Below are 576,716 nucleotides of genomic sequence, written 5' to 3'. Positions count from 1 at the left end.
AAGCAGATTAAAAAAAGAGAACACAACAGCATTTTTCTCTTGCACATTTGCATTCACAATAAAATGCATAAAAATAAGCCAGAACTGGGAAAAAGGGGAAGTGGCATTTTAAATACCACAAATGTTTGGGTTTTTTTAAAGAAAAGAGCCACAAGGTTTATTTTATTTAAAAGATTTTTCCCCCTGTGGTGGAAGCAAAAATAAGAAGATGGCCCAGTAATCTTTGGCCTGCCAAGTAGATTTTAGAAAACTAGATAATTTGTATTTAAACATCTCAAACCAAATCAGAAAGATAGCCAGGAGATATCACATGTGTCCTATTAGGACATTTCTTCCTTTAAGAAATATTTATTGAAAACTGAGTATGTACTAGGCACTATGCCCAGTGCTGAGAAGAATTCAAAGGTGCATAACATGGAGAGTTTCTGCTTATGATTAACTAAGAAATAGCCATAAACACAGGATTCTCAGACAGGGAGAGATCTGATCCGTTGATAATATTCACCAAGAAGGCTGAGTCTTAAGTTTCTTTGTGAAATTGAAGAGAATACAAGAGGCGTAGGGCGAAAACAAACAACTCTTGGTGATCAGTGTTGCTCAGCAAATTTAAATTCTCTTAATTACATTAAGATTCTAGGGAAATGAAGGGGGGAATAGAACAACTGTAATGGTATAATCAATAAAATATATTTTAAAAAATAAAATGAAGGAGAGAATTCTAGAAGCAGCAAGAGATAAGGGGACAGTCACCTACAAAGGAGTTCCTATCAGACTGTCAGCTGATTTCTCAAAAGAGACCTTACAGGCAAGAAGGGGCTGGAAAGAAGTATTCCAAGTCATGAAATCCAAAGACCTACATCCAAGATTGCTCTATCCAGCAAAGCTTTCATTTAGAATGGAAGGGCAGATAAAGTGCTTCTCAGATAAGATCAAGTAAAAGGAGTTCATCATCACCAAGCCCTTATTATATGAAATGTTAAAGGAACTTATCTAAGAAAAAGAAGATAAAAAATATGAACAGTGAAAGGACAGCAAACTCACAGCTACTAACAACCACACCTAAAACAAAAGCAAACTAAGCAGACAGCTAGATCAGCAGTGGAACCATAGAAATGGAGATCACATGGAGGGTTAGCAACAGGGGAGTGGGAGGAGGAGAAGGGGGGAGTAGATACAGAGAATAAGTAGCATAGACGGTAGGTAGAAAATAGATAGGGGGCAGGGCAAGAATAGTAGGGGAAATATAGACTCTAAAGAACTTGAGACACGTGGACATAAACTAAAGGGGGGGAATGGTAGGGGAGGGGGTGTGCAAGGTGGAGGAGAATGAAGGGGGGAATAGGACAACTGTAATGGCATAATCAATAAAATATATCTTTTTAAATAAATAAATAAATAAAATCTTAAGAAAAAAAGATTCTTGTTTCTAGTTCTTTAATCCTTTGATATACCTGGAGAGCATCTGTGTTGGCTTTTCCTTACCCCTGACTATATTCACTATTAGGAACTAATCAGTGTCCAGTAATCATTGCATACGGAAGGAACGACTGAAACGCCAAATCAGAAAAGGCTCCAGCCCACAGCCATGCAAGTCAGTGGCTTTCAGGTCTGTTGTGTGCAAGGGCACTTAGAAAAGGCAAGAGCCACTGGTGACTGGAAGTCCCTAGTACATCTGGACAAGTTCTGTGAGTTGGGACAACACAGCAAGTTAATTGAGTGATCTCTGGAGTGGTGAGGAACCATGATTCCCATGAATCATGAAACTTAATCTGTGGCCTCACATATGGTCTGTCCTGGACAATGTCCCAGTGCATGTGGGAAGAATGTGTATGTTGTTGTGCAAGAGTGTTCTATATGTTTGTCAGATTTACTTGCACTCTTGTGCTGTTTCAGTGCTAGATTTACTAATTTCTGTCTGGTTGTTCTATTCATTGTTTTGAGTTGGGTATTGAAGTCTCCAACTGTTCTGTTTATTCAGGTTTGTAAATTTTTGCTTCATGTATTTTGATGATCTGTTATTAGGTATATAAATGATTATAATTATCTCTTCTTGCTATATTGAAAGTTTTGTTATTATATAGTATCTTTCTTTGTTTCTTATAGCCCTTTTGATAAAGTGTATTTTTTTCTGATTAGTATACTCATTCCTATTCTCTTCTGTTACTATTTTCAGGGAATATCATGATCCATTCTTTAACTTTCAGTACATTGTGCCTTTGGATCTAAAGTGAGTTTCTTGTATACAATATATACTTGGATCATTTTTTTACCCATTCTGCCAATCTATGTCTTGTAATTGGTGAGTTGAGTTTATTTACATTTAAATTAATGACGGATAGGGAGGGACTTCTCTCACTTTGCTATTTGTTTTCTATGTGCCTTATAGCATTTTGCCCTTCATTTCTTGCATTACTCTCTTCTTGGTATTTTTTGTAGTGAAACATTTTAATACCCTTCTTATTTCTCATTTTGTGTGTTTTTAAACTATTTCTTTGTGGTTGCCGTGGAGACTGCATTTAACATCTTAAATTTATAACACTCTAATTTGAATTTATATAATTTCAACAACATAAAAGCTCTGCTCCTAAATAATTCTGTCCCCACCTCTTCCAGTGATTGATGTAAAAGAAAAAAAAAACCCTACATCGTTATGCATTGTGTTTCCAAAACCATAAGCTAAAAATTGTGGGTTTTTTAATGAATTAGTTTTTTAAATCATGTAGAAAACAAAATGTGGAGCTACTAACAAAAGTTGTAATAATTCTTGATTTTAGACTAATATTTTTAATGTATTAGTCTCTTAAATCATGTGGAAACCAGAAAGTAGAGTTACAAACCATTTTTACCATGTATTAGCTTTTATAATTGCCTATGTATATACCTTTACTGAGATCTTTATTTCTTCCTATGGCTTTGAATTATTATCCAGTGTCCTTTTACTTCAACTTACTGGAATGGCATTATTTACAGTGAAGTCTAATGCACTCTCTGGGAATATCTTAATTTGTCTCTCAGTTTTGAAAGACAGTTTAGCCAGACGTCGGGTTTTTGATGAACAGTTTTTCCCTTTTAGCAGTTTGAATATATCAGCCCAAAGAATCTTCTATCCACCAAAGATTCTGATGAGACATATGCTGATATTGTTGAGGAGCCTTTGTATGTGAGGAATTGCTTATCTCTTGATGCCTTTCAGATTCTCTTGGTCTTTTGACAGTTTGATTATAATGTGTCCAGGTATGGGTGCTTTGAGTTCTCTTTAGAATGAACTGAGATTCATGTCATTTATCAAACTTGGGAAGTTTTGGTCGTTATGTGTTCTGATAATCTGTTTCTTTCTCTCTCCTCTTGGAACTCCCACAGTATAAATGTCGATTCATTTGATGGTGTCCCACAAGTTTCTTAAGCTCTGTTCACTTTTTAAAATCTTTCTTCTTTCTGTTCCTCAGACTTCATAATTTTAATTGTCCTTTCTAAAGTTTACTGATTTTTTTCCGCCAAGATGGAGGCGTAGGTGGAAACACTGTGCCTTCTCCCACAACCAAGTTTGAATACAACTAAGGTTTGGAGAACAAAGACGCAGCCAAAGAACAGAAAATTGAACTACACGGGAAGTCCAACAACAACCAACCGTTCAACCTGACCAGTAAGAGGGGCGGAGCCAGCAGCGGAGCAGGGTTGGGCAGGAAAGATCCCCCGACCCCAGGAGCACAGGCATCCGGGGTAGCCTCGGGTGGACCCAGTGAAGGCTTGAGACAGTGGGAGGGAGAAGTGAGACAGACCACGCAGCCCCCAGCAATGAACCCAGCAGCGGCTGACCAGGGTCCCATGTTCACGAGCAATGGGATGAATCAAGAAGCCCATTCGTGCACAGAGGGACGAATCACATGGCCTGTGGTGGCAGCGGGAGGAAGCAAAGGGTGCCCACCATTGCTTTCCTTTGGCCCTGCCCCCACATACAGGGTCACAACCCAGTGACTGGGTTGCCCGGCCCTGGTGAACACCTAGGGCTCTGCTCCTCATACGTACCAGGCACGAACAGACCAAAATATGACTCAAGAAGACCTCAAAGCCCCAGAGCTGATAGCTCTAAGTGACCTGGAAATAGAGAACCTCTCAGATGCACAATTTAAGCCACTGGTAATCAGGATACTCACAGAACTGGTTGATTTTAGCCACAAATTAGAGGAACATTTGAAGGCTAAACCAATTGAAATGAAGGGAAATGCACAGGAAACCAATAGTGATGGAAAGGAAACAGGGACTCAAATCAAGGGGGTGGACTAGAAGGAAGAAAGAAATGCCCAAACAGGAAAAAGTGAAGTTACAAGAATTCAAAAAAATGAGGAGAGGATTAGGAACCTCCAGGACGTCTTTAAACGTTCCAACATCCAAATTATAGGGGTACCAGAAGGGGAAAAGAAACAGCCACGAGTGGAAAATTTATTTGAACAAATAATACAGGAGAACTTCCCCAGTCTGGCAAAGGAAATAGACTTCCAGGAAGTCCAGGAAGCTCAGAGAGTCCAAAAGAAGTTGGACCTAAGAAGGAACACACCAAGGCACATCATAATTACATTAGCCAAGATTAAAATGAAGGAGAGAATCCTAGAAGCAGCAAGAAATAAGGGGACAGTCACCTACAAAGGAGTTCCCATCAGACTGTCAGCTGATTTCTCAAAAGAGACCTTTCAGGCAAGAAGGGGCTGGAAAGAAGTATTCCAAGTCATGAAATCCAAAGACCTACATCCAAGACTGCTCTATCCAGCAAAGCTTTCATTTAGAATGGAAGGGCAGATAAAGTGCTTCTCAGATAAGATCAAATTCAAGGAGTTCCTCATCACGAAGCCCTTATTATATGAAATGTTAAAGGAACTTGTCTAAGAAAAAGAAGATAAAAAATATGAACAGTGAAAGGACAGCAAACTCACAGCTACTAACAACCACACCTAAAACAAAAGCAAACCAAAGGACAGCTAGATCAGGAGTGGAACCATAGAAATGAAGAACACACGGAGGGTTAGCAACAGGGGAGTGGGAGGAGGAGAAGGGGGGAGAAGGTACAGAGAATAAGTAGCATTAGATGGTAGGTAAAAAATAGATAGGGGACAGGGCAAGAATAGTAGGGGAAATATAGACTCTAAAGAACTTGAGACACGTGGACATAAACTAAAGGGGGGAAAGAGTGGAGGAGGGGTGTGCAGTGTGGAGGAGAATGAAGGGGGAAATAGAACAACTCTAATGGTATAATCAATAAAATATATTTAAAAAATTTTTAAAAAATAAACTTTACTGATTTTTCTGCCTGCTCAAATATACCTTTGTATCCCTGTAGTGAATTTTTTATTTCAGTTATTGTAGTGTTTAGCTCTAGAACTTCTTTTTTGGTTTCTTTTCAGGCTTTACATTCTTTATATATATCATTTTATCTATATATCATTTTATTGACTTTCTATAAACTACGTAGTATTTCTGTTTTTAGCTCTTTAAATCCTTTATGAATTGCTTCAGCTAGAGAGGGAGGAGCCTGGAATAGTGGGCTGGCGGTTCAAAATAGCTGCCTGCCTCTGCATCTGCACCTCGGTCCTCAGAAGCAGCCATCAGCAATTAAAACACGGATCTCCAATATTTGAATAACAGGAGCCTTATTACCTGCCCTGATTCTGGTAAGCTGTTCCTGGAGCACAAGCACAGCTGCCTGCTGTAGGGCTAAGGGAATAGGGATGGCTAGCCTTTTCTGAGCTGAGATCTGAAAGTGATGGAAATGAACTGCAATTTATGGTCCAAGTCTTCCCTTAGAAGTTGTGTTTAATACGCTCCAGAGTTCCCAAGTAGTTACATCAGGCAGATTCTGCCAGTACGATTGTCGTCCAACTGCGGACCCAGATTTTTTGTTGCTTTGTCATCCATCTTCCCAGAATCCTCCCCACTACTCTTTTTTTTTAAGGCTGGCTTAGCAAAATCTATTTAATTTCTTTATGTTCCAAGAATTTCATAATTAAAAATTAGTCCTATAGATTAGAAAACATTCACAAACACATTGTCATGCACAACATTATATGAACAAGAAGTTTCCCACCAGCATTATTTATAATAATGGCAGATTGGAAACAATCTAAAGAATCATCAATAAAGGAATGGTTAAATATATATGTTTTAAAGTAGTAATGTAATTATAATATGTAAGTATAATATTTATAATGTATTATATATTTATATAAGTACACACATAATGCAACATGATTATATGTTATAACTTTATAATGTATTAATTATATAGCATATACATTATATCTATTATATATAATGTACATATACTATAAAGATTGGGATATATAAAATGGACTGACTTAGAAAGTTTCCAAGTGCTACTGCTTGGTTACAAAAATTAAGCTGTAGAAAAATATATTTATTTTGATTCCATTTGTGAATGAGAAAACCATATATATGTAAAGGTAAAGAAATAGCTCTAAAAGGATAAACAATGTTTATAATAGTTATCTCTGGGATAGGCATGGGAATAGAGGGAGTGTCAAAAACATTTAAGTTTTTATTTCTTATACTTTTGTTTGAATTTTACTATTTTTTTAATAAAGGGCATGTATTTTTGTATTACATATGTATTTTTGTAAAGAATAAAGAAAACAAATCTCCATTAACATTTTTATATTTCTGCACGGTAGGCTTATTTAACAGAGATTTCTGGAAATGGAGGTTAAAGAATATTGAGTGGCAAAGAAGCCCCGGAACTTAGACCGTCAGCAGGGGTGTCCAGCCTGCAGCCCATAGGTTGCATGCATCCCAGGATGGCTATGAATGTGGCCCAACACAAAATCATAAATTTTCTTAAAACATTATGAGATTTTTTTGTGATTATGTCTCAGTGTACTTAACATGTGGTCCAAGACAACCCTTCTTCTTCCAGTGTGGCTCACAGATGCCAAAAGGTTGGACATCCCATCTAGAGGGATTTAAAGTTTTCTCTCCCTGGAGGTATTGGGTTAGCCAAAAAGTCTGTTTAGTTTTTTGCCATAAAGTAAAATATATTTTTCATTTTCACCAGTAACTTTATTGCTTTGGATATTTCGAGTATGTTGGCTACCTCCCGTATAGTATAACGTTGACTGTTCTCAGTTAATGTCTTGATTTGATCACTGTAAACTTCAGCTGGTTACCTGACCATGGAGTATTGTCCAGTGAGAAATCTCCAGCTTGAAACTTTGCAAATGACTCTTGACACGTTTAATCAATCACTCATAGCACCTTCTCCATATACTGCACAAATCTTTTTTAGCATTTCAGTTGCATTTTTACTTTTCTTGAAGAAAGCACAATCTAACTGAAAGCATTGTATATTTTCTTTCATCTTTAATGTTAAAATGGCCACATAAAAGTTCATCAGTTTTGGTAAGTTTTTTACATGCATGCTGATATGACAGCTGTCACAATACAATCTAACAAAATTGTTTCCAATGAAGTTCAAGACAACTAAGTGCTACTAGAGCCTTCAGAGAGAAAACAAACAAACAAACAAAATTTTTGGCCATCCCAGTATTTCAGGGAGATAGAAGGAAGCTAAACACCTTTCTCTCCTCTCCTGGACATCTGTTTATATTATAGAGCAAAGATCTCTCTCTCTGTCTCTCTGTGTGTCTGTGTGTCTGTGTGTCTGTCTCTCTGTCTGTCTCTGTGTCATTAGCTCCTGTATAATCTCCAAGGTTCAAAATTCCAGTGTTGCTCTTTGGTGGTGCAAACCGTGTGATACACAAAAATACATTCGGCCCTAAATGCATCACCCAGTGACAAATGGTGTCATGGGGAACCGATGCAAGATGCTCTGTGAATAAATAAAAGGTCTTTCCCATGATTCAGAGGTCTTCTGTTTCTGTATGTCTGTATAATTATGAGTGTTAACTGCTAGCTTTCAAGCAGGAAATTATTTTACACTCTTCACAGTTTTAGACTCAACACCAAGTAGTCAGGTAGGTTGAGTTGTTTGGAGCATTTTCCCACTCCACAAACTAGGGTTGGAGAGACTAAAGCTATACCTCATTTTATTGTTTCACTTTATTATGCTTCATAGACATTGTGTTCTTTGAAGTATTTTAAATTTTTCAATTACAATGATCATTCAGTATTATATTAGTTTCAGGTGTACAGCATAGTGGTTAGACATTATTTCACTTACAAAACGATCCCTCCCAATAAGTTTAGTTCCCCCTGATACCCTACATAGTTACCACATTATTATCGACTGACTATATTCCCTATGCTGTACTTTACATCCCCATAACTATTTTGTAACTGTTGATTTTGTAACTTCTTATCCCTTTACTTTTTTCCCTTAGCCCTCAACCCCCTACCCATGTGGCAACTATCAGTTCTCTCTATCTATGAATTCATTTCTGTTTTGTTTATTCATTTATTTTGTCTTTTAGATTCCACATACAAGTGACACTGTATGGTATTTGACTTTGGCTTATTTCCCTTAGCATAGCGTCCTCTAGGTTGATCTGTGTTGTCATAAATGGTAAGATTTCGTTACTTTTAATAGCCAGTTTATATATTTTCCATTGTATAAATGTACCACATCTTCTTTATTCAGTTGTTATCAATGGGCACTTAGACTGCTTCTGTATCTTGGCTATTGTAAATAACGCTGTAATGAACATAGGGATGACTATATCTTTTTAAATTAGTGTTTTGGGTTTCTCTGGATACATGCCCAGAAGTGGGAGTTTAATTTTTGAGGAACCTCCATACTTTTATCCAGAGTGGCTGCACTAATTTGAAATTTCACCAGCAGTACGCAAGGGCTCCCTTTTCTCCACATCCTCACCACCACTTCTTTGTTAATTTATTGATGACAGCCATTCTGACAGGTGTGAGGTGATACCTCACTGTGGTTTTAATTTGCATTTCTCTGACAATTAGTGATGTTGAGCATCTTTTCATATGTCTGTTGGACTCTGTATGTCCTCTTTGAAGAAATGTCTATTCAGATCCTCTGCCGATTTTTTAAGTGGATTGTTTGCTTTTTCCAGTTAAGTTGTATGAGCTCTTTATGTATTGTTCTTTATATATTTTGAGTATTAACCTTTTATCAGAAGTAGTAGATACTGTGTTTTTACCAACATTGAGGCAGGATGATGGTCAGCATTTCTTAGCAATAAAGGGTATTTTAATTAAGGGATGTAACTTTTTACACATAATGCTATTGCATACTTTATAGATCACAATATAATGTAAATATAATTTTTATATTCACTGGGAAGCTAAAAATTCACGTGACTCACTTCATTGTGATATTCACTATGTTGTGGTCATCTGCAACTGAACTCACACTGCCTTTGAAGTATGCCTGTGGAGTGTGGACTGTTCAGTGTGCTTCTCAGAGGCAGTCCTGGAATGAACAAGACCTGGACTGTGTGCTCTGATGAGGGGAGAAGGCGCTGCTATTACAGTAGGTGTCCAGGTGTTCCACATAAGGAGAGGAGGCCAGAGGCTGACATACAAGTGGATTCCATCTGGCCTTGCCCAAGGGGGTTAGTCTGACTTCTGTCTTCCACCATCGCAGCTTTCTCCAGGAGAAAGAAAAGTACTAAAATCGTTTTAGAAGGAATGTGCAGCTCTGAAGGTGGCTCGCATACTGAAGGGCTTACTGAGTCCTCTTCCAGGCCGTCTTCAGAACACGCCCAGGAGCACACTCCCAGCCCTCCCCTACATCCAGGAAGAAATCAGTATGCTTACATTCAGTTTCCTAGGATACTCATCTCACGAACCTGTATTTTTTGACAGTCTTTGTCTCCTACTGAGAATGCCCCTTGAAGATTATAATTCTGGAATATTGGGCAAGGAAAGGACTATAGAAAACACCTTCACTGTGGACGTGAAGCAATCGAATCTCTGAGGAGTTTGGAGTCTGCTGTTTCTGAAAACCATTTTTCTGTTGATGGACTCATTTCTAAAAAAATCCTCACCCCAGCCTATGTTTATTGATTTCAGAGAGAAAGAAATGGGGGGAGAGGGACACATTTATGTGAGAGAGAAATATTGATCAGTTGCCTCCCACACGTGCCCCACCCAGGGATTGAACCCACAACCTACGTATATGCCCTGACTGTGGATTGAACCTGCAGCCTTTTGGTGTATGGGATAATGTTACAACCAGCTGAGTCACCCAGCCAGGGCAACATTCTTGGTTCATTTCATTACTCATTATGTTGGGTTTCAAGGTATATCAGCTTTCTCCTGTCACATGGGTTTGGTTTGAATCATTTGGCATCTCTAAGTTTGCTTCTCTAATTACTTAAGATTTGGTCTAGGCTTATGATAGTGACTCTTATCCACAGGTTCTGGTTAATAACTACATTTCCTCCACTCATTTGTTTACTTGGGTATCGTATTCTATATCAGCACTGTCCAATAGAACATTTTGCAGTAATAGCCATGTTTCATAATTGGCACTGTCTAGTATTGTAGCCATTAGCTACATATAGCTGTTGAGCACTTGAAATGTAACTTGTGCAATGAAAGAACTTAAAACTTAATATTATTTAATTTTAACTAATTTAGCTATACGTGTGTAGTGGCTGCCATACCACACAGTTCTACAGTTACTAACATCCTTTCGTGCTTGGCCGTTTCTAGGACAACGAGTGGCAATTCAGAGATGATCTGTGTAAGAAAGCGATTTAGACAGCCTGCTATCATGACCTAAGCCCCCAAAGACCCTGTTATATTTGTCTTTTCTAAGACAGAAGTAACTTGGCAGCTTTACAGTGGGTTGTACTCAGATGAAACTGAGAATTTCTGGGCCATGAATAACAAGGGAAGACTAGATCAGCGATGTAACAGAATGATTTTGGGTGGCCTAGTTTTGCCTCATGAATATAAAAACAAGATAAAATGCACTGGAAATCAAGGTAATTGCTGAATGCAAAGCCAAATACAGAGAGTAGACAGAACATTGGGATGAATACTAAGCCTAATGTTTTATTAGCACTTTCTGTGCCCCAGGCATTGTACTAAGCTATGTGTGTATACACACTACTTCATTTAGTCTTTACAACAATCCCATTATATTCCCCTTTTCACAAATGAGGAATCAGAATGTCACAAGTTACTAAATGGGTCGTCCAAGACCACAGATCAGGTCTACCCTCATCCAAGGCCCCTGCATATGTTCCCTTTTATATTGGGAGGTGGGAGGTAGCAGGTGAAGAGCGTGATTCCAACTCTACCACCACCTTGTGTGATCTTGTACACATCATCTCACCTCTCTGGACTTTGGTTTCTCTATTGGTAAAATATAGAGGTTGGATTCAATGCTTTCTAAGTTCTCATTTAACTTTGACCTAATGTTCTGATAACTCAAATTACCCTAAATTTCCGTGCAGATTTCAACATATCAGATTTTATTGGAATAAAATGATGGGCTGCTTTTCTTCTGGTTTTTTTTTCCCTGCTCTCTGTTGTTCCCTGAACCACAAAAGGATTTGATTTGGATAGCAGTAACATTCCCAGACTTTCTCTGTGGGTCAAATGTTAAATAGCATAGTTTAACATTCTTCTAAAAACACTAAAGAGACATTTTCTTGTGAAACATATGAACGCACACTTGATCCTAGCGATACCTTGCCAATAACATAAAATACCGTAAGTTGCTCTCCTGGTGGGGAAGTTTACTACCCAGGAGAGCTTTCTGTGGAGACAGGGCGGTAGTCAGTCTATAGGAGGGTTTTGAAAAAGCATATTCAACAGCAAAATAAAAGTATGCTATTGGAAACGTTGGGAGGGGGAAGCATTTTAGTTTGCTAATATTAAGTAAAACACTGTGAAAATCAGCTTATCTGCTGAAGACTATGCGGAAGTAGTGCCTCTCTGTAGGGAGAGGGGAGGAGGCATAATATCAGAGGAGGAAAATGAAAGGAAAGTATATAGAAACTGACAAAGAAAATAGCAGATCCTTCATCATAAAAACCCACACACGCGTACATGCACCAATTATTATAAACAGTTATATAATATTCCATAATGTGCATATACAAATATTTAATTACTGATAGGCCTTCATTTTCTAAGATATTTTGTGTGTATAAAAAAAAAGGTGAGAAGAGTGGCTTTATGTGCACATCCAACGTGAAAACTCAAAGACTTGGACTGGTAGTGGACAGCAAGGTTAGGCGGGTCCAGAGACTCTACGGCCAGAACTGCCTTTTTAAAGACCGTTTATGTGATAGAAACTCCGAATAGTTTCTCATATCGTAAAGTCACAGGCTTAGACAGCTGAAAGGGGTTTAAAATAACTGAGTCCAGTCCCCTGATTTTTACCAAGGAGGAAATTGAGGCCCAGAGATGTTATCTTCCCCAAGGTCACATAACTAGTGAAGTGTCGCAGTCCTGATGAAAGTCTCCTTAATCTGGTATATCCTTCTTTGGAAGAAAGTAATAAAAGGATTATAAATCCTCCTGTTGTGAGGTACTGAAGTGTTTCCTCCTCTGAGTAGTTTTACCTGTATGCAGGTGGTTTTAAAAGTCCTACACAGCTTGGCCCCTGTTCTTGTCATATTCCAAAATACTTTCCATTTATTGTATACATAGAGGTAAGGTTTTTGCATTAATGCAACCATTCAGAGACTGTCACTGAGCTTTCTCTGTTGTCTGAAGAGGCATCGGAGTATAATGATTGCAAATCCATATTCCAATCGCTGCTCTCCCTCATTCTACTTGTATGACCTTGGGTGCGTTCATTGATTTCCCTAAGCTTCAGTTTCCCCATCTATAATGGGAGAAAATAAAATTCTGCCTTATATTGTTATTATGAGGATTAAATAGATAACACAGGTAACGTGACTGTCAAATAGCAAGTGGACTTCAGCCATTACTGTAATATGTCAGGCACTGTGCTAGGTCTGAAGACACACATATGGTTCTGATTCTTAAAGAGTTGATTATATATTTGCAGTTCTCTAAATTAAACCTCTCTTATCACTGGTTTGTGGCTTTCTACAAGATACTCCTTTTGTTTAATCCTCTCTTACCCATTCACTCTATATTACTTACCATCAAAGTGCTGTTGTCTTTTAAGACCCAAAGGGGATTTTGCTTCTTCCATGAAGTCTTCCCAGATTACCCCAGCTGGTAGTCACATCTCTTTACCTACATTCCCATAACCCTATAGCACATGGTTTTATAGCACTTTTTTTCCACCATCTTCCTTGTGTCAGACTTAATGATGTATATACCTTCTTTAATCTTTGTAGTCAGTACTCAAATGGCAATTGGTAAACTCAATTCTATCAACAATGTGGTCATGCATTATTATGTTGGTAATAATTATTTTAAAGATGTAAAAACTATGGTTCCAAAAGATGAATTCAGATACCTAACCCCTACCAGCTGATAACTAGTAAGACCAGGACTAAAACTAAGGTCTTCCAACAGCAACTTCAAAATGGACTCATCTCTTTACGTACCTCAACTTGGATAAGTCACCCACAAGTGAACAGGAAAAGCAATGCTGAAAGTGTGGTAGGGAAATACAGAGTACAACTTGATGTTACAAAAACACCCAATAAAATAAATATTTTTCTCTGTGTATTGACTGCTCACTCTGTGTGAGACATACAAGACGGTAGATTGATTTTGAGCTACTTAGCCAATGGCAAAATAGGGGGCATAATCTTGTCTCCTGAAGCTAACTAAGTCCAGATGTCTCAATATAACACACCTGTATGTTGGCAAGGATTTTTGCATAGAAAAGCAAATCAGTGATTTTATTGTGTGGCATTAACATCCTATAAATCAGTACTTTAGGCCTGAATAGTGTCTTTTCTTTCTTTTTTTTTTTAGAATTTTTATGAGTTTATTTTTTAAATTATATTTTATTGATTATGCTATTATAATCATCTCAATTTTTCTTTCTTTGCCCTCCTCCACCTAGCACCCCCTATCAGGCACACCCCACACCATCATTCATGTCCATGGGTCATGCATACAAGTTCTTTGGTTACTCCATTTCCTGTACTGTACTTTACACCCCATGGCTATTCTGTAACTACCAGTTTGTACTTCTTAATCTCCTCACCACTTCGCCCATTTGTCCACAACCCCTCCCATCTGGCAACCACCAAAACATTCTCCATATCCATGATTCTGTCTCTGTTCTTATTTTCTTAGTTTGTTTTTTAGATTCAATTATTGATAGACAATGTATTTTGGCAATTTTATTGTTCATAGTTTTGATTTTCTACTTTTTCTTAAATAAGTCCCTTTAGCATTTCATCCAATAATGGTTTGATGATGATGAATTCCTTTAGTTTTTTTCTTGTCTGGGAAGCTCTTTATCTGTCTTCCATTCTAAATGATAGCTTTGCTGGGTAGAGAAATCTTGGATGTAGGTCTCTGCTTTTCATGACTTTGAATATTTCTTGCCAGTCCCTTCTAGCCTTCAGAGTTTCTTTTGAGAAATCAGCTGACAGTCTTATGGAACTCCCCTGTAGGTAACTAACTGCCTTTCTTTTGCTGCATTTAAGATTCTCTCTTTATCAATGCAAATTAAAACCATGGTGAGATACCACTTCACACCAGTCAGAATTGCTATCATAAACAAATCAACAAATAAGTCCTGGTGAGGTTGTGGAGAAAAGAAAACTCTAGTGCACTGCTGGTGAGAATGCAGATTGGTGCAGCCACTGTGGAAAGCAGTACGGAGTTTCCTCAGAAAACTAAAAATGGAACTGCCTTTTGACATGGCAATTCCACTGCTGGGATTATACCCTAAGATTCCTGAAACACCAATTCAAAAGAACCTATGCACCTCAATGTTCATAGCAGCATAATTTATAGTAGCCAAGTGCTAGAAGCAACCTAAGTGCCCATTAGTAAATGAATGGATCAGGAAACTATGGTACATTTACACAATGGAATTCTATGCAGCAGAAAGAAAGAAGGGGCTCCTACCCTTTGAGACAGCATGGATGAGTCTGGAGAGCATTATGCTAAATGAAATAATTCAGGCAGTTAAAGATAAATACCATATGATCTCACCTGTAAGTGGAATCTAATCAACAAAACAAGGAAGCAAACTATAACCACAGACAGTGAGATAAAGAACAAACTGATAGTAACCAGAGGGGAGGTAGGAGGAGATAATTGAGGAGAAAGGAGGGAGGGTCATCAAGGAACATATATAAGGGACACATGGACAAAAAACCCAAAGTGCAGTAGGATTGAGGGTGAGAGGTGGGGGTGGCAGGGGTGGGGTGGAGTGGTGGGGGTGGAATGGAGACAACTGTACTTGAACAACAATAAAAAAATTCTCTAACTTTTGGCACTTTAATTATGGTGTGTCTTAGCACAGGCCTCTTTGCATTTATCTTGTTTGGGACCCTCTGTGCTTCCTGGAATTGTATGTCTATTTCCTTCACCAAATTAGGGAAATTTTCTTCCATTATTTTTTGAAATAGATTTCTAATTGCTTGTGTTTTCTCTTTTCCTTCTGGCACCCCTATGATGCAAATGTTGGACCTCTTGAAGTTCTCCCAGAGGTTTCTTACACTATCCTCATTTTTTAATTCTTTTTTTTCTTCTTGTTGTTCTAATTGGTTGTGTTTTTTTTTGTTTGTTTGTTTTTTGCTTCCTTACGTTCCAAATCACTGAATTGATTCTTGCCTTCATCTACTCTACTGTTGCCTCCCTGTAAATTGTTCTCTATTTCAATTAGTGTATCCTTCATTTCCGACTGGATCTTTTTTATGCTGCTGACGTCCTCCCTAAGTTCCTTGAGCATCCTTTATAACCAGTGTTTTGAACTCTGCATCTGATAGATTGCTTATATCTATTTGTTTAATTCTTTTTCTGGAGTTTTGATCTGTTTTCTCATTTGGGTCATGTTTCTTTGTCTCCTCATGTTGGCAGCCTCCCTGTGTTTGTTTCTATATATTAGGTAGAGTTGCTGTGACTCCCCGTCTTGAAGTGTGGCCTAATGTAGTAGGTGTCCTGTAGGGTCCAGTGGCACAGCCTCCCCTATCACCCAAGATGGGTACTCAAGGTGTGCTCTCCATGTGAGCTGAGTACATCCTCCTCTTGTAGTTGAGTCTTGATTCTTGGCATTTACTCAGGCCAGCCAGCTGCAAGAACTGGCTATGAGGACTGATCACCAACTTCCATCCTCTGAGAAGGATCAATTGTGCAAGGACAGGGTGGTGGTGCTCCAACATGGTCTATAGCTGTCCACTGCACAGGCTCCGGGATTTCCTAGGTGGTGCAGGTCAGGGTCAGCCCCCACCTGTGTTCTGCCTGGGGCCGCCCTGCATGAGCTATAAAGCAATCTGAGACAGCTGCTACTTGTGCTGGGCTTGGAGATTCCCAGGTGAAGCCAAGCTGTGAATCGAGGCTGCCTGCTGCTAGGAGTGCCAGGCCTGGGGAACATTTAGCAAGAGGTATGGGGTCTGGAGGCTTACCAAGGCCAGCTGTTGCTTTTTGATAGGATTTTAGGAAGTCGTGAAGCAGGAGTCAAGACCAGCCATTCATGTGGAAAAGCCACTGTTAACCTCTTGGGTGGATGGGTAAATTGGGTGGGACAGAGCCTCAGCGGATCTCCAGGGCAGAGGGCTGGGTTGATGGAGTCTCAGATATGGCACCTGCCTGCTGGCTCTGTGGCTCTGTGGGGGAAGGGTTTAGAAAAGAGACAATGACTTCTGCTAACCTTTCTATTAGGGAGAAAGCTGTCCCCCAGCTCTTACCTTGATGCCAGACACTTCAGTTCCTCCCTTTACGCTTCTGGTGCCTTTCAAGCTGGTTCCCCAATGCTGGAGCTCAGAAGGAGTGAGTCTGGGTAAGTCTGTGTGTCAGTTCTTTAAGGGGAACTGGTTGGGGCTCCAGAAGTTACTTCCACTGACTCGATCCCTGCTGGGTTTTACAGTCAGAACTTATGGGGACTTACCTTCCTGGCACTAGAACTCTGGGCTAGGGGGCCCTAATTTGGGGCTGGGACTCCTTGCTCCTGAGCTGCCAGCCTAGATCCTAGGCCAGCCTCGATTCACAGCTTGGCTTCACCTGGGAATCTCCAAGCCAAGCCCAAGTAGCAGCCATCCCAGACTGCTTTATAGCTCATGCAGGGCGCGCCTCCCAAATTTTTATCCACCACACCTGGATGTAGGACCAGCCTGTCCCACATCTCTGGCCCAAGTAACCAGTCTAATGCAGCAAACAGATACGGTTTCTTTAACTCTGTAGTTGTCAGACTTCGGCTGAACGCGACTTCTGATGATTTTGAGTGATGGTTGTTTTATATTATAGTTGTAATTTTGATGTGGCTGTGTGAGGAGGTGAGCCATGTTTACCTGTGCCACCATCTTGGGGCAAACCACAGTCATTTCTGTGTTATAATAGTTGATTTAACTTCAGGTTAAGTAGAATGTGGCTATGTTTTCAGTCCTCTCCTAATGATATGTTTATTGATTTTAGAGAGATAAGGAAAGAAAAGAGAAAGACAGAGAAATGTTGATGAGAAAAAGAAACATCAATTGGCTGCGTCCTGTATGCACACCAGCCAGGGAACGAACCTACAACCTAGTATGTGCCCTGATTGGGAATCGAACCCGCAACATTTTGGTACAGGGAACAATTCCCCAACCAGCTGAGCCACCTGACCAGGGCTAAAATATGGCTGTTTTTAAATTAAAAAAAAAACAACTAAATTGAAGTGTAAGTAACATAAATGTCAATTTTTTAAATCCTATTTGAAAACTTCTGTCTTTTGGGTGAGTTTAGACAATTCATATTTTCTGTGATTTTAAGTATATTTCACTACATATTGTTTTTCTTGATCAACCCTGCTACTGGTCATCAGTTTTACTAACCTTTTCAAGTAATAGATGTTGGTTATAACAAATTTGGTGAGAATCGGTGTCTTAAAACATGAGCCTTTCAATCTATGAACAGGGCACATCTCTTGATTTTATATGAATCTTTAATTTTCCTCAGCAATGTTTTGTTATTGTTATGTCTGGTATTTATTATTTTTGATGCTACTATAAAGGGTATTTTATCATTCATTTTCACATTGCTGCTAGGATATACAACCGATTTTTTTTTACATATTTATCTTATATGAGTTAACTTACCACTGTCAGCCTTGCTAAATTAACTCGTTGATTCAAACTGTAGATTTTGGGATTTTTAAAAGTACCAAGCCATATAACTTATGAATAAAAGCAGTTTTGCTTCTTCCTTTCCATCTGAAATACAGTAGCGACCAAAATAGTGAGAACAGGTGTTTTTATGTTGTTTCTCGCTTCAGAGGGAAATTTTCAGTGTCATAATATTGAGTGTGCTAGGGGTTTTGCAGATGGCCTTGATCAATGAAAGTTCATTTGTATTCCTAGTTTGCTGAGAGTTTCTAATACAACTATGTTGAGTTTTATCAAATGCTTTGCATCTATTGAGATAAACATGTTAACCCTATTTTGCTGTGCATAATGCAGTTTTTTTGGCCAAAATTTTCAGGAAAAATAAGGATGCACATTATGTGTGGCTATAATGATTACATACCATGGGGATAATAATCTCATGTATGATACACACAAAGCCATGGGTGATCATTATACACAGCATAATATGGTATTTTTCCCCTGCTTTATTCTGTCAATATGGTAGTTACAATGATTGACTTCTCAGAATCTTAAGTCAACCTTGGAATAAATCTTAAGCCAACCCCATTTGTGGGGGTTGTATTGTGTATTGTGCTGTGCTGTGTATTGTGTATTGTGCTGCTTATATATTGGCTGTTGATTGACAGCCTGCCAATCAAAAATCTGGGCTCTGAAATGCTGTGTGAGATTTGGTTCTACTCTGAAGAGATTTCAGACTAATTTTTTGAACCCCCTGCCCCATGTGGTTTCAAAATCTAGCACTTGTCTTGACTCTACCACACTGATGGAATTTTATCTCCTGTGTCCTTCAAGATGACAGAGATTTCACTCTGATTTTTAGAAGTTCCCAGGCCAGCTTGCTGGCCTCATTTGCTCTCCCAGAACTCAGCAGTTGTCCTGTGGAAAAAACTGGCCATGTGTTTCTACCCTCTCAAAAGTATAGTTTTAACTTTCAGAATTCAGGAAGGCTAGTTTCAGCCAAGGAGGCGAGTAAATGATGTGGGAAGGAATCATTGTCCATCAGACAATGCAAAGTTAGGAGCCTGAAATCTGTATCATTAAGCCAAAGCAAGAAGAGGAGGGACTGAAGGACTCCAGCCCCAGCACTAGATTAATTTCAATGCTATTCTATCTCCAGCACTTGGTCCTAATCATCTCCTCTTCAATACTCAATACCTGCATTCATGCCGGCTGGCCCCAGGGACGCAGAGCGGCCCATTGTCCCCACTGAAAGGAAATGAAAAATCGGCTGATGCTAAACAGGCCTCCTTTAGCAACTACAGCCACTAAGCACTGTATCCTGCAGTGTGATTAATGATTTTTCTTTCCCTTTCCCTTTAAGAGCTGTGTGTGTTAGAATGGAAGAGAGAAACCGAGTGGAGAAGGGAGATGAGGCAGAGACAGGGCAGGGATGCAGAAGTAAACAAGGAGGAACCCAGTGAGGGAAGGAGCAGGGAGAAAGTGATTTCTCAGTATGGAATAGAGAGTTAATCAGAACATATATTTTCTCTTCATGTAAAGGATTTTTTATGCTACATGATACTATATTATTTAGGATTATCTTAGTTAAATGATCCACTCTACTGGAAAGAATAAAGAGAAAGAAATATTAAAAGAGGCTTTGCGTCCCCCTATAGTATTTTTGCTTTGAAGTCATCTTTTCCTGACCTTAAAAAGAATGAGAGCTTCATTATCACTCTGTATAACTGCACATTAGTGATTGTAATGTAAGAATTTAAATACATGGGGGGACAAGGAATTGGGAGGAGTTGTATTTGGCACCTTGATATCCCTCTTTTCTCTTCCTGCTTCCCCCAGGTCTCCTATTTCTTATATAGATACCGGTATGGATTTATGTGTATATATAGTATGTATTATATATACATATACATACATGATGTGTACTTACATAAAGTACATATTATAAGTACATATGATTATGTGGTTAAGTAGTATATATATCAACATGTTCTTTATATATTAATATATAGCATGATATATGTTGTATATATACGATACATGAGATATCTCCTTATCTCTTTATATCATGAGGGATACGAGGTCACAACACCTATCACCTCATTTATTGACGTAGTCGATTTTCCAGGTCTGACCGACTAGGCCAGCGTCTGCTTTCTCCTTCACATTCCCAAATGTGTCACAGTGCTCTGCAACATGGAAAAAACTTCTGCCAAGGGCTTATAGGCTTATACATTATGAAGGTTGGTATATTGTCATCAACTTCAGGTTAAAGGTACAAATGCTATTTTCGTTCTTCATTTTTAGTGCCTACACTGGGCGTTTATGTACTGGATTCACAGTAGCTTCCCCTAAGCCCGTAGGTCTTCCATTAGTATGGACCCCATGTACTGGGATCTGAAGGCTATGCCGGAGATGACCCATGGAGAGCATTTTGCAGGGGACTTGACAGAAAGAAAGGGGGACGGTATTTAGGGGTATTGTGTGCAATTAAGGTTTGAAGCAGCCAGCAGCCAAGAATCAGACACTTGTGCACGTGAGAGAGCAAGCAAGTTTGCTTGGCTGAAACAGAAAGTAATTGTAGGTCAAAGATCAATCATAAATAAGAATAAGAATACTGAAGGATGTTAATGGACAGTCTGTTAAAAATTTAACTGATTGATTTTTAAAGAGAGAAAAGAAGGGAGGAAATGAGGCGAGGGGATGGAGAGAACTCAATTTGTTGTCCCACCTATTTATGTACTCACTGGGTGCTTCTTGTATGTGCCCTGACTGGAGATTGAACCTGCAACCTTGGTGTATCAGGGCGATGCTCTAATCAACTGAATTACCCAGTCAAGGCAATGGACAGTCTTAAAAGCCAGCATGAAGCATTCATATTCAATTTAAAAAAAGACAAAACCATGTAAATTTCTGACAGGCTATCAATAGATCAAAGATGAGATTCATGCTTACCAGTCCAGGCACTGGAGTGTAACTTGATCAAAATTCTTGAGAGGGAAGTTTTTTTAAAGGGCAGACAGAAAAGGCAGGCAGATTTGTAATATGCTAGGTGTTGTGTGATTAGAGAAGGTGCAGACTAGACTATGGAGTAGAAGGAGGTAGGAAAGGATGGCTCTGAAAGGTTGCTCAGATAAAGAAATAGGAGGGAAGGGTGGCAACACAAAAGGAAGTTTGCAGAAGGCAGAGGGCAGGAGGACAGATGAGAACAAGGAACAGCTCTCCCTTTACCTTACACTCACCTCGAAGCCTGTCACACTGTGGTCTGGACAATTGAGTCCACCTGAGAAGACTTAACCATGGGACACTCCTAGCCCATTTTGTTTTTCTGCATAAAATCCTCAGGGCCCCCTCACTGCCTAATGGGGCAAAGGCCCTGATCCTTAGAAGGGCCCTAAAAGGCTCTCTGTGATCTGGTCTCCATCTGCCTTTTAACCTACCTCTCTCCACTCCCTTCCTTAACACTTAATCCTCTAGCCAACACCAGATTGAAATAGTCCCTCCTTTCTCCCCTAGAGTAGTGCCACACCTTTCTCCCCTGACTAGCTCCTGACCATGCCTCACCACTACCAACACACTCTCTAACTCTCTAACTCTCTCTCTCTCTCTCTCTCTCTCACACACACACACACACACACACCATGCCCCAACTTGCCATGACACCCCCCCCCACACACACACAAAAAAGATAAGAAAAAGACATAATAGGACTGGACACACTAGTCATGGTAGTGCTGGAGGAAGTAACTTGTACCACTCTGTGTAGCGCACCCGGGGAGTTGGATGGGAGTAGCGTGCCACTGACAGGGGTGGAAAGTTGGGAAGCAATGAGGGTCCTGTCTAGGCTGGAGTACGAGTTTCTTTGCCACCTCTTTATAAATGCAGGTTTTATGACACAGGTGTAATAATTAATCCAAATGGCTAGCAGATGTGGTTATCCATCTTTGGGCATACTGGCCTCCGAACAGTCTCCCAATCAGCAAATTCTCAAGCAAGGCCAAAGAAAATTAAAGAAAATAAATTCTGTTGAGATATTTATGGAGGCCACCTGGATAGAAATTTGACAGCTAAGAACTTGCCTGGATGCCAGGCAACTAAGGAAAGGTCAAAGCCCCTGGAGCAATAGGGCTTGGGAGCCAGAGAACAGAAATGTAGGGGGAGAAGTGTTCAGTCACATTCCATCTCAAAAGATTAAATGGGGCTTTGCTTTTCAGAGAGAAACATTGCTAAATTCTCTCTGTACGCCCTGAAGAAAGCTGCCCTGTCCCTTGACAAGGATACCATCGTTTCCTCTAATTACACTTTTTACTCGGGCTGAATTAGCCCATCAGTGATGGCTTTGTTTACAAATCAGCCACCATGTCCTATTTCTTCTATCACTTCTTTGATTCATGCTATTAAATGATCACCTCCCAATAAAGACAGTTACTGACTAGTCTTCCTTTCTCCAGTCTCTTCCCAGCTCCTTCCATAGCAATCATTCTAAATTAAAACCGTGATTATATTGTTTACCTGTTTAAAAATTCCGTCACTTCCCCAGTTGCCCATTGAAAAAAACCTAAATGCCTTTGCCTGTTATTCAAACCTCTACAAGTTAAAATTAATTTGTCTTCCTGTTCTCATTGCATACTCCATGAACCCTCGGCTTCAGACAAACAAGTTAATCTCTATTCTTCAATATCTCCTACCTCTCTTTTGCTGCTTATACACCTCAGTTCCTCCTTTTTTTCTCTGCACCTGCTCACAACTATAATTTCATTTTTAAGGGCCCACTCATAGCCTCCTTACCTGTATTCTGTGTGCTAGGCACTACTGTAGGCTGTGAGAGTACAGGGATGAAAGGTTAGACGAGGTCATTGCTGTCATGGGTTCCATCCCAATGGGAGAAATAATAAAAATGATGTCAAAAAAAAGATAACAGATTGAATTATGATAACAATAAGAGCTGTGAGGAAAACAGGATGATGTGGTTTCCAGTTCCGGTGAAGATGGAATAAGCACATTCCATTCTGTATTTCCTACTTAATACAACTATAGCACCTAGACAAAATGTATGAAACCGGGCTCTGAAAAGGAAATGGAAGCAGCCATATTTGGAAAGAAGACCAGAATTCTAGGATTTCTGGCTCAAGAAGTAGGAAAAGGCAGTTAATACTCAGAGAGAAAAATGCAGAAATTCTCATCTCCTTTCCCCCATTTTCTCACTTTTCAATCCCTAAGCAATCCCATGGTAGCCGTGGCAGGTAGTAGGAACCCACAGGAGCCAGAATTCAGTGAGACACTCGGAATCTCCAGCCAGGGCACCAAAAGAGGAGCCACAAGGACAGGAAAGTTCCGAGGAGATTGCTCAGACAGAGTAAATCGTACAGCCATTCCATAAAGTTTTTATGAATTCCTAGGCTCACCTGTTAGACATGCCTGCATGGATCAGATCATGTTCAAATCTCCAACACTTTGAAAACTGAACTAACAGGCTGACCATACCTCAGGTACCAGATTGGCTGCTGTGTGGTGTACATAAAGAAGATCTTTGAATAAAATTCCAGTGACTTTGACAACTGAATTGACATTGGACCAGAAGTCAATAGAAGGTGGGTTGGAAATTGTGACCTAAAACTAACCAGATCAGCTACCTACAAAAGCAAAAATATCAACCTGCTTTATGGGATTTGGAAAAGACTCAATGTGTCATAACATAATACTCAAAATGTGTAGGATAAAATCCAAAACTACCCAACATCAAACCAGGAGCGTCTTAAACTACTTGATAAAAGACAGTATTTGCCAACACTTACATGACACAGATATTAGAATTATGTGACGAGGACTGTAGAACTGTTATTTTTTAAATGCTTCAGCAAGCAATTATGAACACTCTTGAAACATGCAATAATAGATAGTCACAGCAAAACACACAGAAGATATTTTTTAAAATGCTCTGAAAATTTTAGACAATAACCCAAATCATAAAAGCTCACCATGTAGGCTCAAAAACAGAATGGAAATGGCAGGGAAAATAGCCAGTGAACTTGAAGATCAGTAGAAATGATCCAATATGGAAAACAGAGAAAAAGGCCAAAAGAATCAATAAAACTTAAAGTACTCATGGGATGATTTAAAAAGTTGAATACTAGTTTCACTGGAGTCCATATGGAAAGAAAAAGGGTTTACAGCTGATAAAAATACTTGAAAACATAAAAGCCAAAAACATCTTCAATTTAATGACATACGTAAGTCGGCAGATTCAAGAAGTTCAGTGAACTCAAAGCAGAATAAACCTAAAGACATCTGTGCCCATATATTGGGTTGGCCAAAAAGTTCATTTGGTTTGTAAGACGGCTCTAGTAGCACTTAGTTGTCTTTAATTTCATTCAAAACAATTTTGTCAGATTGTACTGTGACAGCTGTCATATCAGGCTGCATTTTTTAAAAAAACATCAAAACTGGTGAATTCTTGTGTAGCCATTTTAATATTGAAGGTGGAGTAAAATAAGCAACATTTTTGGCATATTGTGCCTTATTAATTCAAGAAAGGTAAAAATGCAACCAAAATGCAAAAAAAAAAATTGTGCAGGATGTGGAGAATGTGCTGTGACTGATCCAACATCATAAGTGGTTTGAGAGGTTTTGTGCTGGAGATTCTCACTGGTGATGCTCTCCAGTCAGGTAGACCAGTTGAAGTTGACAGCGATCAATTGAGACATTACTTGAAAACAATTAACATTATACCATGTGGGAGATAGCTGACATACTCAGCATGTCCAAATCAATCAACTTATTGGTGAAAATGAAAATGCGTCTTTTATTTTATGGAAAAAAAATAAATGGACTTCTTGGCCAACCCAATATATCATAATCAAAACAGTGAAAACTGAACATAAATAAAAGTATTTGAAACTAGCCAAAGAAAAGCAGTGTGTTACCTACAGAACTACAGTGATTTGAATGATGGTGAGTTTCTCTGAAACCACCCTCACACACATAGCCTCCCCCATTGTCAACATCCCACCAGAGTGGCATCACTTTTGTTGCAGTTGGTGAATGTGCATTGACACATCATTATCACCCAAAGTCCCCACTTTACACTACGGTTCATTCTTGATGTTGTATTTCTATGATTGTGAATGATGACATCTATCAACAATTATAGCGTTGTATTGAGTTGTTTCACTGTCCTAAAAATCCTCAATGCTTCACCTATTCCCCGCCACCTTTCCTGCTCAGCTCTGGCATCTACTCATCCTTGTACTGCCACCATAGTTTTGCCTTTTCCTGAATGTCATAGAGTGAGAATTGTACAGTATGTAGCCTTTTCCCATTGGCTTCTTTCACTCAGCTGTATGCATTTAAGGTTCCTTCGTGTCTTTTCATGGCTAGATAGCTCATTTATTTTTTAGCTCTGAATAATATTCCATTATTTGGTTGAACCACTGATTATATATCCATTCACTTACTGCAAGACCTCTTCGTTGCTTCCAAGTTTTAGCAATTATGAATAAAGCTGCTAGTGTGTGAAGGGCATGTGTTTTTAACTCGTTTCTGTAAATACCAAGTAGCGTATTGCTGGATGGTATGGTAAGAGTATTTTTGGTTTGGAAAGGAATCACCAAACTACTTTCCAAAGTGGCCGTACCTTTCTGCATTCCCACCCACAGTGAGAGTTCCTGTTGCTCTGTATCCTCAACAGCATGTGGTGGTGTCAGCGTTCTGCGTTTGGGTCATTCAGGTCGATGTGTGGTGGTATTTTATTGTTGTTTTAATCTGCATTTCCCTGGTAACATATACTGTACCGAGTCTTTTCTTTTGCTTACTTTACATCTGTATGTCTTCCTTGGTAATGTGTCTGTTAAGGTCTGTGGCCCATTTTTTAACTGGGTTGTTTGTTTTTTTACTGTTTAGTCTTAAGAATTTACCGTGTATTTTGGACAGCAGTCCTTTATGAGATATATCTTTGCAAATGTTTCCTTCCAACTTGTGGCTTGTCTTAGCATTCTTTTGACAGTGTCTGTTGCAGAGCTGAAATTTTAATTATTCATGAAGTCCAGCTTATCAGTTATTTTTTTCATGGATAATATCTTTGATGTTTTATCTAAAAAGTTAATACCCACTCCAATGGCATCTAGATTTTTGCCTATGTTCTTGTCTAGGTGTTTTATGATTTTGCATTTTACATTTAAGCCCGTGCTCCATCTTGAGTTAGTTTTTATGAAGGATGTACGCTCTGCATCTGTATTCATTTTTCCTGCATATGGATCTTCCGTTGTTCCAGCAACACTTTGTTGAAGACTATATTTCTCCATTGTATTGCCTACACTATTTTGTCCAAGATAAATTGACTCTATTTATGGGGGTCTGTTTCTGGGCTTTTTATTCTATTCTGCTAATCTATTTGCCTATTCTTTCACCAATATCAAACTGTCTTAATTATTGTAGCTTTATAGTAAGTCTCAAAGTTTAATAGTATCAGTCCTTCAGCTATGTTCTTCTTCTATAATATCGTGTTGCCTGTTCTTTTGATTCTCCATGTAAACTTTAGAAACCATTTGTTTCTTTTAATGAAATTTATTGGGGTAATATTGATTAATAAAATCATATAGGTTTTAGGTGTACAATTTTATAATACATCATCTTTGTATTGCCTACCACTTCAATCCTCTGTCACCATATATTTGACCCTCCAAATCCTCTGTCACCATATATTTGACCCTCTTTACTCTCTCCCTCACCTCCCTTACCTCTCATAACCACCGTACATAACACACTTATCTGTGTCTGAGTTTTTGTTTGTTTTTCTTGTTTGCTCATTTGTTGATTTCAGTTTTATATCCCACATATGAGAGAAATCATGTGCTTCATGACTTGCTGATTTCTACAAAATGACTTGCTGGGATTTTGATTGGAATCGACTGAGTGTGTAGCAAAGCTGAGGAGAACTGACACTTTGACAACACTGAGCCTTCTATCCATGAACATGGAATATCTTTCCATTTACTTAGCTCTTTCATTTCTTAGTCAAAGTTTTGTAGTCTTCCTCAGGTAGATCTTACAGATATGCTATTGATCATACAAAACAGCAGGATAAAACCTGAAAATGTTTGCAAACATCTTGCAAGCACACAGCCAGTACATAACAAGCATTTTCCATTTTTCACTTCTGTAGACACTGCGCAATGCATGATGGCTAGGAGGAAATCGTGTGCTTATCGTCTTTGGACAAAGGAGCTGAAAGGAAATAGATTTAGCTGTGTTTCATTCTCAGATAAATAAAATAAATGTGGATTCAGCTACCTCCCATGTTCCGAATCCATATTCCATTGTCCTTTTCTAAGAGTTTAGGATCTAAAAATGCTACTTCTTCTCAATCCAATTAGGTCTTTGTCTGTTTACCTATACAAGGCTCAGTCCTGTGTTGAATAAACTAATATGCCCCACCAGGCTGAAAATGTCCAGTTCTGCTTAAGAATTTATTCTATAGAATATAAATGGTACAACTCCTTGGAAAAACCATGCTTGTCTAGTAGATAAGTCCTTGGCCTTCATGACTAAGAACAGATTTACTGTTTTACTTCTTTTTTCCTCCCTGTCCAATGTTCTTTTCTAGTAAAGAGAGCCCACTTCAGTATCTACCTAGTGGTTTGAGAAGTATAATTACCTTCGTATTTTGTGGGGGAAAAAAAAACTAGGAAACATAAAACGTTCCCTCTTCCTTCAAGTATCCATAAATAACCTAAAGACAATAAAATATCCTAAGAGAAAAGGGGGCAAGAGAGAGTGTGGACAAATAATTGTGCCTGCATTTGAATACAAAAGTAAACCGTGGGGTAACAGGGACACCCAGAGGAGTATTTCTGTGGGAATCTCCTCCGTTTACTCTTCCACTCCACACGCCACTAGTAGACAACTGCTCTGTACCACTGGTCTCCCTGTTAGGATAAGAGGGCTGATGCTACTCAATGAGTGAAGTGGGATTTTGAATTCTAGTGAAAATTATACAAAAAACTGCACTCGCATATCCATCTATGCATACAGATATACTGTCCACTGTATGTGGGGAAAATGAGAGAGACCCCCGTATTTTGGGCTCCCAAGCCTACTGGTAATACCTGGGTGACAGATAAAATCAGTAACTCAGAAACTCAGAGTTCAAAGGGGTCTTATGCGTACGGCTTTGTCCTCTTAGGAATGGAAAAACTGAAGTTGAGAATGGGAATTTGGTCAGGGACACACAGCCCATTAGTAGCAGACCCGTACAAGAAGCCAGGTTTCTTCATGTGTCGTCCATCAACCTTTTTCTGATGTACCTTAAAGGAGGCAGAGAAAATGATCTCCCTGCACAGAACTGTTTAGCTGTCTGAGCCTCGGATCAAACTTGAGTTGGTTTTCCTCTTCCTGCTCTCCATTTTGCTTAAAGACATAGGTGTTCTTTTTTCCCATTGGCTTTAGTTTTTAAAAAATGTCTTCACTTGGTATGTAAATTTCTAAGACTTGGCCTGGCCTGACTTCATGGATCACTGTGCCTCATCATATAACCCTACTCAGCAATCTCTATTCTCTGAAGCGTGTTTTCCTGTCAATTCCGGTGCAGACCACCTTTTCTCATTTTGTCTTGCCTCTGGGCTTCTGCTGTTATTTACCACTTAATTGTCTGGCTGTTTGTCTACTGCACAATGTGTCTAAGAACTCGACACTAATTGATAAGGGGAGTGCCCTGGTTCTATAGGTCTGGGGCTAGATTTTTGACTGGATGTTGACAAAATAAAATAGTCCACGCTCTCCTGAACATGCAGTCAGTGTGGGATTGGAAGGAGAATATGAGGGTACCTAGGAGAATAGGGAAGTCATCCGAAATTGCAGGGTCACTATCCACCAAGAACAGTGTAGCCTCACAGGCTTTGCAAACTCCAAGACACCTGCAAAGAAGTTCCCTAAATAGATTTGAAGAAAGAAGATAGGTAGGATAGTTACAGTGATGCTTAGAAATAAAAATAATAAACTGGCAAAGCAGCTGAATGACTAAAGTATTTATTGAAATTTGCCGTACAAATTACTTTGAATGACCATCCGAGTGGTACAAGATCGGAGTGGGCCCTACTACACCAATGAGCCACCTGCCAAGACCCCGCCCCATCCCTAGACCCTGCAACAATGGGCAGAGTGGTCACATGGCCCTATTATGTGGAATTAAGAAACCGAATGCATACAAAGGTGAAAAGAGAAAAATAATGAAGCAACCCGCAACACAATAGAGTAATAAAGGTTATGTGTGACTTTCAAATCCAAACATGATCAATTTTATTCCTAATACCTACTTAGAATTCACTAGACCAGTTCAAATGTCTGTTTACCATAATACAGTGCTTCACAGATTAAAAAGAGCTCTCGACTCACCCTCACTTGATTCTGATTTAACGTGTGCTTGTTTACCAACGTACTGACCGATTTCCATTACACACTGCATAGGCCAACCTGCTTTCATGACCATCCTCATTAAAATAAAACTTCACTCTGAACACCTACGAGAAAGAAAACCTCACTGGCAGAGTTCACTTCAAAGGGCAGCACAAAACCACTTAAGGAGAAAAAAGTTAATGCTGGTATGTTAAAATAATCAGCGAAATCGGGGTCATGCTGTTAGGGGGTGGGGGTAGGAGGAGCAGCACCACCTTGGAGAGTTCAAAGAGAAGGGACGTTATTAAAAAAAAAAAGATTAGCCGCGCTTTGGTTCTGCTCTTTCCCGCTGGGAGGGTGTCAGTTGACCTGCTGCTGCTCCTCGGCGCCCCCTCCGCACTCGGCCGACCCTCGCTCTACTTAACTTCCGCCTGGACATCCACTTGCAGCGGCTCCAAATTTTGTTAACATCCTCATTCATTATCATCTCTTTTCTCATTTATTCATGGTTATAAGTTTAACCGTAAGAGGATTCATTCACTGGCATTGTACTAGGGTTTCAAGAGGGAGCATAAAGCAACATGGGGAAATTTTATTAGCCCTCTACACTATAAACCTGATCTATTTTGTCTTATAAGTAATACTTCGATTAAGTGGATTTTTTACAGAAATAGAAAACCCTAAAATTTATATAAAACCATGAAACATATACTTTCCAATTGTCCTCTTGATTTCTGTCAAAATTTTAATGAAATTGCAGAAAACCAAACAAAATTGTTGATACACTGTCCACAAGTAAACTAGACACTGCTCATCTATCTGCATACTTGGCAGACAGTGCAAATGTAAATTTTCACAAATTCCATTTGGTCTACTTTTTCCTAAAGAAATAGAAAGCTCCTGTTAAATGTTTAGATACACATCGTACACAACAGTACTGAACAGGGATATGATTTGATGACTAGTGATACTGAGACTTCATGAAGACTGTTCTTGGTCACTTTGAAGTTTCTATCAGGTATGTGGAGACTCTGAATGAGCTTTTCAGCTCTACAGAAGGAGGGGATAGCTTCTTAGACGTGTGCCTTCAAGATGGCCGTCATCGTTGCCAGCCGTGGACAAGATGTTATTAGGTTGGCCTGCAGTAGTGAAATCATATTTGCAAATGCGGGATATTCTTATCTAATTTAGAAATATATTAAGGATGAGAATGAAGAAAAGAATTACCGTGAAACAGAAATTTACAAGCTGGTTTTTAAAATTGTTTGATGCTCTTTGGAAGAGGCCACAGGAGCCTAGAAAAAGATGAACTGACTGCACCTGAGTTGTTCGCTGTCACGTAGTTTGTGACAAAAGTCATACTGTTAGAAATAAAACTGCTTTAGAACTAAAAAAAGAAAAGTTATCCTAAAAGGACAACCAAGTTAAATAGAATTTTCTCAATTTCATTGTTAAAACTACAGCTTTTTAAAATTCAACTTCAATTTCATAGGTTCAAATAATTTTTATGTTTCTTGGTCATTTAAAAAAATTCTTCATAATAACACAAATGGGTACATATAGTACTAATTGTACTTTCCTAGAGGGAAATAGAAAATAAGGGTATTCACATTTAACATTTATATATATATATATATATATATATATATATATATATATATATATCATGTAACAATTTAAAGAGTTCACATTTCTTACCTCGTTCGATACAACAAACCTCAAAGCTGGAGATCAGTGCTTATTACACTCGTTCCTTAGAAGATACACTGCTACCAATCCTTTGATCCCCAGTCACAGTGTTCTGTTTATTATTGCAATTCCCTTCTCCTCAAACCCCTACAAAGACTTTTATATATTTGTTTCACACCACGAGTAAACTAAAAAAGAGAAACGATAGCTTCCTGTTAGGGTGGGATAGTTCAGACACTGGCATAGGAGTCCTTTTCCTAAACTGTTATTTTTGAAAAAATGTACTGGGGTGACACTGGTTAAAAAGATTATGTAGATTTTTAGTGCACACCTGGTCTTAGTTTGTCAGTCTAGAGCCAGGCCAGTGGCAGGGACACAAAGCAGCAATACAACTTAGTGTTTGCAAAATTCAGCAAAATTCAGACCAAGCAACTGGAAAGTTGTATTTTGCAGTTCTCAAACTCGAGTGAACATCTGGATGAATGCACAGTCATCTAGATGTATCCAGATGGCTAGACACTTTGTGATGTGGCTACCCAATATACAATTGATTGAATGCTTTGTAAACATCCAGATGGTTTAAATTTCAAAGGTAGTCTTTAAGTAATTATGGATGAGTTATCTCCTTCCTTTTTTCCACCTGTAATATTTATCACTCTCATAAATGCTTAAATATGATGAGGTCCATTAAGAACCTTCATAACCTTGAGAAATGAAAAGTATTAATTTCTAGCTGAATGTTCATAGGCCAAAATAATGTGTTACTCACCATCATGGGATGGGTTATAAACAACCCCAACATTCCATTTGTAATTAATTAACGCTGCCCATCCACCAGAACATGGGGGCCGATTTTGTTCTCCAAATTTCTTCTGTTTCAAGTAGCATCCGTTTTTTTGACTTGCAAATAATATCTTCTAGATGTTGGACCCTGTTTTCTGCCCTTCAGTATTACAAAAGCACATAGCAAAGAGGAGGAAATACCAACCAACAGATCAAGTCCAAATCATTCATTGGCCTTTGACTAATTCCTGCCCATTTTAGGAGAAAACTCAACTGTCAGCTTTTTAAAGTCCCTTTAGGGAGTTTCTTGGTCTCTGATATCAATTAATTAATCTATTTATGTTTTCACTGAGGATTGAATCCCACCGAATTAAAGATTATATGAGATGTAGTAAGTAGTCGGAAAGAAATAATATGATCATGCTTTGGAGTGTATACTCTTCTGTTCTCAGTTCCATATGTATGAGAGCTTTGAGAGACTGATACTCTAATGTGGATTTTATCCATGAAGCCACATAGCTCATATATGTTCAGTAACTTGCCAAAGAGATGGGTCTTTAACCCAGACCTGACCCCAGATCCAGTGGTATTTTTTAGTAGATTAGGTTTTCCAGGACTGTGCTCAGTGAAAACGCTGGGTTTTGAGATGTCGATTAGGTGTCTTCTTCTTCTTTCTTTTTATCTGCCCAAGTTTGCCTTCACTAAGGCCGTCTGTTTTATTCTGTTGTCCCAGCCACCCCCACCCCAGTGTTGGCTTCCATATCATACTTTATTTTTCTGAGATACTGACTTGCTCCTTTCCTGGCAGCTTGCTACTTAAAAGTGTAGTCAGAAAACCAACAGTATCAGTATCACCTGGAAGTTTGTTACAAAGGGAGAATCTAAGACCCCATCACGACTTAGTGAATGAATCAGAATATATACTTTCAGAAAGAATGCATAGGTAACTCTATTAACATGGAAGAGCGAGAAACCCTGTTCTGCCACAGGTCTCTATTAGCTCCTCCCTTGGCTCCTTAACAACTACATCCTCAAACAAATGACAAGATTAGTTGTGAGAGGCGGGTTGCATGCTGAAGAATGAATTATATCTAGATTATTAAACATGTATGTTCACACATGTACATATATAACCACAATTATTATGTCATTCCACTGCTACATGTCTATCTTAAATTTTCCAAATACACCCTCGCGGTCTATTCTTGCTTAGCCTGTCATCCTCATCTTCACCCACTTTCCTCCAAACCCCACTGGTAGTTGTGCTCTGGCCATACTGACCTACGGGAATTTACTAAACAGTCCATGTTGTTCATTCTGTCTCTGTCGGTACTTGGTCCATTCAGCCCTCCCTGCCTGGTGCAGCTTTCCCGTCCTCTTCACTTGGCCTGTGTCTCCTTGTCTTTTAGGTCCCCTCTTAGGTGGCAGTGTCTCTGGGGGTCATTTCCTGCCCCTTTAAGGATTAGTGTATGCCTTATACCTTCATTTATTTCCTCAGTAAATGCTGATGACAGAGACATCATCAAGTCCTTAAGGACTTGCAAGTCCTCTGTCAATGCTAAGTCCCAGCAACCCCCAGTGCAGCGCTTAACACCAAGTATTGCAGTTATTTGGGTTATCGCCTTCCTTGGTAAGAAATCCTTTGAAAACAGGAATTTCTTGATTCATCTAATAATAAGTATTTATTAGGTACCCCGACTATACATGTTGTAAACAGTGCCCTACACTGAGGATGTCCACACGAAGGTCGTTTGTTAAAGGTGTAGGGAAAGGATTTGGTTGACACCCTCAGTGTGGTCTCTCTGAGATGTTGCAGCCTTCATCCTGGTCTTTTGGGGGCAGACTCAATTCAAAAATGTCACTCCTATATTCTCCGAAGTTTACTAATTTTTAGTTTAAAAAATAGAGCCATCACCATCATCAAGCTCAGTATTCCCATTTAAGAAGCAAGCACAGAATTTGGGGGTGTGCCGTTACAGGGTCAGACACGACACCGTCCGCAGCAAAGGAAACCCGGCTCCCGGGCCAGACTGCAGTGGTGCAGATTCGGAAGCCCTTCATCCGGAAGCTTTCGTTCTTCAACTTGCTAAGACTCCATTTGCTCGCGTATAAGGTGAGAAGATCCTACCTAACTTACAGAGTGGTTAGGGAATCAAAGGAAAAATGTACATAGAGCACTTAATACAGGGACTGAAATAAATGCTCAGTAAACATTTGCTGCTGCTACTTGTGCATGGGATGGTCTTAAAGCAACACTGTACCACCATCGGGAAAAGGTATTGCTCCTGGTAGAGAACTAGGGCTTCCTTGCCATATGCTGGAGACAATCTCTTGCCTTCTTTCCTTCTCCGAGAAAGCAAAAGGAAGTGAAAGTCTTTCCTAATTATTGTCCACTCTGTTACCCAAAGACTACCCAGATCAGCCGAAACAAATTGACTACCCAGATCAGCCGAAACAAATTGACTACCCAGATCAGCCGAAACAAATTGAGGGCAGCCAACTACAAGGTTGTAAGCAAATTGCCATCATTACACAGACCATAGAAAATTGCAAAAAATTGTGAGAAAGTCCAGGCATAGCGGCATCTCATTCAGCACTTGAGTACTTGGCTTAGGACAATAACAGAAAAGTTCCCAAGGACAGCAGAGACCTTTTCCATTGTTCGACTCAGCATTTCACTGAGGACTTAATGACAGAAGGCATTTCAGTTGTAATTATTTTCCTCTGGGTCCCACCCGGGCCACCCTCCAGCCGCCTCTTGGCAGCCCTGCCCGAGCTCTGCAGAAGAGAAACGGCACAAAGCGCGGTGTCTGTGGCCAGACTGTCTCCAATTAGTCAGGATGAGAACAATGATTGGCTTTTCCTCTGGGCCAGCCTTGAAAAAAGTCCTGCATTGTTAGCTGGGATGGGGAAGGATTTTTTGCCGATGAGTCAAATGATTCCAACCAGGAATCTTCAGGGATTATATTCACTGCGATCCATTTCACCTGAGCAGTCAGAGCCCTAGAGACTCAGAAGAAGCGTGTGGCACCGTCCTAGGAGAGACGATGTGGCCGCTCAATGGCTGATTCTCAAAGCCTAGGTAGGGCGCGTCGACTTCGTTAGACGTAGGCCAGGTTCCCAGAGGCCAGCTCCCAGGCTAGGCCATGGGACAGCAGTGCCCAGGAATATGAAAGCTTAATAATAACCCTTCTTACTCCGGACTAATTTTGTCGTAGGTGATCTGCATACCAAAGATTCAGGGGCGGGGAAAAAAAGAGAGGAAACCTGCCCTGAATGGCCGCTGAGGCCAGGCCAGCGGGACCTGAATATCCAGCTCTTAAAGAAAAGTAGGCCAGGACGTTAACGATTGGTGCTTGCCGTTAGGACTGAGGAATAGTGACCTGATTAAAAGTCATATATCAGATTCACATTCTAGCTCCAATACTTACGGACTGGAAATGCCGCATTTTCTGACTCCTGTTCCTTTTAATATGTTTAAAAGAAAAGTAAGGTATTTTTGCATCATCTAGGCATGGTAAATAAGTGTAAACTGTAAAATTCTCAACAAATATTTGTTGTTGTAGTTAGTATACTGCCTCAGAAGTAAATGCATTTCACCATTGGATCCTAAAAATTTTAAGCGGTAAGCCGTAGAGACAGCTTTTGAATAGCAGTGATAGAGACTTTAGAGTCAGTGATCAGTAGACTGCAGAGCAAGTGAGGGACTCTCCAAGGTCTCCACATCTCAGGATGTAGATTAGGAGTATTTACTCACACATGTACATGTGTAGTTATGCATGTATGTGGATAGACATACATATACAGTGTGTGTGGCCAGTTCTCTGCATGTGGCATCAATACTTCAACGCCCAGCTCCTTCAGTGACCTCAGGTCACCCATTGTTTTCTCCTAAAGTCTTGAAACTTTGCTGAGCACAATCCAATAAAAGAATCCTGTGATAACTTCTCTGTTGTGTGAACTTATGTACTTACTAGGCAACTACTTCTGGAATGCCTGAAGCTGTGGAGAACCTTCTAAGCCAGCTCTGTACTTTTGTAAGTCCAGGGTTACTGGACCACCGCACTGTTGGGGGAAGAAACACCCCCATCCTTGGGCCTGACTCACCCCAGGATGCTGTTGGCTCCTGGGCAAGCGCTCCAGTGCCCAGCCCTAGGTGACCTAAGGTGACCCTAAGGTAACCTCCACTGAGTCACACCCCTTGTATACTGCCTTTTGGCTATAGCTTTTGTGAGAGCAGCAAATAAAAATGGAGATAAAATGGGGCAGAAAGGGAAATAAAGGAAAAAAACTGAGAAAGAGTCCCCGGGAAACTCTAGCCAAATATATTTAATAATTTTTACATCTGGTGGGGAAATAGCCAGGAAAGAACCCCTATGTAGGTGGTGGGTCTTGAGGGAATGTCAAGTTGATGAAGTCATCATTCACACATTCCAGCTTTGGCCCCCCCTCTTCCATTGCCCACTCGTACAAGCTGTTCCTTAGATCAGCAAAGGGTCTCCTCTCTTCAAATGTACCTTTAAATACCTAGATCCTCTGTAGCCCCCATGCCTCCGCCTTCAGGAGAGCGGAGGGCTTAAGTCAATAAGCCCTTCAGGGACACCACTACCAATAAGCAGAAAGTCAGAGGAAATGGACACTTAACCTCCACGGTACTCAGTGCACCGTCGCCCTCCCTCGTAGCCTAGAGGAGTCTCCCAAAGAGACGGGCTGGCTGAGTGCTTCCAAGCCTGAGCGCCGTTCCAGGCGCTGCTGGGCTGCTGGATGTTGCTGACAATTCCGTACGTGCACGCACTGAGGAAAGCGGCAGTGAAGAGACAGGTTCATCTTTATTAGTCGTGTGCCCCGAGGCAGCACGCTGTCATCTCCCCAGCCCAGTTTCTTGATCTATCAAGTGAAATGGATGGTGCTGACCCTCTTCCAACAGCACAGAGTTGCTGAGAAATCAGAGTCAAAATCCAGTGAGAAATGGCATCTGGCTACCAAATTGTAATGCATTCTCTCTCTCATTCGGACAAAGAATCTAAGAAGAGGGGACAAAATATGAGCTTAGTGACACTGAAAACTGAAGCTGACCATTAAGTATCTAGTTTCGCATCAGCTGCTGCTGGGCACTTGGAACAGCAACGTGGCCGGTTGCCTGGCTTTTGCTGCTGGCCCTCAGTCATGCATTCTCTGTGGAGAGTATGTGGGGCTTGTAAACAATTTAGTATGAAGTATATCATGCACACAAGAGGATATATAATGTATATGTAGGATTTAATAACAATAAGACAAACATCCGATAATAAACAGATTATCACCAGTGCCTACGACTTCCTGTGGGTCCCTTCCTGACTGTACTCCCTCCCCTTCTAAAATAATGCTGCATCTTCCCATTATCATTCCCTTGCTTTTCATACCATTGCCACCATGGTCTTGAATATTCATTGCTTAGCTTTGCCACTTTCTTAAACCCCATTTAATGGAATCATACTCAGTATTCTTCTGTTACTTGGGTTTACAAAAAAAACCCATTTTATCCTTACTTGAGAGCGGTTTTTTTTTTTTCATTGTGTTTAGAGAGACCCAGGGGCAGAGAGAGAGGGGGAAAGAAACACCGATTTGAGAGAGAAACATTGATTGGTTGCCCTCTCACACACACCCAGACCAGGAATTGAACCTCCCATCCAGGCATGTGCCCTGATCAGGACTCGAACCTGTGACTCTTTGGTTTGTGGGACAGTGCTCCAACCTGAGCCACACTGGCCAGGGCTGTTACTTGTTTTCTATTGTTCAGTGTTATATTCCTGAGATTCAGGAATCTCGAATAATTGATACAAATAATCCTTTAAACTTTATAGTTATATACTATTGCACTGTATGGGCAAACATGATTTATTATCTCTTTTCTTAATGGACATGTGAGTTGTTTCTAGTATTTTACTATGGTAAGCAATACATCTATGTATTGCTTGTGTGTGTTATCTGGTACACATTTCAAAGTTATTCAAGATATATAGGGTCCAGCACAAGTAACACCCCTTTTTTATTGCAAAATCTTTTATTACAAGATCCTAAGCAGGTAATTCTGTAGTATAACAATATCACACTCAAGCACACCATGTGACATTTTAGATGCAATGTTTAAATTAAAACTTTAAATTATTAGACCCATATTATTACCTTACCAACCCCACTCCCATAGGCCTTCCTTCTGCCGGACCCTGTGTAGTGCATACACACACACACACACACACACACACACACACACACACACACACATATATATATATATATATATATATATATATATATGTATATGTATATATATATATACACATCTCCAGGAATAGAACTGCTGGTCCTGGGATACACACGTATCTTCAGCCTTGTCAGATAATGTAAAAGTGTTACCCACAGAGTGATTATTCTAATTTACAATTTAGTCATAGTGCATGAATTCTTGTTGCTCCACATATACACCAGCAATGGGAATGGTCAGGTTTCACAGGTCTGGCCAGTCTGTTGGTTTCAGTTTTTATCTTTTGATTATTGCTGAGGTTGAATATATTCAGATTATTGGTCATCAATGTGTCTTTTATGAGTTATATGCTCATGTCTTTTGTCCAATTTTTATATTTGATTGTGTATTTTCTTGTTTTTAAGTTCTGAATGCTAATCCTTTTTTAGTTATGTGTTAGAAATATGTTCGTTAGGTCTGAGGTCTGTGGTTTTTCATTTAATCTATGACATTTTTCATGAAAACTAATGATTAATTTTAATGTAAAATTTACCATATTTTTCTTTATGGTTTGTGTATTTTGAGTTTTATATAATAAATCTATCCCTATCTTAAGGTCATTAAGAATTTCACTGCAGTGAATCTAAAAATTTTAAAGTTTTGTCTTCCAAATTTGTCCTAATAAATCTGGATGCTTTTTAAAAATTCTTTTATTGCAAAGTGTACTCATAAAGAAAAGTGCATAAAAATAAGCATACAGATTAATTACCACACAGTGATCATCTGTACGGTAACTACCACCCAGGTCAAGAAACAGCAGATGAGCTAGGCCTTCAGGGGGCCATACTCATGTCACCTCCCAACTGCTGTTTCCCATCTGTCTTGGCGACTGTAACTCCTATTTTGACTTCTAACCCAGTAGCTTGGTTTTGCCTGTTTTCAGAATTAAATAAATGGAATCAAAAGGTATGGAATCTTCTGCACTTGGCTTCTTTTATTCAATATTATGTTTTTGATATTTAGGTATGGTGTTGCATTTAACAGTAGTTTTTTTCACTTTCTTTTAAAAAAATTTTCTTTCAGCCACAACCTTAGCTATATCCTACCAATTTATCCTACCAAACCTTAGCTATATCCTACCTATGATATTTTTGATGCAGATTTTGGCTGGCAGGATCCATGTGTTGTGGTCGTTATGGACAAATATACACGGGCAATGAAAGCCCTGTGGAGAAAAAGATGGCATGGCTGCTCTCTGAGAGAGAGAGGGTGAGACAGCCCTGGCCCTGCCTGGACAGGCTTTTATTGCTTTTCTGGGTACATTACATGGAGGATGGTCCTCCTTTACGATGCACCGGTTCATTGCAGGTGATAACTTTTTACGGATAACAAAGGAAGATAGTTGCTAATTACTTCAAAGAGAAGAATGTTATGGATCAGGGGAAAAGTGGTTGAATTGGTTATACTCCATTCTTGGGAAGTTTAGCTCAGACTTTAGGAAGTTACAGTAAGCACTTCCTGCCTCAATCCAGGGTGAGGGAGTTTTAGCAAAAGCAAGTCTCATAGCAGTCTATGTACAATGCAGGCCTGATGCCCCACGGGAAAACCTCTCTGTGGGCGTGGTCCTGTGTGCCACTCACTCCCCATTGGTTTTCCACATGGAGGCTACATTTCCACACCACATGAAATGGCTCTTTATGTGTTTTTGATCTTGTTAAGGCATCAAGAAGTATCTTTAAAATTTTTAAATATGGAAATAAATAAAATTACACACTGTGAAATTTATAAAATAAATAATCAATAAATTAAAAATAAATAATAAAAGTACATTTAAAATTAAATTTTAAAAATATTTTAACATAAATAGATGAGCATTAACAGAAAAATCTGTTGTGTTTCTATCTGTACATTACCTATTAATATGAAATAAATTAAGAAAACAATTTTTTATGATAGCATGTAAAAGAATAAAATGCTTGGTAATAAACTTAATCCCAGAGATGAGAGACCTACACACTGAAAACTGCAAAACGTTGCTGAAAGAAACCTGTGAAAATACTGATAAGTAGAAAAACACCTGTGTTCATGAATTGGTAGACTTACTATTGTTAAAATATCAATATTACCAAAAACAGTGGACAGATTTAATGAAATTCGTATCAAAATGCCAGTTGCATCTTTTATAGAAGTAGAAAAATTATCCTGGAATTCACTTGGAATCTCAGGGTATGTACAGTAGCCAAAGGATCGTACAAGAGAACAAAGTTAGAAGTCTCATGCTTCTGATGTTAAAACTTATCACAAACGTACAAGAATCAAAACACTGACATAAAGACAGACATAAAGACAGAAGAAGTAGATTGGAGAACTCAGAAGTAAATCCTTGTGTATATGTTTAAATCGTGCTCAGCAAGGGTGCCAGGACCATTCACCAGGGAAAGGACAGTCCACTCAAGAAATGGTGTGGGTTATGTTGATTATATTCCAGTTAAGATCATATGGTATTTGTCCCTCACCGCCTGGCTTATTTCATTTAGCATAATGCTCATAATCAACAAAGAAAAAAGCAAACAAAATGTAACCAGAGTCATTGAAATTAAGAATAATCTAACAATAGCCAGAAGGGAGGGGGGAGGGAACAGTAGGGAGAAGGGTTTCCAGGAACTACTATAAAGGACACATGGACAAAACCAGGGGGGAGGGTGGAAGCAAGGGAGGGGGATGGGTTTGGAGGGGGTGTGGGAGGATTGGGGAGAAAATACAGACAACTGTAATTGAGCAACAATAACATAATTTAAATTTAAAATTTTACGAAATGGTGTTGGGAAAACTGGGTATCTACATGCAGAATTATGAAGTTAATTTTTATGTTACACCATATACAAAAATGGATCCAAGACTGTAGATGTTGGGAGACATAGGGTAAAAGCTGTATGACATTGCAGGTGTCAGTCACTTCCTGGGTATGATACCAAATGCAGAGATAATAAAATTAAAAATAGATAAATTAGGCTAAATCAAAATTAAAATTTTCTGTGCATCAAAGGACACAGTTAACTAGTGAAAAGCCAACCAAAGTCATAGCAGAAAGTATTTGTGTATGTATATATATATTCTAGAAGATATAAAAATTATAAGGAATTATAATTCAACAACCAAAAAACATAAAACTGAATTTTTAAAAAAATGGGCAAAGGACTTAAATAAACATTTCTTCAAAGAAGATACACAAATGGCCAAACCAGCACATGAAAAGATGCTCAGTATCATTAATTATTAAGGAAATGCAAATTAAAACCACAAGGAGATATTACCTCACACCCATTAGGATAGTTACAAACAAAGAAAGAGGAAAAGTATTGGGGAAGATATGGAGAAATTGGGACTCTTGTGCATTGTTGATAGAAGTGTAGGATGGGACAGTGTTATGGGAAATAATATGGCTGGTACTCGAAAAATTCAAAATAGAATTACCGTATGATCCAGAAATTTTACTTCCTAGTATATATTCAAAAGAATAGAAAGCTGGGTCCTGAAGAGAAGCTTTTACCCTTGTGATCTTAGCAGCCTTACACACAATAGCTGGAAGCAACCCCAGTGTCCCTGGGCAGAAGAATGGATAGGCCAAGCATGGTACATACGTACATACGTACAACGGAACGTAAGGAAGGAAGAAAATTCTGACACATGCTACAGCATGGGTGAACCTTGAGGAGATTGCACTAAGGGAAATAAGCCCGTCTCACAAAGACAGATACTGTGATTCCACTTACATGAAGTATCTAAAGTAGTCAAAGTCACAGAAATGGAAAGCAGTTGCTACAAGTTGGGGAAGGAAAATGGGTAGTCTTTTAAGGGGTACACAGTTTCAGTTTTGCATGATGAAAATTTTCGGAAGATTGTACAGTTCACAGTGTTAACAATGTCAATATAGTTAACACTACTGAACTCTATGCTTAAAATATTTACGATGGTAAATATTTAATGTATTTTACCACAATTAAAAAAAAAAACTAAAACTGTTCTTTACTAAAATTTTCATGACCATGGTTTAGCTAACAAAATGTACAGTGGCCCAAATGTATAAAAAAAGCAAACTGACATATATTTCCTCACCTGTAATATTGTCAAAAATGGTAGAAGCGCAACCACACACACATTCTGCGGCAGGGATCTGGGGAAACGGGCACAGCTATTCCTCCATTCCTCCAGCCATTCCTGTTAATTTTGAATGCTCCACGTTCTGTACTTGGCCCCTGATATAGTCAACTCACAAATATGCATTTATTTCAAGCACAAGTTAATAAAATTTGGAGTAATGAGTGTATTTTGTACACAGGTTCCTCGCAACCTGTATATATTGATGGTCCTGTATTTAAACTGTACATTAAGAACCATATGATTTCACTCATTTCTGGGATATAAAACTGAAAGCAACAAATGAACAAACAAGAACAAAACCCAAAAACTCATAAAAAATATTAAACAGTTGCTGGTTAAAACTCCACAGCGTTGTGGAGGAATGCCAGTTGGTATGGGTCTTCTGGGCAGGAGCTTAGAAATATATCCAACACATTTAGGCAGGTTTTTACCTTTTGACTCTGAGATCTCACCTCTAGAAATTTACCTCCATATACACAACTATGTGGGTGGGTGGGTCTCTCCCAGGTGTAAGATTTAAGATTCCTGGGCCTAATGTATCAACAATAGTTGTTTCAATTTGTTGCCATAATCTCTGCCCCCATTTCCACTGCTTTCAGTACTGTCTAGATGCGCTAGTCTCACTGGGCTCAAGTACTCGAATGGTGATTTGAAAAATCTAGTTTTACATATGTAAAATGACACCATTCAGCCTATTTAATTTACACTATTTGAGTTAATGCAAAGGATAAGCATTTTTTATATTTGTTGCTCATCTATGGAATTTTTTGGAAGTCTAAGAAAAGAGAGTCAAGAGAGAAAAGGGCATCAAATCGATCATACATGATTCTATTATCTGAACAGTCACTCTAGAACTACTGACTCCATTGTATCAATGGCAGTGGAAACAGGGCATTTGACACACGGAACTCATCCGTTTTTTTGACACTCCTCCTCTGTCAGCAATGTTCATCTCATGGCACACATAAACTAATGACTAAAATTCTGCGGCACACCAAAATACATATTTTTAACCACTTTCCATAAAAAAAGTATAATTTTGAGTCATTCACACTGGATGGCTATTGTGTTGGCTGTTGTCATTCTTTTTTTTACTTGACAACTGAAGGGAAAAGAGGTCACTGCCTCTGACTAAGTCAGATAGTCAGGTAGTACATGTTTTAAAAATTCTTGTAACATCCCATTTGAAAGTTGCTGCTCTATATGACAAAATTGTTTAAAGTAATAGTCATTAAATAAAATGAATAATAATGGTCAAAAAGCAAGATATTGTTCAGACATCTCACAGACCTTAGGATTTAATTTCTACCAGGTTTAAAGCCATTTATAAGGTTGGATATTCTTTTTACTCCTCTCCCAATATCCATAGTCTGCAGCTGAAACAAAATAATTATTTCAATTTGGAAAAACAGGCATGTTTTTTCAGTGTGTGGTAAGGATTTATCAAATCATGAAGTTGTCAAGTGTCGACTGCCTTCTTTGCTCTTTTCTCCTTTTCTTTGAACTGCAAAGACAGATCTGTATTTATCCTGAAAAGGTTCACTTCCTTTCTTAACCAGATTAACTCTTTTCATCTGGAAAGAGTATTGACCAAGCAGAAATATCAAAATAGATTAAAATATCATTCTTCTTCATCAAAGTGTCTCGTCTTCATCAAAGTCTTGGCTTTACTAGTGCCATTTTCTAATCTGTTTTTTAAAGGGTCTGCCAGTGTCGACACTTACTGACATATCCTTTCTCTTCCTCATTGTCAATGCTCATAGGAAGTGATTCATTTTTTATCTTTCATCCCTGTGTCATCTGAACCTTGTGTTGTTTGTAGTGCTCATGCTTTGGCTGTGCCAACTTGCACTGTTCACAGTTTTCATAAACTATTCAACGCTGAAGCCATTACGTATTTCAGAAATAGATCCAGGCATGGCTGCGGTTGCCTCTTGTGCTTTCTTAAAAATGTTCATTGTTGAGCTCCCCTGGGTTCTGACCATCTCATATGGGTGTGGGTTTTCACTCATATTTCTTCACACAGCTTAAAAAAATATTAAACAGTTGCTGGTTAAAACAATATACCAAGATACTGAAAGGCCTGCCGAGTTTCCATAGGACAAATGTACCGAATTTGGTAGCTTTTATATCAACTTGGCAGTTTGAGCTTCGATGCTTTTATTCAAATGTCATGTCAACTTTATGAATATCATAATCCGTAACTAAGAAGAGGATTTGTACACAAGCAAAATGCCTGCACAGTGCTCAGTTTTTTGTAAGGACCAAGTCGTAGCACTGGAGTAATGTTTTATTTTCTTGATTTGTTCTTTAGCTTAAAAACAAGTAATTTAAAAGAGTATGCATTTCAATTTTTAAAGTATTTAAAATCATCTGAAAATTTTACATGTGAACCAAAAGTTGTACTTTCCAAATAAAAATATACCTCACAGTTTTCAATTTGCTCCACTGTTTAAAGTTTGAACACAAATAATAGCTCCATGTAATCATACAGATGACAAAATTGAACTAAATTTCTGTTTATCTTTACAATTATAATACTATCAATGCTTATTTTAAATCTACAGGTTTTTTTAAAGAATATACCCATTTAAAAAAACATTTCATTTGTTTTTAGAGAGGGGGAAAGAAGGGAGCAAGAGAGAGAGAGAGAGAGAAACATCAATGTGTGGTTGCCACTTGAGCACCCCCTACTGGGGACCTGGCCTGCAACCCGGGCATGTGCCCTGACTGGGAATCAAACCAGTGACCCTTGAATTGTGGGCTGGTACTCAGTCCACTGAGCCACATAAGCCAGAGATCTACAGTTTTTAAAATATATATATTATTAAATTTATTGGAGTGATATTGGTTAATAAAATTATATAGGCTTCAGGTGTACAATTCTATGATGCATCATCTATATATTGCAGTACGGGGCCACCGTCCAAAGTCAAATCTTATTCCGTCACCATATATCTGACCCTCTTTACTCTTTACTGCCCTCCAATTTCTTCCCTCTGTTGTCTGTGTCTATGAGTTTTTGGGTTTTGTTCTTTGTTTGTTCACTTGTTGCTTTCAGTTTTATATCCCAGAAATGAGTGAAATCATATGGTTCTTAATATACAGTTTAAATACAGGACCATCAGTATATACAGGTTGCGAGGAACCTGTGTACAAAATACACTCATTACTCCAAATTTTATTAACTTGTGCTTGAAATAAATGCATATTTGTGAGTTGACTATATGAGGGGCCAAGTACAGAACGTGGAGTATTCAAAATTAACAATATTTATTGAAGGTTAACAAATACAATATTTATTTATAGAATATAATAGTTATTAAAGGTTAAGTTTAAAGTGTGCTAAGTTGAAGCTTAAGTATGTACTATTAAAAATCAACATTACCCATAGAAATTGTTTAAAACTTAGACAAACAAAAAATTTTGGGCAAAGAAGTGTTTTATCATTGATACAGTTTTTAAGTGAGGAAAGGCAGATGGACTTGAGTCCATTTTATTTTGTTTAGAAATTATCTTCAGAAAATATGTCCCCTTATTGACTGTGCCCAGAGTGTACTACTCCCAATGCCCTATCCTACTTAGGCTACTATTAATGAAATCTACTTTAATTATTTATTAAACTCATGTCTCTATTTCTTCAAATTTATTTTCTGATCTCTGTCTGCTCTCCACCCAGGATACCACATACCCACATGTTAGACTTCTTGGTATTATTCTTTCAGTTCCTGTGGCTCTGTGTCTTCATTCCCCATTCTCCCTGCAAAACTGTTTCTCTCTCTTCTTCAAATTGGATAATTTATCTTCGGGTTCACTGGCTCTTTCATCACCTCCATTCTGTTATTAAGGTCATTTCATAAAACTTTAAATTTGAAGTATGCATTTTTCGGTTCTGCTTGGTTCTTTTTTTGTTTCTCTGCTAAGAATTTGCTATCAATGTATTCATTATGGGAACATTTTTATTTACATTCTTACCATAGTTATAATAGTTGCTTTAAAATTCTTGTCTACTAATTCTGACATCTGGGATATCTCAGGGTTGATTTCCACTAATTGTTTTACTCCTTCAGAATTGGTCAGGTTTTTCTGTTTCTTTGCAGGTCAGCTAATTATGAGTTATGGGCATTGTGAGTAATAAGTTGTAGATACTCTAGATTATTTTATACTCCTCTGAAGAGTCCTGATTGTGTGCTTCCATGTGTTTTAGGAGGCTCTTCACTTAACTGGTCATATTCTGGGACGTTTGTCTCCCTATAGTGAGTGGCAGCTCAGATCACCTCAGTTTAGTTCTTTTTGCCTCTACTGGGCTACTTAGAGTCTGCCTTCAAATGCATAGTTCAGGAGGAATCAGCCAGAGAGTAATTGAGACCTTATCCACAGACTTAGGGATACTTTTTCAATTTCTTCTTTTTAGAACATCTCTCATCAGTTTCTAGTAACTATAATTGTTCCAAATTCTGCCTTGTTATTCAGCTCCATAAGACCCCAGATTTGAAATCAGAGTTTTGGCAGCCTGTCCTCATAAAAGCCACAGAAGTAGGAAACGCCCAGTCCCATCTCCTACTTCCAGGTGTCAGTTCTTCACCCATGTCTCCCTGGTTTGGGGCTATCTTCAGTTCTTTGAGATAAGTTTTTTTTAAATAGTTTTTTCTAGAGTTTACACTGGCTGTAGCTGGGAGGATTTTCGTTATAGCAGCTGCTTGACTGCCGGAACTGCTGTCTCTTTGAGCATCTCCATTTTCTCCTTCCCTTACTCCCTCGCCCCAACATTACTTTCCTTTTCTGCTCACCCGGTCCTAGCAAATGCTCTTGCCCAGTTCACATACTCGCTGGAGTCAGCTTCATTATTGGTAGTAGGGACTCAAGGCCTGTGTATTCATGTTCTAGAGCTGCAATAACAAAATGCCAAAGACCGGGTGGCTTAAGCAAAGCAATAGAAATTTGTTTTCTCACAGTTTTGATGGCTCTGAGTTCAAGAGCAAGGTGTTGGCAGGTATGGTTTCTTCTGAAGCCTTTCTCCTCTGCTTGCAGTTGGCCATCTCCCTGCTGGGCCCTCGCATGGCTTTTTCTCTGTGTAGACGCATCCCTGACGCATCTCTATGTGTCCTGCATCGCAGTCTCTTTTTTTCCCAAGTCCATTGGTCAGACTGGATTAGGACCTACCATATGGACCTCACTCTGAGTTGATTGCTTCTTTGAAGACCTTATACTCAGATACAGTTACAGTACATTCTGGGGTACTGGAGGTTAGGGCTTCGATACATGAATTGGAGGGGGACACAGTTCAGTTCCTAACACTTTGGCATCACTCCTTCCTAGTTTTTCTCTTTTCAAACAGTATTTTCGTAAGACTTTTACCCGTGTAGTGTTCATTTTACCTAGAAAAGCCTCATCCATGTTGCATGAGGATCTCCAAGTGAACCTTGGCATGTCTCCATCTTATCTTGGCCTACCTTTTCCTTTTTCCTTCCAAATCTGCTCCCATTAATACTGTCAGCCTTACTGAAGGTAAAGGCCCCAAACTAGGTATCCTCAATCTGAGGGGGCTGGCTCAAAACCTGGTTACTTTTGTGATGTTAGTTTAAACGCTGTTTGCAAATTATGAGCGAGAGACCATAAGGCATTAAGCAATGATACTGCAAAAATGCAACCAAGAGTTAAGAAGCCCTGTTGTGGTAGACAATGCAGGAAGTTGAGAACCCTTCTCTGTTCGATGAAGCTGGTGACAGTAATAAAGAGGAGGGAGAATGACTAGATAACATTTACCATGACTCCAATTTTTAAATGGTGAACACTCAGTGGTTCTCTGCTCGCTGCAAGATGCATTCTAAACTCCCTGAGCTCAGTATTAAAATCTTTCTGCAAATTAAATTCCATTTACTTTTCTTTTCTTAATGTTTACAATTACCCATACCCCACCAAGAAACTCCACTCAAACGAACCTCTCGGATTTACTCCTGCCTCTGTCCCTTGGCTCACGCTGTGTTTTCAGTCAATAGTCTTATCTCCCCACTGGCAGGAAACCCTCCTCCGGCCATCGCAGCTCAGAGGAAAATCCTGTGATCCATGCTGTGTCTCTGTCACTTGAGTCCCCAGGGAAATAAACCTCAGTTCCATCACTGACTGCCTCTGTGAACCTCAGGTCTTCATTTATTATAAAGAGATTATTCTCCCCATTATATAGCATTCCCTTGGGGATCTCAGACAGTACTTTTAAAATAAAATGGAGTAACGAATACTTAATAGAACTTACTTTGTGCTAAGCAGTGTTCTATACTCAGTAGGAAACCCAAGATTCAAACAGAGGAGTCTATAGAGCCTATGAACTCTCACAGCAACTGCACCGCTACTGAGCGAACAAATGGCACTCAGCTTGCCGTTTGCTATTACTTTTACTGTGCATAGCGTCTTAATTTCTTAGGAATTCATTTCTTACTTTACTGAAAAGATTTTTACCACTTCGAAAACAGAGACATTGTCTTGCATTCTTGTTCTCCTGCATTGTGTATATGTGCATAGGAGGCACTTAACTAATACTTGTTGAATTAGAAACGATTCAACCGTGTTGTAGAGAAACTTTCTACCTGATGTTAAAATCACAAAGCTTTACCTCTCACCCACAGCCTTCTTGGGAAAGACCATGGTATTCAGCAAGTACCTGCTTCTAGCTCAAACACTAATCCCCCGGGGAGATAGATCTTCCCTGTGGTTATTGTCTCTGTGCACTCCTAAAGATAACACCTTTAAGCACTATACCAGGTCTCACGTTCCTGGGAGCCTTTCCCATCAGGACCTGTGTTTGGTGGCTTCCTGTGGCTCCTGAGGAGAAGTCAGACCCCCACCCCTGGTCAGAGTAAGCAGAGATTCTGAGGGAAAATCCGGTTCTGATGCCACACAGATTCTAGATTCTGGGCTTGACTGAATGCATAAACTGCTAACCCACCAAGCAATAGGAGTAGCAAAAACTTGCTGCAAACAGACTATTGGGTTTTTGTTTTTTCACATTTTGTATTATTTAGGGCTGGCTGACTATGGTCTAATTGGGCTTCTGTGCAATTTTTAGCATTTTTAGTGACTTTGACATTGAAACTAGATACTCTGTTTCTTAAGAAGCAGTTTTCTGTACCGTATCATACATATCCCTGTCGTCTTTGCTGCTCACCAGAAAATTTCACAGTTCTGTAGGAGAGCCTATGTATCTCGTTCCCTAATGTCAGTTATTTGGGGACTTCTGGCTGTTACCTTTTGGGACCAAAGTGTGAATTCAGGGTCACAGGCCCAACCCTTTAAGTGGGGTGTTAGAGTGATGTCTCCAGGGATCCTGTTTCTCCTCTCACTCTGGGAATGGCATCAAGCCCCACAGTGACCTTCTCAAACTTCACTTTAAGAGCCAGACCGCTTTCCCCCACTGTGCCTTGCATGAGTGCATCGTATGTGTTCTTCCGAAGCTGTTGTGTATGATCAGGCAGCTCTCTGTGTTTTCACCATAACAATTATAACCATACATTTGTTACCTTTTGATTTTTTAATTTAAGTATCCATTTTATACAGGAAAATACACAGATCTGGAGTGTTTCAGGTACAAGAGAGTTTTTCCCTTTTTATATTCTTCTATGGAGGTATAGTGAACATAAAACGCAATTCAACAATTGAAAGTGCACGTTTCAGTGAGTTCTGACCAATGTGTGCAATCAGGTGACTGTCAGACAGTCACAGGGCATCTGCATTGCTGCAGAGCGCTGTGGTGCCCTTTCGCACTCAGCCCTCCCCTCCCCTCCCCGGCTCCCGGAAACCACCAATACGTTCTCCAACACTACCTTTTTGCCTTTTATAGAAATTGATAGAAGTGGAACCATATTTAGTCTTTTGACTCTGTCTTGTTAAATTTAGTATAATGATTTTGATATTCACCCACATTAATTTTGAATCAGTAGTTCATTCCTGGGTACTCTAGAGTCCATTCTCCACAGTATGTATACACAACTATTTGTTTATCCATGAACTAGGCAATAGATATTTGAGTTGTTTCAAATTTTTGACTGTTATGAAAAAGCTGCAATGACTACATAAGTGTAAGTCTTTGTGTTCACATATATTTGTATTCTTTGGGGTAAATACCTAAGACTAAGCCTGGTAGGTGAATGTTTAATCTTTTAAGAAATCACTGAATTCTTTGCCTGAGTGATCACACCTCCTGTAATCCCTCCCGCGACACGTGAGAGTTGAGTCTGCTCTACCACATCCTCACCAACATTTGGTGTTGCCTGTCTTGTTAACCTCAGCCATTATAGTAGGTCTGTCCTGTCTCAAATAGTAGTATTTCATTTTTTATAGCTGAGTAGTATTCCACTGAATATGTGTACTACAGCTTTTTTTATCCACTCATCTATTGATGGGCACTTGGCAATTGTAAATATCTCTATAGGCTAGTATTTCTTTATGTAAAACTAAAGCAGTAGATCAAAGTCAACCAGGAATTACCTATGATTTTGTTGAACTAGTTTTTTTTCCTGATGAATTGACCCTTTTACCATTATGAAACATTCCTTTTTATTTCTAGTAACACTGCTTGTTTTTATGTCTATTTTGCATGATCCTAATATAGCCAGGCCATATTTTTATGTGTATTATTGCATGATACACCTTCTATTGTATTAGTTCCAAGCACACAGGTTATGTTTCAAGTGTCTTTTTTTAAGGACATTTTTTCATTGCTTAGGGAGACAGAGAAATATCAATGGGAAAGAGGAATATCACTGGCTGCCCTCTCATATATGCCCCGGCCAAGGTTCTAACCGGCAAGCTGGGTGTATTCCGACTGGGAATCAAACTAGCAACACTTCAGTCCATGGATGACACTCCAACCCTCTGAGCCACACTGGCCGGGGAAACGTGTCTGCCTTCCAAACAAAATATACTCCTCCGTGTAGCAATGATCAATATGGTTGGCTTTGTTTGTCATATTGCTCTTTGTTTCCATTTGTGGCACTGATTGTTTGCTACGGTTCCTCTTCTTCCCTTTTCAAGCTCTTCTGTCTTTTTCCATGTTCTATGAATTTGGGTAGTTTTTTATATTTAGTATTTCCTCTGCTGGCTCTTTAACTGTACCTTTCTGTTTTATTTTTAAAAGTGACTTCTCTAGGGTATTTGAATCTATCATAATCTACTATGAATTATCACCATGTAAAATGTAAGACCCTTACGACAGTATTTTGTAATCATTCTGCTCCCATGATTACTGATTACTCTTTCTATTCTTAGTACACATTTTACTTCTAAGTGTATTATGAATTCCATAAAACTAGACAATGCTGTTTTTTTGGAAATTAGGACATGAAAAAATGTCTTTTACATTTGCCATACTTAGTACTCTGTGTATATCTGAGTTTTCATTTGGTTTCATTTTTTTCACCCTAAGGAATTCCTATAAATAACAGTAATAGTGCAGGACTCTTGAAAATGAAAACCCTCCACTTCATTTAACCAAAAATGTTTTTATTTTACCTTTATTTTGAGGAATTTTCACTGGAATTGAGATTCTGGGTTGACCCTTCTTTTTTTCCCAAACATTTTGAGGATCTCATTGCATCATCTTCCTGCTCCCATTATTTCTGACGAGAAGTTACTAGTACCTCTTACTGTTTTTCTGTCACATGTCTTTTTCTCTGGTTACTTTCAGGATCTTTATCATGGTTCAGCAATTTTATAATGTGCTTATATCTGTATGTCTGTTTATATTTCTTGGAGTCCATTGAGCTCATTGGGGCTATAAGTTTATATTTGTAACAAATTTGGAAAACATTTTACTGTTGCTTTTTAAAAATATTATTTTCCTGTGCCAAGCTCTCTCTCCTCTCCTTCTGGGTTCTCTTAATTACAGACATGTTAAACTGTTTCATTTTGCTCCACAAGTTACTAAAGGCTCTGTTCATTGTTCATTTTGTTGTCAGCCTTTTTAGTTCCTGTGGGCTTTGGTTTTCCTCATTTCCACTGCAGTGTCTTCAAATTCACTGATATTTTCTTCTGTAGTATCTAATCTGATAGTAAGCCCATTCAGTAAATGTTTTATTTCAGATATTGTTTTTCCAGTTCTAAAATTTCTATTTGCTTAATTTTTTGTTTCTCATTTCTCTATTGAGATTCTTCTAAACAAATAGGAAAAATCTATTTATGGTCTAGTGTTTCCTTTAAATCCATGAGCATATTTATAATAGGTCTTTAGTTTTTGTGTGTTAATTTCATCAATTATTTTTCTTATTCTTTTTCTTCTCAAGACTGCTAGTTTAAACTCTGTGAAAGTTCAAGAAATGGCTATATCAGATGGGGGAATCTATTTCCAGGACCGATGGACCAAATTCTATACCAAATTTTCTAGTGTATATGGCACTTCTTTTTCTTATTTTACTGAGAACAGGCGTAAAAGTTTAGATTATCACACAGGCTCTGATGCTGTCTCAGAAACATAAGCTTTTCTCTATGATTTTGAGCTATAGTAGCAACCATTTGTTACTACCCATCATTATACTTGACAAGAATAGATCTGCTCTTGTCAATACCTTAAAAATTAGATTGAAATCTTCCCAATGGCCTTGTAAGATGGGAATCATTATTCTTATTCTATAGAAAGTTCTCTGAGGCTCACAGAAATGCAAAACCAGGCCCGTCTATCTCTACATTTTATGCATTTGGTATTATATGCACAGCCTCTTGTCTCTAGACGGCTTGTCTATGAACATTCACTGAAGACCCACTGGAAAGTCTTGATACGATGCATGCTCAGTGCCTTTCATAAGCGTAGGTCTCCCTGGGTCAGATGTGTTGCCTTAGGTCTGCCGGACTTTTGCCAGGTATCTGATGTAACCCATTCTATTTTTATATAGGTTTATCTGAACCAATTTATGGTAATAATCTTTTCCCTCAATTCCCTTTTTGTTCAAAAGAGGGGCTTGAGTTACCAGATTTTCCATTTCTGCATGGCACTCTTAGCACTAGAAATAAGCATCCCAAAAGTTTCATACTTTTAGAAATAAACTTAGAGGTCAAGATACCACCTCCTTCCTGATTTGGGACAGTGAAAACTACCTAGGATGTTGTTCTCTGATGCCAACATCTCTTTGCACTCATTTCTCCATAGCCAAGCAGCCACATTAATTTAGGTCAGTTATCATACAGTCTTTCTTAACTGAAAAAAAAGTGAAGTTCCCTAACCCATGACATGTACATTTCCCTGGAAATACTTCTTCAGAAGAGGTTACTTCTTACACAAAGAGTTTCACAGGATTAGATTCTTGCTTTGTCTTGCACTATACATACATGTACCTGGTCCAGTCTGCTCAGAGGAAGCTCAAGTGTCAACCACTCAGACCCCCAACTTCCCCATAAGGGCTGCAGAAAGTTTACATTTCAAACCATGCTCTCCTTGGCTGTGATATCTTTTCCCCATGCTTGAGAGATTTTTAAGAAATCCTCACACACATAAAACAATTACTGTCTCCACCTCAGCAAGACCTGGAAGGTTTTAGGCCAGAGTCCATTCTGTTAGGTTAGAGTTTTCTTTGCAGTGAGGTTAGGCCATTAGGTATTCTAATGATGGTCCAACTTGTACATTCCCATTACAGATTAATTTGGCTGCCTTGCAACATCTGCGTTCTGCTGACTCCTATCTGTTCCCCAGGCTGCAGGGCCGAACTCATCCATCATCACAGACAGGCACTTGGAAGCCACCCCTGGCTTCTGCATATCAAAGAATGAGTCTACTCAGGCAAGGGACTCCTGGAGTGGCCTGTCCCAGGGGCTCGCTCTCCTCAGAAGCCCTTCCCAGGTCTCCCCATTCGCCTTTCGGGGCTGAATTTTGTGAAGGCGGCTCCACAGCTGAGTCCTTGAAAGCACAGCAAATGGGACACGCTGAAAGGTGGCATTACAGAGGCATTACAGCAGCCCGGAGTCCGGAGACACTTCTCCCAGAGCTGCCTACCCAAAATAGCAGTTGGTGAAATTTAACCTGAACGCTGTTGTCAAAAACAAGTGTATTTCAGTTAATGTTTGGAAGCCATCCCATCTGCGAGTGTGGGTTCACCCCAGGGCCCAGTGAAGGGTTTCAAGAGCCTGGCCCTCTCCTGGGCTTCTGCCCTTAAGCTCCCCTTGCTTGTTGACAGAGTGATGCACAGTGAGCAGGGAACTATTCCAAGTGGGCAGTTAAGAGAGTCTCCCACGGAGCCGAGAGAAATCCGCAGGCACTGGCAGTTGTCATACCACAGGCTGCTCACACTGGGCACCCTCACATACACTCACTGCATACACACGGGTGACTGCCCTTGGACCTTAAGGAGCCCAAATTTTCAGAGGCATAACCCTGACCTGTCATTAACTATGCATGTTACAGATAGGCCCCCTGCCACAGGTATAGGGAGCTGTGACATACATCCACACGTACATAGTGCAAGTGAAGAAATGCAATCACAGATGATACAGGCAGCTTGGAGAGGTAGGCAATTTCCTGATGACTGAGGTGGTCTAGCCTTGGTTGGTAGATCCTAGGATGAGGAAGTCATACAGAGGGTTCACCCATCAGGCACATCATTTAAAAAGACTGTCTTTGAGGACTCTTCCAACACTGAAACTCCATAGCGTATCAATTCTCCCATCCATATAAATCACTGTACACAGATGTACGCTTCCCGTGATCATGTACATCAAGCAGTTTACAAGTATATGCCCCATGTATGCGTAGGCTTGTGCTTCAATGAAGCAGGAAGTAAGCAAAGAAGCTCTTTATGCTCACTTCAGTAGTGGGACCTGTTTGCATACAGAGGTGTGCTCACAGAGAAAGCTATGCTTGCTAAAGAGCCTTAGGAGCCTTCCTATTGTAGTTCAAGTGATGCGATAATTCCTAAAACTGAAAATCAGAAGTTCATCTTGATGACCCTTTCCCTTCTTCACTTTGTTGAACTGAATAAATGAAGAAGGCCCCCTAAATAAAACGGTCCTTGGGAAAAAAATGAGAGAAAACTTAGATGAAGGCTGTGAATGAAGGTTGCCAAGGTTGGGAATCGAAGGCTGGGCTGTATTTCTGCAAAATTGCCGTGCATGTGAAAACACAGGAGGAAGAGGGGGAAGGGGTCAAGAGCAAGAAAGCTTCTCCTTATTACAACTGTCAGTAACACCGAGTAAAGGCTATTGAGTTGCCTCATGCACGAGAGCATGCAGGCCCTGCCCCAGGCCAGTCCTGGGTCCGCTTCTGCCAAGCACCAACTGACTTAACTCAGCCCACTCATTTTATGTGCTGCCTCTTCCTCACTTTCAGTGAAACTAGGGGCCTATGTGCCAGCATGGATCAGTGAGGGAGTGTTCACTTCTTTCCTGCATCAGATGGGGACGAAAGAGAGGGAAGTTATGGAGGAAGCGAGAAGCAAAGCAAATAGATAACTCTGTGGACAAAGTTGAAGTCTTTCTAATTGACCTAGTTAGGAGCACTAAAGAAGGCAACCAGAATGTCGCTTTTACCTCAGAGGACTTTTGGGGAAACTAAGGTAGAGTAAATGGGCAGACACCTTTGCAGATTGTGCTATGACCCCGAACCTGATTAGGAAGCAATGTCAACTGTCTCAGATTTTTGCTTATTCCCTACTGTGTAAGGTATGTATTGGGAAGGGGCTGAAGTGCAAATCAAACACGCTACTCTTACCTGGTAAGCTTGTTAGAAGCACATTTACCAGTTCTAAAACTCATGATTATATGAACTATTTTTAATGTTTATCATTTAACTGTTAAAGTGGCCTTTGAAGTCCTGGCTAATACACGAGGTCTGTCTGGAATAAGTCCAACCATTGTTAATATAACGAGAATGGTTTGTGTGACATTGATGTCACCTGGTAGCCAAGGAGAGTGGACTGGAATGTGCAAGCGTGAACAATGACGACTTCACTGTACTAGACAGTGGGGGCAGTAGATGCTGTTGAGTGAGCATGTGTACTGTGTGGCCCTGTCACATTCAAAATGACTGAATAAGTAGAGCAACGAATCTGCATTAAATTTTGCATCAAACTTAAATATTCCTCTGTGGAAACTATTCGGATGAGTCACAAGGCCACAGCTATGGGCAACAGGTGGTAGGCACCTTTGTCATGACAAGGTGCCTACTCATGCATCACGTCTCATGTAGTCTTCGGTGAAACATTAAATCACCCAGGTGACTCAGCTAAGATTTGGCACCCTGAAACTCCTGGCTTTCCCCATAACTAAAATTGCCTTTAAAAAGGAATTTTAGACTGTCAGTGAGATTCAGGAAAATATAACAGGGCAGCGTATGGCAATTGGGAGAACTGTGTGAGTTCCTAAGGTACTTACTTTGAAGGGGACTGAGGTGCACTGCCCTACGTACAATGTTTCTTGTATTTTGTATCTTCTTCAATGAATGTCTCTATTTTTCATAGTACATGTCTGGATATTCTTTGGACAGATCTCATACCAAATAAACTTAAATATGGCTGTAATGAGAAAACTGATACAAGAAATTTTATTTAAGAGTCTAGCGTTTACTAATTATTTCCTGTTCTGGCCAAATCTATACAATGAATCTGTCTGAATAACAAAACAGCTTCGTCCATTGTCCCCAGTTTCCTTAAACAATTACATCAGAGTGCATTTAATGATAAAAGTAATTAATATCAGTAGTAATATCTCCCATTTATTCTGCCAGGCACTTAAAGTTGCCAGACAATCCCACAAATTGTTATTACCCATTTTACAGAGAGGAAATACAGAGAAGTAAAGCCCCTTGAGCAGAGTCCCATAGTTAGTAAACTGGAGAGCCACACCCCCTTCTGTGTGACTCTCCTCACCCCCTACTAAAATTTCTTGAATAAAAATATAGTCTAAATAGGATTCGTGGACAAGCACCGTTGGGTAGAGATGGTGACTCAACACATGGTACAAGCTCTGACCTCATCACCCTTGGGTACGCAGTGGGGTTCCGAGGTGCACTGTGTTGGCTCAGCAGAAATGCTGTGGGCAAAGAGGTGGCAACACCGTGGCCACTGTGACCTTTTCCCAAACTCCAGCTCTGTGTGTGTGTTTGTAAAAATTGTCTAAGTTCCAAGAGTAGGGTGTTGTGGGCCCCTGATGATCTTGGTAGTCTCCACCAGTTCTCCTGAAACAGGAAAGACTGTAGGCCAGTCTACGGGGGGAGATAATACGGCCCATGGTGTTGCAGAAGCTCAGGATGGCATTTGTCATGCAGTGTGTCATTTGGGAAAGTTGATCCAAGTGCTTAGTTATCTAAGGCCTCGTTACCTAAAGTATGGTCTGTGGCCCAGCAGCCTCAGCTGCACTTGGGAACCCACTGGAGGTGCAGAATCTCAGGCCCCACCTCAAACTTACTGAATAAGAAACTGCAGTGTAACATGATCCTCAGTTTATTTACATGTGAGCTAAAATTTAAAAAGCATTACTCTAAGAGGCATGGAGAGTCTAAAATGCTGAATCCTGAACTAGACAGGTTACTTGGCAGGAAACTGCAGCTGCAATGGTTTTTATATTGAGTCAGGAACTGATAAAAGGGTAGAAGGTCATTTCTAGCAAATTGAGCCCCTGAAAAAGTCCTGATTCACATCTTGTAAGGATCAACACATTTTTAAATGCTTCAGTCACCAGAAGCTCTAAATTTGACAGCCTAGATATAGTTTCAAAATGATTTGTAGGGTATGCAGGGAAGGGCAGTAAGTCTTGCTTCATTGGTCTCATATCTGACTCTGAATTTCTGATGTTCTTGGGATTTACATTTTATTAGCATTGGGATAGTTAGAAATATAAAGGCTTTTGTGTGACTTTTTTTCCTCAAAGAAGAACAAATACAGAATTTAACTAGTACAAAGAATCCATGTTTTACATGTAAAGAGATATGATAACTTGAAAGCTACAAGGTCAACCTCAAGGGAATAAAAAGATAAATTCTTTTACAGAATCTACCTGTCTGTGAGCATAAATAGCTGTCAAAAACATGGAGACCCATCCAGCCACAGCACTAACCTAGGAATGCCCATTTGGGGGACCCCAGGTGAAGCAATGGGGGGGCATCAAACAGAAGTTCCTGTTCAGTCCTTCAGCAACAGCTCACCAACTACAAGAGATGGAGTCCCACAGATGGGTCTTCTGAGAAGAAAATGCAGAGGCCAATAAAAATCTTCACCATTTTAGAAAAGTGTAAAAAGATATGATGAGAAGGTAAGAGGCAGGGGAAAAGGGAGGGGGAAGGAGGGAAAGGAAAACAGTAATAAAGATGGGTGTGATTACTTTGGACTAGGTACTGTGATGGGCCCTTTAATACATATTATTTCCAAAAATTGCAGATGATAAAATTGAGGCCTAGAGTTCTAATTATTGTAACCTGCATTTACAAAGGCACCTAGATACAGTGTTTTCTAAATGTGTGCTGATTATAGAATCACAGAACCACGACGCTTTCACATTGAAGAGAACCTTAGACAGCAGAGCATTGAAATTCTGGGACTCATAGAATTTAAGTAACGGGTTCGTTTAAATGACTGGTTGTCAGGGACTTGTCCAAGAACACACAATAGGTAGGCAGCAGCGAGAAAGAGTTAGAGATGATTCTGAACATGTCACTGCACACGGGAGGAAGTTATTTTGCCAACACTGTAATTGTTGAGCATCATGGTCACCGCTCGCCTGGCCTGAGCCCGTTTGCTCAGTGGTTTGATAAACCAGATTCCACGTGACTGGAACCAACCTAGGATTGCAGGTGTCCAAAATGTACCCACTCCTAAAACTTGTCCAGAGAGCATTGGCTTACCCAAACTCAAATATGACTGCCTGTTTTTAGTAAAGAAGGCTTAAACTGCCTGTTAAAAATGCTCATTGAATTTCTTGGCCAAGATACAGCTTTTTAAAAAAAAAGACAGCCTATTTTGATGATATAAGTGTAATTGAATCAGAACCATATGGATTGCATTCCCCCTTTTAAAATACACATGAATTAGAAATTAAGTGTTCATTCTCCTCAGAGTAATTAATGACTCAATTGATTAAATATGATACTGGCCTTAATCACCCTGCTGAGCTCAACCGGCTCCGTTTTGCAGGAATCAAGACACTCACCGAATCCCAGGCTCAGACGGCTCACACACATTCCTGTTCGTGTCTTGGGTTAGCTTACTTTTGTTCCCCGCAATGAAGCCTACTCTCTGATAAGACGCGCAAGCAGCCTATTCACAATGCAGCACCTCTGCTCAAACACTTCTTCCTTGAGGAGGGCACAGACTCTTTCTGATCTGACTCCTGACTGGGGTGAGCTTCGGGGACAGAGGCAGAAGACAGGGCCCTGGCAAATTTCTGGGAGGTGGGCACACCCTGACTAAAGCACCTCTCCAGTTTTCATCGTTCTGAGGACTACGGTCCCTTGAAAGTATCCTTCTCTGCCCACATGGCTTAATGGGTTTCTCAGTCACCTCCCAGCCAGTCTAGCTCACAGTCTTCCCACTCGACTTCTTACCTCACATATCTCAGAGAAATGAAAAGGGCTGCGTCTCTTTCAGCGCCATGGTTTCGTGTTTGATCATTCCTTCTGATAAGGACATCCATATTTGCTGAGCTCCTACCTTGTTTGAGACTCCATACAAGGCATTTTACTCACAGCCATTCTTATAGGAAACATAGGTGTTACTAACCTCATTGAACAGATGAGGAAACTTAAGACTCGAGGAGGTGGGGTAACGTGTTTGAAGCCACGCACCTGAAAAGTGGCAGAGTTGGGTTCAGACCTAGTTCCAAATGACTCCAATGCCCGTGGCCTTTGCACCACACTGCCACCCCCTTATAGACGTTGGTATAGCCTCACGTCAGCCTCCTGTCCTAAATGGCCTCTGGCTCTAGCCTTCTTCTCGGAACCTGGTGATCTTTTAGAAGGATAAAGGTGAGCAAAGAGATGCGGTGGGGTCACTGCTGCGTGTGGAGGAAAACAGTCACTGGTTCTTATAGACCGCTCTACCCAGACCCCACCCACACCCCACCCACATCCCGCCCAAAGGATCAAGAAGCCGTGGAAAACCATCTTCTTTTGCCATATTCTCCAGCTGATACAATTTCTATCTATAGTTTATGATTTTGAGAGACAAATATTAAAGGTTATGCATGTATTATTGTATGGGCTTATATCTATTCCTTTTAAACAGTTGTTGATTTGTAAATCCTTATTGAGAGAATTACATGTTGACATTTAATGTAATAATAGAATCCTATATATGTTTATAGGCATGCTTTCAAAATTCACAATATCCCACGGATACATGTAACACACTGGTTCACTGCCTGCGTGCACATATACACATTACCCCATTGAACTACTTGCACACTGAAAAGCCACACATTTTTATACAGTTCACTCCCTCATAAACAAACACACCCACATAAACACATGGAAACAATATGCTAACACATACAAAGAAATTTGCACATGTATTCACAAATAAATCTGTGAAAAATTGGAAAATCACATGCTCACTTACACTTCCCACTACTCCTTCTCTCCTCCTCTCTCCTTCCTTTTCTCCCCGAACACACACACACACCCCTAAGCCTTTAGACAAATAGCTTTTTCACATTAAAATACTGAGCAGGAGAAACTCTTTTTATTTAAAATACGTTCTCCTATAGGCCCGAGGAACTTGAAGTCTCTTACAAGTCCACTCTCTGATCACTCAGAGTGCTGCTGGCTTTCATAAGGAAATGCTCTATTTAGTCTAACCCTAAAGAAATCCTTCCCAAACTCTCAAACCTGCTACCTGTTCTCTAACGTGATGTTTATCCAAGGGAAAATCCTGCCTTTTTTAAACTTTATTTTTATTGTTGACATTGCAGATGCCCCCCTCTCCGGCCCCTCCCGTGCCCACCTCTGCCCAGCCCCTTCCTACCCTTCCTTCCCTCTACTATTTCTCTTCTCCCTTCTCCTCCTTTTTAGTAGTGATTGTTCACCATCACGGAGAAGAGCATTCTGAGAGACAACTCTTAAATTCACTCAAAAAAACTTTATAAAGCACCCTCTAAACCTTGGTGAGAATAAGATACATGACTCTGAATAATAGATTCAAATTTCGGAGGAGAATGGGAGAAACAGAGCTAGATGCAGTAATTCATTATCATGTGAAGTTCATTTTAAGAGAGCTGTGGAGGGAAAAGGAACAGAGAAAAAGGAGAAGGTGCGAGCTACTACACCTGGGAAGAAGGAAGGTCTGCAAGAAGAGGTATCATCTGAACCGAGTCTTAGAAAACCAGCCCCTGTTACCCAGGGAATTAGACGTGCTTTCCAAGCAGAGGAAACAGCGTGGCACAGGCGCGGAGAAAGGAATGCAGACCACACCTGGGACGCAGGGCACAGTTTAGTGTGTGGGGAGTTGGGGTGAGGGTTGCAGAGGGCGTGGCAAGGGGTCCGCCTGGAATTGTAGGCAGAAGGAAATAGTGAAGGGGTTGGGACTTCTCAGTGTTGCATGCAGTGAGCACCAGTGTCGGGCCTTCTGCTGCATGGCCATCTGATCAGACTTTCGTTCCGGAAAGATAACTCTTCTTTCAGTGAAGAAGAGGGAGAGACCAAAGACAAAGAGACGAGTTAGAAGATTATTGTGAAGTGTCGGACAGTGGAGCAAAGATAGAGTGGCCACCATTAAGAGAAGGTATCAGGAGACTAGAGAGTGAGGCAGGCAACCCCATGGAACATAACAGGCTCTGTTATAGGTTACTTACAGGATAGGTTTGGAGTGGACGGTGATCCAGAACTCTGCGTAGCTACTCTCTGCTACCAGACAGTTGTTGCCTGTTTGATAGTATAGCTAAGGTACTGGTGGTTGACAAGACAAAGGGACAGAGAATGCAGTACAAGCCAGGAGCCACGTGTCCTGGGGGTCTCTTGTAGGATGACTGCTTAGAACTGACACCAACATCAATCAGTCTGATACTTATCTTGGGTGCCACGCCGTTCTGGCCATTACCAACAAGACACTTGATGGCTACATTATATAAGTTGAAAGAAGACAGATAATCATTAGCTTCAAGATGACCATGTGCAGGCTGAGAATAGTTAGGTGAGGCAGAGTTTACCTCATGAGAAACTTGAACATGAAGAAATCAGGGGTACAAACATAGAACCAGTCTTGTTCACATCAACACCTGTATGCCGTGGTACCAACATGTCCAAGTCAGACTCCAGGCTCCTCCAAACTCTTCCGTGCAGCCATCTCTCCTCCTTCCACCACACCTGTTCTATTCATTACCAGTCTTAATGAGTCCACTTCATAAATTCTCCTGAGATACGTCGCCTCTTTGACTTCCTAGAGTATTTCCACATCTCCCCCTCACACAACACACACACAATTTCAGGCTCATTTGGTCAGTTTTGTTCCATGCCTAAAATTACTCAGTTGTGGCCCCTGCCTTAAAGTCAAAACTCATCAATACAAAAACAAGACCCTGTCCACCTCTCTAAGCCCATTTCTAACTCCTCACGCCTCCAATTTGATCAATCGGGTGAAATCAGTGCTCTTCCCCACTAGTTTTACACCGTCTTCTGCTTCACGTTACACATACGGTTCCTTTGGCCCAGAATGGCATCCCTTCAGACTGTCTGGCAAACTCATCCTTCAAGACAGAACGTGCATCAGCACTTCAGGTTAGTTTGATTCAACAGGATGTTGGGGACCACCTAGTCTAACACTCTTTTTCTCTCCTCTCTCTCACTCTCCGCAGCCATAATGCCCTTAAAACTTATTCCTGAGATTCTCTGTGAGGAAAGGATAAAAGCAAAGCTGCTCTGGTGTATAGCAGCATCGAAACAAAATAGCTATGGCTTCCATGGAGTCCGGTTTTTAAAACCACTGTTCTCTTCCAACACACTTTCACATGAAAAGGGGCTCTTTGGCAGAGCCCCTTCTGGGGGTGGGGCTGGGACTGATGCCCATTGATGCTGGCTGCGACTGATGCTTCCTTGTCAGAACCGCAAAGACAACCCACCGCACCGCGACCTCCGGCTTTGCTCCGGTTTGGAACCCAGGATCTGGGATTGCTTATTTGGTTCGATTCCCTCTCCCACACCATTTTGTTCCTGGCTTGGTTTGTGTACACATCTGTTCTCCTTGCTAGATCACATCTGTATCATCTTATTCCAACTTATTGATTTAGATATTTCTCATGCGTGTTAATAAAAAATGCTAATGAATAGATTTCACAGAATCAACACAAGTTCACAGAAATTAAGCAATGTTCTCTATTGGTGAAATCCCAAGGCAAAAAACTCAGTTCCTGGCACAGATTGGATGTCTAATAAATACATGATATATGAATGCATGATTGGATTGAGTGAATGAATAAATAAACCTGGTTATAATGTATATGAATGTACCTTGTAAACCACAAACTACTTCACAAATACAAGTTTTTATACAGGTTTTATGGCTATTTTCTAGCTCTCCAATCTGCTGCATGCTTACTGAATTTTGGCGAATTCACACAGAGCCCAGGAGGAAATCTGTGGCATGTGCCCCCAGGGAAGCCATGAAGGCCAGCTCAGGGAGATAAAACTGAGGGGTGTCCAGAGCTCTGGGCCTGGAACAGAGAGCTCCCTGACTACCAACAGTCCAGTTCTCACCCTTGAGTTTCCAATCATCAGCAGTAAGCAAACATGAATGTTTTAAGCAGCTCATAAATCTTCCTGGAGCCTGGGCGCTGAATAAGTCCTAGCAAAGTGGTAATGGTGGAAACAGGATCTCTTCTCTGGAAGTCGTTCCTTTCAGTACTAGCTTTTGCCCCTGTTAGCTGCTAACACAAATACCTCAGCTGCCTCAGTGAGGCTCACATTCCAACAAAACGGGACAAATGCAGGGACAGAGACCAGAAAAGGCTGCCTGTCCTCCCTGAGTTTCCCAAATGGGGCCCCGCAGTGAGTGATGCCACCCCCTTCAGGAGTCTTCATGCTGGTGAGCTGTCCCTGAGGTCCGGCAACCCACAAGGACATGGCTTCCAGGCCGAAAGGTCAGACCCGAGTGATTCAGCTTCTGCTCAGTAATCCAGGATGAAAAAGCAGAAAACAAACCCGCAAACAAGGTTATAAAATTGACTGCAGAATCTAACTGAATTCACATTAAGTAGATTTCTTTTACTACAGTTTGACGGTGGTGGGGAGGGGCAATAAAATGTTGCTTGAAACATTTTCCTGGTTTGTGATCAGGAGGCCAGTGATTCTCAAAGTAGCGTGAGGCCAGGAGGTCACGCTCAAAGCACAGCTAGGCCCTCTCTGATTTTGTCACCTGCTTCACGGACCATCTCAGCTGCTCTCTGGGTGGTGTAATTTTAATAATTACCCATGGGTTGTCATTTTTTCTCTACATGACTGCCAGGATGGAAGGGGCTACAGCTTGTTATTCTTTATTGACTAAATTGATAGCCACTGATACATAATAAGCCTTGAATAAGGACTTTTCCCAGTACATTTTTGATGTTGATCTCATTGGTTTGTTTCACAAAGTTTATTACCCAGGGTTTTGACTTGGTACAGGTTTAAAGAAACTGTGCTTACTTTGCTTGGATGCAGGGGAATGGAAGCTGAGACACATTGGTAGGTATGATAGATTCAGTGCAGCACAACTTTCCATATTCAATGTTGAATTGGCCCAGCTTGAGGCAGATCCTTCCCCTGGGCCAGTCATCTGTGGCTAGGGGGTAGGGTCAGAGAATTATAAATACAGCCTGAGGGGTGTCGGGCACTTTTCAGGGAAGGATAGCAGAGCACTCTGTGACAACTCAGATAGTGTTAAATACAAATCCCAAATTTATATGTATACATGGGTGAGTCATACAACTTGACGCAGTTTGCTTAGCTGAGGTAGTGTGTGTGTGTGTGTGTGTGAGAGAGAGAGAGAGAGAGAGATACTATTTTTTAAATGCTTTACTAAATCTGCCAACAAAACCAATGTTTTTCTCCTCTTTGTTTCTGTATTATCTTGTAACCATTTTTAACATAACCATTAGCAAATTGTACTGCAAACCTCTATATACAGATTTCTCTCCTCCATTAGACTGTGATCTCAAGAATTAATACATCTGTGTCTTATTTTCTACACCTTGTTCCTAGCAGAGTGCCCTGGAGATAAAATAACAAGACAGGATCCCTTCCTCAAATTGCTTGTAATCTAGTGGGAAGGCCAAATTGGTTTAAAAAAAAATCTAAGGGAATTAAAATCGAGGGAAATACAATGGGATTTCAGAAAAGGAAAGTCAACTCAGACTTATTCCATCCAGGAAGGAGGAGGCCTTTAATGTGGGTTTGTATGGAAGGGTAGGATTTCAACAGACTTGGAGCCCTTTGAGTCTACACCAGGATCCATTTATTTTAGCCAAGGAAACACGCTCTCCCGAGGAGTGTCCTGGCCTGCTCTGAGGGCTCTTGTATTGAGGCAGTGTTACCAGTGGGAGAAACTGCCTGTTCATTAAGGGCGAATTAAACCCAACCACCTTTGCCTAAACCCCCTGTTGGGAATCACCTTTATTTGCCGTTGCCCATAAAGCGATCTTGTCAGGTTGTTTGGGCCTTTAACATGACTGATCTTTACAGTTGTGTTTTCAGACAGGAAATAGCCAGACCCCACCCTGAGCACTCTGTCTTTTTTAACAAAAAGCAAAATCCATCATCCCAACAATGAATCTCTTTTCTTGGTTTCAAGGAACTTTTAAAAATGGAAAATACATATAAGAAGCTCAAAAAACCCCAGTTACTTGCAAAAATCTGGCTTTACTGAAAATTAGTCATAAGGAAAACAGCCCTATTTAAACTTCGGTTCTAGAAATTAAGGAAAGCCCTGTATTTGTGGATAAGCAAAATTGGGGCTGTATCCTGGCCTATGAAACTGAATGTAATACTAGAAGCCAACAGGACTTTCATGCTTTAAAACGTGGACCTTCTGGATTGAGAAGGAACGAGTTTGGATAAGGCAGGGATCACTGCCCTTCTGTGAGGGAAACGAGACGGAAGCATGCTCATTAATGTGGCTGTGTCCACGGGAGCATTCTGGCTGGACATAGATTGGAAAGCAAGTCTACACATTCATGAGGAAATTGAGTTCTTGCAGGAATTGAGAAGTTAGCTGCAGTATAACTTTTCACTTACTTTTCTAGGAACTTTCTCAGGGTTTAAACAGATTATTTCTCCTTCTCCCATGCCCACTCTCAAGGGGATAAAGAAAACAGGAACTATCCAGGCTGCAAGAGAAATCTACAACCCTCCCACAGAGGCAACACAACGTTAGGAAAATTAAAACCTCATACTTTAAGAAACTGAGTAATGGCATCAGTATACAGATTATGATGCAAGTTTTGGGTGAAATTGGCCTTCAGAAATTGTTGAATCCAGTTTCCTACTTCCAAACAGACTTAATGGCCTAAGTACTCTGACTGTTTTATTAACACTGCCTTTGGGAAGAAGGACGTGAATTTTACTGTAATTCATTTTTTAAAAAGTAGATTTTCTATGCTACTATGAAAGCTTGCCCAGTATATCTTAGTTTTATTGGTTATTCAATTATATAATGTGATAAAAAGAGTGTTAAAATCAATGGAATATGAATATAAAGCTGTTTTTCTCTACAGGTTTATATTATATTGATTACTTTGCAAAGATTCAGTAAAGGTAAGTCGTAAAATATATGACTGGGCAAGAGAATGTGGAAGATGGAGGACATTGTTGTAAAAACGCAAAAAGGGGAAGGATTTACAGGAACTAGTATAAAGGACACATGGACAACAACTAAGGGGGTGGAAATGGGAGGGAGGTGGGGAGCACTGGGGGGGTGGGCTGGGATGGGAGTAAAAGACAGAAAACTGTACTATTTGAACAACAATTAAATTTAAAAAAATGAAAAAACACAAAAGATTCTGTACTCAGATTCCTTTAAAATGTCCTTAAATTCCCACCGCATTTCATAGCAACTATAAATGGAAATGAGAAATGCCACCCTTTGGTGACACAAACTGCATACTCAGAGATTCCTAAAGAAAATGCCTTGGCCCTGCATCAAAGATGGGCATATAAATACTCATTCACATGCTTTAAGTTATAATAAAATGCACAAAGTGCATATGTGTCATTTTTCTGATTTCTCCCTGATGCTTTTGACCAACAGATTAACTACTCGTTGGATAAAAAGGAGTTTTAGTGCAACTTTATCTAACACTTAATAAAGTTGGGGATGCTTCTCATCTATCACAGTGGTACAGACCAGACGTTAAAGTATTAGGGGAAAAAAAAAGGGTGATGGACCAAAAGGCCACTGAGAAGCAGTATTTATGCCTCAAGTTCACTATGATAATACAATCTCTTAGAACTTTTTCTGGAAAACACACACACATCCAACTAAATGGTTCTTGTAATACATGTGTTTTACCCTCTCTCAACTCTCTTCTATTTTAGATAAAGACGTCAGTGCCCTTACCACCATATGCCCTTCATTCCTCCATCTCGTCTCACTCCCCTTCATCTCCCACCTTCTGTCAGTATGCCTTTTCTTTCTGTTTTTTTTTAAATCCTTCACTCATTTCACCCAGCCCCCACCCCATAGGCCTTTTATTTCACATTTAAGAGTTATTAAAATCTGTACACTGATCTATAAACATGAAATATTTGGTGTTTTACCTATAAAGCAATTCTAGAAGTTGAAAACCAACAAGTACTGAGTATGTGTCTAATGCATCCTCTAAAGTGTTGGGTTCAAGGTAGCAAATAAAATCACAGAGTGCCCAGATAAATTTGAATTTCAGACAAACAGCAAATACTTTTTAGTATAAGGATGTTCTGTGTGATATTTGGGACATACTTATACTGAAAAATGATGGTTGTTTATATTAAATTCAAATTTAGGTGGATATCTTGCGTTTTATTTGGTAAATTGCCTACAGGTTATGTCCTGTGCAAGGGCTTTATTTTTCCATGGATCTAAAGCCATGATTCCTGGGCCTCTTCAAAGAGAATATTCCTGCATTCAAAGTTAAATAGTCTTTTCTCAAGCAGAATCGGTTATTTACATCCAAGCAGATTTCCTATCTAAAGTCAATCCAAATAAACAAAAGTTTTGTTCAGGACTCAGCATTATCATGTCCTAACTCTCTTCAGTCATTCTGAACTCATGTACTAGGTTTTATAATTCCTTCCCTTAAAAATGAAGAGATTAGAAACTTGTGTGCTTTTTCACACCAAAAAGTCTTTACCAAATACCTGTTAAAAGTGGTGCTTTACACACATTGTCTGTTTAATGGTAGCTTCTCTGCTTACACCCCTCCCCTGGCTTCCCATTGCACTTCACGTAGAGCACAATATCCATTAAATCGTCCACAAGGCAATGCATCCTTAGCCCCTTTCTCCTTTTTAGTCATACCTGGTGGCACTATTTTCCATTTTGTTCATGTTCTTCACACTGGTATTGTCGTTATTCTTGAAAACTCAGTGACCCCTCAGCACCATTGAAAACAGATTGTCGCCCTGACAGGTGTTCAGGTTGGGCACTATCTGCAGAGGGAGAGGTGACCAGTTCGATTCTGAGTCAGGGCACATGCCCGGGTTGTGGGTTTGGTCCAGCGGTGGGGGTGATGCTTCTCACCCTCTCTTTCTTCCTCCCTTCCTTTCTCTCTTAAAATAAATAAAATCTTAAAAAAAAGAACCAGATTGCCCCTTTGCCAAAAATATCACTCTACCCTATTGCTATTCTCCTGTTCATTATGCTAATTCCTGCTCATCCTTCATCTCTTAGCCCAAATGTAACTACCCCCAGAGATCCTTTTCACTTTAGGTGATGTGTCTTTATTGACTCACGTGGTTCGAGATCTCTGTCCTCCTCAGCAGACAAGCTGTAACCTTCGTGAAGCCAAGAACCATCTTTCTTTGATTCCCTGCCTTATGCACGCCTCTTAGCATGGCGTCTGCTATACAGTAAACAAATTTAAAAATATTATGTAAGTAGTTTTTAAATGAATGGATAGGTAGATGAATAAAGAATGGTTACAGGATAAGGGTAGTATTGTTTTCATCTTCATTTTACAAATTAGGAAAATTTAAGTTTTGAGAAACTAAATAACCTGTTTACTTAGCTCATGAGGGGAATCAGAATTGAAATTCCTATCTGTCCATTACTCTTTTTCCTATTGCTGCTGCTCTCTGAAGTCCCTTCATATATCAACAAGTCATGATTATGTAATCTATAATCTTCATAAGACTATATAGGTAGGAAAAATCATGATATTATTTGGTTTTCATAAAACCGTTTTTTCAGGCATTAAGCTATGTGTCTTGGAGGGATTGTGGAGTGGGAATGGCTTGTGGTCTGGTGAGGGGGAGGGGCAGACGGAGCCGCAGAGCCACCAGAGACAGCACCTGGAACAGAAGAGAGTTTTTTGCCCACACACTGAGTATCTGGCTTCCAGATGGGTCTTGGGCCCACATTTGTTTTTGTAATTTTTCCCCTCATCATCATCTCTTTATTTGCCACGCCCCGTTCTGAGGAATTTAAGGATGGGCTTTGTGCTCCATTTTCTCCTTCTTCAGCAGCCCCACCCTCTTTCTCTTCCACACACAGTGACCAGCAATGACAGACCTTTTCCGTGGTTAGAATGAAAGGGGGAAGCAAAATCAAGCTGATTCACTCAGCACCCTTCAACCTAGACACCTGGCTGTTTCTGCAGCTTTGGGGTGGTGTCTGATCTGTTTAGTTGGGACAACAGTAGCCCAGTTCATCTACTCAGACCAACTGGAAGCTCTGTGTTTTGGATTACTCTTTATATGTCAGGCGATGTACATTTTAAGGCCCTTTCCGGAGGATGTGATTCTGACCAGTTCTGTTATGATGGGCCCGCGGACTCCTGTCTTCCTGGCAAAAGCCACACTCTGACTCATGTTTCTGGATGTTTTGTGGTCTTCTGCTTGGGTTTTTCAATAATTAGCAAAATATTTCTATATCCTTTTTTAATAGACTCTTTTAGGGCAGTTTTAAATTCACAGCAATTTGAACAGGAGGTACAGAGATTTGCCATATACCTCTTCCCCCACTGATGCATAGCCTCCCCCGTTGTAAGCACTCCCCCAACCAGAGTGGTCCATTTGTCACCGTCAATGAACCTACACTGACTCATTGTTATCACCCACAGCCTATAATCCACATTAGGGTTCACTCAGTTGTGTATTCTGTAGGTTTTGATAAATGTGTAATAACAAATTAATTTTACTGCCCTAACAATCTTCTGTAATTTTCCTTTTCTTTTTTTTTAGATTTTTTTATTTATTCATTTTTAGAGAGAGGGAGAGAAATATCAATGTGTGGTTGCCTCTTGTGCATCCCCTGCTGGGAACTGGCCTGCAACTTAGGCGTGTGCCCTGACTGGGAATCAAACCACAGTTGTTTCGTTCGCAGGACCACACTCAATCCACTGAGCTACACCAGCCAGCACTTGTAATCTGCCTTTTCATCCCTCCCTCCTCAGTTTCTGTTTCCATAGGAAACCTTTGGACATTTTCAGAAAGTAGTAAGTGTATCATTCATTCACTAAGCTGAGGATGGTCTTGGAAAGGGTCTGTCTTATATTCTTCTTCAGACCACCTACTTGTCTAGATGAGGATAGTTCTATACATGGACCTAGGTATGGCGGTGAACACATTCCAGGCTCCATTCCCTCAACCCCGTGCTTTGAAGAGGACACCTGGCTCCATCTTCCCACATGATGTGGGGGGGGGGGGAGGGATGGATGACTCTGAAAAGGTCAAGGGAAGGTTAGAGCAGAGATGGAATGTGTCAAACCAATATCTAGTCTTTCTCTTCACCCTAATTGTTCAGGCTGAAAAGGCCAGAGCATAAATCGTGAGTAGAAGAATATGAAGCGCAAATTATTACTTTTAAGAGCCCTAACATAGTATTCTCTCTTGTCTGTACCACGAAAGTGGGCATATCCCTGAAAAGCATCGTTCCTTCAGCCAGGGCCCTGGAAAGAAGAGGAGGTAGAGCAGAGCCACAGTGACCTACAGGGGATGCAGTTTGAGTGATAAATAAATGCTTTCTATAAGTCAGTGTGATTTGGGGGGTGTTTGTCATCACACCAGAATTCAGTCTGTATTCCCTGGTCCAGCGTGTTTTGAAATAAAGAACTTGGTCTAAACTTAGGCGTGGTTATACTAGCCTCGAAGGGAACACACAGCACTCACAGACACTGAAGCCCCAGTTTTAAAAGATACTGAGAGTAGCCCAGCTCCTTGTCACATGAATGACAATATCTGTAGCATTTGAGAGTCCTTAAAAAGTTTCCCATTTTAGGACTGAATAGCACATGACTTGTATGATACCTAGATACACCACCATCTTTTGTGCCTATAAATGTCCTTCTCTCATGTGGTCCCAGTTGATTTGTTCAATCTAGGGTACCAGGGAGTATTCCTACCCTCTCAGCTCGTCAGGGTCTGGCAGCGAAGGGAGGGAGTCAAGGCATAAAGGACAGAAACTAGAAGGTGGGTACAGATACCATGGGGTTAGCCTGGGTTGGAATAAGTTACAAAGCTTTCCAGGAATGCTGTGCCTTATGGATAGAGAGTACTTAGAGAATCAGGGACTAGCCAGACTCCAAGTGGGATTTCACCAGGGACCAGAACATTGAAGGGTAGGACAGGAATAGCAAACAAGCAAACCAAATATGTTTCTGTTATGCTTCCATCACTGGCCTAAATCCAAGGGAGATTCAGTGAAATAGAAACACTATTCTGAAAACTGGAGGAGTTCACCATCCACTTAGGGAGATAAGTAAACCGAGCTGCTAGAAACATGCTATTTAAGTATGATACACGTACATAGAAATACTCACAAGACTACAGGATGACAACTTTTCACGAACTCAGTGCTCTGGATGACCGACACGGAGCATCATACCAAGAAAAAGAATGATACTCATTCACCAGAAACCATCCACATCATTCCTTCCAACTTTCTCCCAAGGCTAATCATTATCTTGACTCCTAATAGCATAGCTTAGTTTTGCCTGCTTATAAACTATAGTAAATAGAATCCGCAGTGTGTATTCTTTTGTGTTTGGTTTCTTGGTTCAATGTTGTGTTAGTAAGCATCATTTATATTGTCCAGTGTAGTGGTACAGTGTTCATTTTCATTGCTGGGTACTAACCCTATTGTGTAAAGATACTGCACTTATTATCCATCTACTGTTGATGAATATTTGAGTTATTTGGGGCCATTGCAAATAATATTTATGTGAAGCTATAGTACCTGTCTTTGGTTAACATGTATATGTATGTGTTTATATTGCATGAAGGCCTGTGGCGGGGGGGGGTGTTGGGTTGCAGGTGCCGGTAGTGGTTAGGTGGGGCCTCCTATGTTGAGAAGAACTGTATGGCCACATTTGAGTTTAGGGAAAATGGTAGGATGACTAATATTTTTATGGGCAAGGGAAAGAGATGACATGCATGTCAAGTATTTAGCATCCCTAGTACTAGGAAATAGTTGAGTCAGTTAATCGATTAGTGGTCTTAATGATAAAGTTAAGGAACAAGGGAGGGAGTGATACCGGATGTCTTGTGGTGAAAGCCAGCCCAAAATTAATAAAACAAAACCCTGATGAGGCAGGCAGATGCAGATTCTGTCATCCCCAATTCTCCCTTACTTCTTTTTTTTTTTCATGTAGTGCAGGTGAGCTATGTGGTTGTTGTGAGAGATTAAAGTGTAACCCATTTTTCTCCAAGTGACATTGGCATTTGTAACGTAAATATCAGTGAAGTGACAAATTAAAGAGGACAGTTGGGATCAAAACAACTTCTTGGTCTCATAGGAATTGGAATGGCCAGGTGCGAGTACATGTTTTAAAATAAAGAACACTAATATTAAAAGTAAAGAATAACACATAATATAAAAACAATAAAGAAAATCAATAGAACCAAAAGGTGGGTCTTTAAAATAGCAACAAAATTGACAAATTCTTAGGCTGGACTGACCAAGAAGGAAAAGAAACAAATAAATTACTTAAATTAGGAATGAAAGAAGGGAGCATTACTACCAACCTTATAAAAATAAAGAGGATTATAAGGATACACCATGAGTAAATGTATGACAACAAGTTAGATAACTTAGATGAAATTCTCAGAACACAAACTACCAAAACTAAATCAAGAAGAAATAGAAAATATGAACAGACCTATAAAAATTGTAGATATTTAATTAGTAATTTTAAAACCTCCCACTAAGAAAAGTCTAGGTGCATATTAACTTCACCGGTGAATTCTATCAAACATTTAAAGAAAAATTAATATAACTACTCAAACTCTTCAAAAAAATAAATGAAGAAGGAACACTTAGTAACCAATTTTATGAAGCTAGTATCACCCTGATACTAAAAACATGTAAAGATATCACAAGAAAATAAAACTATAGACAAATAACACTTATGAATATAGACTCAAATATCCCCAATAAGATATAACACACCAAATCCAGCATCATTCAGAAAGAACTCTACACTATGATTTATTCCAGGAATACCAAAATTAATGCATGAAATGCATCATATTAAATGGAAAAAATGAAAACCACACAGTCAACTCAGTAGCTACAGAAAAAGTACTTGACAGCCCTGGCTGGTGTAGCTCAGTGGATTGAACGCGGGCCTGCAAACCAGACGATCGCGGTTTGATTCCCAGTCAGGGCACATGCCTGGGTTGCAGGCCAGTTCCCAGCAGGGGACTCACAAGAGGCAACCATACACTGATATTTCTCTCCTTCTCTCCTTCCCTTCCCCTCTAAAGATAAATAAATAACAATCTTAAAAAAAGAAAAAGTACTTGACAAAGTCCAACACTTCAATTACAAAATCATGCAATGATGAAGTGAGGATAGAGAGGAACTTCCTCAGCACGAAGGGTGTCTATGAAAGACATAATTCAGCTCAGGAACAAGACAAAAAGTCGGTTCTCACCACATCTATGTAACATTGTACTTACTAGGTAGGGGTTCTAGTCAGGGTTATCAAGTAAGAAAAAGAAATGAAAAGAGTCAAATTAGGAAGGAGAGGAATTAAAATCTGTTTATAGGTGGTATCACATATGAAGAAACCCTAAGAAATTCACTAAAAGAATATTAGAACTAAAAAACATGTTCAGCAAGATACTAGATTATTATACAAAAATCAGTTATATTTCCATATAAAAGCAATGAAAAATTTAAAATGAAATTAAGAAAATGATTTCATTTATAATAACATCAAATGGGAAGAAAATACTTAGGAATTAATTTAAGAAAAAAGTTAAAAACTTGTCTTCTGAAAACTACAAAACATTGAAGAAAGTCTGAACAATCTAAATAAACTCAGGGACATCCTATGCATATGGATTGGAAAACATAACATTGAATAAATGATGGTATTCCTTAAATTGATCTTCAGATTCAGTGTGATAAGTCAAAATCTCAGCTTCCCTATTTGCACAAATTGGCAAGCTAATCCCGAAATTTTTATGGAAATTCAAGGAACCCAGAGTAACCAAAACAGAAAAGGAGAACAAAGTTCTCCAAAAGGAGGGCTCACACTTACTGATTTCAAAACTTGTGCACAGATGCAGGACCCAGAACAGTGTGATGGCGGCGGCCTAAGGATTGATACGTAGGTCAGTGGAACAGAACTGTGGGCACAGAAACAATGGTACCGGGACAGTCTGATGGGGAAAGCACTGTCTCTTCAGTAAGTGATGCTGGGACAACTAGAGTTCCACACAAGAGAATGAGAGTGGACCCTGCTTTGGTTTCATTGTCTTTCTCAGTTACAGTTGACGTTCAGTGTTATTTTATATTAGTTTCAGGTGTACAGCATTAGGGGTTAGACAATTATATAATTCACAAGAGTGATTGCCTGATAATTCAAGTGCCCACCTGGCACCATGCATAGTTGTAACAGTGTTATTGACTGTATTTTCTAGGCTGAACTTTATATTCTGGTGACTATTTTATTTCTGTCGATTTATACTTCTTAATCCCTTCTCCTTCTTCACTCATCCCCCCAACACTCCACTCCTCTGGCAACCATCAGTTTGATCTTTGCATCTGTTTCTGTTGTTTATTTTGTTCTTCAGATTCCACATGTAAGTGAAATCATATGGTATTTGTCTTTGACTGACTCCATTCACCACTATACCCTGTGGATGGACGCCTTCTTAACATAAACAAAAATTAACTCAAAATAGATTATAGGCATAAAAGAATTAAAATAATAGAACTCTTGAAGGAAAGCATAAGAATAAGTCTTTATGATCTTGAGTTGGGTCATAAATGATATTAAAAGCATAAGTAACAAAATAAAAATATTTAAAATTTTGTGCTGCAAATGATGACCTCAAGAAAGTAAAAAGACAGCTCAAAGGATGGAAGAATGTATTTGCTGTTTACATGTCTGACAAATAAATGACTGATACCCAGAACATGTAAAAAACTTATAATTCAATAATAAAAAGACAACTCAATTTAAATGGACAATGCATTTAAATAAGTATCTCTCCAAAAAAGACATGCAAATGGCCAATAAGCACTGGGGAAAAAAGCTTATTAGCCATTAAGGAAAGACAAATCAGAGGCGCAATGAGACCCCTATCAGGATGACTTTGATCCCAAAGACAGATAATAATAAGTGGTGACAAGGTGTGGAGAAATTTGAACCTTCACACACTAATGGTGGGAATGTCAAGCGAGAAAAGCAGTCCCTCGGAGTGACAAGCAGACTTACCACGTAATCCAGCACTTTGAGTCCCAACATAACTGTAAACGTATATTCACACAAAAACTTGAATGCTCACAGCAACAATATTTGCAACAGCCCCAAACTGGAAACCCCCCAAGTGCCCATCAATTGATGAATGGAGGAATAAGTGTAGTATATCCATATGATAAAATATTATTTGGCTGTAGAAAGGGAATGAAGTGTTGATGATGCTACCACATGGGTAAACACTGAAAATATCACATTAATTCGAAAGAAGCCTCTGGCAAAAGACCACATGGTCGAAGTTTTATGAAATGTGCAGAATATGCAAGTTGATTGGGACAGGAGATCAGGAGGTGACTCGGGCTGGGAACGGGGTTCAGGGGAATGGGGAGTGACTGAGAATGGCTCGAGGTTTCGTTTACAGTGAAGACAGCATTGTAAACTTAGATCATGGCCACGTTTGCACAACTCTCTGAATATACTGAGACAGTGACTGGTACACTTCATGTAGGTGAATTTTATGGTATGTGCATTATGTCAGTAATTTTGTTTTTAAAAAGCGAAGCCTACTTCTGATGACTGAAGAAGCTGTCTACGCAGAGGAGAAAAAAAGAGAAGTGCAATCACCTGTGAAGGTGGAAGCAAGAACGTTTTGTGTCAGAAACACTTGACCTGACTTCATAGGACCACCTGGTTCCCAACGGCCACTGTAGAAGTGGTGTCTTTGGTGAGGAGGGGCAAAAGACACACAACGAGGTGCATCATTTTTTTTGTTGAGTGCAAATCTAGTCTTTGCACTCAGCTCCAGAGTTTATGAAAATCTTAGAGCTAAAAGTTGGTTTTTTAAAAAAATAACTATTCATAAACAAGCAGTTTACAGCCCAGATCTGCCAAGGGTGCCTCTTCTCCAGATGGCAGGCAGCTGGCTGGGCTGGGTGGATTCTGCAGCCTTTAAAAAGGCCTTTTTCTGTGCCCTTCCCCCCCGACACAGCTTCCGGGAGCTGCCCGCTGCTCCTGGCCCCAGAGCCTGGTCTCCATTTAGGTCAGCTGGGCCCCAACCAGCTTCCCAGCTCAGATCTTCATTGGAGAGGGGAGCTGGGAAAACGTCTTTCTTGTGGGCCCATGTTTCCAGAAGATGCTACAGTTGAAGGCAGCCAGAGGAAAATAGCAATGTCTCCACACCTTCCTAACTAGAAGCCTCCCCCCACTCCAATCTCCTTGTTTCATTTCTTTTTCCCTTTACTCTTTCATATTTTGGCCTGAGATGCCTTGTTAATTTTTCAAGATTAACAGGCCATTTAGCACAAGAAGAGAGTGGCACAGGTCACAGATGAAGAAATTAATACCAAAACTTCGTAGTAACAAAAATCAAAGCTGTCTGTTTTATTGCTCAGAGTATCAGTGCAGGACAGGAGGAAATTGGTATCTCATTAAAAAATGAGAGAGTGAGGTGGAGAGGAAACTGAGAGCTCATTAAAAGTGGTGAAAAAGCCAGCTTAATTATGCTTTTCCATTTGCTAACAAGAGGGCATTTGTTATGAGTTCAGGACACTTTATCCCAAGCAAAACAAACAGAGTTAACAACATTATTTTTGTCTTTTTAGCCAGTAGTGGCTCTGGAGTCCTGTTTCAAAATAAAGGTTTCACCGCGGAATGTCAATTAGACCAGAGAATACTGGCAAAGGGTTGACTGCTTTCGCTTTCAAAAATTGATTTGAGAGCTGCTACCTAACCTTTCACCTTGCCCCCATGTAAGGGGGAAGGTGGGCAAGGGTTCCTTATTAGCGCAAGAACCTGTGTTTCTGGAGAGGCATATAAAGGCCATACTGACAGTCATTCAGTCAGAAACAGTGACTAAAAGTCTACTGCAGGCCCTGGCTGGGTGGCTGGGTTGGTTAGAGTGTCATCCTGGATTCACCAAAAGTTGAGGGTTCGATCCCCAGTCAGGGTACATACAAGAAGCAACCAACAAATGCAAAAATAAATGGAACAACAAATGGATGCATCACCCCCCCCCATATTTTTCTCTCTCTAAAGTCAATAAAAACAAAAACTTAAAAAATAAAAATCTACTATCTCTGTCAAATACCAGTTTTTTCTTCTGGAAAATGGAGATACTAATGATTTCCTTATTGTGGTGGTGATGAAATAAGATGTTACATTACTTTAACAATACTGGCCACCACTTACTGATGAACACTGTGACTCTAGTATATCATCTTACTTCATTTTCACAGTAACTATGTGTAGTGCTATAGTCTCCACTGTATGCGTGGAAATAAATTACAAAGATTATATAATTTCATACAAGGTCAATCAGTAAGTGAGAGAATAGGATTTGAATTCAAATCTGTTTTACAATTCCTCATGGAAAGCCATGAATAACTTATGGCCTCTTACTCCGAGGCCTACAGAGGCATAGAAACATACTCCAATAATGAAACACAGTATGATTAATGGCCAAAAGGATTTAATGTGCTAAGGGAATTTAAGGAAAAAAGAGATTACTTTTGGCTGGAGATTTATACCAAGAGGCAGTAGCATAACATCCAAGAATATATACAGAATACTTGGTTCAAATCCCAGATTTTTTCGTTTCTAACTTGTGTAACATTGGACATTTCTTTTTCCTCTCTAAGCTGACTTCATCTATATATAACATGAGAATTGAGATACTACCTCCCTTCTAGGTTTTCGTGAGGACTGGAAAAAATAATATCTATTAAACACTTATCTGTGCCTGGTGAATAGCTTTGTAAAAATCAGGGCGTATTTCATATAAGAGGTAGTAAATTAAGAGTTTGAAGGACATCAGTAGGGTTTCAATAGAGACATAAATTTGAAAGAATATCTGGATTATCTTCTATATTAAATATACTGCAATAAAATTGTTATTTTACCTATTGAATTTATTTTAAAATCTACTGGAAGCGTACCATTTTCTAAGTAAGTCAAGCCTAAGAACTGGTTTCAGGTATGAGTTGTATGAGACTAACCTTCCTGCCAATTACAATTATAAATTCTGCACCATATGTAAAAATCAACTATTATGAAGCATCGGAAGGTGATGAAAAGTAATAAAAAGCAGAAAGGGCTTTGATGTTTGGTAGAAGGGAACCACACAGGGTGAGATTCACATTCAGAAAGACTTCGACTGAGGTAGACCCAACTCTATGTGGTGTTAAGGGGAAAGCGCTGAGACAGAAGGCTTGGTCTCAGTGCCCTGAGAAGACAGAGAACAGAAGTTTAAAATATGAAGGGGCACAGGGGGAGGGCCCCCAAATCTGCAAATAAATTCTCATCGAGTCCTTGACTGACTGCTGAATTGTACACGCTCAGAGGAAGACCACAAAGGGAAAACACTAGCTGGAAGGCTGGCAGGCTGAGCAGAGATCTCAGTGTCTCTCCCCTGCAGGGGAGACAGGGTTTAGAGTTTGAGTCTAGCTAGAGCCACTGACTTTCCATCGACACCACAGAATGACTGCCCTTTAGAATAAACATTATGTCCCCTAAATAAAATAGGGACCCTAAGACTAGGGGGAAAATGCAAATAGACCTTTATAAACTCTAAAATAAAGTCACAAGAATAAAGACAATCCACCCATACTTTAACTGACTTCTGGAACAAAACACTTATTTTGGAAAAAGACCTGAATCCAGTCTGGACAATACACAATTACTAGTATTATAATCAAAATCATTGGACATGAAGAAATAGGAAGATTTTTTTAATAATCAATAGAAATATCTGGCAATAGAAAAAGACCCATAGGCAATTCAGATATTGGAGTCAACAGACAAGAATTTAAAATGTGGTAGACTTCCACTACTAGCCAAGAGAGAGCAAAATGTCTGGAATTACCCTCTCATTGTAAACATTGAGAAAACTTAGCAAAGTAGAGCAGATTGAGACTAGATTTTGGACAAGAAGACCGTGGTCACTGAGAAAAGAAAAAGGAGAGACCTATCTCACATGGGCTTTTTCCCTGAGTGTTATTTCTGGACCGCAAGATTAATAATTCTAGGACTTCCTCAGAGCTGCTAGTATTTTCTTTCTTTCCATGTTATTTTGTACTGGTTTCAAGTGTAAAGCTTAGTGGTTAAACAACCATATACTTTAACATATCATTCTCAGTATTTCCAGTGCCACAACTGGCATCATACATAGGTATAGCAATATTATTGACCATATTCCTGTGCTTTATTTACATCCTCGTGACTGTTTTGTGACTACCAATTTGTACTTCTTAATCCCTTTACCTCTTTGACCCAGTCCCCAAAACACCCTCCCCTCTGGCAACCGCCAGTTTGCTCTCTGTTTCTATGAGTCTCTTTTGATTTTATTTTGTTCTTTAGATTCCACATATAAGAGAAATTATACAGTATTTGTCTTTCTCTGACTGACTTATTTCACTGAGCATAATAAGGGCTGGTAATCATTTGAGTTCCCTCTAGCCACTGTGGAAAAATCTTATTGATTATATGGAGCATTCAATAGAAATTTCAGAATATTACCTAGAATAAAGACCACTCTAGACCTTCTGTAAAATATCATAAAATCAGACCTCGAAAGAAACAAATTAATTTCTTTTTATTGAGAATTCTGGCCAAAATGGAGGTGTAGGTAGAAACACTTCACTTCCTTGCACAACCAAAAGAAGGATAACAACCAATTTAAAGACAAAAAATAACCAGAACTGCCCCAAAATCAAACTGCATGGCACTCCGATAGCCTAGGAGTTAAAGAAGAAACATTTATCCAGACTGATAGGAAAGATGGAGAAGGGACCCAGGATGCCTGGCAAGGCGGTGGCTGGCAGTCCGGATGGTCCCATATTTGCATGTGGATAAACCGGTAGGAACAACTGGGGAGAAAGACAAACAGTGAAATCCAGGGTTCCAGCATGGGAAACTAAAGCCTCAAAGCCTCTGGCTACAAAAACCTGTGAGGGTTACAGCAGGAGGAGAAACTCCCAGTCTCACAGGAGAGTCTGTTGCAGAGGCCCACAGGGTCCTAGAATGTACACAAGCCCACCCATCTGGGAATCAGCCCCTGAAAGGGCACAATCCACTTGTGAGACGTGAGGGAAGTGATGGAAAGTGGGGCGAGAGCTGAGCAAGGGGCACTGTTCCCTCTCTGACCCCTCCTCTACCTGACAACACCATAATGCAGTGAGGTGGGTTGTCCTACCCTGGCAAATACCTAAGGCTCCCCCCTTTACAGTGTAACAGCTGTTCTGAGACAGAGAAATATGGCCCAAATGAAAGAACAGATCAAAACTCCATAAAAAAAGAACTAAGTGACAAGGAGATACCCAACCTATCAGATGCAGAGTTCAAAATACTGATAACCAGGATGCTCACAGAAATGATTGAGTTCAGTTGCAAAATGAAGGAAGAAGTGAAGTCTATGCAAAGTGAGATAAAGGAAAATATGCAGGGAACCAACAGTGAAGGGAAGGAAACCCAGAACTCAAATCGACGATTTGGAACAAAAGGAAGAAATAAACATACAACTGGAACAGATTGAAGAAACAAGAATTCAAAAAATTGAGGAACCTCTGGAACAGCTTTAAACATTCCAACATCCAAATCATAGGGGTGCCAGAAAAAGAAGAGGAAGAGCAAGAAATTGAAAACCTATTTGAACAAATAATGAAGGGAAACTTCCCCAATCTGGTGAAGGTACTAAACACGCAAGTCCAGGATACTCAGAGTCCCAAAGAAGGAACCCAAGGAGGAACAAGGAGGAACACACCAAGACACAAAATAATTAAATTACCCAACATTAAAATAAAGGGGAGAATCTTAAAAGCGGCAAGAGGAAAGGAGAGAGCTACCTACAAAGGAGTTTCTAGAAGACTATCAGCTGATTTCTTAAAAGAAACTTTACAGGCAAGAAGGGCCTGGAAAGAAGTATCCAACGTCATGAAAGGCAAGGACCTACATCCAAGATTACTCTATCCAGCAAAGCTATCATTTAGAATGGAAGGGCAGATAAAGTGCTTCTTAGATAAAGTAAAGTTAAAGGAGTTCATCATCACCATGCTCTTACTATATGAAATATTAAAGGGACTTATCTAAGAAAAGATCAAAAACTATGAACAATAAAATAACAACAAACTCACTTTCAACAGAACCTAAAAAGCAAACTCAAAAACTAAGCAACCAACTAGAACAGGAACAGAAATGGAGATCACATGGCGGGGGCGGTTACCAGTGGGGAGGAGAAGAATGGGAGGAAATGTACAGGGAATAAGAAGCATAAATTGGTAGGCACAATGGGGAAGTTAAGAACAGGAAATGGAGAAGACAAAGAACTTATATGTAGAACACATGGACATGAACTAAGGGAGGGATGCTGGAGGGTAAGGGGTACAGGGCAGAGGGTGATAAAAGGGAGGAAAAAATGGAACAGCTGTAATAACAATAAAATGTGCTTTTAAATTATATACATAAAAATTTCGTATCCATTTAATTCTGTATGTTTTTTTTAATTTATCAATTTTTAGGGAGAGAGAAGAGAGAGAGAGATCAATTTGTTGTTCTACTTACTTATGCATTCATTAGTTGGTTCTTGTATATGCACTGACCAGGATCAAAATCACAACCTTGGCATATCGGGATGAAGCTCTAACCATCTGAGATACCAAGCCAGGGCCATTTTTGCTGTATCTTTAATATGCCTTTAATATACCCCTTTTCATCTGAATATGGATATTTGTGTTTTCTCTCATTTTTCTTTATCAGTATCACCAGAGATTTGTATTGTGTTAATCTTTTTAAAGAATCAAATTAGCCCCTGGCTGGTGTGGCTCCGTAGGTTGAGCATTATCCTATGAACCAAGGGGTTGTGGATTCGATTCCTGGTCAGGGCACGTGCCTGGATTGCAGATTCAGTTCCAGTCGGATGCCTATGAGAAGCAACTGATCAGTGTTTCTCTCTCACATTGATGTTTCTCTCCCTCTCTCCTTCCCCTCCCCTCTCTCTGAAATCAATAAGCATGTGCTTGGGTAAGGATAAAAAAATAATGAAATTAGGTTTTATTTACTCTCTTTATAGTTTCTTTGCTTTCTGTTCCATTGATAATGAGTTCTTTATTAACTCTTCTATATTTGGTTTTATTCTTTCATTCCTACTTGACTTTTTAAGTTGTATGTTAGCATACTACTTTTCAGTATTTAAAAAAGTTATTTAATGTAAGCATTAACATTGAAGCTATACATTTTCTTATAAGTAGTTATTTAGCTATATTCCAAAATTTTTGATAGGTAGTATTTTGTCATTTTCCTTCAGTTCTACTTAGTTTCTAAGTTCTCTCATGATATCATTGCCAACTTACATGGTATTTAAAAGTGAGTTTTTAATGTTTTTTTTTCCTTTTGTCATTGATTTCTAAGTTACTTAAATGGTTGCTATAGCATAAAATCTGTGTTGCACTCCTTCTTAGAAATTATTGAGACTTGCCTATGGATTAGTATATAGTCAGTTTAAAAAAAAACATTTTATGTGTGCTTTAAAAAAAAACAGAAAATCTACTTAGATTTGTATAGAAAATCCAACAGTATTTAACTTGTTTAATCTAGGGTGGATGATTGGATAACAAGGTGAGGATCCATGGTTTTAAAACTGAACATTTTATTATAACTTTATAAAATTACAAAGTATTGAGTTTTAAATCATGTTTAAATGTTTTGGGGTTTCGCGTAACATTGGGTAATGTTACGTGAAACCAATAAATGTGATCTTTAGTCAGTGTGTCAGACAGGCAGAAAGGAGGTAAAGGGGCAGGCACTTGACCTTGAGATAGCACAATGAAAGAGCGGAAGCGGTGGCAAGGACAAAGGTGTGATGGACACTTGTGTGCAGCACTACCATGACATCTGACCTTCGTGCACAATTACAATGAGTACTTACCATTTCTTCTTAAAAGAACTTTCCTCAAGAGTCAGAAAAGCACTCCCTCCTCCTAGGCCCCCTGCCTTATCTTTCCTCTGGACTCCCTTCCTCTTGTGTCTAGAAGAATTTTCACTTAGCAACTAATGACTTTGTTCAATCCATCAACACTGGTCAGAATTATATCAGTCTTTTAGGCATTCAACAAAATTGGACCTGAATGAAAATAGCCTACAAAAAGAAAGTTACAATTTGAAGAGTGGAGGAGACAAAAGGGATGGAATGAAGGACAAAGCACAGGTTGAGGCTGACACATAGGAGAACTTTTGGAAGAAGGAACTTCAGGTCAGTTTCAGTTTATATTGTCACGGTATGGAAACGGAACTTTTTAACACCAAAGGAAATGTGACTCAGAGCTCGTTGTCAAAGAAGAAATTATTCTTATTCATTACACAGGGGTCGTATTCTTGGTTTTCTCACTTACTCTTTGCCCTCAGTTTATATTGAAAAGATTTTTTTCTGTGGGCCAAAGACTCATTTATACTAACTTATCATTTTTCTCTTTAGCATATTTTTACCAAAAATTAAATGACACCTCCAAAGATACAGAATTGAAACCTAAGAGTAGATAGAAGCCTCAGTGCTATATGGGGATAACTAGGGACCTTATATCACCATGGAATTAAGGGTTAGAAAAACAATATGTGACGTCCCTTCCATGTTGGCAAACTTGAGATTTCAGGAAGGTTGAGGAGAATGAGACATCAGCATTACCAAGCAGATTCCATTCAGTCTACATTGAGCTTTTCAAATAGCTACAGTACAGGGAGCCACACAGGATGTGTGTAAGGAGAACCTTGGTTTCCATTCCCATGGGGCTCCAAGTTCTCAGAGTCTAATTCGTCTTTGACTTTGACCACTATTTCTCATGGCTCTGCCATCCGACAGGACTGAACAGTGTTATGTGTTCATCTCTGCTCTTTGGACACTGAAGTGTCCACCTCATCATTGCCAACTTGACTGAAGGTGTTTTCTCCACTGCCTTCTGAATGCCAGTGTGCATTCTGTGCACGTGGTGGTGATCAAAAGACCCTTAGCTACCAATTTGTTGAGTTATATCTTGTCACCTAGCACACAATGGAACCTCAAGGGCATGAGAAACTGGGCTGCTAAACACTGGTGAATACCAGGAAAGGCACGTGGTGTGGGGTGCTAGAACCGAGAACAAGCACAGGAAGGTGCTGCAGGCCTGGGAGCAGGCAGCAGCTCACTCCGGGAGAGTGCTGGTCTTGGCAGAGGTTCAAGTTAGGTTTAGAACAACTAGGAAGGCGCACATTCCTGGCTTCTTAAAATTTACTTACAATTTGGTCAGTGGAAGGAACCTCAGAGACTTCTGTTTCAGTCCCGGTTTCCTCGCTTAGTGGGCTTGTGATGGTGAGCAAAGATTTCTGTGGAATTCTCCATTTCTGTGTCTCAAAACTGAGAGAATAAAATCAACCCAGCTTACCTCACAGGATTGTCTTAAGAGTTCACTAAGAGTATGTAAGTAAAGGGGCTTTAGAAACCAAGTGCAAGAGGACTTTGGAAACCATGTGCATTTCCTTACGTTTTTGGACAGTTTATTTGTGGTTGATTCCTCGGGCTTTGTTGCTTTTTAAAGAGGTATTGTTGATAGGGAAATGGTTCTATTGCTTGAGCATTATAGAGTAAGGAATAACTGAAGAAGAGTTGTGAGACTCAATAAAAAGATGTCACTAGAAAGTGAAGGAAAAGTGCTCAATACTAGTGTTGTTTTGAATTTACTGCGTTTTGGCCTAGAATACGATCCTTGGTTCATATTCCACTTTGTCTTCTTGCCTGTAATTACCTAGAACAGAGAGCTGAATTTATGAACCGTATTTGCAGATTTGTGTATTCCTACCTTTGGGCCATCAGTGTTAGCGGCATGCATTTTGAAGTTCTGTAGTTAGTTGTACATATATTTAGGTATATTATATATTTTTGATGAATTGACCCATTTATCATTATGAAATTTTCCTCTTTCTTTTGATAAGTATCCTCTGCCTGAAATCTACGTTGTCTTATATTACTATAGCCAGTTCAGCTTTCTGATGATTAGAATTTGCATTGTGTGTGAATTTATATTCCTTTTACTTTTAACCTACCTATGTCTTCTTATTTAAAGTGCAACTCTAATAAATAGCACAGAGGTGGGTCTTGCTCGTTTGTCCAGTCTAACAGTCTCTGCTGTCTTCTTGGAGTGTATAGTTCATGTACGAGTGTATAGTGTGTAGTGGTGTTGTTCGGCTTAGCTCTAGTTTACTGTAGTGTTTTCCTTGTCTTATCTCACCCCTTTTTTTCATTAACTGAGCATTTTATATTGTATGTTGGCTTTTTATTTATATCTCTCTTTATTTTTAAAAATTATTTTGTTCAATTACAGTTGTCTGTATTTTTTAATGTTTGAACTAAGATTTAACTTTATATAATAGCAATCTACTTTGAAGTAATGGTATATCATTTCATATATAATGTAAGAACCTATGATAATCTATACCTTGCTTCCTTTCCATCTTTGTACCATTACTGTTGTGCATTATACAGGATGGGGCAAAACTAGGCTTATAGTTGTGAGTATATGAAACAGTTTATTCTGTTTATTGCATATTATTTATTAATCATTGCATTGCATTATGTGAACAACTGTAAAGCTACTTTTGCTCTCTGTATATATGTATGTATTGTATATGTGTATATATGTAAATAAATGTGTGTGTGTATATTAAAGCCCTGGAGTTTATATTTTTCTCTAATTAGTCACTTACCTTTTAAAGCAGTCAGGAATGGGAAATATAAAGTTATTTTCGATTTACCTACATTTTTTTGCCATTCGGTAAATTATTATGTGGTGCATAGATTTGAGTTTCTATTTAATATCATTTGCTTCTCCCTAAATAAATTCCTGTAATATTTATTCTAGTGCAGGCCTGCTGGCCACAAATTCTCTTAGCATTTACTTCTGTATGTCTTTTTTCACCTGCATTTTTATTTATTTTTTTCCACTTGCATTTTGAAAGAATATTTTCACTAGATGTCGAATTCTGGGTTTTCAGCCACTTTAAAGATGTCTTCCTATTGCCTTTTGGCTTTCATTGTTTCTTTTAAGAATTTAGCAGCCATTCCTATTGTTCTTATCCTGTTTTTGAAATTTGCTTTTTTTTTCTATGATGGTCGGGGGACATGCTTGGAACATTTTTTCTGTTGGTCTAGGTGTGGTTTCCCTTGTATTTTTGTTCCTTGTGATTATTAGATTTCTTAGATTTGTGGGCTTACAGTTCTCACAATATCTAAAAAACATCCAGTTATTATTTACATACATATATATTTTTTCCCCAAAACTCTCCTCTCCTTCTCTTCTCATCAAAATGACAAATTTTCAGATGGAATAACTAAAAATCTTTTTTACTGATGGTAATAATGTAAATTGGTACAACCGTGTCCGGAAAACTGGTTTCAATTATCTGCTAATGCTGACATACACACCTAATTGCACAAAAATTACAGCCTGTCCATGTATACACCAGAAGACATGTGCAGGAATGTCAAATCCCAAATTCGGAAATAAATAAATACAGTACAATTAATTATTATATACTGTCATTACCATTACATCCAGCAATGAAAATAAACTACTATATGCCACAGCATAAACAAAAATGATGCTGAGCCAAAGAAACCAAAAAGAAAAGAATTCAAGCAGTGTGAATCATCTATGTATAGTATGAAGACAGACAGAACTAAGCTCCGGGGCTAGAAATTCGGATGGCAGTCACCCCTGGGGGAGGGGGAGAAGGAGAGAAAATGGGCAGAGAAGGAAGGCAAGAATACTGAGGAATTTCAGGGCTAGGCGTGAATGGGGCCCGTGAAACAGCCCCAATCGGTGAGCCAAAGCCAGCTGCTCTCAGGTATTAACACAACTTTGATCCACACTCACCGGAAGCTACTCTAGAGTCCCTAAGATACAACACACCACGGGAGAGCTGAGACGAGGATTTTACTCAAGACTATTGTTGGAGGTCTAGAATGCCCATTACTTTATGCCCCCAGGCACGAGAGCACTGGGAGTGTGTTCGCTTCGTGGAAGTCCTGTAAGCTGTTTCTGGATATTCCTGTGTGTTCTGCAGTACACTTTTGATATGCATGTCATAGAAAAATGAAAAGATTTAAAAAATTAAAATTAAGAAGCTAAACAAGGAATGATTGATTTCTGCTGCTCTTTGCTGATAATTCAGTATTGCTTTGGAAATAAAAATTATAAAAATCAAACCAGAGCATTAAATGATCATACTGCATAGTTTAGTTTTTTTCCCCTGTGTTTCTTCATTTCGCCTTTTTTTAATGATGTGGAAAGAAATTTAAAATATTTGGTTCATTTAGGCACCGAATTCTAGAGCGAGACGACAATAAAATTTGCTCCACTTTATACATCCTGTCATCTCTGAATGGGTTTCACCCATTTTCCGAGTCCAAGATGTTTTCTCTATTTTTTAACACAGATGCAAGTGGAATTTTTATTTATGCTGAAAAAAGATGCAGGCGGAAGCTCTTCCAATGGTGTGACGCACAGGCAGAACTGCTCTCCCCTCCTTTCTCCCCCGGCCCCACCTACCATGTGCTTTGGCAGGGCCAAGGGGAACGTGGTGCCAACTGTGGAGGGAGAATGTGAAGGAGATGGGGAAAAAAGAAGTTTTGTGTTTGGTAAATCAAACATATGGGTAATGGAGATCTTTGAGGGAGGGCAAACTCAGGAATGCTGTCTGCTTGGACGTGCAAACATCACTTAATGAATTCCCATATGGACACAAAACTGCTCTAAATCTGTGCTCAAAATTAATTTTTCCATATATTGAAACTATTTTATTCTGGGTGATATATGAATACTTTAGAGAAAGCTTAATACAGGAAGTGTCTACGTTAAAGAAAGTAATGGAAAGTAATGCAAAGGGGGCAAACTATTTGTTCAAGTAAGAGAATGAGAGTGAAAGGCTACTGCCTCTTACCTTCGAGCAGAGAAGAAACCCAGGAATAGAAGATGCTGACATTTTTTTCTCATGGGAGTTTCTCCCTGTTAGCTGAGAAAGAAGAAAATGGGCAGAGAAGGAAGGCAAGAATACTGAGGAATTTCAGGGCTAGGCGTGAATGGGGCCCGTGAAACAGCCCCAATCGGTGAGCCAAAGCCAGCTGCTCTCAGGTATTGAAACAACTTTGATCCACACTCACCAGAAGCTACTCTAGAGTCCCTAAGATACAACACACCACGGGAGAGCTGAGACGAGGATTTTACTCAAGCCTATTGTTGCAGGTCTAGAATGCCCATTACTTTATGCCCCCAGCTCCTAAAATCAATTGCTTATAAGTATAGAACATGCAAGAATCAAATTGTCAGCTATAAAAATGGAAGTCATTCCTAATAACTCCTACAGGACAAGATTCCCAGGCAACCCTAACTTGGAAAACAAAGGTGGGACCTGCTAATAGCTTCCTGCTGCTTCAGCTGGACCTTGAGACTTATGTTGGCAAGAACTAGGTCTGCAAGATGGACCTGAGTCAAATTCCCCAGGAAGATTATAGACCCACCTTTAAAAACCCAGTCACAAAATTCAGAATGTGAGAAATTGCTGCTGGACTCCAGGCAAATGCCCACTGGGCACTTCAGTGTGGTGGCAGGATGAAGGAGAGAGCCCCATGCCCTTCTCATCCATTGAGTTCTCTGGGAAGTAGGCATTGAGATGGGGTTAGGGGTAAAGGGGTACAGGGAAGTAAACGTTATGGAACAAAAAAGGAGGCTGGGTTGGTGAGGGCCTTCTCAAACCACAATGCACACCTCACAAAAGTCTGTACTGGACCAACAGGGAGATGTATAAGAAAGGTTGGCTGTTATACTACTTTGGGCAGAGGTGGCTAGGGCCTTGTACCACCTTGTTCAGTCATTGACGGGGTGCCAGCCCACAAATAGCATGTGCCAAGCTCAACACCGATGCAGATCCTAAAGAGCTTAAGAGCTGGAAGCTGTCAGTTTCCATACTCCTGGAAGTTGGTGGTGCTTTCTTCAAGGAAGATTGGAGCAGTTCACCTCTACATCTGCTACAGTCCTCACCCTGTGCAAATCTACTTCTCTGAACACATATGTGGAGCAGCAGCTTGTCCAGAGCTCTGGGGCAGGGGGCACTTAGAAGAGGGAGATCAGCAGAACAAACCAAAGCCCTCATTTGCTGCAGGTAATCTTAGGACCACAACCAATGCTCTATAATGTGGGGGATTCACGCCTATGGGCTAGGCATTGTGTACGCTCTATATGGTAATGTTTGTTGTACCAGCCAAACTCCCCAGAATAGATGTCTATTCCTGCTGGCTCTTTTAAGACAGAAGGGACCTGATTTTTCTTTGCTGAATTTGACTGTCTTAATCCTGAGCTGCTATTTGAAACTGTTACTTGGTTTTAAACTTTTCTTGAAGTGGCTGGTTGCTTTCTTCATAGAATAGTGGTATTCTGAGGTCTCAACATTGCTCTCTGTTGCTGACAAGGCAGAAATTTAGAGGCAGGTGTAACTCGGTTGGACTTCGCAAGTGGCTGTTCACACTGACTCATGCAGTGCCTTCATCTCTGCCACGGTGGCCGCTTTGTGTGCCTACCATGCCAGCCCCAGGGTGGCTGCTGACGAAGTCTGTCTGACATCAGCAGGCCAAATCAGTTCATCTCCTTTGCTGGTCAGAGCCTCTTCTAATGGCTGTTGACACAATACAGTGATCTTAACACTCAGGTCCACTTGCAGATGACCATTCATACTCATCAACCTCAAGCCTCCTTGTTTTGAGCCTTCTCTGGTCTTCTTTCTTTCAGGCCCCTGGGTAGCTGATCAGGCCGTGCCCCACTGCTGATTAGTCCATATAATTCTAACTCGGGGACACTTTTCCTTCCACCAAAGCAGATGACTGGCGCATCATTTAAGCTCAGTCTGTTGTTTTGTGTCCTTCACTGGTCCCTGAGGAGACAGTTGGTTGATCTTGTCTTGACCCAGGGCCTCTTAATGCTGGCATTTGCTGAGGTGCAGCTGGTTGAACATAACCTTTTTAGAGCGTGATGCTGGGCTCCACAGTTCCTACCACAGCCTTGAATAATGTCTCGTGTCACAGTCACCCCCTTACTCATTCTGCCCCCAGCCTCTTCTGATTTGGGGCCACCTCGAGAGGCCTAAGAATTGTGTCTGACTTCACTACACCATGCTTAATTGTGGAGGGCCCTTTAAGCTGTCCACTGGCCTACCCACCCGGACATCTTTCTCTCATATTTCTGAGCCACTCTCGGGGCACCACCCTTTTTCTCCGTATTATTATGCTAAGTACAGCTCTTTTCCACAGGGCTTACAAAATACTCTCTGTCAGTGCCCTGTGAAGTGCAGAACCGAGCCCTCCTCCTGCTGTAAACCTCTGAGATTTCCCCAAAATATATGTGGCTGTTTCCCTCCAATGTCTTCCTCAAGGTGCGGCTATGCAAGGAAGGATAAACAGATGAGAACTCCGACTCCTGCCTCTCCTTGTCTCTTCTCCAGCCAAGCACCATTGGCAAAAATGTCTCTTTCTCTGTATATTATTGATCATAATAATAGTCAGCATTCCAATCTCAAAGACTTATTTTTAACCTATACATGTAGCTTTGGGGATTAAGAACCTCTGTGTTCTCAAAGCCTGACTCTCGAGATTATCCACTCCCCGTGGACTAGACAAGAGCTGGCTTTGAGGTTGGGAGCAGAAGGACGAACTATTCTGTTTGCAACTCTGGTTTAATAATTTGCTGCTGGTGGAGAAAGGAATGAACCAACTGCAATAAAGTGGAAAAGATAAAAATCACAATAGTTGTGATATTGTGAGGTACAAGAAACATATAGTGGTCTTCCTCCACAGGACCTGGTTTATAGCTCCAAATGCCCTGGGAATTCCCTAAGTGTTGAGAGCGGTAGCAGTGTCTTCTGTTATGTCAGTGAACACATGGAAATTTGGGGAGCCTATAGAGAAGGGCATGAAAGCTCCAAACACTATCCCCATAAGTTGCCCTGTGCACCTCTTCCATCTGCTGTTGCTGAGTTGTGTTCACTTGCAGTAATCCAGTAATATGTTTCTCTGAGTTCTGTAAGCTGCTCTAGCACGTTAGTTGAACCCGAGGAGGAGGTCATGGGAACCTCTGATTCAAGCCAGTTGGTTAGAAGTACGAGTAACAACCTGGACTTGTGACTGCCGTCGGACATTGGGGCGGTGGGCAGCCTTATAGGAGTGAACTCTTAACCTGGGGAATTTGAAGCCGTCTCTGGGTAGGCAGTGTCTCAGTGGAGTTGAATCTTCTGACACCCTGCTGGTGTTTGAGAATGGCGGACTGGTGTGGGGGAAACCCCATAATCATGTTGGAAATTCAGGCTCAGACCATCAAAAGAATAGTATTTTATCTTCTACTTCGCCAGTCCTTTACAGTTTCCCTCTTCTGACGTACAGTAGCACCCCCACCCAAATCCCTGGGGAATATGTTCCAAAGCCCCAGTGGGTGACTGAAAGCATGGATTATATGGAGCCCTATATATGCTATGTTTTTCTAATATATAACTATCTATGATAAAGTTTATTTAAAAATTTTTTTTCTGGGTGATGAAAAACTGTCAGATGGATCCCTCGCTTTGCTTAATCCCTGGATCATTTGTACACCTGCTGCCTCTGCTGGTACTCGCCGCTGGGAGTCCTCTGCCCAAGAGGACTGCCAAGGTACATCTGTCACAGCATGGCCCATCCAAGCTCATTGCAGGTCCCTGTGCTAAAACATAACTACTAACATTGCCCATACGACTCCTGTTAAGCTAGAAAACATTTATGGAATCCGTTCCCAACATTTTATTATTTTAAAAAATTCCATTTGGATCTGTCAGTTGCCTTTTGTCCGCAGTTTGCCAGTGTCTGCTGAGAACCCATTTTTGCCATCTCAGTCTGGCTGCATTCTCTGGGACCAAGAGTGAGGATAAAGTGAGTGAGCCGAAGAAATTCAGCCCTGCCTTGCGTTTCCTGCTCCGACCTTACTTTTCGTTCTAGCACCTAGACTCCTGATTTGCTCTGAGACCCAACACCTGCCATGTGCCCCGATCCAGGGGCAGGTAGGTGAGCGCAGGAGTCACTTGTGGCTTTGCTGCTGTGTGTCTTTGGAGACGTTTGAGAGGCCCCTGTGTTCATTTTGTATTTTTACGGCGCTTTTACACCTGTTGTCTCACGCGACTCTCAGAATAGTCTTATTGAAATCAACCTATGTTATATTTAAAATTGATTTTTAATGGAACTGGGACTGGAACAAAGCTCTCATAACTCCAGTATCAGTGTTTTTTATTTTTAAGTGACATTTGTTTCCTCCCGTAACATAAACCTGTTCTGTAATCTCACTACCCCAATGACAACCATTGGTAATGTTTAGGAAGTTTTAATCTATGTATATAATTTTTTACATTATTGAGGCCATTCGATACATAAAACTAGGCAACCTGAAAGTTTACATTGAATGATTTGGAAGGTTTTCTTTTTTTTTTTTCTTTTCCTTTTTTTACATTGTCACATGTTGATTTTCATCCTCATGTTAAATTGATCTTAAGACTAAGCTATACATGTCGAATCACTTTAAAGCAAAAAGGGGGGTGGAGATGGGGGCAACAGAATCCCCCAGGTGTAATAGAGACAGTTCTGTATCTCTACCATGAACTATTAAGGAAGAATATTCCTGAGTCAGGTCCCTTGCACCAGGCTTTATACAGACCAGAGCAAAGTTTGTAAGTGGGCACATGGAAAATAAAATGCTACAGTGGGTACCTGGGACTCCTTGGATCAGGAACCGTGTTGTTTTGTTCTTGAACTAGGCTACATTCAAATCTCAGAGTAGTCAGTGCAGAGAAAGATCGGTAGCAGGACCCATATGGCTACTCTAGGGCAGTGTAAGATGTGGTACGTGAAGCAACTGCATAAAGCAGAGCATCCCCTGGGCAAGCTTGTCATAGAGGCAGCTGTGCCTGAGAACAGCAGCAACATTCTGTTTAATCATCCTCACCTATGTGCTGCGTGACCCTAAAAGTTAGGTGAGAAAAGCAGCCACCTTTGTGGTTTGATTGGAAGGGTCCTTGAACCTCCCACCACCCCAAGCCTAAAAGTCTCCAAATTCTTTGTCCCCAAATTCCCACTGTTGGTGATTCTTTTAAATTAAGGTATTAAAGACCTTTGCTTTAATGCAAATGTGTCTTTTGGGTAAACCATTACTCGCTTGGGGTTACCAGCTGGGATTAACGCCTGGTGCACAATGAAGACCTAGCTCAGTGTAGCAGGGCAGGTCTAAGGCTCTATGACCAGGACCTGGGCACCTAAACAAAGAAGGACGGCTGGTCGGGAACAGAGTGTGCACACTGCAGGGAGGCTCTGCTGGGAAGCCATGACCACACGAACTCACTGGGTCCCCAGAAGTGCTGGAAGAAGAGGGCAGGGACACTGAGAACAGCCTTCGCCACTGAGAATCTTGAGGAATAAAGATACAGTTCGCAGACCAGTGAAGAGGCAGGCCGTTTCGTGCTTAGAAAAGCTAAGTGACTGGCTGTGTATGCTCAGCCTCATAACAGTTCCATCTGTGGGTGAAACAGAAAGCTTTCCTTGGGAGTAGCAGTAAGGTTCAGCCATGGCCCCGGGCCCAGACCCCTGGGCAGAGGTCCTTCCTGTTGGGAGAGTCACATTCCCCTGTTATTTGTGACAGCCCCAGGACCCACAGGCTGCCTGCAATGTGCAGACTGCATAATTCCGCATGAACGTTGCCAACAATTTTTGGCCTCGGCTTTTTCACTGGTTTTCATTTAGCAACCATTTCAAATTTTTCCGGGACACTTCATGTTTTAATGAAGAAAAATTAAGTGACCCTTAGTCAACTTGGCAAAAGAGAGGGTGGGTGACAGTGGTCCAGAATAGGAATTAATAAGACCTACTATTACCATTAAAAACCCCAGGGCAGACATTGGCCGTTTATTCCCACGTAGTTGGAAAGAGAACGTTCTGTCCTTGGAGGTGACAGTCGTTCATACTCATCAAGTCACAAAGCTATGCAACCATTTGTGCATGTAGAAGCAAAGCTTCTGACGGTCCCAAAGGGAGCAGCATATCCATGGAGCAAAGTAAGGCCCCCAACTGGGGTTTAATCCCCACTCCTGTGCAACACAGCTTCCACCACAGGCTCTCAGGGGTGCATAAATATTGGGTGGAACCGGCCACATAATCAAGTACATGAATGAACTGTAAATTGATTCAACATACCCCACTACATTGTTGACCCAACCATGACCTTCTAACCACAGGTAGCACTACCCAAATCTCCTACCCATCATACTTCTAAGGGAAAATGTGTACCAGCCTTTTGGGAAATTAGCTTCCAATTCACATGTAGGGATTTATTCACCGTCCTAGAAGAAGATTCCACTAGACACCAGAATCTTCACAGGCTGTGACAGCATGGCTGTCCTATTCTTGTCATGGGCCTTCCATCCCAGGGCAGTGACCATCACAGGGTGCCCACAGGTCTGATCTTGCATGAGAAGAAAATATCCAGCAATCTTTCAGCTCTTGCCCCTCAAGACTTCAGTGAGGACATGTGACCCTGCCCTCTCCACTTGACTCATCAGGTGTGCAACAGATGTACAGTCCAGTCCCCACTAAAGTGAGAGTGTGGAGGCCACCACAAAGATTGGCTCACCTTTTGCTCCATTACGTGTATCTGCCAGAAATGGAGCTTTGGGCACTTGGCATAGTTTTGCTGTCTATGTTCAACCTCTTCATTCCCACCCAGATACTATGGTCCATTCACTTGGCAGTTTCACTTTAAAGAAAAACAAAGCAGAAGCTTGTAAGTTTCTTTTACAATTCTGTGTGTATAACCTAGTGTTCTCAACTGCTTTGCAAAAAATGTATGAAGTATTTTGATCACATGTGATAAAGCAAGTATTATTAAAGACTGTAAAGATATCAAACCCCACATGCTTAACAGAGAGGATTGCCTTGAACCAGATAGGAAGCATTAGAACACTATGTTAATAAATACTTGGTTAACATGACCTAGAAATAAGTTTGATGAATTAAAACTAAATTGAGGGTGGCATAGGTAAATGCGGTACTAATCTCCTCCCACAACCGCATCGAAATTAGAACTAAACTACAGAAAAGTACACCATTCAGAACTGCCTGAAATCTAGCTGAATGGAATTCCTATGACTAGGGAATTAAAGAAGATACCCACATTGAGACTGGGAGGAGGGGTGGAGACTCAGAACAGGCTGGCCCCTCACCCACATGTGGTGGATAAAAATTGGGAGGGATAAAACTCTGGAACAAGGGGTCCCAGCCCCACACTAGGCCCCCCAGCCCAGATTTCTGTGTCAGGAAGAGAAGTCCCCATAAGTTCTGACTACAGAAACCAGGGAGATTAAGGCTGAAGGAGATGGAGAGGTTCTGAAATCCCAGACAGTTCTTCTTAAAGGGCCTGTGCATAGATTAACTCTGGACTCATTCTCTCTGAGCTCCAGTGCTTGAAAGGTACCAGAGACATATGGTGGGTAAGTGAATTATCTGGGATCAGGGCAAAAGCTGGGAGGAGAGCTTCCTCCAAAACAGAAGGACAGGCAGAGGCCATTGTTCCTTTGGTGAGCCCTCCCCACCAGAGCCAGCAGGCAGCATCATATCTGAGACTCCAGCAGCTTGATTCGCACTGTTTGCCTTTGTACCACCCCGGTGATTCCCTGAAGCCCCACCCCACCAAACTCTCAGGCCCATACAAGCTGTTTCCAGGGGCTTTCCCATATTAATGGCCTGTGTTGGCTTATGCTCAGACTTCCTAAAATGTCTCAAACAAGCAGCAGCTGGCCTCAGTGTGTCCCATACCTCTTGATAAGTGGCCCCAGCCCTGGCACTAGCAGAGCTGGTTTGGGTTCAGAACTTGGCCTTGCCTGAGAGACTCCCAACCCAACACAAGTAGAAGCCATCTGCAGATCATTTTTTAGCTCATGCCACATGGGCCTGGGAAGAACACAGGTGGTACCTGACCTTGGCCTGCACCTGTCAGGAGGCCCTACAGCCAGCACACCCAGTAGACAGCTCCAGAGCACACTGAAGCACCATCATCCAACCACCTCCACAAGCAACACACACAAGGGGCAAACTTAAGTAAGTCCTGCTCTTTGAAGTGGGCCCCTGCCCAGCTGATCCTCCATGGTGGTCAGAGGTTGGTCAGAGGTTTGTCATGGCAGCCAGTCCTTGCAGCTAATTGGCCTGGGGCTAAATCTTTCCCATTGGTGTACTGAGAGCAATCAAAGCTCAACTACAAGAGGAGGGAGTACATAGCCCACACGGGGTGGGGGGGGGGTGCACCTCAGGGACCCAGCCTGGTTGATGGGGGAGGAGGCGATGCTACTAGACCATACATAGCATCTGCCACATTGCACCACTCCACCTGGGGGATGTAGCAGCTCTACCTGATGGATGGAAACAAGCACAGGGAGGATGCCAAAACGAGAAGACAAAGAAATATGCCCCAAGTGAAAGAACAAAACTCCAGAAAAAGAACTAGACAAAATGGAGGCAAGCAATCTCCTAGATGCAAACGTTGGTTATAAGGATGTGCAGTGAACTTAGTGAGAACCTAAGCAGCATTATGAAAGACCAACCAGAAATGAAGGATACACTAGTGGAAAAGAAGAATACTTTATAAGGAATCAACAGTGGAGTAGATGAAGTCTAGAATCAAATCAGTGGTTTGGACTGTAAAGAAGCAAAAAGCACCCAATCAGAACAGCAAAAAGAAAAAATAATTGTTAAAAAGGGGGATCGTATAAGGAGCCTCAGAGACAACTTTAAGCATACCAACATTTGCATCATCAGGTGCTGGAAGGAGAAGGGAGAGCAAGTCTAGGAAGTGCAGAGTCCTAAACAAGATGTACCCAAAGAAACCTACACCAGAACACAGCTAAAATGCCAAAGGCTAAAGACTAAGAGAAAAATCTTAAAAGCAGCAAAAATAAACAAATAAATAAAGCAGTTGGCTACCTACAAGGGAGAGCTCCCCTACTACTCAAAGCAGTGTAAAGCAAGGACCCATAACCAAGATTACTCTACCCAGCAATACTTTATTTGGAATTGAAGGACAGATAAAGAGCTCCCCAGACAAGAAAAAGTTAAAGGAATTTATCACCATCAAACCAGTATTATATGAAATATTAAAGGGTCTTTCTTAAGAAGGAGGGAAAGAAAAAGGATAAAAATATGAACAATAAATACATATCTATTCATAATAGAATCTAAAGAACAAAATAAACAAGCTGATCAAAAACAGACTCAGACACAAAGAGCATTTTGACAGCTGCCCAATGGGAGAGGGGTTTTGGGGGATGTGTGAAAACTGTGAAGAGATTGAGAAGTACAAGTTGATTGTTACAGAATAGTCTTAGGGATGTAGATCCCAACTTAGGGAATATTGTCAATGACATTCTAGGAACTATGCATGGTGCCAGGTGGGTGCAAGATTCATCGAGATGGTCACATAGTAAGTTACATAATGTTTGTTCACTGGGGTGTACACCTGAGACTAATGCAATAATGTGTGTCAACTGTAACTGAAAATTTTAAAAAATTATTTCAATAAACAAAAATAAAAAGTTGATCAAGGAGAGGAAACCTTCAAAACTTATTTCCTGGAGCATTTGAGATATTGCTACCTGGCCTATGTCCTCAGTTTGGCTCAAATAAACTCTTACCAAAAAATTTTTTTAACTAGCTTTAGTGTGTAAAAACCTATGCTACTGTGATAGCTATTGTCACAAACCAAATATTTGAGGTTCTCCCTTCAACTGTGGGGGTGACTTTGCCCACAAGTCCCCCCATCCACCACAGATGAAAGTAACACACCAAGACATGATTTGCTTGGGGAGGAGAGGCGGGCAATTTCTCAGAGGAAAAGGGCCAGGAGCCTCTTCCTCCAGGGGCTTTTATTGGATTGTAATACAGAGGAATACAGGCGGTAAGGATCAAACATTAGATAACATTTCAAAGAAACCTGAGGGCTTAGTCTGAGTCAGTGTCTGCCAGGAAAGGGGGTTGCAGAAACTTGGGGAGACTACTCATTTCCTGCTCAGACCCTTAACATATGAATGAAAGCACTCTTAGCAAAGCAGGTTTCACAAGACTTTCAGAAATTCTTTCTTATGCCTGATTACCCCGATCCTGCTCTAGCTGGGCAAGGAGTGGCAACCCTCCCCATCACAGGTTTTCAGGCTTAAGTGGATTAGAGCCAGGAAGTGCTTCTGCCAAAGGACATGGGAACTCAGGCTATGTCAGAATAGCGGGGGGGGGGGGGGGGGCGGGGGCCNGGGGGGGGGGGGGGGGCGCAGGGGTGAGGGTCCATCACTCCCTCTTTGTCGCAGCCCCCCGAGTCCTTCCATGAAGGCCTCCCAAGTGATCATGTCTGGCTTAGGTTGCCCCTCTCTCAGAGGAGTCTTACCCGTCATAGACTAACTGACCATGCTTTGGGGGCAGGGGAGGAAGCAGAGGCAGCGTTTGCTACCAGAGACAAGCTTTGTCTCCTCATGGCTCGCATTCTGGAGGTTGCTCACTCATCCTGAGTCATGGGAGGTGGTTACAACTCCTGAAACCAGGCAGAGTGGTTCCCAACATTCAAGCACACAGAAAATTTTGACAAGTAAGATTTGAGACTAATGTTACTTCTGGGGAGGATTTTAAAGAGCTGGGTGCGGTATGTCACCTCTGCCTTTCCCTTTCTCGTGGGTGAAAAGCAGTTCTCCAAGTAGAGGTTCCTCCGTCACTCTTGTCCTGCAGTGAGTGTGATGACAAGAGCACCAACCAACACATGATAGGTACATGTGAGAAAAAGAAATAAATATTTGTTGGTTTAGGTCATGGGGATTTTGAAGTTGTTACTACAGTGTCACCGGACTTGCCCTGACTGGCACAGCTACTTGAATTCTGTTTTGTAGGTGTGAGTGCAGAACAGAGAGGAGAAAGAGGCAGAGCGTCTGGGTTGGGTTTTTTGGGATGGTAAGACAGTGTACTTTCAATAAAGAACACGTGTTGGTCTGCCCACTCCCCCGTTGGCTTAGCAGTTAACTCAAAGAACCGTTCAAGCTAAGCTGGCTGTGACAACTGACGGAAGAGGAGGAGGGATTTCGCAGCATTCATTGTTGCCTGGTGGTGTTGTTATGGTCTGATGTTGCGTAGGTTTGGGGGGGGGGAGAGAAAGAAGGGACAACATGTGGGATTGTATTAAATGTTGGATCCCATTAAATATATTTTGTTATGAGAAAAGCACAATCGTCCATAGCACCAAAGATCCTTATTGAGCATTGTGTAAAAGACAATACTGTGGCAAATGGTTAATACTTATTTTAAAGGTTCATGTACCACCGAAGAGTGTTAAAGAAGAAAATGCAGTTAGTCAAAACCCACCATCCAGAGGTAACCCTGCTACCTGTCAGTGAACATCCTTCCACGCATCTCTCTATACGAGTATACAAACATGGGAAGATGTTTTACATGAATGGAAATGGGCTATTCAAGTCCCATCCATTTAATTGAATCTAATACGCACAGTTCTAGGAACTGAGAAGCAGGTAGAGCAACCCCTGTCTGTCCTGAAGCTCGTTGTTGAGGTGAAAATATGTATGTTCAACAAGAATTTTCAAGGGAAGTTAGTGTTGTAATGTGAAAAGTCCAGGGTGTTATGCATATTACAAAGATTTTACTTAACCTAAGGTATAAGGGATGATTTCCTGAGGAAGTGATTATGTTATAAAATTATTTTTATTTTACTCCACATGTCAAACTAACTGTACTTTATAATTTTCAGTGGTGGCATAATATTTTATTGAAAATTTATTTTATTGAAATTACATACATACATTCATAAATTATGAAATTATGTGTGTACTCCAATTTATTTGCAATTCCTTATTAGTGGACATTCAGTTGATATCCTTTTTTTAATTTTTTATATAGTGCTTGAATGGAAGTCCGTTTGTATCCATTTTTCCCTTATATTTCTTTGGGATAAAGAGAGAGAAATGAGAGCATTGGATTAGGACTCATACAGATTTTATCTTTATGCTATACATATGTACATATACACATTATATGTGTATTATACATTGCTAAATTATATATACACATACGTGCATATAAGTGTCTATACATGTAGACATCAAATATAGATATTGTTTTACTGCCTATAAAAATGTACCAATCTATATTCTTAATATTAATGCTTAGGAATGACAATTCCCCAACTTCTGGGAAACTGAAGGAATGTACTTCATGAAATCGTTTTGTAAAGTTTGCCAGCATTATAGGTAGGAAAATTTCATTTCGTTTGCATTTCCTTGGTCACCATGAGGCTCAATATTGGTTGTGTTGAACAGAATGGAGATAGCCTAATTAGACACACATAAGCCAGAGAGTGTCATGCAAACTTATGAAAATTCAGGGGGCTTTGGCATTAGTAAAGTGTGTAGGAGCACAACGTGTGAGGTATGCTGAGATATCTTCTTGCAGAAAAGGGCGGGTGTTGCATCTTAAACCCTCCATGACTAAGGAAGAGGCACAGGGTTTGGTAGTCCTCTTTCACATTGGAATGTAGGATACATCATACTTGGGAATAATGTCAACCCAGTGATTTTAACCAGTATGCGTGGCACATTGTGTGCTGCAAGAATGTTTAAAACATGCAGTTCCCGACTGCTTTTCCCTTGGACTGTCAAATGAAAAAATAAAAACAGCTAAGCAACAATAGCCATCCCATGTGAATGAATCAAAACTAGACCTATTTCTGTCAGATCGGTAAAAAATGTTTGTTGGTGTGCTGCAGAATTTTACTCATTACTTTATGTGTGCCAAGAGGTTAAAAAGGTTGAAAAATGTGGTTTTAACTCATTTATAAGATGACTCAGAAGGATTTTAGTTTTGCATATGGCCCAGAGTAAGAAAAGTCTCCGTGACGGGTCCTCTTGAAGCTTGGGCTGCGTGACCCAGCAGACAATCGTGCTAGAGGTATGTCAGGTAAAGGTTAGGGCACTGGATAAAGATGCTCTGTGCAGCCTCCAGCAATGCACCCTGGGAGCTCTTCAGGGCAGACTGCTGGAATTCTCAAATCATGCCTCTGCAACAGACATTGCCACTATTTGCTAAATAGCCATGGGCCTTAATAGAGTCTGAGAGCTTGAAAATGGGACAGCAGGTGACTATGTGACCAGGACTTTTTTGCCATTGCCTAGGTGTCTTCGGATCCTCCAAGTTAGTCAAGAGAGAGCATCAGCACTCCACTGTGCAATGGAATGGAAGCTCCAGCCACGGGCCCAAGAGGGCCGAGAAGGGGCACATAAATTGCACGAAAAAATGGTTCAACACTCCCAGGGGCCCCAGGACTCCTCTCCCGTGACTCTGGCCTCAGGGCAGTGGTGATGCAGATCTCTGCAACCAATACAAAAAGGAGGGAAAGTCTCAAGCTCACCGGTGAGTTGGTATAACAGTCAGAATGCCGTCACACTACAGCTGCCCTCGGCAGGGGTCTCAAAAGTGGTGGTGGAGGAAGACGGCCCTGCACACACAACCGCAGTGTCTATACTTGGTGGTTGAACTTGTGTGGAAGAAGGGGTGACCTGAGGTATAGCTTTCATGGACTCGGGAGCTGTGTGGCAAGGGGCATCCGTGGTTGGTCCAGAGTCTGAACGGAGCAAAATTTAAAAATAGGAGATCTGGAATTCTGGGGTAGAAGCATGTGCTTGGGTTTATGAGATTGGGCACCAGAAGCAATTCTAGGAAGCAATGTCTCCTAGGATGTGAAGCATAAGTCCTGAAGGTTTGGAGAGGAAGGGGGTTAAGGAGGGAATATTTTCTCTCAGCAGCCCCTCTCACCAGAGCTTTTGGCACTGGCTCAAATCTCCTGTTGCTCAGGACTGACTGATTCAGAAAGCATTCTCTCGGAGCCCTGCTGGAGGAAAAAAGAGCTTCAACCCACTTTTTCCCCAGTGCTGTTCTGCCCCCTTTTCCCAAGACTTCTGTCCCCAGGGCAGTCTCCCCAGGGATTTCTAAAAGTCTTAAGCTAGTTGCTAAAATGCATCTTCTTTGTGGTTTCTGTGATTTCTAGAGGGTTGATTTAGGGGCAAAAAACAGAGCCTTCTTTCAGCCCCCCATCTACCTGAATCACTGTCTTCAGCTTCCTCAGCAACGAGATTGGGGTTAAAGAAAGTGCATAGAAAAAAAGTTAGAGAAAAGAAAGAAAGCTGGGAGAGCTATGGGGAAAAGAAAAGGATGCTGAAGGAAGAGAGAGTGTACATATAGTTCCAGGAATTTCCATGTATTTGTGGTTCAAGTTCAAGTCATTGCCTGACTTCATTGGAACAAATTAGGTCCAGTTTCCCAAACCCAGTCTCCATGGCCATATGAATGACAAGTAATCGCCAGATCATTTCTTCCACAACCACTAGGGCATTAATCTTGAAATCCTAAGCGAGACCCAGAAATGTGTGAAATAATGGGGGAGGGGATGTCGTCTGCACGATTTCAAGGTCTGAGATTTCCCAGAAGGTACAGCATGTGCTCTTTCTAGTATTCCCATGACTTGTAGCTGACGCTTTCAGGTATTTTTTTTTTTTTTGATGAATAGAGCGCTGGCTGTTGTCATAAAATTAAATATTTTAACTATTTTGCTTTCCTCTTTATCCTTTCCTATAGGCAGCCTTGGGAGCTCACACCAGGCGAGTGTTTTGATTTCACTGTTAGTGTGTAGGATTTCATTGTTGTCATTACTGTGTTTATCACATTCCTCGGGTTTATGGAGCATTAGCATTCCACCCAAAAAATATAAATCCTGAAATGCAAGGTAAACCAGTGGGCTAGATATCCTAGAAGCCCCTCTGCCCACCCCAGCACACACGGGAGTCCTCGCCCATCTGGCCAGACCTAGCAGCTGAAAATCGCCCCTGGGGCTTCCCACTCCCGTCAATCACAGCATCCTGCTGCGAACACCATGCAGCCCTTCCTCTCACGTCGGCGCTCGGGCTGGCAGAACAAGTAACCACAGGGGCTCTGGTCCACACTTGCTAAGGCCCGTGACATTCCTGGAGATAGCGATGAATCAGTGCATGTCACCGCTACAGCGTCTCTGCTCTGCCCGGAGTCCTTCACCCCAGAGGGTCCCCAGATATTTTGCAAGCTGATACCTTGTCCAAGCTGTGCATAAGCCTCTCCCTTCACCCACCACGGGAACCCAGGCACAGCACCCTGGTGGTGGAATGCAGCAGCTGTTCCGCAGCCGCATCACAATCCCAGGGTCCTCCGTTTGGGCCAGGAAGCCAAGAGGAACACCATATCCGATTGAAAGGACAGGGGGGAGTTTCAGGAGGTAAAAATTCACTGAGCCAGAATTGGAAGCAGGCCAGGACACCTGGTTAACACCCTTCCTTTCTTTCCCCAGAAAGCAGGGGTCCTCTGACCACCAACAGCCTGCCTCTAAGCTCTATCCACTGGCCCCCAGACACCCAGCAGTGTCCTCCTAAGACTAATTCTAAACTCTGAATAGCATGAGGGAGTAACAGTAAAGATGATAAAAACGGAGGGCATATCACCCCACACCTGCCAAGCTTAGCTAATGTCGCCTTAGGAGGAATAGAAACAGTACTACGGTACCCAGAGAAAGTGTGGGAAATGGCCCGAGGGCCTAGTATTACTTCCTGCCTGGTATTAGAGGGAAACACACATCTAAGGAAGTACCCAGCGTCCGTGGTTGTAGTCTGAAAGGTTGTCACAGGGCCACCTTGTCAGTTTTGAAGACTCCACTTCAATGGGATGTTAAGTAGTAATTCACCAAACCAATGATTTTAGCCGAAAGTAATAAGGTAAGTCTTTATGGGCGATCTGTTTGAAGAAGTGTTTAACTAAACAACAATAAGAACATTGTTGCTGCTACTATCATAATACTAATAGTAATAGTAATAATACTAAGTGATATTCCTATTCGAAAAGTACTCCATGAAGCGGTTCACACACCTCTCTGAAATACCTCTCTGGAAACCTCCCTAAAATAAGTGCCCTCGGTCCCCACTTCACGTATGTGTAAACTGAGGAACCAAGAAATTAGGTCATTTGGCCAGGATGACACAGACAAGAAGTGGTGTCACCAGGAGCTGACCTCAAGCAGCCCAACCCCAACCACTCTGCATGATGTCACCCTGCCCTGCACTGTCCCCTCTGCAGCGCCCCATGTGAGTTTAAAAAGAGCTAGGTAGTATCACAGGGGTTAGACACTCATGGTCCCTGGGAGGTACCTTGTACAGAGTGCAGACATAAAGCCAGTTTTCCTTGGGAATGTGTAGGGCCACTTATTCCTTCCAGAAACCTGTACGGAACACCCCCAAAGTGCCTGGTGCTGTGCTAGAAAGAACGGTGCCCAGGACAGATACGGTTCTGGGTTTGCTGGCACTTGCAGTCCAGCAGACAGTCATACTGACCTCCGTGTCCTTCAGCAACGTTCTTCAAGGGTGCTTTTGAGGCAAACTTACCGTAATACCTAAAAAAGCCCCCTTTAGAGTGGAATTTTCAACTGTTTTGAATTGCCTACTCAGTTATTCCCTTGGGGACCGTGAATCACTTGCATCTCAATCAAAAAGTGTATATGTATACTTCAAAGAACATCTTTGAGGGAAATAAAAAGTAATCTATGAGAAAGTACTTTAGGGGCACGTCCTGGCTGGCATGGGCACAATGTATGTACAGGATACATCGCTGCTTGATGGCTTTGTAACCTCTTCCAAATGACACATGCCTTTTGTGATGGTTCATTTTATGTGTCAAATTTGGTACCCAGATATTTGCTCAAGCATTATTCTAGATGTCTGTGAAAGTATCTTCCAGATGAAATTAACGGTTAAATCAGCAGACTTTGAGTGGGGCAGATTACCCTCCATAACAGGAGAAGGCTTCATTCACTCCGTTTAAGATCTTCAGAGACCGAGACTGACCTCCCCCAAGGAAAAAGGAAGTTTGCCAGCAGGCTGCCTTTAGCCTGGAGCTCCAACGTCAGCTCTTGCCTGCGTCTCCAGCCTGCTGGCTTACCTTGTATAGCTTGGGCTTGCCAAGCCGTACAGGGGTGTGAGCCAAGTCCTTAAAATAAATCTCTGTTCCTCTCTTTCTCGATTTCTCTCTCTCTCCACACACACACACCGCGCGCACACACACAAGTGCACACCCTGCTGGTTCTGTTTCTATGGAGAAGTCCAACTAATACATCATGTAACACCCTCTAACCATGCACTCTTCCTCCTCTCTCTCCAAAACCCTTTGTGTGAGAATTTCAGGCAGCAGGGTGAGCTGACCAAGAATACATCCTCAATCAGGAGGCCTTACTGAGTGAACGAGTCTTAAAGGATTGAATTTGGGCCACCGCAGAATTTTGTAGGTCAGCCTTGAGGACTCTGAGATGAGGTGGAAGGCTGCAGGGAATGAGAGGAGCAACCCAGGGGCCTCTAGTTGAAGCAAGTCCTAGGAGGGTTAGGAATCTCACGTCCTGCCTCAGGGCTGCCCAAGTGTCAGAGGCCGGCCTGGGGCATGGGCCTGGTCTGGAGAGAGATCAGCTGGAAGCTTGGAATGGGGAGATGGGGCACGGGTGGGATGCCAGGCCCTGACACTGACTCTAAAGACACCCTGGGGTGAAGCACACTGAAGAAGTGTCAGGTCCAGGCCAAGGGCAGACTTTGTCAGCCAAACTGGGAAGGCGTTAGTCCCCGTGTGCATGAAAGCAAGACCTCTTTCTACTGGCACCTACGTCTCTTATTTCTATACAATGGTTTTCAAACTGGGTCACACCAGGGCTACCACACACCGGGCAGCAGCTGTGTGGGTAATGGACTTGAAGGGATTAAGGGTGAGAGTAAGAACATCGTTTAGGAGCTGCTACGACCAGTCAGGCAAGCAGGGATAGTGGCTTGGAATTGAGCTACAATGTTTGAGATGGGGAGGAGTGGATGGATTTGGGAACTATATGGAAGGTAAAGACTTGCTGGTGGGTTAGGAATGGAATGTGGGTGGAAAGGGGGAAGGAAGTGTGACTCCTGAGTTCAGGGCCTTAGTGGATAAATGATGCTCTTTACTGAGATGGGAGCACTGAGGAGGGACAAGTTCCTGGGGGAAACCATGAGTGCTATTTCGAACACGTCACTTTGAAATGCTTATTTGAAGTGAGAGTATCAAGCAGCACATTGTATTTGTCTGAGCTCAGGGAAGAGGTCAAAGCTGAAGGTAAGAAGTTAGAAATCCTTAGCTAACAGTTTTTACTCAACACCACAGATTGGAGATGATCATCTGTGGTTCTCAACACTAGCTGCACATTAAAAAAAATTCTCTGAAGAGGTTCAATGAACTATTGTTGCCCTGGGGCCCTCCCAGAGTCAAGAAGTTGGGATCTCTGAACTGAGGCACTGTATTGATTTTCGGTTTGTTTACGGTCTCCCCATGGTCCCAATGAGCAACCGGGGTTGAGAACCACCAAGAAAAAGAAGGCAATAGGTCCAAATATGTTTGGAGCCAGCAGGGGGGTGGGGGGCGGTGGAGACCTTATAAGAATAAGGGTTGAGATTCTTGAGGGGCAAAGTTAAAATTTTGTTTGGGATTATTCATAGACACTAACAAACGCAGAGAATATTTAAGAAATAAAATATTTTAGACTTTGGAAAGTGCCTTCTTCCCTGGTTACTCTGGGAACTCCTTTGCCTCCTTATCCTCTCATATGTTTCTCCCAAAGCTTTGCTCGCTGCCCTTTTTATTCCCACTCTGCAGACAATCCCTGGGGTGGGCATCCACACTCTTGCAAATATCCAAGGCCAACCAACTTTGAATCTCCAGGCCAGATCTTTCCCCCACCTGATCTCTGGAATCACACATCCAACTGCTACTAGACTTCTCTATCTGGATATTTTCCAGCGGTCAAAAACTGATCATAGCTTCTCCCAACAACGTGCCCTGCACCCTGCTGCCACCGCCCCCCATTTCCCTTCCTTGGCTGTGGCTCTGGCATCCAGGTTCCCACCCGAGACAAAGCTGTAGAGCTGTGGGAATCAATGCAGACCGCGTCCTCTCCTTCACCTGCATGACTGATCAGGCCAAAGTTACACGCATTTTCCTCTAAACTCTTTCTTTCCCTTTTGTTTTGTATCTCCTTTTAAATGTATTGTGAATTTGCATGATACTTTATAAGAAAAAAACACATTTATATTTGTTACCTTTTCTCTTGCGAAATGCTTTGAGAAACATTGAAATGTATATATATGACCATCAATTTCATTGATTAGAGTGGGCCCTTAGAATGTTGGTGATTGCCTGCCTTTTCCATTGTTTTCATAGGAAACTTCTCGTCTCTTTTCAGCCCTCTCTTTTCCACTTCAGCTTTAGCTCCCCAATATCTTTGTCTCTTTTCACCCTTGCTTCAGCCCTGCCCCATTCTGCTGCACCCTTGACGAGGCCACCAGAACACCTAAAGGAGGGAAGGGTCTGATGCCTCGATCAAAACCCTTCGGTCACACCTCAGGGCCTAGGAGGCCACATGAAAACTCCTGCACTTCGCATGGCCTCCCCCTCGGCTGCCGCCTTGTTCAGCCTGGTTTTTCATCTGCTCACTGCGTCGTCCAGACTCACGTTTTCAGCCTCGGACATAGTGAATCAGTTGTGCTGCTCCCGGTTGTCCTCTCCCTGTCAGTCTCGAAGGCTTAGCCTATGGCGGCCTCTGCCAGAACGGCTCCTGCTTTTCACAGCGAGCCAGGCTGTCTGGGTCTTCACAATCAGCCCCCCTGTGAAACCTGGACTCCCCCTGGGGCTGCCTCCTCCCAACTTGCTGTAATGTATTTTATGGATCTACATCAGAATTGCCCTTATGTTGTATATTATTTCAGTATCTATTCTTGTGCTCTTAAAGAGGGCCTCCGAGTTATGTATGCTTTAGACACCACAAAATATTTGCAGCCAAATCAGCTATCAGTGGCATCTTGTACATGTTAGACGCTTAGTACATATTTGTTGGGTATTACGTGAATTAATGAAATTATAACTGTTATTTTATTGGAAGAGAGAACTCAGTATGGACTAGTAAAAGCATGGAACTAGAGAAATATGAATTTGGGTTAAGGCTCTACCTGGCTGTGTGATGACTTGGAGAAGCTTGTTAGCTGTCGTTGTAACGTGAGGGTAACAATAAGCTTAACTCAGAGAAATAGTCTTAACATTCCGACTGACATACTTAGAAGATTCAGTAAATGTTAGAACTTATTTATATTGGAAAAGGACTAAACAAATAGCTAAATATTTTATACAGAATGTTTATATTTCTAAGATGGCTATTAACTATCATAATATAATATTTCTAATATCTAAAAATGACAATGGTTTTTTAAAATCTGTATGTACCTCATTAGAAAGCAGTCACCTAGTAGGACTGTGGCTCTCTCACAGTTAATCCTAATGGTAGCACTTTGCATACCATGCAAGCTTAATAAACACTACTGGCTGATGACTGCGATCAGCCTAGAGACTAATAAGAAACGATGGTAAAAAATCAACCCATACAGACTGATGGGTATCAGCCGCCTGCCCTCCATGTTTCAAATGGATCATTACATTTAATAACAGTTAGAATTTGTTCTGTCATCATTAACTGTGTCTGTTCAGTCTCTGCCGTAAGCACTACTTCAGTGAAATGCAAGTTCAAACGAATTATTCACCTGAACCTAGCAGCCTACACGGTCTAATGTGTAAGATGGACCATTTGCAACGCTGGGTTCCAGAGAAATCAGACTGTGTGGATGGCTGAGTCGAGCCCAGCTTCCAGCTGTCTCTGGTTATGGGTCATGTTGTGCTGACACCTAGGCCATCATGTCCTGTGTGTGTCCTGACCTTTTCGGCTTCTGAACCAGTCCTGTGTATGTGTGTGTGGCCAGCTCTGTCCCTTGTATTCTTGCTTTCGCCTTGTGGACACTGTCATTGCTATCACCAGCTTCTCTTGAAAGCTGCATCTTGAGGTATTGAGCTTTTTGTACCGTATCCCTCACTACACAATTTAGCCATTCTTTACCTGTGATAAAGTGATAAAGAAATTTATGTCCTTCCAGAAATAACTTCGGTCATGGCCAGTCTTCTGGGAAGAATCCAAGAAATTTCTCATTCATTCATTCATTCATTCATCCATCACACCAGAGATCAGAACATTCTTTTCTTGGAATTTACTTCATCTGTTATGATTTTCATGCATTCCCCATATAGCCAATAATTCATTCACAAGCATTTTCTACTGCCACCACATGTCAGGCACTGTGTAAGACTCTGAGTGTCCAAAAATTAATACCATCTCATTTATGCTCTGAGGAATGTTTCAGTTATTAAAGATATAGACATGTGTAAAAATAACTATACTGCAACTAGAAAACAAACAGCTGAGTGACTGGTGCTGATTATATCCTTCAAGGTTTATGTGAGGTAGGTGTGTCTTTGGAAAACTGAGATCACTCCTGCCGATATTCACTTTCGTTCTGCACATGGGATAGTCCCAGGCAGGACATGGGGGGAGAAAGAGGAAGCAGCCAGACCAGGCCTATTCCTAAAATCCCTACCCCACCAACCCTACTGTTCCCACTAAGACATGGCCCCACTTCCCAAACACTTTGCATGGCACACATCTCCTGAACTTAGAAGGTCTTGACTGCTGTTGCATTGGACATGCATCTGCCCTCTCTGCTGTCCCCGCTCCTCCTCACCTGCTCAAGCCGCTCTTGCAGTGTGTGTGAGACCATGCCTAAGGTGGAGTACTTGTCACACCACTTACAGACCTGTGGTCACGGGTCAGCAAAGGAGCAAGGTGGGAACCGCCCTGAGGCTTGGTCCCAAAGGTGGGATTTCTCCCTTCTGTACCTAAAACTTTCACACATTCACTTATTAAAAGGCGTGAGCAAGTTATCCTTTGTGAGTCAATCCAGTCGTAACTCACTTTCAAAGGCAATTCCAACAAACATTTCAAAGGCGTCAGGAGCCACGTATGTCTGCAGAGATGACCCATGACTTAAGATCAGTGAAAAGAGCACACAGAGCCACACCGCCAGCTTCGGGGCTGCATCCGGACTGGGCGCAGAAATGCTAACACAGAACTTTGAAACATCCTCCCTGTTCCTCGGGGGAAATGCCAGTTCCTCCTTAAAAGAAAAGTCAGCTGTCGAATGCCCTAGCAGCATGAACATTCTTACTTCAGACAACTCTGGCAAAATGATACATGCCAGAAAGGTGGAACTGATTTTAGACTACATTTACCATATCAAAGAAATTTTCTGCTCCTTGAAAAACACCGTACCAAAAATATTTGTGATTCATCAGCCAAGGGCTTAGGACACCCCAGTAGGTGGTGGTTGTGATTCTATGGCCAGGTGTGTCTCGAAAATTTATGAGTGAGAAAGACACTGGAAAAGATGCAAAAGAAAAAACTCCCATCGTAAATGATGGACACAAAGTAATTTTCACATTGAATCTCCATTGACCATGCGCGGACAGGCTGGCCAGGGCACCTGGTGAAATCGGTCAGCCCTGCAGCCAGCTGCGTGTCTGATGGAACAGAGAGGACACGGTTGCTCCCACAGCAGTTTTCACAGGACCCACTGGGGACCCTCACAGAACCGTTCAGTCCGGCAAATCCTAGTGCAGTGAACGCACCCGCTGTTGATAACGTATGTAGCACAGGCAGTGATCCGCGGGGGGCATGTGCAGAGAAGACAGAGGAGCACACAGACAGGAGAGCAGTTCTGTGCAGCAGGACAGGCGCTGGAGTAGAGCTGGGGAGCGATGACGCAGGAGCCCACGGGGACGGGGCAGGTGACACCAGAAGCCCACAGAAGAGCTTCAGAGGCAGTGTTCTCAGAAGAAAGATGCAAGTTTTTCAGGAAGATTAAGGAGCGCCAAAAGGTTTGGTGACCATTTCTAGTCGAACATGGCATAGAAGTAATGGCAGATAGAACAGGACAGGTTTTAGGGTTAGACCATAAGAAATAGCTTCTAATCAACCATTTCTGACCTACAAAAATTTCGATTCTGAGAAAGAACGATCTGGTAGGGCCATGCTATAGACATTAGACTATATCCTATGGGAAATGGGGAGCAAACCTGGTTGTTTTTTTAAGTCAGAAAAACACTGGTGGCATTGTTTCATAGTAAGATTGCTCTGGAGGAAATTCGGCGTGGGGGCTAGAGTGGGAAGAAGCTGGTACTGGGAAGGCCCATAATGAGGTAAGGACAGCCTGAGAAAGAGCAGGAAGGGGACAGAGAGCCAGTCAATGGGGCCCGAGGGACAGTCCCTTCCACTCCTCTGCTTTGTATGACAAGGAACTAACTCTGTCTTGGTCTCCGTTGCGGACTAGCTTCCATGCAGGTTGGGCCGAGCAGAGGCACTGGAGGAAGACTGGAGGATGAGAGGAGAGAGGAAGCCAGGGCTGTCCCATTGTCCTCCAGCCCTGGGGGTGACAGCGGCCTCCTACTTTTGTTACATGTCCCCGTTCTGCTTCTTAGCTCTTCCATTCCCTAGTTAGGCCCATTTCCTGAATCACATTCCCTCTGTTAGGTATACCTGAAGAGGTGTCTATTTTCCTGACCGGACCATAGGAGACTTGATACAAAAGAGAATGTTAATACCAAGGAGAGCGTCCAGGAATTAATGACCATGGGCACGGAGGTAAAGGAGAAGGTGGCAGTGAGCACAGCTCTGATTTTTGTAGTAGAGAGACTCAGTGTGAAAAACAGTGCTAGCAGATACTCACTGAGAGGTCGAATGTTCAGGGAACCATTCCAAGTGCTTCATGTATAGTAATTCATTTAGTCCTAACTCTGTGAGGTAGAAGCTTAGTGTTATACAATTTGTAGGTCATAAAAATACAAGGCCTAAAGACCTTAATTAATTTATTTATGACCTTGAATTAGTAAATGCCAGAGAGTATAGTGGTCAATGACCTCAAAAAGAAGGCGGCAATACAAGGGATCAGACAGTGCATTCCTATCTGAGCGCGTGGTGTGTGAAGTCCTTGATGAAGCTCTAAGTCTGGATTTTCTACGGTGATAACTGTAATCTGTTATTCGAGAGACAGATTCGGGTTGGAGGTGTGAGCCATTGTTGTATACCTAAGTATTGGAGCTATAGAATGTCAGGTAGGAAAAGACCCTCCCCCCCAAAAAAAGGCCTAAAACTTTAGCAGTGAATAGTGTGTAATTGAGGCAGAGGCTGTGGACAAGATGACCATCAGCAAGATGTTCCCCAAATCACCACACTGTGCTGCTCTGATATAATCCCTGAATTTCCCTGTTGTGTCACTGACTTCTCACCACGTAATAAATTACATTGGGAGTTTCTTGGCCACACTGACTTGTGTATATTTCTACCAGTCAATCAAACAACAAGTATTTACTAAGCTCTTGGTAAATGGCTAGCTATATATTACGTCCTGAAGGGGATTGAAGAGGAACCTGAGACACTATCTCTCTTCCCTGAAGAACTTCACACACGTGCATTTGTCAGATATTCCGGACCCCTCACCTGTGACTTCACTCAAAGTGCCACACACGGAGAGGCTCAGCCCATAGTCATAGGCTGAGTTTTAAATAACAAGGAGATAACGGAAATTCTTGCACACTTTTACAGACTCTCAATTTGACGACAATTTAGGGTATTTTAAAGATGTCTAAAACTTCTTATGTAGCTTTAAGAAACTGTTGCTAAAGGTTTTAAGTCATAAGATGAGGTCATTCGTTTAACATTGATAGAGCGTTCCCCACATGAAGACACTGGGGTAGATCCTAGAGATATAAAAAGGGGTAAAACTTAGTTCTGGCCTTATTGATGTCTCCTGAGAATGACACAGAATAAAAGCAATGTTTATAAAGCAATATATAAAGTGCTGCAATGGGCTGCTTACTAGCTGCTGTGGGAAGGAACCCCAGAAAGCCCCTCACTCAGCCTCAGAGGAGATAGCAGGACCTGCATGCAGGGGAAGGTGGAGCTGGAGTTAAGTGTTGGGAGACGAGTAAGAACTCACTGGAAAAGAGGGTAAGACACCAGAGAGAAGGAAACATGCTCATGGCATGAAGGTGTGAGAGCATGTAGGACGCCTAGGAGCTGTATGTAAGTCAGAGCAGCTAGAGAGAAAGGAGAGTGCAGGGTGTCGTATGTGGCAAGTCTGGAGAGCTATGGGGAGATTACAACTGAAGGTTCGAGTTAGACATGCGGAAAAGCTTTTCTGTCCCCACAGCAGAGAGATGAGCTGCTGAGGAATTTTAATTGGGGGAAATGAAATAATGATATCCGAATAAAATCATTGCAGTGGTATATGGAGAATGTATTTGCAGGAGGTTGTAAGAGGTAAGAGGAAGTGGATTGTGAGACAAGGCAGCACTTATGAGACAGTTGCAGAAATATAGGCAAGAAATTATGACTGTAATGTCCTCAGATCAGCCAAGAATCCCCTTCATGATGACCTTTGGTTTGGAGGTGTAAACAGGAGGAATTTATTGTCTCTATCTTTCTTTTTTTAATGATTATTATTTGATGTAGGTTATAACCCTTCCTGGAACAGTTCACTAAGACCCCCGGAAAGAGGCAGCTATTAAAATTAAGCTGAGTGAGATGGAAAGTGGGGCTGTAAAAACTCCACCGCAGCCACGTGGAAACAGAGAACGTTAGGTTTGTGAGTCCTGGCAGGCTTCATGGGAAGGAACCTGGTGCTTTCAGGGAAAGAAAAGGAACCCTGAGCTGCATTCTTTTTATTTGGAGTTTTCAATTTTAACCTTAAAATAAGAAGAATTAGGAGAGTATGAAATTAGCCTTTCCTAATTCTAGGAATAAGAACTTTAAAACTCCTTTGTAGTAAGTAAAGGCACTTTGTGGTAATGGAGTTGGGAAAAAAAATTTCAAAGCCAATACTGTTAAAGTATAATTTTTGACCAGGTAGAAGGATAACTCTCAGGCAAATATAAAATGAACATTTGTCAAAGATTTTATTTGGGTCATTAATTAATGAGGGAACCAGCAGGATCTAAAATTGGTCATAAGCTTATTTGAGAAGCTGAATGCATATAGGCAATTTAATAAAGTGATGAGTTATGCTTCTGATCCAAGCTGGTTGAGGAGTAAGTGGAAGCTACACTAACCTCCTCCTAGGACCAATCTGGAATTACAACTAAATTGTAGAGAAATACCCAGAATAACCAACTGAGCAAGCACTACCTGGAGAGAAGCCTTGTAACCATGGACAGACAGAGGAAACCACTTCACCACGAGACTGGTAGGGAGTGCGGATGAGGTAAGAGAGAGCTGGCTGTGCTCCCACGGATGGCAACTGAAGTTCCAGAGGGATATTTCAGCAGCCAGGGAGTTCTCCCTGAGAAATGTGGGGATCTAATCCCCAAGCTAGGCTCCCCAGCCCACAGCACCAGAGCTGGAAAGGAACCCAGATAACATCCAGCTGTGAAAGGCAGCACGGATTCTGTTGGTCAAGGGGAGATGGCTGGAGAGACAGAGGGCCCTTTGACATCTTAAAGGGCCCACACAAAAAATTTTATTTGTAGCCACTTACCCTGGACTCTGGCAGAGTGAGGACAGAGTGGACTAGTGACACCTGAGGAGAGCCTGGGGTTGGTGGCTCTGGGGAGAGAATGGAAGGAACAGTGGCCAGGATCCCCTGTGCTGAGTCATTCTCCATATGTAAGGAGCCATCTGTCTAAGGCAGACCACTCCCCTCCCAAATGGCATCAGTCTGAGGGAAGGTGACGGCCCCCACCTGCAAAATTACTCCACTGCCCTGTGATACTTAAGCCTGGCCCCTGATCACATCTTGATTAGATTAGCAGCTGATTAGTTTATCAGCTAAGGTGGAAAATGCATAGCAGCCAAATGGGAAGACAAAGAAACAGACCCCAAAGGAAAGAACAAGAGAATTCTCCAGAACTAGATGAAATGGAAGCAAGCAATACATCAGATACAGAGCTTGGAGTAATGATTATAAGGATACTCAACAGCATGCAACAAGAAAGAAATCATAGAAAAGGACCAGTCAGAAATAAAGAATGCAATATCTGAAATAAATAATACACTGGAAGTAATAAACAGTAGGTTAGATGAAGCAGAGGATTGAATCAGTGTTTGGGGAGACAAGGTAGAAAAATAACTCCCAGGTGGAGCAGCAAAAAAAGAATTTAAAAACATAAGATGAGTTTAAGAAACATTTTAGATACCATGAAGTATAGCAACATTCATATCATGGGGATATCAGAAGAAGAGGGTGAACAAGGGATCAAAAACCAAATTTAAGAAATAATGACAGAAAACTTCCTTAATCTGGTGAAGGAACAGCGTCAAATCCAGGAAGCTCAGAAAGTCCCAAATAAGTTGGACCCAAAGAGCCCTATACCAAGACACATCATAATCAAAATGACAAGACTTAAAGGCAAGGAAAGAATCCTAAAAGCCACAAAAGAAAAACAAGTAATAACCTACAAGAAGCACCAATTAGACTGGCATCTGATTACTCAACTGAAAGGGTATTTCAGGCCAGAAGGGTAGGGCATGAAATATTCAAGGTGATGGAAAGCAAAGACCTACAACCAAGGCTACTTTGCCCAGCAGAGCTATCATTTAACATGGAAGGAGAAATAAGGAGCTTCCCAGACAAGAAAAACCTTAAAGAGTTTGTTAATCCAAAACCAGTACTGCAACAAATGTTAAAGGGCTTGTTTTAAGAAGAAGAAGAAAAAAGAGAGAAAGAGAGGAAAAAAGCCCCAGAAGAAAACAGTCTAACAATAAATGGCACTACATGCATATCTATCAATAATCACCTTAAATGTAAATGGCTTAAACACTCTGACCAAAAGACATAGGTAGCTGAATGGATAAGAAAACAAGACCCATATATATATGCTGCCTCCAAGAGACTCATGTCAGATCAAAAGATACACACAAACTAAAAGTAAAGGTTGGAAAAAGATATTTCATGCAAATGGAAAAGAAACAACAGCAGTATTTATATCCAACCAAACAGACTTTAAACCAAGGTTATAGTAAGAAACAAAGAAGGACACCACATCATGATAAAGGGAATGATCCAACACGAGGATGTAACCCTACATTTTTGTACCTAACATAGGAGCACCTAAATATGTAAAGTAAATCTTGAGAGACATGAAGGGAGAGATATAGAAATACAGTCATAACTGGGGATTTTAACACCCCATTGACTTCAGTGGATAGGTCTTTCAGGCAGAAAATCGACAAGAAGACAATGGCCTTAAAAGCCACACTAGATCAAATGGATTTAATTGATATCTTCAGAGCATTTCACCCCAAAACAACAGAACATACATATTTTTCAAGTGTACCTGGAATATTTTCTAGGATAGACCACATGTTAGGACACAAAACAAATCTCAATAGATTTAAGAAGATTGAAATCATATCGAGCATCTTCTCTGATCACAATGATATGAAACTAGAAATCAATCACAAGAAGAACACTGAAAAACATGCAAAGACATAGAAGCTAAATAACATGCTATTAAGCAATGAATGGTTCAACAATGAGATCAAGGAAGAAATCAAAAGATACTTTGAAACAAATGGAAATGATAATACAACAAACCAAAGTCTGTAGGACACTGGAAAAGCAATCCTAAGAGTAAAATTTATAGTATTACAGGCCTACCTCAAAAGACAAGAAAAAGCTCAAATAAATTATCTGGATTCACACTTAAAAGAACTTGAAAAAGAAGAACAAAGCTCAAAGTGAGTAAAAGGAAGGAAATAATCAAGATCAGAGCAGAAGTAAATGAAATAGAGTCTAAAAAAATGGTACAAAAGATCAGTGAATTCAAAAACTATTTCTTTGAAAAAATAAACAAGATTGACAAACCTATAACCAGACTCATCAAAAAAAGAAGAGAAAGAACCCAAATAAGTAAAATTAGAAATGAAAGAGAAGAAATACAACTGACACCAGAGAAATATAAAGGATTGTAAGAAAATAGTATAAACAACTATATGCCAGCAAAGTGGACAACCTGGAGGAAATGGATAAATTCCTAGAAACATAAAGTCCTCTAAAATTAAATCAGGAGGAATCAGAGAATCTGTGTAGCCAGATTTCATCACAATATCATTATGCCTAATGAAATTGAAGCAATAATCAAAAAACTCCCAACCAATAAAGTCAGATGGCTTCACAGGTGATTTTTACCAAAATTCCGAGAAAAAAAAATTCCGAGTTATTCTAATACTCTTTTTTTCAAACTGTTTCATAAAATTCAAAAGGAGGGAAGTCTCCCAAGTTCATTTTACAAGGCCAACATTATTCTAATTCCAAAACCAGCTAAAGATACTAGAAAGAAACAAAATTATAGGCCAATATTCCTGATGAACATAGATGCTATAATCCTCAACAAAATATTAGCAAACTGAATATAGTAATGCATCAAAAAGATCATATGCCATGATTAAGTGGGATTTATTCTGGGAATGCAAGGTTGGTACAATATTGTGAAACAATAAATGTGATTCACCACATAAACAAAATGAAAGATAAAAACCACATGGTCATATCAATAGATGCAGAAAAAGCATTTGATAAAATCCAACACCCATTTATGATAAAAACTCTGGGCAAAATGGGAATAGAGGGAACATACCTGAGTGTAATAAAGGCCGTATACTACAGATCCACAGCCAACAACATACTCAGTGGGCAAAAAATACAAGCACTTCCCTTAACATTGGGAACAAGACAGGGATGTCCCCTTTCACCTCTCTTGTTCAACATAGTACTGGAAGTCCTGGCCACAGCAATCAAACAAGAAGAAATAAAAGCATCCAATTCAGAAAGGAGGAAGTAAAACTGTCTTTATTTGCAAATGATATGATACTATACATAGAGAACCCCAAAGATTCCACCAAGCAACCACTACAACTGATAAGTGAATTCAACAAAGTAGCAGGATACAAAATTAATATCCAGAAATCAATTAATTTTTATATGTCAATAATGAACCAACAGAAAGGGAAATTTATTAAAAATCTCCTCACAATTACTTCAAAAAGAATAAAATACCTAAGAATAAACCTGACCAAGGATGTAACAGGCCTTTGAAGAAGCTACAAATAAGTGGAAGCACATAACATGTTCATGGATAGAAAGAAAACATCATTAAAATGTCCATACTACCCAAAGCAATCTGTAGATTCAACTCAATTCTTATCAAGATTCCAATAACATATTGCACAGAACCGACACAAATATTTCAAAAATTTATATGGAAGCACAAAAGGCCCCACACAGGAACAGCAATCCAGAGAAAGAAGAACAAAGGTGAAGGAACCACACTACCTGGTATCCAACTATACTACAGCCTGGTACTGGCATAAAAGCAAATATATAGATCAGTGGAACAGAATAGAAAGCCCAGAAATAAACCCACACCTTTACTGTTGATTAGTATTTGACAGAGGGAGCAAGCATATAGAATGGGCTAGAGACAGTTTATTCAATAAGTGGTGTTGGGAATATTGGGACAGATATGTGCAGAAAAATCAAACTAGACTGCCATTTTATACCATACACAAGAATAAAGTCAAAATGGTTCAAAGACTTAAAATGTTAGATCTAAAACCATAAAAATCCTAGAAGAAAACATAGACAGCAAAACCTCAGACATTGCTCATAGCAATTTTTATCAGATATATCTCCCCAGGCAAGGGAAATAAAAGGAAAAACTAAACGAATGGGACTACATGACACTAAAAAGTTTTTTCACAGTAAAGGAAACCATAAACAAAATAAAAAGACAACCCACAGAATGGAAGCACATATCCACCGATACATCTGATGAAGGGTTAATATCCAAAATTTATAAAGTACTTACAAAAAAAAATGAAACGAAAACCCCAAACAACCCAATCAAAAAACAGGCAAAGGACCCAAGTAGACACTTCTCCAAAGAGGACATTCAGATGGCAAATATGCATATGAAACTATGCTCAACACCACTAATCATCAGTGAAATGCAAATTAAAACCACAATGAGACACCATCTCACACCTGTCAGAATAGCTATCATCAGTAAATCAACAAGCACCAAGTGCTGGCAAGAATGTGGAGAAAGGGGAACTCTTTTGCAGTGTTGGTGGGAATACAGACTGGTGCAGTCACTGTGGAAAGCAGCGTAACTTGAAAAAATTAAAAATGGATCTGCCTTTTGACCCAATGATCCCACTTCTGGGAATATATCCAAAGGAATGCAAAACACTAATTCAAAAGAACATAAGCACCCCCATGTTCACTGCAGCGTTAGTTACAATCACCAAGCTATGGAAGCAGCCCAAGTGTCCATCAGTAGATGAGTGGATAAAACAACTATGGGATATTTACACAATGGAATTCTACTTGGCTGTAAAAAATAAGATTTTACCCTTTGCAACAGGATGGATGGACCTGGAGAACATTATGCTAAGTGAATAAGCCAGTCAGAGGAAGACAAATACCATATGATTTCACTCATGTGTGGTATCTAATGAACAAACTGAACTGACAAGCAAAACTGAGACAGACTCATAGATGGAGAGCAGACGACAGCTAGTGTGCTGGGAGGGAGGTTAGGGGATGGAGGAGTGGAGGAAAAAGGAAACAGGACTCATGGACATGGTCAACAGTGGGGTGATTGCTGGGGGAGGGGGTATATGGGAACTAAATGGTGATAGAAAAAATACAAAAAAAAGAAAAGAAATAAAGTGATGAATTACATACTGGGTTATTGTCCAAGGGTCTATAAACGTTTTGGTTGTGTGTTCCACGAGATAGTAATCATGTGCATCTTTACTTGGACAAATATTTTCATGTTCACCTTTGCTCTTAAAGAGTTGTCCGATACACAGTTAGGAAGTCACACCCAGCACAGCCATGACAGAACACCCTGTAGCTAGAGGCCTGTTTCCAATTGGTGGATATTTTTTTCTGATAATAGAATAGAAAATTTGGTAAGAAAGGAACTTTATATCTAGCATGCAGGAAACTATGGTAAATGAAATCAGGTGTGGACATAAAAAATATTGTAACACACCAGTAGAAAAATGGGTTAAAACTGACAAGTCCAAATAGAAGAGATAAAAATGACAAATTGACATACTAAAACATCTACTCTTACAAGGAGTTTAAGAAATGCTAATAAGGTATCAAATTCCCCAAACAGGTTAATAACATAGATTTAAATGGTGGTATACAATGTTAGCAAAACTTAGGGAAATAAACATTTCCATAATCAGTATATTGGAGTATAAATTGAGAGTAGCCCCCTGGCTCATAGTCCAGTCCTTAGGGTTCTTGTTCATTGTATATTGCACTGCAAATCGCTGCTCAAGAGCAGAAAAATGGCAAGAATGAAACCCAAGGAACTTTCAATCCTCTCCTACAACATGCAGTTTGTTCTAGGGCTGCCCCTGTATTATTCCCAAGTCTAGAAGGCAGAGTGGTCCTCAGAGCATCCTGAGTTGGCTCCCAACAGAGAAAAACTGTTTAGCCGCACAACTCTGGGGAGCCACTGTTGAAAATGTGCACAGAAGGGGAAAATTAGCCACGACTTGGAATTAGGAGGCTGGTGGCTTTGCCTTGTGTCTGTCACTTTGTTTTGTGTCCTTTTGCCTTATTGCAACCCAACTCCCTAGTTCTATCTCCCTTCTCACCCTACTGTCTTCTCACCTCCCTCCCACAACACACACACACACACACACACACACACACACACACACACACAGGTCATACTCTCCTAGCAACTCCTTTCTAGCAGATCTGAACTATTCATTCTCATGCTGTTTCCTGATTTGTGTTAGTACTTGCAAGGGTGTTTGCATTTCAAAAGGAAATTTCTATTTCACACTTATTGGGCAATATGGAACTCAAGTCTCTGCTATTAGAATTCCAAACTTTTGTTGGATGGGAAAGAAAAAAAATCAGACTGACAGAGAAAGTCAGTGCTTTGATGAGACCAAACACACAAGTGCTGTATTTTCAGAAATATGTGGTACAGTTGAGGAATTCAAAATTGAATCATTTTGTCTTTAGGGTGCCTTGCTCCTTTGCCTTCATGACCAAGTTTGCACATTAGGCAAACACCGTTCATTAAGCATAACTAAGGAGGGCTTACTACTTTCTGTTGTCATGTTGAGTACTGAGTATAATCAGCTGAATGATATGTCGCACATATGGTCCTTGGAATTGCTATGAAATCTTCTAGTATCAGTAAATTTTAAATAATATAAGAAAAACAAGCAAAGATAGCATTTATTAAATGCTTACTATGTTCTGTATACCATTCTAAATATTTTACATGTGTTTATTCAACCCCAGCTTGGACCAAAGAAAACCAACACTGTAAGGCATATACTATTACTATTCCCATTTTACAGAAAACTAAAGTTAAGAAACTTGCCCCAAATCATCATGAAACTGGTAGATGGCAACACATTCTATCATCAATAGAAATCTATCTATCTATCTATCTATCTATCTATCTATCTATCTATCTATCCATCTGTCTATCTATCTATCTGTCTGTCTGTCTATCTACCTACCTACCTACCTACCTATGCCGACAGGTGGAGGGAGGTATTCCTGTCTGGTGGTGCAAGGGAATCTGCAGATAATAGTGTCACCCTAGTGGTGATTAGTGGGCTCACAAGTCAGGCAGAAACATTTCTGCTTTATTTTGTCTCCACCTCACCCAGATATTTAGTGCAAATTTGTTGCCATTGCTGTGTTTACTTTGCCCCTTTGCCAACAAATGCAGTTTGGAGGTGAGTGATTCTGTTTGAAGTGACAGTGCCCAGGGTTGCCCTCTGCAGGAGCACTCCTGGCATCAGCGCAGAGCCTCCTGTGCACCTCCAGAGCTCCAGGCAGAGCTAAGCAGTTCAGGCACCAGCAGTCTTGCCACCAGACTGTCCAGAAGCAGCATCTGAGAAGCGTGATCCAGCAGTTGGCAAACCTTCCACAAACATCCCGGCAGAATCCCCAGCAATAAATCGTGGCCCTCTGACAAGTCAGAAGACTGCCAGTCTGGCTCAGAGTAGGCAGAGACAAATACTGTTGATTCTTTCAGACTGTAAAAAGGGAAACTCTGATGTCACTGGCAGACAGGCTCTGGAAAGAGGACCAGTTGTGGTGGTTGATGCTTCCCATTGTTATGTAGCTGCAGACCGTTCTGTTCCTAAGTTAGGAGTATCTTGAAGCAACATGCACGGCCTAGTCGTGTGGGTTTCCACTGTCTTCAAAAATCAAGAACCTGGAAGAATCATTTGCGTTAGGTGAGCTTTGAGCATTTGTTCTTACTTCTTTTCCAAAAAAATTTTTTCACAGCAGCTTGCTGCAATTTCTTCAAGAGAATAGCTAGTTTAGCCTGTGAATCTTTTAATTTGCAAAGGTTTTAATAGTTAAAGGACAGGGAAAGGAAGAAACAGAGTGATAGGGCAGTTTTACCAATGAGTTTTCATGGCTTGCAGGTGTTTCAGGATAAAAGTGATTGCATTATTTTCATGTATTTAAACAAATGCCAGTTTAATTTCTGTGGTGACTTTGTCCTTCAGTTTGCCTTATGTCCCCAAGCACCAAAGGAGCTCAGAGATAGCTAGGACACCAGTGATTCTTGTGGAACAGGAAGGAATAAAGAAATTGTGATCTAGAGTGATGGGAGGCAAAATGGGGACAACTGTAGTTAACCAACGATTTAAAAAAAAAAGAAAAAGAAATTCTGATCTGGATACTGGAGTGGGCAAGAGGAGGAGATTCTAGATTCTCCATAAATCATGAAGGAGGAAAGAGAGGATCAACCATCCTGAATGATTTAGACATCCATTTGGATCAGATTTTCTTTCCAGATATACCCCAAGGTTTTTGTTCTGCAATTCGAAGTCTCCCGTTGCCTGTTTGCTGGTCTGTTTCTTTCACTGTAGCAAAGCTTCATACCTTCTAGTCTTCTGTTCTCATTTCCACATCAAAACTATTACTATACAAGGCTGAATAACCTCATAGTTCACGTTCACCAAAGTATTCCCTATCCTTTTTTATAGTGTATAATATCTCCCTGAAGGTTCTTTTTATTTTCCGGTAACTCACCAGAAAGAAGAAGGAAGAAGCATTGGCGCACTCTAAGCTTAGTGTCGTATGAATTCACCTCAATTTAAAACACGTTGACTGTGATTATGCCTATTTTCACCCCTCCCTGTAAAGGAGAGATCTTGTGTTAGTTTATATGCTAACAAAGGAAGCCTCAAGCAACTCTGTATACTTAAGAAATCAACTGATGATGGTGACATCCTTAAATTGCTTACTAAAATCAATAAAATCTAAGACCAACATCTCCTATCTACTAACATGAGCGTTTTTACACTAAATCAACATTTTTACACTAAATGCCCTGTTTTCTGGAGTTAGAAAGCAAAGTGCTTCAGTTAATCAGATATACTATTTAAAAGAAACTGTAGTATATACTATGTGAAGCATCAATTTTCAAGAAATTGCAGTACAACAGAATGATCTTAATAATAGCACTGTACTGAAAAATCGAATTTTTATTGTTATGGTGAAGGTAATTTGGGATCTTTTAGTACCTCAAAGTCATCATGATGAATTTAGGTAGCATCTCTCTCTGGCTAGTGAAGAGAGAATCACCTTGTCAGTCAGAAAACCAAAGCTCTAGACCTAGCTTGACCAACTAGCAACACTACCAGGTAAGCCATGCCCCTTCTTAGCCTTCACTTCCTGAGCTGTAGAACAAGGTGATTTATTAGACTAGACACCCCTTAGGTCCATTCTAGCTCCCATAGTCTATGCCTATGTTATCAGTATATACTGGGAGACATCATTGTTTAATAAGTTTCCAACTAATGAAATGCCACGTTACCTAAATGTTAGTTTAAAACCCAAAGATCATCACATATATAACCTCTTAAAAATAAATCATTAAAAATAATAGTAGAAAAACATCTAGGAACTTGAAAGCCAAAATGCTTTGAAACAGGTCTTGAATCAAAGACTGTGTCTACACAATATCCAGATATCCTCTTCGGTGGGGGTGGGGTGGGGGGTGGAGAAAGGAAATTGTGTTCAACATCTAGCATTTACACACACAATTGAAAATTAAATTTACCGGCACCCAAGGAAACCTAGGTTATTGAAGGCCACGAATGAGAGACGCTGCACGATCATCCCTAGAGAAGAAGATCAGTCTGGACTCCCGTTCAGACGATGGGTGGTAATTAAGCAAAAGACTGAAGCAAGTCAGATATCAAAGGATCTTAGGGACCACCAAACCCAGCCCTGGCTTTAATAGGTTTTGGTGGCTGAGATCTACAAAGGTAGAACTTTCGTTCATTTTATTTAACAAGCATATAAATAGAAAGTATCATTTTAGTGCTTTACATACAGTAAATCATTCTTATGGTAACCATATACACCAACACTACCATTATCTCCATTGTACATATGAGAAAACTGAGGCACCAAAATATTTAGCCACTTGCCAAGGTCAAATAGTTAGTAAGTGGCAGAGTTTGAATTTGAACACAGTACTAGAGTTTAGCTTATGACCATGGGTAATGTGTTTCGACAGAGGGAAAATAGTCCACAGTAAATTTCCAACACACTTCAATGCTAAGAGGCTGTGAAAATGTCTTAAGGCCACAGATGGCTATGATCTTTACCCCAGGAATTAACAACAGACATTGGTCAATTAAGCATTTGAATCTACTGTTGTTAACCAAAAACCAAACTGGATAAGTAAAATGGGTACCTTCATGTTAGAAACATTGTGTACTAAGTCAAAAAAAGAAAAAGAAAAACTAATTGCAATATTTCAAAAGCTAATTTTTAAGAAGAAAAGAAGACACAGAGAATGGTTCTAGCAGGATCAAAAGAGCAGTATAAACACTATAATATAGTTATTTCCTAGAAACTTTTTTATCCCAGACCTGGTCTGTGCAAGACACAGCGCAGAAAATAAAACCAAAACTGGTGTAAGTTTACCCTGGAACGAGCACGAGATGAGAGGAGGGCCCCAGAGTGACTTGTCGTTCTGCTCACTCGGAAGGTGGGCCTTACAGAGGGCCTTGCCCAAGCCCCCCAGACCTCTGCTGTCACAGCTTTGACCTCGGGGCAATGGCCCGAGGCAGCAGGAGCACCAGTTTCCCAGCTGGGCACTGTGAGGACAGTGCATTTACACTCCTTCCACTAGAAGCCGCGGTCTAAAGCTCTGTCCGCTCCTGCACATGGGATCAGATGTAATTTTCAAAGTGTCTCCACATTGACATTTACTTGATCAATAAAAGCCTTATACAAACATGAGGTGATCATGACAATAACAGAATTATTGAAATTCTTCTCAAATAAGCTTAACAACAACCCCTTTTCTGTTTATTTTGGACGCCACCACAGTAATAACCCGGATCACGTCAGCCTTTTGTGGGAGGATGCTGTTCCGTTTCCCACCCTCAAACCCGTCTTCACCAAGCCGGTCTCGTTTCCGCTCAACCCTGATAACGCCAGCTGAGTGCAAAACTGTTACATTCAGGAAAAATAATGATCTGCTTCTGTGCTACATTACTGAGTGTCCAAAGAGCCTGCGTTTGCTGTCCAGCCAGCCCATGTGTACAATGTTCTACAAGGCAAAAAAATCAGAATTCTGAAATATACAATTCCATTGTAATAACTCAGGAATTCTGTAAAACAGGTAAAATGTAGTCAATTTTACCTTTCACTATATTTTGCCTTTGAGGAATGTGTTATCCCGAGAGATTAAGTGATTTTCCCAGACTGTTGTATCATCTCAGTTAGGCAGACTGATTTAACATGGAAAACCTCCGCCATCAAGTCCATCAAAGTCCCTGCTCCCCAAGGACGGCAAGGACAGGGAAATGCAGGGCCGATGGGATGAAATGCAAATCCCCAGGTGCCAGAAAGGATGAAAGAATTTCTTGATTTTTCCTAAGTCAAAGAAGTGGTGCCAATGCCACGGGGCATATGGAGAAAGTCGTGGGGAAGCACCCACAGAGCAGGGGAGTCCAGGAATCTGGCCCAGGAGGGGATGCAGCAAGGGAGTTTAGAACTGTAGGTAGAAATGCATGAGAACTGAAAATCCAGGCTTGGATAATACGCAGGTATGAAGTTCATGGATCCCTCCGGCTAATTACCCAAAACTGAGACAGTGACTTAAAAACCCAAGTCCAGGGAAATCCTGAGGCTCCTACACATTAGCACATGAGTGTCCCACAGCCCAGACACACGGAACTCCAAGACAAAGCATTTTGTGCTGAGGATGACGCTCAAGTACAACAATCACATGAACCAGCATTCCAGAGAGACGGCAGACACTGCAAGAGGGAGCCCCTCCACCCAAGAGCCAGAGATAACACAGCAGCCTGAGTGAAACTATGTCTATGGTGTTCACATCTGTAAAGGAATAAATGCAGAAGCGGGATATATTTAAAGGAAAGAAAGAAAAGTTAGATTTGGGAAACAAGTAAATGGAATTCTATAAATGAAAAATACAGTCACTGATACAAAAAGCTGAATATGTGGTTTAAATAACAACTAGATACAATTAAAGATACAGTGGATTAGAAAGCAAATCTAAAATCTAACGTGAATGGATTACATAGCTACTAAAAGACAAAGGTTATAAAATCGATTTTAAGAAGCTAGCTAAATGCTGTTTCCTAGAGACAAAGCAAATCTAAAAATAATATTGCTATGATACAGAAACTCAGCATGGAAGGAATAATGGAGTGGAAAGTATAAAAGAGAATGAAGAGAAAACTTTGGAAAATATCATGAATATGATTTTCCAGAATTGAAGAAAGCTGTGATTCCATGAATTGCAGAAGCACATGGAGTTTTCAGCAAGAGAAAAAATAAATAAGTCCACATCTAGACAAGTTGTAGTGAAACTTCAAAGCATTAAAACCCTCAAAAGGTATCCGAGAAAAACAGCGGGTCACTCACATAGGAATCACAGCAGAATGTTCATCAGCAACAGTAGGTGCCAATGTAAAGTGGAACAGGAATCTTAAAGAGGCTGAGAGAAAGTCAGTCCACCAGGAATTCTGTAAGTAGCTCAGACATCCTTTAAGAATAAGGACAAAAAGGACTGTATTTGCTACTCCAAGATGTTAAGAAAATTATAGAAAGATCTACATTAGCAAAATGAAAATTTAGGGTGGAAGAAAAGAAAGAGTAGAAAAACAAGATGTAAAAATAAATACAGAAATTGGTAAACATGCTGTTAAATCTAAATATTTGTTTCCTATTTAAAAAATGATAATGACCAGTGGGGATTGGGTTTAAATCAATTCACAACTAAAAATTTTAGGCAATAATGACACAAAAGAGTGAAACTGTACTGAATCCTTCTGTTGTTTAGAAACAGATAAAGATATTGGTTAACTTTAATGTGCACTTTAAAAGTGTAATGGCATGAATGTGTCAAAACCAGGTATTTGTTCTGCCATTGCTGGACATGTAGGTGGTTTCCAGATTGGAGCTACTGTGGACACCATTGCTGTGCATTTATGAGACTATGCACATCCTGTTCATTTCTTCGGTACACGTATCACACTGTACGGCGGTGGAAATAAATAAAATACAGCAGTTCACAACAAATTGATCTCATAAGTAAGAATATATGCTCTGTGACCCCATTTTTTAAAAAAAAGTGCTAAAACCAGCAAGCCTAATTTATTGTTTTCTTGGAAGTTACAACAGTGGTTATCTCAGAGGGGGAAGGAAAGTGTAGTCACTGGGAGGGACTTCAAGGGGTGGGAAAGAGAGCCACTGAAAGACTAAAGTGATGCAATGGATTCTTAAAATCTAGCTAAATGCCATTTACAAGAGACACAGTTCCATACACAGATGGTTCAAAATGAAGGATAGGATATGTATTTGCTTTCTATTGTTGTTGTAACAAATTACCACTTAGTTTCCTTTAAACTTAGTGGCTGAAATGAAAACAACTGTATTATCTGACAGTTTGGTAGGTGAGGAGTCCAACGTGGGTCTCACCGAGCTAAAACAGAGCCATGAGCAGGGCCACACCCCTTTCTTGAGGCCCCTTGCCTCTGCCAGCTCCTGAAGGCTGCCCACGCTCCTTGGGTTGGGCCGCCTTTCCCATCCTCAAAAACTGCAACATGGACTTAGTGCTTTTTGTATCAGGTCTTTCTGACTTTCTGTACTCTGTCATTACGTCTCTTCTTCAGCCTCCCTCTTCTGCTCTGAAAGATCATTGTAATTACATCATCCAGGGTAATCTCCTTACTTTAATTGAAGGTCATCTGGTTAGCAACCTCTTCTCCCTCTGCCCCCTCAATTTTCCCTTTGTCGGGTCATATAACACACACACAGGTTCCAGGCATTACAACGTGGACACCTTTGGGGGACCGTTACTCTGCCTGCCACAGGTGTACCTGGCAGAGTTGCCAGCAAAAGCTGGTGCAGTGCTAGTGATACCTGGTGTGATAGTATTTGTCAAAATACATGAGTAGAGAAAAGGAGAAACTACCTAATGATGAAATCTGCCAAGCAGACGTACAAATATAACTGGTCCGATAAGAATTAAAGCCAGGACTTGGGCCCACATTTTGTGCCTGCTGGTCCACTGTTCCCACTAACAAACCCGCTGGAGAACACAGACCAATAGAAGGTTCTACTCAAAGCCCACTGTGCAAGTGCTGGTAAGTTTCTTGCCCCAAATGAAAATAATAATTATGACCTAGACCACAGGGCTATTGTAAGAAATACCTTAGGTTTGAGGTGCACTACAGCTACCCTATAAATGTTAAATAAAAATAATATTTCCTGTATCCTTACTAAGGTTGGGCAAATCCAGATGTATATTGTACTTTTCACATATTTCAAAATATTTTCAAATGTTTTGGTTTGGGTTCAATAAAAACCTCAAGTACATTTTGCCAAGTGCTTTTTCCATTAATTATTCAATCCATTTGTATTTCAAGGGAAATTCAGTCCACATGTTTCTAATTCATTTAGCACTAACTCATCAAAATACTGTTGCTTCCAATGCTATTTTCTGTCCAAAAGGCTTTTCAAGCCCTCTCCTCCTTTTTTATTTCTTAGAAACAAAAAAGATACCATTTCCCCAAGGCAAACTCTAGTAAACTGCCAGAAAGTTTACTAAACATTACATCAAGAACTCTTTATGTTTGAAAGTCTTCTGTCAATCTGTCCTGGTCCATGTCACCTTTCCCAGCTACTCTCTTGCTTCCTTGCCTTCTCCTTTCTGGCCAGGGTGGCTTTGCTTACACTGACCGGCTGCAGATCCAGGATTTCTGTCACCAAGGTCCACGTGCCTGCAGGCACCTTAATCCTCTTATTGAACCCCTGCCCCTCAATAAAAACCGTCCAAGGCTGGGGCCAGTGAGAGAATGGATTCATACCGCCTTCCCAAATACTCTCTTGGGATCTGTGGCTAGTCCTAAAAATACGTACATTAAAAAAATCTGGCCTGGGCGGTGTGTTGATTGGATCATTGTTGCACACACCAAAACAGTGTGGGTTCTGTCTCTGGTCGGGGCACGTGTGGGAGGCAAACAATCGAAGTGTCTCTCTCACATCACAGTTTGTCTGTCTGTCTGTCTGTCTGTGTGTCTCTCTCAGAGTCAGTAAAAACATACCTTTGAACCCTGACGGCTGTGGCCCACTGGGTTGATGCTGTCCCACAGACCGAGTCGCCGGTTCACTTCCTGGTCAGGGCACAAGCCTGGGTTGCAGGCCTGGCCTGCTTTAGGTCAGGCCCGAGTTTGGGAGCGTGTGCGAGGCAGCCGATCCATGTCTGGTCCATTGATGTTTCTCTCCCTCTCTTTCTCCCTCCCTTCCTCTTTCTCTAAAAAATAAATAAATAAAATGTTTTTTTTTTTGAAGCAGAAAGCATGTCCTTGGGTGAGAATTAAAAACAAATCTGAGCTTTTTAAGTGTGTACATGTGGGTGATGTCTTACGTGTGATTAAAGTTGCCTTAACTCAAGTGTGCCCGAAGTGCGAGGGACTCCACAGTGTGTCCACTGTGGATGCTCCAGGGTGAGTCTAGGGAGCATGCTTGCCAGAAAAGTTTTAACCTGAATCTAATCATGAGGAGATTGTGGAACATTCTATGAGACAACTTCTCCGGACCCTTCAAAAATGTTGATATGATAAAAGACAAACGCCCTCAGGGAACTCTTCTAGAGTAAAGCAAATTGAACAGAACTAGTAACCAAGTGTGATATGTTACATTTGGTTGTGTTCTGGAGTTTAGAAAAATGTAAGACAATTATAAGACAATTGGAGAAATTTGAATATGTTATCTTTCTTGGGTACAATAAAGATATATTTATATCAAAGTGTTCATATGTACATACATGGATCTGTGTACATTTTGTGTACATATTAATATAGGTGCAAGACAGTAAATACAGTAAATGTTAACACTTGGTAAATCTACATGCACCTACCCACACAGACACCCACGCCCACAACTATATATATAGTCATGCAAGGGTGTATATATATATATATGTATGTATATTCTTGCACACACACCCATACACACCCTTGTGCCCACACCCACAGGAACTGTGTAGGAGAATCCTCTCTGTGAATTTGTACAAGTCCATTACAAACCAGAGTTCAGTTTGCCCTTTCTAAAAGCATAAACATTCAGATCTTTGAGGTTAACTTTCACAACATCATGCCAAATTTAATATGCAGACACATTAGTTATTGATCATAATGTTGCAAATAAGTACCATTGCTGTGCGTACGAGCAGACTTTGTAAAACAGGAATGCCCAGTGGTTCATGGAGCGGCGGGCTTTTGAACATCTAAGGACCACCTAGTTTTCATCCGATGTGCAAAAGAAGCTTTAAGAGATTTCCAAAGTGCCTTAAGCACTGAGTATTTTGTTTATTAAGAGAAACCTCTAGTACATCATTGCTAATAATGCCGGTGGCACTTCATACCAAGAAATTCCTGGTAGGCAGAAGCCCTGCCGTAGAAGGGAAGTCTTTGCATCAGTTACACACTAGGTGGTAACATGCGTAGAGGCTGCTCCTTGAGAAGCTTAGCGCACTGGGAAGGTATTTGAATAATTGCTGTATGAGCCAGAAAAAGGAAAGAAAGACAGTGGAAAGCTAGCTGGCCGAGCGCGGTGACTGGGCTCGTGCACTTGAAAGATTGCAGCAGGCGGCCCCCCAGAGTATGAAAGGAGAACTGACTGTGCCTTCCGGTGAGAGCAGGACCAGCCTCAGCAAGGCGACTCTTGTTTTGGAAGGGGATTTGGGACATCACTGGTTTATGGGACACAATTGTACACCAGGTGGTCCTAGTTAGGTGAGAGATTTTGCGTAAAAATAATCCTGCTTTGGCTTTATTCAGCGCAATAAAACCACTAAGACGTTTTCCCAGATGAAGTATTTCTACAGACACATTCAAAATGTTAATCCCCATTTTTATATGCATTTTTCATGACTCCTAAGGAGTTTACCAGGTTGGGAAATTTGCAAAAATTGGTCCCTTGACAAAGTCATGGGATGCATTTCACCACAACAGATTTGTTTTCACATGAGCCCACAGTGCTTTCATAACGTCGCTGAGTGTGGACATCACAAACAGGATCAGATATTGTTATCCTAACCTCACAAATGAAGGCAAGGGTCTCACAGTGACTTTTGAAGGCTATCAAATTCTGAGCTAGTGTTGTGCCTTCGTCCAGAATGTTATCTATGCTGAAAACTCTTTGTAATGCAGATCTGTATTCCTGAAACCAAGAGTGGGCAGTTCTATTCTACAAGTACATAATAAAGCAATACATATTATACCAAAGATGAATACGTGAATAATACTGTAGTCAAGTACTTGCTCTGTGGAACAGTCAGTTGAGGCCCCAGCATGGAGTGTCTGCAGAATCTTCCTTGAAAGATAAAAACATGAATTTAGGAGAGCTTTGCTCTTTCCCAGCTTGGTGTAATAGAAAGAATTCAGACTTGGATCTGAATTCTAAAGTCACCACCATTATAATTTATGTGGCCTTGAGAAGTGTCATTTAGTCTGTGAGCTTTACCCGCTTCCTCACCTGTGACATGTTCTGCTCTGTGACCTTGCTGTGTTTTTAGGAGGAGTGAGACATCTTTTGGTTATTCTCGTTTAATTACATTAATTAATCCTTTTTCTAATGTGCCTCGCAGTAGAGTTCACCTCCCTATCCAGGCCATTTAGAATGTGAATACATACTCTCTTCTCTATTTCAAGTGCCAGTCATCCACATGAGTATTTTATATGAGTATTTTAGGTGCAGCCAAAGAATGAAACTACAGCTTTTGTCCATGTCCTATACCACATTAGTAAAAGTGTCAGGCCACAGTACATGTGATTAATGCTGTTGAAATAGGCAGGAAATTATTCAGGTGGATTCAATCAACCCAGCCAAACATATAGGTAGCTTATTAAAATTTAGACAAAAGTCTACAGGCACTTAATACATAACGATGACTCTAGGCCTAAATTAAGAGCACCCCCAGCCCCCCAGCCCTCCAGCCCCTAGGACTCATTGCCTGGAAGCCACCATTCTTCTTACAGCTAGAATTATTGACCTGAATTTCAGCTTTTTTTCCTCTCTGAGAGTAAGACACGTGACCTTTCTAAGCCCCCAACCCAAAGCCCCTGGTGAAACACTGTGCTATTGAGTTTGCCCTTGAGGCCGTCTCTTAGCCAAGCAAAAGCAATGTGAAATTGACGTGCTGCTTATTCTCAGCAACACCCTCAGACCTCTGAGCTCCCACATTGATGGGGATTTTGGAGAAAAGGGGGCACAATGTGGATGTAATGGGGCTGGGAAAGGTAGTGCTCTCAACAAAGGATCATGCACCTGGCTCACAGGGGGGAAACTACACCTTAGGTATGTAAAGCAGTCATTGAACGTAACACAAGGTGAAGTGCTTTTCGAAGTTAAAAGCACTGGTTTTTAATACCTGGTTTACTATTTTTGCAGCCGGAAGTACAACTCCTTTCCTACCCACTCTTTAGGGTCACGGCACCTAAGTTTAGGAGAGAGAGGTCTTCTCTGGTGACCTACCCCAGCCTGAAATTCTCTCAGTTACCATGAAGCCATTCACGCCATTCAATATCAGCCCAGAAAGACTGTGTAACGTGGCAGTAAAAGTTCTGTTTCAAGTCCCAGTTGTACGATTTACCAGCCGTAGGACCCTACTGATAATAAAATGACCTGTCTGTGCAGAGCGCCTCCCATTCAAAGAATAGCAAGTATGTTTGTGGCATATATATAAGATACAGATGTAGATACACAGATTTAGATACACATGACTAATGATCTTAGCTAGAAAAATAAACACAAGACCAAGAGTAGCAGCATTAATTGACACATCCATTGTAGCCTCCATGTAAGTGTGAGGGGCAGACACAGTCCAGTGCTGTGGGAAATGCAGATGAGTCCCAGTGCTACTTCTCTCACTCAAACTGCTTAGGTCGCCATTTTTCTCATCGGTAAAATGATGCTGTCAAACTAGATCAGCATTTTCCAGAGTGTGTTCCTTGGAGCAGTTTATATGTTTTTCTTATCCCTACCTTTATTCCCACCTCCACAAAAACAGTTCATCTGTGATGAAGTTCATTTGAAAAGTTTTCGGTACCAATTTATCTTGTGAACGTTCAAAAGGGGCCTTTATTATTCAGCATTTCCCAAAATTACTGTGCCACAAAATTATCTTCTGGACTGGAAGGAAAAAAGTGTGTGACCAGCAGCATACTGTATCTGCCCTAGACTTTTGAAACTGAGTTTACCGTAGCATTATTTGGTTGCCAGGGGTTCTGAGAGCAGAAAATGGGCAGTTTCAGCCTACTGCGTTCGCTATTTTCTCCTCGGTTACTAGCAAATTCTGTCCTCCAAGCTGCCATTTGGCTTCAGAGGGCTTCCTGAGTCATTCAGCAATTGTCTCAGTTAAAAATAGGGCCATGTCATGTGGACAGATCAGCAACAACAGCAAGCGTGACCTTACTTAACTTCACACGCTTGCTCCATAAGCTTCATTCTCCTGGGTGTCTCTAAAAAGCCCAGCAAGATCGAGAAATTAACCTGGGTAGGACACATAGGACTCGTTTTCAGGGAAGGCAGGAAAAGGCTTTTTAAAAGAGAAAATCAGCACCAGCTCTCCTGGTACAAGGCTTGTAGAAAATGGTAGGAGGGGAAGTCAGGTTGTCTGGGGAGTCTTTTTCTTACTGCTGTGTTTTGTTTTGTTTTCCAACTCTGAAGGAGTTGATGTAGCAAAAGCCAAATAAATGCAATTCTTCCGTAAGATACTGGGGCAGTCCCAGAGGGGTGGAAGAAGGGGGCTTTTATACTTTGCTGTCTTATCTGGGTTTGCCCCAGTTTACCTGACTTGTTGAGTGGCTGTGATCCAGTCACCTACTTCAGTGTGTTCTTGTGAGTGTGCACATACTGTGATTTTAAAGTATACAAGTCCCGCAAACTCAGCCTACAAACTTAAGGAAAAAATAACCTAATACCACCATCTGAACACTGGAATTATTTTGCCCACGTCTCTCTCGTCAGCTATAAATGTGTCACTTATTTATGTAATTGGAACTCTAATGTATAAACATTTTTTCATTCAACGTATTTCATTTATTTTGTAAGCTTTTTTTCCTAGGATGTTACCAAACCTCACATCAGTTTTTCAGGGCTATCTAAATTTTTTCAATTTATTCACTTAACTATTTCTTTATTGCAGGGATTTTAGTTGCTTTAGGTTTAAATTACTCTGCAATAAACATCTCAGTGGAGTTGTCTTTTTCTGGAAAATTTAAGGGTGAATTCATGGGCGTGAAATCACTGAACTATTTAGGGACCTGGAGGTAAAACACAGGATTGCTCCCTGAAGTGGTTGGGTCCTTGTGTTCTCATCACAGAGTTACTAGCATTTAGTTCTTAACATTTAAAAAAGTGTGTTTGCTGACCTAAAAGTATCTTTGTTTTTATCGTCGTTTCTTTGGTGATTAACTTTGGAAATCGGGCCCAAACCCTCTCACTGTGAAAATGGAGTTCTCTGATAAGCATGTTTTCTCCTTAACAGCATTTTAATAATTTGCAAGTTGGTAGACCTGAGGCTCTGACCCTGAGGTCAAAGTCAGGCCTCAAGTTACAGGGCAATCAATCAAGGAAAGCCCAGCTCCGGGTTGCAGCCCCTGCCCCTGCCGGGATAGAAACAGCAATCCTTCTTTGCAAATGCTGGCCCTGGGTTCCCAGCTTGGCTTGACACAGCCAGTGTTTTCCTAAGGTTTGGCGTCTCTCTTGTGCACTTGTTATAACCCTTCAGTGCTGTGTGCTAAACTTCACAGCGAATCTATATGGGACCAGATAACGTGATCGGCCTTGTAGATTCAAAAATGAGTAAGACACAGGCTTGCTCAGCAAGTTGAAATCCAGCACAGTGGTTCTCAGACCTGGCTGATATCCGGGTAACTTTTGAAAGAGAAGTTTCCCGAATTCACCTCAGACCTACCCAGTCCGGAGTCTCAGGCTTCCCTATTTCTAACAAGCTCCCTGAGGGAACCGGGCTCAGGAACCAAGAGCCTCGAGTTTGCTTCTTGGCAGTGTTCTCAGGACGACAAAGTTAGGAAGCAAGAACATAAACAAGCAATTGTCTGTGGAGGGACAAGTGAAGTGAAGGAGGAACTGAGCTTAGCCCTGGAGGACTGGCTGATCCCATCAGAAAAAAAGAGCAGACTGCACGAAGCCTATTAAACGCTGTTACCTTTGAAAGAAAAAGTCCCCTTCAAGCCGAAGTATCAGTCCAAAGGGGGTACTTCTTACCCTGCTCTAGTACAAAGAGCCCTGGGCTTTCCTTTTGCCTGAGTTACCGAAATCGCCTGCCTTCAGTGCCTTCCCCCCACCTGCAGTCCAGCCTCCTGAAGTGTGAGTGGGGTCCTCATTGCCACCAAAGAGACCCCCCACCTTCTTTACCTGACAGTCGAGGTCCTAGTCAGCCCTCACCAGACTACCTTCCCCTCTTACAATGACGAAATCAGTGTGAGTGCTCCTGGCTGAGTTTCCTTTACAAACGGTGCACCCTACATTCTGGCCCCTCAGTCTAAGTCTCGGTCTCCGAAAGTGCCCGCAGACTCTCACCCCAGTGCACAGCATTGCTCCTGTCATCCTGGCCAGCAGCCGTGCCGTCTCACATCTCTCCCAACCAAGTCTCTCGGCCACCCCCCTTTAATTTTCCCGACCACCGTTAGCTGTCATCGATTATTTTCTCTGTGCTGTGGGCTCTAGCAAAAGTCTTACATGTGCAGTTTTACTAGCACAGCATGAGTTAGTTATGCCCATTTTTTTTTCCAGAAAAGGTAAATAAAGCTTAGAGAGATTAAACAGAGCGTGTAAGTTGACCTAGTTAACAAGAGACAGGGGAGGGAACTGAACCCAAATCTAACAGCAAAGCCTAAACCATGATGCCGCTCCTTCTTTGCCACCGCACCCCCAAAGATGTCCCACTGGGTGCGATTCGAGACTCATCACACTCTGCCTGTGTTGCTGCTAATTCTAAATGAGTCGGGTTCCATCTTTGGGAAGCATATCTCAAAGGCAGAGAGTCTAACAGATGAGTGCTTAGTATTCCCTGAGATGCTGAAGTTCTGCTTTTCAGTAAGTCCTTGGTGAATGTATGGAAAAACCAAATGAATATAGTTGTAGTCTCACTAAAGAACTATTGCTGTGCAATATCATAATTAGCTACTTTTCTGTAGAGTATCATTATTATATGTCTTGTTTATGATACTGACTCAGGCACTCTAGGTATTTACCCTCAAAATGTACCCGAGCCTACAGGCAGGTCTGAGACCAGAGTCGGCTTGCGAGCGGTTGTTAGTCTCGTCCCTCAACACCAGTACTGTGAAAGGTCCCACTGGATTAGCACTTAAAATGTCATACATTTAAAGCACTTGAACAATTTTTTAAAAGGGGTCTTGGCTATGATACCACATACATTATGATTAATAAATAGGAACATAACTCTATGAACCACAATGTGAATATTACCTACTACGAAAACTGCAATGAAACTTTTAAAAACAAATTACATTCTCTCCTCCAAATTAAGGACTCACATTTCACCTTCTGCAGGTCAGATGCGCCTTTGAAGGTGCGAGACGGTAGAATCCCTGGGCATGTCAGGGTCATCTCATCCTCAGAGTGATCACCCACCCCGTGTTCTCCCAAGTGCAATGTTCTGAAATGCCTTTAAATTTTGTGTAGTGTGTCTCTGAACCTTAGATGTTACTTTTCTTTTGTAAGAACATAACTGAGAGCATCCATTAAAAAAACAAACCAAAAAACCCAGCAAAAAGTCAGACATCAAAGGCAAAGAAAATTACATCAGTACAAGGGTTTCTTATGAAGAGAACACCGCCAGGGCCACGAAGGGGTTAACCCTGAGTCATTCCCCTCCCACCCCGCCTAGCAGCCTCCCAGATTCCGTACAGCTGTTGAAAAGTATCTGTCAACAAAACTATTACTGTCTTTCCTGGGATCAACACTATGTCCTGGACCCTCAAGGTCAGCAGAGCGGCCTTCAGAGCAAGGAGAGGAGACAAGCAGAAAGCTAGGGAGACCAGTGAAACCCCAAGTGGCGCTGGCCATGCTGGCAGGTGGAGGGCCTTCCCCAAATGCTGCAAATTCTAGAGGAAAAGATAGGGCCCAGGGAGTGCCGGCTGCCCGGCACGAGCACCACGTGTTTCCCCACCCTAAAGGTCTTCTCTGGAGCAGACTCAGGCCTCGTCTTCTTTTCCCTCTCGATGCCGCACCTCACACCTCCATTCACAGTCAGGAAGAAGAGCCGTCGGGAGCAGCAAATGGCTGGACTTGGTATAAGGATCCTATTGGCTGATCATTGTCAGTCAGTACATGTCCAGTGCCGGGTTATGCCCTTTCTATAAATCATCTTCATGCAAAAGAATAAAAATAATACAAAGTAAAAAACAAAAACACCCTGTGAGGCAGATTCTGCCCCTTTACAGATGAGGAAATCAGAGGTTAAGTAACTTGCTCGAAGTTGTTAAGCTAATAGACAGCAGAGTCAGAATCCGAGCCACATTCTACCTCCCAAGTCCATACATCTAGTGAGTCTGCTTTCTGCCTTTTCAGAATTGCCTCCCACTGTGGGAGGCTCTAACACAGGCCACTGCTGTCTCCTGGGATTGCTCACACGGCAGATGCACGTCACCGGAGAGTCGTGGTCTAGAGAGGCCTTCCAAGTCCAGGCGCGCATGCTGGGGGTATAAATTATACACTATCCCCAAAAGTCCTTCTCTCAGAGGCCCTCAAAATCCTGACAGATGTGCCGCCTTTGATTTCATGATCTGTCTAAATAAATTCAGGTGGAAACATTCACTGATGCTGTTAATAATATCAAAAATTGGAGGGGGATTACCTTCTATTGTAAAATCAGGGTATTGGTCCCAGAGTATGAAATACGTTGGAATATGAGGTCTGTCCAGAAGGTATCCAGCCATGTAATACAAAAAATAGACACATTTACTGAAGAAGATACAAGAAACATTGCACACAGCACGACTTCGCGGTAGGCACCTTGGGACCTCACATAGTTCTCCCAATCGCCGTCAGCTGCCCCATCGTATTTTCCTGAATCTCATTGGTGGTCTGAAATCTCTTCCCTTTCAAAGGTGAGTTTAGTTTGGGGAAAAGCCAGAAGTCACGGGGCCCCAAATCTGAAGGGGGCCTGAGTCATCTGGGTAATCTGATGTTTTGCCAGAAAAGCTTTGCACGAGACGTGATGCATGAGCAGGCGTGTTGTTGTGGTGAAGCTGCCAGTGCCCAGGTGCCCGTGGCTGTGGCCTCCTGAGCCGCCCGAATAGTCCCTGCAAAGGGATGTTTGAACTTAATGCAGAATCTGACGCAGATTCGTTGCTCTGCTCGCTCAGTCATTTTGAGCGCACACCCACACAGTGCACACGCTCACTCAATGGCACCTACCACCCCCACTGACAAGTACAGTGAAGTCACCACTGTTCATGCATGCGCATTCCAGGCCATTCTCCTTGGTTGCCAGGTTACATCGAGGTCACGGAAACCATCCTCGTTATATTAACAGCTGATATTAACAGATTTTTTCCCCAAACCTTATGCTATAAATTTATTAAAAACAAAATTATGGAAAAATGGATCGATACGGAAATATATTCATGACATATGGTGATCAAAAGTGTTTTTTAAAAGCATATAAATATGATTACATTTAAATGAGTCTATGTATCTTGTGTTTATATTATACATATGTACTAATAACAAAAATGGGTGGGTGTAGAATTTATGACTGTAGAATCCTGAAGTCTCCTGGTTGGAAGGACTGGGGCAGTCCCACCATCCCAACATCCAGATAAAACAGACGCAGCCTCTGATACAGGGCTTTTACTGTCAAGGAGTTCGTTAACACCTGCTTCGCCCAGCTTCGGGGAATGTTTGTACGGTGCGCGTAGTTTACAGAATCTCCTGTCTACCCGACACAGGCCTTTGTCACCGGCTTTCATAGACAAGGAGGGGCAGGTCTGATGCTTAGAAATGGTTCCCTGCTAAGAAGGCAGTTTATTCTGTAACTTTTTCTTCAAGGGAAAGATGTCATGTAAATCCAGCTACGTATCATAATGCTTGTGAACTGATTCGAGCTGCTCCCAGTCACTAGCAATAAAAGTTCCAACATCTACAACCAACATCAGAATCTGTCACTCGTTCGGGTAACTGTCTCCAGAAAGCTTTATTTGCTTATACCAGTGGTATATCTGGGAAATTCTGCCAGCGGAGGTCAGGCTCCGCAGGAGAAAAAGCGGGCAAAAGTGGGACACGCACTGTGTTGTGTGGAGACCCAGAGCCGAGCCAGGTCTTCAGCCTACACTTGAATTTTCTACGCTGTTCCCCTGCCTTACGTTCCGTGTGGTACCAAGCTGTGAGCAGGGCTCTAGCCAGAGTCAAGAGGTTTTACTAAAATTGTCTATGTGATGAGACAGAATTTAATTTGGAGCAGGAAGTTAACCAGAGAGAGAGAGAGTGTGGGGGGGGGGGCTGGGAGAGGGGGTGTCAGTGCATGTAATTAATTGACTCATTCATTCATCTCTGTGCTAAGAATTCATCTAGTTGCTAAACAACAGAACACAAGCCCAGCAGCTCCTCGCTGCGTTCGGTTCCAGTCCAGCGGGAGAAATCTAAGATGGCAAAGGCCTGAAGGATGGAACGATACATCCTGGACAAAAGGAGATCAAGTTTATATTCCAACAAGAGTCAAGACTGTGTGTAAAGCAGCAGCAAGCTGAGGTAACAGCAGCATAAGCAGACGTTCGGCCTTGCTGGGAAAGAGGAGCTAGTCAGCTAAGCAGAGATCAGATCATGACAGTTCTCCTAGGCCAGACTTGACATCTGGATTTTATGTTCAAGCAAGACAAAACTAATTGGCAAAACAGTGTAGCATAGTGGTTAAGACCCTCAATTTCAAAATTCGTTTCTGGGTTTGCAAACTATTTCTACCCTTACTATTATCTTGAACCACATGAAAGTGCCAATATCCAACCACTTCTGACCTTTCAAATGGCAATTTTAAATGGTTCAACCTGATAAAAATAGAAGGACTGGTTCTTGTCTCTGAGAAATTCAGCTGCAGCCTGCCGAGGTCCCGTTGCTTACAGCAGGGAGTGAGAGGGCCCATGAGGAGTCTAGCCAAGGGCAGGCTGGTCTGCTGACTCCTGGGAGCAGACGGCACCTGCTTTGGCTGCAGCACAGGGCAGGCAGGCCACGTGCAGGGAAGCGCTGACCTCCAGCTTCCACTCAGTGTCCCCAGGCCCACCTACTGCCGTGCCTGCCTGCGTCTCCCCTCCCTGGTTTGCTTAGAAAACTTGTAACTCACAGGACCCGCTGCTACCACACCTCTCAGCCACCCGACCTTGCTGAAGGAATTCCTGGCAAACGAGGCCCAGGGCACACACAGGCCTCTCTGGTTCTTTCTCTTGCTCATCCGCTCCCTTTCTTTGGCTCAGGAATCTGTCTCTCTGGTAAGGCAGGGATGAGCTCTCTGAATTGTGTTTATTTGTTGGCGCTCTGGTGTGAAAGCGCTCCCCGTCAACTGCATATTAATCTTGTCAGCAGTCTGTATCTGTTTTCCTCTGCCTCCCTCCCCTGGCCTAATTTATGGCTTTCCTTTCCCTGCTCCCTACTGTGGCCATGGCAGGCAGCGCTCTGTCATGGGTGCTCAGGCCTCGGACGGGAGCGAGACCCGTCCTTATAAGATGAGCTGCAGAGTGATGCAAAATCCTGCAATTTGTGTGACAGGGCTAAACTTAGACCAGGCCTTCCCACTGACCGATGTCCTACCACGTGCTGCCTGCTGCGCTGAGAGCTGCCGGCAGAAGGCAGAGCGGGAAAGCTAGTCCCCGTTTCCTAGCAGAGAAGGCGCGTGGGACAGTGGGCAAACGACTTGGCCAGCACATATATTTTAACTGCTGAACCCCAGATATTTATAGCACAGACCTGAGTTCAGACAAGATGGGTTTAAAGTCCAGGCCCCGTGCTTTCCACTTGTGTGAGTTCTTGGGCGTCCGTTTGCAAGGAACACGTCAGTGATCCTACTCTAAACTTACGTTTCTTCATTTCTAAAATCAGTGCAACGATATCTACTCCCTAGAGTAGTTATGTGAATTACATGATAGAATGTGCCTTGGCTCTTGTTATGTATAATATGTGGCAAATACTGTGCACTCAACTTATGAGATACATTTTTATGTATTGCTGTTTAAAAGGAGAAGGGAGGGAGAAGAAGAGGAAGGAAAAGAAACTCATAAATGGTGAACCTGTATAATTAGGGAAGAGTTCATAATAAATTTTTTTAAAATCTTTTTTAATTTAATTCTTGTTCAAGTACAGTTTTCTGTCTTATATTTCCAGCCCTGCCCCCCCCCAGTGCTCCCCACCTCCCTCCCATCTCCGCCCCCACCTTAGTTATTGTCCATGTGTCCTTTATACTTGTTCATGTGAGTCCTTCCCCTTTTCCCCTGTGTTCTCTCCCCTCTCCCCTCTGGACTCTGTCAGCACGTTCTGTATTTCAGTGTCTTTGGTCACATTTTGCTTGCTTGTTTGTTTTGTTGTTTAGATTCCTGTTAACGGTGATATCATATGGTATTTGTCTTTCACTGCCTGGCTTATTTCACCCAGCATAACGCTTTCCAGTTCCCTCCATGATGTTGCAAAGGGTAGGAGCTCCTTCCTTTCTGAAGCATAGAATTCCATTGTGTAAATGTACCATCGTTTTTTGTTCCAGTCATTTACCGACGGGCATCTAGGTTGCTTCCAACTCTTGGCTATCGTAAATTGTGCTGCTATGAACATCAGGGTGCATAGTTTCTTTTAGATTGGTGTTTCAGGGTTCTTAAGATATACTCCTAATAGTGGAATTGCTGGGTCAAAAGGCACGTCCATTTTTAGTTTTCTTAGAAAATTCCATACTGTTTTCCATAGTGGTTGTACCAGTCTGCAATCCCACCAACAGTGAACTAGAGTCCCCTTTTCCCCACAACCTCTCGAACACTTGTTGTTTGTTTCTTTGTTTATGGTAGCCATTCTGACTGGTGTTAAGTGGTATCTCATTGTGGTTTTAATTTGCATCTCTCTGACAGCTAGCGATATTGAGCATCTTTTCATGTGTCTCTGGATCCTCTGTATGTCCTCCTTGGTGAAGTGTCTGTTCAAGTCCTTTGCCCATTTTTTAATTGGGTTGCTCATCTTCTTTGAGTGGAGTCGTGTGAGTTCTTTGTATATTTTGGAGATTAAACCTTTGTCTGAGGTATCATTGGCAAATATGTTTTCCCAAGCTGTTGCTTCTCTTTTTATCTTGATACTGTTTTCCTTAGCCATGCAGAAGGTTTTAAGTTTGATGAGATCCCATTTGTTTATTCTTTCCTTTATGTCCCTTGCTCTGGGGGACGTATCAGTAAAAATATTGCTGCATGGAATATCTGAGATTTTTCCTGCCATTTTGAGAAAGAAGAACAAAGTAGGAGGGATTACAATACCTGATATCAAACTGTATTACAAGGCCACTGTAATCAAAACAGCCTGGTACTGGCATTAAAACAGACACATAGACCAATGGAATAGAACAGAGAGCCCAGAAATAAACCCAACTCTCTACAGTCAATTAATATTTGACAAAGGGGGCAGTAACATAAAATGGAGTAAAAATAGCCCCTTCAACAAATGATGTTGGGAGAACTGGACAGCTACATGCCAAAAAATGAAACTCGAGCACCAACTTACACCATACACCAAAATAAATTCAAGGTGCATAATAACATTTTTGAAGCCCTGCCAATTAACCTTGAACCATATGTTAATACTGGGTTTTTTGTATAATGAGACCCTTAGCAACAGGGAGTGTGTCTGAAATCTTGATAAAACCTTCAGTTAAGTGGGGCTGCCTCATCTGACACCACCTCTGGAACAAGACCAGGGCTCAGGCATTTCGTGGACAAAACCCTCAGGTGCTGTCTTTAGAGACTATGTATCCCTAACTGGAATTCCTTTGTAGAGTTAAGTGGCCAAGTGAGCTGCCATGAGCTAAATCTGATTCCACGCCAGAATTATTGCTGCTCCTGTTATCAAGGTCAACCTGAGGCTACTTTTCTAGTCCCCCTCTGTGACAGAGGTCACCGTCACAGCCTTGAATTAGACTCGGCCTAACAAGTGCTTTGGTTTTTTTGTAGCAAAAGAGTAACCCGATGTGTTACAGAATAAAACCTCACCACACCCAGAACACTGGCGTTCCCTCCCCCACAAGTAGCGGTTCCAAGCCGAGGTTCGTGGTTGCTCTGTGGAATGTCCCTTTATCTCAGTGGTTTTGGGAACTCCTTAGAGACCATATGCCTTGAATTCTGATACACCTTGAATTGTGATACTTCTCAGTTTAGAAAGTTTAAAAAGTCTCCCTGTGCACGGTGGACAGAAGGAGTGAGACAGATGTCTACGATTCGCATAACCTGCCTCCCTCCCTGGCCTTTCTCAGGCCATTGTCCCTCTTGCTCCGCACACTCGCCACCCCCAGCTGGCTGACATTCACTCGTCCTTCAGGTCTCAGAGGTGCTTTGGTGGCGGAAACCTGTGCTGACCTGCCCGGTCCTCCTGAGCACCCTCTGCTTGCCCACATCAGAGCGCTGACCGCGCTTTATCTTAATTCCTCCTTCGTCTCTTTCCCCAGTGGTGGCAGGACTCTGAGCGTCATTTTCATTGTTTGCTGCCGCCTGGCTTTTGCTGTGTGCCCACTGAGGAAAGGGGGAGGGGGAGAAGGATTCCTTGTTACTGGGTACGTAGTGATCTGGCCTAGGTGAAAGCAAAGGCAACCACTTCTTCAAAGTCTGGGCCTGGGATGCTAACACCAAGCGACCGTGCCCTGCATGCGGGAGAAGCGCCAGATCGAGTTTTGAACTTCGTTTCTTTGTTTGTTGTACATTTAGCATTAATCTTAGGTTGCTCCTAACTTGCCTGGGAGCTTATCTCCAATCCTGAGCCTGCAGGTCTTATTTTGATTTCTTGCTAAGATTTTAGTCTCAAAAATTATCATTCTTTCTTGATCCAGTGTCCACAATGGCTAGGACTTCTGACACAGACAAATAAGGATTATGATATGTAATTTTTTGGATATTGTTAGAAAGGAGTACTTGAGAAATAAATGCCCAGAAATAGATACAATTAAGAAACTCTCAAACTCAAAATTCAATCAGTGTTCCTCTCTCTGTGTGTCTCTCTCTCCCTCACATGCACACGGTACAGTCACAGTCACTCACAGACACAGTCACTCACAGACACAGTCACTCACAGTCACAGTCACTCACAGACACAGTCACTCACAGACACAATCACTCACAGTCACTCACAGACACTCACAGTCACTCACAGACATAGTCACTCACAGTCACGGTCACTACAGACACAGTCACTCACAGTCACAGTCACTCACAGACACAGTCACTCACAGACACAGTCACTCACAGTCACAGTCACTCACAGACACAGTCACTCACAGACACAGTCACTCACAGTCACTCACAGACACTCACAGTCACTCACAGACATAGTCACTCACAGTCACAGTCACTCACAGACACAGTCACTCACAGAGTGGCAGTTGACAGGCATCACAGGAAGGACAGATAGAGGCAGATATCTAGTTTCAAACTTACTACTTTTGTGCTTCTCAGCAAACTACTTGATCACACAGTATCTGAATTCCATCATCTATAAAATTGGGATAAATCCCTGGCCAGGTAGCTCAGTTGGTTAAAGCTTCATCCTGAACACCAAGGTTGCAAGTTCAATCCCCAGTGAGGGCATATACAAGAATCAACTAGTGAGTGCATGACTAAGTGAAACAACAAATCAGTGTCTCTCTCTTTCTCTCTCTCTCTCCCTCTCTCCTTCCCTCCCTCTCATTAATAAATACAAAAACATGAAAAAAAGTAAAATAAAAAACCCCTAAAAATTGGGGTAATAATGCCTATCTGATAGGACTGTTGAGAATATTAAAAATAATGTCTATAAAACAAACACCTCACGCATAGTAGGCGCTCAGTAAAAAATGATGATGATAATGAGGTCTCTGAGCCTCATGGGGGAGGTGTGGGGGGGCACTGTTCTCTGGCCAGCCAACCCCTTGCAGCCTGGAGGGAGACCTGGGCTGAACATGAGGTCACTGAGAGCTCTGGATCCTGGGATGGTATTGCACAAACACTGTGGAGACATTAGGTTACTGGGCGTAGCACTGGTTTATGGGACTCGCAGGCTGTGCAGAACCCGAGGGCTCTCCCTAGTCCAGGGCCTACCTGGCTGAGGGTGGTGGTGGGAGCTGCTCTGCCCAGTGACATTTCAGGACGCAAATCAGCCCTGGTTGCTGCTCCCTATTAAGAATTCAGACGTTCCCAGGGCGTCCCCAGCTCCAACCAAACACTTTGCTCTGCTCAATTTTGTCAACCTGCATATTAAAAGCGGATGGTGTTTGGCCCTGGCCGGGCAGCTCCGTTGATTAGAGCATCATCCCTACATGCCAAGGTTGCAGGTTTGATGCCAGGTCAGGGCACATACAAAAATCAGCCAGTGGTTGCATAAACAAGTGGAAGGACAAATCAGTTTCTCTGTCTCTCTCTCAACATCAATTTTTTCAAAACTGGTGGCTTTTTCATCACACCTACAGCAACACTTTCTCTTTCAAACCCTCAACTCCAGGGATGGTGGGCCTGCCTAAGGCTCTCTCAGCCATAAAGACAGATGTCTGCCCCTTTCCCCCTCTCGCCCGAGGTCCCGAGAGTCCTCGGAGGCAGGGCCATGTCCCGTTTTCCGAGAACTGCCCTCCTAGCTTCCTGTGCCCCCCAGGAGGAGTCTGTCAGGCTCAGTTGATTTAATTCTGTCCTGCTCTATATAAACAGTTACAAAGGTGAAATTGTACAAATTTGAACCCCACTCCTTTATTGAACATAGCAAATATCCTGCATCTTTAAAATTTGGGGGGGGGGTAAATTTTATTTTTATGGTAGCACAATATTTCACTCCATGCAGGCTCAAAATGTACTCAGTGTTTCTCTGATGCGGAATATCTGTGTGGTTCCCACCCTTTCGTTTTCTTCGAATATACTTAACCAAATAGTGGGCTCACCTAGGAGAAGGTGGGAAGTTCACCAGGGCCTCGGCACGTCTGTGAGGGGCTTGGCCCTGGCCAGGCCTCGGTCTCCCTGCTCTCAGCCCTCACAGGCCCTTGAAGAATGTGTTGCCCAAATGTCTGATTGCAGCGCACAGATATAAGGATAGACATACACTGTGTTGTATAGTGTTTCTTTTTGCTCGGAGAGTCTGATGAGAAAAGCACAGGAAGTGTCTCCCACCGCAGTTTTTCCAGTGAGAGCACGGAGACTTTTATCCCTGAGGACGGCGACCCTCACCCAGAGTCAGTCCCCTCAGGTGTCAAGCACGTGTGCCTTTCTCGTCCCTCCCCACCTCTCTGTCCCTTAGCATATGCTGTCCCTCCCTGTCTGGGGCACCATTCTCTCCACTCTCTACCTGCCCCTTCTTGAGGTTCCCCGCACTCTTTGTGCAGCTCCTTGACTTTCTTTCCAGTGCACTGGTCCTCACCTAAATCTGGCTTCTTCAAACTCTTAGGAGAAGCTGAAAATCAAAATTCTGTACACAGTTGTCCTATGCAATCTTCATATAGGATTCTCTTACCTCTCAACCTAGTTCACAAACACTTTATGGTAAAGAAGGCCACCTTAACTTTTTTTTTTTATAAATCCTGCAGCTCTTGTGGTATGATATCATAACTGAGGAATCCGTAGGTTGCAAAGACCAAGTGTGCTGGTCGGTCTGAAGATGTGTGAGAATAAGGACATATTAAACCATATTAAACCACTTGTCATGCAAGCAGGAAACCAATCCCAGAAGATAAGGGTGTCAGAAGGAAGAGGAGAGGCTTTGCAAGCAGGAGAGACATGGGAGGGTCAACAGGTGAGGAGACAGGCGCAGTTAGAGATATTTGGTAGCAGGTAGCAGGGAACTGAGGAAATACACCAAGTATTTCCTTGGCCGTGGCCAATAGGAAGGATCAGGATGTCAGGCCCTAGAGACCTGGTGGACGAGGGCAGCGTGGGGCCCGCCTAAGCTCCAGTCCAGAAACTGCCTAAGAAGTACCCTGGCTCCCTTGGAGATAGTCGCTCAACAAAAGCTATCCCACTAAAGGTTAGAGATTCCTTATTTTAAAAAGAGAGAACTACTGCCCTGCCTGGGTAGCTCAGCTGGTTAGAGTGTCAGCCCAAACACCAAGGTTGCAGGTTCAATCCCTGGTCAGGGTACTTACAAGAAACCACCAGTGAATGCATCAGTGAGTGGAACAACAAGTTCATGTCTCTTTCTCTCTCTCCTGCTCTCTCTCTCTCTCAAATCGATTTCAAAAAATTTTTAAAAAGAGAGAGAGAACTACTAAGGCAAGTTCTAGTATCCTCTTTGGCCCCGGTCAGAATTTGTCACAAGTATGGAGCAAGATCTCACCTACAGACGAGCCCTTAATAGGAAATGTTACATTTAGGGAATTTTCATGGAAGGGCGAGGCAGGCAAGCCATTGTTGCTATTCACATACTAGGTACTCAATAAATTATCATTGCCTGATTAACAAATATGTATTTCTGCTGTTTTTCTCTTCCTTTTTTTTGTAGTTGTAGTTATTGTTGGCATGATGATGGAAACTGTTTCCCCAGAGCCTTGAAATCCTGACAGAGGGGACAGTTGAGGATGGACGTAGGAGCAGGGGTGGGGAAGGATGGTAGGAGACAGATCCTTAAGTAGAGCTGAAACCACAGGCTCCAGTTGCCTTCCTGCTGGGAACCGTGGACATCACAGCAGAAAGAGGCGTGTGTGGAAAAGAATGTGGCAGGCTGGCTTTTGAGATCGCCAGTAGGGGCTAACCTTCTGAATGTGGGCACTAAAATAGTGTTGGCCTTAACTCACTAGACTTGACCCAGTCATTTCAAACTCCTGTGCCCCAGCCCAGTGCTTCTAACCTGGCCACAGAGTCCCTGCCGAGAACAAGAGGGCCGTGAAATGAACACAGATGCCTACGTTCCAAGCAGGAGAGGATTTCACAAGGAACACGACTGACTCGGGTACTAAGTGGCGAGTGCCCTGAGTCTACTGAACTGCCACATGGACCAAGGGTCATTTGGTGAAGTGAAGAAACCCCCAAACTGAACTAATTAAAGAAGTCAAGCAAGCCAGAGTCACCCGGTGTGATTTGCTGCCACTGGGGAAATCCAAGTCAGACACTGTACCAGAGGCTGGAGACAACAGGGTCATTTCAAGACCATTCCTTGCATTCATCTCAGGTCAAAAGAGGATAAAGATCAGAGTAATCAGGGCTGAAGTTTCAGAACATGATGTGATTACGACGGTGTTCGCCCTCTCATGTACGGCCCTCGCAGCTGGCGCTGGGCGCTATGAAATTCCCTACCCCAGGCATGTGGAACCTTCGCCACATGAGAGATTGATGGGGACATCCCCACAGCGTGACCTATTACTCTGTGTTCTCATAAAATCAGGATGGAGTTCAATAGGCCCCTTCCCATCAGCAGAAAGGAAGCCTGATCCAGCCGCCAGGGCGGCTGCGAGGTACTGAGGGGGGCAAAACAAGGAGGTCTGATGTGTGATTTAAAATAGCGTCCTTTCAAATTCCTTAAACAAACCAGGAGCGGTTCTGGCCCAGACCTTGCTCTGTCAGGAGCAGTAGAGGGAGACAATAAAAAAAAAAAAAAATGAAGCCTGCTAATCCTACCCAGAACTGCCCACGACTACTTTGGGCCGGGACACACATGCTCAGCCCTCAGAGATGCATGTGGGTGCCTTTTGCTAATCCCCATCACTGGGTATCAGGGATAGCTGATCTCTGACTAAAAATAGTGTGAGGACAGCAATACCAGCCATTTGGGGCTGAACCGAGGACACAGTGGAAAACTTGACAACAGCACAGTAGAACCTTCCTGGCTCAAGGCCACGGGCTCAAGGGCAAGAGTGCTGGGTTCATTTGCTGGGAAAGCCTGATTGACAGGCTCGCCTCCCAAGAGTGAGGTTCAACGGCTGTGATCTCCTCATATTATTGGGCACCGTCTGAGTGCAGGGCAAAGTGCTGGGAGCAGGGGATGTAATGGTATAAGTCAGGGTTTCCCCCTGGAAAAAGCTTATAGCCGAGTGATATTTAAGAAGGATATGAAACATAAAACAAAAACAATTCTGCTTTCACTTCGCTGACTTTGGTCTGCAACTGCCTCCAGCATCCACAGTAACCAAGAAGGATATTGAAACTGTAAGAGCATAGGTTCAAGTCCATTCTTAGCATCGATGTGATTCTTTGGCTAGAGGGAGAAAGGGGCAGAAAGAGGCCTTAAGGTCACATTTACCAATTTAGTCCAATAATTACGTGTGGTTAGTATCAGGTATACTGGTACTTCTTTCTGTATGCTAAGGAAATGTCTGCCACCAAACATTAACTTTTTAAATTATAGAATCAGTGAATCTCAGGATTTTTCTGCTACATGATTATCACATGCCTACTATAATCCTGATACCATGCAGTGAATCTTTCTAAAGATTGCCTGAAACCCTTGTTAGAGTGATCTTGCCCAAAGTGTATTCAGCACAGGGTTTCAGGGGGATGCCCCTCGTCTCCTTCAGAGTCCCAGGCGTGATTGACAGTGACTGCAGCACTCATTTCACTTCTCAGAATACACCATGCTGGGTTCTGGAACAAAGCACTTAATGGAACTTTCACCTCTTTTACTGGCTTCGGGCTACAAGTGGGACAATAACCTCCTTGAACAAGTTCAAATTCAATTAAATGAAAAAACGGCACATTGCAGTCAAACATCAGAGGTGAGCTGTACTAACGAGTGGGACTCCGTTTTTGTGATGTTGGATGGCTGACAGCATTTACGCCTCAGCCCTTCCTCTGTCCGTGTGTCCCACATCTGGGCAAATGGAGAAGAAAGTCTGGGTGAGATCCAAGCCAGGGAAGCACCTGCCTGAATGCATGGACCCTTGTCTGCGCCCCACCACCCTCCCCCTATTTTTGCCTATGACAGTTCACCTATGAAAGCACTTAAAACAGCTCCTGGCACGTAGTAAGTGCTATGGAGATGTTAGTCATCACTACCGTCATGATTGCTGTCCTTGTTTTTGATGGTCTCCCCACCGGAGAGAAGGACTGGATACCACCCCCTTCACCACCCACTCGAGTACTTGTGGCTGCCACTTCCGCCCTGTACCAGTCCCGGAAGGGGCCCAGAGTGATTCACTTTTCCCTAAAGAGGAATCCCTTATATTATTAGATGTGGCTGGTTTCTCATTCATCTTGTGGACAACAAATCCCTAAACAAGGGATTCTTAGAAACAAGGACTTAACTTCATGTCATCAGCCCCTCAGTGAAACCTTTCCTAACTTGCCCATGTAGAGTTCATCACAAATACCACTTCCGTCGTGGCCCTATGGCCCTTACCACCCCAAAGCCTTGGCCACGCTATACTGGAGTCTCCATATACTTGTCAGTTGTTCCCACCAACCTGTGAGCTTCTTATGTGCAGGGAGTGTGCCAGCTCATGTCTGTATGCCCTTCCTTTCTGCTCCGTGGAGAGCAGAATATCAATTCCTGAACTGTCGCAACAGAAGGAATTTAGTGTGAGTATGAGAGTACATAGAAGCTCCCCAAAGCAAGAGCCAAGAGAATTTACCAGCGTTAGTCACGACCTGAGAAACCAGGCACTGTTACACACTGCTGTAGGGACTACACTATATCCTGGTACAAACCCTGTTGGGGGTAATTGGGAAATCTATTTCAAAAGATGCTGATATTCCCTGATCCTGTTATTCTGCATCCAACCATTTCATCCAAGGACATAAGGGATCTTCAGCATGGATACCGAATTCGTAGGAATGATGACAGAAGATAAGACAGAGTGAAAAAGGCAGTCACCCTATTAATGAGCTCCCAGAATGATATGCGCATGTAAGTTATGACTCTGAGACTACAGTTTTGTTAAAATCTTGGTAAACAGCTATTGGAGTTGGGTAGAAGAAACCCCCACCACTCTGTGGAGAGAAATAATCCCCATGTTGGTGGGCCGCTCCGTCTGTTCTTTTACGCTTCCATTTTGGTGCTGAGGTAGGTGTTGACAGCTGTGTTAGAAGCAGGGGTCAGTAAGATCCAGTTGCTCTGGCAAACTAACGGACCGCCCTTCCAAAGAGATCAACCCAAGCCCTGGCTGGCGCATGCGGTTCAACCCTCAAGGGAGTGAGTTAACCAGACCTTCAGCTTTAGGTTAACCATCTCACCAGCCATCCAACCATTCAGTGCTCTGTGATTGCCCATCATAGAGGCCCTGGAAAATGATAGTGTTTACTCATCTGGGGCCAATTAAATCATGGTGTCCCATAAGGGTAGTGATGGGGTAAGTTTCCAGGTAAGAGGCATCAATGGTGCATATTAAAATTCACCTTACTTACCATGCTTCTCAGATATTAAAAGGCACAGAGGGGCCAAGACGATCAGTTCTATATGCTTGTTGCCTGGACAAAAGGAGAATTTTCAGCTCTGAATAGTGTCAAATTGTATTTGCCTGTCATCAAAATTGGCCCCAGAGGAAGGTGCACATCAGGACGCATCAGCACCCCACCTTCAAGGACTGCCAGCTGCCTGGGACGAAGAGAGAAGACGAAACTCCTCCAAGAACAGTGCTTTCCACTTTCTTTGGTGTTCCCATCTGGAAAACCTCAAAACACTTGACAAATTTAATTACAGATCTATAATTATGTTTCACACTAGGTTCCTTACAAAGAAGGAAAGGAGCGTGTACTGAGCGCTCCCCTTGTGCTGTTTGACATAGCCGACGGGATGCTAGAATGGAAGTTGATGTGGAGAGCCCAAGAAACAACTGATTCCAATTTGCACAGCTGGAAAGCGGAGGTTAAAACCTACGTTGAGTCAGCCAGGACTCAGTCACTCACCTGCATCAGGGATTAAACAGTTGAGAGGAATATGTTTGAAGAGCTTGTCTTTGGAGAGAGCAGTACTGTGTGTCTCCTACCCTGCCCTCCAAGGGAGATAGGGGTGAGAGTACCACCTCCGAAACCCAAATCCAGAGAGAAGGATTTTGAAGAAACCAAAACAAGATCTTAATTGAATTCCTGTGAACTTTGGGGGAGGCAAGGATAGGGTGTTTGAGCCACATCTGAGGAATGTGAATGAACAGAAAGGCTGGCTGAAACAGTAGACGGTGTAGTAGGGGAAATGGCTACGGTCCCAGAGTCAGGGCCAAGGCTCCAGGGCTCCTGCGAACCTGCTGATTGGAGAGAACTGCCTGGAAGGGCCAGGGGACCCCAACAGCAGGGAAGCTGCAGGCAGACCACCGGATGCCTGGTGACCGTGCGAGAAGCCGACTGCTAATACACAGGATGAAACTTGAGATGAGAGAATCCTAGCGACGGCTGAAGGTGGGGTCACCAAAAATTTTCTAGGAGCCCCTAGAAAAGGAAGAATCAGCTAAATACCTGCCAGGCCCCAAGACTTCTGACTCCAGACCACCCCAGATTTCCCGCTTCCCTTGCCTCTGCCTTACAAAAATCAGAAGCACTAATTAGAAAGTAAGAAGGCTGACAAGGAAAAAGAAAAGTAGCCTATTGTACCAAAGAAAGTGTGACCACACACTTGCTGGGCAAAGAGGAGCTAGATGTAGAAGAGTAGAAGCATCGAGTTTGAATAAGGGTGAGCGGTGACTATTATACGGAGCTCTGCGTCTTTAAATTCCTGAATTGAAACTGTATGTGTGACTTTAAAGGTGTAGCGTGTGTGTTACCTGAAAGTGACCAGAAAAGTAACGGCATATGATAGGGTGAAAAGTGCCCCTCCCAAAGATGTTCACATCCTAATCCCCGGAACCTGTGAATGTGTCATCCTAAGTAGCAAAAAGGACTTCGAGTATGTGAGTGAGTTAAAAATCTTGAAATGGGAGGATTACCCAGGAGTCTCCAGGTTGGCTCAGGGTAATCACAAGGGGTCTTACAAGGGGAAGCAAGGGGGGGGGCACAGATACTGAAGGCAAAGTGGTTAGGGAAGCAGCGGGATAGAGAGCGACAGGAGGAGATGCTGACTTTGAACTAGAGGGTGGGACCATGAGCCAAGGCATTCAGGCAGCCTCTGGAAGTCGTAGAAAAGTGAGGAAACAGATGTTCCCTTAGAGCTTCCAGAAGGAACACAGCCTTACTGGCCCATTTTAGGACTTCCAGCCTCCGGAATGTAACATAATCAGAGTGTGTTTTAAGCCACCAAGTCTGAGGTAATTTACTACAGCGGCCATAGCCAACTAATATGTGGTATTTGTCCACGTCTCTGTGGAGGGACAAGGGGCAACTGTCTCGCTGATTAAAATGAAAGGAACAGGAGGAAACAAGAGTGGGGGGAGGTCACGCTATGGTTTTACATCTCACAAAGCAAGCTTGTTCATGGTTATACTTTGTTATCTTAACAAACAATCACAATAATTCTATGATGAGCTATTATAATCCCCTTTTAGAATGGAGAAGCTGAACATCAGAGGTAAAGGACCTTGCCTAAGGTGACACAGTAGGCATGTGACACCAAAGCAGGAAAGGAGCCTGAACCAGTGACAGGGCAGCGGCCACGGCCCTCTCCTCTACTCGGCTCCACAGCCTCTCTTGTGAGCGTCCCTCTCATGTTCAGTGGGTCATACATGAAGCACCTTCCATTCGTTGTGTGCCCCTAAATGTTTGTGTTCCCCAAGATTCGACGCCTGGCTCCTCCTCCTTAACCAACCTCCTTGACACTCTGGGGCTGATGGCTGCACAAGTCAAGCTCCTGTCGTGACCACTCACGACTGGGCTGCATTTGCCAGGACGCCTCCTTGATTCGATCTTTCTGAAAAGAACGTAACCAGTTAGGAGTGAGGTCGCCATCTGGACCTACTTCTTTGGACTTCCAATTTAACAGTGCCACCATTTTCTCAGTCTTTCAGACGGACACGTTTGGAATTACCTTAGGCTGGTCTACTCATCTCGTTGCTTACGCCTGCTGTTGCCACAGGTGGTAAATGTAACCCATCCCATCCAGAATGAAGCCCAGAGATTTAAAAAAGCCTGAAAAAAATTGAACAGAATATCAGGGTACATCGTTGAAAATTGTGGGAGCGATGGTTGTGTTCACAATCCCGATTGTCGTGACGGTTTCATGGTTGTATTCATATACCAAAACTTTAAAAATGGAACGCTTTAAATATGTGTTATTATTGTGTCAACTATACCTCAGTGAAGCTGCAAAATAAAAAGAGAAATATATTCCAAGGTACGTTCAACACTGGCCCTCCTGTTTCCTCCTTTCCCAGCAGTTGCCCCGCCCCCAGGACTGGCAGTTCGGGTCAGAGTTGCCAGAAGGGCTCCCTTCCCTGCAGGGGCCCTGCTCCCCTTCAGCTCCAGCAGCAGGGGCTGAGCCAGGAACAGATGAAGGCTCCTCAGCACATTGCTATGCATATGAAAGAAAAATCGATCAAGACATCGTCACAGAAATTTCCAAAAGCTGTAATGAATTACTGTACACATTATAAATAGTTGTTAAAATCAAGTAAATCTTGTTAATTTGCAATTTGTAAACTAGCCATTCTGCATGTTGCTTTTCAGGGAATTGTCTTCTGGTAAATTGACACAGAGCTGCCTGACATTAACATCTTCCCTTCATCTAAGGAGACAGATGGGCTGAGGGTATTGCTCTTGCATAACAAACCTAAACATTTGTGTGCCTAGGAGACAGACTGTGCATATGTAAAGGAGAAGAGAACAGATCATTGTTTGCAACATCCTCTTACTTAGAAATGATGCTTTCTGGTTTTTTGAAGTTTATGTTTTTAAGGCTGTGGCAGGAGATCCAGAAAAAGTATAAAAATTCATAATTCAAAAAAATAGTATTAGAGTTTGGGCCCAAGCTAAATGTAAAGACATTAAAATGTCTTTAGAATTATGACCAGAAATGGACAAGAAGATGAAAAGAATTCAGAATGCAAATACACATCAAGTAAATTAATTAATTGAAAACAGTGTGGGTGGGGTTTTAGAATTCTGTCTACCTACATCAGGTGATAAACGTTGAGTTTGGTTACAGGAGATCTAGGAGAGAGGCTCTGTTACCAGAGATGGAATCTGTTTCATCTAAGGACATGTTCTCAGAGCCCCGGGCTGAGTCGCCGGCCCCAGTGGAGGCCCAGCAGTCTGTCCTTGCCCGTGGTAGGATCCTCTGCCATGGACTAGTGCAGAGCTCTGATGTGCTGGTCTCATTTCTGCTTGAAAAGTAACAGTAACTTACTCGCGTAGATTTCCACCCAATCACTGCAAATCTCCCAAGATGGTAAAATGATGTCTTATCGTTTGCACACAGTGATCTTGTCTGATCACCTTGGGCATCATCTTGGACATCTTTAGGAATTACCCTAAATGTTCACAGCCCCAAGTCCCATAGTCTCAACTTGGATCTGACCCGAAAGGAGACCTCAGCTCTCATAAGATAGAGAAACTGTTCTTTCATCATAATGAAAGTGCCTTTTCAATCTTAGGAATGACTGGAATTTAATGTAGAGATGGTGAAGTGAATCAACACATCTTATAATATTTTAAATTATGTTTAGGAATAATATGATACATGCTTATTATTATTAATATGTCTCGAATGTCATATTATTATTAATATGTCTCGAATTAGATTAGAAAATCTAATACATTACTCAAAAAATCTAATTATTTTCTAAAGTAGTAACATTTTAAAATGTTTCTTCTTTTTTTAACACTTTATCTTTAGAGGGGAAGGAAGGAGAGAGGGAGAGAAATATTGATGTATGGTTGCCTCTCATGCATCCCCTGCTGGGAACTGGTCTGCAACCCAGGCATGTGCCCTGACTGGGAATCGAACCGCAATCCTTTGGTTCCCAGGCCCGCGCTCAATCCACTGAGCTACATCAGCCAGGGCTAAAGTAGTAACATTTTTAACAATAACCGTCCACGGTGCCATCAACAGTTTGCAAAAGCAAATACTGGTCTTGTTAAACTTTTCACAAAATGGTAGATTAAAGATAAATCAAGCTATTGTATTGCTTTATTATTCTGTCAGGAGATTTTTGAGACTAATACAGCTAACAACCTTGTAAATCTAATGAAAGAAATAGCTATAGATTGAGAAAATATCACACACTTATCATTGAAAGTGAAAAATCGGCAATTTAGGAGTCACACATAAGACGTGCTATTCACATCCTTCAGCAGGGCGCTCAGAAAAAACCACAGCAGCACAATGTAACAGAATGACATGCTGACCCAGAAAGCCAGTGGGCCACTGTTATTACCCAACGGACTTGATAAATACCTTGTACTATAAAAAAGCGCTGAAATAAAATGAAATCACAGCGAGTGATTGCACAAGTTAAAAAGGCTGTTGCGACAACAACCACAAAAGCCTGAATTTGAAATTTGTAAGTGGGTGCACTTACGTAGCAGAATTTAACAAAACCAATGGCTGCTTAAAGAAAGTGGTTTGCTGGCGTCCGCGGCAAAGTAATCAGCTGAAAAGTGTGGTGAGCGTTCAGTATTTCTTTCACAGATCCTGTGGCAAAGGGCCTTCTATCCCTCAGCTGTGGCTGTGGTTTTAACATGTGCGTATATGCAGAGAAAGCAGGCAGAGATCAACAGGCAGAAGCAATTTAGTTATCTCCAAATCCAGTTATACAGCTCCATTACTACATGAATAAATCAAAAGAAAAAATCTCAAGCGATCGGGAAAAACAGTGATTGCAAAAATATTAAAAATAAAATTAGAAATCAGAACACTTCAAGTCTGCTTCTGAAAATATTCAGAAAGTATCTTCAAACGGCACACAAACCTTCAGTTGAGGATTGCCTCAACAGACTAGTCGTAATTATTAGCCAAATCTTCCAGTACAGGAGATGAGAAAAGGTACGTTTTCATCGTAGTTACTATTAGAAAGATAGAAAATCACTCTCTCACGACTTGCTAAGGAAATGTTTAGCCTTCCCTCTGACCTTGGTCAATACTGTGCACCTGTTCAGTGGCACAGATGGGCAGTGTTGCCTGGAGCGTAACCTTAACAGCTAACATCTGCAAGAATGGACTTTTCGTACATGGTCATGTCAGACTTTTAAATGCAAACACCAACATTGTTTCTTATCATTTAGAATGTCTATTTATACTTATTAAAATCCAATCCAGAGTAATTTGCGCATATTTTATAACAATCATTCTTGTGCATACAAAAAAAAGGAAAATAGAAGCAAAATAAATGGCACCCATGACTTTCTGAATCCAACTCCTCTACGTCACTTTTTGTCCACGTTTTCTCAGGCCATATTGTCTTCTGTGCCATCAAAAGTATACATATGCAGCCCTGGAACATCATCCCATAGACTGAGAGGTTGCAGGTTCGATTCCAAGTCAGGACACATACTTAGGCTGAGGTCATGAAACACCAATTTGCCAGGAACTCCCTGCTGACTAAACAGTAGAGCATCATGGTACACTCTTTTGAGAACTACTGCATATGTATACCCTTTTACATATATAAAATCCTCACCTGAGGACATACTTTCAGTTCTTTTTTTTTTTTTTAGAGAGGAAGGCAATGGGGTGTGGCGAGAGAGAGAGAGAGAGAGAGAGAGAGATCAACATGAGAGAGAAACATGAATCAGTTGTCTCCCATAGCACCCTGATCAGGGATTGAACCCACAACCTTCTGGTGTGTGGGACAGTGTTTTTCAAGGTGATGATGATGAATAAGTTGGTTCTGGCGCAGTTTTTTTTCTTGTCTATAAAGCATTTAACCCCCCCGTACACAACTCACTCCTTTTAAAGAAAAAAAATTGAAATGTAAGGCTGTATAAGATTTGTTTTTAAACTGTACAGTGTCTTTTTTTGTATAGTTATGTCTTTTTTTGTCTTTTTGGCAACTTCTCCTTCCAGTACTTGCGAAGTGAGAGGCAATTTTTATACATATTTTTCTGACAAATATAATGATCTTTTCATCTTCTTGTGGGCATAAACCAATATATTGTAAATGATACATTATAATAATTTTAGAACATTTTCAATTTATTCTTATACCAAAAGTCAATTTTATGATGGCAACATTTTGACTTAAGCCTTGATTTTAACCAGATTTTTATTTTAACTCCTGAGCATTTGGCGCTTTATCAAAATGCGTGTCGGACACAGCTCTGTCTTTTATGGACACCCTTGCTAGCTGTCTCGACATTCACTCCCTGCACCCTCTTTTATTCCCCAAAATAGCATCACTAGTTGAGGTCCCCCCCACCCCGCTCAGCCTGCACCCTCAGCCTCAAGGATGAGCATGATGGGTCTTAGGGAGGTCCCATCCCCTTTGCCAGTGACGAGTTCAGAAATTTAAATAGTCCCTAACTCTAGCCAGTGGAATTTGAGGAAGGATTTGCTGCAACTTTGGGGAAATTTTTTTCTTTTGTCTCAAAAGAAAGCCAGTGGAGGTCTTTTCTTCTCTCTGCCACTTGATATGAAAAGGAAAGTAGACCCAACCGCTACCGGCAGCCATTTCATTGCCGCGAAAGGAACTGGAGCTAAGATAAAACTGCCAAGGCCAGTACAGTAACTCAGGGGAAGACACTGCCCAGGACTGTTGCTGACAACACTGAGCCCTTGGATGAACCAACTTGGAAACCCGCTCTGCCATTTGTCTTCCATTTATGTGAGCCAATATATTTTCTCAAACAGTCCGCAGATATTAAGGTCCTGTGCCTGAACACAGTCTCATCAACATAAACCCATTATTTCTGGTTGGTCAGAATGAAACTTTGGACTCAGTCCCTCCATGGATTCCCATGCACTAGGAAGAAATCGAAATTATCAGCAAGACAAATCAAAAATGTATCTGAGGCTTTCTCTGGTTTTAGCAAAATGAGATCTAGCAGACATCTGGTTTGCTGAATGCTGCCATCAGTATTTTTATCTTGGCTCTGCCAATGGGATGATTTGATTCAATATAGCAAATTAGTCACCCAGGGCGCCGGGCTTGGCCTAAGCACGCTTTGAATTTGAGAAGCTGACTTTATCCTCACCCCGGCGGAACCGCGGTTTGCACTCGGCTACAGGTTGTTGTGGCTCTGGCTCGAGCGATGTCCATGTAGCTTAAATAGTTGTGTGAGGTGATGCTGCCTTAATCAACTTCCAGATTTAAAAGCTTTAAGTTTTTCCTTGGCATACATGCAAAATTAGCTTTTACTTTCCGATTATATTTGAAGCAAACATTTTTATGATTGGATGAATGTTTCGGTGCTCTTGTTTCTTTCCTTGCACTCTTGTTTTCTCTCTCTTGTCCTTTCCTAAAGCCAATAGTTACTGATATTCAGCTATGTGCCAGACATTCACTGGGTGAAGGCAATTGAGACCCATAACCTGCCCTCCAAGGCCCCGTGCCTAGAGGAGAGGGCTGTGCCCTGCAGTGAAAGGGCACGAGTGGCGTGCTGCAGGGGAGGGGGAGCAACAATTCTTCCTGACCCCCTGTAAGCACACTTTCCTCAAGTCCGTTTACCCCAGCTTTAAGGTGCTGTGGCAAATACTGTGACTGAGGGTTTACTTAAATGTTGTCCATCCTCTCACACCATTTTCATTGAACAGAGCTCAGTTTCTTTTAGACAATCTTAAAAATGGCTCCTGTAAGAAAAATGACACGAACGCTTAATGAGGATTATGATTCCGCCTTGCAAAAGATCTCCAAGGCTGTCTTTGGTCTTCTTCCAGAGGTTGGGGGTGGGGGGTGGGGTGGAAACAGAGTAGAGAGTGGTCTGAGAAATCTGAAACTCCGAGTGTTTGTGCTTCCTATCTCATAGAAACGGACCTCTCCACTTTATTTTTTTAACTTTTTAAAATATTTTATTTATTTATCTTTAGAGGGGAAGGGAAGGAGAGAGGGAGAGAACTATCAATGTATGGTTGTCTCTCATGAGTCTTCTGCTGGGAACTGGCCTGCAACCCAGGCATGTGCCCTCACTGGGAATCGAACTGCGATCCTCTGGTTCGCAGGCCTGCACTCAGTCAGTCCACTGAGCTACGCCAGCCAGGACAAGGACCCCTCCACTTTATGGACTCGCCCGTGTCCTTTCCCTTCTCTCTCCTTACAGATGAAAAACGATGATAGTCCAGTTCTTCCTCTCTGTTAATGCAGACCATGACAATGTCTGATTTTCTTCTGCTCTATTTTCAAAGTTTCAACCACTGAAAGAAAGATGCAGCGTCTCACTTTCTGCTCTGTATAAAAGTGCACAAAAGTAAGTTACTCTTACTGGTAAAACCTTATTATTCTGACAATCACAGTGGAGCAGTGCTCTTGTTTTAATAAGAACCGTGTATCTTGTCCTAGTAAATGCCCTGGCCTCCCAAATCCTTTGAGCTTTAACATCAATTTGTTCCTAGTTGCTCTTATAAAATGAGTGCTCTGCTTTGATGCTGCCTCATCTCCTACTATGTGTATCTGTCCCTAACTGCAGTAACATTTGTCTAGCTAGGAGCAAACAGTCTGTCCAATACGCAAGCATTCCTAGCCTAATGGTGGTGACCGCCTCACACAAGGGGACCCATTGCTTACTTTGAGAGGTGTGACGGTCTGCTGATCCAGCATAAGCATGTGTATAGGATGCAGGAAGGAGTGAACATGGGTAACAGATCTCCCTGGTGGGTAACAGAAGACCGATCGACAAGGGGCTTTGGATGCTGGAGAGCGGTTATCCTTATAGCTTCTGACCTCCTAGGACTAAGATGACCTTCTGAATGGAGAAGCAAAGTGTGAGTCCCCCTAACTGCACAGAGAAGGAGAAGGAGAAAAAAACAAAGAACACAGCCAACCCGAATAAATCCTGCACTATGTGACCAGCACAGTATTAGACATTTTCCTGTCTTTTTAATCTTCAGGGACTTCAGGGGATCCCAAATGCCTCCTGGCTAGTGACTGGCAGAAGTGCGAATCAACTCAGAGCCTTCTGCCACCAAGCCTACCTCCAAACCGGCCTCCCGAAAGTGCAGCTCTCGGTGTGTTTATCCTTTTCCTGAACCCGGGACAGCCCTGTTTTTCCAGGCCCTGCAAGTGTGGAACTGATGACATAATCGTGCGGTGGTGTCCACGGCACTATTACAGGGGGATTAGCTATTATCTGCAAATCGGGGACTAGTATTGTTTTATCAGCTTGGGAGTGTTTTCAATTAATTTGTAATTAAATAAAGGAAGCAATTTGCTGGGTCTTGAAGGAGTCAGGGCCGAGGAAGGCTTATCTCAGCCTTCAGCTGTGCATTCCTCCTACAGCGGCTCAGTGTTTAGATCACAGCGGAGATAATACGATCTGACCTATAGGAGTAATTCAATAAAACATCAATATTTTCCTTCCTTTAACCCACGGTGCTGTGACGACTAGAGAAATCTGCCTGCCGTGGCCTCCACCACCAGCCCCTGAAGAGCTACGCCTTTGGCCTTATTGTTCCCTCAGCTATTCCTGCCAAAAAGCCTGACCGTGTCAGAAGTGACGGAACCAGTTTTGTCTGGAGGGAAGACTAGTGGCCTTCGTGGGTTCAAACGTGCTTTATATGTCTCTGCATCCAGGTTTTCTAGGCACTGTGTTGGTGTGTTGGTCTCTCTACAGCGATGGTCTGATATAATCCCTTCCCAATCATCTTTCAAAGTAGGCGTTGATATTCCCATTTTGCTGGATGAGTGAAATTTAGGTCACTTGGAGGCTGAAGCAGTAGCGGTACCTAGTTCTATCGAGTTGTTAGGGCCCGGAGTTCCTCCACCTACCTGTTCAGCCCAGGCTTCTGCAGACTGTGCAAAGGGAAAGTGTGGGTGGTTCTCCCACGCAGCCAGAGGCTGTGTAGCCATTTCATTATAGCCTTTCCTTTTATTTATAGTGTCTTAGTCATCATCCAGGTATCTGCAGAGCTTGGCACAGATATTTCAGTCCATATATGCTAAATAATAAAAATAGTAATGGCAACAAGAACAACCAATGCAAACCTCATTGCTTACCAGGTTCCAGGGTAAGCAATGAATGTTTCACTCGTGAAAGCCTCGTAAAAAGGCTGTGAGGTAGATGTCTATTTTTATACTTATGTTATGCGTGAGGAAATACAGTGACAAAGGAGTTAATGACCTTATCTAAGGTAATACTCTTGTGATGGAATTCGATCTCAAAACCAGGAAGGGAGCATGTCTATAACAAAAGTCTCTGAAGTGGAGTATTACTAGAAGTATTACAATTTATCGTTTATCTAAAAGGTATTATATTGATTATCTTTAAAATCTCTGCTAGTAGTGGAGATATTTTTTGACCTTGGCTCCTATACTTCTGGTGTCAGTTATGATAGGCGATGATTCTTCCCCACACCAAATAATTCGTCAATAGCTGGGTGTCCTACGATTCAATCCACTTCTAAATCTGTCTACCTGGAGATAGCATAAAATCCCACAGATTGAAGGTTCACTGGATCCTACGAGACCACACCCTTCCTCACCCTCACAAGTAAGTCCAGGTTATACCTGTGCTCTGACCCACCATTTCTAACTACCCCCTCCTTGGGTGTGATGAATTCACTAGAGCCACTCACAGAACTCGGAGAAATGTCTCACTAACTGGATTATGCTTTATTATAAGAGCCTATTACTCGGGAACAGCAAGATGGAAGAGATGAGCAGGGCACGGTATGGGGAGAGGGTGCAGAGCTTCCCCTTGCTCCCCTAGCGTGCTGCTCCCCCAAATCGGCGTGTGTTCACCAACCTGGAAGCTCTCAGAACCGTGTCCTTTCAGATTCTCAAGGAGACTTTACTACATAGGCATGGTTGATGAAATCATTGGCCACTGGTATTGAAATCCGTGTTCAGCCCCTCTCTCTCCCCTCCCCAGATGTTGGGGATGGAGTGGGAGTGGGACCCTCTAATCACATGGTTGGTTCCCCTGGCAACCAGCCCTCAGCCTTCAGAGGTTTCCAAAAGTCACCTCATTAACATAACAAGTTGTGCCCACTTCAGGGTGCTGTTCAAACTGTTTGAAAGTTTCTCTGATCTCCTGCTAAAAGGAATGCTCTTCTCTTTTTAATTCCCATGAGAGTCCACCTATGCTTCTCCTTGGTATGTATTTCGCCTTCTGTTGGGGCTATTTATGTGTCAGGCTAATATTGCTAACCTTGAAGTCTGCGCATCTACTCCTTAGACTTCCTATCACAATGCCTGGCTCATGGTGGGAAGCCAAGTAATGAATAAATGGTCCCAAGATGTCTGGAGGTCTCCTTCTGCCAAAGGGGTGTTTAAAGTTGATGGCATTTCTTAGTGGAGGTAGTGGAGCTACAGTGTTTCTCTCTCCCCAGCTGCTGGCTTATGCGGTACTAAGTCCCCAGCTGGGGACAGCTGTGACAGTTGGTACCAGCTGAGCATCCAGCTACATCCATAGAACGAAAACGCCTGGCCAGGGGTGGGGCTCGTCTTCCTGACTACTAACTTTGCCTTAAGTCATTTAACCCTGGGAAGCCTACCCATATTTCTCAGGCTTCTGGGTGGGCTTTGGGGCATTAGTACCACTTGTTAGCTACAGTCTGCAGAAGTGCTTTGGTCTTATTTCCTTTGTTCCCTCAGTGAGGGAAGTCCTGGATCTCTAGGCCCTTGGATTTTCTGGGTTCTCTGCAGACAGTGGTTGGTGTCGTGATGAGTACAGTGGGAACTCCCATTATAGCTGAGAATTATTACTTGTCTATTTAAACTCTGCCCTTTACTGAAAGAATTTTAGGAAGGTTACAGAAGGCATGTAATACAAATGTGTTTTTAAAATGAGAACGTTTTCTGGAGAGGAAAACCATGTAGAACAAACTACAATGACTAATATAGATAGTGATCGATCTAGAACATGAAGTCCATGAGATGTTGTGGATTTGCTGCAGGTGTGCTGCAGTCTGACTCTGACCTTTCTAGAAACCTGGAAAAAAAAAAAAAACAAGGGCAAGATAATCAATTACAGAAACCACACATCTGTAAGATAAGAGCAAACCTGTGCCTTAAGAGGAGCATGTTTCCAGGGAGATGCCTTAAGAAGTTTTATTCTGCTCATTCTGTGAAATATCACGCATGATGTAGACATGTCCTTAAGAATGCTGAGCACAATAGCAGAGACTGGGCCTGGCGTGAATCTGATGGAAGGCAGGGTCTCCACATTACAGGGGTATGCTGTAGAGACCAGCTGTGTTCTCCTGCTCCTTCTAACTCCAGCCCAACGAACATTTCTAGTGGCAGCCAGGGGTGAAGGTGTCAAGGAGCCAGATAACAACACAATATCCTGACACCTAGCAAGGCTGTGGTCCTGTCCAATGACGAGAGAAGCTCAGGCAAAAGCTTGGCTATCGCCGGAATCAGAAACTCGGTGAAATTCAAAGGTACATGGAGCGGGTGAGGCAGGAAGTCTTCTGATAGCTGATTCCTAAACTTTTGTAGTTACTGCAGACCTTGCTCATGTCAATGCTGAGTCCCTTAAAGTTATCCTGGGGACCCACAACTGCAGCCTCAACACAGCACTCCAGCCTCTTCTCTAGACGGAGGCACAGTCTCGTCACATAGAGGAACAGGGGTCGCCTTGGCGAGGTGAAAATAAACAGACAGTGGTCGTTATTCTTTGAAACATATTCAGAAGTCTCCAAGTGATAGGACCTAGCATAAAATTAGGAAAGGAAATTACATTATGAATTACTTTCCCAGAGAGGAACTGATAGCTCTCTTTAATGATTAAGAGTGGAGACCACCATGTAAAGAACAAAAAAATTAGTAGTGTTATGTGATACTTAGTATGGACTAGCACCTGTACAAAGGGTGGGTTGTGCAATCTTAAGAAATGCATAGCTCTACAACCGTGAGTGACAGGAGATAGGTTTGGACTTAGTATAAGGAGATTTTTAAAAAATAATTGAAGCCGCCAAAGGGCTGTTTTAGGAGGAGGAGCTGTCTGGGTAAAGGCTGGTCAGCCACGTGTCAGGAAACCATGCATCATTAAAAACAAAAATCAGCCTGCATACCATTTAAGGTCTTTTTCAAGTATAATGTTCAGTGAGTCTATGAAAAATATGATGCTCCTACCAAGTTATCGAAGGGACATTGGTTACCATCTGTATTTTCTGTTCCTTAGTTGAATAGGCTTGTGCTAACCCAGACACACTTCCTGAATCTGAGTTGTGGGGCCTGATGGACTCAGTGTCATGAAACTGAGAGCTGGGGACCAGAGGACAGGACAGAAATAACTGGTGTATGTGGGGATAGAATCTATATCTATCAAGGGTGAGCAGAATAAGGCTGTCTCTTTATATAACAATAACGTCATTACGTCTCCAACACTTACTGAGCCCCCATGTCATACATACACTGGGTGACGGTGGACAAAGAATGGGGTGTGCATCAGAGTTGGAACGCTCTCGGTCTAGCAGAGGCAGTGGAGAAACTCGGCCAAAGCCATCGGGGCCATACAGCTGGGTCTGGGGTAAGGCTTCAACTTGACATAGCCTTTTTATGGATACTCACATGATGCTCCACATTCACGAATCTCACTCATGTTAGCAAAAACCACTTTCTTTTTTCAAAGAGAAAGAGGGAACAGGAAGCATGGGGTTTCTGGCCTGGCCTGTGTGGCTGGAACAGAGTGAAGGAGGGAGAGTGGTGAGATGTGAGGCCAGAGAGATGGCTGGGCCAGATCACAGGGACCTTGCAAGACTTCCATTCTGAATGAGATCAGCAGCCACCGGAGGGGGTCGGGCAGAGCATAACCGCCTAGACTATGTTACTGAAGGATGCCTCTGCAGCATCTACGACCACTGCTGTAAGTAGTCGCTGTAAGGAGGTAAGGGTAGAAGCAGGGAGTGTAGGTAGTAGTGACTTGGGATAATTCTGATGAGACTCAGGAGAGGTTAGGGCGGCCCTCGTGAAGGAAGAACACACAGGACTGGGGCATGCAAATGGCCAGCATTGGCTTCAGGAAAATTGGCCTGGCAGTAGGGGTGGGAGGGAGAAAGGTGTTCATGCTGGGAACCCAGAGACGATGTTTCTTGAAGGTGGGCCAGTTCAATCACTAGCAGAGGTTGTTAAAATACAGATTCCTGGGTTTCTGACCGAGTCTACAGAATTAGAATCTTGCAGGAGCCCTTGTGAGGTCCTTATGAGGTTTTTCTTTGGAATGAAAAGTTTGGGAATCACAAAGAATGGAAGTCCTTAAAACCAAAATCCACAGCGTGCCTACTGATGTAAACTTCAAGCCCAAAGAGAACAGATAGATGAGTATTAGAATTTTTTCCCCTCTAAAATAATATTATTTATTGGTCATCCTAGAATCTACCATTTTGGGTCATGCATTAAGTGCTAGATACACTGCTAAATGATTTACCCATGTGTCGGGGAAGATTATGTCTAGGAAGATCTTTGGGACTCACAACCCCCCCACTCTTAACACTCTCAAGGTGACTGGGCCCTAAGAGGAGCCCTGAGCTTGCCTCATGGGGCCCTGGGTAGGGAGTTGCCGATTAGATGCTGAGAAGGTGGGCAGTACTCTGTGTAAGAACAGGATGGAGAGAAACCCTGGGATGGTCCAGGGTTGCGCAGGAGCCTCCGCTGAGAGCAGAGCCAGGGGGGCAAGGGAGACGTGGCCCTAAGGGGGGCCAGAGAACGAGGAAAGAAGAAGGCACAAGGACCCAGAGGGGAACTCTTGGGAATCAGCTGAGATGTTGAAACAGGATTTCACAAAGCTCTGCCAAGCAGTCTGTGCTGTAAAGTCTCTTCCCCGCCACCTCCCCCGGTATGTTTTTACCACTGTTACCTGTTGGATCTGTTTTGAGGATGCAGTGATGTGCCAGGTTCTGCTGTGAGGGGGCGCAGGTCCCTAGAACACGCTGCCTAGTGACCCCTGGTTTGCATCCCCACCAACTGTTCAAGCTAACAGCAAAGCCACAGGGATCACCAACTTTGCCACCCAAGACTGTCCTGCTTGACTCTACACTCTCCCCCACATGAGTCCCTTGTAGCTTTTACACAATCCAATCTCTGTGGTGATTTTATGTATTGTCTCGGCGTTTTCCAGGCAGAGGATCTGGAATTAAAGTGACCTTTTGCCCACAGCAGCTGCTGATTTATCACAGGATCTGTTCGAGTCTCGTCCAGATGTTGATGTTCCTGACATGAAACCATTTAATTTGTAATTGGCTCAGCTGGAAAATTAGGTTAAGAGTTTTTATAGTTGCAGTACAAGGCAGAAATTTTACCCTTTTTTATAAACCCAAGGTGCTAGTGGTGCTTACCAACCACAATTCAAAGACATTTCAGTTCTAGATGGGGTCCTGTTACACCGTAGCTGGAGAAAAGCTAAAAAGTGGGAGAGGAAAATCCAGTTGTTCTTACCTGGGGAGTCACCAAAGAATGGCTGCCAGAAGCTGTAAAGAGACTGCAGATGTGTGGGGGCCCCCGCCGAGCTCAGGTAAGAAAAGGGGGCATTGCGCACGGAGAGGGCGCACATGTGTACATTTGCTGCTCGACCCCGCCCTGAGTGCCAGGACCGCGGCTGCTGGCCAGAGCCTGCCAGGTCACTCTTTCCATCAGGAGGTGGTCTGGCCGCCTGTCAGAGTCCCTGACCTGTTTCGTGCCCTGTAAAAGTTTCAGAGCCCTCACCTTGTCCTGGAGCCCGGCCAGGAGAAGCTGGGTGGCAGCGGCGGCTGCTGTGAGGAGCAGTTAACTGCGCTGGATGGAGACGTTACTCAAGTTTCTGTTCGCCGTCAGAGAGCCAGGCCTCTGAGGGGAAACAGAGACCCTGGGGGAAGCCAGGAAGCCAGCCGGGGCTCAGGGGTGGAGGGGCTCAAGGAGCCACAGCCCCCCCAGTGCTTGGTGCTTTAAGAGAAACACAAACAAACTGCGACATGTTCAGGGAGGAACCTCAGACCTCCTGAGAGGATGGCCAGAGGTGGCTGCGGAAGACAAGTCCTGGCTGGGATTCAGGACAGGTGCGGGGTGAAGGGTAGAGGGTGTGATAAATTATTTCAAATGCCAGTGATATAAAAAGACAGCCCAACTTGTTCTGTGGGCCAAAGGGGAAGTCAGGGTTCAGCAAATGGAAGCCACAGAGAGGTAGATTCTTAGGAAAATTTTAAAAAATAATAATAAGGCCGTTCCCTGTCTCTGGAACTGCCTAGATAACCTCTCAAACAAACCTGCCAATCAGGAGCCACTTTAAGCATTGCATAGAGGTTGATTTTTTAAATACCTCTAAAACCCCTCAAATCTATAATCCTAGACTCAGGTCTAGTCTTAAAATGTTGTCTACTTTTATGTGAAACTGCCTATGCCTCACTCTGGTCATTTGATAAACTAACGATAATAAAACTCTTCACTGGGACATTGAGAGAAGGCGAAAGGCACTATGCCTGTAAAGTTTCAAATCTTCCAGAATGACAATTCATGTTTACATGCAAAATATGTGTTTTTCATTATATTCAGGGAAGAGTTAGGCAAATTCTGTAAAGAACTGGATACTATGGCTATTTTGAAATATTTATCACAATTCTACAGCCAATGAAAAGTCAAGCTTCTTGTTTGTTTTCCCTTACACTTTTTGCATCTGTGTTGATTTTTGCTGGGATAGAGGCCTGCTCCCTAACCCACAGTTCTTCACGGTAACAAGCATGCACCCACGACAAGTGACTTCCTCCACGCTGGTCATCCCAGCTAGCGAGTTCGAGGTTCTCATCACACAGGGGTCGGCTACCAGAAACTGCCTCTCTTCACGGCTCGCACAGAGTTGAGCTCCATCTTCCCCCACGAAAGCACCATGAGGAACATGTCCACGGTAGGCAGACTTGCTCATCATCCAGAAATACTGTCCGCACTTGCCAAACATCTGCATCTGGTGGAAACGCATCTGAGTAGTTCAGCTGGATTGTTTTTTGCTTTTTCATTGGGGTGTTTGAGTATCATGTAGACCCAGACTCAGTCAATACTTGGAGAGAAAACTTGGCACAAAAAATTCAGAATGACGTAATGCTACGATAACTGTCTAAAAAGAGCAAAGATTTTTCACTTACGATCATTGTGATCGAGAAGCACACTGGAAAACTGTTTTAAATAAGGCAGTGAATAATGGAGCAGGCAACAGAAAATACCGCACCAGACTCTGATCTCTTGCACAAATCAGGCAACAGGTTAATACCATAAAAATGGTTCAAAGGAATTCGAATTATAAATAAGTTTTGTGGGTATTTTGAAATCATGAGTGCACAAAGATTGGCAGAAAACATTCGGCTTATATTTTTGAAGCCTAATGAAGAATGAAGAGGAATCCAGGAATTGGGCTAAAAATAAATACTATTAGACCAAGGAATGGAGGAGAGGGATTTTGAACGATACTATTCATTAGAGTGTGGTGCTTTGACTGCTGAGGAGGGATAAGCCGCACCCGCCCTGCAGGCCTTGAGGAGGCTCCTAAAAAGGGAGAGGGTAGCAGGGCACTGTGAATGCGTCTCACTGCGAGTGAAACTCTTAGGGCTTGAGAATTAAACTGGCACCACGGTGGTGCAGCTCTACTCAGAGATATGAGCAAAGCATTGGGCCCAGAGTTCTTTCAGAAAGATGAATGGGACACGCAGATGGTACCACGCTAGGAGAAGCAGGCCCCAGTGTGGGCAGGCAGTGCACACATGAATGACATTAAGAGATTATAGAAATATGGGCGGAAAATAACGAGATGGGATTCAACTTTGAAAAATGCAAAGTAATGCATTTGGGAGCAAGTAACCAGAAACACATGAGTTTGCAGTGTTTTGTGGCGAGAGAATGAGCTGGAGACAGAATCATCGTGCCAGCGCTCAGAGGATGGGTGTTCTCTGCACCCCAAGGAGAGGCCACACTTGGAATTCTGCATCTGAACGTCTCCCTTTGAAAGTAAGGGATGAGAAAGAAAAATGAAGAAGCGGTCAGGAAAGTGCAAACTGAATAATTAGGGCATTGAATACGGTTGATGTAAGGTGAAGATTTTACGATTTCATAGAGTGGGTTGGCTGGTATTAGACTGTGACACAAACATAGAACATTGCGAGTCCCAATTTCTAAACTGTCGTGGAATCAAAGACGTAAGGAGAGGGTCTTAGAAACCTACTTCATCTGCCCCCGTTTTTCAAATGAACCAAGACTCAAACAGTTCAAAAAAGGGTGTAGTTGATTAAAGTGATGTCCCAAGCCATCAAAGTCAATATGAATGAAACCTGAGGGCCTCTTGGTTATTAAGCCCTTAACCCAGTAATCTCTGAATGTGGCATCACGTGTGATATCTTCCTGTCTGTGAGCAACAGGTCTGTCTTTGCTCTAGCACCTTTCCCTCGGGCGCCTCCCCCCCCCCCCCCCCCCCCGTCTTTCTCTCGCTAATGAGTGTGCATCTGCCCCCTCCCCTACTTCTCCACCTATAACGTGTACCCATTCTTCATCTCCCAGGGGAGGCCTGGCAGAAAGTCACCTTCGCCTTCGGAAGCTTCTCTGCTTTGATCAGAATTCATATTTGCCCTCCTGTCTGTTGCCTGGGGCCTTTTAATTTTAAAATTCACCAAGGCAGTGATGGCATTGTATTGCAAGCCCATAGCTCTACATGTAGTGGGATGGTTGTGTCTCAGGAATCTTTGCGTCCCCATTGTTTATCACGAGACCTGGCAGAAACAGAGGACTTTTCGTTGAATGTTAAATGAGTGAAATGTTCTGTTTTCTCTCTGTCACTCACTTCTAAACTTCCGTACATTTCAAGTCAGAGGGATTTGGGGAAGTGATGCCTGTGGTGCCTTTATACTGCCCATACTGGGGTTAAAGGGCGACATCACTTGCCCCCTGAGACACCTGACGCTTTATCAGAGCAGGAGTTCTTGGCAGAAGCCAGATCTACGCAGCCCCTCAAAATGGACGCACTCTCACAGCAGCGCGCCCGACTTCCGCTTCCGCTCACGTGTGCTTGGTGCACTACTGCGTGTCACGGTCTATTTCCCCACCGAAGGAGCATCCCTGGTGAGATAAGTGGGAGCGGCTGGTTCAGCGACAGTAACTTGCATTCTTTTACCGTGCTTTGTATCATGAATCTCAAGGTCACGATCAACAATTTGATTCCAAAGCTCCTTTCTCATGTGACGCCTTCAGGGAGCCATGTTTTAGGGAAAGCACTTCGAGGTACGTTGAGCCTCCTGGCACACGATCGTGCCCCAGCTTCTTGTAGTGATAGAAACAGCCGATGCTTACTGTGAGTCAGACGCTGTTGCAGTTCTTTGTGTGTGTGACCTCACTTAATGCTCACAACTGCACTAGACACAATTATTATCCCCACTTTACAGATGAGAAAATTGAGGGATAGAGAGCTGAGAAATTTGCCTGTGATCGGGCAGCTAACAAGTGGCAGAAGCAGAATTGAGGCCCAAGCCTTCCGTTCCGGTGCTCTGTATCTCAAGCTAAGATCCCACTCCCTGTAGCCGTCATCCACATTGACCTCTGGGTGCAACGGAATGAGTCCACGCCCTTGCATAGCGCAACCCTTGAACAGCTAACACTCTTCTGAGGCCGCTCTTCCCTGAATCTTCTGATTTTTCAAGTATTCTTCAAAGGACAAGGTCTAAGATTCTTTTACCTTCTTGACAATTGGCCTCTGTAACACCTTTGTGATTTTATGCCCTGGATAAGTTCAGGTCAAGGAAGTTATCCAGCTACCCTGATGTGGTTCGACACATCAAACTGTTGAAGATCAAACTGTCACCTCTCTCTGGAAACACATCAGATTTATGTGTTTGTTTGAGGTACCCAGACTGAGCTGTTGGCCCATGTTTAACTAGTGATAATGATAATGATAATGTTAACTCAAATCCAAGCTCTGCAAAGCCTGGGTTTGAAGACTGTTTCATGAGATCCTTTTATAAGGGACAAGAACAATTAATAAGCAAAGACTGCCCTCAGCTAAAAATGTCCCCACTGTGGCAAATCTGCTAGCACGGTGTGGGCCTCCCCCATTTCCTACATCCCATGTTCACAGTCAGGACCCTTCACTGCCCACCTGGCAGCTGCAGCCCCCTTCCAAGGAGGGATCGTGAGGCGATACCGGGGACAGGCTAGGAAGCGAGCTTTAGTCAGAAGAACTCTTTTGTGGTGTTTCCATTAGAAGCAGGACAGGAGAGAAGATGAGAGAAGGGAAGAAGACGTGTGTACAGCCAAATGGCCGATCGGAAACATAGCTCTCTCGTTCCACTAGAACCACTTAGCGAAGAGGTGCAGACCTCGAGCGGCCCATCACCTGCACAGAGCAGTCAGGCCTCCACCTGAATGAGAATTTCCTCACTTGACAGATGGGGATTCAGTGTCTGTTAGCTAACATTTTTCCTCTAATTACTAATTATACCAGAGAAAGGGGCTTTATGGCCAGAGTCCTAGAAATGTGAAATCTGATCAGCAGAGATTTGCAGTAAAGATTAAAGATTGATGTGTGACGTCAGACAGCTGGCAAGGGGGCCCATCGAGCCAGGAGGCCAGCAGCTGCTCACGGTGGATTTGAGAGGGTTGGGGGAGGACCCAGGAAGGTGGGGGATCAGCAAAGGATCTGGGAGAAGAGAGAGAAGATGAACCATGTTAACAATTTTGCTTCCCCCTCCTCCTCTGTCTTTCATTTCAGATAAGAACACATTAAGCCTCTGAGTTTGAGGCTGTAGCTGACAGGTGGCAAGACCTCTCTCCCTGCATAGAAGGCAGCTGCTGGAAGTGGGGAAGGGTGCCAGGAAGAGGGAGCTTCAGGTGGGAATCTGCACCAAGCAATTAACCTTCACCCTGAAACACACCCCACTCTACTCCCACCACTCATGAAGGAAACCACAGCCCTGAGGGTCACACACTCAGAACATTCCCTGGAGCCGTGATGCTAAAAGGGTAGTCAGAGACCAGCTGCAGCATTATCCCCTGCCTTTCCGGTTAACGGTGCAGATTCCTGGACCGCACCCCAGGCCTCCAGTCTCTGTCAGTGGGGTGGTCCACCTCGAGTCACTTCCTGTCACAGCGTCCCGTTTATTTTCTTCTGCGCATATAAACCTCTATCTTTTTATGGATATCTTTTTATTTTTTATTCTTGTTTATTCTATTACAGTTGTCCCAATTTCTCCCCCTGTGCCCTTCTCCTCCCAGCCCTTTCCACTTTATCTATGTTTTCTCTGTCTTACCCATGCTAGTATATGTTCCGAAGCAGCGGGGACCAACTGCTCAGAACAGTATCTTACACATAGAAGGGGCTTAGTAAATATGTGTTGGGTGAATGAGTAGGCGAGTTGGAGAGAGGAGAAAGGAAGGAGATTCGAATGCCTGCGCTGGTGAATCACTAAGCGAAGCTGAGCTTCATTGCTATATTCTAGGATGCACGGGCAGTACGAGTCAGGGTGCAGCCAATGGAGAGGGAGGTGGTTCCCCATCGGGGGTAAGACAACAACAGTGAAAGAAGGATGTTCTATGAGCAATGAGCCCTCCGTGCGCTCACACACGGCAGTCTCAGGCAGGGGGTGCATCTCACCACAGCCAAACCCGTAGAGCCCACCATCACCCAGGCAGGGCATGAGTGTGGCCCACCACTGTGGACCTTTTAATTCAGAAAAGCCATTGATGCACACCTGTCCTTAAACTGACCACAAGACAGCAATACAAGGCCAGTATTCCTGCCCCTGACTTGAGGGGCACGGAAATTAAGGCCCTAAAAGTCATGCAACATGCTGCTGGTCACCAAACAGGAAGGGCAGGAAATGGCCCTTCTGCCTCATAAGCCAACGGTATCTTCCAACTCAACTGCTTTCTTCACCTTCTTTGACGCTTCTCTTGAAGTCACTGTGCTTTCAAGTGGGCAAGGAGAGGAGATGTTAACATTACGTTATTTCGAGTCATGCACATTTTTATGTTTTATTCATCTGCCTGTGACGATTTGTTCTGCTTTTATAAAAAAAAAATTGTTCACACTGACAGTGCTGTTGATGAGGACAACAAGAGTGCTCACCAACGCAGCGTATTCAATCGGACAGCTTTCTTCCGTGAGCATTTTTACATCGGCATTTCTTTCTTCAGCATTTTCTAAGAAAATGCTTTCTTAGAACTGTGTCCTATGAAATCAGTCTTTAAAATCCCCACCACCATTTCATAAAGATTGTCTCGCGGTTTGAGATCTTACATACCGTGTGAGTTAGAGAACCATCGGATGCAAGACCTAGGTGAAGAATCGTGTGGTCTAAGTTCTCCCCTCCTCTCCACGTCAACACGAGGAAGGAGAGGCCCAGGAGTCTCACAGGGTCCGGCACACAGTGGGGCCAGCACTCCATTTCTTGCTTGCAAGACTCCCTGGGAACCCTCGGGCTCCTCTCACAGTTGGGTGCCTGGTGGGGCCTCGCTGGCCTTGCGTGAGCTTTGTCCTTCCTGCTGTTGACTGATCTGACACTGTAACTCCGCAGCTTTGGACTGCCTTCGACGTGTCTGCACTTCGCCACTTTCCCTGCATGCCCTTGATGCTCAGGGCAGCTGTGCCCATACAGAGGCCACAAGTGCTGTGACAGACACTGGTTCATGGGGACGAGAAGGGAACCCTCTCTGGGAACAGTGTTTAGAGCTACCTGAGCACCTGAGTGAGAATGGACTCCCACGGTAATGACAGGAGAAGGGGGTCCCCAGCCTTGCTTTGGGGAGAGGTGCGGGGTAATGCCACTCCTTCAGCACTGCCTGGGTCTCTCCCACCACGGCTCTGAGATCCATCGCTGCCACCAGCTGTGGCAGTCCCAGCACCAGCATGAGCCAGGAGAGGAGGAAAGTGGCTGTGAGTGGGTCTGCTGCCCCTGTTTGCCAAGGGAAGACAGATTAACGAGCATTCCTGGGCACAGGGCACAGAAGCCATCTGAAGTCCTAAAACTAATGTGGCATCATTTTTCTGGTGGGGCTTGAGAGCTTTGGAATTCATGGAGGGGCTGGGCGCCCAGGTCTACTGGTTTCTGTATCTGCTCTCAGTATATTTCTGAAAATCAAAGATTATGGAGCAACTATGAATGTCTTCCCCCCTTCCACGCAAGGCACCCTCGTTCCTCAGCATTAGCTCATTGATAAGTGCCGCCAGGATGCCCTGCCAGGCTCCCCTGTGTCCTCTCCCGGAGGCAGTGAATGTCCTTCCTTTATGCTCCTGTGGCACCCAGCACACCCCTTAGTAACAGTCCCATCCCGTGGGGTTCCAATTATTTAACGTGAAAGTCTGTTCCTTCAGTAGGCTGTGCTCTTCTCCAGAGCAGGGGGCCGGGTGTTTTTCCTTTTCTTAATCTTTGTAGATCCTTCCGCTCCCCACTCATCTACCGTCTACCCCACCGCAAGCCCAGTTCTAAAGACGAGCACATCAGAGGTCCCGAAAGAACAGAGAAGAGAAAACAAAAGGGACGGTTCAGGGCGTTACCCAAAGTCCCTCGGCAATTTAGCATCAGAGTGCTGACACTCGGCGCAGTGCTCAGCTCTCAGCGAGGCTGCTATCGTGCTGCTTTCGTTGTCCACGAAGACTGACACATAGCTTTAAGAATGGTTTTACTATGAAAGAAATGAAGAACATACAGCCCAGGCCAGATAATTCTTAAGTATGATTAGACGATGGCTTACGGGCTCCATCTATGCTTTAAATCAGGATCATTTTCAGGTCTAATGGAAATTACATGGTGGCTTTGGCTTCACAGGGCAGGAACTTCGAGCTAATCAGCCTCGGGAACGCCACCATCTGAGATGCCAAGGCAGAAACAAAAGAATGCAATCGACTAAGAGTCTCCCTTCAAGAACGTTCCAAGGCTGGGAGGCTGCTGAGATGAGATGGGCCTGGAATCCTAGCCACGGGCTTAATTGCTTTGGAAGAGGCCACAGCTGTTGCTGCTGGAAGAACAGGGTAAAATCCTGTTTTCTTACTTTTAACTTTCTGCTGACCTTGTTTCCAAGCTGCCTGGTACCCATGCCTGTCCCAAATGGCTTTGCCTTTAGTGCCCCATGCCTTATTTTTTCTTTTCATTGTATTTCCAGCACTTAAGGTGGTATCTAAACTATGGCACGTGCTCAACAAATATCTGTTTGATTAATTAACAACTTAAGCCACCAAAGTAGAGCTTCAATAGGAACTTCGAGCTCACGATAGCTCTCTGTCAGGCAAGTGAGATGCCCCTTTATTTTTTCAACTACCATTTCCCCTGGCCATTTCATCAGAATGTAGGAACATGAAGAAAGGAGACATGGTGTGGAAAACCTTTTAATTTTGTCCACCCTGTGACAATGTCTACTCTCGTTTTCCCATTTATATTCCACGACCAAATCAACTTTGGGTGGGGGGCTGTTTCGTTTTGCTTTTGCTACTCTAATGACAACCAATTTCTGAATAACGAATGACTTGCCACACATCCGCAACCTCCTCTGGCCTTTGGAATAGCTGAAGTGACCTAAGGCCTAGCGGAAGGGCGGCACCAGGGGACTTTGCCAGAAGTTGGGCCCCTGGGGTAAGAACCAGAGACTTATTGGCTTAAGTGGTGTTAAGCAGCGCCTAAGAGTGGAAAATGAAAGGAAATAGAATCCCCTCAGAGAACCAAGTATAGCCAGGCCTCGTCCTGAAATAAAGAGGCCAAACAGGCCTGGGTGGCAATGACTTAACCCTCAAACCTGGTCTACACTTCGATTTCACTTCAGTTTCCAAACATTTGTTTCTACCTTCTAGCTGTAACCCAAACGTGTCTTAAGACTTTAAGCAATCTAGATCTGATCACTGTTTTTATCTTGGAGAATAAGTGGGCATTCTGTATGAATTTCAGAAATATTAGCAATGGAAAAGCCCAGCAAGTTAATCCCACGACTGACCACCATCAATCCTTTTTATGTCTTCCAAATTAGAATTTCTTCTAGTATCCCTTTATTTTTCGGAGTCATAACCTTAGAGCTGCACATTTATATTTTTTAACACTTTACTTACTACAGCCAAGGGGTTACTCTATTCCTAGGAATATGTTGAGGTTCTTTCCACATTGTACATATTGTTTTTCCTTTGTTCGTGAGCCTTGGATCATTAGAAATTTACAGTGTTCCTAGGCTCATTGGCCACTCAGTGTACCAGTTGGTGTCCACCAAGCAATTTAATGTATCTCATTAAGGGTGATTTGCCCTTTTGATAAGGATATGCAAACCAGGATACTAAAAGGTTCGATATTCAAAAAGTATGACATGTGCATGGGTTTCTGCAAAATTTCTCTCTGGCTCTTCCTACCCTTTCTCTACACTTGCAGCGATCACTTAGAGTCTGTTTTGTCCAGTCTAACTCAAGTTATTTACTGCAATGAGGGTGTGGTAGTTCAGGTGTAACACTACCACTCATGACCTAGAGCGAAGGTCAAGGTCAAGACACTGCTCTAGGTGGGCATCTACCAGGTGTGCTGCAAAATGCAAGGCTCACTGCCTAGGGCGGGTGTCTCTCCTGGGAAGGAGGAGAATGCTGGTTCTGCAGAACAGTCCGGGGAAGGGAGGTGGAGATCAATTGAAGTAAATTACTCCTAAAGCCTTGATTCTCCTCTCCTTTGAAGGCGGGAATAAGTTTGGTTTCCTGCATCCAGGTGGTCCTCAGATGTTCTAAATTAAAACAGCGAGAATGGGTTTTTCATAACTCTGCCCTGACCAATCTCACAGGGTCTTAGACTCCGCGCTGCGTTTCCGCGCAGTCTACCCAGTGGAACTACAGCGTCAAGCAGGCACCGTGGAAGCACAGTTTCTTTCCCCTCGTTGGAAATAGGCCAAGATTGTGAATGTTAATCACCCAATTCTTGTAAAAGGTACCTCGGGGCCTTTAATAAGCACGCTCAGCCGGAGTCTCAGTTTGACACTTCATCTGTGGGACTTTGTCAGGGGGAGGTGGCAGCTCTAAACAGGTATTTACACAATACCCCGGACCAGAAGTAGAAAGTCGGGGCCTGCAGTCGTTGGTCTCAGAGACTTGCAGCTTGATGAAGGATGGGCTTTGAGCAATGGCTTCCCATGGCTTTTGAGGTCAAGTCTAAAAATCAGAGATTTCAGCCAGCAAACCCCTGTCTTTAAATATCTTTCCTGCCAGCTCCATGGTCTTTACCCTCGTGGGGCTGCTGCTGGGGTGGGGGGCTCCCAGCTGAGCCCCAGGCTCAGGAACGCCAGCTTCCTTTCCTTTCACTTTCTGCCTACCTTGAAGGCCCGGAGGGCAACACAGGCTCGGATCTTTCTCTCTCTGACTATGTTGCTGTGGGGGGGGAAATTGTAGGGGTACAGCCTCTACAGATAAACAGAGTAAGTATGGACTGTAACTTTGTTCTGCTTACTTGTGTATCTCAAATAAGTGGTCAAGGTCAAGGTCAAGGTTAAACTTGGGGAACTTAACTTTTGTCATCTATAAGATGCATCTGAAGTGNGGCTCCCAGCTGAGCCCCAGGCTCAGGAACGCCAGCTTCCTTTCCTTTCACTTTCTGCCTACCTTGAAGGCCCGGAGGGCAACACAGGCTCGGATCTTTCTCTCTCTGACTATGTTACTGTGGGGGGGGGGGGGAATTGTAGGGGTACAGCCTCTACAGATAAACAGAGTAAGTATGGACTGTAACTTTGTTCTGCTTACTTGTGTATCTCAAATAAGTTGTCAAGGTCAAGGTCAAGGTTAAACTTGGGGAACTTAACTTTTGTCATCTTTAAGATGCATCTGAAGTGTACAATCATATCATTATGACAAGGATCAATTGACAAAAACTTAGTGATGAGCTTCGTAAATTATAAAGTATTGTATGAATGTAAGCTGCTATTATTAAAGCCGTTTATTATTGTCGTTTGTTATGCAGAGGACTTCTACAAGGGCTTATTTTTAAGGGAGGTATTCCTTTTTTCCCGTTTCCACTGTTACTATGTCCAAGGAAAGAACAGGGATCGCTGTGGTCCCTGCAGCACTAACAGGAACCAGAGGAGACGGCTTTCTCCACTTCAGTGGAGCGTTTAGAGGAAGAAGTAAAATGTTCTTGTATTGTTGGTGAAGTGACGGCAAAAACATTCTTTATGCATCTAATGCAAATTTTTAAACAATTCTTATTCACCAAAAAAGATGGCCACAATTATTTATTTTTTAAGTGGAAGAAGCCCTTTAACAAAGAATAATCAAAGTCAGCAAAAATGTTCTTTATGAACCTCAAATTGTTCCTACTGTATTGAATTTTAAATGGGAGTTTAGCAGATTTGGTTGATATTAATGCTTAAAAAAAGCAATACAACCCTAAGGTTTCTCTTTTTAAATACAGCTTTATCAGGGTATCATTAATATGCAAAACTGCCTATATTTAATGTATACAATTTGATTTTGGACATCTGTGTACAACTTTGGAAAATAAGTGGTCACTGGAAGAGGTTTGAATTGAGTTTTTCAATGAAAACACAGAACAGTTACAGATCAGTCACGAGGCTAACTCCCTAGGCTTTCATTACTGATCCTCGTGAGGTTTGTACCAAATGTACACACATCCCTCTAAAGATAAAACTGACAAATACATGTTGGTTTTGTCTCCACGAACAGTAGTTTTTGAGCAGCACCTCTTAGAAAATGTCTGGTGTTTTGTTATCCTGCGCTTTGTAATTTCTTCATTGTTTTGTGAACTCCCTAACTTAACGTGTTCCTGCAAGTCACTTTGCAGACAGTTTTCACCAAGCCCACAAAAGTGACGTGCACACCGCTCATTCTGTTTTGGCCTTACGCTCCCCTGCGTCACTTGCTCCTCCTACTACTCCCAATTTCTACTTCTCTTCTCAGTTGTTTGTTAATCACAAATCTAACAAAAGCAGGCCATTTCTCTACAAAACATTCTCTATAATCATCCATAGTAAAACAAAGTCTCGAAGAACTAGAAACTAGAGTGGAAAACTTTGAGCAGCAAGATGAGGCCTGGACCACAGGGGATGCCAGGGAGAGATGCTGAGGTATGATTAGAATGTAGGTATAGTCAAAGAAAGAACTTTTAGGGGATTCCTTTGAAGTAGATGTGATACAGGATTGAAAGAGATGAAACAAACGTGATTCCAAGGTTTTTCCCAAGAAAACCAGAACAAAATTTTTGAGATGAGGAAGAATAGAGGAGGAGGAAGGTTGGAGGGCAGTCTGGAATTTTAAAGTTCTGTTTTGAGCAAGTCAAGCTCAGAATCCAAGTGGCGTTCACATAGAGAAGTCTATTTGTTCAGGGAGCAGCCTGAGTTCCAGCTACAAACTTGGGAGTCGTCAGCATGGGGATGGCTTTTTTGGCTAAGACACTAGAAGGAGATTTTCCCTAAGATGGAATATAGTCAGAGAAGAAATCTAAGGACTGATATATGGAAACTCTAACCAAAAAAAAAAAAAAAAATGGGGGGAGGGAGAAGGGAGGAGGAGGGATAAAAACAGAAAAAAAGTGACTAGACAGAAACCAGAGTAATCCAAGCATAAATAATAAATAAATAAATACATAGATAAATAAATAAAGTCCCAGGGGCCAAAAGAAGTCTTTCAAAAGAAACTGTGTCAGATATGCTGAAAGTGAGTGAGATGAGGTTTGAGAAGAGCCCACTTAACCTGGCACTGTGGAGTCACCACTGAACTTAGAAAAGGCTTTTTGATGGCGTGTTGGGGCAGAAAGCCCAGCTCGAGTTGGTTCAGAGTCTGAAGGGAGCGTCGATGGAGCCAGTGACTTAAGGCGACTCTTTGAGGAGCTTTCCTGTAACAGGAGCAGAGCTGGAAGGTGACGGAAGGCCAAGGCAGAATTTGGTTTTATTTTTAACAATGCAAAACTGTAATGTAGCTATTTTGCAATACTGTGTATAGCTGATGTGAATAGGTTACTAGAAAGGAAAAAGTTGACGATCTAAGAAAAACATGAAACATTCAGGAGAGATGCTCTGTTAGTTTGCTGGGGCTGCCATAACAAAATAGCAGATTCAAATGTCTAAAACGACAGAAATGTACTTCCTCAAAGTTCTGGAGGCTAGAAGTCTGAGATCAAGGTGTCGGCTGGGTTGGTCTCTGCTAAGAATCTCTGTTAATGGCATAAATGGTCATGTTCTTCTATTGTCTTCAAATGATCTTCCCTCCATGCCTGCCTGTATCCTAATCTCCTCTTATAAGGACACCAGTCCTATGGATTAGGGTCCATCCATATGACATCTCTTGACCTTAGTTACCTTTTTGAAGACCTAATTTCCAAACACAGTCACTTTCTGAGGTACTGGTGGTTAGTACTTTGACATAGGAATTTTGCAGGGTCACAGTTCAACCCATAGTAGATGCTCTTGGGGAGGGAAGAGGGGATGAACTCAAGAGCCTGTGTGAAGGGTTTTAGCACATTCACAGCAAGAGGATGAAAGGAAGAAAATAGGAGAATGGAGTACATGGTTTCCTAGGTTTAGTGTTTTTCCAGATGGGTGGCCAACAGGGAGTTTGGAGATGTTAGAGGTTTGAGAAGAAAGGAAAAGGGGTGAAGAGTCACCTGGGAGAGGGGGAGAGTGGCTGGTAAGGGAAGAGGGGTACACTTCCCAGGCACCACTAGGGCCCACCTAGAGGGACAGGCTGCGGCTTCACTATGAGACCAATCCTTAAGGTTACGTGGTTTTTCTCTCCAGTATATTCAGCTGCTTGAGAATGACAGGGAGTAGATGGAAATTTGGGTTTAATTGGAGTTGTGATTCTACCAGATGGATATATATGGTGGAGGGAGGGAGGGACGAGAGAGTTGAGTATGTGTTCAAGGTCTTGGTTACGACGACGAAGCATCGAATCGAAAGCAGTAGGGGGAACAGTGAGATAAGGAAGGATGGCTGATAGTGAAAACAGAGTAGAAGCAATAGATTGCAACTTCCTGTGGAGCTGGGCAGCAGTCGGAAACGGGAGACCTGATAGAATGCGCTAGAAAGATAGGATAGGAAGTGCTAGTCATGAAAGGGAATCTTGGAACGACATCTGAAGCAGCTGGGAATGACTGAACTGTGAGGACGAGTGGGTTAGTCAAGAGTAGGAGTCAAAGAACAGCTTGTTTAGGGCATTAATTGCCCTGAAGAATTTGAAAATGTAATGAATTATTACAGAGTATTTTTTACAAAGGATTAGGGGCAGAGCATCAGCAATGTGCTAAAATAGTCGAGGAATACAGAGGAGTGACCTAGAGTCTGTAGCTACTGTAATCAGAAAGGACCTTGGACAGTAGAGTCTGAGAGCAAGAACTGACCGTGAACTTGGTGGGGGAGGGGGAAGGATGGGGGAGAGGAGGGGCTGGAAGAGCCTGTGAAGGGCTAGGAGTGAAGAAGAGTAAGGGCAACACCCCAGGCACCCTGGGTAGAGGGAGAAAAAATAGAAACCAAAACAGACATGTCCTCTGGGAAGAGCTGGGTCTTGGTTAAGAGGAGAGAGTTGAAGGGGTTGAGGATAAGAGGAGTTTTGCTGAGTACAGGCAGTGTTTCGGGGGGAGCGGGGACTGCGCCAGGTCCTGAGGAGAGCTGTGCACCTGGGTCAGTCTAGGGGGACGAGGAGTGGCCTGGGAGTCCTGGGCTTCCTGCCTCTGAGGTCCAGGGGTCAGGGCACAGAAGAGATGGGTCCTGACAATCCAGCACGGAGGTGGGCTGTGGCTGTGTTTGGGATGGAATGAACGTAGGGGAATGTTTGACAAGTGCTTCTGGAGTTTAATCCACTTTCAAACACTGGTCTACCAGCAGAGAGTCCTTTCTGATCCTCTCCCTAAAGAAAGGCGTGCACATCTATAGGGCCAAAAATGGCCCAAGTCGAAAGTTAGTTTCTTCTAAAACCCCTGACTCCCATAGATTATAGAACCTGCTATCGGGCAACTATAGCTATTTAGCATTCCCCGTGGGGCTTTCAAAACACGAATGAATCTCTTTTGCTTTCACTGAGTTTGTATTTTAACAGGATAGACAAGGACACAGAATACACATTAAGTGCTTGCACTTTCCCCCTCTTAGGGGACCGGGGGTGACAGGCACTGGAGCGGCTCAGAGGATGGAGCCTTGAGTGGACAGTCAAGCCAGGGACAGTCTAGAGAATTGTAGGTGTGTACTCTGCACACAGGTATTTGAATGATGTTCCTACACTGTCCCAAGTGTGCAGTGTTTAACAATGCACACGCATGCAAATGCATAATGAATGAGCACGCTTTTTGTGTCCTTGAGAAACAGACTGGTGTGAAGTGATCACAGACCCGCAGTTGCTTTGGGGACACACTCCTGCACTTCTCTAGAACTCACTGAAGACACTGGAAGTGTCAGAACTGAGACTCAAGATAGGAGCCTTGACTGCTTAGTACCAGTAAAGGCAGCTCATCCCTGCCCTCACTCACCCCTCCCCAAGCCAGGTCCCTGGGAGGTGCTCTCTACTTCATGTAAACTCCCAGCTGCTCTTTGCTCTTTGGGGAGCACCCCTGTCTGTGTGAGCAAGGGGCAGAAACACTACCCTCTCCCTCCAAGCCGGCTAACCCTCAGCACAGCTGGTGTGGGGCTGCCCCCTGGAGGTCTGAGAGAGCCTGTTCCGTAAACACATGCGTGAGGGTCCAAGGACATTAGAGGCTTTTGAGGTGCTGGAGCTGGGGCAGATTATCCGATGGTCAAGTCCAGATCATTCCTTTCTTGGTGGCATTTACAGAACGCCTGCTGCAAATAAGACAATGAACTTGGCGTTCATTATCCATGAGTGGTTTTCTTCCTGACCACGGTGACTAACCTGCTAACCCCAGTACACCCGAATTGAAGAAATAAAGTACCCAAAGCAGCTTCTCAACTTTCTGGTGCTGTAACAACAACTATGTTTAAAAACGGTGTTCCGCTGACCTCTCTGTTATCAGGCAAATGCTGTTGTCACCAAGCAACAGTCTGTACATAATCAATTTCCATTCCTTATCACTGGGTCCCCCAGACTACATACTGCGGGGTCAAGCGGTGAATGGTGCTGGTGGGGCACCTGCTGAGCATCAGGAACGAGTGTGTGAGGCAGAGAGAGCGAATGTTGGCGAGTGTGGACGAGAAGAGGTTATCTCATCAGAGTGGACGACCCCGTGCAATTTAGGGTGGGGCGGGGGAACTCTCCTCATCACAGCTTCCTTCTGTTGAAAGACACAGGAGTCAGTTAAACGTCCTATAAAGAGGTGATCACAGTATGTCATTAATTAGGGGGAAAAGAAGATGACAAAGCCATCAGATAACGTCCTAGCAAATAAAAATAGGTGTCGACACCTAGAAAAGCCGTTATTTTTGGAGTAGCAGTGATTTTCTCTGGCTTGTAGAATGATGATTGATTTTTATCTTCCCCAAGAAAGTCAATTAAAAGTAAAAAAAATAAAAAGAAAGTACAACACTCTTAGAGTCCTAGGAAGCAGTCTCCAGTTCTTCTCCACTGGTGAATTTAAAATCAAAACACGCACTAAAGCAAAGGAAAAAAAGAGGCGCTGGCCTGTAACTGGTGCGTGTAAGATTCCTACTCCCCCGCAGAGAAAAAAAAATGATTAAAGCTTTGTTATCATTTCTTTTTTAAGCAACAAGCGTATTCTTGAAGCGGTTTTGAAATACCTAATGTTTTATTTGTTTTTTAAGATGTAAGTTCCTGGACTCAATTTCATACTGACTAAGCCGAAGGTTGTCCAAACGCCTTTGAAAACGAGATGGAAGGATGGGGGCCACACTGCTTTCCGAGGGAGGTTTTTCTTCTCAGTGGAGCTAAACGGTGTTTCCAAAATATCTGGCTGGATCTTAAAAGTCACTCATGACAGGTGATAATGGATTGCATGTTGAGTTTTGCCAGAAATTTTAATGTCATTGGCATACAGAGACCCAGCATCACCACAGTGTGTGTGTGCAGAGGACTGGAACCCAAACAGAGGGCTCCATAAATTAAATGTGATGTTTCATAGCCCTTTTAACTAAACAAAGTAGGTGTGGAAATTATTTTAAGTTAAAATTTATTTCTGTGCAAAATAAAAACCAGTCCCTGTGTATATAAGTGGTACAAGGAAGCAGAATTTAAGATCATGGGTAGGCCTAATTGGACTTCAAAAGAAAAAAATATATTTTTTATATTAAAAGGAAAAATTTAAACAATGAAATTTTAAATATTTTAAGTATGGTCTATATGCCAAATAATAATGACCCTAAGACCAACAACAATGAACTCACACCATCAAATGGGAAAGTTGCCAGTGGGCAGCTTTGAATTGGATACACTGATCTGTGCATCTCATTTTGAACTTATGTAGTTGTCTCTGGTAAAAGGCCAGACTCTTTCAGTCACTGCTAACGGGACCGGGGAGAGAAGAAACTGAGGGTAGGTGAGGAAATGTATTGACTTAGAGTGAAATGAGTAAAAGAAAGAAAACTGTATTTGAACAACAATTAAAATAAATTTTAATTAACCCTCACAATTAAAATAAATGTTAAAAAACCCTCCCATTTCAGACAATTGCAGTTTGTTTGAAATACCAGCTTTGCTCTACCTTCTGGAGCAGAAGTGACTAACCAGCTGACCATGGGTCAAATTAGGCCCAAAGTAGCTTTAGTTTGGTGGACACTATACATTTTGTTTTATTTTGTATTGGTTTTGCTGTGGTCATGGCTGTGTTCCTATTTTTAAAACTTTTTAAATGCCCTTACAAGAATCGTACTCTGCTTCCATTTATCTACAGACTAGCTATTGTCCTTGTAGACCAATTCACACATTTATAGTAACTGTTTGGCTTCTATGTGCATTTTTATTCGTTTGTTTTATTTTGTTTTTGTTTTGATCTCTACTCCAGAGCAGTTTGCTTCTTAAACAGGGGCCAGCATCGCTTCTTGCAAACCAGAGTAGGGTAGGGGTTAGCAGCGCATTGCAAGTGTGAAGGGTAGCCTCTTTTAGAAAACGTCCACCTCATGCACACACATACATGTGCATGAATATGTGAGCATGCGTGCATTCACGTGCACACCTAGATGATGTGTACAAATTAAAAATGTATTTCTCACTATGATCGTAGTCCAAAAAGTCTGGAAAACACAGCTGTCGAGTATTTCAGAAGGATTAAGATCTTCATTAAGATTGCATTCAATTTATACATTTCACAAACAGTAATTTATTCCACAAATGCAGATTATATTCATTCTACAAATATTTCTTTTCTATGTTACATGCTAAGAATTTTTCAAATTCTTCTGCCTTCAAGGAGCTGGCATTTGTAATGTTTAGCAGACACTCTTAAGAGAGTTGATTGCTCACAACATCCTTTAGTTCTTTTGTCTTCCCCGATTCAAGTTCTTCCCACTTCCTAGTCACCTAGCCACCCTTCCTTGATCACCCCAGCTGACAGTGAAGAATTCCTTCTCTTGCTGCCGGCCTCAGTGACCGAAGAGAGAAGACTCAGCAGTTATTATACATGACGTGGTGGTATTTCATCTGTTGTTTTCATGAATGACAGCTCAGTGCTCCTGATGAGCACAAATAAAAACCCAAGTACTGACAGCATTTCCTGTCCTACCTGCTGAGGAGGTTTCTCTGGTGCATTGAGATATTGTTGGCCCTTGACGGCGCTGAGGACAGACACAAGCCAACATGTAGAACGTGAAGAGCAGAGAGAATGCCGGAGGCCATGCTGTGTAGGGAAATGTGTTATTACATCCTGAGAACACAAGAAAACATCCACACAGTGGGGGAAAAGAGGGTGAGTAAGAAGGGCTTAAGTAGGAGAACCAGTTGATCTAGAGTTTGGTAGAGAGAGACAAATAAAGGAGAGTTTAAGAACGTCTCTCTCCTTCTGCTACCTACTCAAGATACCTCCAGTCAGATGCTTTATGGAGTCATTTGTGGGGGTTGGGGACACCGCCCTGTGCCTCTAGGCACCCGAATTTACTTACAACTGCACTATTTAATACTTGCCAGGACAGCACTGATCCTTCCCAATCAGATTGTGACTTTTGAAGGAGGTGTTTTAGAGTCTTTTTACCAACCCCGTAGCTCTCAGCTTTAAGGACTCTCACTGAGGGGCCTTCCCCCCATTGCAGTGAGGACGTGGTACATTTGCAGGTAATTCTCAGGCTATGCAAAGTTCGGGGTTTGGGTGTTTTGTCGCCTTTGAAATCATTAGAAGAAAGACATCACACCTGTGTACTTGTTGAAAAACTTGCCTGTAAGGATTTCAGATTCCAGAGATGAGCTGCAGGGGCAGGCATTCCGCCCTCTCCTGTCTCGCAGTGTGTCAAAGAAAACGATTGTATTTGCATTTATGATCAGTTGATTGTGTTTGCATTTATGATCAATGATTCTGTCCAGTTCTCTGACCTCACACCTGAAGGTCTAGAACAGCATCTTGCATGACATCAGACAGAATCATGCTGGGAATAAGGCCATTCCACTGCTCCCCGCGTTAAGAAGTGGCATGTCCCACGGTCATTCTAACTGTGCAGTCCCATGGTCCATAGTTGGGTGTACGCAACAGCATTCAACGTGTCAACTAATCACCACGTCCTACCAGCTCAGGAACACTTTTTCACCCAGTCCGTGCAGAAAATCTCAGAGAGACGCACTTATTTCCACACCTAACTGCTCTCGGGTCAACAGCCTCGGACACTTGGCATTTGTGTCTTGAAGCTATCTCCTGTGCTGCCCTTTATCGCCGTGGGCATCAGCTAAATGCGTTGTAATTGTTTGTTGTTCAAATAATGTTCCTCTCAGGATATCTTCTGATAGGAACGGACACTGCGGGACAATTAACCTCCATCTCTATAAGCTGTTTTCCTGATGCAGCGTGAGCCAGCCACAGAGATAATGACGGGCTTTCCTTTGATGTGCCTCCATCTGCACAGCTGCGCCTGCCCCTCTACCAGATGTTCGTCTCTGGTGCTGTTCCTTGCGTAAGCTTTTGGGTACTTCAGCTTGGGGGAAAGACATATTAGGGCAATAGACTGTATTACACAGAATGTCAAGATAATGAGCGCGTTCACAAGAATTAAACATAACGTCCTCAGTCAACAAAAAACTGATAGGATCCTAGAATTTTCTTAAATGCATACTTAAAATGAGCTCTTAAATCTTTTCTCAATATATATATATATATTGAGAAAAAAAAATATATATATTTAAATAAATATATATATATATGTATTTAAAGATTTTATTTATTTATTTTTAAACAGAGGGCAAGGGAAGGAGAAAGAGAGGGAGAGAAACATCAGTGTGTGGTTGCCTGTTGTGCGCCCTCCCCTGGGGACCTGGCCCGCAACCCAGGCATGTGCCCTGACTGGGAATCGAACCAGCGACCCTCTGGTTCGCAGGCTGCACTCAATCCACTGAGCTACACCCGCCAGGGCTCAATTTATATTTTAGGTCTTAGGAGTATTAAAGTATCCTTTGACACAATGCAAAGTAGTCTTTTAAAAATTGTTTCATTCCTGCAAATTTTCTAATACGATCAACCCAGTTATATCTATCTGTGATCATCTAACGCCTATAACTATATCTGAACCACCTCTAAGATTATTTCCATAGCAAATAATTCCATTCGTTTATATGTTTTGAGCATTTACCATGTGACAGCACCTGCTGTGTATTTTACAAACCCCTCACTGGGTCCTCACGACAACCCTTGAGGCGGTGCCTCTATAACCCCCACTGCACAGATGAGGAAACTGAGGCTCTGTGAGGGTACAGATCTGGTAAATAACATAGCAAGGAATCAAGCCTGCCATTGCCGAGCTCTCTCCTAACGTCAGTGCTCCACCTCTTCAATATCAAATGGAATGATTTTAGCTATAAACCAGACCTATGGTGATACACATCACACAGCAGGAAATAAATACCTGCGGCACCTCCCTGTAGGGACTGGCTTTGGGTTAATTTGTGGGATCTCAGGTAGAGGAAGGCAAGTTGGTGGAGACCTCGACAGGAAACGGACAGGAGCTGTCCCCCAGGGTGCAGTTGCTCAAGCTGAGACATGTACACTTTGGGGACAGAGTGGTGCTTTTCCCACAGTTTTAATTTTTCCTTACGGATAAGTAGCTTAAAACAATAATTTGTGTTAAAACAAAACTTGGATATATTATGGAATGAATTAAAAATCCGTTGAGTTTTTATGCCCTGGCTTGTGTGGCTCAGTGGATTGAGCATTGGCTTTGAACCAAAGGGTTGCTGGTTCAATTCCCAGTCAGGGCACATGCCTGGGTTGCTGGCTAGGTCCCTGGTTGGGGGTGTGTGAGAGGCAACCAGTCGATGTATCTCACACACATGATATTTCTCTCCTTCCTTTCTCTCTCCTTTCCATCTCTCTCTAAAAATAAATGAATAAAATCTTTTTTAAAATCTGTTGAATTTTTAAATTAAAAGTAGAAGTTCTAGAAGCTTCCCCCTCCTGGGAATGGGGCATATCCTCCCCCCTTTGTCCAGGGTGCACTGACCCACAGGTGTAGGCGCAGAGGTGCCCTGGAAAAATCTTCAGCAGATGTTGTTGGGCGGGGCATTTCATTCTGGCCACCGTTTGTAAAATGAGTGTGAAAGAAGCAAGACCAGAGGCAGAGAGAAAGTTAGAAAGTCTGACACTAAGGGCAAAACACGGGTAAAGGAAAGAAAGCAGCACACCTGGCTGTTCCGCACACTCGCGCACATGCACACCCTGCACAATGACGATGTGAAAGATTTAAAGGGCGCATGTCCAAATATCTCCTGCCATTTTCACCCCACTTTCTTCTTCACATTAAACATTGGCCACATCAGCATGTCCTGGGCCTGGTTTGCGCTTTCCGCCTGCCTCACATGGCAGAGTCCCTGCAGCAATGGCCTTGGCGGTGGCTGAACATTTTCACGCCCCTGGGCAGTTTGCCATGGTCATTTGGTCACAGTCAGATTTCTGCGCGGTTCCTGAGGAAGCCCGAGGTGCCTGCACAACAGTGCTCTCTGTAGTCCAAAGGGGGCTGAGTTTGGAGAAGGGGGGCTTCACGCAGCGAAGGAATGTTCTGTTTTTCCCCCCTCTTTCAGCTGACAGTTGTCGCGTCAGGATGAAGTGACTCCCACTGGTGCTAGAGATTTATTACTGACTTCCTGGAGAAAGCAGTTTTCTCTCAAGTCTGAACATTTGGGTGGGGGCATCCAAAAAAGTCACGAGCTTTTGGCTTTTGTTATTTACAGGGGAAGAGAGATTTCGGTCTGCCCGGTTTCCTCGCTGCTGGGGCATGAGCAGTGATGTGCTCTCCAAAACCACGAGGCAGCGTGGCCTGTGCTCTTCTCTGCAACCAGAGCACAGGGCCACCAGCTTCAACAACTGTCTCTCTAAGGACAAACTAATGCAAATTCTTTAGTGACCGGAATCCATTGCAGCAAAGGTACAATGACACTGCCAACATGTCCTACCCTCCAGGACATCCCAATGGTGGCTCCAGAGGTATGCTTTTATTTTGTAGGGCTTTGCTGAAGTGGGGTCAGGAGTTGTCAACACCCCGAGACTCTTTTTCTCAGTCGGCCTTCCTTCCCTGGGCAATCTCATCCATTCCCATTGCTCTCCTTGTCGTTCGTTGTTATCATTCATTGGCAGATGGCCGACCAAGGCATTTCCAGCCCACACAGCAACCCCCTGAAAGACCGGTTTCAAACTCCGCAAGCTGAATTCTGAGCTCATCTTCTCCCCCCTGAACCCTGTTCATTCTGGAGCATCCCGTGTCTCAGTGACCCGCACTGACTTTCTCAAACCAGAAACCCTGAGCACCCTATTTCTCTCTTTCTCAGCACCCACATCATTCAACCCGTCATCAGTTCCAGGTGGTTCAAAGTCGTCAGCACGTCTGGGAGCTGCTTGGCTGACTTCCCTTCATCCCACCTCCAACACTGCCCGACGGGTCTGCCTGCCTCGGTCTTTTCCACTCTCTAAGTCCCTGTTCCTGCCTGCACAGTGCTGCCCGAGGGAGCATTCCAAAAAGCGTGTCTGGTCCCTCAAACACAACAACAACAAATTTCCTGATATGTAACCTGAAGAATGTTTAAATACCATTTTTTAATGTTTGTTTAATTTTTTAGAAATGGGGAAGGGACGGAGGAAAACGGAGAGAAACATGGATGTGAGAGAGAAACAATGATCAGTTGCCTCTTGCACGCACCCAGCCAGGGACCGAAGCTCCAACCCAGGCGCGTGCCCCGACTGGGAAACAAACTTGCGACCTTGCACTTTGCAGGAGGAGCCCAGCCACGGAGCCACACTGGTCAGGACACTTCACAAGACACTTTACGAGCCGGCCATCTACCTCTCATCTTTCATATCCAGAAGTTTAAGTTTACTCCCAGATGCAGAATTCTGAGACATCTACAGTTTCCTGAGTCCTGTCTCTTGCCCTTAAGCCTTTGCACATGCTGCTCCTTTGCCTGGACCGGCTTCTGTGGGCTCCCTGACAGCGAAGCTGCCGCATTCTGTCGGGTCCTCAGGGCCCGGGCCTAGGGCAGTGCGCATGCGTGGCACCGCTCAGATTCGGCACTGCCGGTGCCTCTCTCGCCTCACCTCAGTTCCAGCCCTCCCTGTCCTCAGTGTCGCTTTCATCCTGATCCCTATCCTCTTCCCCCCTCAAAGTGGGTTAGCTGCCTGTCCTGCGCCCCCATCTGTAACCACTATTTCCCTCCAGTGTGGCATTTGTTCCTGCTGTGTTGTGATTAGCTTTTACTTCTTTTTCTTCCCCATTAAACTATAACTTCTTGGAAGGCAGGAATCTTTTATTAACTGTCCTTGTCATGATGCTTGCTATCTTGAAGGCAATTAATGTGTATTGCAGAGATGAATTTTCCTTCCCTTCTGCATGATTCTACACACCCCTAGAATCAAAGAAAGTTTGACTTTGGAGGGACCCCATGAATCACCAGGTTGAACCCCTGGTTTCAGAAATGAAGACACTGAGGTCAAGAAGGTTAGGGCAAGACTGTTTCTCGGAGTGACATAAGCTAGAACAGCATCTTAGTACCTTATTTTTAGTAGATATCAGCTGCCAGTGCAATGAAACTTAAGCTATTCACCAATGATATTTAATATTCAAGCCAAATAATGTAACATGTCAATCAAAATGATTTTATAACTCCTTATAAAATAAAACAAATCAGGTTTTTATGAGATATTTTTCCCTAGTTGGTGTAGGTAAGTGCCCACCACCACCAGACCACCCACACTTCACAGTTGAAACAACTGGGAAAGTGCCAGGAAGAGTGAATAGAAATGCAACTAGAAAGAAGAGTGTTGACTAATTGGTGATACGACGTAGCTAAGCAAGACCTTTCCCTCAACTTCTGGAGAGCAGGGGACAGATGGCATTGCCAGTCTTTTGGTCACTGCCCCTCTGTGAAGTCCTTAGAGCCAGGACTGCTATAAGGAATGGGATTGTCATGAGTGTGCAGTCAAGGTAAGGAGTTTCTTGTAGGCAGTACTTATTTATATATGTGGAAATATAGGCATTATATTAAAAACTAAATCTTTCCTGTTTGGGTCCCTCAAGCAAATATATTAATGATATTAAATATCATTGAATAAAATGATAATTCATGAGGCTTTTTATCATTTAATAAAATGTTAATCCATTAGGCTTTGAAATTTACCCAACTCCCAACAAAATCAAATTTCAATTTATTCATTTTGTATTTGTGAAAAAGGATAGTGATATAAAGAGAAAAATACATGGAAAATAGATTTTTAATATTTTATTTATTTATTTTCAGAGAGAGGGGAAGGGAAGGAGAGAGGTAGAAAAATATCAATGCGTGGTTGCCTCTCATGTGTCCCCCACTGGGAACTGACCTGCAACCCAGGCATGTGCCCTGACTGGGAATCGAACTGCGATCCTTTGCTTCACAGGCCCGCGTTCAATCCACTGAGCTACATCAGCCAGGGCTGGAAAATATTTTTCATGATAAAATGGAAGGCTGGAGGGGAGAAGAGGGATGCTGAATTGAGTGCCTCCTCCAAGTGCTGTGCTGGCAGGTAGCAAACCAGACGGAAAATTGCCTTGTCAGCTGCTCTGCTTAGAAATCTGAAAGGCACGAAGCCTCCGAGGTGTGGTCGACCAGAAGGAGAAGGTGGCTGGCATCCTGTCTTATGCAAAGGTAACTGTTGAAATAAAATGAGCTCAGAATTCTTAGGATGTGCTGGCTAAAACGTTATTTTGACTGCCAATTAATTATACAATTTAGAGGAAACCAATGAAGGACTTTAAGGGAGTTTTATTTGCTGACAATCCTCTTGTCCTATTTCTTACTCTCACCTGTGCCCGTCTATCTGTCTATAGACACTTGAATATATACCAGGGGTGTGCTGTTAAATATTTAACAACCAGTTTTCCAGTGGGGGGAAAGTGTCGTGATTTGTAGCATTTGCCCATTTCTATGGTGTAAATACTCCCCTCGTGGCCAATTACAGTTACCAAGGCGATGTCACAAGGTGTGCAGGGTCGCCTCTCCAAAGCCAGTGTGACCCAGCTTCAGCTGGAAACCCTGAGACTCCTTGATCTAAAGAGAATTCTTCATGCAACTCCTGCCTGAGCAGGTTCTAGACTTTCCCTTCTCCTGACACAAATTCTCCTGCATTCGTCTTGGTTGTGCTGTATAACAAATTAGCCCTGGAGTCTAGTGTCTTTAAAACAGCAAAGGTTTCTCTTTCTTTCATGATCCATGTCCAGCATGGGTCCATGCTGGGAGGGCACTCTGCTTACCAAAGTGACTTGGGTCCCAGACTGATGGGAGCTTCACCCTCTGGAAAGTGTTGGTGGCAGGGAGGGGGAGCCTGGAGATTTGCACGTGGTTTTTTTCACCATTTCAGCTCACATTTCATTAGTCAGGACTATTCTCATGGCCCTGCCTAAAAGCAAGGGATCTGGCACGTGTGAGGGTGCAGCAGGAGTGCTGTGTGAGCAGTCTCATCATGCCGTGGTGATTTCAGCAGGTGTCTTCGTTTCCTGACGGTTCAGGGCACAGCAAGGGACCCAGTAGGGTTAAGGAGAGATAAAGAACCTGACTCTGCACGCCCTGGGAAAACAGCAGCTCAGCAAAAGCTTCAAATGGCAATGTTTTTTCACTTACAGTAAATGTTAGTGTGCCAAACCAGTCATTCTTCTTTGGCTTAGAAGGAGATTTTCAGCTCAGCAAAAATCCCAGGAAGGCTTTGCTCTGGTCCTCTTTGCCACACTTGGGAGATGCAGCAGGTTGTTACCAACTTGCTTGTCTAAAAAATAAACGGCTAATTCAAAGTTTTTCTGCCTGAGTCGAAAGCCCGGAGCCCACTTCCAGGAGCATAGCACATTCCTGGGAGCCACAGCCCTTCAGAGTCCAAGTGCCTTTGAGACTGGGGATGTCTAAGACTGGGGGGACTGTGGACTCCCAGGGACTTGTGCCTAACAGCACAGCATTTCGTTTCAATTCAGCAAATGTGTCCTTTGTGCCCAGGGAGGACCAGGTGTGCCAGCTAGTCTGTTCTGAAAGCTTCTATTCTGGAGGCAGATACCTCCGCGTCTAGGGCTCGGGAAATGCACTGAGATTGGTAGCAGAACAGTATGGCTGCAGCCCTAACTCTGCTCCTCGTTTTCTGCAGGCCCTTGGGCAGCCCTCTCACTCCCTCTCGTCTCCATTTCCTGTTTTCAAACAGAAGATGTTGGACTCTGGTTTCCGCGCTTCCTTTAGGGCTCGATTTGCCTTAGAGGAGAGAAGCTGGGGGGTCAGGGACCCGGGACCCCATTCTCACTCCCCACCAGAGCAGATGTATTTTTTTATGCATGAGCTTTTAGAGCAGGTTTTTTTGGTTAGTTTTTTACAGAGGGATGCCATTGCCTCAAAAGAGTTGTTTTTAAGAAACGGTTTCTAATACTTCCTAAAAAGCCACTGGACCAACCTGACTATCTGAGCGAGGTGAAGAAGAGAATGTGGGACTTCGCATTCCAGCAGGGAAGGCTGCCGAGGCCCGGAGGGCAGCTCTGGGACACCGCCCTTCCTCCTGGAGACTGGGAGCCGGGCTGCCAGCCCTCCGCACTGCCCAGGCTCCTAGACTTGCAGCCTGAGACAAGCCTCCCCACCCAGCCCGGCCAGCATGTTGCACAAACGCCCAGGCTCAGTAAGCACCAGGCTGAGTTACAGGCAGCGGGACTTCCCTGAACCCGAGGCAGAGAGAGGACCGCAGTCTGCATGGAGAACATGTGGTTTGGAATATTTCCACCGAATATTAAATCATACAAGAATTTTCACTCATCTTCATCGCGGAGGTCACAACATGACTCCCCTCTAATGAATTCTTTATATTGGCAGCTCTTGTGTTTTTCTCCCTTCTTCCCCTGGTTCCTCATTTCCACCTCTACCCTCCTCCCCGCCTTGCTGGGAGCAGCGCTCTCTCCTTTTGTCTCTGTTCAGGAACATGTGGTAATACTTTGCCTTGATTTAGGCCTTGAGTTTGGTCTACACCTGGGTAGGCCTTGCAGGAACGGCCCAGCAGGCTGGCAGCGAGGTCGTGTCTGCAGACGTCCTCTGTGTGCACACTGCGTGCACTCCTTGTGGGCAGCCCGGCCTCTGCTCCCCTCTCCCAGCCACACAGGGCGCTCCACAGGTGGCTCCGATAGATGGGCTGGTGGACCGTTCAAGCTTCCCAGGATGTAGTGTCAGAACGTGATAGCCCTCCCCAGGATGTTCCTCTTCATCTTCGTGAAGCAAAGGGTTGACTTCAAAAAGGCTTCAGCCTCCAAAGGGAAAGAACAAAGAAAGAGACAGGAAGAGTGTGAGAGAGAGAGAGAATTAGAGGAAAGGGGTCATTCGGACCGGAAGCGTTTCCTGTGGCAAACACCATCCTGACACTCTTGAGAAGTCAATGCCGTTTCCAACTCTCAGTAGGAAAATGAGGCTCAGACAAGTCAAGGGATGTTCTCAAGGTCACAGAGCCAAGTGGCAGACCCGCAATGGAAAGACAGGTCTTATTCACGCCCAGCGTTCTCTCTGATGACCAAGCCCTAGTGTTTGCTTTTGGTTTTGGGGGCTGCCCACAGTATCACAACTGTAAACCCAGGGACTGGGCAGGGTGTCCTGCAGACATTCTCTCCTTTCTACAGCAGCTCAGCAAGGCAGCTTGGACGGAAATGGAGCTCAGAAAGGTTGAGTTGCCAGAGGTCACACAGCCAAATGCAGACATGATCCTGACGTTTTCTGCCCCAAATCTATCAGTCACTTTTGAAGACCCTCAAGGATAAAAGCTCTCTGGAGCTTTCCATGCTTTGAAATACAGCATCCCAGCTCCACACACCAGGTCCGTCATGACCTAGTTCCCACCTACCTTTCTTTCTGCTCCCCGAGGGATACCAATCCCTCCTGCCACACGGGACCCCAGGAAGCCCACCCCACCCCCACCCATCCCACTACGAAATTGTTGTGACTCCCAGTCTCCTTGCTCTTGCAGAACCCAATGAATATCTAAAGCAAAGCACCAGCCACACCATGGTGTAACTGTCTGTGGAGTCAGCTGTCACCACCACCAGATCCTACGCTCCTTGAAGGTCCGGAACAAACTTTATATAACCTTATATACCCAAAGCTCGCTATAATATCAAAACAATGGGGAGCTCCGAAAGCTTGTTGAATGAATGAAAGAATGAGAAAGTTAGGAAAGGAAAGGAAAGGAAAGGAAAGGAAAGGAAGGGAAGGGAAGGGAAGGGAAGGGAAGGGAAGGGAAGGGAAGGGAAGGGAAGGGAAGGGAAGGGACAAGGGTAGCAAGGAGAGACATTAAGAACTGAATCCAGGTCTTTCTGATTCCAAAGTAGGTAAGACTTTAACATCTGCTACTTCACCCAAGACGCTCCCCACTGTATCAGCGACGTGATTCTACTCTCGTTCTCCCTTCCCCTTTCACTCGGGCACCGAGATCCCCATCTCTGCTTTGGCTCTGACAGCAACCCGCCTGCCTCTGCTCGTATCACCAGGTCGCTCCCTTCTAGGGCGTTCCAGAGCTCTCCACAGGACTTCTCTCCTCTGTGTGTTTTCCTCATTACATCCTCATAAATCAATGGAGTTCACTTAACAAAAGCAAACAAAAAATAGAGTGTAAAATTGCTAAAGGACAATTACGAAAGAGTTTATAAATTCCCTCTTCAAAGGGGTGAATGGGATTTGCATCCAAAAAAATGACCCAATAGAACTTTTTGCCTTTTGGATTCATTATTTCGTGGAATATAGCTTTACATAGTCTGTAGAATCTTCCTTGCAAAAAAAAAGCAAAGTCGCTTACTGCATTTTAATAATAAACTGTCCCCTTTAAATTAGTTTCACTATAGAGTTAATGAACATCTATGCATAACCCATAAACACAAACAACAGTGTGGTGATGACCTTAAGGAAGAGGGGAGCAGGGCCTGGATGGAGGTGGGCAGAGTGGGGAGAAATGTGGACATCTGTAATAGTGTCAACAATAACAATAAAAAGTTAGAAAAGTGTGTATTTTTGTAGGTTTATAGATATAAATATGCAAAATGAAGAAAATAAAAATAACTGATCCTCATACCATTCAGAGACAATCACTGTTATTTTGCTTTGTATCCTTCCCTTTTATCTATGCATATGTCATTATATAAGAATGATTAATTTTTACTCCCTAAGTGCTGTAAGCTTGCACTGTTTGATGTATTTTCTGTGGAGAGATTGGCCTCATTATTATCTCCACCTAACACACGGGGCAACTGAGCTGAGACCACACACGGGTCTAGCAGAGCTGGGATCTGGACAAAGGCAGCCTAACTCCCGAGACTGTGCTGTTAACCCCTCAGCCCCTATATATACTGCTTCGCAGACACACATGAACCTGAGGTCAGACTGTGTTAGTAACTTGCTTTTTTGTAGTAAACATACCTTGAACAGTTTTCATATATTTCAACGGTCTCCTGAAATGCCATTTTAATGGGTGTGCAATATTTCATCATATTGATGTGCCCCTATTAATGAATCCATTTCCTATTGGTAGAAATTTAGATTATTTTCCAGCCTACTATAAACACACTGTGATGAACAACATTAGAACTGATTTTTATTTACAACCTAGAATTGAAATCACTTGGCCAAATGATTTTTAAAAAATTACATGTATTTACCATCCACACGCTCCTCTCCAACGTAGCTCAGACGTAAATGGAATGTATCTCAGTTGTTCCTCTTTAGAGACGTCAAGCAGAACAGCTTGCGGTCTAAGGCTTCTCTGCCTAGTTCTTCCCTATTCTTAGAGGCGGTCATGATAAATGGAGAAAAGGCCTCCTAAGCCAGGCATGTGTTGTTGTCAAAGATTGTCCAGATACTTCTCCTTGGACCAGAGCCACCACCTGCTGCCTGGGCGCATGCTGCCCTCAGCCTTTCCCGTCTGTCAGCGCCACATCAGAATGAGTTATCATTTGCAGTTCAGCAGTTGGTCTCACCAGCGCAGGGGCCCTTCCCGTTTGGAATTCCTACCACAGGAACTGGAATGACAACAGGGAGGAGGAGACGCAGAAAGTTCTCCACGGACAGTTCAGAAGAGGGCAAAGCCACTCCTGAGATGTCGGTAAACCTCACTTAGGAGAGAGAGACCATGCAGAATGACTCGAGTTGGGAAAAAAAGAGACATAAACAGCAAAGTATGGCTTACGTGTTTATTAGCATGGCGAGGATCGTGGGCAAACCCTTCATAACCTAATCAAAATGAAGAAAAAAGAGATTTAGAAAAGAACACATTACAAAGCGCCTTTAAAAAGTGCACCGCAGATGCAGATGAGGTGGCTGGCATCCTGTTAATTTTCTGTCAAACCACTATGTCATAAATGTCAGAGCCCGCTCATCTGGACACCACACATGGAATGATGAGTAATTCTCTGACACATTCACTCAAGCATGTTTTATTGAGTCCCTAAAACTAACTCATATTTACCAAGTACTTTATAGTTTATAAAACCCTGTTCATGCACATTATCACATTTTATCCTCCCAACCACCCTGTGGGGTAATTATTGTTGCTTATTGCTCACAATTATTGTTGTTTGTGAGCTAACAGCCAGGCCAACAAACAGTAAGTAGCTTTTACTGGTAAGATGCAGCGTGATGCTTCATTTGATGTCAGGTGGACCAGGTCACAGGGCTGCCCAGATATTTGGTTAAACATTATTTCTGGATGCGTCTGTGAGGGTGTTTCTGGAAGAGATTGGCATTTGAATCAGTAGACTGAGTAAGGCAGATCACCCTCCTCAGTGTGGGTGGGCCTCGTCCAATCTGTTGAGGGCTTGAACGGCACAGACAGCAGGGGACGAGGAATTTGCTCTCTGCCTGGCTGAGCTGGGACGCTGGGTCTCTGCTGTTCGACTTGAACACCGTTTTGTCAGGTTCTTAGACCGTCGGACTTGGACCGGAACTGCACCTGGTGGATCGTGGGATTTCTCAGCCTCCAGAGTCGTTGGCTCAGAGAGCCAATCCTCGTAATAAATATGTATGTCCTGTTGTTTCTGTTTCTCTGGAGAACCCTGGCTGGTGCACGTGGCCAGAGCAGGAATTTGAACATGGGCCGCTTGAGACTCCAAATCCTCTGGCAGCCACTAAGCGCAAACCCTTCCAGAAAGGCAGACATGAAAGACCAGGGTCCTTAGGAGAGTGCGTAAAAGTCCAAGGGGGAGGAAACGACCCTTCTGTGCCAGGGACCAAGGCTCCCGCAGTCACGAAGCAGACAGAAAGCCCGAGTTCTGCTGCGCGTTTAATACTCACCCAGGCACATTGGAAACAAGAAGAGAAGTAGAATATGTCTGGGATATTTTTCCCCTAAGCCTATACCCTATTAACATACATGAAACAATATGGAAAAAGGAAGTTGTTAGTGTTGGCCAGAATATTTAATGAAGCTTTCCTAGAGGAGGCAAAGCTTGATCTCAGAAACCTTGGATAGGAGAAGGGGTCATTTCAATGGAGGATTGTAATGATCAAAGGCATGGAAATAATGACTACCTGTGATGTTTTGGGGGAAAGAAGGTGGGAAGAGCTATTCAAAGACAAGCATATGTATTAAAAAGAAGTACATGTAATAAAAAGAAGAAGAAAAGAGGGCAGGTAGAATGAGACTAGATTATAAGACCCAGGAAGCAAATAAAACCCACCCCTTTCACAAAGGTTTACCAAGTGTCTGCATTGTCCTAAGCCCTAGGGATAAATAAATATTAGTAAAACGTGGTATCTTCTCTTTAGAAGTGTGTTGCTCCTAGTCTTGGGACCCTGGACTCCGTACCATAGGCAATGAGGAGTTATGAAAGTTTCTCAAGTAGGGGAGTGACAACATGAAAATTTCTCTTTAGATTTCTACCGTTTCTTAACCAGGAAACTGAGGAGAAATGGGAAGGCAACAGAGATGTCACAGACCCACCCATGGTGACAGAGTGATTATTGGGATAGTCCTCAGGGTGGGTAGTATTTTCCAAAAGAAATCTGTATGAAAGAGCTCTGGCGTGAGTGGCAGGCACCAACTTTAATGGAAAGAATCCAGTGTATAGGGACAGAAAAGGAAGCAGGGTGAGGGGCAGGACAAGCTGAAGATGGCGGGGGGAAGGTCCCAACACAAGAAGGAGGCATTGTTATCCGGAATCTGGACAAGACAGGAGCCCAGGAATGGGGAAATAAGACAGAAACCCCAATACTAGAATCAGGGAACAGGGACAGACATCAGAACCAGGGACAAGGCAAAAGCTTGGTATTGGAATCAGATACTCAGCCATCCCAGGAGTAGGGCTGTCCATCACGGCTGAGCCTGCGGGCAGAGGCCGACCTGTTAGAAAGCCTAATGAGATTCAGACTCAGGAGGCAAACCCATCCTGAGGCACATCCCTGAAATTGTCTAAGGAAAGCCTCTATAATCCGGTTTAACACCCGGCTACCTGTATTTATTTTAATGCACTCTTGATCCTAATCACACTGGTCTCATCACTTTACCCCCTCCCAACCTATCCCAACTGACCCACATACCACAGACACACACCCCTACCCTCAGGCTTTTCCTGTTTGAGGTGCTGCCTGTGCTAACTCTCTTACCTATAATACCTGCTCTTTTCATCCAAGTCCATCCCAGCTTTTCTCTGAAATTGCTAGTGTTTGACGGTTCCTCTCTCTGAGCAGAAGACAGCTTTGCCTGGTCCTCCTGTTGATCAGTCTTTATTGTTATAGCTTGGAGAACATTTTATAGGCTTCGATGTCCCTCCCCCATGTCTTGTTACCTCCTACTTGGTGATTTGGAAAATCCCCACTGCTTCTCCTTTCCTGGGCTGATGAAGGGAGAGGACTCTTTCTTTCCTAACATTGAGTCAACATTATCAACAGAAAAATAATGTAAAGGTACCAATGGGTGTGAATGGTGAACAGAGGAGATAGAATATGAGAGGTTTCCATCTAATACAGCATTTGAACCAGAAGCATTCGTGCCTAGAACAAAATAATAGGGAAAACAGCCATGAGTGTTTTATATGTGTGAGCTGGTGTTTAACAGAAACTGTCAGCATAAACATGTTACAAGTTACCGATGAAATTTATTTATAAGGATAATAATAATGATGATGATGATGACGAAAACAAAAATCATAGTGGCTACCATTTATTGATGTTTAGATGTGTCAAGCTCAATGAGAATGTTGATTTTTATGGAAACTTCTTACACTCAGCTGTTGGTACCCTGGACTACATGATATTTTTTCAGTGTACAGGTGGGAATAATTGCAGAAGCAAGAATCAGTAATTTTGACTACTTTTTTGGTGACCAGTACCCCTCTGCTGACTCACAAAATAGTCTCCTCGTTGTAACTACCCATAATAGTTTGCATTTTTATTTTAATCATAGTCATGGTGACAATATTGCAGTGTATTGGGAGGGATGATTAGCTCTTGATTTCAGAGCCACACATTTTGTATTGGACATTTCGGCTGAATGTAAGTAGTCTGAATGTCTGCAGAGCAAAGCTGCAGCACACACATTTATTTCAGCTTGAATTCCAATCAGTGAAGTTTAGGTTGTGTAAAGTACATGCCATCTGCCTCTCTTAAGGCTCCAATGAGAATGAAAAAGGTGAGTAAAGTAGAAAGCAAATTCTACTTTACCTACAACTGGGAACGATCTGGATTTTAACTTAACAGGTTTGGAAAATATCTCTCCCTTCTCCTTTTCTGGGTTGCTGAATAGAATTTAATATTCAGCAAGTATAAAACTATTCTTATTCTACTTGTGATTTTGAAGTAGATTATTTTAGGAACAAACCCTTTTACCTTAGCATTTCACTGGGCATTGGAAACGCAACTCATTGAGAAAAGTCAAATATTTTTTGGTTGAGGAACTTTGACAGGAAGTTGAATATAAAGACCTTCCATGACTCCATATTGTCACTGGTTATAAACACAGGGAGTAGAGGGGGGTTGTAGTTATAAGTGGACTGGATCAAGCCAAATTTGACTTCCCTAATTGAACCAAAGAAAATCCAAACAAGCTTCTACACATCTTTCCATCTGGTTGCCACAACTGGTCTTTCTGTTCTGAAAATCTAAGCTCTGGTACCTTCCTCCTCTTGACCTTCATGATTCCCTCTTCTGCTCTCTCCCACTTCAAAATGCTTAAGGAACACAATGCACAGAGTCATTACACTGCCATCAGCCCACTCCATATGTTTACATCTACCAAACGCCTCCTAAATATTTCTTAGTGCATCGTTCATTTCCCAAAGCCAACGCAGGGCCCCATACAGCAGGAAAAAGGAGTAAATCCAGGGTGTGGTTCCATTCAAATCTGCATTTTCTATCTACACCATTCACCCAGCAAGTGATTTTGTACAGTTTGTTCTTATTAATGTAAGACCTTTGACTAGAGAATTTCCTATGCTCTACATATGTGCTCAGTATCCCTCTCACGTGGTAGACAATGTCTTTGATGACCATGACGGCTATTCCATGCTTGGAAGATTTATTGGTCTCACTCTTGGAAGATCCTTCTGTTGCATTTTTGGCTTACCCTATTTTTCAAAGTCCTTGGGGCCAGGGGCTAGGGTCAAGGACATAACTTTGCCTCTTCCTGAGAATATTCCCATGGTCGTATTTTGCCACCTTACAGAGGTTCTCTTTCTTATATCAAGTGTTTATATCATTGCAAAATTTTGGCTCATTTTTAGCATATACGAGCAAAAAATAAATATCAATTTAAGGAAAATCAGTTCTTAAAACTTATTCACATAAAAATGATCCTTCCTAAAAGATATAAATACACATGAGGCTGTGGATGGTAAAATGGTTACCAGACGTCCACCAGACAGGAATCCTTAAGTGTGGCGATAATCAATTTAAAATGAAAGAGGTTGCATCATCATCTTGTTGTTTCACTTGGAAAGCTGCCTTATCTAGGATAGGCCTTATTTGAATGAACCAGGGTTATAACATTTATGCTTCTGATAGTATCGTATGATATACTAAATACAATGACCAACCTTCTCCTTTAAAAGACTAAAATTCTGACTATACTTGTTTGAAAATACACTATTAAGCTGTCAAGAATGTAAGAGAATCCTCAAAGGCCAAAACCAAAGTAGACGCAGGAAACCAGGAAGGTAGGGAAGCACCAGAGTGACTGTGAGCTTGCATTTGAACAATCACATGAGGAATAGAGTGACTGGACATGAACCCCAGAGAAATGCACTCTGGGTGAAATAGAGAGCCCAAACTTATGCATAAATAAATCCCACTCCACGGAGGGTGATGTGAAGAACCTTGCTTGTCCTAGTCTTGGTAGAGGGTGACAACTAAATCTTCTGAGACTTCCAAACCATAAGCCCAACCTCACAAGTTTGTAGGTTTGTGATTCACAAAACTTCAAATCAAGAATTAGCATACAGTTAGTTATGAGATACAGGTGCCTTCAATCCAGGCCTGAAATACTTTATTACTATAAACTCAAAGAAAAAATAATAACAAAATGCACAAGGAAGTAATGACCTATGAGCGAGACCAGAAACAACAAAGATATATTCAGGCACACTTAATACTTCAAATGGTAGAATGATCATTAAGACTATGCAGTAAGTATGTTTATTGTGTTAAAAGAAATAAAAGAAAGTATTTAATAGATCAAGGAATAAGACACTAAAAATATGACATTGAAAAAAATCACATAGGTGTACTAGGGCTGACATTAAAGATGAAAGAAAGAAAGAAATGTTAAACGGCAAGATAGACATGGGTGGAGAGAGACTTAATGAAATGGAAGATAAATATGAATGAATTACAGAAAATTCAGTACAGAGAAACAGAAGATAGGAAAAATATAACAGAAGTAATAAATGTGATGATAGAGTGAGAAAATCAAACATACACCTTAGAGTTTCAAATGAAGTGACAAAAGATATGAAAACCCAGCTGCTGGGAAAATCCAAAGCTGGAGATCAGCACTTCATAGTGAAACTACGGAAAACACAGACCAGCAGAAGAGCCACTAAAACCGGAGAGAACATGGCAACAACGTGCAGAAAAACAACAAACAACGTATCGTGAACAACCATGAGAGTTAGATCATTGGAGAGCAATGTCTGCAGCTTAGAACTGTGGGCCAGATGAAATTACCTTTCAAGAACTTAATAACGTGAAGACTTTTTCATACAAATAAAATCTAAAATATTTTATTTCCAACAGACTATCAGTAAACTAAGCTATATGGTTGAACTGACGAAAAGAAGGGAAATTACACCAGAAGAAAGGTTTGAAATGAAAGAGAAAATGATGATGAAAAATAACCANAGAAAATCAAACATACACCTTAGAGTTTCAAATGAAGTGACAAAAGATATGAAAACCCAGCTGCTGGGAAAATCCAAAGCTGGAGATCAGCACTTCATAGTGAAACTACGGAAAACACAGACCAGCAGAAGAGCCACTAAAACCGGAGAGAACATGACGACAACGTGCAGAAAAACAACAAACAACGTATTGTGAACAACCATGGGAGTTAGATCATTGGAGAGCAATGTCTGCAGCTTAGAACTGTGGGCCAGATGAAATTACCTTTCAAGAACTTAATAACATGAAGACTTTTTTATACAAATAAAATCTAAAATATTTTATTTCCAACAGACTATCAGTAAACTAAGCTATATGGTTGAACCGACGAAAAGAAGGGAAATTACACCAGAGGAAAGGTTTGAAATGAAAGAGAAAATGATGATGAAAAATAACCAAATCAGTGGGTAAATACTTGTTTCTTTTCTGTGGGGGGATGGGGCAGGAAGGAGACTGATCATTTAAGTATAAGTGTAAAAGTTTCCAAGGTGACCTATGAAAGAACGCAAGTAGAACATGTGACTTGCAAACTAGTAGAAGGTAAAAGTGAAAAAATAAAGCCTCAAAAAAAAAAACCAATAGTAAAATGACAAGAAAGAAGAAAACAACCCCAATATCCGAAGAAACAGGAAAAAGTACAAAATAATATGATAATGATGATCAGTGTTTCTGTGCTCTAAAATTTAAAGACAAAGACTTTGAGACTGAGTTGTAAAACTGGTTATTTGCTACTAAAAGATACAAAAAGGTTGAGAACGGTGAAAATAGATAAACCAGTCAGACACTACTCAAAAAGAAATGTTGAATAATCTTATTATCATAAATAATAGACTTCAAGACAAGAAATTCTTCACAAGCAAGAGAATCACTATTCATCAATAGAAAATTTCTTACCTTAAATGTAATAATTATGAACCTGTATGAATCAAATGACAGAACTTCAACAGATAAAACAAAACCTGGTAAACCTTCATGTATAAGTACATAAATCTACCTTCAAGGAAAGAGGACTTAAGATCTTCCTAGATAATTGATAGATTAACTGGGCAAGACATGTATATACACATATTTTGAAAAAATTAATAATACAAGTTCAGCCTTATATCTATTCATAGGACATTGTTTTAATCAATTGAGGAATACTCATTCATTTTAAGCATGTAAAACATTTCCAAAAATTTCACACAGACATGGACATAAAATGTGGGTCAATAAATTTCAAATAATAAATATTATGTAGCACAAATTAACCATAGTACAGTTAAGCTAAAAATGAATATTGAAGAAATAAGAAGTAAAAATCCATGTATTTGGAAACATTAAATCACATTTCTAACACTTTTTGAGTCAAAAAGAAATTACCATGGAAATTAGAAAATATAAGGTAGTAATAATAAAGTACTACTTATCAGAACTTGTGGTATAAAGCTAAAATAATAATCAGAGGGTAATAGGAGAGATTAAATGATTATATTAGCAAAGAAAAAAAGCTAAAATTAATGTACTAAGCATCCAACTTTATTAATTTGACAACAGAATACAACATAGAAAATAGAAAGGTACAAAAATAGAACTTCCAGCCGAGATGGAGTTGCAGGTAGACACACTGTGCCTCCTCGCATAACCAAAAGAAGGACAACAACAATTTAAAAACAAAAAACAACCAGAAGTGATGGAAAATAGAACTGTATGGAAGTCCAACAACCAGGGAGTTAAAGAAGAAACATTCATCCAGGCCAGTAGGAGGGGTGGGATGGGCAGCCGGGCAGAGAGGACTCGCAGCACAGTGGCAGCTGGCAAACCAGGGAGGGCAAGGCTGTGGCTGGCAGGCAAGGTGGCACCTGGTGGACCTGGAGAAGCAGCAGATTATAGACTGGGTGCAGATAAACCGGGAGGAAAAACTGGGGAGCAAGACAGACTGCACAACCAAGGTCCCAGTGCAGGGAAATAAAGCCTCAAACCTCTGAATGAAAATACCATGGGGTTGGGGCGGCAGTAGGAGAAACTCCCAGGTCACAGGAGAGTTGGTTGGAGAGACCCACAGGGTACTAGAACATACACCCACCCATGAGTCAGCACCAGAAGGGCCCAATTTGATTGTGGGTAGTGGGAGAAGTGACTGAAAACCAGCAGAGAGCAGAGCTAGTGGCCCTGTTCCCTCTCGGACTCTTCCCCCACATACAGCATCAACATGCAGTGATGTAGGTCGCCCTGACCTGGTGAACACCTGAGGCTCTGCCCCAACTACATGACAGGCACACCAAGATGAAAAAATGGCCCAAATGAAAGAACAGATCAAAGCACCAGGAAAAATACAACTAAGTGATGAAGAGATAGCCAACTTGTCAGATGCACAATTCAAAACACTGGTAATCAGGATGCTCACAGAATTGGCTGAATATGGTCACAAATTAGATGAAAAAATGAAGGCTATGCTAAGTGAAATAAAGGAAAATGTATAGGGAACCAATGGTGACAGGAAAGAAACCAGGACTCAGTGGTGTGGACCAGAAGGAAGAAAGAAATATTCAATCACAATGGAATGAAGAAACAATTTTTAAAAATGAGGAGAGGCTTAGGAACCTCCAGGACATCTTTAAACATTCTAACATCCAAATCATAAGGGTGCCAGAAGGAGAAGAAGAAGAGCAAGAAATTGAAAGCTTACTTGAAAACATAATGAAGGAGAACTTCCCCAATCTGGCAAAGAAAATAGACTTCCAGGAAGTCCAGGAAGCTCAGGGAGTCCCAAAGAAGATGAACCCAAGAAGGAACACACCAAAGCACATCATAATTACATTAGCCAAGATTAAAGAGAAGGAGAGAATCTTAAAAGCAAGAGGAAAGGAGACAGCTACCTACAAAGGAGTTCTCATAAGGCTATCGGCTGATTTCTCAAAAGAAACCTTGCAGGCAAGAAGGGGCTGGAAAGAAGTATTGTGAGTCCGAAAAGGTAAGGACCTACATCCAAGATGACTCTATCCAGCAAAGCTATCATTTACAATGGGAGGGCAGATAAAGTGCTTCCCAGGTAAGGTCAAGTTAAAAGAGTTTATAATCACTGAGGCTTTATTGTATGAAATGTTAAAGGGACTTACCTAAGAAAAAGAAGATAAAAAAGAACAAAAATAAAATAAAATAGAAAAAAGGCATACAATAGAGAGGATCAGAAAAACCAAAAGTTATTCTTAGAGTAGACTAATACAATTGGCAAAACTCTGGGGAAAAAATTGCTCAAGAGAAAAAGAAAGAAGTCATATACACACGGCCTTTAGAAAGAAGAAGCAGATATAATTACATTTCTTCAGTGATAAAAATGGTAATAGGAGACCAGTAAAACAACTTTATGTCATTAATTTTAAAACCAAAGAAATGGAAAATTTTGAGAAAACTATTAACTGGCTTAACTAACTAAAAAATAACTCAAAAATCTAAAGAATATTGAAACCGTTAAGGAAATGAAATTAGTAGTTACATATATTTTTTTTACCTAAAGCAAACGAAAAAACCAAACCATCCGGCCTATAGTTTTGTGGGTGGTCTCTTCCTAATAATCTAGTGACTGATCATTACAATCTGAGACAAACTGCATCAGCAAACAAAAAAAAAAAAGAGGAAATACTGCCCAATTCATTTTGTAGGCTAGTGTACCTTTGTGGTCAAAACAAAACCAAGATGGTATGAAAAACAAAACTACAGCTGAAATTTTTCTTCGTGGACAGACATAATCTTCATTTTCCTCAAGCAGTGAGAAGGATTGGGTTGAATTTAACTTAAAAGGTTGAACTATTTCCTAAATGTAACAGTATATAAAAATGCCAAGAATTCTGTTTTCAGTAAACAGCAGAGAAAGGCACTAAACGCTGAGGCCCTGTGAGGTTCTGCGTCTGAAGAGGTTCTTTCTGTGTATGGGAGAGTAACTCATGGCCTCCCTTTCCCGACAAAACAGGTGACTAGACCACGTAGGGCCTCCTCTGTGGTGCTGCATACAAATTCATATGTTAGCAGCCATCAGAAGGTGCTGCTGTAGACAAAGCACCTTAGTGATGACCTCGCCGTTCTTCAAGGAATCCTGTCATCAAATAGGTGAAAGAGCTTTAGAATGTGCCCTGCAAATGGCAGGTAGTAATACGGTTATCAAATGTCCCGGTCACTTTTCTGCTGGAGTGTATTTTGATGAGACAAAAAATCCCAGAGGACAAGGGTTTGAGGGAAGAGAAGTGAAGGAAGAGGGAAATGTACGGTTGGTAGAAGGTAGTCTTGGAGGTGGGGGGATGGAGTGTAGTGGGAGAAAAAGGAGAGTTGTGAAAATAGACTGCTTTGTGAAAACACACTTTTTGGAGTGGTGTCCGTCCTTGGTCGTACCAAATAACCAAAGGAAAAATGTAAACTGTTAACTGAGCTCTCAGCCACATGACAGTAAAGATAGCATCACCATGTTCTGAGCATGAGGCCTGGCATATAACAGACCATAAACCTTGTCAAATAAGCTTTTTGTACCTTTTCTGTAAATCTCAAACTACTTCAAAATAAACAAGTTATTTAAAAAATATTAGTGAACTTATATTAAGGGCATAGTATATGCCATGACCTGTTCTGAGAGGTTATGTCTACTAAATATACAATATCTTAATCTTTACAACCATCCTACGGAGTAAACATGATTATCCTTGTCTCATAAAGCAATGGAAGCAAATGGGTCAAGTAATTTGCATGAGGCTGTCACATAGCCAGCAAGGAGACGGGACAAGGAATTGAACCCAGGAGGAAGAATTTTATCTTCTTAATATAAGATGGTCTCTGGAAGTGCCTCTTGGGCCTGTGATTTGATTCTCTGATTTTTAATAAGTCTCTGTTGTGTTAAGGAATGAGTATATGGCAAATTGTGGACTTGGGAAATTATGATAACAAATGAATTAATAAGGTTTCAAACTTCTACTTAAGTCAAGGGGGAGGGAGAAGAGATTATGAGTATAAATCTGAGTAACTCAAGCTTTATAGAAACAATCTCAATAAAATTAGGAATTTACTTAGTGGGATAAATTGGCAATGGTCATTACCCAAAAGTATACTGAGGAACATGGCCACACTCTAAAGGATCAAGACAGCTGGCTCAGGTGACGTGGATAGTGTTATGCAAAAATAATCATAAAAGTTTTAAAATGTGTATGATTGATGAATTGTATAACTTGATTGTGAACGAAAATAGAAGCCTAGAGACTGCAGCCAGCCAACAAGGAAAAAACCTGGGAAAAACCTGCGGGAGAACATGAAGGCACTGCCGTGCACAGAAGGAAAAGTGAAGCACAACAATCAAATAGTAGACAAAGAATGAGGTTTTGTTTTGGTTAATAGAGTAGAGAGTTGAAATATAAGAAAGAGTCAATGAAGCCATTATTTTGGTAGGTGAAGTTAGAAGCTGTTGGCTCCCATGAAGGAAATGGTGGAAGACCTGAATAGGTTCATTCAGAAAAGGAACAAGGCAGAAAAGGCAACCTCCATTTGACCTTTAGAAGCAGTATTTGTTCCGCTGATGGACTTGTGCAGTGGCTGAACTTACTTTGATTTTGAGTATTTTCCTATAATCTTCCTTTTCTTCCTTAATGTCTGACTCCAAGTGCTTTATCCCTCCTCGCATTCTTTGCTTCTATCCATTATGTCAGCCATGAGGTGGGACTTTCATTGGAAGTTTGCTGAGAGTGTGTATTCAGAAGGTAACAGAAATGGAGTATGGGACCTTTTCATTGATATTGCAGAATCCATCCTCCTTGTTCAGACTCACATCTTCTTAAAACACAAAGTAGATTTCAGTAAGATGGTTTCTTTCCTATTGTGTTTTTACTAGGAAGAATCTTTAGGTTTCAATGAAATCCTCTCAAATTTTTAAAACATAAAAGATGCCAGTGTTATAAATATTTTTATACTTCACATAAAAGCCGATGCGTATTGACATCTTAAAAAAGATGTCAAATAAAATGCATACAGTAAAACTTTGTTGTAATAGATATGATTTTCAAAAATTTTACTGCTCATTAAACTATTAGAAAATGTAACTTTAAAAGCAATTTGCTCTTTTAAAAATAATCCATCTTCTTTTTTAATTTATTGATTTTTGATAAGAGGAGAAACATTGATTTATTGTTCCACTTATTTATGCATTCATTGGTTGATTCTAAAGACTAGCGTATTAGGCCCTGATTAATGTGGCTCAGCTGATTGGAGCATCGTCCGGTAACTAAAAGGTTATGTGTGGGTTTAATTCCCTGGTCCCAGTACATGGGAGGCAACGGATCAATGTTTCTCTCTCACATTAATGTTTTTCTCTCTCCCTTCCCCTCTTTGAAAGCAATTTGAAAAATGTTCTCGAGTGAGAATTTTAAAAATATGATACATTGGGTATTGGGGTTCTCCAGAGAAACAGAACCAATAGGCTATATAGATATATAGAAAGGTTTATTTTGAGGAACTGGCTCATGAGATTATAGACCAAGGAGTTCTTCACTCTGCTGTCTGCTAGCTGTAGGCCCAGGAAAACCAAGAGGATACCTACAGTCAAAACCCCAAGGCCTGAGAACCAAGGGAGCCAGCTGTGTAAGTCCCAGCCTGAGTCCAAAGGACCGAGAACCAGGAGCTCTGATGTCTGAGAGTAGAAGAACATGGATGTTCCAGGGCAGCCAGAGGACATTTGAAGGGCAGAAGAAACCTGAGAAAGCCATTTAAATGGTGATGGATTGCTTTTAGAGTACAGTCTGTTACCTCTTTGGTTAAGTTTATTCCTAGGTGTTTTATTCTTTTTGGTGCAATTGTATATAGGATTGTTTTTCTTGTATGTAGAAATGCAACAGATTTTTGTGTATTAATTTTGTGTTCTGAATCTTTACTGAGTTTATTTATTAGGTCTAATATTTTTTGAGTCTTGAGGATTTTCTATGTATATTATCATGTCATCTGAAAATAGTGAGAGTTTTATTCCTATCTTTCCAATTTACATATCTTTTATTTCTTTTTTCTTGCCTAATTGCTATGGTTGGAACTTCCAATACTATGTTGAATAAAAGTGGAGAGAGTGGACACCCTTGTCGTTTTACTTTTCTTAGAGGAAAAGCTTGCAGCTTTTCACCATGGACTATGATGTTAGCTATGGGTTTGTCACGTATGGACTTTGTTACCTTGGGGTATGTTCCCTCTATACCAACTTTGTCAAAAGTTTTTATCATAAATGGATGTTGAATTTTTTCAAAAACACTTCTAATGTATTGTTGAATTTGGTTTGCTTAATATTTTGTTGAGGATTTTTGCTTCATTATTCATCACGAATATTGGTCTGTAATTTTCTTTTCTTTTCTTTTCTGGTAATGTCTTTTATTTGATATCAGGGTAATGCTGGCCTCATAAAATGAGTGTGGAAGCATACCTTTCTCTTCATTAAAAAAAATAATTTGAGAAGGATATTTTTTAACTCTTCTTTAATGTTTGGTAGAGTTCTGCTGAGAAGCTGGCTGGCCCTGGACTTTTGTTGGGAGATTTTTGAATTCTGATTCAGTTTAATTGCTAGTAATTGATCTATTCAGATTTCTGTTTCTTCCTGGTTCCATTTTGTAAGTTTTCGGATTTTTTAAAGAAATTTATTCTTTTCTTCTAGGTTGTCCAGTTTTTTTGATGTGTAATTGTTCATAGTAGTCTCTAATGATTTTTGTATTTCTATAGTATCAATTGTAACTTCCCTTTTATTTATGATTTTATTTATTTGGGCCCTCTATTGGTTTTTTTTTTTTTTTGATGAATCTGGCTAAGGGATTACCCATTTTCTTTATTTCTTCAAAAAAATTGGCTCTAGTTTAATTGATCTTTTCTATAGTATTTTCATCTGTATTTCAATTATTCCTGGCCTGATCTTTATCATTTTCTTCCTTATACTAACTTAGGCCTTTTACTGATTTCTTCTTATAGTTCCTTTAGGTGTAGAATTACTTATTTGAGATTGTTCTTGTCTCTTGAGGTAGGCTTGTTTCTCTTAGGACTTGCTTTTGTTGCAGCTCAGAGATGTTGGTACATTGTGTGCTAATATTCATTTTTCTCAAGGTATTTTTTAATTTCCTCTTTGGTTTCCTTGTTGACCTATTGGTTGTATAATAACACATTGTTTAGTCTCTATATGTTTGTGTTTTTTCCAGTTTTTTCCTTGTAATTGATTTCTAGTTTCATCCTGTTGTGGTCAGAAAATATGCTTGATATGATATCAGTCTTCTTAAATTTATTGAGACTTCTTTTGTGACCTAATATGCGGTCTATCCTGTAAAATGTTCTCTGTGCATTAGAAAATAATATGTACTCTGCTGATTGGGGGTGGAATTTCTGGAAATGCCTGCTAAACCATCTCATCGAACATGGTGCCATTTAAGACTGCTGCTTCCTTGTTGTTTCCTGCCTGGATAATCTATCCATTGTTGTAAACAGTGTATTAAAGTCCCCTACTATTATTATATTGCTGTCAGCTTCTCTCTTTATATTTGTTAATATTTGCTATATACATATATATATATTAGGGGTTCGTTCATACTTGGGGTGCATAAATATTTACAAATGTTATACCCTCTTGTTGATATGGATAAACAAATAATCTACAAGTTTGAAATATAAAAGGAAAGGAAATAGATCAGTCCCACTGAACAATACTCCTTTCCAGAAAGTAGAACACTGTAGAATTCTACAGGTAGTCTTTTTTTTTAAATATTTTATTTATTTATCTTTAGAGGGGAAGGGAAGGAGAGAGGAAGAGAGACATCAATGTATGGTTGCTTCTCGTGCATCCCCTGCTGGGCACTGGCTCTTGCCGGGAACTGGCCTGCAACCCAGGTATGTGCCCTGACTGGGAATCGAACCGTGATCGTGTTGGTTCGCAAGCCCGCGCTCAATCCACTGAGCTACACCAGCCAGGGCTACAGGTAGTCTTAATTGGGCTCATTTAACACCACAATATTTCATAAAAATTGGAAGGCAGCAAATGCAAAATTAATTCATGGATACGTGGACTGGCATACATCTGATAGAAAAAAAGTAAGCATTTTTAGTTGCATTTAATATTGACAATATATCATAGTCAGACACACAGTTCCTGGGAAGTCATTCCAACATCTTCCTAGTGGTGCCCTGCATTTTTAAAGACATTTTGATAGTCAGGAAGGGCCAGGCTGGGAAAGGGAAAGAGAGAGGTCGAGGAAGGAGTAAGAAAAGTAGCAGACGCCACTCTATGTCAAGTCAGTCTGCTGGTTCCTCAAAGCTCCATTACCAGTCATCTTTTCTCCCCAAAAGATCGCCCCATGGTCTGGCATAACATGTTTGGTGGCGGGTCACCTCAACAATAGCTTTTGAACCTTGTGTATGGGAAAAAGAAACTCATTATCTAACATAGCACAATTTATAAGTAACAGACATCTGATAAAACATTAAGAAATCAAACATTTATCTAAGCATTTAGAGAAATGGCTTACCATAAGTTATGGATTTTGAAATAGTCCCCAAAGGATTTAAGACAAACCCCTTTACTGAAGACATTTAAAATTAGATTCAAAGAAAAACTTGAGTGAGAGAATACTAGAGTGAAAACTCCCACACTAACAAATATGAAACAGATGAATTTTAGCTTTTTCTATTTTTAATATGCACCACTGTTATTTTTCTGATTCATTAAAAAGCAGACTTGGTATTCTAAACTCTTGGCCACAAATAACATAAAATAACATAAAGATTAAATCAACAGCACTTAATAATGGTTCCAGAGACCTACAGACATATGACAGGACATTCAAGGCCAAAACTATGAACTCCAAATGTTACTTTTATCACTGACAGAAATGGAGGGCACTTGGGGAAGTTCTTCTTTAGAAAGTGTGATACTCCCAGGCTCCCCACAGTCCACGGGGGAGTACGCGCCGCAGGCACCGCAGCTGATTTTAATTGCCACGATGATGCATAAGGAGAGATGTGATATCTGGAGTAACTGGCTTCTAAACAAGGAGGGGCTTTAAAGATTAAAGTCAACACTTTCAATTGCACTCGCAACCGAATAGGAAGCTAATGCTGACCATAGAATGCAGGTGTAATATTCTCCGTATGTTTTGGACCTTGTAGCTGAGAGAGATCAAGCTGTCCACATCACACACAATAGACACTCAAGGATGGTGCATTATGACATTCTGTTTTAGAAACACAAAAATCCTGATGGTAAATAATCCAAACATACGGTGAAAGGCGTTCTTAGAGATAGGATGCCAATCTAAGAAATCACTGAACATCTGTGAGGCCTTCCTAGACAAAGGCAAGCAGAGTACTGCAGCTGAATGTACTCTGAATACCTGAAATCTTGGCCAAGAAGTGAATTGGTCTGTAACTCCTGATGTTACCTGATAATAGTAGACATCTGGATGCATCGATAGCTGGCTACACCTTTTCAGGTATGAGAAATAATGCCTCACACAGCACACCTGAATCGTGTTCACTGAACACGATTAAGAGTCAAGTATAAACTTGAAAGAAACTTAATTCAGTAATCATCGCCTACTAAAGAAATAGCACATCCCTAAAAGTAGACAGTCCTTGGTGAGCTAAATGATATTAAATGCAAAATCTTAGTAGAAAAGCAAAATCAAACAGACCAGGAATAAGCCTGCCAATGTGAAAGAGAATTCTCCAAATAGTATACCTTTGTTTTAGCCACTGACATATGGGAAAATTTATGTAGTAAAGTATATGGTTATAAAGTTTCAACTTATATTTAGTGAGGGAAACAATTTATTATACCCAAAAAGCATAAATGTATGACAGATGGTAATGCTTTTTTTTTTCTATTCTTGGCAGGGTCTCTTTTTAGCTGAATGGCACTCACTTCTTAAAACTATGACCATTGTCATTCACACCTATTTTCTGAGATTAAACAGACCAATTCTATGATGAAACCACCTATAAATTTGGTTACTGTATAACGTCTTCCCATTCAGTACCATAAATTATCAAGTAACACTTTCCCTAATATAATGAAAAAGGCCAAAACTGAGCAAAAAGCATTCTGTCATAAAATCCTTATTTTAAATTCTCTAAATCAATTTAGAAAACCTATGTTTAAATTTATTCTAGCAGGATAGAGGAAAGTCTAAAAGATTATACTGGAAATGTCCTCTTCTATCCTGAATCTCTACTGTTGGCTTTTAAAAATGTTCTATTCCTTTAAATCATTTGCTAAATTATGATTTATGTATGTGGATGTCTAGGTGATAGACCTTGGTTCATCCTCTGAAAAGTGGGCAAATTTTTTAATATAAGCAGATTAGTTTATTGTATTACTTTATTATGCAAACTACTCCAAATGCCATATTTACTTCCTTGATAGAGAGTTTAAAGAATGTACTGAATCAGCAGGTGGCAGGCCAGGTGAAGGGTACGACCGGGTGGGTCGTTCTGGCCGCCTGTCTCCCGAAGGACAGGGATTAGAGCCCCGTGCCTGGCACGGTGGGAGTCAGCACTGGGCCCTTCTTGAAAGTGACGCGGTTGTTTTCTGAGATGTATTAAGGTGATTCGCAAATGAAAACGATAAAAAATATTAGGTCCTATAGATTAACTAGCTGCTATAACAAATCTCAGTATTTCAGCAACTTAAGAAAATAAAAGTTTATTTCTCATCCAATTAAAAACCCCAAGCAGATGCCTTTGGTGCAGAAAGCAGAACACAGCTTGGCAGAAAGGGCTCTCTGTGCTACGGAAATCAGTCAGGGACTCAAGGCTCTCAGTGTCCCGGTGTCCGGGCAGGTGGGGAAGGGCATGGCCAGTGCCTGGGAGGTGTTGTCATAGGCCAGCTGCTCTGTCCCACCAGCTAGAACCCAGTCACGTGTTCACATGTAAGGATAAGGAAGGTTGAAAGGTGTCTGACTCTGATCGTAGGAGGAAAGAAAATTGAATAATTATTATGAAACAGCTAGTCAGCTCTTGCCACAGTGTCACATTTATTGCTACCAAAATTGGGGTTGGATAGTTGTCACTCGTAAGATGTAGCTAGTGCCACTTTCTCTACCATTTAAAATGACACTTAATTTTCCTTTTTCTCCATATTCTGTTTTTTCTTCTTTGTTTCTCTTCCTTATCTATAACCTATTTTATTAATCATCTGCTAGTGATTTGGCTAAACTGACTATAAATAATATACTTATTTTGAAATATACATTTGCATTCAAGAAGAAAATTAGTAACATACTATGACATACGGGTACATAAACATCAAGTTAAATTTTTTTATAAAACATAACTGGAAGGCCAACAAATTTTTTTACTGCCTTTCTAATAAAAATGCAGGACTTCTTTCCCAAACAGTTTAAACCTATGAGAATAGTGACGGTCAAAATTCAGAATGATGTAATCACTGAATACCCATCCGCAAGAGATTAACCTTTGTGTGCATGCCACAATCCGAAAGACAATTTTTGTCTTACGAAGAAAAGTTGAGCGAAGAACAAAATTTGCGAGAAAATTCTATGATAGTGAGTTGGTGGCAGTCTTTGCTGTGGGGACCCTCAGGAAAACCTCTACCTGGGACCCTCCCTCTGGCTTCCTCGTGCATCAGAAATTGGCTTCTCAAATTTGTCTCATTGCAATGAAACATAAGCCTAGCCCCAAAGGGGACCTCTGTTATTTTAGAAGGCCTGAAACGGAAATAGGTGGTGGTGTAGAGGTTCAGCACCCTGGGTTTGGGACTCGGATAATAACTGGATTCTAATCCAGGCGTCATCAGTCATACTATACTCTGTGGGGCTTGGAATAAGGTTGTTGTAAGAATGAAACGATATAACTGTGTTGAACGGGATATAACCGCTGCTCAAGAAACGAGAGCTGTCCTTATTAGAATCGCTACTATTACTGTCATTCTTTTGGGGGCTGTCCAGGGTATCTGATATTTGGGGGTGCCTGGTGGGAAAAGGAAGTCTCCGCTTATCAGTACTACAGGGCGGTTCAAAGAACTGGGTCTGATTAGACAGGGTGGAAGATTTAGAAAGACACTAACTTCCTCTGCAGTTACAAAAAGATCTCTTAGGGGAGTGATTGGACCCTGGGAAGCAGAACCTAGACAACAGCAGAGGCTGGCGGTTGGGGAGGAAATGTGGCTTCACCAAAGGGAGCATTGTGAGCAGATAAGGAAACGGGCTGCCTCCTGACGGGTCAGTTCTCGTTTCTAGGTTTCCCAGGATGGGGTTGAGAGGTCCTGGACAAGATTCCAGGGGTTTTGAGTTTCTAGACGATGCCTCGGACCAGAGAAGGCAAAGGGTCCAAGAGAGTAAAGAAACGCAGTCTGACCAACGCGTAACCTCTCGCCCACTGGCCCAGTTTTCCTGCTGCAAAATCCTGAGATTTAACCAGAGGCCTGGGGGTCCCAGCGTGGAGTTAAACTGCGGCAGGGAAATTTGGTTGCTATGGCGACAGAAGCGGTTGACCGGAAGAGTCCGAACTGGCCTGGGGGAGGGGAGCCCAATTCGTTCAGGAACTGGGCGTGGCCTCGGTTACTATGGCAGCGGGGACGCTTAGTCCCGGCCTCATCCCAATTTAGAGGCCAAAGTTCTTCTGTCCTTTTCATGGCACCCAAGAAAGAGAAAGTTGGGACCACGAGCACCAATTCTAAGCCATGGGAACCATCGCTCATCGCTGCACCTTTCAATCAGGTGAGCTCGGAGCCCTGTAAGTCCTCTGTGCCCCAGGCATTGCCCGATCCCGGTCAGACTCCCCAGGCCTTGCCGCCAGGCTCGCCTCCGCTTCCAGAAGCCGCAGCTGACCCCATCCGAAAACCCGTCCTTGATACCTCTCCCCCTGGCCTGGTCGTTCAGCTCACAAAACGACCCAGAGTCCCATCCGCAGCGAGTGCGCGCAGCGAGTGCCCGACAGTGCTGAGCCTTAAGGAAAAACGAAGGGGGCCGCCAGGGGAGTCGGTGCGATTTCAAACGGTTTCAAACGGTTTCAAACGGCGGCTTGTGGTGGGCAGGAGAGGAGCCGTCGCTGACACTTCAGGGTCGGTCAGTGAAGTTGTGCAGGGGGCACTCCACAGTTGTCCCGGAGTTGTCTTTATGAACCGTCCACTTCCTCCTGATATCTCCTGGAGAACATAGGTCCTGTCAGGTCACCTGTAGCCTGGTTTATTAAGGTTTTAATAAATGCTGGGTGAAAACAGGTGTGGCATGCCTAAGATAACAGCATTTAATGCAAGTGAGCCTTCTGCAAATAAGAAACAATGACTTTCTTATGCAACGCCCTGATACCCCGAGGTCAGAGTTTTGATGTAGAAGATCGGAGTGATCAGGGGTTAGCTAGACTCATGGATACCACAGGGACGCCAGGAAATCTATAACCCACCTACCTCGTGCCTGCGTCCCAGAACTGACCAGCCCCCCACCCCTCCAGTGAGCTGGGCAACCCACCAGCTCTGTCACCTGACGCTGGGAATCCACTTCAACACTGAATTGTTTCTACGTCCAGGATAGTATTTGGAAGGAGGAAGGTTGGTTTGGGGAATCCCAGCCTGACATTGCAACAAGGTTTTTTTTCCAACTGGAAAAAATATTTTTTATTTGGTGTGTGCGTGCACTAGAGAGTTGGTACCTAAAGACTCATGACGGCTCTTACGAGAAATTTCTGCCTATGTGTCCCTGTTTTCCACTGTAATTGTTTTATTCTCTACGAACAGTAATTCTGTCTGATATGTAATTCCACCTGATGAAGGCTTTCATGCAAGCGGTCAAGATAACTGCCAATGCTGACATGATATCATGTAATTGTTAGTTATTTCTCTAACTTCAGGAATGAAGAGTGTCAACTCAGTAATTCCCCTTTATCGTCTCAAATTCTCAAAGATGGTTTCCAAAATACTCTGTGAAAGGACTCTACTTTGCTGTTGTAAGTCAGCGCTAGCCAGAATAATTTTTCCCCATTTTTCTTTGAGATTGTATAGGCCAAGTTTGGGCTTGGAGCGAACATTTCTGCTTGAGTTATAAACTGCTGAACGGCGGAGTTTGATGGAGGTGCTGACACCGCATTAGCTTCAGTGTTGCAAATGTGAAGCTATAATTTTCCTAGTCGAGTGGAAAACCTAAAGGCACTATTTTTCCTTATGGCTCGAAAACCTGAAATAATATTCAGCTTTCTTGCTCCTGCTCAAACAATATAATTTCAATAAATCTTATATATTAATAGAAAGAATTTGAACTCAAATAAGATGCAGTTTTAACTACAAAGAGTGAACTCTTCAGTTTGTCGGGATATGTGGGTTTGTACCACAGGGGGCTGACAACTGCCCTCCATTTCAGCTCATATTTTTTTCTCATCTTGGTTTCGTGTCTGGCCCAAGAGGAAAATTCCCAGATGAACCCAGCAGGTCAATGCCCAGAGGCATGCCCCAGCCACCAAAGCAATACACTCTGAACTGGGGTTAAAGATGACTGTAGCTGTGAATTCCTTACCCACAGGGCTTTGCACATAGTGGGTGCTCAAAACAGTATTATTTCTTCAGTTCCCAAAAAGTTTCTTTTCATACAGTTGCTACTCACGTGTAAATTGTGCTCCAGTAAGTGTGCGCTACTGAGTGTGTGTGTGTGTGTGTGTGTGTGTGTGTGTGTGTGTGTTGGGGGTGGAAAAGAGGGAGTTGCTACCTCCCAGACCTCCATAAGCCAGTTTTTAGAATTCACTGATCAAGTAATTTGAATCAATAATCATTTTGAACTCACGTTCCTATCAAATTGCACTGAACTTGACAGAAAATCAATAAGTTCACAATTTGGTTTTGGTGAATTTACCTTGTGTTACTATTTTGGGCTGTCCTTCCAGACTGGGATAATTGTCATTTTTTAGTGTATTTTAGTTGGTTCTAAAACATGAAATGATAGCCAATAATTCAAGGCAGTCTGTTACTAAGCACTAAATGGTTGGAGACTAGGGGTCAGGAAGATTAATGGCGGCTGGGAGAGTCAGGAAAAGCGCTGTAAAATAACTGCCTTTAGCCTGGTCCTAAAGAATGGGAGGAATTTGAGCAGGTAGAGTGAAGGGGATGATTATTTCAGGTAAGGAGACAATATGTTCCTTAAACAAATCTGGCACTTAAATTGAGAGAGCGAGAAATGTAGGTTAGAGAGCTTCTCGGTGTGCAGGGCTCCTGAGCTCGGACAGTGAATGGTCCTTACTCACTTTGCTAGGCATGTGCCGCGTGCCAAAGTTTTAGCTGATTAATATACGTGAAATATCACACCTCCAATTAGATGAAAAGAAAATATTTGGCACTTTGGCAATAAGATGATCAAAATAGATCTTCGGGTGGGTTTGAATGTGACATGAACATTCTATTTCTGATCTCCAGCAGCATTAGGCAGTTAAAGAGGCTTAGGTATCATATAAATCAAAATTTTTTAATGCAACTTTCAAGGTATCCTCTTTTGGCCACAGTGGGGGAAGAGATGGAGACATTTATGTCTAAGAGTTTTTTGTAGTGGCGAAATGTACATAAAATAATATTTACCATTTAAAACATTTTCAAGCAGACTATTCAGTGGCATTAAGTTCATTCACATTGGGGGTGACCATCACCACTACCATCTCTAAAACCCATCCACCCCGATGGTAACTGTTCCCATTAAATAATCCCCGGTACCTCCCTCTCCTCAGCCCCAGCAGCCGGCATCGTGAGAATATAACTGCTCTGGGTACTGCAAATAAATGTAGCCATACCGTGTTTGTCTTCCTGTGACTGGCGTATTTCATTCAGCATGATGTCCTGGAAGTTCTGTCGTGTTGTAGTGTGTATTAGAATTTTTTTGTTTTTAATGCTGAATAATATTCCATCTTATGTATAGACCACAATGTATTTATTCGTTTATCGTCCGTCGGTGGACATACGGATTGCTTCCACCCCTCGGTGTCTGTGTTTTCCCAGTGTTTCCATGGAGAGCCGAGGGACAGAAGCTTCCTAGTCGGGGCTTTTCCCCAGCATGATTCCCAAGTCATGCTGCTGTTCCCACGAGTGTACCAAAAATCTGTGTGAGTCCCTGCTTTCGGTTTCGTGAGTATATATCCAGAAGGGGAACTGCTGGATCATATGGTAATTCCGTGTTTAATTTTTTAGAGGAACTGCCGCGCCATTTTTCACAGTGGCTATATACCCTTTTATATTTTGTGCATCCAGCGATGCACACAGGTTCCATTTTTTTTATATCCTTACCAACATTTTTAATATTCTGGGCTTTTTATATACTTATATATAACAGCCATCCTAATGAGTGTGAAGTAGTATTTAATTATGCTTTTGATTTGCATTCTTTCATTATTAGTGATAAATATCTTTTGATGTATCTCTTGGCCATTTGTATATCTTTTTTGGCCCTTTTTAAATCAAAGAATTTTTGTTTCTTTATTGTTGAATATAGGAGTTCTTTATATATTCTGGAAGTTACTTGCTTATCAGATATATGATTTGAAACTATTTTATCCTGTTCCATAGGTTATTTCCTTTTTATTCCGTTGGCAGTCCTTGAATGTGTAATTTTGTATAAGTTTAATTGATCTAATTTTCCTTTTGTTGCCTTGTGCATTTGGTGTCATTGCCAAGCCCAGTGTCGTTAAGCTTTTCTCCTGTGTCCTCTTCTAAGAGTTGTATAGTTTTATGCCTTACATTTAGATCTTTGGTCCATTTTGAGTTATTTATTGTATATGATGTGAGGTGGGGCTTCGGCTTTATTTTTTGCATGTGGATATGCACTTTTCCCTAACTGTGGACAGCACTAACTGTTGGAAAGACTCCTTTCTCCATTGCGTAGAGAAAAAGTGGGGGGAAAGACATTAAAATTGTCACAAATTTTTCCGCCATATCAAATGTGGCTTTTTCTTGGCTGGGCATTTGCTTGGTTGCTTCAGCGCACTGACTGCTTTCAAAGGTCCTGTAAAGTTATTTTAGTCAGTCCGTGGTTTTTCTAATATTTCCACGGGGGACAGAGGCCCAGAGCTTCCTAGTCTGGCATCTTGCTGGTGTCAATGTAATCAACTCTGCTGTTCCATTTCTTCCAGGCCTATTGTGTGACAGGTAATGCTGGGACAGGGGAGATTAGAAGAAGCTTTGTTTGTGACAATTTAAAATTTTTTTCTAGAATGATTCAAACAGCACATAGCTTTTCTTTCTAGGAGCTTACAGACGGCCCCAGGCCTGTCTCTAAATAACACCCCATGGCTTCAGAATAACTGAGCTATACATTTGTACTGGACTTTTGTGTTATGGTCAGAACTTGCGTGTCATCACAGGCAAGGGGGACCTCACCATGTTATCTACGTTAAGTGGCAGCCGTGACAGCCCCATGGAGCATATTTGGAAGACAGATACAAATCCTTTTTTTTTCTTTTGTCCTCAGATGTCTTCTTCAGAATTCCAGGCTTCCGCAAAGTTTGTTTTGGTTGATTTAGGTATAACACAGGTTGAGTGGGTTGGGGATTTGGCTAATTTTTAAATATCAAATGCTTTCATATTTTAAGATTATCTGAGAGTGTTTTTTTTTCATTTTTGTTTTTAGTCTAAGGTCTTATCATGATTTGTAGCAGAAAGGCAGCCATGACTTGTGAGACCAACCGCTGGCCTAGCAATTATTCCCTTCCCTTACTGTGACCCACCACAGAAAACGTTAAACAGAAACAGGAAAAAGCGTTTATGACAATCCACACCTTTAACGTCACCAGTCTCACTGTTCCAATGCACTAATTTCAATTGGGGATGATGGTTTCAGGTCCCTAAGGGAATAGACACTCTTTACTTCTGGATTAAGCCTTCAAATCTTCTTTAACATAAATGTCTACATATTTTAAATATTATAAATCAAGCTATAATATATGAAGGAAAATCTATTATGTAAGGTCTTTACTGAGACTCACGAGGTCTTCTAATTTCTTTAGTTTTGGTATCCATGTGTCTCCTCTTTTTCAAAAATAATAATAATAATATTTGCATCAAAGACATGAATCAATGCTGAACACAGCAGGGCCTTTACACGTCTTGGTGGTGCAGATTCCCAGGGCATCGGGCCCAGCCGGTCCCTTTCATGGGACTGAGGATGCAAGCATTTCAAGGTCTGGCCCAAAGACATGGAGTGATTTTGGAGAAGATCATAGATTTTTCTCACTAGCTCCTCCTTCCTCCTTTAACGGAACCACTATGATATGGCAGTGATACCATTTTTATAAATCTTGCAATAAAACAAAATTGCATATATCTGATCTTATACCAATCCCCAAAACAGTGTTATTCAATAGGTAGTATTAGAGTAGAACAAGTTATTTAAGGAATGTCTATAGAAAAGCTGTTTAATTAGTACTTTTTAAAAAAATACTGATTTGCTTATTTCTTAGAGAGGGAGGAAAGGAGGAAGAGAGGGAGAGAGACATCGATTTGAGAGAAACATCCATCGCTTCCCTCTCCAGTGCGTCCCATCCAAATGTACCCCATTCAGGGACCAACCCACAACCTAGGCATGTGCCCTGACCAGGAATCCAACCAGCGACCTCCCGCTCCTGGACACTGCCCAGCCAACTGAGCCACGCTGGGATGGGCTGATTAGTACTAAAATGTGAGATCCAAGTGTTGTTTAAAACCAATAAGTAAACATGGAACTGTGTTTATTTTTACCTGAAATTAGACCTGACCCTCGTACCAGTCATCCTCTGGCTCTCAGAGACAGTATTTAGGAGCGAGACAGGCCGTAGCATTTTCTTTTTATATTCAACTTTTTGGCTTCTTTCTGAAATCACTTAAGCAAGACAAATAGAAAGCTTTGATTTTTAATTGAATTTATTGGGGTGATATTTGTTCACAAAGCCACCCAGTTTTCAAATATGTTTGAATGTCCTGATTAGGAAAATAAATTGTTCCTATCTCCCCAAAAAGTGACTTCCACTTCCGGGAAGTGTGGCTGCATGTTCTGGTCGCGCCTGCCAAAACCAGGCTCATCGGAGTCTCAGACCACCTCTGCCTTCCAGCTTCCAGATGTCTGTGGCAGTGCGTTTCTCATGGTCACGGAAGCTCGTCTATGAGTCAGCGGTCACCTGTGAATCATTCAGTTGGCCCCGAAGTCCTCTGGAACTTTTCCTTGATTGTTTTCTCATTTCTGTCTCTCCTATGTTCCCATGCCTTGCCTGCATTCTAGCCCAGGCCTCCACTTTTTGATCCCTGAAATTTTACATGGATGCCATAACTCTACTCGCTATAGAATCATCCATTCCTATGTGTCAAAGCGACGGCCAACTTAATCTTTCTGAAACACCGCTCCCACCATGCTTACTCCCAGCTCACGCAGTCTCAGTGGCCATCGGTAGTCTCAGACTGCAGTCACCTGGCTGCCTCACCTTCTTCAGTCTGGCCCTGTCCAAGCATCCGATTGCATGGCCACAGGCAGTCCCCTGACTGGAGCACAGACACAGGAAGGCGGCCCTGAACGGCTAGAGAAAGTCCTGTGCTGGGACCTGGCAGAGCCGTCTGCTGAGGTCAGATTCAGAACTGAAAATCAGGGGGCCTGGAGCTCCTTTCCTACCTTCTCTGAGTCTTGTTCTCCCCCGTCAGATGGAGATATTACTATCACAGTAAGTGATAGCCCCTCAAAGGCTTGCTGTGAAGACTCAAAGCTCATCACAGCAGATACCTAGGATGATGGTGACCGTGACCTGAGGGAGCCGTGCAGACACCATTTCACGTCTCAGACGGTTCATCTGCCAGCCAGGCCAGTGAGAGTTCTTTAAAAGACTTAGTTTCTCCTTCTTATACTTTAGTTGAGGAATAATATTTTTCTGTTATTAAAAGCAGCTTAGTGACAATGGCTGAGTTGGGCACATTTGACAGAAAGTTTCCTTGGCGTTCTTGAACAAAGCCTATAATTCTTATGAAGGTTTGGAAATTGGATAAGGGTTCAAGATGGGTATTGCTGAAATGTTAATATCCCAAACCTCTTAAAGAAATAAAGTTATAAAATATATAGACACTAGGATGATGATAAACTGAGTCTAAGTAGGTCTTTATAGGGCAAATGTTCAATTGAACTGAGGTGCTTGAACCATTATAAATGTAGTTTATCAAAAAGGGAAATACATTTTATTGGACAGAGCCCTTGAACAATTTTTGAGAGGCAGTGAAGGATTTTTCAACTTTTTTGATCTTAAACAGTAAGCTATTTCTCATGTTAATGTGTATTTAAGACTTACTGGAAATACTTATAATATGAGCTGAAGACTGATGTCTGGCAGCGAGCGAATTTCTGAAATTGGGTTGGTTTTTATTACTGTATTTTCTGAAATATGCTTTCATTGATATTTACAAAACAAATTGCCAGTTCACACAAAGGTTGTTTTAATAAAAGCCAATGAAAACAACTGAGTTGCTAGGAAGAATGTTAAGAGGGAAATGGACTTTTCATAACCTCACATTATAATTTCTCTTCTTGGACAAAAGTGCATTATTTGAATGAGTTTGGAACCAAACCGAATTAGTATGTCAAAATATCTACCTAGATGTTATATGTGATCATTTTTATTGAAAATGAAACATATTAAATGTAAGTAAAATGTGAGCGTTGCCAGTATAAGTTTGGCAGCGTCCGAGGAAAATGTTAGGTAAGAAATGATGAGTGTTGTGCATGTTCAGCTCCAGCTCCAGAAGCCATCACTGGCTCCCAGCTGCTCGAAAGACAAAGTTCGGTTGGTTTCCACGGCCCTGCCTAATTGGGCCTGCTTCTGCCCGTCCATCTTTATCTCAGTCTGCTCCAATCGAGTAATCTCTGTGGTACCCCCAAACACAGTACTGACGGTACCCACGCCATTTCCTGGCCTGAAGCTCTCCCAGCCTCTACCTGACTCCTCATTAAAATCCTCCCCTATATCTTCCAAAAAAGGAGCTCCGGTGACACCATTCTGACCCTCCCTGACTTGTCTCCCTCCTAAACTACTTCAGCGACTGTTCTCTTTGACCCTGTCCTCGTTTGAGCTCTGGTCCAACAATTGCTGTGTTATCTACTCTATCTCTACAAATTCCTACAGGAAAGCAAAAGTTTAGTATTTTTAACTCTCCCCCTCCTGGTCAGAACACCTAATAGTGATACGCATGCAGTGGCCCGACGAATTAAATGCACTGACTGTCTTTGACCCTCCCAGTTTCTCCTGGCCTGTTTGCTCTCCTGAGCTCCAGAATTAGTCCCACCCCAGTGGTCCTCGGGTCTTAAATTGAAGAAAATCCCAAAGCCTTAGTTTTTGCATCCAGAAAAAAGGCAAAGTGGTCACACCTCCTGGACCTGTATTTAAAAGGTTGTTGAGAGGATTTAAGGCATCTAACATGGGCTTCACGCCTCCAAACCCAAGCCCCGGATTCTTGCCTTCGCACCTGCTCTTCGCCAAGTCTTCACCTTCTCCTTGAATGGTGTCGCCAATCACCCAGCAAGTCACTGGGACCAACAACATTGCCTTCGCTGTGTTTCCTCCTTTTCTGCACCCCATTATCAAGTTTTAGTTAACCCTGTTGGTTTGGTTCCATCTGAAGTCTGTGCTTGTTGGCACCACCCCCACTGCTACACCCTAATCCAGGCCCCCCGCCTTCTCTTGCCTAAGCTGCAAGGAGCTCAAGAGCTTCAGAACTGAGTCCCTTTTTCCCACACTTGCTGCCTGGAGTCCGGTCACCACGCAGCAGCCAGCGTGGTTCTTTTAATGCCCACAACTTAGAGCAAACTCTGAATGCTCGTCACGGTCTCCGGGCCTTTAGGGCTTTTCAGGCCCCGCGTGCGCTGGCCTCTGCCAAGCACTCCGGCTTCATCTCGTATGTCCCGTGGCTCGTCCTTTCATTCAGTCCTTTGTGGCCACCCTGGCCTTCTTGCTGATCTTCAGATCTACCAGAAGGCGCATTGCCACCTTAGAGCCTTTGTTCTTGCTGTGCCTTCCTTCCAGAATGACCCTCCCTGAGGCGGGNATCTAACATGGGCTTCACACCTCCAAACCCAAGCCCCGGATTCTTGCCTTCGCACCTGCTCTTCGCCAAGTCTTCACCTTCTCGTTGAATGGTGTCGCCAATCACCCAGCAAGTCACTGGGACCAACAACATTGCCTTCGCTGTGTTTCCTCCTTTTCTGCACCCCATTATCAAGTTTTAGTTAACCCTGTTGGTTTGGTTCCATCTGAAGTCTGTGCTTGTTGGCACCACCCCCACTGCTACACCCTAATCCAGGCCCCCCGCCTTCTCTTGCCTAAGCTGCAAGGAGCTCAAGAGCTTCAGAACTGAGTCCCTTTTTCCCACACTTACTGCCTGGAGTCCGGTCACCACGCAGCAGCCAGCGTGGTTCTTTTAATGCCCACAACTTAGAGCAAACTCTGAATGCTCGTCAAGGTCTCCGGGCCTTTAGGGCTTTTCAGGCCCCGCGTGCGCTGGCCTCTGCCAAGCACTCCGGCTTCATCTCGTATGTCCTGTGGCTCGTCCTTTCACTCAGTCCTTTGTAGCCACCCTGGCCTTCTTGCTGATCTTCAGATCTACCAGAAGGCGCATTGCCACCTTAGAGCCTTTGTTCTTGCTGCGCCTTCCTTCCAGAATGACCCTCCCCGAGGTGGGTGCTCCCTCCCTTCCTCTATGATCCTGTTCAAATCTCTCCTTCCCTGACCGCTCTATTTTAACTGCACCATCACCCTCCATCCACTCACCCTGATTCGGTGCCTGACCTTCTACTTTACATGTATCTCATTATTGCCCGTTTTCCTCCACGTGAGGGAAACTCCAGGTGGGCAGGGATTTGCCGGGCTCGCGGGTCTGTGGCCGGCACCTGGCGTATAGAGGGGCTGCGGTAACACTGCTGGGGGGAGGACTAGCAGGCACTCAACAAGGAGGAGCTCTTAGGGGTTAGAATCACTCATGGGCATTATGATTACATTTTTGGAGTGGTATGAAAATCAACTAAAGCCTATGAGAGAATGTGGGACACTATTTAGGCTGATATAAAGATTTATAAGAATAGTAATTACTCTTTTGTATATCATAAGGTTGTTACATGTTCTTCAGCCTCAACATGGTCCAAACAGTACTGCCCTGTTCAGTGAAGCTAGAAATCATCCTCGAAACTTCTCTTCTATCACCAAATTTACCAGGGTTCCTATTACTTCTATCTCTCTAATTTAGTTGTTCTTTTTTCACATCCCATAATTTCTAATGCCAATAGCCTTCTAATTTTTTTAAAAGATTTTATTTATTTATCATTAGAGGGGAAGGGAAGGAGAGAAGGAGAAAAACATCAATATGTGGTTGCCTCTCGTGAGTACCCTGCTGGAAAATGACCTGCAACCCAGGCATGTGCCCTGACTGGGAATCAAACCGCAATCGTCTGGTTTGTAGGCCCGCGCTCAATCCACTGAGCTACACCAGCCAGGGTCCAACAGCCTTCTAATTTTACCTTCATCCAGGGTGGGAAGTGGTTAGGGGGAGACCGAGATTCAGTGATGGCTGCTGTGTTTGTGGAACAGGCAGAGGGGGAGGGGAGGAAGGAACTGAAAACTGGAGCAGGAGGGATGGGAGCACTGAAAGAACAAAGTGGTAAAAGAGGTAAAAGAGGTCAAAGGAGAGTGGGTCATTTTTTCTAGTCCAAAAGCGGGGGGATCGGAATCTCTTCCTCAGCCCGAGAAAAAGGAGCAAGTTACTAAGACTGGTGAAGAATGTATCGAGGTGGAAGTGTGAAAGGGGGAGGAAACCTAAGCGAGAAAGTCTTGCTCTTCTGAGGTGGCAGTGAAGCCACTGGTGCAGACAGAAAGTAGACGAGGAGGAGACGCAGGCAGAGGACTCCTTCCACTGTTTTTCAAGTGGCGTCTGCCCGTGAGACTTCTCCTGAGACACAGGGAGAGACTCAGGCTAGTCGAATGCCTGTCACCTCACATTGTGACCACTCATACCTCTCTTCCCCCTACTAGACTGTGGGTCTTTTCAGAGCAGACTTCTTTCCAATACTCGTTTCGATGGCAGAAAAGCACAGAGGATAATGGAACAAGCACATTTGTGAAAACTTGAAAATGTTTTCATGAAAATTTAACTATTGCTCATTTAAAATATATATAAACACCGTAAAAAATTGAAGAACGTTTTTTTGTCACTCCCATTCTGTGTTCCATTCATTTCTCTCACTTCCCAGAAACAAACACTATCGTGAGTTTCATGCATGTCCCCTCAGCTCTGTGTGCTGGGTTGGCCAACAAATCCACGTGGCTTTTTCCGTACAATATAAGACACATTTTTTTTCGTTTTCACCAATAACTTTATTGATTTGGATATTTTGAGAATGCTGGCTATCTCCCACATGGTATAACATTTATTGTTCTCAGTTAATGTCTCAATTTGATCACTGTCAACTTCATCTGGTCTACTCGACCACGGAACATGGTCCAGTGAGAAATCTCTAGCATGAAACTTTGCAAACCACTCTGCCATGTTCATCAGTTGCAGGACTTTCTCTGTACATCTTTTTTGGTGCTTCACTTGCGTTTGTACCTTTCTTGAAATAATAATGCAGAGTATACCAAAAATGCTGTGCATTTTCTTCCATCTTCAGTATTAAAATGGCTACACGAAAATTCACCAATTTTGATGCTTTTTAAAAAATGCATGCTGGTATGACAGCTGTCACAATGCAGTCTAACAAAATTGTTTCGAATGAAGTTAAAGACAGCTAAGAGCTACTAGAGCCCTCTTACGGGAAACATCAAATGCAATTTTTGGCCAACCCAGTATCACTTTACTGTGTGATTTCTAAAGTTCACACAAAGGTGCCATGATCACCCTTGCCAATTCTGCAACTTGTCTGTTTTCATTCAGACTTAGTGTTTGAAGTGTACCCACGGCGAGGTGTGCAGATTTCGTTCATGTCCTTTCATTGCTCTTATTCATCGTTGCATTCTCTGTTTCTAGGGTAATACATACAACATAGGTACCCACGTAGTAAACATTAATTATTAGTGAGTAAATTAGGGCAAACAATATAGTAATAGAAACAGATGCTTTGTATAGTGCTTTGTAGCTTTGAAATACTTTCACCTATAATGGTTTCACTTTTATTTGTGGATTTTTCTTTTGCAAGTTGGTGCTGTTTAAGCGTAGTAATTATGCCTCATGCCTATATATTCTATCTTTGAGCCCATCTCAATGTTTGGAACATAGTAATATCTCAGTAAATACTGGTTTGAATGAATGAATGACTCTCTGATGTAAGCATTATTTGCCAAGGTCCAGATTCTGAATACTTGAGTGTGTTCCCAATATCGTGTGGTTGTAGTCATAATAATTAGGTTTTCTGATACTAAATTCAGGGCTCTTTCCATTGCACCATTGAAAGAGCTATTGTAAGGACTATATTCAGGAATCAATAGGAGAAGGATAATTGTACTAAATTACTGCTCTGATGTAACCAATAAATAGACTCCATGCACTTGTGTAATTGGAGAAAATTAATAGCCATAACCAGATCTAGGGCTTGAAATTTATCATAACCACGAACTTGGGCTATTCTGTCACGTGGTTCTGACATGAGGGCCCCACTGTGAAGGGGATCGTGAGCCGCGAGGGTGTGCAGGACTGCACCAGGGACAGCGTGAGCCGGAAGCAGCTTCCCACAAAAGGACCTGCTCCTGCTGAGGTCACTGGTGACCTCCGAATTCCTTTTGACGACATACACCACTCCTGCCCTGGCTACAGTGACACCGTCCCTCCTGGCTCTCCTCCATCTCGCCTTCTCTCTGCCTCCTGAGAAATCCTCCCCTAAAACAGAGACATTTCAGAGGAAAGCTGAGGAAAAGTACAAGCATCCTCAGAAGGACCACAGGACCTGCCCCAGCCACCCACCTACACTCTGATCTGCCCTCCTGCTGGGGTTGGCTGCTATGGATCCGTACATTTTACCTTCACTTGTGGATCTGGGGGCCTTATCCCGACTTCCTCTCTCAGAGGCAGGCCTCTTGCCCCCTTGGAACAATCCTGGGTGCCGAGCTTCTGGAAGGCTCAGGATGGCTGCACAGAAGCTGCTCTGGAGAGCATCCCACCCTAACTCCCTGAAGGGCCAATCAGAGCAACTGATATTAAGTAGCCTGCCCGGGAAAAGTTCTTTTTTTTTTATCGGCGACACTATCACAGATGTCCCACGTTTTTCTCCCCTTTGCCCGCCTTCACCACGTTATTGTCTGTGTCCAGGGGCTGTGCATATACTTCTTTGGCTAATCTTTTCACCTTCTTTTAATTTGAAGTAAGTTGGTTTACTTTCAAACACTCTTGGTCATTTTTGTGTATTCTTCACCATTTGTTACCAAATAGACCTTTAATCACAGTAATTTAATAAGTGCTTGTTGAGTCAAAGTGCCCCCTTTTTTTGTTGAACCGAAATACGGGCTTCCCTTCACACCACTTGCTCTGTGTGCACTCTCAAAGTTTTTCTGAGGCACCACAGGGAGTGTTTGGATAGGACCCCCCGACTCCCTACTACCATGATCCAAACTCGGGGCTCTGGGTGAGCTGACCGAGCCCAATGATCCTTGGATACCCATTCATTCCCACGTCATGATTTAGAGACCATCGTTCTAGACCTAAAAGTCAGATGAGGCTGTCAGACAAAGACGCTTGTCCTGTGTCCAGGTAATAGAGACAGTATAGGGATATAATTTGGTTACCAAAATATTGACATTTCTTGGACATGTTATTGCATTTTGCGGGAAATAGGAGAGAGTACTTGTGATCAGGACAGTCCCGTATGCTTGTGGCTGTCTGAAGAATCCGTGCATATTCTGCACTCTGTCATCACAGACACAGAAATGAAATTCTACCAGTCGTTTGGTAGCAAACACATGGTCAGTGAGGATACTTGTGTTAATTACAAGAAAATGAATTGCCCGTGAGACATAATGAACCAAACAGCAGCTATGAGGGTGGATGGCTCATTAGAAAGAGTACTGGTTGATTGATTATTGTGTTTCTCCTGGGTAGGCCTAGTACCTGGCAGCACAGATTCATGGACCACACCACAATACTTAGTGGGTAAATGACATTTAAATTAGAGAAAGGAAGGTAGAAAAAAGGTCCACGGTAGAGTAACTAGTGAGATAATATGGAGTCTTGAAAATAGGTCTTAATTTTAGTGTTGAAGATAGTAACTCAACACTGGAAGGAACTGGAGGAAGGCACTGGAGGGTCTCGTGTTTGAGAGAGGGGTTGATGAAAGTAGCCTTTAATATCTGATGATGAAAAGAGATCTTTCTTTCGGGCAAGTCCCTGATTCCAATTTGACATTCGTGGAGCAATTAGCAGGACTCCGCGTGGCTTGGCCCGGTCTCCTCTGTTCGAAGAATGCCTCTGATATGTAATATTTGTTTGAAAACCCAAAGAGGCTTGTTTCCTTTTGAGGTTTGCCTTACTTTTTATGTTCTGAAGTTCACTCTGGACCTCAGATTTTGCTCCAAGCAATAAAACTGGTTGGATTGTACTAACATAATGGAGCCCGTAATTTTAGCCAACTCTTGGGGGTGGGGAGATAGTTAAGGTGTGTCGTGGTTTCTGTGGTTTCTCTGTGGAGTAGAATTCCCTACAAAGCTTTTCCATGTGGTGTTTTAATAGCTGTCTTAAAACTCTCTGATGCATGGAGCAAAACGGAATTAGGCGCATGTGCTGGGTTGGTGGGATGGGCCAAGGACTCTGAAAAAGGAAAAGAAAAATGAGCAGCCTAAGCTCAGGGGTTAACCCGCCCACAGAAGATCCTCAGGACATATCCAAATTCAAAACTAAAGAAGTCACCAGCTCTTTTGATTCTTTCACAGCACATTCTGAGGAAAATTAGAATATTTTTGCATATATTAATACTTTGTATGGAGCTTTAACTTTTTTTGACTTTAACTTTTTATTTTTAATTATATTTTATTCATTATGTTATTGAAGTCATCCCAGGGTTTTCCCCTGTGCCCCCCTCCACCCACCATGCTCCACGCCCTCAGGCAACGCCCCCACCATTGTTCACGTCCAGGAATCAGGTGTCTAACTTCGTGGGCTACTCCATTTCCTGTACTGTAGTTTACATCCCCTTGGCTATTCTGTAACTACCTATGTGTACTTCTTAATCCCCTCGCCTCTTCACCCCTTCCCGTACACTGCCCCTCGTCTGGCACCCATCAGAACACTCTCCATGTCCGTAACTCTGCCTCTGTTCTTCTTGTTTGCTTAGTTTGTGTTTTAGATTCAGATGTTGATTGATAGATGTATATTTACTGCCATTTTATTGTTCCGAGTTTTGATCTTCTTTTCCTTAATTAAGTCCCTTTAACATTTCATTAACAATGGCTTGGTGATGATGAATTCCTTTAGTTACTTTTTTCTTGTCTGGGAAGCTCATTGCTGACTGGATCTTTTTTATGCTGTTGAGGTCCTCACTAACTTCCTTGAGCACCCTTATAACCAGTGTTTTGACCTCTGCATAGGACAGATTACTTATCTCCCTTTCATTCGGTTCTTTTTCTGGAGGTTTGATCTGTTCTTGGGCCAGGTCATTTGTCTCCTCATTTTGGCAGCTTCCCTGTGTTTGTTTCTATGCATTCGGTAGAGCTGCTGTGACTCCCTGTCTTGGTAGTGTGGCCTAATGTGGTCAGTGTCCTGTAGGGTCCAGTGGCACAGCCTCCCCTATCACCCAAGCTGCATACTTGAGGTGTGCCCTTCGTGTGGACTGAGCATACCCTCCTCCTGTAGTTGAGACTTGATTGCTGTCAGCAGGTCACTGGGAGGGATTTACCTAGGCCAGTTAGCTGCAAGAACTGGCTGTGAGGACTTCCATCCTTGGTGGAGAATCGGCTGTGCAAATGCAGGGTGGCGGTGTTCCAACGTGGTCTATAGCTGTCCACTGGGTGCACAGGCTCTGGGGTTTCCCAGGTGGTGCAGGTCAAGGTCAGCTCCACCTGTGTTCTGCCTGGGGCCACCCTGCATGAGCTATAAAGCAGTCTGGGATGGCTGCTACTTGTGCTGGGCTTAGAGACTCCTAGGCAAAGCCAAGCTGTGAATCTAGGCTGGCTGCTGCTAGTGCTGGCCCTGGGGCCACTTAGCAAGAGGTACAGGAGATGAAGGCTCGCCGAGGCTGGCTATTGCTTATTTGATAGGATTTAGGAAGTTGTGAAGCACGATCCATCGATGGTTGTTCTATGTTAGTTGTAATTTTGACGTGGTTTTGCGAGGGGGTGAGTCGTGTTTACCTATGCCGCCATCTTGACTGGAAGTCTCTCTATGGGGCTTTCAATTTAGAAAATGAATGTAAATATAGATTCATTAGAGGGTTCATTGGAGCCCTACAAACACCATTGGGAGGTTGTATTATTACATCCACTTTTATAAACAAGAAAACTAAGTCACAATGATAACTCCAAGTTTATTTGGATAAGAAACTACAGAGGCAGAATTTGATATCACTTCAGAGTTCTTCATCTTTACACCCGAACTCCAGTAGTTTTAATTAGTGATTACATTTTATATTTATGAAGATGAGGAAAGCCAGCCAGGGAGCGTGCGCATGCACAGTAAAGATGCTTCCAGACTGCTGCTGCGTCAGACTGCTGCGTCCTCACTGGCGACTGTCGTACTCTGCAGAGCTGCCTGCAAATCAGAGCACACGCTCCTCCTTCGATTCAGATGCTCCCCAATTCCGAGCCATGGTTCCTTCTGAAGTCCTGAGTGCAGCTGACAAAATGCCACGTACCTAGTTTGCATACCTGTACTAAGCGTGTGTAAAAATTCTCTGTGTTGTGTAGTTTTGGCTGCTAAGGTCAAGAAACATACATTGAATGCTACGATATGCCAGGCACACGGGGGAAGTCGGAACTTGTCTAGGTGGTCTGACTCTGGGGGGCCTTTTCCACCGGCCCAGACCACTGCCCGACAGAATGTCCCTTTGAGTTCGATAGCTTGAAGGGAAAAATACTTTTACAAGTTTTTACTCTTTAACTTTACTAACACTTTGGTGTGTATTTATCCAGTTACCAAAATCAACTACTAAGCCTCTGGACTGAATAGGAACGGATGATGGTAAACTTTATTTGGCCCAGGAGAAGGGGATGGTAGGTTCTGGAAAGTCCTGTGGGGCGTCCTGGGGGGCCCAGCAAGCAGCAGGCCAGGGGGAGGGGTGCACTAAAGGGTCTCTGTCAGAAGTGCACTTAAGTCACTTCGCTTTCATTTTTAAGAACTAGCCCCTCCCCCCCACATGTGTGTTTTAGATCTGGATCTATAAAATTAACTAGATGGACACTCACAGCCCAAATTACAAAGACCTGATCCACGCCCTTCACCCCGAAGCCAAGTAAACAGGTCCCCGTTTCTAATGGAAGTCAGTCTGGTGCCCAGTCCTCCGTGGGGCATCCTGAGAGCTCGTGTCCCTCAGTCAGCCCTGCACTTCTCCTCCGGCTCTAACAGCCACCCCTTCAGTGTCATAGGTGCGTGTCTGTGATAGACCAGGAGCAAAATGACCTCAACGTCCCTCCTGCCATGCCCCGAGTCCTCTCCCAGAGCTCTGCACAGTTGGTACCTGTAGAATCAGAAACATCCTGCGCTCATGATCTCTACCCTCTCTTCCAAATGCCTAAAATATTTTAGGAATGTATCAGTCAACAAGTTTATCATTATCAGAGAGAAAATTATTTTACAAGTTGACTGTCATTCAAAGTAGTATTTGCTTTTTCATGATGCAACTGTTGATATTCTATTTGAAGTTTTTCTCGATTCACCCATAAAAGCTCTCACACTTGACCTAGCTGTATGAAACAACCCTGTTTGGACTAACAAGACCGGGGCTCCCCTCCCCCAATGATATTTGAGATAATGGCTGTGTTTATTGCTCGCTCCATGTTGTGCTCAGAAAGGCTTTCTTATTCATTTTGTGTAACAGTCACAAGAGCTAGGTACTGTCATTATCCTCACTTGTACACAAAGAACAGAGAAGTTAAGTAATTTGCCCCAGGACACACAGCTAGTGCACCAAGAATCAAATCCAGGCAGTCCGTCTCTCAAACCCAGCTCAATCACTATGCCTTAGCAACCTGTGCTTTTCCAAAGGGCCACCAGATTACGAGGGAGCCGTGTCCCCTGTGGCCACGGTGCTGACTCTGTGTGGGAAAGGAGAGCCCTGCAGTGAATGGGCCCTGCCCCTCCCGCAGAGGCCTCTCTTCTGCCTTGTCGTCTGCTTTTCGTGGAGCCCATTCTGAAGGGCAGTGCTCCCGGCTGGGTCACACCCGAAGCACCACCAGCAGACAATTCGCACAGCGCACTGCTGCACGTGGTCTGGTGTGGGGTGCCGTAGGTGGAGGGCCTCTGCTTTGTCCTCAGTATCTTCTCAGAAACAGCCCCAGCTGTCTCGGACACACAGGCCTTCCCTGGGTTGGGGGCCGCAGCGTGCGGGTGAGTGTGGAACGGCCTGTTCTCGCTAGGGGAAAGCTCTGATTTGGGAGTTCAAATACTCCCACCATGGCGAGCTCAGCCCCTGGACCTGTCCTCGACCCTAGACCTCCACCACTGATTTTTGGTGTAGCTTCACTCTGTCTCCTTTCCCACACCGCCCAGATATTCTTCCACCATAAAATCGAGCTCGTAAGAATTTCAAAAGCACCTTGAAAGAGAAAAGGAATCATAGAATTTGCAGCCTGCAGGCCACAGGCAGAAGGGAAGAGGGAGGAGGCCACCAAGGTCTGTCTTGATGGGGGAGGGGAGAAAAAGGAAGAAGGAAAGAGGTGAGAGGGATGGTTTTCTAGGCCATGCAAGCGTGTCTGTGTGTCCCTGGCTTTTCCACTGTGATCTGCTGCCTTCCCCTAGCATCTGGTTAACTTGCCCGAGTCACTCCTGGGAAACCTAGCAGAGGCAAGGGTGCAGGGCTGAACTCTCCCAGGGCCTTGTTACTGACGCCTGGTTTGAACACGTCAGGTCAGACACAGTCTGTTTTCCTCCTGCACAGGTTAGCTGACATGCTACATTCTAGCATTTACCGTTCCCTGGGTCAAAACCCTCGTGTCCAAGCTTAGGCTCTGTTGCTTTTAGATACCAACCAAGAGATATTTAGTGTAGAGCTCCGCCGGGCACCGCAAGGTGCAAAAGCATATAAGACATAATTTCTGACCTAAAGAGCTACAATTTACTTCAGAAAAATGGGACAGTGCCTAAATATTTAGTATTCACCACAGAACGATGATAACACATCAGGCTTCAGCAGTCCTCCCTCACCGGCACTTCTGTTTTCTGTGGTTTCCCTTATCCATGAGCATCCGTGGCCCCAAAACAGGAAATGGACCATTCCAGAAAGAAACAATTCCTTAGTTTTAAACTGTGCGTCATTCTGAGTGGCGCCATGAAACCCCGTGTGGCCCCACGCTGCCCTGCCTGGGACCGAGGCCTCCCTTGGCCAGTGCATCCGTGCCGGACACACCACCTGCCCGTGAGCCGATTGAGGGGGCACGTCTGGGTTCAGACCGACGTCCCGGGATCCCAGTACTTGTGGTCAGTCCCCCTTATTTTGCTTAATAACGGCCCCAAAGCCATTCCCATAACCTTTATTGTAGTGTAGTATTACACTGTTCTGTCTTATTATTGTCATTGGTAATGTCTTACTGTGCCCGATTTACACATTAAACTTTACCATGGGTGTGTGCACGGGGAGAAATGTGGTACATACAGGGTGCGATACCGTGCACAGTTCAGACCCCCAGGGGCCTTGGATACGTCTCCCCGGGGGTCAGCAGGGTCTAAGGTGTAGTCTTTACAATGAATCATGATGAGTCTATAATTAGAGGAGAATCTATAATAAGTCTTTACAATGAATCATGATGAGTCTATAATTAGAGGAGAATCTATAATAAGAATCTATAATAAGAATCTATAATAAGAACTTAGTAAAGACAGTAAAAGGAATTAAATAGTGCTATATTCTGGTCATTTGGTGTTGTTTATTTCATAACAACATCTACTCATTTTTAAACTTCTATTTCCAACTTATTTTACAGTTAGAATTCCTTTTTAACAAATACAATCATAACAGCAGCCAGTTCTGTGTCATAAAAATACATCTTCTGCTGGCGGACAGCGCACGCTGACACCCCTTTTCCGATGGAGATCCAAGACTCCCTTTGAAGGGAAAACCGCGAAGGAGAAAGACGCTCACCGATCCCTGTCTGCCCGGTGGCGAAGTTACTCAACCCGAAGCGCATCCTTTCGGCAGCGCATCCTCGAAAAGGACAGGCTTGCCTGTCTGCGCAGGGTTAGATGACTCGAAAAGAAACAGGACTTCTTCAATGCATTGATTTCACTTGGGGCTTTAACGCGTGTTCTTTCTCCAAAGCGAGGTGGGTCAGCCCATCAGGGTCCCGAGCAGACGACTGTGGGACTCTCATCTCCGGCGCCCCGGGGCGAGGCCAGGCCGAGGCAGAGGGACGAGCGCCAGTCCGGCCTTTGGCTTCCTCGCACCAGCTGGTACTGGTGCTACGGGAAGGAAGCAGCCTCAGCCCCGTCACCCAGAGCTGCTTGTCAGTTGCTTTTGACAGGGTTTCTGTAATTGTATTAGAAAATAGGAATGCCGAAGTGAAATTTGGAGAATTTGCAATGTATGAAAAATGGGGATAAACCTGGCCTGTGTCTGTGGCTGGGGCGGGCTTAGGTGAGAGAGACAGCCGGGTTCTCTGCGTTTACACGAGCACGTTGTTGCCTTAGGAGGCTGGTATGGAAGTGTTTGGCGTCAGGCGCCCTCCTGTCAGGCTTCAAATTAGGTGAGACTGGTAAAGTAAATAAAAGGTAATGGATTGTGTCCATACATGACTTCACTCCGTCCTTTGAGTGACTTTATCGATGACGACTAGAGGGCAAGACACGCGGCAACGGAGCGCGGCAGATGGCGGCTGGCCCCGGAGATGGATTTTCGTCCTGAGGGGTGTGGGGCGTGCCAGACCGAAACCTTCTCCCTTCGCCCTGCGCACGCCAGTGCAGTTTTCCTCCAGTGATTAATGTGTTCTTTCTCCGGGCTTATGCTACTAATTACGCCCAAACTTTTTGAGCTGTCTTCAACAAATTCGCCCACAGGCAGGAGCCCTGCGGGGCTCAGGCGTGTGATGAATCCCGTTGTCCACACCCTGCCTCCATTTCTCCTCCACGGTCAACCTTCTTTTTTCCCCCAAACTGAATGTCTCTTGCTGCCCGGAGAACTCAAATTTTAGGACTTCAACTGTGTGTCCGCAGGGTATGAGTGGAGGGGTATTTTTAATAGTCTTTTGCCAACATCTACTTCGTGTTTCATTTTTTTTCCCAAAGATTTTTCTATTTCTGAAACTGCTGCCAGTTGGTAGAGATTTGGACTCTATATTTATCCCAAACTAGTAAGCGAAAGGGTCAGAAATTACATTTGCAGAGCGTCATCTCATCAGACACAGGAAACTGCTCACCGGCTCGTCCTGAATCGAGCCGCCGGTGTTTCCTGGCGTCGCGCTGCCCCCTAGTGCCGGAGGCCCCTGAGTGCGCCCTTCTCCGAAGACGGTGCGGTTTGCGTTGTTCTGTCCGGCCAGTCCTTTCCGGCCAGGGGGTGAGACACCAACTCGGCACTCCAACGGAGTCCTCCAGGGGACAAATAAATCTGATTTCTGCAGCCGGAATTTGATGGGCTAGAGGGTGCAGATGGGAAACTGAGCCTCAGCGGACGTCTTCATAGCCCTTCCAATGGACAGAGTCTAGCTCCCCAGCAGGGCTCAGGCAAAACGCAGAACCTGAACACCTCGAGACCCGCTCTAGCCCAGGGGAAGTGCCTCACGGTGACCGCCATGTGTCGGTGACCGCCATGTGTCGGAGGACCAGGTCTCCTATTAACAACTGTTCTCGGGCAAAGTAACAAGACGACTGGGCTTTGAGAGAAGGAACCTTGGGAAATTCCCTAACCTCTCTGAGTCTTTGTAAAACTATCATTTATGAAAAAGCAATCTTAGGGTGTTTTAAGGATTTAGTACATAATCTGTTTCTGAAGGCTTTATACACTTCAGTGTGTGATATAAATCTTCATCTATTACGTTTACTGTGGCTGAGGTAGGCATTAGATGCAATTTAAGGATTACAGAAAGGCATTCTGACCCCAAAGGCTTGCTCTCAAAATTGTTCTGAAATGATCACAAAATTGCAAGCCAGTATGTGGTCTCCCTGCGGTTTTTGCCAAAATGACTTTTAACAAGATTTTTAACTTCGTAGGGTCTCTGTTTTTCCATCTATAAAGTATTAATGCACCTATTTAAAGAGATTACTTGGGGATTTAATGAGATAACATATGCCTGGCACATGGCATTTTTCAATAATTGTTAGTTCCTTCCTCCTCCTTTTCTTTCCGGTCTGAAATAGTCAGCACCTGCCTTTGACACCCGGCACTGACGGGTAGAAGCTGGACCACAGCACCCTTTTTCTGAATTGTCTTCAACAGAGCAGAGAGGCAGCCTTTTCAGGCTACCATTAACTCTCACATATTGGCAAGGAATTGGCAGTGGGGAGTAGGGTTAGAGAGAGACGTGGTCATTAAAATCTTCAGTGTCGGGAAGTGTGACTGACCGGGACGCCAAGGAACTGCCTGTCCAGAAAGCATGTGCACTGCACGGTGAGAATGAGTGAGATTTTCCTCCTTCCGTGATGATGACGGCTGCCTATGTGTGTGGCTGTGGGGCAGACGAGGGGGAAGCTTCCAGTGCAGGAGAGTTCACTGTGATAATGGATGTTTTTCTGACGCATACCGTATAGATGTCACACCTGCTTTTCAGAATCAAAATACTCAAAATGCAGGGGCTCCGTCTTCCGAGGGTGTATTTGCAAACAACAACAGCAGTAAAAAAACTCACCGTGACAGAGGGGAAGCAGCCACACCCCCACACGAGGGCACCCCCGCATTTGCTCTTGGTCAGTCAAGTACACAGTTTTGTGCTTTTACGTGCGGTTTTTCTTTCGGTGAGAGCATTGGAAATTGGTGGGGTTTGTTAGGTTGTTGGGGAGTTTCCGTGGAGAGAGGTCATGACTACATGGTGGTGAGACAGCACTGGCGCCGAGATCTTTTCTCTTCTGCACCCCAGTTCTGTCATTACTCTGACGATGAAGTGGATGGAGGCCAGAGAGAACCATGGGAAGTTTTGCATTTCATTAAATTTGGGTAAAATCTTGTCAAATCATCTTAGACGTTGTTTTGGAATCCACCAAGGGGTGTTACACGCTTTTTGAATCAAATCTCTAGAGTGAAGCTGGAGGGAAACGTATTGCCCGTTCAATCCCTTTATTTCATGAATGGGGAAACTAAGGCCTAGAGAGCTCCCGTGGCTAGAGTGCCTTCCCTCTCCTTCTCATGTCTGCATCTTGTCTGCTCGGCCCATCTCCCCACAGACCAGGGGTGTTCAAAAGCACCAGACCTGGTTTGCAGGTTGGATCTATGGTAGGTAACCCAGTAAATCCCATTCTTAATCTCCTCCACAGAGTTGCTCCTTCCCAGCAGAAACTACAATTATAATAGAGGGAAAGGGATTACTGAATAAGAATATTATCTTTAGTAACTTTTCTTTTAATTATTTGATGCAAAATTTCGTGTCCCAGTTTCGTATTTTAGCCTATGTCTTGGGAGTGGAAAGAACTCGTTTGCAAATTAACAATGACATTCTTTTGTTGCATTAGGAGGAAAAGACATATTCTACTAGTTCTGTGCTTTACAAAAACTTCAAGGACTGTGTTTTTTACTTACTATAAAATCCCATTTGGCAACCAATCAGCATTACCTAACATGTAACCAATAATTCTTGAGCTCCTACTGTATTCCTAGCACTATTTAGACTCTTGGGGTGTATCAGGGAACAAAACAAAGATTTCTGCTTTTATGATTATATCTTAACGTATATCTTGAAAAATGTGAATGAACTATTGATTTTCTACATCAAATTATTCTTGGACAGCATTCTAGTCAAAGGGTGTCATTTTTAAAAATTCCTTATGAAAGGCCTACTTTCTCAAGAAAACAGCTTTTTGGTCAAGCTGCATGAAATTTGGCACAATACTGCCGCCTAGCGGCTACGTGAATGAGGAACCCGCATAGGGTCAACTGTTTTCAGGCAAGGTTTACAGGGGAAATTCTCCTATTTTTCAGCAGAAGCCTTTGACACACAGTGACCTAGCCAGGAGTATTAGGAGTGTAATTCCTTACGGTTTTGTCACAGAACGACTGGAAGGGCTCCATCGCTTTTGTTGTTGGAAACCAGGTTGAGGACGATCTTCTCATTCGAGCCCTCACCCTCGCGGTCCAGGCCCCGCAGCGGAAGCTCTTCAGTCTGATATCGTGGAGAGATGTTCTCTGCCAGGTACCTGTCCCTCCCACTCCCAAGCCCCTGGAAGATTCTTTTCTTAAAATAATAAGATAAAATAATGTATAAAACTGTCATATTCTTGGGGTACTTAGTAAATTTGGGTGGATTCTTTTAAATACTTAGCTAGACTAAGTTGAATCGTTTAATCCAAAAGAATTATATTTTGCCCTCAAATGTTGCTCACTCAACATTCATTTGCTCAAGCAAAAATTCTGAAGCCATGCCAGGCTCCCTGCGGAATTATTTCATGAGAGACAACTCAACGAAATAAAAAACGAAACTATTTGATGTTTCAGGGAAGCCTGACTAGAAAAAAAAGAAGTAAGTATGCAGAGAACTGTAGCTGTCAGAGGTCAGAGGTCAGAGGTCAGAGAGGCCAGCGACCCAGCTGGGTCCTGTCCAGCGGCACCTGCTCATGCAGTGAGGGTGGGGCGCTGGCCACAGCGATTCTAGACATTTCACCCTGTCCATGCGTAGCGCTTCCTTGCTGGGTTCCTGAGTCACGTGAGTATTTTAATGTTGCATATACCCAAGTATTCTTGAGATACGCCTTTCTTTCTCCTTAGAGATCAATGTACTTTTCTTTCAGATTGATGAAGCGAATGCACTATTTGGAACCACCTCTAAGAAGGCAAAGAACCCCATGGGCAGTAGCGCTCCCTTATATCATGAGGTAAGTGAACGTCTTTATTGAAGAAATTTTTGCTTTAGAAAATGTAATTTGTTCTTTTTTTTAAAGATTTTATTTATTTATCTTTAGAGGGGAAGGGAAGGAGAGAGGGAGAGAAACATCAATGTATGGTTGCCTTTCGTGCGTCCCCTGCTGGGAGTTGACCTGCAGGGAACTGGCTTGCAACCCAGGCATGTGCCCTGACTGGGAATCGAACCGGCGATCGTCTGCGTCGCAGGCCCACGCTCAATCCACTGAGCTACACCAGCCAGGGCAGAAAATGTAATTTGTTCTTTAAGAGTAAATTCCCGTTTCTCATTGGAACTGTTTGTTCCTGGTGATGGGCACTTAAAAAATCTGCCCCCACTTTTAATTAAGTTTCTCTCTAGGAGCAAACTGGTCCTGGATTGTCTCTACTATTACCGTGTCCAGGGGAAGAGCATGAATCAGAAGTTTTTCTATGCAAGGCTGCACACTTTTTCATGGTAGTTGTTGACTATGTGATAGTATTAAAGGGGGTCGTATTATTAATATATTAAAAAGTATTACTTTCACCAGAGGAACAATGTAAAAATGCCCCCAAAGTGTTTCCTGGACAAGACAGAGCCTCAGCTGAAATAATTTTCTGTCTGTCTGTGAATGTTGTGCACATTCCACATCCTACTTTCATCAGTGAGATGACAATGATCTTCAGGTTAACGGTCCTTCCACTTCTAGCAGGTGCTTAGCGCCACCGTCTGGGGTGGAGGACCTGGGTTTGTGCAGAGGACTGGGGGAGCTCCGTGCTCATATGAGAGGCTTTCCTCTCACCTCGCCTTGTTCAAGGGGCCTAACTTACAGCTGACAAGAACTTGTTAAGAAATCCAGGGATTAATTAGAATATCACTTAAAATTTGTCAGGCACTGTTTTATGGCTGTGCAGACCAAAAACATAAGGATTTTTGGATCTTCGAAAGACTAACTTGTATGCACTTTATTTCGGTGGTGACTAATAAAGTTTTTATATGTCTCGGGCCTTGGATGGCTTCATAATGGCCTCTTTGGTGTTGCCCAAGTACTTACTACCTGAACAAGTGCCACTGGATCTACTTATGATTGACGATGCTGTGGATTTTATAGCACTAACTCTTGCTACTCTGTCATTGAAAACTCATTCTGTGCTTTTAGAGTTAAATAACATGCCTACTATCTTTTGTTAAATGTTCAGCGTGTGTGCGCGCCAGTCAAAGCATTAGGTGATACCTGGATTTAAATTATTGGAAGTTTTCTTCTGAAGTAGCCATAGAAACCCATGTCCAGTTTTCAGGCCTGGGATCGGTTAGCCCCCCAATGGACTCTTTCTTCTTCAAAATGTTCGGTAAAAATCAAAGATGACGGCAGGCCAGTTTTGAAGTCTGATCTGGATAGGCTTTTGACTTGAATGTGGGATAGCCAGTGTTACAAATTCAGGAAAAAAGAAAGAAAGAAAAGAAGATTAGCCATGTCTGTCCAATATGCACTGTGACTCTGGGTTGCCTATCCCGTACTCGGGGAAGTCCATTTCACACCAGACTCGGCCACATTCTTCCAGTGGAGCTTGGGGCGGTCCGCCTCCCACGCCCCTTCCATACCCCTTCTGTTTTGAATGGTCCCAGAAGAAGAGGGAAGGCAGGGAGAGCAGCACCATAGAAAGTGGACTGTGGGTGTGGCAGATGTGCATTAACATCGGTCACTGTGGCAAAAACGTGTAAAGAACAAAATCAAATTCGGGCTCTTGGGCAGATCAGTCAAAGACAGAATGCAGGTTGGAGAGAGGGGCACGTCTGCGATAGTCAATAGTCCTCCACACGTAGGACCTGGTCAGGACCTCTATTGCCTGGCACCTCATTGCAGATGAATTGAAAGCTGTGGGCAGTGCCTCCTGCAAGCCCTGAGGTAGCCGTGGGTGGCGACCTTGGTGGAGGTCTAGAAACGAAGCTTTTCTGACATCTCTGGACTTGGAAGGCACGTGCACAGTCTGCTCGTGAGTTTGTTTCTGCTTCAAGTTGCCCAGGTGGACTCCTCGGGAGCCTGTTTGGGAAGTCTTGTATTTTCTTTCTCAAAGGAAGCTGCAATGGGAAAGAAAGATACCCTAACAAAGTTGCTTATGTTACATGGGAAATTCACCGCATTGTTTCCTTTTAGACCTCCACTTTGCAGAGAGAGCTCAAAATAGATGTTATAAAAGCCGTGCACTTCCATTTACTTCTGCTTGTAAGAGACTCTCATTGGCCTAGGTCTGAACCTAGCCATTCTTACTTTAAACACAGTTCTAACCAGTTTGGCTTTCTGGTTTCCTAGCCTGCGGCCAATTAAGAGGAATAGCAAATTAGAGTGAAACTCCACTATAGAACAGTTCATCCACGAGTAGTAAAATAGTGTCAGAACCACATTACTTATTTCCAAAAACGACATGAAACGTCTGGGCCAGCAAAGACCGCATTCCTAAATGGTTTGCTCAAGCTTTCGTTTGGATGGCTTGGTGCTGCGTATACACAGCCTCCTTTCTGAAATTGGGTAATTTCCCCTTAAACTTTAGGATTTCATCTAGCCATGATATTGTATATATATGAGAGTCTTTATTTACAAATCGGAGTTCTTTGAAAGCCTGCCTAGATCTGTGCTCATGTAATTCTGTGGAGACACAGTGAGCTACAGTCGCTCACTCCCTTTCGCTCTTTGGAAACCATGGTTGGTTCCTGCAAGCACCACTCTCGGGACTCGAGGGGAAATCAAAAGAGAATAATCTCCCTTGGTCTCAGGAATGTTAGCTATTGCTTTACTATACCATTACTACTTAATGAGAATGGAGATAGTGGTGATCTTAGGCACTGGCATTACATGTAAGTACAACCTCCAGCATGTAATCCTTTTTGAGAACATGCATGTGCACAAAAATGGATACAGAGACAGCCTGTATTACATACACAGTGGTCAGTTTGACCCAATAGTGGTATTTTACCAAAAACGGAACAAGAATATTCTTGTTCAAACACTAGAGTCAAACACCATCTATGTAATGGAGGGGGGGATATGAATATTATAAAGACCGTAAGCTCAAGAAGTTTAAGGACTAGTTAAGAAAAAACAAAAGGAAAAAATGTAAGCCTGATACATAGTAGGTATTCAACCAGTGTTTGTTCAGTGAGTGAATAACCCAGGGCAGCAAATAACCCGTGAAGTCCCGAGGGACAGAGGCCGTGCGGCAGGCGTTCCAGGGCAGGCGAGATTGCCGAGAGTTAGCGCTGGGCGAGCGTGCGGGAGAGCTTGGTGGAGAAGGCGGTGTTGGGAGGGCAAGGAAAGGGGTCCTGATCATTTTAATCTTTTAAAGACATTATCCCAACTAACCCATAAACACTTCTAAAAGGAAATATAAATATCTTCATTTTACAGATAGGGAAATGGAAGCAAGGGAAGGTAGAAAGTCTGCTAATTAGAAACTTGAAGAACTTGGATTTAACCGTAGTTAAATACATTGCCTCAAGTTTTTCCACTTAACCACAAACCCTGTGCTATTTCACTGGCCTCAAGGCTGTTCATTCCCGGAGGGGTAGGTCTGGGCACTCGGATGGGGGAGGGGCGTTCCTTCGAGCTAAGACATAGCAGTGGGAGAATGATGAATGCCCACTAAACTTGTAGTTGCATGGTACCAAATATCGTAAATAGGAAAGGTAAATGCTGTGCCTGTTTTGATTTTAACTTTAAAATCCTGGAGATGGAAATCTATGAGCAAATACTTCAAACACTGCGGAAAATACATGCCTTAAGGTTCATGCCTAGAACATAAATGTATTTGCCAAGTATACACGAATATTTGTCTGTCTGTCTGTCTGTGTTTTACGGCCCAAGCGGAGCATCTGACCAGCTCGTGATAGGTGTACGCAGTCCGACCAGAACTGGAGAAGGGAAATGCCGAGGGTCACTCACAGCCGACGGCGGCGGCCCCGTGGGGGATGACTGTGTGCACACCACACGCACAGGCTGTCCCACCTGTGATTACATCTGATGCCCAGTAAATGAGCCTTAGAAGAGCTACATACGGATTTGGTCTTGGACATTGTGCCTTTGATAAATTAGAAGGAAAAAAAAACCTACCAACTCGGCAGGGCTTTGTTTATCCCACTTACCTGGAGTCAAATTCAGCTTTCTCAAGCGTTTTAGATTCCACTCCACGGTTGTCTCATTTCACAATGGTGACATTGTGCCTCCCTACCTGGAAGGCCGCCATCCACACGCGCACTGGGGTGTGCCTGCCTGTTTGTGACTCATTCAGAAAAGACAGATTAGGTCACCGCAAAAACAAAAGGCCGAAAGCCTGCTGAAACGAAAAGGGCCTGTGATACAGAGGTTTTATGCCCTGGTCGGAGGCTCACTTATGAAGAACAACAACGCAGTTGTGCGACCCTGAAGCTCATGTGACATAATACAGTTGTACAAATGCAAATCAGTATTCGTTTTCCTCATTACTTCTACCAGTAAAACATAAAACTTTACTTTTAACTGATATATTTTAATTAAAGTATTTCTGTGGGCCTTTCTATCGAGAGATCATTAAATGTGGAAAGCTTTTTGTTATTAGATTTGAGAATAATGGATCAAACGCGGTTAAAAAAAGACTCAGGATGCACATTTAATATCATCAGATCTAATTAGTTTCACCGCATTTCTGAGACACTTTGCTAGTATATTGGATTAGAGTCCCCAGATGTAATAGTTCCATTTTTGGTCTCTCTTAATGGATGTGTAGACGTATTTCTCAGCTCTTTCCCCACACATATCCACAATAACCCACAAGTCAGAACACAGAATTGATTATAATCTAGTTGCTGCCCTTTTTCGGATTACTGATAGAACACTGATTTCTTAAACAGTGCCTTATGTTAAAAGCCTATTCAATACAATTGTAAGCCCTTATTTTGGGGGGTGGCTGTTGTCAAAATGAGAAAGGAGAAACTCGTGCTTCAGAGATGGAAACAAATAATATGGGAAAACATTTAAGAGGTTTGAAGTTATTAAAATGGCAGATCTACTGGGAACAGAAGGAGCAATATGTCATGGAAGAAACGGAGGAAAAGGGAGACAGAAAGCATTCTCTGGCCTTTTCAATCCTGCGTTTTAAAACAAAACAAAAAAAAAATCAGGACGAATTGGAATTCAGCCAACCTAATGCTGTTATTTCATGGAGCTCAGGGACACACCAGGAAATTACAGGCCAGTTAGTTTAACTTCACTTGTGGGGAAAGTATTAAAAACTGCTGCAGGAGGTCAAGTGAAAGGATGCTTAGAAAAGCACAGCTTGATTAAGGCAAGCCTGGCCAGCGTGGTTTGGGGAAAGGGAAGGTCATGTCTGAGGAACTTGTTGAAATTCTTTGAAGCTATTACTGCCCGTGCAATCTTCAAAGAATCCAGCGAGGCCCGGCAAGGCCCAGGGTCTGCGTATCTTTTTCCTTCCACATCAGCCCTTTAGGGAAGCTTGCAGAACACGGCCCACATCAGGGCCTGGGTGCTCCAGGGTTAGAAACCACTATCAAAATAGCAGAAAATAACCTCTGAAGGAACATTCGTAAAGCTGGAGCCAATTAATACAACCTGATATTTATAAATGTAAAATAACGACTCGGAACAAAATTTAGGAATATCGAGCTATTGCAAAGAAGTGCTACATTGGGATTATAAAAACAGTCTAGGGGTTATTGTGCCAAAATAGGAGCTTTGGAGGCATTTCTCACCCAAAGAAGGGAAGATGAGATATGTCGGAGCAGGAGAAGTGGGTATAGAGTTCAGGGTTATAAAGGATGGCGTCTGAATGAACAGATGGGAGAGAGAGCAGCCTGAGGCTAATGCCCTGAGCCTCCATGGCCCTAGAGGGGGACAGAGCCGCCCAGCAGAGAAGGGCAAGTCCAGGCTAGTAACTGAGGGGACAGAAGGTCAGGGCGCTGTTGCTTTGGGACTGGGCTCCAGGGCCCGGATATATCTACCTCTGAGATCGGAAACTTGGAGTTCTGTTTTCAAAGAAAAGCCGAGGCATTCAGAGATACCGCAGTATTGCCCCCAGGTCTTTTCTGCCCCAGGGCACAGGCAGCTGGCCGGGAAGTGGGGGGTAGTCACTGGGGAACACTGATATCCCAAGCTGAGGAAACTGGGGTTCAGCAGCAGAAAATGAGAGGCCTGGGGTGCAGACTAGGACACTGGGTCAGCAGGAGAACTGCAGGGCAAGCAGGAAGCTAGTTCGGAGTTCCGGGGCACGGGTGTCAGTGGAGGAGCAGAGACAGAAATGAAGCCAGGCTCAGCCAATGAGGAGCAGCCATCAGGCGAGATGCTAGAGGTTAGAGGCACTGATCCCAGCCCGACTGCCCGGGCTCTTCCCCCGATTCTGCTGCTTGCTGGCTGTGGCATCTCGGACAGGTGGCCTAACCTGTGGCTCATCAGTCTGCGCTTTGTCAAGTTAGCATTGTTGATGGCACCTACCTTAGAAAGCTGTAGTAAAGATTAAATGAAACAGTAAATATGAAATGCTTAGCCCACTACCTGGCATAGAGTAACTGTCCAGTTAAGTTTAACTATTGTTAATTAATGTTACTAAATAATATTGAAATAATGATTAATTATTAGGTTGTTTAGGTTATTCGTTTCAAAATTCTATTCAGTTATGGTGAATGTTGGAGTTTTTCATGGAAGCATGAAAGAGCTAGAAACTTCTATGATTGGGGTTTTGATTGTTCATTTTTATTGTGGTAAGAACACATAAAATGCACCATCTTAACTATTTCTAAGTGTGCAGTTAGTAGTGTTGAAGGGGTTCACGTTGCTGGACAATCGGCCAGTCTCCACAACTCTTCATCCCACACACTGAAATGCTAGACCCGGGAGAACGACACCTCCCCACTCCCTGCCCTCGGCCCCTGCCACCCACCGTCCTACTTTCCATTCCTGTGAGCCGGACAACTCTGGGTGCCTCGCGTACGTGGAATCATAAGGCATCTGTTTTTTTATGGCTGGCTTTTGTGACTTTGCATGTCTTCAAGATGCATCCATGTGTTAGCAGGTGTGAGACTGCCGTTCCTTTTCAGGGCTGACTAGTATTCCATCGTATGCACAATCCACATTTTGTTGTCCATTCAACCGGCACACGGGTCATGAATAATGTTGCTGTGAATGCGGCTGCAAATTATGAGCAGATTTTCCACTAAGTGAAATATAATTAATCAAGATAAGCTAACAGTTAAGCGAGTAAGGGGAGAATGAAAGGAAAATCAGTGGTCAAGGGTACTTGGACTACTCCATTATACTAGTCTTCACGACCATGGCAGAGACTAATGTACAATCTCTCCTGTTCTGTCACGCAATGAGCAAATATGACTGAGTGCAAGGGATAAACAGTAGTAGTAGTGGTGACCATTTCTAAAATAAATCATTGTATCAACAAGATCTCACGTGTAGACAGCACAGCAAGATGGATTTCACAACCACTTTCCCGTTACATCCTCACACCTTCACGTGAGACCGGCGAACAGCTGGTAGTACCTCTGCGGTGTCAGTGGGAAGTGGAAGCCAAGCAACCCACCCGTGGCTCTGCCACCAGCCAGAGCGGAAACCACCGTCGGCTCCCCTGGTAGTTAGTCCAGGGCTCGCTGTGTACCTCAGAAGGCGGCCCAGTCGTCAGAAGTCACCCCTGCTCATTCATTCATTTCTCACAAGGTAATTTGAGGTGGTTTATGGATAAAAATCTCTATTTTGTTAAATATATATTTAATTTAATGCGCATTAAAAATAAAATTGGAATACTAACTTGCAGTCTCCCTCACTTTGTGGCTTAGGACAGGGCTAAATTAGTTTTTAAACTTGGTTTGTGGTCAGTGTAGAGAAAAATGTTAGGTTCTACTACAGCTGGTACGCAGCTTCGGCTAAGTCAAGTGATAAGCACTAGGAAATGCTTTACTTTTATGCATTCCGCAAATATTTGACTATTTGTCTATTATGTACCAAATCTACGATTGAATGTATCTTGGTGAATGAAACAGATTTCCCCGCTATCACAGAATTTGAATGAAGAAGGCAGGCAAGGAGCAAAAATTAAACACGATCGTTGTTTTAAATCAGAGAGAATTGCAGGGGAAAATGCTTTAGATTAAGGATTTGGAGGTAAACTGAAAGACCAAAAGAGCCAACCAGAAAGCGGAGGGGAAACATTCAGGGGGAGGAAACGCCATGTGCCAAGATTCCGAGGCAGGAAGGGGAGATGCCATCCTGATGGAAGGAGAGTGAAGAGGCCCTGGAACACAGAGCCTGAGAAGAGAGAGGAGGTCAGGGGCCAGGTCTGTAGGGACTGGTATGTCTCTGCTCAGAAAAAGTTTGCATTTTTACTTCATAGGAAACGGGAAGCCAGTAAGGCTTTTGAAAGAGAGAGTGACACAATTTGAGTTTATACATTTGTTTTCTTGCTGCTGAATGAAGGATACATTGGGGTAGGGGCAGGAGGCAAACGTGGAAGTGAGGAGACCAGTTAGGAGGCCGCTGAAGTGTCCAGGTTGCAAGTGTGTTAGGGAGGAAGAATCGGCCGAATGATGCTGATGGGAGGGGTGAGGACTGAGGGGGAAGAAGGTATCAGGAGTGACTCCAAAGTTCTGGCCAGAGAAACTGATGAAAATGTTACCAAACTCGGGGGTGCTCTATTCAGAGATGAGACATGGCTATTGGAAGGTCGTCTTACTCACTTTCAGCAAGTAGAGGAGACCGCGCATTCATGTCCAAAGCTTCCCCTCTCCAAAGGGAGGCTTGGCCCTTTGCTGATGGACACCGCTTGGCCAGTTACAGGTTGATTTCAGTTGGCTGCACTTAGCAGGTGGGCTCCTCCGGAGCTCTGCCTGTTTACCGCCAGCCTGCAAAACACTGCTGCGTTCTAACATGTATCAAGGCTCGGATTTAGGAAGAATTGGCCCAGACCTCGAGACCCATATCTATCTAACAAAAATATTGTGGATATAGGGAAGACTGGTGAAGATTACATTCAGAGGAACTTTGGAAGTGCAGTTAAATTAAGTTTAAGTACAGTTAAGTACTTTGGGATCACTTAAATTTGGTGTTGAGAGATGTATAAAAGGAGATGTCAAGAGGGAAGTCAGAGTTTTTTAGGATTTCTCATTTTTTTTGTATCCTTCTGTGCCTGGCTCAGCACTGGTACGTAATAAGAATCAAAGAAGTATTTGTTGTCTGAAAGAATTAACTTAGTCGGGGAGGACTAGTGAGAGTCACTGGTCAAGACTACCAGGAGTGGACAGCGGACCGTCTCAACACACTCGTTCAGCAGTGCTTCCCGGCACTGGTAGTTTCCGTTCCTTCCATTCTTCCTTTATTGGTTCCATATCCTACACAGTGGTTTTCTAACTGTAGCTGAAAACCCATTGTTTTACAATGCAATTTAATTGGTTGCAGCTGTGTGTGTATGTGTGTGGTTTATGATGTAAACATTTTTTTGCTATAAATATAGATCCAAAAGAGTTGGAAAAACCAGTGCCCCGCAGTCCTCTAAATTTCTCTGGTGTTACCTTCCCATTGCATTTCTCTTCTTTCAGTGGCTCACCCAACCCTGGACCAGGGGGTCAGGAGATCCTCGTTCCAGCTCGCCCCCGCCCCCAGCAGACATTTCCTGAGTGTGGGGCACATGGTGGGTGATGGGCACAAGGTCTGGTTAGACCGGGCATCTCTGCCCTCAAGAGCTCAGAGTCGATAATTTTAGAAACAATATGTTCGCTTCCTGTTATTTTGTGGCATTTTAATACCTTGTAGCAAGTTCGATATAGAAGTTGTACATTTAAGTCCCAAGTTTTAACGGGTCTGTTCTTCGCGGAGCCCCGTGGCTGACCTCACTCATGGTCCACAAGTTGCAGCCAAAGGGGTAGCAGTCCCCAGACAGGGGCTGTGGGAAAGAAGAGCGTGGGCGGGGCCGAACACTCACCCAAACAGAGACGGGACAAAGAGGTGGACGGCCTTGTTTCCTTAGAGAGAAAGTGCAGCCGAAATGGAAATGTGGCAACAATTTTCATGCTTCTACATGTTTTTCATGTCACCTCTATTTCTGAAATTCTGACACCTCAGTCTTTGGCTGCAAGGAGAGGAAGAAGAAACACCAACTAAACCTGGGACCGTTAGAGAGAAACTCACTTCTATTTATTGAAGAGCTACCATACATCGTGACTACTTAATCAATACTAGTCTGAATGAATGAATTTCAGATAGAGGTTTATGTATTCAAATCCATCCATTCTTGTATTTCACAAACGTGATGGGCCAAAACCAACCATAACATCAAACCTTATTGGTAGCATCATAATATAAGTTAACTGAAATACAGTCTCTATATATTGCTTCAAGAAATATATACAAATATATAATTACAAGTTTAGTAGTTTGACCCATAGGAAGCAAATATTTCAAAAATGCCCAGGAAAAAAGTGAAATGGTTCAATAAGCCCCTTCTTTTAGCATTTCGTATTTCAGCTTCCTGCCCAAGTGTGTGGACTGCCATGTTCACAACCGCGGGGCACCTGCAGAGCTCCGTGGGCGAGCAAGGCCAGCAGGCGCCCTGCACCGCACTGAACACGCCACAACCAGCGAGTTTATCGTTATGCTGATTTGCCTTCATCAAGAATTTTTATGAAAAAACAAACTCACTGTGGCTTATTCATTCACCAGGAAATGTATACCCAGATGAAATTTATCAGAAGGAACATTTCATTATTTCAGTTATTTTCAAGCCTTGTAATATCACCCTTTCATTTCTGTCTGGAGCTGCAGAGAAGCAGGGCCCAGTCTGTGAACACGCCACGCGGCCGAGGCCACTGCCACTGGTTGTGGCCTTTCTGAGGATCCGGCCTTGTATCGCGTTCTCAAAGATTCACTTTACGGATAGGATGGAGCGAAAGAGAGAGAAAAGGAGGATGGGTCCTATCTGAATGCAGTGCAAGGGGCGATATATTACTTTTTGAAACTAATAAAATTTCAAGGATGACAGCAAATTTTCTGATTTGCTTTTCCTCCCGTAAAATGCCTGCTTTGAATGACCCAGAAGAGATTCTTCTTCCTGCCAAGTAGTTTCAATTCCCTGTGCAAACCCATCCACGGAGCATTGTCAGGGGTTCCTATGGGAGCGCGTTTTGGATTCGTCAGTCCCTGGAGGAAGACGCACATTTTCTCCCTACTTGGAGCAGGCAGGGGAAAGCGCATTGGGTAGTGAGGGGCGTGCATGGTGCCTGCCCTTTCTTTCCTGAAAGCAGAGACGGGTGTTAGTCATCAGATGGGGAAAGAGTCTTTCCGTCTCACCCTAGGCTAGTGTCCTGCTTTGTGTATGCAGGCCCGCCCTGTGTGTGGGCGGAGCCGGCAATGGCTGTGTGATGTGATTTAAGAGGTGCTGGAAATCCTGCCTGTCCAAAAACAGCCCCCACACCCCGCTGACTGAGTTCAGGCACAGCGTCCATAAAAGCCTGGTTTACATGAAATGAAACTGCATTTTTCAGAAGGTTAACCCATTGCATCTGCTCCCCTCTCTCAGCACACATCTGTTGGGCAGAGTTAGCAGCGGGACCTTGAAGGCCTGTCCGTGCAGACGGGGAGAGTGGAGAAGGGGCTGGCAAGGGCCAAGGCCAAGGTAGCGATGCAAGTCACGGAAGCAATTCTGCGTAACCACGAGCGAGTCTGTTGAAACTAAACCACTTCCATATTCTTTCAGTCAGCCAGCCACCCTTCTTCTGAGTCCGTGTTTTATGGAGCCTGACATTTTCTCCAACAGGCGATACTCCTCGCTGTGGCCTTTAAAGAAAACAAGAATAATAACATCAACTTACATTGGGAAGGTGCTTTTAGGAACACAAAATACTTTCACGCTCCATGTCAACCTGGTGAGGCCGACTTCCCCCTCCCACTCTTCTCCTGTGGCAGAGGCGGGGGGGTCTCGGAGCCAACTGCCTGCCTGCCCACCGCCCGCAGCCGAGGTGCGGCCCCTGCACTCAAGCAGTGTGCCTAACAATTCCCCCAGACTGAAGGGTGTTCCGGCAGCCTTCTCCAGTGGAACTGCAGAGGAAGTCTTTCCCTTCTCCGAAAGTTTCTAAAAGCACTGATCTGAACCCAGGCTCCTGTGGACATACATTTACTTAGCCTCAGAAATTCGGATTGGGTGTTACCAGTCATTCCCTGGGCAAAAACAACTCCCCACCTTGAATACTGACCACTTTGCATAAAGTTGTAAAATACAGCAACAACCACAAGGAAAATTTAGATGGGAAAAGTAAAAATGTGGACTGGCAGAAATGAACTCAGACTATTTCCCAGAAGGCTCCCCTTGGGAGCCAGGGGTGTTTGGCCATAGACCGGAAGTGGGAAATGGGGCTAGCTCTGACCAGGCTTTGTGAAGCAACTTCGCTGTCCAGGGTTTCTGTATCGTTGCTCATCGCCTTGCTCTGACACTGAGCACATAGACGTGCACCCTTGCTCCTGTCGCCATTCGAACGAGCCGCGGGTTCTCAGTGACTCTAGCTCATTCCTTTTCAGCCACCAGAGCACTAATTCACATTACACTCCTTTTGCCACGAGTGTAAAGTACACAAAGTTAAATAGAATTCTGTGAAGTTAAGACTTAGATGTTTCCATTTACCAGCCAAATAGCCCTGCTCGGATGCCATTTCTTTTATGAAATCTTGGGATTCCCTGGAGAAACTTCGTCTTGCTGTGTTACATTGTGGAGGTTGGTTTGTGTCTGCCTCCCCCTCCTTCACGCGCAGGATGTGAGCTCCAGAGGCATGTGTTACTCGTCATGAAGCCGCAGGGCTCTGGGCTAGCAGTCCCGAGCTGTCCCGATCCCATTTCCTATCGGTTAAAAATAATTGAGCATTTATTCCATGTACATTGTGTGTGTACACAGAGAGAGAGAGAGAGAAAAAATGTACAAGAGTACAAACATACTACCAGTGTCACAGAACATCCTCCACCAATAAAAACTAGAAAGGCCAAAATGAGGCTAAGAATAATCAGGGGTTCTAATATTTCCCCCATCCTGGTGGACGGTCCTGTGCATGCCAGGGCTGCACAAAGACCAGAGTCATTGATTTCAGCACATAGGGGGAACAGGGTGAATGTCTGGGAAATGGGTGAAAGAATGAATGAAACCTTTCCCATCCGTAATCTTTTTGGTACATTCAGCACATCCCGTGACACCAGTCGCTTTTCTAGTTGGTGAACCGGCACCTCTGCCTTCCGGGCCCTCCAGCACACGGGCTCAACGAGAGCAGGACTGGCTGGACGTTACCTGCACGTTGCAGGGTGCCCTTTACAAGGGACACCCGCACAGAGTTTGTGGGAGTTTGTGTGCCTGTGTGCAGATGTTTTTCATTCAGCATATATTTGATGGGAAGTCTACCATGTGCTCATCACAGTTAATTCCAGCCTCCCCCTGGGAAATAGGTTTGGAAATGAGTGACTCTGTTAGCTTGCAGTGATGGAGAAGCTTTAAGCCATGCAATGAGGACACAGAGCGATGCCTAAAGCTTTCTGAACTTTTGGGGCATGATTTGAGGGAATGGCTTGAAAGCTGAGTGGGGAATCTATGAAGGAGTGAAGGAGGGAGAGATCTAGGCAAAGAACTCAGCCAAGGCAAACTCGGGCAGACAGAAGGTAGCACAGCATGACCAAGGAGCTCCCGATGGTGGGTGTCCTCAAGGGCAGGCAGGAAAGCAGAAGGGGCAGCCAGGGCTGCGGCTGGACAGGTGTGTCCAGGGCGGGTTGTGAAGGGCTCAGTCGGCCCTGCTAAGGGTCAGACAGCTTGGTCCTCTGGGTTTTGGAGCCATTGAGGAGGGTGGAGCTGGGAAGTGACTTGAGAGGCAGAGGGATTCGAATTCGTGTGCAGGAAGAACTCTGTTCACTGCTGTATAGCGTTTTCATCGTCTATATAATTTATTGGCTGTTTTATTATGAAAACAATTCATGTTCATTGTAGAAAATTTGGAAAATACAGAAAGAGCATAGCCCATATACTACGAGGAACTTAAGTATCTATAAAATATGCCACCATTCAGAGATGTATTCAATGTTTTTTTAAAAATAAGAATTACATATTATATATGCTATCATATGCTTTCTACACATTATGATGTTAGCCTTTTTCTAAATCACATCCAGTGTCTATGTAATAGAAAACGTGTCCCTCTTCAGTCATTTATTTAACCATTTCCCCCTTTGGTAAATTAAGGCTGTTTACCAATAGTTATAACCCTGATTGTTTCTTTATGAAAAATTTCAAGAAGTGAGATTACTGAGTCAAAGTAGATAAACCTTTTTAAAGCTCTGGACACATATTATCAGAATGCATTCGGGACCGTCCGTGCCGATTTGTGTCCCTTCTAATAGTCCCAGTTTAACCACACACTCGTTGACTTTGTGTTTTTTTATCGTAGTCAATCTGATAAGCAAAAATTGTAAAATTGTACTATTTTTATTGTCTGTGTTTTCTGAGCATGGAATTGATTAAAATGAAGCAATTATATAATTTTGTTTTTAGATTCCTCCTCATAATGGGAGGGGGCACTTTATTGTCTAAATTCAGCCTGGGAAATACTCGCTTTAAGTGATCTCAGGTATCAGGTGCTGTGAGGCAACACAAAGAGGAAGAAGGCGTGTGGTCCCAGCACGCACTCCAGGGGGACGGTGGGCCAGTGCCCCCTGTGCAGGCCACCAGTGAGGACACACCTTGTTGGCCGGTGGGCGGGGCCTCGGCGGAAGAACCCTGGGGCCCAGGACCCGTGGCCTCAGTTCAGGAAGCCTGCGAAGGTTGGTGCAGAAGGCTCTTCGGTGTGAGCCCTTCCAGTTTCTCCCCTCTTCTTGGCTGCATGTGCCAGTGGCACACCACACATCACCCAGAAAGCTCACTAAAAGGGCCCATTCCTCATCCCAGCCATGGTGACGGGGGTCAGGGGCATCTGCAGGGGAGTCCAGGAACACACCTTCAGAGCAAGCACCCAGGTACTTTGAGAAACAGAGCCACACATATATCCACCCACATGCCGCTCTCGGGGCCAGCAAAGGGGCCGTCCTCCTTCGGGATAAGCTGTCCTCTGAGCCCCCTCGCCACCCACCTGGACCAGACCCCGGCTCCTTCTGTTCTCACCCCTTCTCGCATTCTCCTGGGCCCAGGGTTCATCCATTCATTCGTCATGTTCTTCATTGTTGAGCACTTGAGCTGGGCACTCTCCCAGGTGCTGGAGGGATGGACATGAACCTGCCCTCGAGGGACCCATCTCCAGTTTGCCGAGTTCTCCCAAAGTGACAGTGATCTGGGAAGGGTCAGAAAGTGCTCCTGCTTTGCTCAGTCTCCTGTTCTTCAAAGCAGAAGGTGCTGCCTGCATCCCCACACCTTTGTCTATGGCTGCTGGGCAAATGAGACTACCTCCCCGTAACCATACCTGCCTCTAGAGTGAGGAGCAAGTGCTAATCAATGCTGGTGGCAGGAGGAACAGAACGTCCGCTGGGCATACTCGTTCAGAGGCTTTGGGGTTTGCCGTGGGTCTCCAGGACGTCCCAGGGAGCTGGGGATCTGCTGCACGTGAGCAGACTCTCACCTGCTTTGAGCTCTCTGCGTCTCTTTGCTCTCAATAGAAAGTCTGGCTTCCTGTAATATGTCTTTCAAGCCACGGGTGGCCTCACCCCCGATTACCTGTCCAGTGTCAACTGTCCCTCAACCCTCCCCCTCTGCCATTCCTGTCTCCCTGTCCCCCACCCCATGCTCTCAACCACGTTCTAGTTTCAGGAATAAACCACTGTGTCTGGCCTCAGTCCTTCAGCCAGGGACGCTGCCTTCCCTCTCTCTTTCCTCTGCCTCCCCCCAGCCCATTTCATGCCACCTGGCCCCCGCCAGGACCACTGCTGTGGGTCCTTCAGGCCCACTCGGCAGTGACACCCGCAGCAGACCATGGCGGACTCTCCCAGTTTGGATGGGGTGCCTTCCGGGTGCACCAGCATTGGGCAGGGCACAGGGGTCTCCAGGGCTGTTCTCCACACAGTGTGGTTGGCCTGCCCCCCACCGAGAGCTCACTGTGGGCAGGGGCTGCGGCCATTGTCTCTGCCCCTCTAGTGCGGGGACTGCAGTGGGTGCTCTGTGATGAGCGAATGGCACAGGGGGCCTTACAGTGTGGGCCACGCAAATTCATAGCCGGGAATGGCTCCGTCTCAGCAGCTGGGTGGAGGAAGGAGGGCATCCCCAGCGCTGCACCACAAGGACGGTGCAGCCCAGCTGCACAACGCGTCTGGGGGGAGGGGTGCACCACCCGGGCTCTGCAGCCCAGAGGGCTGGCCCCCTCAGGCTGAGCCAGGCCAGCCAGAAAGTGCCAGTGTAGGTGAGGCACAGTGGCAGGGGTCCAGGCAGTGAGGAAGTCTGCAATCAGGCAGCGTAGAATCTGGTCCGCAGTGGCTGACTGATTTAATTCACATGGGGGTGACCTTCTGTTGGTCACCCCAGTGTCAGTATGCAAATGACCTTTTCCATAGTTCTTAAACTCAAGAGTATTTAAGAATCCTTAGAATGCTTGTTAAAACTTTGTCCTCGTAGGCCCTCGCCTCCAGAGGGTGACTTCTGTACCTCTTACTGGGGTCCAGGGTCCTGGGGCAGGTGGTCCACAGGGCACACCAGAGAAACATGCATGGGAGATGACCCGGCCTTGTCTGTCCTCGAAGAGCTCTTCCGGTAGCCAGCCAGGAGGTGCCAATATCCTGTGCATTGTCCCCTTTACAGTTAAAGGGTCAGAGATAAGGGAAGGACAGGGAAACTCAGAAAACAAGCCCACCACGTGGGACAGGTTGGGGATAGATCGCTAATGAGGAGGCAACAACAGCCTTGCAGAACACCACCCACCAGCAAGCTGGAGAGACACTGAGACTCTGATACTTGTGGAAGAACTGGGTGTCCAAGGAAAAAGAGACAGCGGATGCTGAGCACACCAGGTCCTCAAACAATGTCGTTTCATCCAGTGTAGTTTCATTATGATACCGCTGAGAAAAAAAAATTTATTACAAACTCCACAGCCAGGGCCACGGTCTGTGTAGAGTTTGCATGTTCTCCCCATGTCTGTGCGGCTTTTCGCTGGGTGCTCCTCTTTCCTTCCACATCCCAAACCTGTGTACGGGAGGCATGCTGGCGTGTCTCAGTCGTGCTAGTCGGAGGGGGTGTGGGTGGCTGTGAGTGCACCCTGCAGTGGAAGGGGTGTGCTGTGCAGGGTTGGTGCCCACCAGGGTCTCAGTCACTGCACTCAGATCGAGGCAGGATTTCAGGAGAATGATCTAGGATTGGAGGAGGAGGAGACCAGGAGATGGAGGTGCCCGCCAGCTGGAGTTGCTCAGTTTCTAAGACACTGGCTCAGGCCAGGGCACAAGAGACAGAGGGAGCAATAGGGGAGGTAAATTTTTGCCTTTACCCTCTAGGGCTTCTCTATGGCTCTGCCTAAAAATTAAAACTGGCATGGGACAGACTAACAGGGGAGGAGCGTATGTGTTGACATAAGTTCTGTGTGACACTGGAGCCCTTATAAGGAAGCGAAGACCCCTAAAGAAATGGCAAAATCTATAGACCTTGCTCTTGGGCTGAACAGAGAGCAGGAACATGGGAAGGTCATCTGTGTTTTGCCATGGATAATGCACAGCCACATTTTTAGCCCAAACTTTCAGGAAAAAAGTCTTTTTGTTTTAATTTTTCAGTTCCATTGTTTGTTTGTTTATTTATTTATTTATTTATACATAGATACGAAACCAATGATCATATTCCAGGCTATTATTCTGCGTATGGACATCCTAATTGCTTTCTGGAGCTACACTTTGAATGCATAAGCATACATAGAAGAATTAAAAGCATGTATATAGATAGGGAATTTTACTACCCATGTGTATTGCGCAACCTTATTTTTCCCTCAAAAATGTAGGCCAAAAAAATGTACGTTCTATGTGGCAAAATATGGTAACTTCTGTTGAGAGGCTAAAAGAAGAGTTATTTTAACAAGGTCTATTTGTATAAAACTCTCTCAACTTCTTGTCCTTGATGATGATAGCATTAATTTCCTCTGGCACCAGGTAGGGCATTCTCACGTGGACATTTTTATTTCCTGTTTTCAGAAAGGCATGGAGGGATGCAAACGCCCTTCCTGCCCTCGCCAGTGCGGCTCAGTTGGTTGGAGTGTCATCCTGTAACCGGAAGGTTTTGAGGTGGATTCTAGGTCAGGACACTTACCTGGATTGCAGGTCCAATCCCTAATCTGGGCACTTACCAGAGGCAGCCAATTGGTGCTTCTCTCTTGCATGAATATTTACATCTCTCCCTCCCTCTCTCCCTTTGAAAAAAATGTCCTTTGGTGAGGATAAGGAAAAAAAAAAGCCCTCCAGCATCGGCTGTTTTTTAAATGCTTTTAGCTCTAAATAGTCTTTGTGCCAAAGTGTCATATTTGGGGGTAGCACGTTCTGCCACCTGTCACAGCTATTCAGATAGAATGTTCTGAGACTAGGTCCTCCCAAGGTCTCAGGAAAAAAGAAGTTCGGCCATTTAGAGTCGAGGTACAAAGTAAAGACAAAGTTGGTACTTGTGCCAAGAGTATTTGAACACAAAAATTTGAGCTGAAGGTTCTCCATCCCTCCAGCTGAGATTAGGATTGGGTATGGAGACTGAGGAGGGGCTGGGGCACTAGATGGGAGTCCAGTAGCTTTGCTAGAGGGTGAAAGGCAAGGCCAGGGAATAGGGCAGTGAGGAGCAGGACTCTGGAACCAGGTAGCCAGGTTCAAATTGTGTCTCTGCTACTTGCTGTGTGGTCACCAGGCCTTGTTTTTTATATAAAACAGGGGGATAAAGAGCATGCATCTCGAAGGGAAGGTGAGAGTTAAATGAGCTGGAATGCGTGAGGTGATCCTTAGGTCAGTTCACTGCGATTGCTGGCACACCGCCGCTCTCCAGTGCGGGGTGTGCTCTGTGACCTTCTGTGTGTCAAGCAGACTGAGAACCTCCCCCCATCTGCACTCTGCCCCCAGAGCTTCTCGACTGTGGCTGTGAACGTCTGCAAACCCCTTCCAGCCAAACAATCGGTACCTCCAAGGATACCCTTCCAACACTTAATGAATGAGCAACTATACTGAGTGTCTATATATGCTGAGGGTCCTCTGAGGGGATTTAGAAGATGGTCAGATGAGGGTTTGAACTTCTAAGCTCCTGAAGGAGACAAACCCTGTACTCAAATCATTCCAATAGGAAAGAGTTAAACCCCTTAGGAAAGATTTTTAAAAGTTGTTGGGTTGTTCAGTTGTAGCATTCACCAGCCAAAAGAACTGAGAACAGCTTCAGAGGAGTAGGAGCATCTTGGGACTAAGGAAAAGATATGACCTAAGGAAAAAGATGGAAAACTATGGTACGTTTACACAATGGAATTCTATGCAGCAGAAGGGAAGAAGGAGCTCCTACCCTTTGTGACAGCATGGATGGAACTGGAAAGCATTATGCTAAGTGAAATAAGCCAGGCAGTGAAAGACAAATACCATATGATCTCTCCTTTAGCTGGAACCTAATCAATAAAACAAACAAACAAGCAAAATATAACCAAGAAATTGAGAACAAGTTGACAGTGACCAGAGGGGAGAGGGGAGGGAATTTCAAGGGAAAAGGGGAAGGGTTTGCAGGAACAAGTGTAAAGGACACATGGACAAAAACTAGGAGGGGTGGAAATGAGAGGGAGGTGGGGAGTGCTGGGGGGGGCAGCTGGGATGGGGGTAAAAGGCAGAAAACTGTACTTGAACAACAATTAAGATAAAATAAATTTTTTAAGAAAGAAAAGAAAAACGATCCCCGTGATAGAGTTGTGTTGCTGATATATACCTAAAGCTAAGACACATCTGATCTTTCCGTAGAATTCTTCCATATATCATCACATTCTGCTTTATGTGCCTTTGTGTATTTTCAGGTATACACAAAAACTAAACTGCTACTTCATAAAAAAGGGGAGCTTTGCTTTTTCCTTCTTTGGAAGAATAATCCCAACCAATGTGCCTCAAATAGAGGCCTGTCCTTTTTGACATATGCATGTTAGATGCTCAAAATGCACATCTCCTTTGGGGAAACTCATGACATTTCAAATTAGACACGTCTGTTAAAGCATAGATCTGCTCTACCTTCCATGTATTTGTTATTGTTGCTTCTGAAACTTCCTCACAGCCCCGAAGAGGTCTTAATCCCTGTCAGATGTTATTATGTTACCAACTTTTATGTAGTCTTGAAAGGGGTTGTTTATTTAGCTTCAGTGACTCCTTGTTACTGCCAAATATTATTTCATTTCAGCACAGATGTAAGAGGTCCAATGACTGGAATTATTTTACAGCCCTGACATTGTCGAGAGATGGATACCAGTTTAATTATGGACAGCTGAAAATGATCTGGGAGTCACCTGCTCTGGGTATTTATCATCATTACGAAGTTCTCACCAAGCTGCGGTCTGGGCACTTTTCATAACGTTCCGTTCGCGTTAGACAGACAGTGAGATCTATATGGAGCCTGTTATCTTCAGCCGCCCTCAAATTTATACATAGACAGCTTAATATGGCTCGATTATTTTCTTTTCCTCTGCTCCAAGTGAGAAAATATGTTTCAGTCATTCCCATTCTTTTTCTTTCCTCTTCTTCTGTCTCCACTGCCTTCTCTCACAGCTACCCTCCCCTCCCAGCTGTTTTTCCAATGTGCCTCAGTGGAAATTATTCATTACACAGAGAAGGTGAACTGCACAGACTAGACGTGTAAAGGATCGGGTAATGCGGAGACTGCAGTAGAGCTGGCTCTCACTAAGTGCGGAAGGAGTGACGGACGGATGAGAGCGGAGGGGACAGGAAAGGGAGGCTGTGGAACTGCAGAGCGCGCTTCACAGAATTCCTCCATCTCACATTGTAGAAGAAATTAAGAATGGCAAACATCCTCCTTCTCTACCGCTCCCATGTTACACTGCACCATTAAAAAAACGCGTTTTTACATTTTCTCTTTTTATCTCTGCTTTTCCTGAATGGATCCTGATCTCTCCATGCTAGAGTAAGTGAAAGAAGCCGTGGCTACCACCCCCGTCATAAATTAAGGCCCCAGTCCTGCCTGCCCAGGTGCACCTGCTCCATCCCTTTTCTCCTCCCCCTGACTTGGGCTGTCAGGCCTTCAAGAATGCTTGCTAAGTCTGCCCTGGCTGTAGGGCTGGTAACAGTAATAGCTCATTTTAGTGAGGGTTTTTGGTCATATATTATTCACCGTACTGTCACTTTCTATGTCATTTCATTCACTTGTCAAAAGTCTTAGGAAATCAGCACCACTCATGTCTCTTTCTGTAGGCCAGTGGTTCTCAGCCAGGGCTGAGTTTGTCCCCTGGGAACCTTTCTCAAGGTCTGGAGGTACGGTTGGTGCACAGAGCTGCAGAAGCTGGGGGTGCACTGAACATCCTGTCGTGCACAGGAAGAGCTCCTACAACAGGGCATTAGCTGACTCAAAATGTCAGTAGAGCCACTGCTAGGAAACCCTGCTGTGGGTGGAGAAGCTGAGCATTAAAGGGAATATGCAGCTTGCCCAGGCAACCCGGGGAGGAGACTGGGATACAGCTGCAGCCATGCGTTTGTGTGATGTCGCACAGAAGTGCTCCTGGTTTCAGAGCTGCTGCTGCGTCATCCCTGCGGCCCAGCAGCTACGGTCCCCAGCACGAGTCTGTCCATGTGAGGGGTCCTTTCGGTCATTTCTCATCGGCCTCCCTGCCTTTCTGTCCAGTGTGCAGAATCAGGCTCGCCCGCAGCAGGCCCTTTACTCAGAGCACTGAAAGTTTTATAACACACACGCTCACTGGCGCACTGGCTCCTCTGAGGTCTGTAATGTCATGAGCAGACAGAGCTCACACAACAGCAGAACGCATATGTGAATGATGATGCTACCCAAGGGACAGACACTGAGGATGGCACATCTAGTCACGCGGTTTACTTCAATGAATGAATGACACACATTTAATCTGACATGGATTTACTGATAAACACAATACCTTGGCTTCTATGGGATAATTAGGTAGAAATGCTAGTCAGCATTATTACTTTTTAAGGTGCTGATCAAAAATGGTAATATTCTTCCCTTTTTAGTAATTTTTCAATATCTATGATCTCAGTTTTGATGATGTTTTTATGTGCTGAATATCTTTGAATATTCTTAATCACACCCAAAAGCAGCTGAAAACACAAACACACATACTCTTATGCACACCTGCACATGTACACACAGACATGTGTGCACAGGTGTGTGTGTGCACACACAGTCACACACCTGTGGGTCATAAACATTTTGCTCAAACACGTGCTCACCTGGACTGAGTCAAGGTTATGGATTCTGCTTCCGTTCACTGATGTCTTTGCGTATCTGAACCAACCCTAAGTCATGGACCCAAGGTAATGAGTTAAATATGAACTCATATTTCGTGCATTAATATAGCCACTGTACAAACGCCATGGACTCCACCCTCCCCCAAGGAGGGCCCTGAGACCAACAGGTTAATTTTGGGAGACTGATATGATGTGGGGCTTCTAAAGGGAAAATCTTCCTTTAGCCCATTCCTCTCCATCACCTGTTCCAGGCAAAAGAAATGTGCACCCAAAGTCTTTACTCCTCCTCAGTACTCACCTGGAATAAACGCACAGCAAACCGAGCAGCGTCCAGGCCGCTCTCCATGCCTCCTTTGTAGTCAGAATAGGGAGCCCGGGCAGCAGACCTCACGGACGTCCTGCCTATCTATCTTACTGTCCCTCCATCATGTCCATACACATACATGCATGTGCACATACGCATATGTGTTGTGTGTATAAATGCATACGCACATTTGCACACGTACACTCATTTGGTGTCTAGTCTGTGGAGCAATTCTAAGTTTTGTCCGGGCAGATGCCATGCTTGCTGCCACAGTGTGGGGAAGGACCGCGCGGACAGGGGATGGGCGAGGGGGAGGGAGGCCACCCGTGTCTGCGGGTGAGCCTGACACCCAGGCAAGAAAAGAATTTGGCTCCTTCAGCCTATTTTTGTTGGATCAGATCATTAGCTGGTGAATATGGCCTAAGTCTTTGAGCCAAGTAAGTGATAAAGAGAGAAATATTTTCACTTCTCAGTGTTCTCAGAATCACGAACTTTCTAACAGAAGAAGGACATCCTCCCCCAAAATGAGATCTTCACAGTGTGGCCTCCACTGCACTCCTTGAAGTTCAGTTTCCTCCTACCAGGCTCTCCCCATGCACCACGCCTCCGGAAGCTCGTCCTGGGCCGCCCCAGCCCTGGCAGGCCCTCAGCGTGGCCCAAGTGGGGCCAGGAGACTCACGCAGGGCTGGCCTGGCATCAGTTTTTCTCCATTTTAATGAGTCTCACTTGCCCATAAGACTTTTTTTTTTAAGTTTCTGACTCATGCGAGGCTCATTTATTTGTTTTTTTGGCTTGATGAATACCCAGGTTTTAGCCCACTTAGGACTGTTTCTCTGCCTGGTTCTACAAGCTTGCGTGTTTGTCTGATTACCCCTCAACCCTGACCAGCTCACTGCTCCCATTTTCTCTTGCAGACTTCACCCTCCTTATACCGACAGCCCTTGTTGGTGTGCTTCCCCGCACACACATGGGCACAGACACACAGATATACCACATGGAGACACAGATACACACACCTGCAGACGCACAGATACACGGGCACACCAGTGCACACGTGCACATTGACTAAATACTGGACAAGTAATGCTAACAATGCTGGAAGGTTAGAAAGTTGGTTATTATTTCAATGAATACAAGTAAGGGAAATCCTTTCTGAACTGTTGTGTGCAATGTATTTTCTCTTAAATTCTGTCTCTTCTGTAGTTCTTTTGTTTTTGTTCCTCAAAGACTTATGCTTCAAACAAAGGTCCTCTAAGGATTTGTTTTTCATCTGAGACCAAACTACCAGCTCCTGATTGGGTGACATTGTGAATTATGGAGTGTGAGAAGAAAGAATTTTCAGTAGAAATTATGTTTCTGCCTCTCCTGGGGATGACCTAAATACCATAAAAATTGTCAGTCTCGGATTCGGAGTTGAGCAAGCCTTTCATTTCCATTAATTAACCCGAGGATTCAGTCTGCCGAGCGCTTTGGGGGGAGCGCGGAGAGCAAAGGCCTGCGTGGGAGTCGCAGAGGGACCCCGGGGAAGGACAACATGCGCTGCTTCTGCCGTGGCCAGTGGGGCCGAGGGCTGTGGTGCCGGCTGGGAGTCTGTTTGCACAGGGGCCACCCTCGGGCTTCTTGGGCAGGCAGGACCAGCCCCCATTCCTTCTCAGTGCGGCCTCATGCTGCCTCTGCTCTGATCCTGTGTCGCCGTGTCAGGAGAACTGGTGGCCAGCTTTTCCAGCAACACTGCTCCTCACTGATCTCCCCCCTTCGCTGTAGGGTACCACCAGGGCTTTGATGCCACACCAGGTTTTTGGTTTAAACCCAGCTCCCTATAGACAGTTTAGATGAACCAGAGAAAACTTTTATGGCCAGCAAAATGCCTTTGTCTTGGGACATTTTGTTGCCCCAAGTACATTTTAACACAGTGAGGTAACAGTCAAGGACTCCTAGAGACGTGGGGATAGAAAGCAAGTCCAGAGACATCCAGTCCATCACCATGGCGCCGGGCAGGCTTCACCTAAACCACCCCCGACATAGGGAAATACCCTGTTTTCACAGGTCATCAGGAAAAGAGACGCCTTGCCCCTCCTGGGTGACCCATCCCAGTGCTGACTTCCCTTCAACGCCCTCATTATATTTGCGTCGCCAAGGAATACCCCTGCTAGGCTGCTGGGAGGCTTAAAAACCCAAATTTCTGTATTTTGAGCCAGATGTCACAAAGTAGCCTGATTGTCAGCACACTGTTCAGCTGGTTTTGAAAATGCCATTTTAAACGAAGTACATCTACCCGTGGGGCTGGACCCAATCCGACAGCTCCCATTTCACGGTAAACGCGTGGCCGTTCATTCCCTCCCGAATCCGGTCGTCATTACGTGGTGAGGTTGTGCAGCGGGCCTTTACGTTCTCCCACTCCCAGAAGCCACAGCCCTCGCGCCCCTTCCCCCAAATGGTGGGAGCAGGAGGACTGCCACAAAAGCAAAGAGCTCTGTTTCATGGAGGGTATATGCCTAGACCCACGCAAAGCCTTCTGATGTGGGTTTGTGCCTTTGGCTTTAAAGGAGCCCTTTCCCCGGCTTTGCCCTCCTGTGATGCATCTCAGGGAACCCTGCTGGCGTCTCGAAGAGGCCCGGTTCCATTTCGGCCTATGATGACCTGCAGAGCCTTCCACAGTTCGAAGCACACAGCCACCTCCCTCTCTTTCGGCTGTTTCCCTTGGCCAAGTGGAAAGTCGTAAGGAACCGGATTGGTCAGGAAAGCCCTGACCCAGAGCTGGTCCGAGTCTCAGACAGACGCAACCCGATGAGTTGCAGTGCGCGCCGTCATTGTCTGGGACGCAGGGGCTGAAATTGACACCATATGCGCTCGGAGGAGTAATTGCTCCAAGGGGGGAGAAAAGCAACATGTCAGGACATTCTAGTAACACCTCATTCATCCTGGGGTTATAAATAAACCCGGGGCTTGCTTAAAAACAAAAGTCAGAAAATGCTTTGACTAGACTACTTTGGTGACAGTGGTTCCGCTGGAGGTGAGCTTCGCTGGGGAGGCAACACAAATAAAGAGGAACACGTAACAACGTTTTATGGTACATTTTACGTGATTTTATTTTTTTTGCAGTAAATAAAGTGGTTATAGGACTCCAAGGGAAAGGGCCCAGATGTTAGAGAGTTGTGTGACATTTAGGGGAAACGAGCTGTAAAAAGTAGAGTCATAAAGCAGGCTGTCAGTGCCACACATCTGGACAATACAGCTGTATGTTCCCAGTGGCTGTCGTCACCCCGAGAAAACTCAATAACCTCATTTCACCCCAATTAGGCTGCATACCAACAGGATCCACATGAAGCTGCGGGGGGGGGGGGCTGGACACTCAGATGGTGCCTCCGTGTGAAGCAACTTTTATCTTTCATCTGCCTTTGGTCACTAAGAAATGAATGGCTGTTAACATAGCCATTTCCATGATGATAACCCCCGTTTAGTTTTCAATGCACTGGTGAGTCAGAGGTGACAGTTGGGACCGTGTGCCACGCTGCACAACAGGCCTTCTGCGGCCCGACACCGGCCAGCCGTCGCCCTGTCCCAGAGCCCCCCCAGCCATTCCTCCGCCTGCTTTGGAGGGTCTGACTCTAGCACTGTTGGGCGAAGCACCCCTGCCTTATTGGGGAAAGAAGTTAATTTCCAGACAACCCAATTTATTTAGAGTAGGAAATAAATGCCCCTCTCTGTGGGGTTAGGCCATTTTTCCCCTAATTTGGAGGGCCAGCAGTGAGGCACCTTTGCAGTAAGACAAATATTACAAAACCAAATACCATTTCACCTTTTCATCACTGACAGGCTGTGCCAACGGTTGTAAAATGCCACCTTTCCTAATAATTGTGTTTCTTCGTAGGTGTTACTAGCAGCAAAAGCAATTATGGACAATGGAGAGAAATTAACCTTACCACTGATAGGGAAGCTCTTGAAATTTCAACTTCTCCAGATTAAATTTAAGGACCAACAGCGACGGGAAAATGAAATGAAGGTACTGTACCAGGTGGGTTCCCTAGAGACAGCGGGCAGGGGTGCAGCGGGCCGGGCTGCTCCAGGACCCTGCCCCTCTTCGCCAGCCTGCCATTCAGTGCGGCCCAGCGGCCAGCCATTCGTCTCGGCTTCTTGGGGAAAAGGCTGTCCAAGACTCCGCTGGAGAAATTATATTTTCTCAAAGACAAACACATTAAAAATAAGTCCCCTTGTGTAGAAATATGACAATATTCAGGGCCTATGCCTGAGGTTATTTGTACAGCAGTCTGTTTATATACTAGTAACAAAGAAGGGGGCTGAGGAGAGACAGCGAGTCAGAAGTGAATGTAAAAAGCTGGAGAGCCCCACGAAGTCAAGGTCCCGTTCGAAATAGTTTACATGCTATTCAGTAAGAGTGCCGATTAAAATGATAGGCTGCATCTGCACCTTCATCATAATCTATTTCAGCAGCAGTCCACCGCTTCTATTTCCACATTACTCACTGATGGTTTCTTCCTGTGGAGACTTTTCACTTAATTAGCCTATGGAAATCAATCTGTGTGTTTTCCAAAGATTCAGATTTTCATCTGAAAAATACTTTAAGGTACTTTTAGCAAATCGATGCCGACTTAAATGCATTTGCTATTACCATTACTCACAATGAGAGATGTTTTTCTTCTTTTTCAAATCATGCTGAAGTATTTGGGGGAAAGCCAAATGCTCCTGTGTGTCCATGTGTAACGTGTGTATGCATGTGTATGTTGGAAATGCATTTGCATGTAAGTTGGTCCTTCATGCCCCTGAAGGGAAGAGGTAAGATGAATTCATAGAAGAGAGAGAAAGTGAACGTGTTCCAACAATACCTCTTTCACTTTGGTAAGACCCCCAAATCTGGCTTTCCTGTTCGAGCTGGTCCCTTGACAGGACCATTGTAAGAACAGAGTAATAATGCATAACCTTACATTTGTAATACCAGGCTTTATGTTTTCCAAAGAGATTTCCCGTGGAGCACCTTATTAGTGCAGCGTGTATTGTCCTCAGGAAAATCCCAGTCATGCGCACACAGGCGATGCTGCAGTTTTCCATCCATTGAAGTACTTTCCATCCTGCAGGAGACTCGTACCTTGAACACTCAGGGCCGCTAAGACTTGGCAGAAGAAAAGTTGGAAAATTGGAAACTATAGAAATATCTTTTCCTGCCTTTTTAAATTCCAGCGTCACATGGGACTCTGAATTAGGAAACGCAGTCTGAGTCCTGGAAAATCCCGGAACCTTCTGCTGGCTCTGTGCTTCCCCACAGGCCGACAAGGACCCCTAACAAGCTAAGGGGTATCAGTGCACTGACGGGTCTGCCACCTATTCTGAGTCAGGGATTGTTCATCAGAGGTTTTAAATTCAAGGTCACAGGTTTGAAGGGACAGTAAATGGAATATCCTGGAAGCTCCAAGAAAGGTTTTTAAACTAGCAATGAGCAACAATATAAAAATTTTTCTGCACTGTTATTTTGCTCAGCATTTCTTAGAAATGTGAACTGTAACAATACAGTTATAATATTCCGAAGATATGGAAATAATCTTGATTTGTTGAAAATTCAAGAGGAATTTTCCCTAAGGAACTGGGGCTTGAATTTAGGTTTGTTTCTATTCCATGCATAACATATAAATAATAGATGCTACGAGAGCTCTGTGCAATGAAGAGCTAGCGGTTACTCTGTCTAATTCAATGCCTTCATTAGGTCAGGTTCCCAAATGCCAGCCGCGAGTACCTGGGTTGCAACCACGTGGGTAAGTGATGAGACCCGACTGGAATGGGGTGCTTTCCAGAAGATGCTCTGGGTAAAAGCAAGGTTAAGGGAGTTGTTTGGGGGGTGATGTAATCTATGTTTATTTCGACAGTGCTGCCCAACAGGCCAGTCGGAACAATCGACGTTAAAGCTTGTCAGCCAGGGAGTTTGGCAGAAAGCGAAATAAGTGTAAAGTATGTAAAACTGACACCATACTGTGCACTAGAAATTTAAAAAAGAAAAGAGGACTTTACCCAATGTCTTTCTTCTTTCTAAACCAAGGGTAAGATTCTGAAATTCCTGCGAGGGGAGAGCCTATCCCATCAGCATTTTAACATCAACATGAAATCTTTGTGGATGTTTTCTTTCAAGTGCTAATTACAGTGCCTACATCTGCACATGTTCTGAATCGTATTTTTTTTTGAGTGAATGCTTAAAAAATAGCCACAGCAGTAATTATAGAAAATACTAGGGAGAAGCTGGGGACAAAAATTAATATAATTCAGACCCTGTTCTCTTTCAAAGAAACAAATAAAATGTATCACTATATTTTGATCCTGTTTTGTTAAAACTTTTTTTTGAAAGTCAGTGGTAAAGAATATCATTTCAATTGCCAAATACAGTAAAACCGTCATTTTTTAGATTCCACTAATTTTAATAATTTATAACACTTTAGTCTGGGCTATGCTTAACATTGCATTTGCTTTGACCATAAGGAAGTTAGCTGGTTAAAGAATATTATTAAAATACTACATGAGGAGGTACCTCTTAGAAGAACCGTTTTGACTTCAGCACATGAATTTCTGGGAGGCAAATGCCTACCTCTAACTGCAAATAAGTTGAATGTATTTGAAAACTTTATCTATTTGGAAATACCTTATTAATTACTTCCAAATGTGCATATCATGAAGAAAACACACTGTATTTCTTTAAACATATTTTAACATTTCAGAACTTCTGGAAATGACCCTGTTACAATTAATCTCAGATTTGATTGTATCTTAAAATCTGAAGGAGAATGTTTTATTTAAAAATGAATTTTTCTTACATCATCATCTCAGCATTTATTCTGCATTTGTAGTTCTTTATTATCAATCTGTTGCTAGTTAACATTTATTGAAAAAAACATTTAGAGGAACAATGTAGTGGGCACATGTTCATTATAATTTTAATATTATTTACTTGGTTTCTATTCTGATCCCTGTTTTCATTTAGTCGTTATCTGAATATTATAGCATTATTCACATTTTTACTTCTTTTTAACCCTAACTTTTATGTTGTATGTTAATTATAAACATTTATTTAAAACCCAAACACTTCATTCGTTTGTTTATTTTGATTCATTTCAATCAAAATACTTAAATTGTTAAGAACTCAACTAGAAGAAAACATTTAATCATCTATAACAGATGAAAATGGCTGTAATACAAAAAAATAACAATTTAAATAATCAGTTAAATTAAATTCAGTTTTCTGTTTAGTCAGATTCAGAATATTTGAATAGAATTTTGGAAAAGATGCCAATATATTCTAGTTGTGCTTTTAATTTGTGAATTCAAATAACCAGTCCCTATTTTCTTGGATATTTTTAGCGTGTGTTTTGTAGGAAAGCAGAACAGTTCTTTCTGGCTTATATACTTGGTTCAAGTTGCCTTGTTTTACGAGGTACTTGAAGAGAAGGAAGGTCTGCATGAAAAACTCTGGCGAGATAGTATTGGTAAGCTTTCCTTAAAACGACTGAAAATTAAAAGCACCTGAATTTGACAAGCGGTCCTGATGGAACCAGGGCCAAGTCAGAGCCTGTTCCACAGGAGCCGCAAAGAGAAGTCGGAGTGACATTCACGCACGTTTCCCAGCTTACTCCAGTTGAAACCCCGAAACAGTGGAAGCCGGCCAGTGTACTGCCATTGCGTGTGTGTGTTTTCAAAGAGAGGCCATGGGGACGCACCAGGGAATTTCAGGCTGGTCAGTTTTGATTCAGTTGTGGTTAAAATCTTCAGACACGGTTTTAAGAAATCAAACGGAGGAAGAGCAGGAACTTAGTTGAGAGGGACCCACGTGGTTTCAGGAGAGGAAAAACTTGCCTCACTGACTGGATGGAATTTTTTAAGGCTGATTTATCGAAATGAGGTTACCACCAACGAAACCGTCGGATCTACAGAACTACCAAATTCAACAGCTCGGGGCAAATAATAAACACCTCCCTGCCTGACAAATCCATAAAATAAAATAGTGCTTTCCTAATTGGGATGCTTTTAATGAACGAAAACTTTTTAGGACTTCATGAAAAATGTGCAGAGGCACATTTAAAATTGAATAGGATTTTACAATACAAATACCTATGATTACAGCAGCTGCTAATAATAATTAGCTACCATTATTGACTGATTGGTGCTATACTGAGCTCTTTACACATGCTACATCATTTAATGTTTAAAATGAATTTATGAGGTACAGAGTATTATCCCCAGTTTGCAGATGGGGAAACTGAGGGTGTGAAAAGTCAGGTCACGTTCCCAAGGCTGAAGAGCTGCTCAGACGTGCAGCTGGAATTCAAACCCCAAACTATCCGACTCTAGAGATCACGTTCCTAACCACAGTACCTCTCCTCCCCAGTGTGTCTCAATGTCTGTGCACCATGGCACTCTCGGCTCCAAGCCAGCAGAGTGTCTGTCCATTGGTGTTTTCCCTGTAAGAGCAAAGCTTTGCCCAGTGACCCCCTAACAGCCAGTTGGTCCCACTGATTAATTACATGCATACAGCATCCTGAGGTCAGTGCAAAGCCAGGCCATGGAAAGTAATGAAGCTCACCAAAGATAAAGACCACTGAGCAACCAACCACCAGTTCCCAAGGAATCCGGACTTCGATTCCAGTCCTGGCCACTGCCCAGAAATGACCTGATCTCTGGGGCAATCTCTTAGAACTAGACTCCCTGAGATTGCCCCTTCTTGCCCCTTCTTGCCCCCTCTCTCTGTCATTCTGGGTGTTGAGGTACAACAGCAATTTTCAACTCATGTGCTACGAGAATGTTTAAAACATGCAGTACCTGACTATTTAGTCCGGGCACTGGCCTCTTTCCCCTTAGCCTGACAAATAATATAACGACACAAGGCAGCACGACAATGGCCATGTGATATGAATGAATCAAAATTCTACTTATCTTCTGTCAGATTGACAAAAAAATATTTTTTGGTATGCCACAGAATTTTAGTAGGTTAGTTTATGTGTGCCACGAGATGAAAAGGTTGAAATTCATTGAGTTGGAATAACTCGGCTGAACTGGGGCTAAAGCCTCTGAGTCACAGAGGATCCTGCTGGAGACAGACAGCGCACCCACCGCCCCACCGCCCCACCGCCACGCAGCAGGGCTTGCTGTGCTCTGGTCCTGTGGCTGAGGACCACCTAGCACGGCGGCACCCCAGGACATTCTGCAGGGCTCTCAAGGTCACATCATTTGGTCAAGTGAACCCAATAAAGTCCTAGGTTTATTTTTTCTACACCACAGCAGCTCCCTAGAAAAGCAAGCTTCTAACTCAGTCCCATCCATTATTTTCTTTATTTAAATTGTATTTTATTGACTTTGCTATTATAATTGACCTAACTTTTTCCCCATTGCCCCCCTCCACCCAGCACCCCCCCTCCTTCAGGCAATCCCCCGAGCATTGTTTATGTCCATGGGTATAAGTTCTTTGGCTCCTCCACGTCCTATAGCGTACTTTACATCCCCATGGCTATTCTGTAACTACCTATTTGTACTTCTTAGTCCACTCACCTCTTTGTCTGTTCCCCCACACCCCCCTCCCATCTGGCAACCATCAAAACACTCTGTGTATCCATGAGTCTGTCTTTGTTCTTCTTGTTTGTTTAGTTTGTTTTTTAGATTCAACTGTTGATAGATATGTGTTTGTTGTCATTTTATTGTTCATAGTGTTGATCTTCCTCTTTTTCTTAACTAAGTCCCTTTAATATTTCTTATATAATTTTTTGGTGATGATGAACTTCTTCAGCTTTTTTTTGTATGGGAAGCTCTTTGTCTAATTTAGATTCTAAATGATAGCTTTGCTGGATAAAATAATCTAGGTTACAGGTTCTTACTTTTCATTACTTTGAATATTCCTTGCCTATTTCTTCTAGCCTGCAAAATTTCTTTTGAGAAATTAGCTGACAGTCTTATGGGAAATCCTTTGTAGGTGACTAACTGCTTTTCTCTTGCAACTTTTAAGATTCTCTCTTTATCTTTAACCTTTGGCATTTTAAGTATGATGTGTCTTGTAGTTGAGCCTTGATTGCTGTTGGCAGGTCAATGGGAGGGATTTACCCAGGCCAGTCAGCTGCAAGGACTAGCTGTGACCACTGACCACCAACTTCTGCCCTCCATGGAGGATCAGCTGTGCAGGGGCAGGGTGGTGGTGCTCTAACTTGGTCTGTAGCTGCCCACCAGATACACAGGCTCTGGGGTTTCCCAGGTGGTACAGGCCAAGGTCAGTGTTTTGTCTGGGGCCACCCTGCCTGGGCTATGAAGCAATCTGAGATGGCTGCTACTTGTGCTGGGCTTGGAGATTCCTAGGTGAGGCTAAGCTGTGACTCTAGGCTGGCTGCTGCTAGTGCCAGGCCTGGGGCCACTTAGCCAGAGGTACTGGGGGCAGAGCTCACTGCGGGCAGCTGTTGCTTGTTGGATAGGATTTAAGAAGTTGTGAAGCATGAGCTAAGACCAGTCATTCATATGGAAAAGTCTCTGTTAACAGCTTGAGTGGGCTCTTAAGTTGGGTGGAACGAAATCTCTGGGGATCTTCAGGGTGAGACAAACAGTGTTAGCCAGGTTGATGGAGTCTCGGATATGGCACCTGCCTGCCAAATCTGTGGCTCTGTAGGGGGAGGGTTCAGAAAAGGGACCATGGCTTCTGCCTGCCTTCTCTCTGGGATAAAGCTGTCCCCTAGTGTTGGGAACTGCTCTGCCTGGTTTCAGGAATTGCAAACCATCTCCCATGCCTAAGGCTGAGTCAGTGACCTCTGGAATGCAAGCCACAAAGAGACAAAGCTTGTCTCTGGTAGCAAACGCTGCCTCTGCTTTATCCCCCTGGCCCCAAAGTATGGTCGGATGGTCAAAGACAGGTGAGACCCCTCAGAGGAGGGGCAACCTAGGCCAGACACGATCCCTTGGGAGGCCATCAGGGAAGGACTCTGGGGGGCTGCAACAGAAAGGGGGTGATGGACCCTCGCCCCCCAGCTTTGACGAAGCCTGAGTCCCCATGTCCTCTGGGAGAAGCACTTCCTGGCTCTAATCCACTTAAGCCTAAAACCTATGATGGGGAAGACGGTGCAGCCCTGTGCTGGAAAGGGCAGGTTCCCTGGGTGATCTGTCATGAGAAAGAATTCCTAACAGTCCTATGAAACTTGCTTTGCTAAGAATGCTTTTAGTTACGTGATAAAGACCGAGCAGAAAAAGAATTCGCATTCCCGGAGTTCTATAGCCTTTTAGCTGACAGACCCTGATTTAGAAGAAGCCCTAATGGTTCTTTGTATACCATCTACTGTTTACTGCCTATCCATGATTAATAAGTTGTACCTGAATTCCTGCGCAAAAAAAAAAAAAAATGGTAAGAGCCTCTCTAGGCAAAAGGTCGGTGGCACTCTCCCCTAGAGAGTGTCCTGCCCTTTTTCTCCACAGGACTCCGTAGTCCATGTGAATGTGTCTTGACCATCCATAACTCCGTGGGCACTGCTGGTCAGTGCACGCGTCACCCTAGCTCTTACATTGGCGCCAGACACTTCAGTTCCTCCCTGTATGCCACTGGTGTCTTTTCAATCGCTACCCCAGTGCTGGAGCCCAGAGGGAGGGGATCTGAACTGGTGACGTGCAGGTGAGTCCATGCGTGGGATCTTTAAGAGGAACTGCTTGGGGCTCCAGAAATTTCTTCCACTGACTCAATCCTGGCTGGTTTTTGGAGCCAGAAATTATGGGGACTCATCTGCCTGGCACTGGAACCCAGAGCCTGGTGTGGGGCAGGGACTCCTTGCTCCCAACATATCCTTCCTGAATATTTGTCCACCACATATGGTGTAGGACTAGCCCGTTTTGTGTCTCCACCCCTCCTTCCAGTCTGGATGAATGTCGTTTCTTCAATTCCACAGTTGTCAGACTCCCATTCCACTCAATTTCTGATGGTTCTGAGTGATGGTTGTTTTATAAGTTAGTTGTAATTTTGATGTGGTCGTGCAAGGAAGCAAGCCGTGTTTACCTGTGCCACCATCTTGACTGGAAGTCCCCTTTATATTTTTTATTTGTCAGGGAGGTCAGGAGGAGAGAAGAGCAGAGGAGAAAGAAAAAATATAAAATATAGAAAAGGTAAAACAAATGTTCATAATGCAATGAGCCTATCAACAATTTGGTGTAGTTCTTTGTCCTTTGTGTGGATTTGTTTCTTTACAGGACTGCAATCATTGTAAAAATGTTTTCTCTAAAATTATTTTTACTCCCTGCAACAGATTGACATCTATTATGTGATTGTGTACTGACTGCCGTAACTCCGCTATTTTAGTTATTTCTGTATTTTTTTAATGAAAACAATCCTGTGAAGAATAACTTTATATTACAGAATTCTCCATATTTTGGGTAATTTCCCTAAAATAGGGTTATAGAAATTGATTAATTGGCCCCCAGATGTCCCCATAACCTCATGTTTCCAATGTAGGTTCTAGCACTATTTGTACCTTGCTCTCCGTTACAGTGAAAACAGCCCCTGGTCGAGTGAACTTGTAAGTCACTGTGTTAAGTCTTAAGACTTAACAGCACTTGAGCTTCCTACAGATGGGGAGCTTTGGGGAAATAAGTCTGTTCAGTCTGCCATCTTTCAAATTTATTGGCACCATGTCTTTCTTTCAGCCTGTGCACTGTTCTCTCATCTGCAACTGGTAGACCAGATTGTTTATCAGACAGAGTGATATTTTGAACCAGAGCGGCACTCAGAAGACAGACCTAGCATCTCATAAGCCACATAACAGTGGGATGGCTCAGGCACATAACCTCCTTGAGCATGGCTTTTAATCTATATCCTTAATGATACTGTGTGGGAATCTTATGGGAGAACATATAAAACACAAAACTACACGCGAATACAGAGATGCACTGTTAACTAAAATAATGAGATGAAGTAGAGCTGATCTCCACTTGTTCCACTGACTTGGCCTCCATTCACTGTGAGGAATAACAGAACAGGTACCCATCACAGTATTTGAAGGTGCATCAGGACGTTCGAATTTTGACATCAAGGAGCCATTTAGAAATAAAATGCACTGTAAAATGTTTGAAGTATCAAAATAACTAGGTTGCCCTGTTTTGGACAGGGAGAATTTGTATTTTTGCCTTTAAAAAGTGAGAGTAACAAGGTTCAAGATTCTAAGTAGGTGTCACTTGGTACTCAGCTGAGTACATGAAATGCTAATTAATAGTGTTTTGAGTTTTGCTGAGACAAGAGCCCCACATGTGCTGTGTAGCTTGGCTGGTTAGGAAATCTCTGCCTGTCCAAGGGCTTCTCACGGTAGGAGACTTCCAGATGCTTTTTGTACACGATGCATTTTAGATGAAATGTACTCTGTAATGAACTGGATTCTTTCTTCATGCGCTGGGGAGTATGTGGTCCCCAAACAGGGTAGAAAGAGGGGCCTTTTGGATACATCCCTCCTAAATTTGTATCTAAAATTGGCAGGAGTTGCCTCTGGGTTCTTTAAGTTGCTTGAGCAGATCACTGAATAAATAGGAACATGCATGCTGCGTTATCTGAAATAAAAAGGGGCAAAGAGGACGTTGGGATAAACAAATTTCAGTTTATGATTTAGGAGGGGGCCAACTTGTGAATACACAGCTAATCAGGTTCCCTTTGCCCTTTCCTGCCCCCAAATTCCAAAGCATTAAGCCCATGTGGGGAGGGGCTGATTCAGAAAGAGAGAATAAAGGAACGGAGAAGAAGGTGGGAGGTAATTTTGTGTGTGTGTGTGTGCTTGAGGCTTGGTAGAAACGAGTATTTTGCCTTTGGACCAACGTAGAAGTCTAGAGGTCAAGCAGTCAGTCAATCAGGGTCCAGAACCAGAGGGTCAAAGAGACTGGTTCAGCTAAGTATGGAGGGTGGGAGGAGTGAGGAACAGGAGAGAAGTAGGCGGACCACCACTAGAGTCAGCCATGGGGGAGCAGAAGGAACTGGGGGGGGCAAAGAACACATCCAGAAACCTGCCCTGGACTTCTCTGCCTGGATCTGGCTCCTGGGCGAACCCAGGTGCTTCCCTCTGCTTCTGTGTTCTTCCATACAGCAGCGGCCCCAGCCTTTTTGGCACCAGGGACCGGTTTCATGGAAGATGAATGGGGGGGGGGGATGGTTTCAGGATGAGTCAATCACATTGCATTCAAACTCACCCCCCGCTGAGCAGCCCACAGCCTGGGGACCCTGCCATGCAGTGTCTGCACCAGGTGCTCTCACAGTGGGGCGATCCAGATGCTACCACCCAGTGTGGGAACAGGTGCTCTCCGCTGGGGCCTTCTTCCCACAGGAAGTCTCCTCGAAGTCCCAGCAGCTGCCGGTGCATCACTGTTCAATGGCGAACGCAGAACACTTACGTCGTGTAGAGAGAACAAAAGCAGTTATGTAAAAAAGATGCATAAACATAATTTGAAGGAATGCATTAAAAATCATCTTTCACTCATCATCTTTGGATGGTGGAATTTTGGCAGCTTTTGTAAGTTTTCTGTTTTCCCAAATTTTCAAGAATGAGTATTCTTATAATTTAAAGAAAAGTTATTTAAAGAAGTGAATCAGCATTTGCAAGTATTTAAAAAATACTTCAGTGAAAGAAGGGAGGTAAATACTTCAGCTTTTGGAAATTAGTTTAAAAAATGCTTTTCTCCAGTGCACCACTGGGAGAGAGGGAGGCCCAGCGCGGAGCAGAAAGCATGGCTGAGCGAGGTGAGGCCCTGTAGGAAACTCAGCAGCACCCAGCAGGGATCCCTCAGCTACTGGAAAGCCAGAGTGGGGGAGGCAGACAGGCATGGGGAAGGAGGTGAGAGCACGTCGAAGACAGGGACTAACAGGAGAACCATAGACGTAAAATGAGCTTAGGGTTTGCATAAACCACAGCTGTGTGTCCAAGGGCAAACTGTCCTAATGGATACAGTGGGAATAAAATTCCCGCCGTAGGTAGCTTGGTGAGAACAAAAGAGAGACAGTGATGTCTCGAAAGCATACGACATCACTAGTCTCTGCTAATTTCCTGCTCATTTTGAAATTTTGTTTGTGATCAGCCCCACTGGCTCCAGGATCCCGAGAGGAGGAGCGACAGGCTCCTTCCCCTCCGGGGTTCGCTCTGTGCGCTGGGTGCCAAAGCCACATGTCTTCTCTTCTCCTTGTCCCTGATGCCTTAGAACAGAGGTTTACAGATTCGATTTTATGACCTCAGGAAAATACAGAAGCCTTCTGTATTGTTGCTACAATAATTCATTTAGTTATTTTTGTTTCCAATTTTGTTGAATGTGGAAAAAATCATATGTGCATATTCTGGACCTTGCACGTGGGCACCTTATGATCAGCACTGGTACATCCTTTCAGTGAATGTAGTACACGATATGTGAATTTATAGTCATCATGCAAACGAATTGAAAGGGCAATTACATTATGAAATAACATACAAATGGCTCAGCAATTGGCCCTGACCTGTGTGGCTCTGTTAGCTGGGCATCATCCTGCAAAGCGAGAGATTGCTGGTTCGATTCCCTGTCAGGGCACATGCCTGGATTGCAGGTTCAGTCTCTGGTTGGGGTGCATATGAGAGGCAACCAATTGATGTTTCTCTCTCTCTCTCCCTCCCTTCTCCTCTCTCTAAAAATAGACAAGTAACATCTTTTAAAAAAAGGTTTCGGAAATTGTTTGAAAAGAGAAAGGGTGAGAAAATTGGGTCTTTACATGGTATCTGGCCATCTAAGCATGATCTGAGCAGCATGTAAAGAATTAGCATTCCCAGCTGATGTTTTGTTGTTCTCTTCTCTGGGTGTGTCATTAGGCAGCCACCGGTTAAGTCTATACAGTTTTAAGTAGCATTATAATGAATATATCTTGTTAGTCCTATGTTCCCAAAAGTACCTTTTAACATTTAAAAATAGTCTGTGCACTACTTAAACTATGACAACTTTATGGAGGAGATTTTACAGAAGCTGCTTTTTATTTTTCACGTCTTAGCGTTGTTTTGTTAAGAACCCGCCTCTCTCTGACAGTCAGGGACTCCCCCCTGGGGTTAGGCTACTGATGAGCCCAAGTTCCTGCCTACACAGTGTGTTCAGAATCCGCCCCCACCCCGCCCGCCTCCGGCCACCAGAGGTACTGTACTGGGCCACGCCCGGCTCTCCTGCAGGATGAATTCCCTGCCAGAAGGCTGTGCGTGTGAACAGTCTAGCATCCACCCCTCTGCTCCTCGTGCTTAGATGGGCCTCATCACAATGCAGGCTCAGCCTCTCCACCACCACCCTGGCCTGCAGATGGAACAGAGAGTAAACAAGCCACAGAGTGAAATGAACAGGGAATTCACCTGACAGCAGAAAAGCGATTGCTTGCTCACCGTATGATTGTATTTTCCCTTTCTAGGTGAAAGAAGACAGATTTAAGATAGAAAAGGATAAAGGGACGGCAAAAATTCTCAAGGAGAAGAAGGTCTCGAATGCCAGCACTGGCAAAGGAAAAGGGAAAGATCAGCCCGAGGCAAATGCCGTAATGAAGAAGGCAACCCAGCTGAAGCGGAGGGGAGAGGAAGATGAGACCAAAGCTTACATCGGTCAGTGACGTGCGCCTCCTGTGGGTTCCCCTTCGATGCTTGCCTTATTGCCTACAAAGTACCTTGAGAAATCACTCCAATAACTAGGCTTCATCTTCCCCAGCCTTTTCACTCTTTATAAAAACACCAATTACATGCTACCCATGACCCCCTAATAGAGAAATACTTCTATTTGCAATTCACTGATGTTTTCAGCACATATTTATTTAGCACCTGTCTTGCTATGGGCACGCTGATGCAGTACACGTGAAGGGTGACGCAGTGAGCTGAGCTTCCTCTCTTCTTGGGAACACTTTTAAAAGTTGCACCTAATTACAAGGCAAAGTAAAAAAGTGATACTGTCATGAGTGAAATCCAGTAGAAATAGAAGGAGACCAGTCAACCAGGAGCATGTGGAGCTCCTGGAGCTCGTGTGAGCATGTGGCTTCCTGACCTCGGTCTCTCCCACTGCCAGTTGGTCTTAGAGCTGCTGGACTTGTCTCCATTTTGGATTGCTGATGGGAAATGACTTACACTCGGCAGCCACGAGTAACGCGTTGCGGAGCTCCCCGTTACTGTGTGCGTTGGATCTACAGGAAATGGCAGGCCTTCGGGTCCCCTACCAGGTCCACTCCCCTCTGTGTGTGGAAGACACCAGACGCACTAGATGGGGAAGCGCTTGCCTCGAGGACCCCATGGGCAGTGTCGGTGCCGATTTTTCTAGCGACAGAATGAAAATTGTTACTTGAGCGCGAAGAGGGTGTGCCTCCGTTGCACTATTTGAAAACTGATCTTATCGGGCTGTTGTGGGATTTAATGGTGTCGGGTACCATCTCCTCTTAATCACTGCTGCATGGCCCTGCCTGAGCATTCGCACCTATTGACGTAAATACACAGGATACTTTGGTAGGGAGCACGCCCATATTCAATATTTCCCTCTCCTGTAAACACCTCTCCTTATAAAATCCTGCAAAGCTGCAGCTACTCGTAATTCAGGAGTAAATCCAGATGTTGCTCAGAAGAGATTAGAAGCACAAAAAAAAATTACAGCCTAAACATTTTTTTTCTTTTACAAAAACCCAAGCACACATTTTCCATGACCACAGGCCCCGTGTATGTTTGTCCTCCTATTACGCCCGTCTCATTTGCAAAAGTGATTTAATATTTTGTAAAATGGCCACAGCCTTCTTACTGGAAGGGCAGTAATGAAAACCAGTCAACACGACTGCATTCCAGCCAACTGGACTGCTTTTGGCAAGAACGAGGGATTATAAACGCATGCATAATGTACGCAGCCGTTGAACTGGCTGAGTGCAACCTGTTCTCTTTTAAAGTGACGGCTCCTCTTCTTTATGGTATTCTGCACAGACGATGAGCCAGACGATGGTGCCCAACATTACATTATAGTTGTGGGCTTCAACAATCCTCAGCTATTAGTGATTATGACCGAGCTTGGCATCCCCATAAGCAGCGTGATTAAAATATCTTCCGAGAATTATGAACCTCTGCAGACACACCTGGCAGCAGTCAGCCAGCAGCAGGAAGTTTTTCTTCAGCCACAAGGTATGCAGTTTGCTACACAGCTCACTGAGTCCTTCAGTATTACCCACCGTCCTTAAAGTGGAAATACAGTTTTCCGTCCAGAACGTAGTCATACAATACATAACGATATTAAATCCTTTCGAGGCTTTGATTCGCTTTTCATTCTGCTTGCACTGGCCAGGTGTTGTAAATTTTGCAAATGCAAATCATGTTCTGTGTTTATATTCCTGTTTAGACATGGCGAACGTAGACTGCAGGTCAGAAGACTCTGTCGTCCAGCTACATTTCTCAGGAACATTTGACCTGAGACTTTTACCTAAAGCCTGGGGTGGGTAGATTGACTGTAGATTGTCCATTTTTCCAGAAACCACAGTAACCGAGTGGCCCAAGGGAGAGCATAGCCTCGGTTGCTCACTCTGCTTCGCTAGTGGTTTATCGTGATTAATCAGAAAGGGCAACCTCATTTTCTGGGCCTGAAGGTAGCGGGCTGTGGGATGAAGCCCCCGCCTGCCACACAACCACCCAGCCACTGGGGACCGGAGGTCTTCATCTGTGGGCGCTGTGCTGGACCGGCTCTGCGAAGGGAACGAGATGCGGATTATGCCTCAGGGGATGGGACTGGGATCTGGTGTGTAAGCCTGTGTGACCCAGAAGTCCAAGCTCTCTCTGCCATATGCTGTTACATCTACTGTTACTTATTAATAATATCATTTGCACAGTGTTTTATAACTTACGCAGCCACATCCCAATTTCTATAACACTTCATTCTTAAAGTTCCCATCCCAAGTAAGAAGTTGCTACCAGCATTAATAATAGCCATCATTCATCTGGCACGTGCTGCAGCACTAGGCACAGTGCTAAGGACCTTCCTGTAATGGTGCGTGTATGTTTTCACACTCACCCTCAGCAACGCATTTCATTTCCATGTTCCCCAAAAAGACTCTCAGCCCAGAGGCAGCTATTGAGTAAGAGTAGAGATTCAGACCCATACGCTTCTATCTCAATGAGACTTATAATGTTTAGTATCATATCACTGAAGCCAGTGGGAAAATGCTGCATAAACTTCATACTGTCTCTATAAAAATTATTTAATAGATTAAAATAAAGAATAGGAAAATAGTCTGTACAGTAGACTAGTGAGATCTTTGTAGTAGACCCTATTTAACCATTGATATAATAAACATACATGTTTCAAAATGTCAAGTGTAACTTTATGGGAAACTGTCATTAGAGTCTGAGCAAGCACAAATGTCCAGAGAAGCCAGTAGCGATTTTAATGTGACTGAAGTTAACAGAAGCATAAGTCAGTGACCCTGTTGGCTTTGAGTCACGTGGGGAAGGAGAACCAAATCAACCGGCTTTCTAACCAGTGAGGCAGCAAATAGACACCAAGATGGTCAAAGAGTGATTTAGCAGCAAACCTGCTCCTGGACAGGTGCAGTGTACGAGTGACGGACACGTTGCACACATTAGCTCCCAAAATATGTAACCTTATTGTAGTCTTTCTGAGCCTCAGCTGTGAGGCGAAGGGGTTGGGGCCAGCTCACGTTTAATACCAATTTCAGGAATAAAGTCCTCTGACTTCATAATTATGAACTCCAGGTCCCAAATTTTCTCACAACTACACTTTGTAATTTGCATTTCCTGGTACTGTGTTACACGTCCTGCAAGGCACATGACTCCCCACATCCACTGAGAGTGGGAAGAAGTACAACACGGTCTCCTTTTGTAGTAAAAACCTGTTGCTGTTATTAGATATAGAAGCTGAGAAACTGAAGACAGAGAATGCTGCGGAAGAACTTGCCATTTTCTGGAAGTACTTGGAACCGATCCTAAATAATGAGAAACCAGAAACAAACCTCTTTGACGTGGCTCGGCTGGAACACGTGGTGAAGGCAGCTGCCTTTCCTTCCAACTGGTCGGACAGCAAGATGCTGGTCAGTGCCCGCAGCAGCTGCGGTTGGTGGTGTGCACGTGGACACTGTGGTTCGGTCTCCCCTTTCATTCATTCCACAGATATTATTGATCACCAACTATAGATAGGTTTTCTCCGAGGTTCCTTTAGCTTCGAGATGGTAACATTGAATGCCCAGTAATGGTTATAGCCTGATTCTATAGCCCTTAGTGTATGAAATACTGACAGAGGATAAGCTATAGATGAAGATAGAGGATGATAATTCTTTTATTTGGTGACACGTGGCTTTGTTTCATACTTTCACGTTCTGGGCAGTAAAGTCTTTATATTAATTGGGGAAATAGTAAATTTTACACTTTGTCAAATTATATTCTTTCTTTTTTTACATATTAGTTCAAAACATTTTTTCTAGGACCTTGCTTGTATTGTCCAAACTGTATTTTTAATATATTTGGCCAACAGGTCTGGCCTAGTCAGCTCACTTGACCCCAGCCCACCAATCAGCAGGCATCTTCTGAGAGCACCTACTGGCCCTGCTGCTGAGGTGCTTGCAGAGAGGCAAGACCACGCATGGAACAGAGAGGCAGTACTCAGGGTGCTCCACGCCTCGGCGCTCTGTTACGGGAAACACACTCCAAGTGGCCTGTCGATCCCGAAAAAGTAGACATGGGATGCTTTGAAAAGTAGCAAATGCCGGCTCCACGAGGGTGTTCTTAAAAACCACTTATCCCGAGTGCCGCCGGGGAAGATACCCAAGCATCCCCGTTACGAAGAGACCTCTCGGGTCCCTTTCTGGTTGACCACCTACCCCCACAAACAGAGGCCCCGGGAGTGGTGGATCCCCTGCAGGGCGAGGAGGCATTTCCGCATCAGGGGACTCATCTGCAAGCACAGTCCCGGGAGGGCCCTGTCAAGGGAGTGCTCTGAAGGGAGCTGGGCCGACGGGGCAGAGGAGGTGGACGAGTGTCTATGGACGGCGACTATGGACACCTGCTCGTGGCCATGGGTTGGAGCATGGACATTTTTCATTATAGGAGTCCCTGATTCTGTCACCTTAGATAGGTGTGCACCTGGTAAAGTAAGTGATAAACACGGAGGAGGGAGGCCCGGATTTGAATGTCCAAGGCTGGGCAGGACTTGAATAAGTAGCGATGCATGCATCAGTCTGAGTCAGAAAGACTGCCCGCAAAAGGCATTAGCTATCACTATGTAGAAACAGCACCCTTACATCAGACACCTTGCCACCAGTAGGAATATACATGAGATCTGCCCTACACTTGAAAAACGAAGCTGACCGTAGAAAAGCTGTAGCGGAGAGCAGAATTGTTCTAGGCAGAACTGGTTCCTCCAGACCCCTTTGACTCAGCTTCTTTTCACCCCTTCCTCTGGACGTCTTTATCTTTCCTGCTTTGTCTTTACCCTTCGAAACCTGAATTCTGAGAAAAGAATCTACTGCCGTGTGTCCTTTACAGCTTTATGTAAAACTGGGCCAATAGGGTTCCCTACCTCAGAGACACATGCATTCCAAGTAAGGGGGCAGGATGACTATTCCGACCTGCTCTGTTGGAATTCTAGATGACACACGGCAAGTGTGAGCTGAGTCTGAGGGAGAGGCTGTTCCCCTAGGATCCTGAAATCCTACCTCAAAGCTACCTTTCCAAGCTTTCCAACAGACCAGCTCTTCTAAGCATCTAACATCTATGCCTAACAGAAACCCAGAGCCACAAATTTATGTTTTGGGGAAACGATTCTCCTCTCAGTTGGGCCAAGGGCGGGCTGCGCACCCTGTTAAGAACTTGTGTACATTTTTGGTTCAATGGGGCGTAGGAGATGCAGCCACGCAATTCCTAAACCGTAATTCAGAGGAGGCAACAAAAAGAGTGTCTAAGGCAGCCTCAACCTAAGTGCATTTTGCTGCCGCTCCAGTTGGGGCTCCCTTCTGTGTACCCCATCTAATCCCCCAGGCATAGGCTGGGGAGCATTGAAATGTATTGTTCCCAAGGTAGAGTACATTTCACCGCATCATCAGCGCATGAATGTGAAGAGCAGGGCGTACAATTGCAGCTTCCTAAGACCCGGCACCATTCCCAGCATTCTCCTGGCTGCACCCTTGTTCACAGTTTTCCGTTCATTAGGAGATTTCAATCACTCCATTTTTAAAGAAAGCGGGTATGGCTATACTTTACTTTTAAAAAATGCAAAGAAGAGTTTCAATGACAGATATCAGAAAGTTTACTTTTGTGAAAAAGATGTGATCAGCTTAGTTGAAATACTAGTTCTGGTAGAATATTCCTGACTTTGGAACTAAAAGATTAACATCTAGGTTGTCTCGTTGGAACGTGCGGACGACTGTCAGGAATGAAAACCGACACAGGTCTAAGGGGCCATTTGCGGCCATGGTGCCCAACTGGACACACTAATCTTCCATCAGTCAATTTTCAAGTCTCTGTTGAGCATCTTTTTATTGTCGGGGCTGAGGTCTGCGGTCTTTCAGAGCCCAGACATACCTCTATAAGGTGAGTGAAGAAGGAAAGCCTTGAAAAGCAGTTCAGTAATGGAGTTGGGCTTCACAAGAAAGGCCATTGGGTTTAATATTGAAGACCAAAGTTCATTTGAAACTTAGGATCACTTATGAAACAGCAAAGTAATAAATCTCCTTCTAGTAGAAGCAGACTAGATACGGGGCATCACACTCTCAGCTGTATCTGTAGGCTGATAATGGCCTCGTATCCAAGGCAGGAGCCAGCTAAGGAGTCTTCTTCCTCTCTGAAGGAAGGAAAGCATTAGTACTTTGCCTGCAAACAGGCAGGCTGTATTTCTGCTGAACCAAGGTAACGAAAGCTTTACATCATATACATGCCCATCACGAAGTGCTAACTGCTCGTGTAAGACATCTGTAACATCTCAAGTTAAGACCTTGGTTGCTGAAATAATTTGCTGGCTTTTAGCATATGATTTGCTGTTTGATTTAAAAAATAAATTAGCTAGTTAAGCTAAGGGATCATTGGGCAGAAGTTTTACTATATTTCTTAAACTACAAACAAACAAAAACATGTTTCAATGCCAGGCTTTGGGCAAAGAACACCCGGTGGAAGCTTACCCAAAGGAAGCTTAGTGTTGGAGTGGGCACGTGGAGGCCAGCCCGCCAGCTCTGCTGTGGAGAAGGGCGGAGCAAGGCCCTCCTCTGGGCTCCGGGCAGACGGAGGCTCACTGGCCCCGCAGAAACCATGTCACGCCGCCTCACCCCTCAACTCACATGTGGGATGAGCCTATGTAATCCTCCTTTGCTTTTAAGCAGACAGACTTAGCGGTAACAGTGCCTTTCTACTTCTGGGAATGAAAGCCCAGGTAATAGAAGGATCTGATTTACAGCTTACTTGCCAGATCATAAAACTTGTGGGTGTTTTCCCCCTTGGGTTAGCCCAGGTGAAAGAAAGAAGGGGACGCAGGGAGGAGAGGAGGGCATACTGACTGCCTGTGCACTGCAGCTCGCTTGCGTGAGTGATGTTCAAGCTGAGCGGGCGCTTCCCGGTGTGCTTCTCGCACAGCCAAGCAAGGAGTCATCTGTAGCTGGTCTTGGGCTGAGAAATTGACATCACCTCTTCAATGCGTTGTTGTAGGAATTGAGATACCTAGAAAATCAGCCACACTGCTGAAATTAATGAATGGGGTGCTTTTCACTTAGTTGAAGCATTCATTAAGCTTTTGCATTATTAGGGCAGCCATAAGGCCCCCTCCAAAGGCAGGTGAACAAGGAGAGCAAGAAGGACTCAACAAACAAACACTCAGTCACCACGACAGGGATTCACTGGTTACAGGAGAGCGTCCCTGTAAGAAGTGATAGGCTTAGCAATGAGATACCCCATCTCATTTGTCAGAATGGCCATCATCAGTAAACCAGCAAACAGCCAGTGTTGGCGAGGACGTGGAGAAAAGGGAACCCACGTGCACTGCTGGTGGGAATGCAGACTGAGTGCAGCCACTATAGAAACCAATAAGGAGTTTTCTCAAAAAATTAAAAATGGAACTGCCTTATGACCAGCAATTGGACTTCTGGGTATATATGTAAAGAAACCCAAACGCTAAAAAAAAGAATGATATCCTAACCATTTCTGACCACATGGATGGACCGAGGGGTATTATGCTCAGTGAAATAGGTCAGTCAGACAAACACGAATACCATATGATTTACTTACGTGTGGAAACTAAAGAACAAAATAAACAAAGCAGAAATAGACTCATAGGTACAGAGAACAGATGGATGGTTGCCAGAGGGGTGGGGGATTGGGGTCTGGGTGGAAAAGGTGAAGGGATTAAAAAGTTCACATTAGCCCTGTCTGGGTTACTCAGTTGGTTAGAGCGTTGTCCCAATACGCCAAGGTTGCAGGATCCATCCTCGGTCAGAGCACATACAAGAAGCAACCAATGAACAGGTGCATAAGTTGAACAACAAATGGATGTTTCTCTCTCTCTCTCTTCCCCCACTTCTCTCTCTCACTTTCTCTCAACTCAGTTTTTAAAAAGTACAAGTTGGTATTCACAAAATAATCATGGGGATGTAAAGGACAGCATAGGGAACAGAATCAGTAATATTGTAGTAACTGTGTACGGTGCCAGGGGGGCACTGGAAGTATCTGACTGAATGCTTTGTAAAGTATTTGACTGTCTAACCGCTATGCTGTACACCTAAAGCTAATATAAAACAATAATGAATGTAAACTGTAATTGAAAAAGAAAATATTTTAAAGTCATAGTTTACCTGTTAAGGTAAATACACACCATATATCTGATTCCGACAATATGAAACTAATTAATTTTCATTGATTCTGTCCCCTGTAGCTGGAACTGGGCACCAGTATTTTTGAAAACATTGCCTGTCTGATGTATGACAGCCTGGACTGGAAACGGCAGTACGAGCACTATTTGGAAAGCATGCAGCTCATTAACGTCCCACAAATGGTTAGTGAGAAACCTCCCTTAGAAGCCCCAGTGATGTTTGAGGTAGGCATGTGCTCGGATGTCTTTTCTGCACTGAATGATAAACCAAACAACTTCATTTTCACATTTATGAAACAGATAAAGAGAAGCCTCAAAAAAGTAGTTTGTAGCAAGGTTATTATTATTAATAATATCCTGCCTGCTGGGATTTAATAGTGAGGATGGGAATGAGGAGAGGCCCCCAAGGGTAGTATGAAGGGGCACCGATGCGGTGAGGGGCTTTGCAAAGCTCCCAACTTCCTGCCGTGCAAGGAGGTGCCACACGGTTTCAGCCCACGGTGCAAGAAATTATGTCTTGGACAGGGAGGGCTCTCAGGAAGTTCACCACGATGTCTATCAGCTCCCACCACGGGCTAGCCTTGTGCAAGGCCCGGGCGGTGCAACAATGAACAGGCCTCATCCTCGCCCTCCTCAAGGAGGTTAACTTTCAAATGGGACAGCGGTCACGTGGAGAGCAGTCTCAACAGCGCAGGACTAGCGCTGTGAGAAGTCAGCTCAGAGGCGGGAGCAGTAGGACCTGGCCCCCACAGGGATCCAGGGAGGCGCTGGAGGGGGACAGAGGGGTCAGGGCAACCTTGCCGGGCAGCGAAAGCCCTGTGGTGAAGGGGAGGAGAAATGGCCGAGGGGAAAGCCTGATGGGGCAAAGGGGCCAGTGGATATTCTCAAGAAAGGGGCAAAGGTGTGTGAAGACATGGAGGTCAAAGACAGAAGTGCTAGGGCACAAAGCAGGACTGCTCGTGGTCAGTGCCCCCATGCCACGTGGGCACCATGGGCACCATCCGCAGGCCCTGAACTGGTGCTGAGTTAGAGTTTCCCACGAAGGTGACAAGAAAGGGTCTAAGAGGGAGGATGGCATGATTCTGGGTCGCGGGGTCGGGGGCGGGGAGGAGCCCTAGGACCTTGCAGTCCCCCCGCCCCATCACACGCACACGCACTCCGGACAAAGCACAAAGCTCAGTGCACCTGGCGGGGGGGGGGGGGGGGGGGGGTGGCGGGGGGAGGCAACCGGAAGGTGCCCCTACGGTTCAGCCTTCCAGTTCAGCCTTCCGGGTGCCCGGACCCCATCGCCAGCAAATGGCTTTGTGGTCGCACAATCGCAGCATCCTGTCAGACCCCATCAGACCACATTTGCTGGAAGCACCTCTCGCCCAGCCATCTCAGGTGTGTTCGTAATTATTCTTCTTCCAGACGCCACAATCTGCTGTTCTCGGCACTGGGAAGAAGAAAGCACAAAATGGAGAACCACAGGCTCCGGCATCAGATACATGTGAGGCCAGTTGCTGGGCCAGGGGCTGGGCTTTCAGGAATAGTGACCGCCCTCCACGTGGCTTTCCGCTCCTCGCCCCCTCCCCCCACCCCCACCCCCAAGGCCTGCATTTGTGACTTCGTGGTCCCTGTTTGAATTGGTGGGTGAGCTCTAATGAAAGAATGGAGACTGCACCTTGACTGAGCCTGGAGGTTTTGTCTCTTGCACAGGGGCTTCCATCATCACCCCCGAGGCAGACATGCGGTACTACAATGATTTGCTGAGTCCGATTCCAGAAGAATTCATCTCTGTGCCCCTGATTCTGCACTGCATGCTGGAACAGGTAGGTGGGTGCCCTCGGAGGCGTTTTCCAGGTGGACAGCCTCACATTAGTCACTTCACCTCTCTTTGCTTCCGTGCTTTAAAAACTATTGTAAAATTACATACACCATACCTGAATGCATTCTCCTGTACGAAGATTAGACCACTTTAGGGAAAACTAAAGTTTGCTTTGATCATCGCCTGCAATTCCCTGTCCTTTGCTGTGCTCTGGAATAGCTTCTGTAACATTCCCTGAAGGTTCAGTAAGCATGGCCTTAAAACTGCCTTTTGTATTTTAATGAAAGAGAAAGAGGAGTGGGGGGGGNAGTCCTGCTTTCTTATATGCTGAGTCCCAGATTAGCATCTGCTGTGTTCTTCCGCAGATCAGCCAGGTCCTTCTCCGGCGCGTGGAGAGAAGCGAAATCCTTTGTCCTACTCCGCCGCCATCTTCTCCGAGCCCCCTGTATTCACTTTCTTGCATTTTTAAATTTCCTTCCTGTCTGGTCACGTTCCTTCCCAATGACCGATGCCATTTACTCGTGCCCTCCCTTTTCTGCGTCACGGTTGTCAGTGGTGTATCCATTGTACTGGTCTTTTCAAAGATCCAGCATTTGTTTCATCGATCAACTCCTTTTGACTTTTTATTTTATTTATTTTTTCATGTATCTTTATAATTTCCTTCTGCTTTCTTTGGGCTTATTTTGTATTTCATGTTGATAGAAACCTTATTTATTTTTGGTGTGTTTTGCTTCACTTAAGGGTGCACATTTCCTTCTCTTTCTTTGGCTACATCCTGATGTGTTCAGTGTATTCCATTCCAAGTCTTTTATTTTTTATTGCCACCCCTTTTTATCAACTAATTCTACTGCATTAAGGTTGGTAGACTGGGAATGCATGTCACAACAAACGCTTTTTTAATTTCCTGGCTTACTGAGGGGCCTGGTGTACACATTCACTTTTTATCAATATGTAGTATTTGTAGTATTTGGCAATTTCTTATTAATCGATTCATTTAATCCTTCAAACAGCCCAATGAAACAGGAATTATTTTTACTCCTTAACTTTACAGAGAAGGAAACCAAGGCATCAAAAGGTTCACTGACTTGTCCAAGTAGTGAGTGACAGAAACCGCTTTTGAAACTGGTGGGTCTGAGTGGAGAAGCTTTGAGAGCGTTGGTTTGCTGTCTGCCTCCCGAGGTTCCTGGTGAGCAGTCTGATGTCCGTCTGATCCTCCTTCCTTTGTAGATACTCTGGTGTTCTTTCTGGCAGCTCTTAGAATTTTCTCTTTATAATCGGTAACACAAGGCTACGTCTAGCTGTGGCTTTGTTTGGTTTAACATGGTCTTCATGGTATAAGAAATGATAACCTGGTTTCTGATCACATTTCAGGTAAAATCAAACTTCTTAACACTGGTCCGTGAGGACACTACAGCTGTGGTTCTGGGCCCTGCACATTGTCTCATTTCTTGTTCCCACCCAGCCTCCTCCTCCAACACACACTCACTATTTGTTACACACACAAGCCTTCTGGGTTTTCCTCACACCCACTACTTAACTCCACCACGTTCTTCACTTTGGCTTCTCTTCCTAGACAGTCTGGCTCTCACCTGCCTGCCTGGTGGATTTTCCTTGTCGCTTGGTGCCCAGGGGAAGTGGCAGACCTTAACTGAGCTTCTTCTGATGGCTTGGCCTAAAGAAGCCATTCCCTACTGCATTGCCATGTGTGGTTCTCTTGTCAACAACTAGTCTTTTAAAAACATACCTGTTTGCTTTGTGCCTCACCTGTGTTCTAGGACTGGGAATGTATGTTTCATGCATGCAGGGACTTAACTAGTCTTGCTCATTGTTGTATGCCCAGCACATACTATCTACACCCAAACCGTAGTAGACATTGAATATTCATTTGTTGAAATAAATTATATTTAAAAAATATTATTTCTTCTATTGATTTATCCTTATTATTATTAGATGGATGTTAGAATTTCTGGTTTTTCCTTGTTGTCTTTATTTTTTTTAAGATTTTATTTATTTATCTTTAGAGGGGAAGGGAAGGAGTGAGGGATAGAAATATCAATGTACAGTTGCCTTTCGTGAGTCCCCTGCTGGGAACTGGCCTGCAACCCAGGCATGTGCCCTGGCTGGGAATTGAACCGAGATCATGTGGTTTGCAGGCCCTCGCTCAATCCACTGAGCTACACCAGCCACGGCTCCTTATTGTCTTTAGATTTTTCTTTCAATTTTATCATTTGAGGAATTCCAGCTTAACTTCCAGATAATTCATTCTTCAGTCGAGTCTGGTCTGCTATTGAAATTTTGTTTCAAAAGTAGTGTTTTTAACTTAAAAATTCTCTAATTTCTTTTTATAACTACCTGTTATTGTTCTTATATCATGCATATAACACATTCCTTTATCTCTCTGAATATTAAAATATTTAAAGTTCTTTTCAGATATATCATTTCTGGTACCTCCAGTACACATTTGTGTGTCTGTTGACTGCTTTAATTTTCTAATCAATTAGGAAGTAAGCACACTCATGTTTGCCTTTAATTGCCCCATAAGGTTTTAGGGAGACCAATAATTTTATGTTATCAGTAAAGTTATAAAAGCTTAAAAACCCGATACAGCTTGCAGCATTGTTTTGTTTATCTTAGTCTTTCTTATACTATTCAACTAAACTCAAAGCAACAAACATTAGCCATCCACTGTATTCCAGGACCAAGGGAGCTCAGTGCCTGACACATAGAAGGCACCAAATGATAGTTACATGCTGGATGAATAAATGCTTGGTAATAATAGGGTCGAAAAATGGAAGTATAAGGGGAGTGGGTCGGGATTATACAGGATAGGGTATTAGAGTTTCACATGTCGGAGATGGAAGTTTTTTAAAAATATATTTTATTGATTATGCTATTACACTTGTCCCATTTCTTCTCCCCTGTATTCCCCTCTGCACTGTACCCCCTCTTTCTACCAGTATTCCCCCCTTAGTTCATGTCCATTGGTCATACATATACGTTCTTTGACTTCTTTATTTCCTATACTGTTCTTAACCTCCCCTGTCTATTTTATGCCTACCAATTATGCTTCTTATTCCATGTACCTTTTCCCCTCATTGTCCCCCGTCCCCACTGATACCCCTCCATGTGATCTCCATTTCTGTGATTCTGTTCCTGTTCTAGTTGTTTGCTTAGTTCATTTTTGTTTTTGTTTTTTTAGGTTTGGTTGTGAGTTTGTTGTCATTTTACTGTTCATATCTTTGATCTTCTCTTTTTTAGATAAGTCTCTAACATTTCATATAAGAAAAGCTTGGTAATGATGAACTCCTTTAACTTGACCTTATCTGGGAAGCATTTTATCTGCCCTTCCATTCTAAATGATAGCTCTGCTGGATAGAGCAATCTTGGATGTAGGTCCTTGCCTTTCATGACCTTGAATACTTCTTTCCAGCCCCTTCTTGCCTGAAAGGTTTCTTTTGAGAAATCAGCTGATAGTCTGATGGGATAGGTAACTATCTCCTTTTCTCTTGTTGCTTTTAGGATTCTCTCCTTATTTTTAATCTTGGGTAATGCAATTCAAATGTGCCTTGGTGTCTGCTTTGTTGGGTCCAACTTCTTTGGGACTCTGAGCTTCCTGAACTTACTGGAAGTCTATTTCCTTTGCCATATTAGGAAAGTTCCCCTTCACTATGTTTTCAAATAAGTTTTCAATTTCATGCTCTTCCTCTTCTCCTTCTGGCACCCCTATGATTCAAATGTTGGAACATTTAAGCTTGTCCCAGAGGTTTCTAAGCCTGTCATTTTTTTGAATTCTTATTTCTTCATTCTGTTCTGGGTGAATGTTTCTTTCTTTCTTCTGGTCCAAAGCATTGATATGAGTCCCAGTTTCCTTCCCTTCACTGTTCGTTCCCTATACATTTTCCTTTATTTCACTTTTTCCTCTATTTTGTGACCATACTCATCCAATTCTGTGAGCATCCTGATTACCAGTGTTTTGAACTCTGCATCTGATAGGTTGGCTCTCACTTCATTACTTAGTTGTATTTTTTCTGGAGTTTTGATTTGTTCTTTCATTTGGGCCATATTTTTTTTTGTCTTGTCATGCCTATTATATACTAAGGGGCAGAGCCTTAGGTGTTCACTAGGGCAGGGCAACCCACGTTGCTGCATTGTGACCCTCTCTGTGGGAGAGGGGTCCGGGAGGGAACAATGGCACGTGCTCAGCTCTCCCCATGCTTTCATTTACCTTCCTCATTTCCCACAAGCAAATTGGGCCCTTCTGTTGATGACTCCCCGGTGGGTAGGTTTGTGTGCATTCTAGGACCCTGTGAGTCTCTCTAATGAACTCTCCTGTGAAGCTGGGAGTTTCTCCTACCACCTCAACCCCTCACAGGTGTCTTCAGTCAGAGGTTTGAGGCTTTATTTTCCAGCACTGGAGCCCTGGGTTGTGTGCCCTGTCTAGCTCCCTGGTTGTTCCTCTTGATTTATCTGCACGCGAATGTGGGACCGCCCACCCCACCAGCCACCACCTTGCCTTGAGTCTTCTGCACCCAGCTGCCAGTCTCTGTCCCTCCTACTGGTCTGGATGAATGTTTTGTCTTTAATCCCTTGGTTGTCTGACTTCCTTACAGTTGGATATTCTGTCAGTTCTGGTTGGTTTTTGTTTTTAAATTTGTTGTTGTCCTTCTTTTGGTTGTGTGAGGAGGCACGGTATGTCTACCTATGCCTCCGTCTTGGCTGAAAAAGATGGAACAGTTTTGAATGGTCTTTTGTGATTGGGGTGGATCCAAGAGCTGGATGGAAGAGAGAGTAGAGGCGTGAGTCGCTTTTCTGAAAGTAAGGAGTTGACAGAAAGTGAAGTATGAGACTGTTTTGTTACCAGTCTACAGCAGTAGTTCTCAACGGAGGGTGATTTGCCTCCCAAAGACATTTGGCAATGTCTGGAGATACTGTGGTATCACATTGGAGGGGTTCTCCTGGCATCAAATAAGTAGAGGCCGGGATGTTGCTACAGGTTCTGTGGCGCACAAAATAGCCCCACAGCATAAGGCGGTAGTTCGAAATGCCTTCAGTTCGAAGGTTGAGAAGCCCTGTGGAGGGATGTGAAATCACAGAGGGGACTGCGGGGTCTAAGGGGAAGAGAAAGGCTGCATGGTAGGTGCTTACCATGATTATGTTTCAACTGCCTTTGTTTAGCAGACACATTGAACAAGGCTTGGCATCTTTCTAGACCTCCCTCTCCATGCTCAGCAGACTGGTACCCTTTACTGACTTCACCTTTTCTGTCTTAAAGGAAGATTGAGGACTTGACCTAACCCTAGTTCTTCCCACTCAGTAGCCTGGGGCCTGAACCAGCCACCTGACTTCACTCCCCCTGGTTTCTCTCTCTGTAAGATGGGAAATGATATCTACCCCCACCCCACAGCGTTGCTGTGAGGCGTAAATGAGCCTGTGTATGTGAAGATGCAGCACACGATGCCGGGCATGTGGTTGGCGTTCGGTAAATGTTTATTGAACCTCTTACAGGGTGTGTAAGCATTCTTTTTTTTAAGAAGAGTAAATCATTAAGAAAAAATATGTTGTTATTTTCATTTCTGTCATAGTGAGTTTTCTTGTTTATCATTTGTATTTTGTTATCCTAATACATGTTATACCTACTTTAATGCATGGATTGCAGACATTTTTCCTTTTTTATTTGGTAGTCACTGGTAATTACACTGCCACTTGGTATAAACGTTGCACTTTATTGGTGGAAACTGCCATGTTTTCACTAGGAACAGTGGAAATACGTGGAAATATCCGTACAGAGCTGACCATTAAACCACCTCGTCCCAATGCTTTACCTCGACAGGTGGTGGCAACGGAAAAAGACCTTTTGCCACCCAGTCTGGTGGAGCCGCCCCCCAGAGCAGACGGGCTGGACCACAGAATCGCAGCTCACATCGTGTCCATCCTGCCCTCGCTCTGTCTCACGGAGAATGAGAAAAAGGTCAGACGGTGTGCGGTGGCCAAAGTGCTTGCGTGTTGCGAGAAAGTATGTGTTCTCTCTTTAAAGGGATATTATCTCATTTGAATAGAATCTCCATAAAATATTTTTATGTGAAGAAGAAAGCAAAAGCAAAGCAGTGCCTGAAGGCCCGCTGCTGCTGAACTACCATGATGCGCTTGCCCGTAAGAAGTATGCACTGCAGGTACTGATAACCCGTTACCGTGAGGGTGGCCGACACAAGAAAGCCCGTTTGCAGTTGCTCAGTTACAGAAATCTTAATTTGATAGCTTTACCATTGCTAATGAAAAGCAGTGTACAAAGTGAATACCTATTTGCAGAGTGAGATCTCAGAAAATGGAAATGGGTAAGGGAGAAATCAATGTCATCGAAGAAAACTTTCCTAACTATAGTGGTCCAATAAACCATTAAATTGATTGTGACTACCCCTGGCTGATGTAGCTCAGTGGATTGAGCGCGGGCCTGTGAAGCAAAGGATCGTGGTTCAATTCCCAGTTAGGGCACATGCCTGGGCTGCAGGCCAGTTCCCAGCAGGGGACACCCATGAGGCAACCATACATTGATATTTCTCTCCCTCTCCTTCCCTTCCCCTCTAAAGATAAATAAAAATCTTTAAAAAAACTGATTGTGACTATACCACATTTTCATTGAAACTTTATAGTGATTTGCTTTAAATATCTGCTAATATTAAAAAACTAGTGGAGGCCACGAAGGACTCTCAGAAGGGAGAGATGAATATATAGGAGGCTTCAGCAGTTTGTCACTGTGACTGAAGGATCTGTCATTTCTATGCACCAGGAACCTCTGGCAAAGTGAGAACTAGCTTTTTTGACCCCCAGCGAAATACCAATAGTTTGTCTTCCCCAATTAGCCGTGATTTCCCCTGTTCCCAAATAATGAGAGGGCAGGAATTATGTTTTGCCTTCTCCATATGCATGAGGCACTTGACAGCTGACTTGAATGTCTTCCCGTCCTGCTGCTCTTTTTCATCAGGACCAGAAGGATTTTGACCCGGTTCAAATTGAGCAGGAGATGCAGGCCAGGCTGCCGCTGTGGGAATTCCTTGAGTTCCCTCTGCCCCCACCGTGGAACAGCATTAAGCGTCTGGCTGCAATTCATGAGCTCATGCACTTTTGTACAAACGGTGAGTACATTGCTTTGTCTTCGCTTACATTGATTTATTTATGGTCATGTGTGCCCTTTAAGATTACATCCAAGAGTATTTTGATGGTTGAAAGACCTTTCGGATGCTGAGGGTGGTGGGTGTTTTGAATGATTACAGTTTTCTTATCTTGAATGACGCTGTTAGCCATACTGTGATAGCTACAATGCTTGACCTTCAACTTGTTGTGCTGGGTGTTCTCTCCACTGTGCTTCCTGCTCCCGGTCCCCTGATGCCACACCCCCTCACTGACGTCATTAGTGATGAGGTGGTAACCCTCCCCTGGTTAGGGAGGTAGGTGAATGAGAGCGCCCCCTGCCGGAGTGGTGCTGAGAGTGTGTTGATTCCAGGTAAGCTCCTCTCACAACGGGAAGCTCTGTTTAAGGCCTTGGAGGACAGTGCAAAGAAGTTCCATTAAGAATATTAAAATCAGCTTCTCATTGCAGAGTTCACTGGAATTTTATGTTCTAGACAGTGATTTCCTAGAACAAATTCTATTCTCACTCGAGGCAGTAGGCAGATGCATTCCTACTTACAGGAAGGAATAAGAAACTACACAGACATCTTTATTTGACAAGAAAGTATTTGGCCTAGAAAAGAAAATAGCATGTACAGATTCTTCCTTCTCATTTCTTTTCCAACTCTAAGCAAATTACAAAATACTTTATATGGATTTAAATGATTAGTTGTTAATACCTACCTCCTACCCCTATACCTTAGACTTCTGAAGTTCAAGAACTAAATCTTTTCTCTGAGGCTCAGGCACCTGTGACAAAGCCTAAAACGTAGAAAACAAAAATGAATGAACAAGTGAGGGAGTGAGTGGGTGGATAGTTACACTTATGTGTAAATACATAAATGAATAGAGCGCACAGAAAGTTGATGACCTTTGAAGTGCAATTATGGAAAGTACAGCACCAGCCAAGTAGGCGGAAAGAGGCCTTTTCTGAGTCATCCTGCAGAGGAAAGCCATTGAACACAACAGCGTATGTTAGACACAAGAGAGTGATTTTTTGGTTTTAAATTACAATAGCGGCAAGGGTGCTTTTGTTCAAAGAGGCTAAGTTTTAACCATGTTCAACCAATAGGGTACCCTGGAAATTCCATGTAGCATTATCTTGACAAATTACATCTCGACTATGTAGCTTTCTTATTATTCGGCACCTTGGTTGTAGAATTGTGGAGCCCATGCTGGTCAGGGCAGTGCCCATCCTGGTGTGACTCCCTCGTCCTTCTGGTGCGCACACCCCCAGCTGCCCCCTCAGCCTGTCCCAGGTGGTGAGATGAGCATGCCTAGTAGCGCAGGTCCTGCTTCCTTACAGAGCCCTTGAGCTGGAACGAAGTAGAAAGAGCCTTCAAAGTGTTTACTTTTGAGAGTCTGAAACTCTCTGAGGTGGACGAAGAAGGGAAACTGAAGCCTTCTAGGAAAATGTGTGGGACCGATTCCGAGGTGATCAACATACCCTGGGACAACCCTGCCCGGTTCGCTAAGCAAATCAGGCAACAGCGCATGACAAAACTGAGCAGAGAGGCCAGACACCAAGCAGGTACGCTGCCTGGAGGGAACAGAAGGTGTTCTTGTGTTTGGTGCTTGTCGATGTTTCTAGTATTGTAGCTCATGAATCCTCTTTACACTGATTAGATACTGCTGAAGCCAAAGACAGAACTTTATTTATGGATCCGAGTTTGTCAACATCTGTGCGAGATAACGAGATGCATAAAGACCCTTCAGNTCGGGAGACAAAGGCCCCAAGCGCCCTCCTCCATAGCCTTTTATTGGATTGTAATTCACAGGAATACAGGGCAGCAAGGATCAAACAGTAGATAACATTTCAAAGAAATCTGAGGGCTTAGTCTGAGTCAGTGTCTGTCAGGAATAGAGTTGCAGAAACTTTGGGAGACATACTCATTTCTTCTCAGACCCTTATCTTATGAGTGAAAGCACTCTTAGCAGAGCAGATTTCACAGGTTTATCAGCAAGTCTCTGTGATGCCAGATTTTTCCCCAGGACTTGCTCTAGTAAGGCAAGAAGCTGCACCTCTCTCCCCAACAGGTATTCAGGCTTAAGGGGATTAGAGCCAGGAAGCACTTCTCCCAGAGAACGTGGGGACTTGGGCTTTGACAAAGCAGGGGGGTGGGGGTGGGGGGTGTCCATTGCCCTTTATCTCACCCCCCAGTTCTTCCATGAAGGCCTCCCAAGTGATCCAGTCTGGCTTAGGTTGCCCCCCACTGTGAGGGGGTCTTACCCATCATTGACTTCCGACCAAGCTTTGGGGGCAGGGAGAGGAAACTGAGACAGTGTTTGCTACCAGAGACAAGCTTTGTCTCCTGCAGCTGGGGCTAACATTCCAAAGGTCTTCTTCCCTTGACCTTAGCCACAAGGGGTCGAGATACAATTCCTAAAACCAGGTAGAGTGGTCTACAACAATTCATGTGTCTGCACTCAAGCCTCCGTAACACTATTGCTTCTTAGAGGTCGTAAGTAAGTTTGTCTTAAAAATATTAACCAGCCCGGGCCAGTGTGGCTCAGTTGGTTGGAGCATCATACCGTACACCAGGAGATCACAAGTTCATTTCCTTTTCAGAGCATGTGCCTAGGTTGTGGGTTAGGTCCCTGGTCAGGAAAAGTGCAAGATACAAACAATCTCTCCCTCTCCCTCTCCCTCCCCCTCCCCCTCCCTTCCTTTCTCTCTGGGGTAAAAAAAAATTAACCATGTACTAGAACATAAATAAAGTCTCAGCAAATTTTCGCAGGATCAAAACTGAGAACATATCTGAGACCACAGTAAAATTATGAAGGACATTAATTACAAAAAGATGAGAAAACACACATTTTTAAATTAAGACATGTACTTCTATATAGCACCTATGTAAAAGAAAAACTCACTATAGAAATTAGGAAATATTTTGAACTAAATAATAATTAAAACACAGATTATAAAAATTTGTATAATGCAGCTAGAGATACTCAGAGATAAATATATTTTAATTATATTAAATGAATACATTTTTAGATAGCTAAAAATTAACTAGCTAAACATTAAACATCAACCTCAGTTAACAATTAAAATAAATTCAAATAAAGTAAAAGGAAGAAAATAAATCCATGACATAGAAAATATAGATGCAATATGGAAGTACAAAAACCACAAAAGTTTGATTTTTTGAAAAGACTTAAAATTGACAAATATTTTATAAAAGGCTGATCACAAAAAAAGAGAAGTGTGAATAACCATACTAGGGATAAAACTATAACAGGAATAAAGAAACCGACTTCCCTTTGATCCTGCAGAAATTTAAATAGTAAGAGGATATGAACAACCTGACTCCACTAAATCTAAAAGTGAAATGAAGCCCTGGTTGGTGTAGCTCAGTGGATTGAGTGCAGGCCTATGAACCAAAGGATCGAGGTTCGATTCCCAGTCAGGGCACATGCCTGGGTTGCAGGCCAGTTCCCTGCAGGCCAACTCCCAGCAGGGGACGCACAAAAGGCAACCATACATTGATGTTTCTCTCCCTCTCTCCTTCCCTTACCCTCTAAAGATAAATAAATAAAATATTTTTAAAAAATAAAAGTGAAATGAGAATGTTACTAGAAAAGTATATCTTACCGAGAATGACTCAAGAAGAAATAGGAAACGTGAATAGTTTTGTAACCATTTAAATAAATTAAATCAATAATTAAAAATGTTCTCAAATAGGACATGCCAAACCCAAATGAGCTCATTTACTAGTAATAAAACTTAAAAGAATAATTTTAATCTTTTTTTAAAAGATTTTATTTATTTATTTATTTATTGATCTTTAGAGGGGAAGGAGAGAGGGAGAGAAACATCAATGTATGGTTGCCTTTCATTTGTCCCCTGCTGGGAACTGGCCTGCAGGGAACTGGCCTGCAACCCAAGAATAATTTTAATCTTAATGAAGATAATTCCAGGAAATAAAAAGAGGTTTCCTTTCTTACTTTTTTTTTATGAAGCTAGCATCAATCTTATAATAAAATCGTTCAGGATGGTACAACAACAATAAAAAAAAATCAAACTTAACTCATGAATATAAATTCAAAAATCCTAAATAAAATGTAGGCAAAGTGATCTGGCAAAATCATAGTACCACATCACAATTTGTGTTTTTATAACAGGAATAAAAGGAAAAACATACATTGTAAAAATATGTAATTTGTCAATATAACTTACTAATTAGCACATTAATGAGAAAAATAACAATCATCTCAATAAATGCAGGTAAAGCACCTCAAATTCTAGAGTAGTTTGTGAAAAAAAATTTAGCAAACTAGCACTAGAAGGAAAATTACATTTTAAAGGTTATTTTTTAATTACAACAAATATTATGTATCAAGATGAAAAGTTGAAAGATTTTTCTTGAGATCAGGGGCTATTCATAATAAACATGTGTATTTAATATGACATTGGAGATGCTAGCCAACTCATTAAAGCAAGAAAAAGATACAAAAGTATAAATACTGTGTTTGTAGAACACCCAAAATAATCCACATGCAAAAAATCAGGATCCACATGAAAACTCGCCAAGGAAGCTGTGGTTGTCAAAGGGCACGTAGGACACCTGGTGTGCTGGGCCGTCCTTTATGGTGGCTCGTTCTCCTAAATGTCTGTGTTCTGTAGACTCCTCCGTGCGTGTTATTTTTTATAAATTCTTAAGCATTAAAAAAGTAAGTGGTTAGAGCCACAGGAGAGCAGGTGTTAGGTCAGCGTTGACTGAATGGTGAACTTCACGTGTTCACTTACCTACATGAGGGTAGAAGAGGAAGTCGTCCGTGGAGTAAAATTGGGGGAATCTGCTTGAATATCGCTCTGCTGTGTTGAGTACTATGCTAAGGTGTTTTGCATCTGCTAACTAATACTTTATACAAACATCAAGCCTATGAGGAGAGATACTATTATCCCAGTTCTAGAGACAAGGAAATGAAACCGCAGAGGGCTTAGGTAACTTGTTCAACCATATAGGAAATCAGGATTCCAACAGAGGGCTGATTCCAAACCAAAGTTTTCTTCACAGTGACTTAACGATTTCCTCGGTTCCGGAAATTGCTTGGGGTGCACCCGATGGTGTGCCGTGTTCACAGTCTCTTCTTCGTGCTGATGCCTGTCCGGATTTTGTTACCTTAGGGTCCTCCTTCCTTTCTGCCCGTTAGGGTCGATTCCCTATTTCTCCTTTCTAAGTAAGCTTGTCTGTTAGCCCAGCTCACACAAAAAGTTAAGCCAAACAAGTTAATCAGGGGTGTTACGGCATTAGCTCGTCCTGGGGAAATTTAAGCATAGGGCAGATTAGACACTTGGAAGTAATATGAGCCAGAATAAGCCAGGAGAGATAGAAGACCTGAGGGGTTTTTTCCTTTGTTTGGTTTGTTTGTTTGTTTTGTTTTGCTTTTTCCCCCTTTGGAGCAACTGGTATGTGATTTTCTTCAGGCAACTTTTGCCACCTGGTGGTCAAACCATATAAATTGGCATTCTGGATCCTGGTGGAAAGTAGAAAGTTACAGCTTCCCAAAGTATTGGGACTGAAAATTATCAGTGTATCTGGAGACTGAGCGATCTTGAGAGCTGAGCCCATGACTTGTAAGGGGTACATGCTCTGCATGGTATACGCTGGCCCACCTCGAGGAACTGTTACATTTGAATGGGGGAGGCCAGTGGAAGGTTGGAAGGTTCGTACGTAGTGCCTCTCTGTGGCAATTGCGCATGAGAGAATTTCTCGTCGTCGTGATCCTGCGTTTCTCCCTCAACAATGAAGCACACCCCCAGAGCAGCCACTTTAAATCTTTTTAAACACAGCAGAAATTGTCCATGTATTTCCTGCACAACTATCTTAGCATCAAATACATATAAAAGCCTGTTCCTGGACATGAAGGGCTGAATATTTGTGCCTTTCTTAACCAAACACTGGATTTCCATCTGAGACTGTTTTTGAACTTGACAGGGCCTATTGGATATTTATGAAAAACCTGAGAGTTGATAACCGTGAGGCTATAGGTTTAGATGTGCCCTTTATGCTTGTTGGGTGTTTTTTTAATAAAGTAACTGCTTTGCAGAGGGATCTTGTTATCTCTAAAGTAAAACAGATTAGGAAAGCTGTTTTTCAAAGGGATGGGAACGCATCCATTTCCAGATGTGTCAAAAAACTACTGAATCACACTGTCAGAGGGTTACTCAATGGAAGGCAGAAATCAAAAAGAAAGGAAAAAATGATTTTTGTTCTACTATTAAATAAAGCGTTCAGATTAGTTTGAGAATGTTCTTTCATTTGACAAAATAACTGATGCTGTTTTTTTAAGAACATATTTTCCAAACTCAAGACCTTTTCTGCTGGATCCTTAATCACAGAAGGGAATATCAAATCTCCCGGAAATCTGGCAGACCGCAGAAGAGAATAATTTTTATTCCACAGATTTCATATCAATTGCTTCAAGGACACATGGGACATCATGGTCTAGTTAGAGTTGGCCTGAGTTTTCTCTTGAGTTGGATATATTTAAATGAATACTGAACTGAACTGACGTTACAGTTGTACTCTAAACCAGAATGGAACGTTCGTTCTGTCCCCTTCAGCAGTGGCCCAGGGCAGAGTGGGACTGGTAGGGAAAACATAAGTAGCTGTGCTCCTAACAGAAAGAAAAACACTGTCGCCTCTTTGTTAGGCATAACGACTCCCTCTGGAAGCTCAGATACAGTTCTTTTTGCCACAAATCTTACGCTTACCCCAAAATAACCTTTTGTTGTAGGGTTTCTTCCACATTTCTGTTCGCTGTACATACATTTCCAGTTTCAATATGACATAGATTCAATTCAATTATATATATATATATATACTTATATACATACTTACTGAGTTCCTACCGTGTGCTAGGCACTCAGAGCGTAGTTAGGATGAATATGGCAAAGTTCTTACTCTCTAGGAGTTCACATGGGAGATGCCAAAACAGACATCAACAGATAGCATCAGGTGATGATAAATGTTATGATTAAAAATAAAGCAAGGTACGAAGCGGAGGCTTTTGAGGAGGTAACACTGGGCAGCAACATGAGTGAAGAGTTTGAAACAGATGAATATTTCAAAGCAAAACATGCCAGACAGAAAAAAGCAAGGGCAAACACAGACACAGAGAGCAGGCCAGCGGGTCTGGAGTGGAATGAGCGAGAGGGAGGGGAAGGAGATGCGTTTGGAGAGAGAGGCTGGAGCCTGCTCATGAATTGCTTTATAGGTGTTAATTTTCTACTGTTCTAAGGGTGATAAAAAGTCAAGTTGGCTCAGCGATTCAGCAGCACCACGAACATCTCACAGGATGAATCTCACTATTCCATTTCCTTCGTCAAATTTGGAATATGCTACATACTCTGTCCATCCCCCTATTAGAGATTCATAATCACAAGAGCAAATCACAAATTCTGAGATGCCCACAGTAAAGATGATTGTTTATCCCTGTTAAATTAATTCATCATGGAACTCTTTTTTCCTATGTCACATTTATAACTGTAGGAATTACGGGAGCATGGTGATGCAGTAATCAACAGAGTGAATCTGTTCTTTCTCTGCCCATTTATAGCACTTTTTGCTCCATAGCCAAGGATCATGTCTCAATCCCAGCCACATGTAAGGACAGTCTCTGGGCACAAGGAGAGCTGGTGTGCGTGACTCCTGTGGTCCATGGTATGGTTCCGTGGAGTCCAGCTACCCATTCATTTATTCATGTAACTGACCTTTGTTAAACTCCATCTGTAGATCTACAGGCGCTCATTAAGAGGCTTTTACATTCATAACTCTGTAGTGAGCAGAAGAAGAGGTTGCAGGTCAGGGGAACCACACTGCTTTCTAATTGGAGCTACATTTGTCCGGTAGTTCTCCTTTCCATACACCCCATGCCCCTGACCTAGTCTCTCACTCACAAGGTATGACGCCCAGAAGTTCGAAAGGGTTTTGTGATTGTTGTCAGCATGACAAGACAGACAGTGTGTACTAAGCACTCGCTATCATTTAATCAGCAAATATTTGCAACTTGTAAAGGCAGTGGTACATAGACGTGAGTGATTCAGTCTGAAGTCAGCATATCTGTTGTGATTCAGGAATGTATGTATAAGAAGCTGGGTTCTTTTCAAAGGGTTTAGTATAACTTTTCTAGATAGACACTGATTTAGAGTTATTGACACAAACACCTTTTTGGAGGCATGAAACATGCCTTTCAGGAATTACCTTTTCAGCACAGAAGCATAGATCATATGAGCAACCAAAAGGCACAGCACTGACAAAGGCAAGAACAAAGCCCAAACGCAACTGGCTGTTGGTGTCTTTGATTTACAGAGCAGACCACGAACAATGAGATCAAAGATGAAACAGTCACAAAGGCTGATTCTCTTGAAAAGGTAAGAAATTATTTTCCTAAAAGTGTAGAGACAAGTAAGCTCATAGGAGAAAACCGTGACCCAGAATAAGAAACATATATTTTTTAAAAAAAGATGCTTGGCAGGAGAATGCACATGCCAGAGAAGGAGAGAGATGGTTCAGACAGCCCAGACCGGCTCCAGCTGGAGAGAAAGGAGTTAACTTCCAAGCTCCATGCGCCTCTCTAGACAATGTGGCTTGGCAGCCTCACAAACACCTGCTGACCATACAGCCGTGTAGAACTAATACTGTCTTGAAGTGAGTTCAGAAAACCTGCCTGTAATTGCTAACAGGACTCCGAAGAGTATAACCTAACAATAAAAATATTTAGATTATGTTGCCCATAAAAAAAAAGTCAAAGGCATACTCTTTCTGGCAGCAGGTCTCCTAAAATGCTGCCATATGGAATTATACATATGCAGATTTCCCCTATTAGGTGGGGTGCATGCTGGTTAGTTGATGAAGTCCAAGAGGGCTCCATCCACAAATTAAGGCTGAAATTGTGTTCCTATGGTTTTTTTAGAAACCCGAGAAGACGGCCGTGGAAGTGGAGTTGGAGGACATACAGAAAACGCAGCAGCGCAGTTTAATGGACTGGAGCTTTACGGAGCATTTTAAACCGGAAGTCCTGCTGCAGGTGGGAATGGACTGTGGCTCAGCCCAGTTCTTCCCAAGTCACTCTCAGGTCGCCTTCAGCCCAGTGTTCCCCTTTACTGCAGCTGTAAATGTGTTTATTCTTAGATCGAGCTGCACATGCCCAGGAAACCTCCAAAATAGTTTAAAATGTCCTTTCCAAAAGGATGTCTTTATCAAATATTTGAAGAAAAAGAGAAACGTACGTGACGGAGGCACATATTTTCTTTAGGAAAAAAAAGTAAGGCGTTCTTGGGAAACAACCTCATTTCCCCCATATTGCCTGTCAGTCCTGTTTAGCTCTCACTGCCTTTCAGAGTGTTTTCTGATTCAGTTAACGGGGCAGTGGAACTCACGACAGCAAACATTTATTGAGCACCTACCATATGCTAGACAATGGTTAATAAGTATTTCAGCTCATTCAACCCTCTCAACAATTCTGTGAAGTGGAAACTGTTTAAATGGTAGGAAACTGAGGCACCTTGACCACTAGTAACTCGTCCAAGGTCATGTGGCTGGTAAGTGAGAGAAACAGGATGTGAACCCGAGAAATCTGGCCCCAACCTTGCGTGCTTAGCCCCTTTGTTAACAGTAACCCCAAGGCTAACCCCTTGGGTCGCTTTTACATTTTACGTAAAAACCCATACTCTTTTTTTGTTGTCTGTTTAATTTCAGTTTTACTTTTATCACAGTTTTACATCCACATATTTTTAAAGCCAGAAAGTTCTATAAAGAATCCTATGAAACAAACATAGCAGGTAAATCTCCTTCCTCCCACTCCCACACCTACATTCCCAGACGTCAAAATCTTCAAGCTATTTACCTTTTTCTTTTGTTACTTCACTCGGCTATCTCTAAACAGCAAGTGTGTTTTGTTTAGTTTCTGTTTTAGTTTGGGGCATTAGCATCAACTGACTCCCCGTTGAAAGAACAGCTCTCCCCACCTCACCCAACACCCCCCCCCACACACACACACACTCCTATACGCCCCTGCATGAACACTGGCACTTCTCTTGTCTTTCTCTGACACCGCTAACTCGGCCATAGTTTGGGGTTGGATCTATGTCAGTATTTACCCTATTTCCATTGTATGCTTGTTATTTACCATTGAACTGGGTAGTATTGTCTGATTACTACATTTCCTTTTCTGACACAATTTCTATTTTTCCTCGAGTTCATTTTCCCATTTTTTTTATTTGTTTGCTATGCATTGATCATGACATCCCCAAACCCTCTGCCAAAGAGTAAGTCTCCTTGAATGCATTCAAACCTAACAAGTGTTCTATCAATTTTACTGTCTAAGCGGTATCTCTCCCATATGCTCTGAACTCCTGCTTGCCCTCCAGGCCTGCGGCGCAGCTGTGCTGTGTGGGAGCTCCCTTCACTGAACCATCGCGGCCCCATCCTTGGCCTCTCCTCCCAGCTAGGGGCTCTGTTCCCTGCATCCCAAGTTGTCTTCTCTCTCAGGTCATTTTCTTTCTGGGGACCACCTCTTCCAGTTGCTTCTTTAGTTAACATACATAGGAGGTAAATTATTGGAGCATTGGATGTTTGAAAACATCTTAATTCTACCCTTACATTTGACTGACAGTTTTGGCGTTACGTGAAATGCTAAGATAAAAAGTATTTTCCCCTCAGAACTTTGAAGGTAGTCCTCAATGGTATTCCAGCTTCCTGAATTCTTCTTCAGAAAATTTAGTAAAAGTCAGATCCCATATCAGTGGTTTGGTCTGTTGTTATCCTTCTCTGTGGAGGGTTTTAAGATCGTCTCTTTGTTCTTATGGTCTAGATGTCCCATTGATGTTCCTTGGTATTGGTTAGTCCCAAGTATTGTACTGGCCAGCCCAGTGCAATCTTGGAACTGCTGGCTTCACATTCTGGACAGTGTTCTATAATCCTTTCTTTGACAGTCTTTCCCACTTCATTTTTTTCTGTTCTTTCTTCCTCTGACTACTGTGATTCTGGTGTTGGACTTCGTGAACTGAACTTGCAATTTCATTAGCTTTTCCTTCCTAGTTTCCAACACTTTGTCTTTTTGTTCTGGGGATGTGGCTCAGCTTTCATCTGGGTCTCCAACTGAGTCTTCCAGTTCTGGTATCATCATTTTAATTTTCTAAAGTTCTATTTATAATTTTATATTACCTTTTTATAGCATCCTGTTCACGTTCCTTAAAACCGTATCTTGTCTTATCTCTAGGAGGATATTAAAGTCCTTTGAAGTCTTAGTGTTTTCCTCCCGCATTGTCTCATTTTCCTCAGATTTTTTTGTTTGGGATTTATTTTTTGTCTCTACTTTTCATATTAGCAATATCTCATGATTTTTGCCTCTTTGTTCATATTAGTAATGAGACGTTAAGTGGTGATAGGAAGTGCGTGCTGCGTGAGGTTGGGGGTGAGCTGTCTTGACAACTCACAGTTCTTGAACTGGACTTCACTGTTGGAGATTGGGCCACGTGGTTTCCCTGAGAGACCCATCAGTATAAAACAGTACTAAACCTTATCGACAATTTTTATATTGATTATGTATTGAAATGATAATTTAAAATATGTCTACTGTAAAATTTAATATTACATGTGGCTCCCATTTGCGGCTCATCTTACATTTCTACTGAACAACACTGAATCGAACTTCACACGATTCCTTTTTTCTGTAGTATGTAGCTCCGTCAGTGGTGCCTAGGGCTCCTCTTCGTAGAATCCGCTGGGTCACCTTCTACAGGTGGGTCCTCCCTGCTCCTGTTCAGGCGGTAGACGGGCAGCCACCTGAGGCTGCTCAGAGCTGGCGAGGGCTTCTGGGGGCCTAAAGCCTTCTTTAAAAGACTTTAAATTGCTCTTCCTATTTTCAGTGCCATTTTCAGAGGTACACAGTGCTGCCATTTTCTGAGTCATTTCTGCATTTCTACATGCAGATAAGGTTGCTTCTGGTCTCTCCTAAAATTGAGACAAGGGTTGGCCTTACTATTTTCTCCAGACCCAGTTACCATTTATCCCTCTGCTGTCCAGCTTCTCAGATGTTGTGGCCTTTGTCTCCAGTCCCATGGCCTTCAACTTGGTGATGGTAAAAAAAAATAATTCACTGGTTTTTTTAGTGAGGTGTTAGGGCACGCATGTGTTTAAGCTCCCATCTGTAACTGGAAGTTCATTTCAGACCTTACTGTATTTCAGTTTGGCCTTACCCTCCACGGCTGCACTTCCCAAGGTCACGAGTAATTGTCCTGTCACATCAACATACACTCACCTTTCTTTGTCTTTTAAAGTTTTGACAGTGTTGCAGAGTATAGATCACTTTCTCGTGAAAATAGTCTCCACTCTTGGTTTGGAATTTCGTTGACTATTTCTCCACCTAACCTCCGAATATTGAAGTCTTTGAGCCTCAGCTCTGAACTATCTTCTTTCTTCTGTAAACCTTTTAATGTTTTCATTTACTACATGTGGTTTAATGCTAATGACTCCTAAAATTGTATGTTCAAAACTGTTTCTCTCTTAGTGGATTGGTGGTTGCCAGAGTGAACCAGGGAGTGAGAAAGGTAAAGGGATTAAGTACAAACTGGGAGTCACAATATACTCCTGGGATATAAAGTGCAGCACAGGTTACTGGAGATATTGGGGGAAACACTTTGAAAGTACGATTGTGTACTCCTGTGCTGTACAACTGACACAATACAAAGTAATATTGAAAGTAAATTTTTATTGCATCATCGGGGTGGCATTGGTTAATGAAATAATACAGATTTCAGGGGTACAATTCTATAATATATTATCTGTGCATTGTATTGTGTGGTCACACCCCAAGTCAAGTCCCCTTCCACCTCCATTATCCCCCATTGACCCTCTTGTACCTCCCTCCCCCTTCCCACTTTCCTTTTGGTAGTCCCCATACCAGACCCCCATACTGTGTTTATGAGTTTGTGTGCTTCTTTGTTTGTTTTGGCTTAATCCTTTTAGACCCAGACCCACAACGCCCCTCCCCTCTGACAGCTGTCAGTCTGTTCTCTTCTGTGAGTCCCTTTCTATTTTGTTGTTAGTTTGTTTTGTTCATTAGATTACATACAAGTGACATCATATGGTACTTGTCTTTCTCTGAATGGCTTATTTCACTTAGTATAGTGTTTTCTAGGCCTGTCCATGCTGCCACGAGGGTAAGATCTTTTTTATGGCCGAGTAGCATTCCATTGTGTAACTGTACCACAGTTTTTTTATCCACTCATCTGTGATGGATATTTGGGCTGCTTCCAAATCTTGGCTATTGTAAATACTACTGCAGTGAACGTAGGGGTGCATTTATTCTTTCAAATTAGTGTTTCTGGTTTCTTTGGGTATATTCCCAGATATGAAATTGCTGGGTCCTAAGGCAGTTCCCTTTTTAATTTTTTGAGGTAATGCCATACTGCTTTCCACAGTGGCTGCACCAGTCTGCATTCCCACCAACAGTGCACAAAAGTTCTCTCCTCTCTGCATCCTCGCCAACACTCATTCTTTGTTGATCTATTGACAATGGCCATTTTGACAGGTATGAGGTGGTATCTCATTGTGATTTTAAGTTGTGCTTCTCTGATAAATGGTGTTGAGCACTTTTTCATATGCCTATTGGCCATCTTTATGTCCTCTTTGAAGAAATGTCTACTCAGGTCCTTTACCCATTTTTTAATTGAATTGAAATCATTGTTGATTGTGTAAGGTGAGTTTTATAAGTTCTTTATGTATTTTGGATATTAAACCCTTATCATATGTATCTTTGATGAATAATGTTCTCCCATTCATTGGGTTATCTTTTTATTTTATAGATCATTTTCTTTGCTTTGCAAAAACATTTTAGTTTGATGTAGTCCTGTTTGTTTATTTTTTCTTTTGTTTCCCTTGGTATCTGATATTTTACTGCCTTTATTTTCTTCTAGGATTTTTATGGATTTAATTCTAACAGTTAAAGTCTTTAATCCATTTTGAGTTTATTCTTGTATATGGTGTAAAAAGGTGGTCTGGTTTCACTTTTTGCATGCATCTGTTCAATTTTTCAGACACCATTTATTGAATAGACTGTCTTTACCCCAATATATGTTTTTGCCTCCTTTGTCAAATATTAATCAACCATAAAGGTATGGGTTTATTTCTGGGCTTTCTATTCTGTTCCATTGATCTATGTGTCTGTCTTCTGTTTTTATGCCAGTGCCAGACTGTTTTGATTACTATGGCCTTGTAGTACAGTTTGATATCAGGTAGTGTGATTCTTCCCACTTGGTTCTTCTTTCTCAAGATTGCTGTGGCTATTTGGAGTCTTTTGTGATTCCATATAAGTTTTGGGCTTATTTGTTTTAGTTCTGTGAAATATACTGCTGGTGTCTTGATAGTAATTGTATTAAATGTATAGATTGCTTTGGGTAGTATGGACATTTTAATGTTAAATCTTCCTATCCATGAATATGGTATTTGATTCCACTATTTGTATCTACTTGTTTATATCTTCTTACATTTTTTTCTTGTGTCTTATAATTTGTCAGGTATAAGTCTTATAATTTGTCAGGTATAAGTCTTTTACATCCTTGGTTAAATTTGTTCCTAGATTTTTTTGAAGCCATTGTGATTGGGATTGTTTTCCTAGTTTCTTTTTCTGATAGTTCATTATTGGTGTATAGAAATGCAGCTGAGCCCTGGTCAGTGTGGCGCAGCTGGTCGGAGCATCATCCAGTGACTGGAGGGTTGCAGGTTGGATTCTCAGTCAGGGTGCATGTCCAGTTCGTGTCCTGGTTGGGGCACATAAGAGAAGGCAGCCAGCCAGTGTTTCTCTCTCACATCGATGTCTGTCTGTCTGTCTGTCTGTCTCTCTCTCTCTACTCCCCCCCTCTCACTCTCACTCTGTCTGAAAGAACTGAAAAATGTCCTTGGGTGAGGATAAAAAAAGAATCTTCTAAGAAACTGTAACTAATTTCTGGATTTTTTTAATCCTGCTACTTGACTGAATTCATTTATCAGTTTTGGTAGTTTGTTTGTTTTTAGAGAGAAGGGAAGGGAGGGGAAAAGAGAGGGGGAGAAACATTGATGTGAGAGAGAAACATCAACTGGTTGCCTCTCATATGCCCCCTCAATGGGGACCAAACCCAAAATCTAGGCATATGCCCTGACCAGGAATCAAATCTGCAACCTTGTAGTGTGTGGAATGGTGTTCCAACCAACGCCAGCCACCTGGCCAGGGCACAATAGGAATCTTTTAATTGGCCATCATCAAGGTTGCCACAAAAATCCGTAAACATGATATACCACATAAATCAATTGAAGGGTAAAAGTGAGTAGAAAATGTCACCATTAACCAAAAGGGTAAGAGTCACTCCTTATTTCAGCTTTCCCTTTGCCTCGCATGTCTGACCCATCACCAAGTTTTGAGCAGTGCACCTCAAAGCATAGCTCCAAGCTCTTCCTATCCTCCACTGCTGCTCCTTGAGTCCAGCTACCATCTTCTCTCATCAACCTGCCTCCCCACTTGCCTTGCTCTGAGTATCAGATGCCCCGTCAGCTCCACCTCCTTGGAACACCTCTCTGACCTTCAGAATGATATAAAAATCTTAATCAGATTTTAGAGGACAACCTTATGTATCTTTCATTTTTATTTTCCTAGAACCTACACAGTACCAGGCACATAGTAGGTGTTGATTCTTAATGAAAGAATTTACCAACTAGTTAATGAGACCAATAATTCTAATCAGAATAATAGGGAAAAGCCAAGGTTCGAAAAAAGAGAAGAAAGATACGATATGAAAACTTAAACATTGATTGTGAGCTGCTGTGGCTCAGAAACTTAGAGCTGTATGAAAACGCAGATTACCGAGGGAAGGGTACGCATTCATCAGGAGTCAACACACTGTTTGGGGGTTTCAAGTCAAAGGAATTTGCCTTTCCAACAAATTTAAGTAATGGATAGTGCCCTACATAAAAATAATAACAATGTGAAAATACTGCTTGTGTATTTTTTGTGACGGCAAAAGTAAAACAGCGTTTTCCTAACATAATATGCAATTCCATGCCTTCGCATCATCCAAACAGCAGAGAACTGAAAGCTGCCAACGCCAGACTGGTACTGAAAGTGAAAACACAAACAAGACCTCACAGCTGTCTATTTTCCTAGGGACGTAATTTCCCGTGTTGATGGGCGTGACAAGGAAGCAGGCCCACTGTGCCCCTCGACTGGGGGGTTGTCATTGCAGTGCGTGCTGCTGGCAGAACGTTTTGGGAAAGGCCAGGGTTAGGAGCCAGGTAGAAACAAGTATGGGCAAGACTGCTCGCCTGGTTTCTCTGCAGCACGTTCTCTGTAGCACAGCCTGGTGTGGCAGAGGGCAGTCTGCGGAGGCCGAAATAGTCACAGTTAGAGTCAAATACGGCTATGAGTCCAGGCGCCGGGACTCAGGAACTCTGTGTCCTTGGACAAATCTTGTCTTTCCGCACCCCCAATTGATGCTAGAAAATGAAAAAATATCCATACCTATTTATCTGGGGTTTTTAAGGGTGATAAAATGAGATGATCTATTTTATATGAAGGCATAGAAACCGTTAAATCTGTTCCCCTTAATTATTAGCTCACAGCCTTAATGAAACACATTTGAGTAAATGCCTCTGCGATTGGAGCCTAGTATTTGTTTTTCTATAGGAACTACCGAAATGCTCCAAAAATATCTACCGTTTATGCTCTCCCCTCGACTAACAGTGTGGAGATAAGGGGGGAAGGAGTAGGGGGCAGAGAAGTGGTCCACAAGGAGACCCTTCTCGGGGTAGAATGGCACAGCAATGCAACTCTTTTTATTTTCAGGTTCTTCAAGAAGCCAACCAGCAATACAAGTGCATTGATTCTTATTACCATACCCAAGACAACTCTTTACTTTTAGTCTTTCACAACCCAATGAATACGCAACGTCTGCATCGTGAGCTGTGGAATGTTGCTCTTCACTCCAATGTTGGATTCAGGTAACCGACTTAGCTAGTTTAGTTATCTTAGTGGGGTTGTTGGTTACTTGGATGTTATTTCCTTAGTCTAAGCTGGGGGATTCAGCCCAGCAAGTGCATTTGTGTGGTACTGTAGATTCAGTTCAGCTCATTGTGTTGAGTATCTGAAGTGTGTCAGGCGCTGTGGTAGGTGCTGAAACGATACCACTGAAGAAGACGTCATTCCTGGGCCCCCTGAGTCTGGTGGAAATGCTACTGCCTGAGATTTGATTGATTTAGACTGCAGGAAAACTGCCTCGGAAAGATTCCAAGGGTGGACTGCAAAGTGTGACCGAGTGCTTGCTGCTCTGGGGTAACTCCGCTTGATCTGGGCAAGACTCCCAGGGCAAGGGAGTGACACACCAGCACAGCGGTCAGGTTCCCGGCACAGTGGAACCTCTAGGAGTCAGTGATGTTTTTTCTTCCAAGTCCCTTAGTTATTTCTTTAGTATGTTGAAACTTTGCTCTCTCTTTTATTAACAGCAAGGGCATTTTGTTATTTTTAGTACTGGTTAATACACATCCAGTGTTTATTATTTGCATAGCATCGTTTTAGTCAGAAGGGATGGGGAGAGATGCAGAGAATGGACTCACAGAGTCACTGGGGAAACAGGTTGTGTGCAGACACACACGCGCGCGCGCGTGCACGCGCACCTTGCAAAGCCGTAAAATCATTTTTGATTAAGGCATGTGATAGGTGTGCCGAGCTAATGTCCTGGACAATTTATCTGTGTTTTTCTATGTTTTATCTTCTATTGCCAATAGTAATACATTTTCTTTTCAAATCCTTTTGGCTGACTAGGACTCCCAGTGTAATTTTGAGAAGGCATCCTTGATTGTGTCCGGTTTTTAGTATTTAGCCGTCAAGTGTGTGTTTGCTGTAGGGTTTGTGTCGGTGCTCCTCGCCAGTCCTCTCCTGTTTCTGCTTTGCTGTGAGCTCTTCATCGTGATTGGTTGTTCGTCATATCAAATGATGTTTCTGCATCAGTACAGCTATTCATATATTTTTCCTTTAATCTGTGAAAGTGCTGAATTTCATTAATATATATTCTGTTGTTCAACCAACTTCATATTCCTGTGCAAAGTATAATTTTTTATGTTAGCTTTTAATAAATGGCTGCATTTGCTTTACTAATATATTGATTAGAATATTTGCATCTATATATATGAGCAAGATTCAGCTATAATTTCCCCTTCTTCAGATGTTCTTATCTGGCTTGGGGAATGTTCTCCCTCTCTTTTTTTTTTTAACTTTCTGAAAGTTTATGCAGGACTAAGATATATGTTGGTATTTGGTGAAACCTTCAGATACAGATATCTGGGCCTGGGAAGAGGTATAATTACCAATTTCATTTCTGTCATGGCTGTTACACTCTCTGGTTTTTCCAGTTAATTTTTTAAAACTTTTTAAAAAATATTTTATTTATTTATCTTTAGAGGGGAAGGGAAGGAGAGAAGGAGAGAAATATCAATGTATGGTTGCCTCTCGTGAGTCCCCTGCTGAGAACTGGCCTGCAACCCAAGCATGTGCCCTGACTGGGAATTGAACCGTAATCGTGTGGTTCACAGGCCCGCACTCAGTCCACTGAGCTACACCAGCCAGGGCTTTCCAGTTAATTTTTTAATTAGGTTTGATCATTTATATTTTTCTAGGAATTTTACCATTTCACCTGCACTCAGAGTTATTGGCATAAAATTGATTATGACATTCTCTTGCATCTACTTGTATTCTTTTAACTCATAGTCTTAGTCTGCGATTTCTCTATATTTTTCTGAATCCTGCCAAAGGTTTACCAATGTTGTTAATATTTTTTTAAAATCAACTTTTATTTTTGATCCTTTCTCCATTTTTCTTTCATTTAATTATGATCTCATCTTTATTATCCTTATTATTTCCTCCCTTTTAATTTCTTTGGATTATTCTAATGTTCTTTAACTTCTTAAAAATTTATCTCAAGAATTTGAGTTGGTTTTTGTTTTTTGTTTGTTTTATTAATGTTTAAGGCAAAACCTCTTTTTAAAACCACTTTAGCAGCACTACAAAATATCTATCGACAGTGTTTTTACTATCTTTTCTTCTAATTTCCATCATATTTTCCTATTAAGTCCATGGATTACGTAGAAATGCGGGGTTTGATTTCAAATGTTTGGCTGCGCATTGCATTTGTCGTGGTCTGTCATTTTAAGATGCCATAGTCAGATACCATGTTCAGGCTGTGAATTTGCTGAGATTGGCCGTATTTCTCTGTAGGTGTTCCGTTTGTATGAATGCTCCATTTTGCGTGAGAAAGTATATTCTCCAGTTTCTGATTTTTGAAAACTTGGTCAGTGGATGAGATAAGTTATTTTTGTAAGACTCACTATGTGATGGTAAGTTGATCAGTTTCTTCCTGTAATTTTTTAAGTCTTTAACATCACGCATGTTTGAGTTTATACTAAACACTGCGAGGATAGAGTTGTGTTGTCTTTCTGATTGAGCTTTTATCACTGCGCAGTGTTTCTCTTTACCTCTGCAGTTCCTTTTGCTTTCAAATTTATTTTGTTTGATATTGTTATATCTATGCAGACTTCATCCTGTGTATTTTGTCTGATAGTGATAAACTACATAAACCTTTTTCTTTATTTTATCTTGTATATCCTTTTCCATCTATTTACTTCTTGTCCATCCTTGGTCCATCCATGTCATCACACATGACAGTATTTCATCCTTTCTTACAGCTGAGTAGTATTCCATAGTGTATATGGACCACATCTTCTTTGTCCAGTGCTCTGTAAAAGGACAGCTTGGTTGTCTCCATGTCTTGGACGCCGTGAATAATGCTGCAATGAACTCAGGGGTTAGAATGGCCATTATCAACTAGACAAGTAACAACAAGTGTTGGAGAGGTTGTGGAGAAAAAGGAACCCTCATTCGCTGCTAGTGGTAATGCCAACTGGTCCAGCCACTATAGAGGTTCCTCAAACAACTAAAAGTAGAGTTGCCATATAACCCAGCAATCCCTCTCCTGGATATTTACCCCAAAAATTCAAAAATCCTTATTCACAAAGATATATTATTACTTGTTTTAAAAGCCAGGGTTTGTGTAACTTAATGTATATTACCATTTTATTTTCCCTTCTTCCTAAAGTAAGGGTTTTCAAAGTTCCGGTGGTGAGGATCTTTGCTAATAAAATCAGGTTTATTTATTGAAAATGTTTGCATTTTAACCTTGCTCAGTAAAGATAATTTTACTCAGGCTATAGTGCTTGATTGACAGCTAAATTCTTTTAAATACATTGAAAAAATATTATCCCACTGTCTTCTGAGTGACTTTGAGGCTACTAGGATGTAGACATCAGAGAAACCATTAACAAAAAGACAACTTCCTGAATGGGAGAAGATACTCACCGATGATACATCTGATAAAGGGTTAATATTCAAAATTTGTAAATAACGTCTACAACTTAACACCAAAACCCCCCAAACAATCCAACTGAAAAATGGGCAGAGGATCTAAAGAGACATTACTCCAAGGAGGACGACAGATGGCCAACAGACATAGGAAAAGATGCTCACGGTCACCAGTCATCGGAGAAATGCAAATTAAAACCACAATGAGGTATCACCTCACACCTGTCAGAATGACCATCAGCAGTAAATCAACAAACAAGTGCTGATGACGATGTGGGGGGAAGGGACCCCTCATGTACAGTTAGTGGGATTGCAAGTTGGTGTGGCCACCATGAAACCAGTATGGAGGGTCCTCAAAATGTTAAAAATAGAACTACCTTTTGACCCAGCAATTCCACTTTTCCATGTTTATCAGAAGAAATCCAAAACACTAATTCAAAAAGACATACGCACCCCTATGTTCACTGCAGTGTTATTTTCAATAGCCAAGGTATGGAAGCAGCCTAAGTGCCTATCAATAGATGGTTGGATAAAGAAGATGTGGTACATGTATACAATGGAACATCGGTTGGCCGTAAAAAAGAATGAAATCTTACCATTTGTGACAGTATAGATGGACCTAGAGGAAGTTATGCTAAGTCAAATACATCAGAGAAAGACCTATAACTATATGACAGAGAGCAAATGAGGGTTGCCAGATGGGACGGATGTTGGGGGCTGGGGGAAAAGGTGAGGGGATTGAGAAGTATGACTTGGTACTTACAGACTAATCATGGGATGGAAGTGTGCATAGGGAATACATGCTGTCAGGTGGGTCCTGGAATTATCCGGAGGATTACTTCACAAATTATATCATTGTTCAGCCAGTATGCTGTACACCTGAAACGGATCTAAAATAATACTGAATGCCAGCAGTAATTGAACAATAAAAAAGAAAACGCATATAAACATCATTGTTAATGGGAAATGTTGCAAGCATGCTCTGTAAATTAGATACAGGACAGAGAGAACCATTACCAGCAATTCAATGCAACATTTAATGAAGATCTAACTCAGCAACATAAATTCATAAAAACACTTTTATGGTGTAAGAATTGAAAAGAAAGAGAGGGAAATGTCATTTTGACAGTTGAAGTTATTATCTACACAGGAAAGTTTCAAAACAATGTATTAAAATATGAATTAATGGAAGAAATTACCTGCAGATCATGTCTTTTGATCACACTTTTGTGCACGGCAGGAAATTGTTAGAAAAGGGACACCTTTTAAAAGAGGTGCTTAAAAAGGACCTGCTTAAAAGAGGAAAAGAGAGCCCTGGCAGCAGAAGTAAAAACTACAGGAAAGCCAAACGCTAGGGTTCCTTACGTACTTCCACCAGAGGAAGGCCACACTGGTGCCGCTCCTCGTCCACAGAGGAACGTGAGCCATGCTTCGCTTCATGTGTCACGGATGAAGCAATGAAACCCAGTATATTGACTTATCACCTAGACTTTGTAACTTAGTAAAAGAGATAAATTACTTATAGTTACACATTTTTGTCTCTCACTATTCTCTAAGATGTATTCCATGATTTACTTCTCAGTGGTTTTTGTAATATTCTTCCAAAGGGTGTTTTTTTTTTTATGACCTGATTCTTCAGCACAGCATGGATGTGGGTTCAGGTTAAGAACCAGACTTGCACACTGCAATCAGCTTCAGTCCCGTCCTGTGTTCACTCGGCTTTATAACAGTACAAAGCAGGAAATACGGCCTGGCCAGCACTTTCCTCTCATCAAGAGGCTAAGCAGCTACCCCAGTACACTGCTGCCTTCTTTCCCTCATCCACACAGTTGTGCATGGCCACGGAAGGTGAGCACCCCGGTGCTGGGGCTCCCCTTCATCCAGAGAAGCTGCAGTCTCAGTTTCCCACTGAGACCTTACGCCAGCTCTCAGAGGCCTCGGTGAGATGCGTGCCCACATCTGGGTTTCACAGCACAGCCCAAAGCAGGACATTCCCCGCTTAACTCTAGTTTCCAAAAAATAAGCAGTACCAGCAGAAGTTGGCCTGCAAGGTTATTTTCCAAGACCCTGTTGCTAATCCTTTGCTCACACATGTAGAAGCTTACATAATGTAGCGTATTATTCTGTGAAAGGTAAGCACACTCCACGTGGAAAGCCTTTTGGAGTTAGTGGTTTCCCGGGGGCTGGAGGACAGGGCCCGGCAGGGGAGGTGCGATTGTGGAGGGAGGGAGAGTCAATTGTTACAGCCTTTGCAGGTCTTCCGCAGTTCACCCTCCACTCAGGCTTTCTACGCCGCCTTCCGTTGCTTTTGGGAATTTATGTTTTTCTGGGGGACCATGCATGACTTTTAGATTTTCCAGTCTATTGGGATGAAATTAAAGTATTCTCGTAATAAACATCCATTTCTGCAAGAGCTGCACCAATGCCTGTCTTCATGATTGTGCCCTTGTCAGTGTCTCCTCTCTGTTCTGCACGTGCACTGTGTGTGCGTGTGCACAGGGGCAGATTTCTTTTTGAAACTGCATTTTTAGAAGCATCCTTCTTTAATGGATTGTGGTTTTCATCATGAGAAAGTGTCCCTCCGTGTTCCCTTTAATGCTTTTCATTTTGAATCGAACCATGTTTGATATTAATAATGTTGGAAATTCTCTTTTATATAAGAATTTACTGATTTAACTTTCTCAGTCATTTTGCATGTCAACTAGGGATTGTGTTTCACTATATTAAAGAAAAATTGACTAAAGTAATTAAACTAGTAAGAGGATTATTTTTCTCCTGTAGCAAGAAATCTGGAGGTGGGCAGTGTGTCTCAGGGACAGCACAGCTCTCCACGGAGGTCAAGGACCAAGACTTCTTCTGGCTTCCTAGTCCGCCATCTGCCCCCTCGCCCACCTTGCTTTTCTGAATCATTTGGATTTGTGGATGTATGTCTTTTAAACATCAGCTTGAATTTATTGAGCTGCTCTGAGAGCCTCTGCATTTTAAAGGATTGTAATAATAATTACAACATTATTAAAGAACTTCACATTTTAAATAATTAAATCTGTTCACTTTTATTTTTATTGATAGTGTGTTTGACCTTGTTCTTACCATTTAATTTTGTAAATATATTTCCATTTTAGGATTAATTCCTTGTATTCCTTTTGTTAGTTTATTCTTAGCTTGTGATTTTTTTAAGGTAAATGTTTTATTTATATTTTTCTAGAGGCTACACTTACCTTCTTCAATCATATATTTAAACATTTTTATATTATAGTTAGAGCCAGTGAGTATTAATATCATTTTGCAAAAAATGTTTTAAATGTTAACATATTTTCACTTACTCCCAACACGTCTTCTACCTACCATTTTGAAATTTTCTGGAAATTCTGTTTCCAATTGCAAAGTAGTAGTTTTCATCACAAATAAATAGCATAAATAGTTATTTACATTTAATTATAAATTATACTTTTTTCTCAACCCTCTTTTTATATTCCATGTTGTCTTCTTTATTGGACTGATTTTTTTTTAATATAGCTGGGGTGCATTTGTGGATNATTTTGCAAAAAATGTTTTAAATGTTAACATATTTTCACTTACTCCCAACACGTCTTCTACCTACCATTTTGAAATTTTCTGGAAATTCTGTTTCCAATTGCAAAGTAGTAGTTTTCATCACAAATAAATAGCATAAATAGTTATTTACATTTAATTATAAATTATACTTTTTTCTCAGCCCTCTTTTTATATTCCATGTTGTCTTCTTTATTGGACTGATTTTTTTTTTTATGTAGCTGGGATACATTTGTGGATAATTCTTTTAGAAAGAATCTGGGTGGCGAACTTTTTAAATCACGGCATGCCAAAATACCTTCATGCTCTCATCTTATTTGAATCCTGATTCAGTTGTATATGTTATTCTGTGATTCCTGACCATGGATCAGTAGGAAGGATTCTGGGGTTTTGGTTGAAATGCAGATTCATTGACAGGTTCTACGCAGAAGAGAGACACAGTCTAACTTGATGAAAAGGGTCTCTCTAGTTGCTGTGTTGGAAATAGATTATAGGGTGTCAAGAGCAGGAACAGGGAAACCAGTTGGAGCGTCATTGCCTCAATCCTAGCAAGAGGGGACAGTGGCTCAGACCAGAAAGGTAGTAGTAAGAAGCGAGAGCAATCAAATTTGGAATCTATGTTTTTAAAAGTTATTTGGATTTTTTGACAGCAAAAGGAGGGTGATGAAATAAGACTAGTCGAGGGTAATTTCCTGATCAAGAGGAAGCGTAGACGTGCCATCGCCTCGACGCAAAGCCCAGGGCTTGGAAGGGCATTTGGGAGTGGGAGACCAGGAGTCCTTCTGGGACATGTTGATCTGCAGTGTCTTTTACTTCCAGATGACGATGTTGAGTGCCAATAATTCACCGTCTACAGTGCTCGGTTTATTTCTTAAAAGGGATCAAGAATTAAAGAAAATTGTGAAGCAATCTAAGCGTAAAATCCATCTAGCTTTGCTTTTCAAACTTTAGGTCTTACTTTTACACGATTGACAATAATCTTATTGTCAAACCTAAATATTTCAACTTCTCAGTTTAACATAATTACATTAATCAGTAAAAATAGGATGAATGGATTTGGGAACAAATATGGCTGACTCCTGGTGAGCAAAAGCTCTCAGATGCGAGTGCGAATGCAGGCGTAGCACCGGGTGTAGTGCTCAGGGTGTGGGTGCTCACGGGCCAGTAAGTTTTCTAGCAAGACTGGAGTGTTTCAGTTAATCCAGCAAGTCAGTTAGCCGATGGCCAATTAAAAGAGTTTCTGTTGTGCCCTGGCCAGGTGGCTGGGTCAATTGGAGTGTCGTCCCATACACCGAAAGGTTGCAGGTTTGATTCCCAGTGAGAGCACACACTAACTTGTGGGTTTGATCCCTGGTCGGGGCGTGGATGAGAGGCAACCAGTTAATCTCTGTCTCTGTCTTTCACTCCCTCTCCCTCTCTCCACCCTCCCTTCCTCTCTCTCTCAAATAAATAAACATATACTCAGGTGAGGATTTTTTTTAAAAAAGTTTTTATTGCACTATAAAATTTCCCTAAAAAGAGATTGTACCATAAAAACTTGGCAGCTTGTGAGGAAATGAATAGACAGACTGTGCACACATTGTATTTGTGTTAATAAAACCATAAAATACTGCCAAGAAAAACTCACCAACTCACAGTGTTCACAGTGACTTTTTCTCCAAACTGTCATCCACTCTTGGTATTATCAAATGTTTTAATCCTTGACTTGGGTCTTTAATTGTGAATGAGGTTTACATTTTTTATATTCTCCCTGGGTATTTGTGTTTGACTACTTCATGCAAAATATGTCCACGATATTTCTGAGTCTCTTACATTTGTTACACAGCAATTTGGGATCAGTTCATTTTGAAAAGTTCATTTGCTCCATCAGTATCTTAAGTATTTACTGACTTGAACCAGTAATAACTCAAGTGCCATTGCTTTTCTTTTCTTTTGGAAGGAATTTTTTGGAACTTGTTTCCGAATCCATCCAAGATTGGATCACAAAAGAAGAAGCTATTTATCAGGAATCGAAAATGGCTGAGGAAATCTCGAGGACCAGGGGGGAGCTGGAATTGAAAGCTACTGTTAGTGTCAAAGTGGTTTCTCCTAGGAAAACGAATTCTGTTTTGAAATCTGAAAGTAAGGAAGCCGTTGAACTTATATAAGTCCAAAGACATTCTCTTATTTCTTAGTTTAATCAAAACTGAATATATTGGGATTAAAAAATGTTGCCTACTAAATTCCTGTGATTCTTCACTTTCTCTAAAAATAGAATGGCTGCATTGCAAATATGATGAAATCATACCTCCATGGGATATTGACCCCACTTCCTGCCAGGTCTGGAAGCTTCGATTTGTATAGATCAAATGTGATGTTAGGGAAATGCCAGATCTCTTTTTTGGGTAGGATTAATAGGTTCAGCTATCGAAGATTGGGTGACAGTATATGAGATAAATGCAGAGTCAGTTTTTCTCTATTTGAATACTTACAGATTCCAAAAGTGAGGTTACAACCAGACCTTCCTTAGAAGAGCAAACAGAAGAGTCCCAGGACTAACTGGGGGTAGGAATCTAAAATGAAGGGGAAAAGGGATTCTTGAGAGCCCGTGGCAGGGACTTGACAGGGGTGTATCGACACATACCCTCGTTTTTGTCATTGTTAACTTCCATGGTTTTGATGCATCAGAAGAAAGGAGAAGAGGGTGACACAGAGGAAAGATACTTGATTAAAAGAGTGTAACAATTACGTAATTAGTCTAGAAATTAAGGATATTTCATTGGGTTTGTGCAAAGAGAATGGACTCCATGTTAATAATATTCTTTATTTCTAATGGCCAAAGTTAAGAGTGATCTCTTACAAAGAAGCAAAGCCACCTAATTTCCAAAGCTTTTGCAACCCCATTGATTACCAGAGGAATTTATGCTTCGTTTGCTTGTAAAATAAAGCTTAGCAAACCAAGTCGATGATGAATCATTATTCTCCATCTACCAAAGTGGTTATACAATAAATCTGGTCATCAGCTGGGCCTTCCTCCTGCTGGGGCTCAGCAGGAGAGCACTGAGTGTAGTAACGGAACAGTGGATGGGACAATATACAAAAGAGACGTGGGGCCACCCTCCCCTGGTTGTTTGTAGAGCCACACTTGCCTATTAGCAGGAAAAAATTGTGGGTTGACCACTTTTTCTTTATTCTGAGGCTGAACAGAGCTAGATGCCAAGAAAAATCCAGAAAATGGCCAGTTTGGGGTGGAATACACCCTGTAGGTATTGCATTTAATTTGAGTGCTCTTAGGTCAGGAAAGATGTAAACCTTCCAAGCAGAATGGCTGCAATGACAACAGATGGCCTCCAATATGGAAGGAAACTTTAGATTTGTCCTGTGTGGTCTTAAGGGACTAAACTGGGATTAATTAGTTCAAGTTCTAGGGAGAGACAGTGCAGTTCAATAAAAGCTTTCAAGTCTCAACATTCTGAGAGTAGAACACGCTGCTTCCCATGGCAGTGAGCTGCTCACACCAGAGGGGCTCAGGCCCACCAGAGACTCCCAAGGAAGAACGCAGAGAGGCATGAATGGGGAGCTGAGCGGACAGCCTGTGATACCCTGGCCCCCCCACCCCCCCACATACAACCCAGACATTTGGTCCTTTGTGCAACTTTATTTTTGGAATTACTAAGAGCTTTAATTTTCTCTGGTTCCAGGTACCAAAAACCTGAGCAAACCAGAGACAACAGATCAGGAAAAGGAAGAAGAGAAGGAGAAAATGTCTTTCATTTTAAAAGGCTCTCTTAAGGTAAAAATCCAAGGAAAGACAGGCAACAGTAATCACAGATTCACAGTTTTTTTGGATGATCATTTGTGTGGTGTCAGAGGAAATGATTTTTTTGCTAAATGTTCAGCAATCATCAAATCTGTAGTGAAAGGACAGTGTCTCCACCAAGCTGTCTCCTCTCCTAGACAATAAGCCTTCAAGGGAAGCCACATCATTCATTTTTATGTGACCCAGCAAATTTGGCACGTTCTCTGTCTTTGTACAGGTGTTTGTTTTCATTTGTGTACTTTTAATTGGAATTCTTAGTGTAAGAAAGCATGCTTTTTATAATCAAAATTACCCTGACTCTCCTAAACCCTTGAAATAAGAAATAGTAACAGTGTTGTATTTTCTGTGTCCCTGCAGCCTGCGTGCACAGATTAAAGAAGGTTTTCATTGTTGGGTTTTGGTTTAGATTTGGTGTGGTTTTTTCGACTCTGCCATGTGCTTTTTTTTCTCTTAGCGACATATCACGAGTATCACTTTCAGACAATCTGTAGAGATCTAACTTATTTTCATAGCAGTGTTAGTCTCTAATTCAGATGTACCGTAACTTATTAAATAGTTACCTTATGAATAAATGTCATTTATGTTTCTATGTAAAAATATTTAACTTCTATGTATTCAAACAGTCATTTTTGGCCAAAATTTAAAAGACACCAAATACATTTTGGCAAATACATGAAGTAAAGTGAATTCTCATATGCTGCTTGGTGAGGTATAAATCAGCTCTTCCACTTTGGAAAACCAAACACGTCTACTAAAGCTAAACATATGATTTTTCCTTAACCTAACAGTCCAGCCCTCCACATACACCTGATAGAAATGCATGCGTGTGTTCACCAAGACACATGGACAAAGTCGTTCTTCCAGCATTCTTTTATTTATTTATTTGTCTGTAATTATATTTCATTGATTTTACTGTTATAGTTGACCTGATTTTTCCCCCTTTGCCCCCTCTACCCAGCAACCCGACTCCCTCAAGCAATCTCCCCACTGTTGTTCATGTCCATGGGTCACATGTATTGGTTCTTTGGCTCCTCCATTTCCCATACTGCACCTTACATCCCCATGGCTATTCTGTAACTACCTATTTGTACTTCTTAATCCCCTCACCTCTTCACCCATTCCCCACAAGCCCCTCCCATTTGGCAACCATCAAAATGCTCTTTGTATCCATGAGTCTGTCTCTGTTCTTCTTGTTTGCTTAGTTTGTTTTTGAGATTCAACTGTTGATAGATATGTATTTATTGTCATTGTATTGTTCATAGTGTGGATCTTCTTCTTTTGCTTAATTAAGTCTCTTTAACATTTCGTATAATAATGGTTTGGTGATGATGAACTCCTTTTGCTTTTTCTTGTCTGGGAAACTCTTCAATTCTAAATGATGGCTGTGCTGGGTAGAGCAATCTTGTCTATAAAGACCCTGCTGTTCATTACTGAATATTTCTTGCCAGTCCCTTCTAGCCTGCAAAGTTTCTCTTGAGAAGTCAGCTGACAGTCTTATGGGAACTCCCCTGTAGGTAACTAACTTCTTTTCTCTTGCTGCTTTTAAGATTCTCTCTTTATCTTTAACCTTTGGCATTTTAATTCTGATGTGTCTTTGAGTGGGCCTTTTTGCATCCATCTTGTTTGGGACTCTCTGTGCTTCCTGGACTTGCATGTCAATTTCCTTTACCAAATTAGGGAAGTTTCCTTTCTTTATTTTTTTCAAATGGGTTTCCAGTTTCTTGCTCTTTTTCTTTTCTTTCTGGCACCCCTACAATTCAAATGTTGGAATGCTTGAAGTTGTCGCAGAGGTTGTTTATATTATCCTCATCTTTTCAGATTCTTTTTTCATCTTGTTGTTCTGATTGGTTGTTTTTTGCTTTCTTATGTTCCAAATCACTGATTTGATTCCCAGCTTCATCCACTCTCCTGTTGTTTCCCTGTAAATTGTTCTATATTTGAATTAGTATATCCTTTGTTTCTGACTGGATCTTTTTTATGCTGCTGTTGCTTGTTTGATAGGGTTTAGGAAGTTGTGAAGCATGAGCCGAGACCAGCCATTCATATGGAAAAGCAGCTTGGGTGGGTCTGTAAGTTGGGTGGGGCAAAATCTCTGGGGAGTCTTCAAGGTGGGTCAAACTGTTTTAGGTAGGCTGTTGGAATCTCAGATGTGGTTCCAGCTTGCTGGCTCTGTAGTTTTGTGAGGGGAGGGCTTAGAAATGGGACAATGGCCTCTGCTCTCCTTGATGCCAGACAATTCAGTTTCTCCCAGTATGCTGGTGCTTTTCAAGCTGCTCCCCCAGTCCTGGAACTCAGAGGGAGTGAGACTGAGTAGGTGAGTCCGTGTGTGGGTTCTTTAAGAGGAACTACATGGGTTTCTTCCACCAACTCAGCCCCAGCTGGTTTTTGCAGCCAGAAGTTGTGGGGACCTATCTTCCTGTCACTGGAATGCTGGGCAGGGGGCCTGGTGTGGGATTGAAACTCCTCACTCCCTAGATATGCCTCCTGAATATTTTGTACCACACGTGGGAGTAGGACCAGCCCATTTTGTGTTTGCACCCCTCCTACCAGCCTGAATGGATGTGGTTTCTTTAATTCTGAAATTGTCAAAGTTCCATTCACTTTGATTTCTGATGGTTTTGAGTGATGGTTGTTCTGTGTTTTAGTTGTAATTTTGATGTGGTTTTTGTGAAGAGGCGAGCCATGTCTGACTATGCCTTGACTGGAGGTAGGTTGCATTATTTTAATTCTCCCAAATCAGAACAGTTCAAATACTTATCAGCCCAGTATGTTTAGTCATATGGTGAAATACTATGCAGCTCTGGAAATAAATGGCCTATGGAAATATATGGATGAATCTCACAAATAATCATGTTAAGCAAAAGAAGAGAGTCAAAAGAATATGTGCATTATGTATAATTTTACTTACATAAAGTTTAGAATCAGGCAGAGTAACCTAAAGTATTACAAGCTAGGATAGTGTTCGCCTTCAGGGTAGTGGATGTGGGAAGCTGGACATGGTCCAATTTTTGACCTGGTGGTGGTATGAGGAGCATTTACTTGGTGGTGATTGAATGCTCTCTTCACTGAAGTTTCATGCTCTTTTTGTATGGATGTTATTGATATCTTATCAAAGAAAGTTTTTAATAATCTGTCACGTTTGTCCTGACTGGCATGGGTTAGTGGGTTGGGTGCCACCCCACAAACCAAAAGGTCACTGGTTCAATTCCCAGTCAAGGCACATGCTTGTGTTTGAGACTGGATCCTCAGTTGAGGGCCTGTGAGAGGCAACCAATTGATGTTTCTCTCCCTCTTTCTCCCTCCCTTCCCTTCCCTCTAAAAATAAATTAAGTCTTAAACAAATCTTTTTTAAAAATTCAGTAAGTAACTCTGTCACCTTTTTGTGGTTTTGGGACTTTCATGTTTTTGGTTCCACGCTGAGATCACACCTCAACTTTGCTGGACTCTCTCAGAACATCTTCATAGACACACTTTTATATTCAGATATTGAATCTTTGAGATTCATTTTTTATACTGTGATGTGACAGTCTTTCTTTGCTAGGTAGACTGTCATTTTACTAGTACTTGATTTTGTGTCTTGACCCCCAAAACCTAAAATATTTACTATCTGGCCCTTGGTGGGAATGGTCGGAATGCAAACATTCCATTTCTATTTTATTCTTGGTTGCTCTATGAATTCAGCTTGATTCTATAATTTAATGAAGTCCAAACTTAATGAAATATCTCTGCTTTCTTCCAGCACAAGGAACTATTAAAATTATCTAAAATTTGGTTTTACTCTCCTAATTTTTTAAAAAGTTTTATCTTGATTTTTCTTGTTCCCCCAAATTGCACATCATTATTGTCAATATTTTATATAGTCAGTGTTATTTAGAGTTATCCCATGCTGATTACTTGTTTGGTTGAGCATTTCTTCTCACATCTTATGCCTTTAGGACTTCCCGTGGGGGGAATTTGTTCCTTTTAAAGCCTCAGTTTTCACTTATCTGGAAAATGACTTCATTTTACTCTTATTCATTAGCATAATTTTCTTTTATAAAGTACTTGGCTGACTTTTTTTATGTACTCTTTTTTTTNAATTTTTTAAAAAGTTTTATCTTGATTTTTCTTGTTCCCCCAAATTGCACATCATTATTGTCAATATTTTATATAGTCAGTGTTATTTAGAGTTATCCCATGCTGATTACTTGTTTGGTTGAGCATTTCTTCTCACATCTTATGCCTTTAGGACTTCCCGTGGGGGGAATTTGTTCCTTTTAAAGCCTCAGTTTTCACTTATCTGGAAAATGACTTTATTTTACTCTTATTCATTAGCATAATTTTCTTTTATAAAGTACTTGGCTGACTTTTTTATGTACTCTTTTTTAATGATTTTATTTATTTATTTATTCATTTAATTTTTTACTCTTCATTTTTTTAATTAATCAATTCATTTTTAAAGTATTTTTGATTATACTATTACAGTTTTCCCATTTTCCCCCTCTATCCCCCCTCCACCCTGCCCCCGAACCCACTAGTATTCCCCCCACTTAGTTCATGTCCATGGGTTGTACGTATAAGTTCTTTGAGTCCTCTGTTTCCTATACCATTTTTCATCTTTCCCTGTCTGTTTTATGCCTACCAATTACGCTGCTTCTTCCCAATACCTTTTCCCCACTATTCCTCCCTTCCCCCTCCCCACTGAACTCCCTCTGTGTGATGTCTATTTCTCTGATTCTGTTCCTGTTCTGTTGTTTACTTAGTTTTTGTTTTCATCATTTTTCTTTTCTTTTAGGTTCATTCGTTAATAGTTGTGAGTTTGTTGTCATTTTATTGTTCATATTTTTTATCTTCTTTTTCTTACATAAGTCCCTTTAACATTTCATATAATAAGGGCTTGGTGATGATGAACTCCTTGAACTTGACTTTATCTGAGAAGCACTTTATCTGTCCTTCCATTCTAAATGAAAGCTTTGCTGGATAGAGCAATCTTGGATGTAGGTCCTTGCCTTTCAGGACTTGGAATACTTCTTTCCAGCCCTTTCTTGCCTGTAAGGTTTCTTTTGAAACCATTTCTTTTGAAATCAGCTACCAGCTGGTTTCTCCTTTTTATGTAACTATCTCCTTTTCTCTTGTTGCTTTTAGGATTTTTTCTTTGTCTTTAATCATGGGGAACTCAATGATGATGTGCCTTGGTGTGTTCCTCTCTGGGTCCAACTTCTTTGAGACTCTCTAAGCTTCCTGGACTTCCTGGAAGTCTATTTCTTTTGCCAGATTGGGGAAGTTTTTCTTTATTATTTGTTCAAATAAGTTTTTAATTATTGCTGTTGTTCTTCTCCTTCTGGCAATTCCATAACTTGGATGTTGGAACTTTTCAGGTTGTCCCAGAGAATCCTCTCTTCATTTTTTTGGATTCTTGTTTCTTCATTCTGATCCAGTGGGATGTTTATTTCTTCCTTTTGTTCCAAATCATTGCTTTGAATCCTGGCTTCCTTCTTGGCACCATTGGTCCCCTGAATATTTTGCTTTATTTCATTTTGAGTATCTTTCACTTGTTCTTTCATTTTTCAACCAAGCTCGATCAGTTCTGTGAGCATTTTGATTACCAGGGCTTTAAATTCTCCATCGGATAGGTTGGTAATGTCCTCATCACTTAGTTCTGAGGTTTTGCTCTGTTCTTTCATTTGGGCCATATTTCTTTGTCTTCGTGCACCTGATAAGTTGTAAGGGGAAGGGCCTTAGGTATTCACCCTGGCAGGGCAACCCTCCTTGCTGTGCTGCCTGTGGGGGCAGAGCCAGAGACGGAGCAATGCAGCTCGCCTGCTCATCTCTAACGCACTTTCCAACAAACTCTGGTGTCAGATTGGCAGTATCTCCCACCACAGCAACTCCAGCCGTAGCCCACAGTCAGCTCTGAGTCTCGGTTTTCAGCTTAAGTCACTTCCTCCCACACAGCTCTGTTGAGCTCAGCCCCACCCCTCAGCTATTTCCCCATGTTTTTTTTTTTTTTTAAGATTTTATTTATTTATCTTTAGAGGGGAAGGGAAGGAGAGAAGGAGAGAAGTATCAATGTATGGTTGCCTCTCATGAGTCCCCTGCTGGGAACTGGCCTGCAACCCAGGCATGTGCCCTGACTGAGAATCAAACCGCAATCGTGTGGTTTGCAGGCCCGCACTCAATCCACTGAGCTACACCAGCCAGGGCTCCCCATGGTTTTTTGAGTGTGCCCACATGGTCCACCTTACCAGTCTGGTTGTTCTGGTTGATTTCTTAATTCCTTGGTTGTTGGAGTTCCATGCAGTTTGAGTTTCTGGCGCTTTTGGTTGTCTATTGATTTTAGATTGGTTGTTATCCTCCTTTTGGTTGTGTGGGGAAGCAAAGGGTTTCTACCTATGCCTCCATCTTGGCCAGAACTCTAAAGATTTTATATATTTATTTTTAGAGAGAGGGGAAGGGAGGGAGAAACAGAAGGAGAGAAACATCAGTGTGTGGTTGCCTCTTGCTCATCCCATACTGGGGACCTGGCCTGCAACCCAGGCATGTACCCTGACTGGGAATCAAACCAGTGACCCTTTGCTTTGCAGTTTGGCACTCAGTCCACTGAGCCACACCAGCCAGGGCTTTTATGTTCTCTCATTACCCTCAAGGTATTGTTCCACATTTTCCTGGCTGACTTTATAGCTGTTAACAAATTACTTGCCAAACTAGTGTGTTATTCCTTTACAGACAAAACTGTCTTTTCTCTCTAGCTGTTTAAAACACTCAGTGATATTCTGGTAAATGTTTAGTAATAGTTCTCTAAGACTGAGATGTGTGTGTGTGTGTGTGTGTAAGTTTATTCTAAATTTTACTGATATGTAGTGTGTACAACACACAACTGAGAAGTGGTAAAACAAACACACAAGGCTCCTCAGTGTGAATTCCACTTAGTCACTTGATTCTCATAGGGATTGACTTTCACAAAGCTCTTGTGTCCTTAGCGAACCTACAGTACAGTTGACACACAAGTATAGTTCTAACATGAACGTTGATTAATATTTCTGTTGCTATATACAAGGCAAAAGTGAACAACAAAGGGATATATCTCACTGATTTGTCCATGACATAGCAGCTTCTTTCCTGAATCAGGTAATAGTTTTATTTATTTAGTTTTATAAATTATTTTATTGTTTGATTACAGTTGTTGGCATTTCCCCCCACCACTCCTCCCACCCCAGGCATCCCCACATCCCTCCCCTGCCTCAACCCCCACTTGGTTTTGTCCATGTGTCCTTTATAGTTGTTCCTGAAAACTCTTCCCTCTTTCCCCAAATTATCCCCTCCCACCTCCCCTCTGGTTACTGTCAGATTGTTCTTAATTTCAACGTCTCTTGTCATATTTTGCTTGCTTGTTTTGTTGATTAGGTTCCAGTTAAAGATGAGATCATATGGTATTTATCTTTAACTGCCTGGCTTATTTCACTTAGCATAATGCTCTCCAGTTCCATCTGTGCTGTTGCAAAGGGTAGAAGCTTCTTTCTTTCTGCTGAGTAGTATTCATTGTGTAAATGTATCAGGTAATAGTTTTAAAAATTGGAAAATATTCCCTCAATTTTTTGTGCTAGCTACAATGCAAGAGCTCCAAACATGACACACTTTCAAATTTAATCTGAATTATTAATGTTTTCTCCGTCACTTTCTTAAGTCTAGTTAATCAACAGTCAGTTCCTGATTTGTAGCGTTTGCTGATGCATGTAGTGTAAATGCTCCCACGTGGCTGCTTTCAGCTACCACTACGATGTCAAGATGTCACTGAATAGAGTTGGAAGCACATTGTTACATTGTATTTCTGTGATACAGATACAATTGACATAACCTCAAGAGCATAGATAATAGTGAAATGTAGCAAAATAATTAGGAAGGTGGTAAGCTTTACGTATTTACTGCCTGTGTTTTAATATATTCTTTAATTGTGTGTTTATAAAATTTAATTTTTAATAATGGCTACAACTAGCAACCAGCTTGCAAAATTCCTGAAATTTTTAATAATAAACTTTTTCAAGTCAGTATGTATGAGCTGGGTCCAGAGCACCATTGCTTTTGATTCGTGGCCTTTCTGAAGGTTAGAATTAGTGTCTTCCATCCACTCTGAACTGTCTTTGTGGTTATCTCTTCCAAAACTGCCTTTTCAAAAGTTCAATTCAATTTCCAAGCTGGCTTTCAGACTCACCGTGTTATTTTGATATGCTCTCGTTTTGCCCTTACACTTTTGATGCCTTCTCTTCTTTATTTAAGCATATTAAAACACTTATTTTATAGTTGATCATTTTAGTATCTGTAGCCTTTGCAGATGTAATTTCACAGTTTGTTTCTTCTTCAGGTTCTTGCTTTTGTCTTATTTCCTCATGTTTAGGGATTTTCATTTGTGAGCTGATATCAACCCCCAACATTTTTAGTATAAAGTTTTCAGGTGATGGACATCTTGGCTACAAATCTGTGTGGGGTCTGGCTTGCAGTTAGGAGTTCTCAGGGGAGCTTCTTCCCCCACCCCCACGCACTTTAACTCAGGGCCAAGGAACCAGGCTAAAATCCATAGTTTTCCTCTATGGGGCAAGATTTTTTCTACTTCATCCAATTAAGGGGTCATTTTTAAAAATACCTGGTCTCTTCAGAGGTCTCTGATCTGATCTCCCAGATTATGTCTCTAGTCCTCATAACCCTTGGAAAACCAAGTTCCAAGCTGCAAGGATGGGGAAACGCCCGTGGGAAACTGCTCTCTCTGGTGCTCGCCTCCCTCAGCGAGTTAGTGCTTCCTCATATCTTTTATTGGGCTGCCAGCCCTGCTCTGCATTCCAGTGAGGATGTTTATGTTTTACTCATAATTTTAAAAAAATGTTTTATGCCAAGAATGTTTCTTTGGACATGTATTCCTGGTTAACCAGGTTTAGCACGTAAATTGGGGATTAGACTAGTGTTGAAAAGTATAGGAGGCAGGGAAACCAGCTAAGGGGCTGATGCAGCATTCAGGCTAGAGATAAAGGGAGACCTGAACTACAGGAAATGGCAACAGAGAGTGGGAGAAGCTGAAGAGAGATCTCTCGAGAGAATTGGCAGGGTTCGATACACACAAGTTGGGAGAAAGAGACTCAAGAATGATTCCAAGGTTTCTAGTTCAGTATTTTGATTTGTCAGGTGCCACTTCCAAAAATCATGTTAAATCTTCTCCAGAATGGGCCTGAATGGGATGTAACTTCTTTCAAAATCTTGTTACAACTCGTAATGTGTTTACAGGCCTGGAAAGAAGAACAAGAGCCACTAGCAGAAGAGGAACGCTTAAAAGAAGACAAAAAAGCAGAGAAGAAGAGTAAGGAAAGTAGCAAAAGGAAAGGCAAAGAAAAGCTAGAGAGAGAAGAGAGTGGAAATGTGAAGAAAAAATCTGTTTTCCAGGAGAAATCTAGAGAGGAGCAAATCAAGTTCTCAGAAACATCAGCGGAGCTCCCCCCGGAGCCGGAGGCTGAGAGAGTGTACCCGGTAAAGTCAGCTTCCTAAACAGCTTGTCTGGGTCCTCGATAACTGTTTTCGGGCGGGGGGGGGACCCAGCTTCTGCAGAAGCGTTAGGTGCCCAGTCTTTACTGCCACCACGGAAGGCCTTGGGTTTCTGCTCAGCCTTAGACCTGTCCTCTGCCCCCTGCTACCTGGGCCCTCCTTGGTGGCCCTTCTCCAAGGCAAGAATGCCCTCGGGCCGGATTTTCCTGTGTGTCAGGAAGCTGGGTTGCTGAGGACAGCAAAGATGGAAATTTGAAACAAAAACACTTACGGGTTTATGTAAATAAGTAACTGTGCCAGGTCAAAGGCTGGCTTTATCTGCCTCAGAGGACAGGGTCTGAGTACGTTCAGTTGCCTCTCCACAGGCACCCATGGTTTTTGCTTGTATGCTTTTGTAAAAACTTCCCTTCGCCAGTCTGTCCCTCTAGCAGTTTCATGAGTAAAACCTCCTGGGGGTGGGGGAAGAGATGCACGCAGACCTCGTTCTTCTAGCTCCCACGCTAAGGCCCATGTTTCGAGCTTGAGTAGCAGAGTCCCTTGGTGCTCCATTAGCAACACTTAGGAAAGGAAAAAAAGCCCTTAACGTTTTCATGGGTTAAAGTGTAAATACTGCTCCGTGTATCAGTGTGCTTTAAACAGAAAATTAATAGCCAATGACAGAGAAATTGATTTCTTCTCACACCGCCTTGGCAGTGGTACAGTGACTTGATTTTCTCTGGGTTATGAGTGTGCCCCAGTGAACAGTTTGAAATCATGGGCCGCCTTTAACTCTGCCCGCCATTGTAACATGACCGAGGTGCCGAAGAGAAGGCGGGCGCCGGCCTCTGAGTCTGCAGTGACAGACGGACCCCTCAGCAGATACTGAGTGTATAGCAGCTTTACGCGATTCGTGCTGATGAGTTGCTTTTTGTCGATTGCAGTTCCACACTCAAAGCATGATGTTTTCTCTTCTAGTTTCGTGGATACAATATGGGAAATATACCCATCCAAGTCTCAGGAACAAATTATTACCTGTATCCTTCAGATGGAGGACAGATTGAAGTAGAAAAGACAACATTTGAAAAAGGTACATTTTGAAAGCAGCCGGTCAACGGCCTGAAAGCCCTTTACCCACCTCAGATCCCCTTGGGCCTCCGTACCCCTGAGTGCGCTCGGTAAGAGTGGAAGCGCGCCCCCCACGACTCATTTATGCACCATCTTCAACACCATCAGACTTCATATTCTGCTGTAGTAGAGTCTGCAAAGCCCAGGCCACCCCGCCCTGCCCCAAGAGGTTAGCTGGGACATACAAATAGAAAGTTCCAGTTGTTGAAATGTGAAAATATTTCTGTATCTTGGGAAATAGTATAATAGTAACTATGATAATCAAATAGTAATGTTAATTACAACACATAGTGTCATCCCAGAAGCCAAGTGCATGCTGGGAGTTTAGAGCGGATTTCCAGTGTGGACTCTGGAGCACGGGGCCTGGCTGTGCTGCCCACACCCAGTGATTCAGTAATGGAGGAGCTGCTCCTGCATTCAGGAGCCTTTAAGAGGGTGGGGCAGGTGAGCTGAGGAGGGCCCAGTCTGGAAAACCCTCGGGAAGCGCTCCATCCTTCCCAGGGAAGTGCAGCTGCAGCCTCGGGGAGCCAGTCAGAGGCGCCTTGCAGGGCTGACCTTTCCACTGAGCTTTTGACATCCCTCAGGGGCGTTGGGGACCTGGGCTGTACTTGAAGGCTGTTGTTGGGTGGGGAGCAGTGGTCTCTGAGAGCTGTGGAGAGGTCTGTCTGGGAGGATTGTGAGCAGGACTATTTCTTGTCCACACGATTGTGCACCCCAGCAAGGGTCCACGTGGGCCCCTCCCACCCCCACACTCCGCCCCAGACGCCAACCTGCCCCTTCTCACTCCCTAGCCTTTCTGCTCCCTCCTTCCCTCTCTCTGAAATTATTTTCTTCTTCCTCCCTTCCTCCCTTCTTTCATCTAATAACTCACAAATTAACAGAAATCATTGCAAGAGTTAAATGCTATTCCCTCTGTGGAATCATGACCCGGTGGAAGCATTGTTAAGCAGTAACTGCCACTGTCACATAAAGGGTCACGCCAATGATTTTTAAAGCAAAAGTCCTGCAAATTATTCACATTATTTAAACAATGGGTTGTGGTACAACATGTCAAATACCAGACTTTTATTATATAAGGTTTGTTTATTTAAAACATGAAAGAGATTTTTATTAATATATAAGTATACATATTTATACTATCATATGTGTTAATACTTAATATCTTGATATCTGGTGTAGTGTACAATTATTAGTAATTAAAATACAGCTCAGAATCACAGAACTGAGAAAAACACTGGACTCAAGTTTTGTAATGGTATTTGCCATAGTATTTTCAATAATTCTTTCTCACTCTTACCCAGATTTGCATATGCATGGAATATATGTGTTTCAGGTGGTTCATAGTAAATACAGTGTTTTTTATCCTAATTCTATCAATTTTGAGAGATGACAGTTCAATCAAATCGCATTTAAAAAAAGAAGAAAAAGCTGACAGAAGAGTCAAAAATGGGAACACTAGAAGAGAGAATGTATTGTTACGAAAACTATTACTAACAATAACGACTGTAACTAATGTTTATGTAAGTCTTTATAAGTTGCAAAGCCCTTTCACATTAGCCATATCCTGTGATTAAAGTCGAGAACTGGTATACACTACATTAACCTCCACCGATGTATCTTCTCTGCTGGGCTTCGATTTGAGATGTGAACACAGAGGCTGCAAATGCCCCCCTGATCCACCTGCCCCTTATTCCCGGGCTCCACCATCACCGTACTCCTTCAGGTGTCTTTCTAGAAAAATGGCGACATCCCTGGGCTTTTCCCTTCCCTGGCTTGGATTCTGGGCTGCGCTATTTTGACTCTTGTCAGGGAGCTTAACGGAGCATCCTGATCAGCTCATCCTCTACCCCATGGTCTTCCCCAGGCTCAACTTTTATCAAAGTGAAAGTGAAAAAGGACAAACACAATTTTATAATTCATTTAAAAGACCCTAAGAAAATTGTGAAAAAGGAAAAAGAAGAAGAGGATTATTTTTCAGATGAAGGAGAAAGAGAGGAAGAGCAAACTATTGAAACAGGTGAGCAGAGGCATCTCTGTGGCAGTGAGTGTTAATACTTCAGCAGCGTGTCCCACCGCCACCTGACCAAAATGCGCACGTGTCCTCCTCATGTAGCATGTGACTGTCCCATGTGGTGGCTGAAGTGTTCTGCCATTCTGCTTATATGCATTGTCCCTAATGTCACGTGCATATGCAGTGTACATGTAGCCGATCTAGTGTGGGGTACTTACTTGATTTTGTCCCCTCTGGACACACAGCTTTTGATTCCAGTTGCCATGTGGAGCCTGGCTGTCTTCGCCCAGCAACACGGAGTTGGCCGTGTCCGTTCTGGCCCGAGCTGCGTTTTATGCACTTGTATTAGGTGCTCGTTAATTGATTCCTCCTGAAGGTTTAACTTCTCTCCAGTATTCATTGCAAAGGAAGGGTTTCTGTCTGTACCCTCTCTGTTACTTAGTTCTCCCTGTAGTATCAACTTTCTTAAGGTGCAAGGACAAGAGGAAAATTCTAAATTTGGCCATGCGAGTCTCCACCTGCTGGTGGAGGGGACTCCCGAGTGGGTGTCCCTTGACTGGACATCACGAAACGTCCTGGTAAACCACCTAACAGCCCTAGGCGGCACCCGAGGGGGAAAGTAATTGCCCCTTGCCCAGTGTGATGTGGGCTATACCTGAAAAGGAGATGAGTGAGTTAATAAGATGTTTTGCACTCAAGTCAGTAGAAAGAACAATAACTAAATCTTGCTGATAAATTTAGTTGTGGTCACAGTATTTTTCCAACTCAAGAATACAATGTTTGACGAGTTGGAATATACCCAAGCACTTAAAACAGAACTTTTAAATTTTTCCTTTGTTTTCCTTGATATAAAAATAGATGATTTCATACAAAATATTAGGAAGTGTAGGAATATTTAAAGATGGTAACGGTGGCCAAGTAACTCTTCCACTCCGGTGGTGGCCACTGTTCGTGATGTGTTTGTTTATCATCATGAGCATTTTTTATTCATTCAATAGTCTTTGAAAACAAGCTTTTGAAGTGACTCTGTATTAATTCACTGGCATATATAATATAATATACTTAATCATATGCATGTGTTTACATATTTAGCTGATTTCCACTTTGCAGTGTGTTTTGCTTACATTTCTTTTGTAATAAAATGGAAATGTCCTCGATTTGATTCTGTTTTGCAGAAGAATCAAGGGCAGAGCATAAACCTGTCAGCACCTTTGGATCTTTCTCTGCCACCTTGGAAAACGGCATCTGCCTCTCAATAAGCTACTACGGACCCAGTGGCACTGTTCCAGGTGACAGGGACACAACAGAAAGATGTGTCCTGCTACCCGGGGAATCTGCCCATCCTCAGCCCGCTAACTTGTTGACAAACACATTCTGATTTAACGCCCTTCGTTTCCTGAAGGGCCGGAATGTATGTCAGTGTGTGTATATGTGCACATATGTATGTACCTATACATGCATATGTAATCTTTTATACATAGAAAATAACAGTTCTTTGACAAAGCTTTTGTTCTATAGAATCTTATAATTACATAGACATACCAGATCACATATACACACATATATATTCTAGTTATCTTTGTTAACTAGCCTGTGAAAATAAGTCCGTTGGTCCCAAAGAGACCATGATTTGCCAAGGAATCCTTTTGGTTTTCTACAGAATGATGTTTTTATGAATCCTGCAATTATAGAACTACTCAGTCTGCTTTAGAACATTAGTCTTAAAGGAGCTGTTCATTGGACATCTTGAAAGACTTCTTTACCCCACTTTTAACAAACAAATTCTCCAAACCGGAAGCTATTTGCTTACAAACCACAAAATAATGTCACTTCACCAAGAACTAATTAGGAAATCTTGTGGGTTTCCATGCATTTTATAGAAATCTAACCACAACAGTTGTAAAATCAAAAGATAATCCCTGTGCTCTGTAGCCTTGACACTGTGGATCATGGTGATGTAGGGACCCACCCTGTGGGGACTCCTTTGTGGCAGAGGCTCCGCCCACAGGCAGTCACAGTCCTGGGTCTTGCTACTTGCCCAGCACTGTGCTACTCCAGTGACTTAGCCCGTTAAATTCGGTAGTACTTTGTTTCATTGGGGGCTTGACTTTTAATTTTGTATTTGACTTGTTTTTAATTTGGTGCCTAACAGATTATGGTGCCTAACAGATTATGTATTAAAGTTCATTATCACACACGGTCACTAAAAAATCCTGTCCCCTCTAAACATAGGTTATCATTATTTTAGATTAAAATATGTACACTCTATCAACTAATTGCTGCTATTTCTTGATTTTCTTATTCTTTATTTAATCTTTAAGTTAATAGGCATTTCCTTTAAAATAAATGTTGCTAATTTCAGGTTATAAGTACTGCATTTGAAAATGTTTTTATAGTGTGGATAATAAGTAATGGTTTACTTGATGTGTATTTAAAAAGTTGAAGGCATTAGTCTTTGTAAAACATATATTGTAAATTCCTTAAAGATGCATATAATACTAGAATTCGAGAACTTTTACATGCTGATGGCTAAGCAAGCTTCCAGTTCAATTCTCCCCCTTAATTGACTACACAGGGTTCTCTAGAGCTTATTCTCCTCGCCAAGCTGAAACTTTGTGCCCACTGATTAGTCACTGCCCACCTACCTCTCCCCACGGGCCCTGGCAGCCGCCGTTCCACTACTATGGAATTGACTATTTTAGATACTTTATGTAACAAGAATCGTGCAGCATTTGTTTTTCTGTGACTGGTTTATTTCACGACAGCCTAATGTCCTCAAGGCTCATCCGTGTTGCCACATACTGCAGTTTTCCTCTTTCTAAAAACTGAAGCATATGTGTGTACCACATTTTATGTATCTAATCATTTGCCGATGGAGATGTAGGTTGTTTCCATGTCTTGGCTACCCTGTTCTTTTTGTGCCTTTTAGCTCCTCGGATGAAATGTGCTTTCCCTTACCTATCACACACCACCTCATGCTGTGCCTCCTGCCACACACACCACTACTCCCGGCAGTTACACTTCCTCTCACACTGCAGGTCTCTTGGTTTACAGGTTACTTGCTCTGAGAAACGCTTCCCAGATCAAGCAGCGGTAGCTTAGGGTTTTACGAACCCAAGTAGCTAGTGTAAATTGGGTTTTCGGAGGTGAGTGAGGATTGCATAGGCAAAGAATCGAAGGCAAGGAATTCGAGATGCTTGGAATAGTGTACACAAAGTTTAGCAGTTTAAAAGCACAACACCTTTCTGGAAAGGTATCCTGTGCCGTACAGCCTGGGTGTGGCTTGCAGGGAGGTGTTTTATGGTAGGTGGCCTTTCTCTGGGTTCCCGTGGTGCCCTGTCCTTCCCCGGCACAGACAACACACGGCATTGGACCGGAGGGCTTCCTCATCAAACTGCCCATGACACTATAGGCTCCTTGTAGTCTCACTCATCACTGGCGACTCAATTCATGGCACATAGTAGTAGCTACTCAGTAAATATTTACCGAATAAGTAAATGAATGGGATGAGAGAGAGGAGTTTCCAGCTGCCTGTGACTGGATGCCATTCATCTGTTTCTATGGTGTAGTTCTTACGGGTCAGGCAACTTGCTGGCACGGAGCCACTAAGGTGAATAAAACCATGCAGTCACTACTCAGAAGACTTCTTTGTCTGATGGGGAAAGAAAACAGACAAAGACCTGCATTCTAACTGGTAGAAATGACATGTAAACGGTACTGGAAACAGCTGGAAAATGCTTCATACGGCAGGTAGAACATCTGAGATGGGACTTTAGAGAGAAGTAGGGATTGTCCAGACAAAGCAACAGGAGAGGGAGTTCTGGACACTGAGAACCATTTGTGTAAATACTCAATTGTGTAAAAGCATGGCCTCTTTGCAGGAAAGTAAGAAGTTGAGTGACCGGAGCAAAAGACGGTGAACGTTGTGTGCCCTGTGTAGGTAGCGAGTGCCAAAGGCCTGTAAGTAAGGAGCAGGAAGTGACATGATCAGCTTTTATTGTAGGAACATACTTTTAGTAACAGTTTGGAAGGTACACTGAAGTGGTGGTATTGGAAGTGGCATGATACCAGCTAAGAAACCACTGCAGAAAATGAGCAAAAGAAAATGAAAATCTGAGCTAAGATGCTAGGATTAGATAGGAGAGGCACGACTTGAGAGAACTCTCTGAGGGCTTGGATATATAGAGTGAGTCGAAAAGAGAAAATGCATATGATGTCAATATCCAGCATGGGAAATAAGGTGCGTGATTGGTTCTGGCATGAACTGAGAGTGAGAACGTAAGGGGGATGCCCGGCTTGGGAGAGGAGTTTGAAATGTCTCCAGCATCTCAGCCAGGGGGAGGTGTCTAAAAGCAGTTGGAAATAAGGATCTGGGGCTGAGAAAAGCAAGGTCATGCCTTGAGATGGACGTTTTGGACTTGTTAGCTTGTAGACGGTAGTTGGAGCCCCAGGAGAGGAGATCACCCAGGTCTGATAGAGATGTGCTCAGCCCGGGCTGTACGTTACAGTCACCTACGATGTCTTACAGACAGAAACGCCTGCCTCCTTCCCAGAGAGTCCGCCTCAGTAGGTTAAGGTGGAGACCTCAGCATGTGCCGTTTGTTTGCTTGTTTCTATGAGTAATTATCATGGTCAGCCACAGTCGAGGACACCTGTTGTGTAAGGATAAGGGGAAAGCCCTCAGACCTAGCACCATCTCACAGATTGACGAGCGAGGAAGACTCAGGAAAGGAGACTAAGGAAAAAACTGATCCGTGAGGGGAAAGGAGGTCCAGGCGGGAGTGTCAGCCTGCAGCCGAGAGGAGATCATGGTGCGAGATGTGCTCGGAGGCCCCACCGCGAGGGCTCCACGGATCAGCTCTCCGTGGAGAACTCGGACCGTCTCTTAAAGCCCAGATAGAATTGATTTTCTACAAGAAAAGTTCTTTTATCATCTCAGCCAGAAATTATCTCTTTTCTGAATTTCCTTGTTTGTATCCCTTATATTCCTGTTCAGTATGTTCTTGTATTGAGGCTACTTGGGTATAGATCTTACTTTAACAATTTTGGCTACCTAGGGTATTTTATATATTTTTTCCCACTGCTCCAAATAGTTTGTATATAAGAGTCTCTTAATAAATATATCTCAATTAAAGGAAGAGACAGTAACTGCTCTATCCTTAGAAGTTTACAATCTAGATGAGAAGGAGAGAACATTCAGAATAATGACTCCATCAAATATATCATGATATTAAGCACCTTAAATGCTTTCTCTACAATTCTGATTTTCAAATCAAGTACATTTCACCTAACCTCTATCCAACTGATAAATCATATTCAGCAACGTAAAAATTGTTGCCAACTTGTATAAATGTTTGAGATGTAACTTTTATTTAACAAGCATATCAGGTATGGATATCTAATTTCCTTGTTTTCTCCCAACAGAGGATAAGGACCCTAACTTGGAAGCAATGCTGAATATCCCATCAGCTCTTCTTCCAACAGTAATTCCTGTTGTAGCACCCGTCCCTCAAGCCAAAGGAAAAGGGAAAACAAAAGGCAAAGAAAAACCCAAAGAGTCTCTGAAAGAGGAGGAACACCCAAAGGAAGAAGAGAAAAAGGTGACTGGACCTTGCCATGGATTCTAAACTCCACTGTTCAATGTCAGCTCTTTAAAAAGCACAAGTTATGTCAACAGTGTTATAGCACCTACGTTTTATTGTGCAGACGAATTAACACTCCTTGAAGCTTTGGTTATGAATAAACAAGAAGAGATTTACATAGGGGTTGGAGTCCCCTGCCAGGAGACATACTGTCATAGACAGACTGACTCAGGTCACTCAGTCTAAACTCAGAGTGGCTAGTTCAACCTGTTCTTTCCTTCCCTGTTCTTGGGTGTTCTTTGCTTTTGGTCAAGTTCTACCATTCCTGATTTTAAAGAATCTATTTAGTTCCATAGAGATAAACAATTAAAAGAGGAGAATCTCTAAATACTGGAAACACTTCCATGTGGCACACTTGGACCTAGATATTGGTGAGCTGAGAGTTAGCAGGATGAAGGGCCACCCTCTCTCTCCGCGCCTTCACCAAACACACACACACACACGCACATGCACACACACACACACACTTTGCCTTAACCAGTTTCCTAGTAGAAAAACACACATCAAATCAGGTCCCAAAAGAAGGAAAAAAGGAAACTGCTGATCACATTTTCACTCTTGGCATTTACTACTGCAGTTGTGCAGTGTGTACAACGTACAAATGCCAAATTTATTAGAAGACTTGTGTTAAAAAAATCATGGGGTTTGAATGGTACTCGGCGCCTTCTCCATACTTACATCGCTTTACTAGGTAAGTTTTCTTAAGCTAGGACACTTGACTCTCGTTCAGCGAAAGTGTTCAAGTGTTGAACAGAATAATCCCGGGTAATTCGTTACTTTGGCTGAAAGCAGTTTGGTGATAAACCAGTTGGTTCACCCAGCCTTTTTAAAAATGGACCGATGGAAGGGCGGGCATGGTGACCGGTGTTGTGTATGTTGATAGAGGGCGTGTCTGAGCGTTACTGTTCACGCTTCAGACTTTCCTAAGGTTTTTTCTCTTAATTTTGCCTTGTGTTTCTAATTGATTTTCAGCTAACCAGATTTTGTTCTCTGTTAGTGACAAAGACAGAACCACTAGACAGACCCAAAATGGTCGAGAGTGGTTAGAATAAACTGAAAACCCAGCAGTGGGGCATCAGTTGGAATAATGTTAGAGGCGAATGAGAGAGAGCCAAGTGGGAGAACGGGGATGGTCGTCATTAGGGACTGGCCGTGGCTCCACAGTGACTTTCTTTCCAGAGCACATGTCACCCAGCAGGGTGTGCAAGCCTAGTGAAATGAACTAGTGTTTTTAAGTAGACACACCCACACCCTCATCAGTTTATAAATAACTGTTTAATTGTCTGTTAGTTTCTTTTACTTTTACTTAATACAAAAGCAGTGTGTGCTCATTAGCATAAGGTCTCCCAGTAGTGTAATGTCTGTAGCCTTCAGATGCTAAGAGTCCTTTGCACAAGAGGGCGGGGCTTGGGGGGGGCAGTGCTTTGGGTCTCCCTCATGCCTCCCTGCACACGCAGACAGAGCGTCTTTCAAGGCCTCTTTCAAGCCCTGAATCCTCTAGGATGTTTTCCTAAGTATCATCATCAACTTTGATAGCCCCCTTTTCTGAGGAAAGATGTACCAACCACGGGGCTCAATTCTTTAACTGTGTCACATATCCGTGTGCCCTTCTACAAGCAGGGTGTAAATTGCATCAAGGGTGCAGCCATTTTTATGGGCTCCCTTGCAGGGCCCACTGCTCCTGGGCGAGTCATATTCTGTGCCCTCAGCACGTTCTTGCTTAGGCATAATACCTCAGCAGCTCATTTATGAAGTGATGAGCCACCACTCACGTGTTAAATTATTTACAGGAAGAAGTAGAACCAGAACCTGTTGTACAAGAGACTGTTTTTGTTCCCACCTTCCAAAACCTCAACGTGTCCTGCCCCAATGGGCTCCTGGTGACCTTCATAGGGCATGAGTCAACAGGTGAGAGCTGCCTGGGGCCGGGCAGGGAGGCGGAGGGCAAAAAGTCATATTGAAAACAGTTAAGTCACCATTCAGATGGGGAATTTTCCTGACAATTACACATACTTGTTGTTGATAATGAACGCAGTAGGGTAATAATATTAACAACCATTTCTGAGCACTCACTCTGGGCTAGGCACTTAAGAACTTACCAGATATAACAAAATACAACTACTATAAGCTAAGGCCTAATAACTCCTCTTTACACAATGAAGAAATTGAGGCTTCGGGAGGTTCAGTACCTTGCCCAAGACCACTCAAGTCCTAAGTGGCAGAAATCTTCAATAAAATGCTATTCCCGGTCCAGTCACGGCAAAGCGAGTGCTCTTAAGGACCGTCAGGCAGCCCTGTCTCCCTGCCTCTGCAAAGGGACAAAGGTGTGGGGCTTGCTGGTGAGACCGAACTGAGGACACTGAGATCAGCGCAGGTGGAATGGATGAAGGGGACCTGTCTGATTCCCGGGTGTCAGTATATACTTTCATAGTCGGTTATATCTATCGATTTTGTGCATGGCTCCTAACCTATTAAAATGAATAAATAAGTACAAGTAGAATGTCTTTAATTAATCTGATGTGCCATCCACATTGGTGCTTGAATATGAATGTTATTTAAATGGAGACCCACTATCGTTGTAGAAGTAGGGAGAGGCAACAAAGCAAACACTAAACTAGGACTTGAGTTCTAACCAGCTCTGTGGCCCTTTCGATTACTTGCTGTCACTGGGCCGTGTTTTTTCTTCTGGTAACTTCATGTTACGGCAGTGGCCCTGGTTTTGTCACAGCCAGAGGTGCCTTTGTTATAATTCCCTTATGTGCACCCTTATATTCGAAAAGTGTATCTATCAAAGAAAAAGGGTGCACCTGTTGAAAATAATTTAATGTTGTATTTACTTGCCAAGCAGATGAAAAGAAACTAAATGTTGTAAATGATCTTCTTTGTCTCAATATTGCTTTTCATTGGGCTTTATATGTTACTAAAAATAGACTGTGGACTCTTTTTCTATTTCCAAGCATTCCTAGGGGTCCAGGTTCTCCAGGATGCGACCCACTGTGGGTGCTGCTGAGCCTTATGGCCACCAGGCGTCTTCCGAGGCTGAAGATGCTGTCAGTGTACTAAGAGGGATACTTTCAAGTTCAAGGACACTTTGCTTTTGTCCTGTTATCAAACCCCAACTTCATACTTGTTTTGCCTGTCTTTTCTAATAGTTTTGTTATAGTCTGATGTTTTCATCCTCTGTCTAGGTAGACAATGTGGTTAATGATGACTGTGCCTGGAACACATGATCGTTTAAAAATCTGTCATATATTATATTCTAAGTCAAGCCCGAACTTAACTGCAACGTAAATACAGAGTAGCAGCGCCTTCATCAGAGTCTGTCTTGCACATAGGGAGAGAAGGCCACGTGGCCTAAGAAGAAAGATTAGACTTGAGTTCTTGCCTGAGTGACCTTGGACAAATCACAGCCCGTCTCCCCCTGACTTTCTTCATTTGTAAAACAATGTCATATACTAAAGAGACTGCTAATAAGTATTAAGTGAGAAAATCCTTTCTAATCTGTAACGTAGTGTTCTGGTCTTTGGTTTCCGTCCTCACATCGGAGGTGGTAGCAGTGGCTGTCTGTGGAGCAGAAGCGAACGGTTGAGCATTGGGGCCCAGTTCGAATCCCAGCTCTGCTGCTTACTGGCTGCGTGACCTCGGAGGGGTCGTAACCCTTCCAGAACTCCGTTTTTTCATCTGAAAACTATGGAAAATAAAAATGTCTGCCTTAAAGGGTTGTTAAGGTGGGCTAAATAAAATACATGCCTAGAGCATTTAACATATAGGAATATCTCAGTAAATGTATGTTATTTCCGCCCCTTGAGGAGGTATCATAAAAGGCCCTCGTTCCAAAATATTTTCCCACCAACTTGATCTAGTCCTTGAAATTCAACCATCACAGGTTAATAAACTACTTTCTAAATTGAGAAGAGGAAATTATTCAATGAACAGAAACCTGGAAGCTACTGTTTGCCAGAAAGTCTCAAAAATAGTACTTTCCTTTGAATGTCATATGTGCCTTTCTCCTTGACTGCAACTCTAAGAGTAGCACCCTGAGAAAAATCTGCGTTTGGTTGGAGACGCAGGGATCACATTACGTCTGAAGGATGATGCGTGATTTAGGAAGGGCAGGCCTGAGCGAGTGACTTCCCCGGGGGGCTCCAGGCAAGCAGGGGACACTCGGGGAGCAACGTGGGCAGCTGGGAGAGCTTTGTCACGGGCGACAGGAAAGGGAGCGTCTGAAACAGCACACTCTGCTGCTTCCCTCGTTTTGCCCTGTGATGTCCCGGCCTTCGTTAGAGAGAATGGCCTACACGTGGAGAAGGTGCCTTGGAAGCAAGTGCTTGTAGAGGACCTTACTTACACATTTCACTGTGACAAAGGCAGCAAAGAGCCAGGACTCTGGGCCATCGGTCTTATATGGAAATGGCCCGATTACTTACATGTAGACCAAAGAATGAAAAACTGAGCAGGGAGATAAAATCCCAGCCACTCAGCATTGCCCAGTTCACTGTACGGCTTTTTTTTCCCTTTAAGATAAGTATGTTATCGGTGAGGAGCCCACTTGGGACATAGTGATCCGACAGAGCTACCCCCAGAAGGGGAAGCACTACGAGTTCTACAGGGCGGTGATGCCCCCGGCGGAGCAGGAGGCCTCGAGGGTCATCACCAGTCAGGGCACCGTGGTCAAGTACATGCTGGACGGATCCACACAGGTAAGGGAGCATGTGAGAGAGATCACTCTTTCCTGCTGCGAAGTAAAATGCAGAGGCGATGGGTAAGGAACAATAGTGTGGCATAGAAGAGGAGCGACTCATTTGAAAACGGAATGACAGTCAAAAACGACAGATAAAGAATAGCATAGTTAGAAGAAACACATTGTTATCTGTGCCACACAGGACACAAACTTGCCGTGTGCCTGTGATCCATGGCCACAGACAGAGCACCATGTTTACCTTCTCCCCCTCTCAAAGCACCTTAACGGAATAGAAAAATACTTTTAAATAATTTACAACAGTACTAAAGAACAACAAACTGGATCGTCAGTGGAACAGAAGATTGGGAGAATTCCTAGAAAATTCAAGTCCGATGAGATTAACTGATGGAGAAACAAATTCAGAGTCTAAAACTTATTTTTAAAAACCCGCAGCAAAATTTAGAAAATGGGGGTTTTAACACAGCCGTTTCACAGATGGAGCTCTGGACTCCGAAATCAGGGCCATTCGCCAGGTAACTCACTGCTACCTGAGGGCAGGAACCCGAAACTATAGTACCAGGAGCCACGTGCCTGCTCCACCCCGCCCAGAAACCTGGGGCCAGGCTCCTCTGTGCAGACAGCGCGCCAGGAGTGGATGGGAGTTCTCGGTGGGAGCCAGGACCATGCACCCGAGCACCCTCAGCTTGGGAGAGAAACCAACCCCAGGAAAGCAAAGCACAACATTCAATAAATTAAATGCATGCCATCTCAAAATAAGAGTAAATAGCCTAACTAAAAAAACTTGAAAGTGAGTAAAAGTAATACAGGCAGAGACTTGAGAGGTTCCCAGTCCATAAAATAACAGTTTTTAAAAGTTGCCATGGGCCCTGGCTGGTGTAGCTCAGTGGTTTGAGCGCAGGCCTGTGAACCAAAGAACTGCAGTTTGAGTCCCAGTCAGGGCACATGCCTGGGTTGCAGGCCAGTTCCCAGCAGGGGACACGCGAGAGGCAATAATACATTGATATTTTTCTCCCTCTCTCCTTCCCTTTCCCTCTAAATATCAATAAATAAAATCTAAAAACCCCCACCAATTTTTTAAAAAATGGTATTAAAAAAAACTTGCTGTGGGAAAAAAGTAACAGTTGTTACTAAAACCAACACTGGGGGGGGGGGGCTAGAGAGGAAGGAGGAGACATGGAGAAGGGATCTGTGTGGTAGGACTCCTGGAAGAAGAAAATAGTGAGAATAATGAAAGAAATAATCTAGTGAATGTTCCCGGAGCTTAAAAAAGCAATACTTTGGGTTAAATAGGACAACTGAGCGCCAGTCAGGAAGGATACTAACTGTTGAGAGATTATTTCAGTACATCATAGTGCGATGTAAGGACCGTGCTGGTAGGTGACCCCAAAGCTTCCCGAGGAAACCAGTTACCCACGGAGGAGTCAAGGTAGACATTGGACTTCTTGGTAGCCACACTGGCCATTCTTGTCCTGTTCATTGGGAGTCTATAAATACTGGTCCTCGGTAGACTGTATATCGACAGCGCCTCTAAATATTGCACGTACTAGATAGATACTGACAGAAGCGAAACCTTTAAATGTGTGATACAGTTTTAAATGTAGTCGTTAGAAAAATCGAAACAGTGGATAATTTCCCAATTACCACAGGGGAAGGATGAATAAGGAAAAAACATAAAACAAGTCAATCTAATAAGAAACAGGAAATGAGAACAAGTAGCACAGAAGGTAAATGGGAAAAGTAGTATTTTTAGGCTGGTTATAAAGCTTTTGTCTCTGAGCTCCGAATCAGCCCTTCTGTCATTCACTTTATGATGCTGAGCCTGGAGGTCTACAAATAGCATTTCTTTGGTCCTTTGTAACCAATTTCAGTTTAACGCACCACGTTCATTGTTAACTGGGCTCTTCCCTGCTTCCGAGAATGCTGGTCTTGAGCTTGTCCTTCAGATTCTCTTTGCAGACGGCGCTGTGAGCAGCAGTCCGGATTCAGGGCCCGTGTGTGCTCCTGCCAGCCGCCCCACAAGCCGCCCCAGTGGAGACCTGATGGACTCGGGTTCTCAGCAAAAACCAGAAAGAGGGCCTTCGGAGACTGTCCTCACAAAGAAAGGTAACCACCGCAGGAAGTCTCCCAGCAGTGAACCTCAGAGGTCAAGTGCTCGGTAGAGGTTCAGGATCGTCATTATTATTCTGCGCTCTTTTATGACCACAATCATAATATTCACATGTATGTATGATTTTAAATGCAGTCACATGAATTGCTTTGTTCCCTTCATAAGAAATGAGGAACGTAGTCTTGCGCCATTACGTACGCCCGTGCAGCCCAGCTCTGCCGCCGGGGCTGCCGTTTTCGGGGCTGATTGTGCAAATCAACGTCAAGGTTCCGAGTGAGCATCTCTGTGTTCGCTTGACATTTTCCTCGAAGTTGCAAGGCCACCTCAGCTCCAGGCAGGGGGTCCTCATGTAGTAACTCCCAAAGCAGGCAGGAAGGAGGGCAAGCACAAGAGCCTTCAAGTGTCTCTCTTCATCAGGGAGGGAAGATATTTCCAGGTCCCCTGGGCCTCCCCACCCCCACCCCAGTGGGCCTCCCCCGGTATCTCAGTGACTAGACTTAGCCCTCAGCTCAGTGTGACACTTTCGACATTTTTCTCAGGATATGAGCACTACCAGTGGGGGAAGCAAAGGTGGGTGACAGTTGGGTAAGTCAGCTGTGTTGGCCGTAATCTAAAGGACAAACCTGCTGTCCTGACACAGTTCCAGTTTACACCCCTGCCCCCAGCACCCAGGTGTCTGTTGCTATATTTTGCCCATTTTTAAATTGCTTTCTTAGATGCATCCACTTTTAGAGGTTGTACTTCACCAGTGCTTTCAAAACCTGCCGTGAAAGGACCAACCCTACCCATACCCCTGGCACATTCCAAGCCTTTCCCCTTTATTTCATTCAGGACCCAGCTCTATTGATTTTAGGTACTGCCCGCACAAGTTTCTCCTGGGATGGGATCCGTCCTTTGGGGGGTGGCCTATTGGGAACTTCCGAGATCTGGGAGCAGCTCCGTTTACTTACATCTGTTCATTTCAGTTGCTCGTCCACATCTGTGTGTGTGGACTTGCTTTTTGGCTCTAGTTTTGGTAGTTCAGTTGGGGTTTGAGAAGTTCCCTAGTTTTCCTACCAATGTAATTTGGAGGGGGGGGGGGGTTGTTCATTGTTGTTATTGCTTTGTACGATTTCCAGAGTGAGAAGAGGAGAAAGTCACAAATCTTTTGTTGCTACCTAGGTGACAAAACCAGAAAGTCTCTCATGTATTTGTTTTCGGTTTAGTTGCTGTTCTTTTTGTCTCCTTAAGGCAGTTCACTGATTTTTAGTCTCTCTTCTTTCCTTGTATGAGTATTTGCAGCTATAAAGTGCGTTAGTGTGCAGCGCTAGCTTCATCCCGTGAGTGCTGCTTCAGTGCCAGCTNTTTTCTCAGGATATGAGCACTACCAGTGGGGGAAGCAAAGGTGGGTGACAGTTGGGTAAGTCAGCTGTGTTGGCCGTAATCTAAAGGACAAACCTGCTGTCCTGACACAGTTCCAGTTTACACCCCTGCCCCCAGCACCCAGGTGTCTGTTGCTATATTTTGCCCATTTTTAAATTGCTTTCTTAGATGCATCCACTTTTAGAGGTTGTACTTCACCAGTGCTTTCAAAACCTGCCGTGAAAGGACCAACCCTACCCATACCCCTGGCACATTCCAAGCCTTTCCCCTTTATTTCATTCAGGACCCAGCTCTATTGATTTTAGGTACTGCCCGCACAAGTTTCTCCTGGGATGGGATCCGTCCTTTGGGGGGTGGCCTATTGGGAACTTCCGAGATCTGGGAACAGCTCCGTTTACCTACATCTGTTCATTTCAGTTGCTCGTCCACAGCTGTGTGTGTGGACTTGCTTTTTGGCTCTAGTTTGGGTAGTTCAGTTGGGGTTTGAGGAGTTCCCTAGTTTTTCTACCAATGTAATTTTGGGGATTCTTTTCATTGTTCTTATTGCTTTGTACGATTTCAAGAGTGAAAAGAGGAGAAAGTCACAAATCTGTTGTTGCTACCTAGGTGACAAAACCAGAAAGTCTCTCGTGTATTTGTTTTCAGTTTATTTTGCTGTTCTTTTTGTCTCCTTAAGGCGGTTCACTAATTTTTAGTCTCTCTTCTTTCCTTGTATGAGTATTTGCAGCTATAAAGTGCGTTAGTGTGCAGCGCTAGCTTCATCCCATGAGTGCTGCTTCAGTGCCAGCTTTATTAGGATGGAGCTTGCAGACGATGATAGTCGTCCTTTGAAGTGAACAGTTCTAACGAATGCACAGTTACGCAGCCGTCGTGTCTGAGTGCAGAACAGTTGCATTGCTCTCCTCCCCCAAACCAGCGGCCCCATTTCCTCTCCCTCTCCTTCAGCACCTCAGAGCTGTTCCTACGGATTTAAATATTCTAGACATTTAATGGAAATGGAAACGTACAATATGTGGCCTTTGTCACTGGCTTCTTTAATTTAGCGTAATGTTTTCAAGGTAGTTATCTACATCAGAACGTATATCAGTCCTCTGTTTGGGTCAAGTAATTGTCTAATAATATTCTATTGTATGTGTGGACCACACTTTGTTTTTCATTCATCCGTTGATGGACATTTGGGTTGTTTCCACTTTGGGGAAATTACAATGGCTATACAGTTTCATTTCTCTTGAGTAGATACCTAGGAGTGGAATTGCTGGGTCACGTAGTAACTCGATGTTTGGCAGAAACCCTGTTAAGGACCTGGCGAACCATTTTCCAAAGCAGCTGCCCTGGTTTGTATTCTTGCCAGTTTTGAGGGATCCAATTAGCAATTTTAGGGATCCAATTTCTTCACATCCTTGCCAACGCTGTTACTGTCTATCTGTAGCCATTCTAGTGGGTGTAAAGCGACATCTCTTTTCATTTGATTTGCCTTTCCTTAATGGTGAATGATACTGACCATCTTCTCATGCACTTAGTGGCTGTTTGTAAATCCTCTCTGAAGAAATGTCTCTTGAATCATTTTCCCAAATTTTGTATTGGGGAGACAAGTTCCTTATCAGATGTCTGATCTGTAAATGTTGCCCCTCATTCTGCGGGTTGTGTTTCTTGATGGTGTCCATTTTGACGAAGTCCAGTTTATCTGGATTTCTGGGTTGCTTGTGCTTTTAAGATCATTTCTAAGAAAGAATCGCACAACCCAAAGTCACAAAGCTTTATTCCTTTGTCTTCTTCTAAGAGTTTATAGCTTTAGCTCTTGCATCTGGGTTTTAAATCCATTTTGATTTAATTTTTGTATATGGTATGAGATAGCAGTCTGCATTTATACTTTTATATTTGTTAAATGATGATTCACCCCCCACCCTCTTGAATTGGTTGATGCTGTAGTCAAAATCAGTTGACCGTAAAGGTAAGCATTTATTTTTGGACTCAGTTCTATCCCACAGATATGTATATGTCTATTTCTGCCAACTTCTTGCTGTCCTGATTACAATAACTTTGCAGTAAGTTTGAAATTGGAAAGTGGGAGTCATCCAACTTTGTCTTACTTTTAAAATATTGTTTTGTTTATTATAGGAACCTTGCCTTTCTATTGGACTTTTATAATTAGCCTGTTAATTTCTGCAAAAGAGGCAACTGGGATTTTTATGATGATTCTGTTGAATATCTAAATAAATTTTGAGAATTGCCATCCATATGGTATTAAGTCTTATAAGTCCTGAACATGGTGTGTCTTTCTACTTGTTTAAGCCTTTATTTTGTCTAATGTTGTTTTGGACTTTTCAGTTTACAGTGATTATACTTGTTTAATTTTTCTTATATATTTTATTCTTCTTAATATTATTATAAATGGAATTATTTTCTTAATTTTATTTTTGGATTGTTCATTGACAGTGTATCTCATACAGTTGAGTTTTTCTATATTGAGATTGTATCCTGAAATCTTGCCGAACTCTTTTCTTTTCCCTGTTTTTGTTTTGTAGCAGTTCTGGAAATAAGGTCCTCGCCCCCGGGGACTGCTCTCCTTGTTGTTACTGCTGTTTGTTTAGAGACTATCCTGGACCCCTTCTGTTAAATCTGTTTCCTTTGTCCTGTGTGGCCCTCACAGTCTCTGCTCACTTAGCTCACTGACCAGCTAATGACTGGACAGAGATTTCCCTACGTGCCTCAGACCAGAGTGCCCCAGCCTCCACCAAGGGGCTTTGTGCGTTCCCTGGGGCACGGTCACCGCTCCGGAAGTTTACGCCCTAGCCTTAGACTCAAGGTCAGCCAGCGGGGAGGCTTCTGGGCACGAGTGCAGCCCTGCAGGTGCAGGTGGCTTCTAGATTCCCAGGCAAATGTCAGAACTTTCCAAAGCCCCCGATGGACATCTCATGCTCTAGGTTTTCCTTTAACATGTTTTGGTCAGTTTCTTGTTTGCCCCAACGATTATTGTTGCTTCGGGCAGCCACACGGTAAGCAGTTGCCACTGATTGTTTCCATGAGGTCCCGGGAAAAGACTGTTCACAGCGAGTGAGCTCTGACGCAGGTCCGAGGGAGGATTTCAGGGAGTGTTCGGACCAGTCAAACAAGCACGGTTCTGTGGGCATGGGGCTTGGAGGGAGGATTTCAAGCCCGTCTGCCTCCGCCAGTGGCTGCTGGACTGTTGGTTTTCACAGCGACTGTGACTTGGGGTTTACCAGTTTTCAAGGGCCCTAGGGAACTGGGGGGAGGTGGGGGTACAGCAGGTTGTAACCCCACGAAGCACTTGTTCTTACTGAGATTCAGCTGTTTTTCTTAAATGGTTCCTCGGATTGTTACAATTCTTTGGTCTATTTCCAGAGTTCTTAAAAAGACTGTTTTTGATCATTTTTTCAAGTGTTCTCGTTCTTTTTGTAGAAAAGTGGATTTCCGAAGGTTCTTACTTGTCGTTCCGGAAGTGCTTCTTTCACCACACAATAAGTGATATTTACTATTTTCATCATTTTCAGCTCTAAATATTTTCTAATTATCACTAGGACTTCTTTTTAGTTTCTAAATTTCTGAGCTTATGAAGTATTTCTAGATTTTTAAAAATGATTTTAATTAATTCTTTGAAATTTGTTGAAACATGATATAGCCTCTTATATGGTCAGGTTTTTAAAAATTGTGTCTGTGATTGACAAGAGCCCATGTCCTGTGGGCACTGAGTGCAGGGTTCTCTTTGTGTCTGTTAGACTGACCTTCGCCGTGTGGTTCAGTCTGTATCGAAGTCCAGCAGACTCTTCTGTGAAGAGCGAGATAGTATTTAATTGAGGTTTGTGAGCAGTATGGTCTTTGTCACAGCTATTGAACTCTGCCATTGTACCATATAATTAGCCATAAACAATATGTAATCAAATGAGTATACTCTGTTATGTTCCAATAAAGCTTTCTTTGTAGACAGTAAAATTTCAATATCATGTAATGTTCATGTGTCACAAAGTAATGTTCTTAATTTTTAAAGTTATGTGGAAATAGAAAAAGAATTAGTACTAGATAAACTGTACAAAAGCAGACAGTAGGCCATATTTGCCCCACATATCAAAATTTGCCAGACCCTATTCTGTATCCTCACAGAATTGTTAATCTACTATGTCAATTTATTCAGGATAAAAATATTTAAATTCCTGACGATAGAAGTCTACTCAGTGTTGTCCTCCTTATAATTTAATCTTTCTTTATTTATTTCTAAATGTGTATTTTTAATAATCCTGTCAGATTTTCCTCTATGTCTTTTGAGGACATGGTTTCAGATACTTAAAATTTAGAATTGTTATATCTTCATGGTAAACTTAACTTTTTATAACCGTGTAGTGACTTTTTACTCTAGGATTTTTTTTGCTCTATCTTGCTTATTTTATTATAGCTATACCAGATATTGTTTAATACTTTGCCAGTGTAACTTTGCCATGCTTTGCTTTCTATGGTTTATGTTTAAATGCAGCCCTTGTGAGCAGTGTACAGGTAGATATTTCTAAAATTCATTACGACACATTTATCTCTTAACTGGAGGTTTTAGTGTATTTGTTGTATAGCAGATATTTTTGAATATGTCTTTATGTTGTTCTCATTCTTGAAAGATAATTTCAGTAGGTATAGATTCCAGGTCTACAGGTCTTTTGTACATTGACAGCGATTCTCCATATTCTTCTTAGGTTCCGTGTTGTTGTGGAGGAGGAGTTGGCGGTCGGTGTACTTGTTGCTTTGAAGATACTCTTACTGCTTTCAAAATAGTTTCATTAAAATTTCAGTATAATTGAACTTGTAGATTTCTTTCTGTTTACTCAAGTGAGAATACATGGGGCTTCTTGAATCAGTAGATTGTTATTTTTCATTGATTCTGAAAGTTCTCAGTAATTATCTCTTCAAATACTGTTTTTCATCCATTTTTTTCTCTTCTAAAATTCCCATTAAACATGTATAAGAGTTTTTAAACCTTTCCTTCATTGCTTTTGCCATTTTGGCTCTCTGAGCTTCCTTCGAAGTGATTTTTACAGGTCTGTCTGTCTTGTTGTTTGATGGTCTAGAAACCCATGTGTGTCCAAAATGGACCTCACAGCAATGGAAAGTCTTAGCCTGATGCACCCGTCTTCTGTGGTCCCCACCATTGGCTGAGTCTTCCTCCTGGGCCGAGATTCATGCCCTAATACATATTCGATGGTGTGAAACTGAAGCATCTTTCTTGTTAACAGTCCTTTTCTCTCTTTGCTAGAAAATTGTTTCTGGGTCTAAGGTGACTTGGATTGAGGCTTGGAAACGCTGGCAAATCTCATCTGTAGATTATTCACTGTTGTTCATACCAATAGAGTAAATAAATCTATCCTGATGGAGGGTGAGAAGCATTATTCATGGGCTTTCATGAGGGTATCTTCAGTTATATTTTCCTGTTCCACGTGGATGGTGGCAGGGAGGGATGGGGGATATGTATCATTTTATTATCAACATAGCGATTCAACTGTACAAGTCCCCTGATGAGAGGCCAAGGGAATTGAACCTGGTTGATAAGGTTCCTCGGATTCAGGACTGAAGAAAGATGTTTTCTATCTATGACTGATAAAATGACAAACTCAGGGGAATGAAAGGTTAAAAATCTAGTAAAATGCTAGAGTCCAGTAAGTTAAAGGAGTCCAAAAGCTTGACAGATACATGGGAAGAAAAAGTAGGCTTTAAAACTACAGTCCAGCCCTGGGCAGGTAGCTAAGTTGGTTGAAGCATTGTCCCATACACCAAAAAGTTGTGGGTTCAATCCCTAGTCAGGGTTCGTACAGGAGGCAACCAATCGATGTTTCAATGTTTCCCTCTCTGTCTCTGTCTCTCTCTCTCCCCCCCCCACCCCCTTCCTCTCTCTCTAAAATCAATAAACATATTATATTCTCAGGTGAGGATTTAAAATAAAATATAATAAAATAAAACCCATAGTACAAAACCAAAAGTCTGGGATCCAGGGAAATATAAGCAAGACCCAGAGGTATACAGAAATTGACCAGAATAGGTATTATGTCATAGACAGCGAGCTCTCTAGGTGAGTGTGTACATTTGGAAGGAGGTGATGAGAATCCAGCCAAGGTTCAAGTGCCAAGATTAAGATATTCATAACCTGGTATTTTTATCATTAGAGAAATAATGTAATTGATGAATACTGCTTATAATTTTTATGCCACAGTGTCTTTACACTGAATCAAAACAGCGAACAATTTATATAATTGATGTATTTCTATTGTTGTGTTTGATTTTACTTGAACTTCCACAGGCAGAAGTCACAAAAATCAGTCAACAGTGTTGCATAAGAATGAAATCCATGAACCTCCCACAGACGTTGTTCAAAGGGTGACTCCTGTGGAGATTCCCGTAGGCACCTGGTTTACAACCACACCTGAAGGGAATCGGATTGGCACCAGGGGAGCAGAAAAAATAGGAGACTTGGCACCATTTTTGTCCTTTCAGGCCACAGATCCTGTCACTGAAACGGTATGGCAAACTATTGTATGTTGTGCAATTTCTTAAATCACTAGAATTCTGAAACAACACGTAGACGAGTGCTGGGCAAATAATACATTTTCTTTTTTTTTTTAATTAAGAACACTGCAAGTTTGCATTTATTATACTTATATAATACATGTTTTAAAATTTATTTTCAGTTACAATTTGAAAATTATTGAACAAAAAATATAAAAACATAAAGATTAAAAATCTTTCTTTTCAAATAACAGAAACATGGGTATTGCTAAAAAACACAACCAAAAACTGTCAAGGTGAATTAATCAGACTCTTCAATAGTTGGCTTTGCAAACATGTGTAACAGTCACCGCAAACGATATTTCTGTGCTCGAGGCAAGTATTTTGCACAGCACTTGCAACACTGTGATAAGGGACTCAAGTAAACACAGTATAAAAATAATACATTTTCAATAACAGTTTTTAAGCAGTAAGTAGTGGGTGGGTGGGTAGGTGGATGGATGAACACATGGATGAGTGGTTAGATCCGTTCTTCCCAAAACTGAAAGCATTTTGTGGTTTATTTGACCAGCATAGAGTATCGTGAAATACTAACTTTTGAAATGAAACACAGGTCATGAATTTTTAATTGATTAATTTTTAATCATACTCTAAGACATGTATGATTAAGGATGTCATATATTTTCTTATGTTGAATGCATTTGTGTGTATGCCTTACCTTGTAGAATAGGGGCCTACACCTATTTCCTACTGCTTTGTGTGCACCCGATGTGAGTGGCAGGAATTCGTTTAGGATCCCTGACTTCAAAGAACTTCCAGTATATGTAAGGAGATTGTCCCTTAAAAACTCGAGAATACCACAGAGCAATTATACGAAAGATTTTATTTGTGGCAGAAAAATAATTGACAAATGAGTGGTTTGTCACACAAAAAAATAGTGGTTTAGGATGTGAAATCGAAACTCCCGGGATGAATAACCACACCTTCTGTGTGCCAGACTCTCTGGCATACATTTTCTCATCAGTCCTTCCACCAGTGAATCTTACCACACAGATGAGGCCATTGGGTCTCCAAAGGTAGGTAATGGGGCCAAGAGCACACGGTGGGAGGCAGGAGTAGAGCCAGTTGTTGGTGCCTGGACACGGGGCTCTTTCCATTCCTCAGCTGGTGTTCTAACCTCTCAGTGGAGCTTTGATGAATACTACGTACAATATTCACCCCCCTGAGTCCACACAAAACAGAGAACTTCCTGAGTGCCTGATCTCTGTTTTCTGGACAACCTGCCCATTTGTAACCACATGATGCTGGTCAGGAGCAAAACACCTGCTGCTGTTGAGAGCAATTGCGTCATCTAACCAACCGTGTGTTTCTCTCTTCTTCAGTCTGTTTCCGAAATAATGTCATAATCTCTTAGCTTGTTTGCTAGTTATGTTTTTTTGTGAGTCTCAAAGTACGTATTATCTCAGGAAAGCTTCTAGCTCACCTCAAGTAACTCACTTTAATTCAATCACTGATGCGGTTATTTGGTTCAAAATGCAAATTTTATTAATATTTCTTAGTTAATAACTTTCATTTTCTCTTATTGATTCCTGTCACCTTTCTGGAAGCATGAACCAACATCCAAGAGTCTAGATTCAGGCATGAATTAAACATCAGACACCTAACACAATAATAATGACAATGACGATAATAATATTTCCTGAGCACTCACTGTGCACTAGGCCCTGTTCTCAGTGCTTTTCATACACTAACTCATTTCATTCCCAGAACAAACTATTGTTTCCATGTTTAGATGAGGCCACTAAACTACAGAGAGGTTAAGAAATGTTTCCAAGATCGCACAGCAAGTGATAGAGTCAGAACGCGGACCCCAAGGTTGCATCCCAAATCCCACATGCTTAGCCACCTATGCAAATAAGGGCCAAGAAACTAACATGATCACATGAAACAAAATTGAAAATGGAGTTTTTCATAACCCCTGCCATGAAGCAGCAGGTGTTAGAGGCGTGGACACTGACCTTGCAGTGAGGCCGACACACCCCTTCCTGGATGGGTGGCTTCGCACAGGTTTCTCATCTGGGCTTCCTTATTCATAAAATGGAAATGATAGCCATTACTGAAATAATTGGGAAAATTAATAGCAGAGTCAGCTCTATCAGGGGTTCAGTAAATGTTGTCGCTATTGTGTTCTTACCACCCCTAGGAATGACTGTCCTACCCTATAATGACCAGAAAATGTCAGTGTTATGAGATGTTATGAAATGCCTGAATAATTCTGATTAATAACATGTAAATATCTATGGGGCCAGCCAGAAGGTATTTAGCCATGTCATATGAAAGATAAAGACATGTATTGAAGAAGGTACAAGATACAAGAAACATTGTGCATAGGACAGTGATGCCTCTGTCCCCTTTAAAGTTAGGCACCTTGGAACCTCACACAGTTCTCCCAAATCACCATCAGCTGCCCCATTATATTTTCCTGAATCTCATTGACAGTCTGAAATCTCTTCCCTTTCAAAGGTGATTTCAGTTTGGGGAAAAGCCAGAAGTCACAGGCTCCAAATCTGGGCTGTAGGGGAGTTGAGTCACCGGGGTGATTTGATATTTTACAAAAAACTCCTCATGAGACAAGATACATGAGTGGGCATGTTGTCACGATGAAGCTGCCAATCACCAGTTGCCTGTGGCTGCAGACTTCTGAATCATCCAGATAGTCTCTGCAGAGGAACGTTCAAGCTTAACACAAAATTTGATGCAGATTCATTGTTCTACTCACTCAGTTATTTTGAATGCAACAGCCACACAGTACACATGCTCACTCAGTGGCATCTAGCACCCCCACTGACTAGTAACACAGTAAAGTCATCATTGTCCACACATGCACATTCCAGTCCACTCTCCTTGGCTACCAGGTTACATCGATGTCACACAAACTATTCTCTTATATTAACAATGGCTGGACTTTTTCTGGAGAGACCTTGTATACTAGATAAAGAGTGAGTATTAATCACTGCTAACTCAATGGCTGACTTAAGTACTTACCAGTGCTATTTCATTTAATCACATGACATCCCTGAAGACACTCATGTTGGCCTCATTTTGAAGATGAAGAAACTAGATCACAGAGAGGTTAAGCAACTTACCTAAGTCACCCAGCCATTCCTGAAGGTGGGATTTGAACTTGGGTAGCTTAACTCGAGAGTGCATGCTCTTAGTCACTACGTTCTACACAGCATGTGTCTTCATACACACCTGGCTGAGAGTGCCAATGACAAGAACCTAAACTAACGTTCATCCTGCATTTCTCTCTTAAGTATACTGATTTTAACTGCTATAAAAATAAGAAGGTAACTATGACCTGCTCTCAATAGCCCTAGACATGTGAGTCAGAAGTGGCTAGCAAGCTCAGTGTCACACCCATCTGGCTCTGCCGTGAATAATGTGACCCTTTCCGTTAGGACAGTATAGGCTCAGCAATACTCAGTGGTTAAAATCCGCATTTATAATTTGCAATATTATTGTTGCTGGTTGGGCTGTCCAGAGGCAAATGCTGAGATGGAGTTTGGGGTGCCAGATGTTTATTAGGGACACCATCCGTGAATGGAAAGGGGAGGAAGAGGCAGAAGCGGAGCTGTGGTGCAGACCTGACCCAACAAAGCCGTGGTCAGCCTGCCGGAGCCCAGGAGCCAGGGTCTCCAGTGTCGCGAGTCCGGTGGCAGGAGCCCCTGCCTCGCTCAGCCACTGGACACGGCTGCTCTGGAACAAGGTGTCAGGCGAAGCATCTCTGCTGGCCAGGCAGATGCTGAAGGAGTGGAGGTCTGTTTGCCGACTGCTCCCCGCAGCAGAGGAGCAAATCCTTTCTTGAGGGGAGACCCGGGCGATGCATCTTCTTGTCTGACACCCACACACTCCCCTGGGGGTTTACAGCTTTGCTGGTCAGCCATTTAGTACAGTGCGTATATTACAGCCTGATTGTTCCTTCACATTGAAGCACTTGCCAGTACTAACTAAATTTTTCATGTGTCTCCTGCTGTATTCCACATACTTAAAACCCTTCAGCATTGCTTTGTACCCCATGGGGTGAAGGCTGAAGTCCTTAATGTGGCTTAAAGCCCTACCCAGTTTTGTTCCTCGCCTTCCAGCCAGGCCTCCCACCACTCTCCCCGCTGCGCCCTGGCCTCCTTGGCTTCCAGCACGCCGTTCACCTACGCTGCTGCCCTCCATCTCCATCGACAGCAGCCCCACACCCTGGCATTGCCTCCTCGGAGGGGGGCCAGGCTGCGCCACAACGCTCACTATGGACACGGTGGTCCTTCCAGTGGCTCCGTTAGCAACTTCATGACTAGAGAGTGAGGGTAACCACTAGGGAATGGGGGTGTCAACTTTGGATTTGTTCACCATTGCATCCCTAGCACCTCTTATAGTTCGCAACACAGAGTCAGCCCTCTGGAAACCTGCCTTCGGTAGGCTTGCCTTGGGACAGACCCGAAATCCTGGGCTGCCAAGGTGGTTGACTGTTGGCTTCCCGTTGTGGGTGACACAGTTTTTCCCTTGTCGGACCATCTCTCCATTTTCCACAGTAACCCACTCCCCCAGAACAGAGGGATTACTGGTTAGAACTGACAGACCAACAGAACACAGTCAGCTTTCACCTCCACTGCATTTCCAGCTCCAGGGGAGGACACAAGACAGGAAAGCAGCGTGTTCAGTGCAGCAGCCTCACCCCCTGGGAGCCCAACAGCCACCCCCGGGCCCAGGGCCCATATTTCTCTCTCTCTCTCCTCCTTCCCTTTCCCTCTAAGATAAATAAATAAATAAAAGTAAAAACATTTAAAAAAAATTGGACCAAGTGGATGTGATAAAACTTTCACCTATGACAAGTAATTAGGCTCTGATGGTGTTCTGTAGAGTATGAGGTAAATGCCCTTGGGCTTAACCACCTGACCAAAGGTCACGCTCTGCCTCTGCATATCCAGGTCATGACAACTCGAGAGGACAAAGTGGTCATTGTCAAAAAGAAGGACGGCACTCGGATAGTGGACCACGCCGACGGCACCAGGATCACGACCTTTTACCAAGCGTACGCAGATCGCATCACCCCCCCGGAGGAAATGAGTGAGTTTTCTTCTCCAAGCGCGTGGCCCTATTTTATGTCTCCAGAGTAAGGTGGGCGGAGGGGTAACAGCTCCCACTGGTGCAGGGGTAGTAACTGGCTTCCCCAATTTCACCACTGGAAACCTACGGTCTGAACTGGTGGCAACGGTAAGTTAATAATCATGACTCGGCGGCGGTCCTGGACATTAGCTCTTAGACCTGTGTGGTTTTTTATCCTTAGGGAAAGAAATTCGCATAAATGGGTGACCTTGGATAGCTCCCCTTCAGTTCCGAGCCCCTCTGTTGGAAAGGTGGTGGGAGAGAGAGGCAGGCTGCAGCTGCTGAGTAACGGGCACCTGTTCAAGGGGTTAGGAGCCTGCCAGCATTCCTGACCTGAATTTGAGTGAGATTTTTAGAGAAAAGTGACTCCCTGGCTCCCTTTTCTTTCATTTCGGAGTTTGTTTAATGCATTAAATGCTTCATTACCAAATTAAGTGCAACAAAGTTGGTTAGTGAGTGGGGAAGAAAGGAACCTGCCTGTCAGTCTAAAAGTCACTTGGGAGGGCAATTTAAAAATATCCAGGGGGGACTGGAAAGGTGCCTGTTGTGCGATGCACCGGCCCCCTTCTGGGTAGATGTGTGACTCTCACACACTCCTGCAGGGAGACAGGCGTGGGGGGGCCACTCTCAACGCTGAGAAAAAATGAAAATACTGGGAAAGCATAGAAGTCCATGTACAGCAGAACAAGAAAATAAAACGTGATAGATACTTACAAATGGGCACTGTATGGCAGTTACAAGGAAAGGAGTGCACACGCGTGTGTGTACACACGTGTGTCAGGATGGCTGAAGGTCTTGAAACAGGGCTCAGTGAACAAAAGCTGGTGTGGAATGATGCATAGTAATACATAACTTGTGCCAATTTAAAGCACAAAATACAATACATGTTTTTAATACACAGTTACATAAACATGTACAAGTGGATTGCCAGAGAAGGGAACAAACCCGCAATAAACTCATACGTACATATTAAATACATTGAAGCAAATGTAGCAGAATACTAACAAGCAGAAATTTTGATTGGTGAGTTTATGAGTAGTTAAATTACTTCATGCTTTTCCAGATATTTTCTGTTTTTCGAAATAAAAAGGGTAATAAGAACGAAACAGCACATGGCAGTAAGTCAGGTTCTCCTGGAAGGACTGCCCCGTGTTGACGGGGGGGGGGGGGGGGGGGGGGGGGGGGGGGGGGGGGGGGGGGGGGGGGGGGGGGCGGGGCGCACACTGCACCCCGGCCTGTGGAGTGAGCGCTCAGCACCGGGTCGGCACCGGGTCCGCACTGCCCGTCCAGCAGCCAGGAGACAGGAGCAAAGTCAGCAGGCAGCGTGCTTCCCGGTGTGTGCATCCTCTCACTCTGCTTGCTGTGCCTCTTCCCACAGCCACAGGTCCTCACAGTGTCACCAGGCAGGTGAAGTGCATGCGGATAGAAAGCTCACACTATGCCACTGTCATCACCAACTGCGAGGACAGTAGCTGCTGTGCCACCTTTGGGGACGGGACATCTATTATTGCAAAGCCACAGGGCACCTACCAGGTAGGTCTGGGCCGGAAGATGGGGACTGCTGAAGGTGAAGGTCCATTCAGCGAAGGAAACCCCCTCCTCTGGGCAGTACACTTGCCTGCCAAGTGGTCAGCCGTCTCTCTCTCATCTTACCCGATCGCAGAACAGGCTTCGCAGCCTCGTTTTATGTTCACCTTTTGAAAGCCCGCTCCAGAAAAACATGGTCCTGCCTGTCGGGCAGTGGTTTGGTATTTTCAGATCAAGCCTGCAAACCAGAACGCACTTGTCGGGGATCCCTGATGTAGTGGGTGGTAAGCACTGTGGCTGTTAGAAGCACTCAGGTGGCCTGGCCTGTGCCCACCAGCCAGCTTCACCTCCTGCCGCCTCCACTCTCGTTCTCACTCTGCCGTCCTGCCCACCTCCAGCCCAGCCCCACTCTCCCTAATGTCCCCCAGGACAGGAGGGACTGTGTGGCCCTGGGAGGGCAGCTTGCCCGGCTGATGCAAAGCTTCATCCTTGGAGGGTTGGGGGGCTCTGTTACCTCCTGGGGTAAAAAAACACAGCTTCCTGGCATCAACCTGAAGTCCCTTTAGTCTTAGAAGGACTTGTCTTCTACTTGCTGGAAAAGGGACACAAGTGCCAGGATGTCATATGAGGCCACAGGATACTGAGAGCTCAAAGGCAGAAGACGGTGGACAAAGACCTCACAGACTTCAAATGCTTGTGCATTTGTTACCGAGGAAGCTGCTGAAGCCAGTTTGTCTCTCCCGTCCCCTGATAACGTTCGCTTAACCCCTGTTTGTGCAGCACGGAGCGCTAGGGGACCAGGAAGTGCTGCAGGTGGGAAGTGCTTCGGAGAAGGGGGTGCGGTTTTCCTGTGCAGCACTCAGAGTGTGCATTTCAGGCAGATGGGCAGCGTTCGTATTCCAGTGCGTGCGCCCTGCCAGATGTCACGCGCATCTCCTAGGATTCTGAGATGCGGCCAGCGCTTAGCTTACTGTTACCACAGCCCCAAACACTAGTGGTTTCAACCATCGGGGCCTAGGGATTTTAGCACCCGTGACAGCTACCACTGAGGGGAGAGACAGAAATGGGAAAGAGCTCCACAGTGGAGACAGTCAGGGTCTGCCCCCGTTGTGTAGCCGCTTGTCCCTTCCAGGTTTGCCCAGTCTCCTGAAACAGTCCGAAAAAAGACCAGAAGGTTGATCGCTCCTGGTTGAAAAATGCATAGACTTAGTTCCCAACTGAAAAGGAAAAACCTCAACGTACGTTTGTCAACACCTGTTGTGTCATTTTCTAGTTGTACAGAGCTGGGAAAGTGGCGTCCAAAAACGCCCTTTGCCTGCCCTGTGTCCCTTGGTCTCAGCAGCGGCAGTGGGAGGAGCCGGCTGGGTTTCAGGAAGTGTCTAAAAGAGAGAGGCGGGGCTTGGCACCGGCCACTGCTGTGCCTTGGAAGCAGTAGAAATATTATTCAGAACATGGGAGAGGAGGTGGGACAACAATGACTATTCTGCTTGGTTATAATGTGTCACAAGCAGGTTTGCCACGAGCGGAAGCAGGACAAAGGAGAGCTTCTAAAACCATTTGTCCCCAAAGCTTTTGACCCTCTTGGAGATGATTCTTGCCCGAGAACATAAAGGATTCCAAACATTCTGCATACAGCCAAGTGTGTTTACTTCAGTTAAAATGTATTTTATTATTTTATGTTAAATATCTGAAATAAAAAGGTGCGAGGCAGTTACTTGAAAGAAATATTAAAGCGAATTGATAAAAATAATTTTGTCCCAGGTTTATCTTGGGTTTTCTTCTTGGAAACACAAGTTTGTGGCAGAGATCTGTGGATAGTTTTTTCAATAAAATGGTTTTCCAAATCCCTTAAATTGAACAAGGAATTTTAAGTAATTTATCTCTTTTTGACTCCCTTCCAGGTGTTACCTCCAAACACAGGCTGTCTTTATATCAATAAGGACTGTTCGGCTATATATTGCCATGAATCAAGCAGTGACATATACCACCCTTTCCAAAAGCGTGAGCAGCTGAGAGCTAGCACTTACATCATGAAGCACACGTCCGAGGTGGTCTGTGAGGTCCTGGATCCTCAGGGCAACACCTTTCAGGTGAAGTGCATCGTTGGTACAGAAAGAGGGGCTGTGCCTAGTATTCCACACAACAGACCCTCCCTGTAGCTTTTTACCTTAGCCGCTCTGGGGTGACTTATCTGCCTCCCGCCGATACTGCGTGCAAGCAGCAATGACCATCAACATCTTTGATTCTCAAGTGCACTTCCCCAGGGGATAGCATACCCAGCTATTGGGATGGTAAGAATGCTAAAGCCAAATAGTGGGAGCAGAAGGGAAGGAGGGAAGAAACAGTACTGGGCATCTATAAATAATGCCGACACAAAGGAATGGAGGAAGAATGGTCGGTGTCCAGGTTAAAGTAGGAGCCAGTACGTGGGACATAAGGCGAGTGTGCTTGGCTAGGCAGAGACTCCGTGATGAGAATTTCAGTTACCAGGGCTCTGATGGGGGTGAAGATGGGGAGGAGGGGAGCCTGGAGAGGAGCTCAGCTACACGTGGTAGAACACTGCCTTCTGCTTCCCTCTCCCTCAGAACCACAGCTACCCTCCCACCTCTCAGCCAGGCATTGGCAAATCACCGCCCTTTGTATAGGTTCATGAGCTAAAAATGGTTTTTACATTTTTAAGTGGCTGGGAAAAAAATCAAAAAGAGAGGAATATTTCATGACCATAAACTGACAGGAAATTCCAGTGTCAGTATTGTGGTACAAAGCTTCACTGGAGCGCAGCCCTGCCCGTGTGTTTACACATTGTCCCTGGCTGCCGACTTGCAACGGCAGAGGCGAGCGGTCACAACAGAGACCAATGGCCCACAAACCCTAAAGCACTTACTCTTGGGCCCTTGAAAACAAAAGTTGGCCAACCTCTGCTCTGGGCACTTATGTTTTTTGTTTTTTACTCCTCACCCAAAAGGGGAATTTTGTGTGTATGCTAGGGGGAAGTGAAGCTGTTTTTTAGATTTGGAACCATACCCTGAGTCCCCAACTTTGTTTTGGCATGCAGGCAAGCGCTGCCCAGCTTACTTTTCTGTACTAAGCAGATAAGGCTCTTCGCAGCGTGAATTCTGGCTGCTAACAAATGTCGGTCCGCCATGAATTGAATCCCTGCAGGTTGAACCTCGTGGCTCCCCCAGGCCAAGCATTCTTCTAGGCCTTGGTGCTCTTCCTGGCCATCCTCTGCAGGGGTCTTCCCACATTGATACCAAACCTGTTTCCCTGTGCCGTCCATCCAGGAGTCTTAATCCTGTGCTTGGAGTTGCAGCGTGTAAAGCTCCTCCATGCTGTCTCTCTTTCAGTATTTGAGCACAACTGTCACACGAGCAACCTTCCTCCAGGTCGAAATTCCCAGTTCCTGAACTAATCCTCAGAGGGTGTGGGTCCCCTGCCATCCCAGTCACCTTCCCCGGGGTGTTCTGGACTTTTTCCCAGTTTGTTTTCACAGTCTCGGTGTGGCTCGTGGATGGAGACGTGCTGCTGCGAGGTTTTCACTTTGAAGCAGTCTGTACTTGGCAATGCCTTACAAGTAAATTCCTATCCATGATTTTCTCCGAATACCAAAGACCACCTGCTTTCTCCAATGGGATCAGCAGAAATGTAAGCTCTATGGCATTTTTTTTCTGTTAGTTGCTTATATACTCTGTCCCTTAGGTCATGGCTGATGGCAGCGTGTCAACTGTGCTACCTGAAGACAATTTGGAAGATGATTTAAACGTAATCCCTGAAGGCTATGACAGCTTATCATCTGCTCACCTTCAAAAGAATCACCTGCAAATCTATGGTGAGCACGTCCCCAGGTAATGTGACCGAAACAATACCAGGACTTTTATTTTTAATTCCAGGTTCAGAGAGCATTTTAACTGGATTCTTTGAGTGATTGGGTTTTTATTTCTTCAAATAGGTTTTTTGTTGTCTATGCCGATGGATCCGGAGTGGAGCTCCTTCGAGACAGTGACATAGAAGAATACCTGTCCTTGGCGTGTGGGGCACCAGCCACGGTAGTTCTGCAGGAGCCCGTGCAGGAGCAGCCGGGTAGGGAAGCCGGGCACTGGAGCTCTCTGGGTCCCCTCCCCCTCTCATCCTCCTGACCCGGCCATGCCCGAGTCTTCTCCACTGTTTTCCCTTTGCTCGCTTGTCAATTCTACTCCCCGCCTGGCCCTCTCAGCCCGTTTATGCAGTTATTTGTGTGAGCATCAACCTATGTAAACTGCAGACGAGTCCTTCTCCTACCTATAAGCAGGTTTGTATCTGTGTTTAAGTATGTGAGGTATGTACTTTGGTTTCTATTTAAATGCCTGTTTACCAAATTCACTTATTAGGTTGAGCAGTTTTTTGGCGGAGTCTGTAGGATTTTCTATGTACACTATCATGTCATCTGCAAACAATGACAGTTTTGCTTTCTCCTTTGCAATTTGGATGCCTTTTATTTCTTTTTCTCGTCTGATTGCTGTGGCTAGGACTTCCAATACTATGTCGAATAGGAGTGGTGAAAGTGGGCAGCCTTGTCTGGTTCCTGATCATAGTGGGAAAACGCTTAAGTTTTTGCCCATTGAGTATGATGTTGGCTGTAGGTCTCTCATATATGGCCTTTATTATGTTGAGGAATGCTTCCTCTATTCCCACGTTGTTGAGTGTTTTTATCATAAACAGGTGCTATACCTTATCAAATGCTTTTTCAGCACCTATTGCCTTGATCATGTGATTTTTGTCTTTCTAAATGCTTGTTTAATCTTGGTAGGAAAAAAGAAAGACAAGTGAGATATCTCTGATAAGTTCATGTTTTGTCGTTTTGAAGGTGTTGCTTTAATGAATTTAATAAGAAGAGAAAGTACATTTTTTGTGGGAGTTAAGGAGCCAACCTGGAATATAGGATGTTTTGTGATGTATTCATTGGACATTTATACTACTTTGATCAATTTCAAAGAAATCTATATGTGCCTAAAGGTTAGCGATACATACTGCATGAAGTAAGAAGCATCAGCATATCTAATATTTGTGTTTAAACATAGATATAAACTTGCATAGCATCTGTGTGCCAAACTGGTATGCTGGGTCTACATTTATGCATTTATTGGTAGGATATATTTTGTGCTCATTTAGGAATACACCTGCACCTCTGTGCACTTACGTGTTTCAGTGTTTCAGCGCACACACACCAGATGCTATAAATCACACTCTTTGTGAAAGTGAAGAGTGGTGTGCTCTGACTGGTTGTGCAGGGCACGTGTGAAGCTGGATGAGAACAAGAGTTCAGACTGCACTAACAAGCATCTGCTTGAAAACCCACCATGTGCCAGACACTGGCTGAGGGGTTAGGGACAGGATGGTGAGCTAGGGGAGCCTGGGCCCTGCTCTCAGAGAGCTTAATGGTGAGTGAGAGAGATACACATACATTTATATAATTTATAAGTAAGTGTATGATTATAAGTTGGGGTGAGGTCTGTGAAGGAGCGGAAGTCTAGAAGGCTTCCCTGAAGACACTGGAGCCAAGGGCTGGTGGATAAGTGGGACTTAGTTAAGGCAGGAGGGAGAGCTTTCTTGGAAGAAAGAATGCCAAGTGGGGAGCATAGAGCACCGGAGAAGGTAGGGTGGGGGAGGCCCTCGCACCTGAAACTCAGAAGGGAGAATGGTGCAAGTTGAGGCAGGGGTGAGAACATGTGAAGGACTCGGTGTTATTCTGTGAGTAATGGGAAGTCAGCAGAGAGTTTGAATTATAGTGTAACGGAATTGGCCGCCGACTGCTGGGGAGCCCCACTCACAGAGCAGACCTGGGTAGAAAAGCTAGTCCCGCCACAGTCCAGAGTGGGATCTCTCGGAAGCAGATGATCTAGGGAGGTAGGGACAGTGGCGAAGGGAGAAGGCGGTGAGCTCAGGAGCCTTTCGTGGTGGGCTGGACGGGGCATGCTTTCCGGAGGACAGAGAGACATCAGTGAATATTTTCAGGTGGTGTCCGTCCAGTCTCTAGTGTTACGGTGACAAAAAGCCTCCCCTTTCTTTTTAGCTCTTAAGGCCCTTAAGCATAATCGTTGGGTCTCGCTTTTCAAAAAATGCTTGTTGAATTTAGTGAATACTCACTGAGATTTTCAGATTATTTTTGATAGAGAAATGACTTTCTGATAACTCTCTTTGAACCAGGCGCCCTCAGCATCACTGTCCTTCACCCTTTCCATGAAGCGTCGCCGTGGCTAATGAAGAAAGAATTGGACACAATTGTTCCTCCTAATCTGCAGTCTCGGACATGGGAGACCTTCCCCGCAGTGGAGGTAGGGGGCGTCTTGCTGAAAAGTCACCATAGATGCATGTCCATGAACCAGAGTCTCAGTACCCCCATATGTCCACGCATTTTCATTCTTACGTAAATTGTGAATGGGCCTAAGGAATCTTATATGTGAAGACTTTAACACTGTAGATTTTAGATACACCTGACTAGCTAATCTGTTTTGTTTCTTTTATCCTACATTGCAGGCTTGAACATCTTCTTATGATACAAAAACCCCCACTCTGAGTAACCTTCGCTGTCATGGAATCACTGACACTGTGCAGTCCAGAAATCTTCCCTTCTCTTGTTCCTTATGTGTTAGTTTTAGCTCACAATTTTAGGTCTTTCTCTCTTTCTTTTTTCTTCTTAATTCACAAATTGAGTTCAGAAGAATAACCCAAAGGATCGATGACACACAGGGATTTGCAAGTATAATATTAAAAAATTAACATTAGAGAAGCCCCACCTACAGTTTTTTCTTAAAGAATGAAAGAAAACATCTTGAGTAAGAATCATAAAATCCTAAATCTTGCAAGATTTGCCATTTCATTTTGCAAGCAAGTTATGTAATATGTCCAGAATATCGCAGGTGTTAAATTCGTAGCTCAGTGAAGGCATTGATGAGATGATCAGAGATCAATACTCCTGTTAAGTGAAGAGGATGATGTTTTGAGTTATGATGATTTTTGCTTTCCTACACAATTTGGTAACAGCAGGGGCACAAGGAATGGACACTTAAGATAACAAAGACCTCCTAGCCCTATACTTTAGTTTGGCAACTATAATCAGTGCCATGAATGAAGGAGATCTGAATCCTAGTCCCAACTCTACCAGTGACTAATGTGGGATTTGAGACAAGGCACACGGGACCACTACTTCCTAATCTAAAATGTGGAAGGGCCAAATGGCTCGCCGACAAGGTTGTAGATCCAAGTCGAAAGTACTGCGTAATGACAAACAATACGTCACGTGTGAGATTCATAAAGGGAGTTCAGTCTCTTCCTCTGCAAACCCTGTAGCTATGACCATACCCAGTAGGAGTGGCCCGACCCAGGCAAGACCCCGAGTGGTTATCACTGACCAGGCATTGGACACTGAACAGCAATTTAAAAGGAAGTACATCAGACACACTGCATGACACAGGGCCGCAAACACACCACTCCCGAGAACACAGAGGACGGAGTCCACTCGGAGGCAGATATTCCTACTCGAGAGACCCTGGGAGGACTGGAGGCAGGTGCGCTTGGTCCAGTGTGAGCTCACAGTCCACTCAGCTGTGTGGGTGATTTCTCTCTCAAAGAATCTTTTTAGGTCGGAATATGCATGGGACCAGAAAGTTGATGACTGTTAAGTTCCCAGCGTCTTGGGCTCCCTGTGGGCATTACAGGACAGTCACACACATGTGGCATGAGCTGGGCCGCAGCTGCATTGCCACAGCATGTGTGGCACAGCACTGCATCACATGTGCCCTCCAGCGTCTCAAAGTGTCCAGGCTCTCAGTCACCCGAGTAAGAGGAAAGCTCGCCCAGTTCTGTTACCAGTTTATCTCGTAGTTGGGAAAGTTCTCCAGAGCAGGGATTACTTATTTTCTCACCACTGTATTCCCTGATTAGTTCTTTCTATCCAGTGTCTACATAGTAAGCACTCAGTTAAAAATTCAGACTTCTTTGGTGGCGGTTTTGCTTTGTTTTGTCAACAGAAGAAAACTCCAGGACCTCCGTTTGGCACTCATATTTGGAAGGGCTTTTACAGTGAGGCCAAGCAGCTCGTGAGCACCCCATCCCCTCTGCTCAAGAGCCCCAGCGTGCTGCAGATACGCCAGTTCATCCAGCACGAGGTCATAACGAGTGAGATGAAACTGAAGCTGCAGACTTCCCTTAAGGTAACAGACTCCTGGTCACCTTACCCAGAAGAACCAGGCCCGGGGCGATCAATCCCCTTGCTTTCTTTGGGAACCTGAACTAGGTAATTTAACCAATATCTATTTAATGTAACACATGAGTGCCAGTCTTCCACAGGGTAAGAGGTTGAGAGGTAGAAAATACTGCGTGATTCCCATGCGGTATTGGAATATTGAGACCCCAAGGACATTGAGAAAATAGGTAACTTTTATACGAGATTGTTATATAGAGTCATCCTTTCTCATTATACAGAAAACTAGCCTGGTCACTTCTGGGAAAAGGTAGAACTACACATTAATCTGAAACGTGTCCATGGAAGAAAAATATTGTTGGTTTTTAAAAATGGCCTAAGAATTTGTAAGGATTCAGTTCATTGTTTAATCATATCTATAACAACTCACTGGCTAGTTTGTTAACTCCTTCAGGACAGGGACCAAATGTGGTTTGATTATGGCCATGTGCCCCACACCTGGCAGAGAGCAGGGGACCGTTATTTGTGGAATTAGATGGAATGAGGATGGAAACAGTGAAGTATATTCCCTTTGGAAGCAAAGGCGTGCTTAAGCAGCTTAACATTCAGTGATGGAATGATAAAGACTCTAGAAGCCTTCTAACCCAACTCTGTCCACTCTATTGATGAGGACGCTGGACCACAGAGTCAGGGCCAGGCCTCTCTGAAGTCCTCACACAGTTCTAATATCCTGTGGCCCTTCAGGCTGTGCTGTGGAATTTTCAGGTCTTTGCTTGCTAAAATATGAAAGAAAGGGCTCTCCAGATTGCCTGACCAGGAACTGTGGCTGTTGGCCATTGTGAACTTGCATATTCCTAATCCTTTTGGGATATTCCAAGTCGATGTTGACTATTCGGGTGTCTCTGTACCTTGTTTCTCATTTTTAAATAGATTTTATTTATCTGTCTTTTAGAGGGGAAGGGAAGGAGAGAGGGAGAGAAGTATCAATGTATGGTTGCCTCTCGTGCGCCCCCTGCCGGGAACTGGCAACCCAGGCATGTGCCCTGACTGGGAATCGAACCACGATCCTTTGGTTCGCAGGCCCGCGCTCAATCCACTGAGCTACACCAGCCAGGTGTTTCTCATTTTTACTGATCTGTTTTCTTCTGCTGGTTTAGGATTACATCAACCATATCCTGAAGCAAGAAGACGAGCTGCAGCACATGGCGGTGAGGGACTCCAGGACCGAGAAGGAGAGGGGCAGCGCCGCGGACCTCCTCAAGCTGGTGATGGTGAGGCGGCAGCGCCCCCACGCCGCTGTCCCCGTGGCAGGTTCGGTGCCGGCTGCTCCAGGGCAGACGTTGTCAGGAACAGCCGCTCCCGCCACTTCTGGGGAGCGTGTTCTCCCTCCGTGTAACTCCTTGTTTCTGTGGAAATCTGATTCCGTACACACTGAATTTTCCAAATGATTTTTAGGCTCTTCCTTAAGCCATAAATAACTCTGGAGGCACTTAAGTAAAAGCTTTCATTCTCTTCAGAGAAATTGGACAGTCTTGGAAATGCGGGATGAATTAATGAATGAAATGGGAAGAAGAAAAAGAAGTTTCTGAAAGTTAGAATGATTTCTATGTTTAGAAATTGGTTAAGTGAAAGGAATGACTAAAGAAATCAAATGAGATCTGTGGGGACATTAAAATTATTCACTTTACAGTAATTTTCATAAAAGATCAGGTTGAGCACTTAAAGAATGCTTCTAAACAGTGAATTTTGTGTGTAACATAATCAGCATCATCAAGAAATTTTATCTTTATTTCAGTCTTTCCCTAAGGTGGAAGAAAGTACAAAAAGTCATGTTACTGAAGGTAAGTACATTTAATATTTTTCCGCAATCTACTTACAGATTTCAAAGGAACCATCTTAAATCTACTTCGCAGTCACCCCTGCGAGCACAGTACTGTGGATGTATTTCTGCTGTGTGCTGGCCATGGTGTACTGTAATTATGTGCTCCTATAATTTTTTCCACCCGAACTGTGAGATTCTTGAAAACTGTGATTGCCTCTGATTCATCTTTAACTTCCATCTTTTGAATAAAAAGGGAGGCATTTGGCTTTGACCTTAACTCGTATTTGGAACATAGCTAAGGTACAGGAAGGGAAGAACGAGCAGCCCGCCCTGTCCCCACGACACTCACACACCCAGGAGAGCGTTCGGGCAGCGGCACAGCCACCCCCAATCCCTGACCCGTTTCACGCTGCGGAGCTCAAGCAGCCTGCTCTTGGAAAACACTCTCGTCCAAAGTGCATTTGTTGGAACACACGCAGCTCCGACAAAGCCAGTTACATGGCTTCCCAGTCCACAGCAGACAAGCAACAGAGGGCTTGGTGGTTTGGGGCTTTCTCTTCTTTTCTGTTTCGGCCACGTGCCCAAGGTCGGAAACTGGAAGCCTGGGGTTCGTTCACCCCACAGATGTTTTTGTGTGTCCCCCGTAATCTTGGCTTGCACAGTTTTTGTTTATCCGAATTTTTCTTTGCTTGAAATGTCACTTTACCCTACGTACTGACAAGGGCCTGAAGATGACTGGCAGCTGCCCTGTACAGTGACCATGAACTCCAGAGGCCATCACACCCCCTCCATTGCCTCCCGGTCCTCCCCTCTGTCTGTGTCAGTCTTCTGCCTCGGCAGCCCCGGTGTTAAGGTTGCCAGATGCAGCAAACGAAAATAGGGAGGGCCCGGCTAAATTTGAATTTCAGATAAACAGCAAGTAGTTCTGTGGTATAAGTATTTGGGACCCACTTACACTAAAAAAAAATTACTTGTTTTAATCTGAAATTTAAATTTAATTCGATGCCCTGTACTTTATCTGGTAACCCTACCTTGTAGCACTGGGATTTGTAACTTCTGGCACGAGGAAGCAGTCACCAGGGAGGTCGATGGCCAGGTTGCCCCAAAGTGAAGGACAAATTAATGTAAACATATAAACCAACAGATGCAGGCATCAAACGGAGTCCTGGGTACGTACAGTCACCCCTGACCTACGTCAGCGGTGACCCTAAGTCAGGCGTCCCTCGGTGTCCCTGAAACACTGGTCTCTGGGATGGCTCCACCCAGTGAGTTTGTGGGGAAGTAAGTTTGGATGCTGCTGCTCGTTGCCTTATTTCCTCAGAGAGCCAAATACACATTAACAGAGGGAGCATGCGAAGAAGCCCAACAGCAGTGAAACACAGTTAACCTTGTATGAATCGGGCTTCCCAAACTCACATGACCGTGAAAGCTTGTTTCTTTTCTCAGCCTCCTATTCACATCCCCCCAAGACCATGGTCCATGGAATAAACTCTGAGAGTCACTTCCCAAATTACCAAAAAATCATTGCATTATGGTCATATCCTTAGATTTATATCCTTATTTTTTTTAAAAAAAAAACAATTTCAATAAAACAGGGAATTTTTTTTAAGTTCTGGTGCTTCAGCTGTGAAGAAACTCAGTTCAGTTGACACTGATTCCCCTGATGGTGTGTTGCTACACGTCCCATTTGCTTCTCCAGTAGGACACTGCCCACAGGCTTACTGTTCCACTACGGCTCGATCATGGAAATTCGGCTGAACAGTTGAAAGATTAGAGATAGGCTCTCAGATGCGGCGGACTCTGGCCCGCAGAGTCCGTGTGTTGTGACTGAAGACAAAAACAAATGCACAGGCTACAGCTGCCCTGTGGAGAAGGGACAGGAGGGACTCTTCTAAGATGAGAGTTGCAGCCGCTTCTCTCAAGGGGAGAGGGCCTTGGCCACTCTCTCAGGGGGAGAGCATGCTGACCCTTGCCTGGACAAGCTTGTATTGTCTTTCTCAGGTCTTATATCAAAGAAGGATTTATTACCTATTACATAGAATAGTGTTGTCTACATTTTGGGTACAATCAAGGAAGTGAAAATAACAAATGCGAAAGGGAAAGGCTGCGAGCTGATGAGCTCCGTCCTTGGGGAAATTCACACAGGCTTTGAAAATTACCTTGAAGCTAGACAACAGACATCTATTGTTTCAGACCAGAGCGAGGGAGTTTTAAAAGAGCAAGCCAAAACGGTCTGGATGCACTCTGTAGGCCTGATTCCCACGGGAAAATCCGGTTTGAGGGTCTGGCTCCTGCCCACCACTTCGCCTCTGTAGGTTTTCCATACAGAGCTGAGACACAGTTGCCAGATTCAAAACAAACCGGGTCCCCACACTCAGAAAGCATCTCAGACGAGTAATTGGGCATTACTGTGTGCTGCGCTGTAGAGCTAAACACATCTATTTTTGCAGTCGCGGCCCACCTAACCGATTTCCTCAGGCAGTCTGTGGCCACTGCTCCAGAAGATCTGCCGGACACATTTGGTGCGGATTTCTTTGAAAAGTGGAAGTAAGCTGATCCAATATGCATTTCAAATTGTGCCTAAGGATTGTGTGCAGGGATGGCGAATGGAGAGGCGGGGTGTCGTGGGTACGGGCGACCGCGTCCAGGGGTCCGCAGCCTTGCATCTGCCACACCGTCCACGGGCTGTCGTAGCTGGTGGTGGTTCCTTCACTGTCTGTAAGCTGAGAGCATTGCTCCCGCTTTTGGAAGGATGTGCCTTTGTTTGTTCATTCACTGATCCAAGCGAGATGTGAGGCGTGCCCATGGCATGAAACGCTTCACACTGGGAGCTGGGTACAGAGAGTGACAAACAGCATAACTTGGCCCGCACCACTTTGGAGCTTGTGGGTGGCATCAGGAAGAGCCAGTGAACAAGTCAGCACATGGGCAGACCGTGACAGATTGGGGGAAATGCCCCCCCGCCAGAAGGTTCGCCCGGGGCACCAGAAGAAAAAAGGCCAGAGGGGACCTATTTTATGACTTCAAACGTAGGGCAGCTTGGAAGGGGGCATCTTTTAGAGAAAAGGAGAAATGTGCTTTCAGATGTGTCAGAGTATCACTCAGACTTGTACCGGGGGCAGCCAGATACCCGAGGGGGCTGCTGGGTGCCCGTTAGGCTCCTGACTCAGAGAAGGAAGTTACCTGCGATGGGGCCGATTAAGATGACACAGAAAGAGCCGGCTGCGTGGAAGGTCAGCCAGGCCCCCGCCTCACCCTTTTCAGCCATGCTTTTCTTTTTTTCATGCAGGCACACAGAAACAGGAAAGCACTGGAATGAAAAACTGGCCCAAAAGAGGTAACCCCACCCTGAAGGATACATACGCATGTGGAAAAGCCCAGAGCTGTGGGTTCTGAGTCTTGGGGCTTGGGGTGGCTGCCTGCTGGCGTCCTGTCTCCCACATTTCTGCCACGTGGCCACGCAGCTTTTGTATGAGGATGTCCGTGTCCCTTGAGGATGCCCGTCTGACCATTAGGCGGATATACTCCCTCTCCTAAGTAAGAAAGCTCTCTGTGCTTCGGTAGTTTTAATACACTAATACATATTCTAGAACTTAATGCGGTGCATAGTCATAACATTCAAGGATTCTTATCACTCACTTGAGGAGTGCACTCTAAGCATTACGTGCTTTGGTTTCCTTTCAATCCCAGCTGACGACTCCAGCCCCAACTCTCTTGCCATAAAGGGAGCCAGAGAGGTGGACTGAGTCTGTAGCGGTGTGTGTGGTGCCACTGGACACATTCCCAGGGCTCCGCTCCAGAGTGACCCCCAGGGCGATGGTGCTTCTTAACACACGGTCTGGGTTGCATTGTGGAATGTGTGGGAGAGGTGGTGAGGAACGGCCTCAAGTCCCGTGGCCCACCCCGCACACAGGGCCAAACTGCAAGCTACATGCTGTGTCACAGAACACCCCTGGGGGGATTTCCAAGGGGCTGGTGACAGTGGTGGCCTGTGGGGAAGGACACTGGAGGTTAAGGGACTGCGTTGCCTACTCCTCAGTACGTTCCGAATTGTGTACATAGGTTTGTGATATTTGTTCACAGTTCTTAGAATTCTGAGACACCAAAATTTCACATTTTAACCAATAGGCAGGTGACAGCAAGGCAATGGAAGTTTGGGGAAAGGAATGCGAAATGCATAATTCAGTATGTGTCCTAGGAAGACAGGTGTTGGCAGCCCGAGAAACGGGCTGGGGACAGGGGAAGGAAGGAGAACGTTTCAAGGAAATGGGAGGTGACCAGCAAGTGTCAGGTGCTGCGTGCGGAAGGTCAGAAAGGAGAATGGACAGCAGAGGTGGGGTGTGTCGGCTGGGAGGTTTCTGGATCTCTTTTGTGAGAACAGTTTTAAGAGAGTGATAGGCATAGCCAGACTGCCACAGGCAGATGAGTGAACTCAGCGAGGCAGTGGTGAGAAGTCACAGCTGTTTAAATAAGATGCTTCCAGGCAGCCAGTATTTCCAGAGAGGCCGTCCAGTACGAGAAAGAGCGCCGGTCCCAGAACCAGCGGACTGGAGTCTGGGCCAACTTGATCGCTAACAGACAGTCCCCAAATCAGTGCTTTTACAAGAAATAGGTTTGTGTGTGTTGGGGGGGGGGGGTTACTGTTTTTTTTGGTTCTTAATGTGAAAGAGAAGTAAGAACTGGGCAGTCCCTGGCAGACAGTGCCACACCGTTGGAAACTCAGATTCCGTCTTTTCATCTGTTTCATCCTTATTGGCGTGATTCCCATCCTCAGAGCTCCTTCATTGCTGCAGAGTGCCGCAGCTACAGCCATTGCATCCCCATTTCAGGGACCAGGGAGAGGTGGGCACGGGCCCAGGGGAGGCCTCCCAGCTGCGTGGGCTCTTTTAAAGCTGTCTGGAGCCTTACTCAGTGCCCTGAGTTTGCTTCTCGTTGCAGATTTTGTACATATACAAACGTGTATAAACTGGAATGTTGCCTCCCCAGTGTAGGGTTCGGGTGTCGGAAAGGCAACGGGCAGTATTACCGTGATTGCTTTCATCTCGCTTTGTAATCACCGATCGCATTATTCACAAACGTTTACCAGGGTTTTGGTTTTCGTTTTTGCTACCCCTGCTATGGGATTAGGCAAATTGACAGAATCTAACTGGCTTTTAAACCATGTGGTGTTTGGTCTTTTGAGATCAACTGTAAAATCAAACCACTATCTGGCACCATTATTTTCTATCTTATACGGAAGTTTGGTTGCTAAGTAGGAAATGTGACTGATTCTAGAAGCAGAAAGTGAACCAAGACAAAATGACAAAAAGATGTCTGACAAGCTCGTTCCTACTGCTGGTGATCCCATTTTCTGTGGGATTTAGAGCTAAAACACATGCAGATAACACTTCGAAATATTTTGTGTCTTCTTTTGCATCATTACGGACGTATCGACCAGGAAGGAAATTGAAAATACACGCAGTCGTTTAATGAGCATTAAGAACAAAATAATACCACCCTACTTCAACTCTGACTTGGGCAAGTTGTATCAGTCTCAGGTAATTGAATGTAATTAACAACTATTGAGTAAGTGTCTTTTAAAAAGTTGATACATTTCGTAAGTTATTCTATAATGTACATCTCCTGAAGTTACTTTTTTTTCTACATCAAACTGACTGACTAACCCATACTCTCAACATCTGTACCCTCACAAGAGTATGAGAATGCTGATCTCAGGTCTTGCACCGACGTTCTTTACCAATGTATTACTAGCCCTCTATCTCTCTGCCTTGAAGTGTCACTGTTAATTGGCTGTATCCCATTTATTTTAAGCCGTTTTCATGTTGAATTCTCCATGTGGATGATTAACCTCTAGTAAATCCCATTTTTATTAAAGCTTTTATTTCACTAAAATTCCCCTTACCTGTCAGCTGCTGAGATAGCACGAAGATATTACAAGCCCGTGGAGACAAAGCACTCCTCTCCTCTCTTGTGAAGCATTGAAACCCTCAAGCAAAGTGAATATTTTCATGTGTTCAGAACTCTGTGGATTATGAAAACTCCAGATGCGTTTATTAACCAGAGGCCCTTCTAGAAGAAATTACAGGAAATTATGAGTAATTAACAAAATGTAGAATTGAGTTAATCAGCCCCCTGAAAAACTTTCAGTTTGCAAGAATTTATTTCCAGGGCCTAAAAAAAAAAAGGCTTTTTTAAAAAAAGTTTATTTATTTATTTTTAGAGAGAGGGGAAGGGAGGGAGAAAGAGAGGGAGAGAAACATCAGTATGTGGTTGCCTCTCATACACGTACTACTGGGGACCTGGCCTGCAACCCAGGCATGTGCCCTGACTGGGAATCGAACTGGTGACTCTTTGGTTTGCAGGCTGGCACTCAATCCACTGAGCAACACCAGCCAGGGCAAATAAAAAAAAAAAAAAAGACTTTGATCCTTGCTCATCAACTGCACATGCTCTGACCGTTGCTTCCCAGCCGTGCATCAGTCTGACGTAATTCTTTTGGTTTTTCCTTTAAGTTTGATTATCTGAACACCCTTTCCAAACACTTGCCTCCTTTTCCAAAGAAAGGTGAAGATGGAAACAAACCAGCGGTTCAGAACACGTCTGACCTCCATCCAGGTACTGTGTTCACGTAGCTTACTTACTCCTGTCAACATGCTTAAGTGAAGAAAACCCAAGAGTGGTCTTTGAGATCTTAACTGGTTCCTACCACTTTTTTCTCTTCTTTGGCCTCAGTAACAGCTGCTGATATAAAGTACTGTGACATGTATATTAGTCTTGTCTGACTTATAGGAGGAAAACAAGATGTAATTAAAATTTAGTTGTACCCCGAATGCTTAAAATTTATCTAAAAGCATTCAGAAGACCTGGCGGATTTTAAAAAGGGCCAAGGAAAGGTGGTTGGACAACAGGTTATTCTCAAGGTCTCAAAGCATCACCTCACACGTACCTACCAATGATAAGGAGGAAAATGTACCTTTCCAGGGCACAGAAATGGCAGCTTCCACTTTCTCCAAGTGATCAAACTTCTGCTGGCTGTGAGACGACGGAGTAGTGGATTGTTTTCTCAGATAATGCAATGTGACGTAGATGAAGGAGAGTTCTTGCCCAAAATCCTTAACCTGAATTTAATGGACAGGAAGCCACCAGATAAATCCAGAAGATAGACATTTTATAAGACAAGGGGCCTAGACTCTTCAGAAAGTCAGTGTTATTAAAAGAAAAATATAGGGTGATTGTTCTATATTAAAAGAGGCATGAAAACTGTAGGCAATGCCTGAACTTTGGATGTGGGGTTGAGAAAAAGCCGCTGAAAAGCTATTGTGGAGCAGCTGTACTTGTTTGGGGACTCGACACTAGGGGGCACTGTGGCGTCACTGTGAGTTTTCCGGGGTGTGGCGATGGGCTGTGGGTATGTGGGAGAATCTCTTCATTTCGAGAGATGCCTGTTGAAGAATTTAGGGCTTAAATAACAGCTAGTGCTTCTCTTTGTACCCTGAGCAGTTAAAATACCCAGGTAGAGGGAATTTTCTCCTGTACAATACAAACCAGAAACTCAGCTGCCTGGAATGAAAACAGCCCAAGAAAATGTCTAATATGTACAGTGTACAAAGCCAAGATCAAAGCTGGAACAAGGGCTTGTAAATGCAGTGGGGGAGTCAGGGGTGAAGGAAAGCCAAGATCAAAGCTGGAACAAGGGCTTGTAAATGCAGTGGGGGAGTCAGGGGTGAAGGCTGATGGTGCTCGTGCTGCTACCTGCGTGCTGGACAGGCCGCTCTCGCCACTCAGGCCTACACCGCCCTTGGAGGGGGCGTGGCTTCTGCTTCGCTGTGCAGTCCTGCGGGCAGCCGCCACCACTCAGCCGGGGCTGGCCCAAGCCCAGATATATTTGTCTGAAATTGGCTTTATATTTCACTCATTTCTTAGAGGGGTACATTTTAATAAAGAATTGATATTCACAGTAATGAATGCATTTCAGATTGGAAGCTTTTGTAGCCCTGACTGGTGTGACTTTGTTGGTTGGGTGTTGTCTTGCAGAGAAAAAGGTTGCCAGTTCTATTCCCCATCCAAGTACGTGCCTGGGTTATGGGTTCAGTCTCTAGTTGGGGCGTGTATGAGGCAACCAATTGATGTTTTTCTCTCTCTCACATCGATGTTTCTCATGTTCTCACCCTCCCTTTCTCCTTCCATTCCCCTCTCTCTCCAAAAAAAGAAAAAGAAAACGGAAGCTTTAAAAAAAATCACATTGCAGTTATTCTTGCCAGATAAAAGTAGCCCATATTACTTGGTCTCGGCTTTGTAGCCCACTAAGAAAACCACTACTATGTAGTTATTAGGCCCAGAAAGAACCAGTCAGCTCCTGGGGTGTGAGCCTTGCAGACACTGTCCTGTTTGTTCACAACGAATGTTGTGTGGCAAAGGGAGAATCATTGCCTCCTAATAGCTCTCCTCTATTTAGTTTCCCCAAAGGGGAGGGGGGCTGGGAACACCTTGTTCATTGTAAAGAACACAAACATTAGTAGTTGTTGTATCCTTGTCCGGAATATCACTTTTATAATATTTGTTTTGGGTTTTCCAGATTCCCAGTCGAAAGCAGTTTTAGAACAGGATTCCTCAAATACGCCTAGTCTTCCAAAATGGCAGAGTTCTGTGGTTTTCAAGGAGTCCGCTAACCAGAAGCAAACTAAAAATTTAATAAACTCCACCGCAGGTATGGCAGTCACTGGTTTTATCTCTTTGTTTCTCAGAACTGAGCATTACAGCTTTTTGGAGTGTGGGCAATGGTACTGGGGGCTGAAGGTGTGGTTGGTGGTTATAGAGAAACTTTAGAGTGTCATGGATCCTGGAGCTGTGAGCGTGGGAAGGCTTCCTAGCACAATGTGGGCGCTTTGCCAGGTGGGTCGATACATTGGGTTTGGGAAGATGAGTGGGTCTGATTGCCAAGGAGTGGGTACAATGATAGAATATATAATCCATTCCAGGGAAATGGGAAAGCAAGACCAGAAGGAGGTGACTGATTGTTGAAGGTGAGAGTCCGTTGATTAGAGGTCTCGATGAGGTTAGATAATTGCATGTTAAATACGATCGAGTAATGAGCTAGAAGAACAGGAAGTGGAGATCTGGAGAGGGAAGCTTGACATGAGAGTGTGAAGGTGGTAAAACTGTGGGTGCTGGCAAGGTCAAAGGCATGACCGTGGGAGTTTCGGAGGTGGAAAAGAGGTCAAGGTGAAGACATGGGATGATCGAGAGTCAGAGAGGAAGGGTGGTGTCACCAAGAGAGGTAGAGTGGCAGGCTGTCCCAGGTGTTGAGGTCTCCAGTGAGTCAATGGGGTGACCGAGAGGTCAGTCAATGACAACCACTTGGGGCACCGTAGGTAATACAGTCTGATGGCACGAGCCTCAAAGGAATGGGAGGTCTGAAGGAGGAAAAGCAGTTTGAAACGAGGACACCTGCCACACCCCCAGGCTTAGGACTCAACAGTATGACCCTGCCACGAAGTAAATTAATTCTGATATAAACAGCAGTGTTTAAAGAAGTCATAGTAGGAAGAGATTAACACAAGCCATGGGTAAAGCTTTCTGGGAGACATGGCCTTGAAGAATAAGTAGGATTTCATAGATTTTAAGACATAAGACTGGATTGCCTAAGACAACCTTCATTTTACTTGAGGAAGTTGAAACCTAGAGAGAGCCGAGTGGATCTAAAGTCATACAGCAAATTTGTGATTGAGCCAGGGCTAGAAAATGAATTTTCAACTGTTAATTCTCTATATTTTATTACACTGCCTTCCAGATGTAGGGAAGAGAAAAAAGTATTTTATGTTTAAAAAAAAAGGATGTGTTGAAAAGCCTGAAGGTGGAAATAGTGGGGGAGAGCAGGAAACCAGCATAAGCAGGTCAAAGTGTTCTCTGTACCGGTACACGATGACGTTTGGGAAACGCAGGCGAGTCAGCTGGAGGGGGTTTGGGTTTCGTAAAATAGAAGTGTGCTTGTTGGTGTGGGTGGGATAACACCACGTGATCCTGCAGGGGCTAAAACATCCTGTTCAGGAGCTTCGTACGGGTTGACCGGCACAGCCTCTGCCCCAGACCATGGACAGGAGGGGCTGGGAGCGGCCGTGAGGCCCAAAGTCTGACTGTGCTCATCTCCCCCCAACTTCTCGTGGGCTCGGGGACACGAGGTTGACAGCTTGACAAGGCAGCCATGAGAAATCAGTAGATGCTACAAATGGTACAACCCAGGGCAGCTTTTCTCCAGAAAGGCAGCTGTTAGGTGGTTTGGGTGTGTTCTGGGGCTGCAGGTGGTTTGGGTGTGTTCTGGGGCCCCCAGAAGGCACAAGCCAGCACCTGCGCCAGCTCTTCTCAGAGCAAAGGGCCACGCTCCGGGGCGGAGGCTGGGGGAGTGGTGGTGGGGTCAGGGGATGGTGGCAGGCCCACGGCTCACAGCCTCTGCTGGGCCCTGCTGCCTCCTCGCCCAGGCCCGGGTTTCAGCAAGCCCTGTGGTGGAGCTCAAAGTCAATGGGGCGGAGAAATATACCCCACCTACAGGGAAGGCAGGCTCAGGAAGAAAGTAAATAAAGCCATACCCTGAGAGGAAGTAAAAAGTTATCGTGAATAAACGCTACAGTCTGTGTCGGCACTGACACAGGGAGCCCTTACAGAACTTCAGGTGGATCAGGTCCAGCAGTAATACTCAGATGCTACCACCAGGGGGAGCATCCCAGTTCAGATAGCCACTGCACCAGCTGGTGAGCAGCCCCTGCTCCAAGGCCCTACAGTCCTCCCACCTTCAACCCCCAATTCCTGGTGAAACCCGGTGGGCCCCGTGGGATAGTAACTTGTCTGCACTATGGGAGGCAGTACGGCCCTGAGCTTCACCAAGAGCAGAGGCGCCACCCGGTTCCTGGTAGAAAAGCTGTGGAACCTCAGGTACACTGTTCAGTCCCCCCACCCCTCCTCTTGTGTAAGGGGAGGTAATGACATAGATATGCATCACAGGGTTGTGAGGATTGAATTGGTTGGTGTATGTCAAATGCTTAGAGCAGTGCCCGGCACCCTGGAAATTCTGTCGGTATTTACTATTAATGATAATAGTATGAGCAATTAATTAGTACCATCGGACTGTAAAAACAGGAGGCAGCAGGAAGAGAGCAAGACCAAATGTGGGATGGACAGACTCCGTGAAAGAGTCCGTGGGCCCGAGTCTACAGGAGCTGAGCAGGCTACTGAGGACAGAACACGGTGGACGTCCCTCATTCACAGGGTCCCCAGGGGTCGGAGCCGACTCAGCAGCACTACACACACACACGGCAGACTGGTAAAACGCACTCACATAAAACAGCAACACCTGGTAAGAACACAAACGAAGATACCTCAGGCTGTGGGAACGGTTGCCTGTGTAGGAGATGGTGACCAAAGGGAGCAAACACATAGACCACTGTCACTGAGCTCCGTCCCCAGAGAGTCTGACTTGCTCTGGTCTGAAATAGGGCTTGTATGGCATGTGGCCTGGGCATCTCTACTTTCCAGAATTAGCCCAGGAGGTTGTGATGCACAGGTGGATTGGGGACACACCAGGTAGCTGCGTGGGACAAACTCACTACGCCTACAGAACCCTTTTGTGACTAGAGGTCTGTGGGGTTTTCCACACTGAGCAATTCTGAGGCACCAGCTGGATGTCCAACAATCCAGCTCAAGTCTGACACTAACCAAATTAGCACAAACCCTACAGGCTACGGGCTCGGTCTCCCAAGGCTGTCCCTCCCCTTCAGATGCCAGTCACAAGTCCAGGTTGTCACCTGTGCTTTTGAGCAACCAGCTATTAATCGGAGTTCCCATCCCCTTCAGGAGTGTGATCATTTGCTAGAACAGCTTACAGAACTCGTCCATTATTGTATAAAGGGGATATGACAAAGGGCACTGATGAAGGGGTACGTAGGGCGGGTCTGGACGCACAGGAGCTCCTGTCCCCATGGAGGTGAATGTCCTCCCTGTCGGCACCGTGCAGGGAGAAGTGTTTGCCAACCCGAAAGTTCTCCGGACCCTGCGTGGTGGGATTGTATGGCAGCCTCATTACGTAGGCACGCTCCACGGTCAACTCAGTCTGCGCCTCCCCTCCCCTCCCCAGAGGCTGGGGCGGGGCTGAAAGTTCAAGCTTCTAATCATGGCTTGGTCTCTCTGGTGGCTGGCCCCACCCTGAAGCCACCCAGGAGCCCACCCAGAGCCACCTCGTTGGATCAAAAGACAGTCCTGTCACCCAGAAAATTCCAAGGGATTTAGGGGTGCTGTGTCAGGAACCCGGGCCAAAGAACAAATACTGGAACAAAAGATGCTTCTAAGCTCTTGTCACTTAGAAAATTGCAAGGGTTTTTAGGAGCTCTGTCCCAGGAACCAGGGGTAGAGACCAATACATATTTTCTCCTACCATCTTACACTAGTAAAAGGAGCGTGTTCCTTGTGGAATCGGAGACACTTGGGTGCACATTCCAGCACTGACACGTCTTTCAGTGTCGGGAGAAGTTATTTAACTCTAGAGTCAACACCAGTCAGGTCTCCTCGACTGGTAACCAAAAGAACTGGAACACAGTCTCATTGAACAACGTCAAAGCAGGGGACTTAGCTGGGGCTCAAATCCAAACCCCAGGAAAGTGGAGCCGGGGTTATCTGCTCCTGCTGACTCCTCACCAAGTTCAGTGCTTGGAGGATTTAATTCTCTGGCCTCACTCACCTGTAATTACAAGTGGTTTTTAGAACTATAAACATAGTAGTTGAATCAAAGAAATTGTCAGGATTGTGCCCTCATTAGTTTTCAGGCTGGTGTGGCTCAGTGGACTGAGCATGGGCCTGTGTGCAAACCAAAGTGTCATCGGTTGGATTCCCAGCCAGGGCACGTGCCTGGATTTCGGGCCAGGTCCCCAGTAGGGGGTACGTGAGAGGCAACCACACACGGATGTTTCTCGCCCTCTCTTTCCCCTTCCTTTCTCTAAAATAAGTAAATAAATAAGATGTTTTTGAAAGAAGAAACCTTTCAGAACAAATCTTTTCTCCTGCTGAACCTGTTGCCTTAGTGGCGAGGACCCTGAAGATCTCGATGTAAGTTCAGTTCATCGAAGGCAAGTCACTCAGCTTCCTAGACTCTGGTTTTTCTCATTTATTTAGAAAAGGGGGCGCTAGAAGCGCCCACCCTGCCCTCTCATAGAGATGCTGTGAGGACCGGTGTTAGGTGAAGTCTCTTCATAAATGTCCAGACCCAACACAGGGTAACACAGAACCCCGCTTTCCTTTAAATAAGCTCTTTTAAAAGGAAAGAAGAAAAGTTCCCCAAGTTACTTTATGTTCTTCACACTCCAGAGTGGCCTCGGAAGTTCAGAATGGAGCCCCGCGTGGTCATTTCCCCTTCCTCTCTCACAGAACCAGAGCCGGGCGTGCCTGTGAAAGTCCCCACCCAGGCGCTGCTGCAGGACGTGGTAGGACACGCAAGGAAGGAGAAAGTGAGGCTGCCCCACTACTTGCTGAGCTCCAAGCCCAAGTCTGTACCTCTCCCAAAGGTAACACAGAAGTGGGGACAGGCTCCCCAGAGCCAGGCAGCCTTCCCGGTGATCCTGGCCCGCTGCGCGCTCGGTGGCCGCACTCTGTGCTGCTGTGCTCTGTGCGCACCACCTCACCTCGAGGGCCTTGGGGCCGCAAGGAGACACACTAAATGGTGCTTTGCGGGCTCATGTGGGCTCCCGGGAGGGACTTCAGGAGCCAGCTGGGAGACCGCCGGGAGCTTGAAATCAGCCCGCTCGGCGTGCTTACACCACAGAAATCGGCAAATGCTGTCAGTTAAGGCTCTCTTCGGCGAGCCGGTTTTACCAGCACAGTGCCAGCGAAGCTGTCATTGGCCACCCTTGTCGTGGCTACATGCTCCGCCCATTCACTGCTTGTCTCACCTTGCCCCAAACCCCCTGTACTTCATCTGTGGTGGGTTTCTAGTTTCATTCCAGCTCTTTAAAAACGTCCAGCTCCTTCCTTCCTTAGAGCCTCTGAGGTTAAGATTCAAGCTCAGCTCTGTTGGGGAGCCTTCCTCGGGCCCAGCAGGCGAGCTTCGGTGTTACCCTTTGACATGCTCTGGGCACCCTGTGCTCCTTGTCCTCACGGAATCTGCTGTGATGTGTGTGACTGACGTGTATAGGAGTGCTTCTCAAACTCTGATGTGCCCATGAATCTTGTTAAAATACAGATACCGACCAGGCCTGGTGTGGGGGCCTGGATTCTGCAGCTGGCACAAGCTCCCAGGTGAGGTGAGTGCTGTGTGCCTGGGGCATACCAAGGGCACGCACGGGGCAGTAGTTCTCAGAATGGGATCACCTGACCCAGCAGCACTGGCCACACGTGAGACCTTGTTACAAGTGCAAGTCCATGGGCCCCATCCCAGATTTCCTGATTGAGAAACTCTGGGCTTGGAGTCAACAATTGGGTCTCAGAGATCCCTCCAGGTGGTTCTGATGGGAGCTGAGGCTTCACAGTCACGGGCACGTGGAAAGAGCACGAACTTTAGACGGCGGCACCCTGAGTGGAACTCCACTCTCCCTCTTACCACCTGAGCAAAGGATCTGGCTTTCAGTTCCCTATAAACCTGAGCTGCTTTAGCCTCGGAATGAAGGCTGAGGTACCTCCTTACCGTGGTGCTGTAAGGATTACGTGAGACTATACATGTTCGTTTCTCCTTCCAGACAAGTGGTTATTTCTTTCTGGAGCATTTTTCTCATCTTGGGAGTGCAAACCAGAACCTTTTTATTTTGTTACTGCGTTTTCCTCAATGCACAGGTGCAGGATTCTGTTGGAGGAAGAGTGAAAACCTCCTCGGTTGCATCTGCTGCCATTCACAACGCAAACTCCTCCCCTTTCGGCTTCCATCTTCTCCCTCCGTCCGTGAAGTTCGGGGTGCTGAGAGAGGGGCACACCTATGAAGCCACTGTCAAGCTCAAGAACGTTGGAGTGGACTTCTGCAGGTGAGGCCGAAGCTCCCAGTGTCTGTCCAGGTCCCCTTCTCCTACTTTGTGACTCGTTTGATTACCTACATTAGTGAATGTGATGGAACTGAACTGCAATTATCCTCTGACTCTTGAATTTTCACATTATTCATTCACTCATTTACCTGCTAATTCTTCCATTGATTCATTCATCTATTCTTCAGCACATCAGTATTTATCAAGCCTCCACTATTAGGGGGTACTTTTTTGCCCTCCCATCAGTCATAATTCATACTTTGGTTGAAGCAACTTCAGGCCTGATTTGCTCTAGCAAAAAAAAAGTACAAGTGTTACAATAATTAACACATAAAAGTTAAAAGTCTATTTCTCAAATCCTCTACCAACTATGATATCAGCTGACATGTTTTTACAAGCTATGAATTATTTAAATTACATTATTTCTGCATAGTTGAAGCCAAAAGAAAAAAATTTAACCTGAATCATTACATTCATTTTAGCTCTGAAGGTCAGACTTGGAATTGATAACAAATTTCTTAACTCACTGTCTGCACTCCCAGTTGAAAAGACATTGTACCTGGCTGGCATTCGGTGACAAGAAAAAGACTCAGTCCTTCAAGTGCAGACCGAAACCAATAGATGTTTAAAGGTCATAGAGACTATTGCAGAGGAACAAACCGAGTAACTTGTTTTAAGGTCTAGAGGGGTAGAGGGCAGGGCTGGACTTGGGCCCCAGGGGCCATCCACTGCAGGTGCCCCCTGGCCACACACTGTCACGCCGGCTGCGTGTGGGAGCCGGTCCTCCCCGGGCTCCTGTATTCTGTGTCCATGCTACACCGCTCCCAGGTACACTGTCTCCTCTGTCCTGTTTCCACTTCAACTAAAGCTTCGCCTGGGGGGGTTGCCCATAAGCGTGGAATAAATGTTTATTTCAGTTGCAGAGTTATTCTCAGTGGGAGTGGCGAGCCCTTTAAGAAGGGCTGTGACTCTGGACTGAGGTTTGGACAGACATGGAGCGAAGTTACAGGAGCATCCGAGTCCAAGGGCTCGGTGCCCCGTTTCGGCTGAGGCAGATCCCCACTTCGGGACTTGTACTGGCTTCCTCAGAGACAGCCTGATGAGGGCCCCAGGCCGCCAGATCAGACACTGGGTTTTTAGGTTGCTGGCAACAAGGGGGTGGGGAGAAACAGAGTCACCCTCGAGCTAATAAAACCCATCGGTGCAGATCCCGCCTGTCCAGTATGGGGCTCCAGTTTTGGAGTCCACTCCGCAGCCTGCACAAGGTGTAGCCGCTGCGGGGCAGGCAGCAGAGCTGGTGGTCTCAGGTGCGGGGTTGGGATGGATGTTGAGGTGGGCGTTCCCCGGCGTTTTCACTTACTCCAGGGCTTCGTCCTTCAGGCAGAGCCCACAAACCGTGGGGTAGGAGAGGGACCGATAGGCAGCACCTGTGAGCACGGGGCTGTTCAAGTTCTCCAGCTCTCCTGTTTCNGGACTTGTACTGGCTTCCTCAGAGACAGCCTGATGAGGGCCCCAGGCCGCCAGATCAGACACTGGGTTTTTAGGTTGCTGGCAACAAGGGGGTGGGGAGAAACAGAGTCACCCTCGAGCTAATAAAACCCATCGGTGCAGATCCCGCCTGTCCAGTATGGGGCTCCAGTTTTGGAGTCCACTCCGCAGCCTGCACAAGGTGTAGCCGCTGCGGGGCAGGCAGCAGGGCTGGCGGTCTCAGGTGCGGGGTTGGGATGGATGTTGAGGTGGGCGTTCCCCGGCGTTTTCACTTACTCCAGGGCTTCATCCTTCAGGCAGAGCCCACAAACCGTGGGGCGGGAGAAGGACCGATAGGCAGCACCTGTGAGCACGGGGCTGTTCGAGTTCTCCAGCTCTCCTGTTTCTCTGCCCCCCAAACATGCAATCCCCACACTCGCCAGACACCCACCACCTGGCCCGGCTCTAGGGGCACGGCCGCCTCTGTAACATGGGGTGGAGCTTGGGTTGCGATCTGGGGAGGTGCTTGTGAGATGGACTCGGAGCCTTCTCCACATTGGATAGTAGGTGGTTTTCTAGTGACACGGACCCCACCCTCCCAACTCCGTTTCCATGGCATGAATGTTAGCACCTTCCTGACTTTTCCATATCCCGGTTCATTCGTTGTTTGTGATTTTCATTGTGGCATAAATCGACTCCCATTTTTTTGCCTGTAGGTTTAGGGTGAAGCAGCCCCCACCCAGCACAGGACTGAAAGTGACCTACAAACCTGGGCCTGTAAGTCCTGTGTGCTACCTGTCATGTGTGTCCGTGTGCCCATCTGTGTGCATTTACATTGAAGGGATTCCACCCATTCAGTTTAAACCCTGTATAAGCCTCATTTTTCTAATATCGTCAAGCTTCCCGGCATTGATGCTGCTTCCTGTGATAACCACGAGACAGGTCCTGTGTGTAAACGAAGTTGAACTTCCAGCCATGGAAACGTTCCCGAAGTTCACCGCACTTGTCCTGATACCTCAGTTATGTGCGGTTGTAGTAACAATGCCTTGGTAATAATTAAACATGATTTCACCCGTGCTTGGGAAGCTGATTACTAAAGATACCTGTAACATATCCTTCTGCACCGTGAAAAATCCTTTGGAAAGATAAATATTTGATCCTTTATTGTTTTAAGGAAATCGGATTTGTTCTCTTGGTATTTGCCAGAGAATGTAAGAATATTAATGACTGTGTTTAACATACTAAGAAATAGTATATTAAATTCATCAGCTGCCTAATTTCTCTGAAGATATCTGAAAATGCAAATGTTAAAATGTCCATCTCCTCTGACTTTGATACCTTCCAGAGAATGGGATGTTTGGTATACAGTCTGTATATTGCCACTTTAAGTTATGATTTCAGAAATAGGGTGACGTAAACAGAGGTTTGTCCCAAACTGTAACGAAATCGCATTTGTAAAGCCTAACATTTCATTCTTGCTCAGCGCTCCCCATCCCTGCTTCACCGCTCCTTTCATTCCGAGGCTCACTCCGAGTTCCGCCTCCTACCACTGGGGGTGCCGGCTGCGGGCCCAGGCGAGTGCGTAAGACCGGGGAGAGCGCACACAGCCAGGCACTCAGCCGGCACTCCGAGGGACGTCGGTAGACCCGGGAACCGTCCGCACGGTGGGGATGTGCGTGGGCTCAGGGACGTGGAGCAAGGGAGCCCGAGCCAGTGACCAGCACGGAGCCCCAGAGCCCAAGGCTGTTTTGCACCGGCACTGAGGGGCTGGCTTGGTTTAGCGCAGTCACTGGGCTTCTCGGCCTGACTGCGCCCCCCAGCGGCTCAGTGGTGCTGCTTAACTAACTAATCCCGTGTGCCCTGTTTTCCTGGGACAGGGTCATTTCTTAGCCCTCTTCCAGCTTCCATACGGTAGTCTCAGGCTGCAATTCCAAATACATGTGGAGGTCAGATCCCCTCCTTCCGTGAGTCCCTCTCCACAGCGATTTATCATTGTGCTGTGGAGATTTCAGAACCCTCACAACATAAAGCAAAAACAAGAGTCAAAGCAAGCAAATCTTTGGGAAGTCAGCAAAGATTTGGTTCTGGGAAGTCAGCAAATCTTTTTCACTTAAAGTAGGGATTATGCCAAAGGCCAAAGTGACTGTTGCATCAGCCTTGTGGGTGCCAAAACCCCAGCGTGTATGCTTTGAGGCTCATTCTATACTTAGGTTGTTTTTTTTTATTTTTGATGGTGGGTTTTGGCTGTGGCAAAAAAATATAATCTGTAGAGTTCTCCATATGTAAACCTAGCCACCGTTTAGCTTGGTGGCTTGCCAGCACTAAACGAAACTGCTCCAAGCCCGGGCAAACCTGTGTAGTGGCAGCACCCCAGCCCCCTGGTGCAGAAGGCCGTGCCCCGGCTGCAGGCTGCTGGGCTCCGACACGCAGGGCCCCTTTCTCAGAAACGGAGCCTTGGAGCCCCTCCGGGACACGCGCCTTTGCAGGCTCATCGTGGAAAAAATGGAAACGTTTTCAATTCTATTATTTTTAAAATTAGGTGGAAGGAAAAATTATTTGTATCTAATTGCTTTCCATGTGGTAGTTTCAGACTTATTTTCCAGATCACTGTTCTCAAGTCTGATTTTCAACCCACCCCCCTGGAGAGACAGCTTCAAAACACAAACACTGTTTCCTGGCTTAGTGTTCTTCCCAAGGAACAAGGCGAGACGCCCATTCCTTGCTGTTTCTTTTTCATTATGTATCAGCTTTCTTCTCTGTTGGTACAGACGTTTTCTGTGTAGCTCTCAGACCTGAGCAGTTCGGCATTTAATTCTGTCTCCCTCTACTGGCTTTGTCTCGTCACAGGTGCTGTGTCAGGAATACTAGAGACCAAGGCAGGGCAGGGCACAGGTGTGGGATTCACCATCTCTTACATTTGTATTTGCCCTAGATTAACTGTGTCTTTATCTACAAGGAAGCCAGGACTGGGAAGTCGCTACCGACATTCAGATCTAGCACAAGCTCGGGCATGACGGAGGTTTCCTGTCAGCATCCCCTCCAGAACCCTGGCATTTCGGGTCCTTACACCTCTTCCTAAATAGCACCTGGTTTTCTCTCTCAACACTTCTCCTGGGCCCTGTTTGCTCGGCGGAATTCTGCCTCCCTAATGCACACGGTAGTTCTTCCAAATGCTGTAACCGTGATCATCCATTCGTGGCAAGTTTATGGGTGAGGAAACCAGGGTAGAGTTTCAGGAACTTGCCCAACTTGGTGTGAAACCCATTTGACCTCAGGTGTGCCTGATCCTCAAGCTGCCCCGTGTCCCACAGGTGGCAGCCGGCCTGCAGGTGGAACTGAAAGTGGAGCTGTACGCCATGGCTCTGGGCGAGGACGGTGCCAAGGGGTCGACACACATCTCACACAACATTGAGATCATGACTGAGCACGATGTCCTGTTCCTACCTGTGGAAGCGAATATCCTTTACAGTTCAACCTGGGTTGTCACACGCGGTGTGAAAATTACACGCGAACCATGGGAACACGTGAGATGCTATTTCCTAACCCTCCCCCGCTGGCTCCGCAGTTTCATTGATGCTCTTTTTAAAAACGCAGTCTTCATTTCTCTTTGTCAGCACCTAGCGAAGTGCCTGACACACGGCCCCTGCGCTGTTCCTGCAAGTGGAGTTAATGCCAATGGTATTGCCTGTCTGCGGGCTATCAGATAATGGGAATTTGTTTTAAAGCAAGTCTTTGTCATCAAGAAAACGTTCATAATCTTGTTGAGGGACTGGAGATACTTTATTATAAAGGTGGAGGGACAGTCCCCGAATCACACATACACACCTTCATGCTGGTGTCACGCGTGTAGCTCTTACGCAGATACTGAGTACCTGTTACATGCAGGGCACCATGGGAAATGTCATATATAAAAATGAAAATTGGACTCTAAAAAAATGGGAGAGTTGGTTGGAATCAATGTATATTAGATTTTGAATTCTCGGTGACCCTTTATTAAGTAAGCAAAGTGAATCATTGAGGATTTGATACGGTGGGGATAGAGCCTGCCTGTCTCTATGAAGATGAACCCAGTGTTGCTGTGCAGGATGTGTTGAAGGAGAAGAGTGACAGGACAGGCGAAAGACCCGGAAGGCTGTGTCAACAGGCCAGGCGTGAGGACAAGAACTACAGCGTGGTGACAGCAGCCACGGAAGAGGGACATGAACAAGACACTGGGCAGGAGAACTGTAAAGTCTGAGGTGGACCCCGTCCATAGCAGAAAGAGGACATAAGAGGCCAAGTCCAAGGTTGCGGGCTCAGGGAATGAAGTTGTGCAGGCCTGGGTCTCAGCAGGAGTCAGAGCTGGAGACGGAGTTTTAGGTATCGTCTATAAGAGGTGATGAACGAAGGGATGGGAATGGAACAGAGATCTGGGGTCTGTCTAGGGAGCAGCAGAAAGAAGTGGAGGCAATGCAGGCAGAACAGCAATTAGAAACCGTGAAATATCTCAGAAGACACACAGAATTTCAAGGGAAATGTGGCTAGCTGACAGACGCTGTAGCAGTGTCAGAGAGAACGCGGATTTAAATAGGACTGCAAGGTTTGGCTGGGCCGGACACTAAAGCACGAAAGACAGAGGATGACTGGGGTTCCCTGGCCATGTAGCTCAGTTGATTAGAGCATCACCCCAGTACTCCAAGGTTGCAGGTTCAATCCCTGGTCAGGGCACATATAAAAGAATCAATGAACACCTAAACAAGTGGAACAACAAATTGATCTTTCTCCTCTCTAAAAATCAATAAAAAATGTTTATAAACAGTGGGCGTTAAAAGGCAGAAATGCTGAGTGAAGAGATAAAAACCATTACTAAGGGAAGAGCAATAGAATATGGTAGGTACCTCAGAGCCACAGGTTGAGTTTGGTGTAGACTTGTTTGTAGGCTGAAGAGAATGGATCAGAAGTGGGCGTTAAGAATGCGAATGAGAGGAAGTAACAGCAAGAGAAGGAGGGCCAGGGACAGAGCTGAAGCGTTGCCCTGGGCAGGGAGAGGGGAGCACACGGCCCCACCATTCGGAGGTGAAGGAAGCAGGGATCTGGTGTCAGGTGACCTGCATTTCAGTAGAAAGGGAGTTAAATCCATTTGTCACTTACTCTTTCGAAGGTAATGCTAGGAAGGTGTCTGAGGCGCCACACACTGTTCTGGGCCCCGGACAGTGAACAACCAAGCCCAAAGTCCCTGGCCTTACGAAGCTCACACTCCAGCAGGAGGACGGACAACACACGCCTAAGTCAACACGGACTGGAATGGTGCTGACAATGCAGAGAAATGTAGCCGAGGAAAGGGGGGTGTGCGGAGAGTTCAGGAGGTTTGCAGTGTGCGATGCAGTGGTCAGCAAAGGCCTCGCTGGGAGCATGGAGTGTGAGTGTGAGAGTGTGTGGGAGAAGCACTGGGGTGGGGTCACTCTTCAGCAGCTAAAGCAAACTGACGGAGGAGCCCTCTGGAGATTAAATCGGGTCCTCACATCCTCGTCACCAGGTTAGTAGGTGCTGATCTGAATCCCCGCTGCTGCTCACAGCCACGAGGTCACTGAGCGTTTGTGCCAGTAAAATTCGCATTTCCTTGCTTAGGGATTAAAGACCACCCGTCAGGCCCAGATAGATGGGAGAAGGGGTTTATTAGATCTTTTATCCACTTCCATTGTCAGTGATAGTTCATAGCCCCTCTGCGCCCCCAAACTATGAAAGTGTATGTTGATGTGGTTTGGGGGCCTGGTCACAGAAACTGAGGGCTCCTCTGCAAAGGCAGAGAAATGGGCACCAGGGGGACAGAAGTCATTTGGGGAGATCAGTACCCGCCCCCCACCCCGAAGCCCAAGCACAGACAACTTAGACAGGAAAGTGCCTAAAACTGCGCTAATGAAACTAGAAGAGAGGGTCGACTTCTGAAATGTTAGGAGCTTGTGTATACAAATCGTTTGGTCACGGACATCAGTCCTTAACGAGTATTGTACCGGTCTTAACAAGCAGCAATTACGACAAGAGACCAAAAGACCTTCCCGAGGGAAAGGACGCTTCCGTGGTCCAGAGAATGGCTGCAGTCCGGTCCCCTGCCCTTGGACTCTTCGTGTCCCGGAAGGCCTCTCCTCAGTAGGTCCGGTGAGTATGAAATCGTGTCAGCCGTTCACACCCGAGGCCTCAGACCTCCTGTCTGTTCTTACATCCAGCAACCAAGGAGCCACTGAGCCTGCTGGAGCGAAAACACTGGTTTGTTACAACTGCAATAGCTCCTCCTCTGTCTGCAGCTAATCCTCATACTACCTGTAAGATAGAGACCATTTTTCCCATTTTACAAATAAGGAAACAGAAGCCTAGAGAGTCTCAAATAGAAATACAAATCTAACCTCCTTCAATGCGGTTCTGAAGTTCATTCTTTTAAGCGCTGTTTTCAGTGCGGAGCTGACTTTCTGAAAAGCAGGCGCATGAGTGTGGACAGCAGGGGGCGACACGAGCCGGTGCTTCTCCAGCGTTCTGGGCGCGAGATTCCTCATCTATCCTCAGTCACTGAGGATCCAGAAGAGCTTTGGTTCTGTCCTATCTGTCACACTTGCCAAATGTGAGTTAATACTGGGGAAAAAATGTGAAGTTTATGTAAAACCAGTAACATCCAGATTTCAAATGAAAGATAGTCCACGGTTTTGTAGATGTCTTTCTGCTCTGTATTCCACCTGTCGCCCTGGGACACATCAGGGGGCCTCCAGGACGCAGCGCTGTGCGGCACGCGCGCAGAAGAAGCAGGCATGCGCACTGGGGGCAGCTTCCTGGGACTGCCTGCCCTAGAGTGAGAGCCACTAGATTCCTTCAGGATGAGACAGGACATGACGTTGGCCCTGAGAAGCCACTTCCTTCCAGGTCTACCGAGTACTTAACCTCCAGCCGGGAAGTCTCCGAATTGTTAAGCGTATCTTCTTTACAAGGACACACACACACACACCCCGTCTCTCTCAACAAAGCTTGGATGTAATACTCCTAATAGACTCTCGGTGAGGCTCGTCTTTATGGCAGTATAGGAGGTAACATCACGTTATTTCCAAGAGACATTACTCATTAAATGGTTTCTGTACTAAGCATTGAACAGCCGGCTACTAGGCCAGTAAATGTTGCCTTAATGGCCAAAACTCTGCTTGGGTTTCAATTTACTTTGTAACTCACTGGGTAACCTCAAACCTTTACGGTTGTGGAGTTTCAAGGATTTTGACCAAAAGTTAGAGCTGAGTTTTCCATCTATCACAGGTTCTCCGTGTCTTCGGTGAACACGGCACTCAGCAGACAGACACACCCGCACGGCCCCGGCGCTGCGTATCTGGGACGGCGGCAGAGCTGTGGGGGCAGCACTCGGACACCGACATCCCGACAGCCCTCCCGGAACCTGTTCCGGTTTGGGGACCATCAAAACGTTCACGGGGATGCTGCAGTTCTTCGTGTTCCGATGAACAGCTCCAAGCAGCAAACGTGATGTAGATTCAGTCTGTTTGCTCAGGAATTAGGGTGAACTTCAAAAATTAAGGACCAAAGGCCTCTCCCTGGAGGCAGGAACAGCTGCCTAAAGAAAAGGCCGGCTCTTCCGACTGGAAAGCACCTAGAATCCACGGCACTGCCCTCTGTCCCGCCTTCTCCCAGTCAGGCCTCCAGAACTCCGTGCCAGGTTCTCTTCCCTCTTACACTGCCCCCCCTCAATACCACCACCACCACACCCCTCACCTCACCCAGGCGACTGTGTGGAGCTTAGGAGCGAAACAGACTCACAGCGTGGGCCAGCAAGCCAGCCCCAGGGACTGCAGCTCTGGGCCCAGGGGACGTGGCAGCGTGACAACCAGCAACACAGACGGAACGGGCAAGTTCATGGTAAGGCACAAACTACTGACACCATGAAGGTGCAGAAAATCTGAACAGCGCTGGAACAGGGAGGTTCGAATAGATTTGAAAACAGCCCACAGGGAAAAGCCCGGGCCCGAAGGTACATCTCAGTTTCTTCTCCTCAGACACGGCAGCTCCCCGGACGGCTGCCGCCCGACACACATCATGTACAGCATGCATTCGTCACCCAGAAGCCCAGCAAGGTGTCCTAGCCTGACTCCACTAGCATTAGAAACAACTCTTTATTGAGAGAAGCATAAACAATTAGCCAGTAGGGTATTTTATACACAGATGTAACAACCTGCAAGAGGTCAAGTTTAAGGAGGCTGCTCTAGACCACTTTTATGGCCTTTTTCAGCTCTCCAAGTCCACGGCTGCATTTCTGGGCAGAGGACGTTCCACTGTGCACCTGACGTCTCAGCAGAACACAGAGGAACAACTCGACCGGCAAATCTGTCATAAATAAGACAAACTTTGGAAATGGCAATTTTAACTACATGCCTAGTTAAAAAAAAAATTCTTTGCTCCCTGCTAGAATACAACAGAAACAACTCTTGAAAGGCTCAAGCTTCGAGAGCACAAGCCTCAAGGGCACAGAAGAAATTTTAAACTACTCGTGGGTCACGTCCAAGAAACAGAGCCCGCAGGCCCACGCTGGAGCTCCTCGGGGGAAGCCGGACCTTCGGTAGCACCACGAGCTGCTGCCTGGTCCCTTTGAAGTTGACACGGACTCTACTGCTGCTTAGTCTGGACGTCCTTCTAAAGCAAAGCAGGAAAAGGCTCCACATTTCAGTTCTACGTCAGTGTTAAAATTAGCTTCTCCCTCTTTTTCCTCTTCCTCTTCTTCTCTTCCAAGTGGCTGGTAGCATCAGCAAAAAACATAACTTCACTTTTTGCCTCGCATTCCCTCTTGAGATACTCAAGACCCGCCATGTTGAAGCCAATGACATCCTGGGGAGGAAGATGGGAAAGACTGAACACACCTCTCACTTCCGTTCAGTATCCCAGCACACGTGTGTCGGGGCCAAGGCTTCCGGCACTGTCCCCACCCTCCCCACCTCAGGTCCGGCTGCTTTCCTGTTCCCACCAGCTCCAATGCCAACCTCAAGTGAGATGATGTCAGTCGATGCCACCCGAGACAGGGCACAGCACACTGTGCTCCCTGTGAGCCACACACACACCAGCAATTCCCTCTTGTTGTATCTCTACAAACATACTTACCCGGACTTGGCTGACTTTTGAAATAGTTGTTTCCTTTAATTTTTCAATCACTGGCACAAGCATTTGGTTGCTAGTGATCTGCCCAAAGTGAATCCTTACAGAAAAACAAAACAGCCATGTTACAAAGAAGGGTAGTGGATAAGGGTAAGAGGCTCTACTTACCCTTTCTGGAAACACCAAATAGACACAATATCAAAATTGTGAAAAATGATTTACTTACCATATCATGGGGGTCAGAAAGGCTTCTAACAAAAAAAAGCTAAAGACACTTTTTCCCTACTATTCAGTGCCATCTGATGACATTAAAAAATGCTGTCCTGGACCTTCTCACACGTTCAAACACTGACCTAGAGCCCCGAGACGCCCATGGTGCCTCATGCTCTCTCAACCTCCGAGTTCACCCTCGCCTTTGACAGGGCCCTGCCAGACGTGCCTGTGCTGTGGCGCCCACCTACAACCCTCTGACGTGCTGGGGTCGTGGCGTCTCTCAGGGTTAGTAACCCTGACCCAACAGCACGTGCGGCAGAGCAATCGTGATGCTGCCGAGTCCTCACAACTTGCCTCAAATCCTAAATATGGTGACTGAATAATACATTGTCTTCTTTTGTTAATATCTGGATAGAATAAAAGGACTAGAAGGTTAAAAATCATGAAAACAGGCCAATTCATCAACTTCACTAAATATACCTGGTTTCCCCCCCCCACTTTTTTTGGTATTGGCTGACTGGTTTTTATTTTGCCCTCATAAAGCATTTTAAGGACTGTTCCACTTTCTCTATTCCTGTTCTCTGTTCTAACAGCTTGAGACCGAGAGGCAGAGGGTGGGAGACAGTAATAGATGCCTAAGCCTTTACCAATATATTCTTCCCCATTACACGTGAATAAGAATTCTTTGTGCTCAGAATATCGTCTAATGAACGTGTCTGATTTAGTTCCTTCTATGTATGTCCTTTCCCATTTGTACCTACAAAGACCTGGGAAGTAAACCCACTGTTCCGGAAAAGGCTACGAGGAAGACAACAAAACCATCAGCTTAAACCGCTGTGAAAAAACAACAGAAGAGGCAAACGGGCCCTCCAGTCACGGGCTTTCAGCAGACAGACTGGAACCAGAGCTGCTAAGACCGCAGCCCGGAGGCCCACGACTGGGGACGCGTCCCTGAGCAATGTGGTATTACCTAGAAATACGAGTTTTAAGGGCAAGAATGATTCCAAAGGATGACTTTTGTCAGGCAGCACGAAATTCTGTAATAGTCTCTGAAACTGAAACATCAGGTTTCTTTCATTTTTTTTAAATCCTTACCTGAGGACATGCTTTATTAATTTTAAAGAGACAGGAAGGAGGAGGGAGGAAGAGGGAGCAAGACAGAGATGAGAGAGAAACAGTGATTGGTTGCCTCCAGTACACACACCCAGACTGGGGACTGAACCCGCACCCTTTTTGTGTGGGGGATGACACGCCAACCAACTGAGCCACCCACACACCAGATTTCTTTATCCCAAAGCGGTGACAGCTTCTGTCAGGGTTCAACTAAAGCAGGTCTGCTGAGCAGACATGGTCCGTTTTGGAAAAGGGTGTTACCTGAGGAGAAAGAAGAGGCACCTACACAGAAGTTCAACATCGGAGCCCAGCTGGAGGAATTCATGGAAGAGTCTGAGGACGTCTGGGACGTAGGAGAAAGGCAGCACGAGCAGGGATTCTTCCAGTTCGCTGAAGAAGAGAACATAAGCATTAAAAATGCCACATTCCTTAACGTGGTCAGTTTGCAAATCTTCACTATTTTTTCCTACTGCTTTTATGGTACAGTTCTTATCCATTCTGAATTAAATATGCATCCATTTCTAGACGGTTCTCTTTTCGAAGTTTTGTTTTTCACACTGAATACTGTCATCTGTTGGACACATCTGGTCCATGACGTGGTGGGGGATGTAACGTTTGTCCTTCCCGATAACCGTTTCTCCAAACCCGCTGTGAAGGTTCCGTCTTGAATCCCACTCCGCCTCCACTCACCGAGTCCTTCTGTGCAACGGTCTGTCTCGGGGCTGCTCCGTCGGTTTGGACGATCACCTGATTCTGACAAGCCCCCTATGCTATTTTAACTTTGCTAGTTTATGGGGGTTTTGTTTGTTTTTAAATCTAGGAGAGTAGCTCCCTTCTGTTGCTCTGGTTCTGGTTTTACTTTTGCTGAACTAGCTCCAGTATCATTTCATCAGTTCCAAAAGGATTTCAGCTGGAGTCACAGACGTGTAAATTAGGTTTAAAAAACCTGAAGCTTTGAGACAGAACCTTCCCACCTACGAATACACTGAACCTCCATGAACCTCCATGAACCTCAATCTCCTTTTTCACTTCTCCAGTGAAGGCTCATCACTATTCAGGTCAGCCCTGTTTGCCACTTGTAAGGGATACATTTAGATATTATAGATCAAACTCTAAATAAATAAATAAATCACTGGGGCGGGGGTGGGCTGGGATGGGGGTAAAAGGCAGAAAACTGTACTTGAACAATGAAAATTTAAAAAATATAAAAAAAAAATAAATTCTGCATTTCAACAACAAACAACAAAAAGTAAATCACAAATGAAAAACATTATTCCAAAAATATATGACTAAAGATATTAAAAATTCTTAAACAGTAAAAGAAACTACTAAAGCACAAGAAAGGAAAAGTATCAGATGTTCACAGGAAAAAAATACAAATGGCTAACAAATATAAAATTTTAACTTTCTCAATCATCAAAAGGAAAACAATACAAAGCAACCTTCTGCCTCTCAAACTGTCCCAGAACGTTCAAAGCCCTGGTAGAAACCAGGAGCACCTGGAGAAGTAATTCAGCAACACGAGCCGCTGAAAAGCTTCCGCCCGCTGAGCAGTCACTGGACAGCCAGAGCTCCCATCTCAGTAAAAACAGTAATGACCGGGGTTTCTGTGTAAAGGTGTTCACTGAAGCAATACTAACAATAGCAAAAAATAAGTGCAACACGCACTAGTAATTACCTGCACAATGGAATACTGTTCATTCAGGGATACGTTCTTCCAGAACGGCAGTATCGGCAAATGCTCCAACACTCCGTGACAGAGGACGGACACAAAGCTGTCCGTCTACAAACGATTCCAGTGGTGGACGCGCACAGGGGATAAGCCCGAGGCAGTGCGCCACAGAGTGTGTCTGGTGCGGTCCTTCTGACCGAGTTACGGAGGGTGCCAGGGCCTATCATGTGAAGCAGCCCCCCCTTCACCTGCCCTTAGAAGCAGAACCTCTGGCTCCACTTCAAAAAGATCGTTGTGGTGAATTATTTTCCATCANGCCAACCAACCCCACACACCAGATTTCTTTATCCCAAAGCGGTGACAGCTTCTGTCAGGGTTCAACTAAAGCAGGTCTGCTGAGCAGACATGGTCCGTTTTGGAAAAGGGTGTTACCTGAGGAGAAAGAAGAGGCACCTACACAGAAGTTCAACATCGGAGCCCAGCTGGAGGAATTCATGGAAGAGTCTGAGGACGTCTGGGACGTAGGAGAAAGGCAGCACGAGCAGGGATTCTTCCAGCTCGCTGAAGAAGAGAACATAAGCATTAAAAATGCCACATTCCTTAACGTGGTCAGTTTGCAAATCTTCACTGTTTTTTCCTACTGCTTTTATGGAACAGTTCTTATCCATTCCGAATTAAATATGCATCCATTTCTAGACGGTCCTCTTTTCGATGTTTTGTTTTTCACACTGAATACTGTCATCTGTTGGACACATCTGGTCCATGACGTGGTGGGGGATGTAACGTTTGTCCTTCCCGATAACTGTTTCTCCAAACCCGCTGTGAAGGTTCCGTCTTGAATCCCACTCCGCCTCCACTCACCGAGTCCTTCTGTGCAACGGTCTGTCTCGGGGCTGCTCTGTCGGTTTGGACGATCACCTGATTCTGACAAGCCCCCTATGCTATTTTAACTTTGCTAGTTTACGGGGGTTTTGTTTGTTTTTAAATCTAGGAGAGTAGCTCCCTTCTGTTGCTCTGGTTCTGGTTTTACTTTTGCTGAACTAACTCCAGTATCATTTCATCAGTTCCAAAAGGATTTCAGCTGGAGTCACAGACGTGTAAATTAGGTTTAAAAAAAACTGAAGCTTTGAGACAGAACCTTCCCACCTACGAACGCACTGCACCTCCATGAACCTCAATCTCCTTTTTCACTTCTCCAGTGAAGGCTTATCACTATTCAGGTCAGCCCTGTTTGCCGCTTGTAAGGGATACATTTAGATATTATAGATCAAACTCTAAATAAACAAATCAATCAATCAATCAATCACTGGGGCGGGGGTGGGCTGGGATGGGGGTAAAAGGCAGAAAACTGTACTTGAACAATGAAATTTTTAAAAATACAAAAAAAAATAAATTCTGCATTTCAACAACAAACAACAAAAAGTAAATCACAAATGAAAAACATTATTCCAAAAATATATGACTAAAGATATTAAAAATTCTTAAACAGTAAAAGAAACTACTAAAGCACAAGAAAGGAAAAGTATCAGATGTTCACAGGAAAAAAATACAAATGGCTAACAAATATAAAATTTTAACTTTCTCAATCATCAAAAGGAAAACAATACAAAGCAACCTTCTGCCTCTCAAACTGTCCCAGAACGTTCAAAGCCCTGGTAGAAACCAGGAGCACCTGGAGAAGTAATTCAGCAACACGAGCCGCTGAAAAGCTTCCGCCCGCTGAGCAGTCACTGGACAGCCAGAGCTCCCATCTCAGTAAAAACAGTAATGACCGGGGTTTCTGTGTAAAGGTGTTCACTGAAGCAATACTAACAATAGCAAAAAATAAGTGCAACACGCACTAGTAATTACCTGCACAATGGAATACTGTTCATTCAGGGATACATTCTTCCAGAACGGCAGTATCGGCAAATGCTCCAACACTCCGTGACAGAGGACGGACACAAAGCTGTCCGTCTACAAACGATTCCAGTGGTGGACGCACACAGGGGATAAGCCCGAGGCAGTGCGCCACAGAGTGTGTCCGGTGCGGTCCTTCTGACCGAGTTACGGAGGGTGCCAGGGCCTATCATGTGAAGCAGCCCCCCCTTCACCTGCCCTTAGAAGCAGAACCTCTGGCTCCACTTCAAAAAGATCGTTGTGGTGAATTATTTTCCATCACAACTCGGGCATGGTTAAACCTACTAAGGATGATAAGCACCAGTTATAGTTTCTCCTTTTCTCCTGTTCAGGTACGCACCCAGTAAACCTTGTTAGCTGACACATGACAGCAACTGTGCTTGGAAACTCACCTGGACTTGATTCCTTTAAAAGTCTCCAGCACGTAAGCAGAAGGCTGTCAAGGAAGGACAGTGGCATTAGTGACACTGTGGCCTGGCTTCTACTGAAGTCCCTAATTCCGTCTCCCAAGAGCCAGGACCCATCTCTCACATCTGCTCTGAAGAGGCGAGACACGCAGGGGTTTCGCGTTGGTTGGGTCTGGGTTCACACCCAGCTCCGCCACGTTACCAACCACGTTACCCTGTGTGTGTAAGTCAGGCTGCTCTCCTGACTCGGACCAGCCCTGCAACGAGTGAGACATGCAGGCAGAGGACTCGGTCCCTGGCCGCTGCTGAGGGCACGCACTGTCCCCTCAGTCTCCCCTCTGCTTCCTCGGATGGACTAGGTCAACTTTTCCTCCCAAACCTTCAATTTCAAAGTTTATTTAGAGGAACAGAATCTTCAGAGGGCTCTGGGACAGTAAACGTGAATAAGAACTAGAAAACAGAAGAACACCAGTCCAAAAAAAAAGATGACTTGAAAGTGACACTAAAATGGTCCTTTTGAAATTCAAAATATTCCAGAAGATACCACCCTTTAAGAGGGATTTTAAATGAGAAAGTATTACCTCCTCTCTTACCCCTAAGAATAACCTTTGAATAATCAAGGGGAAACTGTTAAGACATTCTACTCACGGAGATATTGCCATAAGCCATCAGGATGGGGTTGGTGGGAAGAGGAACCTATGAGGAAATGATTAAATCCAGACATTAGGAATGACACTGTGATAGTGCTTGTCACAGGCAGGGCGATAAACAGTATTTTGCATTTTGAAAAGAGAATCTAAGACGGACCCCCAGGCGGAAAGAGTAAAAAAGAACCATGAGGCCTTTCAGGAGCGCTTACGAATGTGTTTGGGCCCCAGGCTTCACCCGGAAATCTGCAACGGTCTCCCTGCCTTCCGAACCAAGCAGGAGCGTGAGTGCCCACTCAAGTGCTGTGAATGGTGCCCTCAATCTACACACTCCCATCCTTCCCTTAAGGCCAAGCGTCCTTCTCCCTCACGTCCTCAATACCTTCTTCCTAACGTTCGACTTAGAAAGATCTGTTACATTTTCCTCACTTCTTGACCTGAGTCCAATACAAAGGAAGAGATTGTGTCTTTGGGGACGTCTCTCAGAGCGTGACTCACTGGTGCCTTACCTCTTTCCCTGCAGCTTTACAGATGGCCCTGTGCGCCTGCATTTTCGCAGTCTCTTCTCGGTAGAGTTCAACAGCCTCCATGATCCTCTCAGCCTAACAACAACCACAAAGGCCAGAAGTCACCGCAACACACGCCTTCGTCCCAGAGCCCCCAAGGGGCTGATTAGCAAATTTGCAAACCGCCCGACCCAGTGTAATAAAGAAAGGCCAAGAGTGCCAAGCTACATTTAAAGACGTCTTTGGCTTTTTTTCTCTCTTTAATTTTCAGGAAAAGGACTAAGTGTTCTGGATTCAGGTAAGAATGGATGTGGGCACCTCGAGGAGGGCAGCTCCCAGGAACATCTAAAAGGTGCTACTTTCGGAAGATCAAGCTTTCCTTCCTGGAAACCACACTCTGGCCATGTTGCACACTTGGTTAGAGCGCTGTCCTGAGATGGCACCAAGGTTGCAAGTTCGATCCCCAGTCAAGGCACGTACCCCTCCCCTGCCAAATAAAGCAGCCAGGTGCTGATCAACAGATTCAGTACCAGCCCCTCCTTGGTTACAAAGAAGGGAGACAGGTTTTGATCCCCATATATCCCCATTTAAAAATTCAGCCAATATTTTACTACCAAAGGACTATTTGGTTGATAAAGGTTTTTACTAAAAAGTTTGGATCCTACGAAAACAAAAAATCAACTTACTGCTTTGACTGTTTCAATAGTTTTCTTTCCAGTAAAGTAATTTTCTCCTTGAGTCTCCCCTGGAACCTTCCAGAAACAAAGAGATCCTTGAATCATGTTGTTGACGAGCATTTAAGAGTCAAGAAATTAACCTTAAGTCATCCATAAAAGAACAGGCACTATTATTTTATACTGTGTTACCAGCTACTGATATTGCCAGAGGACTCAGTGCCAGAGACCCTGTATTTCCGACTATGCTCCTTTCCAAATGTTCAAAAACAACACCCAATTTCTCAATTACTTTTCTGATTTGTATTTTTGTTCTACAGTGAAATAATTCCCTGAAACCTCCTTTAAAAAAAAAAAGGAAAAGGAAAAAAAAGCCAGAATGTAGTTGAATAGGAAGGACTATTCAGATTCTCTCCCGTAATGACTTCAGAATCTGGCCCAATTCTAATTCCATCAGAAATTCTTGAAATCATGGTAAATTCCAATAATTACAGGGCATAATCCTAGGACCCCAAAAGATTTACTTACTGCTGGTTGGTCTTCTTTGGCCACACTCTCCTCATATTCTGCTTCCCTTTGCTGTTAAGAGACAGAAAGAAATTAATTAGAAAAAACGTGGTCTCTACGCGAAGTGAAAGGAGAATGGGACGGTGAGAAGCTGCTGCTTCCGGAACACAACCCGCTGTGGCCTCTCTCTGCCTGGCTGCTGAAATGGTGGCAGCAGCACCGGAAGCATCTCCTGGGTCCTTCCCTTGGACTTGGCACCCACTGAGGTGTGACTGCACTGGGCAGAACACTTTGGTTGGGACAGCTTGTCAGACACCCAACCAGCCACCTTGTCACCAGGCCGAGAGTCCTTACCATCTCCCTCTCGTCCTCAAGAATAAGAGGCTCCCTGGTCCTCTCCCAGAGTCGCAGAGATTTGTCGTGGGACGATGACACGACATAGTCTCCATTGGGGCTCACGGCCAAGCACCATATTTCCTGGTGGTGCCCCTGACGAGGAAACACAACACCAAACCCACCGGAGTCAGCACGTTCCTCACAGGCTGCCGCCTGCTTGCATTACAGAAGACTGACAGCCGGCCGGCGAAGTCGTTCTTAGGGCCCGAGCAAGAAAACAGGCAAGAGCTTACCTCCAGGGTCTGGATGTGCTCAAACTTGTCCGCGTCCCACTGCTTAATCTTCCGGTCCTTCCCGGCGGTGAAGAAGAGGTGAGACTTGGGGACAAACTGGAGGTGCATCACGCTGCAAAGCGAGGCGAGCATTCAAACGTCATCCAGCTGCACGTGGTTACAGAGTCTTACACACACAAGTAGCTTTTAAACAGCTGGTTCTAGAGCGTCTCACTTATACTGTAGAATCTAAAGGGATGACTGCCTGGGAACACTGAGCAGACTCAGAGGCTCTGGGAAAGGACGCAGGTGACTCGAAGGGAGGTCTGAAAGGATGGCACCCACCTGTCATCGTGTGCGAAGAGAGACTTGTGACAGTCCCCAAAGTCCATCCCCCAGATCTTCACATTCCTGTCGGCAGAGCCCGTCGCTATGAGTGCCCCGTCCTGTGAGGCAGAGAGGTGACTGTCACTTGACTATGCGGAACTCTATAAAGTAGGTACAGAAAAGCTAACCGGAAAATTCAACCCGCTTCTGTCCAAAAGGAATTTCGTTTCTCTTCAAAGACCACAGACTTCTTTGCTGTTATGTACAGATCTACTTAAAAGCTTGTAAGAGAAAGCAAGAAGTCTGCAACAACTGTTTCTCCACTGCTGCGGGCGGGACTGTGTTTTGACAGAGGTTCTCTCTTGATTTGCTGAGTAGGTGGGAAAAAGAATCTTTGCCACAGGATTTGGAGGGAGAAAGGAGGAGGGAAAGAGAAGGAAAGAAAGGTTGGGAAGGAATCTACGGAAGTGTTAGGATCTAGCCTCTCAACCCGTGCTCTCCATCACTATTTCTCTTCCCAGTCTCATTTCAATGCCCAGTTTAAATGCTGGTGAATCTAAGGAGGTTGGAAATATTTTTAACACCAACTTTTACTCTGTTCATGCTGACACAGACAGCATTTAAATAAATACTGCCACCCCCAATCATAGCCAGACACTGCAAAACTATGACTCTGGTCGACATGAAAAGTTTACACAGTGCAAAATACCATAGATGCCCAAATATAAAGCTTCCTCACATTCCTTCAAAGCAAAGGGGGCTGCCTTTTTGAAGTCTTTCTATTTTAGGGTACGCTCAATTTTAGCATTTTAGACAAAATACTATTTGGAGAATCTGCAACAGGGAGCTTGTTACAAGGATTAATTCAGGTATTTGTGAAAATATTCTGAAAGCATTAAAGTAACATATATAGCAAGTATGATTATAAATTTCATTTTGGGGGTGGGGAAAGGTATACAATAGAATGAAAAAATACTCTTAACGAACATAGCCAGCCAAGAGCTAAGAAAATGCTTTAGAAAAACATCTCATTACTGAGATGCCATTAAAATTTTACTTACATAAGAGATGTCCATGCATATGACAGGCAGTTTGTGTCCGTACAGTGACAGGAAAAACTAAACGTTAAAGCAATAAAGAACATAAGTAGTTCATGTTTGTCTGTGAAATGTAGGCACAGGTTTATTACATGTGAATCTAAAACATCACTGTACGATACAATGCTCACACTCCCGTGGTTGCCTTACGTGTTTATTTTCAAAGAAACCCCCCCTCTGACACACACACACACACACTGAGGGCAGCCTATACCTGTGTCTCATACACAGACCCCCGTGCCCCCAACACGGATGCGATGATCCAGTGGGAAGAGAAGCCTGGGTGCCCACTGCCTCCGTCAGGACACAGCTGGGATGCTCTGCAACCTCCCAGCTCTGAAAAGCCCCTGGGGCACTTACTTCACACGGTTCCCAGGTTCAGTCCAGTCCCCCCCATTCTCTGGGGCTGGGGCCCAGGAAGCTGCCTTTCTAGAGAGACCCGAACGATCCCTGTGTACCGCCGAGTGTGCAGTCACTGGCCAGGACACCCAGTGCTGCTCTTAAAACCACTGGCTCTGATGGGATTTTCTGCCCACAGACTTTTCTGACCTCGTGAAATGTAACTTGCTTTAAACAGAAGTTAGAAACCAAAGGATTCTTTTCAATCTCTAGCATCCCTAGTGCACCTACGCTATTTTGAACACATACAAATTTTCAGAAATATATTCCTTCTGGGCACAGTCAAGGCCACTTCCTTATACCCTCCACCCAAGGTCAGTCAGAAAGGAAGAACATATTCCCAGGCGTGGCCATTGTACCTTCAAGGTGTCAACGTAGAAAACTTTCACAGTGCAGTCGAGCAAAGATACGGCCAACAGCTTCTGGTCGGGAGCGAACCGGACACACAGCACATCTTCATCCAGCTGCAGCGTCCGGGTTTGCTTCACGGAGAGTCTAGAATCACAGAAACCACCCAGACAGAAATTCCAAAAAGCTCTCTGGGGCTTGGCAGAAACAGACACATCAGGAGGGCATGCAGTGGGTCCCACCTTTGCTCCAGTACAAATGTCTCCTTACCTCTTCTGGGGACTGTTTTCATCTTTCACCAGCTCAAAATCCCAGAACTTGACGGCTTTATCTGCACCACCTGTCACAAAGCCACGCTGGAAACCAAATGACACTTCAATTAAAAGTACTTTAGTACAGAAACTTGAATGAGACACATCGAAGTAGCACAAAGGACCATTTGTATTTACTGTCATGGGATAAAGGTTAAGAAAAGTATGGTTTCTAACCCCTTCCATTCTTGTTTGGAGCTGCTGCCAGGGGCCTTATTTGGGAATTCCTAGTGGACTCTACTGCAGACGGATGACAACGTGTGGGACGTTCTAGTCAGACACTTGTGGGGGGGGGAGGGCATGGTGTGCTCCACCCAAGAGGACAACAGTACAAAGAGTCTGCCACTCAGCGGTAAAGCGGATTGCCAGATATCCAGACTGGATCATCTGAACTTTTTCATTAGTCCCGTCACACTGTAGTGTGAGTGCGGCATTATCTAGAAGCTGGAGGCAGAAATCTGGTTCTCATGCGTCTACCGTCTGCCTGCCATTTCGGGGATCTGTAATGCAGGAAACGACCTTACAATGATCCTCGCTGTTGCCATGGTGATAAAGACTACCTAGGCTATAAAGTCACTGTAAAAATAACAATAAGTGACCTCCTGAGGGGTGTGAAAATACTTTGGAAAAGACAGACCACTGTACAAAGGCAAGATATTACTATTCGTGTTCTGTTCTGACCCCAAAGGCATTACGCACTCTAAATTCCAGATTCCATTTTTCTCCAAAAGTAATGTCTACTTTCAATGAATGAGGGTTCACAGCCTTTGAGAATATTCAACTGAACAACCTCTTAAAGTATTTTCAAAAAGTGCCTCAAAATGCTCAGAGCAACTGCGCTGTTACGGGGCCAAGTGCAATCTCGGGGCGACCCCTCTGAAGGGAAGCACAGCACAGTGGATGACCTGTCAGGGCTGACGTGCTTGCTGAAACAGTGCACTCGCGTGTCACCGACGAACGGACTCACGGGAGCAGGAGAGACCACTCTATGCTCTGCACTGTGCTGCCCAAGGAAATCGTTCCTCTAAGAAGCATCATGAGCCACTGGCAAAAACCACGAAGATGAGGGATCTGATGTCACGTGTGTGATGATCAGAGAAGCGACAAGGGTTCGTTTCCCAGGGGCAGCTGTTTGCACTGTGCGGCCCATGACGTGGCGTCACACCGCAAATCTAAAGGTGAGACAAAGCGAGGCTTCCTTTAAAGCAGCCCCGAGCGAACTCCGCTGGGCAGCAGCAAAACCTGCCAGAAGGAAGGGGAGAAGCAGCCAGAGCCCGAAGTCCAGATGTTCACGCTGGCTTAGTTACCTGGTCTGGGGAGAGACACAGGGACCACAGAGCCCCGTCATGGGCATCCACCGCCTCCAGCAGAGCTCCGGAGGCCAAGTCGTACAGCTGCAGCTTCCCCGTCTGTGGGCGACACGAAGGGGCACAGCCCTGCGGCACACCTGCCATCCCCACGGTTCCACCACGCAGCAACCCTGTGACCGGGCACTAGGGAATGGTCTCCACATTCTGTGCTCGGTACTTCCTCTCCGAGCAGGTGAAATCCCGGTGGGAGGGCTGAGTGTTCCCCAGCAGGGCTGCCGTGCTGTGCAGCTATGGGTACCGCCCACAGCACTGGCCTCCCGCTGTTTTCATGGTTCCCCAACTTCAAAGGGAAATACCGCGGCCACAGGTAAATCAGGGTAAACATCACAGCAAACGGCAAACCTGACAACCTTTAATCAGCACTTTCAAGAGACTACCCTTGAAAGGTAACTGGTTTCCCCAGCTCTTCTCCGTCTAGTTCTGGTTTCCTCCTTTCCCGTGCAGACAGTGAGAAATGGCCACCCACCAACAACGCCAGGGAGGGCAGCACCCCCCCCCCCACAAGAGTCACCGTATTAGAAAGCAATGCGCCAGGCGCCCCAGCCCCAGAGCCCAGGCCGCTCTGAGGTCCCGCACGTGCCGTGGGGAGTGTGAGGCGGCAGACCGGATCCCACGGCTGCCTCTCTCCTTCCCAGCTCAGTGACTGTGGGTGAATTCATCTTTAGGAGCCTGTTTTGTTTTGTTTTTTTTAAAGCTGTAAAAACAATCTTCTCTGTGCAGTTGTGGGATTAAATGAGATAACGTGCCTAATGAGCTGTGTAGCACAGAGGCCAGGCCAGGGACTGCACAGACTTGGGCTAGATGGCAGTCTCCAAAGCAAATGGTCTCCCAAGAGCAGAGAGCAGATGAACATTTGTTGGAGGAATGAATGAAAAATAAAGGAAACGTCCAACTGAAATTTAATGTTCTTTCCCTGACATTCGCACTAGGGTCTCCCCAGCTCCTTTTACACTTCGTGCTGGGCAAAAGCTGTCCGTTGTGATAAACAGGTTCTCCAACGAAACGACTGTGCACGTATAGCACTGGATTACGGGAATAAAAATGACAAACATTTGCAAAGCACTTTCAAGTCATTCCATATACCTTACTCCATTTTATTCCCACCCTTATTGATACTTAAGGTATAAGCAATTATGAGTGATTTGCTATGAGCTAGGCTCTGTGCTAAGTGCGTGGCATGCTGGGAGGTAGATTATTTACATAATTTTACAGGAGGAAACCAAGGCTCACAAGGTTAAGTAACTTGCCCAAAGGTCTCAGAGCCTGTGAGTGGAAGCACTGGGATTCGAACCCTTGCTCATCTGGTGGAAAAGCTCTGTCAAAAGAAGTGTCATTATCGCGTTGCTTAGATAAGGTAACTCACTAAGGGAAGTTCCGTGACTTGCTACAAATTAGTTGCTTTGTAACAACTCCAAATCCACGTCTGCTCATTCCCAGGTGGCTATCTCCCCGTCTGAGCAGCAGCTGGGCCCACGGGCTGGGCGGCGTCTACTGAATGGTTTCATCTGCCCAGCACGAAGCTGGGTACTCAGTGCGTTTCACCATTAGTCTCCTCAAACACAATGACACGCGTGCTCCCAAAGGACGCACAGAAGGCCAATCACTGACATGTTAGTGACAATTATCTCAGGGTCGTGGCTGTAACTGTCTTAAAGAAAATGAAACCTAAAAAAAAAAACCTCAAAAGGGAACAGTAAACTAACATCGTATTACCCAGCTCGAATACATTTCCAATATGCTAAAAAAATAAACAATTTCTCAAACATCTTTAAGAAAAGTGAGTAGAAAAGATGCCAAATCCAAGAAAAAGTCTCAGTTTACCTTTGTTCCTATGACCACCTGCCGATCGCCAGGCACGAAGAAGGAGCAGAGCGCGTACTCACAGGCCATCGTGCGGATGCACTGCAGCGTGGACCTGCGAGGCGGAAGGAGTAAGCACCACGTGCGAAGGGAGCCTGCTTCCCCATCTGAGAGGTCAGGGTGTGTGTGCAGCGCACACGTAGCCACGAACAGAGATCAACAGAGAGGGGACAGAGCCTGACCAACCCCTGCCTCACACCCACTGCAGTCAAGGGGGAGAACGTTAAGTGGCGCTGAGCCTTGTTCTCCTTGCGGGGGCGTCCCAACCCCACGGCACAGAGAGCACACTGCGGCGGCAGGGAAAAGCACCTGCCCGGGCACTGCACGGAAACAAGCGAGCCCAGAGCATGGCAAGTCAAATTAGCTTATTCATATACATATTCCCTCCATTGCACTGGGCCATAAAATTCACCCATTCAACACACCTCAAAGGCCTGCTTCATTCATCAAACGTTCACTGAGCACCAGCGTCTCGCGAAGTTTAACACTCGTTAGGAATGAGACGAGCAAATGCTGGTGCATCAGGTGACGAGGTGCTACAGAGAAACACAACGCAGGCGGTGGGGCGGCTAGGGTGGGGGGAGGGCAGCAGACCGCCCCTAGATGTGGATGCGGGGCAAGATGGTTCTGGGCAGGAAGGGCAGGGAGCACAGAAGCCACGACACAGGCAGGTCTTTGTTGCGTTGAACGGATGACAAGGAGGCCGGTGTGGCTCCCAGGAGCAGAAGGGCAGCAGTGAGAGAGAAGCCTGGGAGGACTTCAGCTGTCAGTTGGAGTGAGGGAGCTACTGGACCTGGTGAGGCTTCTGATATAAAAAGACCGCCTGGCTGCTGTGCCGAGAACAGCTGGCAGAGGGACGGGTAAGGAAGCGACCCCAATGACCCCGGCAAGACAACGGTCCTGGGAACTCGGGGTGGGGGCACAGGTGGTAAGAAGAGGCTGGATTCCAGATTAAGTTTTGGAGGAAAAGCGGATAGGATTTGCTCACGAACTGGACTTGGGATGTGAGAGAGGATTAAGAATGGCTCCAAGGATTTGGGCCAGAACAACCGGAAGGGAGTAATTATGTACTAATGAGACAGGATAGTGAGAAGTCGGGAAAAGTCCTGGGCGAGTGGAATGGGGAAACTGAGATAAGAAAATTCAACAAGGCCAAACAGCTTGAGCAATTTATAGCCAACCAGTGAATCACTAGACCTTGTCTCCCAGAACCAAGGACACTTAAGTGCATGGTTTACCCCTCTCGTCCCTGACCAGACATACCACCTCCCTGGCCGTAAACCACAGGTGTTGGGGAGAGGAAGGCTGACAAAGGAGCCAGCTCGGGAAGGAGCTGCGTGGCTCCACTGTCAGCTGCCCCCGCAACAGGAGCAGCACGTCTGTGCTCCCCCTGGAACTGCCCCTCGCAAACTGTCCCATGTGTCCCCTGTAGAAACTTGCTTCTGAAAGCTCAAGGGAAGGTGGCAGGGTTTTTACCCACCACCTTTTAGGACTGCCAGCCTCTGACAGCAATAAAGGCCACTTATAATCCAATCCCCGTCTCTGTTTCCTGGCTGAACGGTGACAGACAACAGGAGCCCCAGAACTGGTTGCAGCCCCCCAACCAGTTTCACTAAGATGGGAGGTTTGTAGGAACAGTGGGTGGGTCGGTTGTGGAAGAAACGAAGACCAGAGGTATGGTTCGGGACACGTGAAAATCTGAGATGCCTACTCGACCTCCGGGGGGCGATCCAACGAAGGGTCTGGGTAAGTGAGCCTGGTGTTCAAGGAGAGGCGAAGGCTGGACGTACAAATTTACGTGCCATCAGCACAGAGAGAGCCCAGGGCTGGAGATCACAGAGCGGAGTACAGACAGAAACGGTTGCAACACTAAAGGTAAGAAGGATCCAGAAAAGACAGAAAGAACAGCCACAAAAGGAAGCAGTGAAAGTCAAAAAAGCGTCTCAAAGAGGAGAAAGTTATCAGTTCAAGCCGAGAGTGTCGAATGCAGCGTACGGTCACGGGGCTCTGGAACAGGCTCGCTGCAGAGGTGCCGAGTGGTGCTGGTGCAAAGGTGAGGATGAAGGCGGGACGGAGACGGATGAAGGCACAGTGGAGAAAAGCAACCACAGGGAGGAGCTGACTGGAGAGAGATGACGATGACACAGGGCTGCTGCTCCCGTGAAGCCGGGAGCTGTGAGGGCCCGTCTGTGTGCGACGGGATGGCCTCACAGGAAGGGAAAACTACCAACACGGGAGGAGGAAAATGCTGGAAGGGGAGAGGAGAAAGAACTACACACGCAATTCTGGTTAATTTTGTCAGGGGCTCCAACACAGTGCTACGAGGAAGGGCAGATCACGTAGATGTGGATACAGCTAAGTTGGAAGACACAATGGGAGCATGTGAACGTTTTCTGGAGGATCCTGTTTCCCAATGAAGCAGGAAGCAAGGCCCCGGTCTCGAGGCACTCGACAGGGTGTGAAACAGGCACCTCGCAGACTGAGCAATGAACGGTTACAGTGACATTACTGGACATAAGGAAAAGCCCACCTGAATTTAAAAAGTAAGGGAGTACATTTGGTTTTCTAGAGCCAAGTACAGCTACAAGCTTTAGATGTGCAACTGTCCGAATTTTTTTGCATGAAAAAAAAGGCAACTTTTCCTACTCTAAACTCCACAGGCCCATGCTCAAAAAGCACTGAAGATACATTTTGGGGGAACTGTACTTAAGGCCTTCAAGAAATCATGAATAACTAGCCATGAAGAGTACCAAAAACTGAGTCGAAGAGAAGAAAACACTGCCGGGTAAAGCTGTAGGCAGTGTCGTTTCACGAACCTGTTCCAGATCTTAACGGAGTCGGCCGCTGCGGAAAGAACTGCAATGTTGTCCGAGCTGAATGACAAAGTCCGCACGTCGCTGCGATGCCCCCCGAGGATCACCCTGCTCATCCGCACAGGTTGAGCGGCAGGCGCTGAGGGGTTCAGTGAATATAATTCCACCGAGTTGTTCTGTAGCAGGAAGACGGCCTTTAACTCCCCTTGAGGTGAATGAATCAGGTCAAAGGATCTGCAGAAGAAAATATTCATTAATGTCTCAGCTACCATCTTAGCTCACAAGGTTAAAGCCTTTTTCAGGAAAAAGGCTTTGCAATGCCCTCAATCTGCAAGACCTCTGGACAAGCCTACAGGATTCCACAGAGTGCTCTGAGCACTGCAGAACAGTTAAGTTAAAGAAATCTGGGCGCAGACACTGGACCTCACACATACCTTGTTTTCGTGCATCTTTTCTAAGTGACCTTAAATCCTTTCGGAACACGAGGTATACATCTTTCTTTTTCATTGGCATCAGAAAAGAGTAGTAAACAGATAGGTAAAAGGTGTTGCAATAAAACAAATGTGAGATGATGAGTAAGTGGGTCCAGGGCGAGGGCGACAGGAACCGAGCTGACACGGGTGTCTCACGATCACTGTCCTCAAACACGTACTCATACAGACTGCTTCGGAAGGGCGTGACAAAGCCCACACACTCTGCAGCTTGCTACTCCACGGCACCCTGAGCCCGCGGGCACTCCACATGCCTCGTTTCCACTCACTTGATCTTGGTGGCAGTTTTGATCCTGGTCACCCGCTGGATTTCATCTTGCAGAGTCATTTCGACACTGACTTCCAGGTCTTCCTCCTCCCCTTTGCCAGAATTTGATCTAGAGGGAGAAAAAGATAGTCATGCTACGACTCTCCTAGAAGAAGCTTTGCTATTGCTTGAGTCACGTTCTGGCGGACACCAATAATCGGTGTGATCTTGGAGGGTCACTAACCACACAGGATCCCTGGGAGAATTAACACACAGTGTTTGTAGAAAAAATATTTTGTGAACTACAGTGTCATCAATACACGGCGTCATTCCACTGAAGGGGTCTTCTCACCAAACGGATTCTGGATGTGACAGCCCGTATCATTTCCTGGGATGAGTCTTTGTTTTGAAGTATTCCACGGAAATATTTCTGGTCAATTTTCTAACTTCAGGACCTTTTAGAAAATCCACTAACCTGCACTTACCAATGCAATCATGTCATATAAACCAAAGATTTCAAGAGTTGCCAAATCAGACCACTTTTTATTTCTTTGAGACTTGATGAATTTCAGCCACTGAGGAACTGATTTCTATGCTTACAATGACCTATTTGGGGGTTACATCGCCTCTAAACTTCATACATAACCGTCCAACCAGCCTTCTCATAGTCCCGAGGCTTAGCATTAGGACAGACTGCTGTCACTGAGGACACACAACTAGCTTCCAAGAATTAAAGCATTTAAAAACTATTTTTAAAAATCTGTGCAGTCTTTCTAGTTCGGTGTGGCTCCGGTTCAAGACTCAGGAGCGCACTGGTTACGAGGCTGTCCTGCAGAGCATAAATTTAAAGCCTGGACTACCAGCACACCACAAAATCTGCAGCTTTTACCAGTAACTGGTAATAGAGTAAGTATTTCCTTAAAAAACCCAGTTTTTCTATGAGTACTGTGAGGCACAGACTACCGTATTGTCAGTAAGTGTTAAGGAAACATACTTGGCTTTCTTCCTAGCTTTCTTCATCTTCTTATCCATTTTCTTCCGAATCTCCTCTTTGGAAAGGATACAGAACACTTCCAGCACGGAGTCGGTTCCCTGGAAAGACGAGAGGCTGATGTGGCCCTGGACGAGCAATCTGTAATTTCGCTCTTCCCCAGGGAGGACCGAACCATAACAAGTCTTCCTCTCCCCTCACTGGTTGCAGCGCCTTGGACAGCTCCGTCTCCCTGCGCTCACGGTCTCCCCTGTGACGGGGTGGACACCGCTGTCTATTCACAGCACTGCCCTGAAGACTAAGTAGGCATTGGTGCTCTTAAATCACTTAGAAAAGCAAGTGCCTAATGAATGGGTGCTAATAAGAGTAAGTACAGCAATTACTGTTGTCATTATGCTCTTAGATGCCAGGAACGATAGGTCCACACAGGATCATGCAATGATTTCTTAACACGATCCAAGAAAAATTCATTTGCACACTGCCTATGAAAGGCCAAGTCTCTGAAAGGACCAGCCTCGTCCCTGTGACTTTCTCCTACGCCTGGTACTCACGTGGCAAGCGAGAATCCTGCCCGTCCTGTCGGTTGCCAGGTTCACGACTCTGTCCCTTCCTTCCCTCATGATGGAACCAACTTTCCTGCACGTAAGGATGCGCTATAGAAGAAGCAACACGTGAAGGTCAGTGTAAGTGCTGCCGAACCTCTGGAAAGACATGACTCCAAGAAATGCAGATGACACGGACATTCCCTACAAGGATGTGAAGCATTCCACGTTCAGTTACAGTTTTCACCCTTCCCACCACTCAGCTCAATCAAAGAAACAAACATGAGTTACATCTTCAGGAGCTTCATCCGTCCCGAGGGTGCCATCCTCTGCTTCCTGCGGGCCCTGTATTCCGGGGGAAGACCACCTGATCTTCTTGGGCTCTGGTGCTTCTGGATCTTCCATCTGTTTTATAAAAATGGGGAAATCTGAAAAAAATGTGTCCCAGGAGGTGACTCTTAACCCTAATGACTTAAAACCCTTTCCTATGGGCCACTAATAACTTCCACGAAGTGATCTCTCTGATCAGACCTCTTCAGGGGGAAGACATCTATTGGAACGTATTAAAAACTGACTTGAACACACGCACACCAAACATGGTTTCGCTATACTATCTCCAATAACTTTCCAGAGTTTCTAAGGACTACTGTTCAGCAACAAGAGTCGGACAAAAGGATGAGCGACTCTTCATTAACTTCAAAACCTTCTCATCTAAAAGATCTACCGTATTCTAGAGGGAAAGATTTCAATTGGCACTCAGAATTGCAAAGGCATTGCAAGGGAGGTTACATTTTCTCCTTAAATAGAGAAAAAAAATAAGCCTACTGACGTAGAAGTTACTGGAATGGCTACTGGACACACCACCCACCTGACTCCAGCTACCGCTGGAGTCTATCAGCGGTAGCTGGGAGATTGGGTATCAGTCTATCCAGCTATCACCTTTTCTCCTCACACAATCTTTGAGGATCTGAGAAAAAGCAAGAGATCTTCTCAAAATATACACATTTGTAAATGCACATATTTTACATAGATTTTTGTTTGAGGGGGAAGGGTCACAGGTATCTGAACTCCACCATGGGTACCCAAAGGTCCAGGAATATCAGGCTAAGAACCCACGAACTAAAACATTAGCATCACCAGACGCTACACGCCCACAGCCATCCTTCTGAGCCCCCATCACTGAGGGCAGCGGAGTACACAATGAAGTTTCTCTGTAGGGGGCAGGTCATTGACGTGGTGGCATTTCTGCAGTACCCATGATGCCGTGCGAAGGACGCAAAGATGACGGCTCACTCCAAAGTCAGTGAGCCTCTAAACGTGCTGAACCAAGACAGGCACCTGGGTACCCAATCCAAAACAAGCCATTACCTCCTGCAGGTAGGCGATGTCCCAAGCCCTCAGCTCACTGTCGGAGGCCCCCGTGATGAGTCGCTTTTCTTCTGACACCAGAACCAAGCCCCACACCTACAGAGTATAAACAGATTCAAGTAACACAACTCGTAAGACTCCAGGATGTACAATGTCATAGCCCAGGTTTCAGTATATTGTAGGGAAATCTCTTTGGCATTTGCAAAACCTGGGATCAAGGCAACCCTTTCAGCACATACTAAGATGAATTCCACTGTTACAAAGGAAAGGTGGCCCATGGTAAAACTGCCGTCCACGTGACAACTGGACATCCCTCTGCAGTTCCCTGGTCTCTCTTTCACAGAATGGCTGCTCACATAAATCCTAGCGAGAGTCCGCAGGAGTCCACTCAATGAAGATTTTTAAGTCTGATCTTCCCTTGCCTCGAAAGTAAAAGGAGCTCCATTCATGCCCATAACATAATGTTCAGCCTCAAATATCCAAAAACTAAACAGTAAGAATGGCAACACTGTTGCAAACCAATAGTCAGAGAATCTAACTGGCTTTTTCTCCTCATATACTCCAGGTGTGTTTTTGAAAGCCCGGTACGAACAAAGCACAGACTAAGATGCAAAGGTTTATTATATTTCATGATCTCTACTGAAGAGATGTATGTTCAGGGAACCAGTATAAGGACTACCATTTGCATAGTCACAGATTAAAAACTTATCCAAGGCCAACTTTTAGCAAATGCCAGTATCTGCTCTGATGGCTGGCACTTCCTCCACCACATTGACTTCTGTCTCTCGACGATCCTGGCAGCCAGGAAAGGACCAGAGAGGAAGCCAGCCTTTCCCCGGCCTTGCCCTCCCTTCCCTGGGCCCGGAGCCTCCCCGTACCTCAGTTCGGTGGCCCACCATTGTTTTGAAGCAGTGCTGGGTGTCAAGGTCCCACCATTTCACCACCGTGTCTTTCCCACTGAAAGAAGAAACAGGAGAAACTCTCATTAGGAAGAACTGCAAAACCAACAGGGAGATAGATGAAGGTCTCATTTGTAGCCTTGAAAAGATAACACTCAGCAACAATGCCCCATGTTGCTATCCTGCCCAGGCTTTCCTTTCAAAAGTAAAGGATCTGAACTCTCCGTGCGGCTATGTAGGCAGAAAATAATGTTTCACCCGTAAACACAAAAGTAACTTGGTCTGTTGCCTGTCACTCTCATCGTCACGGCACGAACACCCTTGCACGCCGTCTATCAGACACTCCGTAGACCTCACCTGCTCCACGTCCTGAAAATGCCACCTCTGCAACGTCACTAAGCCTTGATTCCTCCCACTCCATTTCTGGACACATCCTATTGCCTGGATTATATTAACATATATTAACTCCCTAACTGGTCTCCCTGCCCACTCCTGTTCCCTCGTCACACCCAATACTCTCAGACAGTCTCAGTTTGCTAGGTTTCCTCTGGTTCAGGGTTCTCTGCAGACCCCAAATCAGGCTCTTCAGCACTAGCCTCAAAACCTCCCATTAAATGGCCCTTAATTTCTCTGCCAATGACCTCTGTTCTCCCCTGCTTCCTCATGAATACAAAGTTAATAAAATCCTCCTTCGGGACCACAATGGGAAAAAAACCCAAACAATGAAAATCCGATTTACAGAGTCTTTCCTACACAGTCCCACCCCCTTTACGTTCCCTGGACTGGAGCCAGTACGTCCCACGGAGCTGCAGCAATTTGTTCTCTCGCTGAATCTGTCGTGTGCACGGACTGCTCTGCCCTGCAGCCTCCCCACAGGCACCAGCCACCCCTGGCACAGCGCTCGCTGCTCCTGCACCACTCTGAGTTGTCCCTACGGCTCTGCTAACCACCACCTGGCCAGCCTCGGCGTCCCAAACTTTCCTGGATGGCCAGGAAATTATCATTCCTTAGGAATGATGGTTATTATATTAGGTTAATATAAAACTGCTGATACCTGACCTATCATTTTTGACCCACGCAAGTGAAAGTTTCCAAGGGTTCAACCTAACAAATGTCAGAAAGCCCAAATACGAAGTAGGTTTCTTCTCAAAAGACAGGCTGAATCAAACACTTGGCAGTCACATGGGCCCGCTGCTTCCTCTCGTGCTTTCCTGACTCTCTGGGTCCAGAAAGAGGACAGCTCGTTCTGCAGAAGGCAGGCCAAGAGGCTAAGGAGCACGGAAAAGCTGGGATCAGAGGAAACAATGACCAGGAAGCAGAACTGTAAATGCTATAAATAACTCTGGGTGGCTGCCACGACCCTGGGGGGTGGGGGGAGGGGGGAGAGAAGCAGAGAGCAGAGGAAGCCACCCCTTGGGCTCCACTGGAAGGCTGAAAAATGAGGAAGGAATGGAGCGAATTCCCTCTTCAAAACCCTCTCCAACGAGTTCACCTAGAAAAGAGCTGGAAGTGAAACTGGTATTTCTTTACCTGCTAACCAGCAGATTCTTTTCTCGTAGGAACAATGCTTGTGTGACGGCGTCCTTGTGCCCCTTCAGACGGTAGAGGCCACTTTCATTGATCACATCCCACACGATAATGTCCGTGTCCTAAAGGGATCGAATAACACGGAAGCATTTTCTTCACCACGTGAAGCCTGACAGTGGGATGCAATGTTTCTGTTACAAAGGCAATCTACATACAGTCCTTGTAGAAAATTTGGAAAGCGCACAGGAGAGGGCAGAGGAAATAAAAACCAGTTAATTCTGCCCTCCGGATCCAGTGACCACAGGCCTTTTGTTTCGTATTGTTCCAGTCTTTGTGGATACCGGTCCAGCGGAAGGCCTGCTTGAAAGTGGTTGGTAGGGCACTAAAATGGATATAATAATGTATAGTTCTAAAGTGAACATTGCACCTGAAATGTTAGAGGGTGTGCTTGGGTGTGATATGGTTATGATTCTGTAATTTAAAAAGGGGCATTACTTGTGCTGGACCCTGTACATCCAGGTTGCTGCTGGCACAAAGCTATTCCTGTGGTTTTTCAAACCTTTTCCCCTTTTCCATTTAGTACATTCCCATTTTTCATGCCCTTCCAGGCTTCTCTCATTTTTCAGTCACAATAACCCTAAGGATATGCCGTAATTTATTTAAAATTTTTTGTTTTAGCCATTTAGGTGGCTCCTAATATTCTACCATTAAAAACATGTGAAAATGAACATTCTTGCACATAAACCTTTATATAGATCTCTGACCAGAATAAATACTCTGAGGGGAAATTCTCCAGTTAAAAGGTATCTCTATTTTTCAGGCTTGTCATTCACACCATCCAGGAACTCCCCAGCAAGGCTGGGCCGACCTGAGGCCACCAGGGGTGTGGATGACGGAGCCTACACCCCCGTGCCATCAGCCCTGAGCATTATCAGCTTCTCAAAAGCCTCGGCCAATCTCACACGGTAAAACTGCCTCTCCATCTTGATCTGACTTGGATTTCTGAGTCCCAGTGAGAAATCCGGTCCCTGATCTGCGGCCACTATTGGCCACCTGTGCCTCTTCCAGCTGCCGAGTCGTGACTTTTGTCTACCTAGGTCTTATCTTTCGCTTGATTGTAAGTTGTTAAGAGACAAATAACATTAATTCTTCCTTTTGGTATTGAAAATATGATATACATTCCCTTGTCTTTGTCCTTTACCCCTCCCCTACCCATTTTACTGAGAACGAAGCAGCCAACAGGTCTGGATGAGCTTCGGGCGTGCAGCACGATAGTGTGAAGTGCAAGGTTGTGAAGTGAGGACCGAACAGGTTGGGCTAACACCTGTCTTCTCACGGAGAGACAATAAGAAAAAGGAAAAATATTTTCTCCCTGTGATGAGAGCTCCTAGGATTCACTCGGAACAACTTCCCTATATATTTTCAAATGTACAGATGTCCTAAATTGAAGTTCGAAATCAATCTTTTTACCTTTATAGTGCCCTTCTTTGTTGACATGCTCCAAGTCCTTTTCCCCCTTGGTATCAGGCAAACCCTTACTCATGTATCTTCTAGTTTACTTAAAATACGTCTTGCTCCTTAGTATTTGTCTTTAATCTGTGGCTCATTTTAGTGCATGGAACGAGGTAAAGCTTTAACTTAAATTTAAATATCCCCCCACGTAGTCAGCCAATTATCTGAGTAATGTTTTGTAAGTCATTCATCACTTTTCTGCTCATCAGAAATATCATCTCTAAAATATACTAATTAGGAACAGAAAAGCAGATTTGTTTCTGGGACTCTCATTAGGTTGCAATAACCTATTTTGTATCCATAGCAGATTAAAATGACATGTTTTAAATTATGACATAATGCATTTTAACATATGAAATCTCCTTAAAAAAGCTAGCCCTGGGGGAAAACAAAACTAAACTAAAACCTTCTTTTATTAGTCTTCTTTCCCATGATTCTGACTTTTTTCCATAGTTGCTTGTTAATCATTTGATCACATTCTAAAAACAGCAAGAACCTGTCAGGATATTTATTTAAATTGCTTTCCCTGTACAAGTCAGTTAGAAAACACCAGCATCTTTTCCATGCTTTGTCTCCACATTCAAGGACAGGGTCCGTGCCTCTACTCCAGCCCTGTTACACTCTTCAGTTTCCCAGTATTTCTGTTATTTAATATGCAATTATAAGTGGAATCTTTTACATTATATTTTCTAGCTTTGAGATATAGGAAAGCTCAAAGTTACCACACTCATGGGAAAAGAGTTCTCATTTCGTCTCTCCTTTTCCAACCTGGCTTTTCCGCTGGGCCCTGTTTGGGTAGCACTTCCGCACTGATGTCACGCAGCACTGACCGCGCGCATGCTCACTGCGCTCCCTCTACTTAACAGGCTCCGATGGGATAATGTGACCGGAAGCACAAAAACCCCCAATTCAGACCCGTCCTTCTCACTCTGTCTCAGCCGTCGCCCCTGTTCTGTACACGACGTGCCCATCGTTTCCCCAACAGTTTCTGTGAAGACCCACATAAGCACAGGCCTTACACTGCAATACCGGAGCTCAGGCTGGGCACCTACTAAAAGGTCTCACCTTGGACCCCGAAGCCAGCCTGCCTCCCAGCTGATCATACTTCAGGGAGGTGATGGCTGCTTTGTGCCCGTTGAAGGTCACGTTTCCCTCCCCACTCAGGAGACTGAAGATGCGAACAGACCCATCCTCATAGCCCACAGCCAAGTGAAGCCCGTCTGGGGAGGGGCACAAGCACGTGACTTCCTGCTTCAGCCCCCGAAGGATAAGGATCTGAAATCACAGAATCAAAAGAAGAAAAAGGATAGGAGCTAAGCGAGTCAACGGGAAAGTGTGGGAATAATTGGGCACCATAAAACTAAAAGCCCCAATAACTCCAAATCACTCTTATAAATGAAACTCCGCAATCCACCTTAAGTTCTTTAATGTAGGAATCATTATTTATAGTGGGCAATGAAAACATCCAAGGAAAAGTAAAATGACTTTGTCTGAAGCTCTACATTAGCATAATACATGCAAAAATTCCCCAGGCAATGGAACGAATTACTAAATCCTTATCCTATGTCAGCACAAAATGATTTTCCATAAACACAGCCTTGCATTAACATGGCCTCATCTTGTAAGGAGCCAACCTACAAGGCACCAGAGTACTATCATGTTGTATCCCCAAAGTACTCTGTGTAGCAACAGCAACAAGTATCAAAGTATTAACCCGTTGGGAGCCACAGTGAGCGGGCAAGATCAAAATGCCCGTGTGCAGTTTGGCAGCAGTGGTAGGTTTGTGGAATTTAAACTTCGTAAGGTATCAAAGGCTAGTTTAACAACCCCAGGCCTGATCTGTATAAGTAAGAAAAAAGAGATTCAGTCAACATGGCAGAGAACTATTCCTTTTAAATGTCTAAATCTTATAACGGGTGGTGAGGGCCAGCAGAAGCAACTGAAAATAGAGAAGTGGTAAGTTAGAGACAAACGTGGGGGGAATAATGAATACAAATAATGACCTGTGAATATCACTACAAATAGCTNAAAAAAAAAAAAAAAAAAGGACAGGAGCTAAGTGAGTCAACGGGAAAGTGTGGGAATAATCGGGCACCATAAAACTAAAAGCCCCAATAACTCCAAATCACTTTTATAAATGAAACTCCGCAATCCATCTGAAGTTCTTTAATGTAGGAATCATTATTTATAGTGGGCAATGAAAACATCCAAGGAAAAGTAAAATGACTTTGTTTGAAGCTCTACATTAGCACAATACATGCAAAAATTCCCCAGGCAATGGAATGAATTACTAAATCCTTATCCTATGTCAGCACAAAATGATTTTCCATAAAGGGTTATAAACACAGCCTTGCATTAACACGGCCTCATCTTGTAAGGAGCCAACCTACAAGGCACCAGAGTACTATCATGTTGTATCCCCAAAGTACTCTGTGTAGCAACAAGTATCAAAGTATTAACCTGTTGGGAGCCACAGTGAGCGGGCAAGATCAAAATGCCCGTGTGCAGTTTGGCAGCAGTGGTAGGTTTGTGGAATTTAGAACTGCGTAAGGTATCAAAGGCTAGTTTAACAACCCCAGGCCTGATCTGTATAAGTAAGAAAAAAGAGATTCAGTCAACATGACAGAGAACTATTCCTTTTAAATGTCTAAATTTTATAACTGGTGGTGAGGGCCAGCAGAAGCAACTGAAAATAGAGAAGTGGTAAGTTAGAGACAAACGTGGGGGGAATAATGAATACAAATAATGACCTGTGAATATCACTACAAATAGCTACCTAGAAGTAAGGTCCTCTTTGGTTGTGGTTGTCAGAATTTAGTGCAGACACCACAGAACCTGATACTTAGCTATCTTGACCCCTCCCCCCAAAGATGTCCCTCCTAGGGGCACACACCTAACAAACCTGTGCCTGATGAGTCAGAGTGCTCCATCTTCTGCCTCTCCATCCTCTCCCACCCACAAATCGGCACTGACCCAGGGGATTTCTGGCTCACCTTCTCTCCTTTCCTTAGGTCCCAGACGAAGACATGTTCACAGGCTGGCACTGCCACATAGCGTCCTTTTTCACCACGAAGTGTCACAAAGACAATATTGCCTTTTTGGCTGCCAATTAGGCCAAAGACCGCACTGGCAACATAGCGCAGGTACTGCTTGGTGAGACCCATGTCAAAAGGTCGGAAACCACTGAGGCAGCTGCGCAGGCAAATGAAGACAATCTCAGTTTTTTGGGCACCTTAGTTCTGCTAGGCTAGCAAACACCAATTGTTTATCATGTGGTGAACCTATACAAATCATGACATAAAATACCTGGACATCTTAATTTTTCATTCACTGACGATTCAACATGCAACCCCTCGTTCATCAAGCTGTAGACTGGTCACACTGCCACGCCCCTCACAGACACTTGACACGTGGCCCCAGTGCAGCTGAACAATTAGCTTCTGCCCATTCAACCCCCATCTAAGTTTCTACATTGAGACTGAGATCTGAGACTGAAAATATGTATCAGTGAACATTTACTGCAGACTCACTGATTAGACAAACCCTGTTATAGAAGCTAGAGACACGGGAAGACAAAATACCTGACCTCGAGGCACTGACCTTCTGGCACAGTGGTTCTCACACCCTAGCGAGTATCCAGATTTTCTGGGCACTTCTTAAAACAGATGGCAGGTACCCACTGCCCCCTCCCCTCCCCAAAGGCTATGTAGATTTAGTCAATCTGGGGGCCTCCCCAAGATTTCTTTGGTTTCTCGCTTTTAGATCTGATTTGGCCCTTGATTGCCAAGTCAGGGTTGCCACCTCCCCTAGGCACAGAAAACGGTACCAAACTTGGCACACTGTCTTTGAAAGATGCCGTAGCTCTTGCACTAAATCAAATTCACTGAAAACACTGGTTATGGATAAGTGAGACAATACATGAAGGAGAAAAGAAGCCAAGCCCATCTGCTCTTGATACAGAAAAGTGAAGAGTAGACCTCGAAACTCCGAGGCAACTCAGTGGCCTCCTTTCTCTTACTATAGGAACCAACATGAAGCCAGTGAAAAATCAAGGAGAGACAGTATCAGCAAGGTGGTAATCCTAGTAATCCAGACCATCTGATGGGTACTGTCCCAATCCACCTTTTTCCTTCACTGCAGTTGTTCCTCATGATGGTTCCTGGCTATTTACCCAATCTTCCCACAGTGCTTCCCTTGGAGACCTTATACAGCCCCCCTGCGCCCAGGAAGTGCCACGTCTATTTCCAGTTCTGTCCACATCTGTGATTACTAACTAGACATCACATTTAACATGTCTAAAACCAAACCTACCTTGCTTCCTGAATCCCTCTTAATTTTTTGTGACTTTAAGAGATGGAAACCTCCTAGCCACTCAGGCTTAAAACCTTGTAGAAGCTGTTGGCTCATTATCAAAAATTATTATTATAGCAGCCAAGACTTAAAGAGTGATCACTTCAGATGCTTCTTAACTTACAATGGGGGGAACATCTTGATATATCCATTGTCATTTTAAAGTATTGTATGTTGAAGACACATTTAATATGCCTAACCTACCAAACATCACAGCTTAGCCCGGCCTCCCTTAAATGTGCTCGGGACACTTATATTAGCCTCTGTTTGGGCAGTCGGTAGTTTACCTCTGTGATCACGTGGCTGACGGGAGCTGCAGCTCACTGCCACTGCCCAACTCACACACGGGACCATTCAGCACATATTTAGTTAACCTGGGAAAAGATCAAAATTCAAAATTCAAAGTACAATTTCTACTAAATGTGTATAACCTTTGCACCATGGCAAAAAAGAAAAAACCTAACTTGGGAGTGTCTGAATACTGTAACTGATGTGTAACTGAGTAAACATACACAGTTGTTTAGTTACCCATAGCAATTCTGCTCATTAAATGGGTTACTAGTATATGTAAAGCACTTAGAAAAACACCTAGCACCTTGTAAATGTAAGTACAAAAAAATTCTTCACCGTAACCTTCAAGGTAGGTACTGTTCTTACCCCCATTTTATAGACCAGGACACTAGGCAGTGAGTGAAACAGCTGGCACGAATACATTTAGTGAGTTTTAAGTGCCAAAACTACATTGCAATCCAATCCACCACCAAAATTTCTTCTTTTGACCACTATGCTAAACTGCTTCTCTTTGCCTCCGTCCTGTATTGTCAGAAACCTCCACCTAGTCGATTGTTTCTCTGAAGTGGGACCCTTTCCCCTCTTTCCACTTTATGTTCTAACTCTTTTTATCACTGAGTTCCTGCACTACTTTTCCATCTAGCACCTCCACTGGCTTGTTTTTTACTTTTTTCATTTAAAAGTCATAATACTGCCCTGGCTGGTGTAGCTCAGTGGATTGAGTGCGGGTGGAGAACCAAAGGGTCGCTGGTTCAATTCCCAGTCAGGGCACATGCTTGGGTTTCAGGTCAGGTCCCCAGTACTGGGTGCACAAGAGGCAACCGCATGTTGATATTTCTCTTTCTCCTTCTCTTCCCCTCTCTCTGGAAGTGAATAACACCTTTTTAAAAAAAGTACCATAGGCACCTCAGTGGCTTGATTTTAGGTACAAGATAAAATAGAAGTCACAATACTACCATCCTAACCTTTTTACATGCCAAACCCCAAAACCCTTGAAAAAGCTAAATTGTTTGCAATTTCCAAGAAATCTCGGAAATCCCTCTTTATTCTCTCGTCAAGTTAGTTGGTTTCCTTCCTGGTCCTGCCACCTTGCCTTCGTATAGTTCCTGTCACCTAAAACAAGAAGCATTCTGCCGTCTACCTATTTTAATCAACATTATCCTGAGGTCCCCTTCCTTCGGGGCGGGTCCAATTCTCGAAGCCTTTTTCAATGCCTTCCATACAATGTGGCGTCGATCGCTTGTCTCCTGGGCACAGATCTCCACGCCTTTTGGAGTGAGCTGACGACCTAACCTTCCCCGGCAACCCTACCATCCCTGCTTCCTAACACACAGCCCCTCCCCCCAAACATGTTGCTTCTATGATGCACTGAAGGACTGGGGCGTGGTGACAGAGTTATCAGACGTCCCTAAACTGAGTCTTCAATCAGGAGAGGGTGAGAGAGATTCTGCACACCGACGACGCTGCCAGAGCATCCTCAGGCGGACTAGAGCACGCGCCAGCCCCGAGAGTACGCGGGCGCCCTCCAGGTACGGAGGTGGGGCGCGCGATCGTCCAGGTATCCCTCCACCCCAGGGACCGACGCCTATTCCCACCGCCGCCTCGTCCGCTGCGGCCACCATGAGGGCCTCAGCAAGGACCCGCCAAACTAGAGTCGCGGAGCAAAGGCGTTCGGCCCCCGCGCTCCCCTGCACTCACCTCAATCTCCACGAGGCATCGTGACGCTCGGACCTGCCCACCAGGGCCCACCCCTTCCGGCACCGCTCCGGACCCTTTTCCGCCCGGCGTTTCCAGAGCCTCCAAGGCGGAAATAACGTAAGACCCGGGCTCTGATTGGCGAGCGCCGACCGGGGAACGGAAGTCAGTGTTTCGCAGTCCAGAGATCTTGCAGCTGGTTGCTCCAGCTTCCTGGCACTTTGACTCTCCTTACCCGCCGAGCTTTCCGAAGAGTCGTTCGGAATGCCACTCGGCCCCTTTCTACGAGGAGCTTAATCCGCCTCGCCAGCCGCCCGGATGGGACCGCCGGAGTGCTGTGAGAGGCGGGGCACAGGCCGGGAGGGGAGGCGGGGCAGAGCGGGCCGGGGGCGCGGCGGGCGGCGCGGGGTCCGGGGTGGGGGTCAGTTTTGTCGGTTCTCTTGAAGAAGGAGCCTGCCGCGTCTTCCTCCAGCTGTTGGGTTCAGCTCGCCCGAGGTGCTGTCGTGGACGTCTTGTCCAGGAGAAGAGAGAGGGTAGGCAGTCTCGGGCACAGGAACAGTGGTGCTGGAGTCACGGGAGAGGCGCGCGACCTGGGATGCAGGTGAAATAGAGCGTCTGGAGGCCTGCTGGTTCTAGTGTTAGAGTGGAGTCTGTGTTGCCGCTGGGGTTGACTGGGCGTTCCACGACCCGGGAGCAGCTCGAGTCAGGGCTGGGTGGGCGATGAACCCTGCGTGCCGAATCGTCTGCAACCCCGCAGTCCCTAGAGTGACATTGTTCTGGCTTTGTGTTTTCGCTCCCTGACTCCTTGAGGGGAAAGTGACCTAGAGCTGATTCCTCCTTCCTCCGCATTTGAGGCTTAGGTGCTCTGTTACCTAGTGGGAATTGCCTTTTCTCTCGAAGTTTTGCCCACTCTTGTGCTGCATAGAAGTGTTCAGAAGTAAGTCCTGATGTCTGTAGCTGTGGAAAATGAAAGCTAATGCGTACGCTGTACAAAAGAAATAAGCCTCCGTTTTCTCTTATTGAACGAGATATCTGCAGCTAGTCTAGAAATTAGACTTTTATCTACATTATCTGACTTTCTTCAGAAGTTTCTTGAGTTCTTAAGGCATGTTCAGCTAGTCTTCCATATTCAAGAAAATTACAATAATAGAGAATGGGTATCACGAGATTATAGATAGATGTTGCAGTGTAGATGTTTTGAAACAAGATTGCTGTGGATTGGATGAATGTGAGGAAATTGTGACAGTCTATTGTTTCAAAAAGTTTGGTGGGAAAGGGAACGTTTAAGTGTGTATGGTTAATATGCCATATAGGTGATGTGCATTGAATTATTATAGAGAAGAAATGTCTGCTTCAGTAGAAAACTTACTTGCCTAGATATTAACTGGATGACAGCCCTTGGATTATCTGATTCCAAGAAAGCTATTTTACAGCTGTGTGAATTGTAGATAACTAAGGTCAAGCTCAGTGGAAGTTTTAGTACCCCGTACGTTCATTTCAATATTCCTGATTTATTAAATACATCCAGCTTTGGGATTGCCTTTGTCTCTCATCTGCCTGGTTCTCTTGTGAGTTAAATAAGATCTTGAACACATATTCATTTTTATATTTGAATGAGTCATTTACCTTAAAAATTCTCTTATATTAAATGTTAAATATTATAAAAAATGACAACCACAAATGGAAAAATATTTTAATAAAAGTTGGTATAAGAGCAACTATGATTGAGTGCTAAGATTATGCATTTTTTTAAATACCCAATACATATACTAACTATTCAAAGGTATCACCCTGGTTTCTTACTTGTTTTCACTTGCTCAGTGTATCAATACTTATAATTGGAAATAGTAATAAAACTCTTTTAATATGAGTGTGCTACTACTAATGCACCATCATAGCATGTGCTTTGGATATTTTTGAATGATGGTGTTAAATTTGACCTGAGCCACTGACATAGCTTAGGAATGTTTTTGTTACACTAAATTTATTCTTGACATGTTTGAACACTTGTTTGTTTTTCCATTATTTTCATTTGCATGGAGTGACTTAAATGTAGTAGATCTGATGTTGGGGTAGGAGTATTGTGCACAAATAACTAATGGATCCTGAAGTTTTAAATATTGAAATACAAAAAGGTAAAGAATGTTAAACCTGTCATTTATGCAAAAGCAGTGAAATTGAGCTGGTCAGAAAGGGAGGTCAAAAGCAAGGGTGATTCTCTTTGTAGTTTTATCTAGCCCTGTCTAATCAGTGTAAGGATTTTGAAGAATGAGTGAACAGATTTAAAGTTCTTGTTTTCTGTTGGAAAATGATACCATTTTCTTTTTATCCAGACAACTATCAGGTTGTTTTAAGACAGTGATCCAAGATATTCAGCTTAATTCTGTTCAGTCCTTAAAAAAATTTTTTTTTTCCCCCGAGAGAAACATCAGTTTTGTTGTTCCACCTGGCCAGGGATTGAACCTGCAGCCTTGGTATATCAGGATGACGCTCTAACTAACAGAGCTACCCAGCCAGGGCTCTGTTCAGTCTTGAGCAATAAAAATCTAATCTCTCTAGCCAGTTATTCATATAAAACACTATTTGGAAGGACTTCTTATACTAAAAGATGACAAGACTGAGAAAAAAGGAAAGCTACAGTGTAATTAGAGCCATTTGTATACGTGTACTTCAGTTATTAAGGATACATAGTGTCTTTAGGCCTTCATCCATGAGGGTACTGAAGAAAGCCCTTAAGATAGCATGGCTACAGAAAGAGATACGATCCATTCTGGAATCTTGTTTGTTCCATGTAGACCTTTTGATCCTGGGACAGGAATGTCTTTTTTTCAGGAGCCTTTTTTTTATTTTAAATACTAAGGTTTCGTGTTTGCTTATGAACCTGTTTAAAGTACAGAAGTGATCAGTTGATTTTCAGTAAAAAAAATCTCTTATCCAAAATTCTGGCTATAGCCATAGCTTACTGGAGCCTTCCCCCCCTCCACTCTCCTTCCTCATCTGAGCCCTCAGTATCTTCTCATCACTGGGATTCTTCATCTGAGTCTGGGAACCCTCTCAAAGTTAGTTATTTGCAAGTCTATGCTTGTATGAGCTCGTGTCCTCACATTTGGGGTGGTGAAAGGGTCTTTATCACTCTTGTGATTTTCAGAGGGGTCTGTGACCCCAAGAATGTTCAAAATCACAGTTCCTTAGGGATCAGGAATCAGATTTCCCTGCCTAGCTTGGCTTCGGGGAAGCCATGGCTCTGTTTGCTTTGTTGCCAAGCATACGTGTTGGGATAGGGACAACTGAAATTTCTTTTTGGTTGGAAAAACAAATTTCTCTTTAGAGCTGGAGCTGAAAAAGAATTCCCCCTCGGTTAACTGCCCGTACAGTGCCATTGAACTCTGCCCTGTGAAAAGCTCCCCGACTGTTAACTGCTCATTTAACGTCCGGTGTCTCCTGGGTCACAATGGCTTTTAAGGTCTGGGAAGAAGGTCCAGCACATTCTACTGACAAGATGATTGCAGAGATAGTGAAGAACCCCTGATATGTACTGTCAAAGAAGATAATAGAGTTTCAAGGAGGGAACAGTCAATAGTAAGTGCAGCTAAAGGTTGGTCAGCTTTGGGGTTTGACATTTGGGGAGCTACTGTTGATTTCGAAAGGGTGGTTTTAGCATTGTCATAGAGATGGAAGCAAAACTGCAGGGGTTCAATAAAGGGAGGAAAAGGAAGTAGAGCTGCAAAACAGGTTACTTTTCAAAAGTTAAGTGGTGAAAACAGAAGTTTACATTTCTGAAGAAACTGGGTAGGAAAAATTTTTGAGAATAGGCAGACTGAAGGGAAGGAGAGAGAAGCTGTGACGGAGAACTGACTTGGTGACCTCCCGTCTCTTAGAGGACTAGTCACGTGGAAAGCGAGTACGGGCTGTGTTTGCCCTCAGCTCAGCCTGCATGTTGTTCAAGTCTGAATATTGGTGAACAGGTCAGCAGAACTGGTGGTGCCTCCAATTTCAAAGGCCAATTGGGTGACTAAATACAAACTTCCAGATAAAATTAGTTTATTTCAGAGTAACATCAGAGGAGTGCTTAATGTCGAAAAGCATCCTGTGAAGCAGTTTTGTCGGGGCACTAATAGAGTGGGCAGTGAGACTGGCACGAGTAGAGGGGGAGTGAGAGGCCAGGAACAAAATGTCCCCAGGGCAGGAAGTCCCAGGTGCTTAACAAGGGGCAGCAGTAGAGAAGCAGCTGTTAAAGGCTAGGACCTCACCCCCAGGGTGACCTTTTGGCTCCTGGCTTGTCCATAGTTTAGATCCCTCCTCCCCGCAGAGGAGGAAGGAGGGCAAAGGGCCTCAAACACTCTCTTACAAGCCCTTGCAGGACCACTCACTTAGTTAAGCATTAAGCCCTCAGGGCAGTGAGGTCCTGATCAGCATTAAATAATCCTAGGAACAAAGCCCCAGAGACAGAGTTTTAGTCAAAGTCAGGTGACTTTTAGGCCTTAGTTTTGTTTCAGCTCCAGGCCCATAAAAGCAACAAAACCAGAGGTTGTGGCCCCATGGCTGACGACAGCATCAGATGCAATGATCAGTGACCCCTACCCTGGTGCCCACCAGTCAGTAGAGACCAAACCCTGAAAGGAGGCACTGGAAGCTGATGAATGTTCTGCTGAAATCCTCCCCTGAGACCTCCCCTAAAATGTCCTGCTTTTAGAAAACAGAAACCCTGAAGACCAGGACCGCTAATGCATGTGCACATGCGCGTGCTCTCGCTCTCACTCTCTCTCTCTCTCTCTCTCTCTCTCCCTCCCCCCTCCCTCCCTCTCCCCCTCTCCCACCTGTGCCTTTCCCTTCTTTCTTTCCTTAGACATGTATCTTTTGCTTTCTTTCTCCTTAGCTCCAGGGGTCCTTCTTTTGCCCCTATAACTCGTTTCCTGTGTCCATGCAGCTCAGCTGGCTGACTTCTGCCTCTGTGACTTTCTATAAAGGCTAAATAAACCTCTTTCACTAGAATCTTGGCTCTGAGTTCTCTTATCTGAATTCAAGGACCAAGGTCCAACTCCACCATTTACAGTGTAATAATCCACAAGGCCTTTCTGAAAGTTACATAAATGACCGTTTCCTACCACACAGTGTTGGTACAGGAATTAGCGACATGTGTCAGGTCCGTGGCTCATTCCCATGTCTGCGTGTTAGTATCCCGTGTCTTCAGCACAAGACACCAAGGCATTAGGTGTAGAAGGTCCTGTTTGTTCTCCATGGCTCTTAACAACACACATGAAGATCATACAGAAAAATTGTCAAGAAGCTCATACGCCAGCTTTTATTCCCTGGTCACATTTCTCACGTATGTTCAGTGTTACTGGCAACCTCCAGTTTACCAAACCCACTAATCAATTCTCAGTCCTGTTCCTCCACCTTTCAGTAGCTGATCCTTTCTGATCATTTCTTCTTGAGTTACTTGCTTCACTTGGCTTTGAGGCTACTGTACTTTCTTGGTGTCCTCTCCCTTCTTACCAGTCCTTCCACATCTCATTTTCTTACTTATCCTCGTTCCGACCTCTAAATTCTGCGTTAGGACTCAGTCCTGGGATCTTGGATCTCTTATATCTGTTTGCATTTTCTCTCTTGGTGATTTTGTCCAGTTCCCAAAGCTTTGAGTACTATCTATATGCTGAGAGTTCCAGATTTGTATCTTTAGCCTGATCTCTCCTCTGAGCTCCAGCTTCATATAGTCAATTGCACATTTGACATAAATACTTGGCCATTTAATGGGCATCTCATACTTAACACATGCAGAAAACATAAAAAGAAAAAGTACGTTGATTATCACTTCACAACCTTCTCCAGCCTTCCCCTTCTCCGTAAATATCATGACCATCTACTCAGTTGCTCAAATAAGAAATGTAGAGGTATCTTTGATTCTGTTCGTTTCCCTCGCCTCTCATATTCATTTAGCAAATCTTGTTGACTCTAAACTTAAAATATATTCCAAATCCAACCATTTCTTCTGGCCACCTTCCTCACCGTCTCACATACAATCGATTACTGCAATTGTTTTGTACCGGTCTCTGCCCTGACTCTTGGGCCCTAGCATACTCTTCTGAAGTTATTTATATTAAGTCATTATCTCCATCAAGATGCACTTATATTTACAGTCAGATCTAAAGTTATTGTTATGGAATACAGACGGTATCATCTGGCCTTCCCCTCTCTCAGCAACCTCCTCACCTACCACTCGGCACCTAGTCATTCTCCTCCAGCCAGACCGAACCCTGTGCTCTTCCTGGGGTGCCTCCAGCCCCCGAACCCTGTGCTCTTCCTGGGGTGCCTCCAGCCCCCGCCTGCCCTTTTGGCCTTTGCACTTGCTGTTTCCTCTCCCCGAAACACCCCCTGGGGCTTCACAGGGCTTGTCCTCTCTCCTCATTCTGTCACCACCTCTCTCCCAGCACTCGACTCCTGCAGTCATTCTGACAGATAGCCGCTTTGCTGGTTTGACTGTGGTGTACCAGTTCTTCTCCAGGAGGCACAACCTCTGTGAGGGCGTGGACTTGCTCTTCTTACTTAGCCAGTGTGTCCCCAGTGCCTACGATGCCTGACACATGAAAGACACTTACAGAGATTTGTGGAATGAATGAATCTGGCTTTTTACTGAAATAGCTCTCTGACCTATTGGCAAATTAAGTATCCTTTTCTCCTGTTAAAGTTCTCATGACCTCTTGGAAGTAGTTGACACCGTGTGTCTTCCTATCACTGTCCTCTTTTAATTTCTACATTTCTGTACAACTAACCTGCACACATCGGTGTCTCATACGCCACATCCTACAAGCTGTTGAATCCTGTTCATTCTTTCTTGGTATATTGTCTCTTAAATCCATTCTGCCTCCGTCTCCTTCTCTACTTAGTTCAAAGCTTTATCATCTCTTACTTGAAGTAACCGCCCTGCCTCTCATTTTGTCTTACTCAGTGTACCCTCCACGTTATCATTAAACTGAACTCCCTAAACCACTTGCCTTTGTCTCTCTCGCGGCACCTGGCACTTTTCCCCCCAAAAGCAGACTCAGCGAGTGTTGAATGAGTAGTCTGTGTTTCTGGAAAGGAGAACTGGTGGACATGTGATCATTTTAATGACTATAATTCTCTGTACATGATTTGTGCTTGAATAATCCCTCTTTCTTCCTGTTTTAAAAATGCTGGAAAAAATAGAAAGAAAAAATTCTTTGTTGCACATTGATTTTTGTGGACTGTTTACATGGCTGTAGCAGCAGTGTGCTGTCGGAGCACCTCACAGTGGAGTCTTGTTATTTGCTCTAATAGAAGTAGAGTGGTGTCTGTGCTTCTCTGTTAAAACAGTCGTTTCTTCTCTTAAGCAAGTCTCCAGTGAATACTGAACTGCCGAGGAGCTCGGGAAAAGACCACCCGAGGCCCCATTCCATGGATCCCTTGGGGGCACCTTCCCAGTTTGTGGATGTCGATACACTGCCCAGCTGGGGAGACTCCTGTGAAGATGAATTAAACGCTTCTGACGCTGCAGCCGACACCGACACTATTAGATCGCCCTTCCTGTATAACAGGAACATCAATGGAAAAGTGGTTCTTTGGTAATTCTTTCATTAAATCACATCACAGTGCGATAATACTCCCTCAGGGCTTCCTCCTAAGTTCTTTTTACTCGGAGTTTCTTCTAAGCTTTTTTCGTAAGCCCTAGCATTTTTGAAATACTGTTTTGCATGGACAGACGCAGCTCTATTGAGGTATAATTGACATACAATGAACTACACCTATTTAAAGTCACAGTTTGGTAGATTTTGACACAGGTATACACCCGTGAACCCATCACCACAGTCAAGATAGTGAAAATATTTACCCCTCCCCCCGATTTTGTGTGTGTTCCTTTGTGATCCCTTCCTGCCCTCCCCTGCCCTCCCCTGCCCTCCCCTGCGTCTGCCTCCCCGAGGAGCCATCACTGTGTCATGATAGGTTAGTTTGCACCTTCTAGAGATTTATGTAAAGGGAATCATGTACTCTTTTAGCCTGGCCTATTTTACTCAGCGTATCTGAACGTTCGTCTATGTTGTTAAATATATTATTAGTAGTACATTCATCTTTATCAAAGGCTTTATTAAGATATAACTCACTGATTTAAATTGTACGAGTCAATGGTAAGTGTATCACAAAGTGGTACAGCCATCACCGTGGTCAAGTTTAGAGCATTTTCATCAACCAGAAGTTCCTTTATTATCAGCTGTCCCTCCCTCCCCTGGAGTCCCCTCTCCCACCCCCCACCCCCCATACACACATACACAATCTCTCAGCTCTAGCCAACAGCTCATCTTTCTATGTAGATTTTCCTATTCTGGACATTTAATATAATTGAATCAATTGTGATTCAATGTAATATTTTGTTTTATGGGCGAAGACAACAATATTCCACTGTATTGGGTATACCACATTTAGTTTATCAGTTCATTAGTTGGTGGACATTTGTGTTACTTCTACCGTTTGGCCATTAGGAGTAGCTGTGTCTAAACCCTTTAAACCAGCCACTATCTGGCACTAGACGCATTCTGTGACAATGAAACGGATGTGAAGTAAGCAAAGGAATAGCGTGGTTTTGTGAGTTTTAGGGTTGTAACAATTACATTAACATCTACCTAGGGTGCCATCTCTTCCTGAGTTAGGAACAACTATTTTTCTGTTATTGCTTAGGCATGTGAACTAGCAAAACCAGTGTTGTGAAGGGAGTGAGGGTAGAATATTTTGGTTTTTTTAAAAATTTATTTCAGAAAGAAAGGGGAACAGAGAAACAGCTGTTTGTTGTTCCACTTATCTATATGTTCATTGGTTGATCCCTGTGTGTGCCCCAACCAGGGATCGAACCCTTATCCTTGGCTCACCGGGGTGACGCTCCAGCCAACTGAGCTACCTGGCCAGAAACTAGCTTTTGGGTCTCCCTCCTTATGCCCACACTTGCGCTTTGCTTGGCGTTTCCTCAGGAAAGGAGATGTGGCATTACTGAACTGTACAGCCATTGTGAACACCAGCAATGAAAACCTCACGGATAAGAATCCTGTGTCAGAAAGCATCTTCATGCTTGCGGGACCTGATTTGAAGGAGGAGCTCCAGAAGCTTAAAGGTAACTGAAATTTCTTAGGTATTTATTGCTCAGGAAACATTTGTTTTGATATTAAAAGAAGCATATTTTGCATTTTATGTGAGAAAATTATGGAGATGTAGCTGTTTTGCTGTTGTTCTTAAAACTAACAACAGCTTTTGAAAATTCCACAGTGTGTTAGAAGCTGAACACTGAGACTTTACTCTCAGGAAAACTCTGTCACGTTCTCGGGTTTCGAAATGACAATCTCTGTAGCCAGTTAGATCTTTGGTAGCATTTTCCTGTCTATATATTTTCTTGCACTGATAGGCCATATATAACAGTTTATCCTTTGTCTAAACAGAAAATCTTGTGTGCGTGTAATTTGATAGTGATAGAGAATTTTTTATGTGCCTCCTGGACCTAGGGTATTGTACTTGTGAAATGAAATCGACTTATTGATAAATTGAGAGTGTATCGCAAGAGCCAAACATTCTCGATTACTTTTGTACTTGCACCTGTTTTTTTTAAACCATAGCATCCTTCTGGGAATGTTTCCTTAGAAATGGGGACAGAAAGAGTCCTGCTGGTTCAGAATCAAGTTTACCTTTATTTGCATTCATTTTCTTAAATTACCAACCCCGCAACCTTTTGTTGCTGTTACTTGAGCCCAAATGGAATATTGTGAAATTCGGCCGTCCCGTTTTGTAAAGTGCACCTCTGAAATCCAGCAGTGGTTCCTAAAGTGTAAGCAGCGTGTCCCTCCCATGCGGAATCGTGATTTAGTTGATCTTAACTGCTTAACTCTGACAACTGCTTTCTCACTTCATGAAGACACTAGAATTTGAATAGGAATGCTTGTAACGCTGGCGCCGTGAAAGAGGGAATAGAGAGAGAAAACCGCATTATCTGGTCGAGAAACAGAAGGGCAGAAGGAGGGAGAAAGCCTTCAGTCAAACTAAAAACATGGCGCCGTGCAGCACATGTAGAAATTAGAAAGTGTGTTAGAGGGAATGCTGAGAAGGGTTTTGATCGAAGCAACAGGAAAGTTGGTCTGGAAAAATTCCTAATGCAGTGTGTGTGTGTGTTCACTCTCACACCTCAGAGTTGGGCTTATGGATAAAAAAAGAAAATAACAAAATTTAATGTAGGCGCACAGATAAAGAACCTAATATTTAACAACATGTGTTTGAGAGTCTTCAAACTGGGGTTCATACTGTGATACTGCCGTTTACTAACTATACCTTCGGACCGATTGCTTTGCCTCCGAGCCTGAGTCCCCACCTGGAGAGATGGTGTGTGGTGGTGGTCCCTGCCTCGTCAGACATCCACACACTGGTTTTAGCAACAGTGGATAGAGCTTGTCGGAGTCAGTAATTTCATTAAGGTGACGAAGTTATGTTTTCCTGAGTCTGTCATTCTGTCCACGTTTACTAGCGGGCGTTCTTCTGTGAAATAAAGCCTTTCCCCGAACACCGACATCCTGTGGCTCACTCTGAATTGGAGTTTCTCTTAGAGGGGCAGGGTTCATGCCTGGTTCTTGTAATCCCTGTTTTTCAAAATAGAGAGTTGGTTTATAGCTGCCTCCGATGGTGCCAGGTGAGTCCCTCCCTCCCTCCCTCCCTTCCTTCCTTCCTTCCGATCATGTTGTGCTTATAGCTTTTCATTGGTTAATGCACATAATTTAGAAGTCAGAGAATTTTATGTCCAAGTGTCTGAAGGGAAGCAACAACCCTTTGCCCTTCCTTCCCTACCTTGATTCCTGCCCTCCAGGAGCAGGAATCACCTTTAAGTTCCGTATCTTACTTACCATCTATTCCTAAATAATATGCCAAAACTGATACATATTTTTCCATGTTTTTTATAATGTGTTGCCCTCTTATTGTAGAAAATAAAGATTAAATTCTCTTTCATTCTTTCCCCTCTTTTACATATACATACACCACTCACATTCTTTACCCTTTACCACCTTCCGAAATTAGTCTGTCAACTTTTCATGAAATTAATATTTGCATTAACATTGTGACTATGTAAATATTGCTCACTGCTGATTAGAAAATAGATCAGCATTCTCTTTCCAGTTATTTTTCCTCTAGGTATTAGTCACTCTGATTATGTAATTATGTTCTGTGTACCAGCCGTTGATTCGATCCAAAGCTTTATAACTACCTGTAAGCTCCTCTCAGTAAAGCCAGACACTTGTGTTTATCTTTCAGCTCAGTTTTTCCTTGGTCAGGTCCCTCCTGGAGCCTCCCCATCCTCTTTCTTCTCTGGGGTGTGCTTCCTGTCTCTGCTGCCCAGTTACCGTCCCGAGAAACCTGTTTTCTTTGTAGGGGATTGGATTTTCTAACCCCAGAATTTTCTAGGTTTTGTGCTTTCCTCTTTGTTGATGTGCTCCCTGATTTTTGTGAATAAGTTTACCAGACATTTCTGAGAAGGGAGCAAAATCACTGAGCTCTTCTATCTTCATACTTAATTGGCTATTTGATTGGAAATAGAATTCTAAGTTCAAGATTCATTTTAGATTTTTGAAGGCATTGCTCTATTGTTTTCTGTTTTCATTTTTGCTCTTGGAATATTATGTGTTGCTCTAATTATTGGTCCTTTGTGCATTACTGATTTCTCCTCTGGAACCTTTATGGTCTCATCTTTGTTTCTGATGTTCTCTTAATTGCACAGCGATTTACCTTGGTCTTTGGTGTGGTTTGGGTGTTCTGTGGACTCTTCGAGTCTAGAAACTTACATCTTTCAGTTTGGGAAGTTTTTTTTGTTTTATTTCTTTAATAATTTCCTTCCCTCTGTGTTCTCTGTTCTCTCTTTGCAGAAATCCTTTTGAATGTTATACCTCCTTGTATGTTCCTTCTCATATCTATCATGTCTTACTTTTTATCTATTTTTTGGAAGATTTCCTTTAGCTTTTAGCTGTGTAATGAACTTTTTGTTCCTGCCATTATATTTTTTCTCTTGGCTACAGGAGTTATTATATAAGTGCTTTTTCTGTTCTCTCAATATTCCTTTTTGTATAACATTCTGGTGGTGTGTCTCTGAGAGTAGTAGTGATTATGGTGTTGGGCATTTTTTGGTTTGTTTCAAAGTTTCCTTCTCTTCGTTGTCTATTTTTTGAGCATTTGTCTTTCCCACCCCATTCTGTTAGAAGTTTCCCTCCCTTCCTGGTGATCCCTGAGTGTCAGCTGTATTTAGGAGGGAGGAACTGAGAAGCTCACAGGAAGCTTCGTGTGCATGGGCGTGGTTTTTGCTTGGTGGCTCTTGAAGTATGTGATGAGCAGGAGCCCTGCTGTTTTGTTGGGGAAGCTCCCTCAGTTCTCGGAATCTGTAGGTCTTTGGTTTGGGCCCCTTTGTTTTCTGGGGAGGACTCTCCAAGTGTGTGAGCGTGAGTGTCTGCATTTGGAAGCCAATGTGGAGCAGAGATACAGAGTTATCACATTTGACTATTACATTTTAACTCAATCACCTCTTTTCACTGTGCCTGGGGTTCTGGCTGAAGTCCAGAGACTCTGCAGTTCTCATTTCCAGAGTAAACCTTCCTGCTGCTCTGGTGGGCGAGCGTGGTGGCCTTGCTGTGCTGGCTGAGGGAGCGCTGGTTACAGATTGGAGCATTCTTGTGCGTAGTCTAACTCGGCCTTTCCTCTTTAGTCCCTCTGTACACCATAGCCTGGAGAAGTACTTAGGACCTCCGACTTGTGAACCTTTCAGGAGCAATAACGACACTAGCTAACTCATTGGATCCTGTGGAGTAAGTGCTGCTGGCACTCCCATTAAGTAGGAAATTAGGCGTATAGAGGCCAAGCACCTACCCAAAGTGTCACAGCAGGAACACATTCAGCTCAGGATTTGGATTAAAGCAGTCAGTCTGTCTTCCAAAACGACACCTTCAGAAAGGTGCAGACCACCTTTCTTCACGTTGGTTAGTCCTTTCCTGCAAGCACTTAGGTTTCTCTGCGTGGCTAAATCAGCTGCTTCTAGCTCACTGGCTCTACTTTCCAGAATTTTGATGGCGCTTGCCTGCTTCATGTCTCTCCCATTCTTTTTGTCCCCATTTTCACACCTGTGTGTGATTATATTGCTTCACTGTCATTTTGGGAACAGTTAAGTGTTAGTGTTCAACCCCTAGTTTTGATAGAAATCTCTCAGCATTCTCAATACTTTCTGCTACATGCATTGTTTTGTTGATGTTTCTGTAACACCACCGTGACTTAAATACGCTCCCTTGTCCCCAGGTTGCCGGACGGGCGAAGCCAAGTTGACGAAAGGGTTTCATCTGGCTGCCCGGTTCATCATCCACACAGTGGGGCCTAAGTACAAGAGCCGCTACCGCACCGCAGCAGAGAGCTCCCTGTACAGCTGCTACAGGAACGTCCTGCAGCTGGCCAGGTGCGCGTGCCCAGCCCCTGGACCTGGCAGGCCGCACACCGTCTAAGGCCTGGCTTTAACGCGAAACCAGCTATGGAGGTCAAACTGAGGGGTTTGGACAGTTTTGGAGGACGCTGAAGATAGAGTTAGTTTTCTTCTCAAACTTAGCAGAGTAAAAGGAATGGCCTTGCGTGACTTGAGAATTTAACTTATTCCCATTTTCCTCAGTCTTTATTTGGAATATATTTCCCCCAAATGGTGAAATTAAATTATATATTAATATGATTGTTAAATACTGCAGTTGAGTTAACTATTACAGTAGATTTATTGAATGGACAAGGAAAGAGAAGTTAAGCTGCGTTTTCTAATTAGCTGTGTATTACAAGTGTTGGTAATTTCTGTTTTCTGTTTCATTGCAGAGAGCAGTCCATGTCTTCCGTCGGGTTCTGTGTCGTCAACTCTGCCAAACGAGGTTATCCTTTAGAGGACGCGACGCACATAGCACTTCGTGAGTGACATCGGAGGCGCTGCGCGAAAATTAGCGTAGCACCTCACACGTGGGCTTGGGGTGCTGTACATGAACTGAGTCTTCGGTTTGTTTTATCACTAGTGAAATAGTTACAGCCAGAGAAGATTTGTAACTGATCGTGGCCCCCTGGAGGGAAGCTCGTACTGACCAAGTGCACAGCCCTCGGTGTGCTATCTCGTGCTGATGTTTTTATCCATTTGAGTAAGGGCTTGGAAGATCTGCCTATTAAATTTGAAAGTGATTCCTACCTAAGAAGTGTGGTTAATGCGTTGGGCACTTCAGTCATAATCCATAAGAATCTTAACAGGCTGCAACAGTGAAATCAAAACAGGTTTCATAGTATCAGATTCACGTGGGTCTTGGCAGTTTAAACCACCACATCCACGTGTGCTGTTTGAATGTGTGAAACCCTGCCCGTAGGTTTAAGAAAAGGCTGAGCTCAATCGTTATGAGTGGGAATGTCAGTGTGTAGTATAACAATATCGTGTTCACCCGGAGGGCACCCACGATCTCACTGTATCGTGTGCAGGTTCATATCATGTCTGGAGTTTTGTGTGTAGCTGTGTGTTTCACTCCCCACGAGACACTGGCGGGCTGGAAGCTGATGGTTGGAAACACAAGTGGCATCGCTCCCAGAGAAGAGTGTGCTTTAAGCACCTGTGCGCCCGTCTTCAGGTGTCTGCAGGGGTCTCGTTGTGGGCTCGGCCTATGCTGCGTTGTCAGAGCAGCAGTCCTTAGCCCCCTTGCAAGCATCGTAAACTCCATCGGGATCTGATGAAAGAAAGCCAGGGACCCTTTCCCCAGGGGAATGTGCGTGTGTAGGGAACTTACCCACTGGTTTCAGGAGGTTCTCAGACCCTTGTAAGTATTGTAGACAAGGTGTCCCCCACAGTAGGAGGCAGGTGTAAGACCAAGCAGTAAGGAAGGAGATTTGGTTCTGTTTGAGATAAGACACTCTGTGATATGAAGGTATTTTAAGTGAACTTCCTGTCACTGAAATGTTCTTACAAAGGCTGAATGACCATCTGTTGCAGAATTTAGGTTGAGGGCATATTCAGTTCTAGTCTTGTTTAATGATTAGCTATTTTTAAAACTAAGATCCTTCTTGCTCAAGAATTTTATAGTAAATTTATATATTTTGTAATTAGAGTGTATTTATGTGCATTCTATTAGACTAAGCAGAGATTTTATCATTTCATTTTGTGTTTACAATGCTTCAATATGTCAAAAATGCTTTACATATGGTACTTGCTCAAAACATAGGTATTTTTTCTTTTTTTAAATATATTTTATTGATTATGCCATTACAGTTGTCCCATTTCCCCCCTTCATTCCCCTCCACCCTGCACACCCCTTCCTCCACCATTCCCCCCCCTTTAGTTTATCTCCACGTGTCGCAAGTTCTTTAGATTCTGTATTTCCCATACTATTCTTGCCCTCCCCCCTATCTATTTTCTACCTACCGTCCATGCTACTTATTCTCTGTACCTTCTCCCCCCTTCTCCCACTCCCCTGTTGTTAACCCTCCATGTGATCTCCATTTCTATGGTTCTGCTCCTGATCTAGCTGTCCTCTTAGTTTGCTTTTGTTTTAGGTGTGGTTGTTAATAACTGTGAGTTTGCTGTCTTTTTACTATTCATATTGTTTGTATTTTTTATCTTCTTTTTCTTGGATAAGTCCCCCTTAACATTTCATATAATAAGGGCTTGGTGATGATGAACTCCTTGAATTTGATTTTATCTGAGAAGCACTTTATCTGCCCCTCCATTCGAAAAGAAAGCTTTGCTGGATAGAGCAATCTTGGATGTAGGTCTTTGCCTTTCATGACTTGGAATACTTCTTTCCAGCCCCTTCTTGCCTGTAAGGTCTCTTTTGAGAAATCAGCTGACAGTCTGATGAGAACTCCTTTGAAGGTGACTGTCCCCTTATCTCTTGCTGCTTCTAGAATTCTCTCCTTCATTTTCATCTTGGCTAATGTAATTATAATGTGCCTTGGTGTGTTCCTTCTTGGGTCCAACTTCTTTGGGACTCTCTGTGCTTCCTGGATTTCCTGGAAGTCTTTTTCCTTTGCCAGACTGGGGAAGTTCTCCTTTATTATTTGTTCAGATGAGTTTTCCACTTGTGGCTTTTCCTCTTCCCCTTGTGGGATCCCTATAATTTGGATGTTGGAACATTTAAAGGTGTCCTGGAGGTTCCTAAGCCTCTCCTCATTTTTTTTTTTAATTCTTGTTTCTTCATACTTTTCTGTTTGGTCATTTTTTTCTTCCTTCTGATCCACTCCCTTGATTTGAGTCCCAGTTTCCTTTCCATCACTATTGGTTTTCTGTGCATTTCCCTTCATTTCAATTAGTTTAGCCTTCATTTGTTCCTCCAATTTGTGACTAAAATCAACCAGTTCTGTGAGCATCCTGATCACCCGTGTTTTGAACTGTGCATCTGATAGGTTGGCTATTTCTTGGTTGCTTACAGTTATTGGCCCTGGGGCTTTGAGTTCTTGAGCCATGATGTTTTGGTCTGTTCCCACCTGTTATGTATGAGGGGTGGAGCCTTAGGTGTTCACCAGGGCGGGGAAACTCAAGTCCCTGGGTTGTGATGCTGTATGTGGGGGTGGGATCAGAGAGGGACAATGAGGGTTTCCTCTGCTGCTTCCCACCACTGGGGCCTGCATGGTCTTCTCCCTGCTCGCTCCTTTGCCTGGTTTATCTGCTCACGAATGTGTGACTGCGGTCAACCTGCCACCTTGCGCCCTCACTGGGTCTGCCCGTTGCAACCCCACGCCTGGGGTCTGCCAACTCCTGCCTGCGCACCTGGGTGGGTCAGGCCGAGTTTTCCTGCGCAACCCCGCTTAGCCAGCCGCTGGCTCCGCCCCTCTTACTGGTCTGGCTGAACGTTTCCTTGTTGTTGGACTTTAGTGTAATTCAGTTTTCTGTGTTTTGGCTGCATTTCTGTTACTAAAACTTGTCTTTAAAGTTGGTTGTGCGAGGAGGCACAGTGTTTCCACCTACGCTTCCATCTTGGCCAGAAGTCCTCAAAACATAGGTATTTTTAAAAGGGGATAAAGGAATTACTTCTATTGCCTCAACAACTCTGTGTTTTAGGTAGTGTGTTACCCATTTTACAAATAAAAGAGACTCAGAACTTTACCGTGTTCTCGGGCTTATTCCGACTTGAAACATTATCCAGGCTTTCTGACTCTCAGCCTTGGTAACCTGTTCGTTATGCCCGAGTTGCAGCTGCTTTGGTGAGAGGCTGCTGTGCTGTGACCTGCAGGGCTCTGTGGTGCCTTGCCCAAGCAGAGTTCCTGACACTGTATAATAGAAAGCTTCCTCCTTCGGGTCTCGACACCCTCTGATCTCACTTATCCCTTGCCCTGACACGTCATAGCTCGAGCTAAGCCTTCCTTTATGTTTCCATTTCTTATATAGTAATCATGTGCTTAGGTAAAAAGGCAGCATCATTTTATTTTTTAAAAAAAGCTCTGCAGTATAATCAACTGTCTGTAATTGAGTCCTACTTTATACTTATTTAATAATTTGTAAAGTTTAGCCCTGGCTGGTGTGGTTCAGTGGACTGAGCGCCAGCCTGCAAACTTAAAGGTCGCCGGTTCGGTTCTAGTCAGGGCACATGCCTGGATTACAGGCCAGGTCCCCAGTAAGGAATGCACGAGAGGCGACTACCCAATGTTTCTCTCGCAGACCAATACTTCTCTCTCTTTCTTTCTCCCTCCTTTTCCCACTCTCTAAAAATAAAAATAAAATCTTTAAAAAAATTAATTTTTTAATTTAAGGTTAAAGGTTATTCTACAACTGATTTTCGTAGGCTACTAAGGTGCTGTTTTTCAAGGCAGTAAGTATTTGCTCCCAGATAAAATTATCTGTCTTCTTTGGGCAGGGGTTAAAGTTACTAGCAGTTTTCTCTATTACCTAAAAAATCAAATTGGAATATTTATCTGTCTCTAGATATGAAGACCTAAAAGACATATTGATGTATTTTCCACTTTCACATTCCAACCCCAGCATGGGACAACTAGAAAGTGAGACTTTCAAGGCTTTTATTGTCCCTGTTTTGTTCTCTGCTCTCCGTGGCTTTACATTCACAAGCGTAACTGGACTCTGTATCAATATAAATCTGTTAGTCTAAGAGTATTGTATGCTAACAGAAAAGTATAATTTAGCTACCTATTCTAAAAATGGTGAATGGTATTAATATTGTATAATAGGACTGGAAAGACCGACTTGTTTTTTGAGGAAAGGGATTAAGGATTTTTATAACTGGTTTTCATCAAATTTTAATGTTTCTGTCCAATTTTTAGGTACTTAATTTGTAAAGCATTTTGCTTTGCACTGGCATACACAAAATAGTGTATTGATTTTAAACTTTTTGAAGCCAGGTGATCAAATACTTTTGTAATAAAATTCAATGGTCTATTAAAAATAATAAATGATAATAATAAAATAATAATAAATAAAAAGACTCTTAAAAAGAGAGTGAGGAAGTTGGGTGTTTGGTCCCAGCTCTGACCCAGGCCCGTGGCCCCAGATAAGTGACCTGATAAAGCACAGTGGGCGTGTCTGCCTGGAGCAGTAACTGTGGCCACAGCAGATTAAGATCAACAGTAGCAATAGGGACTTTCATGAAGCAGTGTCTAGGAACTTCGCGCAAGAAATGTCAAGCTTTACGGTGGGCAAGTTAATGTGTATTTTATAAAGCCTGTGCAACTTATTACACCTTAAATATAGTAGCAAAAATATAATTAATCTCATCAAAACACACACACAGATAATTGTGCCCTTTGCTCGCAGACTTTCTGAGCATTTGTGAAATAAATAGCTTGTAATCTCTTGTAGCAGGTATGGGCCAAGAACAAACCTAATGATGTAGCTCCAAGTCCTTAGTACCACAACCTCTATTTCTTATTAAGCCCTTATGGAAATTCCTTTCATTTGAAACCTAACAACAATAGTATTTTCTTGATAGATGAATGGAGACTGTATCTTTTTATTCTTGACACATGTACAGTTCAGTTCTTCTCCAGAAGAAGCCTAAAGAAACATCTGCATTCAAACAGACTTGTCAGGTTATTTATTCAGTCAACAAAATGTGGAATGCCTGCTATGTGCTAGGCCCAGTCCTGTACAGAAGAGGGCACAGTGGTGAGGAAAAAAAGATGACGATGGCATTTGCTCTGTTGTGTTTCCAGGTCGGGAATTTTAATGGCCCAGATGTCATTCCCTCCAGTTAAAGGGTTCTCTCTACAAGTTAGGTACATGCTGTGCTAGGTGCTTGCAGAGGGACGTACACAGATGAAAGGAAAAGCCCCGTGCGGCAGGTGGCACTGCAGCCCTACAACTGTGACGTCACTTGTTCTGCCCCTTTATGCAGAGTTACTTTCTGCGTGAACTCTGCTGAGGGAGTTCAATTTAAGTACTATTGGGCCCTGTGTTATGTCTTCCAAAGGCTATCCCACAGCTGTGTGCCGGGAAGTTGTTATGTGTGAACATTAAAACTTGGAGTCAGAGTAAATAGAAGGAAATCCCCTTTCGAAAGTTTATTTAAATTACTTTTTTAAGTAGAGGAATACAGGGAGAAACGAAACAAGAATTTGTCACCTAACAGAGGTATGAATATTTCAGTCCTTCAGCAAATGGATCTGCTCCATTAGGTTCTCAAGATATGTGGTAAGCAAGGCAGACACTATGTAGGTAACTGGAGTCGTACGGTGTTAATGCAGTTACCAGTTACCTTTGCATGATTGCTCACTGGGCCCTATAGTGTGCTAGGCTCTAGTAATGTTAGTGTAACATACATTCCTGTCGTCTATGTATAATGTAAAATGGCCTTGAACAAACTCACAGTCTAGCTAAGAAGTGCTGTGAGAAGTTCACAAATGAAGGGCTGCTCAAAGCATTGCAGGAGGAGCAGAGAGGGGTGGAGCCCCACACCAAGGTCAGGGCCTTGACTGGGCCTCAAAACTGAGGAGGCGTTCACTAAGAGAACACCATGGTGGGTGAGTGGTGCTCTAGCGACAGGTGACTGTGCACACGGAGGAAGGGTGGCATAAAAGGAAGTGGCGTGCTGGGAGTGAGCGCGGCAAAGCCGAGTTGGCTAAAGCGTACAGTACACGGGGGGAAGTGGGGCCAAGGGGCAGGAGGGGAGAGGTGGTGAGTCGAGGTCACTGTGTGAAGAGCCGTCACAGCGTTTAGTAGGGAGGATAACGGAAGAGAACTCAGCAGCAGTGAACATGTAGAGAAACAGGCAAATGGTGAAGATCTTATTGCCCAAGTCTTGGTAAGCCTTGAGAGCAGCTGGGAGAGAGAAAGCATAGGTGTTAGAAGTACCAGCAATAGACTTTAAAGGACAGGAAATCCATTGAAAATGCAACCGAAGGAGGGGGTGGAAACAGTGCCAAAAAATTCAGAACTGTAGCATGAGTGAGCAGATGGGTATTTCTATGCATCTGGAATAAGGAGTACAGGTAACGGAGCAGGTTTCAGGGGGGGATGTTGGGAGCAGGTTTGGACATGCTGGGTTTGAGGTTTCTGGATTACGTGGGCATTGCGCCCAGTAGGTGATAGGGAATTCAGGCTTTTTGTTCAGAAAACAATACACAGATTTGAGAGCCCTCAGCATCTGGGGCAGTACCTAACCAGCAAATTAGCAAGCTAAAGGGAATGTGTGTGTCAAGAAAATAAAAAATGTGGAGGACAGAATGCCGGAGGCCAGCATTTTTAAAAGGCGAGTCATGGGCATTTCTAGCAGTAAAGCTAGAGTTCCAGTAAGTGAAGGGCGAGGAAAGACCAGCAGGGTCACTATTAGGGAGTTGGCTGCGAAGAATCTGGGTACCATAGAGATTAAGAAAAGTGTCATTCAGCTTTGGTTCGGTGGGGTTTCAGCAGGAGTGACGTCTAATAATGGAACCGAATGAGTGGAAAGACGCTTGTGCTGGGTCATTGTGGTCAGAGAGCGGCCACAGGAGATACGAGGACAATACTAGACCAGGGAAAACCGGAGTCAGCACCTCCTGCGGTCAGGCGCTGTTCTGGACACTGGCCGTGAGGCAGTAAATCAAACAAAGCTCTTGCTGTGGGGAGGTTTCCTCTCCAGTGGTTTGGGGGGGGTGGGGAGCGAGGTGGGGAGCCCGTACCCTCAACAAGAATCCCCACAGAACGGCTACAGCGGTCGCTCCGGAGGAGAGCAAATCCGGAAAGGCTTTTTGACTCCGGGAGTCAGGGCGGGCTTCGCCCAGGAGGTGTCACTGAGCAGAGACGTGAGTGAGACGAGGAGCCACCACTGCAAAAATAACTTTGAAGGGCTTGACTTTTCTCGTACCTTTTTTTATTGAACAGTCTTTCTATTTTTTTTCCTTAGGCACTGTAAGGCGATTCCTCGAGGTTCACGGGGAGACTATTGAGAAAGTGGTATTTGCTGTCTCTGAACTGGAGGAGGTATTTTGCTAGTTATGTTTCATTGTTTAAATCATACAGAACAGTATTCATTATGAATTAGAGATGCAGAAGTCTTTAACACAATATTAGCAAACTGAGTCCGGCAACATATAAAAGGGCTCTGTACACCATCCCCAAGTGGGATTTAGATCAGCAGTGTAAGGTTGGGTCAACGTACAAAAAGTCAATCAATGTAATATACCATAGTAATAGAATAATAGATAGAATAATAATAGAAAAAAGGATAAAACCACGTGATCATTTCTGTAGATGCAGAAAAAATGTCAGACAAAATCTAACACTCTTTCATGAAAAGAATGCTAAACACACTAGGAATAGCAGGGAACGCCCTTCACCTGACAGAGGGCACCAGTGAAAGAGCCACAGCTGACCCACAGAATTTCACCACCCAGCAGTGAAATGCTGGGCGCTCTCTGCCCAGCAGCAGGAAAAGACGACAGTGGCCGTGTCACCCACTGTCTTCAGCACTGTGCTGCTTCTGCCCAGGGTGTGTGGGCAACGGGAAGACATAAAAAGCACCAGATTGGAAAGGAAGAAAACTATTTCTGTTTGCAGGTGACATGCCCTTGTTTGTAAAAATACTAATCAAGTCTACAAAAATGCTGTGAGAATAGCGTTCAGAAGCATTAGAGGCCACAAAATCAACATAAAAGTCAGTGGTGTTTTCTGTACTAATAAACTTCCCAGGCTTTTGTGGACTTCTGCTAGGTCCACCCCCCGGCCAGTTGACCCCTTTCCCAGGTTAGACTGACAGACCTCTAAGGTCAAGCACCTCAGCACCTCCCCTGTGCCATTTTGACTTCCGTTGTGCATGTACTTCCCTGTGACCTCCCAGCAATTCAGTGCTTCAGCAGGGAAGAGAGGGGTGTTGATCCTTGGCAGGGCAGGGCTGTGATCCCCTGCCTCTACCTTCTGGGGACGCAAACCAGCACATTAGGCTCAACAATGTCCGGCTCCCTCTGCTTCCTTTCTTACTGATACTTGGCTAACTGTCTAGAGTAACAGTTCTACAGAGTCAACAAAATCTCTACCAGGGTCCCTACTGACTTTTTGTAGAACTTAACAAATTGATCCTAAATTTCACATGGGTGTGCAAGGGACCCAGAATAGTAAAAAACAAAAACCCAAAAACCTTGGAGAGGGGAGGAGTTGGAGAATTCACTCTGAGCCTGCTGGGAAACTTACTCAGAGTCCTGTGATCCGGACCGGGTGCCAGTGGCCTGGGGGTAAACGGGGAGCAGTGGGTGGAGTGTTTGACAATACTGGAGGGACGGTTGAGTGCAGAAGCCGTAGCCTTCTCAGCAGTGGCACTGGGGCAGTGGGATTCTGCGTGCAGAGCAGAGGAGGTGGGCCACCGCCTCCCGTCATGCACAGACATTAACTACTGGGCATAGGACTTACGCACAAAAGCTGAAACAATAAAACTGGTAGGAGAAAACACAGGTATAAACATAGGTGTAAATCTTCATGACTGTGGGTTAAGTGATGGTTTCTTACATCTGACATCAAAAGCACAAGCAGCCAAAATAAACATAAATCAGTTGGTCACTCTCATAATTCACAATAAGAAGATAACCCAATTTTTAAATGGGCAAAAGCTGTTATGTGTGCAGAGGAATAGAAAATTTACGTCCTCACAGAAAATTGCAAAGCATGTTTATAACAGCCGTACTCAGGTTTGCCAAAGCCTGGAAGAAAGCAGAATGTCCCTCGGTGGGTGAGCGATAAATAAAATGCGCACATCCACACAGTGGCATATAGTTTAGTGCGAAAAACAACTGTACTGAGCCATAAGAAGATGAGGTAGAACTTAGATGTGCATTACTGAGTGAAAGAAGCCAATCCAAAAAGGCTACATACCAGGGTTCCAACTGTATGACATTCCTGGGAAAGGCCAAACTGAAGACATTGAAAGGACCAGGGTTGGGGGTTCAGAAGAGGTGGATGGGCAGAGGACAGAGGATTTCAGGGCAGTGAGAATACTCCATATGGCACTGTAACGATGGATGTAGGTCATTGCACCTTTGTGCACACCTGCAGAACGTACACCTCCCAGGCTGAATGTCACTTAAACATCGGTGATCAGACGTGGTACTGCGGGTTCATCACTTAGAACAGATGTGCCACTCCGGTGGCTGTGGATGTGTTCGGACGGGGATATGGGTAATCTCTGTACCTTCTCAGTTGTTCTGAACCTTAAACTGCTCTAAAAAAAGTCTGAAAAAATGGTCAGAAGTTTTAAGTAGACATTACTCCAGAAAAAATACGTAGATGACCAATAAGTTCATGAAAAGATGCTCCACAACATGAACGATTAGGAAAATGCAAATCAAAATAACCTCACATCCATTAGTGTGGCTATAATTACATAGTAACAAGTGCTGGTGAGGATGTGGAGAAACTGTGAAGTGATCACATAGTGATAATGTGAAGTCACGCAGCTACTTTGGAAGACAGCCGGGCAGTTCCTCAAAAAGTTGAACAGTTTCCACTCGCAGGTATATCCACACAAACACTTGTACTTGAAGGACAGGAGTCGGCAAAAGTAGGTTTACAGTTGCTCATATGGAAAATAATACAATAATCAGCCCTGGCTGGCATGGCTTAGTGAATTGAGCACCAGACTGCAAAGCAAAGGGTCACCAGTTCAGCTCCCAGTCAGGGCACATGCCTGGGTTGTGAGCCACATCAGGCCCCCAGTAGGGGCTATGCAAGAGGCAACCACACATTCATGTTTCTCTCCCTCTCTCCCTCCCTTCCCCTCTGTCTAAATAAATAAATCTTTAAAAACAATAAACTTAAAAAACATTTTAGGATGATGAAAAGGGAACGGGAAAAATAAGCACTAAATAAATGCCTATAATGTGTCATCGGTTCCGTAATGAGCCCAGTGAGCCCACTCACAGGGAAGTTAGAAGATGGAATGAGTTTCGCTCTAATTTGTTTTATGAAAAGAAAAATTTACCTTTGTTCTTTGGGAAATCTCAAGAGTAAAAGTCTTGGAATAGCAATTCTTTACAAAGAGTTAGAAGCATTAAAAAAAGTCCTCAAACACTAAACTGGGTCCACATACCCTGATGGCACAGTGAGGACTGAGGAAGAAGCGTCTGAGCCGAATCCTGGAAGACAGTTGTCGTTAGTCAGGTGAAGGGTGGGGAAGGGGACAGGAGTGGCAGGACTCCCCGTTCCAGGCTCGGTTTCCTGGATTGCCAGAACCGGAGTTGAGGAGCTAAGGATGTCCCGGTCTGTAACACAGCTGATGGGTCCCAGACGAGGTCCAGTCTGAGCCTGGAGGAGGGAAGGTCTTTCTCCCTGATGGAGGCCGTCTTCACAGTGTTGGGGCAGCACTGAGCACCGCGGGCACCTGCGTTGTTACTTTGTGGTTTATCACAGAACGTCTTGCTTTTCTGACACAGGCTACTTACCAAAAGCTGCTACCTCTGTACTTCCCAAGGTCGTTGGAGGAGGAGAGGCGGTCCCTGCCGTACCTACCTGCAGATATTGGGAACGCGGAAGGGGAGCCCGTGGTGCCTGAGCGGCAGATTCGGATCACTGAGAAACCCGGGGCCCCGGAGGGTGAGTTCTGCCGTCCGTAATCACCCTCTGACGGAAACCGAAGGGCCTGATCACCACAGAAGTGGGCAGTGCAGCTAGACCGTGGGGAAGCTGTGTGCTAGTGCGACACTCAGATGAAGACCAGCTTCGATGTCTTTAGAGTCTTACGTTAAGATTTACTCTTTAAATTAAAAAGCAAATAAATGCACCCACACGTCTAGTATCAAGTCTGTGTTAGGCAGTAGAAGTTCAGAGGTGGCTGGCTATAACAACATTGTTACCCTCGTGAAGTTCATTCAAGACACTGTTTTTTTTGGTGGTGTTGTTTTTTCAAGACACTGTTGAGACAGTGGTCACGTACATTAGCATCTGAAATTTTCTACAGCTTCAGCAGTGTCCTCTAAAGCCACACCTAACGTTGAAATGTAAGACAGGAATACTGTACCTGTTCAGTTTGTTTCTTTAGGTTCCATACTCACATAGATTAAACCTCGGTAGATACGCACAGCAGGATGGAGGGCCTTCTGAACCTGTCCTTTGTGGCAGTGTGTGCTGATCTTCAAGGGTGTCTGTGTTTGAGGTTATAGATCATTTCTGCAGAGACAGCCTCCCAGGCTTCAGTGCTTCAGAATTCGTCAGCTTAGGAATCACATAGTGATGAGCATGAGGTTCAAATCCCTAGAAGGCTCCCCGTCCCCTTTGAATGACCAGTACACAGACTTCAGTCGGACGGAGGGAATGCTAAGTGGTGTGGCATCAGGTGAGGCCTCGGAACCGGGCTTTGCTGGAGGGGCACCCGCGTTCTCTAGGGAGCCTCCAGCAGAGCACACCCTTGGGTTACGCCTGAGTCGTCTGCAGATCCTCATGACTGTGATCGCCACTGCAGGACATCGGTTTTCCTAAGTGCGTAAAGTGTATTTTATATAGCAAGGAGTAATGAAGAGCCAAACTGGTTTGAAATGGCATCGCTGGGCAGTAGATGAGACTGGCTTCTTAGCCAGAGGTTCCTGTCTGTCCACCCTTCTCAAAGAGTGATTTATTTGCATCTGAGTCTCTGGAAATATTGTCACTTCATAGATATCAGCCCTCGAGTTCATAAATATTTTCCGATGGAATGGTAACTCTGTTAGAAACAGATGTCAGATCAGCTTTACTTGAGGGATTGAAAGAAGATTCGTGGGTGTTTTTTGATAAAAGCAGACTCTTCTGAGCTGCGGGCCTGTCACAGCCTGGAGCACTGAAGCAGACGTGAGGCAGTCCCAGCCGGGTGGCCGCCAGGCTGAGCTCTCGGGTGGTGGCTCCCTGTGGTCCCAGGGGTCTTGTTTGTTTTTCTTTTAAAAAATTATTTTAACAGATCTGGTGAGGCAGTGGGAACACACTAAGTGAGGCATGATCCATAAATGATCATAGGGGTAAATCAGAAAGTGAACTTACTCGCAGTGAGAACCATCCTTGTTACGGACCAGCATGGAGGCACGGCCCATGTAGAAAACCAGGCTGGCGAATCAGAATTCACACATTCCTTACTCAGTGGTTGGGGTTATACCCTGCCGTCCTCATCCATCCTGCTGTCCTCGTCAGTTCCCTGACTTTGGGGCTGAAGTTTATGTACCGACCAATCAGGAGCTCCCTCCTTAGTTCTGGGTAAGTGACCCCAGACATTTGTTGGTTTGCTTCATTATTTCTGTTTTTCGGGTCCCTAAATCTGATCTCACTTTGGTTCTCGAAATACAACCTTAGTCCCGTTTGGGGGTTGACTCGCAGTCATCCCTGCTGTGCATTCACATTCTGTTTGTGCCATTTGCCGCTAAGCGTTGGCCTCAGCTCTTGCTGTACTGATGTTTCTGTTGCAGACGACCAAGAAGAGGAGGATGAAGGCTTGGGAGTTGATCTCTCTTTCATTGGCTCTCATGCTTTTGCCCGGATGGAAGGAGATATTGATAAGCAGAGAAGACTGATCCTTCAGGGACAGTTATCAGAGGCAGCCCTGCAGAAGCAGCATCAGAGAAAGTAAGGCAAACCCCTCTGGCCTGAAAGGCACCGAGAAGGAAAGTGCCTTCCATCTGCTGGATGGTCTGTGGATAGCATGTGCCCATTTATTCCTCGTGACCATCCAGCGAGGATGACACTGTCCCCATTTAGCAGATGTGGAAATTCAAAGTTAATTTATTGGTGGTCACAGATAATTGCGCTGAAGCTGGTGTTCTGTCTGGTGTTCTCTGATTCCAGAACCGCCGCTCCTTCCACCCAGTTGTGGTGTCTCTGGGTCGGGTTCTGGTGCAAAGCCAGAAACTGGGAAAGGCAGGCTTGAAGGTTTTCTCCTAACTTTACTATGTAATTAAAACATAGTCTACAGTTTAATTAAGTTTAAAAGAGGTTTATTTTTCCTCAGTCTATCCTAGGGACCTTATAGAGCCATTCCATTTCTTTCCGGCATTTTCTAAAGCAAGTCTGAGTAAATCCTTTTTGAAACATAAACAAAAGCAGCTTTTGTACTTATGAGTAAGCTTTTTCCCAAGGATCCATGGAAAGCTAGCTGCTTTACGAAAAACCCTTAAAGGAAAGAAAAAATCATGAGCTGGACATGGCCAGTATGGTCCAGTACCTCACTGGGTTGGTTGAGGGACTGCCTCTCGCAGGGTTGTGAACGTCAGGTGAGATACTGTCACGAGCTCACTAGCACCTGGTGCTCAGCAGGCTCTTCAGATTGGTCGCTGCCCTTCAATACTGAGCAAACCGTGTTCTCTTTTACCTTTGAGTGTGGCTACTCGGCATCTTTGGACTGGAATCCTCGCATCCTTCAATTCCTGTGCATTGTCCAGTTTCAGCTCAGAAGGAACAGCCTCTAGAAACTTGCCACGCTGGTGACGAGTTGCAATGGATGGAGTAAAAGTGTGGAGTAGATGCCCCTCCTCTCTGCTTTTTCAGACTACACTTAAGTAAAGCCTAGCACTTACCCACTGCATTTAAGGGTGTGTGGTTGCTGTCAGTCTCCGTCTACACCGTGGGAGTTGGACTAGGTGATCTCTGGAATCCCTTGGAGTTAGAATTTCGTGTCTCCTGAGTTCGTGGTCTTCACTTCATGATTTAATTTTTATAAACAAAAGCAAAGTAGCCACAAGGGGGCACCAATAAACAGCTTTTCCAAGGGCAATTATACTCTGAAATGTAGTTTCAGTGATTGCTGAACTTGGCCATGCGTAACAATCATCTGACAAACACTGTTCTTTAAACACGGTGACTGGGGCCCTGGCTGGTGTGGTTCAGTTGGTTGGAGCATCATCCCATAACCGAAAGTTTGCGGGTTCGATGCCCGGTCAGGGCTCATAGCTAAGTTGTGGGTTTGAGCTCCGGTTGGGCTTGTGATCCCTGGTCTGGGCACATATGGGAGGCAACCAATCGATGTTTCTCTTTTATTGATGTTTCTCTCTCTCCCTTCCTCTCTCTCTAAAAGCAATAAAAAAAATGTCCTTGAGAGAGGGGAAAAAAGTTAAATACAGTGATTGGGCCGTCCCTCACATGACTGGGACTGTGACTTCTACACATATTTTAAAGCTTTTCGCATTGTGACTCATGCTTTGCTAGATGTGGGTACCCCTTTTGGTCTAGGACAGTAGATCTCTGACTGTTTGGTCTCAGGGCCCCAGAGAACTTTTGTTCACCTGGATTATTTATACCTACCAGTATTTATCATATGAGAGATTCTTTATCAATTCCCTGAAAAATAACCTATCATGTCGATGTGAAATGTAACTTTTCTTAAACTAGGGAGAAGACTGGTACTGTTTTACATTATTTGCAAATTTTGCAATATTTGGCTTACTAGAAGACAGCTGGATTCTCGTATCAGCATTCAAACTATGGCAGTGAGTTCTTTTGGGTGAAGCGTGTGAAGAAAATCGACTTCAGATATATAATTGGCAAAGGGAAGAGTATTTCAGTGGCCTTTTCCAATAATTGGGGATATTATTCTTTGATATTCCATTATAGCTTGATAAATAGTTTCTTAAAGTTTAGTTGTAATGTGTAATCATAAATCATATCCATGAATTTTTGTATTTTGTTATATTAAAATGTGTTGTTCATTCCTGCACTTTGAATGGATTTTTTATTAGGAATTTAGAGCATGAGTTTGTAACATGATGCATTGATCTTTTGAAAAATAGTGATTCACTGAATTAATCATCTTCTAATATTAACACCTTTTACTATACAATAGCAAAGATTATATTTGCTAATATCACCACTGATATTATCAGAAAAGTCTTTTAAGTATTAGGTACTGTAAGCTTCTGAGGATACAGACAAATTTTCCAAAATTACATGTTTTTTTAAAGCTCAAGTTTACCATTGCTAATAAATGCTGTTAGGTTTTCATTCTTGAGGTGTCAGGGTTGGTTTATTCATTTTTGACAAATCATCTGCCCACTGCTCACGCAGAAGCACCACACTTTGTCTGCCAGTCGTTATTTCAAGAAGATCGATGGTTCAAGAAAAAAAGCAACCAGTTCAGCTTGCAAGTCAGCCCCACAGCTTTGCTTCCAGACGACCTCACACTTCAGTGAGCAGAAGTGCTTCATGTGTTTTCCCGTTTTGTGACACATTAATATTAAACAGATGTGTTCCCAAGGGTTGATTTAATAAAATTAATAATTCTTACCCCCTCATCAAAGACATTCTTCAAAGAAACTGGCTTTTTTGTTCTTCGCCTCTTTTGGCAGCGAAGGGCCCGTGACTGCTCGCCCGTCGGGGCCTCCGCCCGACTCCTGTGAAGCACCCAGGCAGCTGCAGCCGTCCACACAGTGGAGAAGGCGAGGGTGTTTCGGTGCCATCCTGAAAACAATTTCCACCTCGCAACCCCCTGCAAAGGGGCTCAGGACCGCGGCCCCACTTTGAGAAGCACGGGGATGTGGTCTCTCCCCACTGCTTCAGAGCTCAAAGGCACCCGGGAAGCACTGAAGCAGGCCTCCCAAGGGGAGCACGGCCTGAGCATCGCAGCCTCTGGGTGCCTGCTAAAGATGGCCCGGCACCACACTTCCTGAACTAGAACCTCTGGGGGAGGGGCTCAGGAATGTTTCTTCCAACGTTTCTTAGGTGATTCTTTTGTGTCCTGAATCCCTGGTCTAGTTTGAGGTTTTTCCTTCAAGAGCCAGTCGAGCCCCAGGNCGAAGGGCCCCGTGACTGCTCGCCCGTCGGGGCCTCCGCCCGACTCCTGTGAAGCACCCAGGCAGCTGCAGCCGTCCACACAGTGGAGAAGGCGAGGGTGTTTCGGTGCCGTCCTGAAAACAATTTCCACCTCGCAACCCCCTGCAAAGGGGCTCAGGACTGCGGCCCCACTTTGAGAAGCACCGGGATGTGGTCTCTCCCCACTACTTCAGAGCTCAAAGGCACCCGGGAAGCATCTGAAGCAGGCCTCCCAAGGGGAGCGCGGCCTCTGAGCATCGCAGCCTCTGGGTGCCTGCTAAAGATGGCCCGGCACCACGCTTCCTGAACTAGAACCTCTGGGGGAGGGGCTCAGGAATGTTTCTTCCAACGTTTCTTAGGTGATTCTTTCGTGTCCTGAATCCCTGGTCTAGTTTGAGGTTTTTCCTTCAAGAGCCAGTCGAGCCCCAGGAGCAGGGCATCAGTTCCTGCCCAGAGGTAGAGCTCACTGAGGAGGAGCTTCCAAGAGGCGCCTGCAGGAGTCTCACTTTCCTGCGGCGTCTTCAGCCCACGGCCCTGCACCAGCGGTGGAGACGCTGGGAGAGGGCTAGAAGTACTTGTTTTCAAGAGCTGAGTTGTTACCGCCTTTCTAAAATCAGTCTCTCCCCTCCCCCCCCCACAAACACACACGCATACCCCCCGCAACTCTTTCATTCCACGAGTGGTACAGGAGTTTTTTGACTTTGTGTTTGAACTGGGTACTGTGTGTGCATCTCTCTTTTTAATGAAGAGATTCATTTCACTTAATAATTACAAGTTCAAGCAAGGGTTAAAAGGAACCTGTATTCATTGAGTTCATGCTTGCTGGAAGGGAGTCCTCAGCAGAGGGGTAGGTTCTAGGAAGGAACAGGAGAACAGCATGTAAACATCGTCCCTCCCAGCCAAGAGCCCTGGTGTTGGGGTTTAAGTTTGCTGCACAGTTGGCAGTCTCCGTTTGTTTCAGGAAGCACTGGATACTTACTTACTCTGTACAGGGTAATAGTCTAATCCTGAAATATGCAGAGATGAATTAGATAGTGCATTTCCTCTCTTCTGGAAACACACCACAGACAGATGTTGGGCGTGTACTCTGAGCATCGGTCAGGCTGGTGTGCGCATCCAGTCAGCACCCATTCGCAGGCCTGGGGACGAGCCGGCCTGTCTCCCAAAGCCTGAGCCAAGAGATGGCGGCTGGGTACCCCCGCCACACAGGTCTCTTGCATGATAAGCAACTTCCAAACGAAACAACTTTCAGATTTCCCAGTTACGTGCCCCGTGTCCATGATGGTCTCCGTGTCGCGGCGAACTTCACCGTGGTAACAGCAGCTCGGAACTGTGAGCCAGGGAGTCAGACCCTCTCGGGGAGGCCGTGAGACCACAGCCGTTTCTTTAATGTTACTAGGAGTTGTTGGCCCTTTTCATTGTCATTCCCGCAGTGTCGAGTGCAGCCTCCCAGAGGCTGCTCCACACGTGAGGTTGCAGTAGGTGGCACGCAGACGCACATGGGGGACTCCAGCCAAGTTCACGTGCCAGGGCGTAGACAGGCACCTCTTCTCCCAGAGCCCTGCACGAACTTACGTTTGCTTGGTAGGCTTTTATTGTTTTAACACTACTCATAGTTATTTTTTAAATTCCTGTCTTTATTTCTAACATGGTAAATATTGGTGGCTAGAACTGACATAAATGTAAAAGGGTCCAGAGACTGAAAAGGCTGAGAATTAATGACTAATTCTTTAGTGGTTTATGACACAACTGAGCTGTAAGCTGTATCTCTGCTCACTCTGCCACGCGGTAAATGTTTAAGGTTGCAGGTTGGAGCTTTTAACGTTTGTTTCCCTTAGTCTCTTTCAGTCAGGCTTTTATTCACATGAAACAGGCCAATTTCTGTGGATTATGTTAGTTGATCAGCTTGAGCCAGCAGTGCATTTGTTTCTGAGATCGAGGTAGGTCTTCAGTTAGGGTGTCGTTTTGAAAACCTTCGTTCAGTTCTTCATCAGAACAAAACAAGTTCATGTGTACTGGCTACGTTAGATCAGTCCATTCGTAGCATTGCCTTGTGACATCGGTGTCTTTGTGAAATATTTTTAACATCTGAAAAAAAGTAGACATACTGTTTAATTACTTATTAATATTTCCAGGTCTTCGGTTGTGACACTAACTTGGGTGTATCACAAGGTAGAGGTTAGCTTACTTACAAAAATTAGGAAGCAGTCTATTTTTTCAAAAGGTGCAGCTTTTAACACTCTTAAATTATTTTACAGTAACTTTTTTCAAGTGTTACTTGGTTGGCATAAGATCCAGTTACCCACGACTCCTCTGTCATTTCTCACGGCAATAACTTTGTCTCACTCATTTCTAAGTATTTACTGAGCTCTTGCTAACGTGCTAAGTGCTAGGAGCGTAGTGAAGCAAGGTGCAAGACAGGCACAGCCCCAGCCCTCACGGAGCTGAGGGTACGCAGGGGGAGCAATGTCAGACTAACCATTGGGTGAATAATGTGTTTGAGTTACAGGGTGCGATTAGGATATTCGACAAGAGTTTTAACCAAGTCCAATGTGGGACAGTTAGTTGCGTGAGGTCAGAAAAAGCTAATTAATTTCAAAGCCAAAATTTTCCCTGGGCTATTGGTTATACACAGATGGGTTAGTTATTGCTCTTCTAGGAGTAATTTAGCTTAAGTGTTCTTCGTCATTCAACTGTTGATTGTGCATTTAGATGGTAGCTGATTAACTGGAAGAAGTTGCCTTATGTTACCTTTGTGAGGGCAGCATCCAACCTTAACTGATTGCAATCTATTAAGAAACTATCTCCGCCCTGGCTGGTGTAGCTCAGTGGATTGAGCGCGGGCCTGTGAACCACACGATCTCGGTTCAATTCCCAGTCAGGGCACATGCTTGGGTTGCAGGCCAGTTTCCGGCAGGGGCCAGTCCCCTGCAGGGGATGCATAAGAAGCAACCATACATTGATGTTTCTTTCCTCTCTCCTTCCCTTCCCCTCTAAAAAGATAAATAAATAAAATATTTAAAAAAAAGAAACTATCTCCTATTGGGAAACTATCTACTCAGTATTTCTTTTTAAAAAATGATTTTATTTATTTATGTTTAGAGAGAAAGTAAGGGAGAGAGAAAGAGGGAGAGAAACATCAAGGTGTGGTTGCCTCTCGCACATCCACTGACCTGGCTCACAACCCAGGCATGTGCCTTGACTGGGAATCGAACCGGCAACCCCTTGGATTCCCTTGGTGTGCAGGGCACCATTCAGTCGACTGAGCCACACCAGCCAGGGCAAGGACTTAAATTTTAAAAATTAAAACCCATGGAAGAAATTATAGGTTTGTATCTTTCATATATTGGACAAAAGACAGGTTTTTAAAACAAGCTCTTAAAAGCATTGACTAAAAAAGAAGAAACCAGTTTTGACTATATTAAAAGTAAGAATGTTAGAAAGTGGAGCAATGAAGGTTAAAGAACGTGAAAAACAAGTTGCAGAATTTGAGTAATTTACAATATACACAACTGGAAAGTGATTAGTATCAAGAATACATCCATAATGCTTATGAATAAGTGAGAAAAGAAGAAATAGCCTAGTAGAGAAATGGACAAGCGATATGAACAGATCTCACAGAAGAGGAAGACATGGTCAGCGAGCGTGGATGGGGTCTCCACACCCTAAGTAACCGAGGAAGTGCTGTGCTTTTCAGACTGAACCGATTGGCCATCATCTGCCAACAGGAAGTGTTGAGGACATAGATTCACAGGGTCTCCTACTCTTTGCTCGTGGAAGTGTAAATCGGTGCAGTACTTTGGGAAAGAGATCTGGTCTTATCTCTCAAAACCAAACACACCATAAAACCTAACGTCTCCACCCTGCGTGTCTGCCGGAGAGAAGCCACGTACATGTGCACCAGCAGACGTGAGATAAGCTGACGTCCGCACTGTTCACAGTGGCAAGAATCTGGGGACAGCCCAAGTGCCCATCAGCAGGAGAGTAAATTTCAAAAAGCTATAGTGTTCAGATAGTACAAATACACTATAATATACATAGTAGTCAAAATGAATAAACATTGACACCCAACAATATACACGAATTTTAGCAATATAGTAAGCCAAAGCATGAGATCCAAAGGTTACATAAATATGACCAGCTTATTTCTTTTATGAATAGTTAATAACAACCAGAAAACTATTGGGGAGTGCATATAGACAACTTAAAATGACATAAAGAAGAAAGCAAGAGAAGGGTGAGATGATTGTGAGGTTGCTAACTTCTGGGTGGTGGGATTCGGAGCGCTGTTCATTAAAATGAATTTGTTTTTTTAGAGAGAACCATGGACATACTAGTGACTGAGAGTGTTTCCACCAAAGGTGATAGCCTCTATTTTGTGCACCTGAATTCCAGTTTAAAAACAATTATTTTCAGAGCTCATTGAACACATACATAGCTAGCTACTGAGTGTCAAGAACCACCCTAGAGATTTGCTGGAAATAAAGAGATAAGACATGTTCCCCAGTAGAAACAGACATTGCAACAAGTTGGTAGGGCCTTGGGCCAGTGTTTGTTACAAAGAGGGGAGTGGTCAGTAGTCAGTTCCACCTCGTGCCTGGACCTCGCCACTCCTCTCCCCGTTCCCCCCACCCCTGCCGGTTTCCCTCTCGGCATACACGCTTGATGGAGAGAGCATTTAGATGTCTGTTCGGTTGCTTGTCTCGTTCTTATTTCAGCTTTAAATTGTCTTTCTAGTATGTGTATCCCATATATTCAACTTTAAAACTGTTTGAAGCCAAGGGCCTTTTATTATTATTCCCAGGCCTCCAAAATACCTTGAATAATACTCGTGTCTATTTTATTCCACACAGAATTGAGTCCCTGCTAGGGTTCAGGCATCACATTTATGCTGTAAATGTCTGGAAAATTAGCTAATGAACACATACAGTGTAGAAATTAATAGGTATTTACCAAATTTCTGTTCCATGTTTTGTGTTAGGACTAGTGGTGCTCATAGGACGTTTAAGATGTGTTGTTCCGTATAGTCATGTGGTGGGAACAACTGGAAACCAGTGTGGTTGAGGATTTAGTGTAAAAGACCTAGGAAGTGACTCTGTGGAAGTGGAAATATGGAATAGTGCTTGTGCGTAGGAAGTACTACACTGCTCTTGACTTGCAAATGGCTCTTGACTTGCAAATTGCGTCTGAAACCAAAACTTAAAGCTATTGTCTTTGACTTTTCAACTGGAATAACTGGGTAAGCTTCCACATGTGAAAAGGTAAATGAGAACTATGCCATCCGTACCAGGTGTATGTTTCACACGCAGTAACAGTTTCTGTGAAACTGGTGGGCGTATCACTTGTTGGTCACAATCCACATGTAATAGACGTCCTATTACATACCTTTAGTTGTGTGATGGGGCTAAATGGCCAAAAGGTGTCCTATATAAACACCATTTTGCAGGAAACTGAGGTGCACGGAGGTGAAATAATTTTACACTAAGATTGCACAGAAAGTGATAGGGTTAGAACACAAGTCACCCCGCACCTGGTTTCGTTTTTTTATGTTAGGAGATGTTGCTGTGTGTGCCATAGATGCTTCAAGATTGCTTTTCATACATTAGGTGCCTTGGAAGCTTTTTTTCACAGTCAGATAAGAGGCACTTTGGATTTTAAGAAAGCAGTGTGAAATAGAAACCGTACTGAGAAATTCAGAGGCCTGAGCACTGCTTGGAATTCAGCCCCATCATTGATTGGCTGCTAACTCGAAGGTTAACTGGACCTTTTCCAGGCCATTCCCCGTCTGAGATCTTCTGCATCTCTTCCAGCGTTGGTATCCTCCCAGCCAAAGACAAACCTCGCCCCTCTTCGATCTGCTATAGGGGGCGTATAAGCACCACTAGGTGGGTTAGCCCATCATCAGAGCAGCCTGGAATCACAGGAAGTCACCTAGTACCTTTGTGTTCCCATGTGACCTGTACATGACCTTCCGAAAAGTACACTGGAAGCCACGGGCTGTGTCTTTCCGCTATATAATGCTCTCCATACCTGTCATGCAATAAGTAAATTTTTGTTGAACAAGCAAACACCTGTTTTATAGAACTGCTATTGCTTTAGGCTTTCTCTTTACATGTTTTTAGCAAAGGAAAGTAACGGTATTTAAAAACAGTGTTAGTTTGAGAACTTGGTATCTGAGGCATTTTATGAGTCATCTTCGTTTGATCATAAAGGATTTCTTAACTGCATATGAACATCTTGTCTCAGTAGTTCATTTGTGTTTATTTTATCAATAATGCATGGTAGAGACTCCGCATGGTGTCAAGCCCTCTTCAACTCCTTGCTCGTTGTAATAAAACATTATTCTTTAGGAACAGGGAAAGAGAAAAACAGGCCCAGACTGTTTCATCATTTACAAGGGTTTGTTATAATAATTGTATGTTTCCTCTCTAGTTACAATCGCTGGTTGTGTCAAGCAAGGTCTGAGGACCTGTCTGATATCGCGTCCCTGAAAGCCCTATACCAGACAGGTGAGCTCAAGGGCATAGTAACCTGCTCTTTTACTAAGTACCCTACCTGGCACGCTGGGAGAGACTTCCTTTCTCTCTGATTCTGTCCATTTTACTTTGAATCAAGTGTTTTTGTACTAAAGAAGATAGAACTTTATATAATTTTCAACCGGTGATTCTACATTGGCCAACTTCATTTATTCTTGATGTTCTTTTTCTTATCTTTAAAATTGTTTTTCTGCCTTAAAAAGTACCTAAGTCGAATACTACATAAATACATAATGGAGACACTGAAAGCTCTCAGACTCCCATTGTTTCTACATTATGTGTTTTCCAGACAATAATGATTAATTTTCACTTTTGAGTTCCATTTAATATTTCCTGACTCACCCATGTTACTAAAAGTTGTAGTAAGTTTAACAAAAAGCTATTTATAAAAACACCTTTGCCCCATAGCCCCTGACCTGGGACTCTCCCTGACTCGGTGCCAAGAGAGGCCTTGTCCAAACAGGGTGTCTGTCAGAACCCCCCGGGGGAGGGAATTCCATGGAGGAAGCCGTGTTCTCCACGCAGTGAAGGAATGAAATGTGCAGAACTCGTGTTTCCGGTTTTCAGTTTCCTACACTTGTGTGGGCTATTCATGTGGGTTAGTGCCCAGGACAAAGAATCCTGTTGCAGTGGAGTTCCTGGGTACTGACTGCGTCTCTTGCTTACAGGTGTTGACAACTGCGGGCGCACGGTGATGGTGGTCGTTGGGAGAAACATCCCAGTGACACTGATAGACATGGACAAGGTGAGCGGCGAAGGGCTCTGTTGGACAGGTGACTTCGGTTTCAAGGCAAGGGCTGCATTTTGCTAAGTGTGATGCACGCCCGTGTACACTGCGCACCCACAGCTTTCAAGGCAAGGGCTGCATTTTGCTAAGTGTGGTGCACGCCCGTGTACACTGCGCACCCACAGCTTTGGCCCAAACTTTCAGGGAGAAAATCTTTCATTTTAATTTTTGTATTCAATTTATTTATTATATTTAGATACTTGGCTTTTTGTATTATAAAGGACTTTTAGCATTTGTTTTTTAACATATGTGGTACAAGAAATTTTATGTAACAAATAATTACAAAACACAAGAATAGATACCAGGTATTTTAGGTATTACTCATGTATAATGTGCACCCTTATTTTTCCCTCAAAAATTTGAGGGAGAAAAGTGCGCATTGTACGTGGCAAAATGCAGTGAGTGAATTTGGAATCAGGGCTTAGAATGTGAGGTGGTTGTGCCTTCCCAGCAGAGGAACAGCCTGGGCCTGCAGATCTGCCTGCGTCGTCTCAGTGAGTTGGGGCTTTGCTCTGTGGGGGAAACGGAGATACTGGGGTGCCATAATGTAATCTCCAGAAATGCACTTGCTTGGTTTGGGAGATCATGCGACTGGCACATTTTTGCCTGGAATCAGTCTGCATTATCATCGTGCTAAGAATCCAAGTTTGCCTTTCTCAAAAAAGAAAGAAAAAGAGAAAGGGGAAGGAAGGGAGGGAGGAAGGGATTTGTCTGGGGAAACCAGAGATGCGGTTAACCCAGGATGTCACGATTCCTTAATCCCTTCATTTGGGGGGACAGAAATAAATGATTTATAAAAGAAGAAATGGTGTTACTGGTAAATAAAAATTTAAAAACTTTCAACCTGATGAGTAACCCAGAAAAAGTGAATTAAAATGAGATACCTTTCTTCACCTCCAAAATTAGCCAGGACTTTTAAATGACTGTGATCAGAGATATGCTGACAGTAAAAGTGGTCTCCGCCAGTGACCCAGCATGTTCCCGGGACTGTGCACTCAGGAAGTAATCCAGAGTGTGGAGGTATATACACTGAGTATATACACAGTGTATATACACTGTAGGCCCTGAAACTGCCCACATTGGAGTCCTCAGGCAAGGGACAGTTGAATTCACAGGATAAATATGGAGATGTTCCTAGAACATCAGTTTTACTAGAAACTGACTGCAAAGGAGGAGAATCACATATGATTGATTCTTAACCATATTTTTAAAATGTGTACATGAAAATGTAAAAACTACAGTTTTAAGATAAAACACAATTACCCAAAAGCAGATTATTGCTTCTGGCTAAGCCCATAGAATCCTGGTCACTGGTGTTTGGATTAAAAAAAAAATTGTCAAAAGATGGACTTGGCATGTTTCCCACAGACTCGCTGGTAGCACAGAATTTTAACTGGGATTCCTAACAGGCAATTATGGCCCATCCACACGGGGGATGTCCTGTGACCCTTAGAAAGAACGGTTACACGGGGAGGTGCTGTAGAGAGATGCGCACAATGTCCTGTCAGTAAGGTGAAAAGTGATTCACTAAATTGTATATGCACTGAGTTTTTTAGTGTATTAAAGATGGAGACTGGAAGTAAATATCTGAAAGTGGATTTCATAGTTTGGGGGAAACCTTGTTTTTACATTATTCTGTCACGTAGCTATATTTCTTTATAATGAAAAATATTTTAAGTTAAAGATGGGGAATTTGAAGCTAAAAATAAGCATTTTAATTGCCCCAGGAGGGGTTGGAGAGTGGATAGAAAGGACCAGAAGCAAACTGGTGAGAGCAGAAATAAAATTATATAATAATAAAAATACATAACACACAAAGGGAAAATTCACCTGAGTTATATATATATATATATATATGTGTGTGTATATATATGCACACCCACAAAAATGTTTATTGTTAGTAGTAAGTTTCTGCTTGTAGTTATTTTATGTTACTAATAATGAGTATAACATTTATTCTTATTATTAATACTGTGATTGATACCAGCAAAAGCATCGGGCCCAGCATTTGCTGTCAGTGTGCACGTCCATGGTGTTCTGGATGCTCATGATGTGTCATTTAGTATAAGATAATGAGCTGTACTGTGAGGCCAACCCAGGCAGCAGTTGGAGAGATACTGTGTTTTCTCAGTGCCCCCTGGCGCAGCGGCAGCTGGGTCCTGATCCACGCTGATCCAGTCGTGTGAATGCCAAGGACTCCCTGGGGGGGGACTGGGAGGTGGCCCATGTGACAGTGACCTTGCAGTTGTTACCTCCTAGCTTCCTCCTCGCCGTAGTTGATGGCTACACCCTTGGGTCACGCTGGCCTTGCCCAGGTCTTGTGTCTGCTTTGTCTGTGTTCGTCTTACATCTTGTCCTTCTTATAGCGGAGTATTTCTCTAGCCAGTCTGAGTCACATTAAATTGGAGTCTTTCCAAGCCCTACAAATGCTGCTCAGCCCATTGCCAGCCACTGGCTGAACCTGGTCTCATTGTCATCATTCAGGTCAGCGTGAAAGGTGCTAAGAAAATGAGCCTCCGGGTGAGCCGGGCGGCATCACCTCCAATACCCTTTCATAATGGTTCTTCATCACCAGAGCCGTGAATGAGCCTCTGTCTCAGCAGAGCCTGCAGAGGCCCTCGTTGAACTCAAGAACGGTCAAAAGTCCAGAAGTGCTACTTCTAGTGATTGGGATGTCATCCTAGAAGAGAAAACCTGGTAGTTGTCAGAAGAACTCTTTCGAGTCTATGAAGAGGTATTTGAGAGGATGGAGACCAGTTATTCTCCTCCATCACTTAGAACAAGGCAAAAAGTGATCATTCCATAGTGTTCGTAAGAATTATGAAGCAGGGATGTGATTCACTCTCCCGAAGAGCTTTTTAAAGAGAACTGATATGCATCAACGCCCAGGCATAGATCAGATTAATCTCCTGGACATTTCCCCTCTCTGGGCCTCTGGGAAATAAACTACTGTTAATAATGATCTTGACCTTCACTCCTCTTTCTCCTCCAGGCTCTCTTATACTTCATCCACGTAATGGATCACATTGTTGTGAAGGAATACGTGCTAGTGTATTTCCACACGCTGACCAGCGAGTACAATCACCTGGACTCCGACTTCCTGAAGAAGCTCTGTGATGTCGTCGATGTCAAGTGAGTCGTTTCGCCACTTACAGAGGGGCCGCGGCGTCTTTCTTTTCTGGCTGAAGCAGTAGCAAGCACTGTTGAGTATTCAAGTACCAAAGACTTTCATCATTCATAGTTTAGATATAGTAATTGTAGGTGCTCCTTAACTACAACTTACCACGTTTAAGTAAATTCATATGTAAACTGTTGTCTGCTTTTAAACACCTTGAAAAACATTGAGGGGCATTGCCATCCTTTATATATAAAATAACAAAAATACTGCCTTCTATTTATATGGTGCTACACTTATCAAAATATATGTATAAACATTATTTCATTTCTCTAATGATCTGTGAGCTTGTTCATTTATAATCTGATCCCAGAGATTCCAGAGCCATGTAACAGAAAGCACACCATAAATTTGTTAAATATGAATTTAGTGTCCTTCCTGTAGCTAGGTAAACATAAGGACAATCTACATTTGAAAGGTGGGAAAATGTGGACATTCGGAAAGGCGAGGTGTGTTGCTCAAGGTCTCACAACATTAAATGCAGAATTTGGACTTGAACCTGAGCTTCTGACTTAGAGCCAGAACATTATTTTCATTAAACCATATATCCCCTGAAGTGGTAGTGGAAATTTTAACCAGAAAATATAGACACCCCACTATAGCAAAGATAAAATATTCTGCTGTAACATTTCCTCTCAGTAATAGAATTTCTAAATACAAACAGTCTCCCCTCATAGTTGTTTTGTTATTGGTAGCATACAACGTCTTTATGGGTCACACTGAAAAATCGGTAAGGCAGTCAGTGTACAGAGAAGGTAAATTACGATAAATTTTCATTTCTCTTACTCCTCCCCTCCAATCTCTCATCTTTAATTAGAACTACTAAAGTTTTCATTACCGAATAGACATCCTTTTAACTTACTCCAAATACGGGTTTCATAAGGAAGCTTCACTCCTCTGTAATTCTGCCTCTGCTGCTACCCAGCTCTTTCGCTTTGAACTTCATTTAACTGTGAAATGAAGAGCTCGTACTATTTCTCTGGAGTCCTCTCCGTTAACCTTACGTGACCCAATGGTGACTGCTAAGCTGTGGGAATAAGTTCAGGCACGCTGGCAGAGGCTAGGGAGTGTCGTGGTTAACTACGCTAGAGAGCGTGGCTCTGGAGCCGTCCTGCCTGGGCTCAGTTTTTGCCTCCCCCAGCTGACGCCTGGGTAACTTCGGAAGGTGAAAGTGGAGGCAGTGTTTGTTCACAGAATTGTTGTGAGACTGAAGTATAAAGCCTTCATACAATTTCTGGGACGTAGGAAACTCCCTGTATGGTTGTAATATGTTCATTGAAACTTTTAATTTCTAATTTTTCCTATAATTTTAAGTGGTTTTACTAACGTTTGATTTATAACCTGACCCCAGAGATTTGAGGTTCATGTAAAAAAATGGCATACAATACAATAAATGTTTGATAAGTATGAGTTTCCTTCGTCCTACCTGTAGGTGGCTTTGTTATGGCAAAGAAAAACAGTGTCTCCTGTAAAACAGACACTTTTTAAATAATGAAATGTTCTCTGAATTGTTTTTGACATTTCACGTAAAATTCAATATGTAGACTAGAGCTGTTTAAAATCTCTTTTTTTCCTCTGTGACTATAGTCAAGCAAGGAATTAATTGTCCATAATGGTGATTGGTTTTAGGCATAACTTATACTGACCCTTTTTTTAATTTTAAATCAGGTACAAGAGGAATTTGAAGGCCGTTTATTTTGTTCATCCAACATTTCGTTCAAAGGTACAGTATTTTTCTTTTTAGCTAAATCTTGAATTAAGGTGCACTGCAGGCCAGCATATTAAGATACACTTCAGCATCTCAATTCTTGCCGACACCACTGTGACCGCCAGTCTCTTTGTTTGCCTTCCCTCGTAAGTGAGCTTGAGCATGGCCCCGACGCCGGTCGCTTGTCCTTCTGGTGTCTTTGTAGGTGACCCTCACGAGCTGTCGGCCTCTCAGCCTTTGCTTCTCGCTCTTTGTTCATCCAGGCTTTGCTCCTGTTGTTGGTACAGAATTCACTTTCCTGCCTTCGCTCTTACTTGTCCTCCAGATCTCGGCTCAACAATTACTTTCCATAGAAAACCTTCCCTGACCAACCCTGCAGCTAGTGGGTGTGCCTTGATTGTCTCTCCTTAAGATAGTCTTGTCTTCTATCATCATTATGTCTCTAATTCAGATTACTTGTTTAATTTTCTGCCTTATTTGTTAGCTTTGCAAGACTCATGAGAGCTGGAGTGTAGCCATCCGGCTCACAGCTCTGGCCTGCTGGCGAACCCTGCATCTTGACTTCATCGAGACATCTAGTGCTTTGGTCCTTTTACTTCTCGGGAAATGTAATCTCTTCTGAAACTTTTTTTCTCTTCAGCCTACAACCCATCTTCCATCACTTCAGCGACTCTTGTCCGTGCCTAAGTAACGTGTGGCCTCTCACCCTTTTGTCACGTCTGCCCATTAAAAAGTTGAGACAGTCCAGCAGTCTGCCTTCTTCACGCCTGTAGTTGAGTAGCTGAGCACTGATGGCGAAATCCTGGAACCACAGGGTTCGGGACTGCCGAGCACACTCGTGGGGCTCGCAACTGCCCCGGGTCCTTTGATATTTCACTTGACAGTGACCCAGCGTGGCTGTCTGCTCCCCCCAGCCCTCCCCTACCTGCAGCTGCTCACTGCAACCGAAGGTCGCCTTGGTCTCAGTGAGAACGTAGAAAACCTCAGCGAGGAGCTCCCTGCCTTCTCCTTCCCACCCCTGACTTAGTGGCCATTTGTTCCGTCATCACCTCCTTTTTTTTGTCACAGAAATGTTTCTTCTTAATGAAGGGCCTTCCCTGTCCCTGCACAAGTAGCACAGGCAGCATTTGTTTTTCTTTCTTTCTTTTTTATAATAAATGTTATTGATTATGCCATTACAGTTGTCCCATTCCCCCTCTTCATTCCCCTCCACCCTGCACACCCCTCCCCCACCATTCCCCTCCTTTAGTTCATGTCCATGTGTCACAAGTTCTTTAGCTTTTACATTTCCCACACTACTCTTGCTCTCCCCCTGTCTATTTTCTACCTACCATCTCTGCTACTTATTCTCTGTACCTTCTCCCCCCTTCTCCACCTCCCACTCCCCTGTTGTTAACCTGCCTTGTGATCTCCATTTCTATGGTTCCGCTCCTGATCTAGCTGTCCTCTTGGTTTGCTTTTGTTTTAGGTGTGGTTGTTCATAACTCTGAGTTTGCTGTCCTTCCACTGTTAGTATTTTTCATCATCTCTTTCTTATATAAGTCCCTTTAGCATTTCATATAATAAGGGCTTGGTGATGATGAAGTCCTTGAATTTGACCTTATCTGAGAAGCACTTTATCTGCCCCTCCATTCTAAATGATAGCTTTGCTGGATAGAGCAATCTTGGATGTAGGTCCTTGCCCTTCAGGACTTGGAATACTTCTTTCCAGCCCCTTCTTGCCTGTAAGGTCTCTTTTGAGAAATCAGCTGACAGTCTGATGGGAACTCCTTTGTAGGTGACTGTCCCCTTATCTCTTGCTGCTTCTAGGATTCTCTCCTTCATTTCAATCTTGGCTAATGTAATTATGATGTGCCTTGGTGTGTTCCTCCTTGGATCCAACTTCTTTGGGACTCTCTGAGCTTCCTGGACTTCCTAGAAGTCTAGTTCCTTTGCCAGATTGGGGAAGTTCTCCTTTATTATTTGTTCAAGTAACTTTTTCACTTATTACTCTTTCTCTTCCCCTTCTGGTACCCCTATAATTCAGATGTTGGAACGTTTAAAGATGTCCTGGAGGTTCCTAAGTCTCTCTTCTTTTTTTTTTTGAATTCTTGTTTCTTCCTTCTTTTCTGTTTGGTTGTTTCTGTCTTCCTTCTGATCCACTCCCTTGATTTGAGTCCCAGTTTCCTTCCCATCACTTTGGTTCCCTGTGCATTTCCCTTCATTTCAGTCAGTTTAGCCTTCATATGTTCCTCTAATTTATGGCTAAAATCAACCAATTCTGTGAGCATCCTGATCACCAGTGTTTTGAACTGTGCATGTGATAGGTTGGCTATCTCTTGGTTGCTTAGAAGTATTGGCTCTGGCACTTTGATTTGTTCTTCCATTTGAGCCATAATTTTTTGGTCTTGTTGCACCCGTTATGTATGAGGGGTGGAGCCTTAGGTGTTCACCAGGGCGAGCAACCCAGTTGCTGGGTTGTGACGCTGTTTGTGGGGACGGGGTCAGAGAGGGAACAATGGCGCTTGCTCAGCTCATATTTCAGTCCCTTCCGCCACTTCCCACAAGCAAATTGGGCCCTTCTGGTGCTGGTTCCCAGGTGAGTGGGCTTGTGTACGTTCTAGGACCCCGTGGGTCTCTCCAACAAACTCTCCTGTGAGGCTGGGAGTCTCTCCCTGCGCCTTCACCCCCACAAGTGTTTTCGGTCGGTGCTTTTAGGCTTTATGTCCCGTCACCGGAGCTCTGGAGTACGCGGTCTGTCTCACTGCCCGTGTTTTGCCTGGTTTATCTGCGTGCGAATGTGTGTCTGCGGTCAGCCAGCGGCCTTGCACGTCTCACTGGGTCTGCTCGTTTTCTCCCTGCCCCCGGGTCTGGCAGCCACCGCCTTTTCCTGCCGCAGCCCCTCTCCACCCCTCCTACCAGTCTGGATGAATGGTTTTGGACTTCCATACAGTTCAATTTTCTGTCTGTTCTGGTTGTGCTTTTGCTTCTAAATCTTTGTTGTCCTTAATTTTGGTTGTGCAAGGAGGCACAGTGTTTCCACCTATGTCTCCATCTTGGCCGGAAGTCGCAAAGGCAGGATTTGAATCTAGGCATTTCAACTCCAGCGCCTATACTCCTAACTCCATGACACATTTCTGTTTCCTCAGGAACCTGTCCTCACAATTATCCTCCTTCCTCTCTCACACTTTCCTGGATATATATAACTCATTAACTTTTAAACGTGCTAAAATCTCTCCTCTTTACAACCACCAAAGATTAAATTTTTTAACCTTTATTATATTTGTTTCTATTACCATGTAGTCCCCTTATATCCCCTCCCTCCGGCCCAAAATTTTTAGTGTCATCTCTGACTTGTGCTCACCATCTCCATTTTTCAGACACCTGAAATTACTCTGTCTGGTCCCAATCCCACCGTGGCAGCCAAACCCGCTCACCCCAGAATCACTGGTGATCTCTGTTACTCAGCCCACTGGACCTTTTCAGTTTCTGTGTAACCTGTTTCCCAGTAGCCTTAACTACCACTGATGAGTTCTGTCCTAAAACACTGCCTTGGCTGCTTTGAAACCTACCTTGCCTAGTTTTCCTCCTACTTCTAGCTGCTCCTTCTCAGTCTCCTTTGCTGTCCCCTCTTTCTCGGCTCGTCCTTTGAGTGTTAGTGTTCCCAAATCCTCTGCCCACTTCTTCCCTCCGGTGTCTGTTTTCATGTCTGTGTCTTCAGCAGCCCTCCAGGACATAGCCAATCCCAAAACATGTGGCCAGGGAGGCAGTGAAAGCTGGTGTTTGAAAGCGCAGGCTTGAAACTGATATAACATGGGTTTCAGTCCCACCCAGCTCTGCCAGGTACCCACTTCCCATCTCAGGCAAGTTATGTAGCCTCTCTGCACTTTAATTCCATCTGGTATACAATGGAAATGGGAATGGTGCGCACCTTGGTAGGGTGGTCGAACGGGTGAACTTAACACATGTTAAATGCTTAAAGCAGTAGCTGACTGGCCACTCAGTGTCCAGTGTGAGCTGCCATTGTCGTTCCTGCGCTAGACCTGTGTGTTGAAGCACTGATTGGAGAGCTTCACTTAGTGCCCCTCAGGCCTCCTCAGCGTGTCCTCCCTCCTCCCTCCTCCCTCCTCCCTCCCCCCTACCCCCTCCCCCCTNCCCCCTCCCTCCTCCCCCTCCCCCCTCCCCCTCCCCCTCCCCATCCCCCATCCCCCCTCCCCCTCCCTCCTCCCTCCTCCATCCTCCCTCCTCCCTCCTTCACTCCCAACCTGCCTTTTGTGTTCCCTTTCCTAGTAAACAGGACCACTGCCTACCCAGGTGCCTAAGCCAGAAACCAGGGAGGGAGCCTTGGGCACTCCCCCTCCCTCACCTCTTACCAGGTTGCATCAGTTCTGTGTGGTCATTGTCCCAAGTCGCACCTCCGTCTTCAGGCCCTGCTGGTGACATTTTCTTACAAGGTTAATGTAAGAAGCCTGGAGCATTTACTACAGGGTTCTTTGCAGAAGTTTGCCAAGGCCTGGCCTTAGGCAAAAAGAAAAAAGAATCTGAGTATATTTGTGACTTAGTTTGGCACTAAAACCCAGGATTTAGTGATTTATTGGATACGAAGGAATGAGAGAAAGGATTGTGTCATCCATGACTCCCCAGGTGGCATCAGATGTAGGGATCATGGATTGGGAAATACATTTGAGAGTCAACATCAAGTAAACTGAGCTTTAGCTTTTTAAATGTGCTAATGAGTAAAGTCACAGGCGGACCTAGAGCAAAGAGGACAATTGAAGACAGAGCCCTGGCATCGGGGGAGAGGCCTGGGAAGTAAGTAATTACAACAATCACCAGGAAAACTGAGATTTGACTAACGCTGTGGGAGCCAGTGGGTGGGAAGAGCATCAAAGACAGCAGAAATAGTCGTTATTTTAGAGCGTTGTGGAGAAATTAAGTAAGAAAAGTAGTGAAAAGCCCTCATATTTCATAGTTAAGAGATGAGGGAAGACTGCAATGAGATAATGTTTTCCACTTTGGGATTTCTCAACAGAATTATTGTTGAGTTTCTCGTGCAAGTATCACCTTTAAAATTGGCCTGAAGTATTTTAAGTAATTATTTTAAAAATTACAAATTTTCTTTTGGTCCCTCAGTGTTAGAACAGCACAGTGAGTTCTGATTGAATGCTTATGGGAGCACAGCTTGGCTGGACTAACAGAGAAAAGTGCAGTTTGTGAGGCCAGTGAATGAAGGACTCTCCGTCTCTTTATTCTGCTGAGTTTTGATTATGTGGTCTCACTAGCTGATGTATATTATTAGCTTTCCCACCCAGTGTTCTGTTCGTGCGCGGCCAGGTTTGGTTTTGGAAACACTTGAGGATCTAGCCCAGACTGTTGCCACAACCTCAGCATCCATTTCTCTTTCTTCAACTAGCAGCTACTGAATTTTTTCTTTAATGTTTACAAACAGAAGGATTAGCTTGGTCTTTAGTCTGTCTTTGCAATAATTCTTATCTCCTCACTTCATTCAGTATTGTACTAGACTTTGTAGACAGTATAATACGGCAAGAAAAGGAAACAAAATGCATCTAGATTTAAAAAGGAATAAATGCAACTGTCTTTATCCACATAAGACGTGATCATTTATGTAGAAGACCTCATGGTGTCCTCAGAAAAGCTTCTAGAACTACTGAGTAAGTTTCACCAAGGTTTCAGGGTTTAATATTACTATTCAAAAAGTAATGATGTATTGGCAATAAACAATCCAATTGGAATTTAAAAGGCAATATATATAATTTACACTAACACAAAAATATCAAGTACTTAGGGGCAAATTTGACAGAAAATGTGAAAGATTTATACACTGTGAATGTTATGTGCACTGAACACATTGGTGAGCAATGTAAAGGGAGACCTAAAGGAATGAAGACAAATTCTGTATTTGTGGATTAGAACAATTAATAGTGTTAAATTGTCAACTCTTGCTAAATCCATAGACTCAGTTCAGTCTCAATCAAAATATTAGCAGTGCTCTTCTGTGGAAATGAACCCATAAAAATGCAAAGCACAAAACAACCTTGGGAAAGAAGAACAAAGCTAGGCTCGAGGACCAACACTGCCTGCGTTCAAAGCTTGCTCACACCTGCAGCCCTCAAGGCCTTGAGATAGGGTACAGATAGACAAACAGGGCAGGGCGAGGAATGGAGAATCCAGAGTAGACTCCTGTGTCTACATGGACAACTGATTTTTGACAAAAGTGCAGAGTTAGACGAGTGGGGACAGGACAATCCGTCCAACGTCCAACAGTCGACAATGGGACAACTGGGTGTCCACGTGCAGAGAAAGGAACACTCGCATCTTGCATCATACACAGTTAAGTGAAAATGGGTTACAGACCTAAACGTAAAGCTTAAACTGTTAAGCTCACAGAAGGAAATACAGGAGCGCAAGCTTTGTGACCCTGAGCAAAGCAGGGATTTCTCAGATCCATTGCCAAGAGGATAGTCCGTAAAGAAATTGAACTTCATCAAAGTTAGAAACTTTTCCCCTATAAAGAGAGTTACAAGAATGAAAGGAAAAGCCACAGCCTGAGAGGGAAATCTAAATAAAGCATTTATCTGATAAAGGACTTGTTTTTCAAGTATATAAAGAAATCTCAAATGCCAGTAATAAGGAAACAACTCAGTTTAGAAATGGGCAAAAGATTTGTATAAACGCCAATAAAGAAAATATACTGATGGCGAATAAGCACATGAAAAATTTTTCTAGAGAATTAGTGAACAGGAAAGTGCAAATTAAACCCAAGTGAGATGCCTGTTAGAATGGCCACACTTGAGAAGACTGACCATGCCGAATGTTGGTGTGAGTGTGGAAGAGAGGGTCTCATGCAGTGCCGATTAGAACATACAACGTTAGAGAAATTCTGGGACACATTTTGGCAGTTCATTTAAAGAGCTAACCCTACACCTACTACGTGATCCAGCCCTTCCACTCGTAGGTACTTACCCACCACAAATGAAAGTGCACCCCATGCCTACACACAGGCTCATGCAGCTTTACTTGTGATAGCCACAGCCTGAAACAGCCCATGCTCCCATCACCGGGAGAACTGATAAAACTGCGGTGTAACCGTATGACTGAATACTGCTCAGCCACGAAAAGGAATGAGCTAGCGATTCAGCACCATGAATGAATCTCAGAATTATTAAGCTGAGTAAAAGAAGCCAGAGAAAAAATTGTACGTAGTAAATGATTCCGTTCATACAAAAGTCTAGGGAATACAAACTAATATACAATTACAGAAAGCAGAGCGGTGGTTAGCTGCAGACAGGGAGTAGGGGCCGGAGGGAGAAGTTACGAGGGACCCGAGAAGCTTTGGGAGGGATGGGTGTCTTCAGTTTCTTGATTATAATGGTGGTTTCATGGGTATATGCCTATGTCAAAATATAACAAATTGTATACTTTCAATATGTGCAGTTCATTGTATGTCAATTATATCTTAACTGTTTTTTAAAATACTGCATTGAGATACCACTAGACTGGCTAGAACTTAAAAGACCAACAATACCAAAATTGCCAGTGATGTGGGGCATCTGGAATTCTCCTACATTATAAGTGGGAATGTGAAGTTATGCACCCATTTTGAAAAAAGTTATGACAACTTCTTAAAAACTAAATATATATGTGCTCGGTGACGCAGCAGTTTCACTGCTAGGTGTTTATTCAAGTGAAATGAAAACGAGCACATAAGAAAGTCTTTGATCAGAATGTTTATAGCAGCTTTAGTTTCCAACAGCCCAGGTGTCCATCAGTAGGATTGTAACTGATTAAACCCTGGTATATTCTCATGGTGAAATATTTCTTGGCAATAGAAGAGAACATACCACTGATACACACAACAGCGTGAGAGAATCTTAAACATTACGGTGAGTGGAAGAAGCCTTACCTGAAAGGGGCACACTGTGGGATTCCATTTATATGAGATTCTAAAGCAGGCAAAACTAATCCACGGTAGAAGAAAGTTCAGACAGTGTTTGCCTGTGGGGAGAGGGGCACCAGGGAACTTCCCAGGGTGATGGGAACATTCACATCCCAACAGGAGTTCTGCTTCCTCAGTGTGTGCACTTGTCTCAAGAGCAAAAGTCCACTTAAAATCTGTGCATTTCACTGAATGCCAATGTTAAGGCAAAGAAACTGAACAAATACTGACCTCTAGTTAAAAATATGCGTGCCGTGTTTGGGAAAAGTTCCCTGGTGTCTGCAGTTTACTTTGAAATGCAGCAAAAGGGGGGAGTGGATTAACAGGTGGTCAGAGGATGGTAAGATAATGTGATAAAGAAAGCGTTATCAATTGAGTGTGGCTATGCTTGTGGCTATAAAATTCTGTAGCGGGTGTTTGAACCCTTTCATGTTGTTAATGAAAAAAAAATCTTGTGCTCGTGTCTCAAATTCAGGCTTATCAACTAGAGTGTTCCTTTGTGCTGACGTGAAAACATAGCCGTTGTTTGCTAAGACCTTATTTTAACCCCTCCACCCCGTATAGAGTCAGTAAATGTCTGTCCTTGACGTGACATCGAGTGGTGGACAGGACCAGAAAGCTCAGCATTAGAGTCCCTGGCCTCGGTTGTCACGCCATGGGAATGCTCCAGGTGGGAGTCGGTGCGCCACGTGCCAGGCTGGGCGGAGGCTGGGGGCCGCGTCCAGGGGGCGGAGGCCCTCACGTTACCTCTCCACGACACTCTGGGATGGGGAGGTGCGGGAGGACTGGGAGAATAAAACACGTGTGCACTGTAGGGAGTCCCACCACTTCATGCTAAATCAGAAACTATAAATGGAGTGTTTCTAATTATAAGGAGTTGGAATCCAGGGGTGATAAAACAATCAAACCACGCTGTCCTCCTTCCCAGCCTCCTCAGAGCTTTTCCAGGCCACTCCACCCAGAGTGACAGTTGACCGCTCATATAAATCACTGCTCTTTTTCTTCTTTGAAACTTATTAACAAAATGCAAACTACGAATTTAAACCTGTTGTTGATTCTGGCTCTAGTGGATCACCGAGTGCTGTTACTTGTGAGCCATCTTTTCCTCAATTATGGTGTTTGGGTCCTGTGTTCTTGGCTTTATATCTGTAAACCATCCCGAGAAATAATTGGTAGCGTTCACAAACTGTCACAACACTCCTCAAATTTTCAACTTTCTTCACTTCTCAAAATAGTCGATACTAAGGAATGCAGGCTAACTAACTAAGTGTGTATGTATAGCTTAGAAATAATGGGAAAAGAGAAGCCACACTGTGTGAAACTGAAACAGAAGACACAAAGACAGTGTCCTTGGGTCTCCTTGAGCAGAAGAGGCTTCTGTCTACCGAGGGTCATTTTCTCCTGCTACTACCTGACGGGTGCGGGGGAGCTGATGGTGCCAGTGGGACAGGAAAGGGAAGGGAGGTCTTCACCTTTGAAGGTTTCATGCCTCGGATCACGGCGTGTTCTTCCCCCACCCAGTCTGCTCTTTGGATTCTCATCCCCACCCTGTGCCTGTGTGTTGCAGCCTTTTCGTAGACTTCTGTGATTAAGAATAATTTAAAATCATTTGAATCTAACTTGCTTGTTTCACACATAAAGAAACTGTCTCAGGTCGAAGTACAATTTATTTGTATTGTAGAATGAAGAAATGTTAGACCATCCCTAAATAGTAAGTCCAGAAAGTCTTATTCCTCCATTTGTTAACTCTTTCGGCACACACCGAGTTCCTTTTTATGCTGGCCATGAATTAGGCCCTGTGAATAGGTCGTTGGATCACTGTCCCCACACTGGGGAGCTTATGGTCCACTTAGAGAGTCAGCTAATACAACGCGGAATGTTAATGATGCCGTAGTGAGTGAACACGGGTGTGGGGCTACTTTGAGGAAGCTCATTTTCTAGCTGTCGGTGGAGGATAGTCAAGAAAGCTTCCTCACTGGGGTGGGTTCTGGTCTGAGCCCTGAAGGACAATTACCGAGGCAGAGAATCCAGGAAAAGGTGTCAGAGCTGAGAGCAGCGTCTGTAAAGGCCCCGAGGTACCAGGCACGCTGGTACCCGAGTAGCACGCTGGCCCTGTGTGATCCAGCCTTCCCGAGTAGCACGCTGGCCCTGTGTGATCCAGCCTTCCCGAGTAGCACGCTGGCCCTGTGTGATCCAGCCTTCCCGAGTTGCACACTGGCCCTGTGTAATCTACCATTCCCGAGTTGCACACTCCCTGGGGTCTGGTAGGTGTTCACACTTCTTCTTTGGGCCCTTCATTACGTTTAGTGCATTTTGCCTTAGGTGGTGGCGCTCACACTAATAATCCAGCTCCTCTACTGGACTCTAAGCGCCTTTTAGAGGAATGGCCAAATTTCCAGTGCCAGGTGTCACCTGCAGCCAAGCATGGTGCTTGGCGCACGGTGGATGACCAGTAGATGTTAACGTCCTGCACAGATGTGTCTCCTGACACATCCTTGAGGTTCTTCTCTGTCCTCACTCTACAGTGTCATTTTTTAAAGTGCTTCCCAGCTCTTCCTGGTTCATGGGCTGTCTCCCTCGCTGGTTGGACAGCTCCTCATCCAGACTTCTCCTGTAGTTTGCAGAAGTTTGTATCAGTTGGGTATATTGATACATATATCGATGCATGTGTTTTAAAAAGTAGTGTAATCTGATTAATCTCATTTTTGGTCTGTAATTAAGTGACTTTGATTTGAATTAATGCTCTTGGCTCCAGCAAGGCCATATGCCTCCCTTCGTTCGCCACCCCCCCAGTAAACTTGGTGCAGTGGGGGAGGGGAGAGGGTATCGAGGTGATGTTAGTATCTGAGGCCTTAGACCGTCATTGTAGTGCAGCCAAAACAGAACAGTGACCCAGACCATGAAAATCACTAAAAAACAGACCTGTCTTCATTCTTTCCTCATCGGAATGCATGGTTGTGTCTGTGCCACATCAAACTCTGTTTTTCTGTGATTAACTGCTAGGAAATTATAGGAATGGGTGTAAGTAACTGAACTACCAGGAAGTAGGAATAGGAGTCATAAATGAGATGTGAACATAAGGTCATATGAATTCATTAGAAGAGGTAACGCGTTTGGAGCCGGAAGGGAAAACTAATGCTGAGGATGAGTGTCTCCTGAGTCTGCAGGTTTGGAGAGGATTCTGCTAAAGACGGATTCCATGTTGTCTGTTACTCCAGGAGCCTGTTCTCATAAGTAGGCATGAGAAAAGTATGTCACGTGGGCGGGGGTGGAGTGTGTGAGTGTTTGGAGCAACCACTGAAGAACACGACAGGGTGTCAAAGAGAAATTAGCGAAATGGGTGGCGTCATGGCCAGTGCCCAGAGTGACACGGATTCGTAATGTACCCAGGTATGCATTGGGGGTGTGCTATGCCCGTGCCCTGAGAATTCATGTGTGTTACCTTAATATAAATGTAAGTTATAGACTCACATGTAACAAGACTGCACATGTTAACATGCATCTGATTCATGCCTAGAGGTTACCTTCTCCTCTACTTTCTTCTATATTCCACGTGTGTGAGTGCAAATTTACATTTAGAAAAATAAAGGGGGCATAGCAACAACATTGTCCCGACCTCATAGAACTGTGGTGTAAGCTCCTGGTAAACATCCAGTTGTGACCGCCAGTTTGGGTAGATGAATAATAATTTATAAGTTCTAGCTGTTACTTAGTGTGTGTTAGTACTGTTTGCTGTCGAGAATTCTTTCTTCTTTCAGAACCAACGAGTGGTGCAGGCTAGCTGGTACCCAGGGGTTGCATGTTGTGCAGTGAAGTGAGCAAAGGTGGCGCCACTTCCACAGAGATGCGATGTGTCTTTGACAGACCGCGAGCTGTCCGCTGAAGCACGAATGCCCTAAATATTGGCGGAAATTTCCTTCCCAGCCTCATTTGAAAAAATGAGAAGAGTTTGTGAGATTTGGAGATCTGACCAATTTCGGGGTCCCCATGCGTCAGTCCTCCCACCCGGCACGTGGTGGTGGGACCACGTGTCACCCTGCGCTGCCCGCCTGGGAGCACAGGGTACCCAGTGGGGACAGCTCCGTTTCACGGAGCTCCTCCCACATTCCCTAGTGGTCATTACTCTAGCCCGTTTCCTTTTTGTGATGCTGGCCGTAATCAGCTGAACTAATTGCACAATTCGCTGGTGGACAACACCCTGTGCTTTGGAAAACACTGCTTATTACAAGATGTTTCTGGCCTGGACTTCAATTTTGAAATATAGCTTTTATCTATTACCAGGTCTCAAAGTGATGTTTGTATTTCTACCTCAGGCCACTGGCTTACATGATTTTCTCTTCTATTAATCAGGTATCAACATGGTTCTTTACCACCTTTTCTGTCTCAGGACTGAAGGACAAAATCCACCATGTGGACAGCCTCCACCAGCTGTTTTCTGCCATCTCACCTGAACAAATCGACTTCCCTCCTTTTGTCCTTGAATATGATGCCAGGGTGAGTACCAGGAGTTCTCCCTGCCCAGCCGTGGGGTCTTAACCAGTCTGCAGAGCAGTGCTTAGCAGTACTGTGTCCTTCTGTTATAAGATGATACTAACACAATTAGTGGGTTTTCGGGAACTCGATTGTATCATTTAACGTTCTTTTTCTACCATAACTTTAGGAAAAGACTTTATCCTAAAAGAGGGCTTTTTCATCAGTAACCTTTGCAATGGCAGGTTTTTCTGCCACAGTCTTTAAGCCAGTCCTTGTTTGTATTGCGAGTTATCAACCACCTTTCAGACAGTACCTCTGCCTGATCTTAAGATCGAGTGGCTTCTCAGCTACATAAAGAGAACCAGAAGACTCTACTGGTGTTCATTTTCAGTATTAATCATAAACCAAGTAGCCTGTCTTAGTGGTCTTTTACACTGCTAAAAGTTTCATTTGGCTAAAAGTTTGTATAATGTTTTTAAGACTATCCACCAACAATTAGTGTTATTACTTATAGATGCATTTATGAGTCTATTAAACACTGACGAAGGGCTACTCTTGAATTTCATCATAGCTCTGTTCCACTGTGTTTATTCACCCTATCACTTCAATAGTTAAAACAAAAAAGGAAGTAACATGCTTGGCCAAGATATCATCAGTCTTCTTATTTAGTTATTGCTGATTACATATATTTATGCATGAGTCAGGAAATATATGTGAAGGTTATATTAACTTTGAAATGAATTATTCTTCCCTAATTATTGTACAACATGAATACAGTAAAATAAATATCCTACAACACATTTTATCTCTAATTTCTTAACTTCAGCTGTGATTTCTGTTCTCTTATGTGAACAGCAAAGAATTTCATGTGTTCCCATGGTGAATAAAACCTTGCGTCTGGCCTTCTCGCAGAGAGGGCTTGGGATAGGGGCAGCTGGGTCACGGATACAGAGGCTGTTGAATCTGCGGGGGGAGGAGTTTCGGTTTATACTGATTGTGGATTGCTGCAGCAGAACCTGGCCTTGCTGCTACTCGTTTGGGCTACACACATCACTTCTCCTAATGTTTCAAAAAATGGATAGCAGGAAATGTGAAAGGCACAAAAAGACATTTTGATACCAAAATTTGACATGACGATTCAAAGCCAGTATCTGGATTTATAGTTCATTTTCTGGGGTAGAAATGCACGAGTTGAATTGTATTACTTAGAAAACCCAAAGAACTGGTTTTTTTTTTTTAAGATTTTATTTATCTTTAGAGGGGAAGAGAAATATCAATGTATGGTTGCCTCTTGTGAGCCCCCTGCCGGGAACTGGCCTACAACCCAGGCACGTGCCCTGACTGGGAATTGAACCACGATCGTGTGGCTCGCAGGCCCGTGCTCATCCACTGAGCCACACCAGCCAGGGCCCAAAGAACTGTTTTTGAAGCCAATACATATCTATACACTTAGGAGCCTAGAAAGCAGGATTTCATTAAATATTAACACCCAATTAAGTTGGTTTTGCTTTTCTGTTTTGTTTGTGTATTTATTTTAGGTTTTGTTATATTCTGTATCAAATGCAGGCCTAATTAATATGATTAAACACAATAACCTATAAGGTATCTAACCCCTGGGCCGTCGAATCATCTCTCTGTCCCTGTACTAGAGCTTTCTAAAATTCAGGTGTTAGACCTCGATATGTAAAGGCCAAAGAGGAATGCAACGAGGGGAGGCACAAAAGACGGTGTCAGGAAGGGACATAGAAAGGGCAGCAGAGGGCAGGTCCTCAGGCTGGAGCTTTATGTGCAGCGCTGTGGCCCCTCGGACCCTGAACAGCGCACGGGTGGGGCACCCATGCCTCACACCGCCAAAAGTCACAGGTAACTTTCGACTCCCCAGATAAGAGCCTGCTGTTGACTGAAAGCCTTACTGATAACATAAACAGCCAATAAACATATTTTGTGTGTTATGTGTTTTATATACTGTATTGTTATAGTAAAGTAAGCTAAAGAAAAGGAAATGTTATTAAGAAAATCATAAGAAAGAGAAAATACATTTATAGTACAGTATAATACCATAAGTTTACATTGTCTGTTTATGAGGAATTGATAAATTGTCTCTGTCAGTACCTGCATCAATATTGTCTTATAGGATACAAAACACCGTAGAAGTTATGTGTGTTCCTAACACTAGATATCAAAAATGAAAAGATAATGTGAAAGAGCAATTCACATTTATATATAAGTTTAACGATTCATGTATTGATAACGAAGAAGCAACACTATTTTTGCTTTCTGGTAGATTAGTGTGGTCGATACTTGCTTTACAGTAGCCTGGCGTGTATACGAGTGAGTGAATTGTTATAAAAACTTTATGGAGTACAGTATTACAGTCATATTCATCATGCGTGTTGGAAACCTTGTTATATTTTTAAAACCTGTGATGTTGGTTGATGCACAGTTTCTCCAGTTGAGAGAGAGAGAGATGCATTGTATGGCAATACAATTCCTCGAAAGTAAAGTTATAAAGCAGTAAGACAGCTGACACAATTTTATATTAAATATCACTCACCTTGTGCCTGTGTAGATACAGGTTATTTGCTTCCGTCCGAGTCTTGCACACAGTGTTCTACAGGATGAATACTCAGGCGATGCTGGCGAAGACACGGAGCATCTCATACAGCCCTCGCCATGCAGTAAATGGGTTTTCACACGAAGATACACAAACACAACATAAATTTATTAACTGTGCGCCCTGAAGATTATTTACTACTGGTTACATGGGAGTGGATCGCGATACAGGTCTTCGCCCTCACTTTCCGGTCCGGTGGGCTGAGGAGGGGGAGGAGAAGGGCCGGCCCCGCCGTCTGTGTCCAGGGGCGAAGGGGGCGGAGGTGGACGGGGAGGCAGGAGAAGCAGGCACACTCAGTGTAACTGTGGGAATACACGTAGTTGTAGTTTCTACCAGTTTTCTTTTTCATCTAAGAGTATTTCAGTGTGGCACCAGCCCCTCTCCCACTGTTCGCGTGTCTCAGCACCCGTGTCCCAGAAGGGCCTGTGTCACAAGAGGTGCAGAACAGTCCGGACTAGCAGGGACCCTTCGGCCCAGTGGGCAACGTCAGTTTGCTGTCTGATGTTGCTTCCTCCACGCCTGCTTCCTCCTCGTTCTCCGTCAGGTCGTCTTCCGTTATTTTCCCCGCTGTGACACATCTGAGCCCAGGGTCTAGAGGCCTTCGCCCCAGCCCTGCCCTTTTGCCACGCCCACGGTCGCAATCATCTGATTGGCTCTGTTGGAAATGTGTGAGGTCACACGTGTCTGGACGGAGTTTTCAGCTGCAGGAAGGTGTTGTTTCGGACTTCATGGCTCTCCCGGCTTTTTACAGAACAGCAATGGCATCTTCCTCGGCCTAATCCTTCCAGACTTTCATGATGTTCCCTCTACCAGGGTTTCCTTCCAGGCCGTGACAGCCCTTTCTATAGAGCACGTTCTATAGAGCCCGGAGCGTGTTGACCTTAAAGGCCCCTATGGCCCCATGGTCTGGAGCCTGACGTACAGATGTTGTGTTCAGGAGCAGGCCCACCGCTGGACGCCTCCAGTGTTGAACTCGTGGGTTCTGGGGGCCAGGGGCACTGTCCAGCATCGGAACTTGCAGGGGCAATTCTGGCAAGGTACTTTCTGACTTAAGAGGGAAAACGTTGATGGAACCAGTCCATAAAACAGGTTCTCTTTGTCCAGGCCCCCTTTGTGTGCGACCCAGAGGCTGGCACCTGGTGTTTGTCACCTCCCTTCCAAGCACCAGGGCCAGCAGTTCTGTCGACGAGGGCAGTCCCGTGTTGCCCAGAGCAGTCGCGTTCGCCTGCCCACCTGCCTTGGGTCCTGGTGCGTGACCTTCTTCACCACTAACACAGGTCCTTTGTGCCATTTTTTCCAGAACAGGGCTACTCGCGTCTGCACTAAAACCTGTTGGGGAAGACACCTTTTCTCCTCGATGAATTTATTAATGGTGTCTGGGAGCTTGTTTGCTGCCCCTCTGTCTGCAGAAGCTGCTTCTCCTGTTATTTTGACACTTTTTGGCCAAACCATGTTCTAAAATTATCCAGTCATCCTTTGCTGGCATTAAATCCCCAGCTTTAAATCCTTCACCTTCCTTATGCTTTCTCAATGGTAACTACGCTTTTTCTTTCATCGTGTTAGAGTCGGTCGGTATGCCTTTCTTACGGCAATCCTGCAGCCACACGAATGCCACACTTTCAGTAGGAGGGGAAAGTGTGTTTCACTAAAACTGTAAGGTTTTACATCTGCTAGTGCAGCTGCAGCGACAGCTTCGCAGATTTTCTTTTCCCTTTTCACAGTGGTCTTCACACCGTGTTCATTTATGTGGGAAATGGCGGCAGCCACCTCGACGGACCTTGATCCGTGGTCCACACCAAGCCCTCCAAGCTTTTTCTCAGAATGTCGTGACTTTGGCACTTCCATTGTCAGTAGTGGCGCTTTGTGTGGTGTTATTCAGGGTCTACAGTTGGTGCTAAATGTGAAACATGCACCAGAGCCATGCGAGTCCACTGTTTGCCGCGGTACTCGGCTTCCTGGAGAGACAGGCCGCTGGCCTGGGGCTGATGGCGAGGTGACGAGGTCGGATGGCGGGCGAGGCAGGTGCTTGCTACACTTGAACACATCACAATGGTGACAGGAGGTGGTTATGGAATTATTACAGTAGAACACTAATCATTATAACGTTATTACTATGTAACTTTATGCAGTTATGATTTAACACTACCTCTTTGCAATTGTTTACATTTCTCTCAGCTGTGGCCATGGACTGTTAATGTTCATGTGCATAAGTTTTCACTTGTTAATAGATTTGTGTGTGTTTTATGGTAACAAAGGATAAAAATAGACTTAGTATTTATATGTATTTGCATTTGTGATATACCTAATTTTTAATTTTTTAAATACTTCTTAGCTACATGGTTTGTCTGCAAGTGTTTCCAAATTGTTGTAAATCTCCAAAAAAAATTTTTGGTCTGTATATAAGCACACCCACACAGGTCAAACCCCTGTTGTTGAAAAGTCAGCAGAACTTCGGCTTTGCAGTGGGTGGGGCATACCCTACAGGGAACGCTGCTGTTACGTTCCTGTTAAGAACAGTGGCTGAAGAAAGAGCACAGAGCGACCGGGGGAGGATGAGACTGCAGGCAGGGAGACACGTGAGCAGCGATGAGAGAAGCCTGAGGGAGCAGTGAGACCCGGCGAGGGCAGCGGTGATGACCACGTCAGGGACTGGAAGGTCTTAAGGCACTGAGAAGTAGGCATTTTAGGAAGCGAAACCCACAGCGTTTGGGAGCCGAGGAGCCACTAGGGGCGAAGAAGGGATGACACGTGCAGTGACTGTCGAAGTTTCTGCTGGGGGAGGTTGCTGGGTGGAGCTCTTGGCGCCCCAGAAGGGCAGTTTGGAGGGGGTGCGGCACGTGGAGGGGAGAGACAGACCGTGCATTCAGTGTGTGACGTGCTGGGGCTGTGGTTCCCACGCAGCACTGAGGAAAAAAATGATTAGGGAGAAGGAGATAAGTATAGGATTGGTTAATTTTATTACCGTGTTCAATTATGCTCATAGAATATCCTTTATCAGGTGAAGACATGGTGCAGTGATGGCCAAGTTCACTGGGCTTCTATTTGTCTGGGTCTCATGTGACTTAGAACAGTGACATAAGTTTTATGGGACTAGAAGAAACTTTTGAAGGTAATTAGAAGGTAAATTTTTATATATCTACATCACAGTGGCACTGAGACCATTTCAGAAAGGTCACAGTCTTAGGAATATAGTCAAAGAAGGGAGCACACAGATCTGTCTGGCCACATTCTTCACATTTCTATTATTGTTTCCAGAAATAAAGAAAATATTGGATTGCTTAGCAGTCTCTTTGTACAATGTGAGGCTAATATGAAAAGCTCTGTTTCATATCCTTCAGATGGCTTTGCCTTTCTTACTTCATTACAGTTTAATGTAGATATGAGAAACCTTGAAAAATATGGTAGTGGGTGGAATGGAGAAACCTTCAAGATGGGTAGTGAACCATTTCTTTTTAGATGAACTTCAGAATAGATTTGTCTCATCAGCATGTTTCTTAAGCAGACGTAGGATCCAGGAGTAGCAGGTATAACAGATCTTGATAGAAATTTGATAGGAAATTCTAAAATACAGAATAAAGTTTTCATTAATTTTTTAAGTATTCTGGAATGCAGCCAATCTTAGGAACTTTTTTTTCAATTTTTAGAAATAATATGTTTTGATGCCTGCTCAGATTTATTAGGAGAAAATCAAGTTTTCCTAGAGATCCTCCTGTTTCCTGGTTGTGGCCCTGGGGTGAATTCCTGCTCCAGGGCGTCTGACTCACTCTGTCACTCAGCACTTACCTGCCCACTGTGGTCAAGGCTGGGTAGAAGTGATGCTCCTAGTAACTGTCGTGTAAATGCACCACAGAGCAACGCCATTTCTATCCTGCCTCTCATCCTCCGTTCCTAGCAACTGTGTCGCATTCACGCCACACGTTTTCTGTTCAAGGTTTACTGAGATATGGGTTATTTGCCAAAGAAATGCTTTCCTTAAAAATGAGAACCGAATCTTCAACCTCATGAATATAATGTAGGGTCCATCTACCATAGAGTTACTGCTTCGATTTTTATTAAGATTCGGTTAGCCAAAATGAGGTCAAGAATCTTCCCTGAGGCTGATTCAGTGCGCTCTGCACTTGGCATTAAAGTGCTGGCATTTCTCATCAGTGACTCTCCCTCCTGGTCGTGACCCGAATGCCCCAAGAACCGTGACTTACAAGCCTTGACACCCGGGCACGTTACGGAGAAGACTCATTTCTGTCACAGTTATTAAATTCCTGAGTGGTCATTCAGTTTATTTGGCAGCTCCGTATTAAGATTCAGCACACAGGAAGATAACTCAGTCTAACAAAAGTGAATCTGGGCATTGTATTCAAGTGGCCCTGGGTTGAAACTCAGGCTCTTCTGGTTACCTGAGTAACCACAGGTGACCTGAGGTGAGTCACACCGCCTGTGTGAGCCTCAGTTTCCTCTTCCGTAAAATGAGAGTGTCGCCTACTCCATGGCCCTCTGCAAGGACATAAAGGGGTAAGGAAAGAAGACTGATCAGGTTTCAGGCACACGGACTACCCAGCAAGTGGCACTGCCGTCAGACAGGGACGCCCTGCCCACTGCCCCCGCCGCACACCGTCTCGGACCGGTTCCCGGGAGCTGCTCCGGTGGCCCCGGGCCTGCTGAGCCCTGGCCCCGGCGAGGCACTCTCCATACACTGCATTGCCAACTGTGAGCCCTTTCTCTCGAGTTCCCCGTCAAAGCGATCCCGTGACTCAGTGCTCTCGTCTTTTTTTCTTCCCACAGGAAAATGGGCCTTACTATACATCTTATCCCCCATCACCGGATTTGTGACCTGCCACCTTTCCGTGCTCCTGGTTTCCAAGGACATCACTTTCTCCTGGACCTCTGCCTGTTGAAGTGATACTTGTTTTTGCTGTACAGACCCAGAGAGCCTTTTGTCCCCACCTCTCTGGTATTTTTTTATTGACTGTATATTTTCTGGCACATAAGCAATCTGAAAATGGTAGACCATTCTGAATTGCACTTATTTTCAATTTGTATATTTGTATCAAATGAAGATGTTCATTTTTAGGGGGTTGTTAATAGAAATTGGGGAGCAGCTTTTGAGTCTCTTCGGTTTCCTGCGAGGACACTGTTCTCTGTTAGACAAGCCACCAATACTGTTCCCATTGTCTCTCTCCCACTGCACGCTGCCTCTGTGTACTTAAGTATTTCCCAAAATACATAGAACCAGTCTACGCTGACCGGGTGCGTTGTTGCTTCAGACTCTAGCATCGTGGTTCGTACAGATAACGTGGCTATGATCACAGAGCGTGGTCAGGGACCAAGGATGTGGGGATGTATCTGATCAGAAGCATCAGAATCATTAACGAAATGTAGGTCTCAGAGTTTCACTGTACCATTAAGACAGTTTTAAGAACTGAAGTTCCTTGGAGCATATGATTGTTAAGATTATTCTGGTCTCAACAGTGAGGGAAAGAGGAAGATGGTGGGCATCTCCAGCCTCTTTCCTGAACTTGTGGGTGATTGATTTGGTCTCCTTGCTCTGAAGGACTGTGCATGTCAGTGCTCTGGAGCGAGGGCATCTCCTACCACTCGATCGGGGAGCCTGGGGCGAGGGAGCTCTCTCCTAGAGCCATGGATGGCCCTGTGTGGCTGCAGAGCTGCCCCCTCGACGGACTCATCCTACTTGCCTACATCCGTGTGGAAGAAAATCCTAGACCACATGTGTCCCTCCGGCTCTGTTTGTGCCTTGGCTTGCTTGCGAATAAAACGAAGGATTATGCCCCCTGCCTCACGGAAGTATCACGAGGATAGCATTTAGAAAGGGTGTTCAGGGTCTGGGTGAGGAGACCAGGGGTGTTTCTGCAGCGGGCCGTCTTCAGTCCGCTTTCTCAGTGATAACAAATGTGCTCTGTGGGACTGCCCCGAGCCACTCCTACCCTGGCACCTTTGGGGTGATTCTTTTCCCCCTGGGACAAGAGTTCCAGCAAAATCTCAACCTTGAGGACCTCCTCCCCGCTTTGTCCAGAATTCCTTCTGGCCTCCTCCTCCCCCAGCGCTACACTTTAACAAGAGGCATCTGTTCTCCGTTTCAAGCATTTCTTCTTGAATTAAGGTCAAACCATTATCATTTCCATCTGGGTGTCTTCATGTTCCTTTCTATTCTATATCCACCCATCTCCTTCACCCCAGCATGTACATTGGCTTTTTGGAGGAGAAAAGGTAGAAGTCTTGCTCAGGATTGCTGCTTCCGAGGCTCCTGTTCCCTGTGCCCAAATGACTTCAGTGGAAGTAAAAGAAACACACCTGTTCATTTACGATAGAGAAGTCCCCTACCGTGGCATGAACCGCCTCCTGTATTTTCCCATGTAAACAAAAAGGGGCTTTACGTTGCTCAGATGAGCGCTCTTCGGCATGTAACGGATACATTTTCCTGGGAAATAAAACCCCTTGTTTCGTACATGCGTTCTTGCTAAGGACTCCCGGCGGCTCAGGTCCTCGGGTCCAGTGGGCCAGTCCAGGTGGCTGGCCTTACGCTTCCTTCGTTCAGTCTTTCTTTAACCCCCGGAGCCTCGAGCCTTGAAGATCTGAAAAGCTAGCTTCATCTTCTGCAGGCAGTTGGTAGGTCATGTGCGAGGCGCCTTTTCCCTAGGAGCAGTCGTAAAAATAGGCCAGCTTCGCTTTGTTGGAGCTGGACGTGGCTGCCTCTCGGTGGCTCCTGGCCTGAATCACGTTCCCTGTGGGTAACAGGGCTGCAGGCTACTTCGCCATGTGAAAGGAAGCAAATTTATATGTACCATTTCTTCTAGGCAATAATTTGGGGAGGATGTTCCCTCTGCTGAATGTGCAGCAATATATTAATGCTCAGCAGCATGGCAGGAGTCTGCATGTACCGAGATTCTAGTTCAGTTGATGCCCTGGGTATGAGGTGGTATAGGACTGCATACGTATCAGCCGCATTTCATAGTTAATTGGAGACCACAGATAAGGGCTGCTCTTCTCATCAGAACGAAATCTGGTATGGAACCAAGTCCACGCTTTTAGAGCCGTCTACAGTGGTACGTAAGGAAGCTTCTCAGCGTGCTCGTGTCCCAGGAGAGGAACAGGGTGGCCTTGATGTGGAAGTGATTGACGCTCAGTATCCAGCTGCCCATCACACTGCTGGGTCGCCTGCATAACACACGCCGTGTTCAGGGGCACGGCGGAGGGCGAAGGGGTGGCTGGGTGGGGACCCCGCCAGCATCTGGTGTTCATCAGAGCACCACCAAGCCCTTAATTCAGTTAATCTTCACTCACGCCAAATGCTGGTGGGACTGAGGAGGAAACGACTTACAAAATATTAGGTTAGTTCATTAAATCATGCAAGGCCGAGTAGGGTTTCTAAAACAAGCACATTTCTGACTTCAGCATATGTCTGGATTCGCCGGCGCGTCTGTATCCAAGTTTCCTGACGGCAACAAGAACCTCTTGAAAAAAGCTTGATCATTATTAGACTCTTAGGGTTTAAAGACCGAAGAAGTTCACATTTTAAAGATTTCCTTTAATATATACCATTTCAATGGCTGGTGCTCTAATTTTTTTTAGGGATACTCCATCTCCAGTAGTCGGAGAGTAATCAAGATTTTCAAGATATTTTTGGTAAGAAAAATGGATGTAGGTTTTTTATAAAATGTCAAATCAGAAGGATTAATATATCTCCTATTTGTAGACATGGATGAGTATAATCCAGTAGAAAAATGATTAGTCTATTTCTGTTTTCTATTTGTTGAGATACTGTTTAATGAGTTCAAACTGTAGGTAATGGTTTAAATTTTTCTTTGCAACAGTTAGAAAAGCGATAAAGTGTAGTTTCAGTGCTAGCTAAAAACTACTTTTTGTGTTTTCCTTGATACATTGTCTGTGTATGTATGTATATAGAGTTTAAATTGCTTAATATATGAACAGAAATTCTTAGAATTTGAAGCAGCCATGGCTGGTGTGGCTCAGTGGATCGAGTGACAACCTTTGAACCAAAGGGTCTCTGGTTCGATTCCCAGTCAGGGCACATGCCTGGATTGAGGCCAGATCCCCAGTAGGGGGCGCATGAGAGGCAACCACACATTGATGTTTCTCTCCTCTTTCTCCCTCCCTTCCCCTCTCTAAAAGTAAATAAAATCTTTTCCAAAAAGTAGAATTTGAAGTAGAAAGAGAATTGTATGGTTCTAGGAGCAGTGGATTGATTGCATTAAGGACCAAAAGGAAGACAAGAGAACATACAGAACTCCACGGAGTGCTGGCCAGTGAGCTTCAGGTCGTGCTTCTCTTAAATTGTTACCACAGTGAACACGCACGGGAGGGGTTTTTTGCTATACTGACCATTTTGTTATGTGCCTCAGGGTACGTGATTGATTCCTGCCGGAGACCAGGAAAGATACAAGAGGGTTCTACCTGTAACCTAGGTCATACCAAAAAATTAAAAAACTCAAATTATAAGGACTGCCTAGTAGGCCTAACCATACACACGCACACACACACACACACGCGCGCGCGTGTATATGTAGACATACACACAGAATAATCTGCTTTGCTTTACATTCTTTGAATGTGATTTTCTATGGCCAAGATGTGGAGAAAATAGAGCAATAAATTTTCAATTCTACCAAAATTGCCCTTTAATAGTACCAAGGTCATTTTAGATATTAGTGGCTCTCTTGGATATTTTGTTTTCGGTTTCCAAGAACAGGATCTTTGAATCGTAAGTACAGCATGCCTTGAATGTACAGAACTACTGAGTTCAAGAAGAAAACATAGATATTCTGTAGGTGAAGTGCACTAACAAAATAGCTGCTGAGTGTGAGCTGATATTTTTGTTTAACAGTTAAGACTAATACATTTCATATACACAATCACACGTTTTAAAAATGTGTTTTGCCTTGGCCAGTGTGGCTCAGTTGGTTGGGGCATCGTCCCATAATTGAACCCGAGAGGTCGAGGGTTCAACTCCCAGTCAGGGCGCATGCCTAGGTTGTGAGTTGGCCCCTGGTGGGAGCACGTGCGAGAACCAGCCAATGGTTGCTTCCCTCTCACATCGGCGTTTTTCTCGCTCTCCCTTCCCCTCTCTCTAACATCAATAAGCACGTCCTCAGGTCATGGTTAATATGTTTCATTAGTGCAAGCATGCGGTCATCACAGACTGATCCAGGAGTTGGTCAGACCAGATCACGTGGACCAAAACATTTAAGTTACAGCTTAATGTACATGAGTGATTGTAATTGTTCTTGGGTATAGGAGACGGAAAAGTGTTTTGATGCACACGATCCTAAGATTTATTTTTTCAAAATTCAGAAAGCTTTTGCGANTGGTGGGAGCACGTGCGAGAACCAGCCAATGGTTGCTTCCCTCTCACATCGGCGTTTTTCTCGCTCTCCCTTCCCCTCTCTCTAACATCAATAAGCACGTCCTCAGGTCATGGTTAATATGTTTCATTAGTGCAAGCATGCGGTCATCACAGACTGATCCAGGAGTTGGTCAGACCAGGTCACGTGGACCAAAACATTTAAGTTACAGCTTAATGTACATGAGTGATTGTAATTGTTCTTGGGTATAGGAGATGGAAAAGTGTTTTGATGCACATGATCCTAAGATTTATTTTTTCAAAATTCAGAAAGCTTTTGCGAATGTTTTTTATTGAAAAATACACGTTAGTCTTTCTGAGTTGAAAGATCCCTTTTCCAGAGGTCCCCACTCTGCAAACACAGCCCATGAAGAACCAATATTAAACCGATCATGTTGGTACAGAATCCCAGAGGAGGACAGTCCTCGGCCACGTGTGCCTGGCATTTCTCTAATCAGCAGACTTAACCAGCAGAGCAGTGCGTGTACTTCGACCTTTACCATCCACCTCCTCTTTGGAGATCTAACGTAGTGCTTCTCTGACCTTAATGTGCATGTATTGCATCAGCTGGGGATATATTAAAAGGCAGCTTTTGATCCAGGAGGCCTTCGAGGCGAGCCTGGATTCTAACAACCTCTTACATGACATGCCCCTGCTCCCAAGACCACACTTAGTCGAGCGGCCTGACTTTCCCTGTTTTGAGGCGGAGACCGAACTCATTGTAACTGCTTCCGTGGCTGGGAGCTCACACACCCATTATCTCATGTCCTCCTCCCACAGTCCCTGTGCAGGTGGTGGTGCCAGTGGTTGTGTGACCTACTGGAGCTCACACACTCAGCCGGTGACTAGCCGTGTTTCTCAAATTGCATATGGAAACATTCCCTTAGCTCCCCAGTTTTTATTTTATTTACTACAATGTTACGTGAGTGTATGTAAACCTAAAGCTGCATATAGATAGATGCCCTCTGCTTCTAGCTCTTGCACAAGTCTAAAACCAAAAGAAGCTTACAGATCAGATATAAACAAAACTATGAAACTAATGAAACTCAAAATAACGTTGATTAAGGACGATGGGTGAGGATGCTTGGCCAAAACGAAACCGCCGTGGGACCGTGGTGCTGCGTGCCGCAGAAGTTCTTCTGAGTTCAGCGTGGGTGTGCTGTCCTGCGCTGTGGCGCTGACTCAGTTCTCCCACTGTTTTTCTCTGTGCAGACTGTTGCTGTCATTTGCTGGACACAGTGATGTCACCTGGCCTTCATCTGGCTTGAAAGCATCGGTCCCCTGTTCAGTCAGCCTCTGTTCTGCATAAGCCTCCCACAGCTAAAGCAGAACCCTGCACTAACGTGGCAGTGAACGCTACTGCAAACTGGTCGCTGAAGTGTTCTGGTAATACTTGATTTTAGAGCACTTATCCAGATAATTCAGAACATGAATGTTATTTTTTTAAACTTTTATCAACATGAAAAAATACCTAACTCTCATAGCAAACTCATGGATTCCCCTTCCAAAAACACACAGACTTCTATCCCTCCTTCTCTCTTTCTCCCCACAAGAATTTTTTTAATTTTAGTTGAATTTATTGGGATGATGTTGCTTAGTAAAATTCCATAGGCTTCAAATACACAATATGTAATACATTATCTGAATATTGCACTGTGGGTTTACCACCCATGGTCAGATCTCCTCCCGTCACCATATTTTGGACCCCCTCTACCCCTTACTCCCCCAGAGCCTGCTTCCTTCTTATAAGCACCGTACTGTTTATGTCTCCTTGTTTGTTCATTCGTTCCTTTCGGCTTCATATCCCACATTTGAGTGAAATTATGTGGTCGTTGACTTTTTCTGTCTGACCTATTTGGCTTAGCATGATATTCTCAAGATCCATCCACGTTGTCACAAATGGCAGTATTTCATCCTATAGCCGAGTAGTGTTTCGTTGTGTACATGTGCCACACCTGGTTCCAGTCCTCTGTCAACGCCCACATCAGTTGCTTCCATGTCTTGGCCACTGTAAATAATGCTGCCGTGAACATAGGGGTCATACATCTTTACAGACAAGTGTTCTCAAACCCTTCAGGGAGCTAGCAGAAGATGCCCACCAGGGCTTGTCAGGGTGGTTAGCGGGATTGCTGCTTCGGCTCCTCCCATAGCCGGGTTCAGACCTTCAGCGTGTTTCTCAGCCTTTTCTGAACCTCAGTGTTTTCATATATTAAACAGGGATAATAATACCCATTGAATAATTGAGAGAAATAAATACAAAACTGTTCATGAAACATGCATAAATGGTAGCTAGTATTTCTAAATGGTAGCTACTATTGCTTTGGTTAGAAATAATAGCTAACGGATGACTTTTGGCCAAGGTGGAAGAATAGGTAGATAGGCTTCACTTCCTCGCACAACCAAAAGAAGGACAACAATGAATTTAAAAACAAAGAACAACCATAACTGCCAGAAAAATCAAACTGTGTAGAAGTCCAGCAACCAAGGAGGTAAAGAATATTCAACCAGACTGGTAGGAGGGGCAGAGATGGGCAGCCTGGGTGGAGAGGACACGAAGCAAGGAGGTGAACAGAGCAGCTGGACCAAGTAGGCAGGGTAGCTGCTGGCAGAAGAAAAAGGGAGGAAAAAATGGGACAACTGTAATGGCATAATCAAGAAAATATACTTGAAAAAAATGAAAGAAAACTTCCCTAACTTGGTGAAGGAAATAGACGTGCAAATCCAGGAAGCAAAATGAGTCCCAAACAAGATGGATGCAAAGAGGCCCACTCCAAGACACATCAGAATTAAAATGCCAAAGGTTAAAGATAAAGAGAGTATCTTAAAAGCAGCAAGAGAAGAGAAGTTGTTACCTACAGGGGAGTTCCCGTAAGACTTCAGCTGATTTCCCTAATGGAACTTTGCAGGCTAGAAGGGACTGGCAAGAAGTATTCAGTCACGAAAAGCAGGGTCTTTATACCCACGGTTGCTCCGCCCAGCAAAGGTACCATTTAGAGTCGAAGGGCAGATAAATTGCTTCCCAGACAAGAAAAAAACTAAAGGAATTCATCACCACCAAACCATTATTATATGAAATATTAAAGGGACTTAAGGAAATTGGTGGTTGCTGGATGAGAGGGGAGTGTGGAGGAAGGGGTGAAGAGGTGAGGGGATTAAGAAGTACAAATAGGTAGTTACAGAATAGCTATGGGGATGTGAAATACAGTGTAGGAAACGGAGTAGCCAAAGACCTTTAATACACATGACCCATGGACATAAACAATGGTGTGGGGATTGCCTGAGGGAGTGGGGCGTGCTGGGTGGAGGGGGGCAAAGGGGAAAACTCAGGACAACTGTAATAGCATAATCTATCAAATAAAATTTAAAACAGAAAAAGAAAATAAACTGAACTGAAGTAGGGTTCGTAACCGACGTCAAAAAACACTGCTGACATGGAGAAAAGCAGGCAGATTGGGGCCTTATCTGTAAATGTGTGGCCAGAACCAGTCTTATGCTGGGATACAGGATGAGGCTCTGAAGTATCACGTGTCTTCTACCTTGATAGCCCACATGTGTGGATGGAAAGGCATGCACTCGTTACACCCAAGACTTTCTAGAGGAGGAAAGAAGCTGATGGAAAAGAATCAGTAATATCCACAACATAGATTATCACCATGCCACTATATTAAATGGCACAGAGGGAAGTATTTTTGAAACAGCGCTTAACAATTCAATGTCAGCCTTATTTCAAGTGTCTCTACTACTTTAATAATCTATGCAAACATGATGTAGTTACCAAAGAAAAAATTGAATTTGACACATACTCTCCTTGTTTAAGAAAATGACCAAGTTTGTCTTGGTTATTTCTGGTATTTTCTCCCATCACCCAGTGAGAGGGGGGAAAAAACAAGACCATAAAAAATGCAGCCTGTTGGTATGCTTGTTCTTTTTTTGGAACTCCAGAATTTATTTTAGAAAACTAGGAAAAGACAGAAGACTTACTAAATAGCTATTTTAAAAACCAGTTAAAGCAATGTTTTCAGATATATTTCATAGGTGAAATTTAAGATTTTTGCATATGGCTTCCCAGAACTGTAAGGACAATCAGGATAATATAGATTGGGGAAAAGTTTCTTTTTCTGCAAAAACTATATCAAGATTCAGGGAAAATTTCATGTTCTCTTTTCCAGATCATAAATGTCCAAGATAATGTACAAATTGAGCCTAATGGTCCTAATATCCATTACTGGACCACAACCTAGCATGACAACCTATTAATAAAATTTATGTTTATTTTGTGTCAGTATGATTATTAGCACCTTCATACTGTTAAAAGTAATCTTAGTCCTTTCCCCTCCATGGAAACATTAATTTTATAACAAAATCGAGAAAATATAATTTAAGATCACAAAACATACGAGCAACTGATTTTGATGATCTGTATTAAATTATTTTCACATGAGCTTTGAACTCAGACTTGGATTTGAATCCTGATTCTACCATTGCATATACAAAATACTATAAAGAGCATAGCAAAACATTAGCAGTTATTCCTTTTTTAAAGATATTTTATCAATTATGCTATTACAGTTTTCCTGTTTTTTCCTCCCCTTTATTCCCCTCTGCCCTGTATTCCCCTTCCTACCCCTCTTCTCCCACCTGAGTTCATGCCCATGGGTCATACACACACGTTCTTCAGCTTCTACATTTCCCATGCTATTCTTAACTTCCCCTGTCCATTTTGTACCTACCATCGATGCTTCTTAATCCCTGTATCTTCCCCCCGACCCGCAGCCTCCCCACGGATAACCCTCCGTGTGATCTCTATTTCTCTGAATCTGTTCCTGTTCTACTTGTTTGCTTAGTTCGTTTTTGTTTTTGTTTTTGTTTTAGGTTCAGTTGATAGTTGTGAGTTTGTTGTCATTTTACTGTTCATAGTTTGATCTTCAATTTCTTAGATAAGTCCCTTTAATATTTCATATAATAAGGGCTTGGTAATGATGAGTTCCTTTAACTTGACTTATCTGGGAAGCACTTTATCTGCCCTTTCATTCTAAAGGATAACTTTGCTGGATAGAGTAATTTTGGATGTAGGTCCTTGCCCTTCATGACTCTAAATACTTCTTTCCAGCCCCTTCTTGCCTGCAAGGCCTCTTTTGAGAAATCAGCTGATAGGCTTATAGGCAACTGTCTCCTTTTGTCTTACTGCTTTTAAAATTCTCTCCTTATCTTTAATCTTGGGTAACTTAATTATGATGTGCCTTGGTGTGTGCTTCCTTGGATCCAACTTTTTGGGGCTTCTGAGCTTCCTGGACTTCCTAGAAGTCCTTTGCCAGATTGGGGAACATCTCCTTTATTATTTGTTCAAATAAGTTTTCAATTTGTTGCTCTTCCTCTTCTCCTTCTGGCACCCCTATGAGTTGGATGTTGGAAGAGTTAAAGTTGTCCTGGAGGTTCCTAAGCTTCATTGTTTTGAATTCTTCTTTCTTCATTCTGTTCTGGTTGAACGTTCATGTCTTACTTCCATTCCAAATCGTTGATTTGATTCCCAGTTTCCTTCCCGTAATTGTTGGTTTCCTGTACTTTTCCTCTGTTTCACTTTTCATAGCCTTTGCTTTTTCCTCTATCTTGTGACCATACTCAACCATTTCTGTCAGCATCCTGATTACCAGTGTTTTGAACTGTGCACCTGATAGATTGGCTATCTCGTCATTGCTTAGTTCTTTTTCTGGAGTTTTGATCTGTTCTTTCACTTGGTCCATATTTCTTTGTTTTGGCACACCTGTTCTATTGTAAGGGGCGGAGCCTTAGTTATATGCCAGGCAGGGCAGCCCAAGTCACTACATTGTGGCGCTGTCTGTGGGTGCAGAGTCTGATAGGAAACGATGTGGCTTGCCCAGCTCTCCACCATCTTTCAGTCACTTCCCCCAGTACCCACCAGCAAACTGGGCCCTTCTGGTGCTGACACCCTGGGTTTAGTGTACATTCTAGGACCCCATGGGCCTCTCCAAGAGACTCTCCTGTGAGGCTGGGAGTTTATTCCGCCACCACAACCCTCACCGTTTTTTTCCAGTTGGAGGTTTTGAGACTTTAGTTTCCAGCACTTGAACCCAGGGTTGTGCGCTCTGTCTTGCTCTCCAGTTATTCCTTCTGGTTTATCTGCATGTGAATGTGGGGCCACCAGCTACTGCTTTGCTGAGCGTCCTCTCCATCCTGGCTGCCTTTCTCCACCCCTCCTACCAGTCTGAATAATGTTTCTTCTTTAACTCCTTGTTTGTAGGACTTCCATACAGTTCAATTTTCTGGCAGTTCTGTTATTTTTTGTTTTTAAATTTAAATTTGTTGTCCTTTCGATTGTGTGAGGAACCAAAGTGTATCTACCTACACCTCCAACTTGGCTGAAAGTTCTCATTATTTTTTCAAATAGATTTCCAATTTCTTGCTCTTTCTCTTCTTCTGGCACACTTATGATGCGAATATTAGACTTCTTGAAGTTGTTCCAGAGGCTATTTATATGATCCTCATTTTTTTGGATTCTTGTTTCTTCTTATTGTTCTGATTGGTCGTTTTTTGCTTCCGTATGTTCCAAATCACTGATTTGGTTCTCAGCTTCATTCACTCTCCTGTTGTTGCCCTGTAAATTGTTCTTTATTTAAATTAGTGTACCCTTGGTTTCTGACTGGATCTTTTTTATGCTGCTGAGATCTTCACTAAGTTCCTTGAGCATCCTTATAACCAGTGTTTTGATTTCTACTTCTGATAGATTGCTTATCTCGATTTAATGTAACTCTTCTTCTGAAGTCTTGATCTGTTCTTTCATTAGGACAATGTTTTTTTTGTCTTCTAGTTTTGGCAGGCTCCCTGTGTTTGTTTCTATGTATTAGGTAGAGTTGCTATGACTCAGTGTTTTGGTAGCATGGCCTCATGTAGTCGGTGTCCTGTGGGGTCCAGTGACATGGCCTCTTCTATCACACAAGCTGGGTACTCAAGGTGCACCCTTCATGTGGGCTGAGTACACCCTCCTTTTGTCGTTGAGCCTTGATTGCTGTTGACAGATCAATGGGAGGGGTTTACCCAGGCCAGTCAGCTGCAGGGACTGGCTGTGACCACTGACCACCAACCTCCACCCTCTGTGGGGGATCAACCATGCAGGGGCAGGGTGGTGGTGCTTTGACATGGTCTGTAGCTGCCCACTGGGTGCACGGGCCTGGGGTTTCCCACATGGTGCAAGGCAAGGTCAGCCCCCAGCTGGTGTTCTGCCCAGGGCCACCCTGCCTGGGCTATAAAGCAGTCTGAGACAGCTGCTACTTGCGCTGGGCTTGGAGATTCCCGGAAGAAGCCAAGCCGTGGATCTAGGTGGCTGCTGCTAGTTCTGGTCCTTGGGCTCACTGAGGCCCTCTGTTGCTTGTTTGATAGGATTGAAGAAGTTGTGAAGCTTAAGCCAAGACCAGCCATTCATATGGAATAGCAGCTTGGATGGGTCCATAAGTTGGGTGGGGTGGAGTCTTAGGGGATTTCCAGGGCTGGGCAAACAGTATTGGCCAGGCTGATGGAGTCTTAGATATTCCACCAGTTTGTCAGCCCTTTGGGGGTGGGTTCAGAAAAGGGACAATGGCCTTTGTTTGCCTTGATACAGATGGGGCCCTTCACCAGACAACACAGATTCCCAGTGGCCTCAGGCTGGCCTCATCGCCTATCACTAGAGCTCTTTGGGTTGAGCTGTTTGCACAGCTGCTTGACATTGACATTCCCTCTTTTGTCCTCTAAAGAAGTTTTTTTTTAATTTATTATTCATTGCTTATTTTTTATTTAAGTTGCACTTGCTCAGCCAAGTTCCAAGAGAGGACCAGAGTTCAGTAATCAGCAGGAGAAGTGATCAGTCCTCATTCCAGGACTGAAAGCACTTCAGGGTATGAGGTACATGTTAAAGACTGGAGATTTTGTTTTATACCCAGCTATCCATTCATTGGCCTACCTCTTAAATAAACATTTCTTGTTCCAGCAACACTGAACAAGAAGGTGGCATTTCAAACCACCTCTTTGGAAACCAAGTCCTGTTGAGGACATGCTCATCTGAGAATGATGAGGTGACACCCCTGGGAGCCGCAGGCTGGCAGTGCCGCCCTGTCCAGGGCTGATGGTGTGTGCCTGCTGGGGTGGGCGCTGTGCTGAAATGATGGAGGTTCTTGCAGGAGAAACTCAATTCTTATCCATGAGCCTGTTTTTCCGTCATTTACTTTTGCCACACAGAAATTCTCTCCTTTCCTTGCTCCTAGATCCATAATCAGATCACAATACAAAGAAAAGCTGCACCTAGTAGCAAAGGGAGTTACTGAGGATCCATGCACTAGCTGGAGTGATGGATGCTATCTGCTCTGACAATTGGAGCGTACACAGTGGCTTAAACACAACAGAGAGCGATCTCCCACATGAAGTCTAAACAGATGTCGCTGATGAGAAGCAGCTCCTGCCCTGACCAGTGTGGCTCAGTGGGTTGGGCAGCCTCCCTTGGAGCAAAGGGTCGCTGGTTCGATTCCTCGCCAGAGTGCACATCTGGGTTGTGGGTCAGGGGCATGTACAAGAGCAACCCACTGATGTTTCTGTCTTTCTTTCTCTGTCTAAAAATAAATAAATAATTTCTTTTTTAAGAGAGAGAGAAGCAGCTCTTCTCCAAGTTCTGATTCAGAGACCTAAATGCCTACTGTTTTGTGGCTCCTCCATGGCTTTCAAAGACTCTGCGCTGCGCTGTCCCCCTCAGGCTGGCAGAGGGGGAGCGAACGTGGAGGACGTCACAGGAGGACGTCACAGGAGGTTTTTACCATCCAGCCTTGGAGGTGCATACACCACTTCCCTCCGTACTCCATGCTCTGGGACTCCATCATCCGGGAGGCGGGGGAATGAGGGCCTGGGAAGAGGACAGGAATTTTGTGCTGAGCCTTCTGCAAGAACCCAGTGTACTAGAAACCAGAAAAAAAAAAGGTAAAAGATGCATTCCAGCAACGTAGAAAGAAATTACTGTCCAATGAAAGAAATCCTCCACCTGAGATAGATCAAATGTCAGAGAGGGTCACTGGCCCAGGATCACAGCCGTGCCTGGAGCAAAAGCCCATGGCACAGCTTCGCACCTGCGGGAACCGAGCCCACCCCACTCAGAGCCCCCTCCGCAGGAGCGCGCAAACTCTGACTCAGGGCAGAGACACCCTTTACTCAACCTGTGATAACCTTACTACGCAACGTCAGGTCTGTGCATCGACAACACGGACCTGCTGGAGGCGCGGGCTCTGGGCCCCGCCCAGAACTACAGAGTCAGACGGCATTGTATCAAGGCGGCCGATGGGTGCCCGCAGGAAGGACTGAGAGTCACCCTGTAATCCTGGCTCTGGCACTTGGGGCAGTGACGTGTTCGATTGCTTCACCTCTCTGTCCCTCCACCTCTGCGTCTGTGAAATGGGAGGTGATTGGATTTGGGGTGTCTCTCTAGAGAGGGTGAACACAAATGTTAAATAACCCCTGACACTCGGTGAGCATCGCCGTTGTCACGTGCTAAGTGTTTGCCTTTTAAAATAACCAAGGACGTACAACTTTTGAACTGTGACTGTGCGGGCTCATCCTCTTTCAACCCTCACGTCACATTAAGGACGTTTGGCTCATCACATTAACGCTGAGATTTTTTTTTCATTCAAATGTTTAAGTGTTTGTTCTTTATAAATGAGCAGGCACAAAAAAGTAACAAAGTCAGTGAATGGTGTTTGTCTAGCAAGTCCTCCTAGACAGCAGCTGTAATTTCAGTTAACGAACGACCCAGTTATAAACTTAAATGTACACAATCCACTAATTTGCTGAACCTGGAGACAGATTAACTGCTTAATGGGCTTTAATCATAACCTGTGGTAACCTAGATTAATTGAAACAGCCAAACGGGATAATTTACATCAAATGATTTTGTTCAACCAGAAAATAACCTGGTTGCCAGCTGTTTTGGGAGGGGATGTTAGTGTATCATCTTTCTGCCTCAAACCAGGTGTATCATTTTATTGCCTCATTTAGTAAATATCACACATGCATATTAAAGTTACTTTTTGCTTTACATAATGATTATATAAGTTAGTGTCTCAGGCTCATCCTTTTCATGCTGTTTCTCTTCATCCTTTGCGCCCGGTAGAAAAATCTCTCAAAGGTCGGGCTGACTCTGTACCGCCCACTTGACTTTGGCTTCTTTATCTTCAAGTAATTCCAATTTTAAATTTCCAGCCTAATTATTGTATATTGACGGATGTCGTGGGTGGTTTACTTTAGGCTCATCAAATTCTTTAAAGCTGGGTAAGAAATTGAAAAGACTTAATTCTCGTGGCGTTCACACAAGGAAAGGAACCAACCCAGCAACAGGCACCTCTGAGTGCAAATAGGAATAAGGCACAAAATGTAACCTACATTGTCACAATAAAATACCATTGGTTGCTTAGGATCATGAATCAGTGGGAACTTTTCAAATTGAGGGAGCTCCTTTCTGTTTCAGAGTCAAAATCTGTGTACTCTCCAATGCATTCAGACCCTGCTTCTTTCCAGTCCAGAGCCAAGTGCACTTCAGTTTTGATAAGGGAGGCTCAGACATGCTGCACAGATGTTTTCTTTGTATAGTGCTCGGTACAAGACCAGAACTAAGTGGTGTGAGCATATTCTGGTTGATCCATCCTGTTGATAAGGAAAAAAGCTGTCCTCACAAATTTAGTTTTGAGCCTCCTGTAACAAGTGGGAAAAAGGCAAGAATCTCAGTTTTTAGTTCACAGTGGTGGCATGGCACAGTGTAAGGCCATTCTGCATCTAGGGCTTTGTGTTTGTTTGTTTAAGACTTTATTTATTTATTTTTAGAGAGAGGGGAAGGGAAGGAGAAAGAGAGGGACAGAAACATCAATGTGCACTTGCCTCTTGCATACCCCATACTGTGGACCTAGCCCTGAAGCCAGGGAATTGAACCAGTGACCCTTTGGTTCACAGGCTGGCATTCAGTCCGGTGAACCACACCAGCCAGGGCTGTTTGGTTTTGTTTTTATGTTTATAATAATTGACTGTGATATGTACCAAAATCAAATGATACTATCCTACATTATATTTTTTCACTATATAAACTCCTAAGACACATGCCTATGTATTGATCTTATGGAGTACATCCTTTCTTGCTTTGTTCATGTGGGTTTTCTCCTCCCTTTTTTTCATGGCTTTGTTGAGATGCAATGAGAGTGTTATAAACTGATTCGTTTGAAGTGTGTGGTTTGGTGTTTCTGGTGTGCTCTCAGAGTTGCACAGCCATCACCACTGTCTACTTCTAGAACGTTTCAGTACCCTAAAAGGAAACGCTCCTTAGGAGTCAGTGTGCCACTCTCCTTCCCCCTCCCTCCTGTGTCTGGCTCTCCCCACAGTGCGTCCTCCCTTCTAAGATACTCGTCTGTGTTGTCCTCATTGCTAGCACGATGGGTCAATACACACTTGTTGAATGAATGAAAACCCACATGGGTCTCTAGCCATGGGTGCAGCTGGGGAGTAATTGAAAGGGCAGCAGAAAAGGTGTCAAAAGACTGAATTCACATCCTCACTAGCCACGTTGTTCTGGGTTCCGAATCAGCCCTTCCGTGCTCAGTTTCCACATCTATAAAACATGGATATCAATCTGTACTTCACAGGATGGTTCTGAGAATCACTTGAGAACATATGGCCGCAGCATATTAAATATTTGTGTGTCAATGGAAGGGAAACCCCTAGTTTGGTGACCCAAGGAACTGTGTAGCATATAGTCCCCCAGCTCACCAACCCAGGGGTTCAGAGGCATAGCACTTTCCTGTGCCTGCATCTCCCCAATGTCCTTCCTCAGAGGACAGAATTCTAGAATACAACCACTCCCTGTGCCTTACCTCACACCCGCTGCCTCTCCTGTTTCCGCCCAGAGTCTCTTCTCCCCCAGCGGATGCCGATTCTCACTGTGGGGCCCACACGTCCCATGGAGAAGCAGGCATGTCCACGGGCTGTGAAACCCACTTCAGGAGAAACCCCCTCTGGGAGGGTGTGCTGCCCACCTTAGGGCCCTCGCAGCCTTGGCCGGATCCCTGGGTCTCAGAGAAACTGGGGACCTGTCTTTTTCTTTCCTATAGCTGTCACCTACCCTGTCCCCAGAGCTGCCTTCGCAGATTTGCTATGCATGCATTGTACAGAAACAGTTTGCACCCAATAGCAGCAAAGGAATAGCTGTCATTTACAGGATAAATACTTCATAAACATTGTCTCTAAGCCTTACGATAACTTTGCAAACTAGGCATTTTTCTTATTTTACAGAAGAAAAAAAGAGTATCTTAGAGAAGTGAAAAAACTAGCCACAAGATACTGTTAGGGAATAAGCTTTGGGGAGGAAAAGAGATTGGGTTATTCTGCGTCCACAAAGCTTCTTACTTGAAGTACAAGACTGAGCGATCCATTGGGTGACATCGGTCTCTCATGGAGAAGCACCGGCTGCGATTTGAACGAACCACAGCTCAGCAGTGGGCGAGCTTTGTGACCTTGGACACGCTTCCTGGCCTCTTTGATTTCTGGCTCTCTCCTAGGTGAAGAGTATTTCTCTTAGAATTGTAAGGATCAAATGATCCTTACAATTAATACTTCTGAAATCCTCATAAACATTAGTTCTTGCCTTATTTAAATATTCTAATTGTTACGATCAAAGTGTCTGACTGCAGATTTCTCAGATACACTCAGCTCCCTGGTTTTAAACAGTGTCACATTACCAGTTCAGAAGATGTATGATTGTATTTAGTGCGTCTTTCCTTCAAGAGAAAATGACATTTCAGATGAGGGGTTGGCAAGCTGTTTGGGTTGAGAGCTTAGATAGTAAATATTTCAGGCTTTCCAGGTCACATGGGCTCTTGTCACATCGAGTCAAGCATGCTGCTGTAGCCACAGACAATTCTCAAGCAAATGGGTGCGCCTTTATTTAAGGAAACTGAAACTTAAATTTCAAATAATTTTCAAGAATAACAGAATGCTATCTCACTTTGTTGCCAGCTGTCTAAAAATTTAAAACAAAACAAAACATAAAACTAACCTGGAGGGCTATATACAAACAGGCAGTGGACTGTGGTTCGGCAACTCCTGTTTTTCGTAATTCAGTGTCTCGTTGAGGCTGATGAACCACAGAGTCCTAATTCCGGCAAAACAGTGAGGAGGAGGAAATGCAGGTCAGTCACCCTGTCAGCCAGCCTGGCGGTGGCTTGTCATCACTCTGAGACCTAACAATTCACGCCACCCCTTTGAGACTAACCTTTTTATCTACAAAAAGGAAGGAGTGGCAGGCACCTCTCTGACCTACACGGACTTCCTGGTGAAGGGAGCTCAACAATCATTATCGTTATTGAACTCTCTGTGCTAGATTTTTGCATTATTTTAATTCTAATCCTCTTATTCCCACTTTACCTAGGAAGTAATGGGGAATCAGAGAGGAAGGTGCCCTGCTCGAGGTGACAGCGCCAACACCTGAACCCAGGTGTCCCACTGGCCCTTCCCCCAAACCCTGACAGTGGAAGGCGGGCCGGAAGAGGAGGGGTTTCCCTGGACACGCCCCGTGCGGTCCCAGCGCCTAGAGGAGCACCGAGCACCCGGCTGAGCTCGCCTGCACTGAGTGTTCGCTTGATGAGTGAACAAGTGCATTTTCCTTTTGTGCCAGCAGTTCTTCTTTCCTTCGGTCAGGGACGCCTTTGAGAGACAATTCAAAATTCGGGACCCTCTCTCCAGATCAGCCACCTCAAACGGAAAAGCCCTGCATTGGGTGTCTGGTCAGCTGTGGGAAGGAGCCGCTCTTCACAGACGCTGAATGACGCCAGTTAGGATTCTTTTCACGAGCATGGAAACAGGATCAGAGAGGTAGCTTGTTCCTTTATTTTTTTATTTTTATTTTTTCAAAATCAAGCTCCTGGGCATTTGTTTCACACTCTTGATTTCCTGAAAAGTCACTTTCTCAAAAGCTACTACTCCTTAAACACGACCTTGATGAGATCCAAGTGGCATGAAAAGTGGGAAGCCAGGGCCCATGAAGAGTATCCTGCAATTTTTTACTTCGAGAAACACAGTCGAGAGGGAGGGAGACATCCGCTCCTCACAAGGACCGTGACCTTCTCCTCACAACGACAGTGACCTTCCGACTGCAGCGCGCCCCACGTCTGGGCCACCAGAGGGGGCGTCATTCTCCAGACACCGCGGAACTCAGATGCGGCTGGCGTTTGGTCTTCTCTCCAGTGAAGCGCCTGCTGTTTACACGCCCCGTCGTTTACCTCAGGATCTCGAACTCCTGACTCAGCAGATAAATAGTAAGAGTGGGGATATTTTGTTTTCACAGAATGTCGTAAAAACAAAACCTGCTGTTTATGGAGACCTGGAAAACAGTAAGGTACTGCCTTTGCCCTCTACTCCCTTTCACTCCACTTTCTTTTACTTCATTCTCCCTTCCACCCCCACCAAAACAAAACAAAAACAACAACAACAACAACGAAACCCGAATATTTTCCTTCGCTGCTTCCAGGACAAGCCACTCCATTCGCATTTGGTCCTGCCTTGTTGATTGATTTTTCTCCATGGCACTGTTACTGGGGCTCGTATTCAGCCACATCAATTGTTAGAAGTACTTAAATATTTCCACGTGAATGGGCAAAGACGCTGAGCCCTGAAATGCCTTTGCCACCCTACTCCTCCTGCACGTTCCCCAGATCTGCCCACAGGCCAGCAACTAAAGGGTTAATGCCTCCCGCCCTTCCAGGACCCGCCTCCAAGACCGTGGCCAACGTCTCTCCTGATTGGTCTGTGCACAGGCACCTATTCATTACCACAAAATTTCATTCATGTGTATGCAATTTATATGAATGGCTAAGAGCAAGCTCTAGAAGCAGCAGAACCTCTTTGGGGAGCGACCTGATGATTCACAGGAGCGAGGAAGACATGAATTAAGTTACTCCCGAGAGCATCCTTTTTGCAGTTGGCCAAATGAGCCCTCCTTCAGTTCACGGCCTCGCTTCACAACATTGACTCAATACTTCGCTTTTTTCCAGGAAAGGTGGTTATAAGGGAGGATTGGGTTTCAGGTCCCAACTGCCTCATTGATGACCTAGTAGTAGACCTGGAAGCAGAAGCTAGCTATCTTCCATTAAGCCAGCAAGGCCTGGGAGCCCCGGGGAAGCCTCTGGGGTGAGGAGGTCTTCCTGCTGAGGAGTTTGTGCAGTCTCTGGGGACGAGGGGGCTAGAGTCACCTAGAGTAACTCACATGAGCCATGAAGCCCAAGTGGCCAGCGCTACTCCTGTCCACCCCGACACCTGGGCCTCTGCTCATACAGGAGAGAAAGAGTGAGCACTTGTGGAGGTTTAATACCCACCCACGGAGCTTCTCGCAGGTAGGGCTCACCTACACACACCTGGGCGTCAGCACACCTTCCTTGCTGCGCTAGGACACAGAAGAAACACGTGCCTGTCACGTGATCTTAGCAGAACCCAAACCTCAGTGCCCGTATCCCGAAGGGTTCTTTAGCGCCAATTGCCTTTCCTTAATCGCCACCTGGGACTGATTCTGAACTCCTCCTGAAGCTGTTTCCAGCCTGTGCGTGTCTTATTTCTCTAATTTTGCTCTGTGATCTGTAATCTTCTATTTGTTCTAAATTTGTCTTTTTCGCGGTTCAAGGAGTACTTGCAACCATAGCATTTTACACACTCCCGACCCTCCGCACTCCTGTCTTTATTAACCATCGCAGAAGAACGTGGCTCTTCTCCAGCCCCGCGCTCCTGGGGGGACTGTTCCGCGCTTGGTGAGCACCAACCACCCTTCTGGTGACTGCTCTTATTCGCACCAAACAGGATCTGCCTCGCCCTCCTCAGACAGCAATAGTGAGGTGAAGTCCGGTGATGCTCCGCCTCCTCAGCTCCAGCTCTGCAAGCCGCTTTCTCTTTATGGTCTCTTTAGCGCACGTGCTCTGCATTTTTGTTCCTTGTTGGGCTCACCGTTTACAATGGCTCCCAATGGCGTGCTGACGTGCTAGCCAGTGCTCCCCAAAGCAAGAAGGCTGCAGTGTCCCTTGTGGGGAAAATAAGCACCTTAGGTAAGCTTCACCCAGGCCCGAGCTATGAAGCTATTGACCATGAGCTCAGTATTAATGATCAACAATATATATTACCTACAGAATCTTTGAACAGCAGCACACATAAAATGAAGTTATGGTTTGACCAGATGAAAATGTTATGGTCTGTCCTGGCTGGTGTGGCTCAGAGGATTGAGGGCTGGCCTGTGAACCAAAAGGTCACTGGTTCAATTCTCTGTCAGCTCACGCCTGGGTTGCAGGCCAGGTCCCCAGGAGGGGCCCACAAGAGGCAACCACACATTGGTGTTTCTTTCCCTCTCTTTTGCCCTGCTTTCCCCTCTCTCTAAAAGCAAAATCTTTTTTAAAAAGAAAGGAAGAAAACGTCATGGTTTGAGGCTTGAAGGAACCTCATCTTTTATTTCTCCCAGGAGAAATGTTTCACTATTCACTAATTTAGTGCTTGCAGCAACTTTATAGAACGTAACTGTTGTACCTAATACCTGGCTCTAGCTCTGAGCAACTGAACCCACACCACTGTGTTTGTCCCCTGAAGAGTTAACAGACACAGGTTTGCCACCTGCTCAGGGAGAACTCATTTGGCAGCCCTGTGCACGGGGCTCTGGACACAAGGTTGTCGTCCTCAACTGCATGCATCTGGAATAGCCTGGTAGGAGATAGCACGTTTGGAAAATTTCTTGCAAACATGTTGGACGAGTGTGAATCTGTACAGACAAAATCCTTAGCCAGGGGGACAAGGGAAATGTCCATTCTGCCAGCTCCTGCCCACCTCAGTCCTTCTCCATCGGCACTAAATTGTACTCAGCTGCCTGCAAGCTCCCTTTCCCTCAGTCCTGCGTCCAGGGAGAGACTCAATGGGGAACATGCTGGTAGGTCCTTCTCCACCCCTCAGTGATGTCTGCAGAAAGCCTAGTCCAAGTGTCGCAGAAAGGTCATGTTCTGGGTGCTAACTGACCACAGTTGCTTTCATCACTGTAATGAGAATGGCCATGATTTTCTGGGCTGAGCATGCAAAGTACTGAAATCTAATAGTAACAGCTGATGTGCCCTGTATTTCCGTAATTCTCCATGGCTGCCATATGGTGATATATACTTATATATATGGTGCCACACACACACACTCACTGGAGAAAATGAATGTTAGGTAAGCTTCATTCTGGCATGAGTTATGGTATATTGACCATGAGCTCAGTGTGAATGAACCGACAATATATAGTACATATATAGTGACAGACACATATATATATGGTGAGATTATATATATATATATAATGTATATACTTAATCAGGGCTAGGCCAGGATTCTGAATTCTCTTGCTGAATTTTACTACTTTCTGAATTTTACTACTGAATTCTGAATTTTACTACTTTCCATATGATTCTAGGAATCTTTCTTGTCCAGAACTTTCTGTGTTGCGTTCTGCAGTCTCTCTTTAAATAGTAACATCTACCCTTTGACCTCCTCTTGGGACCACATGTCCATTCTCAGAGGGTAGCCAACAGCTGCCCCCTTGTATTTATGATAATTCGGTTGCTCTTGAACCCTCCCAGCAGGTTGTGGTCAGCAGGAGGCCAATCCATGCATGACTCATGGGATCTTGCTTTCCTCTAGGTCCCTTCTCATCATGCCCGCCTGTACCACCCATCTGCTGTGCAATCCAGGTTAGTGTGGGACCCCTGTGATCACCTACAGACTGGTGACCTTCCTGCAGCTAATGTCAGAGACTTATTTGTCACTGTGAGCGGTTGCTCTAAGTTCAAGCTTCAAAGGGTAGAATCTTCAAAAGCTGCGTTTCTTTGGCTGCAGGCATTTCTCTACCTGTTTGCTACAACACTTGGGAAGTTCTGGCCGTGACCAGTTGCGCCCGTCTTCATCAATTCTGCAAACAGGCCTCTGGGTGCCACCTGCTGCAAAATATTGTCTTCTCATTGCTGCAGTTACAAAACGCGTTTTATTGACCTTCTGTGTGGGATTTGGGGAAAGACCACGTGCCACCTAGTGTGCACTCTACAGCAGGCCAACTACTCCACACCTGTTTTGCACACCCCAGGACCCGCAGTGCTGGGCACAAAGTCTGCCTGAAATGTGTACTCTTGTCACTCACTGAGCTAAGTGTCACCTGAGACTCTCACTTGAACTATAGTTACCCCTGGGCATGATATTATAAATATGCACTCCCTGACTATACCACATAAATTGCCTCAAACAGCCTCCTTATTGTTGGAGGGATGGGCAGTATTGAATGTTTCACACCCATTTATATGTTTTTCTTGACTTTGTATTGTAATATTACCATGAAAAAGAATTAGGCATGCATCTATAAAACCATGCATTAAAGAGGAGGCAGCAAAATCAATGCCTTGCCCTGGTTTAAGTATCTAAGTACCTAAATGACTTTTGTATTGAGTGAGTTATTTAAAAGAAGAGTTAAAGGATGGACATATTTTTTACCAAAAGTGCATTCTTTGGCAGGTGGGAGAGTGCCTGTCCCAGTTTAGAAAGCAGGCTTAATAGTGCGCTAGGTGTTAGGAGTTGATGATTTGTTTTCTTCTTTTTCTTCCTGTCTCCCTTGTTCAAAACACTTAATTTGGTGGAGTTTAACGGAAGAACAAAAGCTCTGAAGTCAGAGGACCTGGGTTTGAGCCCCAGCTTCTCAGTTTTCTTACCTATCTGGCATTTATCTGTAGGCTTCATCCTCTTCTTATCATTTATGGCCCCACAGTGTAGCTGAAGGTGAATTGTAAACCATGAAGAATGATATCCAACTTATAAAGTATTGTCATCAGCACATCTTTTATAAACCAAGATGACCCTGGACTCGGGGTATTGTAAGGATTTAGCAGAATTACATCTTTTATAATAGGCTTGGCCTCCGCCTGCTCAAGCCTAACACAATACATGTAAGGACTTAGCCAAGACAAATTCCTGAAAGGAACACAATGCAACAGAAGCAGTTCATGGAGTCCTGTGAGTTTTGGTCAATGATTACATCTGCTGCAGTGTTAGCAACAGTTGGCAACCAACCTGAAGATAAAGAAAAGAAGTGATGAAAATGTCAAGATTCCTCAAACAGATATGTCACGAAAGGAGTTGGAGTAGACCAGGACATTGTGTTCAGCAATAAAGGCCAGGAGACTTGGCCACCTCTGTCCCAAATTCGTGTCTCATTTGCAGAGTCTTGATTTGCTGGGAAGTATTGAAAACAAACACGTTCCATCAGAGCATCGTTGGTGAGTCCTGACCTTTCTTCTGCATGACCTGTGGGCAGGGATATTACCCTGTACTTTCCTGTCTTATGTTTTAACATTTCTTCCCAAATAAACATTTGGGATAAACAGTGTGACAGTTGCAGTGGAGCATTTAAGGAGACTAGAATTTTAATGGAACTGGAGGCTATTCTGAAGAGGCTACATGGCGATCACCTGCACAGGATGTCCGCATTTGGTCATGGTTCTAGTGAGGTGTGACCTTGCAGAGATCTTCCAGAGAGAATCAGATTTGGGAGTATGGTGAACTCCACTGGGTTCTTTAGCATGTCTGTGAGCATTCCTTCGGGCACTCCTAAGTTGAATGTTTTAAACTCTCTTAGCTCCAGGTGTGGGGAAGCCATCCTGGAAAAGAGAATGCATGTTCTCTGTATGTTCTGCAGGGAATTTTGTGGATGGAAATCTGAGTCCAGCCCACTACGTGGTTCCCAAAGCACTTTCCCCGCTGGGCAAACCAAGTGGCTCTGCAATCTTTTCTCAACCTCTTAGAAGAAAAACTGATATTCTGACCCAATTTATCAGGTTCTGACCACTGGCACACTCCCCCTGTCATCTTTATACACATGAGCACACTTAAAAAATGGCTATGTGTAATAGTAAAGGAGAAAAACTAGTATCGACAAACCAACTGGGGTTCAGGGGGAGTAGGAGGGGAAAGGGGAAGGAACTAGTAAGACACTGAAGAAGGCAGATAGAAATGGACTACAAGGGAGAAAGAGTCCTTCTGAATGACATGCTGTATCAGAAGATGGCTGTGGCCACATTAAAGAAAAACTTCTGACAGCTCCCTGTCTTCCCAGGGCTCACTGATCACAGGATCCACATCAATGAGTCTGGGGGAAGAAGTAGAGGTATAAGGTCACATTTTTGAGCACCCTCAATTGGGCTTCACAGTCCGTTGAGTTTACTAAAACTGTGTTCCCATCTTTCGTATTTAAAATCATCAGAACTGAGGATCCAAGACGGTGGCTGGGTGGATGGAAGGTACATTTACCTCCTCCCAGGACCAAACTCAAATTACAACTAAATTATAGGTCGTCCTGAATAAGCAACTGAAGACTAGCTGAAGAGAAGTCTTATAACCAAGGATTTACAAAAGAAGCCACATGGAGACCACTCAAATCAGGTTGCCCAGGGCCAGTCACAGGCAGCGTCTGACATTGACCAGCAGCAGTCACTCCAGAGGCTCAGAATCAACACACCCAGTGGCCCATTTCAGACATCAGAGCAGGATCCAATAGGATTCAAAAGTGATACCTTAAAAGGAGATCTCAGCAGGCACCAGACTCTGCTTAGGTGAATTCTGTGTCGTGTGGTCAGCAACTGCCTAGCAGCTCACACACCATGGTCAGGGTTGAGCCTCACAGTCAGCCAGCCTGGGGGTCGACCTCACGCAAATGAGCCAATAGTAATCAAGACTCAATTACAACAGGAGAGCCCATGAAACCCACACAGGGCACATTCCAGGAGCACCCAGCTCAGGTAATCAAGGAGACTGCACCACCAGACTCCACAGGACACCTACTACATAAGGCCACCCTACCAGAACTGGGAGTCATAAATCTATCTAATTCATAGAAACAACAACAACAACAACAACAAAAAACATCTCAGCCAAAAGGGGGAGACAAAGAAACATGCCCCAAATGAAAGAATAGGAGAAATCTATAGAGAAAAAGAGATGAGTAAAATGGAAGCAAGCAATTTATCAGATACAGAATTCAAAGTAATGTTTTAAGGATGCTCAATAGCATGAAAGAGGACACTGAAACCATAAAAAAGAACCAGTCAGAAATAAAGAGTACAATATCTGAAATGAAGAATGCACTGAAAAGAATAAACCATTGGTTGGATAAAGCAGAGGATCAAATCAGTGATTTAAAAACAAGGCAGAAAAAAGTACCCAATCAGAGAAGCAAAAAGAAAAAAGAATTTTTAAAAAAATGAGGATAGTTTAAGGGACCTTTGGGGCAACATGAAGCATAATAACATTTGCATCAGAGGGATACCAGAAAGAGAAGAAAAAGAGCCAGAGATTAAGAACCTATTTGGAGAATAATAACCAAAAACTCCCCTAACCAAGAGAAAGAAAATGCCACACAAATCCAGGAAGCAGAGGGTCCCAAACAAAATGAACCTCAAAAAAGTCCACACCAAGACACATCATAATTAGATCCAACCAGCCAAGATGTAGGCCTAGGTAGAAATGCTTCACTTTCTCACACAACCAAAAGAAGGATAATTACCAGTTTAAAAACAAAAACAACTAGAACTGCCAGAGAACCAAAGTGCATGAAAGTTAAACAACCAAGGAATTAAAGAAGAATCATTCAGCCAGACTGGTAGGAGGGGCAGAGATGGGCAGCTGGGGCAGAGAGGATGTGCTACAATGCAGCAGACAGGGCAAGCGAGGTGGCAGCTGGCAGATGGGATTTCCCACATTCAAATGCTGATAAACCAGGAGGAACAACTGGAGAGCCAGACAAACTGCAACCCAGGGTTCCAGAACAGGAAACTAAAGCCTTAAAACCCCTACCTGTAAAAACCTGTGGGGGGTGCAGTGGCAAGAAAAATTCTCAGTCTCACAAGGGAATCCACTGGAGAGATCCAGGGGGTCCTAGAACGTACACAAGCCCACCTACCTGGGAATCAGATCCTAAAAGGGCACAATCTCCTTGTGGGAAGCAAGGGAAGTTATGGAAAGTGGGCTACAGCCAAGCAAGTGAGCAAGCAGCATTGTTCCTTCTCTGACCCCTCCCCCACATATAACACCACAATGCAGTAAAGTGGGTTGCCCTGCTCTGATGAATACCTAAGTCTCCACCCCATACAACATAACAGGTACACTGAGACAAAGAAGCATTGCCCAAATGAAAGAACAGATCAAAACTCCGGAAAAAGAACTAAGTGACAAGGAGATTGCTAACCTATCAGATGCAGAGTTCAAAACACTGGTAATCAGATGTTCACAGAAATGATTAAGTTCAGTTGCAAAATTAAGGAAGAAAATGGAACCTATACAAAGTGAAATAAAGCAAAATATACAGGGAACCGACAGTGAAGGGAAGGATACTGGAAAGCAAATCAATGATTTGGAACAAATGGAAGAAATAAACATCCAACTGGAACAGAATGAAGAAGAATTCAAAAAATAAGAAGAGATCAAGGAACCTCTGGGACAACTTTAACTGTTCCAATAGCCAAATCATACGAGTGCCAGAAGGAGAAGAGGGAGAGCAAGAAATTGAAAACTTATTTGAACAAATAATGAAGGAAAACTTCCCCAATCTGGCAAAGGAACTAGACATGAAAGTCCAGGAAGCTCAGAGAGTCCCAAAGAAGTTGGACCCAAGCAGAAACACACTAAGACACATCATAAATAAATTATTCAAGATTAAAGATAAGGATAGAATCTTTTTAAAAAAGATTTTATTTATCTATCTTTATAGGAGAAGGGAAGGAGAGAGGGAGAGAAATATCAGTGTATGGTTGCCTTTGGTGTGTCCCCTGCCGGGAACTGGCCTGCAACCCAGGCATGTGCCCTGACTGGGAATGGAACCTCGATCACGTGGTTCGCAGGCCTGTGCTCAATCCACTGAGCTACATGAGCCAGGGCGCAAATAAGGATAGAATCTTAAAAGCAGCATGCATTAAAGAGGAGACATGCTCTTTAATGCATGGAAAGGAGACAGTTTTCTACAAAGGAGTTGCCATAAGACCTCAGCTGATTTCTCAAAAGAAACCTTACAAGCAAGAAGTAGATGGAAAGAAGTATTCCAAGTCATGAAAGGCAAGGACCTACATCCGAGATGACTCTATCCAGCAAAGTTATCATTTAAAATGGAAGAGCAGATAAAGTGCTTCCAAGATAAGGTCAAGTTAAAGGAGTTCGTCATCACCAAGCCCTTATTATGTGAAATGTTAAAGGGACTTAGCTAAGAAAATGAAGATGATCAAAACCAGGAACAGTAAAATGACAACAAACACAACTATCAACAACTGAACCTAAAAAAAACAAAAAACAAACACAAAAACTAAGCAAAGAACTAGAACAGGAACATAATCACAGAAATGGAGATCACATGGAATGTTATCAGTGGGGATGGGGAGTGGGGGAATGTGGGAAAAGGGTATAGGGAATAAGAAGCATAACTGATAGGCAAAAATAGAGGGAGGTTAAGAATAGTATAGGAAATGGAGAAGCCAAGAACTTGTATGTACAACACATGGACATGAACCAAGGGGGGGGATGCTGGGGGGTGGGAAAATGTCAGGGAGGGGGATAATGGGGAGAAAAATTGAAACAACTGTAATAGCATAATCAATAAAATATACTTAATAAAAAGACACATCATAATTAAAATGGCAAAAGTTAAAGAGAGAATCTTAAAAGCAGCAAGAGAAAAGCAGTCATCTACAAGGGAGCTCTCATGAGACTGTCAGCTGATTTCTCAACAGATACATTTCAGGCCAGAGGGGAGTGGCATAAAATATTCAAAGTAATGAAAAGTGAGGACCTAAACCAAGACTACTTTACCCATCAACCCTATTATTTAAAATTGAAGGAGAAATAAAGACCTTCCCAGATGAGAAAAAGCTAAAAGAGTTTGTTATCACCAAACCATTATTACAAGAAATGTTAAAGGGCCTACTTGAAGGAGAAGGAGGAGCATGAGAAGAAGAGGAAAAAAAAAACCAGAGGAATAGTTAAAAGGAGAAAATGATAATAAATAAGAACCTATCAATAGTCACTTTAAATGTAAATGGCTTAAATGCTCAAATAAAAAGATATAGGTTAGCTGAATGGGCAAAAAAACAAGACCCATGTGTGTGTGCATGTGTGTGTGTGCTGTCTACAAGAGACCCATCTCAGAATGAAAGATATACACAAACTGAAAGCAAAGAAATGGAAAAATATATTCCATGCAAATGGAAAGGAAAAAAAAGCTGAGGTAGCAATACTTGTATCTGATAAAGTAGACTTTAAAACAAAGGCTATCATAAGAGACAAAAAAGGACACTATATAATGATAAAGGGAGGGATCCAACAAGAGAATACAACCATTGTGAACATTTATGCACCCAACACATGAGAACCTAAATATGTAAAGCAAATCTTGATGGACATAAAGGGAGAGAGCAATAGTAATATAGCCATAAAAGGGGGACTTTAACAGTCCACTGACATCAGTGGGTAGAACTTCCAGACAGATAACAAGGAAATGGCAGCCTTAAATGCAAATTAGATCAGATGGACTTAATTGGTATCTTCAAAGCATTTTATCTCATTCTTTTCCAGTGCACATAAAATGTTTTCTAGGACAGACCACATGGTAGGACACAAAACAATCTCAGTAAACTTAAAAAGACTGAAATCAAATCAAGCATCTTCTCTGACCATAATGGTATGAAACTAGAAATCAATCACAAGAAGAAAACTGAAAAACACACAAAGACATGGAAGCTAAAAAGCCTGTTACTAAACAATGAATGTGTTAACAATGAGATCAAGGGAGAAATCAGAAGATACCTTGAAACAAATGAAAATGAGAACGAACAACCCAAAATCTATGGAGCACAGGGAAAGTGGTCCTGAGAGGGAAATTCATATAATTATAGACCTATCTCAACAAACAAAAAAATCTCAAACAATCTAACTTTACACTTAAAGAATATTGAAAAAAATAACAAGCAAAACCCAAAGTAATAGAAGACAGAAAATGATAAAGATCAGAGCAGAAATAAATGAAATAGTGCCTTAAAAAACAGTGCAAAAGATCAACAGTGAAACCAAAGCTGTTTCTTTGAAAAGATAAACAAGATAGACAAACCTTTAACCAGACTCAGCAAGAAAAAAAGAGGACCCAAATGCATAAAATCACAAATGAAAGAAGAGAAGTAACACCTGACACCATAGAAATACAAAAGATTGTAAGAATGTATTACAAACAACTATATGCTGACAAATTGGACAACCTGGGAGAAACTGATAAATTTCTAGAAACTTACAGTCTTTCAAAACTGAATCAAGAAAAATCAGAGAATCTGAATAGGCAGAGTAACAACTAGTGAAATTGAAGTAGTAATAAAACAACTCCTGTCAAACAAAAGTCCTGGACCCGATGGCTTCACAGGTGAATTTTACCAAACATTCAAAGAAGAACTGACCTTTCTTCAAATTATTCTAAACAATTCAGGAAGAGGGAAGACTCCCAAGCACATTTTACATGGCCAGCATTATCCTAATTCCAAAACCAGATAAAGACACTACAAAAAATATATTGTAGACCAATACCCTTCATGAACATAGATGCAAAAGTTCTCAACAGAATTTTAGCAAAACAAATCCATCAATACATTAACAGGATCATACACCATGATCATGTGGGATTTATTCCGGGGATGCAAGGTTGATGCAGTATCTGCAAATCAATAAATGTGACACACCACATAAGCAAAATGAAAGATTAAAAACCACATGAGTGGTTTTTAAACCACATGATCACATCAATACATGCAAAAAAAGCATTTGATAAAATCCAGCATCCATTTATGAAAAAACTCTCTGCAAAGTGGAAACAGAAAGGACATACTTGAATGGAATAAAAACCATATATGGCAAATCCATAGCCAACATTATTCTCAATGGGCAAAAACCACAAGCATTTGCCTTGAGATTGGAAACAAGACAGGTATGTCCACTTCCACCACTCTTATTCAACATAGTCCTAGAAGTTCCAGCCACAGCAATAAGACAAAAAGAAGAAATAAAGGGCATCCAAACTGGAAACGAAGAAGTAAAACTGTCATTATTTGCAGATGACATGATACCGCATATAGAGAACCCTAAAGATTCCACCAAGAAACGACTAGAACTGATAAATGAATTCAGTAAAGTAGCAGGATACAAAATAAATATCCAAAAATCAGTTGCATTTTTATACACCTATAATGAAAGGGAAACTAAGAAAACAATCCCATTTACAATAGCTTCAAAAATATCTAGGAATAAACATAACCAAGGATGTAAAAGAGCTATACTCAGAAAATTATAAGACATTGAAGAAAGAAATTAAAGAAGATACAAGTAAGTGGAAGGATTTACTGTATTCTTGGATAAGAATTAACATTATTAAAATGTCCATGCTACCCAAGCCACCTGTAGATTTAATGCAATTTCTATCAAATACCAATGGTGTAATTTCTAGAACTAGAACAAATATTCCAAAAATTTATATGGAACCAAAAAACACCCCAAACAGCCAGAGCAGCATTGAAAAAGAAGAACAAAGTTGGGGGAATCATGCTACCTGTTATCAAACTGTATGCTACAAGTTCACTATAATCAAAACAGTATGGCACTGGTATGAAAACAGACATATAGATCAACAGAACAGAATAGAGAGCCCAGAATACACCCAGGCCTTACTGTAAATTAATATTTGACCAGAGGCAAGAACATACAGTGGGGTAAAGATAGTCTATTCCATAAATGGTGTTGGGAAAATTGGACAGATATGTGCAAGAAAAGAAACTAGACCACCTTCTTACACCATACACAGGAATAAACCTGACATGGATTGAGGACTAAATGTCAGACTCGAAACCATAAAGATCCTAGAAGAAAACACAAGCAGTAAAATATCAGGTATTTCTCATAGCTGTATCTTTTCTAATATATCACCTCGGGCAAGGGAAACAAAAGCAAAAATAAACAAATGGGACTACATCAAACTAAAAATTTTTTTTCACAGCAGAGGAACTGAAAAACCAAACAAAGAGATAACCCACTTAGTGGGAGAACATATTTGCCAATGATACATCTGCTAAGTGGTCAATATCAGAAATTTATAAAGACCTCATAAAACCCAAACAGCAACAATCCAACTAGAAAAGGACCAAGGACCTGGATAGACACTTCTCTAAAGTGGACATACAGATGGCCAATAGACATACGAAAGGATGCTTAATGTATTAATCATCAGAAAGATTCCAGGTGGTTAAAGATTCCATCGTGGTTAAAACCACGATGAGATATTACCTCACACCTGTCAGAATGGCTGTCATCAATAAATCAAAAACAAGTGTTGGCGAGGATGTGGAGAAAAGGGAACCCTCATGCACTGTTGGTGGGAATGCAGACTGGTGCAGCCACTGTGGAAAACAGCATTGAGTTACATCAAAAGATTAAAAATGGATCTGCCTTTTGACCTAGTGATCCCACTTTGGGGAATATATCTGCAGAAACCTAACACACTAATTCAAAAGAGTATGTGCATCCCTATGTTTACTGAAGCATTATTTACAATAGCCAAGATTTGGAAGCAGCCCAAGTGTCCATCAGTAGATGAGTAGATAAAAAAAGCTATGGTACATTTACACAATGAGATGCTATTCAGCCATAAAGAAAGAAGAAAATCTTACCCTTTGCAACAGTATGGATGGACCTGGAGAGCATTATGCTGAGTGAAATAAGCCAGCCAGAGAAAGACAAACACCATATGATCTCACTCATGCTTGCAATCTAATGAACAAAATAAATGAACAAACAAAACAGAAACAGACTCATAGAGAACAGACTGACAACTGTCAGAGGGGAGGGGTATGCAGGGCTGGGTGAAAAAGGTGAAGGGATTAACCACCCCCCCAAAAAAACAGTCAGTCTCATAGGCACAGACAACAGCATGGTGCCTGCCAGAGGGGTGGGGGTGAGGGGAGGTCGAGGAGGGTGTGTAGAGGATAATGGAGATGGAAGGAGACTTGACTGGGGGTGGTGAACACACAGTACAATATACAGATGATGTCTTATAGAATTGTGCCCCTGAAACCTACAAAATTGTATGCATGTATCAAACACTGTCACCCCAATAAATTCAACTACATAAATAAGTAAATAAAACCAGCGCACAGTGATAAGCTCTGGGTGAGACTCAGCCCAGCTTCTTTGGAGGGAAAGGAAAGAACAAGTCGTGGGAAAGAGACACAGCTGCAGAGACAGGCTGGGGCCACGCTGCCATAATCTGAGGTCGGGACGAAAGGCCCTTTTACACATAACGTGGAAATGAACACAGAAAGTGAGAGATGATGGAAACCATGTGTGGCAGTTCAGCTTGAGTCCCATCGACCTACATTCAACACAGAATTGTGTAACTAAGGTTCCAGTCTCTGACGGAGCCAACGGGGCTGAAATAAAGAGCAAATCGTCTTTCTGATGAATTTGGTCAAGGCACATCTGGAAATTATCAAAAGAGAATAAAAAGTGACCCCAAGTATTATTGTATGAAATACTTTTTTTCCCCTGACGGTAACTATACACTGGACTCTGGGACCTCGTTTCTCCAAAAGAACGTTCTTTCCCACGTCGCCATGGGAGAACGCCTACAGTTTCATGCGGGGACATGCAGTTGTTCGGGTGGTGACCAAGACAAGTCTTGTCATAGGAAGGGCAATTGTTAAATGATAGGACGAAATAGTTCTACAGTCGAGCTTACATTCCCATGTAATTACTAGCATATTCTTTGTTTAAAGTTCAACGTCAAATACTTCGACGCCCCCACTGGTGCCATAAAGCCAAAAGCCCAGGGCTCCACCCCTAACTCACAGGGGGTCCTTAGGGAAGCGATGGTCTCTCACTGTTAGTTGGGAAATTGGAGGCCTGGAGGCTTCAATGCCAGGAACAGTGTCAGTCCCACGAGCTGACACTGTTCCTGAGTAGACTTTCAGTGCTGTCTACTGAACCCTGTCCTAAACCTTGACCTCATGAAACCGTCCCCAACTCCCCTGACCTCATGGGTCTTCCCTTGCTCTGACCAATGCATGCTGGACTCCTGTCTTGTGTACAGGTGGGAGGCTTCTATAACAAGGACACCCCCCCGCCCCCGCTATCTGGTAGCTCTGGGCCATCTTTTGACTTTCGTTTCCACCCTTTCAAACACTCGACTCTCTTTACTGGGATGGTGAGCTTTATTCTCAAGGCATAGACCCAGGCCTCGGGCCTCAGGATTTTTGCAGAGATACTCATGTAACTTCTAATTCTTTTCTTTTTTTTTTTTTTTGGTATATAACACAAAATTCAAAAGGTACCAGAGGGCATAAAGTCCAAGAAAGCCTTCCTCCCCTGCCTCTTGTCATTCAGTTCCTTCCCTGGAGGCGGTCATTGCTACAAGTTTCTTACGATGCCTTCCAGAAACATTGAAACCATACATGTACCCCCCCACACACACACGGATGATAAAATGCTAAACACACGGGGAAGAATGCTAACAATAGGTGAGTCTGGGAGAGGGGTGCATAGGTGTTCTTCCACTGTTTATTTGTACAACATTTGTAGGTTGTAAAGTATTTTTAAGTGAAAGGGAATATGCATATTATAGAACGTGTATTCTTTTTGTTTATTAATTCAAATGGAACTGCATACACCATCTTGCCTTCTCTCTTTTTCATGAAACAATGTATCTTGAGGGTCTGTGCGTGTCACAGGGGGGGACTCATTCTTTATAAAGATGGCTGTATTGCATGGGATTATAGGACACCATAATTTATTTAAATAACAACATACAGACGGACATTGAGGTTCTTTTAGATCCATCGATCCTATAAAAATGCTGCAGTGAATGCCCGTTACAGGGGGTTCATCGTGTATGAGTGTATGTATATATGGGCTGAATGCCTAGAGGTGACACTGCCACATCGAAGGCATGTGGACTTTTAATTTTAACAGGAGTCACCAGGCTCTGCTCTGGAGAGGACAGTCCAATGTACACCACCGCTCCATTAGAGAGGGCTGGCTTCCTCACACGCCTAGCCACGCAGTGTGTTACGGGACTCTGATCCTTTTCAATCCGATCATTGACAATATTGAATTTCTTTGTAGTTTCAACTTGCATCTCCTTTTTGTTCAAAAAATTCTCTATATTTTCTTTTCTGTGAATGATCTGCTTGACATCTTCATGTTGGGTTATGGGCTCTGTTTAGCTAACTTGGAGGAGGTCTTTGTATGTTAAGGAGGTTAGCCTCTTGTCTGTTGTATTATAATATTTTGAGCTAGAAATAATAACCTCACAACAATCTGGTTCAACACAATCACATTACCAATTTAAAAACTGACTTCAGGATGTTAAAGTGCCTTGCAAAACTGTAGCCCGGAAGTTTTGACTCTTAGTTTAGTAATTTTTACACTGCACCTCACCACCCTCAAAACAGAAAGAACCAGTACCTGTCCTCTCAAAGGGTTTAAGCATTGCATTGCGATTCTGGGACTTTGCCAGTCACCACGGTCACCATGGCCCCACATTCCTCTCTAATCTGCTTCGGGACACATCTCCCCTCCCAACTTAGTTTGCACTTTCTGGATTCGCCAGACTTGTCTTCATCACGTGTCTCACTCTCCACAAGCAAAGTGACCTCCTGACTTTTCCCACACTTAGCCCTTCAACTTAGACTTGGTGAGCTCTTGTTACATAGGCACCACTGCACTGGGCAAGATCGTAGATAAAAAGGAAGTAGGAAACTTAATCCCTGCCTTGTGAACAGTCCACCTGAGGAGACAAAGCAAACACCGAATTTATCCCAATAGTTATGCCTAATGCTCAGGGCATACAAAGTAAACCAGTGATTCCATGGCTTTGTGTCCGTCAGGAAAGGATTTGTACAAGTGAAGTTTTTTACTTCAGGCCTAGAGAGAAGGAACGCATACGGATTATAACAACATACAGTTCTTTCTGGCTCTTAGAGAGCATCGCGGACACCATCTCTTCTCATCTGAATGGTGACCCCTTTTTCTTTTTTTTTTTTATTATTTATTTATTTTTAGAGGGGAAGGAGAGAGGGAGAGAAACATCAATGTATGGTTGCCTTTCCTGCGTCCCCTGCTGGGAGTTGGCCTGCGGGGAACCAGCCTGCAACCCAGGCATGTGCCCTGACTGGGAATTGAACTGCGATCCTCTGGTTCACAGGCCTGTGCTCAATCCACTGAGCTACACCAGCCAGGGCCCGGTGACCCCTTTTTCTTCACTGTGTACACGAACAAACCACAGACCGACAGAGAGACCAGATGACTTGTTCGGGCAGCTGGGAAGGGGCCTGGGCTTCTCTCTCCCGGACCTGCAACCCGCTACACTGTGCTGCTTCCCTCTGACAGAGCGGCGGAGAAGGGGAGGGGTTGCGTTCAGAGGCAACGAGCCACAGGTTCGACTTCGTTTAGGAGGCCCTGTGGTGTACGGAGAAGACTATAATTTTGGAGCCAGCCTAGAGTTGAATTTGTCTTGGTGTTTGTAAGTTGTGACCTTGGCAAGTGGCTTACCCCTCCAGCCTGCATTTTCTCAACTGAAAAATGGCCACAACATCTACCCCTGAAGGCGGCTTGATGAGCAGTGGGAGTCTGACACATGGCAGCCACTTCAGCCAGTAGTGGGCCCGGGTGAGAATGTGGCTTGGGCTCTCTCCTGCATACGTTGCTCATTGACTTGGTTGAAGCGCACAGGGTGTGGGGCAGAAGAGACAAAGAACAAACGGGCACCGGGCCCTCAGGGAGAGCACTGCAGTGTCCCTCCGACTCCTCTTCCTGCCCACTGCCCCAGCAGGAAGGCTTTGTCAATGTAGGGAAGGACTTCCAGAGAAGGGCTGAGAGATTCCTCACTCTCTGGTTGCAACCCTACTTGGCATAGCGCGTGAGCGGGTGTGTATACAAAGTGCACCAAAAATTGTTAAAGCAAGCTCTTAGATATGTGGCCTTGACTTCCCTTTTCCGGGGACACCTGTGAAGTGGGTCTGGTAATTCCTCCAACCTAGGATTTCCAAGGATCAATAAGATAATTCACTTAACAAACGTTTATATAATATTTGCTGGGATGGGTTTATGTGTCAGCTTGCAAGCTGTTTTCAGGTAAGATTAAGGTTAAAATTGGTGAATTTTGAATAAGCAGGTTGCCCACCATAATACGGGTGGGTCTCATTTGATCAGGTGAAGGTCTGATTAGAACTAAAAGATGAGCCTCACCGAGCCAGCAGACTGCCTCCAGGCTTCATCTATACCATGCCTCTCCTGGTCTCCAGCCTGTTGCTGGCTTACATCGCAGATTTTGGACTGGCCGACCTCCGATCACTTATAATAAGTGTTGAGAGAGAGAGAGAGACCTATCTGTCTCTTTCTCTGGAGAACCCTGACTAATATACCTACTATGAGTCAGGCACTATTTTAGACTATGAGAAGACAATGTTGAAGGAGACAGGCAAGTCTCAAGGAATAAATATTCATGTCTGGTGGGCATCAGAAAATAAATCGGTGAATGAGGCCATATTAGGTAGTGCCATATGGATAAATGTAAAACAGGCTGTGATAGGAGCTGGGTACGGCTCCTTTGGATTGAGCAGATCTGGGCAAAGCGTATCATAGACGGAGGAGTGCAAAGGTCTCAGCAGAGAGCCCAGTGTGGGGGGCGGAGGGGAGGGGTGTCGGTGGGCCTGGGAACAGAGCAGGTGAGCCAAAGCTGGTAGGAGGTGAGGGGGGTAAGCTTGCAAGGCCCTTTGGGGGGGTTCTCACGGTAAAGAATTTGGACTTTATCCTGAGGGCGAGGGGAAGACATTGCAGGGTTTTCATGTAAGCACATGACACAGTCTGATGTAGACACACACAGATATGCACAGACGCATTTTTTTGAATTGAGGTGAAATGCACCTAACAACAATGAACGGTTCTAAAGTGAACATTTCAGCCCTGGCTGGTGTAGCTCAGTGGATTGAGCGTGGGTCTGCGAACCAAACTACCACGGTTCAATTCCCAGTCGGGGCACATGCCTGGGTTGCAGGCCAGTTCCCAACAGGGGACACATAAGAGGCAACCATACATTGATATTTCTCTCCCTCTACTCCTTCCCTTCCCGTCTAAAGATAAAATAAGTAAAATCTTTAAAGATAAAAATAGAGTGAACATTTCAGTGACTTTTTGCACACTCACGTTGTAATCACCACCAGTTATATTCTCAGAGATCATTCTGGTGGCTCTGAGGAAAGGGGTGGGGGGTGGGGAGAGCTGTTGAAGACCCACGTATGGAGGGTGATGCCGAAGAGATCATGGCAGACAGATCTATGGGACATTTATTGATTTTTATTGAGTTATGTATTTATTATTCACTTTGTCCTCACCTGAGGACACACACGCTTATTGACTTTAGAGACAGGGAAAGAGAGAGAGAGAAACGCCGGTGTGAGAGAGAGACAGTGACTATTTGCCTCCTGTGGGCACCGGGCTGGGGACTGAACCCTCAACTTGGGCATGGGCCATGACCAGGAACTGAACCTGCGATCTTTCAGGTCTGAGGGATGACGCTGTAACCAACTGAGCCACACCAGCCAGGGCAGGACATATTTTGAGGAAGAGGACTTTCAAATGCAGCCTGTGAGGAAAAAAACATAATGTATACAGAAGCACTTTGTCAACTTTGCCAACTGTGAAATGTTTTCATCGTCGTCAGCAGGAGTCTGAAAGAGAAAGAGCCGAACGGAATGGTCTCTGAAGGCCCCTCAGAGTCCTAAGATCCTCTGATGCTTTAAAGATGGGCGAACTGCCTTTGAGGGGAAAGGGAAGATTCATCTGAAGATTTTCCCGATCCCACACAGTGCCTGAGCGCTCCCAGGGGCCAGTTCCAGGGCTCTGTCTGACCAAGCGCTAGGGGCGGGCGGCAAGGCTGGCCGGCTGCGTCATGGCCTGGAGGTGTGCATGGGAACTGGCAGGCCTGGGTTCAGCATCCCAGACATTGCACTCTTGAGAAGAAAGTGCCCTGACGCCTGGGCCCTTGGACGTCCGTGATGTCCAGTAAAAACAGACTGGGTGGCAAGGTCCTGGGCCAGAGCAGGGTGACCGCTTCCAGCCTTGCAGCCCCACACCATCCCAGGGAGCTAGAGGCTCTGCAGCACAGGGCCCAGATCATGTTCGGGAGGCCAGAGTGACCCTCTCTGAACGACTCTTCCCTCCCTCCCTCGCCTGCTTGGAAGGGCTTGCCACAAATCCAAGTCTGTGTGGTTTCTGATATTCCTCATCTCCTCTGGAAAAAAGTGACCTCTTCCCCACAGAAGACTTAGCTTCAGATAATTCAGCCTCAAATGGGCTAGCATGGTTCTTCCTTATCAGGATACTCCTCACTTAGTCAGGGAAGAAGCCGAATGAACTCTATTAACTCTCTACAGTCGCCTGAGAAACAATGCCACTGTGTGATAACTTAGAAATCCTTCTTCTTCCAGCTGAGAGCACCACCAGTCTTTACCTACCACCAAAGCTGCAGTTCTCAAAGCCCGGACTCCAGGCCAGCAGCATCAGGTCTGCATCACCTAGAATGTGTTAGAAATGCACATTCTCAGGCCCCGCCCCTGACCTACTGAATGAGAAACTCGGGGGCGGGACCCAGCCACCTGGGTTTTCACAAGTCTCCGCAGAGGTTCTGATGCATGCTCAACATTGAGGACCACTACCTGAGGGAGTAATGGGGACCCACAGAGATTCTTAGTGAAGAAATCAGGTGGTCACTCATCACATGATGGACAAAGGAGGAAAGGGGGGCTTGTCCTAGAAGAGGCAGAGGACAGGTTCCTTTTCTGTTTTCTCTGGTCTCTCCCTCCTTTCCCATGGGGAAAGTCAGATTTTTTTCCCTTGAATTATTGCCATTTCCCAGAAGTTGTAGCTGCTCACCTGTTCTTATATTATCGGGTGACTTTGAGAAATTCGCTGTGAGTGTTTACATAAATCTGGTCAGAACATACAGTAAAAGGCACATGACTAAGTACATTCGTTAAGTGCTAAAGAGACCTCAAAGAGAGTGTGGCTGAGCTGGGCTTCCCTGGAAGCAGATGTTTTTTGGGGGGCGCTTTCACAGAGACACCTGCAATGACTGTTCAAACGGAGAAATGGACCCTGAAGAGGGTTGTCACTGAGGCCTTGGACAATCCCACAGGGAGCTCCGGAGCTGGGAGAGCTTTCAGGATTATGTGCAATTGAGGCAAGGGGGCCAGACCTTTATACCACTGAGTTAGCCAGCCCCTGCCTGTGAGCCACCCAGGGAGGGTGTCCAGCCAGGGGCCAGCCAGTTCTCTGCCAAGGGCATTGTCTAGTAAAGGACACAGCTGTGAGCCATTGGGAGCTGGGTGCATCAGCCCTGAAGATGGGATTTGGAGAGAAAATAAATGTATTCTCCAGAGAAGGTGTTTCAGATTTGGGGGAAGGTGATAGTGTCAGAAAAATTCACCTGCTGAAAAGAAACACCCCAAGACTCAGAAAGAATCAGATCCCAAAAGGTGTGTTGATGATGAGACTAGAGTATTTACCACTTCTACTAAATACTCCCAGATCTAGTGAAGGAGCTCGTGGTGGGTGCCGAGGCTCTCCAACAGGTGTGCTAAGTACGTCCCACTGGTGGGCGACAACAAGTCACAGGTATGGGAGCGGGCTTTCACGTCCTTAGAAAGTGAGGGCGGCCCAACAGGACTTGGGCTGACTGGGGTCACTGTCAGGTCGCCCCAGGGGTCTGCTGATGTTGCTCTTCTGCGTGATGCACCAGGTTCAGAAGGTCGGGGATCACTAGCTTGTAAAGAAGGGTGCTACCTACTCAGCTGTACCCTATTATGTCCGAGGCAATGCTGCCTCGCAGACAGAGGGGGCCTTTGCGGATTTACACAAAACTGCTTGTACCTCCCAGGCACCGTGTCAGAGTGGGAGCCCTCGAATTCTGAGGACCAGCGCTGTTTATCCAGAAACACCTCCCGAGCGCAGAAGGGCAGTGCATCCTGGTACTCTAGAATGATGACAATGAATGGGAGCCCTGAAGAACTAGAATGCTCTTGAAGCTTTGCTCTGTTTTTGTCCACATGGAGAATAGCTGCTTTATGTTTTAGCATCGCCCATGGGCTTATCCTCATGAGCACTCAGGGAGAGCCAGCTATCCTACCTGACACCTGCTATTGACAAGATCCCCCTCATTACCATTCAGGATGTTTTCTAGAGACTCAGCCGTCTGTGAGAAACCGATGGGATGAGGTTCCCAAACCGGCAAAGCCGGGTGCCAGCCTCTGGCGATCCTGGCCACCAGGCAGGGAGACCTGGGCAGGTCTCTCCCAGCAGCACCATGGCACGAGTACACCGAGAAAACATCTCACACAGAAGGGATCGGCCCTGGGAGAAGCCGTGTTTTGCCACAGGACGCATAAGAGTTCTGGAGCTAGGCTCTCTGTGTAGAGTGGGAAAGGGTTTGAGAAACCTTGGGGACAACATCTGACGAGTGACCGTGGCTGCGTCCCATGGGGAGAGCCGAGTCCTGTGGCAGAAATGCTCCGGTGCACGCTCTGTAACTTTCGGTCGGAGGGGCAAATTGAGAAAGACCTGCTCATCGACTCATTCCATCACTCACCTTTCTGTAGGACAAAAACAGTAGGTGTTTTCCCTGCGTGGTCATAAGCTTTGATCCAAAATCCTGGGCAGCCTGGCCCCAGAGCTGTCCCTGGATCAGATCTCAGGTGGATTTCAAGCTGGTCTTGCCCTCCCACAGGGCCAGAGAAACACAGTCTGCTGGATTGCCTTTCCGAGGGGAGAAGCAAGACCTCGTCATGGCCTGAAAACCTAGCACCTGTGCCTTGGCCGGGGGACTCCCCACTGCCCCCCCGACCCCATACCTGGCTGGGTTAGTCCCTAACACTAGAGCAAGGTGCACCGACTCCCTCCTGGGGGCACCAGGGAGGTTTTTCTGACGGAGCTGGTCTGGGCAGGTGGGGCCAATGTCTCACCTGCCCTGTTGGTTTAGGGACCAATGAGCTGAGAAGCAGAAAGGGGAGGCAGCCAGGCCTGGCCACTGCCTTTCAGCCTGAGTCCCTCTCTCCGAAGGAGGTTTCCTGCTGTTCTCTGGGGCTGTGCCAAGCAGCTTGGGGCAGAGAGGTGTCATCTCTGTTTCTCTAAAGCCCCCTCCCTAGTGCATCGGAGCAGCCAGCTGAACTCTGGCATCTCCTTCTCATTGAGCTTTAACACAATGCCAACGGGCTCCACCCTCTTCCTGCTGGGAGATGGAGTGGCCACTGCCAAAGGCCTTGTCTTTCTCAGCCACAGGCCCAGAGCATCCAGGAGCCTCTGGCTCCCCAGGTCCCACCCGTGCCCCGGGCCCCCGGCACACTGCCGCGGGGTTGCAGCATCACAGATGGAGCGGGCTGTGGGAATTTCCACAAAACTGCACCATGCCAGAGTGCCCTCCAATTCTGAGAACCAGCACTTTTCATCTGAAAACATCCAGACTTGGACACTGACTCCACCGCAAGCTGTTGCTCTCATCTCCGTCCCCCTGTTCTCCTTTTTAAGGACAGGAACAACGAATGACCTCTTCACTTCTCCATGCCCCGTGGCCCCTAACGCAGTGCTGCTCACGAAGGCAGGTCTGGGCACCCACAGAACAGCAGAGTCACTCCCACAGTGAGGTCTGGCAGGCAAAGGAGGAAAGGGTTGCATGAAAAAAGGCTTTGATAAGTAGTTACGAAAGCCTGAGTACCGCCGACTGGTTGAGTTGGAGAGTGAGGTTGAGAATGGGATCCTGCAGTAGCAGCTGGGAGATGGGGAATCAGCAAGTCCTGTGCCCACCCGCACGCCCTGTCCTCTCCTGTCACCCAGTATTACAGTGAAACAAGAACACAGGAAGCATGAAGGTCAGCCTTGAAAGATGAAAAGATGTCACAAAGAGGGCTCCTTAGTCTGTGGAGGAAGCTATGAGCCTCCTCACCCTGCTGCTCTGGCCATCTGGGGGCGACTTGGGTGAGGTTTGCATGGATGGCCTTTCAGGCTCTGGTCTTTCAGAACTGCACCTGGCAGGGCTCCATTTCTTTCCTGTCACTGTCCCCCTGAGTCACCACTCAAGTCCTCCTCCTATCATAGGGGGGAGGTCTTCCCAAGCCTGAGGCTGACAGTGACACCAATTTGCAGGCCACCCTCTCCATGTTCAGTGGGTTGATTTGCTCCTCGGGTCCGTGTGAAGGCCCCCTGTTTGGAGGCAGCTCCCGTCTCCTTCCTGCTGTTGTCTCCACGTGTGGTTGTGGGTCTCCTCCTTGGAAAAACACGTGCCAGCCAACCGCCTCTGGCTTCCAGATCCACGAGCCCACAGCAGGCTCTTCCCAGCCACCCTCAAAGCACTCCCTCAACTTGGGGAAGCAACTCAGTCTCCGTCTTTGTCGACAAAGATTCTGAATGTCATCTCTGCAAGTCTTAAGTCTTAAGTAGAATAGGGGCGTGTGGGAAGAGTAGTAGAAATATGACAGAAAAATCTATATAAAGGGTAATACAACCAAGGGTCCTAATATTTGGTTGGCTGACCAGGTATACTTGTTAAGGAAAAAGTGGCTTCTGTAAGAAGCAAATCTCCCAACGCTCAGTAGCGTAACTAGAATAGCTTTATTCCTGGATCTCATCGATCCCAATCAGGGGTTCGATGGGCGGCCTCCCACGTGGTGATTTGGGGACAGGTGATCCCGCTCGGAGGCTCAGCTGAATGGCCCCTGATCTCAGGAGAGGGAAGCGGGCAGTAGAGGAGGAACACCCGCCTGACACTCACTTTGGCATGTCCGCTCACCCCCACCCCCACCCCCCACCCCAGTGAGGAAGACTGGTCTACCTGGCCCACGTGGTTGTGCATAGGCACATGAGGAGTCGAGAAGTGTGGCTCTGGCTACAGAGCGCTTTGCGAGACCTCACGATTGTGAGAGGGGTCTCAGAGAATCAGCTGGCTGGCCCTGATGCAAAGTGGTGATTGGCAGGAGCCAAGGGAATACATCCCTCAGTGGGAAGAAAGCCATGGAACTTCGCCAGGCTTACTTGTGCAGGATATGGGTTCTGAGCATGTTGATGGGTGAGAAAGCATTAGTGAAGAAAATGCCTACAGGGGGCATCCTAACGCTCCTGGGGTATGAATGGCTGGTTGTAGTATGCCTGTTATCCCCAGAGAGATTACGGTTATTCCAGAGGAGTCTTCAGAGGAGGCTCAGAGCAGGAGGGCTGGGGTTTTTGTGGGTCTGTCTCTATAGCTTTTGGTTCATGTCCATTTAACAATAACAAGAAAGAGAAGAAGAAAAAGACGCATTGGTTATCTTCAGCAATTCACAGTGGGGAGCAGGAGCAGGTCCGGAAAGAGGCTCTGCCCTGTGGCACCTCTAAGCAGTCCCCCTCTGCTTGATTTCCATGGAAAAGACATTTTTGTTAGTGCATTTGCAGGGGGTGGGAGTGTAAGAGCTGAGTTGGCAGAAAGAATGGTCCAGGTCTTTTTACCCCCGCAAACCATGGACCAGCTGAGGGCTGGCCCAGCTTCAGCTGCTGGGAGATGTCATCTGTGTCCCAGAAAACAGTGCTTCCCCTCTACCCCATCCCAGCCTCAGGAAAATGCTATTGGCTAAAGCAGAGGTCCCCACCCACCAACCTGTCTGATTCCTCACTCCCACCGGCTTCTTCCCCATCCCCTTTCTGTCCCACTATCTCACATCTCATGTGCCATGGTCCCTTTATCACCAAGCAGTTTGATTTTTCCTTCAACTCTCCCTCGTGCCACTGACCAGTCCCTCCTTTTTTGGTTCCCCTTAGCCAGATGGCCTTGGAAGCTTTGACCTGTCTTTGACCTATAGCCTTCCAGGCCAACCACACTCAGCCTCATTCCCCAGAGGAACTAAGAACATTCCAGTAACCTGCCACAATGCAGAAATACCACTTCTGTAATGACAGCCTTTTGTGGCTCTAACTCAGAGGTCAGCAAACAGCATGGCCTGCAGGGCAAATCCAGCCCACCATTCTGTAAGTAAAATTTCATTGAAACACAGTCACACCCATTCATTTGCGTAGTGTCTGGGCTACTGTGTGCTTCAGTGGCAGAGCTGAGTAGTTGAGACAGAGCCTGCAAGGTCGGCAAAAAGCCCAAGATTTGCAGATTCTGACCTAGAACATCCCCTGCCTAGTCTTAAGGCTTTTTTGGAATGAGGTCGCACGGTTGTTTGCGCTAGGAAGAAGTAGCTCTCGGGTGTTCTCTGCTGAAGTTGCTTGAGCCTCTGAAGGACATCAGTGAGTGCCTCACCACAGAAATTGGGCAACAGAAGAAGACACAACTGCCGTCTTGCACCCACAGAACAGCACAGTCACCCTAATAGTGAAGAGGATATTCTTGCTCCAGAAGAGAGAGCTGAGGGTGGAGGTCTTATCTGGGGTTGGAACAGGGCAGCAATTCCCACGATGGAGCTCTTCGATCTTCTCACCACTCTCTCAGCGGGAGCCTCTTGGTGCCACAGGGACAGAAACCAAAGGGCCATCCTTGATCACAACTCTGCGACTTTGGTCTACAGTAAGGCGTGGTGACTTGTGCAATAATAGGTTTCCAGAACCCTTTGGTGGCCAAGTCCAGTCAAGGGTCCGTGACTTCTGCTTGCTCCCTTTTCCTTTCATTTCACAATGAAACTACTCGAGTCATGAAAAGTCAACCCCTCTACCCTCAGACGACTGACCATTTAGTGGCAGGGTCATTTTAATGTGGAGCTCGACAACAATGTTGTTGTCGTAAGAAATATCCAAAATTGTACAGAATTTCTATGAGTTTATTTGAGCCAAACTGATGACAATTCCCAGGAGGCAAGATCTCAACAGATTGAAACAGTGCTCGGAAGAATGGCAGTTTTACAGCTTATTTTGCCACATTAGAGTCAAAGTAGGAGATGCAAGAGGTGTTACATGAAATCCACTGGTGGTAGATTAGGGAGGTGGGAGGAAGCCAAGTGGAGAAATCTCTGTGGTTGGAAATCTCTGTGGTTAGAGCAAGACGGAGAGACAGATACTTTTACCTTGGTGGGTGCAGGATAGTTAACGACTAGCACTCACAGCATGTGGAGATAGTATTTGGGAAACAAGGCAACAAGGAGGGGTGCTGTGTTCTTGTGCTCTGACAGGGTATGCATATTTCAAGGGGTCTGGAAGAAGGGGATTACTCTGACGTTACAAGGGTAGGTTACCTTAGTTGCAGAAAGACAGACTGACTTTTGTCAAGGAAGCCACAGGCCTAGGACCCGATTACCTGCCATGACCCGCTTTCAGTTGGGAAATTTTATGTTCCGACCATCCTCTGTGGTTAGTTTTGATCTTGAGTTTGTACGGTCATCATGCAGGCCTCCCCTGAGCTATTTCATGCACAATATTAGTAATGATACAATTACCACTACTATTCTCTTATTCTGCCAGAAATTACGTGCTTTCCCCCATGAATGGCAACTTGGTTGACTCAAGTAACGCTGGATTTCATCCATCTCTTTGCCACAGCAAGGCTTGCCCCCCACCCCACCAGCGACTGTCCTGTGGTGGTCTGGACTCTGCCCAGCCTCTGGCAACAGGGTCCAGCTCACCCGGGGCTCCTCCTGGTCCTGCTCTGGAAGCCCCTCCGAGGCACCGTGGTATTCAGATGGCTCGGGGCCTCCCCCACTGCTGTCTGAAGCTGCACAATAACTTAAAACTGGCCTTCCTTCTCATCACTCTGGAGGTTGCCTCTGAACGGCTGCACCGCTCTGCACGTTCAATTCTAAGAGCATGATGGGCACCAAGCCTTCCCTGGGGCTCCCCTCTCTTTACCACCCTTGACCTTGATGGGAACTGTGGGCCAGGGTCCTTGGGAGAAGCCTCACTGCTCCTTTCTAATGACACACTGTCTTCAGAAGCGCTCCGTGACTATTGCTGCGGCGCCTCAGACTCCTGGGAGGCCATTGCTTTGCCTGTTCATTAGCACCTTCTGCGTGGACAGAGTGGAGAGGACACAGTCCCAACTTCGGAGGAGACAGCAGGTTAGGTGAGGGGAGAGACAAAAACACAGGACAGACAGAGCCCTGGGAACTTGGACTTGGAAGTGGTGGTTCAGGAAGACTTCCCAAGAGGGGTGATGTTTCAGTGCATTTTAAAGGATGAGGAGGAGCCAGGCAAAGGGATCTAGGGTAGGATAGAGTTACACACAGGAAGAGCAGCTTACAGACTGACTGAAAGCACAGGGCAGAGTTAGAGGTCTGAAAAAAACTTACCTCTGTTTTCCTTGTCTTACGGGGCCTGCAGATGCGACTCTAGTGCCCATGGCTCTGGGGCTCCGGATCCTACCAGGAGTCTAGCATGGCAGGTGACAGTTTCCCCGTGGGAACTCAGACCACGCCTCACCTGGTGTTGTACCATGTGGCGCCATGTGTCCTCCTCCTAACGCCCTGATGCAGACTGTGGGTCCACCTAACCCTGGCATGGGTCGGCCCTTCCATTAACTAAGGGCTGCTTTTCTACACTTGAATTTGACTACCTTAAGGTAAGGAAACAAGTCTCAAAATGCCTTTTTGTTACCTTGTTTAGAAGCTCCATATCATCCAGACCACCACCCTACTGTACTGAACTCCCCTCACCCACACCCACCATCACCACCCAGCACCGTGTACAGACACTTGGTAACGTTCACTAGACTCTACTGGGCCCTGCACTATTCTTACACAATCGGTGGAAAATTGTGGCTTTTCCTGTCATCACATAGTTTTAACCTGAGAAAGATATAAAGAAGACTGAGATCCCTGTCCCAGTTCTCAGAGAGAGAAAACATCCCAAACAGTTAATCTGGGGTTTGCCCTTGGCCTTATGGTTTCCATGAGGTTTGTTTAATTGATACCAGCAACATCTGGAAGCAGGAGCATGTCTTGTCACGTTGCACTGAGGGGAGGTTCCCCTGGCTGGGTGTCCCCGCAGGAAGAGGTTGGGAGGCGGCGCAGCGGAGAGGGTGCAAGGGGGTCGGAGGGCAGGGCCTGTGGCTTTGTCTGAGGAGGAGCAGCAGCTCCATTGGCTTAAGGCAGGGCCCCTCGTAGAGCATCCCCACCAAGAACAGGTCCTTTGCACTGTCTGCCCCTTAACCAGCCAGGTCCTTTTTTCCTCCAGCCTCCCCACTTCCTTCACCCCTAGGCTCTAATAGCCCTTCAGCTCTGAGTCAGGCTGCTAACTCTTAACTCTAAATCTATCCCCCAACCTCCCATCCGAAGATTTCTGACTATCACTATATTAAAAAAAAAAAGCCTCCGTGGGCAGAGGACAAAAGCAGGAAATGTCAACGCGAAGTCAGTTTTAAAACAACAGGGCAAGGGTGACTACATTTCCTGTCATAAAAATTCCTTCCGTTATTATGATCATATTTTGATAATAAAAGTAATATTTCTTCTTTCTTTCTCTCTCCCCTCCAGATGTTTGTGTCCACTGTCCTGCCAGTCTTTGATAAATTGGGCGGCAGTCGCATGCTAAGTGCTTCAATCTCCCTACTCCCAGGAGCAACTGTGCTTGTGGGATGGACGCCTGCAGCCAGCTGATGACCAGTGTCTACTGTCAGCTCAGCAGCACAGCTGAGAGCGTGGGGGATGGGGCAGGTAGAGAGTCCCTGAGTCTTAGCAGCCAGTTAAGAACTTGATGATGGTCATCTAGTAAGACCGTCCCTCCACCCAGTGATGGAATCAAACCACCCAGAACCGCTTCATTGCCTCCCCTCAGGGAGCTCACGTCGGTGTGAGCGGGCAATTTAGCCTGCGGGTGGTCTTGTTAGCAAGGGCTCTTCTGCTCTGCCGAGAGGAAATCTGCCTTCCCGACAATTCCTTCTACCAAAGCAAGTTAGATCCTTTGGAGCTGTAATATGTCCGATCCCTTTCCCATGTGGTAGTAGATTCAATACCTAAAAGTAGCCATCACACTCTAAGGCTCCTCCTCTCTAAGAAAAAACAACTAAAACCCCTTCAACCCTTCTTGGTGTGGCTCATACACAGTCCTCCCCTCAGGAGCGTCTCTACTTGGTCAACGTCCCTCTTCAAATATGGTGCCCAAACTGGGCCTGGACTCCGGTACATTCTAGCCACTTGCAAAGTGGAGTGTGATTCTTACAGCTCTTTTAGTGGCCCTTGGAGGCCAGTGCCTCGTGTTGAACTTGGAGCAAATAATCATCCTCGCCTCCCGTCTCTGCCTCTCCCCAGCCCTTCGTCAGACAGACTGCTGCTATTCAGCTCTTCCTCAAAATCCGGTGGTGCCAAGTAGGTTTTCAGCCTCAGCTGAGGGCTTTGTTTTTATTCCATGTGCCTTCTATTTGGTTCAAGTTTTTCTCAGTCTCGGTTCTGCACTTAGTGTATTAGCTCTCCCTCCACATTATTTCAGGTCTGGATTTGAAGACCAGTGGGTCAGGGACACAGTTCATTTGTACCTTTATTCAGGCTGACACTAACCAATATCCTTTGGGTTGTTTCAATCAACAACAAATGCCCATTATTCTACTATTTTGATTCCGTAGCGCTCTACCTGGGTCGCAAGAGCAAATGAGTTGTTTTTTCAGAAGTCTTGCTAAGACTGTGTCACACTATTTTCATGTTACAAGTCCAATTACCTACTAACAATAGGAAATCACATTTACCAGTAACCCCTGAAGCTCTTGGCAACCACATGAATCTTTCCTAAATGCCACTGTGTCATCTGTTAGCAGTTTGAGACAGGAATCAACATTAAGTTGACTGCCATTAATGTTTCAGATGGACCTTTCCCGGCTTCTAAACAATCAACTACCTTCAATTTACTTTCATGTCTCTTATATGATACCCTAAAGATTTTTAACAACCACACCTGCAAATTCTTTTAATGTTCGAGGAGAGAATTCATCTGACTTGGAAATTTGGCTCGTTTAGTTGACTCAAAGCCATCTCTTCAGCTCCTAGCCGATCTCTGCCTTTCATTTCTTTCATGTTTTAAATGTTTGCCTCTATTGTCTTTAATATAATAGTTGGTACACTCAGTAGTATTTATCACAAATATGCAAACCATAGGTATATTACACATACTTACATAATAATGCATAATAATACGAGCACCTGGAAACTCTCAAACCAGTATAAAATCTAGAACGTTACCAATAACTTGAGGCTTTGTATTTATTTTCCCAGTGTCCTCGCCTGCCTCCTCCTCCTCCCCACTTAGATAAAGGACTATCTGAATTTTAGATTATTGTTTGTTTAAAAATAATGGTTTTTCCATTAATATAAATATATGCTTAAACAATATATAATTTTTTTACCTTGACCTTTCTGAAAATATTACACTTTACATAATCTTCTGGGACTGCCCTCCTTCCATTCAAATTACATGTAAGGAGTCATCCACACAGCAGGTAGCGGTGGTGCATTCATATTCACTGCTAGATAGAACATTCGATTGTCAGAATGAGTTATTTATCTATTCTTCTGCTAAGAGACAAGTGGTGGTTTTAAAAACATGTTTGCAAATTTTTCGACACTCCTTCCTTTGCAGAGGGGCTGACTACAGTAACTTGCCTTTGATAAATATATTTGGTGATTGCAGCAAAAGCAATATTGTATGATTTCTGAAGATAAGTCAAAAGTAGTCTATTACGTAACTTTCTCTCTCCCTCCCCCTTTCCCTATCTTCTTCTCTCTGGCTCGCTCTCTCTCATACTCCCTCCTTCTTTCCCCCTTCTACTTGGAACTCACCCACTATTCTATGAGGAAGCCACGCTGTCACAGGAAAAGTCTCTCACAAGTGGAGTGGAGCAGCCCTGAATGGGGTCCTGCAAACAGCCAATGCCAACCACCAGGCATGTGAGTGAGTGAGCGCACCGTCAGGAGATTCCAGCCCCTAGTCCTTCAGCCACCCACGCTGACTCCTGGTGGAGAGAGACTAACTGTCCCCTCTAAGCCCTGCTAACATTTCAGGCTCACATCATCATTTTAAACCACTAACCTTTGAAGTTGTTACACAGTCAAAGATAACTAGAAAAAGACACTTAGGTGATAGTCAGCTTTTTGCTCTTACAAAGTGTCGCTACGAATGTTCTGACACTTGTCTTCTCATACACAAAAGCAGGACCAGGATCACAGAGCCACAGGATAAATACAAGCTCAGCTAATAAGGAGAGTCAAATCATTCTTCAAAGTAGTTGCCTCATCCTTTACTCCTTCAGTATGTGGTTTGTGTTTCCACTTTCTTTTATTTCTTTTGTTATTTTTTGGTCAAGAGAAGATTTTAATTTTAATGGAATTATTTCTCTTGTGGTTAGTGCATTTTATCTTGCTTAAGACATTTGATTAAGGGGGAGGGATTGGTAGTTACAGAGTAGTCACCAGGATGCAAAGTACAGCATAGGGAATGTAGTCGGTAATGTTCTAATAACTGTGTGTGGTGTCAGGTGGGCACTAGTGTTATCTGGGTGATTGCTTCATAAGTCTAATTGCTACATCATACATCTGAAATTAATGCAATATTGTGTGTTGATTCTAATGCAAAAATTAAAAATTATTTAAAAGGAGACAGTCTTTCTTATCCCAAGATCAGAAGAACATTCTCCATATTTAATTTTGCATTTTTAAAATTTCTGCTTTCATATTTCATTTCATTACACGTCTAGAACTGATTTTATGTATGGAGTAGGTGGGGGACCCGATTTAACTTTTTTTCTATGTGAATAATCAACTTTCCCAGTACTGTTTGTTGAATAGTCCTTCTCCGCACGGTTTTGTGATGCCACCTACACTTAAAATGGATTGATGTTCCATATATGTGTAAGATTGTTTCTATTTTCATCTACCATTCAATTTATCGATTTTTCTATTTCTATAACTTTACAACAGGTCTTGGTATGTGGTAGGGCAAGGATCCCAGTGTATTTTCTTTCTCATTCCTTTGCTCTTATATGTACCTTTTAGGATAAGCTTGGGTTCCAAACCAGTTGGGAAGTGTGATGGAAACACCATGGAATCTATCAACTTGGAGGCACTGGACATATCGATGACATCGAATGCTTCTATTCGTGAACAAAGAAAATCTCTCCACTTATTAAAGTCTCCTTTTTTCAATAAAAAAAATTAAATTTCTGCAGATATCTTACATGTGTTCTGTTAAATTTATTTTTAAATGGCTCTTTTTATTGTTATTACAGTGCTTTACTTTTTTAAATTATGGTTTTTGCTGCATAAAAATACAAATTTATCTTTTTGCTTGCTCTTTTAGCCAGTCACCTTGCTAAATTCTGTAATTATTTCTAATACTGTTGCTTGGGATTTTCAGTTTAAACATAGTATCTGGAAATATATATGTTCTTTCTTTTTTCCTATCTTATATCTCTAGCTGTTTTTGTTGTCTTACCAGTACAATGTTGAATAGAAATCTTAGTGGTGGACATGTTTATTTTCTTGTAATTTTAAAGATAATGCCTCTAACATTTCTTTTTAAGAATGATGCTTGATGTAAATTTTTGGTAGATAGTCTTTATTAAAGATGTTTCCTTTTATTCACGCAATTTACTAAGAATTTATATCATGAAATAGATGTGGAATTCTATAAATTTTCTTTTAAAAAGGTTTATTGATATATAATTTACATACAATAAAACTTACCTTTTAGAATACATAGTTCAATGAATTTTAACAAATATATGCAGTCATATAACCACTATTCCAATCAACATGTAGATCAATTCTATCACATTAAGAAAATCCTGCCCTGGCTGGTTTAGCTCAGTGGATTGAGCGCAGGCCTGAGAACCACTTGATCGCGGTTCGATTCCCAGTCAGGGCACATGCCTGGGTTGAGGGCCAGTTCCCAGCAGGGGACTCACAAGAGGCAACCATACATTGATATTTCTCTCCTTCTCTCCTTCCCTTTCTCTCTAAAGATAAATAAATAAAATCTTAAAAAAAAATCCTTCACACTCCTCCAAAGTAAATTCTTTCCCATTCTCTTTTGAAAAAAACTGGTGGATTTAATTTTTGAATATTTTATTTAAGATTTTTGTATTTAAATTCATGAGTAATTTTTTACTCCTATTTTAATTTTTTTATTTGGTTTTGGTATGGAGATTATTCTGGCCTCAGAGAGTTTTGGGGGAAGTGCTCCGTTTTTTCCTTCTATTTTGTAGAAGGGCTTTTGTGAGGTTGGAATTCCCTGCTCCTTGAAAACCTGGTGGACTTCACTTGTACAACTGTGGGTTCTGCTATTTTATTTATTGAAATTTTTAAAAATAATGCTTCAATTTATGTTATAAAGATAGGATTATTAAGGCTTTCTATTTCTTCTAGAGTCAGTTTTAAGTTCTAGCATTTTCCATTTTGTCTACATTTCAAATTTATTGGCATAAAGTTGCTCACAGTCTTTTCCTTTTAATTACTATCATATGTACTATTGCTTAATTGTGCATTTTTCTTTCTTATCAATATTAATAGAGGTTTAACAATTTTATTAGCTTTCTCAAAGCTTTAACTTTGGGCTTTCTTAATGCTCTCTAATGTTTCTTTGTTCCCCGTTTCACTGATTTCTACCTTTATCTTCATTATCTCTTTCCTTACTTTGTATTATTTTCTTGTTATTTTTCTAATTTCTGTAGCTCATTACATTTAAGGATTCTTCTTTTTCAAAATAAATATTTTGGCTATAAAGTACTCTCCAAGGTCTGCTTTAACTGAATGCCACAAGTTTTGATACATATTATTTTGATTATTATTCATATCTAAGTAAACTAATATCTAATAAGACTTGATCTTTGACTCATAATTTATTAAGGAGGGTGTTTTAAATTTTTTTCTTTTAAATATATTTTATTGATTATGCTTAGAGTTGTCCCATTTTCCCCCTTTATTCTCCCCCACCCTACACACCCTCAACCAAAACACCCCCTTAGTTTGCGTGTCCATGCATGTCCATGGGTCATACATATAAGTTCTTTGGCTTCTCCATTTCCTATACTATTCCTAACCTCCCCCTGTCTATATTGCACCTGCCATTTATGCTTATTAGTCCCTGTACCTTTCCCCCATTCTCCCCACTCCACCTCCCCATTGATAACCCTGTAGGTGATCTCTATTTCTGTGGTTCTGTTCCTGTTCTAGTTGTTTGCTTAGTTTGTTTTGGCTTTGGTTTTTTTTAAGGTTCAATTGTTGATAGTTGTGGTTTGCTTTCATTTTACTGTTTATAGTTTTGATCATCTTCTTTTTCTTAGATTAGTCCCTTTAACATTTCATTTAATAAGATTTTGGTGATGATGAATTCCTTTAACTTAACCTTATTTGGGAAGCACTTTACTGCGCTTCCATTCTAACCAGTAACTTTGCCGGATAGAGTAGTCTTGGATGTAGGTCCTTGCCTTTCATGACTTTGAATACTTCTTTCCAGTCCCTTCTGGGTTTTTAAAGATTTTATTTATTTATTTTTAGAGAAAGGGGAAGGGAGGAAGAAAGAGAGGGAGAGAAACATCAATGTGTGGTTGCCTCTTGCATGCCCCCTACTGGGGACCTGGCCCACAACCCAGGCATGTGCCCTGACTAGGAATCGAACCCACAATCCTTTGCTTCCTAGGCTTGTGATCAATCCACTGAGCTACTCCAGTCAGGGCTCCAGTCCCTTCTTGCCTGTAAGGTTTCTTTTGAGAAATCAGCTGATAGTCTTATGGGAACTCCTTTGTAGGTAATTGTCTCCTCTTCTCTTGCTGCTTTTAAGATTCTCTCCTTATCTTTAATCTTGAGTAATTTAATTATAATGTGCCTTGGTGTGTGCTTCCTTGGGTCCAACTTCTTAGGAACTCTCTGAGCTTCCTGGACTTCCTGGAAGTCTATTTCCTTTGCCAGATTGGGGAAGTTTTTCTTCTTTATTTGTTCAAATGAGTTTTCAATTTGTTGCTCTTCCTCTTCTCCTTCTGGCACCCCTATGATTTGGATGTTGGAATGTTTAAAGCTGTCCCAGGGGTTCCTAGGCCTCTCCTCATTTTTCGAATTCTTGTTTCTTCATTCTGTTCTGGTTGAATGTTTTTTTCTTCCTTCTGGTCCAAACCATTGATGTGAGTCCCAGTTTCCTTCCTATCACTGTTGGTTTCCTGTGCATTTTCCTTTATTTCACTTTTCATAGCCTTCACTTTTTCCTCTATTTTTTGACCATACTCAACCAGTTCTGTGAGCATCCTGATCACCAGTGTTTTGAGCTGTGCATCTGATTGATTGGCTATCTCTTCATCACTTAATTGTATTTTCTCTGGAGCTTTCATCTGTTCTTCCATTTGGCCATTTTTTTTGTCTTAGCACACCTCTTACATAGTACAGAGCAGAGCCTTAGGTATTAGCTAGGGAAGGGCAAACCACATTGCTGCATTGTGATGCTGTATGTAGGGGAGGGGTCTGAGAGGGAACAATGCCACTTACTCAGTTCTCGGCAGGCTTTCAGTCATTTCCCCCACTACCCACAAGCAAATTGGGCTCTTCTGTAGATGACTCCCAGGTGGGTGGGTTTGTGTACATTCTAGGATCTTGTGGGTCTCTCCAACAAACTCTCCAGTGAGGCTGGAGTTTCTCCCACTGCCATGACCCCCATAGGTGTTCTCAATCGGTGGTTTGAGGCTTTATTTCCCTGCACTGGAATCCTGGGTTGCTGGGTCTGTCCTGCTCTCCAGTTGTTCCTCCTGATTTACCTGCACGCAAATGTGGGACTGCCCTCTCCACCAGCCACCACCTTCCCGTGAGTCCGCTCCACCCCAGCTGCCCATCTCTCCCCCTCCTATGAGTCTAGATGAATGTTTCTTCTTTAACCCTTTGGTTGTCAGACTTCCATATGGTTCGATTTTCTGGCAGTTCTGGTTGTTTATTGTTTTTAAATCTGTTGTAGTCCTTCTTTTTGTTGTGCAAGGAGGCAGTGTATCTACCTATGCTTCCATAGGGACCATGGAAGCATAGGTACCATCTTGGCCAGAGGTCCCAAATTTTCAAATATGTGAGGACTTTTAATCTTTTTTTCCCACCTAATTGTGCTCTTGTCAAAGAATGTGGTCTTTGTATACTACTTTTAAAATTTATTTCAACTTGCTTTGCATGGTTTTGATCAGTTTTTGTGAATGTTGTGAAAATGATTGTCTAGTCATGAGGAGCAGAGTCTATATATTACATATTATATCATATTACATACATATTGCACATTATATATTATGTAGTTATTTCTCTGGAGGACCCTGACTAATGCAGAACACTAGTAGTCCTAATTCCAGAAGCAGAAGCCTCTTAAATAGCTTCTCAACCATTTCAACCCTGTTATTTGGATCATTTTCTTAAGGGAAGGATGAGATCAATAAATGTTCATCTGCTATGTTTGTTCTGTAAGGATGCTGACTGAATATGTTGTAGATTTGGTTATGCAGCATTTTTGTTGCCCACAGCACCCTTTGCTAATTATTTTCCATCCCCAATTGAGTTTCTCTCAAATTATCACAATAGCTGTTGTGCCAGCTTTTCTCTGGTGCCTTTAACACCCCAGGCTTCATTCTCCCAGCCAATAGCCTCACCGTCTACTTTACATTCAAACAGTAAAGCCCCCTTCATACCTGTCTCAGACTCTACCTGCCTTCTCGGTCACTCCCATTCCTGTTTTCTCCTTCCTGTGCTCTTATTTGCCCTTTCTTCAGCCTCTGTCCTTCTGCTATTTTCTTCCCCTCATTTCACAAACATTTTCATATGGTCTTAATCCTTTAACCATTCAACTTTCACATGATCTGTTACTTCCTTTACCCCATCACATACACAGATAGAAATGATTTCTCAGTTCTTATTAGACTCTGGGTACCTTGACATTCCTTCTTGGTTTCCTTAACCCTGCCTACACCTCTGAAAATGGTCCATTCATTAAAATTGCTTTCATTTGAATATCTGAGTGAAATTCTCTCTTCTTCTATGACCTTGTCTGGCTCAACAGCGATAGACCTTAGATGAGTTGTTCAACTAGCCTGAACACCAGACTCTTAATATGTATAATATTATATGGTTTCTTGTAAAGGTTAAGTGAATGGAGACAAGTGAGATCATAGCTCAATAAATTCTAGTGATGATTATTACGTCTTACAATCTACAGCCTTCCTCTTCTCCTGAAATTGCACTTTCAAAAGTCACTATTCACCAAATCCATTGGCATACCTACTTAGGTGGGGAAGTGATTTAGGAAGTTCTTGGAAAAATATAAGAGAAAATGAGTACCTGAACTGATGAAATCATTAGAAGCAGATTCAAAAGGAGAAAGATATGAATATACATGTGTGTGTGTGTGTGTGTGTGTGTGTGTGTGTGTGAATATTAGTGTGGAGCACTTCACAGAGATAACTTTGTGCCCCAGGTGGGTCTGTGCTGCAGCCTTCTCTGACCACATAGACCAAATGGGCTCATCCCCACTGACCAGATCTGGAATTACTGCTTTTTCTTTTTTTTAATGACAGGTTTATTGAGGTATAATGGATATACAATAATAGCCCCTATCTAAACTATGTAGCTTGATATGTGTTTTTTTAATTTAATTTTGGTATGGTACGTGTAACAAAATGTACTGTTTTAACCATTTTCAAGCATACAGCTCAGTAGTGTTGTGTATGTTTATATTGTCACGCAGCCAATCTCTAGAATTCTTCCTCTTGCAAAACTGAGACTCTAAACCCATCAAAAAACGACTCCTGTGTCTTAGGTCATTCAGGCTTTTATAACAAAAATGCCATGGACTGAGTGGTATGGATCAAACAACAAACATTTATTTCTCATAGTTCTGGAGACTGGAAAGTCCAAGATCAAGGCCCTAGCAGATTCAACGTCTAGCGAGAGCCCACTTCCTGGTTTATAGAGGGCTGCCCCGCCACTGTGTCCTCACGTGGTAGAGAGAGCTCCCTGAAGCCTCCTATAGAAGGGCACTAATGCCAGTCTTCAGGGCTCCACCCTCATGACCCAATCACCCGCTAGAGGTCAAATTTCCTGATACCATCACATTGGGCGTTAGGATTCCAACATGCATTTTGGAAGGACACAACCATTCAGCTTATAACACTCCATTTCCCTCTCCCCACGACCCCTAGCAACCACCATTCCAGTTTCTGTTTGTGAATCTGACTAGATGCCTGATACAAGCGGACCTGTACAGTATTTGTCTTTTTGTGACTGGCTTATCCCACTCAGCATATTTTTGTCCTCAAGGTGCATTTACGCTGTAGCATGCATCAGAATCCCCTTCCTCTTTAGAGCTAAATAACATTCCATTGCATGTTTATCCCACTTTTTGGTCATCCTTTCATCCGTACATGAATATTGAGTTGCTTCCACCTTCTGTAGAATGTTTGAGTTAGCACATATTTGCTCCCGTCCCTAGTCTAGCTTGATCTTTGCTAACAAAGCAGAGCATCTATCACCCCACAGACCCTTGAGAAAAATTTGCTAAAATACTGTGTTGATCTCTCACTGCCTACTTGCTGTGCTCATTTGCTAAATCTGGGTGTGTCGGTCCTCAGTAATCTTGAATTCTCTTGTTGCGATGAGTCTCATTGTCACTAGCGTGATAGTGCTGGCCTCAGGAAACCCCTCTGAGACCAGTCTCAGCTTAACTCTTGCTCTTCCACACCAATGTCTTTGAAGAACTGGTAGACACTTTTCTGATGAGGCCTTTCAGGGTCAGACTAATCCCCCTTTCCACTGAGAGTTGGCAGGCTCATTATTTCAGAATTGTCATGCTTTCTTCTTTGCCAAAGTGATACATGTCTAGTACATTTCATTTTAATTAATGATGACTTGGGATATTTTTATTTCTCTGGATGAGTCCTTCTCATCAGCAGTTGTTATGATTCACTTGGGAAAGCAAACTAAAGATTTATGTTGCTCATAAATGTTTGAAAAGAAGCCACTTCATACTCCAAGATAGGAAATCATAGGCTTGCCATGTGGATGGTCTATTTGAGGGCTCTTGGTTTTGAAATAAATACACATCCCATCCAGTCAGTGTGAGCAGGATTTGTACACAGGGCACTAGGTGAGACCACATGCGAGCTCGTCCCTGCAGAACCCTGCCGGCCACTCCTTGCTGAACTGGAGGACTGTGAAGAGTTGCATGAGAGTTGCATGATTACCCCAAACAGGCCAAGGTGGTTTGGATTTTTAGGTCTTGACTTCCTTGGGGCTTATACTATCCTAAAAGAATGTAAATTTTAAATTCTATGATAACACTAGCTTATACAATACCAAACACGAGAGTACATTTCGTATTTCAATGGTCTGAATCTAACTGGAGTACCTAGTAATTTTGAATTGTATGACTAAACCAGCTGTCCTGCCGTGAACCTACCCCTTGCAGCCCTCTGTGTGGGTGGAGTGCAAGAGTTTCCTCCTCTGAGTAGGGAGGGGACCCAGATGTCCTGGAGGAAGTAAGGACTTCACAAAATAAAAGGAAACAAAAGGAAGAATTGTACAGGCCTCCTCTAGAGTACTCAGCTGAACTGGAAGGTCGGGAAGTGCCTCAAGCTGCCATTGCTGAGGCAGCCGCAAGAATGAAATCGTGCTGCAAGTCTCTGAAGGACTTGATTTAGAAACCTTTGAAAAGGTCAGAACTGATGTAAGCGAGGCCAAGGCTTCCACCCAAGACAGATGAGGGGTCTGACCTGCAAAGAATGTGGTGAGGCTACTCTGCCCGCACCACTGCAGCTGGCTGGGGTGCCGTGGGCAAAGCAGTCTCCTTCCCAAAGACTCGAAAGTCTCCTACATTTCTACCATCTTTGTAATGTTTCCCAGTACACAGTACACCCTGGTCTTCATCGTTGCTTAATCATTTGATTTTCACTCTCTCCCCTTGACAGAGAGGCATTCTCTTTTCCCCCTTAGAATGATCTGTGGTTGGACTGGGTTCATCCTTGTTGCCTTCAATCTGGAGCAAATGTGTCTTAATCTCCCAGTTCCCGATTTGACAAGAACACTCGGAAGCCAAAAAACGAAACAAAACAAAACCCTGAAAACTTTACCTGGATGAGCTGACTGGTACAAGAGAACAAGGCAGAGTCCCCCTCCCCCGTGACCAAATTTAAATCTCATCATAAAACTCTCATTGCCTCCAGAGTAGCTGGATGTAATGAATACTTATAAGAGGTCACTGGTCTGGTTTTGTAACCTGCAGTGAGAACGTATTTACGGTAATGGTCCGAGGCATGGTTCTGCTTGAAGGACATCCTGGAGAGACAGACACAATGGCTGGGAGGCCGCATTTCACAGCTCGGAAGCTCTAGGGTCATTGCCTTGACCCGCTAACACCTCCTACATAGGCTGCTTGTTTCAATTATGAAATGAAATAATCAGGACATATTTTGCCACTGCACTACTCAAATTTTGTGTTAACTGGTGGGCTCTGAGTCTTGTCAATTTGTTTGACCACATAGGTTTGAATCCAACTCTGGAAACAACAGCATCATCTATGTTCTTTTACAAATGGATGCTTTTATAATCTTTGTTCTTTTATAAATCTATACTTTTATAAATGGATAATCTTCTGTAGACCCTTAGCTTGTTTAATACGTCCAACAAGTTGCATGCAAGTTTACTCTTTAACAAATGACAGGTCTTGGTTTATCAATCTGATGCTTTACGAGGGGAGAAGAACCTGTTAAAAATAACATAAGCCTGTTTTCAGGCCACCGTCAGCTGCTGCCTTGAACACCACCACGATGCTGGTCTCCACACAGCAGCCAGAGTTGCTTTTTCTAAAACTCATGCTGGATTATGTCATCCCTCTGCTTGAAATCATTCAGTATTTCCCACTGCCCTCAGGAGAAAGTCCAGACTCAGTATGGGGTTGCGGAAGAACAACCCGACCAGCTTAGCCAAATATCCCTTGGCCTACGCACAAGTTTCAACTAAACTAAGCATTCTCTAGGACACACACTCTAAAAAGGGGGGTGATTGACTTGTTTTGGGGGGTGATATTGATCCTAGAGAAGGAAGTGGCACACTCCCTGTTACCCTCCTTCCCTCGGCCACCGGGCCAGGGCCAAGCGCTGTCAAGGTCTGGACCTTCTTTAAGTAGATAGATGAGCTGCGGGACCCCCAATGTCCATCCTGGGAGGATCAGGGACGTGGGGCTGATCCAGGGCATTATCCACATAGGACGTACGTGATACCCATAAGCAAGAGCCGGGTCGTGTCCGGGCTGAGCTCGGACTTGCACCGTGTTCCCCTTCTCTGTTTCCACTGCCCTCCAGCAGGGCTAGGCCTTTTCTGGGCCTGCTCCTCCGAGGCCGAACCCTCACCCATGGGCTTTATCTCTCACTGCTCCCTTCCGCACAAAGCATCACATTCCCTCTGTGCTCACGCAGCCACCACACAGGGGCCACTGGGTGCCACGCGGAACATGGCCACATGGCAAAGAATTCAGCTTTACCTGCTCGTTCTTGTTTTCCTTCTTCTAAGAGATACGAGAAATCTGATTTTCTGTGGGTGTTGTTTTAGTGTGCTTCATTCTAAAAAATCACTGGCTGGGTGCAGGAGAGCACAGCTCCAGGCCACGGTTGGCCTGCAGGGCCACACGTGGACAAGCTCTGCATCCACCCTGGAGGTGAGGTGAGGGTTACGTGGTGGCTCGTTATCACGCTGGATGAGGCTGGCACAGGGTCAGCCCTTCTGCCCGCGCAGTCAGGCACTGGGCCTGACGTGAGGCAGGGCCGTTTATTTCATGACACCATTTGCCTTGTTTCACTCCCCCCCCAAAACCTCTTCCTGGTGCCTACAGTCTCCCAGCCCTTCCCTTTCCTTCCTCTCCCATGGCTTCTCAGACCAAGACTGTGGAGATGCCCCACCTGCCTAAGCTTCCTGGGTCTCCTCGGCCTGAACGCCAATCCCTCCTTTTTCAGGATGAGGCATTATTTCTACAGGTGCAGCAGAGCAACGTAGGTAGATACTATCGCCATTAAACCCATCATTTGTCACTTCTTAAAAATTCCTTTGACGTAAAATGAGCGGCCTCCCTAAATTTCCAGTGCTTCGTATGCGGAGTTTTTGATAATGCAGCCTCCTAGCTCAAGGCCCACCTGAAGAGCAGGACCAGGACACCAAATGAGTCCCTCCGTGGCAAAGGGGCTGGGGCTTGAATTACCGCTCACATGTCTGGCCTGTCCAACTGGAAACACAAAAGTTAGATATGTATCATGATGACATAACGTTATTTTTCCAAAATAAACATGGGCTATTTGTTCCATCTGGATCTTATTTGTGGTTTTGCTATTTTGTTCTTGGTCAGCACCCCCAGGCCACTCTCCCAGACTGAGCATCTTATAAGGCTGAGAAAGGGTTTTCCATACCCTGACCCTGCACACACACACACACACACACACATACACACCTTGCAGGTCCAGATGGCTTTTCTAGCAAATTAAACTAAACAATGAAGGCAAACATAGTATCAATTAGTGCAAAATCTCCCAGGAATAGAACAGGGGAGAATACTCACCAACTCATGGTATAAGGCCAGTATTACAATGACACAAAACCAGTAAAAAATATTTTCCTGATACGTACCAATATCCCACATGAATACAGATGGAAAATTCCTAACAAAATTTTAAGCAGTGTACAAAAATGACAATATAACTTAAATACATGAGGTTTATCCCAGGATTGCAAAGTTCACTCAATATTTGAAAAGCAATCAACACAGTCCACCATATTCACAAAAACAAATCCATGTTTTTATCTCAATACATGCAGAGGATGCATTTGGGAAAAAAATAGCCTCCATTTAGGATTAAAACTCTCAGAAAACTAGAAATAGAAGAGAACATTTTAAGCCTGATAAGGGGCATCTACAAAAACTTACAGCCAAACATCATACTTCATGGTGAAAGACTGAATACTTTCCTTTTGAAGTTGAGGAAAAGGTAAGAATATCTACCCTCACTTCTTTTCAGCATTGTAGTGCAGATCCTAGCCAGTGCAATAAGAGAGGAAAAAGAAATCAAAGACACAGAGTTGGAAAGACAGTATAAAACCACCTTTATTCAGTAATTGCATGATCATTTATGTACAAAATCCTGAAGAATCTACAAAAAGCTACTGGAACAAATTGAGATTAACAAATTTGTAGAATCTAAGGTTAATTTACAAGAATCCATTGCATATCTAAATACCACCTTTATTCAGTAATTGCATGATCATTTATGTACAAAATCCTGAAGAATCTACAAAAAGCTACTGGAACAAATTGAGATTAACAAATTTGTAGAATCTAAGGTTAATTTACAAGAATCCATTGCATATCTAAATACTATAAACAAAACTGAAATTAAAATTATGCTAAGCAAAATAAGCCAGGTGGTGAAAAACAAATATCCTATGATCTCACCTTTAACAGGAACCTAATCAACAAAACAAACAAGCAAGAAAAATATTACCGAAGACAATGAAATTGAGAACAGGCTGAGAGTGACCAGAGGGGAGGGGGGAGGGAATTCCAGGGGAAAAGGGTGAGGGGTTTATAGGGACATTACAAAGGACACATGGACAATAACAAGGGGGAGGTAGAAATAGGGGAGGGGGGAGAGAGGCCTGGGGTGTTAGGCTGGGGTGGAGAGAAAAGGCAGAAAACTGTACTTGAACAATAATAAAAAAATAAATGAATGAATAAAATAAATGATAGATAGAAATACATAAATAAATAAAAAGAAATTAAACTGCCATTTGTGATAGCAACAAAATATGAAATAAGGAATCAACCTGACACAAGATGTATAGATCTCTAGTTCTGTATACTGAACACTATACGACATTACTGAGCAAAATTAAAGACCAAAATAAATGAAGAGATATGCCATGCCCATGGATGGGGAGACTCAATATTATGGAAATGTCCATTTTCACCGAATTGATCTGTAAGAATCAACACCACTGCAAACAAAATCCCCATAGGATTTGCTGTAGAAATTGACAAACTGACTCAAAAATTGATGTATCAACTCAGTATGTTGTATACCGTAAACTTAAATAATCTTCAATGTCAATGATATTGCAATAAAAATAATTTTAAAATTGATATGCAGCGTTTTTCTTCTCCACCCCCCTGCCCCTAACCTGGACCACACGTTCTGTTCGTTTTTACTGTCCCCTTTACTTTCTATTTTCACTTCTCTGGGAATCCTGCATCTCATTACTCGTCCTCCCAAGGAATGACCCGCCCTCTCCTTTTCCTAGAAAGGAGAACAGGCTGACAGTGACCAGAGGGGAGAGGGGCGGGAATTTCAGGGGAAAAGGATGAAGGGTGTGCAGGAACAATTTATAAAGGACAGATGGACAGTAGCAAGGTGGGGTAGAAACAGGGGAGGGAGGGACGGAGGGCTGGGGTGTTGGGCCCCATTATGGTGGCGGCTGCAAAGAAACAGGACTGTGTGAAATTAGAAACAGAAAAATACATTCATTTATCAGTTTCAAAAAGAATGTTTAAAAACACAGGATGGGCTGCCTTGGAAGAGGTCGAACTTGGCCTGGAAACGTTCAAGAGAAACCAAAGTATCTTCCTAGAAACTCACTCAGAGAACTCCTACCATGAACCAGACACTGGGGATACAAGTGGTCAATGAGGCAGGTGTGGTCTTCTGTCCTCATGAATCTTAGCATTTCGAAGCAAGTCCAGAGTTCCATCGAGATTTAAACTGGGCGACCTCAAAGTTCTCTTCTAGAAGTTTATAAATGCATGTTTCTGGGAAAAAGGAAAAAAAAAAAGCAACGAAATAGACCTTTGTTTTCTAGTAAGGCAAATGCTCCTCTTGTGCCCTCTCGGTCGGGGTCTGGATGCTGGTGGACGTAGTGCAAAGAATAAAGAACCCCAAAACCTATGGAAACACCCCTCTAGCCTAAAACAAAACACTTTGCCCGACTCCCCCATAAATCAAATCCGTCTCCTGTATGAGAGCTCTGGCGGGCTTCTGCCAGAGAGAAGAGTCAAACACATTGGTCTCAGGCCGTTCTCAGCCCTGGGAAAGCCTGGAAGGGACTCTCTCAGAAAACGCAAAGCCACTTCCAGGAAGGTCCACCTTCTGGCGTTGTCCCCTTCCCCTGACCCCAGGTGCTGCTACAGGGGAGTAAGGCAGCGGGGAGCAGACCCAAGCCAGAGTGAGCAGGTGGCCTGGCATCCTGGGAACATTCTAGGCATATTCCTCCAAGAATTCCACAGAACAAGAGCCGGTTCCAGGAAAACAAGGAGTCATGACTAGACTCACGGCTGAGGCTGATAGACCAGCAAAGAGTTCCCCAGAGCAGACCGGCTGGAGTCAGACTGGAGGACACAGCTGGCTTCTCCCCAAAACGGAACAGCTTAATTCACCCACCTTATTGGACACAACCAAAGCTGCCCCTCAGATCTGCAGGCCGATGGCCCGCATCCTCTGTATCTTTTCTCACGTGTTGTTTTCGTCTGGGGATGTTCTCTGCCTTCGGTCCTGCTGGAGCCCCAATTTTCTTTGCAGGGTTATTGTAAGTGCAACTTTTTCGTGAAGCTTTCTGGTATTCCTTGAGCTCTAAGTGATCTCTCCTCTCCTAGTATTCTATATTCTCTGATGACAAATGTTATCCATTATATTACACAATTTTGTAAAAATTAAATTCCAAGGACCTTATAGACAGAGATTGTGTCTACTTCTTCTTTTACATCTCAACCTGCCCTTAAAGCAGGATGCATTTCCATCCGCCCCCCTCCGTGCCCCCCGCCCTACACCTCACCCTCCTGCAGATGTCTGTGGTAGGATTAAGGAAAGCTTGGGGGAATGGAGTTGAGAAAACTCTTTATACAGTCGATGGGAACAGCCAGAATCTTCCCATTCTCACAGAGGCCAAGACCAAGTCTCTCCAACGGTCTCTAGGAGGCCAACTGTGGCCCTTTCTGTTCCCATTGTCTAAAAACTTAGAAAATGAAATTCACGCGCAGTATGCCTAATTCACCCTTAATTGTTGGGAAGTGTGCAATTCCACCTAAGTGAATTTTTCAGATCACTGGAGCTTACTTAATAGAGTCCAAAAATCTAAAAGGGATGTACAAAACACACTTTTCTAAACGCATTTGGAACGTCACTGGAGAAGCCTGAGACGAGAGAGATGGGTTGCAGTGGTTGTATCTACGGAGGGTAACTTGGAGACTAAGGAATAGAAGAGGGAGGGACCTACCTTTCCCTATGCACCCTTTCGTGCCTTTTGAATTTTGAATGATGCGCGTCTATTACCTACTAATTTAAAACCAATGGCACGCTTCCTTAATTCCTTAAATATAATTGCTAACCCTAGTTGACTTTTCTTCCTGAATTAAAGTCACCACTATTATTTTATTGTCTTGTTCCTCAGTAGCGTTCCAACAGAGGGCATTCAGTTACAGCGTTACCGAGTCATTTGCCCCTAACGCTAAATGCCTCCCACACTTCTAAGCCTTCGGAGGCTTGGGGTTGAGTTTACTTTTTAGATTTCCTATCTCTTCCCTGGCAGCTCTCAGTTCCTAGCTCTTTGCCTAGGGACTCCCTGCAGCGGCCACGATCCTTTCTTCTGATCCGTTCATTTGTTCGGTTGTGACTTGGACATCAAATGATCTTAGATGATGACCAGGATTCATGAAGTGAAGATGGGAAGCATAGAATTCCGGGAGTTTACAAAAAACGCTATCAGCTCTGTGGACTATGGTTTGGAGAAAGTGGACCGGTTTGAACAGTGTTCTAATCTAGCACCAGGTTTACTTCCCTCTCACTCAAAACCTCACGTGCTGAGCCTGCAGATAGCAGGACCTTATGCAATGCAAGGCGGGCCTCACGTTACCTCCCAGAGGCAATGCCTCGGGAAACTAGGGAGAACCTGCCGTCCATGGAAAACAAGGGGAAAACTACTCAGATAACACCTGGGAGCTCAGAGAATGATGGAGATTGGTGTCATTGAGTATGTGGACTTCATGACATCTTTTCGGGCCTCTCTGTGGCTTTTCTGCTTATTTCTGGGTTTTGTTTTAGATTTTTGCTTTTTTGTTTGTTTGTTTGTTTGTTTTAGAGACCTGAGTGACAACATAAGTGGTCACCAGGTAAGTAGAGTTACAATGAATGTCATCACTGAAATTATTCTTTTCTCTTTTTATCTGAATGAGGTTAAAAAAATATCCTGCACAATCAACCAGCAACATAGACTCAGCAACGGCCGCTCCAAAGTCAGAATAAGCCATGCCTCTCTGTGCATGCTCAAATCTGTCACCGACCACAGAGGGCTGAGCATCGCTAGCCTGGGTTACAGCATAAAAAGTTTCAGAAATTATTGGGGATCTGCAAAGAGAGTGGAAAATCAAAGTCAGGGAATGAGAAGAGGCCATAAATAAAGTGTTAATGATCAAAAGAGAAAGCTAATTGTGGAACTTACTGGCCAGTGAACTGGATAGTCCCAGTAATAAAACAGATGTTAACAGTGAAAATCCATCAACATCTGGAAAGGATAAAGTCACAGAGGATTTATGGAAAGAAGCGAGTTCAAGAGACTCCAGCAGAAGAGAAACCCAGAGCAAGGCCAGGTCCTTAGCAAAGGATTTGGAACTGGGTAAAGGGTTTTTCCCCTCCGCCTGCCACGCCACGTCTGCCCTAAGCCCAGTTCTGATAGCTTTGGATGAGAACATGGTCACACGGCCTGAGCAACTGGCTGGGCCATTATAAGCAAAGGCTAATGATATAAATACCCAGAAACAGCTCCAGTGAGGGGCGTAGGGGGCTGAGGGCGCTTCCCCAAAGAGCAGGATCCGGTCTGGTTTTATTTAACGTCTTTGCTAATGATTTAAAAGCAGGAACAAACAAATGTCAAGCAAATGGAAAAAGCACACCCCCTGTGTAGACAAGGTGCCCACACCCACCCGCAGGGGTTTACCCAACAGGCCTGAGAGCATTTACCAAAGCGGGCTGGGTAACACCTAGGTCAGAGCAGGCTAGAAAGTGATCTGAAACAAATCCAGCCACTCTCCAAGGGGGGTGGGGGCGAGAGAGAGGGGCGGTGGAGGGATCGGAAGTCAGGGTGGCCAACGGCAGTCGCAGGGGACCCATAACATTTAACGACGTAACATGGAAATGAGGAAGTCCAGCAGGACAGAGGTCCCATTCTAAGCTTTGTAAATGCCTGACTGTGGTTCCACAAATGGGAAATGAGAACCGACCCACTTATTTGGGGTTTCAGGGGAGAGAAAGACTGGTGGGAGTGTGCCGATTGGGTGTTCGAGGTTGACCCGCACATTCAAGTCCTAGGGGTGTGCATCTCTGCACCCCCTGGTCAGCTCTTTACCAGGTTTGGAGTCCCATAACCTAGCACAGAAGCCAACACATAGCAGAGGCTCCGTGACCACGGGACCAAGGAAGGAAGCTCTGTAGAATTGTTAGCATATTTGAGGTCATTGGGTGAAATGGGCAGAGGGTTGCCTCTAAAGACCCTTCCATCTTTGAAACCCGGAGGCTCAGTGATCAGAAGAAAAACAGCCAGAAGCAGACAGGTGTTTAAGTCAACAGTGATGCTGTCCACTGCCCGCTCTGGGGCCCTGCCCACCCATGAATGTGACATTGTGGTGCGTCTGTGACTCCTTCTGGTTCTGCTACTCAGCGCTTGACTTTGGCTAAGTGATGGGTCACCTAGGAGCAAACCTTGCCTTCCTGTGTACCTGCCCCCACCACGTTCTAGCTCTGTTCATTGAAAAGACCCAGCCTCGGTTCATTGCTTCCCCTAACTGTCCAACTTCATGTTAGCAGTTCAGAGGAGAAACCCAAACCCCTAGCTCTGACATGCAGCGCTAAATCCCTCGGACCACAAAACCCATTGTGTAGCCATCTCTGGACTCCCTAGACCAGGGCTTCTGAGACCTTAATGGGCATACAAATCCTCTGCGGTGGGAGACTATGCACTTCTAACAAGCTCCCAGGTCATGCCCATGTTGGTCCACAGACCACACATTTGGAGGGTGAGGCCCCAGGGCGGCAGCGTCCAGCAGAGCTTTCTGCAGGGGTGGAAATGTTCTCTCCTGCACTGCCCAGGACAGGGGCCACGCGTGGCTGGCTATGAATACCAGCCTGGTTCATAAACGGACTTTTCAGTTCTCTTTCATTTTAATTTAAACGTAAACAGCCGCATATGGCCAGTGGTTCCTCTATTAGCACAGCTCAAAAGCAACTCCAACGCACATTACATTTGGAGAAGCCCTGGTCCGGAGAACACCAGGTCATGTGTTTCCCCCAGTAAACCACCAGTCACGGAGGCACCTGGGCTGCACAGCTGGGCGCGGTCAGCTGGGCTGATAACCCGTGTGACTGCGAACAAGTGTTTAGTGTCTACGGTGGTCACTTTCATTACAAAACTGTACTCTGCTTACGGAAACTTAACGAAAAGATGATACAGCATTTCAATGAGGAAATGAAAAGATTGGCTCCATTTCAGTTTTGCTAAACAGTGTTATGGGGTTCGAGTTGACGCATAATAAGCTGTGTATACGAATGTGTAAAATGTGATAATTTTGGCGCATCTCATGACTATAGTCAAGATAAGGAACATGTCTATCGCCCCCAAGGTCTTCTCACACCCTTTGTAATCAATCCCTCCATCCTGCATTGCCTCCTCCCGTTCACTGGTCCGCCCTCTTCCCTCTCCCTTAGGTTGCGCTTCCTAGAATTTCCTATCAGCGAAACCACGCAGTGTGCGTGGGTTTATTTGCTTGGCTTCCTTCATCAACATCGCTATTATTTTGAGATTCATCAGTATTGTTGCCTGCATCGGTGGCGCATGCCTTTTTATGGCCGCGTCGGACACAACGCTTTGTTTACGCGTTCACCTGTTAATGGGCATTCTGTTTGTCTTCAGTTCTTGGCTGTTACAAATAGTTCTGCTCCGCACGCTTGTAATCAAGTCTGTGTGGGCACGTGCCCTGACGTTTGAGCTTCCCCAGCGTCAGAGTAAATTTGTTTTGCCTGGATCATTTCAACTGCTTCCTGACTCTTGTTTCTCAACCCTCCCAACCTGTGTCCACGTAGTGGAAATTTAATGCAGCCAGAGTTGTATTAAAAGATTATGTCCCTCCTTCACTTGAAATTCCTCCGTGCACTTAGGAGGAAAAAAAATCCCAATTTCTTACAGTGGCTTAGAATGATGCTTGAAGTAGTCGTCCTACAACTTTACCTGCAGATCCAAACACACAGATCTTTCTTTCCTTGATTTCTCTAATGTGCTAAAAAAAAAAAACACACAACTTCCTTTTTTAGGGCCTTGGTCCATGGCACTTCCCTTTCTAGAATGCTCTCACCTGTGGAGCAGACACTGTAATTGCTCTTCAACATCCTTCCTCTTCTCTCCCGACTGGGTAACAGTCCTCTGTGTAAGGCTGGGCTCTACTTGGGGTCAGCAGTCAAGACCGACTCCCTCCTTCTTCCTGCTGTAAATAGGCTGAAGCAACTAGTTCAAGAATGGTCCAATTAGTGTAGAACTCGTGACTTTGACTGTGTGTGCATGGAGAGGCGCTTTCTCTCAGCCCCTGGGTGGGAAGAGGGAAGCCTGAGGCCGGCCCAGTTACTGCTAGTGGACAGCTTGCAGCCAGCCTGCAGTCAGAGCAAACTCATGGAGGAGGGCAGAGCCGAGGCCATTCCGGAGAAATAAACCTGATCAAATTGATCCTGAAGTCACAATGCTTTGGGACTTTTCAGCTATGGGAACAAAAAAAAAATCCCCTTTATTGTTTAAGCCAGTTGGGGTTAATTTAATGTAACTGATGATGTTGTTTTGCAAAGATGCAATCGTCACTGGCAACATAAATATGTGAACTACCGCTCCGATGTGGGCTTTTTTTGCACTGAGTATAACTTTGGTACGATTGTACTGCTTCTTCTGCGTTTCTCTATTTAGACCACTGCGAACCTCAGTTCTTACAGCGGGCATTCAGCTTTCAGCCATGACAGGCTCCATTCGCCCATCAGGTCTCCGTTTCTTTCTCTCCTGTTCGCAGTTTGAGGTGGGCTCCGTGCCGACTCTGCTGTGTGTGCAGATACAGACACAGATGTGGACGCCAAACTGTTCTGGGGACTTGGCCACCAGGAGTCACCATGGTGACCCTGAAGATGCCTACATTTGTTACATTATCAACAAAATAAAGACAGCATTTGAAAATCTTCAAAGAGAACTCTGTGCCCTCAAGAGGACCCCCAGGTGTGCGGGCCCTGTGTTGGGAAGTACTCGGGGTTCAGTGTGAGAGACCCGGGTCTGAGCCCTGGCCCCTGCTCCCTCTGCTGTGATCTCCGACGGAGGTTTTCCTTCTGCGGAGCCTCAGTTCCTCACCTCTAACAGGGAGAGCGAGTCGCTTGGGAAACTTCTATGAGGTATCTGAGGCCTTCTATGAGGCTTTCCTTCCCAACTTCAGAGGTGCTTTGAGGATCGAGTGAGGTTATTTAGTACAACGCATTGAGCAGAGCAAAACTTGTAACAGTTTTTTTTTTTCCTTGCACGTAGCTCTCCCCCTTCTGAGCCAGACAAGCTCCTCTGTGCCCTTTCAGATGTGTCTTGGAGGTTGTTCTCACATCTCACTTCCATGTCTCACGGGCTCTTTCCTTTCCATCCATCTAACAGGCCTGCCGTCTGTTCACCTGGCTGCCTGTCCTCCCTGGCCAACAGAGGGGCCAGGTCAGGGCCCGCGCCTGGTACGCAGGGAGGAAATCAAGTGGGTGTTTGTTAACAAGTGGAACTGCGGGATGCAGGTAAGGAAGATGAGGCTGGAGGAGACAGGGCCAGTAAGTCAGGCGTTCCTTCCCCCTCGAGGATTCTGTTCAAGCTGGGCTCTGCTGGCAGCGCCCACTGCTGGCCTCTGCCACGGCCCATGTGTCAGGCCCTTAAATCACAACAACCACAGCGAGAGCAAAGCGCGCTTGGCTCTGTGAACCATGACTGAGTCAAGGATTCATATCCCCAGGAACTTCCCTGGGAGGGACTGGAAGGCTAAGACCGCTTTCCTCTTTGGGACCACCTGTCCCTGTCTCAAGGTTCAATGCAGTGACCAGGATAGCTCCCTTGCTGTTTGAAGGACCGCTGAAGGAGCGTGCTCCTGGGCTGGCTTAGTCTACTGAGAGGAGGGGGGCTGGAGGACAGGGCTAACAGCAGCCACCCCAGGAGAGGAGGAAGGGTTGGACGTGGGCAACGGGCTGGGTCTGAGGAATTTCACTGGCCCGGTCCTGGAGCTGGGGTGGGGTAGGGGAGGGAGAGAGGGAGTGGCCACTCCACACTTTGCTGAGCCCAGATGGCAGGTCCGTGAGAGCCACCTCGTTGTCCACGGCGAGAGGACATCCCACTTTGGCAGAAGACATAAGCTAATCAGAAGCAGCCCCCATCTCTCTTCCCTTCCGTCTCCCCCGCTCTGTGCATTCCATTTAACGGGGACAAGGAGGCGCTCCAGGACTTTGAAACCTGGCCATGCTGCCCAACTCAAGGAGCTTTTCTCACTGGGAGTGGGTAGCGGAGTTCTTCTGTGTGCCCACCTTGACCAGGCTCTCCCACGAGCTCTCAGCAAGCCCAACTCTTCCTACTCCCAGCAAGAAAACTTCCTGTCTTTGTGCCAGAGCCCTCGTGCCAGGGATGCTTGGAAAAAAGTAAGTGGGAGTCGAGACAGCTCTGAGGTTTAGAGGTGAACAAATCAGGGTGCCAGTGAAGTCGTTTAGGGCTGGACCATTTCCTAGAGTGACTCTACTGTGTAGTAGCTACATGACCTCAGGGCAGTCCATGCAAAATGGACTTAGTTTACTCCCCTGCCGAATGGAGGTCAAGAGACCTGCCTGGTAGAACATTGTGCAAAACTGTGTGCAATGCCTGGCGTGCGTTCGGGACTCAGCGGGGGCAACTCTTCCTCTCTCCCAGGCTGATGGGACGCTCAGGTCAAAGCTTGGGCTCAACCTTATAGGTCTCTGCCCACAGCTGTCATTGCTTAGTACATATATTTTTTCTCCCATTTCCTTTGCTATCCAGTTCCTATTGTCTTTTGACTGTGCCCATCATAGTCTTATTGCTCCTGTGCTTTTTATTGTAAAGCCTTGAAAGTCCATTCTGCATTAGTGCTGGGTGTAAAACAATCGTATGTGTGCAGTTGTGTATTTATTTGTATATGTGCACATCTATATGTATATATATTTGCAAAATAGAAAATACACGCAAGCACAATGCAGCATGCGCACACATGCACGTGGCTTTGTCACAGAACAGGATGAACCCGCAGCAGGTTGTGTAACCCCAGATGGCCTTCTGAAACAAGTTGCATGTAAATGCTCGGCTCGCACAGGGGATCCGATTTGAATGCGCTTTTTGGGGCGTTCAGCTGCTGGCAGGTGTTTTCAGAGGCCCCCAGCCCTGTCCCTGGCTCTTCTCTATCAACTGTGGCCCTGGGGCTCCCCACCCCCAGCCATTTCTCAGAAAGGATGTGATTGGAGAGCTTCCCCGCGTCTCTTCAAATTATTTTTTATTGATTTTTTAGAGAGAGAGAGAGAGAGGAGAGGAAGGGGGGAGAAAGAGAGAGAAAGAGATACTTTGACTTGTTCTCCCCACTCACGCACTCACTGGTTGAGTCTTGCATGTGTTCTGACTGGGGATCAAGCCGCCCCCTTGCCTGTCTCCCTTTCTGCCTGAAGGATCCAGCCTCCATGCATCCCCAGAGTATCAGGAGCCACGTTTTGTCATTGCTAAGGGATCCACTGGAAGGCTGGTTGTGTGCTGGGGGCACGGGGAGAATGTACCCTCCTCCGTTCTCTCTGGCTGAGCCACATATTCCCACACCAACTGCTCCTGCCCCATCAAAGCCTGGGACGAGGGTGTTAAGCACACGCCCACGCGTCCACCAAGCTGAGTATTCTGACTTTCAGCAGCAGCCTGCCGAAGCCAGTGTGGCAGGGGTGGAAGCAGAGTACACTGGCCTGGCCTTGGCGTCACCAGAGCGAGGTTCCACTCCTGCCCCAGCTCCCACAAAGTACGTGCTCCCGGGGAAGCCCCTGGGCACTGTCCTTCGGCCACTGCTTCTTGGACTCTCCCAGCAGTGGGAAGAATGCTAAGATGCCTCCCAGCCTGCGTCCAGATTCCAGGCTTCCCCGGGATACTGCGCATGGCCACTAGGTGGCAGTACTCGGAAGGACACGGAGCTGGGAGCCTGCCACTGGCGCAGGGCTGGGAAGCTTCCTAGGTGCAACCTGAGGAAGGAGCTGCCGAGGTCACTCACTCACGCAGGCGGTCCCCACACATTTACAGAGCACCAGCATTTGGGCCTCTCCTCCCGCCCTTTTCTCCCTGCACCTCCCACTCCATCCCAGAACGAGGCGCGCACCCCGCTTCCTCCCTCCCTGGGCAAACACCTCCTCAGCCTCAAGACTCAGCTCCAACACGTCTCTTCTGACACGTTTATTCTAGTCACCTCTGTGTCTCTGCCGCCTTGAAAGCACACCTTGACCACGGCACTCACCACCTTAGAGAGTGTTCACTGCCCTGCCTGTCTCCATCACCGGATTACAAGTCCTTGAGGGCGGAGACCAGGTTTCCTCCTCCTCTGTTCCCCGGGCGCCCAACCTGGGGCCGGGACAGTGCCTGCTACTGTGCATTTGTATTTCGGAAGAATTAATTGATGAATAGAGTCTGAGAAGACCAGATTAATCTCTTTGTTTAATGCTTTTGATCTGCATGGTCAAGGACAACAGTGGGGGGGGGGGGGCAGGATTGCATGTGGGAGGGGGATGGGCAGGGCAGGGGAGAGCAATGGGGGGAAATGAGGACCCCTGTAATTGAACAACAATTTAAAAAAATTTTGAAAATGAGTGATTCCTTTTAAAATTTTAATCCAGATGCAGTACTTTGGGGGGACATTAAGCTTCATCAACAATGGAACTCTTGTTTCAAACGAGAACCCACGACCACTCAATATATGAAAGAAATGGAAGTTGAGCCACCTGAGCTGAAGCTGGACCAGGAGGCCTGGAGGTGCCAAACCTATGCCTGTCTCCCCCGCCCCTGGCTCGGGGACACATCCGCAACCCCAGGGCACGGACACCGCAGCTGGAGAGACACTTGGTTGAAGGTTGTGATCACTTCCATTTACCTCCAGTTCATGAAAAGGATGAATGACTTGGGAAGAACTGCGTGTTTGGAGCCGGACGCCTGTGATGCCGTCTTCACACAGCCTTGGCAAACAGTACACACGCAGCGGATATTTGATTGATTCAATGGAGTTGAGTTGAATTAAAATGACAGCCGTTGAAGCCAAAGTATTGCTTTGGAAGTTGGAGAGAGGTGGCTTTGCCAAGGTCAGTGGGGGAAGGTGGTGAAGGGGACGGCTGTCCCGATAATGACCTCTGTCCTGAACTAATTCATTGTGGTCTCTGAATCAGAGGGGGCTGGAGGTGGCCGGGCAGAACTGGATGGTGTGGTTTCAGTCTCTGAACGTCCCACCTGGGTTGACGCATGGTCAGTAAATCGTTGTTACGTTGAAGACTCTGACTCAGAAGGTATCCCTGGGCCCAGCTCAGCTGGTGGAGGGGAGGGCCCTCCACTACCACCGAGACAGCGGGGCTGCTCTGACAGTGACCGGGAGCTCACCCCTCAGCGTGGCCTTTACCAGAGAGTGTCCCTTACGTCCGGCCTCTCTCTTCAACCTCTCCCCTCTGATGGCTCCTCTACGCGTCATATAAATGTACTCAGGTCTCTCGATGTTTCCTCTTCCAATGAAAAACATTTTTAAATTCTTAAAAAAATTCCCTTTACCCAATATCTCTTTGAGTCTGTTCTTTCCTTCACAGCCAGGCCTCTTGAGAGCAGCCTATGTTCTGTCTCTGCTCCCTCACCCCCATTGCCCCTCAGCCCACTGCAGTCTGGCTTGCGTCCAACCACTCCACAGACGCTACTCCGGACCAGATCAAAAACTGTCTTTTTGGACGTTCATCGGCTGCCAGGTGTTGTCAGAGGCCTCTAGCCCTGTCCTCTGGCTCTTCTCCTTTGTCTGTGGTCCTGGGCTCCCCACCCCATTCCATTTCTCAGAAGGAATGTGCTGGACAGCCCGTCCCTTTCTCTCTTTGAAGTGTCTAGTCTCTATCCATCCCCAGAACATCACTGCGTCCCGTACTTGGACGCCGTTGGCTTCCTGCTTCAAGCCTTCGCCCTTTCTGGTCACTTGTGAGACTGATTCCTGCTCTGTTTCTTACTTCTCTGGGTATGTCTCCTCTACTCTCTTCTTGGTTTACTCTCACCCGGTCATCCACCTCGGGCTCATCTTTCCCCATCTACTCGCCCTGGGCTGTCTTGTCTGCTCTCTGTCAGCCTCCAGCACCACCTATTATGTTGTCACTGCCGTGAGTAGTGGGTCCTTTTGCTCATTTCCTGTATTCAATCCGTAGTAAAATCGTTCTCCTGCCTATGGTAACTCAAGTCCACTTCCTCTTCTCGTGCCACTCACAGTATCTCACCCCTTGAAGGTATTGGCCACTGCCATGGCCAGGTGGCTCTCTTGGTTAGAACATCATCCCGATTCTCCAAGGCTGTGGGTATGATCCCCGGTCAGTACACATACAAGGAGCAACCAGTGACTGCATCAGTAAGTGGAACAGTGAACTGATGTTTCTCTCTCTCTCCTCTTTCCATTCTCTCTCTAAAATCAATCGATAAAAACATTTTTAAAGGTATCTGCCACTGATCTGTTTTCAGCTTCGATTTTATCATACCACAGTTCTAAAATGGAATTCAGACCACGTCATTCCCTGGGCCCCAGTTTTGCTGTGATGTCCTTGTCGCCTGCAGGAAACAACCTGGACCTCGGTCTACCTCTCCAGTCCCCACCCACCTTCTTTTATTCTGAAATTCAAATTCCTCATTAGGGAAATGCTGCGTCGTTCCAAGATTCTGCTATGACCTCTTACGCACATTCTATTTCTTTGGAATGAAAAAGAACCTCCTTCTTACCTGGGCTTCTCCCCTGTACTTCCACCCACCCATCCAGCTCAGCGGCCACCTCTACTGAGGAGCTTTCTCGGGTCCTCCTCGGTGTGGGTAGGTGCCTCTTCCAGGTTTTCCGGAGCAGCCCATACACTGCTGCTGTGCACAGCAGTCACGGCTTCCAACCCCAAGCTCTGCTTCCCAGTATTAGAAGGCTGCTCACTCCCCCCCGGTTTAAAACACACTTTACTTCTTTTCCAATGACAGTTTACATTCAATAGTATGTTCAGTTGCTTTCAGGTGTATAGCATAGTGGTTAGACAACCATATACTTTATGAAACCTGTCCCCCTGATATTTCCAGTACCTACCTGGCACCGTACATAGTTATTCAAATACTGTCGACTGTCTTTTCTATGCTGTACTTTACATCTCCATGTTTTATTTTTATTTCTGATTGTTCTTCACTTGGCAAGAACTAAAGAACGCTGGCCAAATAGTGAAAGGGCTTCACGGTCCATAAACTCACCAGTGAACCTCAATCATCTCTTTCAAACATTAAGGTTTGTACGTAATTCACGTTCTCTCTCCCTGTGAGGCTGGGTTTTCATGCACTGACGTTCTTAGAGCCAGACACACCTGTCTTAGAAACAAACAGTCTGGAAGATAGGAAGCACTATTGGTAACTCAGTGGAAAATCGCCCCCTCGCTGCGAAGTTCAGGAGGAACTGAGTAAGCCGAGTAAAGAGAGTACTATTAGTCCTTCTAGTGAAAACTCTTTGTTTGCCCAAGTCAAGGAGTTGCCATTTCTGAACAGAAGTCAAACACCTGTTGCTTCAGAAAGGAAAACTCGACTTCTTCGAGCTGCTGCTGATAAGGCTGACCATGAAAAGCTCCCAAGAATGGACATCTGGGTCCCAAAGTTTATCTTTCCCACTGCTTATTTTCTTTATCTCTTTGTGTACCTTAGCTGGAAAGGTAAACTGCGACTCCAGCCCAGGACTCACTCCCCCCTGTTTCTGAAGGAGCGTGGGTTTGGGTGTGGCTGCTCTAGATAAACAGTGAGGTCCACTCTCTGCCCTGCACCCCCACCCCCTCCTTGGCCTGATCAGCCTTGGTCTCTAGAGGAAGGCGGGATGGGGGTGGCTCCTCTCTGGTCCCCCTCCTCCTATGCTCTGGTCAAGTGGCCTGTTCCTTGCATCCTGCGGACCCTCTTCTCTCCCTGGTGGCAATGACTGCTTAGAGAAAAAGCATTTGCACAAACTAGCCAATGTCCAGCCTCAGGCCGGGTATGGCAGTTGGGCTGAATCTGTCTTCTTAAAGGCCCCTTGCCCACGCTCTCCGGTCACCTAGGGTGGGGGTCTTGAGCAAATCACCTAACACGCTGATCTGACCCACCCTTTGCTCGGCTACGGATGGGGCGCCCCGTCACCTGTAGCCGCCTTAACCCCTGTAGATTTTCCATCCACCTCCCGCTAGAGACCAAGGTTCACCTGGAGTCCGTATTTTTAAAGAACCTTCCTAGGTAGGGTGACCAACCCTTCTGCTTTACCTGGAACTGAGAGGTTTCACAGAAAGTGGGACCTTCAGTGCCAGAACTGGGGAGGTCCTGGCCAAATTGGGGTGAGTTGGTCAGCCTACTTCGGGGTGACTACGGTTTATAGCAGGAGTTGGGTCACACGGGCCCACAGGCCAATCCAGCCTCCCACCTGTTTCTGTGAAAAATTGTCTTAGAACACAACCCTACTTATTTATCTACATATTGTTTATGGCTGTTTTTAGCCACGGTAGCAGAGTTGACCTGTGACTGAGGCCTCAAAATGTGAACTATGTACTATGTGTTCCTTTACAAAAAACATTTACTTGACTCTTGATTTGTAAGATAAAATCCAACTAT

The 576,716-nt window shown here is 43.9% G+C and overlaps 3 protein-coding genes across 5 annotated transcripts; 2 read left to right on the top strand and 1 right to left on the bottom strand.

The window, feature by feature from the left end:
• The first annotated feature begins 220,323 nt into the window (after nucleotides 1-220,323).
• SPAG17 (sperm associated antigen 17) lies at nucleotides 220,324-411,813 on the top strand. Its single transcript, XM_037038896.1, has 50 exons — nucleotides 220,324-220,495; nucleotides 245,052-245,192; nucleotides 245,788-245,871; nucleotides 272,451-272,582; nucleotides 284,967-285,153; nucleotides 286,501-286,695; nucleotides 288,430-288,611; nucleotides 293,429-293,548; nucleotides 294,776-294,854; nucleotides 295,064-295,176; nucleotides 301,003-301,140; nucleotides 301,229-301,342; nucleotides 302,152-302,302; nucleotides 303,643-303,867; nucleotides 303,963-304,140; nucleotides 304,601-304,643; nucleotides 310,657-310,716; nucleotides 311,259-311,372; nucleotides 319,161-319,315; nucleotides 328,216-328,397; nucleotides 329,957-330,048; nucleotides 339,325-339,564; nucleotides 340,534-340,645; nucleotides 342,548-342,700; nucleotides 343,870-343,983; nucleotides 348,119-348,294; nucleotides 350,127-350,244; nucleotides 352,858-353,036; nucleotides 354,982-355,141; nucleotides 362,800-363,017; nucleotides 367,985-368,123; nucleotides 369,541-369,695; nucleotides 371,591-371,779; nucleotides 373,389-373,534; nucleotides 373,639-373,769; nucleotides 375,873-376,000; nucleotides 377,696-377,878; nucleotides 379,026-379,139; nucleotides 379,664-379,709; nucleotides 382,141-382,237; nucleotides 382,980-383,027; nucleotides 385,128-385,227; nucleotides 386,203-386,305; nucleotides 388,266-388,397; nucleotides 393,098-393,234; nucleotides 394,496-394,680; nucleotides 396,861-396,921; nucleotides 399,456-399,600; nucleotides 402,135-402,279; nucleotides 411,727-411,813. The coding sequence occupies exons 1-49, from the start codon at nucleotides 220,409-220,411 to the stop codon at nucleotides 402,272-402,274; spliced, it is 6,621 nt and encodes a 2,206-aa protein (XP_036894791.1). The 5' UTR covers nucleotides 220,324-220,408; the 3' UTR covers nucleotides 402,275-402,279; nucleotides 411,727-411,813.
• On the bottom strand, nucleotides 404,297-436,009 carry WDR3 (WD repeat domain 3). Its single transcript, XM_037038892.1, has 28 exons — nucleotides 435,940-436,009; nucleotides 434,238-434,324; nucleotides 432,594-432,792; nucleotides 430,666-430,875; nucleotides 428,092-428,210; nucleotides 426,541-426,619; nucleotides 425,663-425,758; nucleotides 424,586-424,699; nucleotides 424,304-424,405; nucleotides 423,756-423,853; nucleotides 422,784-422,891; nucleotides 422,027-422,257; nucleotides 419,172-419,265; nucleotides 417,288-417,389; nucleotides 415,940-416,025; nucleotides 415,681-415,816; nucleotides 414,887-414,943; nucleotides 413,844-413,944; nucleotides 413,520-413,631; nucleotides 413,245-413,379; nucleotides 412,912-412,962; nucleotides 412,396-412,461; nucleotides 411,713-411,805; nucleotides 411,205-411,252; nucleotides 410,542-410,585; nucleotides 408,683-408,811; nucleotides 405,259-405,352; nucleotides 404,297-404,988 (listed from the first exon to the last, which is right to left on the bottom strand). Exons 3-28 carry the CDS (start codon nucleotides 432,762-432,764, stop codon nucleotides 404,833-404,835), a joined length of 2,832 nt encoding a protein of 943 aa, XP_036894787.1. The 5' UTR covers nucleotides 432,765-432,792; nucleotides 434,238-434,324; nucleotides 435,940-436,009; the 3' UTR covers nucleotides 404,297-404,832.
• An 82-nt stretch (nucleotides 436,010-436,091) lies between these two features.
• Nucleotides 436,092-499,479, top strand: GDAP2 (ganglioside induced differentiation associated protein 2). Of its 3 annotated transcripts, none has more exons than XM_037038894.1 (14): nucleotides 436,092-436,273; nucleotides 443,290-443,516; nucleotides 444,912-445,051; nucleotides 449,248-449,401; nucleotides 449,800-449,888; nucleotides 457,278-457,354; nucleotides 460,792-460,951; nucleotides 462,784-462,940; nucleotides 472,547-472,623; nucleotides 473,319-473,395; nucleotides 476,430-476,569; nucleotides 478,281-478,335; nucleotides 490,607-490,750; nucleotides 498,123-499,479. In XM_037038894.1, the coding sequence occupies exons 2-14, from the start codon at nucleotides 443,350-443,352 to the stop codon at nucleotides 498,168-498,170; spliced, it is 1,485 nt and encodes a 494-aa protein (XP_036894789.1). In that variant the 5' UTR covers nucleotides 436,092-436,273; nucleotides 443,290-443,349; the 3' UTR covers nucleotides 498,171-499,479. The 3 variants fall into 3 exon arrangements, with proteins under 3 accessions (XP_036894789.1, XP_036894788.1, XP_036894790.1); XM_037038893.1 differs by having other exon boundaries at nucleotides 443,286-443,516; XM_037038895.1 differs by lacking the exon at nucleotides 436,092-436,273 and adding an exon at nucleotides 436,459-436,537 and having other exon boundaries at nucleotides 443,286-443,516; nucleotides 498,123-499,477.
• The last annotated feature ends 77,237 nt before the right edge of the window (nucleotides 499,480-576,716 follow it).

Source organism: Sturnira hondurensis, unplaced genomic scaffold, assembly GCF_014824575.4.
Source record: "Sturnira hondurensis isolate 20B ecotype Veracruz unplaced genomic scaffold, ASM1482457v3 Scaffold0024822, whole genome shotgun sequence".
NCBI lineage: Eukaryota > Metazoa > Chordata > Mammalia > Chiroptera > Phyllostomidae > Sturnira > Sturnira hondurensis.
This window is presented reverse-complemented; position numbering and strand designations above follow the sequence as displayed.

Excerpts from the sequence above, each read along its gene's own strand:
- WDR3 (XM_037038892.1), bottom strand. The coding sequence starts at position 432,764 with ATGGGTCTCACCAAGCAGTACCTGCGCTATGTTGCCAGTGCGGTCTTT. Across the intron at positions 424,700-425,662 it reads ACATCGCCTACCTGCAGGAG|ATGGAAGATCCAGAAGCACC; the intron begins GTAATGGCTTGT and ends TTTATAAAACAG. Across the intron at positions 414,944-415,680 it reads TCTACGTTGACACCTTGAAG|TTTTTCCTGTCACTGTACGG; the intron begins GTACAATGGCCA and ends TTTAACGTTTAG.
- GDAP2 (XM_037038894.1), top strand. The coding sequence starts at position 443,350 with ATGGATCCCTTGGGGGCACCTTCCCAGTTTGTGGATGTCGATACACTG. Across the intron at positions 473,396-476,429 it reads CACTGATAGACATGGACAAG|GCTCTCTTATACTTCATCCA; the intron begins GTGAGCGGCGAA and ends TTTCTCCTCCAG. Across the intron at positions 478,336-490,606 it reads ATCCAACATTTCGTTCAAAG|GTATCAACATGGTTCTTTAC; the intron begins GTACAGTATTTT and ends TCTATTAATCAG.